General features: G+C 41.1%; 28 protein-coding genes, 3 long non-coding RNA genes and 1 pseudogene across 85 annotated transcripts; 12 read left to right on the top strand and 20 right to left on the bottom strand.

Moving 5' to 3' along the window:
- Positions 1–34,231: 34,231 nt before the first annotated feature.
- LOC137105069 (cAMP-dependent protein kinase catalytic subunit-like) lies at positions 34,232–35,921 on the bottom strand. Its single transcript, XM_067487018.1, has 2 exons — positions 35,888–35,921; positions 34,232–35,364 (listed from the first exon to the last, which is right to left on the bottom strand). Exons 1-2 carry the CDS (start codon positions 35,919–35,921, stop codon positions 34,916–34,918), a joined length of 483 nt encoding a protein of 160 aa, XP_067343119.1. The 3' UTR covers positions 34,232–34,915.
- A 4,784-nt stretch (positions 35,922–40,705) lies between these two features.
- On the bottom strand, positions 40,706–43,923 carry LOC137104344 (uncharacterized). Its single transcript, XR_010911680.1, has 2 exons — positions 43,793–43,923; positions 40,706–43,090 (listed from the first exon to the last, which is right to left on the bottom strand). It is a non-coding gene; the product is annotated as an uncharacterized lncRNA (long non-coding RNA).
- A 2,075-nt stretch (positions 43,924–45,998) lies between these two features.
- LOC137104342 (uncharacterized) lies at positions 45,999–60,923 on the bottom strand. The gene is made up of 5 exons (XR_010911679.1): positions 60,788–60,923; positions 60,434–60,693; positions 59,536–59,711; positions 47,541–54,645; positions 45,999–47,109 (listed from the first exon to the last, which is right to left on the bottom strand). It is a non-coding gene; the product is annotated as an uncharacterized lncRNA (long non-coding RNA).
- Positions 60,924–64,786: 3,863 nt separating this feature from the next.
- Positions 64,787–66,755, top strand: LOC137104341 (uncharacterized; annotated as a pseudogene).
- Positions 66,756–80,390: 13,635 nt separating this feature from the next.
- Positions 80,391–88,795, bottom strand: chrnd (cholinergic receptor, nicotinic, delta (muscle)). The gene is made up of 12 exons (XM_067485329.1): positions 88,645–88,795; positions 87,331–87,476; positions 86,266–86,310; positions 86,077–86,186; positions 85,212–85,367; positions 84,718–84,827; positions 83,772–83,972; positions 83,170–83,281; positions 81,979–82,093; positions 81,453–81,663; positions 81,060–81,178; positions 80,391–80,782 (listed from the first exon to the last, which is right to left on the bottom strand). Exons 1-12 carry the CDS (start codon positions 88,700–88,702, stop codon positions 80,597–80,599), a joined length of 1,569 nt encoding a protein of 522 aa, XP_067341430.1. The 5' UTR covers positions 88,703–88,795; the 3' UTR covers positions 80,391–80,596.
- Positions 88,796–88,936: 141 nt separating this feature from the next.
- Positions 88,937–101,324, bottom strand: cip2a (cellular inhibitor of PP2A). Of its 2 annotated transcripts, XM_067485327.1 has the most exons (22): positions 101,233–101,324; positions 100,864–100,966; positions 100,150–100,297; positions 99,608–99,720; positions 99,090–99,184; positions 98,896–98,992; positions 98,409–98,531; positions 97,740–97,885; positions 97,570–97,645; positions 96,651–96,890; positions 96,116–96,278; positions 95,895–96,042; positions 94,600–94,699; positions 94,407–94,525; positions 93,846–94,026; positions 93,083–93,157; positions 92,865–92,975; positions 92,262–92,458; positions 91,340–91,453; positions 91,144–91,226; positions 90,850–90,989; positions 88,937–90,513 (listed from the first exon to the last, which is right to left on the bottom strand). In XM_067485327.1, exons 2-22 carry the CDS (start codon positions 100,963–100,965, stop codon positions 90,367–90,369), a joined length of 2,718 nt encoding a protein of 905 aa, XP_067341428.1. In that variant the 5' UTR covers position 100,966; positions 101,233–101,324; the 3' UTR covers positions 88,937–90,366. The 2 variants fall into 2 exon arrangements, with proteins under 2 accessions (XP_067341428.1, XP_067341429.1); XM_067485328.1 differs by lacking the exon at positions 101,233–101,324 and having other exon boundaries at positions 100,864–101,213.
- A 744-nt stretch (positions 101,325–102,068) lies between these two features.
- On the bottom strand, positions 102,069–112,872 carry si:ch73-264p11.1 (uncharacterized protein LOC100000923 homolog). 2 transcript variants are annotated; one of them, XM_067486653.1, is made up of 6 exons: positions 112,819–112,872; positions 111,806–111,888; positions 109,014–109,352; positions 107,190–107,253; positions 104,214–104,424; positions 102,069–104,132 (listed from the first exon to the last, which is right to left on the bottom strand). In XM_067486653.1, the coding sequence occupies exons 3-6, from the start codon at positions 109,154–109,156 to the stop codon at positions 104,092–104,094; spliced, it is 459 nt and encodes a 152-aa protein (XP_067342754.1). In that variant the 5' UTR covers positions 109,157–109,352; positions 111,806–111,888; positions 112,819–112,872; the 3' UTR covers positions 102,069–104,091. The 2 variants fall into 2 exon arrangements, with proteins under 2 accessions (XP_067342754.1, XP_067342755.1); XM_067486654.1 differs by lacking the exons at positions 111,806–111,888; positions 112,819–112,872 and adding an exon at positions 109,555–109,673.
- lipib (lipase, member Ib) lies at positions 111,771–119,632 on the top strand. The gene is made up of 10 exons (XM_067486652.1): positions 111,771–111,896; positions 112,855–113,246; positions 113,447–113,555; positions 113,721–113,822; positions 113,998–114,087; positions 114,216–114,383; positions 114,820–114,909; positions 115,286–115,394; positions 115,815–115,988; positions 117,804–119,632. The coding sequence occupies exons 1-10, from the start codon at positions 111,845–111,847 to the stop codon at positions 117,886–117,888; spliced, it is 1,371 nt and encodes a 456-aa protein (XP_067342753.1). The 5' UTR covers positions 111,771–111,844; the 3' UTR covers positions 117,889–119,632.
- On the bottom strand, positions 113,394–115,742 carry LOC137104866 (uncharacterized). The gene is made up of 4 exons (XR_010911748.1): positions 115,411–115,742; positions 114,283–114,414; positions 113,701–113,820; positions 113,394–113,527 (listed from the first exon to the last, which is right to left on the bottom strand). It is a non-coding gene; the product is annotated as an uncharacterized lncRNA (long non-coding RNA).
- A 625-nt stretch (positions 119,633–120,257) lies between the features above and the next one.
- Positions 120,258–131,873, bottom strand: zgc:112982 (uncharacterized protein LOC503771 homolog). Of its 5 annotated transcripts, none has more exons than XM_067486640.1 (12): positions 131,669–131,873; positions 130,739–130,782; positions 129,916–130,584; positions 128,659–129,474; positions 125,489–125,658; positions 124,779–124,899; positions 124,451–124,523; positions 123,993–124,129; positions 123,675–123,780; positions 123,429–123,537; positions 122,522–122,588; positions 120,258–120,864 (listed from the first exon to the last, which is right to left on the bottom strand). In XM_067486640.1, the coding sequence occupies exons 2-11, from the start codon at positions 130,771–130,773 to the stop codon at positions 122,566–122,568; spliced, it is 2,259 nt and encodes a 752-aa protein (XP_067342741.1). In that variant the 5' UTR covers positions 130,774–130,782; positions 131,669–131,873; the 3' UTR covers positions 120,258–120,864; positions 122,522–122,565. The 5 variants fall into 5 exon arrangements, with proteins under 5 accessions (XP_067342741.1, XP_067342738.1, XP_067342739.1 ...); XM_067486637.1 differs by having other exon boundaries at positions 123,429–123,543; positions 131,669–131,872; XM_067486638.1 differs by having other exon boundaries at positions 123,429–123,543; positions 131,774–131,798.
- A 1,086-nt stretch (positions 131,874–132,959) lies between these two features.
- Positions 132,960–152,383, bottom strand: map7d2b (MAP7 domain containing 2b). 7 transcript variants are annotated; one of them, XM_067486644.1, is made up of 17 exons: positions 152,065–152,383; positions 150,848–150,931; positions 150,597–150,650; positions 150,198–150,358; positions 146,681–146,828; positions 143,696–143,785; positions 141,840–141,929; positions 141,198–141,316; positions 139,816–139,889; positions 139,406–139,614; positions 139,164–139,302; positions 138,572–138,752; positions 138,341–138,445; positions 138,031–138,094; positions 137,090–137,222; positions 136,124–136,416; positions 132,960–135,802 (listed from the first exon to the last, which is right to left on the bottom strand). In XM_067486644.1, exons 1-16 carry the CDS (start codon positions 152,099–152,101, stop codon positions 136,128–136,130), a joined length of 1,977 nt encoding a protein of 658 aa, XP_067342745.1. In that variant the 5' UTR covers positions 152,102–152,383; the 3' UTR covers positions 132,960–135,802; positions 136,124–136,127. The 7 variants fall into 7 exon arrangements, with proteins under 7 accessions (XP_067342745.1, XP_067342744.1, XP_067342746.1 ...); XM_067486643.1 differs by having other exon boundaries at positions 137,090–137,225; positions 152,065–152,382; XM_067486645.1 differs by having other exon boundaries at positions 136,124–136,395; positions 137,090–137,225; positions 152,065–152,381.
- Positions 152,384–153,903: 1,520 nt separating this feature from the next.
- On the bottom strand, positions 153,904–159,623 carry eif1axb (eukaryotic translation initiation factor 1A X-linked b). The gene is made up of 7 exons (XM_067486651.1): positions 159,457–159,623; positions 158,662–158,745; positions 157,381–157,484; positions 157,129–157,179; positions 156,406–156,487; positions 156,037–156,128; positions 153,904–155,572 (listed from the first exon to the last, which is right to left on the bottom strand). Exons 1-7 carry the CDS (start codon positions 159,470–159,472, stop codon positions 155,567–155,569), a joined length of 435 nt encoding a protein of 144 aa, XP_067342752.1. The 5' UTR covers positions 159,473–159,623; the 3' UTR covers positions 153,904–155,566.
- A 513-nt stretch (positions 159,624–160,136) lies between these two features.
- LOC137104966 (myoneurin-like) lies at positions 160,137–163,531 on the top strand. Its single transcript, XM_067486881.1, has 2 exons — positions 160,137–160,426; positions 160,996–163,531. Exons 1-2 carry the CDS (start codon positions 160,400–160,402, stop codon positions 162,058–162,060), a joined length of 1,092 nt encoding a protein of 363 aa, XP_067342982.1. The 5' UTR covers positions 160,137–160,399; the 3' UTR covers positions 162,061–163,531.
- A 1,682-nt stretch (positions 163,532–165,213) lies between these two features.
- rps6ka3b (ribosomal protein S6 kinase, polypeptide 3b) lies at positions 165,214–210,202 on the bottom strand. 2 transcript variants are annotated; one of them, XM_067486875.1, is made up of 22 exons: positions 209,756–210,202; positions 202,158–202,217; positions 180,184–180,300; positions 179,670–179,751; positions 177,761–177,841; positions 177,525–177,604; positions 176,292–176,398; positions 176,165–176,202; positions 175,869–176,011; positions 175,354–175,424; positions 174,704–174,792; positions 173,903–173,967; positions 173,681–173,783; positions 173,428–173,537; positions 171,838–171,960; positions 171,669–171,758; positions 171,062–171,220; positions 170,387–170,548; positions 170,220–170,296; positions 169,810–169,927; positions 169,497–169,637; positions 165,214–169,148 (listed from the first exon to the last, which is right to left on the bottom strand). In XM_067486875.1, the coding sequence occupies exons 1-22, from the start codon at positions 209,816–209,818 to the stop codon at positions 169,026–169,028; spliced, it is 2,202 nt and encodes a 733-aa protein (XP_067342976.1). In that variant the 5' UTR covers positions 209,819–210,202; the 3' UTR covers positions 165,214–169,025. The 2 variants fall into 2 exon arrangements, with proteins under 2 accessions (XP_067342976.1, XP_067342975.1); XM_067486874.1 differs by having other exon boundaries at positions 171,838–171,963; positions 209,756–210,201.
- Positions 210,203–211,453: 1,251 nt separating this feature from the next.
- pdha1b (pyruvate dehydrogenase E1 subunit alpha 1b) lies at positions 211,454–222,859 on the bottom strand. Of its 5 annotated transcripts, XM_067486876.1 has the most exons (14): positions 222,697–222,859; positions 221,008–221,028; positions 219,700–219,792; positions 218,659–218,724; positions 218,356–218,529; positions 217,785–217,911; positions 217,607–217,698; positions 217,338–217,430; positions 216,408–216,563; positions 215,933–216,004; positions 215,021–215,088; positions 214,690–214,735; positions 214,425–214,533; positions 211,454–213,552 (listed from the first exon to the last, which is right to left on the bottom strand). In XM_067486876.1, exons 1-14 carry the CDS (start codon positions 222,754–222,756, stop codon positions 213,401–213,403), a joined length of 1,329 nt encoding a protein of 442 aa, XP_067342977.1. In that variant the 5' UTR covers positions 222,757–222,859; the 3' UTR covers positions 211,454–213,400. The 5 variants fall into 5 exon arrangements, with proteins under 5 accessions (XP_067342977.1, XP_067342978.1, XP_067342980.1 ...); XM_067486877.1 differs by lacking the exon at positions 221,008–221,028; XM_067486879.1 differs by lacking the exon at positions 219,700–219,792 and having other exon boundaries at positions 222,697–222,858.
- A 377-nt stretch (positions 222,860–223,236) lies between these two features.
- acot9.1 (acyl-CoA thioesterase 9, tandem duplicate 1) lies at positions 223,237–231,011 on the bottom strand. Of its 4 annotated transcripts, XM_067486353.1 has the most exons (17): positions 230,842–231,011; positions 230,167–230,261; positions 229,603–229,629; positions 229,033–229,078; positions 228,479–228,649; positions 228,358–228,395; positions 228,185–228,268; positions 227,986–228,045; positions 227,180–227,283; positions 226,607–226,680; positions 225,878–225,945; positions 225,675–225,786; positions 224,866–224,956; positions 224,414–224,499; positions 224,232–224,319; positions 223,916–224,066; positions 223,237–223,730 (listed from the first exon to the last, which is right to left on the bottom strand). In XM_067486353.1, exons 1-17 carry the CDS (start codon positions 230,853–230,855, stop codon positions 223,678–223,680), a joined length of 1,362 nt encoding a protein of 453 aa, XP_067342454.1. In that variant the 5' UTR covers positions 230,856–231,011; the 3' UTR covers positions 223,237–223,677. The 4 variants fall into 4 exon arrangements, with proteins under 4 accessions (XP_067342454.1, XP_067342455.1, XP_067342456.1 ...); XM_067486354.1 differs by lacking the exon at positions 229,603–229,629; XM_067486355.1 differs by lacking the exon at positions 227,986–228,045 and having other exon boundaries at positions 230,842–231,010.
- A 1,404-nt stretch (positions 231,012–232,415) lies between these two features.
- LOC137104727 (diamine acetyltransferase 1-like) lies at positions 232,416–235,547 on the top strand. Its single transcript, XM_067486357.1, has 6 exons — positions 232,416–232,683; positions 233,832–233,883; positions 233,961–234,041; positions 234,417–234,518; positions 234,611–234,651; positions 235,056–235,547. Exons 1-6 carry the CDS (start codon positions 232,621–232,623, stop codon positions 235,230–235,232), a joined length of 516 nt encoding a protein of 171 aa, XP_067342458.1. The 5' UTR covers positions 232,416–232,620; the 3' UTR covers positions 235,233–235,547.
- LOC137104728 (diamine acetyltransferase 1-like) lies at positions 235,402–241,699 on the bottom strand. 2 transcript variants are annotated; one of them, XM_067486358.1, is made up of 6 exons: positions 241,452–241,699; positions 240,871–240,922; positions 240,704–240,784; positions 239,168–239,269; positions 238,668–238,708; positions 235,402–237,267 (listed from the first exon to the last, which is right to left on the bottom strand). In XM_067486358.1, the coding sequence occupies exons 1-6, from the start codon at positions 241,512–241,514 to the stop codon at positions 237,091–237,093; spliced, it is 516 nt and encodes a 171-aa protein (XP_067342459.1). In that variant the 5' UTR covers positions 241,515–241,699; the 3' UTR covers positions 235,402–237,090. The 2 variants fall into 2 exon arrangements, with proteins under 2 accessions (XP_067342459.1, XP_067342460.1); XM_067486359.1 differs by lacking the exon at positions 241,452–241,699 and adding an exon at positions 241,253–241,444.
- A 1,693-nt stretch (positions 241,700–243,392) lies between these two features.
- On the bottom strand, positions 243,393–252,739 carry apoob (apolipoprotein O, b). Its single transcript, XM_067486741.1, has 9 exons — positions 252,644–252,739; positions 252,186–252,296; positions 251,519–251,641; positions 250,458–250,490; positions 250,191–250,245; positions 249,683–249,778; positions 249,252–249,343; positions 246,371–246,460; positions 243,393–246,258 (listed from the first exon to the last, which is right to left on the bottom strand). Exons 1-9 carry the CDS (start codon positions 252,719–252,721, stop codon positions 246,214–246,216), a joined length of 723 nt encoding a protein of 240 aa, XP_067342842.1. The 5' UTR covers positions 252,722–252,739; the 3' UTR covers positions 243,393–246,213.
- Positions 252,740–253,463: 724 nt separating this feature from the next.
- klhl15 (kelch-like family member 15) lies at positions 253,464–265,129 on the bottom strand. Of its 5 annotated transcripts, none has more exons than XM_067486057.1 (10): positions 264,878–264,929; positions 263,155–263,242; positions 261,842–261,950; positions 261,094–261,232; positions 260,504–260,692; positions 260,169–260,393; positions 259,405–259,566; positions 258,989–259,198; positions 258,082–258,272; positions 253,464–257,930 (listed from the first exon to the last, which is right to left on the bottom strand). In XM_067486057.1, the coding sequence occupies exons 3-10, from the start codon at positions 261,859–261,861 to the stop codon at positions 257,120–257,122; spliced, it is 1,947 nt and encodes a 648-aa protein (XP_067342158.1). In that variant the 5' UTR covers positions 261,862–261,950; positions 263,155–263,242; positions 264,878–264,929; the 3' UTR covers positions 253,464–257,119. The 5 variants fall into 5 exon arrangements, with proteins under 5 accessions (XP_067342158.1, XP_067342159.1, XP_067342157.1 ...); XM_067486058.1 differs by lacking the exon at positions 264,878–264,929 and adding an exon at positions 264,160–264,855; XM_067486056.1 differs by lacking the exon at positions 261,842–261,950 and having other exon boundaries at positions 264,878–265,129.
- A 2,143-nt stretch (positions 265,130–267,272) lies between these two features.
- eif2s3 (eukaryotic translation initiation factor 2, subunit 3 gamma) lies at positions 267,273–273,335 on the top strand. Its single transcript, XM_067486062.1, has 12 exons — positions 267,273–267,426; positions 268,262–268,325; positions 268,430–268,557; positions 268,770–268,891; positions 269,040–269,134; positions 269,245–269,403; positions 269,755–269,889; positions 269,988–270,082; positions 270,243–270,387; positions 271,232–271,401; positions 271,671–271,843; positions 272,945–273,335. The coding sequence occupies exons 1-12, from the start codon at positions 267,358–267,360 to the stop codon at positions 273,006–273,008; spliced, it is 1,419 nt and encodes a 472-aa protein (XP_067342163.1). The 5' UTR covers positions 267,273–267,357; the 3' UTR covers positions 273,009–273,335.
- Positions 273,336–273,864: 529 nt separating this feature from the next.
- lrrc31 (leucine rich repeat containing 31) lies at positions 273,865–280,353 on the top strand. Of its 2 annotated transcripts, none has more exons than XM_067486854.1 (10): positions 273,865–274,090; positions 274,760–274,951; positions 275,091–275,234; positions 275,624–275,791; positions 276,810–276,974; positions 277,469–277,651; positions 277,767–277,934; positions 278,034–278,198; positions 278,978–279,130; positions 279,466–280,353. In XM_067486854.1, the coding sequence occupies exons 1-10, from the start codon at positions 274,051–274,053 to the stop codon at positions 279,816–279,818; spliced, it is 1,731 nt and encodes a 576-aa protein (XP_067342955.1). In that variant the 5' UTR covers positions 273,865–274,050; the 3' UTR covers positions 279,819–280,353. The 2 variants fall into 2 exon arrangements, with proteins under 2 accessions (XP_067342955.1, XP_067342956.1); XM_067486855.1 differs by having other exon boundaries at positions 273,865–274,063; positions 279,466–280,351.
- Positions 280,354–280,447: 94 nt separating this feature from the next.
- On the bottom strand, positions 280,448–284,138 carry lrrc34 (leucine rich repeat containing 34). 4 transcript variants are annotated; one of them, XM_067486858.1, is made up of 10 exons: positions 283,861–284,138; positions 283,271–283,377; positions 283,135–283,202; positions 282,792–282,878; positions 282,356–282,484; positions 281,865–281,960; positions 281,565–281,719; positions 281,327–281,482; positions 280,688–280,814; positions 280,448–280,618 (listed from the first exon to the last, which is right to left on the bottom strand). In XM_067486858.1, exons 1-10 carry the CDS (start codon positions 283,968–283,970, stop codon positions 280,448–280,450), a joined length of 1,206 nt encoding a protein of 401 aa, XP_067342959.1. In that variant the 5' UTR covers positions 283,971–284,138. The 4 variants fall into 4 exon arrangements, with proteins under 4 accessions (XP_067342959.1, XP_067342960.1, XP_067342957.1 ...); XM_067486859.1 differs by having other exon boundaries at positions 283,135–283,199; positions 283,861–284,137; XM_067486856.1 differs by having other exon boundaries at positions 283,271–283,380; positions 283,861–284,136.
- Positions 284,139–284,589: 451 nt separating this feature from the next.
- mynn (myoneurin) lies at positions 284,590–291,597 on the bottom strand. Of its 4 annotated transcripts, none has more exons than XM_067486611.1 (10): positions 291,529–291,593; positions 290,874–290,943; positions 290,674–290,716; positions 289,755–290,025; positions 288,716–289,656; positions 287,984–288,143; positions 287,562–287,740; positions 287,325–287,417; positions 286,902–287,027; positions 284,590–286,150 (listed from the first exon to the last, which is right to left on the bottom strand). In XM_067486611.1, exons 3-10 carry the CDS (start codon positions 290,684–290,686, stop codon positions 285,732–285,734), a joined length of 2,202 nt encoding a protein of 733 aa, XP_067342712.1. In that variant the 5' UTR covers positions 290,687–290,716; positions 290,874–290,943; positions 291,529–291,593; the 3' UTR covers positions 284,590–285,731. The 4 variants fall into 4 exon arrangements, with proteins under 4 accessions (XP_067342712.1, XP_067342713.1, XP_067342714.1 ...); XM_067486612.1 differs by having other exon boundaries at positions 289,755–290,022; XM_067486613.1 differs by lacking the exon at positions 290,674–290,716 and having other exon boundaries at positions 291,529–291,597.
- Positions 291,598–296,283: 4,686 nt separating this feature from the next.
- pld1b (phospholipase D1b) lies at positions 296,284–332,042 on the top strand. 3 transcript variants are annotated; one of them, XM_067486269.1, is made up of 26 exons: positions 296,284–296,386; positions 311,924–312,091; positions 312,199–312,362; positions 312,836–312,978; positions 313,234–313,345; positions 313,433–313,498; positions 313,680–313,738; positions 313,823–313,915; positions 314,374–314,526; positions 314,734–314,883; positions 316,004–316,087; positions 316,600–316,681; positions 316,927–317,037; positions 317,111–317,293; positions 318,081–318,297; positions 320,881–321,009; positions 321,103–321,221; positions 322,510–322,623; positions 322,866–322,976; positions 324,387–324,475; positions 325,235–325,348; positions 325,695–325,744; positions 326,602–326,736; positions 327,425–327,578; positions 327,714–327,831; positions 328,104–332,042. In XM_067486269.1, exons 2-26 carry the CDS (start codon positions 311,956–311,958, stop codon positions 328,326–328,328), a joined length of 3,111 nt encoding a protein of 1,036 aa, XP_067342370.1. In that variant the 5' UTR covers positions 296,284–296,386; positions 311,924–311,955; the 3' UTR covers positions 328,329–332,042. The 3 variants fall into 3 exon arrangements, with proteins under 3 accessions (XP_067342370.1, XP_067342371.1, XP_067342369.1); XM_067486270.1 differs by lacking the exon at positions 296,284–296,386 and adding an exon at positions 296,802–296,823; XM_067486268.1 differs by lacking the exon at positions 296,284–296,386 and adding an exon at positions 307,376–307,593.
- A 9,828-nt stretch (positions 332,043–341,870) lies between these two features.
- Positions 341,871–396,438, top strand: tnikb (TRAF2 and NCK interacting kinase b). Of its 14 annotated transcripts, XM_067485888.1 has the most exons (34): positions 341,878–342,431; positions 346,836–346,901; positions 357,851–357,907; positions 358,152–358,277; positions 359,434–359,544; positions 360,283–360,373; positions 360,464–360,594; positions 362,014–362,068; positions 362,747–362,825; positions 363,491–363,666; positions 363,756–363,822; positions 364,448–364,646; positions 365,110–365,226; positions 367,059–367,145; positions 368,551–368,760; positions 370,554–370,856; positions 373,478–373,642; positions 376,372–376,611; positions 377,449–377,555; positions 378,624–378,739; positions 379,487–379,578; positions 379,800–379,823; positions 382,608–382,789; positions 383,328–383,442; positions 383,867–384,013; positions 385,361–385,469; positions 386,064–386,240; positions 386,326–386,469; positions 387,010–387,144; positions 387,368–387,468; positions 387,904–388,053; positions 389,962–390,121; positions 393,151–393,290; positions 394,377–396,438. In XM_067485888.1, the coding sequence occupies exons 1-34, from the start codon at positions 342,324–342,326 to the stop codon at positions 394,458–394,460; spliced, it is 4,371 nt and encodes a 1,456-aa protein (XP_067341989.1). In that variant the 5' UTR covers positions 341,878–342,323; the 3' UTR covers positions 394,461–396,438. The 14 variants fall into 14 exon arrangements, with proteins under 14 accessions (XP_067341988.1, XP_067341989.1, XP_067341983.1 ...); XM_067485877.1 differs by lacking the exon at positions 383,867–384,013 and having other exon boundaries at positions 341,881–342,431; positions 379,496–379,578; XM_067485876.1 differs by lacking the exon at positions 383,867–384,013 and having other exon boundaries at positions 341,883–342,431.
- Positions 396,439–399,573: 3,135 nt separating this feature from the next.
- eif5a (eukaryotic translation initiation factor 5A) lies at positions 399,574–406,230 on the top strand. Of its 3 annotated transcripts, none has more exons than XM_067487035.1 (5): positions 399,574–399,701; positions 401,713–401,900; positions 402,514–402,618; positions 404,600–404,731; positions 405,068–406,230. In XM_067487035.1, the coding sequence occupies exons 2-5, from the start codon at positions 401,733–401,735 to the stop codon at positions 405,131–405,133; spliced, it is 471 nt and encodes a 156-aa protein (XP_067343136.1). In that variant the 5' UTR covers positions 399,574–399,701; positions 401,713–401,732; the 3' UTR covers positions 405,134–406,230. The 3 variants fall into 3 exon arrangements, with proteins under 3 accessions (XP_067343136.1, XP_067343137.1, XP_067343138.1); XM_067487036.1 differs by lacking the exon at positions 399,574–399,701 and adding an exon at positions 399,767–399,789; XM_067487037.1 differs by lacking the exon at positions 399,574–399,701 and adding an exon at positions 401,387–401,533.
- A 1,522-nt stretch (positions 406,231–407,752) lies between these two features.
- On the top strand, positions 407,753–409,660 carry rpl22l1 (ribosomal protein L22-like 1). The gene is made up of 4 exons (XM_067487034.1): positions 407,753–407,898; positions 408,828–408,947; positions 409,206–409,327; positions 409,449–409,660. The coding sequence occupies exons 1-4, from the start codon at positions 407,809–407,811 to the stop codon at positions 409,591–409,593; spliced, it is 477 nt and encodes a 158-aa protein (XP_067343135.1). The 5' UTR covers positions 407,753–407,808; the 3' UTR covers positions 409,594–409,660.
- Positions 409,661–409,736: 76 nt separating this feature from the next.
- On the top strand, positions 409,737–420,141 carry slc7a14b (solute carrier family 7 member 14b). 2 transcript variants are annotated; one of them, XM_067487028.1, is made up of 8 exons: positions 409,737–411,473; positions 412,357–412,802; positions 413,647–413,883; positions 413,997–414,214; positions 414,468–414,614; positions 416,278–416,486; positions 416,572–417,356; positions 418,288–420,141. In XM_067487028.1, exons 2-8 carry the CDS (start codon positions 412,502–412,504, stop codon positions 418,665–418,667), a joined length of 2,277 nt encoding a protein of 758 aa, XP_067343129.1. In that variant the 5' UTR covers positions 409,737–411,473; positions 412,357–412,501; the 3' UTR covers positions 418,668–420,141. The 2 variants fall into 2 exon arrangements, with proteins under 2 accessions (XP_067343129.1, XP_067343130.1); XM_067487029.1 differs by lacking the exon at positions 409,737–411,473 and having other exon boundaries at positions 411,520–412,802.
- A 570-nt stretch (positions 420,142–420,711) lies between these two features.
- Positions 420,712–423,195, bottom strand: cldn11b (claudin 11b). The gene is made up of 3 exons (XM_067487031.1): positions 422,540–423,195; positions 422,079–422,243; positions 420,712–421,250 (listed from the first exon to the last, which is right to left on the bottom strand). Exons 1-3 carry the CDS (start codon positions 422,763–422,765, stop codon positions 420,991–420,993), a joined length of 651 nt encoding a protein of 216 aa, XP_067343132.1. The 5' UTR covers positions 422,766–423,195; the 3' UTR covers positions 420,712–420,990.
- Positions 423,196–423,413: 218 nt separating this feature from the next.
- si:ch211-230g15.5 (polyhomeotic-like protein 3) lies at positions 423,414–442,319 on the bottom strand. 4 transcript variants are annotated; one of them, XM_067487025.1, is made up of 12 exons: positions 441,876–442,319; positions 437,849–438,497; positions 433,900–434,046; positions 433,117–433,230; positions 432,139–432,346; positions 429,880–430,890; positions 429,265–429,587; positions 428,314–428,479; positions 427,424–427,535; positions 427,056–427,176; positions 425,361–425,652; positions 423,414–424,208 (listed from the first exon to the last, which is right to left on the bottom strand). In XM_067487025.1, exons 2-12 carry the CDS (start codon positions 438,476–438,478, stop codon positions 424,054–424,056), a joined length of 3,279 nt encoding a protein of 1,092 aa, XP_067343126.1. In that variant the 5' UTR covers positions 438,479–438,497; positions 441,876–442,319; the 3' UTR covers positions 423,414–424,053. The 4 variants fall into 4 exon arrangements, with proteins under 4 accessions (XP_067343126.1, XP_067343127.1, XP_067343125.1 ...); XM_067487026.1 differs by having other exon boundaries at positions 442,002–442,319; XM_067487024.1 differs by lacking the exon at positions 441,876–442,319 and adding an exon at positions 441,632–441,869.
- Positions 435,720–448,989, top strand: zgc:194621 (uncharacterized protein LOC795037 homolog). Of its 2 annotated transcripts, none has more exons than XM_067487032.1 (5): positions 435,720–436,717; positions 444,493–444,979; positions 447,211–447,269; positions 447,371–447,454; positions 447,557–448,989. In XM_067487032.1, the coding sequence occupies exons 2-5, from the start codon at positions 444,570–444,572 to the stop codon at positions 447,637–447,639; spliced, it is 636 nt and encodes a 211-aa protein (XP_067343133.1). In that variant the 5' UTR covers positions 435,720–436,717; positions 444,493–444,569; the 3' UTR covers positions 447,640–448,989. The 2 variants fall into 2 exon arrangements, with proteins under 2 accessions (XP_067343133.1, XP_067343134.1); XM_067487033.1 differs by lacking the exon at positions 435,720–436,717 and adding an exon at positions 442,477–442,623.
- Positions 448,990–450,149: the final 1,160 nt, after the last annotated feature.

Raw genomic sequence — 450,149 nt, 5'->3', positions numbered from 1 at the left:
CAGTCCCCAGCGCCTCCTGTCCACATGTCCAAGTGTCCTTCAGCCCTGTCCGTCTGCGTGTTTTCAGAGCTACAGAGTCCAAATCCAAATATCCAGAAACACATAGTCAGAGGCAGGAGTTTCCAAAGAGCTCAGAATTCAGAATATTAGTAATGTACTGCACATGCATGAGTCACAGCCTGATGCACTTGTTCTCCTTTTCTTTTAATTCATTCTTCCTTTTTCATATTTTTAGATTTAAGATTTAAACAACTTGCTTGATCCCATAGGTTGTTGTTACAGCTGCTCTCCACCTGAAAAGTAGAAAAGAAAGAAAAAACTTCCACCAAACCAAGACAATAAACAAGTACAAGTACAAACTACTGATCATGAAGTAAGATAAAACCCAGCTAGAGGAGTAAACTTAAATAAAATAAAAACAATCCTATTTGTCCATTTGGACCATTCAGTCCCCCTCCTTTTTACAGATGGGGGTGAACAGTTTAACATCCACTGGGACATAGAATCTCCTGTGTTGTTCTGTGGAGAACTTGACTGTGATCAGTCTCTGGCTGAAAATGCTCCTCTGTGCATCCAGCTCACAGTGGAGATGGTGGGAGGGAAAACCACAGCACAGAAGATGGACCTGGCGATCACGGACTCATAAACCCTCCGCAGAATAGTGCTGCACATGTTGAAGGACCTTAGTCTCGTTAGAAATGTTTAGTGTAGTATTTTAGTAAAGTATCCAGTATAAAGTATACAGCCGTGTAGAGCTTACACTCTCTGATCCTGCAGTTTTTCTCGTTGTTTTTATCATTTATCGTTTCAGCACAGTGCGGGCAGATCGGAGGACGGAGGAAAGCAGGGGGTCTGGTCATGTACATCAACAACAGGTGGTGTCAGGTCATGTTACTGTGAAAGAGAATCTGTTGCCCGGACTGTTGGCGCTGGGCCTCCGTCCTTACTATATGTCCAGAGAGTTCACACCCGCCATATTGATCGCTGTCTACATTCCTCCTCTGCCTCCTCGGTGGCAGCCAGACTCCAGACCCGACATCCTCTTTATGATCTCAGGTGACTTTAACCACGCAACCTTCTCCAAGACCTTCACCATGCTGCATGTTTTCTGCGTCTGTGGCAGCCAGCTCCACCTTCATGCTGTGAGCTGCTGTTTCTTTCTTGCTTATTCATTGACTTGTACTTGTTTATTGTCTTGGTTTGGTGGAAGTTTTTTTCCTTTCTTTTCTACTCTTCATGTGAAGAGCAGCTGTAACAAACTATGGGATCCATAAAGTTGTTTGAATCTTGAGTCAAAAGTTAGTTAGTCAAAGTTTCAGATTTTTTATTTCTTTTGTCCTTTTGGCTTATCGCCACAGCGGATCATTGTCTGCATGTTGACTTGGCACAGTTGGCTGGATGCCCTTTCTGACACAACCCTCCCCAATTTTTACTGGGCTTGGACCAGCACTGCACAGCTGGGGAGGAGAATAGGCTGTTAGGGCTTCAGTGGACAGGGACACTTTGACATAAAGCCCGGGCCGGGGATCAAACCACTCACCCTGTGGTCCGTGGACAACTGCCTTTACCAACTGAGCTACAGCCGCCTCCTTTCAGTGGATCAGATAAACACACAGAAACACACAGAGAGGCCAGGCAGCAGGAAGACAGGGTCCAAATCCAGAATAAGTGATCAGGACTAATAATAGTGAAGCAGTAGAAATTGCTTTTTGAAAAAATAAATCTCAAAATAAATGTGAGATAATTGATAAGGAAACTTAATACACTTCAACATTTTATTCAGACATTTAACAAATTGTTTTTATATTGTATTATTTGACTTCATATTAGCTCAAAGAGGTTTCTGTAACTCAAACCACAGGACAAGTTTAGAAGAGCCATTTCTGTCTCTGACACTGATCACAGCTTAAGGTTATTTATGTCCCACCCCACTATGTCCCTCCCTGTCTGTCTCATGGATCACACCGCCTTTCCTGGGTGAAGTCTGCAGTCGAGTGAGTAAATCACTGCACAACTTGAAGTGGTGATAAACAAGAATGGTTTCGTTCAAGGTGTTTTTACTGGTTCCTACCTTTCTGTGGACTTTTATCCGAGCAGGTGAGTGAGGCTGAGTCTGATTTTATTTACTGTAGGTCAGAGAAATGACAAACTAACACTATGGTCATTTTATTCAACCCTCCTAAGAAACAAGTGTAAAATAACAAGTTGTACTCTGACAGTTCTGACATTATGCTGCTAAGATTCATTGTTCTTATAAATTGGTAAAAACAGTGGAGGTGAATTCAGTTTATTAAACTTAGTCTTTTTAAAATGAGTGAACATGAGTGGAAAGTCGAACACGTCTCATATCACTACTAATATGGTTTGGAGTTATACTTTGGACTTTAATCTGTAACAGAGTTTAATCAGTAAACGGCAACAACATTATAGTCTACGTCCCCCGGACTTATTTTAATGAGGATATAAATGTATAAATGTGAAACTGGGATTTAAAAAACTCTGTCCTTGTCCAACAAACCTGCTAAACTTGTTGTGCCACATTCCCAGCGAGCTTTCAGTTCGTCTGCGTTGACGATGATCTAAAATCAAAGTGCATCTAAATAAAACTAATCTCTGATTTTCTTTCTTTATTTTTAAGCTGCACAAGTACAGATATTTTTATGGAGACTGTGGATAAAAATTGCCAAATTTACACGCATACACATTTGAGGGGGGGCACAGGGGGGAGTGGTTAGTGCTGCTGTCTCACAGTACAAATCCGCCTGCTGACTGCTGTCCTTCTCAATTCGGTCTCTGTGTGGACCTGAGACACACACTGGAGACTTGTCCATGGACCAATCACAGCTGGTGTAGGCTTCACGCAGCTGTGACCCTGAACTGCATAAGCACTAACAGATAAGAAATGGATGGATACATTTATATGACTTAGTTCTACTGCTCCTATCAACTGTTTCAGCAGCAGCACTGTAAACTACATGTCAAGGACCCAACACCAGACTATGACATTGACTAGGGAACAAAGTATTTGGCGGCTGAAGAGTCAGAGACTCCCCTCAGGAGCTGGAGGAGATAACAACAGAGAGAGATTAGCTCAGCTGAGAAGCTCACAAAAGCAAAATGAAAGTGGAGATAATGTCTCGCAATTATTTCTAATGTCTCATAAGTTTTCAAAATTCTTTCGAAATTTCTCCAGTTGTGTGAACATATTTTCCTGAACATCTTTGCACTGTTTGTGTTACAGACACTGACATCTCCTGTGATTTCATGCAAAGCTGCATCTTACCGTGCAGCTTCCAGGCAGAAAGTGAAGAGATCATCCACTGGATTCTGACAGCAGGAAACCGTCCTGTTTACTCCTACTACTACAACCAAAACCAGCTCGCACACCAGGACCAGACCTTCAAAGGCAGAACATCACTGTTCAAGGAACAGATCTCCAGAGGAAATGCTTCACTGCAGCTGACGGGGGTCCAGGTTCAGGACCAGGGGAGATACAAGTGTTACACCAGCACCATCAGAGGAAACAAGGAGACATACATCAACCTAAGAGTGGACGGTGAGAGACACTCTATGCACAAAGTTTCAAAAAGCTTAAGGTTTAAAAAAGTGCCCATCTGCTCTGTTGGAATTTTGTCCCTAATGTCACGTGTTTGACCAACGAACATATTATATGTAAAAATGATCAGTGTGTCCCACAGCAGTGGACGTCAGGTTGATTTAATCAGTTGAAAACCTCTGTTTAATGAAATCACCTGTCATGAACTCACTGTCAGCTTAACTGGTCATTTATTCAGAAACATATGAACAACATGAAGTCAAGTTTTGCTTTGTACATAACTTCATTTGGGACAGAAAAATATTTCTTTCAGCTTCTGCTTACATGCTTTCATTAAACTAGAAGCTGAAGTTCTTCAATCTCTGCCCACAACTTCCTGGCTTCTACATCCCAAACCAATGTTCTACCATTCCTGCAGCATGGAGAACCTTAGTGGAGAACCGTCACAATGTCAGCTTTTAGCTTCTTGAGGTGTCTAAGGCAGAACAAACTCTCCTGGGATGAGATTATGTGTAAGAGAAAAGGCAGAATGAATAAGAATGTCAGGGTCAGCAGTTTAATTTCTCCTGCCTCATGTAAAAGTGTGTGTGTGTGTGAAGAGCATGTGCTGTAACATTGCTACAAACAGCTTTTTTCCTGGAGCCACTTTCACCAAGCTCACAAATATTCCGCCGATATGACTTTGTACAAGAAGATAAACCCGGTTTTTGTACTAGATTGGGTAAACGAGGTCGGTCAGTCCTTATCTACACACACACCTGCACACGTTGTGTCAGAAGTGAATCACTACTGTTGTCTGGGATCAAAACCTTGTTGGCATTTTAGTGTGAAAAGAAAGTTACTGTTTTAGAAAGTTACAATTTCTTCTAAAGTCATCTACTGTTTGATTCATGAACCTCACATGGAAAAACTTGTCTGCATTATTTTAGGATGAGAATAATCAGCCTGAGCACTGATGGAACTTCACCTACACAAACTTACAATGTGTGAAGTAAAACAACACACTTTAGCTTCTGCTGACAATTGAAACTAATCTTTGTACCTAATACAAAGTAAGAAAAGTATTGATGTGTAACATTTACTAAGTTAAAACTTGCTGCTTCCCACACGTATGGGAGTTCTTTCCCTGTAAAAGCTTAGATGGTGCAAATGGTCTTTGATTATCCCATGGAACCTACACAGCACCAAGACCTGTAGACCACTGTTCTCAGTCCTGGTCCTCAAAGACCCCCTTCCCACTGCTATTTACCTGGATCAGGTGTGTTCAGCCAATCACAAGCTGGAAGAAGATGAGATGGAGTGGAGATGGAAAACTGAACTGAGGTCTTTCAGCTTCTGATGGACTGAAGACCCCGTTGTTTCTAAAACATGTTACTAACAAAATAATCCTGTTTTTCAGCTCCAGTCAGTAAAATCCACATTGAGCAGGTGGGAAACAGGATCACCTGCAGCTCAGAGGGGATCTACCCTGAACCTGAGATCACCTGGTCCACCAACCCTCCATCCACCTTCAAGAACACAACCACAGTCCAGCAGACTGAGCAGCAACTCTACAACATCAGCAGCTCTCTGATACTTTCAGACCATGTTCCTGATGTGGACCACAGCTGCAGCATCAGCACTCGCAGAAACAGCAGGAGAGCGACACGTTTTAAACAAAGTAAGTTCTGAAGACCACCTGCAGCTCTAAACTCCCAATTTGCTGTTCTGATGACAGAAAACCTTCATTAAATCTATGGAACTAGTGATGCATCAAAGTCTGACTTTGCCTTTTGTTAAATGTCAGCTTCCATCAATGGGTCCAGCTCTGAAACAATCCCCTGTGCCATCTCCAACCAGCCCATAACAAGCTTCCTGTGGAGGTTCAACCACAGTCAGATCATAGTGGAGAACACTGGTGGCACCGGGCGACACAGTGTCTCAGAGGAGTGGAGGCCTTATGTCAAACAGGTGTCTGACACAGGCAGCCTCACATTACAGGACCTGACACCAGATCAGGGGGGAATTTACACATGTGAAGCCAGTGATGCTGAGGAGACACGTGTGAGCAACACCATTCTGTGGCTGGAGAAACAACAAGGTGGGAACTTAGTTTATCTGCAGATATTAATCTATATTCAACATTATCTGTTATATGTGCACAGCAGTATCTGAATAATGACTTCTGCATGTTTACAGTACATGTCAATACGTTTTATTAATATCTTCAAATAAGTTAAAGAAAATGTTATGAATGTTTGAAATACAATGTGTTGCCACATGCACGATCTGCTAAACCTAAAATATAAGAGGTTAAAAAACATCATAATCATAAACACCAGGAAGGAGACGAAAACTAACTAAGTCACTTCTAGTAACAGAAACAGTAAAGACAAGATGACACCAGACTAGAAACTTAACCAAGACAACAAAACTGGACACTGCTGCACATGAAATAAGGGATGTAATCGAAGACAGAGCTGACTAAGAATCTAAAAGACAAATACAATGACTAGAGGAGTAAGTCACCCAGGGTGAAGAACAAGGTAACAGGGTGTGAGCGGACTGGGTTAGTGATCCAAAATAATCCCACACACACACACACACCCACCCGCACATATCTGATTCTTGATAAACTTGAGGAGGAACAAAATAAAATAAAATAATAAAAAAAAATCACACAGGGAACAGGAGCAAGAACCAGGACTAGAGGAAAACTAAATAATCTGAACGTGAATATCACCTTTAGTCTGGGATCTAAATGTGAACCAGGACTGGGCAAAACAAAGTTATCTGAACAACAATATGAACCCATGAATACTAACACATGACGATTAAACACTAATGGGTTAGTAAACCAAAAGAAGCAACAAGCACTAACCAGAAACTCAGAAGACAAAATACAAAACCAAGACACAATGGGAAACCGTCAGAGGGAGACAGCCAAGAAATACAAACCAAACTTCAGACCCAAGAACTCAGGTTCAGGGACTGAACATACAGCAGGGAGGAACCACGAGAACCTGGCAGGCGACTGTGGGGAGAACTGGGTACAAATAGACAGAGGAACAGGTGAAAACTAGTGAAGCTGGCAGAATCACTATAAACAGGAAGTGAAGGAAGGGGCTACAAAATAAAAGTCCAAAATACGTAGTGAAGCTGGTGAAGACAAAGGAAATCCAGGGACAGATCATGACAAAAATTTGCTTGTGTAAAAGCAAAAACTGCCATAGAACATATTTGTACATTTTCCTCCTGTGTTACACTCAGTACTTCTATGCAGTTGTTGCAATAGTCAGGAACTTTGTGATCTTGGATCAGAATAAAGTTACAGACACTGTAAAAGGTAAAATTAGTTTGTTGTAGAAACTTTATTCATCTAAACATTTTTCCATTTCAGACACTTCTCATTCCTGGATTGTAGGACTCATAGTGGCAGCTGTCTTTGCAGCAGCAGCAGTAGCAGTAATAGTCCTATATCGGAAAAACAAGTTACCCTGTTGTAAACAGGTAAATAACAGCAATATTTTTGTGGTCATCTGTGAAAATGTCCCCTTTATGTTGTTTGTTCTAATCATAATCAAATACAAACAATGTATTACAGTAAGTACACTGTACTGTATAAGCTTATGGGAAATAATAGCAGTACTGCTACAGTGAAGAATACTTATACAATACACAGTTTACTGTAACAGCTGCAGTAAATAAAGTAAATGTCTGAATGTAAAGTGTTTCCCACAGTGACACTTGACACTGTAAACTCACATCCATTGTGCATCTCATCAAATAAACTGGGATTATTCTGAACATGTAATAGAAATACAGAGAACAAGAAGACATCATTTAACATGAGGCAACGTGACTCATGATGGTTTACCTGTAGGAAATGTGAGTTTAGGATCCTCAGTATTTTATTTATACTTTACAGTACTTTATTCTGTAAAGTGCCCTGAGATGACTTTGTTGTGAATTGGCGCTATATAAATAAAGTTGAATTGAATTGAAAAGTAGTCATTTATCAGGAAGTAATAATTAAATGGTGGTCGGGAGTTTGAGCTTCATGAAATCTCTTCCTTTCTGTTTGCAGGATGATATAATATGAAGGAAAAATTACATCTGAAATTAATTCTGAAGTGAATTAGTGAAGAGCAACACTGATGAATGAAACACTATATAACGGACAAGAAGTGGAGACAAATGCATGTCCATCCTGGGAAATGAAGGATTAAAAGGCGACAGGCTGAAGAGTGAACACTAACTTTGTTGAGAAACAGTTTTTTCTGTGTTTCTTCTTCACTGGAACTTGAGGACGGTACAGAAAAACCCTGCAGAGCCCAAACAAACCAAACTGGAGACTGAACAAGACCAAAGTTTGTGTGTCAGCTCAGAGAACACAAGAGACACAGCACCTTCACCTCTGAGCCGTTCAACAAACATCCAAAGAGGTTAATGAAGGACAAGGACACAGACTGATGCTTGGACACATTGTCTTAGCTGCAGCATCACTGTCCTTTATATCTGGGAAAACATTAGTTTACATCATGTTCTTTTAACACGTTGTGACTCTATTATTAGAAACTCGGGTCTTTTACAACAAACTGAATCTTTTCTAACATTAACTCAATGAACTGTGTCAGAAAAAGGTAGTTTCTCCCATTTTGCTGTTAACTGTTGGACTATTTGTTGCTGCATTTGATTTGAATTCTTCTGTGTATTTATTGAATTTTATTTTTAATGTTTTTAGAGGATTGATTGATTGACTGATTGAGCTGAATTTAGTTCAGGCCTGTTTTTCCTCCATGAAACACTTTACTCCATATTAATCTCAGCCAGTTTGTGTGTTTTACTTTACTTTTGTTTTACTGACCTTTGTTCTGATGCAGATGTGACACCATTCTGCAGTGTTTGCAATGAGTTCAGTGGAGGAGATGGTAGAACAAACAGCATTAACACAGCAGCTTATTAAACACGTATTAAATTATTAAATAAAAGCACAAAATCGTCTCTGTGATAATGAAAGTCATGGAAGTCATTGAATATTTGTATGTGTACTGTTGAGTGATGAACACTAGAAATAAAATGAAGCTTTATGTTTTTAACAAACTGATTGAAATGTGTTGATTTCCTAAAACCTAAAGCAGCACTGGTCCACAGTAAGGGACAGAAAGAAAAACATGAAGTACTTTTACTTTTAATACAAGGAAATATAAGTAATGTTCTTAATTTTACTTAAGTACAAATGTCAGTAGTTACTTTTACGAGAGGACATTTTTGTTGGTGTATTTGTACTTTACTTAAGTAGTTTTTCAGTTTCACACACACTGGATGTCCCACCCTCTTACTGTAAGTCTGTATCTTTGACATGTTTTAACTACGGCATCATGATTCAATAGTTGCATTCACTGTCAGATACCACATCAGGAATTTCCATTTATCAGATCAAACATTCATATTTACTTATGTTCCTCAGCTTACAGACGATTGTTGTTTTGGGAAACCGCTGAAACTAAAGGAAGCAGAAAACTCAGCTCACTGAGGACGGGATGATTCTACTTGTTGCTCTTCTTCACTTGTGTCTCTCTCTCTGTGTCCCTGGTCGTCTGCTCAGAATAAGAATTTGAATATTTGGTGAAAGTCAGAATAGCTGTTACAGGTCGTCCCCATCAGCCTCAGCTCTACTTAAGGTGGAAATCAGCCAAACAATGAATGTAGAACAGAGAAAACATCACTGAATAATCAAATGATCCCTCTGATCTATTCATCCAGTTAAAAATGTGCAGTTTTAAACATTAGAAAAAAATATTATTAAATTACTAAAACTAAAACTAATTTCTGATCTGTATCTTGGTCATTTATGGTCCTTGCAGATCTCCACAGAGCTCCACTTAATTTGACTTATTCTAATGTGTCTCATTGATGAGACATATGTCTCTGTGAAGTAAAGCCTGTTTCCATGTCCTGTCTCACTGAGAAGAAGAACCAGATGACTCCAAATCAGAAATGGTCTCTGGTCTCAGCGGTATGAACTGTCTCTCATCCAGTCCACTTAAACATGACAGTAAACCAGTTGCAGGTTTTGACCTAGTGCAGAGGAGACATGTTGTCCTACTGAGAAAAGAAAACTTCTGTCTCCTCCATCAAGTCTACAGCTTAAACAAAGATGCTGACAGTTTTTCCACACAGAGAATCCAACATGATCCCTGCTGCTCTTCACTTCCTACATTTTTTAGGAGTTTTAGATTCTTAAAAAAATACATTGCTTGTTTTTTAAAAATTGAATAATCAGACGTCTTCTGTTCTTCTGTTGTCTACAGTGTCAAAACTGCAAAAGCTTTTATTATTGTGGGATCATGTTTTCTCACAGGACAGACATGTTGTGCAGCTCATCGCTACAGCTTTTTGTGATGATATATGAACAAAATTAGATTTAATCCTTTTTTGGGGGGGTTGGGCTGTAAATTTGAGAAACTAAAGGAAGCAGAAAACTCAGCTCACTGAGGTCGGGAAGATTCTACTTGTTGCTCTTCTTCACTTGTGTCTCTCTCTCTGTGTCCCTGGTCGTCTGCTCAAAATAAGAATTTGAATATTTGGTGAAAGTCAGAATAGCTGTTACAGGTCGTCCCCATCAGCCTCAGCTCTACTTAAGGTGGAAATCAGCCAAACAATGAATGTAGGACAGACCAAACATCACTGAATAATCAAATGATGCCTCTGATCTAAAAATGTGCAGTTTTAAACATTAGGAAAAAAATATTATTAAATTATTAATTATAATTATTATATTATAATTATATTATTATTTTATGTAAATCTGGTGGAAACTGTTTTAATTGTTCCAAAGGTTCCCACATGTGAATTCAAAAAAAAAGGCAACAAGGCAGTGGAGACATGAATGGAACAGGGTTACTGTCACATTTTGTGTAAGACGGACCCAAGTGAGGAGACACTGAGAGGGAGTAAACTAATAAACAGGTCATTATGGGAAAAACTCAAGAACTAAACATAAAATGGCTCATAAGAGGAGGATATGAGACAAGAATACAAGAAAAAATACAAGAATATTAAACATAGACTACAAAACCAAAATGAAGACCAGAATAAATGACTGAGGAAACAAAAGAAGAAACAGACAAAACCTCAGATCAGAGACAGAAAACAGAGTTAAAGACAAGAATCAGGAATCCAAAGAACACAGGTCAGGTAAACCAGGGAGCAAGGTGCACTGTCCTGGAGTAAGACGGAGGATCTGGTGAGGAACTGTGGGGAAAGCTGGGTCTAAATAGTGAGGGGAACAGGTGTAAAGCTGGTGGAACAGACTGGGAGCAGGAAGATGGAGGAAAGGCTACGTAATAAAGGTCAAGGCAGGAAGTGGAACTGAGGGCCAGATCCTGACAGTAAGATTGTGCAGAGACACCAGTGTCACGTCGCCCAACACTTAGAACTTAGAACAAACAGCGAGCACAGCAGAGCAGAGGGACACTTCCTGTTTCAGGCTGCACAGACGTTTATTTCCTCAGGCAAAGCTTTTGAAACAGCAGGTGAGATGATAATAAAGACCAGGTCAGCGTGTCCTACCAGAACCCATTTACATCTAAACTGCAAACAGACTGGTCGTCCTACAGTTCATTCTCATTCTACACTAATGTTTTGCTCATGTTCTTGTGTCTGTGTTGCACAGTGTCGCACAGTTGAACAATAAACCTGAACCTGTACTGTGTCTGTCAGACTCCACCACAACAAGGCCTTTTTTTTATTTCGTGTATTTGACGTTTTACTCCTGATGGGTCATTCAGCATTTATTGTAAAAAAAAAATGACATGTTTGATCCAGAAAGTGTTTTTCCAATGGGCTGTAAACACAGTAACAGGTCTGTCCCTCTGTGGACTGCAGGTCTGTACCAACAGTCTGGGAGACAAACCAAGGTTTTAATTTGAAGAGTTATTAAAGTGGGGAAACCTGTTGATTGATAGGTGACTTAACCTGTTTCATACAGATGTTTGAAATATGTTCTGCATTGCTTACATTGTAAGGACAGTGGGAGGGAACTTGGTGAGGAAACTGGTATCGTGTATTTAAACGTTTTACTGCAGCAGCACAGATCAGAGAGATGAGCTAACAGGACGATGACTGAGATCCAGGTTGCTGCATTTATGGTCCTGGCTTCTCTGTGGACTCTGAGCAGAGCAGGTGAGTGAGGCGTTCATGGCCTTTTTGCTATTATTATGTAGCTGAGTTGGTAAGGCAGTCGTGCACTGACCACAGGGTCAGTGGTTCAATCCCCGGTCCCAGCTAGATGTTGAAGTGGAGGGTTGCATCAGGAAGGGCCTAAAAACTGTGCCAAATCAACATGCAGACAATGATCCACTGTGGTGACGCTGAACTCACGGGATAAACCGAGAGGAAAAAAAAAAAGACGTGTTTAAAGTTGGTACATTTGACTGGAGAAAACACAACAAGCAGGAAGTTGAAATGATTTATAAGTAACTTGTTTTCATTTTTAGCTGTGTGAAGGTGGAGACAGAGCTCAGAGAATGATGTAGAGTCAGATTCCAACTGAAACTATGTTGACACCAACTACACAAACCAGTCCAGTTATGTGAAATATGTGGTTGTGGATTCTCTGTGTGACTGTACTGTTGATGACTATGGAACATAAAGGTTTGTCCTACCATCTTATAACTAATGTCAGATTTCTTTTGTTGTTTTTAGTTTAACCTAACTAAAAGCGATTAATAGTCAGAAAGCTTGTGTGCACAGGGGAGTGATACACGTGAAGAGACTCTGCATTTTAGTTAATTACACTAGTTTACAGTATTTTATTTAGTAAATTTGAATTATGGTCAATTTAATTTGACTTCTCTTACACCGACCAACAGAAAAAGACTCGATCATGTCAAAGTGAGTTTTTTTAGTTAAGTCTGGTTTTTATTGCTGCTTTAAACACTTTCCTATATAAAGTTCTGTTTGTTTGAACAGTGTTCAAATGTCAGTCTGCTTTTCAAGCTGCCAAAGCTCTGCTCTGCAGTGGCCCTGTGCAACTTTACACATCCGTTTAAGTTGGAGGTGGATGTGATCACACCAGTGCTCTGTGCGCGGGTGCAGTGCTCCTGCAGGAGGATGATGCATAGATCATCCAACTTGCTACTTTTCTAAAAAGTTCAAAAAACACCAGCTCCATTACAGCACCACTGAAAAAGAGGCGTTAGATTTGTTACTGCTATTACAACATGTTGAAGTGTCTTTAGGTTCCAGTCTCATACCAACGGTTGTTTACTCCGACCACAACCCTCTCGTGTTTCTGACTCAGATGCAGAACAACAACCGCCGTCTCATGTGCTGGTCTTTGTTGCTCCAGGATTTTAACGTTGAAATTCATTATAAAAAGGGTCCAGATGATATAATGGCTGATGCTCTGTCCTGGTGTTAGGACAATAAAACATTTACTTGGTGGAAAATGATTGATTTTCTTCAGGGGGGGGTGTTATGATCTGAGTCATTATGTGTGTTACTATTGTTATGTTGTCTTTTTTCCTCCTCTTCATGTGTTTTGTTTGGGTGTGTTCTGTGTGGGGGTGTCTGAGAGGGGGGGTTAAGCCACAGGATTGGGCCATTCACACTGATTGTCGCCACCTAATTGGACAGGATGGAGCCTATACCCCAGTGTCAGCAGCCCTCAACAGTCCACCTCTGCCACACAATCCAGCATCCTGTTTGGAATCAACTAGAGTAACTGTGTGAAAAAAAAAAAACTGCGTGCAGCAACACCACAGAGTCCAGATGGTGACATAAAGCTGCTGCTGCTGCTTCTGCTGCTGGATGGAAAAAAGCTAAATTGAGAGTCAGTCAGCAGGATATGGCTGACAGTCTTCTGGATATGATAATTTTTCTCCTGTTTTGAATTAGGAGTTCAGGTTAGACACCCTGTCATTTCTTTTTGTATTTGTTTTGTTTGCTCAGGTCAGACAGGGATGGTGTTAGAGTTTGAGTTTGTTGTTTTGTGCACTGCTCACGCCCGAAGCAAATAAAATTGTTTGGAAAACTTGGTCTGGATTTTGCTGGGGAATGGAAACCGTGGTGAAGCACATCTTGTTATGTCTAGGTTCCCTTAGAGCAGGGGCATAACATGACCATCCACTTTGTGCAGTGTGGCACAAGAAACAGTGTTAACGTGTGATGACTGAACATCTCTGGCATCTACACATAAATATAAAACTTAAATGAGTTTTCTACCCTCAGTCAAACCTGCAGCAAAGGATTTTTAACTGAGAACCAAACACAAAGAATAATTGGTGCATATTAAGTGGATTCAAAACATGCCAGAGGACTGGAGGAGAAGTGTACTGGTGCCCATTTTTAAGAACAAGGGAGATGAACAGAGCTGTGGCAACTACAGAGGAATAAAGCTGATGAGCCAAACAATGAAGTTGTGGGAAAGAGTAGTGGAAGCTCGGCTAAGGGCAGAGGTGAACATTTGTGAGCAGCAATATGGTTTCATGCCTAGAAAGAGTCCAACAGATGCAGTATTTGCTTTGAGGACGCTGATGGAGAAGTACAGAGAAGGTCAGAGGGAGTTGCATTGTGTCTTCGTAGATTTAGAGAAAGCGTATGACAGGGTGCCGAGAGAGGAGCTGTGGTATTGTATGAGGACGTCTGGAGTGGCAGAGAAGTATGTTAGAGTGGTGCAGGACATGTATGAGAGCTGTAAGAATGTGGTGAGGTGCTGTAGGTGTGACAGAGGAGTTCAAGGTGGAGGTGGGTCTGCATCAAGGATCAGCTCTGAGTTCCTTCTTGTTTGCTCTGGTGATGGACAGGCTGACAGATGAGGTTAGACAGGAATCTCCATGGACTATGATGTTTGCAGATGACATTGTGATTTGTAGTGAGAGCAGGGAGCAGGTGGAGGAAAATCTAGAGAGGTGGAGGTCTGCTCTGGAAAACAGAGGAATGAAGCTTAGCCGCAGCAAGACAGAATACATGTGTGTGAATGAGAGGGACCCAGGTGGAACGGTGAGGTTACAGGGAGCAGAGGTGAAGAAGGTGCAGGACTTTAAGTACTTATGGTCAACGGTTCAGAGCAACGGTGAGTGTGGAAAAGAGGTGAAGAGGCGAGTGCAGGCAGGTTGGAACGGGTGGAGAAAAGTGTCAGGTGTGTTGTGTGATTAAAGAGTATCAGCAAGAATGAAAGGAAAGATGTTCAAGACGGTGGTGAGACCAGAGATGTTGTTCGGCTTAGAGACAGTGGCACTGAAGAAAAGACAGGAGGCAGAGCTGGAGGTAGCAGAGCTTAAGATGTTGAGGTTCTCTTTGGGAGTGATGAGGATGGACAGGATCAGGAATGAGGACATCAGAGGGACAGCTCATGTTAGATGTTTTGGAGATAAAGTCAGAGAGGATTGAGGTGGTTTGGACATGTTCAGAGGAGAAACTGTGAATATATCGGTAGAAGGATGCTGAGGTTGGAGCTGCCAGGCAGGAGGTCTAGAGGAAGAGCAATGAGGAGATTTATGGATGTAGTGAGAGAGGACATGAAGTTAGTTGGTGTGAGAGAAGAGGATGCAGAGGACAGAGTAGATGGAGGCACATGATTCGCTGTGGAGACACTTGAAAGGGAACAGCCCAAAGGAAAAGAAGAAGAAGTGGATTCAAAACACCTTCCATCCATAATCTGTTCAGGGTTGTGGGGGGCTGGAGCCTATACCAGCTGTCATAGGGCAAGAGGCACAGTCCACCCTGGACAGGTCTCCAGTGTGTCTCAGGGCCACCACAGAGAGACAAACACAGACAGACAACCATTTAACCCATCAACCTAACATGCATGTCTTTGGACTGTGGGAGGAAACTGGAGAACATGGAAACTCCACACAGAAAGGACACAGTTAGCTGGTGATAGAGACCAGGTCCCTTCTAGCTGTGAGCCAGCAGAGATTAGAAAGGCACAAATTAAATTCCTGGTTAAATATTTCTTGGCTACTGAAACACGTCAGTAGTTTTATCGGTGTTTGATCAGAAAGCACAGGATGGAACGTTTTAAATGTTGAGCTACTGGCAGAGCTACAGAAAAACTCAGTGGGATTCTTCTTCTGGAAACTTCAGTTTTCATGGCACCAGTTGTTTTTTATGTTTCAGTCTGATGCTGCCATCATCAAAAAACGATGTTGCTTCACTTTGATTCGTAATCAAATAATATTAATATTATTAGGTAGTGGTAGCAGCAGGAAAATATCAGTTTTCATTCTGTTGTTTAACTTTGGTTTTTAAAAAAGTCCAATAAGTGATTAACCCTCTTGTCACCCAGGTCTAATGTAAGTGTCCCTGATCAATTCTGATTGACAGCCTGTGTTCAGTACTTCCAGCAAACTTACACTCAGCTGCTATTTGCCCTGAACTGAACTAAGAACATCTCTGCCTGTTGCAGATGCTGACGTCTCCTGTGTTTTCATGAAAAGCTGCATCTTACCGTGCAGCTTCCAGCCAAGAAGTGAAGAGATCATCCACTGGATTCTGACAGCAGGAAACCGTCCTGTTTACTCCTACTACTACAACCAAGACCAGCTCGCACACCAGAACCAGAACTTCAAAGGCAGAACATCACTGTTCAAGGAGCAGATCTCCAGAGGAAACGCTTCACTGCAGCTGACGGGGGTCCAGGTTCAGGACCAGGGGAGATACAAGTGTTACACCAGCACCATCAGAGGAAACAAAGAGACATACATCAACCTAAGAGTGGACGGTGAGAGACACTCTATGCACAAAGTTTCAAAAAGCTTAAGGTTTAAAAAAGTGCCCATCTGCTCTGTTGGAATTTTGGCCCTAATGTCACGTGTTTGACCAACGAACATATTATATGTGAAAATGATCAGTGTGTCCCACAGCAGTGGACGTCAGGTTGATTTAATCAGTTGAAAACCTCTGTTTAATGAAATCACCTGTCATGAACTAATTTATTCAGAAACATATGAACTACATGAAGTCAAGTTTTGCTTTGTACATAACTTCATATGTGACAGAAAAATATTTCTTTCAGCTTCTGATGGACTGAAGCTGAGAGTCACTGCTGTAAACCAAAGACCCCATTGTTTCTAAAAGATGTTACTAACAAAATAATCCTGTTTTTCCAGCTCCAGTCAGTAAAATACACATTGAGCAGGTGGGAAACAGGATCAGCTGCAGCTCAGAGGGGATCTACCCTGAACCTGAGCTCACCTGGTCCATCAACACTACATCTCCTGTGAGCTTCAGGCCCAATATCAAAGTCCAGCAGACTCAGCAGCAGCTCTACAGGATCAGCAGCTCTCTGATATTTTCAGACCACGTTCCTGATGTGGACCACAGCTGCAGCATCAGCACTCGCAGAAACAGCAGGAGAGCGACACGTTTTAAACAAAGTAAGTTCTGAAGACCACCTGCAGCTCTAAACTCCCAATTTGCTGTTCTGATGACAGAAAACCTTCATTAAATCTATGGAACTAGTGATGCATCAAAGTCTGACTTTGCCTTTTGTTAAATGTCAGCTTCCATCAATGGGTCCAGCTCTGAAACAATCCCCTGTGCCATCTCCAACCAGCCCATAACAAGCTTCCTGTGGAGGTTCAACCACAGTCAGATCATAGTGGAGAACACTGGTGGCACCGGGCGACACAGTGTCTCAGAGGAGTGGAGGCCTTATGTCAAACAGGTGTCTGACACAGGCAGCCTCACATTACAGGACCTGACACCAGATCAGGGGGGAATTTACACATGTGAAGCCAGTGATGCTGAGGAGACACGTGTGAGCAACACCATGCTGTGGCTGGAGAAACAACGAGGTGGGAACTTAGTTTATCTGCAGATATTAATCTATATTCAACATTATCTGTTAAATGTGCACAGTAGTATCTGAATAATGACTTCTGCATGTTTACAGTACATGTCAATATGTTTTATTAATATCTTCAAATAAGTTAAAGAAAATGTTATGAATGTTTGAAATACAATGTGTTGCCACATGCACGATCTGCTAAACCTAAAATATAAGAGGATAAAAAACATAAAATAAAATAAAAAAACTACTAGATACAAATATAAGGTTAGTTCAACATTTTGTATGAAGGTGGAACCAAATGCAGTCACAGAGAAACAGACTGTAACAGACAAAGTAAACTTTATCATAAACACCAGGAAGGAGACGAAAACTAACTAAGTCACTTCTAGTAACAGAAACAGTAAAGACAAGATGACACCAGACTAGAAACTTAACCAAGACAACAAAACTGGACACTGCTGCACATGAAATAAGGGATGTAATCGAAGACAGAGCTGACTAAGAATCTAAAAGACAAATACAATGACTAGAGGAGTAAGTCACCCAGGGTGAAGAACAAGGTAACAGGGTGTGAGCGGACTGGGTTAGTGATCCAAAATAATCCCACACACACACACACACACACCCAGCCACACCCACCCACACCCACACACACACACACACACACACCCACCCAGCCACACACACACACCCACACCCACACACACACCCAGCCACACCCACACCCACACACACACCCAGCCACACACACACACACACCCACCCAGCCACACACACACCCAGCCACACCCACACCCACACACACACACACACACATATCTGATTCTTGATAAACTGAAGAAACACTGAAAAAAAATTAAAACAGCATTCAAACAGGGAAAAGGAGCAAGAAGCAAGAGCAGAGGAAAACTAAATAATCTGAACGTAATTATCACCTTTGGTCCGAGATCTAAATGTAAACCAGGACTGGCAAAACAAAATTACCTGGTATGAAAGTGTCAGAGAGACAGAGCCAAGACAGAGTGCGTACCTACAAACCAAAAACCAGAAGTCGGAGTAAACAATTAAACAAAATAACAAACTGTGCAAACTACAGAGCAAAATGAGGAAACACAAGAAAACCAAACTTCAGACCCAAGAACTCAGGTTCAGGGACTGAACATACAGCAGGGAGGAACCACGAGAACCTGGCAGGCGACTGTGGGGAGAACTGGGTACAAATAGACAGAGGAACAGGTGAAAACTAGGGAAGCTGGCAGAATCACTATAAAACAGGAAGTGAAGGAAGGGGCTACAAAAAACCGAAAAGCCGAAAGGACAGAAAAAAGAAAAAAATTGCTTGTGTCAGAACAAAAACTGCAAAAGAAAATATTTATACGTATATTTTCATCCCGTGTTTCCCTCTCAGTAATTCTATGCAGTTGTTTCAATAGTTAAAACCTTTGTGTTACCTTTTATCTGTAAAAAGTAATATTACACCTCAATTTGTTGTAGAAACCTTTTTCTATTTCAGACACTCTATCTCATTCCTGGATTGCAGGACTCATAGTGGCAGCTGTCATTGTCTTTGTAGCGGTAGTAGGAGTCCTACATTATAAAAAACCTGTAAAAAACAGGTAAATAACAGCAATATTTTTGTGGTCATCTGTGAAAATGTCCCCTTTATGTTGTTTGTTCTAATCATAATCAAATACAAACAATGTATTACAGTAAGTACACTGTACTGTATAAGCTTATGGGAAATAATAGCAGTACTGCTACAGTGAAGAATACTTATACAATACACAGTTTACTGTAACAGCTGCAGTAAATAAAGTAAATGTCTGAATGTAAAGTGTTTCCCACAGTGACACTTGACACTGTAAACTCACATCCATTGTGCATCTCATCAAATAAACTGGGATTATTCTGAACATGTAATAGAAATACAGAGAACAAGAAGACATCATTTAACATGAGGCAACGTGACTCATGATGGTTTACCTGTAGGAAATGTGAGTTTAGGATCCTCAGTAGTCATTTATCAGGAAGTAATAATTAAATGGTGGTCGGGAGTTTGAGCTTCATGAAATCTCTTCCTTTCTGTTTGCAGGATGATATAATATGAAGGAAAAATTACATCTGAAATTAATTCTGAAGTGAATTAGTGAAGAGCAACACTGTGATGGATGAACTGCTGTAGAACGGACAATAAGTGGAGACAAATGAATGTCCATCCTGGGAAATGAAGGATTAAAAGGCGACAGGCTGAAGTGTGAACACAAACTTTGTTGAGAAACAGTTTTTTCTGTGTTTCTTCTTCACTGGAACTTGAGGACGGTACAGAAAAACCCTGCAGAGCCCAAACAAACCAAACTGGAGACTGAACAAGACCAAAGTTTGTGTGTCAGCTCAGAGAACACAAGAGACACAGCACCTTCACCTCTGAGCCGTTCAACAAACATCCAAAGAGGTTAATGAAGGACAAGGACACAGACTGATGCTTGGACACATTGTCTTAGCTGCAGCATCACTGTCCTTTATATCTGGGAAAACATTAGTTTACATCATGTTCTTTTAACACGCTGTGACTCTATTATTAGAAACTCGGGTCTTTTCAAATGGTCCTTGCAGATCTCCACAGAGCTCCACTTAATTTGACTCATTCTAATGTGTCTCATTGATGAGACATATGTCTCTGTGAAGTAAAGCCTGTTTCCATGTCCTGTCTCACTGAGATGAAGAACCAGATGACTCCAAATCAGAAATGGTCTCTGGTCTCAGCGGTATGAACTGTCTCTCATCCAGTCCACTTAAACATGACAGTAAACCAGTTGTAGCTTTTGACCTAGTGCAGAGGAGACATGTTGTCCTACTGAGAAAAGAAAACTTCTGTGTCCTCCATCAAGTCTACAGCTTAAACAAAGATGCTGACAGTTTTCCACACAGAGAATCCAACATGATCCCTGCTGCTCTTCACTTCCTACATTTTTTAGGAGTTTTAGATTCTTTAAAAAATACATTGTTTGTTTTTTAAAAAATGTAATAATCAGACGTCTTCTGTTCTTCTGTTGTCTACAGTGTCAAAACTGCAAAAGATTTTATTATTGTGGGATCATGTTTTCTCACAGGACAGACATGTTGTGCAGCTCATCGCTACAGCTTTTTGTGATGATATATGAACAAAATTAAATTGTCAAAATTGTCCTTTTTTGGGGGGGTTGGGCTGTAAATGTATAAGAATTTTTGGACTGTGGATTATGAGTCAAAACGTTTTGCCCAAGATTTTGGATTTCAATATCACTGCCCCCCAACAATTTAAGTTCAAGCTCTTTTTCTTTGTGCACTGCACATACAAAAACTACTCATCCCGGTATTAGACGGTGCTCATAATGAATATGAAACACTGGAAATGAGGCAGCAAAACTACGATCCAAATATCTAAGAACATTTTTTGATCCCAGCCACAACAGGACAGTCTCAGCCACAGAAAAGAGCTGTTGGTACATCACGGCAAGAACATGTAAATTAAGGTGGTTGACTGCAAAATCAAACCATATTGAGAGTTTAATAGAAAGTTGAAAGACAAATAAAAAAGAAGTTTCTAACAAGTCTATTTGCTGAATGTGTTGAACTATTTTTGAATGAACAGGTGACAGACCAGGAGTATTGGTTTGAGCCGAAGGTAGGAAGAGTCTATCCAAAAAACTGAGTCTCAAATTTGTCTGCAACAAAGTATAATTCTGGCAAATCAGAATAACACTGCATCTAGTGGAGTGTGGTCCACAGCTTCTTCCGCACGATTGATTTAATGCTGCAAAAGCTGCAGCACGTTTTACTCCTGATGGGTCATTCAGCATTTATTGTTAAAAAAAATGAGAAGTTTGATTCAGAAAGTGTTTTTCCAATGGGCTGTAAACACAGTAACAGGTTTGTCCCTCTGTGCACTGCAGCTCTGTACCAACAGTCTGGGAGACAAACTAAGGTTTTAATTTGAAGAGTTATTAAAGTGGGGAAACCTGTTGATTGACAGGTGACTTAACCTGTCTCACACAGATGATTGAAATATTTTCTCCATTGCTTACCCATGCTGTCCTCACGGTAAGGACAGTGGGAGGGAACTTGGACGAACAACCAGTGAGGAAACTGGTTTCATGTATCAAAACATTTTACTGCAGCAGTACAGATCAGAGAGACGAGCTAACAGGACGATGACTGAGATCCAGGTTGCTGCATTTATGGTCCTGGCTTCTCTGTGGACTCTAAGCAGAGCAGGTGAGTGAGGCATTCATGGTCTTTTTGATATTATTATTATGTAGCTCAGTTGGTAAGGCAGTCGTGCACGGACCATAGGGTCAGTGGTTCAATCCCCGGTCCCAGCTAGATGCCAAAGTGTCTCTGGCCAAGACACTGAGCCCCCCACAGCCCATCCCCATCCCCAGCTGTGCAGTGCCGGTCCAAGCCCAGTAGAAATTGTGGAGGGTTGTGTCAGGAAGGGGCATCCAGCATAATGTGAACAATGATCCGCTGTGGCTACACTGAACTCACGGGATAAGAAGAAAGGAGAAAAAAATAAACCCAGATGTGTTTAAAGTTGGTACATTTCACTGGAGAAAACTCAACAAGCAGAAAGTTGAAATGATTTATAAATGATTTCATACTGTAGGTGTAAGTGTCAGACCACCTGGGACCACAGTCTCTTGTCCTGATGCCTGAATTAAACTAAACAGTGAAGAAGACATAAACAAATAACCTCACAAACACAGATAAAGTGGAAAAGGAAATAATCTGGTCACAAAAGCAACTGATAGATTCATCAGCAAACAGACTGGCAGGTATTTAAACTGGTACTGGTATTTATTAGCTCGTGGTTATTTACCTTGTGGTGTTGTACTATGGTGCTGAGAAGTAGAAATGCAGGTTAAAAAATTTTGGAAAGATTTTTATTTTTTTTTTGCAGCTAAACTACAAATCCTACTTTTAGGGCCTTGAAAATGCTTTGTTTCAGGTTCTGACAGTTGGTGACATTGTTCTATGTTAACATGTTTCTCTCAAAGTTTCACATAACACATTTCAGCTGTTGTGTTTTTTCACTTTACTTTCTGAGCTGCCAAAGTGGACAAAAAAGTTGATGTCACCTGAACGGATGAGATTTTACTTATGTTGCTTGACAACTACCAATCAAATGTTTTCTTTTTTCAAACTTTTACTTTGCTGTTTATTTAAGTGAATGTTTGGGGATTTAGGACCAGTGTCACATTTAGGAATATAAACTTTACTCAGTGTCTTGTTTGAAAAGTGAGGAACATTGTAGATGATGTCAGTTGACACGTCATTAAAACAAAAATAAAATGATTGTAGACGATATATATATATCGCTCACCCCTAATATCAATATTTTTGTGTGCACAGGTCTCAGTGTCTTCACTGTTTTATATTTATTTCTCTTGTTTGATATGTCTTTTCATCATCTTTTCAATCAGCAGTAAAACATTTAATGAAATTATCTGGACCAAAGCTGCTGCCCTGTATATAAATAAAAATGCGTTAAAATGTGTACTGTGCGTTTGCTGTCAGGTCTTTTTTTTTTAACTAAATAATTTGTTTGATTTAACGTCACTACGCTTCCATGTATAGAGGTAAACAGACCGAGTAATGCTGAAATCACTTATATATTTCACATTATCTGCAATATTGTTATGGTTTGGGATACGACTAATATCTGGAGTAACATAGCGTTATGTTTTTTAGGTTTACCCGAACAACAAGCTGTCCAACTTTTCAATGATGTAGCCCCAACTGTTTATATCTCTTTTAAAAAAGAACTCAAAGAGCTAGTAAGCTACTAAGAAGACGATCAGACACATTAACTAGCCAAGATGTTGCAAACATTGCTATAAACGCACAACCACAAACGGTTCAAATATCAGAAAGAGCAGGTTTGTGTTCAATAAGGCAAAAAAAGTTTTTCATGGTGTTCAAAACGCCTGAGAGATGAAATCTCAGTTTCGGGAAACTCCATAAATCCAGCCGGTACTGTCCTTATTGTCATCCGGAAAGAAACCACACAAATCCAACGTTCTCACCAAACTTTCTGAACCAGGGGAACGAATCTTTTCTTTGCATATTACTAGACTAATAAAATTAAAAAAAACCTGAAGAATTATTGTGCAAACAATTCTCATTATTGATTTTAACTATGAGACTAGAGGGAAAGTTACGCTCTACGTGTTTCCGCACGGAAGATATTTGTAGACGGCAGAGTTTTGCCAGCCAATAAAGCACCTGAACCTGCTTTTCGTATGGTTTTTACTAAATGATGACTGATGATGAATGATGAAACTAAATGACTGAAAATAACTAAATGTCTGGTCATTTCTTCTAAGTAGAGTGAAACGTTAAGTAAGTTTAGTTTAGACCTAACTTGGCTGTAGTCGCCACTCACAGATTGTGGTTTTATTAAAATGTAGGATATTGATTGACATTTATAGTAAATACTAGTGACGGGAGAATCGACGCTTTCTGAAGCTTTGAACCAGTTGAAGCAATTGATTGAGAAAATGGTTCAGTGTTTTGAAACATCTAAATATTCACTTTGGCGACGTCTGCTGGAGGAATGTGTGTAGATCTTTGGGAAACATGTTGATTCACACAGATTTAGAGAACAAACTCTTATTTGAAGAAAATATCATTCATGATTTCATTCTAGAATTCTGCAAAAACAAATGTGTGGTGCCAAAAGTGTTATCACTCTTTCATTTTCAGAATAACATTGTGTGTGAAAAAACTGCTAAAAACGGTGCTTGCTCCATTTTTCAGATACATTTTACCAAATATTTTCTTTCTCTCTGCCTACATTTCCTCCCCTAAACCCACAAAATCCGTGAATTCTCATTGGTTTTTATAGTGTCAGTGCGTGAACCCGCTTCACATCTGCTGAGCTGCAGACAACCATCATCACTGACTGGGGATCAGCCTGAACCCATTCGCTGTTTATGCTCCGTGGAAGATTCATTTTGGCGCCGCTCACATGTGAAACGTTTCATGAAACGATTACGACGCAGCATCGTGACATATTCACATTGACGCAGGCTTTAAAGCAGTGTTTCCAAACGACGCGCCGTTTCCTCGTAACTAGTTACACAACGATCAGGCGTAACTTTCTGAATACCTGTGCAATTTAATGCAAGGTGATAATTCTGCTATGTGTTTAATATTAAGATGAAGTTATACTGAGTGCATTAGAGGAAGAGTTGGTTCTAAAGGTTTGGCCACCATATTTAAAATGAATGAGGTTTCTGTTTAGCCTCAGGTTTATAATTACCTTTATAAACGGTTTATTAATTAGTTTATAGACAGTGTGGAGTTGTAGTGCAAGCGATTTGAGCACTAAGATGGAAGCGTGGATGCTTTAACACAGTGTTGTCTGTCACTAAACTCCATGCAAGGCGCAGTACAGAGACATAGATCCTCAATGCTGCAGCCTTTGCCTGTAAAACCACACAGTGTTGTATAAGCTAGTATTTCTGTAGATTGTTCCCAGCATCTTGGAGAGCTTGCAACAGTTATTCAATGGATTCAGTCTGTCTCAGTGTCCTCTGTCTGTCTGTGATCCTGCACCAGCTCAATAATGCTAAAAGATCAGGGCCACGTTCTCTGCTGTATGACACATTTTTCTTCATGGCTCCGCAAAATAGATGGTTAAATCTATTTGTTTTGCCTGGTGTCATGGTGTAAAATGGGAACCATAATCTGGCGTCATGTACAAACGTAAGTACACCTTTATTTTAAAATGAATTTAGTGTGTAAACTTAAATGTATAAACTTAATCCTTGGCTATTTTCGTTACCTCTCATGAAGATTCGTACCAGTTGAACGTGTAGTGTTATTGTGCTTGGAGTCACACTGAGGCTGCATGTGGGGGGATGCAAAGTACATGCAGCTGGTACAAATGTCCTTTCACGAGAAGTAGCAAATATGGTCAAGATGAAAAGTTATAGGACATGAATGAAAAAAAATTAAAAGTTCAAATGCTTCTACTCCCCTTGATTCACCAATTAAGAACTAAGTTTAATCGTTTTCTGATAAAGAAACCGGCCTCATAGCAAATTGTGTATTAAATATAGTGTTGTAATAAAATCTTTGTTTCCGTCTTTACGAATCAGTAACAGTTCACTGCTGCTGCCTCAGTGTTTAGTGATGAAGAAAACAGAAACGGATCCGCGATAATCTGGCGGTCGGAGCCGCAGGACCGAGCGGTTCAGACAGAAATGATGGGACACATGAAAACCGCGAAACATGTCCTGTCATCAATTATCACTGTAAGTTATGAAAACTGATTCTATTTTAACTCAAATTGTTATTAAGGTTATTAAATTTCAAACCTTAAAAAAAAAATTTTAAATGGGCACCGCTCTCCAGTGCTCCGTGTCCAAATGGGAAGGGTGGTGTTGCAACGGTTGCACAGCAACGGTGACGCGTGGGGGCGTGTTTTTAGTAGAATTACTTTAATGTATGACGTCACGCATCAGATGGCTTTGATTTAAAACGCGCCTGTCGTCCCCTAAATCCGTTTCTCAAGGCCACCATTTAAAACACCAAGAACCAGGATTCGTTATACACCAGCTAAAATCCAGCCAGCGTGGAAACCTCTTAGAATACACACAATGACCCGTAAGACACCAACAGAAATGGACCACATGGAACAGATAGAGGAGACACTGGACATGGAAGAGACACGCCAGTTGGTGGATTCGTTTCTTCAAAGGTTGACCCAGGAACAGCTGGAATTTTTTAGACTGGATAAAGATGATTCTGCCACAAAAGTCCTTTTAAGCGAATTCCTGTTGGACCTTATACTTTTATTGGCTAAATGTGTCCTGATGAAACTAAACAGAACAACTGTATCCGTGTCTGAGGAATATGTGCTGTCCACTGTGGGCGACACGCTTCCTCAGACTTTTACTGAGGCTCTGAACCTTTCAAATGATTTCTACAGTGGCAGCTCAAGGAGTCTCACAAGCCTCATTAGTCTTCAGGTTGCAAGAAGTGTCAACTCTGCACTTTCTGCTATGTCCGCTAGGTCTGCTAGGACAGAGAGCACCGAGCCTGTCATCGACCTGAAAGACACATGTCCAGGAAGCCTAAATGCCATGGTCCAACAGGCCAGTAAAATGATTCAAGACTCGGCAGGAAAGATCCAAGCACAGTACGCGTCTCCGCCCGATAGGCGAAGAAGCTCAATCAGCCCCATGTCAGACAGCAGTAACGAATACATGAAAGACGGCAGCGAGACACCTGACAACTTTGTTTATATAGAAAGCTCTGAGTCTGCAGAGGACACGCTTTTGTCTACGACATCCAAGACTGTCGAGGACGTTCTGATGAAGGAGGTGAGTGACCTAACCGAACCCCTTCTGAGTGACATGTCAGACGAGGACTTTGCGCAGTTGGAGACTGACTCACTTCCTAAAATCCGAATGGTCGCACAGGACATTGCTGAGTCTATAGTTGATGATGTTAAGGCTGCAGAGACCTTTGCTTCCCCAAAAGACAAGAAGCCAAAAAAGGCCAAATTCAACAAACTCGGCAAAAAGATGAAGAACTTTTTTACTAACCAGTTCGCGCAAGCCTCAGTTTTTCGTATAATGGCAAAAGTAAAGGCCAAGTTCTTTGACAACAGCCAGGTTCAAAGCAGCCAGTCAATGCAGGATCTCATGAGCAGCGTGGAGTCTGTGTTCCATCCAAAAGACACAAAAACAGAAGATGCAGTTTACGAGTGCAAGTGGGTAACGGAGATTTCCAAAGGCAAAGACCAGATGTTTATTGAGAACCTCACTGGTCTCCTGGGAAGTTATACAGATGGGTTGAAGTTCATTCCGGAACCAGACAAGACAAGCCCTGGTCAAACTCTAGTGCTTGTTACTCCACCACGTGCCACCATAGCTGCCTACATCAGGGAGAGGGTGCAGCTTTTTGTTGGACTCATGAATTGGTGGCAGAAAATCCAGGCGGAGGCTCTCATTAAAAGAGTAACAAAACTGGCTGTGGAGGACACTTCTGCGGCTGTCTCTGTGTCTTCTCAGATCCTTTATAAGATAGAAAAGGAAACAAGGGACAAGGAGAACATGAAAAAGATGTATGTCATGGTAATAGTTCAGAAGCTGCTTACGAGGATCCTGAAGAACACGAAAATTGTCACCACGGTCGACGAGGACGTCATCGCAAACCAACTGTTTGACTGCATTTGGGCGGAAATTCAGTGCGACGAGTTTGAAATAAGCGAGGAAGCACTGGAGCACTTTGACAAGCAGATTTTGAAGGAGCTCTCCAAAACTTGGAACAGTCCGTGGGAAGTAATGGTCGGACTTATTTCAAGGGATCCACAGATTGAACAAAATATCGCCTCCTTGTTCAGGCACCACCTAATTAACGGACCAAAAAAATGACACATCATCTTCAGATTCTCCGCCTCCGGTTCACTCAAGTTAAAAAAGTACATCTAATCTGTTGGATTAGATGAACTTTGTCATCTTCAAAGTTCCAAGTCCTGGCTGCCTCCTGCTTCAAATCTGTGAAAGAAGATCTGTAGATATGAGGCAGGACGTAGCCATTTTCCTTAGGCCCATGTAAATGTCTTTAACTTTTTGAGAAAATGCTACAAGTGCTGGAAAAGCCTTTTTACACACAAGTCCCAGACCAGCTTATTTGTCAGCAGTGACGTCACAGGAGGCAGACAAGGGTCGAGTTTGCACGCCGGGTACTTTGGCGGTGTGGGTTTTCGCCATGTGCTCCGGTTTCCTCCCGCATCATTCACCAAGCAGCAGCTGCACACTTTAAACTAACTGATGGATTAGAAATTGAATAAAACACAACAACAAAAAAAAACTCTTCTGCTTATCTCTCTGAGTCATGACATCACATGCACTTTAACTTCTCAGCTTCAACTTTTTATCTTCTATTTCTTGTTTTCTTCACTCAACATCATCTTCATTATCTTTCATTAACAAGTTATATATTGAAAGGTTTGTATTTTTGTGTTCTTTCAGGAAATGTAACTCATAACAACAGGACTTTCGGTTCTTTCAGTATTTGGCCAGAAGCGGAGAGAGTGAGGTCTCAAACTCCCATTGGAGCCCATTATAACAGAGGTCCAGCAAATCTGCTCAAATCACAAACGAGCGGCTTTAACGTCGCCGCCCGTCTTTATTTTAATGAGTATCTTCAAATAAAGTATATCACAGTGTTCGGTTAAGTTTGCTCATAGGACTAATACTTTTTCACATTTTGCACATTTTGTGAGGCAAAGTCTGAGCAGAGACTCAGAAGGTTCGAATGATACACAGTGGAGACACACACACACACACACACACACACACACACACACAGGAAAAACACTTTAAAAAAAGCCTTTTTATTACTTTTTCAAGTGTTTGTATTGGTTAAACACCAATAAATGGAAATTGCAACAGAAGTTAAATATGTGTGTTTTGCAGCTTGAACAGAACGTAGATTACAGATGTTTGTACTTTACATTTGAATTGTATTATTTTGGAAGCTTTTCAAATAGTTTCATCAGGGAGCCTCGAGTTTTTCTTTCCGCTTTATTTTGTTAATGTAAGTTTGGAGAAATAAAACAGATGATCTCCAATTTTTTGCCTTTAACTAATACCACAGTCGACAGCAGACGGTTAAAGTTGAACCGGGAAAATCCTCGCTGGACCACCTTAAAAGACCACCTTAAGGCTTATTGACCAAAGGTATGCATTCCTCCCTCGCTGAGCAACAAGGCAGATGTTTAGGGTGTGAAAGTCTCAGTGCACCCCATCCCTTCAGCCTGTGGTGAGTTTCTGTGGATTGAATCTTTTATAATACTCAGACGATTCACTTAAAATATTCAGCTACTTATTTTACGTGTGTAGAGGTTTTGTTTGCTGTTGTCTTAATAAACTGCTTTATTTCTTCAAAACTCTAGTTTGAATCTTTCAGTAGAGCCTTTTTTTCTGTGCTCTGTCGCCTGCTGTTCGAGGGGGATTTTAGTCTGTGAGGTCTTTGTTATGTAATGTGCCTCAGGAGGATTTTGTTATTAATATGGAATTGAATTAAATAGAATAGTAGGATTTTAACCCTCATGATCGTTTTTACACTTGGAATCTCTCACATTCTCATAGCAGGAAAAAGAGCTTCATTGTGAAATCGAGTTGCAACATGTTTAGTGGTGACTGTTTCACAGCTGAACCCAAAATACTTTTGTAATGAGTTTCTGAGGCTTCTGGTTCTGACCAGGATTTATGGAATGTGTAAATTACAATGTGGATACACTCTGATCCTGGTGGATTCCTGCAGTAATCTAATAGAAGCTAGTATACTGCTAAACAACTGGTTCATTTTCTGATCTGCTGTTACTCTGCAGTAGAATCAATAACTGGGCCTCATGTAAACACCAAATCTTTTATTCAGAATTTAATCAAACCACTAAGCTCAAATGTACCAGGTCTGGTTCTCTGTTGGTATTGGGGGGGGGGGGGGGGGGGGGTACACAACGCCCTTAAGGGTAGAAATACCACAATACAGAAATACTACACTAAGAAAGGAAATGCACTTAAAAAGTATGAGCTTTCAAATTAAGTATCATAAAACAGAATCTATTAAAGTACAAGTACTGTACCCAAACGCAGTATGAACAAAGCAGTACTTCAAGTGTTAAATTAAACTTTCCTTCGCTTCCAGTATCAGTAAAAATTGTTTTCGTGTTTCTGTTTTGTCTTTCTGCATAATGAAGTTAACTGGATCATGACGAGGAGAAAAACGGGTTTAAGGCCATGAACTTTCTGTGCGTGTTCACTGATTATACAGGAGGTGAGTGAGTTAATAACTATCTAACTAGTACCTGTCTAATGAAGAAAACCCACAATAACTGCATCAAAATGTTGAGAAGTATTGGCACAAAATAGGATTAAGTACTAAATTGTACTGCTTGTGTAAGTGTACTGTATCATTCTGTTGTGTGTGTGTGTGTGTGTGTGTGTGTGTGTGTGTGTGTGTGTGTGTGTGTGTGTGTGTGTGTGTGTGTGTGTGTGTGTGTGTGTAGTTTCCCCCCGAGCACAGTGTGGCACCAGCTGATGAAATTTAATCTGAAGGATGACTGAGGTCATGTGTGTTTTGTTGGTCCTGCTCTGTCTGTGGATGTTAACTCTTTCCAGAGGAGGTGAGTGAGGCGTTCACTGACCCTCTGTCACTCTACTGTAAACAATACTTTGTTCAAGTATGAAAGGGACTAAAAAAAACAGCTTGTTCAGTTTTTCCAGCCTTTAACTTCACTTTAGTTTACATTCTGTGAAGTGAAGTTAAACTCTTTACAATGATTTTATTTATGTTGCTCACTGGTTACAGATGTGATTCTATGCTCTGAGGTCCAGACCAGTGATGAGAGTCACTTTTTAAAATATTCTTTGTTCACATTATTATTTTTATTGGCCCTAGATTACTTTCCATCGCTGTTTAAATGCTTCATAAAGACAAAATGACTTAAATATAACATCCCAGTTGTATCTAACAGCCTCTTCTCCCTGATGTGTTACAGATACTGAGGTCTCCTGTGTTTACATGCAAAGCTGCATCTTACCGTGCAGCTACCAGAGCAGCTCTGAAGAAGTCATCCGCTGGTTTCAGTTGACAGAACAAAACCATAGTGTCCATGTGTACTACCAAAACCAAGACCAGCTCGGCTCCCAGTTCCCGCGCTTCAGAGGCAGAACGTCATTATTCAAGGAGCAGATCTCCAGAGGAAACGCCTCACTGCAGCTGACAGGGGTCCAGGTTCCGGATGAGGGCAGATACAAGTGCTACGCCAGCAGCATCAGAGGAAAGAAGGAGACATTTATCAACCTTAAAGTGGACGGTAAACACAGGCAAATACAGACCAACACACAGAGAAGTCTGCAGAACACCATCCAAAGTCAAATGCTATAAACTGAATTCATGTTTTTCAGCTCCAGTCAGTAAAATCCACATTGACCAGGTGGGAAACAGGATCACCTGCAGCTCAGAGGGGATCTACCCTGAACCTGAGATCACCTGGTCCACCAACCCTCCATCCACCTTCAAGAACACAACCAGAGTCCAGCAGACTGAGCAGCAGCTCTACAACATCAGCAGCTCTCTGATAGTTGTTCCTGATGTGAACTACATGTGCAGAATCAGCACTCGCAGAAACAGCAGGAGAGCAACTCTGACGCAGAAGTGTGAGTTTTACATTTAATCTGGGTTTTTAACGATAAATCTGATTCATATCTGCACTTTATTTAGTGTAGAAGTTCATCTTTCTGGCTGCAACAATAACCGTTTCTCTCTTCAAACCCATTTTCTCCTAAAGACTGGAGCCGAGCTCTATTTTATCAGAGCTGCTTGTTAAACTGACCCAAACTGCTAAACATGCTGCTACTTGTTCTTGGACTCTTTGCTTTTGGTTCTTAGCTCCTCTCTTTTCCTGCTGTGTCTTTGTTCTGGGTTAGCTGCAGCATTCTTTGCTCTTCATAATTCCAACTCATCCCTCGTTATCTAGCGAGACAGACTACTCCTGATAACTTAATGTAACCCTGAAATACACGGCCGATATGAAACGTGTGACTTAGAGTTGGAGGCTCAAATAAAGAGGCCACAACATCCAGTGTGGGTTAACTGCCATAATAACTAGTTAATAAAAACAAAACAACAAATTCAAATCCTAAAATTGAAGGAGAAGAAGAAGACAGATCATACTACGGCTGGGAGAGCAGCCACCCATTGGTAGGGGGCTGGGAGAGGATCGCGTATACAATATAAAGTAAGTGAACTCCCAGTTTAACAACCACATCCACGGCTGAAAGCCACAAGCTGCCGCAGTACTAGGAAGAAAAACAAGGACTCAAAACAAACTCTATCCAAAACTAAAAACTCAACATCGTATTGAAGGATCCTGGAATAAACGGGCAAAGCACTGTTACAGTACACACACAGGGAAATAAACACAGTACATAGAATACTTTTGCTTAAAACACCACACTTTAAAAAACTTTGACACCAACTATCTGCAGACAAATCTGTCTCTTAACCAGTTTGGTGTTTCTCTCATTCTATAAGTTCTAATGTCTCCCTGCTACATTCATAAATTCCTCCATCAGATCATTTCAGCGTCATTGTTTCCTACATATCTGTTCTGTGCGTGAAGGTATTAAGCCGCCAAATAACTTGTGTTGGATCATTTTAGCCTCTATCATTGGCCCCGGCAACGGGACAACACTCACCTGCAGCACCTCCAACTCTCCTCACATGATGAGCCTCATCTGGAGATTCAACCACAGTCAGATCATCCTGAACCAGACTAACGTCGGCCACACAGTGTCAGACGAGTGGAGGCAGCAGGTGAAGAGTGTGTCGGAGTCCGGTGGGCTCACGCTACAGGAGCTATCCACGAAACATGAGGGGACATACACCTGTGTACTCAGCGACAAAGAGGAGACGCACATCACCACCACTGTTCTGAGGATGGAGAAAGGCGGAGGTAAGGGAACACACACATATTAATATCTGTGGGAAAACAGAAACAGCATCAGTTCATTTAACCCACTCTTTTCTATTTCAGGCAAATCAAGCAGCTCTGGAGCCACTATAGGTTTAGAGTTCTTCGCCATTTTGGTGCTAGCAGCAGGAGTAGCCATCCTGGTATAGTACTGTAAAGAGAAACAGGTAAAGATAAAAGTTCTGCTTGTACTTTTGAACTCCTTCCGTGTATGTGCTCTGAAAACATGCTTCAGGTTAACTGGAACAGAACTGGAGAATCCAACACTGAGGAAACTCACGTATATCAAATGTTTATATTAGAAATACACCAACTGTGTGGCAATAATCTGCCTTTTCCACATACACTGACAAATATGACACACTGTCATTAATGTAGCTGTTTGTAATTTAAATAAGAATGAAATGAAATTACTGCATCTTGAGCTTGAAGGATGAGAGAAGCGTGTGTTCTAGGTTTGGACTGGAAGCAGAGAGGAGCCTCATATGCTAAAACGTCTCCTTGTTGCTCATCCAGGAGCCTGTTGCTTCTCTCTGCCTGAAACCATTTTAAAACTGAACGTATAAACGTCGTTGCCAGGAATCTGTGCTCATGAGTCTCTCTGTTTGGGTTTTGTGCTGAATATTATTCAATTTCTTTTGCAGGGAAACTCGGCTTTATGATGCAGAAAGAGGAAAAGAAAGAGTTTCTCCAGTGAAGACTGAAGGGAAGTTGCTGTGGTGGGATAAAACATTGTCCACGTCACAATGTGTCCCTAAGCTTATGGAGACCCAGTATATAATCATTTACACTTTACATTTAGTCATTTGACTCCTTTATCCAAACTACTTACAGAGTTCAAGTCAACTCAATTAAACTTTATTGATATAGTGGCAATTCACAACAAAGTTATCTCAAGGCACTTTAGACAATTCCCCCTGGAACAAGCCATAGGCAACAGTGGGGAGGAAAAACTCCTTTTAACGGAAGAAACCTCCAGCAGAACCAGGTTCAGGGTGGACCCCCATCTGCCTCGACCGGTTGGGGTGAGCGGAAAGTGAAGAGAGAAAAGAACAGAGCAACAACCATCATCTGTCAATGTTCTTCTCTCTTCCTGGATGCTGAAGCTTCTTTACACTTGAGGTGTCTAAGACCACATATTGGCATTTTTGCCATGACACTAGCCTTAAAAGTAAAAAGGGTGTCTGCCCCCCGAATCCGGATTGGGAGCCGGTTCCAAAGCAGAGAGGCTCTGCCTCCCATTCTACTTTGGGAAATGTCTGCATTCTGGGATGGAAGTGCTCTATTGGAGTGATATGGTACTATGACGTCTTTTAAATGTGATGGAGCCCAACCATTAAGAGTTTTCTATGTAAGAAGCAGGGTTTTAAATTTGATTCTAGATTTTCTGGGAAGCCAATGGGGAGAAGCTAGTGAAGGAGAAATATGATCTCTTGCTAATTCCAGTCAGCGTTCTGGCTGCAGGCTCTTGGGGGAGTTACTGGGACTGACTGCAGACTGATTCGGGCAGTGATGACAATTGTGCTGTTTTTGGTATCTAAACAGAAAATGTATACATGTATCCAATGAGTATTATGAAGTAAATTAGACTGTTAACTATCACAGTATGAAACAAGCATAAAAATCCCACTGACATTAAAGAACTACAACCAAATTCAGGAACAAATGAGCTCATGTTTTTGTTTTTTGACTCCTCGGACCCGCATCAAGCTGTTTAGGCAGAAGTACAGCGACAGCATGTTTCGAAGCCTCCGCGTGAGAAATCCAATGATCCTCCCCAAAGGAAGCGTCACACCGATCTACTGTCATTCAGCCCGGTCAGAGTTGCAGAGTCTGATTTGATAACACAGACTTTTTTAATGGAGGAAATAACAATGGCAGCATAAAAGCATCTTGAATTCTGATCAGCTGTTATTCTGCCCGTTGTGTAAAACATGGGAAACACTGAGGACCTGATGCTTCAAAGCACCAAACCATTTCCAACACAATTGTTTCATATTGATACAGAAGGTTCTAGTTTCTCCAGCACTAAGCTCAGGTTTCAGCTGCTGCGGTGAGGAAAAGGGCTCAAAGCAGAACATAATATCCTGTATTCATAACCTCTCATCAGGCCAGAAACCTCCTGTTTCCTCCTCCTGCTGCTCCTCCTCCTGCTGCTCCTCCTGTTGCTCCTCCTGCTGACCTCCTGCTGCTCCTCCTGCTCCTCCTGCTGACCCTCCTCCTGCTGACCCTCCTCCTGCTGCTCCTCCTGCTGACCCTCCTCCTGCTGACCCTCCTCCTGCTGACCCTCCTCCTGCTGCTCCTCCTGCTGACCCTCCTGCTGACCCTCCTGCTGACCCTCCTGCTGACCCTCCTGCTGCTCCTCCTGCTGACCCTCCTGCTGCTCCTCCTGCTGCTCCTCCTGCTGACCCTCCTGCTGCTCCTCCTGCTGCTCCTCCTGCTGACCCTCCTGCCCTCCACATTCAAGTGAATAAGTGGTGAAAAAAGTGACTGTGATTGATGAAGAACACAGCAGTGGTTACAGGAACAGGTGCAGCCACAATAAGATGTTGTAGTGAATAGTGAATATTCGATCTCAACATACAGAACAGTTTAGTCTGAGAAACGTTTTTCAGATTATAATGCCATTATTTTAATTGTAAAACAAATTTTGTTGTATCATCACAACTTTAGTGATGATACGTTCATGAACGACTTGGTTCTTTTGGACGGTTCGTTTGTAGCAAGGACGGGATCCGAGTCCTAGCGGAGAGACGTTCCTGTTGTGCCCAACCTTTACAGTCTGTCCTTCATCCAGTCCAGTCCTATTTACGTGACAGCAGACGGACGCAAGAGGAAGACAATGTCGACTGTTACGCCTTTGATTCTTTACAGACTGTGTGATTTCTCCGTAAGTGTCCCTAAACGCGCCATGCAGGTTTTCAGTCCTATCTGCGTCAGCAGTGTGTGTGTGTGTGTGTGTGTGTGTGTGTGTGTGTGTGTGAGTGAGTGTGTGAGTGAGAGAGAGAGAGACTCTCCACATTATACGCGCTCAGGGTTTTCGTCATGGAGATGATTAAACTTTTTTTTTCTCTCTTAACAAAAACGCATTTCGATCAGCCGAACTCGGCTTATAACGACTGGGCACGTGGAGTTTTTAAAACCTGGTAAAATCACCTCCTAATTGATGATGATCGGCCTCAGACGTTCACTGGTTCGGTTCGTCTTAGGTTTGTGGAGTCTGGCAGCAGGAGGTAAGTCACTTACAGCCCGCTTTCATCACCACCGCTTCATCACCACACGCTTTTGTCTCGCAGACCCCCCCCAAAAAAAAAAACAAATAAGGGTGAGCTGCTTATATCTTATAAGTTCATAATTAATCTTGTACTTTTTAAGTTTTATTTTCAGAAAACAAGTAACTTGGACCTGTATTATTCAAAACCTCCTTTTTTCCCCTCACCCGACACATGAGGGTGGGTCTAAGTAACATTCCTGGCTGTTGTTCTGTGCGTCCCACCCACATCCCACCCACGACTGAAGAACCTGAACACGCACGTGAAACAAGTGTGTGTCCCTCGAGCTGAAGCCTTGATCCTCACAAACTCTGGTCTCAGTACAGTTCACATTCTGGTCAAGAACAGAAACCTTCACTTTTCTTCCTGTATGTGAAGACTTTGCCCTGATTGTCTCCTTATTTATCCCGCCCACTTCTCCCTGTCCGTCTCTGTTCCCTAGTGTTCGTTTTTTTCTCCACTGATATCTGCTGTTGACTATCTAGTTTAAAGAATTCCCTTAATTGTTCACAGGCCAAATATTTCTGTGCAGTTTATATAAAGATGTAATAATATACTTGTAGCCGATGTTCAAGTCTTTAGCCTCCATAAACTTTGCTGTTTCAGAGAGTTTGCATTGCCCATCTGCATTTATGTCCAGGCCAAGTCTGGATTTTGTGGAGGCCACTATGACTAACTGAGGGTTACAGTACCACTGTGTTTGGGATCATCGTCATGCTGACTAAGAGGTTCCCAGTCAGACCCTTTCCAGAAAGAATGGCATAAATCCCATTGATTAGGACTCTTAGCAACTGCACAACTGACAGGACTGCAGCCCAGAACCATGACAGACCCTCCCCAGGTTTCCCTGAAGGCTGCAGACACTCATTCTTCCTCTGTCCTACTCTTCTTCTCACACCTGAGCACTCGGATTCTTCCCTCCGGTCTTTGTGAGAGTTTGTGTATCTCAGCATTTCTTCCAGTTCCCCTTTGGGAAAAAGTTGGTGTTTCTGGCTGCTCTCCGTACACAAAGGCCACAGGGCTTCTTCAGAATGTGGAAGGACCAGTTGCAGCTGCCAAGAAGCAGCATATAGGAAAGTCCAAGAGAAACACATTACATTTTCTCAGTTTTCTTGATCTTTGATCCCTTTGGATTCATTATATTTTATTATAACATATCTAGTTTGTTTGCAGTTTCTAATTCTGTGAACGTACTTGCACAAACTGCCTATATTTTCTCGGTGGCTCATCCCGTGAATTCAGGGTCACCACCAGGGGTCTCTAACCGGTAGCTCACCAGAGGGTTCATGAATCCTACGTATAATCCAACCTGATTAGTGACATTTCAGTGGTCACTTTGCAAACCAGCTTCTATGTATATCCATTCAAATCCACAAGTGTCCTGCCCCCTTCTTACACAACAAGGATTATTTGACACTTAGTTGTCAGTCAGAGCCGACTTCCCCCCAACCGCCGCGTGCAGACTGCTAATGAAATGAATCTCGCATCCACGAAGCTGCCGCTGGTACCAAAACCGGTGGGAGAATACAAAAGAATGAAGTGCATACACAGACTGAATTGTGACGCATTAATGCAAAATGTGAGTTGCAGACACCTCAATTTTTAAGGGTCAGGAAAACAGCTTCCCAGTTTGTTTGGGTTGAAATAAGCTGTGAGAATAAATGTTACCAAACATGAGCAGCTCTCATTTGAGACCTTAATGTCCACTCCTACTACCACAACCAAGACCAGCTCGTACACCAGGACCAGAACTTCAGAAACAGAACTTCGCTGTTCAAGGAGCAGATCTCCAGAGGAAACGCCTCACTGCAGCTGACAAGGGTCCGGGTTCAGGACCAGGGGAGATACAAGTGCTACACCTTGACCAAAATCTGGGAAAACAAGGATTCCTTTATCAAGCTGAAGCTGGACGGTATGAAACACACAGTGTTAAAGGAAGCCATCGATTTGTGTTGTTGATCTGTATGAGTGTAGTAAAGACTGTAGCTCATGGACTGTTTTAAAAAGATTGGCTGGAGTAGATTTCAGCTCCATAATTCACTGACAAATGCAAATCTTTATCTTCCAGCTCCAGTCAGTAAAATCCACATTGAGCAGGAGGGAAACAGGATCACCTGCAGCTCAGAGGGGATCTACCCTGAACCTGAGATCACCTGGTCCACCAACCCTCCATCCACCTTCAAGAGAACAACCATAGTCCAGCAGACAGAGCAGCAGCTCTACAACATCAGCAGCTCTCTGATACTTTCAGATAATGTTACTGATGTGGACCACAGCTGCAGCATCAGCACTCGCAGAAACAGCCGGACAGCCACTCTGTGGCACATTTGTGAGTTTTACATAGATTCTGGAACCTGAACCTATGAATCTGGTTGATAAACACTTTGTTTAAAGCTCCTGTTAATGAGAACCTGAACATGTATTTAACTAACGTGGTGAGTGAGGCTGCCTGAACCAGCTGCTATTAAAACACTACTCACATCGCAGCTATCGTCCTTAAAATGACTTATTCTGATACACAAAGAGTCGAATCAAATCACTGGACACCTCCAACATGCCACAGACCCTTTTCAGTTAGTAAACATCGTGACTTTTTTTTATGGATCAAGTGGAGCTGGAGGCAAAATAATTCTCCGAACATGTTCACTGAGTCTGGACATAAAGTTTTGTTGGCATCTATTTTAAATAGGACTGAAAAAAAGTTTGTGTTAATTCATTTCAGTATCTGTCAACGGTTCCAGCAGTGAAAAATCCATCAAGTGCACTGACTCAGACAGTCCCTCAAACTTCTCAAGACTTCAGCCTCATCTGGACATTTAACCACAGCCAGCTCATCCTGACCCAGACCAGGTCTGATGTCCCTTATACAGTGACAGACGAGTGGAGGCTACATGTGAAGACTTTGTCGGAGTCTGGAAGCCTCATCCTACAGGGTTTATCGTCACATCAGGAGGGAACATACACCTGTGAACTCAGCAGCAAAGAGGAGACGATTATAACCAACTCCTGTGTGAAGATAGAGGAAGGTACAGCAGAATACGTTACTTCAGGTTTCAAGATTCAACCAACTTTATTGACCCCATGTGGAAATTGTGTGAAAAGTAGGAAAGACTTACTTTTTGTCTGTATGAGCAAGAACAGTTATTATATGTTATTAATATGTCCTGTATGAGCTGCTAAAATAAATCAAGAAACACCATCATGGGAATAAAGGGACAGTTCGCCACTGTAACTCACTTTTGTCCTATTTCAGAGAATCCATCCAGGGTTACAGGTATTGTAGGTGGAGCGGTCACAGCCATTTTGGTCAAAGCAGCAGCAGTAATCTGCCTGGTGCTGTACTGCAAAAAGAAACCAGGTAAAACCATGTTTCATTCATTTGGAGTTTCATGCAGCATGTGGTTGGTGCTGATGGGTCCGTCTTTGTCAGGTCAAAAGGAAAACGACGGCTCGGATTCAAACACAGAGAAAACGTAAGTAACCGTCCAGTTATTAAAGACTGTCTGAACCATGGATATGAAATGTGAAGTTGCTGTCACATCAGGCTGTGTAGAGTTTTGCCTTTCTTGTCTGTTAGTACGTTGGATGCTGCCTTCTGACGTTTTTGTGGTGATTCTGAAACGCGTAGCCACAGTAGGTCAGTGCTGCTGCAGTAACAGCTGCCTTGGTCTGATGGTTTAAGTTTGCTCCCATGACATTATTTGTACTGAAGTAGAGTGATGTTGTACAGCTTTACCTTCACGTGGTTTGTTTTTCAGCGGACTCGACCGTAAACAGGCGAGAAATGAAGCAACGACACAGGAGAAGCATGAAGACCTCGCTCACCCTCCGTCAAACACAGACCCCGGTCACAGCAGTCAGTCTTAAGCTGGACCTGAATTCAGTGACTGCAGGGATGGAGATATCTCGTATGGACAAGAAACACAAATCTCTGCAGCTGAGTTCTTCAGACAGGGGAAGCCCAGAGGAGAAGAGCTTCAGTTCAGATGGTGAACACCTCCTTCTCAGGCTGGAGACACTTTGGCTGCGAGACTCTGACTGCGTCTTCTGCACTGCACCAGCCTGAACTCATGTTGCACTATAACTAATTCAAACACTTTGTTAAGTGTCATTACAACGTTGTATGGAGAACTTTGCTGCCATTTCCTTGTACTGTAACTTCCATTACTTCCTACGTTTGGGTCCAGATGGGCAGTGAATGTGCGTGAACGTGCGCGTGTGTAATACTTTTACCTCTTTACCTTTGTTACTACATGGTGCTGTACAGTATTCTTCACAGTTTCATTGCTACTTTACTTAAGCATTGTTGGCCTTGTACTGTACGTTCACTCTTCTACATCTTAGAAGGAAACATTGTTATTTCACCATATTTATTACAGTACAGTTTTAGCTACTTTACAAATCAATTTATTTGCAACAAGTGGAAATAAAATGACGACAAAACACAGGGTTGTGAGGCTGTTACTCTAAACTCTCTGGGCTCATTATCCTCTGAATTTTAAAAATGAATCAAATTATCCATCATCCGCAGGTTGTGCTTTATTTTTTTTTCTGATTGACATCTGTAACCTCTGTCAGTAGTTTTTGTCGCAGAATCATGAGGTGCAGCTTGTTGTTCCTGCTCTGCCTTGTGTCCTGACGCTTAAACAATTAATTATTAGCATTTTCTAAATGTGAATAATTAGATTCCTAATAATTAATTTTCTTTATGTATGTTGAAAGTACGTTTGATTAATGTGAATGTTTTTATGACATCATGGGACCGTGAGACAATGGCCCCCCTTGTCTCTTCTGGATCAGGTCCCTTTAAATCGGGACCGTCAGGACCTGGTTTTCAGGTCTCAGCTCTCAGTCATCATGCCAGGAACCACTCGGATCATGTCTGTAGAGCTCATTTAACGCCGGTGGACATAAAAACTCATCAGCTGTGCTGGTTTCTTTCTTCCTCACTTCACCATCAAAGACCATCCAAGCTCGACTGGACAGTGTTGGACACACGACTGTTGTTACCGTACAGAGGATTCACCACAACTGTGTTATGGATCCTGGGTCCAGGATGTGGATGTGGAGTCTTGCAGGAGCAGGTGGGTTTACATGGAGACTTTCCAGCCAGTTACCTTCAAATCGTTTCACACGGAACTTTTGGCTCAAAAAAATCCATGATTCTTCCTGAAAATATAGATTAAGCTGCGCTGCCTCCATCCGGGAATTATTAGTTTAATTATTCAACACCCTCACTTTTTTAACGTTGTTTAGCTTCACCAACATCATCTTACACTTAAATGGTATCTTAATTGTTAAACTACAACACTGAGTTAGAAATAACATCACTGTGAAATCCTGTAGTATCACCGTCTCCTGCTGGTAACAGTTTAGTTTGGAGAATTTTTATTGGCATGAGCCTCAGGAAGTCACGCAAAGGGAGAATGAGCTGGACATTTATTGTTGGTGGATAAAAACAGTTAGATAAATTCACTAATTGATATGGTTTGGAAAAGTACATTCAGTGTCTTTACGTTTAATGTCCAACCTCTGAAAATAATAAAACTAGGAATAAAAGTAATAAATGTGTAGGAGGAGAAGAGTTCACAGCCTGCAACCACAACCTGACAAAGATCAGATTATTTTAAATTAAACCTTAAAAGATGCTCAGTGCACAGAATAAAAATACATGTACTTTACTTCCTGCAGCAGCAGAAGATACAAACAAACACAACAACAACAAGTTTTAATTTATCTAGGAATTTAGTGACAGACGTCACATTGTCACATTAACTAAATAAGGAAATAGGGAAGAACAATGCTGACACCTGGTGGACATCTGGATTAAAGACATGAGGGAACTGGGTCAGAGACAAGAGCTTCAATGTGCTGCTCGGTGCTTAAACAATCAACTGGTACCGCAAAAAAATATATAAAAAAAGACTTCCTATTCGTTATGAAAGAGACGTGATCTTAAACAAAACCTCAGATCATTTGAATGTTTTTAACGAACATGTTCTTCTTGTACCTGTTGTTACAGAAGCTGATGTCTCCTGTGTTTTCATGGAAAGCTGCAGAGCGACACAGATCTGATCATCCACTGGCTTCAGACAGCAGGAGACCTTCATGTCCACTCCTACTGCTACAACCAAGACCAGTTTGTACATCAGGACCTGACGTCCTGACTGTTCAAGGAGCAGATCTCCAGAGGAAACGCTTCACTGCTGCTGACAGGGGTCCAGGTTCAGGGCAGATACAAGTGCTACGCCAGCAGCATCAGAGGAAGTAAGGAAACATTTATCAACCTCAAAGTGGACACAGTGGCACATTAAATCACTGCTTGTGTTTTTCATTCACTTCTGTGGATGAATAGAATGTGGTTCTCAGTCTGTCTACAACAGACATTATTTAGTATTTGAGCTGCATATAAACACTGCAAATCAAAAGAAACTTTTATTTTCCATCTCCGGTCAGTAAAAGGAGGGGGGGAAGAGGGGGGGAGGAGCGGTTACGCTGGAAGCAAAGGAAAGATTGGGTTTACCCAGCACAATGGGAGGAAGTTACGTCCAGGGTCAAAAGGAAAGTTGGACACCAATTTATGTCCAGATAATCTCGTCAAAGTTGAAGCTGCAGTTGATCTAACAACAACCTGCTTCTTTTTACGGACAATCATGAGAATATGGATATTTCCCTACAGGAAGGTTAAACAATCACAACCACCAGACTCATCACTTTTCTGCTGGAGCTGACACTTTGGATCATTTCCATTTACCTTATCAGACTAACGAATATGAAAACCACTTCAGCTGCGTACGTTTATTCTTTCGAGCTTGGACAGGTGCATTTCAAGACCCCCGGGGCTCCACTTGACAATAAACACATGGGCTTTTAGGATCAGTGGATTAACACAATGGCTGGGTTCAGATATTCGCTGGTTGTGTCCGTCCTGTGGCTGTGGACTCCTGCAGGAGGAGGTAAGTGAACAGTTTTCAGTTTTTCCTGTCAGAGTTTTGTCTGTGAAAGGGGCCTATTTTATACAAAAACATTTAGACTTAGAAAATATATATACACACACACGTGTATACAGTATATAAATGTAAATACATGCAATAAATGAATATACAATATTCAAACTGAAGTCAGGCTAAAAAGGTGGGTTTGAAGTTTGCTTTTATGAACATTCACACTTTTTGTTCTGAGATTTTTAGGCTGTTCCAGCAGCTCGGGGCATAAACACTAAAAGCTGCCTCCTCAAAGGTTTTTAGATGTCTGCTTTGGTTTTTAACTTGCCCCCCCACCATTAAAGGATTTTCATGGAATACACTGCCAGCTCACATCAGGAACAATGTTTAAATCCTTAAACATTGGTTAAAAATGAATCAGTCATGAAATGTAGCTATTGTGCTAATTCTACCGTATTCTACCTAATTATTCTCATTTCTCGTAAGGTTTATCTGATCTGATCTTATCTCACAGGAAACAAGAGGATGTGATAGACAAGTAAACCACATCAGTCTGAGTGTATGAAAAACAACGTAGAGTTGCTGAAAACTGACATCAAGGATGTTGAAAACGGGGATTTTTTTTTTAACAACCTGACCTGAACATACTTACTGTACAAACAATTTGATTTCTGTTCTTTAACAATGATGTGTTTTTCGTACCTGTTGTTACAGAAGCTGACGTCTCCTGTGTTTTCATGGAAAGCTGCATTTTACCGTGCAGCTTCCAGAGCGGCACAGATGTGGTCATCCACTGGATTCAGACAGCAGCAAACCTTCCCGTTCACTCCTACTACTACAACCAAGACCAGTTTGTACATCAGGACCAGTATTTCAGAGGAAGGACATCACTGTTCAAGGAGCAGCTCTCCAGAGGAAATGCCTCATTACAGCTGACACGGATCGAGGTTCAGGACCAGGGCAAATATAAGTGCTATGTCAGCACCAACAGAGGAAGCACGGAGTCCATTATGAAGCTAAAAGTGGACGGTATGAGAAACAGTGTTGGAAGAAACAGTTCAGTGCATAAATATAAAGTAGCAAATACACAGTGAAATAAATGTAGTTTAAGGTCTTTTTCTTCCAGCTCCAGTCAGTAAAATCCACATTGAGCAGGTGGGAAACAGGATCACCTGCAGCTCAGAGGGGATCTACCCTGAACCTGAGATCACCTGGTCCACCAACCCTCCATCCACCTTCAACAACACAACCAGAGTCCAGCAGACAGAGCAGCAGCTCTACAACATCAGCAGCTCTCTGATACTTTCAGACCATGTTCCTGATGTGGACCACAGCTGCAGCATCAGCACTCGCAGAAACACCAGGAGAGCGACTCTGTTAAAACCTGGTAAGTGACTTTAAATCACTGTGGAACTTAATTATAATCTAAGATTAATAATCTAATAATTAGAATAATCTAATGTTGTGTCTTAAGACAGACATGAAATAAAAAGCAGAGACAAAGAAAAATCGCTGGACATCACCTTCACAGAACTGCAGCGTTGCAGTGTGTAGAGTCACAAAGGAAAAAAAGGATGTTGTTAATTTCTTTCTTTGACTGTCCTTTGCCTCTGTGTTACACTGACCTAACTTTGGCTCAGTTTATGGTAAACAATGTTTATAATTGATGTAGTTGATTGTTTTTTTATTTTGTCCTTTCGGCCTCTCCCGTAAGCTCAGGGAGAGCCAGGCGCGAACCTCCGACCCAATGTTAGGTGGGCGGCCACTGTACCAACTGAGCCACTGACGCCCTTATACTCGCTTCATTTTTGTGTCTCATTGTTTCAGCCTCTGTAAATGGTTCCAGCAGCGAAATCTCGGTCCCCTGCTTCGCCTCAAACACGTCCCCGACAGACTTCCCCCTCATCTGGAGATTCAACCACAGTCAGATCATCCTGAACAGGACCAGCACCAACCACACAGTGTCAGAGGAGTGGAGGCCACATGTGAGGAGTGTGTCAGAGTCAGGGAGCCTCACGTTACAGCACGTATCTTCAAAACAGGAGGGAAGATACACCTGTGAACTCAGCAACAAAGAGGAGACATTTATAAACGACATCTTTCTGAGGATAGAGAAAGGTCAAGGTAAGTTTAAATACATGTATTAGGAACATGTGGTAATATCCCGTATAACCTAAATCAAACCCCATCGTGATGGATTTAGGTACAGTTAACTCACTCTTCCTGTTTTAGGGAATTCAATCGGTGTTGGAGGTACTGTAGTGATGGTCATGTCCATTGTGGGAGCAGCAGCAGCTGCAGCAGTTTACAGCCTGGTGCAGTACAAGAAGAGCACAAGTCAAAATAGTCACACGCAGTCGTCACGGACACAACGGTAGTGACTTTGTAATGATTTTGATTGATTTTTTTTGAGAATTGCAGCTCTGGCTGTCACAGTCCCCGTTTTTGGGTTCCAGTTTTCTTTAGCTTTACTTCCTGCTCCTGGCTTTTATTTTGTTAACCCCTCTACACCACTTCCCAGTTAGTTTCTTTAGCTTCTTGTTTCTTCTGAACCCTGATTGTTTTCACCTCTGGCCCCTTGTATTTATACCCAGCTCCCCCCACCGTTTGCTGCCAGCTCATGTGTCCCTCCTCCTCTGAGAACATACCTGAGCTGATTCTATGCTTTTGGACTTTCCCACTTATGTTTGCTTTCTTGTTTAATACAGTGTTTAGGTTTTTTCTGTTATCTGCATGTTTAGTTTGCTCGTGTCTGCCTCCCCTTACTTCCTGAGTTACTTCCTGAGTTACTTCCCGTGCTTCCCTTGCACTGTTTAGATAATATTTTCCCCCCAGTGTGTTTGAGTTCACGCTCTGTTTGACTTTAGTTATTACTACGTGTGTTTTTCCCACCCTCCTCATGGAGTGATTTTAATCGTAATAATAGCTTTATTTATAAAGCAGAGTACAAAGTGCTGAACATTAAAAAAGAAACTAAAGATAATTAAATAAATAAAACCAGGTTAAATATAAAATCAAAGAAAAGCACAAAGTAAAATACATCAGTGATATAGATAGAATATACTATTTATAGTAAAACAAGAATCTCACATCTCAGGAAAGACAAATCTATAAAAATGCGTTTTCAGACGAGACTTAAAAGATGACACTGAGTCACTGATTTCCTCAGACAGGTTATTCCATAGTTTTGGAGCCATGATGGAAAATATTCTATCCCCTTGGTTTTTAACCGGGACACCACAGTCTGATGATCTTAAGTTTCGTAATGGCACATATGGACTTAAAAGATCAGAAATATAGAATGGCGCTAAACCACGCAGTGATTTATAAGTGATCAGTAAACGTCCTATTCCTCTATTTAATGTGGGAATAGGGCCCGGAATAAAGACAGACCTGCCACAGGTACTGAGAAAGGTGAACGTCATTAAAATCCATTTTGTGGACTGAGACTGTTGACGGCAAGTGTCACATGATCCCACACTCGAATGATGGAGGATGAGAGAGCGTGTAACAGTTCAGGGAGATTATGAAGAATGACCGGGACTGTGGCTCCTGGGAAACTAAGTAGCTGCATTGAAAAATCTAGAGTCTCCCACTAATAATGTGGTTGGAGAGAGAAGAGGCTGAGGAGAGTGGCCACCGAGGCCGTGACTACCTCCCAAATTGTCGCAGGCCACCCAGGGGGAACCCCGGTCCTGGGCCACAATGTCCAGAACTTCAAGTGCAGGAGATGGGGAGTTCCGCATAGGGGCAGTTTCCCCAGGCCTGGAGGGGGAATCCCAGCTGAGTCCGAGGTCGAGGCAGCTCCAGAACGCCTAAGCACTGCCTCCCTGAGACGCCACGGTGAGAGGTTGGGTGATCTGAACGCTACCCATGTCGTCAGGCTGCACTGTCGGCGGACACCAACAACGGTGGGGGTTCCAGATCTGGCGGTGCCAAAGGAGCATCGGCTGGGTGGCTCGAGGCATCGCTGGATAAGACAATGAGCCGCTGTGGCGACCCTGAACTCACAGGATAAGCTGAAAGGACAAAAAAAAAAAAAAATCCAAAAGTGCAATTCAAGTGCTTGAGTCAACTTCACTGGAAAGTTTGTGATTTATCACTGTCGTGAGTTTAAATTCATTACTAATGTGTTGCTTAGAAACAAGTGTGAAACTATTCATCTTAATGCATTTGTGAGTAGCTCTTTAATTTTAAATGGGTTCATAGTTGATTTGTAATAAACAGAAACATGCCAGAAACAAAGACAAATTAAGGAGGCAACCAAGTGACTATAGTAGAAATTAAATTATCATTCTATCGAGATTTAAGCACATTATGTTTGTTTAAAGTTCTGCACATTTGATTGACTATGTCAGGGCATTTTCTTTGCCACCACCTACATGACGCTTAGTAGACAAAACACACACACACACAAAAGTTAAGTTAAGTTAAGTTAAGTTAACACTACCCCAAAGCACTGATCGCAGATGCCTCTCCAGCACTGTGCTCCAGTCTTCTGAAACTCTGCAGTGAGATAAAATATTTTAAGTAGATGGGGATCGAGAGTTCAGTGTGAACCTTTTTCACAAAGTGTGTAGTAAATTTACTTCAGATGCTCATATATGTTGCCAGCGTGAACAAGGTCTGGGACTCAAAGTGCAAGCAAATAAGGTTAAGGTTTAAGGTTTGGATTCACATATGAACAGTGGACTATAGCTATAGATTTTACTAGTGATGATACTTTCAGCTTTAGTAGAGCAAAGATTTAGACTTGATATTTAAACTTTGGGGCCCAAGACCTTCATTCATGGACTGTCTGAGCCATATAGCTCAGAAGATACGTGGTAACTTAAGCCATCGGTCTGCATCCACCTGTACAGCTGGACTGAGGTCAGGTGACCCTGGAAGTGCTGTGTGTATGAACGCGTGGATGTGGAATTAAATAAAAGAGCCTAAAGCCAGTGCTTTAATCTCCTTTCATGTTAAATACGATAAACCACACAGGCAAAACAATCAAAATGTTTGACTGGATAAACCATAGGCTGTACTGTACGGTGTGTCTTCTAACGGGTTGCCAGTTTTATCCTGGTTGGTTATCACCAGTTTATGAGGTGCAGTTGTGCGCAGCCTCAGTAATCCATCCTCCATGATGATGATGTCAGGGTGAGCGAGTTTCTGCATCAGCTTTCCCATGAAGGAGCCGCCTACAAACAGGACACAAATCACTTGTTACATTAAACATTTATTTTGGTGAACAATCTGCATGAACAAACACAATGTTGGCACTGCACACATTTGTGAACCCAAAGACTGCACCAAAGCTTAATAAGTCATAAAATACAAGTCCAGTCACCCTACAACTACATAGAAGGGTTTTCATCACGAAACCTCGTGAGCAGATGTCCCTCTTGGACACAATGACTGATACACATCTGTGCATATATGTAAAAAGGCTGTTTCCCAGGAGGAATAGAGGAGAAATGCAGAAAACTCAGCATTATATTATAATACTTTATATATTATAATAATATTATATTTTCATAGTGTTTGTATCAGATACAAACACTATGAAAATATAATGGATATGTATATTTGTGTATTGCATTACTGTTACTCTATGCAGCAATTTAATCATATTACAGCATTTCTGATCATTTCTGTGGGGAAACTAATGTGGTACAATCCACACAGAAACCTCCTGTCCCTCCTTTCATTATTATGTTAACTTGCTTTATGCCAAATAAAAAGGAAATATCAGAGTATTTTTCAGTCGGTGAGGTCTGAGTGACAGTTTTCTTGGTGTTGAAATTTGACATTTTGTGATTTAAAGCATTTTGGATGTAAGGTTCATTGTGCTGAGCGACATGTTTGCAAAGACTCAGTGAGAGTTAATGGCCATAAAAGCTGCAATAAGCAGGTTGATTAAACACAGATCCAGTCACTGGACGTCACACTGTATGAGTTAAAACCCGTGTTCTAAAAACCAGTAAAAACCAGCCGGTCTGTGGGGATTCTCAGTCCTCCAGGTCACGTTATCCCAAAGTGCTGTTCAGTGGAAACTGGACTTCTGCTTGTAGTTCTCCAAGACGTGTCCCCTCTCCTCTGAAACCTTGTTCAAGCACAAGTGCAGTTTGGCTGAGCCCGAGCTGAGGGCAAGGAAAACCTTCTGATACAGACAAATCCCTTTACGCACACACAAATCTTGCAGACGGCAGAAGAGTAGCAAAAAATCCACCTGTAAAAAAGCAGAAAATTGTGAGGTCTTCCAGCACTTGTACTTAAAACCTAAGTGTTTTCTCAGATTATTAGACATTTACAGTTAGTTTTTTGAGTTATTACATTTGCACATTATTTTACATACACACAAATATTATTTACAGTTACAGAGTTGTGTACAGACACACAAGTCTAAGTACGCACACACACAAATCCCTGTACACATACAAATAATTTTGCTACTATTCTACTTCCATATCAATGGGCAAAAAAAGTTTTTTCACCACTTTAGCTGACTGTGATCCTCAGTCTCGGTAACAGCAGCTTCTGCTTCTGAATTGAAGTTCACAATACAAATTAAATTCACAACTCATAAATACTTAGAATTATATAAATATAAAGGAAATTTAGTAACATTGTAGTGGAAAAGCAGCATAAGGTCAAAGTTCAAAGCGTCTAAGCACTTTCACAGACCGGATTGTTAACAATATCCACATCGGCCCGTGACGAATGAATTAGCCTGTAGGATGGACAGTTCTCATATGTCTATGCAGGTTTGTGGTGGAACCTGCTCGTAAAGTAATTTTCCTCTTGCAGCGAACACACTGTGCTTTGCTGTTTCCATTGTCTTTAAACTGGAGCCAGATGCTGCTTCTCTTTCGGGTGTCACTCATAGTTTCAACTACGCCAACAGTACACACTCCCCTCACCGCTATCTGACAGTTAACTTGCAGTGGAGCGCTGCTCCACTTCTCGGCAGCCGACTCTCTGTTTTTACATAATGGTATGATCCCATATCCTCACATCTGATTGGCTGCGATGCCATTGCTGACCAATCAGAGCATCTTTTGCTCATGATATCACTATTAGCCGATAACAAATCTCTCGATAGAGAGTATTGTGTGCTGCACAGGATAACTCCTGTTCAACAAGGTAAGATGTCCAGTCTTATTTTCAGACCTTACGTTTAATAGCTTTTGCATTGTCAAATTTATGATTAGTGTCATGGACTACAGGCCAACTCCACGTGCTTTTTACCAGGGTAACTCCACGTGCTTGTTACCAGGGTAACTCCACGTGCTTGTTAGCTAGATAACCTCACATTTAACTTTTCCCAAACCCATATCTGGCTCCATATCCTGGAACTAATAACATATTTTCAAAAGCATTTGGTTTAACATTGAATCTCAAATGTGAGTTAATGTCCATGCATGAAAGCAACTGTACAGAAGCTTATAACATTCCAATAAAACATCAGTTAAATATCGAGGTATCCATATCACTAAAGATGTTTAAGTCAGTGAAACGATGAATATATAGAAAATACACTTTGTGAGTGTAAATCTAAATTTGATATGTGGCTGCAAAGAGACCTAGATATTATACTGTGCAATTTACAGGTTGCACAATGTGGATTTGAAGGTTTGCTTCATTTGGGCTCCTATCCATGTAGGAGAGGAGGGGAAGGAGGGTGTTGACATACTGGCCAAGCCATCAAACAGTTGAGATGCAGCTTTTAAGAAGGATCAGTCATTACCTGCCTAAGCTCAGGACACACAGGACTTAACCAAACACTACCTAAAATATGCAACCATTCAACTGGATTGTGACTGCACTGTATTCAACAAGAATCTGTTCAACACATACTGTATTAATGGAGTTTAGTTTATTTGAGGAGTAAAGGCAGAAACTCAGATCTGCACTAAAAGAAGCAAAGTATAGTTTTACACTAAAGAATCTTCTTGGGCAAGTGTATAGTTACCTAATCGAATATCCAAAAGAGACAAACTTAATAGAATCTAGTTTTCCTTTTTTTCCCCCCCCTGTCAATCTCTTGTTGTAAGGTGGTCTGCCAACCGTCAATAACCCTTAACAAAAAAGAAGAGTAAGAAGGAGACGATGACTGGGAGAGGATATTCTTTGAGTTTGCTCTTTTTCCTGTGGTTGTGGACCTTTGTCAGAGGAGGTAAGTGAAAATATTCCGATATTTGTCCTTTAGTATCACAGAAGTTGTGCTGCTGCTTGTTTTCAAATTAGTGACTGATGTTTCAAAATCACTCACTTCTGATTGACCTTTTTTTGACAGTGGATGAATATTATACAAAATTATCTAAGTCTGATCCATCAGTTAGCTTTTTTCCCCACACACTCACTGATCACTTAATTAGGAACATGTGCTTATTCCCACAAGTAAGCAGTGAAATGTTTAAATCATACAGATACAGGTCACTGCTGATCATCTCTAGGGAGTTTCATCATAGTCATTTCTATAGTTTTTTCAGAACCACAACTTCCTGTGAGCAACAGCTTAACAAACAGAAGTATTGACGTTGGAAGAGAATGACCAGCCTGGATTAAGCAAACAGGGAAGTTGCAGTACTTAGATACTATTTACAAAATGGTGAGCAGAACAGCATCTCAAAATGAACTAAACTAATCAGGCTCAACTTCAAAATGTTTCAGATTGAATATGGAAAACATTTCTCTTTGTGGCATCATTTTAAATTGTCAAAGATAAAAGTTGGCAGAAATGAAAAGATGTGAAACTATCTGCAACACAGATAAAATTGAGTGTACGGTGTTAAAACTATGTAGATATTTTGTTGTAAACTGACACCAAGGTTGTTGAAAAAGAGGATTTATTGGACAGTCTTTGAACTAAAGAGTCAGAAGTCTTTCGTTTATTCTTCTCTAACTTTATGATGTGTTGAATTTTACCTGCTGTTACAGAAGCTGATGTCTCCTGTGCTTTCATGAAAAGCTGCGTCTTACCATGCTATGTCCTTGGCGACAGTGATGTCATCATCACCTGGACTCAGACAGCAGAAGATGTTCTTGTCCACTCCTACTACCACAACCGAGACCAGTTTGCACATCAGGACCAGCATTTCAGAGACAGGACGTCACTGTTCAAGGAGCAGATCTCCAGAGGAAACGCTTCACTGCAGCTGACGGGGGTCCAGGTTCAGGACCAGGGCCGATACAACTGCTACACCAGCACCAACAGAGGACAAAAGGACTCATTTGTTGACCTTAAGGTGGACGGTAAGAAACATAGAAAGTACAGAAACTCTATTACAGTGACTACTGACACACCATAACATGGAACATATTGAAAGTGACAGACAAGAGAAAAAAAGTCATTGTGGTTCCACAAAGAAACATCACTAACCCACTGTGATCTGGAGAGGCCTGGGTAAAGAATCTGAAGAAAAAGCCTCATTTCCAATAAGCCCTTTGTGTATGTATGAAATCTTTAAAGCACTTTTTTAGGTCCCTCTCATTGTTGTTTTCACGCATTACTGATTTTGTTTGTCTTACCAGAGCTAAATCACATTGTAGCAGGGAGGAGACCACAGACAGAGGAACCTGACACAGACATCCTGCCTGTACTGATATAGGGAAAATACTACATTCTTAAGCCTAAATGATACATCAGCATTTATTAGTTCACAATAGTGTTATTAATGTTGTGACTGATCAGTATATAATGTCAAATATAAAGCATTAAAGAATTTTTTTTTTTTTTCCAGCTCCAGTCAGTGAAATCCACATTGACCAGGTGGGAAACAGGATCACCTGCAGCTCAGAGGGGATCTACCCTGAACCTGAGATCACCTGGTCCACCAACCCTCCATCCACCTTCAAGAACACAACCAGAGTCCAGCAGACTGAGCAGCAGCTCTACAACATCAGCACCTCTCTGATACTTTCAGACCACGTTCTTGATGTGGGCTGCAGCATCAGCACTCGCAGAAACACCAGGAGAGTCACTTTGTCAAAACCTGGTAAGTGTATGTGTTGTTTATTAAATTCTTCTTGTGGGCCATGCTGCCTTAACCAGCTGCTATGAAACTTTTAATACCTTCTTTCCACATTAAAAAGAATTAAATCATTAAATGGATTTGTGAAAATTAAGGATTTAAATGGTATTAAAAAGCAATAAATTTGATTCTAAGAGCAGAGAAGTAATGAGGAAATGCTAATTCCAGCATAAGTGGCTGGAAAACAAGGAATTCAGAAATGGCTGCAGCCCGTTGTTGGTCAAGATGGAGAAGAACTTTGCAATGTGTGTTTTAAACAAAATAAAGCTCTGAACAATGAGTGTCAACGCCGGAAATGTCACATGCAGACAGCAGGTAACTCTGCCTCGTTGCTTTTCTGTGACTGAAGAGACTCTAGAAGAAAAGGTGTTGACAGCCTTCTGAAGGATGCTGAGCAGGCTGAAAACAAATCCAGCACACTCATGACTCGAATGCTAACAAAATCTAATATTCTAAGGAAAAGATACAGGGACAAATGCAATGAACTGAAAAATGTCGAGTCAGAATTGGAATCAAAAGCTAGTGACACATGTACTGATCCTCTTCTTTAAAAGAACCTTGGCTGTAACATGTCCAGTAACATGTAACACTCTGTAGGTTCTGTTCTGCTTTTTTAAAATTTATTTATTTGCATTGACTGTTGATGGCATTAAAATGTTAAACATGGCATTAAACGGCTCATTGAAAAGCATTAAATGAGATTTGCTGATTTCAGCAGAAACCTCGTATTATGCCAACGTGTCAAAATCCTTAAACATCCACAGTATAATCAAAGTGAAGTCAAATGACTGGACTGTGCCTTCACACAGAACTGGGTTGGCTTCAAATAGTGACTGTTTGCAAAACCACTGAGTCACTAATTAAATCACAGACAACAAATTGCTCTAGCGTTATTATTTTTATTGTAATTTTGAGTTAGGGTTTGTACATCACCTGTGCTACATTGACCCAGCTTTGATCTGGAGTGAAGAAACCGCTCAGAATTTCTTATTGGAGGCATTTCTGTAATTTCAGCTTCTATCAATGGTTCCAGCCGTGAAACCTCAGTCCCCTGCTCCACCTCAAAAACCTCACTAACTGGCTTCAAGCTCATCTGGAGATTTAACCACAGTCAGATCATCCTGACCCAGACCAGGTCTGATGTCCCTTATACAGTGACAGAGGAGTGGAGGAAACATGTGAAGACTGTGTCTGAGTCTGGAAGCCTCATCCTACAGGGTTTATCTTCACATCAGGAGGGAACATACACCTGTGAACTCAGCAGCAATGAGGAGACGATTATAACCAACTCCTTTTTGAGGACAGAGAAAATTAAAAGGTACAACAGAATAAGTTATTATCTGTTAGTGCTATGTCCTGTATGAGCTGCTAAAACAAATCAAGAAACACCATCATGGGGATTTAGGGACAGTTCAGTTACTCACTGGTTTCGTGTTTCAGGGATTCAGCCACAGATGGAGGCGTTATAGGAGCAGTGGTCATAGTGGTCGTAGTCCTTTTGGGTGTGGCAGCAGCAGCAGGCCTGGTACTGTACTGTAAACAGAGTTCAGGTAACATAACTTTGATCCTACAGTTGAACTCATGTCTTGTTTGGTGTTTGTATTGATCATTTTGTCTTTTGGTCTCAACATTTCTCAGGAAAAGAAAACAGATCACCAGACAATGTAAGTAACCTTAACTCTGAACTGTGTAAACTGTAGTAAATACAATGTGAATACAGTACAATGTACATGAACATCTTAAGAGGAATAATTGCCACAAAGTTACAACTTTCAGCTTCCATAAAACATGAAATATAAAATCCAACTAAAGTTTCATGATCACTGAGACTGTTTTGTTATGTTGCAGTCAGAAATTAAACGTGTGTTTTGATGCTGATTTTAATTTTATTTTCTTTACAGAGAAACGGTTGAAGAAACACCTTCAGAATTGTGGACACTAAACTGTGAATCTTCTTTTCCTTTGGGCTGTTTCCTTTCAGGTGTCTCCACAGTGAATCATGTGCCTCCATCTAACTCTGTCCTCTGCATCCTCTTCTCTCACACCAGCTAACTTCATGTCCTCCCTCACTACATCCATAAATCTCCTCTTTGCTCTTCCTCTAGACCTCCTGCCTGGCAGCTCCAACCTCAGCATCCTTCTACCGATATATGCACAGTTTCTCCTCTGAACATGTCCAAACCACCTCAATCTGTCCTCTTACTTTATCTCCAACACATCTAACATGAGCTGTCCCTCTGATGTCCTCATTCCTGATCCTGTCCAACCTCGTCCCTCCCAAAGAGAACCTCAACATCTTAAGCTTTGCTACCTCCAGCTCTGCCTCCTGTCTTTTCTTCAGTGCCACTGTCTCTAAGCCGAACAACATCTCTGGTCTCACCACCGTCTTGAACCATCATCGTTCTCCACTCACCTCACGTTCTTCACAAACTCCACTTCTCTTCCTATCTGACCCATGGTAGAACAACTTGAACCCTGCTCCTAAGCTTCTAGCCTGCTACCTTTCCACCTGGTCTCCTGGACACACAGTATGTCCACCTTCCTTCTCTACATCATGTCAATCAACTCTCTAACCTTCCCTGTCATAGTCCCCGCATTCAAAGTCCCTACTGTCAGTCCTACACTCTTAGCTTTCCTCTTCTCTCTCTGCCATCTTTAAAGTGTGAATGTGTTAAAGTGCAATTACTTAAGTCTCAAGTCACTTTACTGTCACTTTTGCCAAGCAAACTTTAAAACCAAATTTAAATTTTTTTACTGTAAAGGTTTACTAATTTTTCATTATCATAATGTTTATCAAAGTTTAACCACATCTGTAATTATGATCCTTGTACAGCGGGTCACCATGCTGGCCTGTTTGTGTTGTGTACAACTCTAATTATATTAATTTACAAGGTGCCAATTCATATCACTTGATCATTCACAGAACGACACTAAAGGAACAAACTTTTCCAAATTAACATTTTAATCAATTTATATGTTCAAAACAACTCTAAGCATGACTGGGCTATACTTGACACTTTAGTATTACTCATTTTCTCATTATTTATGTATGTTTTTATGTTGTGAATCTTTTTTATATTTTCTCTCGTCATCGCTTGATGTTACTATTGCACTTTGATTTCACCAATAAAATTTCTTTAAATTTCCCACTTTCAGATATTGGTCCATCTATTCTTCCATTTTATGAAGTAGTTGTACTTTATATGCTTCATTATATGAACAGATTTACATGAACGAGTTTGTGCTTGGTTCCTTTAACAGTAATGAAGAAGCTGGGACTATGATCTTAATGTCTATAACAAATTACAGTACAATATCATCCAAATAGATTTACCTGAATTAATTATTACTATGTACAGTGGCATAGATTGAATGTCATTAATATATAATAAGCTCCTTACTTGGTTTACTGGTTAATTTTTCTCAAGTATTACTGCATCCTGAGGCTTCTGGCTGGGATTGTTTTTTACCATTGATCTAATGCTTTTCAGATTAGACAGACTCGTTTACTCCAAATAGTTTAGGTTATGGTTTTAACAGAATGATTTGCTCTGACCAACAGTCCAAAACTAAATATGTTCATTTAGTATAAAAACACAGAAATATATATATATATATGCAATGATTGTGGCCCCTTCACTTACATGCTGTGCTGATCTGTATTGTGCAGTTATCGTTTGTGTGGATCTAGATTCAGGTATTTGACTAATAAAATCCACCAGAGAAACGTTTCTCCTCCACAATCGGATTAAACAGCTTTAAATCTTCCCTGAAACATTTCATCAAAACAGAAAGTTTTGTCTGAACTCTGGGTTTTATTCCTGTTTTTTTTGTGTGTCAGTTTTTTTCCATAAAGGTCAGTGAATCCGTCCCCTCGCTTCCCCGCCCTGCGTCACTACATCTGCGTGCTCTCGGGCGCTTGTAGCGACACGGACTGTTTCTCTGAAAATACCTTTTGACAAAAATTAAAACAAACGAGCTGAAAGGATTTGTTACTTTTTGGTTTAACAAAAACCCACCAGGTTTTAGACCTACAGGACTAACGGAGGCCACAACAGGAGGTTTGAACACCAGCGTCTGTGTCTTCTCGGGATTTGGGCGATGACCGGATTTTCTCTGGTCTTGTTCTTTGTCCTGTGGTTGTGGACTTTGGTCCGAGGAGGTAAAGGAACCGTTTTTAGTCAGTTCTCCTCACAAACCATCAAACGAACCTTTGTCCTTTTGTCTCACAGTAAAAGTACAGAAGTTACTGTTTTAAAATCACATCTTTTCCACATATACTCCGTTATTATTGCAGAAATGTGGCCTATTTCACACACGTTCAACGGACTCTATGATTCATAAATACATGATTTTTTAAAAACAAACGCAGAATAAATCAGCTAAAAATTGTAACAGAATCCTTCGATTTCCCTGCTCAGAATTAATAAGCAGGTTATGGACGTTAATAAAGTAGCGGTGAGCAGATCTGCTGTGATCTGAACTGATCACTTTATTAGGAACATCTGCTTAATCCTTAAAGTTTTCCAATGAGCAGTGAAATTATTAAATCATACAGATACAGATCACTGCTGATCTGGATGGAGTTTCATCACAATCACTTCTATTAAAAGCAAAACCACGTGACTTTCTCCCTGTGGATCAGTGCTAGTTATGTTAAAACATGTAAATCATTGTGCATCTACTGAAATCACTGATCATTTCTCAGCATCAGATGTCACTGTGTGTCCCACATCACATGGTTCCTATTTTCATTTGCATATTTTATACGTCAATATTAATTTGATGTTGCTTTCAAACGGAGACTAGGAGCAATTACTTAACATCTATGTTCAGCTTCCATGAACAAATGTGCTGCTTACTGAAACCTGATAAGCAGTGGGGGAACAAATGAAGTGTATGGAGGGAGGCAGGCTCAGGTTTTAGTGATCACTAACTGCTTAATGGTAGTAGACAGGCATTCAGGCTGTTTTCCTGTGGACCACCAATAAAATGTCCAGAGAGCTGGAAAGAAAGTGAGGACGCACAGAATTAAAGAGCCACACAAATCACATAACAAGGAGAAAACATGAATGCAAAGGTCTGTGCTTCTCCTGGAGCAATATTTCGTTTTTTGCACCTGGTTTAATCCAAGTGGATGGTTGTAACCTCACTGCACTAGTGAATAATGTGTGAGTCAGCAGGGACCAGCTCTGGCCCAGCTGTCAGTGCAGGAAGAACTGGCTCTGCTCTGCTTTATATGTCCCCGTTTCTGAGACAGGGAGGCAACACAGAACGTTTGGAGGCTGTAGCTGGATGTGCTTCTGCACAGTGAATGCAGATCTCAGCAGGCAGGTCAAACTCAGCACCATACAGACACACCGTGATAAGACCAGTACGGCCTGCGTGTCGGCCCACTTTGACTATATTTGGTCTATGATACAGAGGAGTCAGATTTTTGGTAAAGGGTCACTTCACCCTCAACCTGAAGGCCTGTTATGTTTTTAGCTGCAAAGATCAAACGGCCGGCAACACTTACAGATTCTACTTCATGACTGTTTTGTTATATGACCAACATGTTTCGGCCTCCATCAGGGTCTTTACAAGCACAGAGTAAAAATAGAATTTAGAAATATCTTTGGGTGCGGAAAGAAAAATTTAAATTATATTTTTTACATTGTACGTTCAAAACTATTGATTTTTTTTAAATAAATATGTTTTTATCCTTTTTATATCCATTTTCCTTTTACTGTTTTTACAGTAATATCACTGGCCATTTGAATGGTTGATGGGTTTTTCTGGTTTTCCTATATGATTGATATGAGCAGTTTATTTTCTTTCCACACCTAATTCTATTTAAATGCCTTTTTCCTCTGTGCTTTTAAAAGACTCTGATGAACACGTTGGTCATATAAAAAATAAAGTTGTTCTAAATCTGCCAGTGTTGCTGGCGGTTTGATATTTTTAGTTTGTGTCCCAACATCTGTGCTTCTGGCAGCCGATTGCCCCAGAGGTTCCTTTTTTTTTGCTGCAGGAAACGGCACACAAGCAGTTATTCAGAGAGCAGCATGGACACAGGCTAAAACACTTAGTAGGGGATTTGACTTCACTTTGACATATTTGTGCAATTTCACTTCGTAAATGAATGGAGCATATTAAATAAATGATAACATACCAACAATTAAAAGCTGTAGTTGTACAGACTTTAAGCCCTGTAAAGACTGACACTAGGATCAGCTGTGCAGCAAACATTGATCGTGTCTGTACTGTTTGTAAATTATGAATAAGGGAATTTAGTGTAATGATAAGTGGTTATTGTTAATGGTGAACAGTCTGCACTTATATAGTGCTTCTCTACCTCTTGGCCCTCAAAGAGCTTTACACTGCTTCTCATTCACCCATTCACACTCACAATCTCACACTGATGGGGGAGCTAAGACTCACCGAGAACAACTGAGTTGGGCTTCAGAGTCTTGCACAAGAACATCAGAGGAGCCGCGGATTGAAGAGCCGCCATTTGTTAACAAGGAAGGTGAAGATGAGCATCTCTGACCGAAGTCGTCATTGGAAGAGTATTTAAGCTGAATCCTTCCTTTCAGTAAAGTGACTGTAGCTGTATACTGTGGAAGAAAAGAAGAAAGATTAAAAACCACGTTACCTTTGGCCCAATATTTGTGCCTCAGACATGTGACCGGTTTGCAGAACAAAAACTCTGACTCTTTAGTTGTAGATGTGTTGTGTTTAAAAGCAATTATATGAAACAATTTGATTTTCTTTCATCTGTTAAAGATTCACTTTAACCTGCATCTTTGATTGTAGTCAGTGAGAATTTCACTGCAGCCTGTTAGCAAACACATTCTAATTATCTTTCAGGGTCAATAAATTCTAGCGATGCAGCACATAAAGTGTCCGAGAGAAACCAATCGACTTCAGCACTTTCCTGTCTTCCTTTAAACATTTAGGACAAGTTTTGCACACAGTATGTAGACTTTTTAGATCTGTTTGCTGGTTTTCGTTTGGTTGTTTATCTGGAATATATGGGTTTTATTTTTTGCAGTGTTTGCAGTACTGTGGCTCCTTTATAGGGACAATGTGGTGCAAAAACAAATGCATCCCCTTATTTTAAGATGGCAAGAAGAGGAAAACAAAGATTGTTCCAACATTTCCAAATAAGTAAATAGGCAGGATGCTGCTGTGGAGCAGCTTGCACACAGAAGGAAGTTAATCAAACCAAGAAAAGCAGCAGGAGGCATGAATTCACTTTAACCTTAATGTTGTCTTTTAATTTGATGTCTTACAGACACTGACGTCTCCTGTGATTTCATGAAAAGCTGCATCTTACCGTGCAGCTTCCAGGCAGGAAGTGAAGAGATCATCCACTGGATTCAGATTCCAGGAGACATTAATGTCCACTCCTTCTACCACAGCCAGGACCAACTCGCCTTACAGGACCAGCGCTTCAGGAAAAGGACGTCACTGTTCAAGGACCAGATCTCCAGAGGAAACGGTTCACTGCAGCTGACAGGGGTCCAGGTTCAGGACCAGGGCAGATACAGATGTCACACCAGCACCAACAGAGGAACCAGGAATGTATTTATCAACCTAAAGGTGGACGGTATGAGACACACAGTAATACTGAAAACTATGTATATGGCTCAGTTTTGTTTTTTGTTTTCAATGAAAAAATTTTTATTACATTATTTCTAAAATAGTTTGTATCTTGATGCTGTTTTTTTTCCAGCTCCAGTCAGTAAAATCCACATTGAGCAGGTGGGAAACAGGATCACCTGCAGCTCAGAGGGGATCTACCCTGAACCTGAGATCACCTGGTCCACCAACCCTCCATCCACCTTCAAGAACACAACCAGAGTCCAGCAGACTGAGCAGCAGCTCTACAACATCAGCAGCTCTCTGATACTTTCAGACCATGTTCCTGATGTGGACCACAGCTGCAGCATCAGCACTGGCAGAAACAGCAGGAGAGCGACTCTGAAACACATGTGTGAGTCTAACTATTGAAATGTCAAGTAAACTACAGATACTGAACATCAGGTTAATAGTTGTAATATTTGTACTGTAAATTCTGCAGCTGGGATGGAACTAGCAAAACGCATCTAAAGATCAAAGCACCAGTTTGGTCCAAACTCAAGTGTCTTGACAACTATTGAAATGAATTGCAGACGTTCGTGGTCAAAGAAAAACTCCTCTCACTTTATATCATTCCAGCTTCTCTCAGTGGTTCCAGCAGTGAAATCTCAGTCCCCTGCACCGTCTCAAACATGTCACGGACAGGATTCAGCCTCATCTGGCGATTTGACCACAATCAGATCATCCTGAACTGGACCGGTCACAACTACACAGTGTCAGAGCAGTGGAGGCTACATGTGAAGAATTTGTCTGAGTCTGGAAGCCTCATCCTACAGGGTTTATCTTCACATCAGGGGAGAACATACACCTGTGAACTCAGCAGCAAAGAGGAGACGTATGTAAGCAACACGGTGCTGAAAATAGAGGAAGGTGAGATCAATACATTTTTATTTGTAGCCCCACTTCTTGACGTCCTTTCTACTTTCTGCAGCATTTGTAGAGGCTCTTAAAGTTCTGCAAATACTCCTCTGCATCATTACATATCAATTATTTATTCTAAATTCTACTCAGCAGCTTCACTCACACATTTAGAAACTGTTGCAACTTTTTTGCTCTGCAACTTCCTTATAAGTCAGTTACCATCTGACAACACAAACACTTCCTCTCCTGGTTGTTGGCTTTCAATCTCTTCTCCTTCTGTTTGCTTTACTTGTAAGTAGCTTTGGGGTAAAGTGTCAAAATGTAGATCTATTTCCTACATAAGTATCCAAATAAAAGCGCTAATTTTTGACTAAATTCCATTGGGATTAACTGAAATTGAATAATGTTACTGCTGCAGCTCCAGTTGTGTAGCTTTTAGTAATGAGGTGCAAAACAGAGTCATCCTCCACCTCTGGATCCCAGGAAGGAAACAGAGAGGCCTTCTGAGGTTTATGGGACATTCAGGTTTAAACCAGTTCACAGTAAACACTTCCTCTTTCATGAAGGGAACATAAGGAAGAATTGTTTAAGTCTCACACCACTCAATTTGTCGTGAAACCAAAACTAGAGACATCAAATGCAGCAATGCTTAAAAACACTTTAGAGCATGTACATTGTAACTCAACATAAAGTTATGAAGTGGTACTTTTACTGCACTGTTTGTGGGCTAATTACTGAATTTTTCAGATAACTAAAAGAGTAACATGGTAAAATATAAAGTATGTACAAAGTAAGGCCAAATTTAACTAAAGCATAGTACTTGAATGAATTTGCAGGACTTTCACCACAGTTTAATGGTTACAGTTGCATAAATTGGTTTCATCACCTGCTTGTTCTTCTGTCTCAGGGAGTCACACAGGCTTTATTGTAGGTCTGGTGGTTGTACTCATTTTGGTTGCAGTATTACCACCACTAGTTGTGTACTACACCTGTAAAAAGGTAAGATTCTGCCTTCAACTGCTAATTAAGATTTGTATATATCATTTGTACTGATGAGAATGTGTGTGTTAGAAATCTACAGGAGCAGGAGCATTGGTGAGGTTTCTCTCTTCAAAGTGAATAGTAAGTAGTAGTAATTTGTTATACTGTATAAAATAGTGTTGCTGCTCTGTAAAACTTGCACAGGTTACAGTAAATTAGTATAAATTAACTGATCTCACGATGAGTATTTCACTGTGACTAACCTTTTATATGTGGACCCAAAAGTAACAGAGAGAGGGATGTATGATGAAGGGGAATCTTTAATATTAAAGCACAACAAGAAGTGAAGGATAAAACTACGGGGACCAGACCAACAGACAGCAATACAGAGACACAACCCACTACATGAACCCAGAAACTAACTGATTACATGGAACATCAAAGGAATAAACTAGAAAGAACTTCAACCAAGAGGGTGAACGTGGAAGCAGACGCACAGCGACACTGAGTGATTACTGGGGAAACAAAACCCAAGACCTGGGTGGGCACTGATCAAGTGGAAATAAAGTGACAAACAACAAGAGTAAGACCAGACCTAGAAGACTCGCTGTAACAAAGCAGGTGGGGAAGCGAAACAAGACAACAATCCAGATGATATTTAACCAACTACAGCGACAGTGTGACAGAGCTACAAATAAAAACAATAAAACAGTAACCAAACCTCAGACCAAGAACTTGATAACAGACGTCCACAGGAACAAGAGTCAGGGATTCCCAAAAAAAAAAAAAAAAAATACCCATGAGACAGGTAAACTAGAAAACAGTGTGTTGTATAGGTGACAAAGTCAGTGATCCGACGGGGAACCAAGGGGAGAACTGGGTTTTAAAGGCAGGTGAACAGGTGAAAACAATTGTGACTGTTGACGAATGGTGAAGCTGTAGAAGTTAACTGCTGACAGGAAGTGGAGAAAAGGAGATACAAAATAAAAGTCCAGGGCAGGAAGTGAGTGTGAGGGTCAGATCATGACACTTTCAGACACAACTCTACAACGGTGTCTCTGTGCTCTGAAACATATCATATCAAAGGGGCAGTAGAAGCATCCAACCAAGCACAGAAGTCTGAACTGAGGAATTCCTATGTCTGAGGAGACTTCAGGAAGCTGTATCATGTCAGATGTGTTTTACCGTGAAGGGAGGTGATGAGAGAAAACAGCCCTGGTTATTTGTAGGGATGTTCTGATGCCACTTTTTCCCAGAGTGAGTCCAAGTACTGAACAGTTTGGTTTCTAGTATGAGTTGCTGGACAGTAAAATTCTCAAAATATTAAAGTTTTTTAAAAATTCTTGAGAGGAATAGACTGTCAGTACCTAGATCCTAAGACTAAAGGCTTCAGCTTTACCTTTGTTATCGTCAGTTATCTTACTACAAACGTTTCCCTAATTGAAGCAGAGCAGGAGCCTCACACGAACATTTTGTGTGTGCTGATTATGGGAATGATCAAATCAAACAGGTGGTATTTTGTCAGTCGGAATCAAAGATTTGAAGCACGTTTGTGCAGTTAAGACAGTTTGGTAAGAAGAACTGGTGCGAACAATACAGAGAAATCTAAGAAAACATGTACTTGAATCTGATTTAATAGCAAGACATCGTATCTGCTGATATCTGCAAATCAGCTTTTACCCCCAAACTGCAACATCCATCAGCTGTTCCTCCCATTAATTACCCAGGATGTGGCAGCTCACTACAGTGCAGTGTTTCCCATCATTTTATTAAAAACGACCACTTAGTTTAAACCTGTTTTGGCCCTGACTTTCGTTATCAATGAATCACTGCTTCATGCTAAAGAAGCATAAATCAGACGTTAATTCTGTTCAAATTGTGTTTCATTCACAGATCAAAGTTGAAGAATAGTATGGTAAGAACAGACAAGGTCAGATGGGAGGAGGAGGCAAACTTCTGGCTTGATAACGAACTGGAACCTGCTCCACTAACGTGAAGTCACACTGTGCTGCTCTGAACTGTGTCTGTAGTAAAATAATGGGAACAAATCTCCCACTGAGACATTTGTACGAGGAGCCAGAACTCAATGCACAAACTGCATACGAAGAAAAGAAATAACAACCATTTTCCTTCCTCTGTAACGCTGCAGCCTAAATCAGATGCCGAACAGCCTCAACTTGCCTAATTATTTATATTTTGCCTCTGAATAGACATTCAGACCCAAAGAAAAAAAAAAATCTTTCGAGCAACAATGTCTCTGGAGACATTTCACATGATATCTCGTGTGATCCGATTTGACAACTGCGACAACAGAGCTGGTCGACGTGAAAGAGACAAACTAGCTGCAATCAGAGATTTACTGGATAAATGGGTCGAAAGGGAAGATATCTGCATTCCTCAATATTTGTTTTCACCGAGAAAGCAACAGTTTTTTTTATGCTGCACAAAGAAAAACAAGAATGTTCTTGTCATGAGCACAATGCACACAGCTGCATCTCTGAGCACAATATAAGACAAGAAGCCACAAATGATCCTGGACTACAACTCCACCAAAGGAGGAGCTGACAATCTACACAAAGTCACAGCACAAGACAAGAGAAGTTGGCCCTTGGTGATGTTCTACAACATTGTGGATGCTTCTGCTTACAATGCCTATGTCCCGTGGACCGAAATCAACCAGCAATGAAATGCTAGCAAATTGCACCAACGTCGGCTTTTCCTGGAAGAACTGGGCAACAGCTCTATCACTCCCAAAATCCAGAGGCCAGCCAGGCCAGCTCGGTCCCCAGCAGCTGCAGCCGTCATAGAAAAGGTCAAGTTTGTGCCATCCAACCAATCTGCAATGGATCCAATGGATACATGTGTAAAGAAACGGAAGAGATGGCAGGACTGTCCCTCTCAAAAGGACAGTAAAACAAGCACCGTTTGTGTGAAATGCAAGAATTACATCTGCATCTACAGTTACATTATGTCCATCATTGAAAATCTCAGAAAGTGGGGCAAGTTAAAAAGAAATGTGTTTGTGAAGAAGGTCAAACTTTAACTAAAAATAGTTCTTACAAATAGTTCTGGAATTTCTAATTGTATTGTATGTCTGTTTTTTAAATATTGATCTAATGGAAAATAAAGTTGCTGTTGTTTTAACCCAGTTTTTTGACAGTTCTGAGTGGATTAACAACATAATCAGTGATTTTTTTTCAACATAATACAAGGGTTAAGTCTATACAAATGATATGTTTTTATTTGTATCCTAAGTTCTTTGGTCATTTTCTAAATTGATCATTGACACTAAAACCAACAATGATATTTCTACTAATATTTGGTGACTGCAGCTGCAGCTATAGTTATTTGTCTGCGTATTAATAAAACATCATCCAGCTCCATTGGGTGACATATTTTTTCATTATGAAACTGAAATTAGTCTGACTTTCACTTTACAATTTAAATTCCCTTTTTGTTTTACAGATTAACCTTGGTTGTGTACACTGCTGCTGATTTGGGGCTTTTAGTACACGGCTGAACGTTTTGCTAAACACTAGTTTATGTAGACACCTGAAGTGTCTTTTTTAATTAAACTGAGTCAGTCATTTCAAGTCAAATGGCTATAAATGAATAAAAAGGACGTAATTCTGTGGTGCAGACGTATCGACTGTCTTTTTAGGACAGTTGATGCCGACAAGCTGCTTTTCCAGACCACACAATCACATTGAGCATTAAAGGCCAACACAACAAAAGCTCTTTGCAGTTTCCAGCACTTCACAAAGTAAAAGGCCAAAAACATTTGAACTACGCTGTTTGAGTTTTAGCACTGATACTATTAATTTATTTTTTTGTATTATTTTTATGGAATAATTGTAATTCAACATCAAACTTTTACTAAGATAAAACAAAACAAAACTTCCCACTGGTGAACGAGTACGAAACAAATGAAATGCACTTTAGTTTCTCCTGTAACATTGATTATTATTTTTAAATGAGTTTGTTTGGAGAAAGAAAAGGAGATTAAAGGGAGATTTTTCTCTCCAGTGTTGCCTAGGGCTTGTTTAAGGGGGAATTGTTGGGTTCTCTCTATACATCTTTATAATCTTGACTTTATTCTGTAAAGTGCCCTGAGATGACTTTGTTGTGAATCTGTGCTATATAAATAAAGTTGAATTGAATAAGTGGTACAGATACTGAATGGATGCATATAATGTTTTTAGCTAAATTATAAATGTTGCAACTGCATTTATCAAGCTTCAAAAAAAACTCCAGAACAATCTGCAAAGCATCAAGACGTTTCTCAAGTGATTAATAGTGAGGTGGAGAATCTTTAAGAGTAACTCTCAAGCAATCAACTTATTGCTTTGTCTTCCACTGGTGTTCAAGTGTCAGAAAGAACTATATAAATTTTAAGTATTATTATTAATCACATTATTATTTAATATAATGGAACTCTGAGACAAGGATTCACTAAACATCTAGTGTATTGTTCCTTTATTATTACATTTTATTCTCTAAATGCTGCTACTGCTGCTTGTAGGTGAGACTCACAGGAGACAATAAATTAGCTCCTGCTACATTTATGTTATTGCATCTCTAATAACTTGAAGAATATGACAAAAGCAAAAGGTGCAAATAATCAGCTACAGCTGCTGAAACCTAAATTAAACAGATTGCTACATCTACTTACCTTAGATGACTCACTATAGGAGAAGATGTAAACAGTCAGAACAAATGTAAATCAAAGTAGATGTTTATTCAAACCACACAGAAAAAAAAAGAGGGAATAATATACGGATGTAGATCACTTCAAAAAATAAAATAAAATAAGAAAAAAAGCCACTACATGTGTCTGGGAAAGTTAAAAGAGAAATAATTGAGAAGCAACAAAATAGATAGTGTTAAATATACAACTGTCTGTGTGTGTGTGTGTGTCCCTGTTACAGCAGCAGCCGTGGGTTATCCTCTCTGTAGTTGTGTGGGTCTCCTTGAAAGGGCAGATGTGGAGGGTGGTTGTAGATTCCCCATCAGGAAGATGATGATGGTGCCGAAGGTCATCACCGGAGTAACGAGGAAGAGGCAGAGACGGTCCACGGTGCGAGCGATCCCACTCCAGTTATCTTTCTCCTGTGGAGACAATGAATCAGTCGTTTGAATTCTACAATATATGTGATATATCTGTCGGGGTGAGTCTCCTGTGAGTCACACCTACAAGCAGCAGCTTGGTTTCAAGCTTTTCCGCTAATTTTCCACCCTGCTGCAGAAATTTGCTCCCGTTCCCACAGAAGAGTAGTGAGGTGCAGTACTGAGGCTTGGTGCTGTACAAGGCAACAAAAATCTAAGGAGAAGACATTAAAGTCCAATCAGAAAAGTGTTGTTTGTTACAGTCACTACTGTCCTGCAGATGAGATTAGAAGAAAGGTAGCTACACAGCCATGACACAGATTTAGCATCTAGGCAGCACAGCAACAATATAGTGCTCGATATAAAAGAGTGGTAACAGTATGATGACTTGGAGGAAAAGAACCAGGACATCCAGGACTTTTCTTAAAGGCAGAGTTATTGTCACTGCTAAGATTTTACTGATGAAACACAGCTGTGAAGGAATCATTTTTACTGATGTGAAAAAAGGAGCTACATGCATCAGTTGAGTAGATCTTACTCTAATTATAATAATTTACATGTTGCAGATTCATCATCACCTGATCATTTGCAGAACGACACTAAAAGAAGAACAAAAACTTTTGTAAAGAACATTTTATTTATATGGTCAAAACAACTCTTAGCATGACAGGGCTACACTTGACACTTTATGTGCAAATTACACTTATTCTGGTGACGTTAAAGTGACCTTTGCTTGTTTTTTCCCCCCCAAATGTCCCCTTGTTACAGCAGGGTTGCCAGTTTTAAAAGTCTTTCTCTGTGTCCGACTAATGTCTGTAACATCCGTTAGGTGTTTTTGTAGCACAATCATAAAGTGCAGCTTGTTGTTCCTGATCTGGCTCATGTCCTGAAGCTTAAATTATTTAGTATTACTCTATTATTTATTTTATTTTTTTAAATCTTTTCTCTTTTGTCATCACTTGATGTCACTACTGCATTTTGATTTCACCAATAAAGTTTCAGATATTGGTCCATCTATTCTTCCATTTTATGAAGTAGTTGTACTTTATATGCTTCATTATATGAACAGATTTACATGAACGAGTTTGTGCTTGGTTCCTTTAACAGTAATGAAGAAGCTGGGACTATGATCTTAATGTCTATAACAAATTACAGTATAATATCATCCAAATAGATTTACCTGAATTATTACTATGTACAGTGGCATAGATTGAATGTCATTAATATATAATAAGCTCCTTACTTGGTTTACAGGTTAATTTTTCTCAAGTATTACTGCATCCTGAGGCTTCTGGCTGGGATTGTTTTTTACCATTGATCTAATGCTTTTCAGATTAGACAGACTCGTTTACTCCAAATAGTTTAGGTTATGGTTTTAACAGAATGATTTGCTCTGACCAACAGTCCAAAACTAAATATGTTCAATTAGTATAAAAACAGACATTAGTGAATAAATGACCAACAGAATTAATCATAAACAGAAATTGTTAGTGTGAACATGCAATGATTGTGGCCCCTTCACTTACATGCTGTGCTGATCTGTTTAGTGCAGTTATCGTTTGTGTGGATCTAGATTCAGGTATTTGACTAATAAAATCCACCAGAGAAACGTTTCTCCTCCACAATCGGATTAAACGGCTTTAAATCTTCCTTGAAACATTTCATCAAAACAGAAAGTTTTGTCTGAACTCTGGGTTTTATTCCTCTTTTTTTTGTGTGTCAGTTTTTTTCCATAAAGGTCAGTGAATCCGTCCCCTCGCTTCCCCGCCCTGCGTCACTACATCTGCGTCCTCTCGGGCGCTTGTAGCGACACGGACCTTTTCTCTGAAAATACCTATTTTGACAAAAATGAAAACAAACGAGCTGAAAGGATTTGTTCCTTTTTCCTTCAACAAAAACCCACCAGGTTTTAGACCTACAGGACTAACGGAGGCCACAACAGGAGGTTTGAACACCAGCGTCTGTGTCTTCTCGGGATTTGGGCGATGACCGGATTTTCTCTAGTCTTGTTCTTTGTCCTGTGGTTGTGGACTTTGGTCCGAGGAGGTAAGAGAAGAATTTTTAGTCAGTTCTCCTCACAAACCTTTGTCCTTTTGTCTCACAGTAAAAGTACAGAAGTTACGGTTTTAAAATCACATCTTTTTCCACATACACTCCGTTATTATTGCAGAAATTTAGGCCTATTTCAACCCCCCACACACACTCAACGGACATTGGAGCCACTCTATGATTCATAAAAACATGACTTTTTAAAAACAATAAACGCAGAATAAATCAGCTAAATAATTGTAACAGAATCCTTCGATTTCCCTGCTCAGAATTAATAAGCAGGTTATGGACGTTAATAAAGTAGCGGTGAGCAGATCTGCTGTGATCTGAACTGATCACTTTATTAGGAACATCTGCTTAATCCTTAAAGTTTTCCAATGAGCAGTGAAATTATTAAATCATACAGATACAGATCACTGCTGATCTGGATGGAGTTTCATCACAATCACTTCTATACTTTTCTAGAGCATTTTTATCTGGATGCTTGGCTCTGGAAACTGTTCAACATCAGTTATATTTACGCTCGTTTTAGTGGTAATATTTCAAATCCACAGACGTATGTTGGGAAAGTGGTGAAACACAGAAAATACGGAAATTGAAAAGGACTCCACACTGACGTTTGTACTTAAGCAAAAGTAACAACTACATGGTTTATAATTTACTTTGAGTATTAAAAGCAAAAGCACGTGACTTTTTTTCTCCCTGTGGATCAGTGCTAGTTATGTTAAAACATGTAAATCATTGTTGCGTTTTTAAAATTACTGATCTACTGAAATCACTGATCATTTCTCAGCATCAGATGTCACTGTGTGTCCCCCATCACATGGTTTCTATTTTCATATTTTGTATGTCAGTATTAATTTGATGTTGCTTTCAAACGGAGACTAGGAGCAATTACTTAACATCTATGTTCAGCTTCCATGAACAAATGTGCTGCTTACTGAAACCTGATAAGCAGTGGGGGAACAAATGAAGTGTATGGAGGGAGGCAGGCTCAGGTTTTAGTGATCACTAACTGCTTAATGGTAGTAGACAGGCATTCAGGCTGTTTTCCTGTGGACCACCAATAAAATGTCCAGAGAGCTGGAAAGAAAGTGAGGACGCACAGAATTAAAGAGCCACACAAATCACATAACAAGGAGAAAACATGAATGCAAAGGTCTGTGCTTCTCCTGGAGCAATATTTCGTTTTTTGCACCTGGTTTAATCCAAGTGGATGGTTGTAACCTCACTGCACTAGTGAATAATGTGTGAGTCAGCAGGGACCAGCTCTGGCCCAGCTGTCAGTGCAGGAAGAACTGGCTCTGCTCTGCTTTATATGTCCCCGTTTCTGAGACAGGGAGGCAACACAGAACGTTTGGAGGCTGTAGCTGGATGTGCTTCTGCACAGTGAATGCAGATCTCAGCAGGCAGGTCAAACTCAGCACCATACAGACACACCGTGATAAGACCAGTACGGCCTGCGTGTCGGCCCACTTTGACTATATTTGGTCTATGATACAGAGGAGTCAGATTTTTGGTAAAGGGTCACTTCACCCTCAACCTGAAGGCCTGTTATGTTTTTAGCTGCAAAGATCAAACGGCCGGCAACACTTACAGATTCTACTTCATGACTGTTTTGTTATATGACCAACATGTTTCGGCCTCCATCAGGGTCTTTACAAGCACAGAGTAAAAATAGAATTTAGAAATATCTTTGGGTGCGGAAAGAAAAATTTAAATTATATTTTTTACATTGTACGTTCAAAACTATTGATTTTTTTTAAATAAATATGTTTTTATCCTTTTTATATCCATTTTCCTTTTACTGTTTTTACAGTAATATCACTGGCCATTTGAATGGTTGATGGGTTTTTCTGGTTTTCCTATATGATTGATATGAGCAGTTTATTTTCTTTCCACACCTAATTCTATTTAAATGCCTTTTTCCTCTGTGCTTTTAAAAGACTCTGATGAACACGTTGGTCATATAAAAAATAAAGTTGTTCTAAATCTGCCAGTGTTGCTGGCGGTTTGATATTTTTAGTTTGTGTCCCAACATCTGTGCTTCTGGCAGCCGATTGCCCCAGAGGTTCCTTTTTTTTTGCTGCAGGAAACGGCACACAAGCAGTTATTCAGAGAGCAGCATGGACACAGGCTAAAACACTTAGTAGGGGATTTGACTTCACTTTGACATATTTGTGCAATTTCACTTCGTAAATGAATGGAGCATATTAAATAAATGATAACATACCAACAATTAAAAGCTGTAGTTGTACAGACTTTAAGCCCTGTAAAGACTGACACTAGGATCAGCTGTGCAGCAAACATTGATCGTGTCTGTACTGTTTGTAAATTATGAATAAGGGAATTTAGTGTAATGATAAGTGGTTATTGTTAATGGTGAACAGTCTGCACTTATATAGTGCTTCTCTACCTCTTGGCCCTCAAAGAGCTTTACACTGCTTCTCATTCACCCATTCACACTCACAATCTCACACTGATGGGGGAGCTAAGACTCACCGAGAACAACTGAGTTGGGCTTCAGAGTCTTGCACAAGAACATCAGAGGAGCCGCGGATTGAAGAGCCGCCATTTGTTAACAAGGAAGGTGAAGATGAGCATCTCTGACCGAAGTCGTCATTGGAAGAGTATTTAAGCTGAATCCTTCCTTTCAGTAAAGTGACTGTAGCTGTATACTGTGGAAGAAAAGAAGAAAGATTAAAAACCACGTTACCTTTGGCCCAATATTTGTGCCTCAGACATGTGACCGGTTTGCAGAACAAAAACTCTGACTCTTTAGTTGTAGATGTGTTGTGTTTAAAAGCAATTATATGAAACAATTTGATTTTCTTTCATCTGTTAAAGATTCACTTTAACCTGCATCTTTGATTGTAGTCAGTGAGAATTTCACTGCAGCCTGTTAGCAAACACATTCTAATTATCTTTCAGGGTCAATAAATTCTAGCGATGCAGCACATAAAGTGTCCGAGAGAAACCAATCGACTTCAGCACTTTCCTGTCTTCCTTTAAACATTTAGGACAAGTTTTGCACACAGTATGTAGACTTTTTAGATCTGTTTGCTGGTTTTCGTTTGGTTGTTTATCTGGAATATATGGGTTTTATTTTTTGCAGTGTTTGCAGTACTGTGGCTCCTTTATAGGGACAATGTGGTGCAAAAACAAATGCATCCCCTTATTTTAAGATGGCAAGAAGAGGAAAACAAAGATTGTTCCAACATTTCCAAATAAGTAAATAGGCAGGATGCTGCTGTGGAGCAGCTTGCACACAGAAGGAAGTTAATCAAACCAAGAAAAGCAGCAGGAGGCATGAATTCACTTTAACCTTAATGTTGTCTTTTAATTTGATGTCTTACAGACACTGACGTCTCCTGTGATTTCATGAAAAGCTGCATCTTACCGTGCAGCTTCCAGGCAGGAAGTGAAGAGATCATCCACTGGATTCAGATTCCAGGAGACATTAATGTCCACTCCTTCTACCACAGCCAGGACCAACTCGCCTTACAGGACCAGCGCTTCAGGAAAAGGACGTCACTGTTCAAGGACCAGATCTCCAGAGGAAACGGTTCACTGCAGCTGACAGGGGTCCAGGTTCAGGACCAGGGCAGATACAGATGTCACACCAGCACCAACAGAGGAACCAGGAATGTATTTATCAACCTAAAGGTGGACGGTATGAGACACACAGTAATACTGAAAACTATGTATATGGCTCAGTTTTGTTTTTTGTTTTCAATGAAAAAATTTTTATTACATTATTTCTAAAATAGTTTGTATCTTGATGCTGTTTTTTTTCCAGCTCCAGTCAGTAAAATCCACATTGAGCAGGTGGGAAACAGGATCACCTGCAGCTCAGAGGGGATCTACCCTGAACCTGAGATCACCTGGTCCACCAACCCTCCATCCACCTTCAAGAACACAACCAGAGTCCAGCAGACTGAGCAGCAGCTCTACAACATCAGCAGCTCTCTGATACTTTCAGACCATGTTCCTGATGTGGACCACAGCTGCAGCATCAGCACTCGCAGAAACAGCAGGAGAGCGACTCTGAGACACATGTGTGAGTCTAACTATTGAAATGTCAAGTAAACTACAGATACTGAACATCAGGTTAATAGTTGTAATATTTGTACTGTAAATTCTGCAGCTGGGATGGAACTAGCAAAACGCATCTAAAGATCAAAGCACCAGTTTGGTCCAAACTCAAATATCTTGACAACTATTGAACTGAATTGCAGACGCTCGTGGTCAAACAAAAACTCCTCTCACTTTATATCATTCCAGCTTCTCTCAGTGGTTCCAGCAGTGAAATCTCAGTCCCCTGCACCGTCTCAAACAAGTCACGGACAGGATTCAGCCTCATCTGGCGATTTGACCGCAATCAGATCATCCTGAACTGGACCGGTCACAACTACACAGTGTCAGAGCAGTGGAGGCTACATGTGAAGAATTTGTCTGAGTCTGGAAGCCTCATCCTACAGGGTTTATCTTCACATCAGGGGAGAACATACACCTGTGAACTCAGCAGCAAAGAGGAGACGTATGTAAGCAACACGGTGCTGAAAATAGAGGAAGGTGAGATCAATACATTTTTATTTGTAGCCCCACTTCTTGACGTCCTTTCTACTTTCTGCAGCATTTGTAGAGGCTCTTAAAGTTCTGCAAATACTCCTCTGCATCATTACATATCAATTATTTATTCTAAATTCTACTCAGCAGCTTCACTCACACATTTAGAAACTGTTGCAACTTTTTTGCTCTGCAACTTCCTTATAAGTCAGTTACCATCTGACAACACAAACACTTCCTCTCCTGGTTGTTGGCTTTCAATCTCTTCTCCTTCTGTTTGCTTTACTTGTAAGTAGCTTTGGGGTAAAGTGTCAAAATGTAGATCTATTTCCTTCATAAGTATCCAAATAAAAGCGCTAATTTTTGACTAAATTCCATTGGGATTAACTGAAATTGAATAATGTTACTGCTGCAGCTCCAGTTGTGTAGCTTTTAGTAATGAGGTGCAAAACAGAGTCATCCTCCACCTCTGGATCCCAGGAAGGAAACAGAGAGGCCTTCTGAGGTTTATGGGACATTCAGGTTTAAACCAGTTCACAGTAAACACTTCCTCTTTCATGAAGGGAACATAAGGAAGAATTGTTTAAGTCTCACACCACTCAATTTGTCGTGAAACCAAAACTAGAGACATCAAATGCAGCAATGCTTAAAAACACTTTAGAGCATGTACATTGTAACTCAACATAAAGTTATGAAGTGGTACTTTTACTGCACTGTTTGTGGGCTAATTACTGAATTTTTCAGATAACTAAAAGAGTAACATGGTAAAATATAAAGTATGTACAAAGTAAGGCCAAATTTAACTAAAGCATAGTACTTGAATGAATTTGCAGGACTTTCACCACAGTTTAATGGTTACAGTTGCATAAATTGGTTTCATCACCTGCTTGTTCTTCTGTCTCAGGGAGTCACACAGGCTTTATTGTAGGTCTGGTGGTTGGACTCATTTTGGTTGCAGTATTACCACCACTAGTTGTGTACTACACCTGTAAAAAGGTAAGATTCTGCCTTCAACTGCCATTTAAGATTTGTATATATTGTTTGTACTGATGTGAATGTGTGTGTTAGAAATCTACAGTAGCAGGAGCATTGGTGAGGTTTCTCTATTCAAAATGAATAGTAAGTAGTAGTAATTTGTTATACTGTATAAAATAGTGTTGCTGCTATGTAAAACTTGCACAGGTTACAGTAAATTGGTATAAATTAACTGATCTCACGATGAGTATTTCACTGTGACTAACCTTTTATATGTGGACCCAAAAGTAACAGAGAGAGGGATGTATGATGAAGGGGAATCTTTAATATTAAAGCACAACAAGAAGTGACGGATAAAACTACGGGGACCAGACCAACAGACAGCAATACAGAGACACAACCCACTACATGAACCCAGAAACTAACTGATTACATGGAACATCAAAGGAATAAACTAGAAAGAACTTCAACCAAGAGGGTGAACGTGGAAGCAGACCCACAGAGACACTGAGTGATTACAACAAGAGTAAGACCAGACCTAGAAGACTCGCTGTAACAAAGCCGGTGGGGAAGCGAAACAAAACAACAATCCAGATGATATTTAACCAACTACAGCGACAGTGTGACAGAGCTACAAATAAGAACAATAAAACAGTAACCAAACCTCAGACCAAGAACTAGATAACAGACGTCCACAGGAACAAGAGTCAGGGATTCCCAAAAAAAAAAAAAAAAAATACCCATGAGACAGGTAAACTAGAAAACAGTGTGTTGTATAGGTGACAAAGTCAGTGATCCGACGGGGAACCAAGGGGAGAACTGGGTTTTAAAGGCAGGTGAACAGGTGAAAACAATTGTGACTGTTGACGAGTGGTGAAGCTGTAGAAGTTAAGTTAAAGTTATCGGACAGGAAGTGAAGAAAAGGAGATACAAAATAAAGGTCCGGGGCAGGAAGTGAGTGTGAGGGTCAGATCATGACACTTTCAGACACAACTCTACAACGGTGTCTCTGTGCTCTGAAACATATCATATCAAAGGGGCAGTAGAAGCATCCAACCAAGCACAGAAGTCTGAACTGAGGAATTCCTATGTCTGAGGAGACTTCAGGAAGCTGTATCATGTCAGATGTGTTTTACTGTGAAGGGAGGTGATGAGAGAAAACAGCCCTGGTTATTTGTAGGGATGTTCCGATGCCACTTTTTCCCAGAGTGAGTCCAAGTACTGAACAGTTTGGTTTCTAGTATTAATTACCCAGGATGTGGCAGCTCACTACAGTGCAGTGTTTCCCATCGTTTTATTAAAAACGACCAGTTAGTTTAAACCTGTTTTGGCCCAGACTTTCATTATCAATGAATCACTGCTTCATGCTAAAGAAGCATAAATCAGACGTTAATTCTGTTCAAATTGTGTTTCATTCACAGATCAAAGTTGAAGAATAGTATGGTAAGAACAGACAAGGTCAGATGGGAGGAGGAGGCAAACTTCTGGCTTGATAACGAACTGGAACCTGCTCCACTAACGTGAAGTCACACTGTGCTGCTCTGAACTGTGTCTGTAGTAAAATAATGGGAACAAATCTCCCACTGAGACATTTGTACGAGGAGCCAGAACTCAATGCACAAACTGCATACGAAGAAAAGAAATAACAACCATTTTCCTTCCTCTGTAACGCTGCAGCCTAAATCAGATGTCGAACAGCAGGTGTAAATGTGTGTGTGTGTGTGTTCGGGGGGGGGCTGGTGCGCTGCGGTGGCAAAGGTGGTAGAGATAAGAAGGGGGGTTTGGAGAATGGGACAGGGCATGAGCAAAGGGGGAAACTGAAGGTGGTAGGTGAGAAAAACAGCATTGACTGTGCTGCTACATCCACCCTGTGTATTTTTCATGTCTACTTTTAATTTTTTACTTTCATTTCAGTTCTGTTGAAACCTGTGTTATGGCTTCATTTTGCTTAAGTCTATACAAATTATATGTTTTTATTTGTATCCTAAGTTCTTTGGTCATTTTCTAAATTGATCATTGACACTAAAACCAACAGTGATATTTCTACTAATATTTGGTGACTGCAGCTGCAGCTATAGTTAACTTATTTGTCTGTGTATTAATAACACATTATGAAATTGAAATTAGTTTGACTTTCAGTTTACAATTTAAATTCCCTTTTTGTTTTACAGATTAACCTTGGTTGTGATTTGGGGCTTTTAGTACACGGCTGAACGTTTTGCTAAACACTAGTTTATGTAGACACCTGAAGTGTCTTTTTTAATTAAACTGAGTCAGTCATTTCAAGTCAAATGGCTATAAATGAATAAAAAGGACGTAATTCTGTGGTGCAGACGTATCGACTGTCTTTTTAGGACAGTTGATGCTGACAAGCTGCTTTTCCAGACCACAATCACATTGAGTATTAAAGGCCAACACAACAAAAGCTCTTTGCAGTTTCCAGCACTTCACAAAGTAAAAGGCCAAAAACATCTGAACTACGCTGTTTGAGTGTTAGCACTGATACTAATAATTAAATTTTTTGTGTTATTTTTATGGAATAATTGTGATTCAACATCAAACTTGAACTTGCACTAAGATAAAACAGCCTGAACAAAACTTCCCACTGGTGAACGAGTACGAAACAAATGAAATGCACTTTAGTTTCTCCTGTAACATTGAGTATTATTTTTAAATGAGTTTGTTTGGAGAAAGAAAAACGTGGATGAGTTTCACTGTAACTCTTGTGAAATAAGAAACATTTATTGATGTTTTCAAATGTTGCCACGTGATGCTACAAAAAGTCATGTTCTTCTTTTTTCTTTTCGAACTTATTTGATTGTCACTTTAGCATTTTAGCTTCTATTCCTACACCTTATGGAACAATCCTGTAGGGGGCGCTGTAACCCCATCAGTTACTGTATTTACTGTGAAATGCCTCTTGTTTAGCATCATGGCTGTTGATGGACTGATTTCTGTGTTTCAGCACTGTCGCTGTTCTTCGTCAGTTTGTCTGTGATACAGCAAACATTTAGCTGATGTATAGTAATGTGTGAATCAAAGGAAAAACAAGGTTGAAAAGCTGATTGATGCATATTTTTGTTTTCTCCACAGACAGTTCACATCTTTTTTGTAACTCGCACTGGTAGATTACGTTTCTGCATAGTATGTTTTCTAATCATTTTATAAACACTCCTGCAAATTAAAAGCTGGGATAAGCTCTCGCCCACCCTTGACAGGATAAGTTAAGGGTGGGAAATGGTGACGGACTCGTGCGCTAAGCGCATTGCGTCACTTCCTGTTTCTGCACACGTTTGGGTTTCTACCAATTAAACGCAGCTCTTATTTTTACTTAAATAAGTGATTTCTTCACACAATAATTAATATTTGAGTCGTAACATACGATTGTATTACACAAGCACCTGCTCTTGTAAAACATAACCAGCTAACGTTTACAAAATCCAAATTTCACCTATATTAGCTTCGCTAGCTTAGCAGTTATCCGTCAGTAATGGCTTCTCTGTCTCTCACTTGCTGTGTGTGTATGTTCAGTTTTTCCTCTGCCTCCTTTAGTGATAATGGTTTATGTAATAAGTGTAAGGGTTTTGCAGCTTTGGAAGCGCGGCTCCGCACTATGGAAAATAATCCAGCTAGTCAGGCCCCGGTAGCTGGTGCGGGCCGACCTAGCGTAGCCCCTGTTAGCTGTCCTCGAGCAGCCGGGAAGCCAGTCGCTGGGTGACGGTTCGTAAGAGAGATAATGCTAAACGCCCGACGTTCACCACCAGTCGGTTCTCGTTTCTAATCGATTTAACACCCACTCACCGACACACTCGCTGAGAAACCAACTCTGGTCATTGGCAGCTCTATAGTCAGAAACGTGAAGTTAGAGACTCCAGGGGCTGTAGTCAAATGCCTCCCTGGGGCCAGAGCGGGCGACGTTGAATCATATTTGAAACTCCTGGCTAAAGATAAACGTAAACGCAGTAAGAGTATTATTCAACCGGGAGTTAAAGACGCCCGATTACGCAAATCGGAGGTCACTAAAATGAACGTTGAATCGGTGTGTAACTTTGCCAGAACAATGTCGGACTCCGTAGTTTTCTCCCCCCCCGATGCACTGAGCTGCTCTCCTCCTCTTGTCTCTTTCTCTGACTCCCTCCCAGGATTCACTAAACATCGTGTCTTGTTCCTTTATTATTACATTTTGTTCTCTAAATGCTGCTACTGCTGCTTGTAGGTGAGACTCACAGGAGACAATAAATTAGCTCCTGCTATATTTATGTTATTCCATCTCTGAATATGACAAAAGCAAAAGGTGCAAATAATTAGCTACAGCTGCTGAAACCTAAATTAAACAGATTGCTACATCTACTTACCTTAGATGACTCACTATAGGAGAACGTTTAGGTTTTGTTCCCTTACATTTACCAAATCAATGATTTGCCTTGGTCTTTTACTGAAAGTGGAATTTCCTTCAACTGTTTGATCATTTTTAAATAGAAATAGGAGAATTTAGTACCTTGAAGAAAACAAAATATTTACCCACTTCATTGTTGTCATTCCCATAATGGACAAATGCAGGAAAATAGCAAAAAACAAACCTGAACGTGAAATGAATTAGTAAAATGAGCATATACATAAACTTCAGAGAATACAAATGATGATGGATCTGTGATGTTGTACAGTGTAATCAGTCCAATCTCAACTCACTTTCCACCTTATCAGGTGAACCTGTACAGTCCAATACAATCCAACCAGCAGCTCTGCCTCGGATTCTATTTTAACAGTTATGATTCCCCAGTTTTTAAGTTGAAACTATAAGAAAGGAGATAATTCTGCTATGTGTTTATTGATTTTAAAGAGGGCGACCTAAACCTCTGTCCCTGCTGTGCATCCTGTCATCTAAAGCCAAAAGAAGTCCAAATGATTGACAGACTGTTTTCTAGTGCAGACAGCAGCAGCACAGCTAAACACATTAGTGTCTGTAACTTTCTTCAACAGTTGGTAAAATTTGTATCTGATTACAAGTAAGTTCCTTTCTAGGGTTTTAAAATGTATTACATGTCTGTATACATCTATGAAATGCTAGAAGAGGTTAGAAAAGTGGAAAACATGTAAACAATCCAAACAAATCTAAATCAAAGTAGATGTTTATTCAAACCACACAGAAAAAAAAGAGGGAATAATATACGGATGTAGATCACTTCAAAAAATAAAATAAAATAAGAAAAAAAGCCACTACATGTGTCTGGGAAAGTTAAAAGAGAAATAATTGAGAAGCAACAAAATAGATAGTGTTAAATATACAACTGTCTGTGTGTGTGTGTGTGTGTCCCTGTTACAGCAGCAGCCGTGGGTTATCCTCTCTGTAGTTGTGTGGGTCTCCTTGAAAGGGCAGATGTGGAGGGTGGTTGTAGATTCCCATCAGGAAGATGATGATGGTGCCGAAGGTCATCACCGGAGTAACGAGGAAGAGGCAGAGACGGTCCACGGTGCGAGCGATCCCACTCCAGTTATCTTTCTCCTGTGGAGACAATGAATCAGTCGTTTGAATTCTACAATATATGTGATATATCTGTCGGGGTGAGTCTCCTGTGAGTCACACCTACAAGCAGCAGCTTGGTTTCAAGCTTTTCCGCTAATTTTCCACCCTGCTGCAGAAATTTGCTCCCGTTCCCACAGAAGAGTAGTGAGGTGCAGTACTGAGGCTTGGTGCTGTGTCTGCAGATCGTTTTGCCACTGAAACACTGAAACTGAAGCTTATTCTTAGAACAAGAATCAATCTTTTGTGTCCTGCTCACCTCGTTGTAGTCGTTCTTGTTCCGCATGTGTTTGATGATGTAGTTGGCTCCCTCCACAGCTGGCTTGATCTCTGCATACAGTTGCTCTGTCACACCTCCCTCTTCCTGTGGCTTCACCACTGGAGACAAAAACACACACGTCAGGTTAATAAATCTGGAACAAGATCCCAATTCAAGTGGACACGATCACTGTAGTTTTTTTACTCATGGTATCAGCGTAGCAACAACGGTGGCCATTACTTACATCCATCAAATGCTGGTTCTAGCTCCTCTTTTGATATATTTAAACCCTATTTCTGATTTTCTGCTGTTTCCCTAAATACAGGTATAAAAATATTCCTAGTACATTATATCCAATGTTTCGTGACGTCTCCAGCCCTATTTTGCACCAACCGGCAGCATGTGTAGGTCGTGCTGTCAGTCCGTGTCTCTCTGACTGTTTCTCAAACATCAGCTCGCTGCGGGACTTGACGCTGTAATACTCCTCCGCTGTGGCGATGTAGCCCACGGAGCTGGTTCGCCGTGGCAACGCTCCGTCCCAGTATGGCTCTGCCTCTGCAGGCTGGGACATACGCAAGATCCGGGGCAACCGCTCAAGGAAAAACTGGAGACCGAAGAAGTAAGAAAAAAAAAGAAAGAAAAGCACAGATGGTAAAAGAAATACGTTGGAAATTATAATGAGAAATTATTTCGGTCATTTTATATGTGATCAATAATTACAGTCATGTGATCATACGTGTGCTCCATTTACAGATAAGACAGGCTGATATCCCTAATTCTGTGGACTGTGTCAACCAGCTGACTTTTACATCTTTAGGTTTGGTTTATCAAACCAGATCAAAGGCATCTTTCATAAACAACCACATATGGATCAAACTGCTCAATGTAAGTCAATACACTGATACGATGTGCGCGTTACCTTTTTGGTCCACTCAGTCATGACGTGTGTGCTCGGTGTCCTGAAGTGCAGGTTGAGGACAACTACACAGTTCAGCACCACCACCGTGACCAGCACCATGTTGAACATCAAGTACCTGACACACACGTGCACACAAAAGACAAAGCATCTCACAGTTTGTTGAGCAATTTTAGGATAAGTATTGTACTTTAAGCAGAATCAAGTCAGAGTCTGGTTAGTAACAGAGTACAATTACTCCAGTGCTGTAGTTAAGTACATTGTTATGTAGTTTACAGCTGTGCCATTACTATTACTTTTCTTTTCCATGATTATCATCTTAAAGACGGTGAAGGTGAAACTTAGGTTGAGTCATAACTGAACAGCTTTCTTCTTGGTTGGACTTCAGCTAAGATGAAAGTCGTCGCGTTCTTGACTGGACTGTAAATTCATTTTATTAACACCATCAATTTCAAAACTATTTAAAATACATTGTTTTGATCTTGTAAAGTACATTGTAGCAAATGTACTTTTGTGGTTCAACTTAAGGAATTTGAAGTGGTTCCTCTAGTGAAGTATTTTTTTTAGGCAAGGACTTACATGGGTACTTTTACTTACAGATAATATTCAATCCACAGTATCAACTAATACATGATGATCTATTGTCGTGGATGAACCACCTGTCATGTTAGGAAGTGACTAAAATCAGCTCCATCTTTACCAGCTGCTCATTATTTTCCACATAAAGTCTCTATTGTAACAGAGATTGTTGTCTTTCGATTTTTATTATTAATATTTTTGGTCACATCTTTCACTTTTGAAAGTTTGTCAGACACATATTTCTTATCAGCATCATATTCGATACTGTTTGAAATAAGACTGTACCCGTGCTTACGACTTTCTCATTTTCTAAATGTATAATTTGACCACGATTTATTTTTGAATTGAAAGAAGCTATTTGCTGTCACATCATTATGATGATTACTTACATTATATTTTAACAGAGGTAAATATTACATAAAAGCACAGCTAATAATAAATATTGCAGCTAGATTAGAAGTTAAAAAAATGCTACACTTCTGTCATTATTTTCTTTCCTTTGGAAGAAAGACCACAGACAACACAAACAATCACATGAGCCAACAACACCACATTTTGTGTTTCATGTCTGTGTGTCCACCTGAACTTCCTGATATGTGTTTGTGTGTTGCCTACTTGACAATAAGTGGCACAGACATAGACGTCTCCGGCAGCCGCTGAGAGATCAGCAGCAAGAAGACAGACTGAGCCAGCAGCACAGAGATGGACAAAGTCATCTTCTCACCACCTGCACACACACAGGAAAAAAGATTCACATACAAATTTGACTGAAAGAAAAAAAAGAGCTGCAATCATTTGTCGATAATTGAGATCAAATTAATTGGCAGCTAGTTTGTTAAGTACATAATTTAAAAAAAAGGTGAAGATGAATTTTAGGTCACTTTGAACATTTCCTTGTTTTGCATTACAGAAATCCCAATAATCTGTGCAATAAAACAAGTTCATCCTTTGCAGATTTAACTTCTTATCACTGAAATTCTTAACACATAGCATAAGCTAATCTTATTCAAAACTAAACTATTGATACCATGGATTCTCAACATAATCATGCAATTTCAAACCATGAAAATGAATATTGAATAATGAAAATAACCACACACTTTTTTCCATATTAGCCCAACTATCCCCTCTATAAAACATATATCGCTGCATTAAAAAAGTAGAACCATGTGCATAGACATAAGAGTTACAGGGGTGAACAGCAAGCGTGCACTGACTGTCGGCGGGCAGGTAGTAGACGAGCGAGGCCAGGAAGGAGATGAGCACACAGGGGATGATGATGTTGACGATGTAGAAGAGAGGTTTGCGTTTGATGATCAGGTAGAAGGTGATGTCTTGGTGCTTGTTGCTCTCCATGGAAATGTGCTTGTAGGAATTTCTCTTGGCCGGCCTGTGGATGATCTCCCACTCCCCATTCTCTGTCAACACCACAGAGGAAGCGGCACAGAATGAGGTCTGGATATTGACACTACAGGTGATTTTATTGTTGGTAACTTGTAGACCATCATGTAGGGAGATAATATTTCTAAAAAGGTTTGGTATTGTTGGGCTCCTTAATGCTCCCCATATCAAAGCACCACAGGAAGGTTGTGACCATTAATACTTTACTGTAAGAGACAAAACGTTCTTAAGAGATTCTTCCCACATGTGAGGTAGAAAACATTTTAGTGGTCAAAATTTAAGGACATCTCTAAAAAGTCAGAATTCACTCAACCTTTCTGATGGAATGAAATACAATACTACATGAGTAGTATTGTAGTATTGTTCCTGGTAAAACACCATTTTATACATACTCGTGTCAGAAAAGATTCGACGGTATAAGGACAAAAAATGGCAATTTTGTACAGACTGTAAAGCCCCACGGTGCAAATTTGTGAACCTGGTATTTAAATAAAACTGTCGCACATGCCAACATTTATCATTTTAACCTACTGTAACAAGCATGTTAGAACCAGAAAGTCCCATTATTTTGCATAAGCAGAGAAAACCTCACTTTGTGGTAGTGCCATTATTTCATATCTATTTAAAATTCTAGCAACCATCAACATCTCATGGTAAAAAAAATCTGAATTACTCTCAGAGCCTCTGTGGTATTTTCTGCATATACATTGCTCTGTGTGTGTGTGTGTGTGTGTGTGTGTGTGTGACTGGAAGGACAATCACCCGTAAAGCTAGCAGGGTCAATGATGATCCACTCCACTGTCCATTTCCTGGTTAGTTCTGCATCTTGTTTCAGCAGCATCCTGATCTCTTTGGCATTGTAAGTCAGAGAGCTGCAAAGAAACATGGGAAATGGAGTTTAAAATTAAACTTGATCATCTTTATCCAGGGGAAAGCTTCATGAAGAACCATTGTTAAACACGAGTGGCTATAAAAACGACCAATAATTATCAGCTTTGCTTTGCACTTTTATGATCAAATCATCCACATCTAATTCCAGATTTTCTCTCCACTGAGTGTATGAGTGTGCTCATGCTAAACAATTATTATCTGTAATTTGCCATCTACACTATAGACAATATTATGAATATCATAGAAAATGGTTTTTGACTATGTTCCAAAAAAGGCACAGAAACAGAAACAGGGAGAAAGCAGGGAACAAGCAGGGAACCACAGCCTGTATAAGAATACATGATAGCACCTGGTGTAAAACTTACACAAATTTGAGTGTGCAGTTCTGCCAGTCGAAGGGAAAGTAATTGACGTTGATGGAGCAGGAGGAGCGAAAGATGGCAGGAGGCAACCAGTAGCACAAACCATCTGGATACACCAGGACATTGGAATAGTAGGCCACCTTAAACTGGGCATCGTTACTGACAGAAGAAAGGAAAATAGGATTTTTTAAATTAAAAACTAACAGTACAGCACATAGTGTCAGAAGCTCTAACTAAATAAATAAGTGATTTAAAAAAAAGTGAAGAATGGAAACTGCATAACACTGGTTGTTTTTCTCAAGCGTTTGATCACATCAAATTATTTTTCTAAGCAGAAGACGTCTGCATGGACAGGAAGTTCTGGAACTTCTCAGATGCAGAAACAAGGACGTTTACAATTCAATAGAAACTGGTCAAACTCCGGTGATGAATCCTTTAATTAGAAATACCTGAGGCTGGAAAAAACACTCAGCACAGTGAGGAGGATTCAAAAGACGAGTCAAACTGTGGTCTGGAAACTGAAAAAGATCTCAAGCTCAAATAAAGGGCTGAGAAGCTGAGAAGAGATGCAGATTCTCTGTCAGCTGATCGCTGCCACATTTTACATTGTTTTCCAATGTCATTTGACTTTATCATGACATGTGATGGCTGCTTTAAACTCAAGACATAACGACAAAGCTATGTGCACCTTCAAATAATGCAACATTACATCCTGCAAGGCCTTCGTTACAAAAACTACACCATCCCAAGGTAACAAATGTCAGTGTGCTGACCAGCCACAAAGTAACAAACTGTGTTTATTACAGATGCAACAGTTTGGAAGGTTTTTTTTTTCTTTCCGCTGATAAAAAGTAAAACTGAATCTCACTTGTTTTCCAGCACAATCTCCGGCAGCCAAACCATGCTGGACGGCAAGCGAAGCACCTCAATGCCGTCGAACTCTGTGGAATTCCACGACAGCCGGTAATCATTCCACGTCTACCGAACAATGAGACAAATACATGTTCAGGATAAAGTCAACCTTAATTGGGAGTTTGAGCATCTATCATTTGCTTACATGATCTATCCATACGTTCGTCAGCAGCGTCTCATCTACCTCTTTCTACACATAAAGGAAAACAACACACAGATTAGAAGAGGACCAGCACCAGGATAAAAGAAACACACACTGCCCAGCTCCAATTAACAGAGAACTATTATGTAGTAATTTGTAATAATGCTTGAAGCTAAAAAAAAAAAAAATAAAAAGTTGTCATTGTCATTATTGGTGAATCTGCCAACAAATTGTACAGTGAATTAGCTGTTTGGTGCATAACATCAAAATAAAAAGGCCAATCCAAAGTTTCTAAAGCCCAGGTTTGTGTCAGCTGCTTATTTGGAAAACAGCTTCTTTTTAATTTGATGGCAGTAACACATCTCAAAAAAGTTGGAACAGGGGCAACAAAAGGCTGGAAAAGTAATTGCCACAAATGAAAAACAAATTGAGCATTTGACAACTATTTAGGTTAATTGGTAACAGGTCAGTAACATGAATGGATGTAAAATGAGCCTTTCAGAGATTCGGAGCGTCTCCAACGTAAAGATGGGCAAAGGTTCACCGAGCTGCAACAAACTGAGTCTACAAATTATGGAACAGTTTCCTAACATTAGTGCCTATGGTGTGGGCATCTGACACATCTGGAAAGGCTCCATCCATGCTGAAAAGAACAGAGGTTTTAGAGCAACATGTGCTCCCATCCAGACGACGTCTCCTTCAGGGAAGGACTTGCACGCTAAACCTCGTACAGCTTCGCAGGAGAGGAGTCCGGGTGCTGTACTGGCCTGCCTGCACTCCAGACCTTTCACCAATAGAAAAGATTTGGCGCATCATAAAATGAAAAGTCCAGGGACAAATCAGCTAGAATCCTGCATCAGACAAGACTGACATGCTTCTCCTAAACTCGAGCAACTGGTCTCCTCAACAGACGTTTACAGGCAGTAAAGAGGGGATGTCACACAACGGTACACATCACCCTCTTCCAACCTTTGAGAATGTGTTGTTGCCATCAAATTCAAAACCCATCTAATATTTTCCATGAAATTGTAAAATCACTCAGTTTCAACGGACACAAACACTTTGTACCAGAGAGATGAGGTTGGAAAGTGTGAGGGCAAGATAAACGTCAACCGTTTCCTGCTGGTTCTGGACAGGACGCAGCTCTTTGTTGTATTTTCTTTCATTGAACAGGTAGTTGATCAGACGCTCCTCCTCGTTCCTGCACCAGCTCTCTGACACAGAACACACACATTTGAAACACAATTCACACCTTTAAAGCCACTGATGAGTAACAAACAGCACATAGTAGAAGATGGAAGACCATGATTCAGTCTCAGCTCAGTAAAATTGTATGTAAGGTATTGAACCCTACACCTCTGTTGTATTCAGGCTGAGAGGGATAAAGCTTTCTATCTGAGTGGTTGAAGCGTGATCAGACTTTCATAAAACTACATGAAGAGAACTTAACTGACCAAGAAAGAAATGTGAACTTGTTCATTATTGTATGAAACTCCAGTGTTTCCAAATCATTTGTAGGGTTTGAGTCTGGAAGGCTGGAAGCCTCTGTCTTATTTAAAGAAGAGACCACACGTTTGTAAAAATGCCTCACAGATCAAACGAAGCACTTTTTAAAAGAAGACGGCTGATGCTCACCAGGCTGGTAGGGGTTAAAAAAAAACACTGGAGTCTGGAGACTAGCAGGTCAGTGTCAATTACAAGAATGCACTTCTGAAAATGCTGCGCAAGTGGTTTCTTCTCGTTGAATGTGATAATGTGTTAATGTGAACGTGAGCGGAAATAAGTGATTCCTTGGCACATATACACACTGTGGAAAACAAACAGGGGGTCTGAATGTGCGTGAATGCTTTCATGCTGCTCATATATCAGTGCATCATGCCAGCTGCCTCGCAGTCCAGATACCAACTGTCCTCTCCACTGTCAGTAACTGGGAGACATTTTTCATCTTAACGCTTCTGCCCATATTTTTATGTGTGAATATATGAACTTTTTTTTAAACAAATCGAAGTCCAGTCAACATTTGTCCTTTAATAGGATACAATGGAGTTTCCTAACATCCAAAAGATAGAACACTCATGATTAATTCCCTGGTTTATAATCTGTAATGACACAAAATGCTGTCAAAACTTCATAAAGCGCACACTGATACTGTGTATTGCTTCTTTGTCTCCAACTATGATAAAAGACTAAGAGACGTGTTAAAAAATTGACTTTTGAGAAACTCAAGCCAAGAAATTTGGAGAATTTCTGCTTCACTAAAGGTCTTAAAAACAATAAACCAGTTATCAAAATTGTCGACAAACTCGTTTATATCATTTCATTTGTTGCATACAATCAGTGCAACATAAGCCGCCAGCTTAAACATTAAATAACTAAACTTACCAGATGAGAGCAGTGTGAGCAGGAATACAGTGACAAGAGCTGCATGCTGACGCTTCATGGCTGACTGGTTGCTGGGAAGTCAGGAGTCCTTTAACCACCGACCTTCTGCCAAACACAGTGACTGACAGGCAGCAGCTGCAGAAACACAGGGAGAACAAAATAGAAAGCAGACACAGCAGGCAGCTGCCATCACCTCTACTCCGTACGGGAAACAGAGCACGAGCGAGAAGGGGGCTCAGACACAGTACTAACTTCATTACAAACATCTGAAGTTGTGGTGTTTAATTGGAGGTAAAATACATTTTTAAAAACAGACGCTACAAGTCACAGTTTACTCAGTATATATTTTTGTAACAATTCTTTAGTAACCAGGAAAAAACATTTGAGGAATGTAAAGTCTAAATGGATAGAAAATAGGATAAATACACTAGTATATGTCAACATGTGCACAAATGATCCACTGAGCGACTCTGAACTCACAGAAGCCGAAAGGACAAAAACTAAATGTTTCAAAAGTCACTTTTTCTCATAAAGTTACACAAATTGCAACAAATACTTTCAAACTCAAGCTTCGCTCGCCGTGCTTGGCTTATGTGTACAGTACCAGTTATCAGTATTTTACAAATTCCACCCACAAGTCAAAAGGAGCTGCATTTCCCCATCCCCCAATGATCCAGTCCACCTTAAAACACAACCTGTCTGACTCAATTTAACTTTGAAAATTGTTCCACTGACTGACAGGATGAGGGCGCTACAACTAAACAGCAGACATTTTAGAGCTCAGTATTTTCCCAGAGTGTAAAATACTACTTTCCTTATGGCCGAGCTACACTAGTTTAAACTCAACGGGGCTGAAGAATTGGATACAAAACAACGTGAAAGGTGTGTAAGTTCTCACTCACCTGCTGATGAAGAACCTGCAGTGCAGCTACTTTATCAAAAGACATCAAGTTACTTTCAAAAGACACTTATGACATTAAACAGGGGCTGTACACTTTGTATCTACTGTGTCACTGGCGTCACCTAGAAATGTTCCATTCTTCCTAGTTTTTTTTATCCTAAGTGGTTAAAGAGTGTTTAAGCCTTCACAATATTACAGTTCACAATAATCCAGTGAATTTGGAAAACAGATTCCATCTATCTGATAAGATTCCAGACTCTCCGACATCACCTGTGCACAAGAAAACCCCTTTTTACCTGACGACCAGTTGTCATGGCTGGTCAAAGTTCTGCGCTTTAGACTTTATTGTACAAACATCACAGAATTGAAATCAAATTTATGATTTGAATATTGAGCGTATTTAAGGTTACTGGTTGGAGTTGCTGAAAGGTTTTTTGAAGCATCCTGATGCAAACAATCTCATCGACAATCTCATTTCACACAACTAAGGATCCTCAGTTCAACTTTTATCCTTTGTGGATAAAACCTGGTCTATTTTGGAGCCAAGAACACTATACTCATACATGTATTTTCCTTTTTTTTTTTTTTTACAAGCACAATTTCATAATTTATTTACCAAACAATAAAACGCAGATGTACATGACGCATACAATACATATAATACAAGGTTGACTTTAAAATGTCCCATTTATATCGATAATTCCATCAAGTTAGTTAAAGTTTAAACATTAAGCTCATAGTCCATGTTTATTTAAGAGTGTTTTAAAAGAGTTTTAAAAAAGTACTTTTCCCCCGTCACTCATCTGAAGCCTCGTGCAGCGTCAGAGCGACAGGTTGACGTCATTCTTTATCTTGCCGCTGCTGAGGCTGTGGATCATAGCAATCATCGCAGAGTGTTTGTTCAGCTCGTCCTCCCTTTGCTTCAGCTTTGTCTCCAACTGGCTCTTCTGCAGCTCCAGAGACGACGCCTGGAAAACAGCAGAAACCCATGTTGTACTGCAGCTGTTTCAGATAGCAAATTAATGATTGGTTATGGTGACAGTATGAACTGCAAACCTTGTTGAAGGGCAATGAGGTACAGTTTGTTAAAAGAGAAGCAACCAGGGAAAAGAAAGAAAGAAAAAATGGCTTCGGATAACACAAATTTGTCACTAATGCTGTCAGAAACTAAATCTGATGAGAATTAAACAGGTTATAAACCCACTTGTTTTACAAAATACAGGTGTATAGTGTTTTTGTGTATGATTTGTTGTGTTTTAGACAAGTCTGACAATTTCTGTTTTTGCTTTCTCTTGCTTGTTTACCTTGATGCTGGCGTCCTTCCTGGCTTGCTCCGTCTTGTTAAGCTCCTTTCTCAAAACATCCACCATCTCCTCCAGTTCCCTCCGCTCGCGATCCTTTTCTTTCACTTTGTCCTGTTCCGCTTGCAGGTCACCACACAGACCTGGAAGGAATAAGCACAAGCATCCGTTGAAGCAGCAATGAACGGATTAAAACATCGCCCACAGCCAAGCAGTGTTCTCTGAATACAGAAAACTCTAAATCCCTTCACCAGCTACTAGAACACTGCTGTCCATTTATGTTGATGTCAGACAAACCTGCAATGTCACTTTTCTTCTGTTGAATTTCTAAATGAAGTGATCTGTTCTCCTCCTCTCTCTCCTCCAATAGTGATGTCATTCTATAGACGAAAGAAAGAACTGAATACAACCTAATAAAATATTTGCTTTTACACCAGTGGTGAAGCAAATAATGCATAGATTATCATTAGTAATGAAATTTATAATGCCTTACTTTTCCTTTTGCAGTTGGAGGGCTTCATGGTTCTTCCTCAGAGTGTCGTTCTGTTTGGTGAGAGAGATGTGAGCCACCTGAAGCTCCTTCAGCAGCCGGTCACTCTCATTGAACCTGCACAAAAGAACAACCAGTTACACTTTTCACCGACACATTTGTGCAAATCCAAAGACTTTAATATTGTATATCTGTGTACAGAGTATAATCCAATGCTTATATTTCCTTATATCCTATACTTATATACTTCTAAAGGTGGGTACAAAGGTTTGCTATTTATTTTGAAATGTCAAAGAACAAAAGATTTTCTTTTCAACCTGACTGTTATTTTATCAGAAATGTATTTATCAAGGGGGATGCAAACATTTGCACTAATGTACTTTTCATTATTTTACACTCCTTGACCATTGTTGATATTTTTTAATGATGAAAGCATGCTGATAGTGCTTCCTTATCATGTTAGGCTTTGGGTTATATTTGCACCTCTCATTTTACTTGCAGTTACTTGCAGCTACAATGTTTGTCTGATGCAGAGCAGTTTAACCAGCGGACTGACCACAGAATTAAGCATAGAGGGACAGATGAATTAACTTGTACGAGGTCTTTGTGCAGAAATGTTGCCCTACAGTAGATGTACAACATTTATTCAATTACTTGTCAGTTTACCATCATTGTTGAGGGGAATTTTTTCACATAAATATATAGACTGTTTTTTATCCCCTAGCATAAACTTTCATTTGCCCACACCAACCTCAGTGTGCTTCAACTCCTTCAGTGCAAATGAAAAGCAATTGTAGAGCTTTTTTTATTCACTTCCTTTTTTTTAAACATTCCTCAGATCACCAGTTTAACTGTTTTCAAAGATTTATGTTCACACAGGGTTTATACCTTAGACAGTGTCTATAAGTGTTATAGTGCTTCCGACCTGTTGAGCAGGGCATTGTAGGCGCCTTTAAGGGCCTGGTGTTCTTCAGAGTCCTTCTGCAGTCTGGCATTGTGCTGCAGCAGCTCCTCCATGTCGGCCTTGGAGCGCTCCACCTCCAGCACCTGGCTGCTCAGCTCGCCCTGCAGATCCTCACGTCTACGCTCAGCCTCCTTAAGCAGAAAGCCCAGCTTACGAGCCTACAGACAAAGACGCAGAAAATAAATATCCGCAACAAAAAAGCATTCTGACTGTTGAGACTGACTTGTCTTAATCAATCCTGTGGTTTACGTGTTGTAGAAAATCACAATGAGTACAACTAATAATATTTCTGAGCATCGTGATTGCTACTTACTGTGTAATTGCAACATCCCTTATTTAAGTCTATTGCATTTCATTAAATCATTTCTCTGATTAAAATCAAACAGCATCTGGTGCCCATTCATCATCAAAACAGATACATTGCATTATAAAATTGCTCATAAAAAAGTTTTTTACTTAACATAAAAATTAAAGTTTTAATTCGACATTCTGGAAATGATGCAAAGGAAACGTATTACTTTTGTAGATAAAATGACCACGGTTGTGGTAGGTGTGTTAAGTTACCTCAGCCTCAGCTTGAGCTCGCTGGAAGTGATACTGAGCAATGAGACGATCAGCCTGAGAAAGTGCTAAAGCCTTTGCCTCCAGCAAGTCCTGCAGACGGCTCTCCTTGGACTAACATGGAGTCAAAAAGAGAAAGGACAATTTTAAGATTTCAATTCCACAACTATTTACCAAGCTAACATGAAACATTAGCTGTGTCTTACATTTAACATACTCACCACAAATGCTGAGAGCTTCTGCTCATAAATATCAATAATCTCAGACACATGTGAGTCCTTCACCTGCTCCTGCAGCTATTAACAACAAAGACAAATTAGTGATAAAGCAATTTTACACCCAAACCAAGCACAAAGCATCTATCTGACTATAAGCTCGTCGCCAAGTCACCCAACTTTTATTTGCATAATTTAGAAAATGTTATTTTGCAACTTGGATCTGTACAAAGAATCAGCAATGGGACCCTTCATACATATCACAGTGAACCTGCCGTAGAGCGATCAAGCAAAACATATTATCTTTCTAATATCAACTGAACACAGAAATATTCTGCCAAGAAATATTCTAGGTTTAAATATATAACTGTGAAAATGAATCATCGATTATTAAAAAGGCAGCACTACTGCAGCAGTCTGATATGTAGTGTTTATTCAAGCTCGATGACGCTGCTCAGACCTTAACAGACACGCACTTAACTTTGTTTTTTACTTTCTGTTTCACACACAGAGGACTTCTTCTTCTCACTATTACTAATGTCCAGACCTGTATGACTGTGGTTTGGTTACAGAACATCACAGGCTGCTCAGCCTGTGAAGTAAGAACCAAACCTAAATTTGAAACAATAGCAGAGCTAAGCCCTCTGCCACCACGCTGCCTCTCTTATGGACATAATATTAGAATAGATTAAATATATGAGTTACTTTCAAATAAATAACCAAATGTGATTTTGAAGCCCTAATACACACGTGCGCACACGCACAGTACCTCCAAGCCATTTTGTATTTTCTCAACCAGACTGTGGACACTCCTGCTGGAACTACTGGAAGAGTCCAGTGAGCTGGTGTTTGTCCGGGGAGGTGGGACTTCCTGAACCGCAACACGTTTAACAGACAGCTCAGCCTCCCTCTGGCGATAAGCGTTGTTGGCAGCAATGCTTTCTCCCAGCCTTCACAAATACAGTTGGATAAATGGCATTTAGTGCAAAGGTTTGCACATCTATCAAAAAGATTTGTATTCACACACACACACACATAAAAAAAATATATATATATATATATATATATATATATATATATATATATATTTTTTTTTTTTTAAGCTTTCAGAAAACTATTATGTGTGGAGATAGAATTCACAAAACTACGACACAGTGTGACACTGAAGCGACATTCTACATGTCAGGCAGTGGCTGCTTTTAGAAATAATTTTTTTTTGCCAGAAGAACTTTTAAATCTTACCACACACATTGTTATACATGTGGTGCAAATGTAAAGACATTTTGTGGCAGTATATATTTGCAAATGTAGTTTCTAGTAAGCCACTCACACCAGTGATGGAAAGTCTGGGAGGGGAGTAGCCTCAAACAACACAGATAGACCGGTCTGCACACACTCTCTTCGATGGGACGTCAGGGCCAGAGAAAGTGGGGTTACTATCCTCTGATCCTGACAGAGAAAAAGAAAACAAGTCAGACACTGAAAGACAACTCAAAGAAGGTAAATAAATGATGTGTGCGTACCTGTAACATCCTGTAAAAGCTGGTCTCCATGTCTTTCACTTGTTGTCTGAGTTTGCTCATTAACTCCAGGGTCTTCAGCAGAGTCTCAGCACACACTTGACTGAACATTCAGACAAAAACATACAAAAAACACACAGCTTAAAACAATTCTGTCCAGAGTTCTCGCCAAACCAAACAGCAGCAGTGACAGCAGTGTAAAACTGGAGTAGCAGCCCGTGTAGTAGGTTGAACTTCCTCAGGTACCACAGAAAGCACATCCTCTGCTGAGCCTTTCTGAGGACAGAGTTGATGTTGTTCCACCACCTAACGTTTTGGAGGATGGTGGACTGGTGGAAATATTGGGGAGGCTCTTTCTGAAATCCACTCTCCTCTCTATAGGCTTAAGCATGTTTAGCTTCAGGTGGATGTGACCTCACCTGATCAACCTCCAGTCACTGCAGTCTCATTAAGAACACAGATGAGGCTGATAAACAGTCCTGTCATCTGGTGACAAGCTGGTGATCCACTGACAGACGGACAGGGATAAAGACAGCAAGCAAGATAGTTTGGAGGATAGGATTTCTGGAATAATAACAATGATATTGAATGTTAAGCTAAAATCCGCAAACATGTGTCCCATGGTTGTCGAGGTGTTACAGTCCCGTAAGATTTGCATCATCTACTGAGCTGTTTGCCCTTCAGGCAAATTGCAATCAGCCTTCAGTCATTTAGTCATGCGATAGACGCTTTTCTTAAGGGGCTGTAATTATGACATAATGTTTGAAGGTAATCAGTTCAAGATTCAGGTGAAAATCGGGGCCAGTTGTTCAGCAAAGGTTTTAGACAGGTGGGGGTGTGGAGATTAAAACCACTAGCAATCTAAACTGCTGTGTTGGGATCTTCAGAGAGCTGTGAATAAGCAAATGCGCAAAAACCTAAAGCAATGTTGTAAAGATCAAGGGCCAAAATTCCTATACAATGTTGCAAGAGACCAATAAAGTTATACAGAAAAGATTCCATGAAGTTAATGGTGCTAAAAGTGGATCTACAAGCTATTCAATCATTTTTATTTTTAGCTCAATTTTTGTTAAATAAATAATTGCGCAATAAAAAAGTAATGTTACTAGTAATGTTACTGACTTTTGCACATGACTGTAGATCACAAATTGCAATTTTAACATACAGTAGAAATCAAACCCAGCAAAACACAACTCATACTCTTTTAAAATCACACTATGAATGTTCGTTTGATGGCACCATTACATTCACATATGAGCTTTAACAGGATTCTACAGAAAACAACAGCATCCACTCACCTGAGATCATTGTCTGAGGTGGGAGGTAGGCGGGTAAGGGTGCTGTTGCTATAGCAACAAGTGAGGAGGGATTCAACCAGTGAGAGACAGAGCTGAGCGCTCACCTGACGTGACACCAGAGACCTGGTAGAGTCCTCAGCACACAGGAGTGACGGTGTTAAGGCTTCAACACAAACAGAAACACACAAATAGACTAAGTGGCACAGTTGGGGAAAGGATATCGAGCAGCAGACTGGTAACGTATGTGATGCGCTGGCAGTGTTTTCTTAGGGGAGCGTCTCCCTCTGCAGGATCGAGTCCCTTCAGCAGCCCCAACAGGACCGGAAGAAACATATCCACAAAACTCAGCACACAATCAGGCATGTTTTCTTCTCCCAGTGCCTCCTGGACACCGAGTCAGAGACATGGTCAGAAAATGGGGGGGAAGAGAAACAAAGAGACATGAAGAATACATGTCAAAACGTGTGGGTTAGTTATACGAGGTGAATTTTGCCATCAGATTCATGGTCTTGATTACATAGTTCGATGTATAAAGATATTTTTGCCAAGTTTAGACTGCATCACATTAAATGTAAAGCTGTCACTGTATTGAAAAGTTTTGCTTTGGAAGAAAAATGACGTGCTGCTGGTCAAGTTAAAAAGAAGTAGACTACTACTACTACTACAGTTTGTATCCTCCTACTCCACATGAACTTCCTCGGAGGAGTGTGTGATCTGTTTAAAGTCAGTTACTGTGTTTGTTTGGACCTACTGTACCTCCACCAACTCAGTCAGCAGCTGCAGGGCCTGAAGTGAGCATGACTCAGCACCCTCCAAAGGCGAGCTCAGCCACTGCACTAGGGCCAGCCCAGGCTCTGCCTTGTGCCCCATGTCCAGTCCAGACCCCTGTTTGTGGCCTGCAGCTCTGAGTTTGGGTCCCACCGGTCTGAAAACCACGTCACACAGGAGTGAGCGCAGGCCTGAGACACTGCACATGGCCAGGAGTAGCTCCAACACCTGCAAAAAAAAAAAAAGAGAGCGTAAACTGTGATTTTTTTTAAATTATGATTGGGCATCTTAGTTGGACCAAATGCTGAAAAGATCAATTGAGAAAAAATATTTGGTGGGTTAATTTATCAGTGAAATAATTAAATGAGCAACTTTCAAGACAGACTGTTTAAATTATATGAGGCTCTGTAAACATTATTCTGTTCTGTGTCTGTGCTACAGAGAAGTACACAATGTCAAAAGAGCAAAATCAAGAATGGCTTACAAGCTTTAATACAACCTTTGCTTCAATTTTGTTGTTTGTGTCTTTATGTTAGTTTGGATTTTAGTTGGACTTTGTTTTACAACAGAGGCAGCATGTTGTATCCTTCCTTACAGTGAGCCACTTCACTCAGCTGTAGCATTTTCCCACTCAAATCGAGTATTTCTACGCCTCATATTTGCTCATTAAAGTGTCAGAGTGAAACAACCAGAGACAATTTAATCTGCGCTGCCGAATTTCAGAATTTGCTCTATTTCATATGCACCATTAGTGTGACGAAAAGTACCTCCCTCTGCTGCTGCAGAGCCCGTATTTTAGCATTGTGTTGGTTTCAGTGCCTGTCCAGTGGATACACTATAAAGCACATACACACCTATCTATTGTATAGTGTTACAATTGTGTGTACAATGGTTTCCTTCATCTCACCTTGGCTGCAGAGTCTGGGTCTTTTGAGTGCAGCAGTCCTAAAACTTGTGACACGCATGCTGAGAAGTGCCGATACCTAAAATAAAAAGGGTTGCAACACACATCACTAATAACAGACCACAAAACAAGTACTGCAGCTAATTGCCCCAGATCTGTTTGAGTGGGTGTACCTAGAGAGGAAAGCTGCTATTTTTGGGTTCTTCAACAGGTCTACCAAAAGGTCAACGGAGTATTTTCTTGTAAGAGTACCGTCTCCGTTCACAATGATGTTGAACACGAGCTGGAAAGTCTGGTGGATGTTCTTTGCATCAAAGAGCTGATGGGAAAACACACAAATGCAAAGAGAGAAGATCCGTGAGAATGATGTGTCATAAGGAACTAAAACTGTACTCATACTAAAACATTTGGTGAATAAAAACAGAAGCCAAAAGAGGAACAAACTACCAAATGGAAACAGTTGCTGAGAAAAAAAAAAAAACCTAGAAAAACATTCATTACAACTAAAATACTACTCATAATAGGTTTGCAAAGCAATTGTGCAACACAGCTGCAAGATTTGAAGATAAAGTTTTCGTTCTGCACGACTCCTACAAAGGCAAATTGTACATGGTCTGCTTTTATATACTACTTTTCTACCATATCAGTTCCCAAACTGCATTACACTGCTTCTCATTCCCCTATTTCAAAACTCAATCAATTAACCTATAAACGCCCTCAATTCTACACTTCAGTATTGCTGTTTGGCAGCAGTGTGTGTGTAAAGCACTGCACTTTGGGTACAGGTAAGGTACAGTATAAGTGCAGACCGTTTACAATTCAAGTAAGATTTTCCCACCTACCTTTTCTCCAACCTTCTCATTCAGAGTGAGGCTGGCCAGGATGGACAATGTGAACACCACAACAGTAAGACTGTTATGAGCGAGGAAGTTGATCAGTGTACGATAAAATGGCTTCACGTTATCCTAAAGGGATACAGACACATAATAAACACAAAAACGTAGCAGTGAGACCTGGATGTGCTGTTTGTCTGATGTTTTTAGAAGAACTCTACCATCTATCTTTATGTACAAAAAAAACAATATTGGGTGCGTTACTGCATACAAAAGGCAAAAGTGGTATTAACACTGCATCAGTGCTTTGCTAAGAACCCACAGATATTTAATTAACTGTCACATAAGCCGGAGAACTTGGAGCCAAAAAAAACAAACAAACTATTGGAGTCAATTCAGTTCCATTCTAATCAATTAATCCATAAATTCCTTCAGCTCTAAACTTCAGGCAAAATAAAATGCAATGTGTAATGAACTGCATTCAGTCAAAACTCACCAGAGATTTGATGTGGCTCTGCACCGAGTGGTTGTCACGACACAAATTGGCCATGAGCCCTAGACATGGCATGATGATCTCATCCCTCTGAGACTGTCTGTGGTGAAAGACCCAAGACTATATGGTTAGTTCAATGTCCAAAATAGAGAGGGGTTTTTACCCACACTATTCATATTTGGAGATGTGGTTCTTACATGTTGGTCATAAGAAAGGCAATAAGCTCATGAATGTAGCTTGTACACTGGAGGATTCGAGTGTTGTAGGTCAGTTTCTGCAGCACCTGTAAACACTAAATACAAACACAATACAGCACTTGGCATGTTACTGATATTACCATGCAGTGTGTCTGGATGATGTGGTTTTACTCGTTTTGAACATAAAATGGAGTCTACAGTATAGACGCATAAGCTAATCCAGGGTACAGACTGAAAGACCCTCACGCGGGTAGAGACGATTCATTTTTAGTTTTAGTGTCTGGGGACTGTTGAAATATATAGAATATTTGTCAATAGCTGATTTCTAACAAAGGCGTGTATCATAAATTTACGAGCATGTATCCTTGTCGCTGACATAAAAACTTTAGACAACCCTCATGATAGAGAACCAGACCAATATCTGAGTCAGGTCCAATGTCCAATGACTAATATGTGAGCTGAAGACGGATGAGCGATGAACACCTAGTAAGAGATATGGGATGCATCCATTGACCTACCTGCAGCACCAGAGGCTCTCCAGGTGTGACACTATGGTGGTGGATGACCGAGGCCAGGGTGCTGGTGATGTTATAGCTGCTGTGAAGCATTTGTCGACTGTCATCATCACATGCTGAAGGAAAGAGCATGCAGGTAAAACAAAGCGATGGCAGTTCACTTTTGTAAAAACAATGCTACATTCTACCTCTACATTCACATCACTTTGGAGAATACATAACCTTAGCTTGGAGGTACTGAATACGTGGACAGTTTGTCACAACTTTCATGTATTTCATGAGTCATTAACACATGTATTTTTATGTACTCCATTTGTAATTGTATCTAATGCTCTAAAAGCATTTCAGAAGTTACCCAGCATGTGTGGTTTTTGCCTAGGTCGCTGTGTAAGATGCCATTTCTTTTAATTGCGACTTACTCTGTAAGAAGGATTAAGTAAGCCAACAGGGGTGACACGATAAAAATGGACACTATGTCAGGTTCTGTAAAAAGTTAGCCCCAAAAAAAAACTACAGAGCATTTAGGTTATGTACCAGGTACCTACCTAGATGTGCCAGCAGGGAGATAATAGAGCTTGTCAGGGCCGGGCTGGTGTTTGGGTTTCCAATAAGCTCCACTAGACCACTCACACACTCACTGGGTAAAAGCTGGCCTGAGAACAGCAGCTGGTCACATTTGAGACCTGAAACCTCCTGCAAAAACATACAGTTTGTTCACTGCAGAGAGTAAAGATCCCCCAAACATAAGTCTACACAGGGTAGGTTTGGACCACCAAAGGCGGAAAATCATAAATATAAAGAAATGTATGGTTTGCAGAATCATAACTTTGTATAACACAGTACCGGTAATGTCACAGCTTTCAGAAACCATAAATCTGACTTCTCTCTATCAGTCTCAACAAAAACTGAATGTGTATTGCAGGGTAGTCATTACACTATTGATTTGCTTAATATATTCCTATAGCTCCAAGTATTAATTGAATATACAACATTTCATAAATGTCCACTGCATAAGAATTATGATTTCTGTTAAATATAAAGGTGTGTGTGTGTGTGATTTTTGTACACACACATTAACAGCTCTAATGATAATTCAACCACAGGGAAATTTGCACTGTTTATAAAATTAACCTTATGCCACTCTTCATAATTTGTGCCTCCTCCTGTCTCAAAGCATTATAAACTTACATCAGTGACGTCTGATGAAAAGAAGAAATAACTTGAGCATCCGACCGTGTGACGCAGGCGGCAGTGCTCACCTCCACTTGTCTCTGGAGCTGCGTTGCGTTGTGGGCTGTCCTGCTCTCTCTGTACTGCTGGATAGCTAGCAACATAGACTTCAGACACGTAGTGATGTCCATCCTGAGGAACAAACCTGTGAGTCTGTAATACTGTGATGACACAGTGGCTCGCAAAACTAAGTCAATTTTAATTTACAGCAACTGCTTCAATGACGTCCATTTTAAACCCATACGTTAGCTTTAGTGACGTTGTTAGCTACGTTAGCCCTGGCTAGCAAGTCTGTCTGGTAAACAGCAACAGCAACTTAAACGGCCTGTCGCAAACGTGTTTTATACATATTAAAGCAACTACATGACAGACTGTTGTGCTTGTTTGTTGAACAATACCTGATGTATTTTTTTCTTTCTTTGAGCTTCAATAAGAAAAAGCTTCAATGACAGCCAACAATACAGCAGCAACTTCCTCCCGCGTCGAGCTTTGAACAAGGAACAGACCATGTTCGAGAACAGGGGGGATGAGTCAACGTTCAATGGCAAAACTAAAATCCTTTGAACTAATGGAAATGACTCTATTTTATTATAGTTTAAGCTGATATGTATATAACTAAACACATAGTAAACTTGTGATTGTGTATTTTTGATAAATTATAATAACTAAAGTTCCATTCCCCCCAAATGGGCGTGTTGGGTAAGGCCAAGTGTTAACCACGTAAAGTAGTGGGCGGAGCCTTGATAATCTCCACGGTTGTAGTTCTTTGTAAGACAAAATCCGTTCTTCCATCCATTTAATATCAGTTCAAGTTATATTTTTAGGTTACTTTATTTAATATGATTGTAGTCCTATACAATCAAAAACAAGAGCTGTTTCTAAAAACGTTACTTGCTTTGCTTATTCTGGTTTGAGATTGAATTAATTCAGCTCTGTGGTTTGTGGTCCAGTTTCACTCTAGTGAACAAGACATGTACTGTTTACTTATGTTTCGAAACCTGAAGGGGAAAGGACAGAACAAAACTGTGAAATATAATTCAGTCTAGCATAAAAAACAAAACTGAAATGAACACAACTGTAAATCGGCATTGCTCTAACCCAAAATTTAACACTGTACGCTTGAAAAAATTAAATTCATGGATTAATATTTAAGTTGCATTGAAATTGCATTGATGAGTGCTAGTCGTAATCGAGAAATAGTATCGGGTAAAACCTAATGAATGAAAGACCAATATCAAAATTGGGTAAAAATATAATTTTAGCCAATGTTCTGCCATGTTCACACACACATACATTATCTTATAAAAACACAATGCAGAAAAATTATGCACTCTATTACATATAGTTTCACCCTGTATTAAACCTATTTATCCTGTGTATCCTGCACTTTTATATGCTATTTTTTCCCATATCTACTGCACACCCCTAACTATTGTCACTTAAACTACGTTCATTTACTATAGTTTTTTTTTAATGGCACATCTGTGAAAGCCATATTAGCTGTTAATATCTGGCAGCCCGATCAACATGAACAAAATTTAACACCAGTGAACCTCACACCTTCCTTTCAAACAATATAATCATGGTATTCTGATGTTGCAGAGTTCGATGCCTTAGATAAAGAATTTTAGACAATTTTGACTGATGATGACCAACAATCAGGGTGGGTGGACCCGTTTTCGTTGTGTGTGGAAACTGTGGTTAAATTGTGTAGAATAGGTCAAAAGCCCACCACAAAGTTTTCCACTTTTTTTTTTCTGCATGTGTCTGGTCACACAGATGTATATTCACAGCTAATGTGCAATGTTTGGGGGGTAAAACTAAACGAAAGAAAAACTAACTAACTCCTCTGACCAAAAAAATATGAGGTTGTGACCACACTGGATTATGTCTGTACAGACAATCGTTCATGTGGAGTAAAATTTGACCTGTGCAAACAAAGAAACAAAACAAAAAAAACTCCTAGTTATGTCTGTCATGAGGAAATGGACAGTCACAGAGTTTCAGGTTTTCTTGTTTGTGTTTTTTTTTACATTTCACATAACAGTCGCTCAGTTGGTCGTCCACAGATCACAGGGTCAGTGGTTCCATCCCCGGTCCCAGCTATATTTCAAAGTGTCTCTGGGCAAGACACTGAACCCCCAACAGCCCTTTCCCATCCCCAGCTGTGCAGTGTCGATCCCAAGCCCGGTAGAAATTGAGGAGGGCTGCGTCAGGAAGGGCATCCGGAGTTAAAACGGTGCCAAGTCAACATGCGGACAATGATCCGCTGTGGCGACGCTGAACTCACGGGATAAGCCGAAAGGACAAAAAAATTAAAAATAATAGTGACAGTGAATCACAAGGGTTGAAAGAAAAAAAAACAGTCAAGAACATATTATAGATATTTAAAATATAATAATTTACAGTAAGGGAAGAAACTATTAGGTGGGCTGACTGACTTCTTAGCAAGTATTTTTAATTCATTTCAATTCTTAGTTTTCAATTCTTTCCCCCCTTGTACAGTAGTTTAAATGGCTAAAATAAAAGCATAGAAAATGTGGCATGCATGCAACAACCTCTAACAACATTAACAGCAACCTGTACCTGAGAAACAAAGGTTAGACACAACTCTTCTCTGGTTTCACTGAGTCAGACTAACTGTCTACTTTAACTAACATCCCCTTATCAAGTTTGCACAGACAAAATCAAGTTGTCTAATTTTGGAAAGAGAAGTGACTTGACGTTTTCTCTACTCTGACGATGACCTTACTATATGTAATAAATGTTAGGATAAATTCAATTAGTCTCACATAAAGCTAACAGGTCTTTTATGCATGGATCACTGAATTGTTCTACTGGGCATAGACCTAGGAGCCCAAAGGGTGAGGGGGGGGGTCCTGTAAACATAGAAATGGTAAAAGAGATGCAAAATGACTAGAGGTGCAAAACTGTATTTCAAAGAAGACACAAGAAAGAGATGCAACAAATAGAAAATGCAATAATGACACAACAGTGATAACAGAAAGCCACTACTCCTACAAAGTCAAGGGATCAACAACAGCAGCAAGATGCATCCTCATGGGAACAAAAATGTTTGTATAGATGTCATTGCAATCCATTTGAAAAACACGAGCAGATGTTCCTTTTTCATTATTCTGAATTCGATTCAGTCTGTTCCTCCTGCCTCTCGACCATAGATCCATCTGTTCTTCTCAGAATTACTTTATTTTCTTTATACCGTCTTCACGCGCTTGATCCTGACGTCACAGTGAAATTTATTCAGGGAGGACTTCAACATATTCAGACTCAGGAGCATCTAGAGGAAAACACAGAAAAAGGTCAAATACACCACGAAGCCAAGAAGAATCCAGAAGAGCAGTAAAAATATAAGACATACTCTCGTAATCATGCTCTTCCTCTTCTTGTGCACGTGGAGGCGGCTCCACTCTCTGCGGCCTTTCCGGTGATTTACGTTGCTGAATCAACAAGGCCGTTTTCCTTTTGACAGAGTGGCGCAGGTGTATGGCCAGACCCTGGTTCCTTCTCTTATAGTGACGAATCAGATCATCCAGCGATTTAAAAAAAGTCTCCTCCAAACCTCCTACCGTCTGAAGGAAAGAGAGCGGCAGGCCGTAAATAACACAGTGGGGAAGAGTGAGCAGCACTGCAGCTATGTGATTTCTCACAGTAAATAGTCAGAAATTAGCTTTTTGAAGTGGTTTCTCTCCTTGAATCGTTACACGAGGTAAACGTAACTAGAATTCTGCAGAAACCCTATGAGGCACGTGTGGAGCACATTTGACACAAACACCTTCCTTTGGTACTGAGTTACTGTCCTTCTACCACCTCTGTAAAAAACATGTTAGTCCCACTAGAGCGGAAACTTAGTCACTAAACAAATAAGCTGACCAACAAACCTACACGGAAGGTTTCCAGAATAATCAATGAGATGCATTGTGTGTTTTACTGCCCGTTTCTATCGCTATTCTAAACTTCAAGTTGAACTTTTTTCAGAAAACGGAACCGCAGCATGTTTGTAACGAAACATTAAATATGGACTGAAGTGCCTGTTTACACTGACGACACATTTGACGTAGCTCAGTTTTTGTTAAATCTTCACCATCAGAGTACAAGAGCAGTATGTTTGAATCCTTACAGTGTATACGTGGTAGTCTGGGTGTAACGGGTACACAGTACTATGTGTTGGCATGTATTATATTTTCCTTTGCATCCAGAGGTAAAGTAACATGTCTGGATGCCTAAAGGTGACAACACATTCATTCATTCAGTTATTGTTTCATTCAAATAATGTAATTGCTTCTTTCACTTCACAGTTCACTTGACCTACATTCTTCAATTTGCATCTTATGGGCAACAGTTGAGAGACCTGGAAGGTGACATCTGCATACTTCTGTTTGTATGTAATTAATACAAATGTATTTGTTGGGTGATATGGAACAATGTCCCCACCTCTCCCCCAGACAGGCCCACATAGCAGTGTGGTTTGTATGTAAAGCTACGTCATAGGAGTTTCCTGTTTATGAGGCTGAGCTTATAACTGCTGAGTTTCCATTTTGGAGGTAAAAGGCTCTTTTAAATATCAGGAGTTGTGAGCTGTCATCAAAAACGTTTTGCCTAAATATGCCACGTTTAAAAATGTTGAATCATAACCTTTAACACCGACACAGCTTTTAACACTGCTTTTTGTTTATTGCTGTAAATCTGAGGAATGGGTGACACAGTGTACTACAGACAATGACATCATTTCCACAACGTACGAGGGAACCATGTCCTCCTCCTTATTTCTGCACCTGACCTTTATTGCTGAAATTGATAACAGCATATTCTTTGGGGACAATGTTTGTAAAGTACATTAGCAGTAAGCTTTGCTCTCCACCTGTTAGTGGCTTTTTAACCTGTTTGAAAAAAAGAACTGGTCGGATCAGAAGAACGTTCGTCAGACATTTTTTCTTGTTTACCAAGCACCTGTCTCACCTCCAGGTGTGAGGAGAATCACAAGCAACCAGGATAAACTGAAATTTTAGTTTTAGGCTTCAGAGAAAATGACATGATTCCAGATTTATCTAACAGGCCAGAAACGCTTCTGCGTAACTTTGACTCAGAATTCAACTTTAGGGCTCACGTTAGCTACTAAACCTGCTTTTTATTAGCTCAAAATATGCTTCAGGTGCGTTTTTACTTTCCTAGTGACTGTAGAATTATTTAACTTTAAAGCGCTTCATGGTTTTGCAGACATGTTCCCAGTCTGAGAGGTGGGACGAACTCTCAGCTCGTCTGAGTCTTTTGGTTGGTGCAGGAGGAAAACGTTTTAATGAGACACCTTTTAATCTGTGCGATCTGATGTGTTTAATATAACTTATGACATTAACCTACAATTTTACTCTGGTTTGTGGCTGTTTAAGGATCTTAAACAAAATTTGCAGTGATATGATCACATGGTTTTTCTACAATGCAAATTTCAAACACAGAGGTTTATGGGTCCTACATACTATGAAGGGCGTTTTTTGTTATTGTGCTTTATATAGTTTGGAATAAATTTTTTATTATTGGTTTTACAGTAGGTGTGTATTTTCTTTATGATGTTGAGTGGTTAAAATTGTTGTGGGCATTTATGTACATGAGAATATTTAATATTTAATACAAACATATTATTATTAATATATGTTATTTAATTATTATAAATGCGGCAGCTAATAGATGATTAATATGACAACTTTCTATATCGCATGGGCCATATTTTAAGGAATTTGTATTATTATGTACCTGACTCAACATTTAGAAAATGAAATGGAGGATGTATTGTCAGTGCTGCGCCTGCTGATGTAACTGTCCGCTCGGTTTCTTTTCAGCATCAGATCAAGTTGCAAAACTTGTTTGGTCTCGATTTTCTTCCCTATTTGTGCAGCAGACACAGGGGATGAGAGAGATCTCATGATATACTTATTATACTGGCTGATTCCTTTGCATTTAGATTTAACACATTCATTGGTAGGCAAATGTTTAAAAGTATATTTTAAAAATATATATGAAACTATGTCCTGGTTCAGTGCACAAGTAGAATTTAAATAAGGCAACTTCTGATCGACAAATGAGGAAACAAGATGTGAGAGAACAAACAACAACAACTCTGATTACTTGATACTAGACGAGCAAAACTGTTAAACCTTAATATCTGTGTGAACTTTTAGTTGTGTAGTGGTGTCAAAACAGCTTTTTGATTTCAGGGACTTTACAAACATAATTGAACAGTTGACTAATAAAACCAGAAAAATCCAATTAATCATGATGCACTGAACTAAATGGCCACAGCGCTGAGCGTTTTTGTGGTGTGTGTGTGTGTGTGTGTGTTTACCGTGACAGTATATTGTCCAGTGTGTGTCTGAAGTATTCTGTAGGTATACACCACCTTCTTTTTACTGCAAAGACAGACAAAGCACATGTCCTTGGTACATGATGTCTTAGACATTCGATCTCTTACGACAAAAAGGAATTTTAGCTGTAGTTCTTGTCTCTGCGGGACGAGCTGCCTCGACGTATTTTAACACTATGTTACTCACAGGCAGCTGTAAAGGCCACGCTGCTGTTTGTCAGTAGCCCCAGAAATTCAGTCAAATATTCAATGCAATCATTAAATATGCTCCACATGGGACTAAATTATAATCGGCATACAGATGATACTGTGTGCAACTGTATGACATACACATTACATTTATGTCCCTCGACTTCCTGCCCAAGTAGTGAAAGTCCAGTGTGCACTGAAAGTTGAAAAGTCAAAATAAGAAAAAAATGAGTTAAGAAACTATGCTTATTTTTAGGTTCATATTTGCACACGGCCCATGACCTTCCAAGCATGTTTCCTCGAGTTAGAGTTAGTAAAACCCAGTTCATAGAAATCTTAGCTCCATTTTATACCTGTAGTAGTGGAAGTAAAACTAAAAGCAAAATGGAAATACACAAGTAAAGTATTTCAAAACTGCACTTGAGAACAATGTTGGAGTAAATGTACTTAATTAGTTGGTTACTGGTTTCTAGATGAAACATTGGCAATAATATCAGAAATATCAATAACTATATCAATTATGTGTTTATTTTGGCTATGTGAGGGCTTTTCTCATTGTTCTAAATGATAAATTATGTAAACAAAGTTAAAAGATATCAGATCACATTCTGCTTTATGGAAAACAATGTTAGATCAAGCGAACTTAGAGACTGTTCAAGGAGTGTGAGACAACACACAACCTGAAGCTATTGAAGGGAAACAAGAGCAGGTCCTCAGATTCCACTGAGACAACCTTCTTCTGATGGATTGTTTGCTGCAGCTTCCGTGCAGTGTGTTAGATCCACACCCCTTGGAACCTTCCGTCCAGCCATGTTTTACTGAGAAAAACCTTCTTCGCTCACAGTAACAATCTGATGCCATGTTTACCTGTTTCCCAACACTGTTCCGCAGGAACATTTTTAAACAGTTCTCAGTTTTATTTGATTGCAATTTGATGCAAATGCATTTCCTTTTAACTGTGTAATGAGGAAATAATGATGCAGTGGAGCCTAGAGGTCTGAGCGCATTAACATTTTTTGTAAAATGAAGACGAGATATTCTTTCTGCAACTCTGTGGCAACTCCTTTGTATAATGCTCAGATCTCCTTGAGTCCCAGTCAAGCTGCAGCCATTGTTCACCCTTATTAAATGACACTACAAAGTGCAGTGTACAATAATAACGATAGCACTTACACCAGTTAGTTATACAGATATTCATTTTTCTCCTTTCAGCTTATCCCGTGAGTTCAGGGTCCCCAGAGCAGATCATAGTACTTTGCCCTTCCTGACGCGACCCGCCCCAATTTTACCGGGACCGACACTGCACAGCTGGGGTTGGCAAAGGGCTGTTGGGGTTCAGTGTCTTGCCCACTTCAACATATAGCCGGGACCGGGGATCGAACCATCAGTGGATCGATCCCCGGTGATCCGTGGACAACTGCCTTACCAACTGAGCTACAGCCACCCCACTCACACCTATAGATATACTCTAAGTTAAACAGAGCTTCATCATGAACAATTAAATATTAGACTGATCATTAACTGTGGTGACAGCTGTAAAATTACAAAAAGCTTAAAAATAAAAGAGCCAGTCAAGAGCAAAGGTGCCACATCAAAGTCTAACCACAGTGCACTTACTAGACACACAGGCACATGGCTCCCTGGATGGTCTCACTGTCTCGAATCAGGTAAGCTCCATCCTTGTTCTTCTTTCCCAGCAGCTCCTCACACTCTTCCCTGCTGATGGCACCGTGGTAGCACACGGGCAGAGCTGCTGCCATGCTGAGGACACACCGTAACAGACAAACCTCCACCACAGAGCAGACGTATCGCCACCTTGTGCTTCCTCAAAGCCTCATTACCAAGAACTCTCAGATGCCTTCGAGATTTAATCGGTTGGGCCATAGAGGTCCGGTCATGTTGCTGAAGGATTTTGTCCCCCGACTTTGCAGTGGGGCTGCAGCACAGAATGAAACTCTAAAGCCAAGTAGAAAGAGGTCAGCGACCAATTCAAAGAGGTGTTAAGTGAGCACAGTGAGGAAGCACAAAAACCCACTGACTAGTTTCACAGGAAGTAAGTGTATGTGTGTATGAGAAAAACATCTTGATTGTGAATACCGGTGACAGCACTAATAGGAACAAAACTTGACGTATTAAAATGTGAAGTGGTGGAACTTACTTCTTAGAGATAAGACGATTACCCAAAGGGTACAACACAAGTGTCACAGATAAGAGCCCGCGGCAAATATAAGAAGCGACAGTGCAGAAAGAGCAACAGGAAAGTATCATCACCTGCCATAACAAATGGAATAAAACGGAACACATTCATCACGGGTTTGTTTTTAGAAGATGGTGTCACACTTGCAATGGAGGAAACAGGATGCATATGGTAAATTCTTAGTCTACACTGAACTTTTTTGCCTTAGTCGGCACTAAATGAAATTGAACGGTAAGGGAGCTGGAATCCCAAACACACTGAAGCCAACAAAGACTGGAGCAGCGGTGTCTTGTCAATACTTGTTTGTGTATTCACAGGAATTCGTACGTATGAGCTCAGTGCAACACCAACATCCGTTCACTTTCTCATTAAAGTGGTTTTCTGTGGGATACCTGATAGACTGGGGTTCACGGCTCCTAGGGAAAACATTTGCACATAAAGCTCCGGCAGCTTCACCTCCACAGTGTGGTAACCCCACACTGTAGCTGGTTTTAAAGCTCGTCGACCCGATGCAGACCAGCCTTTGGTTCTTTTGTGCAGTCAGCTGACTGCAGGTGGGGGCACAGTCTCCAAAGGTACAGTAAGCTCTTCAGCTTCAAGAGCACTGTGACCGTGCAGTACACTGACCTTTGAACCTGGCTGCCAATCACCTGTCACTGCTGGTCTGCACGAACTAACAAAATCAACAGGAAATCTTAGCATCAAGCTTAGAGAAAACAGAGAAGAATTAGAGTCATTTGCAGGATAAATTCACACACTGTCACAACCAGACCAAACAAAGCTTGAGTGATTTATATGGAAAATACTGAATAATTATTCAGCAATAGAGAAAATCTTATAATGATGCCTTTTATCTTTATCGCCACAATAAAGGTTCATTTACAGCTGTCGCTGTGCTGCCTTGTGCAGATTACTGTGACAAAAGTATAAATCCTTGGTTTCTGGGCTTCTGTGCAGGTTTTCATTTAAAGGTTTCAGTGGGCACAGTAAACCTCAGCTCAGTTTTACTGCTCTGCATAGTAAATTACACGTCTCTAAGTCACGTTCAGCGAGTACAGGGCAGGATGGGCTGGGTGCACTGTGGTCAGAGTTTGAGGAGCTAATAATACACATCACTCGTGTTGCTACCATCAATCGAATGTTATTTACCAGGTTTTCTAGTTTTATGCTTGGTGGATTTATTTAACTGTGTCTGGTCTGCTTCATGCAAACAACACCTTTATGAGCTATGACACCTCAGATCTGCACACTTGTTACAGTGTTGATTTTTTTTAAGCCATTTGTCAGAAAAACAAATCCACAGAAACGTGCACTGTGGCATTAAATGTGCAGCTCTGTTTTTACACTACAGAACTTTATGAGCACGCAAATAATCTGAGCTCAGGAGACCTGGGTACAAGAAAGGGAATATAAGGGAAAAAACGATCGAATGATACATTATTATCGTCCATTTACAGTGTAGGAACTGCAAACCCACAAGTATGAATCATACACCAGAATGATTGGTAGCTTCAGCTAAGTTTGTTTGCGTAATCATTATTGTTCAAAACAACAAAAACAGCAAAAATACCATAAACGCAATAATTGTGTCTTTGAAAGCTACTGCGATGGACTGTATGTAAAAATGTTGCATGCATTATTTATCAATCACACAGCCATTTGTAAACACAGACCCCTGCAGTTGTAGCACAAGAAAATTACTGCTGAAAGGAAGGAAACGTTCTGTGACGGCCAAAAACAACCTGGGTGGTTAAAACCGTGTCTGAAGCAAATCACCCCACAACTCGCAGAAAGTGAAGCTGCAGGAAAACTTCAGTTTTGACTATATTTACGTATTTCTTGCTATGTGTGCATTCTTTCATTTATCCTAGGAGCCCCCCACCCCCCCCACCCCACCCCCACGCCGTTTGTTTGTTGTTTTCTTATTATTAGTCACAAAATCAGATGCAAAACTAACCAAAAAGAGGCTCAAAATTATCAATGCTCCATTCTAGCTTCTTTTAATTTAACTTATAGACAATTCTTATGTCCTTAGTTTGTTTTTGTTTGTCATCATTATTTCTCTTTTGCTCTCTCCCTCTGTCTTCTCCTCTCCACCATCTCCCTTTCCTTCCTACTCCCTCTCTCCCTCTCACACACACACACACAAACACCAGTCCCTCCCTCAGTCAGTCAGTCCTGCATTCAGAGCTCCTTCAGTTAGTCTCTTTACCTCGATTGCTCCGGCCACATCTCTGCCGCTGTAGGAAGGATGCTGCTCTGCAGACTCCTGGGTTTGCTGGGACTCGTCGTTCTCTGCAAAGGTAAGAAAAAAAAAAACAACAGCTTCTTTATTCTGTTACTGGTTATTGGGAAATATTAAATCTGGTCACAGGCGGGTGGGATCCAACTGTTAAATAAGGAAACAAGATGAAAAAGTTCTTGTTGTTGTACTCTGAATACCCACAAATCCACCGTTTGTGTGTGTGTGTGTGTGTGTGTGTGTGTGTGTGTGTGTGTGTGTGTGTGTGTGTGTGTGTGTGTGTGTGTGTGTGTCCCCACAGACAGACAGAGCTTAGTGAGGTGTACAAAGAACAGATTATTTAAAGTCAAACCCCCTATCTGGTCTTGTTTGAAGTTTAAAATGGAAAAGCCTGTTTTGGCCTAATGATGTGGACGTAAACACACACACACACACACACACACACACACACACACACACACATATGCACAGTCTGTTTTCCATTTACAGTACTAATGTGTGTGTTTGGAAATGGACTGGGGCCATTTCCACTCTTTGGCTCCGCCCTTGTCCTGTGATTGACAGCTGTAATCACCTCTTGTGGGGATGAGGTGGGTTTTTTATAGCAGCCTGATCCTATTGAGGGCAGTGTCGCACCCGTGTGTTATAATGGCAGTGGGGAGTTTGCCAAGTGCCACAGTCAGCTAAGCTTGATGCTAAATGCTAACTGCTGGCTCTGGTACTGAGAGTTAGGTCGTTTTCATGTGTGTGTGATAAATATTATGCAGAGCTGAGCGGTAGTTATCTTAGCATAAGGAATCGCTGAATATTGAACAACTTCTTCAGTCAGACAAGAAAAAACTACGTTTCAAATACTATTCTAATACTTTTCAATTTCAATTTCCTTAACAACGGTTTTATTAGACACATTTCCATTTGAATAGATGTTCATGGTTCATGGTTCCCAAATGTTGGGGAGTTTTGTCCAAAACAGACACAATTACCATTCGACCCAGCTGTCTCCTGTCCTTTGTGTCCAGGCGAGGAGGAGAGTGGGGCAGGCGAGTCCTGTGACAACTTCACCGACCTGAACCTGTCCCACTGCTTCATCGGGACCAGCCTGTACGTCCGGCTGCTGCTCTACACCCGCTCCAACCTCGACTGTGGCCGTGAGATCAATCACCACCACCTGTCCACCCAGCCGCTCCTTAACCTCTCCCTCCCTACTGTCTTTGTCATCCACGGCTACCGGCCCACCGGAGCGCCCCCCATCTGGATCAACCACATAGTCCACCTGTTGGCTGAGCAGGAGGACTTGAACATCATCGTGGTGGACTGGAACAGGGGGGCGGCCAACCTCAACTACTTCACCGCTGTGTCCTACACGAGGGAGGCAGCTCACAACCTGACCGGCTTCATCATGACGATGCAGGTGAGACATTTCTGTTCTCTGTCCTTAAGCAGTGGTGGAAGAATAGAAGTAAGAACAGAAAAGTATTATCACAAAAACACAGCACTTTGTATTTGATGTTAGTCTGAACGAGTAGCTACAGCTGCAAGTCACTGTTAAGAGGAATTATTCAAGCCCTTTATCAATAAATTCATTGTGACGGCGGGTTTGAACGTCTGCAGGAGGAAGGAGCCTCTCTGAGCTCAGTGCATCTCATCGGTGTCAGTCTGGGAGCTCATCTGGCCGGATTTGTCGGAGCAAACCTGAAGGGAAAGATCGGACGGATCACAGGTGAGAACATTAGCACGCAGGTTACTGCTGTGCATGTACCTGTTGTGTGGGGTGTCGATGTTTGTGCACGTGATTTAATCCAAAGGTGAAAAGTGTAATATGTAAATCAGAACAGGAACTGTGTGAAACAAAGAGAAAAACAAACCTCTTTCCTCTTCCCTTCAGGCCTCGATCCAGCAGGGCCCATGTTCACCAGTGCCACACCAGAGGACAGACTGGACCCCTCAGACGCCACGTTCGTGGACGTACTTCACACTGACATGAACTGTAGGCATAAAAAAAACCAACCGTACTGATCTTAGCACATGATTAATGTCTTGAGACTAACACAAGTATAAATTTGTTGTGTTAAGATCAAAATATAAAACTTGTGACTGTTGAAACCAGCTCATCCACAGCTACAAGCCCCCCCCCCCCTAAAACGTGTGTTTTCTACCTGCAGCATTTGGACTCAGAGGAGCTCATGGTCATATTGATTTCTACGCCAATGGCGGAGCCGACCAACCAGGGTGCCCCAAAACCATCTTTGCAGGTGTGAACGCACACACACACACACACACACACACACACACACACACACACACACACACACACACACACACACACACACAGGAAGAATAAAATCCCCCACTCACTAGGTTTCATCTCTTCCTCCTGCAGGTAAATCCTACTTTGTATGTGACCACCAGCGCTCTGTGTTTCTGTACTTGTGTGCCCTGAACCGCACCTGCAATCTCCCGGGTTACCCCTGCTCGTCCTACGGCGATTTCCTGGACGGCCGGTGTCTGCAGTGTGAGGCCTTCAAACCCGCTTCCTGCCCTGTGCTTGGTAAGTGGCCTGAAGTGGTTTTCATCAGTAACTGCAACAACAAAACAACACTTATCCTTCATGCAATCACAATTCAGCCCATTCTCAAAAAGGCTGCTGTTTTTATGCACCTCCTCCATCGTGAAGTGCACGACAGGAACAGAAAATAAGTACACAATGGAGTAAACTCAAAACTTTTTAAACCACAACATGCACTATAACTAAAGAAGTCCATGCAGGAGAGGTACGATGCAGAGCTGCTGCTTGAGGTGACAAAATGCGATATGTCAGTGTGATATTAATGTGATATTAATAAACACTAGATTTCCGTGTGTGTTTTTTCTAAAACCATCTCCAGTAGCAGCCTGTAAATGAATCCAAATGAAAAGTACTATGTGAAATGGTAACTCGACTGATCAAAGTGTGACGTGTGACCCGCTGTGCTTCTCGACTGCAGGTTACAACGTCAGCCAGTGGCGGGACACTCTGCTGAGACTCGGACAGACCCGAGTCTTCTTCAGCACCACGGCCACACTGCCCTACAGGAGTGAGTCCAAACCTTTTCACACATACACATCAATAAACAGGATTGTTAACAGACATTGGGGCCAGTCTGCATCACGCTTCAGTTCGTTAGTTAGTGAAGCTAATTTTCCATAATATGTTGTGCTTTTCAGTAGAAAAGTAATTACTAAAATGTTTGTGGTAAGGATGCAAGTAACTGTAGATACTGATACTTTCATGCATATTTACACAGATATTAAAAGAGTAGGTCTCAGGAAGGTGACACTGTCTTGGCCTTGCACTTGAAATAATGTTGAAGTTAAATCTTTCATAAAGCAAAATTCAAATCTCAAGACCAAGTTGAAATATTGTGTTTGCTGCTCGTCTGATGAGAATGCAATGCTGTGTCTTCCACGCAGAGCTGAGCTACAGAGTGGACATGGTGACCTGGAACCAGTATCTCCGGTGGGGGGTTGTCTACATCCGGCTGCACAGTGGCAGGAGCGTCACAGAGACTCGAATAGACCAGTGAGTGTGTCAGTACCTGTTAACATATGTAGCATAAGAAGGTGCACGGAGTCACAGAGACTGGTCTCATCTAACTTATCCGCTGGGCCTGGTGAAGTTAGAGAAGTTGGGGGATGAGCTGCACTGCTCGGTGGGTCGTGGTGTTTAGGTGAAGCAGCCAGTCAAGCCAGTGGGGGTCAGTCACAACAGCTCAGCCTAAAGAGACCATGCAGACATGACGCAGGCTCAGGATGCAGAGTATTTCCCCTTTGCTTGGGTGAAGGCAGGAGTTAAAAGCAGCTTTAACGAATGTTCAGTCAGGTTAAAGATGGAGATTGGTTGGTGTCGCCTGTGCTGGGACCCGACAGATTCATGACCCCCTGCATCACCAATCACCAATTAAAGGTTCTTCACTTGGATTCTCCTCCTCTCTGCTTCCAGTAAGCTCCTCCGGTTCGAACAGTACACCGCCACGCGACTGCTGGCCCAGTTTGACGACGATCTGTCTCACGTCCAGAAGATCTCCATGCGCATCAACACCGGCAACGTAATCGGTCCCCGATACAAAATCCGACTGCTGCGGATACGATTCACACCTCTGGACCATCCTGACAGGTCAGACATGTTTTATTTGTAAAACTTTGCTTTCATGACACAAGTATCTGCGAGCGAGTGTGTCTCCATTCCAAGTAGCTTTTCTGCTGCTAATGCCTAATAACAGTTGAGCCTGGTTTGGTTGTATTTTTGGTTCTGGACTTTGAGACTTATCAGCTTTTCACCTTCGACTTCACTCCTGTCTAACCTACCAGTCGAGTTCTTCCCTGCCAGCCAGCATCTTTATTGTAACAGTAATCTTACTGCCCCGATTTCCCTGTGTGTGTGTGTGTGTGTGTGAAAGAGAGAGTCTACATTCAAGTCCTTTACCTGCCTAGTGTTAACACACTTGTCAAAAAAGAATCTGGCCAACGTGGACTCAGCAGACTTCACCAGAGAGTTCCCTGTAATTGGGGGCACACTAATCCTTCCCGATGGAACGACCGTGGTTAATGGACTTTACGAAGTTTGCCAGTTGGTTGCTGACGTAGCCTTGCGTGCCAGTTTCCAGGCTTCCCTGGACTTTTCTGTTGCTCCCTCTGGGCCTGCACATGCCCCCTAGACGCTTATAATTGGATCTATTAGGACTTAAACTCTCTTGTCCTCCCATCGTTAAGATGAGGCAGGCAGACCTGCTTGCAATGACCACCTAGCCCGAGGCCTTGAACATGATCCTGACACGCTCATGCTTACATGCCTTGCGAGCAGTGTGTAGCAGTGGTGACACCAGGTCCTCCAGTTCTCTAGCAGACTCAACATTCAGGATTCAAGCACCTCAGAGTCCCCTCACACCGCGTCAGGCCCAGAATCCGCACTCGCCACTTCTGTCATGCTCCACACAGTGGCCAAGTTCCTGTCTCTATGTAAGTCAATTCCTGACCTGATTCCGACCCCACTCCTGTTTCTGGCTTGGCCGACGCCCTTACACCTCGCTTGCTAAGCCCCTTCCTGTCCACAAACCAAGCAGCACATCCACGTTCTTGCCCAGAGCACCGGTTCCTGTTTCTATCCCTGCTCCGCAGCTTGTTTACAGTGGTACAGTTTGCATTCCCCTGCATGGGCTGGCTGATGCCTATTCTGTCCCTGAGTCAGCCAAGCCTGTTCCCATGTCTGTGTTTTGGCCAGACAACCTGTCTGGTTATGTCCCCCGGCTGGTCGGTAATGACAGTGGACATTGTCTCAGCTGGACCCGCCTAATTCTGTTCATGAGAAAGCAAATGCCAAGCTTGTGCCTGTCCCCTGGCAGGTTGAGTTCACGGCCTCCATAGTAGCTGCTGCCCTCAAGGTGGTGCGATGCCACAGCGCCAGCTCTGGTCCTCTGTCAGTGTCTCTAATTAAGCCACAGCACATCTACAAGAGCATTATGTGCTTAAGAGGTCCGTGTATGCAGAGGCCCTCCAGCCCATCCTGTCTTTGCTAGAAGCTTCTTGCTATCCACCCTAGGGCACTGATTCTCCCAGACCCACCTCCAGGCCCCCTCCACCAATCCTTCTCAGCTGAAACCTGGACCATCTGAAATCCAGATTGTTGAACACATTGCCTAAGAACACCTGAGCCTGTTTGTCTCTGCATGCCTAGTATTCTTGTACCAACTTGTGACAGGTCAGCTCAGCACCAACTTTAATAGCTTAATGAGTCACCAGGTCAAAAACGGTGTCCAGGACGTGTCCATCACAAGCACTGCCTCCATTGCAGACAAGTGCAGACAATTTGGATTGTGGGTGGGTTTTTACAACATGCCCCTTTCTCTGAGTAATTTCACACTGTAGACTACATGGAGGGTTCAGAAATAACTGTCAGATTCCACGTTGATACTTATGTTCTGCTTTCCTTCAGGCCTCTGATGTGCCGTTTTGACATCATCATGGATGAGAACATGGAGGTGGCGTTTCGCCCCCTCCCCTGCGATTCTCGCCTTTAAAGTCTACAACCTCAAACACATTTAAACTCACTGCCAACCCTGTTGATGGATGCCCAGTTGTCTTCTGCGTGTAATTGCGTCTCCCAGCCCCCCAGGAGGAGCTGCAGCTTCCTCACGCTGGCTGAGGAAGACGGCCGTTGCTGTTACATACGATTGAAGTCAAGTCTCCGCTGGTGCTGACGGGATTTTTAAGAGCTGATTTAAGAGCAGTGAATTCTGGGAACACGGCAATAAGATCCGTAATGAGATTATGCAAAAAAGCTGCTGCAGGACAGACTTACGTCACTGCGAGATCAGTTCTCCAGATGAACCTCTTGGGCTCCATTTTCCGGACCCAGAAACCAATTCACCTGTAACTGTAGGAAAACCCCTCAAGACTACTACACATCTAACAGTAGTAAGAGATTTACAGGTTACCTCAGGTATATTTACTTACTTTCATGGAGCATTTAAAGTAACACAAAGTGCTTACAATAAAAGATGGAAAAATAAATATTTTATAACTGAGACAGGCAAAACTCAGACTAAATGTAAAAGTCTAAATGTATTGTGATCTTTCCATGTGCAGCGTTTCCTTCTAGTAACAGAATTATTTGTAGTGTGTGACAAGTGTCTGCTCAAAATATCTGTGCAGTAGGTGGTTAACATTTGGAGTAGCATGAAGTCCTGCCCCTGATTTCCAACACAGAACCAGGCCTTCAAAAATGGACCCGTCAAATGTGGAAAAAAAGAACTAATGACTATTAAGTGCTAAAACATGAATTTGCAAAAGACTCCAAAAAAACAAAAGTTGGGTTTACTAAGAGCAAAGCTTTGCCCGGACATCAACACCATCAATATAAATATCTCACATATCTTAAGTTTGATCAGTTTCAGTTTAGACTAAAAGTGCAGCCTTTTTATTCTGTGCCTTTTTTTAATCAACAGTTCTGAACCTTAAATAAAGTGAAGTCATTTCTCAACACCCCTTCTGCTTCAGATGGACACATATCTCTATATCTTTCATATGGTAATTAGGTCAGTTTCAAACTCAATTCTTTTCTCGTGTGTGTGTGTGTGTGTGTGTGTGTGTGTGTGTGTGTGTGTGTCGGGATGGGTGGGGCGCAACCTTGAGGTTTTAAAGCTGCTACAGTAACAATGACACTGCAGTGAACTTTGGCCACAGCAATAATGACCAGATATAAGCTGTTGTAATAATTTTCAATTGTAAAATAGAAAATTGTGACCTTTGTAATTTAAACGTAAGCTACAGTACAGAACGTTCTATTTTAAATGTGTTTAGGGACTTCAGTGTCAGTGATCGATGACTGAAATGACCAAGTATTCACATAACTTTACACCATTAGACTAGACACTTACTCAGAATGACAAAGTAAAAACACATCCTTTCTGCACATTAATCAAATATAAAAAAAAAAGTGCAGTTTTCTTTCATCTCTCATCTCTACCTGAAGCAAAGTAAACCTACCAGATGTAGAAAGATACACACACTTGCATGTGTGACATCCTCGCTCAACACGAGACATGAAGTCAGAACTGTCTGTACTAATTTATAGTAACATTTGGTGGTGAGATGAATGTCCGCATGAGCACAGCCGACTAACAACTAAAGTGAAATGAGTTACGACTTGAGGAGTCCTACACAGGACATTAAGGGTTTCAAATATATATTTTTTAAATATTTTTAGAAGACTGTTGATTTTACTGAAAAATATTGTCATTTGTAAAAAGAAATGTCAGCTACACTTTTGTAACTTACATTTTCACCTAATAATTGAAATAAATATTCATGTCTTAACACATTTGACAAAGTGCTTTATTCTCAAAGCTCCACAGGAAGCAGATTGTTTTTTAATGTTTCATAAACTTAAACGTCATCTATGTTGAACTGCTGCTGCTTTCACTGACCATAGCGGTAAAAAGTCATAGCTACAAACCCTGCAGACCAAACACCTGATTTCAGCTCCAGATATAAACACGCAGGTTTAATCACAGTGACTGAGCAAAGGACCTGATCGGTGCCTTTCAAGCTAAGACTTATCTTCTAAAGGATCTTTATTTTTACCTTGCAAATGAACGAAAACAATTCTAATTTTTTTTCTAGTGCTTTTAACTCTGGCAAAGTTGTATCATCAAGTGTATGTGAATTGAGGATGTTAATGACATTTCAAGGAAAGTGCCTGTGATAGCATCACAATTAAGAGGAACAACAGAACGGAGCCATGGTTAAAATACCACTTGTGCTTTTCATCAGTGAAAACTAAAATTTGTTGCGTGTTGTTTTGTTAAGTGCAAAATTGCGGCCATTGAAAACCTCACTCCTTAAATGTCACAAGGTGAACTCTTAAATGCAAGGACACTCAAACAAATTGAAAATAACATTTTTTATTTGGACAATAAGCAGAGGTGAATTAACTTCAGCAGAACTATGTTGTCAATTTGTACTTAACCAGGCAGGAAGATTGTTTATGACGTGACAGATAAAATCAACTAATGTACAATTAGTTACCTACAATTGTATTTCTGTAATCAAACGTTCACAGTGGATTTTGTTGACTTCACTTTAAACTCCCCCTGTTTCAAGGAGATATTCAAAAACACCCTAATATTTTTGATTTTATCTTGAGAGTTTTAAATGAAAAAAATACATAAACATGAGGAGGAGAGAGAGAAAAAGTAAAAGACGGATGAGTAATAGACACAAATCAATAAAACACAGAACAGAACACAAAGTTACATAATGTAAATCTCTGGCACTATTATGTATAAAAGAAATTCACCACTCAGTCAACAGAGCGGAAACTTTTTCAGAGTTCAAAATGTCATTGCTGTGCTGCTGATCAGACCCCAGGCACAATTCGGCCCAAGACGAGGATAAAATGCCTCAGGTTTAACTGGCTGTTCATCATGTATCGAGTTGTAAAATCATTTATAGACGCAGACACACACTCCAGCTGTCCGATCACCAGTTTGGACCTAGGAACCGTTAAGATAGAAAGAGACAGAAGAGGACAGAGAAATTCAGGTCAAAGTCAGGAAGTTTGGTGACTGTGTAAAGATTAATCATGAACAATAAGAGGATTGGACCAGCGTGAATGGAAAAGTTCAGGTTTGGTTAGAAGCTGATAAGTGGGACGGCAGGGAAACCTGCTTAAAACGGTGAGGAGTCAGCAGGTCAAAAGGGAAAATTCCGCTGCCCAACAACCTCAGCATGAAGTTGCCAGGGGGAATTGCAGAAAAGCTACAACGCCGTTACACAATAAGGATAAACAGAGCTCAACACAGAGCAAATCCGACTAAATGTGTCACACTGAGGCTGAGCGGAGGAACTGAACTGTTGTTCGGAAAGAAAGACACCAACACAACATGGTAGGGGAAAATGTGGTTCTGATATTTATTGAGTTCAGACAGGGTGAGAGGTGGCATTGGTTTCAGAGTAGCGTGAGCTGGTATAACAGCTTTCATCTCTGCGGATGCAATGACTGGAGAAAACAGTGTGCTCACACCAATGGAGATTATTCTGAACGGGTTACTTCATACGGCATGTTAAACCCTGAGGACCAAATAATTATTCACGCAAGCTGCACAATATCCATTTCATGTGTTGCTGTGTTCCTCAGCGTGTAGCCTGAACAATCCTAACCAGATAAAGTCACAAGCTGCAGCCTGAGCGTTGCTGTTACGGTCACTAATCAAATTAAGTTTTATGTATGTAGCAGATTCAAATTAAGAATTAGCTTTAAGGGGTTTTATGAACTATACAAGAGCAACATGCAGTTTTTTTGTTGTTTTTTTTTTAGACCTTTGAATGTGATAAAGAAATCTTCACCCAAAAAACATTTTCCAGACATAATAAATAATTAATGAAGGAATTTTAAAAAAACAAACAAACAAACAACAACATTTGGTGACATGGGTGATTCCTTGTTATCCAAGTGGTCCGTTTAGAAAACCTCTTTTGAATAAAAGCTGTTTAAATGGTTAAAATTCAATGTAGATGGGGAGCGATAAAGAGAAAGAAAAGGGATCCTACTTGAAGAAATAAAACTAGAAAGACTAAACAACATCTGCTAATTCACATGCTGTCCTACTTGCAAAGGTGAGACAGCACACCTCTGCTGACCTACTACGGGAACTGCACTGAGCTACTGTGGCAAAAGTTTTTAGCTTTAAAGGGAAAGTCAAAACACAGCCTGTAAATGTGTAGCAGCCAAGATAAACAGACCACATTTTACACCAGATGATGCACACATCCTACAACACTGTGTGATGGTAATTACACATTTGTTACACAACAACTGAGCTGAAACTGTTTAGTCACTTGTGAGCACTTTCATGTCCTCACAAACAGCCGCATAATGAAATTTAAGTCATCGGAAATATTGAACCTTTATTTTATGAGTCATAAAAACCAAAGATTATCATCAACTATAAAGGAGGAGTTGCAGTTGTTTGTTTGGTTTTTTGTGAGTTATACAGACTGAAAAACCTAATGCAACTGCAATGGGACACAAGCCAGAGAGAGAAGAGGAAAGCTAAGAGTGTAGGACTGACAGTAGGGACTTTGAATGTTGACTCTGACAGGGACGATAGAGAGGTAGTGACATGATGTAGAGAAGGAAGGTGGACATACTGTGTGTCCAGGAGACCAGGTGGAAAGGTAGCAAGGCTAGAAGCTTAGGAGCAGGGTTCAACTTGTTCTACCATGGGTCAGATAGGAAGAGAAATGGAGTAGGAGTTATTCTGAAAGAGGAGTTTGTGAGGAATGTTCTAGAGGTGAAAAGAATATCAGACAGGTTGATGAGTCTGAAGCTGGAAGTTGAAGGGGTGATGTTAAATGTTGTTAGTGGTTATGAACCACAGGTAGGATGTGAGTTAGACGAGAAGGAGAAATTCTGGAGTGAGTTAGATGAAGTGATGCAGAGCATCTCCGGAGGTGAGAGAGTGGTGATTGGTGCAGATTTCAATGGACATGTAGGTGAAGGGAACAGAGGTGATGAGAATGTGATGGACAGATTTGGTCTTCAGGACAGGAACACAGAAGGACAGATGGTGGTAGACTTTGCAAAGAGGATGGTGACATAATCTGAAGGATTACTGTTGAAAGATCAGTGACTGCAAAGTATTGGTAGGGGAGATTGTAGCCAGACAACACAGGATGGTGGTTATAAAATGACACTTGTGGTGAGGACGATGAAGAGGACAAAGGCAGAGCAGAGGACGAAGTGGTGAAAGTTGAAGTGATGGAGGATGGAAGGAGAACTTTGAAGAGTTGATGAATGAGGAAAATGAAAGAGAAGAGTAGAAGAGGTGACTGGTGTGGAGCAGGAAGTAGCAAAGATTAGTAAGAGTGAAGTGAGGAGGACGTTGAAGAGGATGAAGAGTGGAAAGGCAGTTGGTCCTGATGACAAACCTGTGGAGGTCTGGAAGTGTCTAGGAGAGGTGGCAGTAGAGTTTCTGACTAGTTTGTTTAACAAGATCTTGGAGAGTGAGAGGATGCTAAATAGCTGATACACTGGTTTGCAGACGTGTTAAATTACCTGCATGGTTGTTTCGGTTGTTCTGTCGCCTCATTTGTCCACCCCGGTTACTACCGCGGTTGTTTCTGCGTTGGGGGCCAGTGTTCATTCTCGAGGGAACGTCTCTCCTCTGTCCCTAACAAAGGAGGGTTATAGCTTTGAGAATTACTTTGTCCGCCCCAGTACTTGGAATCTCTATCAAGAAAACTCAAACAGGTAAAAGTTCACAAGTCAAACTCCACTGTTGCACTTCAGGACTTCTCTCACCATGTTGCCTTCTCGTCTCCTGCCTTTCTCCTGGGGCCAATTGGAGAATCCTTCATCCTCCATCTGAGCCATCTCCTCTTTGTCACTGTACCCCATACCCAGCTCACTGACAGAAGATGAACAAGATAGAGAAAATCTGAGCGAAGAAACGCTGAGATAGTCACCTCGATGCCACTCAAGTTCATTTTCATGTCATTTTAATTGCTGCAGCCAAATGTAGTTTTATTCTGCCAGGGTGGTGTTAGCAGCACGTCAGCTGAGTTACTGTTTGGTGGCAATAATCTCAGTGAGTTGAACTGCACTCAAGCGTGGCCTCACCTGAGTGGGAGTGGGGAGTGAGCGGATAAACTGTTCCCTGGTATTGTAACTTTCACCCCCTCAAGTCTTTCCTGCCGCCTCCTCTCAAGGTCGTGTCTCAGGTCCCCTGGGTCTCGCACCGGATGCTGATTCAAACCCTGTCATCACATCAATAATTAGACTGATATTTCATCATTACTCCACTCACAGTACCTGTGGGTTCAATCAGATGCAACACTGACATTTCCTAACCTAAAATAGGCACCTGCATGATGTAAAGAATCTTTAAAAGGGGTTTCTTTCCCTCCTTTCCTCCTGCAATGTCCCCCCCATTAGGATTTTTAAACTGCTTATTAGCACTTTTGCACAGCTGTATATAAACCTTGTTTTGTGAAGTTTAAAAAACGTGTTTTGAACGCTACAATTTCTCTGTACATTTTGGTGGATTTAGGAGACTGAGGATGTTTAAATTTATTTACCTGCATGGGCATGATTCTGGAGAACAGGGGTACGTCATCATCAAGAAAGGAGTTCATATTTAAGCTGAACCCTCTGCAGAGAAAAAAAATTAAAGGCTGGTATTATTATTAATGGTAAAAATAATAAGGCAAAAAGGTCTTGTTTTACCATGCTATCATATTTCTAACTATTTGATGAGGATTATGATTCAAGGATGTTTTTTATTGCACTTCATGTGGCCAATTTGCCAAAATAATTAAGAAGTATTTCATTTCATATTAAATAGGTGTCATGCTACTGCTAGTGTGAGCAACAAACATTATTCCCATATGCCACTTTCAGACATACCTGTTTGAGGTAAACCTCTCGTCCAACATTAGCACATCCAACTCTTCTTCAGAGCAGCTGCCTTTTTGAGGAGCTGAAAAACGCTCATTGAGGGTGACACCATCATCTCTGAAATACTGCTCTGTAAATACATACATTAGGAATAAGTTTTTGTTTTTTAAATTGGGTTGTTTACATGGCTGAAATTAAGTCAGTAGTTAACACAAGGTCAAGTGGCTTTCATGCTGAATTCTCCTACCAAACTTCATCAGCTAATACCCTGTGTACATCAGGGCTTTTATGTGTTAAAAAAAGAAGGTTGCTGACTAAGGGCTAAATGAGACAATAGACGTTGTTGGGAACATTAAATGTTATGTCGGACACAGAGATCACGATCACAAGCTACATCAGGTCATGAAAATTCAACAAAGGCTTTGGTAGAAATGGTAGGTAAACTAAAACTTACAAATAATAACAAATTACAAGATGTGGTTTGGATACAATCTGCTAATTTACAAAGTTTATGAACACAACTCACACACACACCTAATTTAATCATACAGCGAAATAATGTAAGCAGATTGGCACTGGATGACAAGTTATGAACACAGGGGAGCTTGAGCATTTTATGACTCTTGCTATGTTCACACACAGCAAAAGTCATTTAAAAAAAAAAAAGTACCTGACTATACCTAAATACGTACATAGATACGCGTCTATGCCGTACTGACCTTTGACCTGATGCACCAGAGTAATGATTTCCTGGGCAAAAGTGCCAGTGTGCATGGCAGTTTCTCGGTACGTCCCAGAGTGCTCCAACATGGGCAGGAAGTCCAGACGCTGACGACCCACATTGACCAGGTCTAAAGACAACTGCCTGTCCGAGGAGTAACACAGCGAGCTGACAAGGAAGAGGAGGAGAGTCAACACCGGTAGCCAAGAAGCAAAACTAACTGCCCTTAACATCTGACCTTCATTGAATAAGGCAGTATTGTCTAGAAAAATATTTGTCTAGCAAATTTCGTGACTGTAAAAAAAATACAAAAACAAAAAGAGAAATTAGCTCGCAGTTCTTCATGTTGAATTATATTACTTTAGAGAGTACTGATTTGCAGTATTCACCAGGGAGTTGCTTGTTCTATTCTAGCTTTTTTTAAACAAAAATAAAATAAATAAAAAAAACAAAATAATAAAATATTCTGCCCTTGCTAAATCTGAGTAAAAAGAAAAATATTACCTTACCAAATACTTACCTTTTACGGGATGCTCAACTGGTAGGTCTACAATAACTACACTCGACGTGTTGACTCAAAGGGTGAAACCCACCGTACCTCCAGGAAGTTGTGAGCGCAACAAATAATTTCCCCGACCCCCCATGAATTCCCACGCGACCTTGCAATTTAAAACAGCCTACATATATAGCAACACGCATTGGAATTACTTTAAGTACAAAGAGCTGTAAACTCTAGACCCCCCCCCCCCCCCAACTTCCTGGAGGGAAGGCTTATAAGTACACAAATACATACCTCTACCAATTAATATTTTTATGGATTAGAAAAGAAATAAAAAAATATGAAAGTGAAAGCCGTTGGAGATTAAGACCTCTCACTTTTTATTATACAGGTGAGTTTGAGGCTGGGTGAAAGTTCACACTGTTTTTCTTGTGAGATCCATTCGATCTTCACTTTGGCTTCTTCTTCTTCTTGTTTTCAGATACTGTATAGAGATGGACTCCAGTCATGTTTTATGAATCCTGTGGAAAACTGTATTTCCGTTGACAGACTGCCTTGTCCAGCCTTTGGTCAAACTTACCCCATCGTTTACCCAGGATTGATTGATCCTCCTTTAGATTCTGAAGCCATTTAGGGTTGTTTTTTTTTGCAGAAGTTTGCACATCTTTGTTCACCAATTTCCCACAATTTCCAGCACTCATGTGCTCGTTGCTCGGAGTTCTGTTTTTCCAGCACTGATAAAAGGTTGCATCTTCTCCTCCATCAACACTGATGTTTTACCTTCCTGGCTTGGCCATGGCTTCATGGGATTTCTTCTTCAAACAGTGCAAATGTTGTGCTCCATTTTAAAGCACATTGTGGCTTCAGCAGAACTGACGATATTTATTGCCACATGTTTCATGTCACTTTCTTCTTGCAGCAGAAGTTTCCTTGTAACAGCATTGCACTTCAATTTTTCATTGTAATTACACGTCCAATGTTTATGTTCGTTGCTTATGTTTATGTTTCTGTTGTGAAACTAGGACAACACCGTATGCTTGTGGTTGGAAACATCTTGCAGTAGTTGCTCAAATGAGGACAGGCACCAATTCTACCCATTTTACCACACAGGTTAAGAAATCATGTTGGTTAGCATGTCCTTCCTCTTTGGCCCATAGCCTTCAAATGTGCGCAGGCCCGTTTTTGATTACAGAAGTCAAAAATGGCATGCAGACCAATGGCTTCCTCTTCCCTACTTGTCACGCATCTTCATTTCCCCCTTCATCTTTTCGTCACAGAACACTTTGACATTAATTTACCACAGATTCTCATCTCCTGTCTCGGAACATTTAATGCTTTGTCCTGAGGCCCGTGTTGCTTAAAAGTTGAAGCTCGCATTTCTGAGCGTTCAGGTTTAACCCAATCCTAACCCAGTCTCTCTCAGCAATGATGGACATCCCTTCCGAAATAACAGCAGGCCGCCTTCTCCACCAGGTCAACTGGGTAGGATTAATCTTCTGTAACCAACTTAAAGGACAGTGAAGAATGTCTTCAAATTAGGAGCAAAAGTGAATATTGGGAGAACCAGACGTAATGTGCCACATGGTTTGTAGAATGATCACCTGCATACACAATCCATTGTAGTTATTGGGATCGTGAATTTGCACCCCAACAAGATCCTGCTTACTGAGTGATGACGCATTTTACAATTTCTTTGAATATCAACAGCTCTTCTTGATGTTTTATGTCTTCAAAAATCAGAAATACAGTGCATAATTACTGTCTTGGTTCATCTCTGCAGAACATTCCCCTTCAAATAGTGAGATTTCATGGTTTTACTGGCCTGCTGAGTCAGCATGCATTAGGAGAAACATTATGTCTCTGTCTCCTGGTCATTCGATCTTGCCAAAATATCCTTGTGTACTGTTGAAGCAGCCTCCGGCTCAACATGCAGAGGAGGAAAACATCCGACACATTATGGTTCCCTTTTGCCAAACATCTTTCTTCAAGCTGTCCAGAGTTGTTCTTGATAACTGCACCACTGTGTCGAGTTTTTCACATTAGAAAATGTGGATTCAGTCATCGGCAGGTTCTGTATTATTATTCCTTTGTGCCAATTATCTTCTTTCATGTGTAGAATCAGATGCAAGTAAAACTGCAAATCATGTCGGTTGAGGTGATTCCAGCTTGTGTACGACAGCGACACACTACCAGTTTCCCAAAACACTTCCGAGGCTCTCCTCCAGGAATGCATACATCTACTGGAGACCCATTTCTTCAGCAAGGGGTTTTCTTGAGTGTTTCATTTGGTAAGAAGTATGTTTCTTTGTAAAGTTATGTCACTCCAAAGATTTTTGAGTGGAGACCATTTCACTTGAAAATGTGTTGCCACCTGAGCAAGGTTCTGTGAATGGATCCAACTTGGACGATGAGATGAGACAGTGCATATAATTTGGTAGAGGCTTGTACCAGCGATGCCTTGCATTATAGACACTGGAAAACATTTCATGTAAATGGCCAGAACCTGGCAGCGTTTGGATCAGCTTCAACCAATCCAGCTGACGAAAACATGTCTTCTCCATTCCCCATGGTGCTTTGTTCCTCTTATTTTCTTCATGAGCATAGACTAAGAAAGTGTGAACTTTCACCCATCACCCCTATTAATCTGATTTAAAATAAAAATACTCTACCTGTTTTGGCTTACAGGTCGGTTCATGTCCACTTTGATGGTGAGCGTTTCCTCTGCTACCACAGTCATGTTATTTGTTTTCTGATTGTTCCATCCATGTTCCCTCTGACGGGGCATTTTAGGGTCCAAGTCCTTCCTTGGTGGGTATCGGTCCAGACTTCCAGGCCTGTCAAGTTTCCACTGTTTGTGATTTTCAGACCACTTAGGCTGTTCAATGGGATCCTCGTAACAATCTTCCTTGAAGGGTCGACACCCTGTTCTTTGCTCTTCACAAGGAAGATCTTGGTATCCCCGAGAGGCTTGCTGTAGGTATGGTTGATTCCTTGGTGGTCCAGTCCTTCCACTCTGTCTGAGATCCAACCTCCCCCGTGCAGAGTTAGGACCATTCCTGTCCTTGAGGTTTGTGGGACCATCTTCATTACCATATTTCGTGAGGCTTGGTTTAACTTGTTGTATAGGGCTCCTTCTAGCTTCAGGATAGTTTGCCTGTCTTAAATTATGTTGAAAATGGTATCCCATTGTGTCCTCTCGATCACCCAACCTGCTGTCTGAGGTCCTAAAATGTTCTTCTTTGGAGGCCAATGGGCGGGGACTCCGTTGATGATCAAAGTCAGGGTCAAGACCTCTGCGGTCTTCAAACTGTTCCCACCATGGCAACTCTCTGCTGTCTGTGATGCCATGACCATGTTCGATAACAAGTGGTCCCAAGTTCCGCGCACTCATGTGGGGGAGGCTCCCCTGACGGTCCCCTCCAAACCTATCTCTGGGTGTGTCCAACGAGTAATGCTTGACCCCAAAGTTCTCCTCATCCCTGTACCTGTGATGGCATAAGAGGAGGTAACATGGTTCAACAATGACACATGGATCCATTGTATCCTCACATCTCGTTTTAACAGTGCACTTGAATTTAGCTATGGATTTTTCTCATATCAAATTTCAGATTTACCTATCAACTCTGTAGCATGAAATCTTTAAAATAGTTTTGGCAGTAATGCCACTAATGCTGTTTGCGTTACCATCGAAGGGTCCCACACTTGAAATGCAGAACTTTTACAATATCAGCAGAGGATCTTGCAAAGAAACATTTTTACCATGCAATATTTGTTAGAATACTGTTCTGCATCATGGAAAAAGGGCATGATGACAGAGTGAGCCTGAGACTTTGCTCTATGGAAAATACGAAAGATGAGAATCCCCTGCATTCTCCATTTTCTTATTTTCCTGTAATAGTGCTGCAAGCATTTTCCTTAAAATTTACCCAAGGTGACTGGTGTCATCCATTTCTCTTCTTTGCCTTTTTAAGGGAGGGTTCTTCTCCTGATGTGGTTCTTCCCTACGTCTGTCTCTGTTGATACCTTGTGAATTCCTCCTTCCTCCTCTTTCCCTACCTGTTCCCCCTCTTTTGTCATCTGACCTTGCACGGGGACTGAGATCTCTGAACCTCCCTCGATCTCTGTCCTGCTCCTCTCTTCTCCAGCTCATCCCCGCCTCTCTCTGTTGATAGTCTGAGTGAGAGTGTGATGTTGGCAGTGATCTTTCCCTTGCCAACCTTGGAGGTGATTGGGGCGACCTCCCCCTGTTTTCAAAACGCTTTAAGCGTTCTCTAAAACCTCCTCGGCATCCTTCTCCTCCTCCTACATCACGCAATGGCGAAAGCCTCCGGTCGTCACAGCCCAGCACATCAAAATGGTGCGACAGCCTCCTTTGGTAAAATTCCTCCTGTTCTGGAGGATGTCGATCCCTAAGCCTATAGTCATCAAGGAAAGGAGGGGATCTTCTCTGGCCTTTTGGATACACGTCTTCCCTGAAGTAGTCCCAGTGCTCTTCAGAAACATCTCTGGTGCGGTTGCTCCTGTCCAATGGATTCCCATCCAGTTCAGAAAGGACTCTGTAAGGATCAAAGTCTGGTTCCTCCCAAGGGAACCTCCTGAAATGATAAACAGAAGGGAAAAAAATTAAGAAAAACTCACTACTTGTAATCACTTGAATCGTGTGAAATATTAAATTAGCATTTACACTGTGAATGAAAATTATCAAGCTGACAAAAATATGAGTATAAAAATAAATGTAATGAGTTATACCTGTAATGTGGAGATCGCGACCGTGGTCTTGACATTTTCTCAACCTGTAGGAAAAAAATCGTAAGTTTAATTACGAGTAAACCACAATGTGCCGCAAAACATTTAATAAATTAATCAAAGTATCTTAACAAGGATAGTTATTATTTTCATAGTATATGATAAAAATGTTTTTCCCCAATTGTCTAGTTCATGTGAAGAGGGTCGGGGGGATATTAACATGAACCCTCAAAATTACACATAAAAGTTTGTTTCTCATAAAAGCATTTTAATGTATCAATCTATCAGGGAAGAGTCTGGAATCGTCAAACAAAGAACAATTGCTGCAGAATAATACGACATTGCTGTAATTTTCAGAAAAATATTAAGTTGTGTGTGTGTCTTTAAACAGTTACATCATAAAATTAAAAAAAGGATTTAGACAGCACTGGTTTGGCTTTGTGGACTTCCATGAATTCAGCACAACAGTAACATCCATCCATCCAGTAACATCCATAAAAAGTGTATACATATTTATATGTGTGCGTATAAAACTTTAATGTTACTGACAGCAAACCGGATTATATTAGCTTAGCACTTTTGAAAAGGAACTCAAGGCTTTTAATACTTTTACAGGGTCTAACAGGAAAATGAATTCAGAAAACGTCAGCGACCTCCAACTGTCTTCATATCCCATCAAAGTGAGATGACAAGCTAAGCTAAGCTAACTCCAGTTTAGATTCCTCTCTAGCTAAGCTTTGCACGTTTTAAATGATTGTTTCCCTGAACACTTGGGGCGCGTCAAGAGCTCCTAACACAGCCCATGCTGGGCTTTCCGTTACAATCCCAAAGCCTCTGCGGAGCTAAAGCAAGCGGTTTTTCCGTATGCTAACTCTTCTCTTGCTAAAAGCTAATGAGCAGCTAACGTTACGCAGTTGTCTGTGGTTGGCTTACCTCTGTTGACGATACACGCCAGGCGGCCGCGGCTAAGCTTAGCTAAAACGAACACATGCACAGCGAAATACGGCAATACACCAGTTAATAATGTTTAAATATAACCCTATTTATGAGCAGGCGTCACGTGAAGCGAGCTGCATGTGCCGAGCCTTCCACCAAGGTTCGGAAAATGGCTGAGTTCGCGTACGGAAAGCGCCACTATAAACAAGCCACGCGCTTATGATGCGGTCTTTTCAAAATAAAGCTACTGGTTGTACAAATCCACAGTAAAAAAACAAAAACAAAAATAAGGCGATAAAAATAATAATAAAAACATGAATAACACGAAGTAAAAATACACGGTATACGTCAAGCATGTCAACTTTTGCTTATCAACAATCCACAAAATCAGCAGATTGGCCCTCACCGAGGTTGCCTGTAATAATAAACCCTATTACCTTTAATTACACCAATTTCATGAAATTCTGTTTGTAATAATTAAATAACACACATACATAACGCTGCCCTGCCTTCATTTTATTGAGTATCCTCAAATGGGAGGGAGAGTGTTCATCAGAGAAGAGAAGGAGCAATCATAATTCAAATGTAATAAAACAATATGACTTTAAAGTAAAATTTATAAACATATAAATGTACTGTATTATTTTATTACTTAATTCAAAATCTATCACAAAACAAATGTTGTAGTGGGTTGAACTATTATAAGTTTTAATTACACTCTGTACTGGGTCCTTTTATAAGCTTGACATGTAACATAATTGGGAGAAGAAGAAAATTATTAAATTTGATATAGTATTAAATCTAATCTTTATGTCATGGTCTAAATTTAATTAACAAAGGTCCCTAATTTCATTACCATATGATATATTTGTTTTACCAAAGTGAGTGCGGTAGTCAAGTGAGAGGCTTAGCAATTGCTTGTATATGTCAACTAGTTTTGTAGTATTTAGCAACATCTGACTACTCATGGTATTATGGAAAATCCTAGTATTTAGTTTTAGTGTAAGATGCATTTCTTTATGCTTTTAGAGTTGCAGTACTGTTTGTCCCCAATGTAGTATGTGTACTGGCTTTAAATCAGTTCAGATGCAAAAAGATCATGTGAAGTTATTAACTAATCACTGCCATGGTTGCATGGTCCACTACAGCCCATTCAAACCGATGGTTTCAAAGTGCTTCACTTTGAAAGCCGATGGGCAGAAGTCTGGTTCTGATGTCAATAATACAGACCAAATATATTCAGGGCAATGGAGCTGTGGAGTGCAACAAGCAAAAATTCCTTATTCACTTACATTTTTGCAGATCAGGTTTAATTTCAGTGCAGCATAAAGTCAACACACAGTGAGTTATAATGATAAATAAATGTGGCGGCATTACTATTTCATACATCATCACGTGACATAATTGTCACACGAATGTAAAGACTAAACAATTTTATTTTCTCCTTGATGTTCTAAAAGGTGTCTGTTCTCCAGTATTATACATTTATGGATTTATCCAGCTCACTCACACAGATGGCTTGATGAAGTTTATTGTTTAGTTTCAGCAGTTATCCATGCACCACATGTATAATGATATATTCCACCAAGCTGCAGTGACACAGAGTTTTAGTAACATTAGAATAAACAATATGTCCTTTATTTTTCTTCATATACAAGGGAGCCCAGGAGACCCTCCTACATTGAGCTTCAGCAGAATCTGGAGGAATAATTAGCAAATGTGGGAAGAAGGAAGCTGACAGGAGTGTTTAAACAATGTGCTGAAGGTTGCAGCAGTGCCCGGGAATTTTTATTTTTCCTCAGGGTGAAACTTTTGAGCAGCAGCAAGACCCATTATACACATGAACCTTCATTAAAACTCACTATGCAGCAGAATTGAAGTTTGGTTCTTTGACTCTAAAAAGTCCCCTTGACGTTCAGATCATACCTTTAACTGTGTCTGTATCAATTCGGTCGTATATTATGTGCAGAAATGTGATGTTGACCTTTGTTGAAACTCTTCGTTTCTCCGGCATCACCAGTCTGTTGTCGCCTTGCGTGGGATTTGTTGGTCTGGACGTTACTTTTTAATGCCTTGAGATAACTCAGTTGTAATGTGGTGCTAACACAAATGAATAGAAATTGAACAGTACGCGTTTGTAATGTAATGATCCACCCAACACTAGATGATGTAGGGACATCACATTTATCAATATTAAAGATAAAACAGTTTAATAAACACACTGTGATTTCCTAATCTATTTTACACAAGCTGATCTTTAAGGTTGACTCAAATATTTGGTTTGAACAGCTAAAGGAACTCAACTACATGAACACACTTTCATTTAGAAGATACTGTTTACAAGAAAGGGGTTTACCTGAATGCTGTTTCTAATTGTTCTAAATTGTAGTTTTAACACAGCTGGTATCAGCACATCAATGTCAAATGCATGAAAATATAACGGTACAGCTGAATGAATCAAAGGAGATTTCGCAGAAGGTTTGGTTGGTGGCTGACCAAGAAACCTAAAGGTATTTAGTATTCACTACCAGAATAAGACATCTGCGTCTAAATCGTATAACAGGGAGACAAAATATGCAAACAAATTTCCTTATCTCTACTGGAGTTTGGTCTAAACATTAAAAGGCGACTGGGCGTATCTGGACATATCATCTCAGTGTTTCCAAAAACCTCCGTGAACATGGGGCTTTTGTGGATCTAGGCAATAGTTGCTTTACTTTCACAAAATGGCCTTTTTCTGATCCCCAATGCTGCTGAAAAGCAAAGAGACTTGCTTACGGAGCATTTGTAGTTTTTGTTTGTCTACTTCCAGGCTCTTTTAGTGGGAAAAGGCCTTTAAACAGTGAAAAGTGCAGATGCTGGTTGAAACACAGCCTGACGGTAAAGCCCAGAAGAGGGAGGGAAAGGAGTTAACTGCAGAGGTTTAAGGCCTCGGCGGTGATGAGCTGTAAGGTGATAAATGCTACCTTACAAGCAGAGTCTGTTGTGAACCTGTGAGGTATATTTCCATCTGGGGACTGATCTAAGGTGGAGATGCAAGCGTCTTCAGAGCAGTGAAACAACTATTGAAACTACTGTAAGTGCACACTATAAACTGGAGCTTGCGCGGTTACAGTCAGTGCCAGGCAAATACACAACACACTGTGTCAATATGTTCCTGACCGACAGATAAAAATACGGGACACTTTATAACGTTTTTTTACCCTTTCAGTGCTTAGGCTTTTTCAAATCCTCATATCAAGTCCACAAATTGTCAATCAGATGACAAGTACCAGAGAGACCAAAGCTAAAGGCTACTGTACGTGTTTCGGGTCAACAGCCCAATTATATTATAAGTTGATGTTTTCTCCATCATCAGGATGAGCAGGAATCTACAGCAGACTGGGTTTTTATAGAAGTCAGAGTCACTGTGAGCAGTACCAGAGGTCAGTGGTGAGATAAACACACAGTAACCATCAGAAACACTGACGAAAAAGAGAGAAACTATCTAATTCCACAGCTTCCCTCCAGATACACTGCTACAGAGCTGCTGCCTCTACTTACGACGACAGGCTCCTCGCTCAGATCTATTTACAGTTTTACAAAAGCAGACATGAGAGATTAAAGCGCCATTGATACTCGAGTGATATTTTGTGGCAATGCAGCAGGGATATATTGGCTTCAGCATGAACACATATACTGGTACAGATTTCAGAGGATTGTTTGGGACAAAACAGTCCAGAAAAGATGCAGCCCAGTGTCAGAGGTTTGATGAAAGGTCTTCGATGCAATAAAGTGTGTAATCTGTAACTGAAAAGACTGTTAATGAGTGCAGATTTGAGCTGACAATGAACTGATCCAAACCCCAACTTGTGTTGATAGGTTTTAGTTTTCACTTTCCCAACTTTAATCTTTTCTTGTTTGCACGATTTTTCCAAACTGTTTCTGAAAGTCAAAATAGCCTATTTGCATTGCATCAATATGTGGCCAAAAGCTCAACAGATATATGTGTGTGTGGTTTGCTAATACAGATTAGAGATCAGGTGTTCCTGGTGGAAATGATGATTGTTGCTGTTGCAGATGGAGGGGCTGGTCTCTTGCACGCTCTCCTGGCTCCTGTTTCAAATGAACCTGACAGCTCCTGAAAATGTCCTAAGGAGAGAGAAAAACACATCGTGGAAAACTGTTCCCAACTGCAAATCGCACAGATTAATAAGCCACATTTCACATTGCAGTGTTAAAGCACTTCACATAATCTGAATGAAGGCTCTGCCTGTTCCTCTGGATACTTTCTGCTTGTGCTCATTTATCATATATTTGCTTGTTGGTCTTCTCATACATATTACAGAGCATGTGCATCTTTTCCTGGTCCTTTGTTGTCTTTAAAGGAGCTCTTTCAAACGAGAACTACGTAACCCAGAGTCCTACAACTTTTGTGTTAGGCTAAGTCACACTGACAGTGCCCGTCTCTACCTGGCTACTGGACGTCCAGTTTCCTCTGGCTGACACTGTGAATGAGCTGAGAGGGTTCAGAGGCAGCACTGTAAGCAATCAGCAGATTCTTGTTGAGGTCTCCGACCCCGCTGCCAGCCTGCAGCTTAGGGTACGGGGGTGTTTCGGCACCAGGTCTTTGTCCTTGAGCCTGGGCCTCAAATTCTGTCAGCTGCTCGAGGGGGCAGCCGTCTGGTGCCTCAGTGACGGGGGAAAAATCATGAGCACTCGCCTGCTCGTCCCTGGACACTGGACTGATGGAGACAGATGGAGAGCTTAAAGAAACAATAATGACAGAGACACAATATTTGATTTATTAGCTATTTCAAAGCACAGCTGCAGCATTAAATCAAAATTCAGTCATTTTAAATAGAAGAATGAAATTTCTGTGTTTGGACGAGGGCTGGACATGCAAGTTTATTATTTGATCATGTCAGTTAATCATTTAAACAATTTTCTAAGTAATAACAGCAGACATCCTCTAGTCCCCGCACATCGGTTCTTTGTCACGCGTGATGAAAAAGCAATCAAAACAAATTGGGCATTTTGAAGAAGCAAACAGCTTCAGTTAATGTGCTTTCATGTCCTGAAGTGTACGTGAAGTACAGTAAGTGAAGTCTTTTTCAGGCAAAACCAAGTGAACAAACAGCAAATTATTGGATTATGGAAATGATGAATTTAACAAGAAATGCATCTCTTTTTTCCTTCCTTTGAGAACTTCTGTTTAAATGAGCAGCACAAATTTAGGATGAGAATGACATGTAAAGCTAATTCAAAGAAAACAAAGAAGCTGTTGGTATGTTTGGAGCCACTGTACTGCAGATAAAAACCCAAACACTGAAATGAGCAGAAACTTACACAAATCTTTTTGTTTTACTCTGTAGATCTGTGCAACAGTAACCAACACACACAGTGTAGTGACAGTTAAAGCAGAGTGAGATGTGTTACCTGACGTCCATGGACTGGACTCCATCCGACAGCTCGTCCACAAAACTCTTATTCTCCAGGGGTCCCAGCATGATGACAGCGGGTTCAGCACGGGTTGGAGCGTCCTCCTCCAAAGCCTCAGCTCTCATGTCAGCTGCTGCCAACACACAGTGTCAATACACTGATATTATTGTCAACCTGAAATGTATTGGTATTTCCTAAAGTTACGGCACACTGGACAGTTTCCACTGAGCTTTTTTTGTGTCTGCTAAATAATACTGATTACAGCACGTTTTTAAGCCTTTTGATTTGGAATTTCTGTGTATTAAACCTCAGGCCCCTGTGAACCATTTTCCCCTTGAGACTGATGCATGAAGTATGAATAACCCACAGTAAAGAATGAGGCTCTTACATCATATTGTATCATTACATGCAGTAAATGTGGTGTTTTGTCTTTTACTAGCTGCTTGTTTGCAATCAGCATTTTTAAAATATGCCTTCTATACGGTTTATTCGATATGTTTTATAGTCCAGCCTTTCATGAATTAGGGTGTTTTATCTTCACTTGGGGAAGGCTGAGGTGATCAAACTGTGGTAATGTCAGTCAGGTCGGTCAACGAGTTCAGCAAATGCTGCAGGCTTTTGAGGTGCTGCTACCATCAGGAGGCACTGTCCCCCTATCTGTCAAACCCTGCTGAGTCACACTGCAGCTGAAACTGATTTCATAGAGCCACACGCATTGTCATGGAAAAACAAAAATGATGAAAAAGATGGAGAATGTTCAATAAATGGGACTGTAAATAAAATCAGTTGTTAAATGAGAAAAATAACGTAAATATAAGACATTAAATTACACTGGGAAAAATAATGAAGCCACTGGGGATGAGGACAGGAGTTTTGCAGGAGTGTGTGTGTGTGTGTGTGTGTGTGTGTGTTAAATGAAAGTTCTATTTAACATTCACCTGAGGCACCAGACGGAGGCTCCACCTCACTCTTCCTTGTTCTTTTCATAATCTCCTCAATTCTCTGGTACAACAAAAGGCAACACAAACAAAATTTAGAGGTTAGTTGAACTTTTTTCTTGGGCTTTTGATCATATATGACCTTCAGTTGTCATAATATTGTAGATTTCCAAAATGTCCATAGTTTGAAAACATGCTAAATGGACTTTGTTCTGATACTCTTTCTCCAAATCCATATCAGGGGAATGTCCAGCACTAAATGCCACACTTGCCACATTTAAACAGGTGCGTGTGAAGGTGAGTCTGCTACCTTCTTCCTCTGCAGCCTTTCCTGCTCCTCCTGAATGTGCAGCAGCTCCCTCTCCTGCCTCTTCCTCTCGGCTTCTTTCTGAGCTCGCAGGAAGGCCTCCTCCCTCTGAAAAGCACCCAGCAACACCTGCTCAAACACCTGCCGTCTACAACTGTGTACAGCTTGGTACTAAGCAGAGTGGAACAGGTTCTACATCGTTTCCAATTTATATCAAAGACAATGTACACCGACCTCTCTGTCCAGCTGGTCCTGCATGTCCTTCCATCTCTGCTCCTTCTGTCTTCTCTCCTCTTCCTCTTTGCTCCTCCTCTCCTCCTCCCGCCTCAGTCTCTCCTCGTCAGCTTGTCTTGCTGCTCTTTCCTGTCGCTCTCTCGCCTCCTGCTGCCTCCTTAGCTCCTCTTCAGCCTTCAGCCTGTAGGAGCACATTGAATTTGAGCAGGCAGCAATCGATATGGCACAGATTTTGGATTTTTTTATGTCAAATTTAAACTTTTAGGACTGGACCAAAAAACCTAGCAACACCAATGACAATATTTACCTAGTTTTTAGCTTTTTATTTGTTTTTAGTCATATGTTGATTTTTGGTCACCTTGTGCTTGTTTTTTTGTTCACAGTTTTTTGTCACATTGAGTGATGTGTTTGTCATATTGTGTCTGTTTGTTACGCTGTAGTTTGATACTACTGTATTTTTACAATGTTTATGAGTTGTTTCACATGATTGTTGTGGTTGTTGTGCATCTCTTTGTGGCCATGTTTGTCTTTTAACTGATTACATTTAAGCCAGAAATGTGAGCAGTAACAGACCGAGACATTAAAAACACACCGCTCCTCCTCCTGTCGTTGTCTCTCCTCCTGCTCCTTCTGTATTCGGGCCAAGCGTCGTCTCTCTGCCAGCAGCCTGGAAGCCTCCTCAGCATCCATTGTCCCAGCAACACTCCTGCCTGTGGGGGTACCTGGAGACTCTGGGGACATAAGGTTTATGTAGACAGGTTCATGGCTACTTAAAGTTTTGAGTTCTGGACAACATGTAAAGGACCACAAACAAAATACACACTATGTCTTTACCTGCAGCCAGTTCTCTGCTGGTGGATTTAGGAATCTTCTTCTCTGAAGTTTCAGATTTTGTTGATTTCCTCTCCAGGGTGCTGTGACCTTTGACCTCAACGTGGCCCCTGTCGTCAGTGTTGGGGGTGGTGGCTCTCTGTCGGAGAGGGGAGGGGGGGTACTGGCCAGGGGAGCTGGGAGACTGTGCATGATTCCTGGTTGACCTCACCCTAAAAAACACAGCAGAGCTAAATCAGCTGAACTCTAATCCTGACTCCCAATCACCTGTTTCCTGAACCTCTCCGCTTCTCGCTGAGACACGCTGCCCATTACCCATCGCCAGCTGTCCACTCCTTTACCGCCTGCACACTAATTCAATTTCAATAGTGAGTGTGTAGTGGTTCAGTGTAATGTTTGCGAGTGAGTCGTACCGTTTCGGTGTGGAGGGGCCCTTGCTGTTGGCCCTGAATGAAGCACTGCGGGCCGGTGTGTTCGGAGTCTCCCCCTGCAAATTAAACACACAGTGAATACACACACACGTTACATCAAACACTTTGAATACTGTTGCATTCCCACAGAAACATGTCACTGGGAGACGAATGCTGGAGATGCTGCACGCATTACCTGACACTAACAATGCAACGTGAATTATTAAGCAGTGTAAATGTAACTGCTGTAAAATAATATGATCTTCACTGTCAGCTTCTTAAGAGCCTGACACTCAAGTTACTGACTTTTCAGAATGATCAATTTCTTCCTGTCTAATCCAGGTCCTGTCATTTTTGCAAATAAACATGTGTTGCATTACCTCACTCTGACAACAGATGCTGTTAAAAAAATAATAATAATTTACAAAAAACAACAACAAAATAAAAGTGGATCGTCCTTAAAGCTTTGGTAGAGTAGCATTTTCCAGCTGACATCAGTTTAAAATGAGATCGCTCTCTCGGGATCAAATCAACTACAGAACATGTTGTGAATAAAGCAGCAAATGGAGAGATGTGTTATTAATATCTCTTTTCATTTCCATTTGACTGTTATCCACTTCCCTCAAAAAAAACCTGGTGATAACCGATGGTAAATTAAAACCTTAATGGAAAAATGTATTATATTCATTTAGTTAACAAAAGACGAGAAGTAATTTGACTGAATCATCAATATCCTCTTGGGATTTGAGGGAAATGTGGCCTAATTTCCAATAGACAATAGTGATGAGAATATTATGGGTTTGAAATAAAAGCAGCAAGTCACTCACTCATACAATAGTTCTTCTGCAGAGGTATTTCAATTCATCTACACATAGAGTAGGACCCTCAAATATCTAGTTTACCGCAGTGGACAGGCAGCGTTTACATATGCTGTATTTTCCAGTCAATTCAATTCAAACTTTATTTATATAGCACAACTTCACAACAAAGTCATCTCAGGCCCCTCTACAGAATAAAGTTATGACATATATGATATATATGTTTAGAGAAAACCAAACAAGTGCTCCTTGAGCAAGTCCTTGGCAACAGTGGAGAGGAAAAACTCCCTTTAAGAAAAGAAAGCTCCAGCAGAACCAGGCTCAGGGTGGGCGGCCACCTGGTTGGGGTGACTGGACAGAGGAAAGAAAAGAGCAACAAAAAGCTGGGGTTGTGTGGACAAATGTTACTTTGTGCAGTCCACCAAACTTCAAAATTAAGATTTGGTTTTAGGATTCAGATCAGAATTAGGTTGAAACATTTGGGGTTGGAAGTTTAACTGTGTTGAGGTTAGAGTGTGGAGCTACCGGATGCAATGTCTTCGCAATAAGACCATGTATGTGTCTTACTGTGGGTGTTTTGGCTCTGGATGCATCTTCAGGGAATCCAGCGATGCTCCTGCGATTAGAGGAACTTCTGTAGGGTCTGTGGTTGTTTGAGGGAGCTATTCGTTGGGACACAAAAGACACTAATGGATCACAGACCGACACACACATAAATGGATAAAAAAAAAAAAAACACATAAAAGCATAACCACAGACACCAACACATTTACACATGAAAATCAGAAACTTCCATAAGTGAAAAAGACACTTGAGTGTAATACAAATCGCAGATATTCACAAAAAAGACGTGTCGTTTCACCATTTTCCTCAGTTTTACCAGTTAGAAAGTTCAAGTTTCTACCCGAAAATCTTAAAAACACGTTCTTAGTAAAAGGGATGCAGTCATTTGGATTAAGAATCCTTTGGAAATGTATTCGCACTAAACAGGTATGTCATGCGAAAATTTCAAGCTGACGGTCATTTTGTGATTTCTACTGTCAAATGAAATTTAGCATTTTTATAACTTAACTGTTTTAAGATGGGGGTTGGGGAACAGAAAGTTGTCTCTGTTTTAACCATCATTTTTGAGAGGCCTGGCGTGGAACTTGCACCGCACAGTGTTCGGCTTCGTACTTTCCTGCTCTGAATGTGAACAATCTTTCTCACCTCTCTCCGGTGAGTGGAGGGCGGCTGATGAGCTGGACAGCTGTTTGTTCATTGGCTGATCCGCGCCAGGTGGAGACAGGAAGTCAACAACTGGTAAAAAATGAAACAAATCAAGTCACCAACACACAAAATCCTTAATGTGAACGCTTCAGCTGTAGCATCGGCCGATGATGTAAACGTCACAAATGTGTTCAATACCCCCCCCCCCCGGTCCCACAGCAAACACCCACCACACGACAAGCACTAAACTGCCAGCTCAAGCAGAAAATAATTCTGCTGATCGATGAGCCGTGCACGCCGCCGAATAAATTAACCTCTGTGATGCAAGACAGACGTGAAGCAGCAGAACAGAGAGAGCAGAGACCGATCGTGGTGCAGCCTGCTTCGTTATGAAATGGAGGGTGAGGATAGAGAAGCAGCCATTGCAGAAGCCCATGAAAGAGGGAGGAAAAGATTTTAAATGGCACCAGGATCACAGAAAAGAAACCGAGTCACCAGCAAATCTGAATTTATAATTTTACCATATTGCTGTGAAACACTAGATCGAGAAAGAAAATTCGGGATGTCGTCGTCTTTTATATAATTAAAGAACAGAAAACATGTTAACTACAGCTAAGAAAATATAATGATAGCATTTATAACATAATGTTATGTGTTTACTTTGTTGCATTCAATCTCTAGAACAATGTTTATAGACTAAAGTTTTAAAATATCTCAGTTTTCTCTGGTCATATGGTGTAAATGTATAATTTTGAGGGGTAATGCGTATTAGGCAACATCACTGTTGTGCTTCTGTTAGCTCATTTTGCAGCTAATAAAACTGTAAAACCCAAACAAACAAGTGATTTTTGAAGGTTTAGGAAAAGTGCAACAGTGCAGGATGAGGATTTCTCCAGTGGCTACATCTGCAATATGCCACTGAGATGACATGATGGTGTCATGGTGCTGCTGTGTGTGTGACAGAGTCCCTGGAAATAGATGGAGGCCAATAGGTTTTCCATATAGCTACAGGGTGAATGTCTGCTATAGTGGAGCAGGCTGTTTTTTTTTTAGACTTTCCCTGCTGAGAAGGATGTTTATGCATCGTTAAACATGGCCCTGGGCAGGGAAGACAGGAAGAGGAGCAGCCCTTTGTTGTGCTGAATGTAAGGGTGGGGTGCTGAGTGTGTGTGTGTGTGTGTGTGTGCAGTCAGGGCTTCAAACCAGACAGTTATTAGTTATTAGGGACAAAGATGAGCATAAGTGGAAATATAAACTGAACTGTTGATGCAAATAGGTGAAGAACAAAAAAAAACAAAAACAAATGTCTTTTACACACATTAAAAAACACAAATGTTGAGGTACAAACGACAAAAGCTTGATTTAAAGCATTTTGTCTTTTTTTCTTTGTCTGCTTCAATTAGCAGCAGCTAATTCTAGCTCTTCATAGCTGGAAGGTCTCTGGTCCGAATGATTTTTTTCTCGCTTCATTTCGGTGTCAGCCAAACCTAAATGCTGCTGGATTTAGAGTTGTTCTAGTTTCTGTCAAACATGTGTTCAGTGAATGTATGTTGATCAGTGATGGAACATGTTGTACTTGTACTGCAAGAATGTAGTGTCCTAATAATATTACTGGCAACAGTAAAAAATGAGTAGAAATTAAAAATAAAAATCACTTTTTACAGGCGGTTTCTTTCCAACGCTGCATTGAATTCACCCACAGATGCAGTGAACATACACCAGGATGATAAAACAGCCAGTGTGACAGCACAAAGACGACCACACACATGCAGACAAAGTAAAAGCCGCAGGTGAGACGGTGAGATCCATGGTGTGGTAGCGGGATGGAGGTGGCACACACAGAGAGTGATCTGTACCGTTATGGGACTGGCTGGCACTGGAAGCAGCAGGAAGCTCATTGGGCTGTGCAGAGCCAATGGCATTGCAGGGCGGGGTCTTACGGTTACCTGGGCAGCAAGTGAAGCGGAGAAGGCGAAGCGTTACACTCTCACACACTCTTTCAAACACACCTCCATTGCTAAAACAAATGATGGAAACACACACCGTGACAGCAGTCGACCTCTTTCCGAACACGCAAACATAAACTGGAAAGAAAAATGTGAGATAAACCAAACTATGCAAGACTCCCAGCACCAAAACCTCACTGAGAATCATCAGCAAAATGGACAAAACAACATCTCATACGCAACAGGAACAGGCCAAGCTGAGGACCAACAGTCTTGGGACAAGGTGAAGCATCGCGCTTTAAAACTGTAACAGTGCATTTGCAATTAGAATGTAAATGTGGCCTCTTATGAATCTGTAGTTTCTGACATATCAGCTGAAGCCAGGCACAACGTCTCCACACATCATTCTTGCAGCTAGAAGGAAACATGGCAATGAGCCATTTCTTTCAGCTAAAACCAAGATCACTGGATCTCATCAGCACGACCATTTGATCATTTTGTGCTGCCAGAAACAAAAGGACATTATGCTTCTCCAAAGAGTTTATCTTAGCAGGATATACAAAGAGAAGGGTGCTATGTGTAACTAATCAGACCTTTCAAATCTCAACCACAGTGTGTTGAGCTGTATGCTGGGCGAGCTGATTGGTTCAGAAGGTCAGGAGGATGGATCAAAATGAATAAAGAAATGGAAATGAGAAGGAGAAGAAGGTAGGGAAAAGGAATAAGCAATAAGTCGAGTGGGTGGGGAAGGTCCCAGTCATTTAGATGGTGACCATACAGTCATTTAGTGACTGAGAAACTGGCTGCAAGATGGTCAAAGGGCTGCATGAAAATCATAGGCAAAATCCCCTTTTCATCAAATTGTTACAGGATTCTGACTATTTCTTTAACTTTCCTAAATTGATAATCCAGCGCCCATTTTATGTTGTGACTGGGAGGCTGTCCTGAAAAAGGAGCCAGGCATTGTTCACCTCTCTCAAACCTTTTTAAAAATTACTACTCATCTATAATTTGTCCAAGCAACCGCATCAAACTCTCTCTGGACAGGTGGACTAACAGTGCTACTGCTATTCCAGCTTTTCAACAATATTACAACTAGCTGCTTCTCTCTGCTTTTCTTTCCAACTGATAAACCAAAATCGTTTTTACCAGATGACGGCGCTAAATAAAAGGTTTGACGACCAGAGTAGGATTCATCCTATCAAAATGTTATACATTTGAATTTGATAGCTACTTAAATAACTCAATCTGGATTAAATCTGCTGACTGACAATTCCATCCCAAGTTCACGCATTACACAAATCCTGCTTCTCTTTGCAGTTGAAGCAAATACATCATCTGTAAATTTACAGTAAAAACATTGTAAGCGGAACTATGATGACAAAAAATGATCTTACATGGCCGTAGACATCTACAGTTTTTATATAGTTTGAACCACAAAGGCACCAGAAACCACACTCTGACATTATCATATATTTTTTTTCTGACTCTTCTTTAAAGCTTCAGAACGTAAAAGAATTATAACCAAGTCTCTACATTTGCACTATTACATCAAATATTTCAGATCTCTTCTTTATTATTTTAAAACTGATTTAGCTCCAAATGAATCCTCATGTTCTTGGAATCATGTGGCTGCACAGCACTTTGTAATGTAAACGTTCCTGTTCCTGTTTTTATCATGTTGATCAAGCCAGTTCGAAGTGGTTGCTTTATGGCCTTGAAGATCAGTTGCCTATATTTTCCTTTCAGTTCATCAGACCAAAAAGCATGTGGCCGCAAATAATTCTCTGGGTCAGACAAACTAGACTGTGGTCACGATGAACTGTCAGAATAAAGAGAGAAGTAGCAGCTGTTATCAGTGCACAGACTTTAAAGTAGACTAGACACAGAAAACTATGTGGCACAAAAGTGCACATGCAGACACTTTGTTCCTTTAGTGAGTCCCTGTCCTTTAATTGAGTGAAGCTGTAAGACGAGATGCTGCTGTTTCTGCTACACTGAGGTTCTACTGGGCCTGACAGATCCCAGAGCAGCCCGTCTGCCAGTCGGCTGGGCCGGACCCAGATAGGCTGCTGGATGGACAGTGATCCCAGGTCAGTGCCGGGACTGGTACTGTGAATAATTGATGTCATTACGAATGCACCACAGCGTCTTGAGCGTAGCTGGTGCCGTGTTTGTCCTCCTGCAGGTTGACATGATGGCAGAAATGCCTCCGAAAATGAGGCGGAGATGCCGGAAAAAAAGAGAGATCATGTCGCATTTTGCCTGCGTTTATGTCTTTGGCCTTGTTTGGTTCAAGGTTACATGTGTAACTCCTGCTATTTGGGGAATGAGATCTGCCTCCCAGCATGGAAACAAAACAACAGAGCAGCGACACACACATAGAAACACAGATCTATTCACTCACACACACCTGTAGCACATTTTTAGGCCAGAACCATGAGATAAAAACACTACGTTCAGTACGTCTGATTCCATTATGAAGCCTTTGTGACTGTAAACACACAGGCTCCTCTAACCCTGACGAGCTTTAGAGACAAAGTGCCGAGCTGCTCCTGCATTGCAGCCTCCACACCCTTTTCCATCCTCTGCCTTCTCCTCCTCCCCACATCTTCACCTTTCTCGCTTTACCCTCACATCACTGGCTCGGTCCTCTGCTTCTACTTTGACTTCCCCACCCTTTCATCCCACCATCCCCCTCTTCCTTTTTCCCTCTGACCTCCAGACCTCCTCCCAGACACCTCTCCTCTCTTCGGATCCTTCCCCAGCCCCCATCTGTATCCACCCCTTTGGCCTCGCCAGTTCTACATCTCAAACCAACCCTCTACATGACATCATCATTCTCCTTTTTCCTGTCACATCATCGACAAAAACCCCACCTTCCATCATACTCACCCTCCAATCCATCAGGCGGTCCTCCCCATGTCCAACGTTTAGGCCTGCTATCCAAGTGGTCCCGAGCCTCTCCGCCATCCTCCCCTCCTCCTCCTTCTCGTCTCTCGGCACCTCCAGCTCTCCGGCGAACTAGGGCCTCCAGCTTCTCCTGCTCGTTGCGTTCGGAAACAGGAAAGAACAGACACTCTCTCACTGAGCCATCGCTACGGCGACGAGCGCCTGGCGATGTGCTCGGAGACTGCTGCGCCATGGTTACCGCATCCAACTGCAGCAGCAACCTCACCCCTCTGTTCTCTTCACAGTTGTCTGTTTACTGTCTGCTGGCGGTCACCAGCGTTCGATAGCTTGCTCCTCTGTCCCTCAGTGATACATAATACAGCTGCTCTGTCTCTCTGTGTTTAGGTAGCACAGATTCTCTCTCTCTCTCTCTCTCTCTCTCTCTCTCTCTCTCTCTCTCTCTCGCTCTCTCTCCCTCTCTCCCTCGCTCTCTCTCTCTCCCTCCTATCCTTCCTCTTTCTCTCCCTACCTCAGTCTCCCTCTCTCTCTTTAAAGACTGAGTCTACTTCACACAACAGAAGGGAGGGGACAAAATGCAAACCATCACCACCCCCAAGTACATGCATGAACACACGTACATACACTGGGGACCACAGACACACACAGATATTTATATTTATACTGTTTGCGTTTGTTTTCTCTTCAGTCAACATTCATGATTAAAACCGTTTTTGATATATATTAAACTTTCGCTAGTAAAACAAGCTAATGTTGTGATTTCCATCTTCTGTCTTAGAACTTCTTTTTCTATTTTCCTCTACTAAGCCTTCTGTTTACAACCACATCTCACACTGTTTTTTCGATACGCGGCCATGTGGCAGCTGTTGCATATGCAGTAATTGCACCGTATAAACTTGATAACACTGGTCTAGAGTACTGTCTATATATGAAAGCCTGTCCTCAGCATTACGGGTTGTGTTGCTGAAGGTGCATGCAAAGTCACGCACACACTGCAGGACGCAGCCGGGATAAAGGGAGGAGGAGGGGTTCTGAGTCAATTAGAAGGATTTAAAGGAAGAGGGGGAGGCAGAAGAAATGTAAGTAGATATGCTGTGAGATATAGATCAAAGAGGAACAAAGAGAAGATCAGATGGATGAGTGAATGGCTTGGTTAAGGGAGCAGAATCTGTCCTACCCCTCTTATGTAAACGCTATACAGCTTTTAGAAAAAGGATCCACCTGCATTAATTCGGAAATTTGAATTCATTGTTTTGAAGTCAAGTGTCTCCATTTTTCTGGAGAACTGTAACAGCTTTTTCCCCATTTTCTCATATTATCAGAATCTGATATTTCTGATACAGAATTTTAAACAATTAAAAGAAAAATGTATAATCTGACTAGGATGAGGGAAAATAATCATTAAAAAAGCTGTAGCTCTAACTGGAACTAATTGATTTGTGAGAAAGCTTTGATCTAATATTTTTACAATAAAGTAAATTTATACAATTAGAAAATAAATTAAAATTAGCTACAGGTATGAATCCTGTATCCATTAATTATTTTCATCAGCATCATCAGAAGCTCATTGATTCTGCAGCTTTATTTTTCCCTTTAGCACTAAAATCTGTGCTTGTTACAGCACTGCGAGCATCGACTGTCTGTTCCAGTAACAGGCACGTGATCGGAAGGTGGTGATGCCATCACCCACAAGACTGACTGATCATCATGTCATTAAGTTATGCATGTGAGTGTGTAGAGGGGTGGGGGGAGGGAGTAGACAGAACATTTAAATCAATAGAGCCAGCAAACAGACCCCCTCCCGTGAATCCTCTGCAGACCACTGACTTATTAACCCTTCACATGCTGCTTAGCGCGTCAGTGGCCACCGTTAATTTATATTATGGGTCAGACTGACAGGGTTATTGCACAGACGCAACCAATTCACGTTTGAGTCTAAGAAGACATCAAAACAACATGAGTCAATGATTCTTAGCCCAGTGACTCATGCAGGGCAACGAAAGTGATGAATTATTGTTTTACTGTGGATGCTGCACAACAACCCTGGACGTGTTTTCATTAATCTTGTCCATTTTAATCAGCTTTTCTGCATCACCACAACATATCTGGTTTACACTTACACTGTACAGACCAACTGACCAATTATAAAAAGTACTTCTGTGTGCGGAGGAAAAATCTGTGTTAGTGTTTTCAACTTTTAGATATTGTTGAGCCAGATAAAACAAACAAAGTGGCTCTTCACGCGGTCGCATGCTCTTGTTTAGTAGTACACAGGTGTAGTCAGTGACTACATGTGCTTCCTTATTTGCAGCATGAACAGTGTGTACGTGTCCTTCAGAGAGCAAGTGGAAACCATGAAGTGTCTTTATGTTGATTTTTTTTCTCCAACCCTTAAAACGCACAGAAAACGAAACACACTGGTTTACCAGCGTCTCACCAACCTAAAAAGGTGGTGATGGTTTGTCAGTGTTGTATTCACAACTTTTTCCTGTCGCCCTCAAGTGACCAAAATATATAATGTTCCAATTAGTGCACAAAGTCCACTTCAAACGAGTGACGAGTTCAGACAAAAGGCAACACACAACGCAACATTTGATGACATTTCTCAACAGGAGGAGACATTTACATACATTTACATTACAAGATGGAGGAATAACTGTCTCCATTTATTCTGGGGCTGAGAACCTCTTGAACCTTTCTCGTCTCAGTTGAATCCACACAATTACCCACCTGACAGAAAGTCAGTAGAGCTTCTGCATTAATTACTTGCTATTCCCTTAAACTCAGGTTCAGCCAAACAACACCTGGAAATATATTCACTTGTTTATGGATCGACTCAATTAATTCAGCGTTAGCGAGCAAAACGCTGAGAGAGAGAGAGAAGAGGGGAAAGAGTGAGTGTGATCGCTGGGGGAAAAGAAGCCAGTGTGTTCAATATTATCCTGTGTGCACTTTCACAGCACTTCTTCACCATGTTGTATGTGCCACTCTCAGCTTCTCTCTCTTTTTCTGATTAATTCCATTCAACATTACCAAACACTCACTATGACAGATTCTAAGGGAATATATTTGCGTTTCTATAATTATCCGAGGGTTAAATCATGTCAACTGGACTTATTTTTCCTTGGTTAGAAACGTTTCACTACTTATCCAAGCAGCTTGTTCAGTCTGAAGAAAGTGGCTGGGGAACCCAGTTACATCCTCCAGAGTAGCCTTTGTTCCACCCAGGCCCGAATAAGCTGCTAAGGTGGGAACAGGGTGGAGTCATAAAGATGTCATGATTACGACCCTAACTCCCCAAACCCCTAAGATGGGGGTCGTTAGGTGTGCTTCTTTATGTCCTCCATCTTTATGACTCCACCCTGTTCCCACCTTAATAATAAAGTGGCTTCCACAGCCACTTTCCGACTTAAGTCTCGGAGGATATGAAACGTGCGGTTGTTAGATGTCTGAGTTCTCTCACATGTGTTGGATGCATCATTGCTGTGCTGTGAACTCTGACCTTCTCTGCCTCTTGCTGCTGCCGTCTCTTCTCCTCAGCTGCTGCCCTGCGCTGCTGCTCCTTCCTCCTCTGCTCCACCATCTTCCTCCCTCGCTCCTCGGCACAGCGCTCAAGCTGCTGCTGCACACGACGCTCCTTATCCCGCAGCACCTCAGACAGCTCTGCACACACGCGGGTTATGCACAAGAAGCGCGGTGAGACGAATTAAGTAAATTCTTTAATATCACTTCTACGGAACTGATTAAACGTTTCTTTTAATAGACATTTTCTTCTCAAGCATTAGGACATGTTGGTTTTGTTGCAATGGTTCGAGAGTATAGACAGGATGTGAGTGTGCTAGTGACAGATGAACAGGACAGACCACATAGAGCTCCACCAGCTGGAGAGTTACCCAGTTACCTTGTGTCTTCTCTTTGTCCTCTTGTCGCTCTTTTACCAAATGGAGCTGGGAGCCTTTGGACAGATAAGGGGAGAATTGAAAGATAAGTTGAGATAAAATCATAGACAAGAAACACAGCAACAATTAGAAATGATAAACATACAAAATGATTGTTTCTCCATCTTGATGCTGACATGTCTCCAATTTTGTCTCCCATGGTTTAAAAGACGATGGACATAAATCAAAGTGTTTAATGTGATCGGAAGTTTACCTGTAGGACTTCTGGGACTGGATGGAGATCGAGAAGGAGACGCATGCCTGTTGGTAAGCAATGACCCGGGAGGAGGGACCAGTGCTGTGTGTTTTGAGGAGAGCAGTCAGAAATGATTCACACTACACTGGCCAAGGGGCAGTAAAGATAAAAATGTAAAGCTGGAGCGGTGAACGTGACTCCTGCGTCAGTACTGAAAAAAATAAAACCTTAAACAGGAAATCACACACACACTGCATATGGCATTCATATACTAAAATACTAAATCTCCAGGCAGCTGCCCATTGTGTTTGGGGTCAAGTGTCAGTATAAGCTTTCAATGCAGGACCTCAGATCTTTTCCTGCTGTTTTTCTAAGTCAACCTCACATAAAAGCAGCCAGAGGTCATCTATTGACATCTGTTTACAGATGCACCTAAAAAAAAAATCCTTCCAACACACACACACACACACACACACATATTAGATATGCAAAAATATACAAATCTCCGCTAAGACCCAAGTGTCCCATGGGTCCGACTTCGGTTAATCTTCAGTCAGGATTACATCATATGCAAAACCATCAGCTGAATCGCATATTTTAAAGGAGGTAATAAGTGTGTTCAGTTGAGATAAGTATGTAAATAAAAAATGCATTTCAAAACATCTATAAGATGATCACAGCATGTCTTTGGTAAGAGTGTGTATATATATATATGTATATATATATACATATATATATGCAAAAAACAGTGTTCAATCGTTTCCATATTAGGGGATTAGACATATACACAGAGGTGCAGCACTAACGCATTACACATTTCCAGTATGTATTGCTGCGTTTCCTGTGGCTTCTCTAGAGGATTGATACGCTTTAAACGCGCTCATCAGCTAAATGCATTGCTTATTTTTCAGTGTATGCCTGCAATTTTTCCGTTATTGGTTAAAGGGTTAATTCTCTTCTGATGGGCTATAGCACAAATTTCGTGACTGACAAATATATAAATATTTAAATACTTAAGATCTCCAAATAGAAATGCATTGCAAATGCTGTCTGCCCCTTGCTACCTCTTGGAAATATAAACCATTTAAAATATTACGTACAAATCCTTGCATGACACAGTGGAGTCTTCACAGGCTCTGTACTAACAGACCTTCATGTGAGCAGGGTGGCTCCCATTACAGGACATTTATTGGGAAATAAAAAAAAATAAAACTATCAGATCCTATTTCCCTTACCTGTCATGGCTGGACGGCTTGGAGCCACTCGAGTCATCGCAGCGGGCGTCGAGTATTTTCAGCGCAGGAAAACTGACAGGAGCCAAAAAAGCGTTGATTGTGATCAAAATCCACAGGAGACCGATGGTTCCGCACGGTGACTCAGTAAACTGAGGGGAGAAAAACAAGGATGCTGAGGCAGCTTGTGGCAGAGAGACGGAGGAGGGAGGAGGGCGTCTTCATTCCTCCGAGCTGTGGCAAGAATCTCTATGTGATGCTGTGGCATGTGACCCGTAACCCAACTGCTGTCACACCGCTGTCAACACTGCAGCCATATTTAAATCTTATGACGACACCGAACGGCGCGGTCTACTTTCCCGAAATACTTGAAAATTAATATTAACCGGTCTGTGTTGCTGTCGATGCCTTGCGTAAGAATGAGAGAAAAATGCACTTTGTGTTAAATAAACTGTGATGTTTGCTCCAATCTCGGCTCGGTTTTAAGCTAAAACTCACAAACATGTGGCCGCTTTACAGTTGGCTAATTTACATATTAATGCGCCGTCATGCGTCGCCTAGTAACCAGGTGTCCGCTGCCAGAGAACGACGCCAGTTGGCAGAGTAGGAAAACTGAATGTTTTTAAAAACATTTAAATCACTTCAACAGTTTTTCATCTGTTTATATCTCTTATAGTAGTAATACACTGTGTTCTCATCGGCGTTTCGCCGTCATTAACACCTCTCCCTCTCCTTCACGTGGCCTGGTTTGGCTTCCACATCTGGCTCGTGTCAGAGCGCACGTGAGCCTGTGGCGGAGTTACGTCGTAGTTGAAGCGTTAACACGTCGATGTGGGTCAGTGCCTTCAGTGCCGGGCACAGGGTCAGCGACGGGCACAGGGTCAGTGATGGGCACAGGGTCAGCGACGGGCAGGGGCCCAAATAAAACTCCTTTATTTAACTTATGAGTTATACTAATCTTTAGTGCAATTTCATTTTGTAACTTTTTTTTCTAGTTATAAAATTATGGCTCTGTGTTCCAACCTCCACTCGCATTTACAATATTAAATTCTGATCTCCTTTTTTAAATTTCTCAATTAAATAGGAACGTGCACACTTTTTTTATTCACACGTGCTCACTTCTTTTTTTTAACAGAAAAAAAAGATTAATCTGGCCAATGGTGACATGAGAAGACTAAACATTTGCATTTAGTTGTTTGTTCTTGAAAAGTGATTAAATGCTGTTTTACATTTTTCATTCTTGGTCTTTTGACTATGAAGTCAATGTTTAAATAATTATTAAATATATATTGGGAAAATTACTACATCACACTCAATTAAACCCACGATGCTTCTACCATGCAGTGCTGAATTAATAAAAAATGTTCGTGCTTCTCTTAGCTGTGAAAAAAAAATACAAAGCCGTTAGAATAACGAGCTTAAAGGAACTAAATGTGAAATTGAAATTTTTGGAGGTGATGGGTTCACAGAATCCAGTGAATCAGTATCTTATGGGTAAGAAGACTTAACATAGGGTCTAAAAATAAAAGAGGCAAACATAATGTTGAAGCCATCATAGAAGGCAGCAAAGCACAAAGGTCAGGCAGGCCAGAGGTCAGACGCAGCTCCAGAGCAGTGGCCCTGGAGATGTTTGCACCACTCTGCTCAAGGTCACATCTGCAGTGCTCACTTGCCAATCGAGCTTCGTCAATACCCAGCGGCCCTGGATGTTGACAGCCTGGAGTTTGGACAGACAGACACCCTGTTCAACCAAGCCCTTTCCATTTCAGCTCAATCTCGCCACCTTCAGACCACAACAGGAGGCGTGTCAGAAGTCGCCAAGAACCACCACCACTAGGTCAGTGGAGTTAAGATCTTTATTGGAAACCCAGCCTTCAAACACCATAGTACATTTCTATTAATTCAGAGTTACAGCAACAGGTCCTAAGAGGTTTAGAGCAGTGGTTCCCAAACTGAGGTGCTGAGGCCCCTTCGGGGAAAATGGAAAAGCTTTCAGAAGAGAAGAAAGAAAATACACGTGTTGTATACAGTGCAACACAGGGGTGGAGTGGTTTTTAGAGGGTTCCCGGTTCAAATCCACCTGCTATCTGTGTGGATTTTGTAAGAGCTCACAGCAGGAACCCCCACCCCACCTCAAAGACATGAATGGCAAGCTCCTTGGTGAATCTAATTTAGTTGTAGTTGTGATTAGTTGTCTGTGTAATTCTCTCTGTGTTGGCCCTGAGATGGACTGGTGACCTGTCCAGGGTGGACCCTGCCCCTCGCCTCAGAGCGGGGATAGGCTCCACCCCACTGCAACCCTGAGCAGGATTAGCAGTTAATGAAAGTGTTGTGTCTATATACATATATCTCTCTCTCATTTTTATTTGATTTTATAGTCTCAGAGAATAAGCTCTGTTGTGAGGTTTTACTGGTGTGCGCGTGTGTGGTGGAAAAGTTTGGGAACCGCGGCTCTGATGTGATACAAAATGGCTGACAGGGCCGAGAGTCACAGAGTTGAAGCCACAAAGCGAGCAGCGAGGAGAAAAACAGCAACAAAGGGTAAACGCACACACAAAGAAGGGAAACAACAAAATACATCTGATACTTTTCATGATAGAGGGAGGGCGGTCACCTTCATCTGGCCATAGTTCAATTCAAACCTAAGCAGACAGTTAACTGTAATACATCGTCTCTGGAATACGCGTAAGATTAGGAGTCATACTCCGTGTTATTTCTTGTCATTAGTAAACACCTTTCAACATGGCTAACACTTTAGAAAGGGGCTCAAAGGCTACAGCTACAATGATACAGACTAGCCACGGAAATAAAAGAACACAAAATGATTTCTCTTTTTATTGGCGAATCCAGAGATTCTGTACTTGCTGTTAAACTCCACAGAGTGTGAAATCAATATAAATACATTTTTAAAAGATGACAGTCTTGTGAGACATTCTGCAGTCGTAGCAACGGCCTTAGCCTCTACAAAATAATGTGTGGACAATACAGGAAAAAAAAAAAGGAGAACTCTGAATAAGACTGTAGATTTGCCATTATTGATGTTTGGTGCAAATGGTAAAAATCTAACAATCCTTCAGATATTCACCCTACAAGGATGCTGGTGATCAGTCTACTCTGCTTCTCAAAAACTGTGTGTGAGCAGAAAAAGCAAACTGTCTGCACCATCATCAGTTGCCAGGCAGCCTGCTGCTTCACCCTCCAGTTGCTACAAGTGATAACTGAGACAGTGTTACTAAAGCGGCATCTCGTATTCATTCATTCCGGTTAACATTATGGTCAAAGTAATGGTGCCATGTTGTGTGGAAAGCACTTAAAATTCTTCAAACGACAAAGTCGTCTGCTGATGGCAAACAAACTGGAATAAATTGAAACATACTGTATTTTTGTAGACTGTATCAGGTTGACATAGGCTGATCTTAATAAAAATATTTATCGGAGAGGCTCAAAATATTCCAATCGTAGAATTTCTAGTAAAATCCCACCTTCCCCTGGATGTTGCAGATCTTTAGATCTGAAAAAAGAAAGAAGATAAAACCAATGATGTAACTTCTCCTCTGTCATTTAGTGAACAGTTACAGTGTTAATATTACAGTTTCAACCCAGTTCTTGGATTCATGTCAGTTCCTAAAGCAGCTTTGTGTGTTAGAAGAAAATAGTCCACCACAGGTTCCCAGATGCTGAATCGATCAATAAATATTATTTATTTCTGTCCAAACATTAGCTGAATATTTTTGCCTTATTACTACAAAAAAGGATTCAATTTAATTTCTAGCTTGAAAAATTCAGACAATAGTTCAGTGTTTATTTTGATCATTTGCATTTTTTGCTTATGCAAAGGTTTTATATGAGCTCTTGCGCTCTAACAATGTAGATAGAAAAGCCAAGGTTTTACTATGCATTGGTAAACAATACACACTTGTTCTCCCAGGAATAAACTCATAAACAAATAAATAAATGAATAAATGAATGTCTTACATCATCAATGTCCTCATCATCGTCACCAATATCATCAAACTGGATCTCATCATCGTCTCCAGGCCCAAAGGTGTCTGTCTCATTGATTTTGGCTGTGAGAAGAAAGATGGTGTTAAAAATTTTATTTTTAATGATGCCGTGAAGTAAAGACAAAAGTCTTAGTTAACCATCTCCATCCCTAAACTGAAGAGAGTCTGAGTCCAACAACAAACTATAAAGAACTCATTTTGATTACACAGGCTGTAAGGGCCTTTACTATGGTTTTTGACCTCAGTTTACATGTGGTTATAAATAACTTTTAAAAACACATTTCACCACAGTAACATCCAGTTTTTGGATCCAGTATCTGCGGCGTTCAGTGTAACTCACCGTGCTCTGGCAGCTCTCCGTATGCTTTCAAACTCCGAGCCTCATCTGCGTTGTACTTAAGGATGACGTCAGCTTTGTTATCCTAAAAACAGGTATTGTGGTATTAGAGAGAGTCAGGCATTTACACCGATCAGGCATAACATGATGCCCAATTAATAATAATAATTAGGAGGAGATAAGACGAGATATAATATTAGGTAAAAGCTGCTACAAGCCCCATTTTGTACAAACTAAAGGAAATTTACCATTTTTTAATGAAGTGGAGATTGAGAAAATGTGTGTGTATGTATATTATACACACACGTATATGTAAATATATACACACACACCAAGATACAAAAAAACATTATGATTGAATTTCTGTCTCAGCAGGAGAATTAAAACTTCTAAATTAAGTAGTAAAAACATGGGTAGCTTTAACATTTCAGATCTAAAATAAGTCCAATGACTGTGTGAATTATGTTTATGCAACATTTAATAAGCTTCTTTACTTAATGATGAAAACAAAAAGAAAAAAGAAAAAGTCAGACTGCAATATTGGATTATCAGTTTTGGTTATCCCTCCCCAGTTCGTCTCCATTTTAAAATTTGTATTTTGAAACGTTTTCTTAAAAACAGAAATATATAAATTTTTTTTAGCTAGAAACTTGCACCATGTCCTCAAAGTGAAGGACAATACAGTGTTATCATCCAATCTATGTCATGTGAGGGCGACCAACCCACCTGGTAATCTCTCAGTCCAACGAGGATGATGTCTGACGTGTTAATCCAAACCTGCCATTAAAAACACAGCACAGATTATTTAGTGAACTTAGTGACACGCTGAACTTCGTGACCCTAACACACGGTCATCTGAGTCCAGGCTGCCACATTAACATAGTCCAACAAGCTGATTCAGCATTATGTTGGAGGGGGGGTCTCCTGTATGTGTGCTGTTGGAAAAAAGACATTTGAGGATGGTCAGGATATTCCTACCTTTTTCCGGAGTTTTCCTCTGATGTGACAAAGCCGCTTGGTTCCATCAAAGCACATGGCCTCCAGACGTCCATTCCCCAGCATTTTGATCACCTGAGCATATTCTGGAGACCACACAAGAGCAGAGACTGGTTAAAAAAGGGGATTAAAAAGACACCGTTTTACTGGCTAAGAAAATTTGCATAAAATCAGAGACTGGGACATCGCAGCAGATCTTTCAGATTTAACAATACAGAAAGGGAACAAATGTATTTCTGCACTTAAATCCTACTATTGACAATTTAATTAATGACTAAATTATTTTCAGCCAACCACTGGAAATGTCTATTCAAATGCAAAAATTTGGTTAGTTTATTAAAGACAACCGTTCATTAGCAAGAAATGCCATGAAAAACTGAAAATCTAATTCACATTTGAAAAACTGAAACTGTAGCATTTTGAAATTTTCTCCAAAAAGGGAAAAGGATTGATTCACAATGCAGATGCAAGATATTTCTCTGTTTGACTAATCGAGCCACTATTTCAGCTCAGGGCAGATTGAGATTTTTAACCCTTATAAATATCCAAATGTTCCTCTAACCTGTGTATTTAACACTATGTACAAGTGCTGACATTGAATTCATTGACTCACATCTGATCAACACATTCAATCAGTGTTGAATTTTTAACCGCAGAGCTGTAAGTAACTTATTTTTATTAAAACAAATATATTTATCCATTTTTTCGACTATTCACTTTATCTATAAAGTCTCTATAAAATCGGCCACATTCAAGGGGACCCCTTCAAACGTCTTGATTTATCTGACCAGTCCAAACCACCAAATTATTCTAACACAGAAACTAGATTAAAAATAATTATCTTGTAGATCAGTATACTGTTTATCTGACAAAAGAATCATACTTAACTTACTTAGATCTGCAATTTTCTACCAAAATAAATATTGCCAAGGACTGAAAGAGTGACATGTTTAGCAGAAACCACATTTCAGTTGCATCATGTCAATCATTTGGTTTCACAAGGCAGAAAAATCAGAGTGCGTTGGGTAGAAATACAGTTTGATGTAACCGAGTACAGTCAGGTGACAGTGTCCTCGGCACAGATTCCACTTCAGATCTTTGTTCAAAGCAAAGAACATATCGTGTCTCCAATAACACACTCCCTTGCTTATCTCTATGCATCTTTAAGCAAGTGAGGAAAAGTACATCACGTACAAAACACTTAGGATGTACAAACATTAAAATCTAAATAAAAGTAGGCTACCAGAGTCGTACAGTACGTACCTTGTCCATCCTCTTTGAACACCAGCTCTCTTTTCTCAGACTCATTCTCGTTCTTTCCACGTCGCCTATTCTTACCTCCCTTACCTGTAAACACACAAAAATTAATAAGTTACAAAATGTAGCACATCAACCATGTATGGATTCTTCTGACCTTTAGGTTCATAATGTGTGAGATATAAATCGTGTCAATAACTTGTCAGACATAGCTCTTACATTGGCTTCCTCCTGTAAACTTACATTAACCAACACTCAGTGTGACAGTATCAGCCGCTCTCTGTTAAAACCTACTTAGAACGTTAGAGTGAAGGTTCAGTTGACGTTAGCTTACTAATTTAAAGAGAATTTATTTGGTGGCTCAAAATTAACCTCTAAAGTTACATAATACCGTTGTACAAGTTTACCTGGAATTAGTAGGCGTTCAGTAAAATAAATACGCAGATGTCACAGGCCAGACCGGGTGGGGTTTAACTAATAGCTAGCTAACGCTAGCTACTAGCTAACTGTGTCAGCTAGCAACAGCATCACAAGTGGAATTTGCTTAGCTGGCCGTCTCGCAACGCACAACGTTTAAGACGACTTTATCCTAATCTAACCTGATTATCACCTTCGCTAAATTCAAGATTGTTTTCACAGACAGGGCTAACTAGCTGCTGTGGTGAAGTCATGTTGCTACCTAGCATCAACGGTTAGCCGCTGGTTGTCACGTTTTCACTGCGTGTGTCTTTGCGGCGGGCTCGACCAGCGCGAAAACATTTAACACCGACACACATGATAACACCTCCCTCCGACTCTTACCTTTATTTTTGGGCATATTCTTTTAGGCCTTGGTCGCGTTAATACCAATCGTTAGAAACGAATATCTTTTGAACAAAAACTGTTTACAATAACATGCGAACGCACTGACGAGAAGCTAACTAGTCACCGCTGTAGCGCTCCACCGGTCTGCGCATGCGCCCGCCAGGCCATTCAAACTCTTTATACAAAGCTTTATTGTAACAGGGAATTGTGACAGAGACAATTGACAGCTGTTTCTAATCAGAATCGGAAATAGTTTTAACAAACAAACAAATAAATTAGCAGTGGGGAAAGTGTCATTTGAGGCAAATCTGCAGCAAGGACGAGCGGTCGTCCACCAATCCGAAGTTGTTGGTTCGAGCCCCAATATTTAATTGGGTGTTCTGTATAATTTCATTTTTAACAGTATTTGATTTTTACTTTCATTTTTGTTATTGTGCAAGTTGCTGTAACATGTATGTATGTCTTGAGAAATATTAAATATCATAAGGCTTGTGCGCGTGTGTGTTTCCCTTCATGACTTTTGGTTCTGGCAACAATTTGAATGCACTTTTGCTGCCTTACAACTGTAATCAAAGTGTTGTGTTCAGGCTGCTCATTCTCAATAAGTATTTCACTGGTGGAAAAACAACTCATTTTCATTGTTGTAATACTCCGCGCCGCCAGAGGGCGACGTGTCCCTTCGCGGTGCTGTCACAGTTTGTATTTGCTCAGAGAGGGAATAGACGTTTCGGAAGAAGCACAGCAACGAAGCCCTTTTTTTCCTGCAGCAAGTAAAGGTTAACTGCCTTTAGTTTTTGAGCATTTACTAATGCATTCCACCGCTAATTAGCCAACTGTTGCATAGGAAGGGAAATTATTTCGGCTGGGACTTACCGCCGCTTCTGTTTGCACGTTAGCTGCCGCGTCGCTGAGCTAAGCTGCAGCTGTGTTTTCAGCAGCGATGGCTGATTTCAGCAGCAGGATTATGGTAAGTGTTTGCACGGACTGTTTACAGGGGAAAACAGCAGAAGTCAAGTTTGATCTCTGCAAGCTTTTTCTGCGGAATTTAGCGGAATTTGATTTGCAGCCAGCAGAAGGGTGCAAATATTTTCACACACCTGCTGTCATTACTATTTTTTAATAATATAAAGCTTATGGTGCTCTTTGCTTTGAAGTTTAAGATGTGTTTTGATGATTTATTCCTGTAAAATGTTTAATATTGATTTAAACAAAGAATCAAACTCTTTTGATACAGTACATATTAAAACCAACAAACGTGGACAGAAATTCCAAAAGATTGTTAGACCTGATTTGCAGTCTTAGAACCTCCGACTTGAACTTGAAGGGAACACAGGTGGAAGGAAGTTGGAATATTAAATATTAATATTAAACTAGGCTATTACTGGTTAATTTCTGCTTTGCAACACTGGATTTCCAGAAAAGTCAAATTGAATTACTTTACTGCAAAAAACCAACAGATTAACCATTCCGAGCATAGTGTCTCTTGTTGTTGTTTCCTGGGAAAAAAATAAACACATTTTTTCCTTTTTCTGTCAGATGTCTTCTGGACAGCAGGCGGTCAGAGTGCCATCGTCTTCAGTCTCGGCAGGAAACTGGGACGGTGCAGGGGCCATGGACCAGATAACAGTGGTGAGAATAGATGACACTCACATTGCTGACGAGCAGTCTCACTCTGGGGGGAAGGTTAAGACCGACGCCGCAGACTACTACGAGGTGGAGTACTCTGTGCCCACAGAGGACGAGGTGGTCGAGGAGGAGGAGGACGACGGCGTTTATGTGATTGAGTATTCAAATCCTGAAGAGGAGGGAGAAAGTTACCAGTTTACGATGTCCGTGGATCGTTCGCTCCCAGTGAAAAAGCCCATTATTAAACACCCGTTGGTGAGAGAGGGCGGCAGAGCTCCTTTACCTGTGTCCAAGCCGTCCAGCCCAGGACTGGAGGTGAGACCGGAAAGGACGCTGGAGAGGACAGCAGAGGTGAAAAAGGAAGAGATAGTGAGTAATAAGAGTGTGCTGGAGCTCGGAGAGAACTATACAGAGGTGATGGGCTCAAGGAAAGGACAGCTGGTGTGCTCCATGTGCCCGCCGCCCGGAAAGTTCTTCAAGAGGGCGTCGGGTTTGGCCGTGCATTTAAAACACATGCATCAAATGGAGGAGAAGAAGACGTTTTTCTGCACATACTGCAAGAAGACGGTTCGTACTCAGATCCAACTGGACGCTCACACGAGACGGCACGCCAACCAGGGCGCCGTGTTCACCTGCCTCCTCTGCTCGGCAAGCACAACGGAGTCGACGGGGTTCAAAGGGTCGAGGAACGGCCTGAAGAGACACCTGGAGAACGAGCACCCGGGCGTGGTCCCACGCTGCGACATCTGCAACCGGGGCTTCAAGTCGCTGGTGACGTACCTCGCCGATCAGTTCAGGCACGTGGGGGTGTCGCCGTACCACTGCGCCAAGTGTCAGATCTATGAAATGACTGAGAGGGGTCTGAGCGTGCACATCAAAAACCACAACAAGAAGAAGAAGAAGAAGCAGGAGTCGGGGGAAAACCACCCGCACACATTAGGAGAAAACTCTGCCACAGATGACTCTGACTTCTGAGTCCAGAATTGGATTCTGGTTTTCTTTTTTTGGGGGGGGAATCTAATCACAGCAGACACTTTCCAACATATCACAACAACTGTGATTAACTACGATAAACTATGAGAAATTGTATCATGTTTCTAAAGCTTCAGACAAGATTACACATGAATGTTTAAGTGCAGGAAAACTGACTGACAACCTGACATTTGTCTCATTATCCACAGAGTCGCAGCGTAACTAAAGGCAGCCAGGGGATAGATCTTATTGTGAGCTGAGGAGGAATCCACACTAAATGTGAGCAGAGAATGACATGTTTACACTGGCAGGCTGATCAGAAAAGACACGGTCTTCTGTAGCAAACTAAAAGGTTGCTGAACATCGTCATCGTCAACATCGAACATCATCAAAAATGTGCTTCAATATGAACTGTGTGATGAGAAGAAACATGTCAGACAGTCTTAGTAATGCTGGTCTCATCCTGGTCCCAAACAAATTCTCGAGCAGTTTGTTTGCCTAGTGTGCTAGTTTGAAACCTGGAGGAGTTGTGTGTTTTAAGGACAGTTACTCTTCTGCATATGGTCCGTCACCACGGTTACAAGCTGAACCGTGGTGCACAGCATTTTTCCACTCATAGGAATATTACCCGGGTCAGAACAGGATCTTGTTCCTGTGTTTATTGTCTTGGTCCCGCCCCAGAGCCATTTGAACAATGAGCAGACTACGACGTCTCCGGTGGTTTGTACAGAAGCATTTCGATTGGCTCAGATTTTTCATTGGTGGTTCACAGACTGCAAGTTTGAAAACTCCCCAAGTAACCTTTCATTTTAAATCCTCCGTCTCTGTAAATTCTCAAATAGCAAATGGAGCCTTTGTTTAACTCGATGTCTGACTGAACTCGGTCTATATTTCCTTTGTTAAAACTCAAGTTTTAAAAGCTGACTTCACACTGGACCTTAAAGGACAGGTTTTCATGTCTGTCTCGTCCCCCCAACAGAAACTGGTTTTGATTACAGCAAATGCCGCCTGTGTATTAAAAGGTGAAGACAATTAAAGTAACACAGTTGCAGCATTTAAACATTTTTTTTCCCCTCATTTGTTAAGATGCTTTTAATGAATTTGGGTCGAACAGAAGTTTCTCCACAAATGTGAAACCTCATGTCCAACTCTGTCAAACTTCTGATCTGAGTGTTGTTTCAGAGGTCAGAGATGAATCTGATCAGAATCACATGGAAAAGTTTTAAAGGTCGAAAACTTATAACTCATTAAAATAAACAACACTATTGTTCCATCTTTTGATTACTTTACCTTATTTATTTTACAGATTTCCTTTGTATATTCAGAGGCCCAAATAACTAACTCTTAGCTAAAAGCAGAAAAATGAGAAACGTTAAGTAGAAAATATGCATAATTTATAAACTTATGACCATTTCAGAGGCCACAACCTGCAGTTTGGGAACCAAAAAACTGCATCATACTAACACAAAATTAATGTTTGATCCAAATATACATGTGAAACAAGTACTGTATGTTTTTTATGAGTTAACATATATTTTGCACTAGGATTTAAACAAAAACTTTGTTTATAATCTCTGAGAAACACTCAATAAGCCTTTTTTGATAAAATCGACCCCCCCCCCCCCCCCCCCAAAATCAGACTACTTACTTTTTAAGTATTAATGGTGCAAAAATGGCCAAAATATGAACTAAGTTTGGTGTAAACACTGCAACAATCTTTTTATGAAACATACAAAAGCTGTGATGTTTTTTTTTATTTTAAATCTTTGTGTAATTTTTAAGATTTGTATTCTTTGCTGTAGTTTAATTCTTCAGCATCTTTTTTTGTTTGATTGTTTCTGATGTAATTAAAAAGGAAAACACTACAAATATATATCACTGTCCTTTTTACCAACTGGTAAAAATGGTATGTATTAGGAAGAAATTTGTATTTTAGACATTTAAATTATTTTATAAATAATGTTAACACTTGTTTAAAACCAATGACCTGTGCACTGTATTATGTATGTGTTTGAATCAAAAGTACATTTTTTTTAATAAAATTACTTTTGTCAGCTTAATTTATTGCATATTAAACTGTGGCCTTTTGTCCACATTTGTACATGAGCTCGGTTACTTTCCTCTGCTGTTTAGGAGAATAGATGGTGCAGAATTAAAAGTCCTTCACCACAGATTTTGAGCTGATTAACCATTTTTATTATTTTTAATAGAAAGTCCAACTCTCACTGCAGGTACAAAACAGAGAGCTGGAATAGCAGCAGGGCTGAATATATGGAGGAGGAAGAAAAAAGAAAGAAAGCTATTCCCTTGTTCATAATTACACACATCATTCTTTTACATTGCTTTATCCCAGAGCTGTACATTGATAGACGAGGAACAGATCCACATTTATATGTTAGACAAATGAAGTCTGATCTCTGAGCAAGAAAGTTTCATCCCTTTTTGTTCCATGACAGATGAGGAAGAATTCACCTAAACATGAGTTATGAAAGATTCAGGATTAAGAGGAAGCCTTTGTTTTTTTTTGTTTTTTTTTAGTGCTCACTGATTATCTCCAGTCTGTCCATCGTGTCCAAACGTGTGTCCTCTCACATAAATCCAAGCTGAGGGCAGTGCATGAATGGATGCTCGTCTCTTGTTGCCTCTTGCCATGTTGGAGCTTTTCTGGAAATGCAACTTGTCCACATCCACGTAAAGACTTTATTTTTAAGTGATTTTTAAAAAAACGGAGCAGTTCAGCTATTGTAAATAAAAGGCTCAGTTCACCCAGACTATAAACAAACTGTTCACTTCTGACTTTGGACTCAGCAGCGTGAAATCAAAACAAAAAAACCCTTCAAATTCTTCGTGAAGCTTTTAACTAAATCTTATGTTTGAAAGCAATTTAGAGAGACTTTGGGCTGAGAGATGTCTTTTGTGTTATCATGCAACAGTTTCTCATTTTTAACAGAAAAAAAAATCTCTTTGCTCCCTAACACCTACTTCTCTATTTGTTCGTCTCCAGATGGAGTCTCTTAGTTGTCACACAGAAAATTATATTAACCACATAATAATACATCTCAGGTAATAATTATTTATCTGTGTACTACGTGAACGGCACCATGCACTGACTGAGGACAGTCATGAGAAGTGACAGAAAGCTCCAGAAACACAAACTTTCTGTTGGGAGTCTTGTCAAGCAGGTGGTTTTGCATGTTTCTCATTTCCAATAAGGAAGATTGTTGCTTTATGTTGTGAAATACTGGACAGTTTTAATTCTCCAGGTCACAATAAACTAATAACTAAAACGGACAATAAAAGTAAAATTAAAATAAACTTATCTGAGTAAAGAATTACAGGCCATTGAGTACAACTGACCTACACTAATGGTTCATCGTACAGAAAGCTTTGCTTTTTTAATCTCTGGATTTTCAGAAATCTTTGGGATTTATCAATCCAGGCCAATGTACTGAAATTACATGAATAAAATGAATCAATAGAAAAAAACAGAACCATGTGTTTGCTCAGGATATTTAACATCTTTCAATGTTTGGATGAACCAGTTTCTCCTGAAGAGTCACAATTAGTTCAGTGGATTTTTAAGGTAAATACAAAAACTGGAATCTGAGTCAAGATTTTTTTTTTTTTAAACATCTAGTTTTTTTTCCACAATATACAGCAACGCAGCAGAAGTGTGTAAAGTGTTACATATGAGCATGGATGAATTACAGAGTGGGAGTACTGGGCACAAGCTGATGGACTTGAGAGGTTAGGAAGACCCTGGTCCAAAACAAAGCAATATTTCTAGTTGGAAAGTCACAGAGTCTCAGTTAAAAGATGCACGATGAAAAGACAAAATCCAACAAAAAGAGAATGACACAAAAAATGAGCATAAAAGATACATGACTGCACCAGAGTAGCTATAAAATGAAACCACAGATTTCCAATCCAAATGTGACAGACACAAAATGAACCTAGAGACAAAGACGTGTGCAAATAAAACCAAAACGCCTGTAAACGGTTAAGAAACAAGCAAAAATAGACAATGGCAGCCTAATTTAGACAAAATGAACCCAAAAAGACACGAAAACTACCGGAAATGGCCCAAACGACAAGAGACACACGACCTAAAACAGACAATAAATTATCCCTGAGATAAACAAGGACCTTACTAACAACAAAGAGGCACAGAATGTCCGCAGACAGTCGAGTGATGACCTCAGTTAGAAACCTGTCGACCTAAAACACAATGACGAGATATCGTCCTTTATGCTTGTTTGTCTTTCCCTGTCGGGCTCCTGTATTGGACAGGTGGGTGGGGGGACCCTTTTTTTTTTAAATAATCCATCCATGCCCATGATCATACAAACAAAACAGGAAGGTGGAAAAAAAAATGCTCCCAATGATCAAACTTTTAAGACACCGATGTCGAATGTTTCCCATACGGTCAAACTACTTTCATGTGATCCAGTGGTTTGTCTTTTAGTGAAGTGTGTGAAGGGAGCCTTTCCAAGATGGCGTCAAACGTGCCTGAATGCAACTGGAATGTTCTAAATGTGTTTGAGTTTTTAAAGGGCTCAGCTGACGGACGCAGGGGACAGACCTGACAGGTGGTCGTTTTGCCCCGTAAAGACAAAATGCATCAGTCGGGTTTTGGAATAAACTTGGTCTCATCCTTTCAAAGCCTGTGTGCTTATGTCTCTACACCCCGTCTGCTCCTGGACGTAGAAAACTGCATTGTCTTGTTTCATAGAAACCTGAGTTGCTCGACGCATTTATATTTACAGTTCAGCTCCCTGTCAGCTGCACACACAGAGGATCGGGCAGCTCGAGTTCACACACTCACACACACACACAGTGTCTAAGCTCGTTAGGTAACCTGGTCGCCAGGTGTCAACATGTCTCAATTCGCCCACGTGTTCTTTTGCACTTGTCGTGCAAATGTCACCTGCCTCCTCACGTTAGAGCTGCTTTCACGGGGCCTGAAGCCTCAAGGGTCTTTTCCTAAATTGTCATGTTAATTTATGTCAAGTCTTAAAGCTGCACAAACCTAGATTCCTGTTGTTTTATTGTTTTATTAGCCTGGAAGACGCTTTTAATGTTGTTAGCTGTGTCTGAGTCTTCAACTCTAGTATGTGAATTTATTAATTTGTCCAAAACTCCAAGAACATTTTCAGTTTTACCAAACGTAGATTCAGCAGTAAACTTGTTGAGGTCACTTATTTTCAGGGATATCAGGGGTATTTTCAATGGTATTAGACTCCATGCTCCCTCAGAGCAGGTGGGACCACCACCACTTTAGATTCTCCTGGGTTAACATAACTCAAGTCCCAGGTTTAGAACAGAGGGGGTGATGTCATTACAAAAGGTCAAAGGTCAGCCAGAAACGTTTTAATAACACTGAAGAAATAACTGTATGTCTCATTAATTTGCTGGATTTTGCTCTTGAAGAGAAAGTTTCTGCTGACACTGATTCAGTCATTCAGCTGACGTGACCTGCACTTCTTCATTTTTATGTTTATGTGAACGTACGTGAGGCTTTGACGTTAGCAGCAGAGGCGGTGATTTCATTCATTTTTTAGTTTTAGGATGTTTTTAGTTTCGTTTCCATTTTTAAAACTGTTTTATCAAACACATTCTCAGAAAGTGACGCATAAAACTAAGGGCTAACACAGAGTTTAGAGCTGAAACTAACACATTTTATTCACATGCCAATTATGTCCTCAATAATTTTTACCGATCAAATGTGTACAATTTTAGATTTGTCAGACCAACAGTCCAAAACCCAAAGATGTTTAACAGAACTATTTTAATAATAGTTTTTTTCTAAGTAAAAGCACTAAATGACGGTTCTCAAATGTGAACTTTTCTTTTTTTGTATTAAATTAAATATTTGTGTGTCTGTGTGTGTGTGTGTTATTTAATGATGTTTCTGTGGAGCTTTAGAAACAGTTTTCAGATATTTTATAAACTGAACAAATAATCAAGAATATGATCTGTTGAGAAAGAGAATAATTGTGTTTTGGCTTCTGGGAAAATAACAACATTGCTGTATGAGGCGGGGGGCGGGGTGGGGGGGGGGGGGGTGGGGGGGGGGGCCTGTGTCTGATAGCAGAAACACTAATACTTAGATTAGAATGATACTGATAAAGTAATGGTGTTAGAACTGTCACATTATGGCTGATTCCAGATACACTGAGCATCAACAACACTGATGAGGTTTGTCTTATCAGTGCATCTCTACTTGTGCAGGCTGAATCAGTGACATGTGGCTTGTTCAGTCTTTTGCACCTGGAAGGTAAAATACTGGCAGTTTCTCAAGTGTGCCTGAAAATATTATTTTCCAAAACAAAAGCTTGTGGGATTCAAAGAAGAACCTAATTCAGACCCGATACATTCGCTCTCCGGTTTCTGCTTTAGAGGCGGGGGCTGCCCTGCTGAGTGAGGCCTCTCACACTTATTCACACCTTCTGTCCTTTTGTGTGGACGTCATCACCTTAGAGGCTACTTGAGGTTTAAATGCAGGATCTACAGCTACGCAGAACCAAAACGCCAGAATAATAGCGATGATCCTAACTCGTTAAATGCATACATTAGATTTCCCCATTCCTATACTCACGATTTCCCCATCTGGAGTAAATAAATAAAGTACGTTAATTATCCTGATGCCTGCTCCGTGTCTGGGTCTACGAGGCAGCGCTGATTGTCCAAAGCAGGAACCTGTACAGGGTTTACAGGTTTGGTTACAGCTCGGTCCGGCGGTTGATCAGGACTAAAGCCGAGAGTCTACAGTGAGACAGCAGAAGAGGCTGTTACGGGGGAGGAGGTCAGCGGTGATCTCTGTGCTCCTATTTGGCGTTAGCAGTTCCCAGGTCCATCAGTAGTCTGTCCTGCCGGACTGAACTGGAGGGAGGGATGGGAGGAGTAGTCCGGTGGAGGATCGAGGTCAGAGTTGAAAGGGAGAGGTGGGGTGGGGGTGGGGTTAAAGGTCACAGAGCGGTGGAGGTGATCTTCTTCATCCCTCTTCGCTGGGCCAGAGTGGAGCAGCCCACCGGCTCCAGGACCGGAGAGACATTCCTGTTCAAGGCAGAGTAGGTGGCCGCCATCGCACCCTGGAGGGAGAAGACAGACAATTAGGTGATGAAGTTTTTCATTGTGCCATAGTGACTTAATGGTGTTTCAGCTGGAACCTAATATCGTAGTTCACTGCTGTTTTCTCTACTAAATGTTTGCTTTATTTATAAACGTGAAACATGTTAATGTTGCAGCAATACAACTAGAAGTACTTGTATTGGCGAGTACTCGTCTCTGTACGACTTGATAGTCAAGTGCTTCAAAAGATTAGTGAGCTCAGACATGTATGACTTTATTTTCTGACATTAAATCCATTTCCTTGCTAAACACGCTGTTCTTATGATGTGTAAGACAAGATTTCCACTTCGGGGACGTGCGTCTCTCACCTTGGCCAGGTGTGGTGCATCTTGTCTGTTTAGGGTGTATTTGGGCAGCTGGTCCCTGTACTGCACCCAGGGGTGTCTGAGGACCTGACCTGCAGTCAGCCGCTTGTGGGGGTCAACGTGGAGCATCTTAGAGACCAGGTCCTGAGGGGTCAGGGGTCACGCATAAAGCAACTTCCATGGAAATCCAGCATGTACTTGTTAACAATATATACGACCACAGAGCTATTTAATAATCTGAGTGCTCATCATTTTACAGCAAAGCTAAAACTGACCCCAGTTTATTATTTCAACAACTGTTTGTCTGTGTCCACACCTTAGCTTCAGCAGAGACAGAGTTCCAATATCCTCCACTGAGTGAGAACTTCCCGCTGCTGATACGAGCCAGGATCTCCTCCGGGGTGTCTTCTGGACCGTTGGCAAACGGAGTGAAGCTGGAGACGGAAAAGAGGACGAGATAAAGGACAAGAGATATTATCAGGCACCTCAGTCTTTGAGGTTTTCCACTTAGAGACTCTTAGGAAGAAAATTCTGCGTTGCCATTCACATTATCATTAAAAAATGCAAACATTTGCGATGAAGGTATAAACCTATCATCATGAATCATCTCTGCGAGCATCTTTACTTATGAGGTTTTTCACACTGACGTGTTTGAAGGAAGCTCCTCTCTGATGTCTTGATGTTAGAATTTAATCTGCAGAAAAGCTTAAATGTGTTAACACCAACCCTGTTAGCATCGTGTAGAGCAGGACTCCAAGACTCCAGATGTCACAGGCTGCATCATAACCCTGCTTCTTCAACACCTGCCAGGAACACAAAAACAACATTCTCAGAAGGATTTGATAGAAACGAAGCACAGCAGTGGGACGGGAGAGACCTGAAGTGTGACGTACCTCTGGTGCGACAAAGTTGGCGGTGTAGCACGGGGTCATGAGCAGGCCGTTCTCTGCTCTCAGCTGTTTGGCGAACCCAAAGTCGCAGATCCTGATGGACTCGGCGTTCCCGCTCTCGTCCACGTAGAGGATATTACTGGGCTTTAGGTCTCTGTGCACAACCTGCAAGTCCATCATAAAGGTAAAGTCACACGTGCTGCCGTGATGTTCGAATCTTTGTGTTTAAGTAAAAGATGTAAGACCATGACTGTAAATATTCATACACACAGTTTTCACCAATCTTCTGGAATTAAATTAAGTGCACAACCTACTTAATTCCTGTGCCTGTACGTCGCAGTAAACAGACAATAGTGATTCCTTGTGCATGAAACATATCAACCACAACACCTTCACAGATTCTATTCTTAAATAAATCTCGCACAAAATATATCAATTTCTATATTTGTGTTGATTTCCCCCCTTTAAAAATCCTTCGTGCACTTTAAAATTGAATAAATCACAACTCAAATCAAGTCCTCGTTGAGCGACATGAGATGAAATTGCAATACAAATCATAAAATGCTTAACAAGAAAGAGCAACTCATTATCTTGACATGATGCATTTTGGTTACATCCGTGTTCCAGGAAGTGTCCACAGAAATGTCCTCGTCCCCCCTCCTCACTGTGTGAACGTACCCCCTGTGCGTGCAGGTACTCCACAGTCTTTGTGATGGTGTACAGAACAGCGCTGGCTTCTCGCTCCGAGAAAAACTTCTGTCTGAGGATCTTGTCGAGCAGCTCGCCACCTTTCATCAGCTCCGTCACCAGGTACACTGACCGGCCGTCATCATACACCTGCGACAGGGAGACAACACAGCCTACAATGAGCGGCTCAGCTTTGAGAAGATCTAACCTAATGAAACGGCTCCAAGGCTGAAGAAACGGTTGGTTTATGGGATGTTATGGATATAGTTCCATCAGTGGTAACGGGAGTCCTGCAGGCAGGGACCCTAACCTTACCGTGATCCAAACCCTCAGTCATCCAGGTTCACACATTTTCAGCTCTTTAACGGCTGAATTATTCTCCAAGTATTTACTGACTGTTTTATTAGTAGCTTAATTACAAATACCACACTATGTATTAAGATAAGATAAAAAACCATTAAGGTGTGAAAGTAGCAGAGACGACCTACAAAACAGACATTCTGTGTAGATGAGAGTGAACCTTCACCTCTAACTTTGCTAGATGCTACGAGCCGTTTACCCACAGTGCAATAGCTTAATTCCCCTCGCTATGACTCACATCCTTGAGGGTGATGATGTTGGGGTGCTTTCCGTATCTCAGCAGGATCTCCACCTCCTCCGTGGGGTCTCTCTTGCCCTTGTTGATGATCTGTAACGAGGACAAACAGGGTTGGATGTAGCTGAGAGTAGACGTAGTCACGCTGCAGACTGATTGCTTGGATGTTTACCTTGACTGCGTACACCATGCTGGAAGCTTTGTGCACGCAGCGTTTACAGATGGAGTAGGAGCCCACGCCGATGTCCTCTTTGATCTCATAGGCATCTGTGAACTGGGACATGCTTTTGTGCAGCTGCTGCATGCAAAGACACAGACAGACACACATTACTACCATGACTACGTACTCCGCATATTAAAGGACATTTTATTAAAATAACAATTGTTCTACAACGTAATGTATAAGTATATATATTATACACTAAAAATTCCTCACCTGCTTTGTTTTCCTGTCTGTGTATTTTATGATTTAATCATTGTAATCACGTTCAGCAAACGCTGAGACACTGTTTCAGCCTATTCTAGTCAGTCACTGCCTCTGTAGTTACTGCACTCGGCCTCTGGAGGGCAGCATTGCTCCTGCTATTGAGTTTAAGCAATAGCATCTATTCACACAGGCAGGACGGTGGTGGAGTGGTTAGAGCTGCCACCTCACAGGTAAATCCCCCTGCCAGTTATGGCCTTTGTGTTTGTGTGAGTTTCCTCCCACAGTCCAAACAAATGCAGCAGGTTAACTGACTCTAAACTAGGTGAGAATGTGAGTGTAACTGAGCACATTTACTCAGGAACTGGATTGTACTTATTGAAATGTAATTTTTGTTCATTTAAATCCACTACAATTCTATTTTACTTTTTACTCCACTACATGAAACAGAATAATAACTCAGCTCCGCTTTCAGAAAATGTCCTGTTTTTGTAACTATAGTAACACAGATCTCTAGGAAACAACCTTTCATGTATGTGAATCTGTACATGCTGCACCCACTGCACCTGTTCCCCTACAGCACTGATGTCCTACATTACTACACTGCTGTTGTAGCACGGTGGTTGGGATTTGATGTCACATCACGGCATGAATACAGCATAAATACTGCAGATTTTAAAGTTCTATATTTTGGACATTTTGCAACTAACACTTCCAACTACATAACATTATTCTGCCTCGAAAAGTAAGAGTGGCTGTGGTTACGTGGCTTTTTTGTTGGAAAAGTTTTAAAACCTTAAACAGAATACTACTAATAATAAATCAACTGGAATCTGGTACTGTTGATGGATCAGTTCAAAGTGAGCACACTTTTGGTTTGATTGTCATATGCAGACATTTGAGGGAAAGTAGGATGTTTAACACCGTGGATACCTGATATTTTCCTCTGAGGGTAATTCCTGAAGGTTTGTTTGAATTCAGTATCAACCTGAAGGTGTTTATGGTTGCAAGTAAGAAAGCTGTGTTTAATGTCGGCTTCAGAGGAACCCTCCCCTCCCACTGTGGACCTTTTTATAGGCACCGTCAGCTACAGTGCTTATGCTCCATGGAAAAGATGACTTACAACCCATCTACAGTAAGACAAATGTGAAAAACACCGGATGAAACTAGACTGTTTCTCACAGGAATCGGATGCTAATTTCTCCTTTTCATTAGGCTCAGCCCCTTTAATGTATCTGCCTCTGCTGCTTCCTGACTGCATCCAGAAGCTCATGTTTTCGTCCTACAATTCTTTGTTAAACTCAAATGATCACTTTGGCACAAAGTGGCTCTTTTCACCTGCACAATGGTGTTAGGTTGTGGTAGCGTTTCCTCCTCTGTTATTGCCACAAAACTGAACCCCCTGAACAGCTGATGGGCGTTGGCACTTGGAGGTACCCCCGGAGAGTCTGAGACACACACACACACACACACACACACATGTTAAACTTTGCTGCTCAATGGAATTAGATGTAGCTGAGAATATCGTTCAGCAGTGTATGAAGATGAAGAGGATGAGGAGGAGGAGGTGAGGCAGGGTGACAGTCTGTACCTCTGGGTGTTTTAGCTGTGAACTCTGGATCAAAATAGAAAGTGTCGTCAGGTCGTCCTGCAGCCGGTCTAAAAGGAGGGTGGATCTCTCTGCGGAACAGTTTCTGCAGGAAAAGGAAACGTGCAAGAGGCTGAGACATGGAGGCAGAAACAAAAACAGAAGAGCTGTGAATATTTTTTATGTTGGAACTGGTTTCTGGATCTGTGCTTGTGAGAGACCGACATTCCAGTCGATGGTGCTGAAGAACGGATGCCTCTTGATCTCCTCCACCCCATCTGGTCCTGCTCCTAAACATAAACAACATAATCTGTAAGGCCACTACAGCCCAGTGCAGACCAGTAGAGGACAGGGTCACTATTGTTATACTACTTTACTGAACTATTTAAATATTGTAGTTTTTACTACTTTAAATTCATGGGGGCCTGGTGCCCGTGCTCAGTGGTAGAGCATTGGGTTGGGATGCGGAGGGCAGGGGGTTCGGTGCCGGTCCCGAGCCCAGATAAAATGGGAGGGTTGCGGCAGGAAGAGCAACGTGTGGAACGTGTTCTGCTGTGGCGACGCCTGAAGGGACAAGACGAACGCCGCTGATCTTTACTACTTCAAATTCATCTGTCCGTTACAGATGCTGGTCACTTTTTACAAACCAACGTATACAGAGCTTATAGCATAAGATGCTTTGCTAAATAAAACTACCACTGAAGCTGAAACAAATGAATTGATTCATTGATGAGTAACTGACAGAATATAAATGAATAACTACTGCAGCATAACTACTAAGTATAAAGTAAAATACCAACTAAATTGCGCTTCCAGTTTCTCCAGTTGAAGAATTTACAGCTTTTTTCTGTGACTATTTAAATAATATGTTCGGACAAACACTATGAACACGTTGCTCTTTTCTCACAATTTCCCCCAGTTTTCTAATATTTCACAAAGCAAAAAAATCCTTAATAAGGATTTATAACATTAATGAACAAGTGTGAGTTTAAAGAAACCTCCCACACCTGCCCCTTGAAGATTTACCTAATCTGTTGGCTGGGTTACGTTTGAAAAGGTTCCTGAGGAGACTCTGAGCTTCTGAACTCAAAAACTGTGGCATTCCCAGCTTGGCCCTGCGAAAACAAATATTTCATTAAAAAGGGACAGAACAACTGCAGCTGTTATCAAATATCCATACTGCATATCCAAAGTGAGAGTACTGTTTCTGAAAGACTAGCTGGTATGTCACAGACACACAGGAAACACTCAGCATTCTGCAAACAGTCTGCTCAGCATTTTCTCTACTAACAGACATCAAGAGTGAACAAAAGACGACAGAGGAAACAGAAGGGGGTTAATATTTCCTGTCATATCTTCTATTTTTTCTTCTGAAAGACTAACATGATTAGACTCTCACTCCTCTCCTCCATCCTAATTTTCTTTCACCTCCTCCATCTCTTCTCCCACGGTTTTAATTAGCTATCAGCACACTTGAGCCCATTTCTCTTATCGCTCCACCTCCTCCTCCTATCTCCTCTTCGACCTGAGTGCTGCACTTCTCCTCTAATTTAAACCCTTTACTCGCACTTGCTCAGTCTCTCACTTTCTCTCTTCTCGGATGTACAGTAAGCTGTAATTAAAGCTGGTAGGTGGTGACTGGATAGGAGCTTATGGGACAGTATAAAGTGTCTTACTTGAGAATCATGGTCATCGTCTCTTTCCGGTCTTTGCCTTGAAATGGCAGCGTTCCCGTCAGCATCTCAAACTAAGGAAAATGAAAAAACACATCAGCAATCGGGACATTTTTACAGCTCTCGTACTGCAGATACTCGTGGGCAGGAAAGTTACTCGTACACTTAGAGTGCACTTCATCATAAGCATACTGATCACAAAAATCAACTTCCACATCAATATATAACCAATTAAAAACTCTTAAGGGCATAACATCTTGTATTTTGATTGCTTAGAGGGTAAGTATATATTTTCCAAGAGCCTACTCCTGCCTTGGGGCCCTGTTTACTAATCCAACCATGCATCTCTGCTTCCATTTTACAATGATACAGGGAATAAATTTACCTGCAAATCATTAAAATGTATTTAAAGAAGGGTAATCAGAGCTTCTGTGTAAAGAAGTCAAATGACTCTAACGTTCTCTTTGTGTAGCCCGTTAGCAGCAGCCTGATCAGCCATCACATCAGCATCTTCTCACCATGAGCACGCCGTACGACCACCAGTCAGCGCTGTGTGTGTGTCCTCGCCGGTTCACCACCTCAGGAGCCATATACTCCACTGTGCCGCAGAAGGAATAGGCTTTGTTCTCGTGGTCTATTGACTCCTTACTCAGGCCAAAGTCTAAACACAGACATAATAATAACAAAATACGCAGTAATAAAGGACTGATAACTGCCTGAGTCAGCAATAAGAGGCAGCTTTGCGCTGTTTCAGTGGCATGTTCCAGGAGCACGCAGAGACAGAAACATTCAAAAAAGGTGTACGATTACACACCGGTCAGCTTGATGTGTCCTTCCTCATCGAGCAGGATGCTGAAATAAGAGAAATGCTTTTTTATATTCTGAAGGCAGCGTGTGCAGGCAAACATTCATAACGCACCACGACTGTGAGCGTGACTTACTTCTCTGGTTTGAGGTCTCTGTAAATGATGCCGAGGCTGTGGAGGTGATCGAGGGCCAGAGCGAGTTCTGCCAAGTAAAACTTCACGTCCTCCTCCGTGAACATCACCTGCAAGGCACAGTGTTATTAAACTTATTATTATAATTATTATAATTAAACTTGCCCTTCTAACTAATAGCAGAAGGTTAATTATTTGTTTTTGACAGGTTGGTTTTGTACTATTCTTTCGAGGTTTTTATGTTCTGTCTTTATATTACCATAAATAAAATTAATAAATCTACATATAGCACGTGCATCTGAATAGAAGCTTTATTATACACACTGTTTCTTATTGTCAAGGCCCACTGTGCACATACCCAAGGGTCGGACAGGTCAGTGGGCCTGTGTTTGGTAAAGCTGATGCTGATGGTTCTTGTTTAATAGTTCAGTTATACTCAGTCTGGACAAAAAATGATCACAAATGCTTAAAAAAGAATCACAAAACAAAAAATCATATATCAAAAATAATCGAAAAACGACCCAAAAAGGACATGACCAAAAAAATGATGATGAAAAATTACTACCAAAGGATATGGCAACCAAAAAGACTTTTATTTGAAAAATAACCAGATAAATAATAAAAATGATCTACGATGAGAAGAATGAAAGATGATCTTATGGTGGTGATGGTCTTATAATCCATTAATACATGACAAGAGATTTGTTTATTATTTTGTATGTAGTTGTTGTTGCAATTTTTCTCCATTAAAGGTTTTTCCTTCCCTTATCTGATTCAGGGATCTTAAGGACAGAGGGCTGTGGTGTTGTGCAGGGAGAAATACCTCTTCAAGCAATATTGTGGTTTGGGAAACTGGGCCGTACAAATAAAAGCTCATTTAATTCGATGTGATTATTGCCACTGGGGCTTCTCATAGCAAACTGCTCCTCACCCACTGCACAACTGTTGTTCACTTGTAAAGAGATTTTTAATCAAGTGTTGTTTTCAGATTTGTGATAGTGACAAATGTCCCGTGAAGAAGCGCACTCACTGCAAATTAACAGGACACTCATCACCTCACTTTGTTTTTTCAACTGCTTCATGAAATGTTCCATTACAGGCGATAAATTGCTCTTTAATGTAGAGGAGTTTCTTTTTATGCTGAATGTGGATTTTCTTGCATTTCACATTCTGCTCAGTCAGATATTTTCAGCTCTTTTCTTTTTCTCCGCACAGTTAAACCAAAACAGGTGTTACCTCCTTAGAAAGACGAGTGAAGAGATCTCCTCCTCTGAGAAAATCCAAGATCAAGTAGAGCTTCCCCTCTGTCTGAAATGCTGCAGGAAGGAAGGAAAGCAAATTAAGATGCAATCGGAGAAGTTCTCCACTTGCTGAACATTTGCATTGCCAAGTTGGTTGCCTGCTAAAAAAGGAGTAATTGGCTGGTGTGATCTTAGTGAGTCATCAGGGTGGTTTGCTGTTGTTGGACCCACCATAGTGCAGTTTGACGATAAAGGGATGGTTGACCTCCACCAGGATGTCTCTCTCCATCTTTGTCCTGACCCGGTCACGCACTGGAAAAACACACACACACACACACACGGGGGAAAACGTTGAACACCACATAGTTTTGCTTCTTTGTTTTTTATCCTTTCTGAAGAAATTCCCGAATGGGAGCAGATGAATAATCGAATCACAGGGAAATAGGAAAAATACATAAAGCAATAAAAAAGGAAAGGAAGAAAAATGGAGAACAAAGAATAAAGAAGAACAAAGCTGTACAGGAGCATGTATTGTTTCATCCAGCAGATGGTGGTTGAGCACTTGATGAATATATTTCTTCTCCTCCTCTCTCACTACACCTCTTTGGCTCTTTGTGTCCCAGGCTTTAACAGAGCAAACCACCTGAAAGACTCCGGAAACAAATGCAGATGACTTCATTCCCAATTGGTGCAATGGTGCAGGAGGTGCAATCTAACAAACATGACCATCACTGAGCACCTGTCAGTCTGTATCAGCCTCTGAGTCTGAGAAACACTTAGCAGATTGTGCTAAGTGTTTCAAAAAGCCAAAGCTACTGAAGACAGGAAGACAGGGGTACTGTGACATTTGGTGTAAATCAAAGGCAGAATCCCACAAAAGTGGATTCCAGTACGACTCCACCACCCACTAAGACCTCAACAATGAACGTCCCAGTATAATCACTTTTCTGACATTTTCAAGCGGCCAATGAGTGTGTGATGTAGCACCATCATACACCAAGTGACTGACGTATGGGTGTAATTCAGAATGAAGTTTCAGTTTGACAGAGGTTAAACTGAGCTCACCTCCATCTCCTTCAGTATCACCCTGCTGATAACAAATCTTACATGACTATTCCACATAAACTCAGTGTTGCCTGTTAAAAATTATCTGAAACGACTTGTCTTCTACTTCATTTGTCCTTCATGTCTGTTTTATGGAAGTGATTAATTCTTGTAGAGTCAAAGACATTTCAGACCAGAAACCAGAAAAGGACACAGTGAAATCAAGTAGAAGCAAAACAATAGTGAGTGTGGGGGGGACTTTGACTTTTTCTGATGTGCCGTAGAGATTTAATGTTAGTCTTTTTATTCAACAAGCAGATGAGCTGTTACAGACAGATTCACAGTTTCTACAGTAAATCTATTGGGAACAAAGTGGCTGTGTCCAGGATGAGTGCAGCACCACCAAAGCTGTTGTTACAGCTTTCAGGCAAAACTCCAAATTGTTTTCTCTGATGAGTCAGTTATTACCAAGAATTTCTTTATTTCGATGCTTGAATGCAAAAATATTGGTACTGCAATACTGCAAGCATGAACTTAGAACTTTGAATACTTACTGATCTAAAACCTATCAGCCTAAATTATTCATGCGATAAGAATGGGATAACGTGACTCCTCAAACTGACACAACAGGCTCTTCTAGAGTAGAGACCGGTCATCCGGCTGGATTTTCTGGAACCAGGCTACAGTTTGACTCAGTTAATGTTGTGCAGCATTCTAACAGTGTCGAGCGTCTCCCTTCACAAACAATCTTTGTTACAGCGAGAGCTTTAACTTTTACAGAACCATTAATATTCATAACGCCTGTTTGTGAGCACAACGCTGCAAATGTTACCGCTAGTCACTAAATTCAGAATGGTTGTTGTACTATGAAGTACAAGTAAAACTCATACGTTTATCTCCTACTAACCCTTCAAATAACATGTTTTTGCTTCTGTCCCATCATTCATTAAGTTCGGACCTAATGTTTACGATAAAAAGATGATTTCTGATCATTCTGCAGCACTTGCAAATGTGAATTCAGATTTCAGTAAATCACATTTTGCCCATGTGAGAGGACTTTTACTTTGTAGATAGAAAGTTCGCTCTCTTTTTATACCTTTCAGTGTGGCCTTCTTCAGAACCTTCATAGCGTACAGCTGACCAGCATCTGTTCCCGTGATCTTCCTCACCAGAAACACCTACACAGAGAGAATCACACACACATGGTTATAAATGAATGGGAATCAGAAGGAGCAAATACTACTGAATGTGTATCTGCTTACTCAGTGTGTGGAGCTGTTTGCGTGTTTGTGTGTGTGTGTGTGTGTGTGACGGAGAGAGTTTGTTTGGGTTAGCCTGTATTTTGAGGTCACACTTATGTCGATCATCAGAAACAGAAAGAGAAACAGACACACTGAGCTCAGAAAAGAGGCTAATTGTTCATTCATAAAGATGATGGTACTGAGCGGGAGTGTTAAGGGCCCTCGTCTTGGTGTCTCCATGACGACAGGCTCTCAAACAGCGGCAGGAGGGAAGCATAATGGGCGATTCGAGTGCAAGTGAAACTCACACTTACACAGACACTTGAAGGACACTCTCACACAAGCAGCGACAGGTACACAAACACACACCTTGCCGAAAGAGCCTTGTCCCAGGACTTTGCGCAGTTCAAACTGACGCGAGTCGGCTTTTTCCGATCCTTCCTTCACATGGTGAGTGATGTTTATTTCCTTGATCTGAACATCATCCTGTATAAAACACACAAACAGAAATGTCACTCAATGAACTGGTTTGTTAACAGAAAGCAAACTGAATGACAGTCATTTTATTCAACATTTTTGATGTTTCAGTCACTTCTCAATCAAATGTGTCAAACATTAGGTCGTTTTGCATTTTCAAAAGTACCGATTCCCTGCTTTGATTCCTTTTTTTTCCCGTGTCCCTGTTTTTGTTCATCTTTCCTTTTTTATACAATCCTCCTAAAGGTCCTGTGTGGGAGTGTAGGTGTATGTAAAATCTGTAATATTGTTAATATAATTAAAAAATACCAACATACAATATTGAACTTCATTTTTTTTGTTTCTATAAACCATTTTTGAACTTAACTTCATGAACATTTACAATCCTTCACAGGATCATCATACGTGTAAAGACCAAAACATAAACGTACATATTCTGTGACAGAAGACTTTTATCAACACTATTCTTCCCTTATCTCACACGTTCACTGTTTCACTTAGCAGCCGAGTTGACAAAAGAAACAGAAGTGAGAACAAAAAGGGTCCAAAGTGTGCGTATAACCAAATACAGGTCTAGAAGAAAAAAAGAATGATGTGGAAACACTAACATTACACTTGAGTCTGATTTTGATTCAGATAATTAATCTGCTGCTCTAACAGCCTTCACTTCTCATTAGTGCATTAGAGCATTAGTGAGGCCTGATGAAGGCCACCGTTGCTGGTCTAGTTCAACCCAGAGGTGCTGGATGAGGTTTAGGTCTGAGCTTTCCACACCAGGATGGGAAACCACCACGACCAACTATTGTACATTACAGTGAAACACTGCATCCGGATTAACCAGCACCAATGCACATTTTGTGAGTGAGGGGAACTTTTACTGCACACGTTAGGTACATTACGCTGATAACACTTAACTTCTTAAGAAATAAATTGCTGGTACTTGCGTCAGTTTAAAAAAAAAACTTTATGAATAATGAGCGATAAAGGATATTTTATTCATTAATAACTTGTTTTGATTTTTCTCACCTATACCCAACCTAGATTCCCCTCCGTCCTGGAGCAGCTGATTCAGAAGCTATTGACATTATTTAATACTATTATTTATGCTGAGTTTGAAAGAACAAGGACTCAAAATCACCTGTAATTGAGGAAGAAGTCGTGTAATCAATAATAAATATTTTTACTGTTTATTGCATTGGTACCTTAACCCCCATTCATAACGGTTTCTATCAGGCATGTTCTCTGATTCAGGTAAAGTTCAGGTAACAAGCAGACAGCAATGTTTTCATATCTGTGGTGCATTTTCTTTTCACTCATCATCCAGACTTCCTCATATTCTAGTGAATCATGCGACAGGTTGAGCAGGGTTCCTAAATGCCCGTCATCCGCACAATGGGACATTATAATAGGCACTGGACACACACACAAACACACACGCACACAGAGTTGTCATGGAGCCACCCCCGATACCTGCTTCCCGATGTAGCTGAATGACTAATGGTTCCATACTGTGTGAGTCTGTGTGCTCAGAGACACCATCCCTCCTTCAAACTCTTTCTGCAGCTCCCCAGCTTTCTCCTGCTGTGTGTACTTTGAGGAAATCGATGCAATAAACCAAGCGGGTAAACAGGTAAACACATCCAGTCTGGTCGACACCGTCTCCTCTGCAGCCCCATTTTCCTCTCTATTCTCTTTCTGCCTGCCCACTCCTCTTTTTATTTCTCTTGCCCATGCTCCTTTCATCATACCTGCAATTCCCAGCTGTTAGCTACCGGGTGTCCCAGTGCATCATGGGTCTTGTAGTCCCGACTGCAGCTGAGGGTGTGTGGTGCTAACATGTTCCTGTGCTTTGACTGTGAGGCGACAGGATGGAGCCGGCTTCTGCTCGTCCTTGACACTTCTTCCTCTCCCTCTCTCTAACTCGGCGTCTATCTCTCTTTCCATCAGCGTGTTCCTCTCCTCCCATGTTCCCTCCCACTTTCTCACTTTTTTATGTCTTTTTTTAACTATTCTCACCTCTCTCATGGTTTGCACCTCTCTCTGCCTCTCTCTCTTCCTCTGTTTCTTATTCTCTCCCAGTCTCATTTTATTAGACACAATGGAGAGGAGGTGTAGCCACATCTGCAACTGGAAGAACTATTCTGATACTTAACTAAAAGTATGAATTTCGCACTATGAAATATTCAATTTCAAGTATAATTCAAGCAAGCAAGCTATCGAGTAGGTTTTGATAACAGCTAAGCTAAGGTTAGCAGCTCACCTCCTTTCTGTACCAGCTCAGCTAAGGTAATGTATCATCACAGGTTATACAAGATTCTCCAACGTGCTTTCAGCCACACATATGGACACGAACGTGCCATTTACACTGCATGCAATTAAGAATGGTATAATATATGTAAATGAGATCACTCATCCAGACTGAGCTAATTGCAGATGAAGCCTCTGCAGAGAGCTGCACGCAGCTGCTAGGTGAACAAACCCGGAGTTCGGACACTGCTGACTGTCTGTGAAAATAGGCTAAATGATGCTTGAAATGCTGAAGAGTGTTGACATTTTAAATATATACTGTATGTATGATTGTGTGTGTGTCTGTGAGTCAGAACACAGATGGAGGATCTGAGCCCAAGCAACAGGATGCTCACGTAGCACCTCTTAATCACAAGAATAAAATTGCAAGCCCTGCACCTGCGAGCCAAACACACACACATAATCGGATGCAAAATAACACGCATATATACACCTGCATGCACATCCCACATCCACATTTTACCTGCTTCTTCAACCTGTTATTGTCCACGTTTATTTCCGTCTAAATTGTGTGATATGGAAACACTCACCCAGAAGACAGAAACATTAACAGCTTAAGACCTCGCTAAACGGCTGACTAGCGAAGTACATCTGGGTGTTTCACACACACTCATGCAAGGAAGTGAGTGTGTCCACAATACAAACAGCACAAACTCAGATTATGAACAGTATGAAATCATTATTAGTCACCAGTTACCTATTGTCATTAAAATAATAATATGCTCAATGGTCAATCAAGCTTTTGATCAAATCACATAAGACTTTTAGAGAAACAAACATGGATGACGTTTGTGAGAATGACAGGTTGAATGTGTGTGGCTTAAATGAAACACAGCTGTTTTGACTGTATTGTGAGTGATCACTGTAAAGTTGATTATCATCAGCATATTGATGGATACAAATGCCATGTTGTCAGATGAAGTGAAGTAGCTAAAGTAGAAGATGAAGAACAGGGATATGCTGATGCTGATACCAGTATTGGGCATCGAGTCAGATACTTCTGTACCAGTACTCATAGAACTTCTCCTATGTTCCACCTCATACTGCATTAACAACTGCAGTTAGGCAGAGGTGGAAAAATGTCTGTGGTTTAGAGCTGTTTTAAGATAACGCACGATGACAATAGTAAAGCTGAATGCAGCACTGCTCTGCTAAAGTGCTAAGATCCAGTTACTAACAGTCATTCTCAGGTTTCTAAAAAACATTTTAAGCATGTTCTATATTTACAACTGACTAAGATCCACTGGAGCTACAGCTCCACCTGAAATTCACCCCATGTTCCTCTGTAGACTCATTAAGATCTCATTACAAAAACTGTGCTTTGTTCATCTTCTTTTCTTTTCTTTTTGCTACTTTTTGCAAAACTTGCTGCCAATCACAGTCATATTTGTTCTGGCAAAACAACATGCAGGATTTTGCAGGTTTGTGTACCTTTGAACATGCAGTCTTTAGGTGGGCACTCCTCCACGGTCAGTGACTGTAAATCTGAGTTAAAGTCGAGACGGCATCTCATATTACATTTTATGTCTTACTGCTGCACTGCATCCCTGTAAGTGTTGACAAATAAACAACTATGATTTTGTTATTACCTTTTTGTTACTATATTGTTTGCATAGTATCAAATGGTGACTAGATGATCAATTTGTCCTTCCTCGATGTTCTGTTGGCCTTTTCCGTTCTTTTCAGTTCGCGCCATCTTCAACAAAAGTAGCTCTTTTATTTCATCAAGTACTAAAACTAATTAGAAATCTTGACTTCAGGACACGCGACCTCCACTTTTGTCTGTGTGAACTGAGTGTGTTTGTGAAGTGAGATCTGATCAGCTCCAACCAGCTAACCACAGCTGAACGGAACAAACGAGCCAACATAAGCTTTCATAAACAGGGGGTTCAACAGGTTGCTACTGAGTGGTCACTAACAGCACAGCAGCTCCGCAACACATAGTTTGTCCACCGTCAGATTTAATTAAGACGCCTCATGAGCAGAATGAATCAGTATGATGTTATTATCCTGTTTTGCACACATAGACGCAACAGAGCCCCTCAGGAGGCATATTACAGCGATCGGATTAAATTAACAAACACTGCACACGTTTTTAACCTCTGGTCAGGAAAATCAAACGAGTCAGTGTGTGTCTGGCTGCAAGTAGATTTCCTTAATATGCACAATCAAAACAGAAATGTGTAATACAGGCTTGTGTAGTCATTATTAGTCATATTATTATTATTAGTCATTATTAGTCATATTATTATTATTAGTCATTATTAGGGTACATTTAAGATTGTTACAGTATTAAGTGAGGCTACAGACAAAGATTCAACGAGTGCAATATGCGGCTTTAATGGTTTGAGAACTTTCAATAGACACTCTTGATTTTTCAACCACAAAACAGTATTGGAGTCATCAACATGATGAAGCTGACTACTTCTGTGAAACACACAACAAAGCTGTTCACAGTTTATAGAAGGTACTTGATGCAAATATCGGCGCTAAAAAAATAAATCAACAATGAACAGGGTTGACTACCTGAGAGGGGAAAAAATGGCAGTGAATACTTTGTTCTAGAGCTGTTTTAGTTTTTAAATTTAGAAATACCCGAAGTTACAGGAGAAAACATGCAGACAAAGGCCGAGCTGTGTGGCTTAATTCGTTATTCACTAATATGGAGGTACTGGATCTATTTTTCTGTTACCTTTTTGATGCCTAAACTACTATTAATTTTTAGTATAAAATAATCTTTTTTATATTTTCCTCAAATAATTACTGGGACTAATGTGAAAACAACACAAACATTTCCATTCTAATACACCACAGTCTGATTAAATCAGAACAAAGCTGACATTAGGACACGTCAGTGTTAGAGCGGATGAGAGTAACATGACTCCCAACACCCCTCACTGCCACAACTTACTCACCTAGCCACACACACACACACACACACACACACACACACACACACACGCACGCACCAAGACAACTATTAAAGGGCATATTTCTGCCTGTGTGCTGTTTGGTTTCCAATATTTCACCCCATCAGGTGATTTCACAAACAGAAACACCAACCACTTCAGTGAGCTGAGCTCCAACTAAGACATTTTAACAACTTGTCGTTGGAGAACACTGTTGGTACCTGGTGTCAGAACATGAAATATGATGTAAGAGTCGATCACTATATGAGTTGAATTCCACTCACATTTATCCAAAATCAAACTGTGAGGATGGTTTTCTTGAAGCTACAATTTGTAACTTTGTTTTTCTGAAAGTATGTTCAAACTAATCTGAATCTGGTTTCAATGCTCCTGTTGCTCAGTCTCAGAACAGAAATGGCAACGATGCAGACATTGTTTTATAGGTCAGTTAGCCAGGCTCGTCCTTTTAAACTGAATTTCTCAATTGCTTAAGAATTTCTGCACAATTTGGCAAGTTTTCTTATTCACTGCAATTTCATAATCATACTTTCGCAACCATACTTTAAGTAAATGAGTCATGTTTTACAATCTAACCTGTAAAACAAGGCCAGTAACATGCACACACATAAAAAAGCTGAGCCAAGATGATGCTTGTGTGGCACCAAAGATCCTATCACACACCCATTAGTACTCACGGGCCTGCTGAGGTGTGCTGCTCCAAAGCTTAAAACTTTCCCTGTCTGCTTCCTGTTTAACAGCGCTATTTGCTCCCTTTGCCCACCACCAATGGTCTGGGCTGGCTGCTGGCAGTTGGCATCCGACCCGGCGAGCAGCAGACGGCATCGCAGTGACTTCAGTCGATTCCTCAGCGCTCTGACAAGGGCGGCGATGGCACGCGCGCATGCCGGCTTGGCCTCGGCCATACGGTGTGTCATCACGAACAACGAAGAGAGAAGAATGGAGCAGCACTGTGACTGGGAATGGTTTGGAGTGGGACAAGAGACCAAGTGTGAGTCCAACTGAGGGGATACCCAAAGGAAGGGGAGGGGGGACAAATCCAAATTTGGATGGGAAGTGGGATCTCCCCCCACTTGCCCAGCTGTAACCTTCCACCCAGTGTTTCCATCAGGTGTCGTGGAGATCCCCGTGTACACACACTCACATTACTCACTGGCCAGTGACTAAATGTCACTTAAACTTCTCTGTTCACACATACCGACTCAGGTTTTGCAAAATGGCCCTTAACATGCAAATTCCTGCCAGAAATATCAGTTAATTTGTAACCTGATTTTATGACCATAAATTCATTGCAAAGTAACGTTCATGTATTAATTCTCGGCCATTTTCAACCGTCCTACAAACCTGGGAGCTGCTGTTAACACATACATCGCAGTAGCAATAAACACCTCTCTGAAATGTCACGTCCGAAAAAAAAAAATATATATATATTGTAAAAATCTTTATTTAAAAGTTAACATGTTTTTGAAATATCTTGAACAATTAATACTACATTGATTTCCTTAACATTTAGTCAGCCAGGCAATTATCTATCAAACAGTGATGCACAGAAACACAAAGCAAATGTTCCAAAAAGCCCACTATGATGTGGACTCACATAGTGCCCACCCCAAAACCTCCACCTGTCACAAAAGCCCTCCTGCTCCATTCACAAACACAATGTACACAATGCTGGTGTAGACTGTCGACAGGACGTTTGACATTTCTTGGATTACTTCCACCTGTTGTCGCCTTCCCTGACACTGCACTGGTTTCCACACACACCACTGAGGAAAAAAGTGGACCGGTTCAAAAACATAGAGCAACATGTTTTTAGGGAATTACTGATGTAGAATGTAGAACATCTGACATCTTTTCATTGTAATTTATATTTTCTCTACTTGCTCTTTGATTGATGTTTTGGTGTATGATACCTAACATCGATCCATTTTCTCAACCGCTTAGCCTGTTCAGGCCGGAGCCTGAGAGGCAGGGGACACTCTGGACAGGTTGCCAGTCGAGCTAAGGCCTAACACAGCAACTACACACACACACACACACACAACTATTCACGCTCACATTCACAGGCAATTTAGGGTCATCAATTAATCTAAAATGCAGGAGGAAATGGGAAACTCACACAAGCTTGGGGAGAATGTCCACCCTCCACACAGAAAGGCTGCAGCCGGCCTGGGATTCAAACCAAGGGCCTTCTAGCTGTGAGGCGGCAGCACTAACCACTCCCCTATAGTGCTGTCAAATATTCTCAATATCATTATTATTAGCTTAAAAAAAAAGAAAGAAAAACAATACAAATCCACTTTTCACTACCTGCTATGTAGAAGAAGACAGACACAGTCAGAGACCAGCTGGTGAACTGTTTGGCAGCTAAAGACCAGTGGATAAGGATCAAACACAGAGCAATAGAAAAGCAGAATACTGGATATATTTTCATCAAATGGACACAAACACCACGCTGAATTACTGTGCTGCTGGATTTCTAAATAATAAAATGACAACTGCTAACAAAATGGGTTTAGGATGTATGTTTTAATATTTCAACTTGACTTCTTTTGCCAAATAACAATCAATTATTAAAACTTCAAATAAGGAAAACAAGCACAAACACTTGAAGTAGCAATATCATATTTTTTAATTATTTAAAGAGTAGTCACCTATTTTCCAAGCAAAGACATTAGCTCCTTCAGCTTACAAACTGTGAAAACCTTTTGCTTTTCTTTGTCTTATGTATAAAACTAAAGTGCATATTGAGTTTAGGTCTGTTGCTTGTATAGACCCCGTTCTGACTCTGGGAAACGACAGTGGCCAGTTCATTGACTAAAATGATTAAATTATCAAGAATATAATGAGCAGATCAATACTTAATTAATGCAGTATAATAAAGTGTTTCCATGGACCATTAAAGCAATGGAGTCTGTATTTATAAGCTAAGCAAATAAATTCATTCATTAACAGAAGGATGTTCAATTCAGCAACCTTTAGCTGAGAAGTGTCATTGTGTTAATGAATTACAGTGCTTGGCTTGAAAAGGTACCTGTCAGTGAACGGGTTTATTAGAGCAACGTATAACAAGTGCTACTGTGTCAGTGTGTGTGTGTGTGTGTGTGTGAGGAGCAGAAAGGAAATGAGTGAAATGTGATGCTACATTTCCAGCATCACTTGCATATCCTTTATTAAATGCCGTAGTAAAAATAGATGCAGGTGCAACTTTGGTAATAACACAACCATTCATATATCTATTGTTTGTTTGTGCGTGTGTGTGTGTGTGTGTGTGTGTGTGTGTGTGTGTGCATATGACACACCCTGGTTGACTAATGGAAGATCCTTCTATATAATACCAACATAGTGACTGTATAATGTGGAACAACTATGTATCCAACATTAAAGCTTGAGCTGGTGGTTTTCACCAACAATCTTATTATTATGTTAGTGTGCAATTTGTCCAACAAAGGAATAGCTGCTAAACACATTTCTGTAATTTACAATCTTAAACGTAAATTACATTTTGTTTGTTGCCATCAAGTAACAGGATTAACACCAAAAAGCAGGAGAAGAAATATGAAACAGATTTCAAACTAATGACGAACATTGGATCAGGCTACTTGCTGGTGCTCAACAAAGGTTTAGGGATAAACAACCTGTATAATTTATAGTGTTCTACTGTAGGATATACTGCAGTGGTTCATGTAACGCAGTTTTTAGGATGTAGAATGTGTTAATGCTCAAAGCTAAAGCTCAGTTTGAAGACTTAGAGAATACAAACTTAGTTTGTTAACATACATAGTTCTTAGATACCAGTTTTATTATTATTGTTCTCGTGTAAGTCTCCGTGGTTAAGAGCATCCGGCGAATGCCTCAAATGTCAATATGTTGTGTGTCTTCGAACGTCTTTGTATGTGTGTTTGTGTGGAAGCTTCTCCATGGCAGCAGCTTTCATGGATTGACTGAACGGGATTCCATTCCAGACAATCTGTCCCTCCTAAGCCCGTTACGCAATCAAATTAACAGGCCGGATGGGCAACACACACACACGCACACACACGCACACACGCGTGCACACACATACACACATGCAAACACGTTTGATTTATCAGGTTGGAGGTATAAATTGCATTTCCATTGGCCTTGATCAAGGATCAAATAACACATATACACAAAAGACACACAGCCACAGGAGATCTGACAGTTCCAAATATATGAAAAATATATTAAGCACTTTTAACACAAGAAATAAAAAAAATATTTCTGAGCTCACTACAGCTGCACCGATTAGCCGCTTGTCAGAAAATTTATCATTTGCATTTTTAGATTAAAAGGTTCGAGCTTTGAATTTTGTGAATTCGAAGCCTTTCTTCAACACTGATGACAGTAAACCGTTGTACTGCGATTACAGTTTCTACAGTTTTTCTCTTCCCATTTATATCAATAGACACTTTCAAACGGGAGGAACTTTGTCATGTTCTCCAAACTGATGCACCGAGTTCCTCGTTTTTTGTGTGTGTGTGTGTGTGTGTGTGTGTGTGTGTGTGTGTGTGTACACCATCTATTTAATAATTAATTCATATTTTGTATTACTTGAATTAAAGCAAGCAATACAAATAAATCACAAATGAGGCCATTTCATATTGAAATAATTATGTTTGTTATGACAGAGAAAATTTTCTGGGAACTTTTTTTGAGAAACTGTATCATCACCTTTATTCCATAAGGTTATTTAGCAGACAAATCAAAACACTTGCAAAAATGTATAAAAAGGTTTAAGGATGGGTGAAGAAAACTGAACACAAAAAAACTAAACAAAAACTAAAAACCTAAACAACAGTAAGACACAGACAAAAAAGGGAGACAGATGAAATAATATGAGAGATGTAAGAGGGTATCTGATGAAAGAGAGAGGTGGATATGATTTGCAGCCGAGGCCAAACTTTAAAGTACAGAGTGAGGGAGCATTAAGTATACATGAGGAAGAGCAGAGGGAGGACATCATCATTAATTCAGGAGCTGGCAAGACAAAATCCTCAATCACTGCTCTGCACACACACACACCCAGTCTCAGCAGCATTAGATGAAGGTGTGTGTGACCTCTCCTTCACTCTGCTGTTAACTGATCCACCAAAGGCTGCACACAGTGAACTAGACTGAGTGGATTCAGGGGACAAAGCGAAGTGTAAGTTGGAAGTTTGGTTGAAGAAAACCTTTCTGGCTGAGTCATCAGTGCAAAAGATGGAAGAAAAAAAAAAGTCTTACAAATGATCAATTTTTTGTATTGTCCATAAAAACGTGTGTGTGTTTTGGTAAATCATACAGTTTCCAATGACAGAGCTAAATTATTTTGTAGTTTTCAAACCGTGAGCTCGAGATCAATATATGACAAGAAACAGAAATGAGTAGTTTCCCCAGCATTGCATAATGGTTAAGCAGTTAAGGAGGATGGTTTTTTTTTCTAAAGCAATCATATTAACACAAACTGAAACTAACAATAAATGTGTGTGTGTGTGTGTGTGTATCATGTTTCTTCATTCAAAATTCTTGGATGAGATGTTTTAACAAATTCTCTTTTTCACAGTAACTTGAACTGAGTCAGTGACCCTGAACAAGCCAAGATCCTGAAAACGTTATGTCACAAAATGCTTTAACACCTACACCAGGATTTACTGGTGAAATATTTCTAAGGTCGCTCATGGCTCTTTACCAAACTGACGGAAAAATTAATTCTCAGAAACAAAGTTAAAATCCGATTATAGTTTTCTTTTCAGTGACCAATTTTATTTCCAGCCAAACTAGACAGTTTCAAGTTCCCAAATGTGAGAATGTGCTGCTCTTACAAGAGTTCAATGACCTTTATTCTCATCTTAATACGGTTTCATTGAGAGGGAGGGAGAGCGAGAGAAAGAAAGAAAGAATCAGAAAGCGAAAAAGGAAAGAGAGGAAAAAAAGAGAAACTAAATGAGAGTTAAAAAAAGAGAAAGACACACACACACTCACACAAACAGGGGGCGGGGGCTGCTTTAACTTTGTCACCATGGCAACCTTGTTGACATGGCAATCGGTTCATAACAGATACACTTTACTGTGATCTGTCGGACAGTAGAACCACTGTCTGCCCCCCCCCCCCCCCCCCCCCCCCCCCCCCCCCCCCCATCCTGTCTACAACTCGCTTCACCTCTGTCTCACTCACTCCTGCATCTCTCTTCCCCCCCCCCCCCTCCCCCTCCCCTCATTAGAGAGAATCAAAGGGCTTCATCTGTTGCCAATCAAGCCTCTTAATTACAACATATACAAATATGCAACATGTGAGAGTGTAAGCCATCCCAGCCCTGCACAACCTGGTTCCCACAGAAATATATCAGTTTTATTTAGAGTCCTTCAATAACATCATACATGAACATGTGCACATACGAACATGATCAACGTATTATCAACAATGTATGTGTGCAGGATTATAATCCAGCTCTTAAACAAGAACAAGCATTGTGGTGTCGTGGGAGATATCAAAGGTTCTGGATCTATGAAAAGAGAAATTATTCATTGTTTCTCCTTTTTGAAAATGTAGCATTAGCAAGCATTACCTAATGTGCAGAATATGGCAGCTGCTCGTTTTTCATGAATATTGATGTCTGATTTCATAAAGCAGACATTAGAATATCCAAATGCAAATGTCTGAGCTGATTTCAAATGAGGCATTTGTCCGAGTACCTGTGAATAAACTGATGAGGTAGTAAAACAATAAAACACACCTGCAGCACATAGTCCATTTACTGTTAAGCCTACAGTTAGTGGTCTGCTTACAAAGACTATAAAGGCTTTAACTCCCACATGGTACACACAGTATGTTTGACCAAACCCTTGAATTCAAGCTGCCAGTCTGTACTTAGAGCACATCTGGACTGTTTCATTGTAAATCCCCTGTAGTGGTGTACAGAGCTGAAACATAAACTGTGTCACTGCTCAAACACTCACAGATCTGACTATGCACAGTCACTTCCCAGGCTCAACAACAGAAACACATCTGTGCCGAATGCAAACTTCAGCACCCGAAATGTTCACATAGCTGAACCAACAGCTCTCTAGAAAGTCCATTTTGTTTCATGTGTTGTAACTGTAGCCATTGTTTGCCTTAACACTGTAGGCTTTGTGCTTTATTCTTGCTTCATGCCTGGTCTTGCTTGTCTTGTATGTTATGTGTTTTCTTGTTGTTTTAAATGATTTGACGGAGAGGCATCGGTTATAAATTTGCCGTTTCACTGACACTGGCACATTTACAGAAGTGTTGAGTAACCACGTTATATTGAAAATGCACAAAAAAACAAACAAACTCAAATACATATACATGAAGGATGGTTTAATGCAGAGCTGTTGGGCCCTGATGAACTGGAAACTGGAAATGTAATGTTCATTATTTGGCTTCTACTTTTCTAATATCAGTCAGGGTCTGGATGGTTTAGCACCTCATCTACACAACGTTCTGAAAAACTAAACTAAACACTCAATCCTGAACTTTTCAACTGCATAACGCTTGTTTTTCTTTCATGAGAAGTGTTTGTACGATGTCACAACATTAACCACGTCCCTCATACCCCACCGTACCCACCCACGAGTCCTCAAAAAGCAGACAGATCGGGAACGTAACCTCACATGAGCATGGCGGCCCTGCCAGGCCAGTACCCATGTAAATGTTATAAAGGCTGAGAGTTCAGAAATTATTTCACTCTGTTGCCAAAGATGCATGTCGAATCACAGCACCATGCTAGAGGTGAAACACACACACACACACACACACACACACACACACAAACACACACAGGAATGTGTTGATGATCACTCAACAGCTGCTGTGGTCAAGTGATTGAACCTTTTATTTTTTTAATTAGATGCATGACTCTGATGTGCTGTAAATAAAACACAGTTTACCACAGATCAGGTTTTATATTACATTGTGCCTCCTTTGCTCACTGATCACACAAGGAAATCCAGCTTACTTTCCCACCTGCGGACTCTTCTCACTCGGGCGGTCTGCCACTGTGAGTTACATGTGTGAAAGGCCACTTTGGATAATGTCCGAGGCTGAATGCTCCTAACGTTGTCCTCAGAAACGGGCCTGAGACTATGGGAATCCCAAAGAGTCTGTGTGAACAAGGATACAAATACAGACAGGCAGCAAACCACAGTCTGTTCTGTTATAGACATAGTCTGTGTGTTCTACCTGCTTTTCTCTGTTTCTGACAGGACATAAAAGTGTGTTTATCACACTTCTCACACATCTCTATGCTGCTTAAATTGATTAACTAATGACCTTGTTACAGTGCGTTGCGCAAAGGGAAACACACACACACGCACGCACACACACACACACACACACACGCAGACACAGGAAAACCCTCCAGCTGTTTGTCATTTAAGCATGTCCTGTCATTGTTTCCCTGGCAACAACATCTGCACAGGAAGGCACACATCTGTCCTTGGAGGCCCCCTGCCAGCTACACACAACTTACCATGTGTCACTGCAGGGACAGGGAGGAAACAGTGAATACGACAAACTTTGAAACTGTGGTGTGTGTGTGCTGCATTGTATAATAAATGTATCCAAATGTTTTTTTCATGAGTGGAGGCCCTCTGAGCTATGATACTGTGATTTCCCACTGGTCTGTAAATGTATCGTCTCTCTAATCAACACAAGACACAGAAAAGGTTATGGAGTTGACACAATCAGCAGGGGAGAAACAATACAACAAATAATACCTGCAGAATGGAAATAGGAGGGATGTTGAAAGGAGAGGATGGAATAGGAGGGATGAGATAAGGAGATTAGAGGGAAAAAAAGAAATAAAAGAAGAGCAGGTTAGACAAGGAAAAATTCGAAAAAGAAAATAGCATAACAGGAAATGAGAGGGGAGAGAAGAGGAGAAAGATAAATTAATGAAAAGTAAGAAAAAGAAGACAGACTTGTGGAAAGGAAGGAAAGGAAGGAAAGGAAGGAGGGGGCAAGTAAGGAAAAGAAACACAAATTAAAGGGCTTAGCAGAGATCAGCTAAAGAAAGAAAAAGAAAGGAAATGGAAAGACAAAGGTGCTTAAAGGGAAACGAATGAAAAAAGAAAAAACAGGAACATGAAAATATAGGAATCAAGAAAGAAAAGGGCAATGGAATGGAAATCAAAGAATAAGGGAAATGAGTGGAGTATAGAGAAGAAGAAGATAATAATAAGTATAGCAAGGTTAAGAGAATAAAGGACAGGGAAAAGAAAAAAGATAAAGTGAGAGCATGAGAGGAGAGAAAAGGAACGTTTAGAAAAAAGTAAAGACAGGAAGAGGATGAGAGGAGGATTGTGGAACAGTAAAACTGAATAGGGGGAAATCAAAGTCCAGAGATAAGAAGAGGAAGGACAGGAAAGAACGGAAGAAGGACATGAGATAGAAGGTACAGAAGAACAGAGAGAATGAAGAGAAAAGGACAGAAAAGGAAGAGTCACAGTCAAACTATGATAAAAGGAGGATCTGTAAGAGTGTGAGACAACACAGACTTGGTGGAGGAGGATGGAAAAGACATGTTGGGTTAGTGTCTGTGCGTTAAATTCCAGGTGAGGTCAGACACACTCAAGTGGGGGGTGGAGGCTCCGGCATTCTTCTTCCTCCTCTCTTTCCTTCGTCTTCCTCTGTATGTGAACATACAGGGAAACTCCCCACTCCTCCTCCTCCTCCTCCTCCTCGTCCGGTGGAAACTGACAGACAGACTGCGTGTTTGTGAAGTTTTTAACAGTTAATCGTTTAAAAGGATGAGCTTTAAGAAAATAAAACAAATGTCTTAAGGTAATGCTGATTACTTGAACACGTGAAAAATGCATGAATATTCACCACCTGTAAACTAACTCACCCAAATCACAACTGGGGCAGCCAGTTGGTTTTAGAAGTCACACTTCCGGATCACCTGAGTGCACTGATTGTTTAAAGTGACTGAAGTAGAAATGTCTGTGGAATCAACATCCTGACTAACTCCCAACTACATCACGAAGACAAAAGAACAACATTTCTAAATGGGCCATATTCTTTCCATTGTTTTGAATGCAGTGAAGAAACATCTACAGAAGAACTGTGGCAAGTTTGAAGATGCTTGTAGCAGTTTTACTGTCAAATACCTTGTGAAACTGTGTTCAGTGGCAGAATGGAACACAACGAGAGGTCACGCTGGTTTTATTTCTGTATACTTTATAGGAAGTGAAATGAAAAACAAAAACTATTATGTATTATTTTGAAAGCATCCTGCACTGTGCTGTATGCTAGTAAGTTGTTGCTCTGTTCCTGGAGAGAGAGCTGTGTTCAGGAAAACCGGCGCCGAGTTACACAGATTACATCACCACCCCGTGACCTCACAATGGCAAAATCCACAATGCCTCGTTCACAACACGGACACACACACACACACTTATTACCACTGAGGAATGCAGCGACTGATCCGGACAAAACTGGGAGGACACAAGTATTTGTCTTCTTCTTCCTCTAGCTCCCTTTTTACGTGCCTCTTCTTTCTAAAATACACAAAGACCAAACTCACACAAACAAACAAACAAACACACACACACACTATGCCTCTTCCTATCAATCAATATTTCCTCTTTCCCTCTCTCTCTCTCTCTCTCTGCAACCATCAATACTCACTCTGGCCTGGTGGTGAAGAGGAGGTTTCCATTTTAGGTGTTTAGGCCTGAGTGCACACACTTCCTCCCTCTTTCCATCGCGCACACACACACACAGATGACCACAGATGCAGACAAATAACCACTGAGTGCCAAACCCAAACACTAAAATAGCTCCTAGTACTAAATAGTAACTAACACAATGTCCCAAACTGAGGACTTTTGTTTTTCTGCCCTTTTGTTTGTCTAGATGGGCGCGCGCACACACACACACACACACACACACACACACACACACACACAGAATAACAGAGTTTCCCATTCCTAGTTCAGAAGTTGTGACCATCTAAAGAGGATTAGTTGTTTCCGAGGAATGTCTAGTCTATCTGATACCTCGCAGATGCACACACACACACACACACTCACACACATGTTCACCTGAGCACGTTGAATAAGAGAGTAGAGTTAGTGCCGTGTGTGTGTGTGTTTGTGGGCGTTTAAAAGACGCCAGAGAAAGTCAGTCCAGATGGCCGAAGAAGATTAAACACCATCTGCCAGCAAGAGCTACGTACACAACCAACACACACACACACACACACACCCAGAGGAGACAGTGCAGTGATTTATAAAGTCTGAAAAATGACTTCACTAATAAAGAAATCCATTACATTTTAGCATTTACGATAAAGGCCTTTTTCTTGGGGAATAATTAATAATTTAGTCTTCCTTAGGTAATCTGTCAGGAATCAGCAGCTAAAGAGGAAATTAGAGTCCACGTGTGTCAGAATTCATTATACTGCGTGTTTGCAGCTGCGGCAGGTTATGTGTGTTTTACTATTTACTGCTTATGTTATATTACATTTGTCTGCTGCAGCAAAAATGAGCCGCACGTGCAGCTGGTTCATGTGCAATGTCACCGTGGGCAGATGCTCTTTATCATTATGTTCCTGGTGTGAATCTATATGTCCAGGATGGCAACTAATGGCTACTTCTAATATCATTTAATCTGTTAATATCTTTTTGTCTTCATCTGGTTATTCAGCTTCCAAAATGTTAGATACAGCAAAAAATGCTGTCCAGGGGAAAACTTAACTTTTCTTAAAACAATAAAAAGGTAAAAGTTAGACAGAAACAACATTACTAAAGAAAAGAAAAAACAAAACCCACACACACACACACACACACACACACACACACACACACACAGGGGAATTGCCGTTTTTCAGTACACATTTAAAATTTAAAGCAGGAAACAAAACACTGGTTTCATTTTGTAATTTAAAACAGAAATTTCTTCACCAATTTGTTTCGCAGGTTTCAAACATACCGTAGTAGTGAACTTATTTGTCAGATGCAACTGAATCATCAAGTATTCAAGCGTAATGTCCATACTTTCCCGAAGACATAAGACGTAGGAGTCTCTAAGCCACTTTGGGGTGGGGGTGCTTTTAGAGACAGCAGCTCCTCCTCTGAGACCACTAATGCTCAGCCTTACTCTGGAATCTTGCATGTTTTACTTTCTCTGAGTGAACAAAATTTGATAAAGTGGTGACTTTCGTTCTACCTAAACCTGCTTTAGCTACAACTGATCCAGTCTCCATAATGTGTATTAGAGCCACACGCTGCCCCCTTGCAAACAAGACGTAGCCTGATGCTCAAAAGGTTTTTCTTTACTTAGAGCAGCAGTCGGATTTCTGACACTTTCACTTAGTTTTGAGCTTCCCCACTTTCGCAGTGCTAAATAGCCAGAGGTGCTTTGGTGGAAACACGAGGTCGGGCATATTTTTAACAATCCCAAAACCAATGGCTGCAGTTTGATTTATTAAAAATAATAAAAATAAAAAAACTATTATAGGTCGATTAAACCCACCCAGGCGTAATGTGAATGTCTGCTTCAGTGGATTTGCTACAGGTTTATTTCTGCCCTACAAAAATAGCAAAACATGAAATATTTCCTCTTTAATTTAGATGTCAGAACCTAGTGTGTCTGTAAATGATTAAACTTTCTGATTATTTCCAGGTGTTATATGTGGACTCAGACTTTCAGACCTCACTGGATCTATATGCAGTTTGTGTACAGAGTACAAATACCCAACAAAATGTGTATAAGACTTGGAGAAACAGGAGAAACAGGGACTCATACACATCAAACCCCCAAAACCCCAAACCCATGTGTGTGTGTCTGTGTCTAGGTTAAAGTCGAACTGACCTCATCTTGTGGCCAAACATGATACCCCCCCACCCCCTCCACACACACACACACACACACACACAGCTTAGCAGCAGCAGATGGTAGCAGATGTTAGTTGGTCCATCAGAGAGCAGTGATGTTCCTAACGCTGCCTAACATTTCTGCCTCGCTGGGGGCATCAACGGTGTGTGTGTGTGTGTTCCTGTGACAATGAGCAGTGGAGTCAGTGTGTGAAATGAATGTGTTGCCTTCGTGCATTCATATTATCACTGACGATGAGTGTGTGTTATCAACTCAACAATGAGCAGCAGACTTGAATGTGATGTAGGTGTAAGGATTTGTACTAATTGGATGTGAGTGCTGAGCTGTGTGTCTGTGTTTCTATAAGCTTCACGTGTGATGACATTTGTGAAAGTACATACAGATTTGTTCATGGTACTATTTATACAAATTTTGAGTATTTTTTTATTTTTTATTTTTTTGTTGTGTATTTCAAGATGGAGCACTTGCATGTAACAGGAAATGGGGGGAAAAGACCGTGGCATCAGTAGTGTTACACAAAGGAATATATTTAGTAACAGGATTTCATGTTGTGATAAGGTAACCATTTTGATTCCCAGCAGATATTTTAGGCCACCTTTTACTTTAGTTCTGATTTTCCTTGACTAATAAGTTAAAAACAATCTTTAGGTCCTGGGGAGTTGGTTAGCATTTACAGTAATAGCTGCATCTTGAGGTTCTAGCAAAAAGTGACTGCAATTTAACCATCATTTGTTGTTTATGTGATGTTTTATAGAACAACTATTAAATGTAGTTTGAAAATATGATTTAGTTGCAGCAGTAACAATATTTTGTAACACAAAATTAATTTGATTTCTCCAGTTGTATAGAATTATGAGCTTTGTCAAAGCCTATTACACATGAAAGTGGACCCTCTGATTTACATTTTTATGCCAATGTTAACAGCTGTTAACCACGATTAAGTGAATGGTACAAAACTCAAATTTGTTCACAAAACTACAGAAAGATATGCACACGCACACAGTCAGTTAGAGTTGGTGGAACAATCTAACTCACTCATTAACAGCTCTGTAATACATTCAAGCTTGCACACGCATGCACACAACATATTGTTCGTACTGTTTGCACATCTACTTCTAGCCTCAGAGGTTGAGTGAGTGTGTGCACTGCAGACCCTGGAGAGTGAGGTAATGGGTGCTCAGCTCTTCTCAGACGGTCAATCGGTAACCCATCTCCACTGCATTTAAAAATCGATGCATGCAGCTGCCCTTCCGCCAACACGTAATCACACGCACACGCGCTGTGAGAATAGGAAGACCCTCCGGATCGAAGGCAGATTCTGGTTTGTGGAAGGCAAGATACCGTACACTGTTCACCAGTGATTCCAAACCACGATGACAATTATTCCTACAAAGTCACGCAATAATTGAGGGAGGGTAGATTGTGTAAAAATCCATGACGTTAATGGAAAGTCCAGGACTTTGTTGTTCTAAGCCTGATAATGTCTTATATATAAATGATTTGTTTAAAAAAAAAAAACACTCAGATGGGAAGGAGCTCATTTACGTCCGGACCTGCACACCTTATTGTTTCGGTAATATACATTACTGAGTAAAGGTATCAAGGAAAGTTGAAACTGTTTAATAATAGAAAAGGTGCACAGTCAATTGAATCCAGAAACAAGCTCCTTGTTTAAAAGACACAGTTCACTGCATCCTAGTTTTCTGTGTGCAGCGTGACGCAAATGTTACCATTAATATTCAAATGTCAAGCCGATTTTCCCACAGTTCATCGGTTCAGCTCCAGTCGAAAGTCATTCTCATTTTACTAAACTCCAGCTGTGTCTGCTGCTCTTTTGTCAGTTAGGGAATAAGACAGTTTACAGATTAGCTGTTGGACAGACATGAAGCAAAGCAAACAAAATCATTTCATCTGATTGGGATTTGCCAAACCAAAGTTGTCAAATCCATCAGGTCAGATTCAATTTTTAGTTTAATCTGACAGATGTCACAGTATCAAACATGTTCAGTGCACTTGAAGCTCTCGCTGAAATGAACTGAAAATTAGATTGAGAAAACATCAGTGGGGACTTCGGTAATCATATTCCGTTCTCTGACTGATGGAGACAGGACACAAAGAGTGTTATAAATGTATTCTGAAAACTGTAAACAACAGCAGCTGAATCCTAACATATGGTATTTCTAGGCAGATGTAGTTGGTTCAAAATGGAAAAGCAATAAAGTTCATGGACACTATATCCACTTAATGCAGTGCAGAACGTAAACAGAGTAAGTAACACAGCTGCAAATATGAACGACGTCTCCATAAAGATCTCAGTAAACAAACCTAAATATTAATTGTTAAAATACACTGAAATTGAGTATTTAGTTCTTCAGCATGTAGAAATACTAGCAAACAGTTTCATAATGAATCCAAATAAAGTTATTGTGAAAACTGAGTGTCTGTCCAGACTCATATTTTAATGAGTACATCCATGAGTCCAAATGAACATTTGTGCCAGATGTAATGAAATTCCCTCCAGACATTTCTGAGATTTAGCTAGGCCTGGGCCATATATCAGAATATTTCAGTTGATTTGGCAACAATTTGACAAAATAGACATTAATGTGTGTGCTAATGGAGTTAGCTTTGAAGGAGTTAACCTTAAAAGAAACACATACAACATCAAAACCCAGATCCGCAATCTTTAACTTCTACTCTCCTTTTTACTACGTTTTTTTTTCGTCAGGTATTGTTGTATAATGAGCTGCTGTAACAACTACATTTCCCTCTAAGAGAACAATAAAGTCTTATCTTTCTTCACCCGATTCCAGGGAAGAGTCGAATGAACAACAAGAGATTCTGCTGGTTGTAAAGATATGTGACAGAGGGATGTGTCTTTTCACCTACAAACAATCTTTGACAGAGTCCAGTCAGCAACTTGGAGCCGGCACATTGATCCTTGCAGACATTGAACATTTTAGCTGGAGCAAGCAACAGTCAGTGCCAGCTAAACACTGAAATGGTCTAAAACTAAACCAACTGCGGAATCCTAACACTGGGATCGACTAGATAATGGCCATCAATAAAGTGCACTTATAAAAGTGAAAACTTTATTTTAACATCGGTTCTAAAAACTACAAAATAAAGTAAAAATTGGTGTATGACATCATGGAGTAAGACTAGGACACAGGAAGTAAGTGAAGAAGGGTTTACCTAAAGAGTAAATCATCCCAAAATAACTCCTGGAATATGAACATCACAAATAAATGATAAAATCGAGCTGAGCAGGGGATCTGAGGGAGGATCTTTTTTGCTGTAAGATGACTCATGAGTTTAACAATGAGCCACAGAGCTTCTCTTTCATACCGGCAATTATCTTTCTAGAGTAGGCGTCAGTCTTCTCAAACAGTGGATAAATAATCAAAGAGAGAAGAGCTCTGCTTTGAGTGAATGTAACTGAAACTCACACACACAAAAAAAAGAATTCAAAGAATCGTGTGTGTACAAATGACTGGAGGGGCTGTTTACTCATCAATAGCAGCCAGTCAGACTCATGTATCTGGGGTTAGCTCACACACACACACACACACACACACACACACACACACACAGCTGCCCATCAGTGAGGTCAGAGTGTTACACTGCTGAATACGAAACAGAGCACTTGCTGTGTTTACAACTGAAGGCCACTAAATGTCAGGAAACACTTACAGCAACCACCAAACACAAGCTGGAGCCTCCTCTGTGTTTGACGTTAACACTAAACTCAGAACGGGAGGTGGACTTACGTTGCAGGCAGGCATCGAATCGTCCTCGCCCACCGAGTCCTCCGCATCGTGATGCGCATCCTGTAATCACACACACAGAGACGTCACACATTAAAACACACACTTGATTGACAGCAGGGACAGTGTATTCAGCCACTGTTCCCTGTGAGATTCAGCCAGGGAGCAGCAGCGTCACTGCTACAGGCTGAGACATGTTCACCTGCACAGCAGCTCGCGTGATAGAGGAAAATACCTCTAGATGACTGTATGGGCTTGTTTCAGGCAGAGTGTGTTTGCTGTAAACGATGCAGACAGCATCCACTTTATTCGATACACCTTTAGAGTCTAATCCAAGGCAACACAACTGCAATAAAGTCTACTTTTATGGCACTTAAAGTGTTTTTTGCAGCATTTTTTTGACATTACAATAGAATGTTGATTTAATTATCAATTTTTCCGCACTTGGGCATTTATGGCTGACCCTACACCCTCAGAGAAGGACATGTAGTGAACGTTCTGCTGGAAGCGTGCATGTCTGTACGTCCCCGGGTAAAAGCAAAATGGCTTTTAAACAGGCTTTAAGATTAAAAGGCAGCTGGGCTTCCACTGTGCAGCTACCTTATACATTGCAAAGTTAATGAATTTGTCTGCACCATCTGTCCAACGACATCACACAGCACAACAGAACAGCATTTTCCAGCTTTAAAGTAGAGTTTTAAACCTCGACCTCCAGTGGGTCAGCTATGCTGTGCTAGTGAGAAATTGGGTGATTGGGTGGTTTATAGGGAGAAACAGAATGAAGACAGTCAACACAGGAAATAAGGGTGGATTTTATGCCTTTGAGAAGATAGTGATACGATATGCACAAACCAGACTGCAATGCTAGAGCTGGATACACCATGCAGACAGCCTAGTGAATAATAAACACGTGCATAACGAATGACAATCACAATATTGTTGGAGTGAAAGAAACATTGTTTAAAGCTAAAGTGTTTGGACAAACAGCATGAATAAAACACCACAGATACACACGGAATCAGCCATCCACCTTCATACAGCAATGAGCCGCTCTATGCTGCAGGACCACTGTGTAGATCGAGTTCTGCACAAAGATTCATTCTTTATTCACTGCCCACATCCTTGGTTTGTTTTCGTTTTGTGCTTTCAATCCACTGCGAGATTAACCAAGCTGCTAAATGATCAGGCGTCTTTCATTACGACACCCTCTTATCACTGTCCCCCTCGATCTCGCGGTGACAAGAGAATCAAACAAGAGTTCAAACTAAAACTAGTCCCCAGACGGCCAGAGTGTGACATTTATCAGCAGGGCTACCGAACTCAGATCTCTTTCATCTCATCTGCTCGGCCAAAAGGGAAAAATAAAAACAACAGATATGAATTAGCATTACGTAAGGCAGATTAGCAGCCTGTCTGCTTCCCTGCTGGAACAACAGCTGTGATTCAGACACTGATAGCACTGATACTACTGTCTGACAAAAACAATAACAACAATAAAAAGCGATTATGGTGATTATTTACTTTGCTGGTAAGTGCAGCATCAGGAGAATGAACCTGAAATCTGCACAGCAGGGTGAGAGCGAAGGATCGAGGAGAAAAAAAGGAAAGGGAGCGTTAACTGATGAGACGGATGGCTGGCAGACAGACAGTGTGATGGATAATGATGAGACAAAGGAAGGAAGATGCAGAGAGAGGTGACAGAGAGAAAAGAGCTAAAGACGGAGAGAAAAACTCTGAGTGAACTGCAGAACCTGATCCATGAATAAAAAGAGAGCAGCTTGTCTCTATATGATCCTCCTCTGACAAAACTCAGCAAACTGCACCCACCCACCAACACCATTGCCTGACTCGACGCAACTTTAAATGTTGAAGGCACCACAAGCCATTGTCAAACTTCCTGCTAAAAATTAAGCTGAATTAGCTGTTGACAGTTGCTGTTTGCAGTGTACCTGTGGATGTACGAAGGAAAAGTCAAAAATGTTGGTGGAGTTGTAAGGAGCAGCTCTTTTCAATGCAGATTTATGGACAATTATTTGCAAATGACGATGTCCTGAAAAGTGTAAATGACACTGAGAAGAGCTGCAGTTTTTAGGCAAATGACAGCATTAGAGCATTAAGGACTTTAAAATACAGCAGCTGCCTGCACAGTGTCACAGTCACTTCTTCTCCAACGGCTGACAAAATCATTCTGACAGACCCCAATGACAGTATCTAACTTGTGATTGTTTGTCTGCAGCTATCGCTTTCATCTAAAGCAGTACTGGCTTCTCATTTCCTCATCAGCTGGTGCAAAATGATCAACTGCATTGGCATTAAATCAACAGTGTCCAGTATCCTCCTGCAAAAGTATGCAGAGGAGCCCAACTTGACTTTTTCCCCTTTTCTGTCACACTCACTTACAGTGTTATGTTACAGCCTCATTCCAAAACGGATCAAATTAATTATTTTCCTCCAAATTCTGAAACAAACAATACCCCGTGATGACAAGGTGAAAGCGTTTGTTAAAAATCTTTGCAGATTTATTAAAAATAAAGAATTTAAATAAATAAAAACCATGTGTACATAAGTATTCACAGCCTCTGCAATGAGCTCTGGTGCATCCTGTTTCCACTGATCATCCTTGAGATGTTTCTACAACTTGATTGGTGTCCACCTGTGGGAAATTCAGCTGATTTGATGTGGTTAAGAAAAACATACACCTGTCTATATAAGGTCCCACAGTTAACAGTGGATGTCAGAGCACAAACAAAGACATGAAGTCCAAGGAAGTGTCTGTAGACCTCTGAGACAGGATTGTATCGAGGCACAGATCTGGGGAAGGGTACAGAAAAAAAACGGAACTCTTCCTAGAGTCGGCCAGCCGTCCAAACTGAGTGATCGAGAAACAGGGCCTTAGACGGGGGGGTGACCAAGAACCTGACGGAGCTTGAGAGGTACTGCAGAGAAGAATGGGAGAAACTGCCCAAAACTAGGTGTGACAAGCTCGGAGCATCATACTGAAGAAGACTTGAGGCTGTAAATGCTGCTAAAGGTGCTTCAACAAAGTATTAAGCAGAGGCTGTGAATACTTATGTCGTTTTTGCTATTCAATAAATGCGCTAAAATTCCATCCAAACTTGAATGAATTTCATCCATTTTGAAATAAGGCTGTCACATAAAAAAATGTGGAAAAAGTTAAGTGCTGGGAATCATTTCTGATTCCATTTCTGGTATCATGTGTTTTATTAAATGCTTTGTTCATCCTATATAAAAGTTATCAGTCAAAGCAAGACATTACACTTAAAGTTATTTTACTCCAAAATGACCCTTTTGTTTTACCCTAAGACATTTCTGAACCTGAAACTGTCATAGTTCCAATTTCAAATGTGAGAATTTGCTACTTTTCTCAGGTGTTACATTACAGTTAATTATTAGTTGTGGGACAATTGATTGAACAAAATGCGACGTCAACTTGAGCTCAAATATTTAAATAAGGAAACAATCTCCGGCTGATAGCAATCATTAGTTGCAGCTTTATTTACTCACCAGGTGCTTGGCAACATTTTGCCAAGTTAAAAAGTGCAACTTTCCGCTCAGCAGAGGGCTGGATTTAACCGTTTCTCACGTTCTACAAGATTTCAAACTGAATGTTGGAGTTTTACACTGCTGGTTGCAGAGGCACAAAAAAAGTAGACACATTCTTTACAGATTTTGTAACAACAACATCTTAAAAGCAAAAAAGCAGAAGTACTGAGTCACTTCTTTACTCAAGTAAAAGTGAAGAAGTACAGGCTCTGAACTATAAAGTAACTTCAGTGTGAAGAAAAGATATATTTTAAGCTAACTTGACTTCATGTGCCATAATATAATTAGGACATTAGTAAACCACTTTCACTTCTTAGACTGAAAATAATGAGCATTAGCTTTGTTAAATCCATTTTCAATGTCTGCGACACCACTGCTTAACCTGGAAAGGATGTTGAATTTGACTATTTAGTTAAATTTTAGGAGCTTTCAATACCAATTTAGTATTATAATATATCTATTTAAATATTGTGTGCACTCACAAAAATGCATTGGTTGAATGCAATTTACCCAGGCGGCATTTTTCTGCATAAAAATGTAACAATATAGTCGTGTCGCATCAAGTTGGTTAAAATGTTTATTAAAACTTATCTATATTACATTGACCTAAAGCAGTTTTTCCAAATCAATCGTTTTCATCTAATATAGTTTCCTCAACTTAACTATAAGAAATTGGAAAGTATAATAATCTGACATCTTTCTATTATTTATACACCTACAATTCATCAGTAAAGAAAATCCTCATTTGTCAAATCTTTTAGCAAATCATTTCATCAATCTAAAATTAATCATTAGCCTTTTAACAAACCATTCATTTTTGAAGTTCTTCTGTGAAGTCTGTCGTATGAAATGAATATTTTTGTGTTTTTGACGGTCGCTTGGCTAAAACAAACCATTTGCAAGTCTTTTGTGTGGTAAGAAAACCTGCAGAGGGCAGTTTGATCCACACACATCTTTGTGTATTTCAATAGACAACAGCAGCCTCACTACGCTGTCTGCGTGTGGTGAAGCTCCTACAGAAGCCTTTCATCTTCATTCCACAGCTTTTTGGTCCTGTGGTGGCCTAGAAGAGCAGGTAGGACAGCAAACACTGCAATGACATGTTTCGCTGCATGTCAAAAGGCTTAGAGGTATTACACATGGGTCAAGGGTTAATTTCTACTGAGCAGAGCACGTTTGTATCTGGCTGATAGAGAGGTGAAAAAAATGGGAACAATGAGAGCAGGTATGAGCCTGTTTGGAGGGGAGACAAAAAAAAAAAAAAGAGAAGCCAGCTGCAGTTACTCAGAGCATTTGGAGTCAATTGTGAATCAGGTTTGCTTACAGAGCCCCACACACACACACACACACACTCACACACACAGCCATTTCTCCATGCAACCCTTGTGACACTTCACACAGGAAGTGGATACACACACAACAACGTAAGCTCTTCCTGAATCATGCGGGCGCAGTTGCAACGCCTCCTGCTCTTTATCAAGATTTGAAAACTTGTAGGAAAGAAAGAACTGGAAAAAAAACACAGGCTTTTTTTTCCTAATCTCTGTTTTTGGAGACAAAGATCTTCATCCAGCCAAAAGAAAAATCTTAACAAGAATCACATAACAGCTGTAGGGGCTTCTGCACACTTGTCTGCTTTATTTCAGCACGTGCATGTGTGTTCTTTTACAGTGTCAGTACATGTCAATAGTAACTTTGTTGTCACTTCTTTAAAGCTGAAGTAGACGATTTTTTTTAAATCACTAATTCATTGTCTAATTCATTTTACAGGAAAAAAGCCAAATATTTAACTTGTTACTGAATCGGCTTTGTCCTCTACGCAGGGAGGCACAAATAAGACAAGTCTAACTTTGTCCTCCAAACTGACAAACAAGTGTCAAACAAGTGCCACAGACTACGTGCGGTTAAAAAAGCATATCACACTTTGGTAGATTATTATGCAACTTTGAGGTATTGGGGCAGCGTAACATATCTTTTAAACTGTGTCACAGTGTGTTGCTGTGTCTCGTAGTCTTCCAGTACCTTATGTGGCCTTTGACTCAAATGTCCTGTCACTTTGTCATCTCCATTGCAGGCTAAAGACTAACTACTGCTGTTACAGCTGGCACGGAATAGTGGCCTGACTGTCGGCTTAAGGTGCATCATTGTTAATCAGTTATGACTTTCTTGTCACATTTATGCACTTTATGGCATCCCCCCACCCACTTACACTGTAACATGGCCACAGCATTCCTGAGGAAGACTGTGCCACATATTTTGTAGCTTCACGGAGCTTTCAGGTGCAGCATGATCATGAGCGTGCTCAGGGCGATCTTTTGACACATGGCGTTATTAATATAATTTCTGTCCCCATAAGAGCTGCATCTGTTGCACTAATGAATAATGACCTGATTGTAGAATGACTGCACCTTCTGTGCATTTTCAGTGTCGCAATTTAGCGGCTTTGAAGAGGTCTTTGAAGGAGACGCAGTGTAAAGTGCGTTTGGTACCAATAAGTAGAAAAGCACCATATAAGTGGAGACCATTTAAAATGTTTTTGTGTTCTTGTGATGCTACATAAAGTTTTTAAATCACATAATCAAATTTAACACACGCTACACTGCCCTTATGGAGCTGCTCTGGCTGCATTTGTGCACTTTTCAGCCTCTCTGCTTAGCACTGTAACCAGACTAAAGTGGTTGTTTTCCCATACTGAAGAGCTTAGTGTATTCATGACACTCGTATGGTTTTTAGATATGCAGGTCTTATTGAATCAATTCAAAATAGTAGAATAGTTCAATATGGAGTAATACAGACCATCAGTGTGCTTAAAGTCATCTTAAACAGGTTTTAGGGTCTTTTCGTGTGTTTCTTAGCTTCCGGCGTGGTCGTGCAATCTTACAGCATCTCTCTTAATGTTGCTGCTGTATTAGTGCAGCTGAACACACTTTAGATCCAAACGACGGTGACATAAGGGCAAAGGTGTGGTGGTAATTGTCACGTTTTAATTTCACTTTAAAACTCGATTAGGAAGCCAGTGGCAAACCGAGACTGACAAACAATAGCTAAGCAATAACAGGTGTGCCAGCTGATTTTTCAGGTGCATCAGGTGGCACATTTTCCGCATTACTACATATTTGTATGATTAGTGTGAACTCACTTCGTAAAGCTCTTTTGTCCCATTTTGTGTCTGTGTAGCTGCTGTTTTCAATTGTCCCCCGACTAAGATGTTAGTGCGCTCAGAGTGTCTTAGTGATGCTGTTTAGTATGTTTTAATCAAATTTGGTCCCTCTTAATGTTAATGGTCTAATAATGACATTAAAGGTGCTTCTAAGCATCAAGTGGCATCTTTTTACGGGGTCTCTCTAAAATGCTGCCACCACATTACTGCAGTACTGTCCAGCAAGAGTGAAGGTCAGTGAGCAGACCAGGTCTCTCAGGTGGGACCCTAACTCCAATGAGTTAATGACAGGACTTTGCTTTGATGTTTTCTGCTGGACTTAGATTCTTGCTGCCTTGTACCTCACATGTAAGTCGCATTGGATAAAAGCAGCTGTTAAATGACTGTGAATGTGAATGAGAATTACATCTGGTGTTTCTAGGAGCAGCGTGTTCCTTTCACCGAGCATTATTACAGCCCCCGTCTTCATCATCGGGACATTAGTCCAGGACGTTTTAAAACAAATGTGGAAGTTTCCAGTGACACTTGTGTAATGGTGTAATTCCCTGTCTCCTCGAACGCTGCCCCATGTGCTGTAGCACTGTTAGAATGTGTCTGTGTTGTGCAATACCGCATGTTTGTGTGCTCCGAGTCCCCCTCGAATACTTGGAGGTGTCTCTTACTTAAATCTGGTGTCTCCCTGGGGGCGTTGAGGGCAGCTGCTTGTTACCTAATGGCGATTTTAAGGCTTTTAATCGTCGTGTGTATTTCTACACTGTGTCTAAATGCTGCTACCACGCTACCGCAGCTCCCTCCAGCCCAAGTCAAAGTCACACAGCTCAGCTGTCAGTCAAAGTGTCCCTGTCTCTCCCTGTCGGGGTTAGTAAGACTGGCTCACCTCTCCTGCCGTCCTCACCACCGGCATCTTCTGCCAGGGGTCCGCTAACTGAGCCAGGGGCATCTTGTCCTCCTCCCTCTACTTTTGGTCCCTTTTCGGTTTGTATTCCTCTTTTCCTGTCGACGCGGTCCGTCCAGCCGGCTTGTCCCCCACCTTTGCTTTGAGTAGCTTTTTCTGAAATGTTTTCAGGTAGTTTAGTCTCTCCGTGTCCGTCACTTGGAGCCCAAGCGCCGCGGAGCAGCACCAACCAACCGATCGACCGACCGACCGACCGAGCAAGCCGAGCCCAGAGAGCACGGTCTAATTCCGGATCTGCTCTGGCGCTGAGACCGCCTCTTCCTCCGGCAAGACAAACATGAGAGAAAGCACCGAGGAGGACGCCCTTTTTCGGAAACCGGTTGACTCAACACACACGGGTATCTCTTCATCTGTTTCTCTCTCTCTCGCACGCACGCACGCACGCTCTCTCTCCTACTTCCGTTGTTTCCCAATATGGTGGCCGGTGTCGGCTTACCTGTCCGTCAGACCGCTGCGTCACGTCGCCGTCACGTCAGGGGGCGTCATTAGGTAAACGAGACAGCAAACTTCCTTTATTATTAACTTAGTTTGATAAAAATGACGGTCATTACTCTAATTTGGAAGAAAATCAGAAAAACAAACCAAAACAATTCATTCAAGTAACATTGATAATGTTGGCAATGCATAACATCCATGTGTTTTTGTACTCGTGAAGGAAACCAACGGCCCACTAACAATATTTTCCTTCCATTAGAAACGATATAAATGTGCTAAATTAATTTTTTATTTGTAGTCATGGATGGCTTGATGGATGGAGCTCCACTGAACTCTTGGTGGACGGTGTATGAAGTAAACTAGTAGGAAATGCAAACCGCCAGAAAGACAAAACAAAAAGAGAAGTAAAACCACAGAGATCTAACAGGTCAGTGACACCAAATAGTTTTGTAAAGAGAGATCTCAACTACATGCAAAAAACAAATCAACCTGACCATTAACAGGTTATCACAAAGAGGCAGCAAATCAACCAGAAGCTACACAAAGTGACCACATGTAACATGAGCACAACACACGCAAAACAGAGGGGAAGCAAAATGACAAGATGTTACAAGACATGCAAAGTGACGTCCCAACACCTCAAACCAGAAAAAAAGAAAAATAAACACAAACGTAAATCTCCTTTATTGTTGACAATAATAGGCCAAAATGAGTTTAGAAGTTGTGTGAAATTATTAAAATCAAATTAAAACACCAATATTGACGAGCGCTGCAATGCTTTGCCAATGAAGCAATTATTCAATTCAATTGATCAAAATCACTGCAGCTTCAATGATGATGATGATTCTCCCTTTATTACGGCAGTTAATTTTACTTCCTCGGAAAATTAAACCTTAAACAAAACCATTTATCTGATCATTAGTTTCAGCCATATAATTACAAATAACTAGTAATTACAGGCTGCAGCGACACCTAGCGGCAACAAGAGGAGCAACAAAGCGCATTTGTCGGTTTTAATAGGATTCTACAGCCCAAATTTCAGGTTAATTGGCACATTTCTTTCGCAATTAATACGTCAAAGGGTAACGCAATAAGACATTTCTATCAACCTAAAATGGTCATTTTACATTTGTTTGAAAACTCCAATGCTCCTGAGAACAGGAAGAAAAAAAAACTAGGCAGACACATTTTTCTCACCACTTTATTTTACAGCCATAGTGTCTCAGTTCCACATACAGGAAGACAAATAAATCTTCATATCTGTACAAGTTTATAGCCATTAACCATAAAAAGTGTGCTGTAAAGAACAGTGGCGAAGATGAAATGAGGAACAGAAAATTCAGTTACTTCTGCTTCATTTCCCCACCTCAGATTACTGTAACAAGCATCCGCAATTAGCTTTAGTGCATCTTGACATGTAGCGGACAGTTTTCCAAACCAGATTCCCCCCCCTAAAAAAAGGGGGCTCCTGGAAACTGGAAAATGTATTGCATCTACACTTTTTCGGTGAGTAAAGCAACTAAAAATGATTTGCAATTTGGGCTAATGGAAAAGGGAACAGGTTAACCTTCCAGAGTTTACATTAGTGGTTTCTTGCTTTTCCATTAAAAAAAAAAACAAAAAAAACACACTGAATAAAACCATCAGCTTATGTATGAAACAAGTAGTTCAGACATGTGATTTGTGGTTAAATGATCCAATATTCACCATAACTTCCTCAAATCTCACAGCACACTGCAATTCTTCAGCTTAAATACAAACTCTGTTCTCGGCTCATTTGGGACTGCAATGTATTTCACACAATATAATTCTTCCTGTTGTACAATTAAAATGGTTTTGGTTTGGTGCTACGACAAGTCAAGAGACTGAAAAAGCAAAGTCATCTCTTTAGGAAAGACTGTTAATTCAACTGCAAGTTGTGAATGACTTAGAGGGAGGAAACTTAAAGTGTGCGTTTACAGTGCTGCCCTAAAACCAGTTAATCTCACACACACACACACACGCTCTCATTTTAAAACATCTTGATTATACCAGTACAGACTGAGCAGAACAAACATACATCTAATAAATCTATAAAACTATAACAGGTTTCAGGTGTAAGCTGAGTCCCACTAAGGTGCAGAATGTTGCTGAGGTCTAACATCAAAGAAGGAAGAGCTGAAGGTTTGTTTTCCATTTTAACAGACAGCACATCAGCACGAGTGAAGGGTCCGTTTAGTACTGGGAGGAGTCTACCTCTGAGAAAAGTCAAAAGACCAGTGCACAAGTACACGTGACTACAGTGGGGTTGAAAGGTCTGAGACCACACTGAAAATGTGATATTTACACATAAACCTGGAAATAATGGTTGAACAGTCAGAGACACAGGACATAGGATGTAAAATGTTAGCACTTTTGTGGCACTGAGTGTGTGAACTTGGAACTGAAACTGGTAAAACACCATGTGTTATGAACACCATGTTCTATAGTTCTCTTATCTGTCGTATTCCAAAATGATTATCAACCCCCCCACACACACCACCATAATCACATCAAAGCCAACTACAGCCAAAGGTCTAGTTACTGTCGATCCGTTGCTGCCGATATCAGTTGTCAATAAAAACACGTTAAAATAATCTTGTAAAACATGAGAATGGCTCTTAGCAACTGGATCTTGAGAGCAGTGCTTACAGTTGGCTTTGCCACTTACGTCTCTGTAAACAGCTCCAAACCACACACACACACATTTCTCTGCTCAACCAACATGATATTAACGTCGTACTGGGAGCAGTATTGGAGTATGAGTACGAGTACACCTAAGCAGTACTAGACCTGATACTATATTTGGACATCTCTACTAAACCAGCATGTTAGTAATTTAGTTTACACAGCATGCTGGACATTAAATGTCTCTACAACCTACAACCAGGAGGTTCCAGCTGTGTAAAAACAACATTGGGGTGAAAAACCAGCCTTGTCAGGGTTTAAACTTTACAGACATGTTCGTCCCAAAGAGAATAAATAGCAATATAGCAGAATCTCTGTGTAGAAAGTGCTTAAGTCTTCAAACTTTCAATTATTTCCAGGTTTTGATGTGGGCTTTTGAACCTTACTGAAATCTGGGGGTGTTTCTTGTGAGTCTAGCTGACAGACTTAAGCTTGGTCCAGGGGTTTGTCCCACGGACCTCCAGTGGTGGGCTGTTGTTGAAGATGTGGTTGCACAACTCCTCCAGTGGCGGCTCGGGGTCTGATGTAGCGAACTGAGCTGCATCCTCCACCTCCTTTCTGATCGCAACATCGATTTCCTGACGAGACAGAGAAATCTGTTCATTTAGTCACATGTGTGGGGGACAACCGTGTCAGTTCTCAGAGCTGCACCTAAACAAGCCTACAGGTTTGTAAAAAGTACTGAGGAGATGCTGCAACAGCTTCCTTTGAATTACATTTATAGACCTTTCATTGCTTGTCACTACATCATGATGAACATGTAGGTGCCTGTGTGGTTCTGCGTTTCCACTGAGGTCGGCTTTAACTTTCTTCTAAGAATATCTTTGACTCATTGTCAACATCCTCCACCAAGACTTTCTGAAGAAACTCTGATCAGTTTTCAGACCAGAACTGCAAAGCCGATAGTTTCCACGAGAGTAAGCGAAAAATCAATCGACAATGTTAAGTAAGCGATACTTGGGTCAGCAGTAAATCTGGCAAAGGCTCATCTAATGTTTTTAGGCTTTAACTAGAAAATAGAGAAACGTGTGCTATGCAGCACACACTCCACCGCCATATCCCAACTGGATTATACAGTTTAAATACACACAAATTTAAATGTTGTAGGTTGTATTTTTCACAGTTATATGAAGTCCGTGTAATTAACTGTTTCTGGGTCAAAGCTGAACTGAACAAAGCACCGTCCAAGTATCTTCCTCTGTGATGACTTTCTGGTAAATGCCAGTTCCCACATGAGTGTCACTGGGACACACAGCATGTTTTTAAATGTCTATATCAAACTGATTTGAGATTCATTTCTACATAATTTGGACCAGACTGTAAAATAAGTGATAATTATGCAAATTAAGTTATCCAGTTATGCATTTTGGCCACAATCATGGACACAAGATAGGGAGACTCTACAGTTCATACGATAATCTGGAAAGTTGTGTGTGTTGTGTGGACTCACTTTTAACTCCTCTGCTGATGCCATGTTGTTGCCAAGCATTCGCTCCTTCAACATAGAGATGGGGTCGTTCTTGGTGCGAACCTCCTGTATCTCCTCTCTGGTACGGTAGCTGCAGGACAGAACAATTTAAACCAAATCCAGCTTTTTTGTTGTAAAGTCTTCACTACTGAGAACATAGAAATATCCTGTTTTTAACCCTATCAGACATAATATGCAAAGAACAAATTATTGTAAAAGAAAAAATATTACCCTGCAACACACAAACCTCAGACTCTACGAGTTCTTTACGGTTAGAAAACCAAGGATCAAGCCTGGTGAGACAAAAACCTTTATCCACTCACTTTGTCACTCAGGGAAAAAGTGCTTTGTTGAGAGGAGTTCGATGATGAAGAACAGCACTTACGTGGGAAGAGCATTACCTTCCAAATTTTAAATAGCACTTTCCTAACTGGAAAACTCTGGAGTTTTCACAATAGAACCTGAGCTGAGTAAGTAACTTTTCTAGATTAGCTACAATGTGCTTCACAATACATTATAACAGAAAGTGACATATAGGACCGAAAAAAAGAAAAAAAAACAGACAGTACTTAACCTACCTGATACCTGGGTCACTCATGCTGTGTCCATGATAACGGTACGTCTGCAGCTCCATTATGATTGGACCCTGACACACAGACATTTCAACGTTATCTAAACTGAAGCAAATCCACTAAACCTAACTACTGTCTGTCATCAGCACAAACTGGATAAAATCTACAAAACGTTCTCTTAGAACCAGCTTCAGCCTCATGCAGCTACACAGAACCGCTTCAGAAAAACATCCAATACTGAAGAAGTTAAAGAAGAAACAGTAATGTCAGATTCTTGGAAATGTAAACACGTGGGTGCATTAAAGTGTGTAGTAACCAGCACCTAACCTCACAAAAAGATGTGTGGTGATATGTTGCTGTAACACTGGTATCTGTACAACTGCTGACAAAAGAGGAGGCTGATTTCTTAACTGTCCAATAAACAAGGAATCTGTCTTTTGTTAATGAGGAAGGGGATAAGAGAAACCTGAACCCCCCCGGTAGAGTTCTCCGGTAAAACCCCAATTTCTCTGCATGTATACGTGTACCTAGGTTTGTATTTAACTTCGCAGGCATTTGCAGGCAAAAAAGAAAAAAAAAAGCCTCCTCGTGTTTTAAATAAGTCTGAATGAAGATTCTATGTGTCCAAAAAGGTCGTTTTTTTGTTTTGTTTAAACAGTTGAATATCATTTGTTTCACTGTGCTGTCAGTCTGCTCAAAGACAAAAAACATCTGTCACTATGTAGGTAAAATCTTTAAGGCACATATAAGTAAAAAAGAAGAAATCTGATATTCTGCATGTAAACAGCGGTTTACAGTAATCAGGTTACTGCAGTACTTGTAAACACTTTCCCTGATTACCTGCATAACCCGATTAGTACATGTGAAAGCACAGCTAGCTACACTTACAAAGATTTGATCTCTGCAGGTTCAGCTCACCTTGCCAGACCTGCAGTGATCTACAGCATACTTGGTAGCCTCTCTGACACAGAGGACATCCATCCCATCCACCTGGGTAGAAAAGAGGAGGGAAAACAGTCATAAGATGGGACTTTTCAACCAGCTGCTCCGGCAGCACAGCTGTGTCCATTTTTAGTGAGCAACTAAAAACAGATGTTATGTGCTGATGTTATAAGAATAACCACATATAATAATATAACGTCATCTTGGTTTCACGGTGAGACGTTTGTGCGCAGTATCATACATGAGCATCAGACAGCTATATGAATGCTCACACCTGCAACTGCCAGGACGGAGTGTCAGCCTCCTCCTGTTATATTCTAGGTCCATACAGGCCAGCTGCAGCACACAGTCAATGATGACACACTGCAGCTACTGCCCAAGACCCAAACGCCTAACATCAAACTCTAAGAACAGTGGCAGCAGAAGTGTCTGTTGAGTGTTGGTGGCTCACTCTGAGTCCTGGTATGAAGTCTCCTCTCTTGTAATAGTCTGTGCTGGCTGAAGCTCTCTCCACAGACGTTCCCATGCCATACTTGTTGTTCTCACAGACGAAGACGCATGGCAGCTTCCACAAAGCAGCCATATTGAAGGCTTCAAACAGCTGACCCTGATCAGATCATAGGACACAAGTAGGACAGAGAGAGTTATTCCACATTCCTCACAAAATGACCTCTGTACAAAAGGTTTCACTTCACATTATGTTCAGTGACAGACCTGAACTAAGCCAATACATCTAGGCAGTAATGAATTTGGTGGAGGAGGAGAAAATGCGACCTGTACCCATAAAGATGTGATTCTCATTGTGCATGATGAAAAATGACAACTCTTAAAAGGCCAATCCATTCTGTGCTCGCAAGGGTCCACATAAGGTAAAGGGGCCATGTCCAAAAATGAGTGTCCACATACTGCAATTGTGCTTGACTACACGTGCACCAGACAAGTAATGTAAGTGCTTGTCGTATGTAGTGTTTATTATAACAACATTGTTGGCACTTTCTCGCTCTGTTCACTTTCCATGCTGTTCACATTAAACAAAGACGCTCCCCATCTTGCTGTCAGAGGTCACCATAATGTTTTGCAGTCTGCATATGCATACGCAATTGTTCTTTGAATGGAAGAGCATCTGGACCCACATTAGTACCACCCCTACATGCACACAGTCTGTCCACGTGTTAGTTTGCGGTGGTATAACACTGTGCTCAATAATGCTTGGCACATTATGAAGGGCACATTGTACTGTTGGCAGAGCGTCACTAGAGAAGACAGCCAGCAACTGCCATCGTTTGCTGATCACAAACATAGGAGCTTTCAGATACATAACATTGCTGTGTCCCACACATGGTCAGGGTCAGAGCAAGATGTTAAGCTTTCTGCATCTCACCTGATTGGCTGCTCCATCTCCGTAGAGCGTGACACACACCTGATTTTGGCCTTGGTACTGACAGGCCAAAGCGATGCCAGCTCCCAAGGGAACCTAAAAAAAAAGTCGCAACCAAGTTAGAAGAGTCAGGTCAGAAAAATTGGGTTCATCACATTTAGCTTTAATGCAAATGAGAAACAGCAGTGAGCTTGATAATAACTGAACTAGTCAATATTGGGTACAATACATTTTTTTGTTACATTCATGTGCTAATGCTGCCGTGTGTTTACCTGCGCTCCCACGATACCGTTGCCTCCGTAGAAATGTGGCGCATACATGTGCATTGAACCTCCCTTCCCTTTGGCCACGCCACCTTTACGACCTGAGGAGGAATGAAGAAACAAAGTCAGAACCACCGAGGGAAGGCAGAGCTGCACATATTCTGACTCAGACTTCAGAATCTCTCACCTGTGAGCTCAGCCAGGATCTCTTTGACCGGCACGCCTCGGGTGTACGTGTATCCATGAGCACGATAGGCTGTGATCAGGTGATCTGTGGGGTTAAGGGCTGCCTCGATGCCCACTGCACAAGCTTCCTGTAAGAGACAAGTAAAAAAAATAAATAAATGAAAAGACCTGTGTGTATAACAGTTTCCTTAACTTACAGTACATTCATCCATTATCTGTGACTGCTTACACTGTGCAGAGGCACAGGGGGCTGGAGCCTGTCCCAGATGTCACTGGAGGGAACAGGTGAGCTACTCCCTGGACAGGTTGTCTTCAACTTGGATTTAACTCACAAAACCTAATACCAAATGTTTTTCTATGGTGGTACACAAATGCTGAAAAGAGCCATGGCAGGCTGCATTTTCAAAGTGTGGCCTTGAAACTCCAAACTGGAGTAGGTCCTACTTTTTATTCTGTGGCATTTTAATTGTCTGTAAAGGAAAAAAGGCCGATGCAATAAAGCTCCCCAGCAAGGATGTTGTAATTAATTGTCCCAACTGTAACCCATTAACAGGATCTACACGTGTTTGTACCTGTCCATCATACAGGTGGCAGAAACCTCGGATGATCTTCTGTTTGTAGAGCTGATCAGCTTTGAGCTCCATTCGTCTCACAGTCTGCATGGTGCGGTAATACTGCAGGCCCTGCTCCCGAGTCAGCTCGGCCCTCAGCGGAGGACCTTCCTCCAGCCGGTGAAGGTCGCATTGCTATTAGTAAAATCAGCAGGATCAGTTAAAAAATACCTCAGTGACTTACTTTATTCCTAGTTTTCCATTAGTCCTGTGGGGCCATTTTCTCTCCAACTCCACATGTACTTTAAAATTGTTTTAACTCACCTTGATATCAAACGTGACCTGAGGAACAAAGTCAGTGAAGGAGCGGGAGACCACGACTCTGGCACCCTAGGCAATGAGGAGGAGGACACAGAAAAAATTAACAAAAATAAAAACAGACATGTGGTTCAGGGTCACTGCGGCATCGCAAAGTTAAAGCACAACAAAACAGTCACACAGCAAAAGGGCTGCCCTGCTCTTCACAGCAGGTGGAGCGTGACGAGGCTGTGGATCGGGTTTTGGTCGGATGGCTCACAAAGGCAGCAGCTACAAACATCTGTAACATGTGGAGATCAGCAACATGGTGGGAGAGTGAAAGTGATTACAAGTTATGGTTTTAAGATATCTAGTAAAAATAAGTGTGGCTAAATATCACATGTCCAGCATTATGAGGTTAATCAGTTGCAATTTAAAAACATTTTACCATTTTATGAGTTTTAGAGATTGAACAATTAAAGACATTAAGGTTCATAGATCGTGAAAATAACTTAGTTACAGCCCTGACAGTTGATGTAAAAATGTAAATATCAGGTACCACCATACATGCTGAATCAGGTTTAGCTTGTTGTGACAATTCATATTGTTAATACAGTCCTTTGAGGGATTACTGAAAACTGAGGCTTCCTATTTAAAGGAGGGACAGAACCCACAGTCCTACCGACATTGTGGACTCTGGCGCTTTCACAATAAGGCTTTAGAAAAGAATAGTTTCATGGCCGATATGATCAGGAAAAAGATTCAACAATTTCAAGACAGGACCATAAAAACTGTCCAAGCTTTTTTTTTTTAAACTCATTTGAAATGAAAATGCAAAACTCAGTTACTGAGAACCTAAAATGATAAAAGCAAATATCTGTTTTAAACAGCTTTAAGAGCAGAGTGTACAGCAGAGACAGGTCAATCAGACCTGTCTCTGCTGTACACTCTGCTCACTCTGATCATCAGGCACACGTGGACAATGCTGCACGTGTTCTCTCTGGTCTGTCTTGTGAGCTGGACCAGGTCCTAACTAGCCAACTGTGCAGCAGATGCTCTAGTACTGACTGGTGGTGGTTTAGGAGGTTGCCGCTGGGTCTGTGACAAGGCAGGCGCCACTGCTGAGGTTAGACTGACGTACTCTGACAGGTCAATCAGCAACTGGGGAGCACAGGAGCCAACCAATCAGAGCAGAGCACAGCGACAGGAGCTCTACAGTCTACAGGGTGATGACACATCTACAAGTGAGAACAGAAGAATGGAGAATGTACACAGACAATGACTAGCTCCTAAAAAGCTCAAATGAAAAGAAAAACATGGAGTCTGGCATCAGCCCAACAGTGTCTACATGAAATGTAATATTTTACCACTGGCACATAATTTTAATCCTTTTTTCGGGGTTAGAATTGCTCAAATTAACAATCAGTAATCATCTTATTCTCAAAACTCAAAAAAAAAAACGCTAACATTTTATTAATTAACATTTTGCTTCAGACCTTTAATTTTTCAGTTCTTTAAACATCAGATTATTGGTTATGGACATTGAAATCATTGCCTTGGGTACAGATAAAGGTATGTATAACACAGTGAATGTCCTCACCAAATTCATTTTTTCTCAACTTCAAAACTGAATAAAAATACTGTTTAGTGAAGCATTTAGATTTTTTTTTATTTTTTTAAATCTGAGTCTGTGGTTGTGGGAAAAACCTATAGAATTTGGTCGAGTGGATCTTCCGTGAGTTCACTTGAAGGTGAACTGTATGTCAGGTAACACATGAGAGGTACAAGCACTTTAGTTTGTCTATGAGTCGGTAGATGAACATTTCAGGATTAATGTAGAGAGTAAACTAGCTAAACCTTCCTCTAGATGTCGGCTATTATCTGACCATCTCTTCCAAACCTCAACGAAGTTTTAGCTCCTGTCACGATGGATGTGTAACTAACTCACTGAGCTGACAAAAATGTTAAATTCTAATATAAAATATCTATTAAAAGCTTTTGCTGTGCTACAAGGACAGAGTAGATGATGGTTTTACTAAGTACCTCACTGTGTTAAGACAATAATAAACAAGGCAGATTTTTTTGGAATACGAGTTGGAGTTTTCTACTCAGTGGAACTTTTATTTATTTTTGTTTCTAAGAGTCTAACGGCTTTGGCTTTTCACACAGAGTGAAACTTGTGCAGTTTTTTTTCAGTATAACCCGATTAAAAATACAGGTCAACAAAACACACTAGTAAGAGGAACAATATTTTAAGATCTGTTATTTACAGTTTCATTCTCCTGCACCTGTTTCCCTGTTGAGAAGCACCTTAGAAAAAGAGCTCCATGGGAAACTGAGCCTACAGACAAACATCAGCAAAGCGTAGCTGCTTACCTCTGACACTGTCTGGGCTCCCTAGGGTTCAGGGGACAGAAGCAAGACATAAATAGGGATTGTTGTGAGTGAGACAGGGGAAAAAGGGAGGTTTAAACAACAGGGGAAAGAAGTGAAAGCATGTTTGTACTAACACGAAGCCAAAAAACAGTAGTGTTCCTACAGTCCATGGAGCTAATGATGTGCATCCATCATAATCAATGAAGTGACATCCCATATATTTATGGCAATGTTTCTACCAACATGGTCTTTTTCACCCATAACAATTTTTTTTTCAAATGTAAAAATAATTACAAATCACTGTAGTAAATAAGCAGTAAACAGGATCTGTGTAGTTAGGGTGCAGCACCACACATGGTATGATCAGGTCTGTCGCAGACTCAAAAATGGAACAATACTGGTTCACAAAAGCATTTTAAATAATATTTTTTAATAAAATTGCACTTATAGTACTATGTATAGTACAAATACATCAGGTGTCATATCTATACCTACTATCAAGTAATTAAATATTTGGTCTGAGAACACTATTGTACACTTTGCTAAGTCTCTATGAGTTATGAGAAAATGATAGGAGTGAGTTATGCTAGTATTTAATATATATTTATATATTTTATATTTAATATATATTTAATATAAAAGCATTAATAAAACATCCACATTCAAATGGCAAAGACCTTGTTGGATGCAAGAAATTATTTTTTTTAAACACAAAGTTTTGCACCAAATACATAAAGTTTAAATAAAAAAGTTTGCCAATTTCAATTCGCAAAACAAAAAAACCAAAAAATTGTTTCTTCTTGGAATAGCAAAAAAGTAATTCCATATTTGTTTAAGGTTCAAAGCAAAGCTTTTGAGTTCGAATTTAGTTACCAGGACTGTAGAAAACCTGCTAACAACACAGACAACGTGCGGCTGCTACCGAGAACTCACGAAGATGCACTGATGCGTTTTGGGCAAAACACACATCTGTTCTCATAAGTTTCATACGTTCGGAATTTCGGGCTTCAAAGTAGCTTGATCATTTAAAGTCGTTTAATAAGTGGGTCAAACCAATAGAAACTGTACAAATTTACAGTTACAACATTACTGCATCATTACTTTAATTCCACCTAAACCACAGCAGCGCATCCCGTGCCGCACGTCTGGTACACAGGTTTCAAAAGCCCCAGTTTGTGCCGCTCACGTATCGGCAAATACGGGCCTCACGAGCACAACAACGCGTTCAGCTAAACGTTAACTGGCCGGCGATGGTTGACCGACTCAGAAGAAAGTTGAAAGCTACTTTCTTCAGGGTCACTTAAATCTCCGCCAAACGGCCGGATGATTAAACACCTCGCCACGACATTCAGTGTTTTCCGAACATCGCTGGTTAATTAAGTGGAATTAGACCGACGCTAGCACGAGAGCGTGCTAACGGGCGACATGAGAGGCACCAACGCTAAGGACACGTTTTAGGCGGCGCTTATTCGTGCACAAATGCTCCCCAACAAGCAGCAAAACAATAGTACGCGAGCATAGAACATTCTGGGCCAAACATGCAAACTGCAAAGCAAGAGCCGAGCTAACTGCTAAAGCAGGACGCGCAGGAGGTCAACCCACTCCCAGCCAAACGAAAGCCACCAGTTAGCATTAAGCAGTTCATCTCCCAAGCAGCCCGCAGCTCGACGTTAAAACCAGCTCACTCACCACATTTCTGCCAGTGATCCTACAAAGCGCGTTAGAGATAATGGTTAACATATTTTTCATGCTATTAAATGGCAACCTCACACATATAGGATTAACAGCCGTTGTTAGACGCTGCTCGCTGCTAAGCCCTTATTCGTGTCCGTCCTAGAAAACAATCCGGAGAAAACAGGCGGCGGCAGTGGTTCCCCAAGGCTCATATAGCCCCTCTAATCAAGTTTTCCTTTTTCTTCCCAAGTTAGAATAATTTTAAAATGGGCTCCATTAAACATTTATTCAAAAAGATTGGATTGCACGAACAAATACAATAATGTGATAAACATGCTAATTATTTTAACAGAATAAAAAAAAGTGTGTTCGACTAAAGGCACAAATTCAATTACAGGAATTCCAGGCTAAACATATTTGAGTCGATAGTTTAAAAGGTTCCCCCTAGTTTTTCTCTATTCTGACTTGAATAAGAAATTATCTTGTGTTTTTTCTAAAGAAACTAATATTTCACTCAGTCTAAAATATACCAAAGCAAAGACACCAGCAGGAGTGTTAAAATAAATATGAATACTTTAATTGCATTTGAGTACATACACAACTAAGGACAAAACATTATCCAAATTGTGCTTGCAGACAATGGAATATAAAAATATATTATACTGCAATGTAAAGCCATACATAACATGAATCTACTATATAGGAGGTTACAACAAGGCAGGAAAAACTTTCAGTAAAGTTTGATCTTATCTTATGATCTTCTCAAGTCTTATTGGACTGAATTGATGCTGACTGGTTGTAAAACAAACTGTGATATCTGTCACATTGATCACAACTGTGAAGCAAGTGTCAGTATAATAAAAGTGAATAAACAACATACTAAGTATGTGAACAAGCAGTGCTGCAAACTGAAGTGTAAACCGTATTAACTTAATTCGTTCTTCTCAGTCACACTCGCACCTCATTGGCCGTTGAAAGGTTTAAGGAAACAGTAGATTATCCCACAGTTTGGTTAAAGTGTCTCTTTCCATCCAGGTACAACATTGACTCTGTCACACACAAAACAACACCATTAAACACTGTAAATGCTGAGGTAACGACATTTCTCTGGTTTGAGATACAGAAGCAAAATCCCTTCGGGTCTGCAAATTAGTGAAAGAATATCTATAAAACTTTTTAATTAACTCTGACGGCAGAAGTTTTTGTTTGTCACAAATTGTGTCTGTTGGCTCACCTCCATATGTCTTTGGGATGATGTTGGGCACATCACAGTCAGAGACGAAGGTGTAGTGGAAGACATTGGTGGTGTTGTGTTGTTGGGTCAGTGGGTCGAACACCTCGCTGTGAACTCTAACCTGGATGTACCTCCCCTGAGTGTAACACACCTGAAACAACCATACACTGCATACGTGAGCCTTCAGCATAGATCAAAAGATATACTGAGACATGTCTATCCACATTACAATGCATCTGTGCTCGATGACTCAATCAATCTGTTTCTTTTTTCTTTTCTGATCTCGTCAACATACACAACAAACACCAACTCTGACCTGGGATGAGAGGAGCAGCAGTGAGCCGATCTCCACAGGTTTCTGGAAGAGAATATCATCAACGGCCACGAGACTCGGTCTGCAGCCTCTGCAGAGCATCAATGGAAAGACAACATTTTACTTGAAAATGCTGCAGCACACAAACATTGAGTTGTTCATTTGAAACAAATTAAATCTCTTACCCGTAGGAGCAGGCATTGGCCCAACCCAGTTCATAGGCTTTCCTCATCAGAAAGCCTCCAAATATTCTGTTGAAGATGTTTCTCTCCTGGCACAGACAGAAACAAAATGTACTGAACTAAAACTTAAAAAACTGAAGATAAACAGAAAACCTAAAAACAATGATTATTTATGCAATCACTTAATTGTTTGTAGCCTATTTAATGTAAAAATGCCTTAGCATGTCTTTTTTTTCCCAACCAATAATTAAAATCCCAAAATATTGCAGAGAAAAGGAACAGATCGTCATTTTCAAGAAGCCACAAGTAAGAAATGTTCACGTCACAAAATCACAGCAGAGCAAAAGAAGGCGAGGCAGGATTTTGTGTAATCACTACTACATCTTAAGTTAAAGTTAGCGTAGAACCATCAAGCTTCAAACGTCTCTTTGTTTTCATCTCTTCCCTCCTCTGACCTCAGGATGGCAGATCTCCAGTCCTTTCATTTTGGCGTCTTCCATCCACACTGAGTTTGGAGGGAGAACTCTGCTGCGGAAACTGACCGTCCTGGAGGTGAACACACACAGAAGAATGTTGTGAAAAAGTGAATACAAGTTCAACATGTATGAATCTTTCAATTTCTACTTTATGCTGTATACATTTAATTTGACTTTAGCACTTGTTAGAGCCAGCAGTGTTTTCCTAAGGTGGTGTACGTACAGTAAAACGGAAGCAACATAAAACAATAAAAAAAGTAGCCACACAGCTGTTTGTGACTAGTAACTAAAAGATGCAAATATTGTAAAACGTGTTTTAGTTAGTATCAACTGTATCTGCAATGAAGCTGCTGTTCTTTGTTCTCTTAGTGAACAAATGCATTGATCTTCTGACGCTGTGCTCACTTCTGGTACTTGATGTGCTTTGGTTACAACTGATTCCGTGTGTTAAGGCCATGCAGACATTTTCCTAACAGGGGAACTCTAGGCTCCTAGCATCTAAAGGGTTTATCAAATGATCAAATGGTGTTAAAAATATCAATCAAAATAAATTTCAAAGAGAAAGAACAAACAAACAAACGAAACATCCTGCCTCTAAGGCGTATCTCCAGATTGCTGCTCTATGAGGACACCGAGATCCTCTAAGGTGACGGCACTGAACTCCAATGTCAGTTAGATCACATTAGCAATGTCAGCCACATATAAAGAAGTTTTTAAATGAGTGTTCTTCATTCATTCCAATCAAGCATTACAGCAGAAGCAGGGAACGTTATAGTTTGCAGTTCTACTTTGTATCCAGGGTGTTGAGGAACAGACTGTGAACAATCTTCCTCTCGTCATCTGTGGGAGCAACTTTCAGCAGTGACGCAGTGCTCAGCTCCACACGGCGGGACTTATTCGCTGGAAGCACAATAGAAGGAAAGCAGTAGACAAAATGTTGGCATGAAAAGTGTAATTTTATCCGAACTCATATCTCATGTCCCGATCTCACCTTCTCCTTCCTGGAACAGTCTTTCTTCCTCTGGTCCGTCTGGCGTCAGTGGATTTACAAATGCTGCCCTGGAATAAAGATGGAAACAAACAGCAGCACAGAGGATTAGGAAAACATGAGCGAAGGAAATAAGAGACACACACCGAGACTGAGGCTCATCTTAAATCACCTGAGGCCCCACACACATCACTCCATTTATGTGTAAGTGCAGAGGAGGTCATGTGACCTCTCATTCAGCTTATTATAAGTTCATTATAATTAAAGACACATGTTCACAGAATGACGAACACACATTTAGGAGATCACAGGAAGGGCAGTGAAGACGTCTTTTAGCCATTCAGACAACCTGAGGTCTTCAGGAAGGCTGTTCCCTGGTCTGGAAGCTCGGACTGCAAAGCCTCTGTCACTTCCCTCATTCAGTTTGGACTTAGGAACCACCTCGAGTCGATGGGATTACAGATCTGAGGTGTAACTCAGAGTCAGACCTATCTTGTCTTTAAAAGTAAGCAAGTCTAATTTTAAAAATAAACCCTTAAAACTAACAGGCAAATGATGCTAGGATGAGCCTGTTCTTGGTTTTTGAGCCAGTAAAAGGTTTTGGGGTCAGATAATGAGGACCACATACTTCTGTTGTATATTCCCTTATATTTTCTATTAATGCCCCTTTTGTGAAAAGTCTGGGCTGCTCCAAAGATTTGCCACATCCCAAGGCTGTGCTGCATGTCCTACCTTTTGTTCTCTGGGTCTCGGGCCACCATGACAAACGTAGCATCCAGAACTGGGGCGTACGCTCCACCGTGATACTGGAGGAAGAGACAGAGTCACTTATCAAGATTATTCATACGATTAGTGGACATTTAATTTACAATAAGATAACACTTCATTCATCTCACATGTACAAACAAATAATAAAATATAATATTATAATGATAAAAAGTGCTTGTGGTCAGATTAGGTAACTTTGGTTAAATTTGTGTCACTTCTTGTGCAGCAGAAAATGATTCCAAACTTGTGTTTGTTGTATGTAATTTACATTGAGTAAACTTTAATGTACAGAACGATGGACACAATAATGTATACAGTATGCACTGTTTATCAAGTGTACTATTATTATTATTGTTATTATATTTTATATGGTTTTATTGTTGTGTTTGTTTGTTTTCAAAAGAAAGATCAAAATAAAGTCAAAGTGATGTTTAACTTTATGACTGTCTTGGATGCTCGGCCAGTATAACTATATATAATGCAACAGCACTGATTTCTGTGCTGTATGTGTGTGTGAAGGCAGGTATGTGTATCTACCTGAGACATAAGCATCTTGGCTTCAATAGAGCTCTTTCCCACCCATGTCACATGACCAGTGAACTTGATGTCGCAGTCAGGATAGATGACGTGCTGCCTCATGTCTGAGCAGTGTAAAAGACAAAGACAGGCGTTGATTTCAGAGCCACCTAAGAACCTAAAGGTTTTCAGGAACAAACGTAATGCAGAAAGCAGGCACAGAAGGCACCTTCAGGAGGTGCAGGAGAAACAGAATGCTGTAATTAGGCTGCTGATTATAGTGACCGGCAAAACTCCTAAAAATTCCTTTTGCATGTTACACAGGTAGGAGGGAGGGAACAAAGGGGTTGGTGCTGCTGCTCTCAAAACAGACGTCTCAGAATCTGCATTATGAGCATTATGCGTATTATGCTTTAATTAAACCACACACACACACACACACACATCTACACACCTCAGACTGGCTGGTTTGTCCACCTGTTATACAGTACAAGAGACAACACTTTACTAGAGTTCATTAATCCTGAGTGTCCTTTTTTTTCCTTTTCATTCTTTGCAGATTGTTCAGGATACTTTCATTTGCAATAATGTAAAGTCACTTTAGTCACTTCTTGGACAAGGGTGCAATCTTGTAAAGTATGTTGTTTGTTTGCAATTCTATATTCAATTCAATATGATACTTTTTAATTTTATGGCTCAAAATCCCTTTAAATATTTAGAACGGGATGTAGACGAAGAAGAAAGAGGAAGACGAAGAGGAAGAAAAGACTGATATATTTATAACAACCATAATTATAGTCCAATTATTCCACCTTTCATACTCCAACCTGTGAATGCTTTGGTGGTTAGCATTGATGAATCTACTCCAAAAGCTTGAAGGTAGATCACTGAGGAAACGAAGTGTGTTTCCATGAGTTTATGTTTTTCCCGATGCCTGAATCTAAACTAAACTTACGCTGCTTTTAACTCTCCAACCCATCACCAACAACTGCAGGTATGATTAAGAACCAAATATGAGAGTCTTACCTATCTTGTCCACCAGGGCAGTGACGATTGATAATGGAGACCTCTTCAACGCCGAATTATAAGTGTGAGAGTAAGAGATCAGGACTGAGGAGAGAAATGGATAGAAAATGTTTGACGGGAAGCAGAAATTTAAACTTCCTGATGGACTGTTATAGAAATATTTAATATGATACCTGCTAAACTATCCAAGTCCTCCAGGATTCTACCAAACCTGCATAAAGACAGAAAATTAGTTGTACACAGGTGTGAGTCCTCTTTTTTGTTTGGTTGTCTGAGTCAGATGTGTGTTTATACCTGACAGTGTTGTGGAAGTTCAGGTATTTCTCTCTGAGCTGCGGCTCAGAGCCTAGTGGCAGGTAAACTTCAATAAAACTGTCCTTCATCCTCTTAGCCGGAAGGTCATTTTGAGACTTTGCCAACAAGCTCAACAGTGACACACGCTCTGCCAAGGCCTGCTGATGGTCACTGCAGACAGGTTTATAGAAGACGTTACATAATATATCAATAATATATCAATGTGCCGACATATCAACCAAAAAAACAGGAATACAGCTGCCAGAATACAAACAAGTACAAACAAGAGACTTGACTAAAAAGGAAAATGTTAAAGATTAGGTTTTTGACAATTTAACTGCTGAGTTGTACTCCGGGTACTGCTTGTGTGTGAGTTTTGTGTACAAAGAAAACATGACAGTACTGTGCAAAGCATCAGAAGATACACTGAACCAGGCCCAACTAACTGACCGTGACATGCTTCACACAGACCAGTAATCCGAGAGCTGTTACAACTAAAAGATACAAAACACAGATTATGATTTTGTAGTGTTTGGACACAAATGATTCAGTACCTCCAGTTGGTGGAAGCCCCCACTATTTCTCTCAGCTTGTTTCGCACTGAAAGCACAGAAGAAACAATCAGAACTTCTGTCTATCTGTGTGTATCTGAACAAAACGTTCAAGGATTCATGTTTCATACTGGATCTGTTGGAGCAGGTTTTACAAATGTATAAGGGCTTAGCAATCAATTTTTGCTAGGACATGCCCAAACAGTGGCAATAAAGAACAACAGAGAAAAGAAAACGACTATCATGTGGCAACCAGCTGTAGTGAAATACTAAAGCTCAGCACCACAGAAGAGAGAAGAAAAAAATGTGACAAAAGCCAAGAAACAAAGTGTTTGGAGGGTTTAGGTTGCTGCAGACAACAGGGAGAAATCCAGCTACACTGAGAATAAAATCCAGATCTACCAAAAGGCAGAACAGGTGCAGGGTAAAGCTGCTGTCAATGGGACAAAGAATAGATGGTCTGTCAGTGTAAAAATAGAAGAAGCTAGAAGAATTAATGCGCAGTGTAGGCAAATTAGTAAATACTGAGTAAATAAGATACTTAGCATATCGTCTGGTTTTAACAACACACACCATTTGAAACATGTAAAGGTGGATGTCCTGTGGAGAAACAAAAGTGATCAAAAAGGTTCACAGGAGACGTTTGGAAAAAAAGGGAAATCAATATTAGATTCATTCACATAGACATTAAATATATCAATGTGTGACAATGAATGAAGATATTACATTTCTCAAATCTGGCGCCTCATTTAAAGTAAACAATTGATCCATTTTCCCCAAATATAAAAATGTTTCTCTTAAGTCTTTTTCTCCTATAAAATACATGATATGGACAATCAGCCTAACACAAAGTTTTTGTGCCAGCCTATTTTGCTGGTGACAAACGAGCCACATTGGTGACAACAGACCACATTTAAAAAAAGAAATCAATTTTTTTTTTAATGGGATTTGTTGATGTTCAGGTCGTTTTAAAAGTCACCTCTCAAGTCAAGTCAGTTACACTGTGATCTGGTGAAAAACTGCAGAAACCTCAGTTGTTGTTGTTTTTACCAGCATGCAGCCTGTGTCTATGACAGATCTGTTAAAAACCAGGTAGGGGTCATTCAAGTCACACAAGAAGCCTGATGGTGGACTCACCCTGAGCCATGTCCAGCACCTTTCCCTGTTTTAACACAGCCCCTGTGCTGAGCGACCTAGTCGTCAAGGACGCTGCAGACCGCAGCATTAGGAGCCTGCAGAAGGACAAAAACAAACCCACAGGTGCAGTTAAAACCCAGGAGCCTCGTTAGAGGATCCACATGCATCCTCTACTTTACACAATAACTCTCCACGGAATTATAATTTGTCTGAAATCCTAAAGAACTGAGCACCGACAGACACTCTCACTCTCACTTAGAGAATGCAGTCAGACTGATGTGTGGAGAACGTTGTTTACTTGCATTTAAAGTAAATTTTAGAGCAGGTACTTTAACGGCTATTATTTGGACTTTGTCAAGTGTACTGACTTTATGTGCTGTCACTTCTGAACTATTTCAGTACTTTTTCTTGCAGTCGTTTCAACATTACACACCCTCTCCATATAAATCAGTAAATCACCAGCCTATTTGGGCCTGGCTAACTATTCCCAGCAAGGACTGCTTTCTTTTTCTGTTTTTTTTTTTTTTTGGTCAGTATAATGCATGTACCAGTTCTACAAACAAAAGACCAGCACAAATGATTGACAAGAATATTCCTAGCATGAATTAACTAGGCGGCTAGTAAACATGCTAACGATAAACAGAACTTTAGAACACATTTTTTAACAACACTGACCTCGGTGAAAGCATTGTAGAGTCCCAATTTATAGAGTTAGATATTTACAGACTCCAAATGAAGCACATGAGCTGGTTAAAAAAGAAGAGAGAGCACACGTTTTCTCTTTACAGTAATGCAGTATCAAGGTGTCAGCATTTGGTTTCCGTGTTGGGTTTCAGGCCCCGCCCTTCGGACGATGACGTAATACGCCGGGTATTCTTTGCACCCTGGTTACAGCTTGTCAGGCACGTCTTCAAAATTTATAGTAATGAGTTAGCGCCTTAGAAAAGTCAGTGAAATCTCCCCTTAAGGACAGAGTTGGGTTTGGCTAAAAATCAAATTACATGTTGTATGTTTTGTAATTATTTGAACAGTTCCGGTTATATTGGTTGAACTCAAATTGCTTGACACCTTCATCAGATTCAGAATCAGAAATACACTATTAATCCCAGAGGGACCCCTCTGCTAATCATCACATCCTCATAGCTCATAGCCTTATCATTCTTATTTTTTTATTTTAAGAAATCCCTTCTCACCCCTGCAGGTGGCATACGTCTTCTTTAACCTCGGGTCCTCTTCATAGAATTATATACAGCATAGTTTTAGCAAATATACATATTATTGTATTATTATTTTTACATCAGGTTCCAAAAGTCAGACCAAATTAAAAAGTGGTTATGTTTTTAAATTAGGAAATAACGACAAAGTTTGAGGTTTCTGAACCACAAGAAGTTGTGACAGGTATAATGTTAAATTATATAATATAATGTAAAATTTTGTTGGTCAGCAATCAAATTTAAGCACATATAGCTTAACTATTAACTTATCCTGTTAATTTTAATGTTAATCCAAATGTCAGATCTTCATATGTTTAATCCATTCAGTTGAAACAAGTGTTCAGGTGGCTCTCAGTGGGATGTTAGAATCACCTGCTACTTTAAGCTTTATTATTCGTTAATAAATAATGTTAACATGTTTTATTAATCAGTTGTACTTCTTTTAATATGCATCATCAAAACTCCTCCCAGCATCGCTTGGATATTGGCTTATTTTGTGGAGAACATTGGTGACAACATGTTAACTTCATATTATATGTTATGTATTCATTAGCTGTTCGTTTTTGTCATGTGTTATGCCTAAATTATACCATATGTCAATATCAAAAATGTCCAAACGAACTAAGCTCTGTTGAAACTATTTATAGGCCATTTTTAAAAACCAAACCAAACCATTAACCAAAAATCGTTGGTTACTAAGCTGAGAACATGAACCATCCTGCTGGCTCCTTCTAATTCTGTTGGAGTACTAGTACCTACAGCTAATACTAGTATTACTCCTGTCTAGTAACTTTACAAAACTTTAAATTTAATTTGAGTGACTGTTACATGAACTTGAAGTAAAAAAGATTTTTCCAAAGCGTCTCGATCAAAATAAAGATCGAATGACCGAACGCAAACTATTTTGTCACGTGAACGTTCGTCGGCGTCTCATTCGATAACTGACGGCCACAGATTGTAGCTGATTCGTCAGAAATCTGAGAGCTTTGACAACTGGCCAATCGCGTCCCATCGCCAGTCGGCTATAAATACCCGGATGTAAACAAAATCCGAGGCAGTTGAAGGACAGCGACCCGGCCGTGGGGTGACTTTTACTGGATGTTCCTGACTCGACAAACACGACCCTACCAGAGGCTGACTGTGGGAGAAAAGCCACTCTGAAGCGAATGAAGAAACAACTAATATTTCTCTTCACATACAGAGGACTTCTAACGAAAGGGAAAAAGAGTAAAAGAAGAAAATGGAGTGTAAATTACGGAAAGCAGAACCCAGAGACGTGTCTGATATCTTACGACTGGTGAAGGTAGGAAGACCGGAGCACAATAAAGCCGGTGTTTGATCCCAAACCGCCTTAATGTGATCAGATTCGACATGAATGCAACATAACGGTAAATGGAAATACCGGGACTGAGCTTCTTCGTTCCAAAGGCCTCGAGTCGTAGGCCTAGTTTAGCTGTAGTAGTAACGTTAGCTAGTTCCCACTAGTTTTACCACAGTGACGCAAGCTGCAGGGAAACGACGACATTAACGTTACATCACGTTATATTGATTAAGCGGCAGGTGGAAAAGGTCCGGACGGTTTCCTGTTCGTGGCCTTTGTTCACGTTCGGACCACTCATATCCGCTTACGGCAGTTCTCCATATATGGCTTGTCTGGCTTATGTACTTATCCACGGTGACTCGGAAGTGTGTTATTACAGCTGCGTAACCGCTGGCTGACATTATTCATATGGAGCGGGCTCAATAATTAGGAATCTTTTTAGAGTCGCGTTCAGGGGCCAGTCGGTAAAATGAGAGGGGATGCGGGAAGTATGGTTGTCACAAGGCTGGAAAAACAACTGAATTCGCTTACTTAATAAAAGTCTTAATTTCAATATTGATCCATATGTTAAGATTTTTTTTGGGGGGGTTGTTTTTGTCGTCGTCTGTTGGTGCGTTGTTCTGCGTGTGTTCATGGCCGCTCATACAGCGATGTTTTCATCCATTCACACACTAATGTGTGTTGGTTGCCATGCAAGGTGCTCACCTGACCCACAGGGAGCTACTTGGGGGGTTTAGTGTCTTCCCCGAGGACAGGAGGGACCAAGAATCGAACCACTGACCCTGTGCCTCGTGGACAACTGCGTAACCAGCTGCCCCTGCTTGTGATGCGTTTCATGTGTTGGTGCCTTTCTAAATGTCAGTTTTGCGCTCTGATCGTTCTGTGACTGTGTCCTCTTGTAGCCGTTTTGCATATGTTTATGGTCGTTTTGCATCTGCTTCTCGTTTTTATTGTTGGTATACAGCTGTTATAACGGCTTTAAACGGCAAATACAAAATTGATTTCTCTAAATATAATACTTTATTCAAACAAATTGCTATCTCAAGCAAATAAAAGTTAGTGTATTGTAGTTGGTGTTGTAGGTGTGATTGACTAATGATTGAAGGTCTATGTATTTGTTTTTCGTACAGGAGCTTGCAAAATATGAGGAGATGGAGCACCAGGTGACACTGACTGAAAAAGGTGAGCCTTTGACCTATCTGTATACACAAATGAGCCGCTTTCTTCATTGTGCGCTTATGAAATGTTTCCTTTTTCAGAACTCCTTGAGGACGGATTTGGTGACACCCCGTTTTACCACTGTATCATCACGGAAATCCAAGGAGAGAACAGTAGTGATGGTAGGAAACAACTACCCCCCCAAAGCTTCTCGGTTTTATGAAATACAAATTTTACTGTATGTAGAAATTCTATATCAAAATGTTACTGCATCACATAATCCGTGTATATCTAAATGATAAAAATGCCTCAATGAGTCATATTCATCATTCAAACAACTTTATTGATCCCATGAGGAAGTTGTGATGCCTTGTTACAGCTGCTCTACAGTACAAACTATTGATCAATAAGTAAAAAAACACCCAGCTAGAGGACTCAACATGAAATAAATAAAAACAGTACTGTTCGTCCATTTAGACCTGTCAGTCCCCCTCCTTTTTACAGAAGGGGGAAAATAATTGAACTATTTTTAATCATTGTGTGCTTTGTTTCTGCAGCTCCGAAGGTGGTGGGCTTTGCCATGTACTACTTCACTTATGACCCCTGGGTGGGCAAACAGCTCTACTTGGAGGAGTTTTATGTGATGGATGAGTACAGAGGTAAAAACGATTCCTTTGTTCTCTACACAACATGTAGCTTCTTAGCTTCTGTGAATAAACTCTCCTTCTCTTCCTGGTGGTCTCCCTGTTAGGGCTTGGCATCGGTTCAAAGATCCTGCGTCACCTCAGCGATGTGAGTATTTCATTTTCACAGAACCCATGTGATAGACCAGAAATTAAAAAAAATGATGAAATGGCAGTGGATGAAAACGAGCCTTTTCTTTTCCAGATTTTCCTTGAAACGCCTTTTTAACATTTTAGGCTATGTTCATATGGAACCAACTGTTCCTGTCCTGGACTCTCCTTGTTTCTAAATTTCGAATAGATCTTATGACATTTCGCTGGCACCAAACACAGCAGTGTCCTGTCAGCATTGTTAGTTTACTGTAAACAGCCAGGGACATGGTAAAAAGGCCACATATGGGAAAACACTTAGGATGTGTTAAGTGTGGTCAAAAATCTGTATCCTAACAACTTTACAGACCCAAAATGACTGAGTGCAGCTTTTAACTCTTCATTTTGTCTTTCTTCTTGCAGCTGGCAATGAAGACACGCTGCACCGGCATGATGTTTGTGGTAGCGGAGAACAACGAGCCGTCCATGCAGTTCTACAAGCGTCGCGGTGCCGAGGACCTCTCTCAGGAGGAGGGCTGGAGGCTGTTCAGGTTTGACAAGGACAGCCTGGTGAAGATGGCCACTCCACCAGAGGAATGATGGAGGTCCAGAGGAGGAAACATGAGACAGAGTTTGTCATCTGTGTCTGACTGAGGCTTTTTTTCTCCGTTCAGACTTGTGGAAAATCAGATTTAAAAAAAGGGAAATTCTGTCTCTCAAGACTGGGATTCTTGATGTACTTTACTATCTGAGTCATGATTTTAGTCTATTCCATAATCACATTTTTTTTAATTGCTAATATTTGTGAATCGCATGTTTATTCTAACTTTTAATTATCCTTTGTTAGTATTAGTGCGTTTGATGTTCAGGGAGAGTTGAAACCTAAAATGATGCAATAAAAACTGATTGCACACAGTTGTGGTCTCATTCTTTGATACATTGGTTAGAAAAGTAACTAAACTTTTTTGTTTTCAGAATGGTCAAAATATTAAAGGTAACAATCATCAATGAGTAACTATCACTTTCAGAATAATGTATATTACTGGATAAAGGAGGGAAAACAAACAGTAAAACACTTCAGCTCACCACACCACCCTATTACACTGAGGAGGTCTTGGATGCTTCCTACCTTATGTACCTGTGGTCACATCAGCACAAAGAGAATCAGACATGATTATTGTTTCAATTCTGAATTCATCAGGACTCTGTCACAAATTAAAAGACAAAAGTCCTCAGCTTTTGGAAAGCTGTGTGTGCTGTCCCTAAATGTTTCTGCAGCTACTGCACTACAACCGCATGTGCTTTAATGTGTGCAGTCGCTGTGTGAGCACATTTTCTTTAAATTAAAAACATACTGATGTAAAACGATTTCTTTAGATTCTTCACCCAGACTCAAGTACACGCTGCAAAACTGAAATACTACACTGAGACATTTCTGTGGGCAACAATCTTGAGTTTCTGAAAGACGCAATTTTCAACACAATTGAATTTGATGCTGCTGATAATGTGAAGCTTCCATCCTCAGGGTGGAGAAGCAATTGCCTCAGTGTGTTGACTTTATCATGAACCGGATGTTTGCAGAAGATCCTCCTCAATTTCAGCCACATGCATGATGGCAGCTGCCTGGTTCGCTCACCCCCGCTTTTACCTCATGTTCTCTATAATCGGCATGTATTCATCTTATACTTGGCCTGGACTGTACCAAGTGCCTCGTTAAATGCAGGGGGGAGTAAATAATGGAGAAGTGTATGCTCTATTTCTTATTGTTAATTTCAAACGTGTTTGTGGTGTTACTTTTGTTGCCTTTCAACACACTAAATGATTATGTTGTTAGCAAGCTGTCTGCCTCATGTTTAGTAATAGTAGTTTGTCCGGGTATTGGAATGCAACCACCCCTTGTCTGTTGCAGGTTTGGCCAACCAGTATATATACTGCATGTTGCCCTATTTGCATCGCTGAGTTCAGGTTTTGTTGAGGCTCAGAGTTTTTAGTATTTTAAGTTTACTTATCTTTCGTCATCTCTTTCATGGCCGAACCATATTAGTAATTCTCTTTTTATATTTTACTCCCAGCATCCTGTGTCTGCTTGGTTTAATCTGCTCTTCACCTTATTGGCGACAGAGCACGACATGTGTTTAGTGCAGTTGTATGAGTTACTTCCACTTTAGTTTATGTACAAAAAAGCTCACGTGACTCAGACTTGTCTGTTACTCCAGACTGAGATGTCTTACTGAGTAAAGAGGAAACTATGCACGTGAAGAAGAATGTTCTGAAAGATTTAGCTCAAGTCCCAATAAAATCATTGAAAGTCTAACTAAAAGTGCCCACTTGGTTGTTTTTATACTGACATGAAGAGTTATTTAAATCTGACATATGGCACTTTGATGCAGTTTACATTATTTTATTTCCAAATGAATGTGCACAACCCGACGAACAATATAAAATGTAACACGCCCCATCATTCCTCAGGTGGAGTGGCCATCTTCACCAGGCTGTGTTTGTTGAACCTGAACAGCCTCCAGCCCTCCTCCTGAGACAGGTCCTCAGCACCACGACGCTTGTAGAACTGCAGGGACGGCTCGTTGTTCTGTGCAACTACGAACATCATGCCGGTGCAGCGCATGTTCACCGCCAGCTGCAAGAGTGAGCACAGGAAGTAAGTCAAAGGTGAAGTCCTGCAGGTCCTGCTTCCCACAGCTCAATAACTGGACCCTTTTTGCTCATTAAATGCCTCCAGGTTTTCTCCAGCTCTGTAAAGTGTGGCCAAAATCCTATTAATGATCTCCTTCATCTCAGCAGTGACACAGAGCACATATTTTTAGAACTGCATTTTAAAATGCACATCCATCTAAACAAGTTCTGAGTAAAAATCAAAAAAACTCGGATCTTTACATGAGTATTCACAACCTTAATTCAATACTTTGTAGAAGCCCTGATGACAGTGCTGATGGCTTCCAACCTTCTAGGATAAGTCTCTTCGAGCTTCTCACACTTGGATTCAGACAGTTTATCTCATTCGTCCTGGCAAATCCTCAGAATGTTCATCACACTGGATGGAAAGTACCTGTGAACTGTCATCTTCAGGTTTAATGTCTAAGGTCTCATTCACTTTGGAGCAGAACTTCGCTGCATTGGGCTAAATTCATTCTTCCATTGGTTCTGAGCAGCATCCTGGTCCCTGCTGCTGAGCACAGGTCACCACCACCCCCAGCCTCCTTTCACCATAGGAATGGTTTTAGCCAGCTGATGAGCAATGCGTCCATTAAACAACTCTAGGAAGAGTCCGGATGGTTACAGACTATTTCCTTTGTACAATTGTTTATATATATTTAAACACTTGTGTATTTACTTTATCCTGATACTTTTGTAAATGAAAGATTTTAGTTTTTGAGTTTAAATTCTTTATTGAAAAAAATAAATATTTTCTTTTAATGGAAAACATATATACAATAATAATAATAATAATTGGAAATCGTTCAGAGCAATAGTTTTCATCATGAGTTATAATGTTCACAAAGATGGTGAAATGAAAAACAACAAAGTTTCACATTTTAAAATTAAAGTAGGAAAATGTGCAAATGTAAATGGGTGTGGGTACTTCCTGTCTGGCCCAGATTTAACTAAGGTGGTGTGTGTGGTAAAAATATGTGGGTTGCAATTTCTTCATTTCTTATAGCAAGAATGTGCAATGATAAGCTATTACGACATCGTTATGAAACGTGGTTTCAAACCATGTTCATCCTTAGTTATTCGTTAATGCGGAAACCAGTCTATGAATAAGTAGCTGCAGAGAGACAGTTGTGGGCTTTAAATATGTACAGACTACACATTATGATCAGCTATTTTATACAAATACAACATGCACATAAACCCGATGCAACAAAAATGAAGAAAAATACCTAAATGCTGGCTGAAGTTTCTCACACAAACCAGATGAAACAAAAATGAAGAAAAATAGTTTCTCACACCGGCTCTGAGTTACATTTTCTTTTCTGCTCTGGACTGAGAACTTCAGATCAGTAAACACACACTCACCTCACTGAGATGCTGCAGGATCTTGGAACCGATGCCAAGTCCTGCAAAGAGGAGGAGGAGAAGAAAGAAAGCGTGTGTATCAATAAACTGTTAACACAAAGTCATCAGATACAAGTGTTTTCTGTGCCACCTTGCAATTGTGTCCAATCACTGCAACGTTGTCTCGGATTTGACCTACACTCTGAACTGCCCCTGAACACCTCCCACCTCCCCACCAGACAGCAGGCTGCTCATGCAGACAGTGCTGCTTTCTTAATGTAAAGCCTGTCAACGTTTATGGGTTTGTGTGCCAATAAAGAAAATCACTTAGGGTTAAAGAAGCTCGATAAAATGTCACAGTGTGAAGAAAAAACGCAACTATTTTAACTTGATACCATAATTTCACTGCAAAAACAAAAAAAGCCTGTAAATATTATTTACATATATATTATATTATTTTTAGTATTTACCACTTAATTAGGCTGCAACAATCACAATAAGTAGAAACGAGTTGTTTTTACCTCTGTACTCACTCATCACGTAAAACTCCTCCAGGTACAGCTGTTTGCCCACCCAGGGGTCATAAGTGAAGTAGTACATGGCAAAACCCACCACTTTCGGATCTGGAAAGAGGCACAGAATCAGTAGACAGAACATAAAAACCATAAAAACACACATTAATGTTAAGTTTTCTTCACACGCTGCTACGCAGAACTGGCTTCAAAGTTGAACGACAGAGCTCATCACATATACTGTATCTTGTCTTACATATTTGGCTTTAACCTTTAAAACCATGAGCCTCTTTCTTATGACTTCATGATGTAAACTGTCCCCTCCGGCAGTAGTTTGAGATGTGTTCCAGTTTCTTGGAATGTGCCCCAAACACTTGATGTTCATACAGGGTAGAAACTGTCCTCATAATAACAAGGTTGATCTACATAAAACAAGCATCTGTACGTGGCACAAGTGTTAAATTAGACTTTGTGATGCAGTTTGAAGCCATGAAAGATGAGTGTCTACAGTGGAGCTTGTTTACATGCAGCCTCTCTCTGCTCTACCTGTATTCACACACCATTTAGCCCTTAGGTAAATATTGGTCTGTACAGCCGGAGTCAAGAAGTGTCATGCTGGAAGATGAGCTCTTTAAAGAAGCTCAAACCTGTTTGGACCTGATAATACTGCAAGTGCCCAGTGAAAAGTTTTTGAATATTACTTGTTAACTAATGTTACAAAACTTTTCTCAATCATTGCGGAGCAGAGAGAGGAGGGTGTGTCACGCTAACATGACATAGCTTCAGTCCCACATCGTAGCTTTAAGTGGCATCTTTCTGTACATTTATAAATTATTAATGTATTTTATTTGAGCAACCTTAAATATCCTAAACTCACACATTTGAAGTATTGTGGAAACGTTTTCTGATGCTGTTGTTCAAGAAGCTTGTATTTAAAGGTGGTAATGGCATAAAGACCAAGATTCCTTTACTCTGAACACATGATTCGTTACAAAATGACATATTAATAATTAATACCAATTATTAATATTAATTAGATAAAATGCAGTGTATGCTGCAAGTACTCATATTCAATACTAAGACTGTATTTCCAGTGACAGACTTTGCACTCGGTGTTTTATCTGCGGATGTAAAACTCTTCTAGGATTAATTGGCCATAGTGGTTTTTTGGTCAGTCCAGTTAAACCTGCAGGGTTGTGTAAAGGTTTGCCGTTGAGGAAATAAATTCACGACAGGCGAAAACAAGTTTGCTGGAGAAATGAAGGAAATTTCACGGATGATGAACACAAAGAAAACGATTCTGAGAAAGAAAATCACCTGCCTGCAGCCGGATGACTGAATCTACACATGTATAAGCAAGAAGCCTGTGAGATGATGGCCTCTTTTTGCTAATATTTGATTGAATGGTAAAAAAACAACATTTGTAATGATGGCATCATTTTTTATTTCTTCCCAAAATGTGGTTTTTGGTGGAAGACGCTGGGAGGAGAGAAAGACGCTGTATCATTCATGTATTTCTTTTAAAGAAGATGTGCTTTTTCCTACCATCACTGCTGTTTTGTACTTGGATTTCAGAGATGATGCAGTGGTAAAACGGGGTGTCACCAAACCCATCTTCAAGGAGTTCTGCAAAGAAAATGACATTTGTCAAACACAAGAGGATGATTACTGATCATTTGTGTGTATACACAGATGAAGGTGCCTTAACTTACCCTTTTCAGTCAGTTTAACCCGATGCTCCATCTCTTCGTATTTTGCAAGCTCCTACAACAAAGAGAATCACAAACTTACTGCAAACTTAGCAAAACTGGATGCCTTTGTAAAAGCGGCAGAAGTTCAACGTTTCTCAAAAAATATTTTTAATAAAGACAATTTAAATGTTGTTTTCAAAGAATTGTGACCACAATATGCACTAGATGCATTTCTAGCAGTTATTACAACTTTAAGTTATGCCACGTATTTCTGCATTTTTTTAGTTAATTTGTTGTAACTAAAAAGCTGCATGTTTTTATTGTTTGTTCTATTGCATTGTGTGTTTATTAACAAACATCCCACTTACATGTTTAACTTAAAGAATTGATTTACACACATCACCTCGGTTCGGGGACTTGGCTGTGCTGTAAAGACGCTGAAGTGCACTTTCATCTTTCTTTTTTGCCCATATAAGGCTGTTTAAGTCCACTTGCATAAATGTAAAGCTGATTTATTATTTTAGAAAGTTTGGTGGAACCAGAGAGGCAACCGCTGTGTTTTGTACCCAGATATCCTGCTTACTGTTCACCTGTCTTCCTACCTTCACCAGCCGTAAGATATCAGACACGTCTCTGGCTTCTGCTTTCCGTAATTTACACTCCATTTTCTTCTTTTACTCTTTTTCCCTTTCCTTAAAAGTCCTCTGTATGTGAAGAGAAAGATCCGGTGTTTCTTCATTCGCTTCAGAGTGGCTTTTCCACCACAGTCAGCCTCCGGTCCGACAAATACATCCAGCACACACTACCCGCTTGGGTGGCAGCCGCTCATCTGTCCTAAGCCTTGTTTACATCCGGGCATTTATACCCGGCTAAAGCTGCCATGCGATTGGCCAGCTGGCACCGCTGTCGCTTTTCTGGCCAATCAGCGACAACCTCGGGGCCCTATGTTATCCAATCGGAAGCAGAAGAAGGTTCTCGTGGTGGAATGTAAACATCCTGACATCTGATCTTTGTTTTGATGATGAAGGTAAAACTTTGGAAACTAGTTGGTGCTTTAAGTAAAAATAACAGCTCGTGCTAAATATACATTAAAGAATTGAATGTAATGCTGCTGATAACATAAATGTCCAGCTTTACTCCAGATAACACATTTATAGTTATTACTAAAAATATATATAACAGTGGAGGACAGAGCATGAGCATCGAGAGTCCTGCTTCTTTTTCTGCGAGTCTTTTTCCGCACTTACATTTATATTTAGTCACGTATAGCACTTCTCTCCTCAGTCAGGTTGTGGTCAATTTGTGTGGGTGTATGCAACAAGTATGCAAAAAAAAAAAAACACTCCTTGTATTGAAATATTCCCACCAGATTTCCCTGTGGGCATCGAGCCCTCTCCTGCCTGTCTCTTTAATAACCCAACGTGCCCTTTAGGCCATGTATATCAATGCAGCTTATGTTCGGTGGAAAACTGGAGGCACAGTCACATTTCCGACGGGTGAAGAATTGCTGCATGTTGATTTACTGGAACAATGAAGAAACCCTGCTTTTAACAGAGAAATGCTGTGTTACTATTGATTTGATTTCACTTGTCAGGATACTCTTCTGAAATGTGTCTTACATCACAATGTAGCCATTACAAAACCTTCAGTGTTTACAGAGATCCAACATTTAACAAACCAAACGCTCTGGACGTAGTTGTCAGTTGTGTTGCACTGGAAATTCCTGTTTCTACAAAGCCCAGATTTGAGTGTAGACATTACAAAACAAAAGTTGTCGATTTTAGATTTACACTGTCTAGGAGGAAAAAGATGTCCACGTGCAGCTGGTTGAACGTAGATCTGCCCTCTGCATCGGAGGGGCAGCTCTTAACAGTTTGTCCTCTTTTTTCTTCAGTTTTCAGATCTTCTAGTTGCAGGTGCAACAAGTTAAGGTGCTAAACCAGCTCTGATATAAAAAAGAAGAATTTGGGTCACAACATTTGTTTTTCTGAAAATGGAAAAAATGTAACAATAGAGTAACAGAATGACCTGAATCAGTTGAAACACGATGTAACAAAATGCTGTGACCTTGAACCTTGAACCTTGAGCTTCTCTGCTACTTTTTGGCAGAGGGTAGCACAAAGTTCACATACAGTATGTGTCAAATACAACTGAATGTTACTCTGAAGCATTTACAGATGGCTTGAGGAACTTTGAAACATCTTAAGAAACACGATGTTCTCCCCTCTTCCTCCACAGAAGGTTCAGTGACTGCTTGCCGAGTTACTGAGTTTCATTACAAAGTTCTTCCATTTTACCATTATTATGCCTAATGTGCCCCTCAAACATTCAAAGCCTCAGAAATGGTTTCATCACTTGTCCTGATCTAGTCCCTGCCACAAAATCTCACCGTGGAGGTTTTTGTCCTGACATCCACAGTAAGTTCTGGGACCAACTGTGGAAACAGGACAGATAACAGGTGTCTATTTTAAACTGCATCCAATCAGTTAATTTAGTTTAGTGCAAATTAGTTTTTGTTTTTGTACAGAAAACACGAAGAAAAGTGTCATCTCAGTCATTTTTTGGATTATTTTACAGCATTAAGATACATCATCATACAGTAAATATACAGTTCATCATTGGACACCAAGTTGAAAGCACGATTCATTTCATTTATAAATCAACATGGAATTATTTGACTTAGGTTTTTGCTGCCTTGTACCTCACTTGTAAGTCGCTTTGGATAAAAGCGTCTGCTAAATGACTCAATGTTAATGTATTTGTCTGCTTACTGCCGCACAGTTCTATTAGTGGCATCACAATGTGACAGTGCGAAGATTCGATCCCGGAGATATTATTCTGCTGAAGGCTATACAGTGAAACTCCACCAGAGAGAGCAACAAAACACACGCACACACCCTGAGAAACTGAAACAAATGAATAAAAAGTGTCACTCATCAACATTACAACTGTGACAGATTTTAATCATCACACAAAGACACCAAAAACACAATGACTGTCTCCTTATATGCAAACATGGTTTAGTTAATTTCTCGGTGCCACAGCTCTGTTGCTGTCCAGCACATATCAAAAACACATCAGTGTCCACGTCATAAACAGAGGGAGTTTATCTATAAACACCTCCACAGGTTAAGATCACAGATGACTCTCACACTTCCTGTAAGTCAGAGATCACCTCTTTTGTTTTTTGACGTTTCAGATCACTTACAAACAATTTTGTTGAAAGTCTCCACAACCGTCCACTTTCCGCTCATATGTCACGTTTAGTTTACAGTCTCAGTATCAGTGTGTCACAAGTCCTACATTTAAAGTTTTACTGAAGTAAACGTGCAGCACTATTAGCATCACACTTTACTTCAAGTAGCAGTAGGTGTTTTACTAATCACGTCTGTAGATTTATATTTATTTATAATTTTACATTTCAGCATTGTAGTGGTTTATGTTTGCACTAACTCCAAGTGCTTAGCAGCTTAATGTATAGAACTCTGTGTCATAATCATGTGAGTAGAGTTTCTGTCCTGCAACAACCACATATTTCCCCATAAAGGAACATTTACTGTCAGTTTATCAGGACAAAACAAGATAAATATTATGTTGTTGGACAAAATTTTATTATTCTAGTGAAGGTAAACGTACAGAGAATTAACCTTTCGGCTTATCCTGTGAGTTCAGGGTCACCGAGTTGAGTAAATGTACTTCATTACATTCCACATTTCCTGATCATCAGCATCTACATTTTGCCTGGGGGCTGACAGAGATGCTCGCATTATCGCATGATCAGTAGACGTTTGCATCTGCCGTCACCCTCAGTCTCTTCCTGTAAGCACGTCTCTGCTGCAGTTCCTCTTCTGTAAATACCAGCTCAATCCAGATCATTTTGTCCTTCAAAATGCGGGTCTACATACAAAAATAATTCCTATATGATTCAGCTTTTATTTTCACCCAATATAAATGTAGGACAATGTTTGAACCCTTAAATCAAAGGTGAACAATCTAATCAATGAGTGTAAATAGAGCAATGGGTCTGAGCACGCTCGGAGACATGCTCAGAGGCCTCTGCGTTTCAGGAAGTATTTTTTAGAGACTCTGAAAGTCATCTGCCCTATTAACCTGTGGAACTGTTTACAGATAAACCACAGTGCACATATGTTTTTGCAATGAAAAAACATGTCAGCCAGTGCAACTGTGTGGCTACGGGTGTGTTTTAAATCCATTCTGGACAACAACACAGCCCTCTGTCAAAGAAGAATCAGATTCTGGAGACAAAATTGTTTGGCCATTTTATGGGTCTTTGTTGACGATGATAAAAATGTGGAAACCAGCCTCGTTCATTACTCTCCAACACAGACTATTAACAAAGACAAACATAGCTTAGCATAAAGCCTGACAGCAGGGTAAAACTGTGAGCCTCAATTTAATTCATTTAAATATATATATCGATATTTATAGATACATAGATCTATCTATCCATCTATGGAGATATATATATAATTTCCTCTATCTCTATCTAGATAGATAGATCTATATATCAATAGATATAGACACACACACACACACACACACACACACACACACACACACACACACACACACACACACGTGAACAAATCCCCATCCTTACTAGGAAATAACCTGGCCTTTAGATTATATTATGAGAAACTATTGAAATAAATGAGAATGTCCTGATGACAATGTTATCATTATCAGAGTCTGATTGAATTCTTCCAAAGATATTCAATTTACTATGAAGTTAGAAAATTCTGATTTCTGAAGCTCAAACCATTAAACATTTGGCATTTTTGATTTCAAAATACTAATTTTTGAAGTATTTTACTTTGATTCATTTTTTTGTCAATTTATTAATAGATTCAGATCCATATTTTTATGTTTTCCATTGATTTAATAGACTTAAGTCACTGTCATGATAATAATCACTGACAACACTTGGGTGATTTCTAAACTGACACGACGTACGTTAAGTGCTACTTCCTCTCATTTACATCAGTCAGACTGGAACTGAAACTCTAAATCAGATTCCTCACGCGCTTCATACACAGGAAAACACACTTTTAGAGTAACATGGTTACTACACACAAATGAGAGAGGTTCAACAAATTTATCCCAAAAAAAAAAAGAAAAAAAAGGAATCAAATCACATCTTGGAGCAGGACGGTGGTGTTGGACCTGGATGGAGGCAGCTTCACATACACATTTGAAGAAGCATCTGGATGTTGCAGGACAAGCTCACAAGTCCTGATTAGTGACTGGGAGTAAAACACGCAGGTCGTCTACAGGTGTGAACGTGCATTACTGGAAAAGTGAACGTCTCTCAGGATGGAGAGCTGTGCGTCTTCTTGCTGTCTCTCAGCTGGTCGTGTCATTGTTCTCCGTTTTCTCTTTCTTCTCAGACTTCCCCCCCCCACCAAAGAAAGGCAAAACATTAAAGGTCCCAACGGTCAATACAAGAACAATAAAAGCTTTGAATATGAAGAGACACCGTGACCGCTGAATAAAGACTCACCTTCTTTTTGCCATAAGGTGGATCTTTCCAAAGAGTCTCCAAAGTCTTGTGTCCCTCCTGAGCCCAGGTGTACCCGTAATCTCGACTCACCTGGTGGAACAGAAACACACCATTAGGTGAGAGCCCATCACGGACAACTACTTTCATTAATCATAGATCATGTGTGAAGGCTTAACACTGAGGACGCTGAGTGTGTGTGTTATTTGTGTTTCCATGTTTCCAAAATGTGTTTCCATCATGCTTTTTTACTTGGATGTCTGAGCTCCATTGCAGAAACATCAACAGTTTGTGTGGACAGAGCTAGAGTTGAATAGAATACAGTTGATGTGCCTCACATCCACCAACCAAGGAGCTTCACCACAGGTGCCCACGTCTCTCCCCTGCATGACTACAATCCTGTCTCTGCAGCAATGACCCTCTCAGCGGAGCAGGTGAGGCCAGAGCTACGCAGGCTTCACCCCACAAAAGCTGCAGGTGCTGATGGAGTCTGTGCACCACAGCTATTTAGGATCCTTCAGCCTGTCCTCAACCTGAGCCTGTAGCTGGAGAGGCTGCCTGTGGGATGTAAAGCATCAGGCCTGGGGCCAGTGACAAGTGTCCCCAGTGACTCTCGACCTGCGGCTCTAACCTCCCACATCATGAAAGTTTTGGATAGACTGGTCCTGGACTTCCTCCGTCCCCTGGTGAAACTCAGCTGGGGGAGGAGGATGAGCTCATCTACCTGCTACCCACCTGGACAAGCCTGAGGGGTCTGTAAGAATTATGTCCTTTGACTTCTCCAGTGCTTTGAACACAATCCATCCTGTCCTGCTGGGGGGGAAATTAAAGAGCATGCTAGTTGACACCCCCATGATTACCTGGATTTTGGACTACCTCACTGACCGGCCCCAGTACGTCCTGCTGCATTGTGTTTGACCATGTGACCTGCAGCTCAAGTGCTCCCCGAGGGACAGTTCTATGTCCCTTTCTGTTCACCTTGTATACCTCTGACTTCAGGTACAACTCAGAGTGAAGATATCAAGGAGTATCGATCAGTGCTGGACAGTTTTTTTCATTGTTCGTTGAACTGGTGGAGGACTTCAGGAAGTCTGGGACTCCTGTCAATCCTCTCTCCATACGGGTGAGAGAGACGGGTGGACGTAGTTTCAGAGTAAAAATACCTGGGTGTCCACCTGGACAATGGACTGAACCGGTCAGTTAATGTAGCATCAATATACAAGAAAACTCATTTCCTAAGGAGACTAAGGTCCTTCAACATCTGCTGCAGATGTTTTATGGTAGCCCGCTCCATCTTCTGTCCTGTGTTTTACTGGGGCAGCAATATGAAGGTGGCAGACAATTAAAGACTGGACAAACTAATGGGGAGGGCTGGTTCTTTCTGGGGGAGAAGCTGGACCCTCTGCATGTTGTGGCTGAGAGGAGAATGTCGTCCAGACTCCTCTCAATCCTGGACAATCCCTCCCAGTCCACTGTGAGCTGGATGCACAGAGCAGCACTTTCAGCCAGAGACTGATCACAGTCAAGTTCTCCACAGAACAACACAGGAGATTCTTTCTCCCAGTGGACATTAAACTGTTCAACTCACCTCCGTCTGTAAAAGGATGGGGACTGAATGGTCCAAATGGACAAATAGGATTGTTTTTGTTTCATTTACATTTACTCCTCTAGCTGGGTTTTATCTTACTTCATGATCAGTAGTTTGTACTTGTACTTGTCTATTGTCTGGGTTTGGTGGAAGTTTTTCCTTTCCTTTCTAACTTTCAGGTGGAGAGAGCATGTTTTGTTAAAATGTTTTGGTTTTTTTTTTTAATTCAAAGATCAACATTGTTCCGACACAGGTTAAAAAATTATACCAGGAAATGCTGCAGTGCACACAGACAACTAGACACAATCCATATCTATCTAAAACTAGAGTAGGGGATCCCGACCCCCCACAATTCAATGATTCCTGTCTTACTCCGTTTTAAGAATCATTAGCTTTTCATAGTTTTTATATTTCCATTGTTGGAATTTTAAATAATAAATAAAAGGAAGTTCAAACTTAAAAATAAAATGCTGCATCTGTGTGAGAAATGTGCAGTTTTCTCATGTGTTTTCACAGTTCAGCTGTGAAAACACATGCCCTGTTGGTTTGTTCCATCTCAGTATGTATTTACTGAAGTACGATTGTGTCAGGGTGTGTCCGTGTTTGTCCATCTCGGTTTGGCGCTCGTTGGCCCTCTGAGTGGAAACGGTACATAAAATGGCCCAGACATGGTAGAAATTAGCAACGCGAGTCACAGCCAGCGCTTCCTGCAGGAAAGCACAACCCTTTCCTATAACGGAACAAGTCACAGATCAAACAAATACAGACACAACTACTGTGTGAGACCAGTGTGAAATGGCCCTCAGAGCTTCAGAAATACAGTCCCTAAGGTCAAGGTGTGATTTTCCTCTGACTCAGAAAAAGCAAAAACGTAATAAAAGCATAATAATCCACCTACGTATTTTTAGCTAAAAACAAATAAATGTTATTGTCCCTGCTTTCACATCTGTTTCCTGAATGTATTTCAGTACTGGGTGAGACATTAAATAGTTGACAACAGATCTTTTATCTCAATTTGATGTCAGACGTGTTAACAACTGACACAAAGTAACACATAAAGCTGCTTGTTTTTAAGTTATTGATTATTTGTGTTTTTTATTTTTTGCTGTGTGAGTTTAATAGTAGCACCAGTCTCATTTTTTGTAGCTTTGTGAAAAATATAAGTGAATGTATAGAGCTGCCTCGTTACCACGACACCGAACACCACAATCAGCCCAGCTTTTTGGGGAAGCTGTGTCTTCCGTGTCTGTGGCTGAGAGACGATACCCAACGCAATTCTGTTCAGCACTTACACACCTTCAAAATGGATGCAGCCTCCTGAGGATAAAACATGGAGGCACTCAGAGCCATAAGTCCAACTGGAAATATGAGCCGGTTCATCCTGGAGCCTGAAACAGAGACAGAGCGATGCTTTTAAAGGTTTCTATGTTAACGCACGGTTTAAGATTCTGCGTTGTATCTATGCAGATGCTAGTTGGCAGTGGGATTTCTGTCACGCATAAGAAGTGTTTTCTGAGACTAGGCAAAGACACATTTATCAGGCCTTTAATGTTCATGATTCAGATGGTTAGGAAGTTATATTTCTGTCAATGAATAATCACAAAAGTGAAACTTTTTAGCTTTTGCTAAAAAGGAATGTTGCTTATGCCGAATTCCCTTTGACCTTAGCAGATGTCATCTTGTCTGCATGTCACTGTTTGCATGAGTGAAGACTTGACATTAGTTACCTTTGGCCAAATAAAGTCCTAGGAAGCCAGAGAAACCCACCACTGCCACACTGGGGTAGAGGTCAGGAGGAGGGTCACTGAGGAACTGATATACATCTGAAAGACGAGGAAGGGAAAATGTGAAAACAGGGAGACAGACTAAAACAGTGTCATTCCTACGGGCTGATTTGTACATTTGCTGTTTGTCGAAGTGGAAAATGTTACTCATGCTGAGGATTAAAAGATTCCATCTGATGGGGAGTAAAACTAACTATGGAAAGTTGCGGGTTGCATTGTAGAAGCTGGCATCAGAATCATGTCGTCATTGTCCTCACATTGGCTAAAATGTCATATCCACTGTGACCCAGCGGTCAAAGGTTCAGCAAAGGACACACTGCAGTTGCCCTTAGTCTAATTCTGTCCAGTTTCCAACTCAAACTATATTTATTGGGTGTACACACTACTCTGCATGCACTGACTGAAGTCATGTTTAGGACTTCACAAATGGGACCCCAGTGTGTCTTCTCACCTGTCGCTTTAGTTATGGACGTGTTGATTGTGGGCTCAACTCTCCGGTAAAATTCCTGTGGTCAAGAGAAAATCAGAAGTAGAACGGGTTACTTTTATCTGATAGACTGGATTTATTGGAGAAATGCAATTTAAAAAAAACATTTTTTTAAAAATCTATCCTCTAACAGCAGATGTTATATCCATGTTACATAAATTAATATTTTCACAACAAGCAAACAACAACAGCTTAACAGCATAAAAGACCATGTTATTACATGTCACTAACCTCCACCTTCTCCAATGCAGCCTGGCCAGTTTGCTATAAAAAACACCACAATTTCTTTTCAGTTTCTTTAACTCTCCAAATCATCACTCATTGAGCAGTCAATAAACAAAATGATGTGACCAAGCTACTGTAGCTGGGACCTTCTGTATTTGATGCCCCGGACATAAACAGAAACATAAATTTTTTCCTGTGCATACAACACAGTATTTAAAGTTGCTTCTAAAGATAAAGGAATGAAAAGGATCTTTAAATCTGTAGGATCACAGTAGCAGAACTTAATCCAAACATATGCGTTTGTGGTGCTGCAGTTGATCTCGCTCCCTTTGCATTATATTACAACAACCAAACCATCAATTTGGATGAACCTGAACCCTTCTTTCAACAACATGAAAATCAAGGAAAACATTAATGTAAAATAACAAATAACAGATTTGCACCCGTTGCCAGTGAGTTCTACTAGTTTTTACAAGAAATTTAATGTAACCTTCTTTGGTTCAGCTGTGCTGGGAAAGTTTAAGCTCCAGTTACAAGACACAAACATGAAAGGTAAACATCTGGAAATCTACAGATTTGTGCAGCTGCAGAAAAATATTTAAAGTACGTGCGCAAGAAATGTGGCTATTTTGTCTTCATAAATGCAGCACAACACCTTTAAAGTAAATGCTAAGAAAAGCGTAAGTGTAAGCTGAAGCAAAGTTTGATCACACACAGAGCAAGAAGCTGCTAACATGCGTCACACACCACACTTCGTCGTAGTATTAATGTATGTCATTGGAGATTTGCTGCTAAATTACATAGATGGCTTGTGTACACAAATGCGTATTTGTGTATATAAAAACTAACTACAAAAAAGTAAATCTGATAACATTTTATGTAATTTCTTATAGATTTTCAAGCTCTCTTTGGTTTGTGCAGCTTACAGATTTCAGAAATAGCCGTGTTTGGGTATCAGGTTGCAATTGACCATGTTCAAGGTTAGCTCGAGGTTCCTGGTTGATATAATTATCTGATTGAGTAATTTGATTAATTTTGATTTGTCTGGTCATAACACATGAACACACCTGACACTTATCTGTATATGGTTCTGCCCATTTCCTCAGGGATGTGACGTACTGCTCCATTTGCCCTGCATGTGGCGGCACATACGGAGGCTCTGCTTCAGGGGTGGTGTATAGAGATGGTAGCTAAAAGAAAAAAAGATAATGGCTGCTTCATAGTCGCACCTTATATTAAAGCTGATGACAGTTTGTAAAAGTAAAAAACAAACACACAAAAAAAAGGTACAAAGACCAGTAAAAAACATCAGAAAGAAACAGTCACATCGACCCCTCGTGACTGGAAGAACCTGTCGATTATCATTCTACTTGGTGGAAGTTTGCCCCCCTAACCCAGACTTTAGATGCCTGACATGCAATAAATCCTGTGGATCCAGAATCGGGGATTAATAAAGTGTCTATCTATCTAAAACATTTTAGTTTCACATTATTGAGCATTTTACATTCTTGCAGACACTTTTTCTATGATCCACATGTGGAACAAATCTGGACCAGACTTGTACATTCACGTTATCAAGAGCATCAACTTCCATAGTGGTTAAGATACTTTGTGTTCTTAGTGCAGGTTAGTGGATGTACTTAAACCTTCGTGAAGAATTTAAAGTTATAGTCGAGTATTTTTCAGGCAAGTTAAAGAAGGTAAATTTGCTAGGACAGTGATTTGTTAACCCACCTCTTCGAGGCTGAGAACAGGCTGTGAGCTGCTCCTCTTCGCGTCACTGGCCGCCAGCACCGAGCCGCTCAGCAGGCCCGTCAGGCCCGGAGCTGCAGCACACAGCGACACCTGGCGACCCACCGGCAGAATACATGAATAAACGCGGTGGAAAATGAAGCCGTACTGATAAATCAGAGCTTTCAGACACTTATTCAGACACACATCGACACAAAGACTGTTTTGCGACGGGTCCTCTTCGGTGTAAAAACGCTGTGTTTTTCTGACATGTTAGCAACCGAAGCTAGCGACACGCTAACGGTGGCTGTTGGCTAATTTCGGAACATTTAATTCACTATTTGCAGTCGGATCTTATTGTGCAACACTCTACACACTCGTTTTAGTGGATGACAGCCACTGCTTAAGAATTACACATTTTTTAACAACAAACAACAACAGATAAAAATAAGAAAATTTACCAGTTTCACATATGACATGACCACCGACCTCCGTTTCGCTTTTCTACGGCAAGCGGCAGGAACAGCACGCATGCGCATTGTACACACGAAGCTCAACGTTGAACACCGAAAACTGTACTAAAACAGGCTATTAAATCATTTTCTTCATAACATTAGCTCTTACTGCCACTTGCTGGTTACATTTTATTGCTTATTTACAGACGTAGCAGAAAGCGAGTCTGTTTGAATTGTCATGTCACATCATCTCATTAATAACCTATTGCTATTAGTTTTCATCTTTTCTGCAATGACCGTCACATCTCGTTATTTAAGTGATTTCATGTCAGGTGACAGATCGCAAGATATATACTGTATTATTCCAATTTATGTAATTTATTACTTAAAACATTTTAAACCTTTTATTGCCTTCTTTCAGTTATCACTGCAAATTGACTCTTTAAATTGTGGGCTGGTGCTTTGGAATGAAATAAATTTGAAGATATGACCCTGTTGTCTGCTAACTTGTAATGAGAATTTTACCCTATTCTCTGACACCATTCACATAACTGAAAATTTAAATTACATGCACTTCTACTCATCACATAGTTTGGTTTATTGTAATACCTTTCATGCAGTCACTTCCAAAGGCAAACATTAGAATAATAATTTCCCCCGTTATTTCTCTCAAAGCACGTGTACATTTTTGTCACTTCATCTCCTCAGAGTATTAATTCCTTAAATTGCTTCAAGCTCATAAATAGTATGAAATGATGTTTTCATTTTGATGCCATTTTTTTAATGAGGATGAGTAACACACACAAAAAGCACTCGGAGAGCCAGGTGAAAGTTGACCAATATGAACATTTATTTCTGGAAAGAAGTTACAAATCGTTTCCAAAGAGTTTCTACTCAGATTATAAGATATGTTAATCTGATTTTACTTTCTTTCTCGGATACAGTCATAGTAGCAAGGTATGGTTTTTTTTTTACTCCTCTATTCAGTGTTCCTACTGACAGACTAAAGACTGGTGGACTAAAGGATGCTGCGCTATGATTGAATGACTCAAATCAGGACAGTAGTACTTTATTGATTACATGTTTCGTTGAACAGCGACATGAGAGCAAGAAGAAGGGCAGCGAGAGAACTGCGTGCTGACAGATGTGAGGTTCATGGTCTCAGATGCAAAAATAAAGTGACACATACATAAAAGGGACGTGGAGTCAAAGATGCAGTTTCCCATCCAGACCTGCGTCTGAGAGAGGGTTTACCACATGTGATGCTTCTGTGGTTTTTCTGAAGGTTGTGGAGGTGTAAAAACAAAAGTGCAAAGTGTAAAAATAAGAAGGGGAATGGAAAATGTCTGGTCATTAAAACCACAGACTGTGAAATGTTGTGAACCTGCAAAATTCCAAACAAACTAATTTGAACGGGACAGATGTTGGAGAGAGGGAGGAGCAGGAAAACCTTAAAATAAAATGTTTTTTTTTTTAAAAAAAGGGGGGGGGGGGGATTGAAATACTTAAAAATGTTGGAAAATAAAACCAAAGGTTGTGATGTGCTTATTGTCCTTTTACTTTATTAATCTATATTTGATTTTAGCTTGACTATGCCAAGTTGTCAGTAGTTTAGAAAAGCAAAAAGGGACAATGTAGCTGCTGTGCCATGGCCAGACTTAAATCTCAGCAACTCTTAGAAACCCACAAAACTGCTGGAAACAAAGTTCTTGACTGTGGAGTGATTAAAAAAAAAAAAACTTAAGGATGTCTTCTGTTTGAGATCTTTAGCATTTTTCAAATTTAAAGTCTAGACTTCCATTTTATTGTCAGATTAAAGCAACAGTGTGCAATGTACAGTTATGCAGTGCTAATGTGGAACTTGGACAGAGTCCTCTCTGTTGTGTCCAGACCTACCCCCCCCCCCCCTCCCCCATAATACAGCTTTACTTTGCTCGATACACTGCACGCCCTGTACAGCCCTTCAGGTAGTCATACTTATTAAATAAAGCCAATTACCTTATTAATCTAGAAGGATTTCTCTGTCTTGTCTGATTGGATGAGCCTTGCTGAAAACACTAAAGCGAATGTCTCTTTACTGCCAGTGCTGTATGATGAGTTTCTGTCAGCAGATGCTTCCACTGCAACGTTCCACATTAACACAAACGCGATATCATGTTTGTATTTTAGAAAATGTGATAATGTTGCACACTGTATCTTTAATCAATTTAAATACAATCATTGGGTGGAGTCTCACTAATTTTGCATCATTTCTTTTTTCGCTTTCAGACATTTTCCCCTTGAATGAAATGATCAGGCCTAGAAAGGTTTGTGTGTGGACAAAGTGTTTCTGAACCCTTTCACAATGTGCCACCTTCAAACAGGGCTGTATTTTAGCCTTGATAAATCTCAAAAAATTGAGAATTTCACATCAGGTAAATAATTTTCTACATACAGGATGGGACTCAACAACAACATTTCCAAATACTTCCACTACATGCTCACTGACTATTTAACCATCTTCTTAGTAACCTGCTGAGTTTACACTAGAAGAAAGACTATTCTCAAAGCCTCCATTCATTAGCCACATGCAGTGGAGCTGAGGTGGAGAGGACAAACAGCTGAGGATGAGGAAGGAAGGAAGGAAAGACAAAAAAAAGAAACGAAATTATGGACAATTCATCATAAACTTTTTTCATAATAAATAACCCTACCACTGTTACTGCATAGCTCGCTGAAAAGCAATAACTCTGAAAATAAATAACTTAAATACACAGCTGACAGAACTGCATATGTGCTCTAGCCCTTTTCACAGTTGGTGCGTTAGAACCAAAAGAACAAAGAAAAAGTAAACATCTGGAAAAGACGAGGTCCACAACATTGAGCTGGTCGTTGAGCGGGTTTTGCTGACATAAAGGATCAAGGCGCTGAACTGCTTGGATGTAAAAGCTATGACGGAGAGTTTGCATCTGCTGCATTAACCTGATGTGACGGAAACACTCCAGGTGGCATTTCAGTGTCTGAAATTAACACGACTGACTGTTAAATGCTGGTAAAACTCAGCTTTGGTCAAAACACTGGCTGGTAAAATGTTCACAGCTGAAAAATTATACTCTGGTTGTTCATTTGAAATACACAGAACCTGGTTTTGCACTTCACTAACATACCTAGCTGCACATTTAATGGTGGGCACATTTCTTTCCCTGTAACATTTCAGCCAGAGGTTTAATATCAGACACTGACAAATGTCCGCACCATTACACCATGTTGCAATAAGACGGCTGCTCAGGTGTTTAGCTGGTAAACAGTACTTACACCCAGCATGAGACACAATAGGAACCGATAAAGTGCAGGGAATGTAGACCAGAGGAAGTAAAACACTGCCAGTGACTAGACAGAACCAGGGCTGCTCTGAGAGAAGCATCTTGATTCCTAAGCGTCATCTCCAAGAAATAAAAACGTCCTCTACAACTTCTGTGGCGTCCTCATCTCCACCGTCAGCATTTCTAAAAGCAGAACGGCCTCTCGTGTAAAACATTTCGTAACCTTTTCTTCCTCCATTCTTGCGCTTGGCTCTCGCTCATTCACACATACCGACACACAGTATTCTCGAACTACGAGAAGCGGGGACACGGAAAGACACGGTGATGTTATATGAACATGAGCACAGTATGGTAGATATTTGGAAGTAAAGAGCAGAATTAGGACTAAAGGCTGGAACGCACTGGAAGCCCAAACTGATCACCAAAATTTGAGAGCTGGCTGCACATTGAAGCCTCAACAGCACCGGGCATAATATGTGTTCTCTATGGTCTGCTTCATATATTTGGAGACATACTAATTAGCTTTAGTAGCATTGAGATTATTTGGTTTAAACACCTGATAGTGCTTTAACTTCAAGTTATATATGGCACAGGATCACTTGTAGTCACGTCTGTCACTGAGCTATTTCTCAGTTAGAGCAAACCGATTAACAATAAATAGGACGGTTGTTTTGCCTCTGAATGCTGATCGGAAATCTCACGACGCAGCAAAAAAAGAAGCCTGATTCAGTCAAGATCTGTGATTTAGCTGAACTAAATAAAGCAGGTCCCTTTGTAAATGCACAAAACTGATGCTTCCAGTGCGTTTCTGCAATAAGCCCGACTGGACAGCCTAAATACAGTAGGTGAGTAGTAGAACAGGAAACTGACCACAGTCCAAACATAAACCAGCAGAATGAAACATTTTTTTTCCTCCCCACAAATATTTTTCCTCAATTTTCTGAGAAAGCTTCACTGCTGACATGTGACACCTCGACATGCCACACTTCACTTGCTTTCACTGATAACAGCAAATCTACGACCCGCGTCATCTTTTTTTCTCACCTTATGCAAGTGCTGGTCTCTAGTTTAAAAGCTTCAGTCTCCCAGCTGTAAACACCTGATCTCCTGATGCGAGACGGTGGTGCTTAAACAGTGCATTCCCATTACTATAAAAAGGAGGCGTTTTGTGAAGCAGACCTCAGCTGCAGCGTCTGACGTGCTCTAGCACATACTCTGGGAAGTGCAGACTGCAAACCTGCAGACCGTCCAGTTTGCAAGGCATCCTGGGGTACTCGTCCTCCTTCCATTTGTTTTCGTCAGGGTCGAAGGTGAGGATGGAGTCACTGTAATGGCCATTGTAACACAGGCCACCCAGCACCATGATCTGCCTGTCCAACACTGCCACACCGTGGCCACTGCGCCCGATGGGCATGGAGGCGAGGATGGTCCACTCGTCCGTCTCTGGGTCATACACCTCTGTGGACGGGCAGCCCTGTGACTCAAAGGAAGCCCGCAGGATGACGCACACCCCCCCAAACACGTACAGCTTCCCGTTGTGGGAAATCATCTTATGGAAGCAGCGGGCATAGTTCATTTTGGATTTGTTTTCCCAGCAGCTGGCGTGAGTGCCGGGCAGCAGCTGGCCACGGCTGGCACGTGTCCTGTGTGCTTCCGAGCCACCTGAGCTCCCTCCTCCTCCCCCTCCTCCTCCCCCTCCTCCACCACCACTACCACCACCACCACCACCACCACCACCTCCTGCTTCTCGCCCAGGATCGAACACACAGACCTGTTTGGAGGTGGAGGAGGAGGTGATACCGCCGGTGATGTACAGTTTACCATTCAGGACCGTTCCCTCGTGGCCGTACTTATTCACAGGATACGGGTCCACGAACTCCCAGCGGTCTTCTGTAATATCGTATCGCTCTGTGGAGTAGAAGGTTTCGTCTCGTGTGCGGCCTGCTACAGCATAAATAAATTTGCCAATGACGCCCACAGCAAACTCTGACCTGCAACAGCATCAACAAACAGAATGAATATATATTGAAAAATAAATAGCTGACCGATGCCTCAAAGTCGTCACATTTAAATTAGCAAAACGTGACAAAGAATCAAAAAACTAACATAGCACAGACATCAAGGATTTCAGGTTCCTCTAACCTGGGCACAGACATGTCAGCCATTCGCAGCCAAGAGTTCTGCCGAGGGTCGTAGCGATAGACCTTAGAGGAGGCGTGAAACTCCCCGTCTGGCCCCAGCTCCTCTCCACCTAATAGGAAGGCAAAGTTGTTGACGATAGCTAAACAGTCCGGTCGCAATGGCACCTGAGGTCCCTCCAGTTCCCACCACACCTAAAGGAAGAGGGTACGTTACTGAGACAGACTCCGATTTCACATTAGATCAAATAAACACAGTTAACAGAGGGATCATTGAGCCCTTGTAGCCAATTGGCTGCAGTGTTTGCCATAGAACTGCACCGTCCGCTGTTCAAACCAGACCCTGGCCCAATCCCTAGTTTATACCCCTACCCCTCAATTTTCAGTGCTCCCTCATTTCTGAGATTCACCCCAAAACACAGTCAAGGGGTTGTGATTGGAGTATCTCCATATAATATTTTGGCCACCTCATTCATTTTAAATAGTGTGGCCAAAACATTAGAACCACCTCTTAATATAATACAATCCAGTACAACTCCACTACCCACAATAATAAAACATTACTCACAAAAACATTAGAATTATCACCTTTTTGACAGTTTCCAACTAAAAACTGCGAAATTATAACCTTGTAAAAGTAGAATTTATGGCAGAGCCGCTGTGTTGAATTGCATGAAATTGCACAGGTGGTCATAAAGTCATGCCTGATTGGTGTATTTGAGCGTTGTGCAGAGGCAGCTGTGGAATTTCGGAAACACCGTCAGACTTCACAGATGCACATGCTGTTTCTTCCCCATTTATCTCAGCCATGCTGCAACTTACTTTGTAAGAAAGTATTTTAAACGAACCAAAAATAACCACCACCCATACAGTCTGACAAGCCCCTCGGAGGCAGGAAAATGAGCAGAAACCTTTGGACGCTGCAGCAACAGGATCTTGCTGTTGACCATACTGTGACCAATCATTCCCCTGAAGACGGCGGTCTGTGGGCGGACAGAGCGGATGCGGTTGGAGCGCGTTTCCACCAGAGGCTGCTGGTTGACATCATGGAAGTAGCTGAGTGCCTGGTCCACCTCCTGCCTAAGCTGTCTGGAGTAGCGGTAAAACTCTGACGTCTTCACCTGCGAGGAGGAAGACAATGGCAGAAGACAAGCAACATTATATAATGTGGGGCCTACATACAATGCAGTGTAAATTCCACTTCTATAAAAATCATTTTACATGTTTTCCCCTATATACAGAAGCGCCTACAGCAAATATACTTTACAAAATTGACAGGAGTTTACAGATTAACGCAACCCTGCCTACAGTATATCTCAGTACTCACCTTCTCAAAGATATTGGCAGGAGTCATGAGACAGAAGCGGATGGACTGCACGATTGTGTCCGTGTGCCTCCAACGCCGTCTGTCGTGTCTCAGCCATGCCTGAACGGCTTCATACAGCTCGATCTCCGGGAAGCGACTCATGGCATCGCTATTCAGGTACGCCTGGTTCACAGAGAAAGCGAAACAAAGTCTGATCTTGGTTGACTCAGGAAAGTCTAATGAGTTGCTCCTAAATTAGGTGCTTATTAATTAAGTCCACAAGGGTAAAGTGTAAATATTTTTAATTCAAAATAACCTATAATGTATGAGGCAGAGGTTAACCAAACATTTTCCTTCACTGAGTACATTTTTAACACTAACGCCGGCGCACAGACCTTATTATTTTTGCCTTTCGTTTGTATTGGGGAAATGCTTAACCTTCATAATCAGTAGTTTTTTTTTTCACAGTACGCTGGACAACGGAGATGTTTAACTGAAATTACTAAAACTGTGACTGTGTATTTAGATGAACGGTTGCTACAAATCATGTGAAATTTACATATTGCATTGAGAAATTGAGCCATTTTTTACAGTGTAAGATATTCAGGCTGCTTTCTGCCCCAAGCAGCTGAGGGTTTCTGTTCAGTCCACTGTTACAAATGACTCCAAAATGCCTCCATACATTTAAAAGGAGTATTGCTTCCAAACAGATTAGCTGTGACGTTGGAAAAGAACAGATGCAGTCTTTTAAAGTTTGTTTAAATCAGCTTGTTACTAATCTGAACCTGCAGTCTCTCGAGGCTGAGGTAGGACAGGAAGTCGGGTCGACTCATGAGAGGGACAAAGTTGTCGAGTAGGAAGTTGTCGAGCTGCTCCTGGACGCCCTCCACACCCACGCTGAAATCCTCCAGGAGGCGCATCACCTCAGCACAGTTCTCAAGGCAGATCTTGGCCAACAGGAAGGAGCAGCAGAATTCCACTGCCTCCGTCAGCTGGACATACATGGCTGCCTGCACACACAATATAAGACATTGCAATTTACTTTAATACCTAATAGTCAATCTACAGTCTGAGCTAAAATAGAATCACAATTGAAGTTGCGAAAGCTGCGTGAGGTTACCTGTAGGATCTCTTGGACAGTGGGCATGCTGAGCTCCAGAGAGCCGTAGTACATGAATCGGAGGATGTGGCCAAAGCCAACTGCTGTCAGCCCTTTCATGTGGATCTTGTCCTGGTCCCGCTCCCTCATGTCTGCTGTGAACATAACACGGAAGTAGTCGCTCTGGGTGGCCAGAAGGGCTTTGTGGGCCTACAGGAGGAGCGAATGCAAAGGACAATTACATGTCTACAGACTGACACGGGTTTAAGCAAAAACTTGTAGTTATGTAGTTAGTTAATTTCAAATTTTAAAATACTAATTCACCAGACAAAACATCAGGCAGCTTTCATGTAAACAAAAGTATTTTCACATTTTTTATATTAGTTTTTTTTCCAACCCTTTTCCAACATTTATGACTATTCCAAAGTCCATCTTTGTTTGAAATGAACACTAAATGCACTACATTTAAAATAGTTCCTAAACAAGTCCTGTTGATTGATTATTGCTAGATTTTAGCTTTGTCAATATTTATGCTGTTGCAACATTTATGAGTTCCCTGTGCATTTAAATGAATATGCAATCGTTTAGAGCTTTTAGCTTTACGCAAGTACCTGGAAGTGGTGCTCCTCTATCAACAGTGTGACATCCAGCAGCAGACGCTCCTCGTACAGGGCCCGGAAGCCCGACGACACACTCCCATCGTGCACCTGGGACAGGTACACCTCCACATCCGCCCCCGACATAACACACCTGGAAGCATGAAGGACAGCAAAAAGCCGGACAAACAGGAGGGGAGACAGGGTAAAGTGTGAAACCAGCTCTATAAGGTTGGAAACTGAACGTGGCTACAGCACTTCAGTGTGAAACATAATGCAGCGGTGAACTACGGTAGAAATAACTCAAAATGAACGTAGCAAACAAAAAGACATAGGTCTCTTCAAGGAGAAGATTACGGTTGTATGAGTGTTGCTGAAAACAGTAAGTCTATGTGTACAATGGCATTCAATAGGACTTTCAGCATTAAAAGCTCAGCACTTCGGCTGCTGCATCCTAACAAGCTGTTACTGTTTCACAGCCAATTGTGTGAGATTCTGCAGTGACGCACTGGGGAAATACCCCACTCTACTGCAGCAAAGTGAGGTTGATGGAAATCAAAGATAAAGAAAGGTAAACCTTTAAATAGCATCATGCATGTTGTCAATTCAGTAGCTTTACCATGAAAACACAGAGCCACACACACAAGAACAAGAAACAGTAGAAAACATAGACACTGTCATCTGCACACATACACACATACACACATCCAAACGCTCATTAATAATGCAAATGAAAATAAACACACACACACAGCACACTCACCTCTGATTGGCCACGGGCATGTCAGAGGGGGTTGTCCGAGCCAATCAGAGGACAGTGCCCCTTGTGTCCAGAAGATGCTAACAAAGTCCCTTTTCTGAGCTTCAATCACCTGGACAACAAAGGCAACACAACCGCCACATTAAAGCATGAATGTAAGCTGCAAGAAAAAGGACTTCTGCAATTGTAAAATGTCCTAATGTGGACATCCAAAAAAATACACGATTGTGTCCACTTACCTTTGTGCATATTGCCTATATAAACATAGGAATGTAGGCCATTTGTTCAATTAAAGCAATTTAGCAAAAGACTAATTATAGGAAGGAAACTGAAAGCTGTTACTTTACTCTTATTATAACAATAATGTTACATAGTGTTACATATTTTAATGTTATAGGCCTTAATTAAATTATAAATGATGGATTTTTTCCACTTATTACAACTTGGGTCTTTTTACCTAATAATATGCTAATTGATGAGACATAAGAAAGCACATCCTAAATGCTAATAAAAATTCAATTTACTTGCAGATTAATGTGCAAATAATTTTCTTGACAAGTTAATTCCATATTTAACTTTAATATTTAAAAATGGTCATCACAATTTTTCAAGAGCCAGAAGTAATATCTTTAAATTGCTGTAAATCCTACACATCTGTGCAGATCTAATAGAGAAAAAAAATTCAGACAATCTCATTCTAGAGCTAAGTAATTACTTTAGTGAATACAGCGTAATCATAGCTGACAGAACAGCAATCAGTCTCAAGTCAGGTCAAGAAACCAGGATTTCTAACTGAACATTACTATTTTAGCAGTAAATGAAATGGGATGTGAGGCCATTGAATGTAGGGCAAAATGTTAAATATGTAAACTTTTTGTACAAACAGCAGTGGACATGAAAGTGGGTCAAACGTGAGCCCAGCTGGAAATATACTGTAGGTACTGTAATGTACGAAATTCCACCCCATGAAGCAATACACCAGCTCTAATGCTTTATGTCACTTTTACTGACTTTCACATTTACGTTCTACGGGTAATGATGAAAAATGATGCTCTGCTAACTCTGCTAGTGCAGAAAGGCCATGCTCAGCTGTATAACATGAGCCAGGACACTTCAGCAACATAAGGACTGTGCTGACAACAGAGTCTAACCTCATCTACACTGTCAGCCCTAAATACAGTGAACCGAAATGAAGCAGATGGCTGAGAAGGGGTGTGAGGGAGGAATGATGGCTAAAATGGATGTCGAGTTAAAGAGTGACAAAAAAGGAGTTTGCTCAGATTTAATGTGCAGGGCAGCAGAGCGGAAAATCGTACCTTTTGGAGCCCGGGCAAACAATCACAGGCTTTGACGGCTGAGCACTAAGGGTCCGCTCGCATTTCCTGTGTTTGTGTTTCCCTGGTTCTAACAGAAGTCAGAGAAAAACACATAAAGTAAGACAAGGAAGAAGAAAGAGGAGCTGAAAGCAGAACAATGCAATTAAGTGCCTCATTAATGGCTCCAGAAGCTACTGCTGCAAATATCAGCTGTTAAAACATTCAGCCATGTCAGTCTTTCACAATGTAAACACTGTATTTTGCCGAATACAATTCTAACCCAAGACAGTGTTCACTGAATTAATCGCACATTATTTTCTTGACAAACACTAGCAAACAAAATAAAGCAGTTAACAATAATGAGAAAAATAACCAGCAAACTTCTAATTGGTAAAGTTGATCATAGTGAGTCAATAATCAAAAGTATTTGCTGACAAATTAGCTGTTAATGTTGAATGACTGGTTAATTCACAAAATAATTCTCTAGATACTCGATATATTTTATATAAACCACACATTTTTAAGTTAACATACGATGGTAAACCCAGGAAACTAGTTATACGTTCTTGGCATTTGGCTGTTACTGGCAAATTCTCCCTGAAACACCCACAAATTCAGCTGATCACTACTCATTCTGATGATAACTGCAGTATTCCACATTACTACTTAATGTCATGGGGCATTTGTTTGAGTAGAGTTTAAAGCATCATGTCCAGAGATGGCGCAAGTACAATGTCAACACAAACCTCCCACTCTAAGCAGAAGTACATTTATCTCTTATCTGAAATGTAGTGGAATAAAAGTAAGAAAATGGGAACACTAAAGTAAAGTACAAGTACCTCAAAACTGTGCTCACAGTACATGAGTGAATATAGTTAGTTACTTTACACCCTTGTCGACAACCGTGTGGTGACTACTACTCAGTAAAAACAGGACATATCTGCCAGCAAACAGCTCTCAAAATAAATGAAAATTCCAATGTAGAATCGTATTACGGTGTCTCACCTTCTGACTGACCTGTTCTTTCCTCTTGGTGTGAAAGAAAAACAACAGATTGTGCACAAGACTTTGGCAGAGTCTTGTAACTGCAGGCTAACCTCCCTCTGTGGATCAGCCTCTCACTATACTTCAGCTGACTGGGTTCAGATTTCACTTATAAAACGACATTAATTCGGCTTATATGAGGGATCTTTCTGTGTGTGTTACTGTGTCCGACGAATCACAGTCAAGACAAAACAAGGAATCTGCCTCGGAGGAGCCAACGCTAATGCTAGCAATGAGGAGGTAAACGTGGTATTTGTGGTATTTGTGACATTTGTAGCTACGTTTGAACAAACACGGTCAGCACAACAGCAGTTGTGAAAGCTGATCTGGGTTAAAATCGTTAGTTTTTATTAAAACGACATGTAACGTTAGAAGTGTCCTAAAGAGACCAGCTAAGATTAGGTACAGATCAATAACAAAGGCTCAAGCTAACCTCACAAATGACGCTACATACAACTGTAGGCGACGGTGTTCACTACCGTTTGCGACTCCTTTAATGTTGTGTAAAAAGTAATTCAACACAACAAACGCAGATAATTTACTTTTAAGCTAGCTACCTGGTTAGCCACATTAACTGTCACGACTCTCAGCTGTGCTAACAGGAGCTAAGGGGGGATTCGATACTGGGGACCGACCCGGGGAGCAACGTTAGCTTAGCGGCCACATCCAGCCGTCTCACCTCGGCGGTGCGAATCCCCACAACCCCTCTTCGACCAGGCAGCTCTGGCGCCTTCGGACATGAAGTTGCGGGTTCGACTCCGAGATCAAGAAAGCGGACGGCAGCGGTCCACTGCCATGTTATCATCCATCTGCATGACGGAGAGAGCCCCCCCACTCAGCTCTAAATTAAAAGGGTAACAAACCACAGCAGGTTACAGGATTTGCAGACGCCATTTTCTGCACCTGCGTCATTTCCCTTTTGGGCGGAACTGAAGGGCGGCGGTGTGCACCGATCTCTAAAGGTTTTCCCCTCTTGTGTATTTCATCTTCTAAGTACAAACGTGAGAATATAGAGGAATAATAAACAATAAAAACAAAAATACAGAGAAATAAAAACGAGTCTACAATAAATTGGGGTTATTTAGGAAAGCTTCTTCAATAATCATAAAGGTAAACTGCAGTGTTCAAACTAATTTTATTTAAATATGTTTCCTTGAGTGATTATTTATACCTATCATCCATTCCAGCAATAATACCACCTGGTGGTTTTAATATAAAATGCGATATTTATTTTTATTTAAGAAAATATCAACTAATAAATGCTGATATATCATTATGGGTTAACCACCTGCAGTGATTAAAATCAACACCAAAATCCTTTACTCTTATTTTGTAATAATGAATGTCCAAGTTTTGCCATAACCAAACAAAGAATTGTTTAAAATGCATTGTTTTCCTGGTGGAGTACTTTTACTTTTGTACTTTATTAAAATGTATGTAAACTGCTTAGTACTTGAGAAAAATAATTGAAGTGGTACTTGCAGTGGAGAATTAGTTTAGGCCACTGCTTGCACTTAAACTTGAGTATTGAGTTTGTGTACTTTAACCACGTCTTCACACAATGTATCATATTTTGCTGTAGTATATGGAGCTGCGTAGTTGCTGATTCTTTTGGTTCACCAACTATTACTACTACCAGTAATAATGTTGTGGCTGATCGCTCTATATTTTCATGTAGTCATTTGGTAGATGCTTTTATCCAAAGCAACTCTTGAGTAATGTACGCATCAAGCTCATCATGCGCTGTTTCCTGGCAGAGTGCTGTAGAGGGAGGGAGAGGGATTGGGCTACCTGGAACATCTAAATGAGGTTGTTCATGTAGAAAGGTGATGTTGAGATGGCCATTTCGTAAGTGAGTGTGAAAGATTTGAACCTGGAAACCAGTTCTGAAATATGACTATGGGTGTTACATGTAATCTTTGATTACATATGCAACTCTGGTGGTCCTGCTTGTAGGCCCTGCAGAGGTGAAGATGTGAAGTGCCTGTGCTTTGTGGATATTTTTAGCTGGAAAGACCACGATGTCTGTCAGGGAATAACTGAATTGGAGATGTTGTCCTTTTATACAACCAGATCTCACATTCCCAAATTTAAATCTTTTTGCAAATGTTTACATTCTACACATCTTTAGCCAAAGGTGAAACCAAAGTTCCCCAGTCCATATTGCAGAGAAAAATGATCCATATATACTTATTTATTATTTAATTAATTATTTCAATGCTTTATTTCTTTCTTTCTTTCTTTCTCTTTTTTTACTGAAACATAAAACTGTGCAAATGTTCAGTGTCCTCACATGGCTTCTTATATATAGCCCAAAAATGCACAGAAAGGCTAAGCAATGCTGTCCTTTTTCGTAATTATTTATATGTCTATCAAGATTTTTTTTTAAGTTATATCATTGGTCTCATATTCACAATTTTGATGTAGATTTTGATGTTGTAAAGTAGTTTGAATGGTTGTCTATGGTTGTTAGACAGAATTCAGTCTATAAACTGTAATCACAATGTATTTACTGTCATATAATGTAGCCCATATGGTAAAGAATAGCAGCAGACAGAACTTGAAAGATAAGATGAAGATGAAATTAAAAAAAGATTATGTTTTTTTAAGTAAGTTAATTTGATTACACCAATTGTAAACATAAATGTAGACAGGTAGGCTAGTATTCGTTTTTAGGAGCACATTTTGAAACAACTACAAATCGCATCAATAAGACTACAAAAAGAGCGCCCGTGACGTCATCGTCCGACGACGGACCTAACACATGGATAAAATGTATTTCTATATTTTTTATTGGTTTGGAAGTGGTGAAAAAATCTAGTTCAGTAACAAACGGCTGTCAGGAAACAGATATTGACCGTATGCATACAACATCCGCGTGTGATGGTGGAAGAAAGTATCATTTCCAGTAATCATAAATTGCATCAGCCTTTGTGAAAGGACCCCATTTTTGTATTTGTTGGAATCACACAAGTAGCAAATCCAAAAATACATGTATGCATTATCCATCGTGTTAAACACCCGATATTTACTTCTATCCGTGTAAAAACGAAATCACGTTTGATTTAATAAATGGCTGTTGGGTGAAATGAATGAATAATTCTCCTCGTCTGATCTGGCATTCGCCGCAGTCGCCCTCCGTATTCCTTTTCATTCAAGATGGCGGGCGATGAGTCTGGTACAACTCTTGGTCAGCCTCACCTGTCCAAACAAGACCTTAGTTCTTTGGTAAGTGTCCAGTTCAATTGTTTTTATAGGTTTCTTAGTTAATGTCGACAGCTGCTGGTCCGTCGTTTTTCCAAAGCGGTTAAACGAAACGTAGTTACACGTCGTTAACTGTCGCCGGTGGTTCTTCGCCACCACCCGGCACACGACACCAGGCCAAGCAGGGCGGAGAGCTGAAACAGCCGTTTTCCTCCCAAGGAGGATTCGACTAAATGTTGTCACGAGTACTAAATGAGACGGATGGTTGAATGTATAACTTGTATTTACAGTCGTTCTATTTGCTTCAACGTATCTAGTGTTTCGCTGGTCCTCGTTGACTCATGCTAGCATCATTTGTCCGATCAAGTGAAGTCGGTGTAAATGTGAACAGGATTCGCAACGGATCCGAATAATCCTTCTATTACACAAACAACAGTTGTAAAAGACACCTGATTAAAACGTACGAGCTTTGTTTTGCGTTGTTTGAATCGTGTATTGATGAAAGGGGAGTGTTTATTTTCTACCCTCCCCAACTGCTCTTTTAGTTTACTGTGTTAATGTAAAGTCTGGTACCGGTGGGTCAGTATCAGCCAGTACCTGCACCCAATAATGATGTAGGTCAGTTAGGCACGAAGTGATGATGTACTGACTTTACCTGAAACGTGAGTGTCCGGCTCATGTTTACAGGATCAGTGTAGGACAGTGTTAGCATGTCTGCCAGAGTGCTGGCCTCCTTTGTTCCCGTTCATCTCTAGGGTTTAACAAAGGAATACGGGCTGCTATGGCTCCGAGCGAGAGCCAATGCAGTACTATGGTGTTTTTCAGTTTATCGGTCTAACGTGTTTTGTTCTCTCGGCAGAACGTGTCCACCCTGACACCTTTGTCTCCAGAGATCATCAGTAGGCAGGCCACCATCAATATTGGTATGGAAAACAGTCACAACTTGATCAAATCAAGTGTGAAAGTTGGGTTATACACAAGTAAAGGCTTTTTGTTTTGTTTTTAATTTTGTCCTCCTCTCTCTCAGGTACCATCGGTCATGTGGCCCATGGAAAGTCCACAGTAGTGAAAGCCATTTCTGGTGTACACACCGTCAGGTTCAAGAATGAGCTGGAGCGGAATATCACAATTAAATTGGGATATGCAAATGCGAAGGTACCGATGGAAACAGGCTGCTGTGTTTAACTGACCTTTGCGCCATTGCCAGAGTGATTTGTCATTTTTATAACGGTTTACATTTGCCGTGAGTTAAAGTAGAATAAAACCTTTAAGTGATGCCAGTGTATATATATTTTTTTTTTAAATCTGCTTGTAGTTGATCTCATTCGTAGAATCTGATAATTACTCCTGTGTGCTGTGTGTTGTAGATCTACAAGCTGGATGATCCCAGCTGTCCCAGGCCAGAGTGCTACAGGTCGTGTGGCAGCAGCACTCCTGATGAGTTTCCCACAGACATCCCCAGCACCAAAGGAAACTTTAAACTTGTCAGGTGAGGGGGAGAGAGAGAGAGAGATCGTGGCCACTAAGCATTGGTGAAGGCAGTTCAGTTTAGGGTGCATGTTATTAAACGTGTCAGTTTCACTGTAAAATCTTCAAATATTTGTCCATTTATTAGTGGAACTTTTTCTTTCTCTCAGACACGTGTCGTTTGTGGACTGTCCTGGTCACGACATTTTGATGGCAACTATGTTGAACGGAGCTGCTGTCATGGACGCAGCCCTCCTGCTGATTGGTAAGTCCCTAATTGCTTAAGACCCTTCAAGAGCCCAAACGTTGGTTTAAGTAATTTACTCCCAGTGTTGTTGAAAATTCAACTGAGTCTTGCTCTTGTCTGTCTTCTAGCGGGCAACGAGTCATGTCCTCAGCCCCAGACATCAGAGCATCTGGCAGCTATAGAGATCATGAAGCTGAAGCACATTCTCATCCTGCAGAACAAGATTGACCTGGTGAAAGAAAGCCAGGCAAAAGAGCAGTATGAGCAGATCCTCGCATTCGTACAGGGTTAGTCCACATCAACCTACATCGTCAAAAGAATTGGTCCATCGGGGATTCTTTCAAAATCTAAAGCAACTAATTGCCTTTTATTCGGAAACAATCACACAAAATATCTTTACCAAAACAACCTGTTTCTGTCCATCTGAGTATCTTTATCCGTTTTTGAAATGGTAACAGTTAATGAGTCCACTTTAAACATAACTGCACTTGAAAGTGTTCCACAGTGCCACATAATGTTGATCCAGAATTTTTACTTTGAGCTTCAATGGAATTTTCTTTACCTTGATTTATTTTTTAAATTTTTTTTTTCCCTTTAGAAGGTCGTCCACTAAGGTTTGTGTAATGTACTTCTTGCAGGCACAGTAGCAGAGGGTGCTCCCATCATTCCTATTTCAGCGCAGCTGAAGTACAACATTGAGGTGGTTTGTGAGTACATTGTCAAAAAGATCCCAGTGCCCATCAGAGACTTCACTTCTGAGCCCAGGCTCATTGGTAAGAACACTTTTTTTATGGCAATAAATGTTTTTTTTTTTTTTTGCTTTGTAAATGCAAAAACTGTGTTATAATGTCATCCACTTTGTGTGTTGCAGTCATCAGATCCTTTGATGTGAACAAGCCCGGCTGTGAAGTTGATGACCTGAAAGGAGGTGTGGCAGGAGGAAGTATTTTGAAGGGTGTGCTTAAGGTGAGCGTTGTCCTTGTTAACACCAAGAAGCAGCAGATGCTCAAACGTCAACATAACATTAACTTGGTTAAATAAAGCGGGGAAAAAATGTGAAATGTCCCCTGTTCACCTGGGACCATCATTTTCTAAAATCTCCTTGTTTTCTCTGTGTAACTTCCAGGTGGGTCAGGAGATAGAGGTGCGACCAGGTATCGTGTCTAAAGACCAAGAAGGAAAGCTCATGTGCAAACCCATCTTCTCCAAGATTGTCTCACTGTTTGCTGAGCACAATGACCTGCAGTATGCCGCACCTGGAGGCCTTATCGGTGAGCCCATGTTCATGTCTTAGCAGTCTTTATTAGTTACTGTGCCCTAATGAACCTCGCATTGACTTCTGACGTTTACACTCAGTCATTTGGGAGATACTTTCATCCAGATGCTTTTTATAATGGGATGGGGATGTTTCTGTTTCTTGAGACGTACTTATGAGATCTAAAAGAAGAAAAGGCCATTTCTGAGTTCATCTAAAGATTTCTGTTTTCAAAAGGTTTTTCCAAGGTTTAGTAGGTTGTTTAACTATCGTTGGATTACTGAGCTGAAGAACTTCGCTCAGGATCTTTTGCTGTGTAGCGTAGGAACCACCAGATGCTGAAAGTTAGAGTAGAGAGACCAAAGGACATACTCCCATGAAATAGTTTGAGCCAGTCTCAGAAAATATCATGGTTTTATTATTTATTATTCTGTTATTGTCAGTTATAACAACCTTAAAGGGATAAAAAAAAAAAAACAGGCTTTTTCCCCAGTGGTGGAGGAAGTATTTACCTTACATAGTATGTAACACTATAAAAGTAGTGTTAGTAGTAAAAAAATTAAAAATATTTAGGAGAAAATAATCATATTTAAATATTATCACAAAATGCACTTAAATGCGCACAAACACACACACTTATTTGAACAGGCTTAGTGTGTGTGTCTGTCCCTATGTCGGATGAACAGAAAATCAGTCCCAAGATCAACGTTCAGAACTGATGGTGAAAAACTGTTTTGTTTTTTTCATTTCATTTAGTTCTGGTAAACCACTGCTACTCTGTGTAAAGAGAATTATTAACAATTGACCTGAACAAACCCAAAAATATCTATTTAAGTGACATATTGTGTGTTTTGGTGCAGGTGTGGGCACTAAAATAGACCCGACACTGTGCCGTGCCGATCGTATGGTTGGTCAGGTGCTGGGTGCCGTCGGAGCACTGCCGGAGATCTTCACTGAACTGGAGATCTCCTATTTCCTGCTTAGGAGGCTGCTGGGAGTCCGCACAGAGGGAGACAAAAAGGCTGCCAAGGTAAGTAAGCTGTGCACCGTGCGATATATGGTGCAAAATCTTGGAAAAATAAGAGAAATGTGTCTTGAGCTGGTAATGTTGGTGACTTTGAGAAGACAGTGTGAGCAGGTCCTTAAAAAGGCTTGAATTTGAGGTATTGATATTCAACATTTTGAATCAGTAGCATTTAGTGCGTTTGTGTAGAGATGGTTTAAATACCTCAGTTGTTATTTTGAAATGGGTCTGTTGTATCCAGAAATCATGAAGTGTGTGTGTGTGTTTGTGTGCAGGTCCAGAAGCTGTCTAAGAACGAGGTGCTGATGGTGAACATCGGCTCATTATCGACAGGCGGAAGAGTCAGCGCTGTTAAGGCTGATCTGGCCAAGATCGTCCTCACCAACCCTGTCTGCACAGAAGTCGGAGAGAAGATTGCTCTGAGCCGACGTGTGGAGAAACACTGGCGGTAAGGATCACTGTGCTTTTTTCACATATTCACAAGTACGTCCCTCATTAAATCCTGCAAACGTAATGTATGATGTGATCAAGCTGGTTAGAAGGATTGAACAGATCTGATCTTTATTTGTCTTTTAGTTTTATTTTTTTTATTTGATTTTGTCTTTATCTTTATTCTTTATTTGTACAATGTTGCTCTTAAACAGGGCTTAAGCTGTGCAGTCTCTGCAAGTTTTATTAATCGTGTAGGTTGTGTCTTGTGCACTACACCTTCTTGATGCACATCACGCACCACCTTTATTTGCTCCGTACGATCAGTCGTGCACTGGAGCTGCCCCGGTCCCCCTTATCCCCTGACAAACCCACTTAACATTCAGACAAGATGAAAGCAGTCTCAACAGCAGCAAGAGAGGAAGGCAGCTTTACTTTGTACAATTCTGCTTAGAGTGACAGAATGTGAGAAGATGCAGAGATTGCATCAGTCTGTTCTGCTGTGAAGTTGAGTTTTGCATTGCAGCAGTCTAATCTCCAGACAGTTTTGACCACAACATGTAAAACACTCTTCAGACAATATTAAAATTGGCACAGCACGGTTTAGCACATGAGAAAAATCGGACCGTGCAACTGCTCAATTTGCAAACAGAATTTCTTACTTGCCAGAAGTCCACCAAATTGTCCCAAAGCCAGTCGGGTGGGAGATTGGCAGAACAAATGATCTGGACAGATTCTGAAATTTCTTGGGCATAACCGATGTGGGGGGGGGGGCTGAAACTTGTCTTAAGCTGATCTGTGTCTGCGCCACTTAAAGCAAGCAGAAACTTCTACAAGTTAAAAAATAAAACAGAACAGCTATGAATAAAATGAGAATCCCAGAATTCACAAATAGGAAAATGTGATTTAATTTATAATAAAACGTTTGGTACGGATGTGGGAATTCTGAGCCCTAATTCCACATATGACCCACTATGCATTTGTGTTGAACGTGAGTTTTCCCTATTGCCATGTATACATGATGTCTTCTTCATGCTAAGTTCTCATCAAACATAAACTTCCATATGTAAAGTTTAACGATTTATGTATTTTTCTTCTGTCCTGTGTTCGTCCCTGTCAGTCTTATCGGTTGGGGCCAGATTAGGAGGGGGGTGACCATCACACCCACAGTGGACGATGACTGAGGAAAACAAAACGTCCCGTCCGCTGGGAAACGCAACCATCTCACACTTCTTTGGCTTTTTTGTTTTGTTTAACCACGAGGAGGAAGGAAGGGAGCAGAACAGGACAAGACGCCTCCTCCCTCTGCACTGCTCTTCTTTCTCTGCAGTGACACCGGGAGGTTTGTGCTGCAGATGAAGAATAGCGGAGGAGGAAGTTCAGACTGTTAAAACAATCCTCCATTGAAGGTTCACCTGCTCTGAGTGAATCATCGTGTTTGTTCAGTACAGAAATGATCCTGTACTGTCCACAGATTTCAGCCACATTTAATAAAATACATTTGGAAGAAATGTGCTTGTCTTTGTGTCTGTCCAGTTGTTAATAAGAATTTATATTTTATATTGCTGCTACCTTTTACTCCTTTGATGGAATTATACTGTAAGTATGCAAAATACATAAAACCCCAGATGGTCGTCAGATAGTAGCTAATTTGCCAACTGACCAATTACTTTTTATTTCTTTTACTTTAATCCCCATTCGTTGTCCACAGTGAACAGTCAGGATTAAAGGGAACCTCAAACATCCGAGGGCCACTTAATGTTAACACACATCCTTCAGCTGGGTTCAGCAATTTCTAAATCTGAATCTGCTTCAGTAATTTAGCAGTTTGTAAATAATTATTTTCAAACAAAACGCCGGGTTTCGGGCCTGTTTTCTGATAATACGTAGGTAAACTTTCCATTGCAGTACTTTAACTTGTACCACAATATTACTCCACCGTGGTTTTTACACTCATACTTTAGTGAAACAAAAATTGATCCCTAAGCAACGTGATGCCAACGTTTACTAAAGGTGTTGTGGCACTTCCGGGATCCTCCACCTGATGAGCACCTGACGTGACGTCAAAGCCGGACCCGCGGAGACGTTAAAGAGTTTATTTGTTCCCCTAAAACCGCATCAGAGTTAGCGGAGGCTCCGGGGATGTGCAGGCTGCAGCTGATCTCACATCTCGGAGCTAATCGCTTCATACTTTCTCATCTTTTGTTCGATCCTTGACACCCGCTCATGGAGGCTGCAGGTAGGACGAGCTGCGCTGATGTGTGCGGTAAAAACAACGAAGCGATTTCTTTCTACTTCTACTTTCCAGCTTCTTCGTGTGTAGCCTCGGGTTTAGAGCCACTGATTGAACAATGATCTCCAACAAAGAATAAATGAGTTCAATAAAACAAATGTCGATAATTCTTCACGTGGACATGAATCACTTAAGAAAAGTTGACCTTTTTTAAAAGTGGAACAAATCCGGAGTAGAGCTGTACTTTAGTATTATCAACTTCATCCGTAGTGTTTTGTTTTTAAATACTTTCTTATTGAAATACTTGTACTGTTGGAGCATCTATTTATATAAACGACTATTTACCATTTATTTAGTTCTCTAACCTCTAAACACTGAAGTGGTACAATTTGTCTGTTGATTTATGGAGAATCTTGTAATTAAGTGACTTAATTCCTCACTTTACCTTTGTCACACATATTGTACATTCACAGTTCTGTGTTTTAAACCCCACTTGACTAAAGCCAGGTTTTCTAAAAACTGATAAGGTTGGAAGTGATAGAGAATAATACAGCCATTTTACATTATTACTTAAAAAATGAACTAGTTTTTAATATAAACACAATTTAAAAAAAAAATATTACCCCAACTTTTAATGTTTTAACTATGGTGTTTTAATGATTCACTTTTGATTAAATGTGGATGTTCGTGTGTTATTACCAGATGGACAGCGGGGCCGGGACGGCGGCACTCAGAGACGCTCCCCACTCGACCTCATCATGAGCCAGATCCGCAGGAAACGCACCGCCTCGGACAGGAAGCCGCTGAGACGCTTCCTGTCCCAGACCCCGGACCAATCAAAGATCCCAGAGGATGGCGAGGTGGAGAGCAGGGAGGACAGAGGAAAAACATCAGGTGAAAATGGAAGCTCGAGTCACAGAGAGAGTTAAAACGTGAAGACACAATAAAGCTGTTTGAATCTCGAATCGTGAACAGGTCATTCGCTGCCTCATCAGGCTGTGCGTGTGTGTGTGTGTGTGTGTGTGTGCTGCAGGTGTTGCAGAAGCAGCAGACGGCGAGCGAGACGTCGGCTGGGGTCGAGTGTGTGTTTTCCTGCAGAGGTTGGGGAAGAAGGCCGACAGCAGGAGCCTGAGTCTGGCTCATTGTGATCTGACGGCGACAGACCTGCTGGAACTAGGTGCAAACACTCACTTCAGATGCTTCCTTTGAATCTAGCATATTAAATACTAGAGCATTATAATATTTGCAGAGGTTTAATGTGACACTGGTGTGTACAGAGAATCCTGACAAAGCTTGTTTATCAAATATCAGCATAACTGATATCAGTTCATGTCTTTGTTCACTGATATCTGCAACCATGTCAAACCCCCACTGTAAAAATCAAAGTTCATGTTTTCAAGCTGCAAGTGTCCTCAGCAACAGTGAGGATGAAATAAAATCTGCAAAACCTGTGAATGAATAAGTTTACAGTGAAATAAATGATGCTAACTATCACATATTAGAGGAGGAGTCTCTGACAACTACTGTCCAACTGATGGCAGCACTTTTCTTGTGTCTCCTCCTCAGCAACATTGCTGCAGTGTCTCTCACAGCTGGAGGAGATGGACCTGTCATGGAACGAGTTGATTGGTGGAAGCTTGAAAGCGTTGACCAGTTACCTTCATCATGTCAGTGGGCTCAGGACCCTGAGGCTGTGCAGCTGTCGCCTGTCCCCTGATGACATCACTGCATTGGGTGGGCTGTGATGTTGGGTTTGAATAAAAGCCTTTTTTTTTCTTACAGCTGTTTCCTTTCAGGTGTCTCCACAGTGAATCATGTGCCTCCATCTAACTCTGTCCTCTGCATCCTCTTCTCTCACACCAACTAACTTCATGTCCTCCCTCACTACATCCATAAATCTCCTCTTTGCTCTTCCTCTGGACCTCCTGCCTGGCAGCTCAGCATCCTTCTTCCAATATATTCACGGTTTCTCCTCTGAACATGTCCAAACCACCTCAATCCTCTCTAACTTTATCTCCAACACATCTCCCTTGCTTTCTCTAAATCTACAAAGACACAATGCAACTCCCTCTGACCTTCTCTGTACTTCTCCATCAGCATCCTCAAAGCAAATGCTGTTGTTCTCTTTCTAGGCATGAAACCATATTGCTGCTCACAGATGTTCACCTCTGCCCTTAGCCGAGCTTCCACTACTCTTTCCCACAACTTCATTGTTTGGCTCATCAGCTTTATTCCTCTGTAGTTGCTACAGCTCTGTTCATCTCCCTGGTTCTTAAAAATGGGCACCAGTACACTTCTTCCTCCAGTCCTCAGCATCCTCTCACTCTCCAAGATCTTGTTAAACAAAGTCAGAAACTCTACTGCCACCTCTCCTAGACACTTCCAGACCTCCACAGTGGTTTCAGCTTCTTAACAGTAAAAGTTGCTGGATTTCTTTAACAGTTTTCTGTCCAAGGGAGCAAACAATTATTTAAAACCTGATTCAGAAATGACACTAAATTAATCGTGTCCCCAGCTTCAGCTCCTACAATACGGGATATGTTTTGGAATATTGGATGAATATATGTACCTTTTAAAAAATCCTTACCTTACATATGTATATCAAAAGCCACATTTGAGTCACATTGAAATAATGCCATAGAATTTATATTAGTTTTTTAAGATCATATACACAAAACAATTAATTGGTTAATCATGAAATCTTCAGACAAAACCATCTATGTCCTTTTTTTTTGTTTTTGTTTTTTTGCAGGTGAAGCTCTCAGCTGCATCCCTTTTTTGGAAATCCTCGATTTGTCCTGGAACGGTGGCGTCGGTGGCGGAGGATTGCAGTGCCTGCTGGGTAAACTTCCTCCACGACTGAGGGAGCTTCACCTGGTGGCCTGCCAGCTCACTGCAGCGGATGCTACTGTACTGGGTACTCACTGCGACTAGTATTCAGCCCTTTTAGTGAAGTAAAAGCCGAAGTACTATGATTTAAAAACTCAAGTTCTGCAGTCAACAGAAACTTAGAGAATCAAAGTAAAAGTAGTCAAATTACCAGAGCTCGCTTACAAAATAATGTGTATTTTTGTTATTGGATTGAAATTTGTCAAGTATTGTGTAGTTGACTCATTTTAATTCATTTAACTGTTGCAAGTTTTTTACATTTAGTCCCATCTAAACATCTAATAATATACTGTATTATGGGTTAGGAGTATTCATCTGAATCTGCATGGTACAGTTTGCACAGCTGTCAGATTAAGAAAAACTAAAATGTGTCAGAAAATTAAAGTAAAGACAAAATTAAAGTAAAAGTACCTGAAAACTGAGTTAAAGTAAATGTGCTTCACATGTTCTTGTTGCAGTCTGACAGAGTTTCTACATAAATGCTGTGTTTCTCCTCCTCTGTGTTATGGTTGGCTCCCTCAGGAGCGATGGTGTCAGCTCTGCCCAAACTCAGTGTGCTGGACGCCTCCTGTAACCCTCAGCTCACACAGCCGGTCGGCCCCGGCGGCTTCAGAGAGCTGGCTGCTGCTCTCGCTCATGCAACCGCCCTCACTGTGCTTCGATTTCAGGCCTGTGGGCTGACGACGGACTGTCTTGATGCTCTCGGTAGGAGCTTTACCGCTGGATAATAGTTAACATATATTATTGACCAGGTTGTATTTTACAGGAAGCTTATTTTAGCTTTTAGCTTATAAATTCAGGTTTCACTGTGCCATTCCAGGTGGTTCGCTCCGCTTCCTCGCCTCGATGCGAGAGTTGGACCTGTCCTGTAACAAAGGCCTGTCTGGAGGACTGAACTGCCTCACAGTACACCTGTCTCACCTCACACACCTGGAGAGCCTCGACCTTCATCTGAGCTGTCTCACATGTGCTGATTTAGAGGCCCTGAGTGAGTCTGTCTGAATCGCAAAAATCAGTTTCCATGTAGACGAAAGTGATGAGACGATCTGAAGACACCTGCAGCAGTCATGTGATTTGTTGTCTCCAGTCCAGGTGCTCCCCTCTCTGATGGCGCTGACGGAGCTTGATGTGTCGTCCAATAAGGAGGTGGGAGCCGTCGTCCACCCGCTGGTGACCACGCTCCCTCTGACACAGATGAGGCGGCTGCCGCTCAACAGCTGCAGCCTCAGCGAGGAGTCCTACACAGCCCTGGGTACACACACACACACACACACACACACACACACACACTTTATTTTGGAGGGGCTGGAGAAACAGAAGCTTATAAATCATTTTCAAACGCTGGGCCTGGTGTGGCACTTAGCAGCAGTTTAAGGGAATTTGTGGCACATTTTCTGGTCAAACTCTAGAGTTTGATTTTGGCAGCTCTGCCCAGTATCATCCTCTATTCTAACACCTGACAGTGAAACAAGACCGACAGTAGCTGGAATCAGGGATGTTTAACACCTTCACCTTCTTGTCATGGAGTAGTTTTGGGTTTTCTGCCTTCTGACAGCAGTGTCAGATACTCAAATACTCATATTACACATCTGTAAATGAAACCTTCCTACAAATGAAGTGTAATAGAAACCTTATCTAAGCATTTCACGGGTCTGAAACAAGCAATTTACAACACATTTGAGCAGTAAAGAGTCTGAAGCTGATATAAAACACCTATGTGAATAATGATGATTTCGTGAGTTTGATGCCTGATAAACTTCTGACATATTTTCATTTTTTTTGCTTCTTCTAAATGAAAGAAATGTTGAATCTCTGGATTGCTATACATTTTCATTGAATTGGACTGAAGTCAAAATGGTTAAAAATGTGATATAGAGCCTTGAAGTGTGTGTGTGTGTGTGTGTGTGTGTGTGTGTGTGTGTGTGTGTGTGTGTGTGTGTGTGTGTGTGTGTGTGTGTGTGTGTGTGTGTGTGTGTGTGTGTGTGTGTGTGTGTGTGTGTGTGTGTGTGTGTGTGTGTGTGTGTGTGTAAGCCCTGGTGGTGCCGTACCTCCGCAGTGTGAATGTCTCCTGGTGCAAAGTGGTCAGCGGGCGTTTAGCTCTGCTGTTGGATGCTTTGCCATCAGTCATCCTGGAGCTTCATCTCAGCAGCTGTGAGCTCACCACTGACGACCTACGTCACCTCGGTAAATCTCACAATCTCAGTACTGTACCAAAATCCACTAAAACACAAATTTACCTCATCTACTTTACACAACAAGGGCGATTATCAAAGTGAAGACCAAATCTTTTGAGTCGTATGTATAATTGTTGAAGACAAGGAAAAGACATAAACATGAACAGTAACCCTTTTGGAAAAATGTGAAATGACAATAACCAATAATAAACCAGTAAAGTGAGCAGTAAAAAACACAACTAAAAGTACAATATAAAAATTACAAAAGTATTTGGAGATGTAAAAAAAAAAATGTCCACACTGTACAAACAGTCACGTCCTGTGATCCGTCTCTGTCCCGTGCAGCTGCAGTGTGCAGACGAGGCTGTCTGTCCTCCCTGCGTCTGCTGGATCTCTCCTACAATGGCTCTGTGGGTGATGAAGGGTGGGCCGCCCTGTTTGCGGCAGGAGGTCTGGGCTCGCTGGAGGAAGTGGACCTCAGCCTGCGGCCTTCGAGCTCCGCCTCCTGCTCAGCCTGGATGCCGGAGTTGCTCTGCGCTCTGCCTCGACTGCCGGCGCTGACCCGGCTGTCGGCGCAGCGATGGACGATTAGCTCCCAGGATCGACAGCAGCTGAACCACTGCCTGAGGAAGAGGAGCGTCCTGGTGGATTGGGATCTAGACACTACACTTAAACATCAGGAGAGTCCAGAGGAGTAGAGGTCAAATGTCATGAAGCTACACTTAGAGACATTCCCAGCATTTATTGTATGCATTTGTTCCAAATCATTCACACATACAGCACATGAAAAACTGTTGATATTTTTTTCAAATGTCCAAAAAGTTTTGAACAAAAACTCTCCAGATTTTATCAATACAATTACAGAGTTATGACACTGTTGTTACGTAACCTGATGTGATATGTTTTGTTTCAAAAACATGATTGACATAATTCACATTCATGTTTCCTAGCAACCTATTCCCAGCTTTCGAACAAAAGAAGCTGCTGAGGAAGAGCTTTCTTCACTTTCTGTTGGTGATCTTACCACTGAACACGTGGCCTCAGCTCATTTTTATAAGTTAATTCACTGCGATTTGCTCTAAAAGGAACACTCAATTATCACAGTTATCAAGTTTATCAAGTTTTTTAAATCGTCGTGCACTCAACAGTTGGAACTGTTTCACATGTATCCACAATGTATTTTCACAAACTTAAGCCCTTAAATACGTGAGCCTTACATTCAATTGCAAATAAAGATCTCAGGATGCAAATTTTCTTTTTTGGACACATTTATTTAAAGACGTCTCATTCAGAAACTCGACTCTAAGTTTTTCGTTTCCACGTTCCATCAGGTTTTAAATCTTGGTGTGTTGTTGGATTTCTGAGCCTGTGCAGCTGTATGGTGTCTCCTCACACTGTGGAAGACCTCTGCGAGGAACACGTGACCGTCCACCTCGTACGCGCTGACGTCTGTCTGCTCTGGCAGCAGGCGGCCGCTGGATATCAGCTCGCTGAAGGCCTGAAAGAGAAGAATTTTCCATTTCATAGATTATGTCAGTTTATGTGCTGTAGTTCATCAAGATGTTACCTGGCAGACCGGCTCCTCCAGGTGGTTTCCCCAGATGTAGATGTGGGACAGGGATGTCTTAGCTTTCCTAGCCCGAGCTAAAGCCAGTAAACCCTCAGTCCCAATGTTGTTACTCTTGACAGACAGCCTGAAGGACAGAGACAGTGTTAGTAAGTTACAGGTACGTGCTTGCACAGTCGAGATGATTGAGTGATGTGCGGCCCAGGACCTTCGGGCTCATTGGGTAAAGGAAATGATTTCACAGGAATTTATTTTCTATTCTCCTTACTTAGGCTCAGTCTTCCACTGTTTTCTTTTTAAGTACTGCAAACTTTCTCTTCAGGGTTCTAAAGTCCTTAAAGCATCTGAATATCTACATTTTGACTCCGAGCTTCCAAATATATCCAGAAAACAAAAAAAGATCTCAGGCTCATGAACCTGTATAGATTTAGTGAAATCTCTATACTTCAGGCCTCTAATAATCCTTTGTGTTGATGATGTAAAAGTTGGATATTTAAACATCTTAAAAAAGTGGAACTTTGGAACTCTGTGGATTTGAAGGTGAGGGTTGAGCCAATTTTAAAGTTCTGTTTAATAAAACAGCCCTTTAACTTTTCATTAACTGCTTAATGTTGTCATGTGTGAGTGCGTGAGCCTCACTCTGTCAGGATGCAGCCTGGCGAGGTGATGGCTTGACTCAAATACAAAGCACCTTCATCTTCGATCCGATTGAACGACAGATCTACTATCTCCAGAGTCCGGTTCCGCTTCAGCATCTCAGAAAGGTGGAATGCGCCATCACGACTCACTCGGTTACTGCAGACAAACACAGGCTGTCAGCGGTGAAACGTGCCGATGTTTGGACGCGCTGGGTGTGAGGGGACGCTCGTGCTCGTACCAGTGCAGGTCCAGGTAACGCAGGCCGTGATTAAGCCGGAGGCCTTCAGCCAGCCTCTCCATCCCAGTGTCGGTCAACCCCATCTTCCCCAGGTGGAGCTCCACCAGGCTGCTGTTCACCACCAGCATCTCAGAGAAGTGCACCAGGCACTCGTCCTGGGAGACAAACAGGTTCAGGTCAGAGTCCTACATCTGTCTGTCTTGTGTTGTCACAGAAACGGAGGAACACGGCACCAAACCAAATCCAGCTCTTAAATGTTCTGTGTGATTTCAGGGTTAAGGTCGCAGCGTGAGTTTGTACCTGATGGCTGAAGAGCAGCGGTCGGCTGATGTCGAGAGAGCGAAGGCTCTTGTTGCTTTTCAACACAATGGCGAATGCGATCACACTCTGAGTGGCCTGAAGGTAACACAAGGCAAATGCATTTATTTACTGTAGAACATATTGAATAATAAAAAAAGAACTTTCTGTTCCTTTGGTTTCTAATGTAATAAAGTATTTAATACAAGCAAAATATTGGATTTTTGTACAACAAGAAATCTTTAAAATGTTATAAAAACTGGACATAACGGCTTTGTGTCTAAACTTTAGTGAAATATTGGGCACTTTCACCTTTTCAGGCTCCTAAATAACTAATAAATTAGTCAAATTTAGGTATTTTTGTTTACATTTTGCTACAAGTTACTACACACGGTGTCATTATGATGTCAGTAACCAGCCTGACCACCAATACTCTGTGTGTGTGTGTGTGTGTGTGTGTGTGTGTGTGTGTGTGTGTGTGTGTGTGTGTTTACCAGGTCACAGTCAGCCAGCTCCAGCTCCTGCAGAGTGCTGTTCACCTGCAGCATGCTGGCCAGGTGCATGGCTCCTCTGTTCCCGACCTTGTTACCTGACAGCGTGAGGGAGATCAGGCTGCTGTTACCCTGTAGGCGAGAGCAACACAATGGGGATGATATTATTATTATTAAAACGATTATGAATTTCAAAAGAGAGAGTGTGGAAGGCCCACCAGTGAGAAATAAACACAGCAGATATTAAACGTTATTAGAGAAAGATTTTCATGGGGACAAGAGTTCAGCATCCGGCTGTGACAAATACTACAGACCAAGTGTGGATTTGTTCGCATTAAAAGCATAATAAGTAAGTAGGTAGTGTGTGTGTGTGTGTGTGTGTGTGTGTGTGTGTGCGTGTGTGTGTGTGTGTGAGAGAGAGAGAGAGGGAGGCGTGAACCTGCAGGCTCTTGGCGAGGACTTCAGCTCCATCTGTCTGTATGTTGTTGAACATCAGGTCCAGAGAGCACAGAGCTGAATTCTCTTCCTGAACAATGAAATTATACAGTTCAACAACTACAACACAAATTACATGACATATGTCAAATGTCTTGGGCTGTAACAGTAAACACCACAGTCCCAGTTAAGGTTTCCTTCCTTTTTTAACCCTTAACACGACTCTATCCAATGGGACAACTCAATTGTTGTGCCCTTACGGTCAAAAAGCGGATCACGTGCTTTAGTGTTACTAAATGTCTGACTGTCTGATTGTCATAGTCAATGAAATATCCCACATTACCCACCTGTAAGAGGTCAGCAAGGTGTACAACCGCTGCATCTGTTATGTTATTGTACTGCAAATGAAGACCTGCTGACATAACAAAGGTTAAAATAGTCACAAGCATCCTAGTTTAGAGTTCGCTGAATCGAGCTGCTCACCTCTCACACGCTTGCTTTGCAGACATTTAGAGAGAACGCGGACGTCTTCATCATTAAGCCTCTGAATTTGTCTCAGTCTGTTGTTTCCTGGCAGTTTTAAGTCAAAACTTCTGCCAAACACAAAACAGAATTTTATTGATTGTATAATCAGATGATGCCTAGTACTGCACAAGCTTATTTAGCCTAATTTCTGCAAAAATAAATTGAAACAATCTGTGATCTATGACCTATGTTTTTAGTTGTTTTCTCAAATTAGCTGCATGTAAATTAAACTAGCAATGTAAGGGTATTAAAGTTTATTGTTGCACTTAGCTGAAGGGGCCGTATCACACTTTTAAGAGCTGCATCATAGGCAAAAATAATAATAATAATAATCAGAACTAAATTTATTGTTTTTTTTTAAATTATTTTACAAGCTTCTCAAATGTGATTGTATACTTTATTTCACTTTTGGTAGCATCTTCTAAACAGGTGTCAAGTGAAATAACGCTGCCTTTAAAATGTGACAGACCTTGAAGGCACCATTAAGTCCAACAGCTCGTTTTATTTTTCTTCGAAGCTAAAATGAAAATGTACCTTTGGCCACTTACCCAGTTAACGTCGACTCCTTCAAAACCCCCAAAATGTGTGGATTTATTTGGGTCTGGTGTTCTGCGCAGACAGCTTCGTAAAACGAAGAAAGCTTTTCGTTATCTAGCATCTTGTCTAAGGCAAAGTTTGGGTTTCTATGGTAACGAGTGAGGACAGCGTCTCGTCGAGGACAAAAAGACTTTCTTTGACGTTTTACACGAGGATCAGGTTAATATTTAGCCAAGATTTATTAGTATGTTATTGTCAGCTTTCCACGTTTAATAGCATTTATGACACGGACGAGTTGGAACCAGTTCCCCAAGTTGTGTTTCCTTGTTTCAACTTGTGTCCTGTCAAAATAATGGGCTGGCCGCCATTTTTGTTTTGATTCATAAACAACTTGAGGAATTGGTAAAAAATCATGTTCAAAATGAGCATTTTGATGATTCTACAGATTATTTCAGACCATTGCTAATTACATAGAACTCCCATAGCGTCCAGTACATACACACACAAACACTCATTGTCTTAAGACTTGGTCTTAATGTTTTGGCAGCTTCTTTTGCCTTGTTTCCTTTTGCCAGTGTGATTTCTTTTAAAACGCTATGTTTAAAACCTTTTAAGGATTTTCCACTTACTATGTGCGAGGTGATTTGAGTAGAATGAGTTTCTTGTTTAAGGTTTTGATAAAGCAGAGTCGAAAATATTAAAGTAAAAAAAAAACTTAACAAGTTGTTAGGAGACAAACCTTTTCGGATACAAGTTGAATTTCTTTTATTAAATTTCAACAACACCTCTACAATTCTTGCTGAGATAATCACATTATATTATCCCCTTATCTCTTAAATCATATTTTCTGTTCAGTTGTACAGTTTTTATAGAGTAGTGAACGTCTATGTCAATTCACATTTCTGTACAATAATGCAACATTTTGTCCAAAGTAAAAAACAAAGAAAGGAAACATACAACAGCTACTTCCAAGTTGTATATCAACAGTGTATAATGCAGTTTTTGAAGCACAGACACTTCTGCTAAGACCTGAAAAAGCTGCTTTAAAAAACTCTATCACACTGAAAAATCATTTTGGTTTGCATTAACAGGGGCTGTGTACATTAATAAAGCCTCTATTACATGTCAAACACTTGCAGGTGAAACATAAATGATAAATAAAATCATAGTATGTCATAACTAGGCTCCTACAAACTACATTATCTATTACACAATGCAAAGGTTGTAAAGAGTGACCCATCATTTCTTTCTTTACACACTCGTTACGCTAATTATTCCTTCCAGTGAGAACTGTTAACACAAAAGTTACTCCAATCTTTCGGCTTTTGGTTAGGTAGTGGCTAAAAATGGAATCATATACACAGGAGGTGAATGTGGGCAACCTCGATAACAAGCTTCCAATGCTGTGAAAACACTGAGTTACAGAGGGACACATCATCACATTAGGTGATATACATGAGAAATTACTGCTGAAAAACGGAGCTGAGGGAAATTAAGACCGAAGAAAATTGTAAATGTGCCACATACACAGGATCAGTGCGTCTCTGATGAAGATCTGGTGAATTTGTTTTGCGACACACGACAGAACACAAGTTGGTCTTTTAATGTCACTGCGTTGTCTTGATGTGACTTACTGTGTTCAAATATCTTAGCAACTAACTTTGGAAGTACAGTATTTTTTTTACTGATATGACAAAACTAAGAAAATAAAACCTCCGTTGTAATAAAAGAAACATCCTTCACTGGCGGATGACCAAATGTCTGTTACTTTACAGGAATAAACGGCTGAATTGGGATCCCCGACTTGGCTGTAGCTGCTATGTTAAACAGTGTTAAACAGTGAGTATGTTCCACCAGTGTGACCTCTGACCCTCCAGTACCCTCACTGTTGAGAGGGGTGGTTTTCAGGGGTGTCCACCGTCCTAATGATGACGATCTGCTCCAAGCTCTGGGCAGGAGAGGGCGGTGGCCGCAGCTGCTCCACCAGAGCGTGGAGGGTGTCTGAGTTGATTGTTTGCTCTTGGTCAGTGTCGAAGGTCACCTGCTCGGGGGTGGTGATGGTGGGGTCAGTAGGCTCCGTCTTGAAGTCCTCGATTATGTCGCCGGCTGTGGTAGTGGTACTGTTAATGGTTGTGACATCAGCAGTGATGACGTCTGCGGACGGCACGGTGGCTTTGGGGTTGGGGGTGGCCGGTTCCGGGTTGGCTGGCTCGCCTTCAGGGATGGAGCCCAAACCTTTGTTTTCCTGGGAGAGTTTGCTCTGGACGAAGGCCACAGGATGACTGGAGGCCAGGAGGACAACTGCTCACACACACAAACAGAGTCAGCAAAAGAGAGACAAAACTGAACCTTAAGTGCTGACTCTGTGAACGAGTCCACGTTGGCCTCACTCCCTGCTTACAGCCCTCAGTTTTGGGACCCTTACTGGGACATTAGAACAGGATGGGTCAGGATTTTTCAAGTTGGTCTTACTACAATATCGAAGTGGTTTTGTGTACATGTCAGTAGTTTCTTGGCTGCTCTAATGGATTTCGACTGCACTGTAGGAAATTCGGCCAGAATGCACATGAATATGAAACTAAAGTCCCACGTTTCTAAATCAATTCGGTATATTTCAAAGCTTCAACATGTTTACGAGATTTTCCCAGTTGTGTTTCCCTGGTAGTAGCTTCTGCACAAGCTACAGCAGATCTATACCCTTTTCTTCTTGGGACCTGGCTCTTTGCTTCACAAGTTGTGAACAGACTGAACTTTAAAGCAAATTAGCAGATTCAACAGCTGAAGTATTTTCGCAGTTTGAGAAATCAAAACAAACCAAAAATTCTGTTGAAATGTTTTGATGTCCATTGTCTCCCTAAAGGACACTTTGGCATTCGCATTACAGATGCACAGAAAAACATATAGACATATACGATTCACTTGCTTGCAGGAAGGAGGAGAACATGTAGCATCTCTATCCAGCATAATACCATCACTCACATTTCCACATAGTGTGTGTGTCAGAGTTTTGTAATCAACATAAAACATTTTTTCTCACGGCCTTCAAGCTCACCAGCTCTGGCTCTTTCCTTGTGTTGCCGCACTTCATCAGCGTGAGCCTTCTCCTGGTGTTTGATCATGTTCTTCACACTGGCAAATCTGTTTCCACACAGCAGGCACTGCACACCATTGTTCCCCTCTGAACACACACAGGCAGCACAGCGGGAGAAAGATTACATCATCAACCCTGGTGTTTACTCTTTTAATTCTCTCCATGGAATCAGAAGTTGCTCTCAGAGCCTGTAGCTCGGTGGACACTGTGAATTCTATTGCTGTTGTACAATATGTTTACTCATGTGTTAGCTTAAACAATTCGACATTAACAGGAAACAAGTGAGAGTAATGTGGAGCCGAAGGGAAAAAAAACAATATTAAATCATTCTGGTTTCATTACGTGTTCTGTGGCTAAAGTCTAATCTGAGATCAGGAAACTCACCTGGGTGAAGTCGCCGCATGTGTTTCTTCAATTCGGACGAGGTCACAAAGCTTGCGTCGCATTTTGGTTGCGAACATTTGTACGGGGTCTCCCCTGAAACACAATCAGAACAGCTGCGTTGAGCCAAAAGGTGACGAGTTTGGCCCGTTACAATTCTTGCTCAGTCGAAAACGTTCGGAAGAAAATCAGAAGTGCTTGTTCCCTCGTTCAGACTTCAGTGGGTGAAACCCGCCTCACCTGTGTGTTTTCTTGCGTGAGCGATGAGAGAGGAGGAAACAGAGAAGGACATGCCACACAGATCACACTGATAAGGTTTCTCTCCAGTGTGCCGTCTCTTGTGGTACGTCAGTGTGCTGGACTGGGCAAAGGCCTGCCCACAGATGTCACAGACATACGGTTTCTCCCCACTGTGCAGCCTGTAGGCAAAGAAAATGACTTTTCAAGACTTGTCCATGACCTCAGTTAACTTCTGATGGGAAGTTAACACTATTTTCTGTTATTTTATGAACCAAACAACAGTGGATAATTACTGACTAAATAAGCAAACTATGATAGCTTAGTCTTTGCCCAACAGTTTAAATCTGGCTCCGTCTGTCTTTTTTTAACGTTCCCAAACGGACAATTTGTGTGCACGCTATTAACAGGCACAGCACTTGTACCTGATGTGTATTTTGTAGTTGGACGAGGTAGCAAACTTGAAACCGCAGCGCTCGCAGGTGTAAGGCTTCTCCTCTCCGTGGTGCATTCGGCGGTGAGCCACAAGCTGACACTTCTGAGCAAAACACTTGTCGCAGTCCGAGCAGCTAAACGGCTTCTCTCCTGCAACAAACGCCGCAGAGAACCGCACTCGTTAGTCAACATGTTTGAGCTGGTGCTGAAAACCATTTAACAACTAGAAACCCAAAACCTTTAAACTAACTTCAAGTGGATCTTTTGGGAAACACGTGTTCGGCTGCTCAGTCAGTCATTTGCTGAGCTGAATTAGGACGGATCCAGATGCAACTCATCTCATTATTCATGTCCATCAGTTAATGCTGCACCGCTGCTTGTTTTCTGCTAATCAGTCTAAGAATCCCTGTGATGTTTAAAGCTAAGGCCCTTTGTTTCAGGCTACTCACACTTCTGCTAACACGTGCTGTAGAAAACTCTGGTTTAGTCGACTTGTTCAATTGTTGACGAACACATAGCCAAATGTGCATTTTCCTCTGTCTGACATTTTCTTTGCCCTTTCCCCTAAATTTAGGAGATTTTCATCGAGGTCTGGCAAAACAAGGCCTTTCAATAAATCCCCTTTGGTTCTGTCAACTCTGATTACACCCACTGCACTGAGGAAGGATCGATCAGCTAAACGCCCTGTTAGGTGTTTATCAATACATTTTTTTCTAACTCACCTGTGTGTATGCGCAAGTGTGTTTTTAGCTGGGTGGCTTGTCTGAAGGATTTAGAGCAGAAGATGCAGACAAATGGCTTCAGCCCCTTGTGGATTTTCTCATGTCTGCGCAGGCTGCTTGCATCTTTAAACAGCTTGTTGCACTCGGTGCACGACAGCGACATCTCATCCATTTCTGACGGATCCTGTTCACCTATCTCACCCTCCTCCTCCTCCTCATCGGCCCAGAAGGAGCCGCTGTCCTCTCCCTCCTCCACGATCTTCTTTCTTGGTCGGCCCCTGCCTCTCCCTCTGCCTCGCCCCCTCCCTCGGCCTCTTCCTCTGCGTCCCTCCCCACTGCTTAGCCGTGGTTTCTTGGCCTGGAACTCATCCTCCTGTGAGGGGCTCCAGTCTGCAGAAGTGTCTCCAAAGTCTTTCACACTCGTGTCTGAATCTTCCCAAGACTGATCTTCAGTTTTGACACCACCTCTCCCTCTGCCCCTGCCTCTCCCTCTGCCTCTACCCCGCCCCCGGTAGCTCTGAATTTCGGGTGTACCATCAGCAGAGCTGCTGGGCTGCACTTGCTCCACGCTGAAACTCTTAGGCTTTCTACCCCTCTTCCTGCCCTGCCCTCGTCCAATGCTCTTTAGTGTTGTGACGGTGTTTTCTTCATCACTTTTGTCTCCCTCTTCCACATCCACAGCTTTGGCCTCATCGTCCTGCTCCTTGCTGTCCTGCCCCTCCTCCTGGCTGTCTCCTTGAATGGAGATGATTGACAGGGGACACTGGAAGCTGGGGCTGCCAGGAGAAGCAGGACTAGGGGGAGAGAAACCACTTTCTTTATCAGTCTCCGACTGGGACGTTTTGCTCGGCTCGGCCCAGTGGGGGAATTCCTCCAGATACTTTGTGGCCTCAGACATTCCCAAGAACACGGCGGCTCGACGTACAGCTGCTTGCCTGGTGCTAAAACCATGACAAAATTAAAAATTAAACACTTTTTATTAAGTTAACTGAAAAATACTCAATTTCGACCAAAAACCTGTAAAACAAACTAGGTTTACCTGCTCAGATTCATCTGTCCTGTGTAGATGAACTCCAGCAACTTCTCCAGAGCATATCGGCTGACTTTGTCAGGGTCCAAGGTTATTACATCTTGACCTTTTTCAGCCTGGGATGAGAAGTACTTGCTGAACGCAGCCAGGATGTTGCGGTGAGCTCTAAATTCCACATCTTTCACCATTATGGTTATGTCACACAAAAAATCCATCTCCCGCTGCTGATGCAAACGCTGCAAGAGCAGCTTCCCATGACTGGAGACATGAGCCATCTCTGCTGCGTGTTAATGACATTGAAATAGTCAAAATTAATACATTTGTTTATATTGACATGAATAGGCAGAACATAGGTTCTTCAAGGTGCAATAAAAGCCCAAGTCTATATCACGCAAGTACCAATGTACAACGAAATGTGGATGGCCTACGCTGATGCTGAGTCATTAAAGTAATCTGCAATACTTATTAAGTTTTATGAGTTTTTCTGCATTTCCAACACCAAAAAGTTAAACATTGAGGCTAAAGTCTACTTGACTGAAGATTTATTTAAGTGCCCAAACCATATTTAACGGTTGCTGCATGAAAAGATGCAAAACTACGGATTTAATACCGTCTTATTTTTGCCACCTCACGGTGTGTGCTGACTTTCCTACCCCGTCTGTCAAAGGCTCTCATTTTCAAGCCCCCTACTCCCTACTGAAGAAATTATCATTATAAAACATCGCACAAATATTTCGTTTGATATAAAAACAGGCCAAATAACTGGCTAAAACTGATTTTTTTTTTTCCAAAAGAGAATGAAATAGTGCATTTATTGGTGACTGTTTTCCACATATTTTAGTTTATTCCTGTAATTTTTATAGTTTTGGACAACAAAGGAGCTGTGAGCACAGAGGAATACAATTAAACAGAAATTCAATTCAAATACCTGTTAGTAGCATAGACTAATTGATGCTTCTGGTCATTTCGTGCTGACAAAAAGCAAAATAGGAACCATTACCAGGCCTCTCTTTTCCACGCAAATTATTACTTTGACAGAAATAACAGTAAAAACAATCCCAAATGACAGAAATGATGTTTAGCTAATTTTAAGTCTTTAAAACACAATCAATTAATAAAAACACTTACTTTCAGTAGTGTGTCAGTGATGCTGAGAAGTTGAGCCACAGCTTCACCTCCCGTTTAACTGTGGATTCCTCTGTTGGTCCCAGTCAGGAAAGCAGGGGACAGTGTGGGGACGTGGAAAAGAAGCAGACAGTTTATGAGACTCGACATAGATCGCAAACACCAAAATAAACATTTATCAACTTGGAATTGTCTGTATCAGCAGTCTTGACAGGTGAGATGGAGAAACAGTTTTGGAAAATAAAAGCTCCCGCCTGCTTCTTGAGTAGGCCTGTGGGTCAGGCTAATGCTAACAACAGTGTTGGAGATACGTCCAAACGGCTTCTGGTGATTGTTTGCGATATCACGCGGGTTTCTCAATACTTTTCGGGCCGTGCAAGCCGACTCGTACGCGGTTATAGTCCTTTGGTGGCTACAGAGAGAGGATAGTTCCCCGAGCGGCAGCTAACTGTTTTCGTAGTGCTAAAAAGCGCGGAAAACATTGTGCTCTTATTTCGAAGGTTCGACGGTTTCTACCGGCGGTGTCGACGTAAGTTGGCGCAAAACGCTAGAAATGCTTATTTCACCCATGAGCCGTGGAAATAGCTCGCAGATTACAATACGCGTATCAAGTAAATGCGCTATTTCCAAAGCAAAGAAAAATAAAGCAGAAAAGTACCTTCTAATATCCGTGATCTCCAGCCATTATCCCGTGACGTCGGTAGTTCTCGCGAGACTTCGCCGTTCGTCAAAGGTGTTCAGTTAGGTCAAGATGAACACCCCCGTCCGCAGACAACGGGCGGGGAGTAAGGTGTGATTACTGTCGGAGACATTTCCTTTGAATAAATCCACAGATTTAATCGCTTCAGTTGACAGCTAGACTATTTATAGGCTACAAACAAAATAACAATAAAATAAAATGCTCCCATTTACTTTCTGTATGTAGTCTTTATTAGTTTATCATAACTAATGTAGCTTTTAGGATCAACTGCAACTTTAACTCTTCTTGTGTACAACCACAAGTGGGGGCTGGTGTATAAATATACACTAATGAGGGACACTGTTATCAAACAGTGTAGTGTAATAACTTATGTCCCCACATTTGCTTGCAACTACCAGACTGTGTTATAAACCATTAATTCAATTTTAGGTATTTATGAAGGTGTTTGACACATGTTTACAAAATTACATTTAATGAAATGTAATGTTAAAAGTTGGCCTTCTCCATAGACTATGATGTTTGCAGATGACATTGTGATTTGTAGTGAGAGCAGAGAGCAGGTGGAGGAAAATCTAGAGAGGTGGAGGTCTGCTCTGGAAAACAGAGGAATGAAGCTTAGACAGTAAGACAGAATACATGTGTGTGAATGAGAGGGACCCAGGTGGAACAATGAGGTTACAGGGAGCAGAGGTGAAGAAGGTGCAGGACTTTAAGTACTTAGGGTCAACGGTTCAAAGCAACGGAGAGTGTGGAAAAGAGGTGAAGAGGCGAGTGCAGGCAGGTTGGAACGGGTGGAGAAAAGTGTCAGGTGTGTTGTGTGATTAAAGAGTATCAGCAAGAATGAAAGGAAAGATGTTCAAGACGGTGGTGAGACCAGAGATGTTGTTCGGCTTAGAGACAGTGGCACTGAAGAAAAGACAGGAGGCAGAGCTGGAGGTAGCAGAGCTTAAGATGTTGAGGTTCTCTTTGGGAGTGACGAGGATGGACAGGATCAGGAAGGAGGACATCAGAGGGACAGCTCATGTTAGATGTTTGGAGATAAAGTCAGAGAGGCCAGATTGAGGTGGTTTGGACATGTTCAGAGGAGAACTGTGAATATATCGGTAGAAGGATGCTGAGGTTGGAGCTGCCAGGCAGGAGGTCTAGAGGAAGAACAAAGAGGAGATTTATGGATGTAGTGAGAGAGGACATGAAGTTAGTTGGTGTGAGAGAAGAGGATGCAGAGGACAGAGTAGATGGAGGCACATGATTCACTGTGGAGACACTTGAAAGGAAACAGCCCAAAAGTTGGTCTAAGACAAACTTCACATTCTGGAGCACAAAACACATAAATAAATAATGTTTGATTAAATATCTAAGACTGACCTCCTGTGACTATGATCATAACTATGAAGATGCAGGTTTACGTTAGATTTACAACAGATATGTAGTCTGTTCTACTAAACATAGTTTAGTAACTTTGGTAACTAAATGTAAATGTAAATGTACATCCAAACCCTATACTCACAGGCGTCACCAGGCTTAAAATGCTAAGACGGCTTTCTGTCTTTACCTTTTCTGATCCTAAGAGCATTTTACGATAAACACGTCTCCTCTAGTCCTCAGCAATCCTCCCCCTGCAGAGGGAATTAAATCCCAGCAGGTGGAGTTTGATAGGAAGATAATTGAGCTGAATATTACATGATGTTTCTCCGCATCTTCTTTTATTTCCCTGCAGTTTCTCGGCTTATGTTAAATGCCATTGGACTTTCCCACAGGTTTCATAATTTTTTTTCTTTTTGCCTATAAAGGTATCAAAATATGACTTTGGGAGCATAGCACTTTACAAATTAGTCTTATTCTTTTGCACTAGAAACCTCCTTTTGCAGCTTAGCCTGAGAAAAGTGTCATCCAGAGAATTGGTTCAGCTCATGAAGGCCATCAGTAAAGCTTCTCCCCACACTCTCCCTCTGATGCAGAAGAAGATAAAAGCAACACAACATCCTGTGGCCTTATTTATTGCTGACAGGCAATGAAACTTTTATAATCTGAATGGACTGAAGCACTAAGCATCACAGAAACCGAATAACCAATCTTTTTTTTTCGTGTAATAAGAAATGTTGATTTAATTTCACCCACATGCATGAACACAAAAAGAGGCTAAATGACAAAATAGGCAAAACATTACTAAAAAAGAAACAAAACGCATAAAAATGCATAATGACCACAAAGAGACACAAAACATCTAAATATATAAATATACATGAAAAACTACCAGATTCTTTTATGTTGGTTTATGTTTGTTGAGGGACCTTCTTACACGTCTCTGCTCAGGAGCCTGTTGTCTCATAATCCATCCACTAAACAACTGAGGAATTCTGCCTCTCTCTCTCCAATGTGATGTTGTACACAGATGTAAGGCTGGATTTAGGAGTTTGATGTACAACATCTAATCAGTGGTCATTCATATTGATATTTATTTATTCAGCAGGATCAGCAGTAATGGGTTTGCACAGGAGGACTTATAAAGTAGCTTTCGACAAAACATTTATGAACATTTAATATTAAAAATACAAATAGAAGAACTTGAAGTAAATTGTGTCATTACATCACAGACCCTGATGCTTTTTTGGTACAGAATAACCGGCCAGCAATGTACTAATGTTTGTTCTTTTGTATCAGTATGTCCTTTAATGGGGAAGGTCTGTTGCAAATAGGCTCAGAGTAATTGATAAAAATGTGATTAAAATCATCCCCACCCTACTCTAAGGTTTATTTTTCAGCCAATTTGGCATTTATTTTATCATTATTATTATACTTTTTTGGAAAATAAGATAAACTTAAAAACATTCAAAATATTTACTGATAAATTCTGCAACAGGACAACAGAGTCTGTGTCCATCTGTCTGCAGAGATGTTGCCGCATGATCTGCAGGAATGTGAATTTATACACTAAACATTTTCATTATCTCTCACACACACACACCTGATTAACCTGTTTCCCAGCACTGCATATTTATGGTTTTAGAGTCCAAAAAAGTTTAACATACTTTGTTCTTCTTTTGGAGTACACTTACACAGAACTATGAGAAGAATGAGAACATTCACTGAATATGTACCTTAGCGTTGCACTGGTAACATTTCACAACAGGAAAAAACAACATCTCAGCAGCAGTAAAACAGTGTTTGCATTATTTGGCATGAACTTCATCAGTTACTATAGCAGGATTGTTTAAGCTCTGAGAAACTCGGAAAATGCAAATAATGAGCTGTGGCGACACTGACCACAAAATGAGAACAATAGAAGAAGTAGATGCTTGTTAAATAAACATGATGCAGATTATCAGTCTATTTTCAGGTTTGCTGTTGACTTTTAACATGTATATAGATGGAATCAGACATACTTCTCCTTGTTGAGAGCTCCAGCTGTATGGGAGTATGTTAGCATGTACATAATGTGTGCCAGTGTTTATGCATATAAATGAATGTATCTAGACATCTGATGGAGCCGTGTGAATGTGTATTTGTGTGTGTGTGTGTGTGTGTGTGTGGGGGGGGGGGGGGGGGGGGGGGGGGCTAATAAAGAGGGGAGGAGAGTGAGTGTTTGAATGTGAGATAACAAAGTGGTTTTACTGTCTCTCTAGTCATAGTCATAATCATAGTCATAATTGTACATGGAGGAGGAAGCTGCAGATATAGCTCAAGGAGGAACATTGACATGGGACAATTTCTCCATGTTTTGCTCTGTACCAGACTGAATGTGCAGATAACCCTGACGATGTATGGATAGTTTGAAAGCTCCTAGTCTGACATTTTAGGAACCTCTCCTCCAGGCACCAGCACAAGACTAAACATGTTGCAAAAGAAAAGAAAAGGGACAATAATGACTAAATGAAACACAAAACAACTAAATATAGACACACAATGTCCAACAAGTGATTCAACATAAAAACAGATACACACAAAATGGAAATAAAAATCGATGAAAAGTCACAAAAGGAAAAACAAAATGACAGCAGTTGAGACATGGCCCCACACTGACGCAAAATTACTAAAAAAAGATAGAAATCAAAGAGAGAAACAGACAATTAAATGGAGAGCAGTGACTACACAAAGTGACTCATGTCCTTTGACCTTCAATGTAATATTTTATTATTATTATTACTATATAATTTGTAATGCTTCCCATCATCTGCTAATTTAGCATATTTTGGAACAACTCGCAGGTTAACTGTTTAGTCAGTTCTATAAAGAAAGCTTCAGGGTTCAGGCGTGGTGTAGAAGGAAGCCACCAATGGTGCTACGTTGTAAAGTCAGAGACAGGACGCACGATTATGATCCAGACGTAGGGCACGTTTCCTTCCAAAATAAACGTCTTAATGAAAGTCCTTTTTAGACCCTTTTAGACGATTATTTTAGTATGTGCGTGCACTGCAGTTAATATGGTGGGAGATTTCTGTTTTTGCATATCTTAGTTAAAAGGGGCGGAATTAAAACAGACACAAATTAAGTAACAAAAAACAGTCAAATAACCAGAGGTGTAAATTAACTGGTGACTGAAGTGTTACCTCGGAAATGTACCGCCCCCCCCATCTCTTTCCTCATTTCAATGTGTTGCTACCCGTCCATCAATCTACACCAACTGTCTAAAGTAGAGAACAATCCGCCAGCAAAATGCATTTTAGTTTACGCTGCCCCTGGGGATTTTATTTTGAAAGTAAGGCCGCAGGAAGTCAGTGGTTGGCCGCTGTTCTCACTGTTCTTGTGGTTTTGCTCGCCGCTGGATCTCCGTGCCACCGCAGTCCGACGAGCAGCTTCTCTTCGCTTCAGTTCACAGGTAAGAATAATATTCAGACTTTCGCTTTTATCCACAAACCTATTAATTCCGGTGTCTGGCGGGATTTTTTTTTTTAACACGTTTTCGTTTGGTAAAGTTCGCTCGTGTGTGGCAGCGCAGGTGCGTAAATGCGCAATTAGTGATAATTGTGCGTAAAGTTTGTGCACGACTGGCGCTGCAGTGATGAGAAGCAGCGGTGGCGATGTGATGGGTGTCTGTGTATTTTTTGGCATGTGAGGGGATCCGTCCTCCGCAGGGATCCGGCTCAACATCCTGCTGTTGGGCGATGGACTGCGGCGCGCAGAGATGGGCCATGTGTCCGTGTGGGAGGCGGTGAAGTGGGAATAATCATATCCACGTAACCAGGTCCTGGCCTGGAGGCTGGTTGGGGTTTCCTGAGGAGAATCAGAGCGTGTCAGGCGTGGATAGTGGATCAGGTGCATATTACAAAGAGCTTCTTCCTTTTTCACTCCTCGTTAGATTACTGATAAATCTAACACAAACCACTTCCTCCAAATCATTCGGTCCGTCACACAACTTCACATCCCCCCTTTACTCATCAAGCCTCATGTGAGGACTGACAGTTGTAAACACCAGGTTTGCAGGTTGATGTAGAACATTTAAAGAAGGAAAACAAGCAATCAGCTGATGTAGTCAAATACATTTCCTCATACCTGAACTGTGCCTCCCTTCACCTACCGACTTGATTAACACTCAGCAGATCGGCAGCAAAACTACTGAGAAGTCAGGGCTCTTCCCAGGCTCCTGGGCCTGCATTAGGTAGGTTATGATATTTCTTGTTGGCAAGAGCTTATTTCAAAGACACAAAATGACCTCGAAGAGGGACACAAAGTTAGTACAGAGAGATAAAAAATACACGAGGTGACTGCACACACAATGATCTCAACTCCCTTCACATACACAACAAGCACCGAAAAGTGATGATCGGAAAAAGAGGCAATGAATTTCGTGTGTATTTACGACCAGAAAATGGCCACAAAGAAATGAAATATGACGTGAAAGGAAAGCATAACTGAAATAGACACAAAATAACTGGAAACACTTTACCAAGAAGAGACACGTGATGACAATGCACAGACCAAACATGAGCACAAAAAAAGAAACAGGACAGTGATAAATGAAGACAAAATAAACCCAGTGATGACTTAATTTTGATGACTAGATAAATGAGAACTAAATGATGACTTCATCTTAGTCATTTTGGCTTTCTGTCAGTCTGGGTGGGGGCCTTTTACCTCACTTGGCTCAGGGGTCTGTTGTCCTCCAGTCTGTGTGCGCTAACACCAAGCGGCAGTTCTGCCACCGTGAAGGCGGCTGTGTTGAGTTTGGCTTTGTGGAGGATGCAGTTTGTGCTGCCGATTAGCCGCGCAGTCAAGCAGTGCCAACACAAACCACAGGGAGGATTTAGTGCCGGACACACTGAACTAGTCTGTGTTAGTTTTAGCTGGGTGTATCACTTGGTAGATGTTACACGCAGTAAAATATTGTGCACTTGAGCAGGAACAGTTTGTAACCGTTTCTCCCATTTGAGAGCGGTGACAGTGTTTTGGACACTGAACTATGAGCCGAAACTCGGATTCTGCATCAGTAATTAGAGCAGCCTCAGTGTTCCCCTCAGTCTCCTGGGTACTTCTCCAACAGTGTATAGGCTTGTGTAACTGGCTCCAGTTTCAAACCATTCTCCCGTTTTTCCTGGTAGTTGTGGGAATGGCTCCAAATATTGTTGTACCTGCCTCACAGAATGTGTTGCCATAGTTACCAAATTCATCCGAAATGGCCCAGCACCTGACCAGCTAAGTTGAAATTAGCAGCTTTTCACGAGGCGCAGCCTCAGCTTGTTAGTAGCAGTGATTGGATGTATGAGAGATGAAGACGTGCACGTTTGGGTTGTTTTGTCCGTTTGTGGTCGTCCTGTGTTTCTCTGGGCCATTTATTTTTGGAAACGTGTGGTAGTTTTGCGAGTTTTCCGGGTGGCTGTGGTCATTTGGTGTCTTCATATGCGTGTTTTGAGGCTGTCTTAAGACATTTTAAATCTCTCTGTGTTTTGTTTGAGGCCTTTTGTGTATCTGTGGTCATTGTGTGTTTCTTTGTGCTCATTTTATGGCTCTTCATGCATATGATGGGTCTTTGTGTGTCTGTTTGGAGTCTGTCATTGTGTGTGTTGTACTTTTCTGAATTTGTTTCGTTTCTGAATTGTCTGGGCTATTGTAGTTTGTTTCCTACGTTTCGTTATTCTGAGCTTATTTGGTCATTTTGCAACCTTTTCCTGTATTTGTTGTTTTCCATCTCTTTAATGCCTTTGACTAACTTTCCTGAGGTGATAGCATCGGTCACAGGCATCAAGCTGTGGAGTTTCAAGATCAATTAAAACTGGAAGGGTTTTTTGTGTCAGTCTGCATCAAGCACCTTTCAGTTTTTTACTGTCCTGCTGGTGCAAGATGCTTGAGGAAACTTCTAGGCCACTTGGGGTATGAAGACATTGTTGTAATTTCACTGTTACATGAGATAGAGGAAGTCTAGGAAGGAGAGAATAGGCCTTTCTCAGACTCAGGTTGTGTGGCAGTGTGTTTCATAAAGACCTGTTCCTGCAATATTGCTGTGTGTAGTTTTGTAATGAGAGTTAAATAAAGACTGTGTGTGTGTGTGTGTGTTGGGTATAAAAAAGCAAACGCCACCCACAAAGTCAATTAGACACTCCCATCCTGTGGACTGTGTGCTGTAGAAACTCTAAATAGAAAGGAACAAAGAAGTAAGGCGCAGTGATCGAGCTGACAGGTATTTAAGTCACCTGGTTACTCTGAAAAATCCCAAGTAATCAGGGAGGATGTTAACATCCACTGTAGGTAAGTAAAGTCTAAGTGGCACAGAACAAGAAGTCAAGAGGAAAAAATCATGTTTCAAAGGCCCATTTAAACAGATGACTAATGAGCTGCACGTTTTAAGAGTCATAATCACCAGAAACAGTCACATAACAATAAATAAACACAAAATGATCCCAACCATACTGTACACAAAGGTGACTAAATAAAGACACCAAGTAACCAGAAACCAAAATACACAAAGGAGCGTTTTCAGAGCGTCCTGCAGAGGAGCCTTTTACCCGTCTGTGCTCAGGGATCCGTTTTCTTAAAACACCATCTTTGCCAACACCGAGATAAAAACGATGCAGCCTTTTTAACATCTCTCCTAAACGCACCGAAATGCCATGATAAAGGGAGAGCAAAACCTCCAACCCGATGTGAGTGTGGCTCAGGGTTACGGCGTAAACAAAAGGTTGCAGGTTTGATCTCGCCGGCAGCAGCAGCAGTGGCAGCACGTCCTGTTAAATTAACTCTGTAACACGCTGAAGGGCTTTTAGTCTCCGTCATGTCAGGATGAGAAGAGGCCTTGGTCTCATGAGCCACATTCGCCCGTTTCATTGTGTATGAGATGAATTTCTGTGACAGGATTTACACTTTGTGGTCGCTGAATAAAATTGGAGCCAGTGTGTGGCGACAGACTTCACGGTTGATTGAATCCAGCCTCTGCCGTGTCTGAATGTCCACCATCAGCTTTTGACACAGTCATTAATCAGCTGCTGTGCTTCATTGTTGCTGCAGGAGGCAACCAGGACAAGACAAACCACCCACAGCACGTCAGCTGTAATGGCAGCTCGCACGCCCTCAAAACGTCTAATGTGAACTCGGCCACTATGCTATGAAAACCTTTTACAGCACTGTGTTACATTTTATAACCGTGTGTTTAATTTTTATGGTCAGTTATCAGAAAATAACACACTGTAACGGCTTTCAGCAAGATGAACCCAGGTTTTGAATCCCTTTGCTATTCTGATCCATTTGAAAGGTTAGATTGGAGGCGTGTGGGACGCCTTGTGTCATGCCAGGTGTGGCCCCGCTAGGTGTGGCCCCGCTAAGCCCAGCCACCAAGGGCCAACTGGTGCCGGTCCCAAACCTGACGCACCAGCCTGAGGCACCAGCCTGGGGCTTGTGGCAGGAGGGGCATCCGGCATAAGAACTCAGGCCAAGCCAACGTTCAGAACACGCTGTGGCGACCCCCGAAGGGACGAGCCGGAAGCCGTTGATTTTTTGAATATATAAATGTATTTGTCTTTGTTACTGATTTAGTCATTTAAAAGTGCACAAAAGCAGCATCAACCTGAAGTAAGATGGACCCGATACTGCGCAGAATATCCTTCATATTCCGCAGTGAAACTCAAGGTCAACGAACTATTTGTGACTGTGTTACTTTTTCTCCAGTTTATTTGGGGGGGGGGATCCAGTTGTGCTCACCAAATTGCAACATTGACCCAATACAGCCAGTGATATTACAATCGATACGCTGGTTATAGACAGTATGGTAATGTTTTTCAGCTGTGCCGTTTAAACCAGCCCAACGTTTTCTAATTGTTTTTGACTGAACTTGGCCAGTAATGTGTGAGTAAGAGGAACAGAGGTTTTTGTGGTATTTCAGTGATGCATCAGCTTCCTCCTGAAGGGCCATAATATAATAGAATTGTGGTGTTTCAGAATGTTGTGGAGCTGAATGCCTGAGACGTCTCAGTAAACTGAGGTGACACAAAGCCTGTTGTGCCTCTGGTTTGGCTTGTGATTCTTGTGTTGTCACGTGTCAGGTGATTAAGATCATCTGATGGAAAATAGGAGGAGACTTATTGTCCACACAGACAGAGCGCCGGAGAGAAACGAGGCATTTGGTTAATCTGACCTCAGATCAGCCCTGACACACACACACACACACACACACACACACACACACACACACACACACACACATTTACTCCAAAAGAAACAGGAAGTGTGCTGCAAACCCACACCACATGTACTAAATGAGGTGTTACTAAAATGGACATGAGCCAGTCTGAATGTTGTCCCACTCGGTACAGTTTATTACACAGTTGACACATAAATCAGAGAAGGTCATTTCTTGGCATTTTGTGTGACAGTTGCCGCTGTTGGCTCAAAAACCTGCAATCAGTGAGCCTCCACTGCAGACAGGCTCTTCTGGTTAAAGCTTATAGATCCTGGGCCACAGGGATGACATTGTGTTCCAGGCCAAAACAGAAATTAGCATCTTCCTGGTTCCCCTGACAAAAAGCCAAGGGGATTTCCCCATTGGTATTCATGATGCTACATAATACTCTAAAAGGTGGCTGCAGGTTGATTACTCTGAGTCAGTCCAATCCACCCGAAGGTCACCTGAATGTGAGCTTTAGTTGATGAAACTCGAAGACATCTGAGCTTTAGTACAAACGTGTTAATATTGTGGCAGTACACCAAACTTCCTTCTCCTTCATTTTACATCCCAGAATGTCTTGTGTTTCTAAATCCTCGAAATAACAGCTTATTTCCATGTTTTTGATGCGGTCTCACACACACACACACACACACACACACACCACATTGTGTATATTTATGATTGGATCTGTCTGGCACATACAAAGGCACAATCAGAACAACCCGATTTGACAATGTACTGTTTGCAGTCATGTAGTAGTTCTGACAGCACAAAAAAAGGAAATTATTCAAGAGAATTGTCTCAGGAATTAGACTGAGCTCACTGTTAAAGTGCAGCGGAGACTTTTATGAAATATGTATTTAAACAAAAACTGAAGTGTGAACACAAGGAAACTATCAGGAACAACAATGAAAAAACTTTGAGTTTATTTTTTTTTTTTTACCCTGCACTTATTGACATTAAGAGATAATGAAATCAGTAGGTGGCGTAGCTGAGAAGCTCACATCTCATAAGCTCATACTGAAGAAGATCATACTGGTCTAATGACCTCTTACCTGGTTCTGAAGTTAAGTTCAGAACTTTCGGGTTCTTACTAAAGACCATGTAGGCTGCACAGCGCCGACTTTACTCCATCAATGTTCAGTTCCAGCATAGAGCAGCAACAGTTGGTAGAATCACACACTAGTTGATATTAACAGTTTGTCTTTATGATTATGTGTGTTTTTTTGTTTTTAAATGAGAAAATATGTTGCTTTTCCAAACATATGTATAGTTAATATAATGAATAATGTTTGGATCTTCAACTGCAGGTCAGGGAATAATATGTGTATTATGGACACAGCCCTCAGGCTCCAAGAAGCTGAAACGCTTTCATTGTTTCCTGATGTTGCAACATGACAGTAAACCAGGAGCTGCTGCCTGCTTCAACCCAGGTGGTATTTTAGTTTTTCATAATTAAATTTAGACTCTAAGTTGAGTCATGCAGGAGTAAAAATGATGACTGCATGAAGCAGAGCCGGTCAGTAGGTGGCAGTGTCCCACTGTGTCCTCACTGTGATCATGTCCTATAAACCTTCACATGCCATCAAGCTTCATCAAAAGACTTTGGATTTTCTTCTATCAATCTGATCTAATAGGTCGTATTTTAAAGGCTCCATGAGTCATTGTGACAATAAATCACTTTGTTCTCCGTGTTTGTGTTTTTCTGTGAATCCGTGTTGCATTGGCCTTCTGCCATCCCACTGCAGCGGCTCAGCACCAGTGGGGCATAGAGATAAACACGTGTTTGTTCAGGACATAAATCACTAAACAGCTGTGAAGAAGGGGGGGAAGGAAATGTGACACATGGACTGAAAAAAAGGAAACAACCACTGTAAAATTACATGGCGTTTTCCTACATTTAAATATAATCCAGCGTAATTATGTTCCACCTAATGCTGCATAAAAGGAAAGGAGAGGAAAAGAGCTGCTTTCTACACAAAGCAACCGGACAAGCTGAGCGTCTCTCCTGGCGTGTGGGCTAAGATTAGTCATTAAGACGTCAGATGAGACTAATGGTGGAGCTGGTGGCTTTGTAATGAACAGCCTTAAACGGACGAGCTGTAAATGAAATGGCAGTGTGCTGTAGAGGAGTCAAATGTGAGTCTCATTTCGTGCCATGTTCTGCTAGGTTTGTTGTATATGATTCACTTTATTTATTTTGTTAAAACAGGACATAGTTTGAAAAACGGGGACATTTCATTGCGAATCATGATAAGGCCTGTTGGTGCCTGTAATTTTACAGTTGGTGACCTTCAGTTTATGGGCACTGTGGGTGTTCGAGTTCCCAGGACACTATGATTGGACATGATGGCAGGAAGGGGACAATGAGAATGGATGGATTATCTGGGATCGTTAATGCTGTCTGCCTCTGAAGAATATATCACTTTTTTTTGTGCTCTGCGCCTAATGGATTCGTTTTAAATGCAATCTTGCTTTTTGATATGAATGTTATGTCAGTGGGATATGAGTCCACCTGTTGATGTACAGCTCACCTGCACTTGGGTGAAACACTGAGGGTTTGCACGGTGAGGTACAGAGAGATTCCACGAAACATCTGTCTGTCCTACTTGTCCTTCCTCATGGCCTCACAGAGCTCAGCTGTGGAATCAGTCCCAGATCTACAACTTTGTGACTGAGTAACACAAGGATCTGTGCTTGCGCAGAGTAAAAGGCAGTGTGCCGATGATCTTTGAACTAAACTTAGGAGGATTTGAATTTGCCCCACGTTTCATTTTTCTGTTGCTTCGTTAGGAATCACTTTTTTTACTAACAAACACATTTTGATAAATCAATGGCACAAACGTGTAAGTTGGTTGTTTTTTTTTTATGAAAGTTCAATTTGCCAGTTACAGTCAAAGGAGTTTATTTAGTTTCCATGTATTAGTACATGAAACTTCTTTTCGAGAAACAAAAGCAAAGTATCCAAAAAGATGTAAAATGGTAGCAAAGATGCAAAAGTGAATAAAAAGACATAAGCCCATTCCTAACCCTGACTGCAGAGATATCAGCTAAGAGCTATTTTTCTCCTTTTTGTTTTTCCTTTTAATTTCCTGCTTTTGTAGGTTGATAGTAGTACAAACATTATTACACATTCTTTCCTCTTTGGCTAGTTGTGTGTGTGTGTGTGTGTGTGTGTGTGTGTGTGTGTGTGTGTGTGTGTGTGTGAATGCTTTGCTCTTCCTCTAGAATGTCAACAGTAAGTCTTGTCGGCCTTCTCGTCGTCTCTCGAGCGGAGAAACACACACACACACACACACTGAATTCATACTGGTTCTGCCTGGTTCCCTAAACAACGTTCATTTGCAGCGTGTGTCATGACCTTGATACTGATCTGGGGATTTCTTCTCGCACTCGGGCTCCCTCAGAGGAGTTTGTTGTCTAAGCTTACACAGACATGACTTCTGTGACTGACACCGACTTTTGTGAGTTCTGTTGGCGACCTTATGAAAAAACACTTTAATAGGTCTTTAATATACAACAACAAACAAAAAAGCAAAACATTTTCTTGTTTCAGTTTATGATCTTTTGCATTTTCTGCCCTCTTATTGGACTAAGGACATATACACATGCATATATAATAATAGTTCTGTTATGATAGCAAAAAAGAAACAACATTAATGTTAACAATATCAATAATTAATAATATTAATTTTGATGGTGATAATGGTGACAATGATAATAATATCAAGCAATAAATTGATAACAGCAATAGCAATAATGCAAAGGATACAAAATGCAAGCACAAGCCAGTGTCTTCTTGTGCCAGTCGCCAAGCGCTGGATAAATGCAGAGCATGTCAGGAAGGGCATCCGACATAAAACACGTGCCAACTAAAGATGGGAATCATGACTTTAAAACCGAAAACTACTCCCATACCGGATCGGTCGGGGCCCGGGTTAAAATCCACCGCCACCGGTGCTGTTGACCTACAGGGTGCCGGTTGAAATTGGAATACTGTTGGTCGAAGAAGAAGAGGAGGAAGGTGTTCATAGGCAGAGAGAGAAGAGGAAAGCTAAGAATGTAGGACTGACAGTAGGGACTTTGAATGTTGGGACTCTGACAGGACGATAGAGAGGTGGTGACATGATGCAGAGAAGGAAGGTGGACATACTGTGTGTCCAGGAGACCAGGTGGAAAGGAAGCAGGCTAGAAGCTTAGGAGCAGGGTTCAAGTTGTTCTACCATGGGTCAGATAGGAAGAGAAATGGAGTAGGAGTTATCCTGAAAGAGGAGTTTGTGAGGAATGTTCTAGAGGTGAAAAGAGAATCAGACAGGTTGATGAGTCTGAAGCTGGAAGTTGAAGGGGTGATGTTAAATGTTGTTAGTGGTTATGAACCACAGGTAGGATGTGAGTTAGACGAGAAGGAGAAATTCTGGAGTGAGTTAGATGAAGTGATGCAGAGCATCTCCAGAGGTGAGAGAGTGGTGATTGGTGCAGATTTCAATGGACATGTAGGTGAAGGGAACAGAGAAGGGAACAGAGAAGTAGACTTTGCAAAGAGGATGGAAATGGCTGTAGTGAACACTTTCTTTTAGAAGAGGCAGGAACATAAGGTGACGTACAAGAGCGGAGGGAGAAGCACTCAGGTAGACGACATCTTGTGTAGACGTTGTAATCTGAAAGAGATCAGTGACTGTAAAGCATTGGTAGGGGAGAGTGTAGCCAGACAACACAGGATGGTGGTCTGTAGAATGATGCTGGTGGTGAGGAAGATGAAGAGGACTAAGGCAGAGCAGAGGACGAAGTGGTGGAAGTTGAAAAAAGAATAATGTTGTGTTGTTTTCAGGGAGTGTGATGAAGATGGATGGAGTATGTTGAAGAGCTGAGGAAAATGAAAGAGAGAAGAGTAGAAGAGGTGACTGGTGTGGAGCAGGAAGTAGCAAAGATTAGTAAGAGTGAAGTGAGGAGGACGTTGAAGAGGATGAAGAGTGGAAAGGCAGTTGGTCCTGATGACAAACCTGTGGAGGTCTGGAAGTGTCTAGGAGAGGTGGCAGTAGAGTTTCTGACTAGTTTGTTTAACAAGATCTTGGAGAGTGAGAGGATGCTGAGGACTGGAGGAGACGTCTACTGGTACCAATTTTTAAGAACAAGGGAGATGAACAGAGCTGTGGCAACTACAGAGGAATAAAGCTGATGAGCTAAACAATGAAGTTGTGGGAAAGAGTAGTGGAAGCTCGGCTAAGGGCAGAGGTGAACATTTGTGAGCAGCAATATGGTTTCATGCCTAGAAAGAGAACAACAGATGCAGTATTTGCTTTGAGGATGCTGATGGAGAAGTACAGAGAAGGTCAGAGGGAGTTGCATTGTGTCTTTGTAGATTTAGAGAACGCGTATGACAGGGTGCAGAGAGAGGAGCTGTGGTATTGTATGAGGACGTCTGCAGCGGCAGAGAAGTATGTTAGAGTGGTGCAGGACATGTATGAGAGCTGTAAGACAGTGGTGAGGTGCTGTAGGTGTCACAGAGGAGTTCAAGGTGGAGGTGGGTCTGCATCAAGGATCAGCTCTGAGCCCCTTCTTGTTTGCTCTGGTGATGGACAGGCTGACAGATGAGGTTAGACAGGAATCTCCATGGACTATGATGTTTGCAGATGACATTGTGATCTGTAGTGAGAGCAGGGAGCAGGTGGAGGAAAATCTAGAGAGGTGGAGGTCTGCTCTGGAAAACAGAGGAATGAAGCTTAGTTCATTGACTTTTCAAAGTCAGCTATTTTTTAAACATAGGCAGATGCAGCTAGCTTAGCTTTAGCTCTGATAATGTTATGGATTCTTTCACCAGAGCAACATAAATTATGCTCACATGTTCTTTCAGAAGTTCAGGTATTTAGAATTAACAGCACGTTTCCAACATCCTGTCCAAGTCATCATACAGCTGCAGGGCCAACTCTCTGTCTGCAGCCATTTGTACCGCTCCCAGAGCTCAGGGCCGTTTCCTGACGTATCCTCAGTGCGATGTCACTTTCAGTCACAAGCTGTCCAACAACTATTGTGGTTACTTTCTCTAACCAGAAAACTGGTTCAAGAACTGGTTACCCCTTTCATGCAGATAGTTGCCTCAAACAAGGAGCGACCCCTTCCCCGTGATTGGCTGCTTTTTCACCTCAGGAAGTTTCTCTGGCCAATAGCGTCTCGTCCCCTCCCTCCCCTGAGCATTTCCCTCATCTGTCTGTGTCACTGCTGCACTCCGCTCTCAACTTCCCCAACTGTCTCTCAGTGCTCCAGTCGGTGTGGGTGTGTGTCTGTGTGTGTCCATGGACTGTGTGTGTGTGAGTGAGGAGATTTAAAGAGGAGAAAAGACGCTGCACATGAGGACAGCACTGGGATTGTTTGGACAAAACATCGTGATGATGATGATGATGATAATGAAGGGCTTCCCTCAGCCTTCGCAGGCTCAGGTCAGTGGAATCCTGATACTATGGGTCTGCTGCCTGACATGCTTGTGTGTGTGTGTGTGTGTGTGTGTGTGTCTGTTTGTGTGTACAGTGTTGGTGGGACTGTTGGGGGTTTGACTGAAAAGTGCGTGTGTGTTTGTATAGAAGTATCTGACTGAAGATCTGGGTTGTGAGCCCAGTTTAGTTTTTATTGATTTGGACATCAAAGCACCTGTAGGAGTCCAGCTCCTCCATTACGTCTTCACTTCTTATTGAGAGATGATCAACTATTAAATTCCCCCAAACTATTCACTGCTGCTCAGACATACAAACTGCACCTTGACTGGTTGGCAGAGTACGATCACCGGTTTTGTCTTCTGAGAGGTTGATTGTGTTTTACGTGACTTGTTCTGGTTCAGGTGTTGCCTAGATATTTGGTCTTGGTTACTGATGCGTTCATTAATCTCAGCCTTTGTTAGGTTTAGTGATGAAGTGAAACATCAGATTTATGAATCTGTGAATCATCAATACAGTATTTTCATTTCATTATTATTATTTTTGTTGTTGTTGTTGTTGTTGTTTGTTATGGTGGAGCAGTACTAGTTTACCTGCCGGGGGTTAAAATTCATCTATTCTAACATTCTAAATATTGATTTACAGTAAATAAGCTGATTGCTGGGATTGTCCTTAATTACTGCCAAACTTAGAAGATGTGGAAACATAGCAGTAGGTTTGAGAAACTCAGAAAATGTGCAACTTAAAAGAGGAAGAGGAAGGGGATTTTTTTATATTTGTGTCTAAATAATTGTGACCTTGTTAGTTCTGTGTGTGTGTGTGAGAGGACTCAATAGCTTGCCACCTGGTTGGTGAGTGATGCAGTGGGAGGGGGGGATGCTCCACACCAATTAACGTGAGTGCTCACTGAAATGGGAATGATGTTCAACACACACACACACACACACACACACACACACACACACACACACACACACACACATATACACAGACAGACTGCTGCCTGCATTAATCATCTTAAAAGATTTTTCTGTAGTTTCCAAGGTTAATAACAAAGCCTTCAGCTCAGTATTCTTTTATGATTGGAGTCACGTAGATTGAAGTCATGGCCTCCGTATTTAAAGAAGCTGCAATAATCTATAATCTTATATTAACAAAGTGAAGTCCTTTAGGTCTGAACACACACAGACGTCTGCGGGTCTGTCGAGTTACGAAGGCTCTTTGGCTCCTGAACTTTTGTTTTTTGTACCACATTGACCATTTGGTTCTAAGCCTAAAACCCGGTTCTTCCCTATCGGCTCAGCACCAGACAGCAGACAGACACAGTTAGACTGAAACACAGTGAAGCGTTTAGGAGCTAAAGAGCCAGATTGTAAATAGAGAATGTTGCTCTTATAAATAATTAAATTTGAACCTGCTTTCTATGGCTTTAGTTTAGTGTGTAAACGTACGCTAATGCATTTAAACTTCCCTATGACTTCCCTCTGCGCCTCTAGCTGAAAAGTTCCCTCAGTTAAAATGACATCATCTGGAGGAGCTCTGGAAAAGCAGGTTGACCGTGATTACAAACTCCACAGCGTGAGCAACACTATGACCTAATCTGAACTCAAGGTTCCTCCAAGTGACGTCATTTGAAGGCCGATATCAGCCAGAAGTAGAGGGACATTTTGATACAGGGCTGTCAGAGGGACGTTTAATGGCAGTAACTTACATGTACTACTCGAACTAGATCCATAAGAAGTGACGGCGTCCTTTAAGTTTTAAATGTAGTTCATCTCTCGAGCTTTAAGACAGTGACCATGTCCGTCTGACTGTGATGGATGCAAGAAAGTTGGGTTAAGCAAGTGAACTGCAACATTTTGCTTTGTCATCACATCCTCAAACTCAACCACAAACGTTTTGATGGTGTTTGACAGTGAGCTGTGCTGTTACAAAAAGTTGACTCCGTTGCTGTTGTGATGTAAATGTCCCTCTATGCCCGGCTCACTGGGAGCTCATATCTGTCCCATTCTCCTCAACGCGGTGTCTCAGGGGACACCTGGAGGGGATTTGATGACATCTGGCACAAACATCCGCTTTGACGCATTGATGAACCGATGAGAAAACGAGTCTGGACAGACATCATGACTGGTTCTACCTTTAGTTCACTGATGTGTTCAGAGGTTTTGTGAGTCTTTTTCACAGTTTGGTTGACAATGTTTGGAATTATGGCTTATTAACTCCTCTTCACATCGCTTGTATTTTTTGTTTTTATCCTCTGACACAGGGAATATTCTACTTTCCATGGTTCAAACTACAGTTTGGCTTCTGGTAGTGACTCGGGACTGTCCCACGCAGTAATATTAATTACACATTGTTGCACCAATGTAGGCAACATGCTGTGATTTAAAAAAAAAAATCCTTTCTTTTTATTCTGATCAAATTCCCTGTATCACCGGTTTCACCAGCAGCTGTTGTTAAACGCCTTCAGACACACACCTCAGGTGAACTTTCACACACATTGCCATGCAATGTTTGCGCAAACAGACATACAGTGTCTGCGATATGGAGAGTTTGCATTCTACAGCTTCTTTACTGCGTTTTTATTTGCAACTTGTCTTTGTGGAACTATGGTTGCTGTGTTTGCAGGTCATTACTTTGTAATGAGAAACACTTAGTGAATGTAGGTGCTCTTCCAAAAAAAAAAAAAAAAAAAAAGGGTGCAGTTTTCTCTGAAATGGCTTGAAACCAACAAAATGTATTATTTATTTAATTTTGCTTAACTTAGATTTAGATATTTGACCCAACTGACTATTTAAAAACGCACAACAAATGCCAAACAAAACCAAACAGCGGTGACTAATTACGAGAGTGATTAAAAAGATGTGTGATGCTAATTACATGAAAATATCACTATAAACCTTTGTAATCTTTAGAACAAGTGATTTTGGGCTTCTGGCATTTGTTGTATTTATGCATGTATATACAATTTATACAGTAAATACATTTGTTTAATTTCAGCTCGTGTTCAGTTGGTTTAGTGAACTTCGGGGTTGATTAGAGGCTTGTTGAGGTGTGGAGGTAACAGTCCAAATCGGAAACAAGAAACAAAAAAAACCTTTCGTCTGTTTTCATTAAGAGACGGGGACGTGTGGCTGGTGGTGGTGTTTTGTGCAGGTGGAAGTGAAAGCAGCCAAACCACAGCAGAACAACATTTTACATGTCTGCAGGACGAAGGCATTGCCCACTTTGTTCTTAGAGGTTCACTTTTGTAACTTTAAAACACTTTTGAAAAGGAAGTGCGGCAACTGTGGTAGATGCACTTTTAACTTCTGCGTGCCGGGATTATTTTTACATAATAAAATAATTAGGTTGGAGCTTGAGTAACAAACACAGTTTCCCGCTCTCTCACCTATTGCAAAGTTTTAAAGATTTTTAAACCTAATTCCTGACTCTCACAGTAGGTAATATAACATTTCATCCCTTTTACCATGTCTGCTTTTTAAATTACAGACGTTGCACAAACATAGAATGACATAAAACAGCTCTTCTGATTCCATATTGTTATCAAATGGCTAAATGAAATCTGAAACCTAATGACTTGTACTAATGATCTAGCAGAGAATTACCCAAATCCACAGCTACTCTTAGTACTGTGTAGCTTTAAACGTCTTCCACATCCTGGTTTGGTTTTACGGAGTAGAGCTTTACTGTTTGGCAGCACGACTGCAGAACCGTCTAACTTACAGGTCATCAGGTTCTGTCCTGACCCTCTTTATGCCTTTACTTGCTGCGACTAATAACATCTCTCTTTCAATCTTTCTTTCACCTCCTCATTTCCCATCTGTTTGAGCTGGTTTTGGCTCAACAACCAGCAGCTCTTCCATCCATCTTTCTCCTCTCAGCCTCAGATCACATTAGACGAGGTGCTAATCCAAACAAGAGGATTAGCAGAGGAGAAGCACAGGAAGCAGGGGCCTTTCTAGCCACATTCGTCGTTATAAGTGTGTAGGGGTGTGTGTAGTAGAAAAAGGGGGGGGGGGGGGGGGGGTGCACATCAAATGGTGTCCATTGTCAAGAATGAAGAGGATTGATTGGAGGGATTTTCACATAAAGTGACCCAGAAACCCGGATGTGACAGTGATGCAGTTGGAGCCTCAAGCTGATGGAACACGAGCAGTTACAGGTTTACTGGAAACTCAGCAGGAGTGTGGCAAAATCTTGGATTTTCCTTATGGATGAACAAGAAACGCTGTATTTTTCTGCACACAGAGTGATAAAATATCTAATTTTACAAGTTGTAAATACCCTTGATTACTTTTGTTCAACTCCCCTTTTCTCTACGTACCTGCCTCTCCAGGTGAGCCCCGGGCTCCAGGCTGAGTGTTAACCATGCTGCGTCAGGAACAGACCTCCAGCACCCTGCAGCTGGTTGCCAACGACATGACTGGCATCATGGAGAAACTAGACACCCGCGAGCTCGACCTGGGAGATGGCGAATACGACACGACGGACACCAGCACTGCAGGTGTGTCCATTGTGTCAGTGTAGTCTAGTGTTCGCCTCACATAACTTCAGACTGTGTTGTCATACTTTGATATGAAATCTCTTTTGTGTCTGTGTGTTTTTCTTCAGCCGAGCGTTTGCCTTTCACAGCAATCTACCACACGGTGGCTTTCAAGGAGCCCAAAGCCAAAGTGTTCCTGTCCTTACCGATCACCGCCAAGATCCTGGAAGTAGAGCGGTTCACCTCGGCTCAGGACCGCTTCAATGTCACCACACAGAGGAGCGTCAACAAGGTGGACACAGACAAGCAGTTCACTATTCGCATTATTGAAAAACATCTTGGCCCAGATTTGTCTTCTTATTTAAACTTCACAGACGAAAGTCATGTGGATTTGAACGGTGGTGGATCAGTCAATCAATTTCCTCATCTGACAGTGTCTCTGTCATTTTTTTACTGTCCACTGTACAACAGAATTAACTTCACTGAACTCACTGAATTGAATATCTGACAGGGGCCTCTACTCTTTTTTATTAAGATTTATGGCTGCAACTCACTGCCAAAGCCATCTGATCGTGTTATAGACGAATCGTCCTGCCAATTGATTAACGGCCAAAAGGGATTGAAGTCTTCTATTATGTTGCCAAATCTGTAGCACTGAACAAGAGAAAAAACACTAAAATGTGACAGAAAAAAAAGGTGCACCATGAATTGGTGATTTAGTAAAACCATTGAAACCATCTCACTGCGTCTCTGCTGTGTGTTCAGTCGATGCCAGCGGTGTTTAAGATAGAGCTGAAACATGGGGAGTTTACGTGGCTGGTGAAGAGGAAGGAGAAGCACTTCATGGATCTCCACAGAGAGCTCAGGACGTACAAGACCTTTATGAGGCTGCCGCTGCCGACCCGCAGGTAAGCACTCCCCGTATTTTTGTTCTGGGTTAGATCAGGTTTTCAGGGCAACGTGAGCTGGGTTTTATTGGTTTCACTGGAGTCCACATTAGCTTCCACTGAAGGGATATAACCGAACACAGATCAAACCTTTGTTGCATCAGACCTGCAAGACATATTTCATTTTTAGTACATGGTTCTGCTTCTTACCTCCATCATCCCAACAAACACCGCAGTTTCTCCACCAGAAACAAATGTTTTGTTACTGTTTCTCAGTCACACGATAAAGAGGCAAACGGTGGGAATGGGTGAGGTGAGGCAGATCCCGAATCTACCCCGAGGAGGAGGAGAGGAGCTGAACAGAGAGGCACAGGTTTCCAGTCGCAGGGTACGACTTTGACCAGTCTCCCTTTTTTTCACACAAGTTAATGTTCATTCTTATCGCACTGACTGGCTGTTCGTTTTTTTTTTCCAGAAACAACTAGAAGATTACTTGAATAACCTGCTAAAGATGCCAATGTACAGAAACTACCACGCTACGGTAAAGATGACTCAGGAGTTTTTTATAGATGTCATGGGTCATAACCTGTACAAGACCAAAACATATTGGAGACCATAATGTACTGCAAAGGTTCCTGAATGTGCAGATAGAGGAAGAAGCTGGAAGCTGTTGGTTTCAGATCTTGTTTTGCATGAAAACATTTTTTTTGTTGTTGTTTCAGATGGAGTTCATCGACGTTAGCCAGCTGTCCTTTATCCATGACCTGGGACCAAAAGGATTGTAAGAACAACTCAGTAATGTCAGGGGTATTTGGCATCTAGTTTGGGGATCAGTACAGAAGTCAGCAGCTCTCTTGTCTTTCAGAGAAGGAATGGTGCTGAAGCGATCCGGCGGCCATCGGATCCCCGGGATCAACTGCTGTGGTCGGAGCAAGATGTGCTACCGCTGGTCTAAACGGTAAGTTGTGATCAACCGACCCAGACATCGAATGGACCCTTAGTTTTACTCCTAACCTTGACGTTATATTTAATTACTTAGATCTAAAGACACAGACACTGGGCAGGAACCAAATAGACTATGCAACAAATTCTAAACTGGATTTTGACAGTGTCTGTTTGATGTTGCACTGAAAGGACCAGGTTCCTTTTTACATTTGACTTGAAGACACTTATTCCCGGTGTTGTTTCTTACCCAGAAAAGTGGCTTTGATTATTTTTTGGGGATTTTAAAAATAATTTTTTCGGGATTTTAGTTGCAACCAGTGTGTTGATACCTTAAGAACCTGGTTTTTCCTTTTGCGTATCTGGTAATAAGAGAGTAAGATACATTTTTAATGCTTGCAGCATCATGTACAGTTAAAACATTTGAAATGGGAAGAGTCAAAATATTACATTTCTGACTGTCCTTGTGTGCAGCTGGCTGGTGGTGAAGGACTCATTCCTGCTCTATATGAAGCCGGACTCCGGTGCCATTTCCTTTGTGATGCTGGCCGACAAAGAGTTTGATATTAAGATGGACTTCAAAGACACAGACACCAAACATGGCGTCCGGATCGACAGTCTCTCCAGGTCTGTGACACATGAACATGTATCAGCTGACAGAAAGTTCAGAAAAACTAAAATCACTATAGGTTTACATGCACTGTAACAACCTGGTTACTCAGCAGCAGATCAGTTCTTTGGTCTTCTACAGGCCACTATGTGCTAGCTTCAGACTTAGATCCCGGTGCATTTGTTTCACGCGTTAAAAACACTGAAATGTGTTTGTTCGTGCAGGTCTCTGGTGCTAAAGTGCAGCAGCTACAGACATGCCCGCTGGTGGGGTCAGGCCATCGAGGGCTTCATCCGAAAACATGGCTCCGTCTTTATGAAAGACCACCGCTTCGGCTCCTTCGCCAGAGAGGAAGAGAACATCCCCGCTAAATGGTAAGGACGGCAACCAGCCACCACGAGCCACAGGTTTCAAGTGTTTTTAGGACTTTATGTAAGGTTTGTGAAGAAACCCATGTAATAATAGAGGTGAACATTATCATTTTTAGTTTGATGTATTCACCATCTTCCTAAACTAAGTGGTTTTATCTTAGTTCGATTTATTTTCTTTTTGTTTGATACCTGCACATTTCAGTTTAATAGTTCAGTTTGTCGCTAGTTATAGATACACAAGCACTGTGCAAAGCTTTAATAGCTCAGCAGCTTGTTATTTATGGTAGGATTTAACACGCATACAAAGCACTGTGACCCCCAGCTGAGTAGATAACAAGAAAATATTGTACATCAAATGTAATTTCACTCAAAATATGTCAATGGACTTTTGTTTGTACAGTACTGTGCAAACTGTGGATGTTTTCTGTTCGTATCCATCACACAAAACAATCAGGGAGGCATCTGATTTGTCCTAAATTCATTCGGCTACACAACATTGAGCCCAAACAAGCAGCCTGAGTCATCAGAGCCCTGATCTCGACATCATGGAGTCAGTCTGGGATCACATGAGGAGACACTGAGACAGATTCAGTCCACAAAAGAACAGTGGCAAAGACTTCAGGATCCAGGAACAAGTTACCTGTCGAGTACCTTTGGAAAACTTTGCAAGTGGATCTTTTGCGCAATACTGTACATGTACATGTTAGTAATGTGTAGTGTTAGAAAAAACACTAAAATAAGTGTGTGTGTGTGTGTGTGTGTGTGTGTGTGCGTGTGTGTGTCTTGGTGGAGTAATCTGACACAAATAAGAGGGAAAGTGAGACTTGCCTGCTCATCACCTGTCCCCCTGCTGGGCAACATTATACTATCTGTGAGACAGACGTGTGTGTGTGTGTGTGTGTGTGCATGTTTGTGTGTGTCTGCTCGTGCACGCATGCATAATAAACAGTATAAAGATCCAACAGATGATGGACAGATTGGAAAGTGAGAGGAGGAAAATGTGTGTGGGGCTAATTCTTATTGTCTATATGTGTGTTTGTACATTTGTGTGCACACGTGGAAGTAATTTTCTGTATCTGTGTATTTGTGTGTGTGTGTGTGTGTGTCTTTGTGTTTTCTACAGGTATGTGAATGGTAGAATGTACATGGAGGATGTCGCAGATGCTCTTGAAGCAGCAAAAGAAGAAATATTCATCACAGACTGGTGGTGAGTGGGTTTCTGTGGAGAGTTAGCTAATGACAGAGAGGGTGTGTGTGTGTGCGTGTGTGTTTAAGAGTGGCGGTCACCTCTACAAGAGGTTTTCTGGTCACACATATCAATTACGGCTGGAGGCTCGGACTACTGTTATCTTAGTGTACACACACACACACACACACAGACACACACACACACACGTATATCAATACTGCTGTTGGATTTTGCTTGAGTGGAAGCTTGGTGATATAGAAAAAATGCAAAAGTGCTTCAACAGTGCTTCATATTTTCATGATTTGAACTCTAGAAAAAAGAGCACGTAGGGAGACTTGGAATAAATGAAAACAGAAAGATTGGAGAAGACAGGAAAATTGGGAAATTTTGTTATGTGAAGGAAAGAAGAACAGGCAAAAAAGCAGGAAAACTGATCAAAAGAGAGAAGGAAACGACACAGAAGAACAAATCTTTTTTAAATTAGCTGAAATGCACTGATGTAATATCTCACAGTGAGTTTTGTCCAACAGGTTGAGTCCGGAGATTTTCCTGAAGAGGCCAGTTGTCGAAGGCAACCGCTGGCGTCTGGACTGCATACTGAAACGCAAAGCGGTGAGAAATGTCTCCAGTCATCTTTTTTTTTACGCTGACTTTCCAACACCCAGCAGCATACGTGAAAATGTAGATTGTTCTTTGAATTTTCCACTGAGGCTGCTGGTAGATCAGTGTGTTCAAACTGTGGCTTTTGACTTCAACACAGAGGAAAACAATTGAGTCAAATTATGAACTCGATAGAAACATTATAAAAGAACCTTTTAGCTACTTAAGAGGAAATGAAAGTTTTGTCGTTCAAACAGCAACAAGGAGTGCGAGTCTTTGTGATGCTGTACAAGGAGGTGGAGGTGGCTCTGGGAATCAACTCAGGCTACAGCAAGAGGACACTGCTGCACCTTCACCCCAACATCAAGGTGTGTCTGCGCTTCAGTGTTACGCTCTGCACGTGGAGGTTTCCAGTCTGAACTCGGGGCTTTTTTCCTGCAGGTGATGCGTCACCCAGACCACGTCTCGTCCACCGTCTACCTGTGGGCGCATCACGAGAAGATCCTCGTCATCGACCAATCAGTGGCCTTCGTGGGCGGGATTGACCTGGCATATGGACGTTGGGACGACAGGGAACACCGGCTGACAGACGTTGGGAGTGTGACCCTGTCCAGCTTGGAGCAGGTGTCTTTCTCTCTCCCTCACACACTCACACACTCACACACACACTGTCCCACACACACACACACTGAACTACATGACTACATTTCTGTTTCTCGATGTCCAGCTTTTTTTTTTGTTTAAAATGTTTAGAAAAAGTTGATCCTGAAAAAGGGGACGTTTCCATTTATAAGAGAAGTGTCTGCAGTGCTGTTGACCTGCTCACTGAGCATGAATCGCAAAAGATAAGACAATTAGTAATTAGTGCTTTGAATTAGTGATATACTGTAGCCTGAATTCATCCCCATTTTGGGGAATAAGGTCAAAAGCAAAGATAGTGAGTTTTCAGATTCCAATACTTTAGTTAAAACGAATTGAAAAAATGAATTGTCCTTTGTCAGATCACAACATATATGAGATGTTTTATCCATAAGCTCTATGATGACAAGTGAACCCATCCTACATAGGTTAATAAACATCTAAAAATGGGTTAATAATTTTAAAAACTTCTTAAAGCCTGAGGTGCATCCACACACACCTGAAATGTCAACCTGCAAAATTAACAAATTTAGATGCAAAACAATTACAAAGAGTCGCACAATGAGTAAGAATACACCAGCAATTATGTAATGTAAATTTACCTCATAGACAAAGAACGTGATGCACAATGATGCCAAAAAGCAAGATTTGGAGTCAAGGACTAAAAACAGACACAGAATACCTAAGATAGATAGAAAAGAAGTATAAAGAAACACAAAAGCAGTATGAGATATGCAAAACCTAAACAAGATGTGCTTTTACACATCCCCAGGCGAGTGCGGCCTCCACTAATGACGTCCCAGCCAGCGGCGGCAGCGCTACGTGCGAGCGCAACGGGACGGGGTTTTCTACAGTGACGGACGCAGTGGAGCAGCCCAGGATGAAGGGTCACGGGAAGTTGAGGAAGAACAGGTTCAGCATCAAGAGACACCTGCAGAAGCACGGCTTGGCTCAGCCCGACAGCGACAGCGACCTGGAGACTGAGGAGTGTGAGTGGCAAACGCTCGTGCACCGCGTCATAAACAGTAGACTGTGTTCCGAACGGTCCAGGTTCATCAGGCAGCTCAGAGCAGGAAACCAGTTAAACATCAGGGTTCTACTTCGAAACTGCAGGACGTTTGTTTTTTTTTGTTTTTAGCAGAAATATGCATCAAAGCTGATCCTAATGTACAAAGGGGCTATTTTTTAGTAATTTTATTGGGGAAAGACTAAAACCTGAAGGGCTGTGCAGAGCATAGCAAACATGGAAGAACGTAGCAGAGCGAGACAGGGAGCTTTACCGTGTTAGACGTTGTAACACGGCTGAGTTGCATCACACTCGCACCCTCTTTAACACCTCACCCACAGTGACGGTAGCGTCCATCTCTGCTGCCGACTCAGTGTTTGTGGCCGCTCTGTTTAGGTTGGTCCAACAGCATCAGCAGTCAGCAGAGTCTGATCCCCAGCAGACTGTCACAGCTGAGAGCGGTCGCGCCCTTCGGCCAGTGTCAAGCTGGTGAGTGGGGCTGCAGGTGGGGAAGGCGGTTGCAGGGTTGCCAGGTCTCAACCGTTCCACTTGCCTCTTGTTTTCCAGTGTGCTTTTCTGTGGTTTTGATCATGGAAGGATTATGGGAAAATGGGCCCCTGTGCACAAAGAGGTAGAGGGCCATCTGTTCTTCTATACAGGCCTGTGCCCACTCTGCCTGTCCACTAATCCATCCATGGTTTTCATCTTGAGTGGAGCTTCCTCTGGGTTTGTGCGTGTGAGTTTTCCTCTACAATCTCAAAATGGGTTAAACCTTTAGCCCGTGGTGGGTCAATATAGCCCCTACACAAAAATATGGGTGACCTTCACCCTGTCCCATGAGTTTTCTTTGGGGATGTATGAGTTACACAAGCACTGGGTCAAAGCTGCTCACTGGTACTGGGTACAATTCACCCAATGTGTGTGAAGGTTCTATATTGGCCCAACACCCAGGATTTCTTTGGTCAAACTTTTGTAGATTAAACAATTTATTTACTAATGGAAAAAAATTAAAGAGGATTGACGTTTGTGAAGTACCGAGGTGGGAAACCAGGCTAAAGAAGTAAAGCTCTGATTAAATGACATATGTACAGGGATACAAATGGAGAAAAGGCTGAAGAGGATTGATTTGTTATTTTCCCTTCTCTACAAAGTCTTTACTGTCTGTAATCATTTGCACAAACGTTCTCCTGGTGCACGTGTTGCTTTTGCAGTAAAACAGATGTTTTTATGACCCAGAGGATGGTTGCTGTTTGTGCAGGCTCCTGTCTGTTGATACTGCTGATGTGATAGATGGGAACTGTCGGAGATTAACGCGATTAACGCAAACAAACGGCCCAAAAACACACGAGCTCATAATTTCCAAAACATTACATGGGATTTTTGGCATTGCTCTACAATCAAAGTTGAAGTATTTTTGCATTAGTGTGTTTCAGGTGAGTCCAGTTGATCCCACAGGTCTCTGTCCGTTCATGCTGTGCCGTCTTATTCCAGCTGCTGTTTCGTTTCTGAAACTGTGCTATCGCAGTTTTTTTCCAAACACATGTATCACTGTCGCCTCCAGCGTGGCACTTAGGTGGAAGCACTAGAGACACATTAGTTGGCTGAAGACACCTTTTATTAACGAGGACAAACTCACAGGATATCAGAGACCTAAATTGTTTTCCTCTGACTACTAATGATTGTCCACAAGTGAAATGGTTCATGAAATGGTAAACAGCTACTTCTGTTTTAGCAGAGTGCTGTGACAAAACGTCCAGGGAATACGCTCAATTCTAATTTTGTTGACCCAACTTCTGACCCATCTATTTGTTTTTAGTTTTTCTTTTTATTCTGAAATCCATCGGTCAGCCTCTCATTGCCTTTCCACTTCCCATTCTCTCTTTATTCTTCCCCTTCAACTTCAGTAAGGTGAAAAATTCCTTCGTATTTCTTTTGTGAATACATACGATATTTGTATTCATGTCATTTGCATGTGTTGTGAATCAGTGGCGGCACAATCCCATTTTTTATTTTTTTCAATCCGATTCCTTAAATATTGGGTATCTGTCCATAACCATTCAGATACTATTATGTAGTCATTCTGCAGTAAATGAACACATGTATCTCATACATTAAATAAGATTTTCTGCAGCTGTAGAAACACTCAGAGCGACGCATCTTGTCTTTCAAACAATCTTTGTCGGACTCCATACATCAACGAGCTACTGACGGATTAATCCTTCATTAGTGTCGGCTGAAAAGACTTTACCATTTTAACTCGGAAGTGCAGCATCAGTTCTGGTTCAAATCAAGAAGCTGCTGCTGAATGTAAATACACGCTGACGCTCGCTGATGATAACCTAAATAATCAGACATACTGAACTCGTGGTGTCTAAGTAATAATGATCTCAAACTTCTGTGTGATCAACCAGACACTTAAACATTGTTTAGACTTCCTGGGCACTTACTCCGTCCTTCTGTGGATACTCAGAAAGACTTTATGAAAAGGTTCCTGCAGACAAGAACAGATTATGGCAAGTGTGTGGTGTCATCCTGTAATGAATTAACTGGAGGCTTTTGGTTTCAGTAAGCGGCTCTGTGCGCAGTCTACATACGGGGGTTGGTGAGCTGTTTGGAAACACTCGCTTCTGGCACGGAAAGGACTACTGCAACTTTGTGCACAAGGACTGGATTCAGCTGGAAAAACCTTTTGATGGTGAGCACCCCACCAAGCGCCCTGTCAGTCTACACAACTGCTGAGTCTGTCTCATTGCCTGCACTTCTCACGTGCCTCTTTCTGCTCTTTCAGATTTCATTGACAGACACACGACTCCCAGGATGCCCTGGCACGATATTGCCTCGGTGGTTCATGGGAAAGCAGCTCGGGATGTGGCCAGACATTTCATCCAGCGGTGGAACTTCACCAAGGTCAGAGGCCATGGGGGTGGTGTTGTTGTAGTGGACTGAGAAAGGGATTAACATGGTGACAGAAGAATGTCCAGTTACCCAGAAATAGAGGAGTGTGTTTGTGGTGATCGTCCAAATCCCCTATCAGATTACTTAAAGCTGATAATTGTTACTTTTTCATACAAAACCTTATTGTGATTAAGTATAACAATGTTAACTTGCAATTTGTAGTTGAAGAAATTATCCAAGCTAGCACTGATATTTTTCCCCCCACAGTTAATATCCAGAAGTGTCAGTAAGTGAAATGAAATTAAACACAGAGAAACAAATGTCAGATTTCTGTCGGAGAAAGCTGATTTCTCTGCCATGGTTTCTTATCGGCTTTCTCCTGCAGACAGAGACGTGCAGCTGAGCGAAAGAATGAATGGAAGGAGAGAGAGAGAGAGACGAGGCAGAAAGCAGCACTTTCCGTCATTATTCTTGTCATTATTGTTCAAATCTGTGATCCAGGCTTCCAAACCCAGTCGGAGGTGGAGGAGAAATGGGGTTGTGCTGCACGTATGCGCAGATTTTCAGTAACCAGGTTTCTTAAGTGCATGTAAGCAGCGTTCCCTGAATACTAAAGGAAGCTGATCTCTCCGAGTCCCCTGGTTACTTAAGTGCACGTAAATGCAGTCCAACAGCAATTCAAATGGAAAAGGAAGGAACTGTTGCGTGTGTGCTTGTAACCATTAGCTTCCATCATTAGGTAATAGAGGCCAGTGGGTACTTTAGATACAGTAATGTACTTTTCAAAAGCAGCCACTTAACTGGAAGCTAAGTGTGGATCCTTAATAAACAACAAGCAGCCAGTCTTAATATATCGAGGGCTCATTCTGCAGACCAGGCTCTGCCTGCATTTCTGCCTCTATCTGTGCCTCTTCCTTGTATGGTTTGTCCTGCTGCTGCATGCAAACCCTAAATTCATCAGCAAAGCCAAAGAAAATGGCTCGTCCTGTTGATTTATTGGCTCCCAGATTGTACAGATTGACTTTGTCTCGCTCAAAGGAAAAAATGATGCTTATGTCTAAAACTGTGTGTCTTAGTTTTTGCAGCGCATTGCACCGAGTTCAAAAGGTAAAAAAAAGTTGCTGTAAGTCAATAAGGTGAAACATTAAATAAGCAGTTTACCCCCTGTTTGAGGGGACGGGACAGCTGTTGCAGACAGAATGACTCAAACTGCAGCTTGAATCAGCCTCCTGCCTGCTGCCTGCTCTGAGCCACACGACACCCATTTACTTTTGCTCTTTTTGTTTTGTTTCTGTACCAGCTCGTCAAGCCCAAGTACAACTCTGTGTCGTACCCGTGTCTGCTGCCCAAGTCTCACACCACCGCCGGAGAGCAGCTATACAAAGTCCCCAACTCCGTCCCCGCCAAAGTTCAGGTGTGTACCGCATGACTTCTGTGATACCGTGGGTTTGCTGGTTGAGTCCTGATTGCAATGCTTGATTAAATGGTACGTTCACACTGAAGTTAGTCACCAACAGTATTAAAAATACCAAATCCTGACATTTTCTGTGTGTTGTGCAGACGGTGGAGATCCTAAAAAGTTTGCTTAACCTTTCAGAGATGTGAGATTTTTTTTGTTAGTTTTATACAGTAAAGCCTTTTTCTTACTTCTCTCAGATCCTTCGCTCAGCTTCAGACTGGTCTGCAGGCATCAAGTACCACGAGGAGTCCATCCACAACGCTTACGTCCATGTCATCAAGAACAGCCAGCACTTCATCTACATAGAGGTCGTTACAGAGCAGAGGCACCACACACCATTTAAATCCATTATCTCCTCAGAGCACATTACCTCAGTTCATATAACCGCAGGCTTCAAAAACATATCTCAAACCGGTGCAGCAGGGCTCCTCAAACCTTGGTTTACATTACAATAGGTTTATTAAACTGCTTGTCTCCATGCTTTTTTCCAACACAGACAGGGACACTAACATAGGAATCCAACAAATATTATTCCAGCTCGGGTCTGAGCCTGATGTAGTGGAATGCAAACTTATCCCTAACGCTCACATAACAATAATGCTCATCCACTGCACTGGTCTTCACTTGTTCTCTTTTAAGAAATAATCTGTTGGGAGCTTTTCTCTTTTCCCAGTAAATAGACAGAACAGGTGGTGCAAATCTGCAAAGCCGGTGTAGTTCTGCACAAAAGTTCTGTACATTAGTCATTTTGTTTAAATTACAAGCTGCCACCGGCTTTCATACAAAGGTTTGCATGTCCTTATTTTAGAATAGTGAAAAAAACATTTTCTTTCATTAACATCACATTCAACGCCTGATTACCCAGTACAAATGTTCCTTTATCATTTAAATAATTTAATTAATTTATCAGGGGGATGCAAAAATCTGCACCAGTGTAATTCTTAATTATTCATTGTTTTCATTTGTTATTTTCATTTTCCTTTTTTTTTTCATTGTTTTCATTATTTAAACTTTTTTCCTGCACTTCTTGACATTTGTACTAGCTGTGCATTATTAGTATGTTAGGGATAAGTTTGCATCGCACTGCATTTAAAGTGCATGCAGAGGGATGCAAACTTAAGGATGACTGATGACTGACTTAACCACATACAAGCTTGTTAATATATGTATATATATATTTAATTTTCCATGATAACTAAAAGGTTACACTCTGTTGCCAGGTGTTGCAGAATATTAACCCCTATTACCTTGTTATGACTGAAATAATATTTCCTGTTGTTGTTATTTTTTTCCCCCCAAGAACCTTATTACCAGAATATTAGTGCTGCTTTCATCCATGTCAACAACAACAGTTATTGCCAAAACATATTAATCTATTATGTTATGCCAGAGTAATACCACCTTGTTACCTTAATTCCTACATTTAACCCCCATAACCTTGTTATTAACCACATATTACCTGCTTTGTTATTGCAGAGCTATAATGTAAAGCGCTACTCAAACCTAAACGTGTAAAAAGCAAATAAGCACTTTCCCAAATTAACATTTTTCCCAGCAAACACAGCGTCATCCTGCTACATCCCTTAATGGGTGATTCTTTCTATAAACGGAATTTCTTTCCTTTAGAAAAATGATTTTCATTCCCCCAATTTTGCAGTGAATGTGAAATGAGAAGCTTTTGCTCATTCGATGACATGTTTGTTCTGCTTTTGATTCAGAATCAGTTCTTCATCAGCTGTGCAGACAACAAACACGTTTTCAACAAGATAGGAGACACGATAGCTGAGCGCATCCTCAAAGCGTACAGGTAACACACGCACAAGCACTTTATCAATTATTAAATTTAATAAAAACACACTGCGTAAACCAATGAATGTGTGTATTTAGCTTATCATGAAACGATTTCCCAGAAACACACAGACACTCTATACAAACACACACACACACACAGTATATTTTGACGGATGTGATCCGGTTGCAGTGTGTACCTTCATGATGATGACTAGACACATTTGTTAATCATAAGTTGCATTGGATTTGTCCTCAGTCTCTCACAGTTTTGTTTGTGGTGATATCAGAGTTTAAGAGGACACATCCTGCACAGTTGGACTCACTCACACCGACACACAAACCAGACTTAATTTTTACTCTGGAGGCTTCAGTGAATAAACAGTCTCAGAATTTCCCACTTTCTTGTTTCGTTCACAGTTTGGGTGCAAGTGGTAACATGAACTTCAGTTCACAGTTTGCTGCCGAAAACAAACGTGCAAAACTAATTTCACTTCCTCTGGTTGAGAGTCAGTACTGTTTTTATGAAGTATTCACAGACTTTACTGTGTCTGTTAAATTGAGTTTGATAAGGGATTTCTGCAGTTTCTGCAGATCTGAACCGTGATCACACAGCACACTCCCATAGAACTTTGTTAGTACAAATACTGCAGAGTCTCCATGTAATCAGTTGGAGGGTAAAGTTAAACAGCCTTTTTTGTTCCCCGTCCTTGGTGGGGTTTTTTTTTCATTGTTGAGTACGATGTTGTGTATTTAAGTCATCTGTGTTTTTTATTAGAGAGGGTAAAAGGTACAGAGTGTACGTGGTGACGCCCCTGCTGCCAGGCTTCGAAGGAGACATCAACACAGGAGGGGGCAGCGCCATCCAAGCTGTCATGCACTTCAACTACAGGTGTGTGTGTGTGTGTGAGTGTGTTCACGTGAGTTTACCCGTATGACGAGAAAGTGGCTATTATTCCGCGTGCTGGTGTTTGAGTGTGTTTAATGAAGTTAAATCCCGGAAGCAGCCACTGATAAATTATCACCACATTGTAGTTCTCTAATTACTATGCCATTATCTGTGTGTGTGTGTGTGTGTGTGTGTGTGTGTGTGTACACATGCCATTCTCTTTGAGGCTGACATTTATTGTCCAGCCCTGCAGCCTTGAGTAAACACTCACACACTGGCACACAAAGCCTTGCATTGAGAGGAATGTGGACCTGCAGCTCATCCACCTCTTGTCTCCCTGTCCCTGCAGGACCATGAACAGAGGAGACCACTCTATCATCACACAGCTCAGGAAAGAGAGTAAGTCAGAAACGTCTCCATCGACTGAGCACCTCCAGGTGGTCCAGGAGCTGGAGCCTGCAGCTCAAACAAAACACGTGTTTGTTACTGACAAGTTTTTTAACATTTGACAGAAATAAAAACGGATCATTATTGGTACGTTTATCAATTATAGGTCAAAGTGCAGTGATGTAGACATGTACTCCAGAAGCTACTCTTTGTTACTATGACAATAAAAAGCAGCTACTGCTACAACGACTAGTGTTACAGCACAAGTGCACTCGTCTGCGTTAGACACTGCTGCTTTTTCTACCAGAGTTGCAACAGTCACTTCCGCACCACCAGCACCACCACTACTTCCTCTGCTTCTGCAGCTAGTATTTTTACATCTATTATCATTATTACTGCTACGGTACTATATTTGCTACTGCTGCTACAGTTTCTACTGCGTCAGATTATTGTCATTACATGACCCTGCCCCTGCACTGAACCACGTTACCTGAATTTAAACAACAGTCTTGACTTTCAATCTGGCTGCTGCTTTTCCTGTTGTGCTCCACTAATATAGCCAGGTCCATACAGTCAGTCTGCATACGTCATCACAAATTGTGGATTTTGCTCCACCTAAACATTTAGCTTTTGGGATTTGAAGCGCATGTAAATGGATTTGCTGCATGTGTTCACTGGCACTAAATTGCAGTTAAAAAGTGTGAGCTGACCCACAGTTGACTGAGTGCAACAGGTGAGCAGACAGTTTTCCAATTGAATTTAGTTTCTACATGAGGTGTCGTGTCTGTGGAGGCATATTATGATCAGTGGGACGTGTTCGGCAGACAGGACACTACAGGTCTGTTTATAATTACTTTCCTTGTTTCCAGTGGGAGAACAGTGGATGAACTACATTTCCATCGCTGGTCTGAGAACTCACGCCGAGCTGGAAGGGAAACTGGTCACCGAGCTCATCTACGTACACAGCAAGATGCTCATTGCTGACGACAACACCGTCATCATCGGTGAGTGTGTGTTTCACGTAGCCCCTAACTCTGTGCATGTTAGATGCTCTGCGTGACACCAGACCCTCAGCTGCTGTTGATGTAACAGCTTGAATTCCTCCACAGCTGATATCACAAGAATAAAGGGTGACAGATGTAACCAGGGAGGAATAAGAAAAAATAACTGATACAAGCCAAAGTTGCTGAGTAGGTTGTGGTGAGGTTTAGGGAGTCGCTTTCCACTGCAGCCACACGAGCTAATAATACGTGTTGTGTTTTATCAGAACACAAGATACGAACAACAACCAGATGTCAGATGTCAGCTGCTTTTTCACCACTAGTTTGACCACATCTGATCCTGTGTGTTTTGGTACTTGACATAAACAAAGTGTGACCAGAGAGAAGTGTTTCCGGGCGTCTGTCCTAATCAACAATTCCTTTTTTTAAGAGGCTCTACTCTGTGCATTATTACTATGTTAGGGATAAGTTTGCATTGCACTGCATGTAAAGTGCACGTAGGGGGATGCAAACTCAAGGATGACTTAACTACATACAAGCTTGTTATTAAAACGGTGTGTTTGTGTGTGTGTGTGTGTGTGTGTGTGTCTGCTGCCTTTTTTAAATGTTGCTGTCTGAAATCAGGCGCTGCATTGCCATCTACTGGTGGACTCCTATCTAACCCCCACTTTGTTCCTCTGTGCACCCAAAGGTTCAGCCAACATCAACGACCGGAGCATGCTGGGAAAGAGGGACAGCGAGGTGGCGGTGATCGTAGAGGACACGGAGACGGTGGCCTCGGTGATGGACGAGCAACCGTACCAAGCTGGGAGATTCGCTCTGGAGCTTCGCCTCGAATGCTTCAGGTACAGAAACCTCCAATACTGGATAAGATAAGATTGTGTGCCTTCCTCCAAACTTCCTCCAAACCAAGGTTTTTTTTTTTTTTTATTGTCTTCATTCTCTCACCGTCCACCTTCTCTGTTCTTTCACCCTCTCAGAATAATTTTGGGCGCTTACACAGATCCCTCCATCAACGTGTCAGATCCCATTAGCAACCAGTTCTACAAAGAGGTGTGGATGGCCACCTGCGCCCGTAATGCCACCATATACCAGAAGGTGAATCTTAGGATTTTATTTAGTTATTATTTGAATTGGTGTTTTTGAATATATTTCAGTAAATGTAAACAGTTTAATTAACTCAAGATGTACTTGAGAACTAACAGCATGACTTCCTGTGGTAGAATTCACACTTTCTCAGACAAATTTAAAACTTAAACAAATCGGTACAGTCAAAGAAATGTATGGCAATGAAAACTCATACAATTGAAACATTTCCACATTAATTGACAACAAGAGAATCAGTACATCCTCTTCTTTTTGGACTCCAGGTTTTCCGCTGTCTTCCATCCAGCGACGTCCATAACCTCCTGCAGCTGGAGAGCTATGTGGCCAAGCTGGGCCTAGAGAGGGAAGATCCGTCCCGAGCCCGTGAGGAGCTGAAGAAGGTCCGCGGCTTCCTGGTTCAGTTTCCTCTTGAGTTCCTGTCCGAGCAGAACCTGCTCCCTCCCATCGGTTCCAAGGAGGCCATGGTGCCCATGGAGGTCTGGACCTGAGACATAGGAAGACACTCACCTGTGCATTCGTGTGTTCATGTTCGTGTGGAAGCGCTTCAGGTGGATAACTTGTTCTCTGGGCCATTTTGGAGGTTCTAGTGGCTGCGGTTTGCTGCACATGCCATTTATGGCAATAAAAGAAAATCAAATATAGCAACTGTTACTGCATGTTCACACGTTTAATTTAGTGTGCAAATCAAAATCAAAACGTTTAAAGCCGAAAGGCATCTTGATATGATTCCTTCATCACGGTGGCATCTGGAGGTTCATTTCAGAAGGACTTGATTTTGGACTACAGACCTTGGGAGAATGTAGCAGATCATAGGTGGAAGGTTTTAATCTGGGCCCACAATCGACAAAGACGTTTAGGATCAGCTAAGGTTAAAATGTCCATCTCATTGTCTCTGATCTGCAGGCAGGTGCCTCTTGCTAATTCCAGTTTCCTTAAATAAACTCATGTGGTCACATCCCCATAATAACCTCAGCATGTCACCCAGAGTAGGGCAGGTAGTGCAATGTTCTGTACATTTGGATGGATTTTTAGTGTTGCATGTTAACAGAAACGTGTGTGTGCATAGAAAGTGGGTAGGTTTCGCCCTGGATTGAGACTTGCAGGAGGCCTTTTGCCCGATCAATCAATTGTTTTAAGTTCATTGAACATGTGAACAGAAGGAAAACAGAGGATGCTCCACCAAGCCAGAGAGGAATATGTCCCAGTTAACCTGTGTTTCACAGATTGGTTGTAGATTAGTACAGTTTTATATTGGTTTTGTGGGAATCAACATCCTGGATGCTTTGGGAACATAGCTCGTGTGAATTTACTGGCGAAAAGGTGTCTGTAAGGGAAAACCCAGGGCTAAACCAACACAGAGCAGTATTTTAAGATTAGAGACCAAACTCATGATGTGCCGCTTTATTTTGTTCATATCATTAGTAACAAAGATCCACATAAGAATTTACAGTAGCTTTGTTAAAAATAAAAGGAAAAAAAAGCCAGAATAACCTTCAAAACGGCCTCAGCTGTGGTTACAGCAGATTAGTGATGAAGCCTCCGTACTTTATGCGCCACAGAATGCACATGAATGACATTCCATTTGCATATGTTACACACACACACACACGTACTACACACAATAGGAAAGGAACCAGCAGAGGGAGCGTTGGACTCTGCAGTGCCTGAAAACCGGTGTAGGCCTCATGTTTACAAGGAGGTAAAAGTAATAGATGTGATCAACAGTGGGGCCTGAACCGTCCTCGTCCTCCTGCCCAAACGTTTAAAGACCTCTGCTACGTAACACTATGCAACGTCCAGGGCTGGTGGACTCAGCTCTGACTCTTCTGTGTTGACACAGACTGAAAAGACACTAAAAGAGACTTTGATGAAGACAGCGGTGCAGGGGAAGAGGGTGAAGAGCTGTTCAGCCAAGTTCGAAAACTAATCTCATATCTCTCAACTCTTGCTTTTAATGTTTATGTCAAACGGAGAAAAAAAATCACAAGTGCCAAAGGAAAGCGATTGATTTCCATTCTTCATAGTGTGGATTCTACAATAAGCCTTAAGTGTTTGTACTCTCATCTGCTCCTTGTTGTAACTTCAGCATTTCATCTTTACTTTATCTGGATAATACTACTGTTACTTAGCTCATATTACAGCAGCCCTACTTTCCTTAACATAACTTATGCACAAGTAAATATTTATTCATTTGTTATTGGAATTATTGTTTTCCATAAAACATTTTATTGTGTTTTTGCGTCACTTTGAGTCCATAAGGCAAAGCGTGGACCCTTGCGTACCTCATCCTAACCATGAGTATGGCACACATCAAACACGAGTTCATGCATAATGAGGTGATGATGCATTTCTTCTAATGTCCGTCTGTTATATCGACAGGTGATATTAGCCTGATATTAACGTTTTAGCTGCTGTAAGTGCAACATTTCACCATCAGCAGCTGCTGTTTCTATAAAATCAAAAGGGTATTTTTTTGATATGATTTACCAGTTGGAATCTGCAGCATCTCATCACAAAGTTTTCTACACAGCTGTTACAGAGCAAAAACATTATTTACCTGCTGAACATTTGTCCAATATTCCCTCTTTCAGCTCTGTTTTTGGTCTTGAACAACTCCTAAAATACACATCTGGCTCCTGAATGGGATTTTCACCCTGATATGGGGCCAGCGACAGCTGCCATTTGTTAATCAATAGTGTCGCCCTGCAGGGCATCACACATTCCACGTGAGTTCAGTGTTGACAAGGCTTCACTTTATGTAAATACACTTCAGCTACAGGCAGGACAGAGTTTACTCCAGTTTACTCCATCATGTGAAGGTGTTCTTTGGGTTATTTGGCAGCTGACGAGTCACATTCAAGGAGTTGGGGATCAAACCCAGAACCAAAAGAGGATTTTGCTGTGTCTCTGCTGGGTGTGTATATAACTAAACCTCTACTCAGCAAATTTGCTGTATTAACCTTAAAAGATGATGATCGTTTTGCTTTGTATACAAAGTGTGTTTCCACTGGCTCCAAAAATCAGATAATGCAGCTTTAAAGTGGTGTCGATAATCAAATTCATAAAACAATTCATAAAGAAAAGTTACGAAAGACATCACACATCTGTACTTGGGAAACTTTCTTCCTTCTGAATTTCAGATTTTCTGACATTTCTTGCAACACAGCATCAGTGTCTTTCCTGTTGGTCTCTATTTAATGCATGAGGCTATAAAGTTAAAGTTTTACCAAAATACGAAAAAAAAACAAAAAAAGATAACAGAGAATACTTGCAGCTGACAGCAGCATGTTGCCATTAAACATTACAGATAAAAGCATGAACCCTGCAAACTAAATGGTTTCCTTTAAAGCCATAGACTGAACAGTGTGCCTGACTACAATCTGTTTGTTGCCAGATACACCTGAAATGTCTCTACTGTTATATATATATATATATATATACATATATATATTTATGAAAAATGGGACCTTAAATGTGCTCTTCTCTTTGATCTTCCTCTCTACCTCCCTGTGGCTCTACCTCCTGCTCCAGTGCTTCTCGACTGATGTGTTTTTAATCTTTGCAATGAATTCCAAGTTTGAACATTTGCAAAGAAGTTTGCTGTTATGTGCACTACCAGTGGGTTCACATCTAAATCGGATGCAAACAGTTCACTCTTGCAGATAAAGCCAATTTGGATCCAAATAATTGAATCAAAAAAATGCAAATATTTTGTTTTGGGCCTTGAAATCGGCAAAGATCGCTGCAGAGGTGGAGCAATGCTGGCCTGTCTTTCCTCCGTCCGTCTTTAACCACTGTGTCTCTATAAAAATGCACTATTTGCACAGACTGTTGTTTTCTTGTGACGACCCCTTAAAATGCAGTTCAACGTCATGTAATGCTGTTTGTCACCAATGGAATAAACAACTGAAGGAATTCAAAAAGTCAGTTAAGGGATCCCATCTTGTTTGTCGTTTTCTGATTGAGTGCTAATCTGCAAGTGGCCATAAAATGACTTGTGTTGTCATAATCAGACACTTATGGTAGTAATGAAAATTGTAAATGTGACAAAAATCATGAGCAGTCTTACCACAAACCCCACTGCCACATTTGATATCAGCCCTTTAAATGCAAAGCACACTTAACCCGGTTATTATTACGCTGGTGATCACTAAAGGAAATAATGCAAATTTTCATCAAGAGAATAAAGTGTTTGCAACAGCTTTTATTTTGAAAGATGCTTCATTGAACAGGGCTGTAATTTCTGAGGGGAAGCTATTTAATGTAGTACTGAAACCGAGGTTTAGAAGAGTTCGTTGAGTTTATAGGACAGATGTTGAATTTTAAAATACAAAAATTGCAGAAAGAAAAAATAAGGATGACAATTGAACAGTTAGTAAACCTCTATTTTTCTGGTGAACAGTGAAGTCAAACTTCATATTCTGTTTCTTAGCGTTTGTGTGGAGACCAGTGTTAAGTCTGAAATAATTCCCCTGTACATTGGCAGATTTTTGAATATTAATTATATCGGTGTCCCAGTTTAGCCTCCTGCTAGTTCCTTATTCTTCCACCAGGTGTCTCTGTCCTCACCTGCCCGCACAACTGAGTTCAGTCTCTCCTCGTTATCTCATCAGTTTTAAACCAGCTAGTTTTACGAGTTGCTCTCATAGAATCTGCGTGTGTTTATAAATAAACTTGTCAATCACTCAAAACACAAAAAGTTGATATGCAGGTTTCAATAAGTGACAGAGGCCAAATCTGCCTCTGTGATCAACTAGAATCTGTTGAACACATATCTATAGTTTATTTGAGGAAAGAGAGAAACTCAGATCTGCACTAAAAAAGCAGAGTATAATTTTACATTAAAAATGTTTTGGGGACGAGCATCATGGCGAGTTTATAGCTACCAAATTAAATTATATCATTTCCCCTGGACCTGCTGGTGTGGACTTCCTGTTAATCTGATGACTGTGTCATCTTTTTTTTCCTGCTGCATACTCTGAGCTGCTCACTGCCACTTCAGGTGACTTAGATAAAGTGGATTAAACCTTCTACCTTCTGCTAACAGGCTTCTAGCTCTAGACTCAGTGCCACAGGCGACGTAAGTCAATGCCAGAATATGGGACTGGACCACGGCATCGCTCCAAAACTTGCCTGAAGTAGCAACAGGAAGTTGTTAAGCACAGCAGCAGATGGACGTTACGATAAGAGATGGTCAGGGTACGACAGCAGGTTGTGAGGGGAAATTTAGGGAAAACCACTGCTAGGCATGAAAACACAACAGTCACACAACACAACTGAAAGAATAAATTACAACAGTCAGAATATTGACTTTGACTTAAGTTTTAATATAAGTTATGCTATAGTTTTTTAGTCTTTAGAAAAATTAAACTGAATGTGGTTTTGAGTTCATCCTTTTACCTTGTCTACATTTAATAAAGAAGTCTCTCTTTGTTTGCACTGATGTTTAGTTTACTTTCCACAGCATTTATTTTTTCTTCGGCTTATCAAAGATGTTAATCTTTCAACCTCAATTAAAGCCAAATAATTGGCGAGATTATTTATTGTTCTAACAGAATATGTGCTGTGTAGTCTTTTATTAGAAAAACATACTTGTATATAGAAGGATGTTTGAAAATCGGCGGTTAGTTTGTGTAGGTACTGATGCAGCCATTGTTTTCATTCCCAACGGATGTAAGACTGTATATGTGCAGAAATTGCATAATGTATGAAAACCTAATTAGGTTTTATAACAAAATGGACTAGAATTTAAAACTCAAGATCTCATTTCGAGCTTTTCTTGTTTCACGGGTCTAAGCACACTTTATTCATGACAGACAGTAAGAAAGGGAAGAGTTGCTTTATTCTGTGAAGCTACAGTGGTCTTCACCACCCATTTGGGTCTTCGCAGCAGCAGGAGCTGGTCTGGTCCTGTACCGTAAACACAAAGGTAAAATACCGTTTTGACTTTAACGTCTTGTGATCACTTGTATTAGTAAATTGTTAAATGACTATAAAGGTGGATTTGACTGCATTACATACATGTTAGCATGGAAAAACCTGGGGCACGTGGACAAACAGTGGAAAAAAAGAGTGTTCAAAGCTAACAAACCAGGCCCAGCATTTGATGACCGAAGCATAGGAGCAACACTCATTTCTTTGAAGAGAACAAACTTGTCTTATTTGTAAGAGTGACTGTAAGGTCCCAGCATGTTAACTAAGCTGTGCCATGACCCCAGCGACACTGCAGAGTGAAGCTGCAGGTTAGTCAGAAACAGGGAAAGACTAGTTACGCAGTCTGTAAACATCGCTGGGCATCATTTCAAAGTAATACCACATAGTTTAGGTCTTATAACAAATAACATTTTAATCATCGTCAACAATATCTTTAGTAATGAAAACTAAAAATGGTGTGTTGGTGTCGTTGTCCTTCCAACCCAGGGCTGGTTGAGAAATATCCATCCAGAGTTTAGGTTGATGAAACTATATTACTTTTGGTTAGTGACTCATTCACTCTGGTGAGAAGAATTTCAAATGATCCTTTTAACTGTTAAGAACACACAGCACATTTGCAGCGTATTAGTCATTGTATTGCAAGGCTACTTCCTGCTTCAGGTTGAGAGCCCAATTTTCATTTTGTGAGGACAAATGATGAGTTTTCACCTTGTGTAACCATGTGGAATTTGCTCTCATGTAGAAAAGCTGTGAGCGGTTTTGTCATTAACCACATGGCTCCAAGTGGTTCAGCATAAGAAGTGGGAACAGTCGATGTGTCTTCGATAAAAATGAGGCATGTAATTTTAGTAGCACATAGATTTTTGAGAAGTAACCTGCATGTAAAAAGTCCAGTTTTCATTGTGAGGTTGCCTGGAGGCTGTATCGCCACAATAGTCGCAACTAGCCGGTGAACTTCCTGGTTTACACCTGCTGCAGATGTTGTCCAGAGGTGTTGATGGGAGTGTGGGAGTACAGTGTGAGATACAGTGAGATTGGGTTGTTGAGTTGTTGTTTTTATACAAGCACAAATATGAGACATAAGCTAAAATATTGAATCAAATAAAAATATTAAAAATATCAATTTTAAATATGGTGGCCAAAACATTAGAACCACCTACTAATGTTAACCAAACGTAGTATGAAAGTACTGCTTTAACTAATTATGAAGCTGTTTTTTTTCCAGCTATAATCAGATGCTTTTTTTCTCATCATGCAGTAACATCGCATAGTGACAGTGACAGAATATTCGCTCTGCTTCACATCTGCACCTTCCTGAGTTAGTCTGAGGGGGGGGGGGTCTCTTTAGCTGTGCGCGCTCCTGTGCAGTGAATGCGGAACTCGGTAGACATTACACACCAAAGAGTACAAGTACTGAGTACTTTGAGCACTTCCAATATGTAAAACGTTTTTTGTCCTTTCTTCGTATCCGGTGAGTTCAGTGTCGCCACAGCGGATCATTTGTCCGCCTGTTGATTTGGCACAGTTTTTACGCAGGACGCGCTTCCTGACGCAACCCTCCCAAATTTCTACCGGGCTTGGACCAGCACTGCACAGCTGGGGATGGGAATGGGCTGTTGGGGGTTCAGTGTCTTGCCCAGGGACACTTTGACATGTGGACGGGAAGAGCGGGACACGAACCTCCGAGCGTCTGGACGCTACCAACTGAGCCAATGCCGCCACACTGTTAATACGTCAAATAAGTCTTTTAGCAGCCTACCTGTGTCTGCTTTAATGAAGCGATTCCTCTGTCTCTTGTTACTGGTTTTCTTTTAAAAAATTGATAAAATTGTATTAGGAATTATGAAATATGTAAAATATGAATCATAAAATATTATGAAATCTGTAAAATAACGTGATTGTAACGTGTAACACGCTTTTGATAAGAAATGTAGTGGAGAAAAAGTTGAAGTAGCAATAATTAAATGTCCTTAAAGTACAGATTAGGTGAATTATCAGCATCACTTTCCTCCGCTGCACTGCTGACTTTGTTTTGACTCCCCATCTGAGACTTTTTGGCAGAATGATTTTATTAAGTTTTTGTGCTGGTACCTTGGCTGGTTTCCACCTGTGACGGACTCTAGAAGCTTTTCATATTTCTCATATTCCAGTGGTTCACAGATGGTGACACAATGCCCAGCTGTCCTTCATTTTTGGTAGAGCCTGCACATTGTCACCTGTTCAAAGCCAAACCAGCTCCATTGCAGCGATGATAATGACGAAGACCGTGAGCCTGGTGCTGCAGCTTTGCTAACATAACTTGTGCCTCACAGTTTATCCTGCCAAGCTACACTGTCACATCATTAAAACAGAAAAATGTCAAATTATGAAGTTGTCCTAGATGACCTACATCCACCTCTAATATATCATTTTTGGTTCTCTACAGCCTGATCAGCCTGTTTCACATGAATTATATGACGTGTCCTGTCATAGTTTCTCACGTTCACTTATTTAAAGTGGAGCAGTGGAGGGGAGTGTATGAAGCAGGAGGTAGCAAGGACCTGAAACTTTCTCTAGGTAGCGGGTGGTAATATCGGTTGCATGGCAACGGTTGCGCAGTGACAGTGTATTCTTTGTGGTATAAACTAGTATCACGTATGACGTCACACTTCATTTCCTTTGATTTGAAAAGGCATTTATCCCCTAAAGCCATTTGTTAAGGCCACCATTTAAAACACAAACCAGGATTCGGAGGAACCGGGATTCGGTACACACCAGCTACAATTCGCTGCACTCATTCGTGAACGCCAACGTGCAAAACTCTGAACCAGAAGACTAAAATGGAGCACACTGAGCAGACAGAGGAGTCACTGGACATTAACATGGAAGGGACACGCCAGTTGGTGGATTCGTTTCTTCAAAGGTTGACCCAGGAACAGCTGGAATTTTTTAGACTGGATAAAGATGATTCTGCCACAAAAGTCCTTTTAAGCGAATTCCTGTTGGACCTTATACTTTTATTGGCTAAATGCATCCTGATGAAACTAAACAGAACAACTGTATCCGTGTCTGAGGAGTATGTGCTGTCCACTGTGGGCGACACACTTTCTCAGACTTTTACTGAGGCTCTGAACCTTTCAAATGATTTCTACAGTGGCAGCTCAAGGAGTCTCACAAGCCTCATTAGTCTTCAGGTTGCAAGAAGTGTCAACTCTGCACTTTCTGCTATGTCCGCTAGGTCTGCTAGGACAGAGAGCACCGAGCCTGTCATCGACCTGAAAGACACATGTCCAGAAAGCCTAAATGCCATGGTCCAACAGGCCAGTAAAATGATTCAAGACTCGGCAGGAAAGATCCAAGCACAGTACGCGTCTCCACCAGGAAGGCGAAGAAGCTCAATCAGCCCCATGTCAGACAGCAGTAACGAATACATGAAAGACGGCAGCGAGACACCTGACAACTTTGTTTATATAGAAAGCTCTGAGTCTGCAGAGGACACGCTTTTGTCTACGACATCCAAGACTGTCGAGGACGTTCTGATGAAGGAGGTGAGTGACCTAACCGAACCCCTTCTGAGTGACATGTCAGACGAGGACTTTGCGCAGTTGGAGACTGACTCACTTCCTAAAATCCGAATGGTCGCACAGGACATTGCTGAGTCTATAGTTGATGATGTTAAGGCTGCAGAGACCTTTGCTTCCCCAAAAGACAAGAAGCCAACAAGCGACAAATTCAACAAACTCGGCAAAAAGATGAAGAACTTTTTTACTAACCAGTTCGCGCAAGCCTCAGTTTTTCGTATAATGGCAAAAGTAAAGGCCAAGTTCTTTGACAACAGCCAGGTTCAAAGCAGCCAGTCAATGCAGGATCTCATGAGCAGCGTGGAGTCTGTGTTCCATCCAAAAGACACAAAAACAGAAGATGCAGTTTACGAGTGCAAGTGGGTAACGGAGATTTCCAAAGGCAAAGACCAGATGTTTATTGAGAACCTCACTGGTCTCCTGGGAAGTTATACAGATGGGTTGAAGTTCATTCCGGAACCACACAAGACAAGCCCTGGTCAAACTCTAGTGCTTGTTACTCCACCACGTGCCACCATAGCTGCCTACATCAGGGAGAGGGTGCAGCTTTTTGTTGGACTCATGAATTGGTGGCAGAAAATCCAGGCGGAGGCTCTCATTAAAAGAGTAACAAAACTGGCTGTGGAGGACACTTCTGCGGCTGTCTCTGTGTCTTCTCAGATCCTTTATAAGATAGAAAAGGAAACAAGGGACAAGGAGAACATGAAAAAGATGTATGTCATGGTAATAGTTCAGAAGCTGCTTACGAGGATCCTAAAGAACACGAAAATTGTCACCACGGTCGACGAGGACGTCATCGCAAACCAACTGTTTGACTGCATTTGGGCGGAAATTCAGTGCGACGAGTTTGAAATAAGCGAGGAAGCACTGCAGCACTTTGACAAGCAGATTTTGAAGGAGCTCTCCAAAACTTGGAACAGTCCGTGGGAAGTAATGGTCGGACTTATTTCAAGGGATCCACAGATTGAACAAAATATCGCCTCCTTGTTCAGGCACCACCTAATTAACGGACCAAAAAAAGGAATCTTCAGGTTCTTCACCAGGCTCAAGTGCTAAGTCCTTGCTACCTCCTGCTTCCTACACTCCCCTCCAAAGTATTGGAACAGTCAGGCCAAATCCTTTATTTTTGCTGTAGACTGAAAGGATTTGGGGTGACATCAAAAGATGAATATGAAGTAATAAGGAGGGATTTGCTTCTTCTGGTGTAGCCCATGTTTGTTCATAAAGTACATTGCAATACCTTCACTCCTGCCCTCTGGGGGCTGTTACTGACGTCACTAACCGTTGTTTTAGGGTCCTTCTTTACAGCTTTCACAATTCTTCTGTCGTTGTCCTTGGTCTACCCGTTCTGTGGTTTGTTTCCTCTTCAGGACATTCCAAACGCTTGTACCGGCTTTGGCCAATGTTTCTGCAATGGCTCTGAATTGCTTGCTTTTCACCCTTAGACAGCTCTCTGGCTTTCTGAAGGGGCAAAACCTGTCAGTCACATGTTCCATTACTTTTGCTCACATGAAAAAGGGGTGGGTTCAAACAAAAGTTGTGTATCAGATCCAGATTTAAATACCTGGAAATAAAACCTGAAATGTTGATTTCCTGTCTCGTATTCATCTTTTGATGTCAAACCCAAATCTTTTCAGTCAGTAACAAAAATATAGGAGTTGGCGTCAGTGTTCCAATACTTATCTTCGGTGAAAAGAAGATACAGTATGTAGATATCTGATTCCCTCCTGACTGTTTGTGTTTTCTCCAACTCCGACTTCAATTCTGCTCTTTTACTTTGACTAAATGTGTTTGACTAATGTGTTAAATTGATATATTATATTTCTTAAAGATTCTTATTTCTATAAAGATGTGGTCATGTGTGGTTACACCCACATATATTAAGCTATATTGTATTCAGCGGTTATGTCACATTGTAATAAATATTTCATAGACAATCTTAAGAAACATGAGAGCGACACATAACCACTGATACAATAACAATAAAGCAGATTCGTCAGTAAAAACAGACCCGGAGCAGCACGAGAAATTATTTATTGGTGTACATGTTCAAAATATGGGGACGCATTTAGTAAAGGATTTAAACAGATTTAAACTCAAATGTAAAAACCTTTCGGAAAATAATAAACTACATTAATAGGCTAATAGTGGGTTTGTGTTTAGTGTCAGAAATGTCAAATACGTAACTTTAACATTTTCATAAGGTAAAAAAACATCCTTTGCAGGAAAAATCTGCCTGGTAACTGCTACAAAATAATACTCTAAGAAAATATTTGAAACCACCTTAAATGCACATAATATTACTTATCAAGCTTCAGATGTGGTCAGTTCTCATTACGATGAAAGTCCTACACCAGGTATTGCACCACCTGATGACTTTGGCAGGAGGTGGCCACTCTGACTTTTGGGGCCCACCCCTCTGGACCCACCCCTGCTTTGTCCTCAGCATTCCTCCACTTTCCTAAATCTCTCCCTGCTGCACTGTCAAACTGGTCACTGGGTGGCGCCACAGAAACCCAATCTGAGTCTTCCACTGCCAAAAGGATGTGGACACCACTGTAACGAGCAGCTTTCAACTGTGGACAACTCTGTAACCCCAGCGTCGGCTCCATAAAGAAGTGGTCTGCACAAATCCCTGATTACAAGGGTTTGTGTGTAAAATCCATATCCGACGTCTTCAGGCTCACCTGCAATGCAGAGTGTGATTTGTGCTCTTATGTTTAAATGGGAACAAATCCCTGCAGCGAGGGTCAACAAGCCCGAAGAGTGGAGGCTTTTAGAGCAGCACATGTATCCCCAACGTGTCAAGTCGCATCTACAGGATGTACAGTTTAGTGTCCACATACTTCTGGTCATTTAAGGGTCATTTCGTGGTTGCACGGTTGGCGGTTGGCAGCCCGACCTTGCTAGATTATGGGATTTCAGCTGCTCAACAGTTCAGGACCTTTAAACTTGTATGTATGATCAGTACAGTACTGTTTATCTGTTTTAGATTAAATTGTAGTACTATTCTACCAGTGTATTCACTTTTTTGCAACAACAGCTGCCTTCGGACACATGGACTGGGGGACAGATACTAAGGATCAAACCACCGACCCATGATTAGTGGGCATCTCTACATTCTGATCCACAGCTGTCCCCAACGTACACTGACTTACTGTAAATGTTTCACTGCACAACGTATAAAATCAAAAGTTACATTTGATTTCAGGCTGAATGTAACAACTGAACTAGAGGAAAAATCATAAAATGAAGCTACACATCACAGTAACCAATTCTAAAGATACTCACTGGTGAAACACTAACCTGGGGTATCGGCCCTTCTGTGTAGGATTTGCTCTGACAGGCTGCGATAAGAAGCATTTAATGGGTGTGTCCTGCTTGGTTCTGCTTTATCAGGTGCTGAGAATCTGTCTGCAGCCGCTGCAGGGAACAGTGACAGCAGGGCGTGGGCCTTCAAACATGTGCTCACAAATCTGGTCCGTGCATGCACTGAGACCACATCCACTAATTGAGTGAGATCACTGCAGACCGTGCAGGTTGAAACGCAGGTCCCGTGTGAAACTTCCTGAACGGGTTCCTAGTAAAGCTCCTGGAAAAATGCAGTGAGTGGGCAGACGTGAAAATTGAGTCATGTTGAAGAAGAATTAGGCTGCGATCACTTTGTGCTCGCCACATATTATTACCCTCACACTGCAGTCACAGAACAGCCTCTCTGGTTTCCTAAAAAACAACTGGGGATCTTTTAGAAACAGATGGTTTTTTACACGTCTGGTGGTTTGTTGCTAGTGGTCTTTAGCCTGTTCCCTGCTGCATTGCACCTTTGTTTCTTAATCATTTGTGCAACATGCACTTTGCTAAACACCATAGTTCTTTTGAATAGTTTAATATCAAGTAATGCATTGTTTTCCTTGTGCTTTAGAAAAAGACCAATAGTAGTTTCAGCCGCCTGCATATTTAAGACACTTTATTGTGTACACCTGTACACTCTAATGCAGCTTTCACCAGCTCTGCCATGAATTCTACTTTTACAAGGTTTAAATTCCGGAAACTGTCAGTGAGGTGATAATTCTACTGTACTTCATGGCAGAGCTGCTCTATTGAGTTGTATTGCGCAAATGTACCTAATGAAGTGGCCAGTGAGTGTATAAGGTATAAAAATAACAGTGAGCTTGCAGCAGATCTATAAGGGGAGGCACAGAGTGAACACAGATACTAATGTCAGCGCTTAAGTGTCGTTTGATGTGACATTAAATAAAGCATGGTCACGTCCCATGTGGGTTTTTAAAGGCCATCTGACAGTCAGAACAGAAAAGGGGGCAGGGTTGGTGGCCCCCCTCCTCACAGTCCATGCTTGAGAGGACGTGATTGTGAATCTTTGTTCATTACCACAGATTTGTCCTTAAAAAGCCGCCACACAGGAACATCCAGCTGTGTCAATTCGCCTGTTTTCATAGTGGAGGCTCGCGTACGCGCGCGCGCGTGTGTGTGTGTGTGTGTGTGTGTGTGAGAGAGAGTGACATTGTGGGCGTCTCTGTCCGTAGCGCAGCCTCCTCTCAGGCCACTCCCGGGAAGCGCGCTGCTGTTCCGCCACACAGACGGACGGACTGAGTGACAGAGTGTGGTTCAGTGCGCCTCGGCTGCTGTGCGCTCCTGCTGCCTGGGTTCGTGTGATTTTCCGTGCGGGTGTCACCCACAGTCCTGTCATCTCCCGTGCAGATTCGGAGCTGAGGCGGAGGCATGTAGCACCGGATTCACCGGATTCTCGGCGCCGAGCAGCATGTAGCACCTGGAGCTCCGCGCACATCGCCTCTCTCCTGCGCCCCTCCTCCGTGCTCTCTCCCTCCTGGAGCGCTCGTTTCTCCATTTGGGAAAGCATCGCCTCCACAAGCATATTCGGGGATTTTTTGGGGGATGGGTGGGGGGATTTATTTATTTTAGAGGAGTGTGAGTGTGTGTTTATCCCTGCCGCTCTTCACCTCCCGGTCGATGGTCGTTGAGGAAGCTTCCATCTTGAGTCCCGTATCTACAGAGAGAACCATGGCGAGCGACTCCCCTGCGCGGAGTCTGGACGAGATAGACCTGTCTGCCCTACGGGTAAATGTTTCCCTGTGTGTGCACGTGCGTGCGTGTCTCTCTGTATGTGTGCCCGTGCGTGTGAAGCTGTGGAGCACCTGCCCACTTTCCCTTCCTTTACTCCCCTCTCCTCTCCATCCTCACCCGCTCGCTTCTCTCCGAGCGCCGCGCAAGGATGCGTCTCCCTGCTCTTCTTCTGCTTTTGCTGAAGCTGCCGCCCTCTTGGTGGTGTGCATGCGCGTGCACGTACGGATGCCTTTGAGCCTATGTATGACTGTGTGTGTGGTTGGGGGCTGGAATGCTCGTGCACGGCGGGCAGTGATTTAGGAAATCAGGTCGGAAATCAAGTGTGTGATCACGCGGCCTCCCGCTGACACTCCTGTTGTTTGTTGATGATGTTGGTTTCTTAACAATTGAGACGTGATGTAATGAGGCCCCGAGCTGCTGCTGCGCGCGTGCACCCATTCCCGAACGCGTGCGTCAGACAGTATAATGCTGTGTCTGTACTATGTGGGGCAGATGTTAAGCTGCCTGCTCACCGACAGGTTCACAGCACACACACACACACACACACACACACACACACACACACACACACAAACAGACACACTTCAAAGCCAATTAGACAAACAGCTACAGAGGCTACATGTGCACGCACACATGCCCGCACTCTGAATAATAGCGATGATAACCGCAACACGAGCGAGTTCCGCCATTTCGTGATGTGGCGACAGCAGCATTGCATCGCTGTTTGTGGGTCTGTGCGCGTGCGCGTAGATAGGAGGCGTAGAGAAGGTGACAGCGCAGGAATGTGTGCATGCGTGTGTTAATGTGTGTGACTGATGATAAACTCAAACATTTATATTCAGATTTCACGTGTGCTCAGTTCAACACAAACTGTCACATGTGACTTGGTGTGTGTGTGTGTGTGTGTGTGTCATTCTGCACAGCTCCTCTTTCCTCCTTTATGTCTGCTGCTTACACAACACAGCTGTACCTGCAGAGCAAGAATCAAGTCTGGACATGATCTTGGGGTGGGACTGCATGACTGTGCCTGTGGGTTAGAGACACAGAAACACAGAAGCAGAGGACACAAAGATGGACAGAAGGATCAGAGATGTTCAGGTTCTCCTAAAAATGAGAATCCTTGCTCTTCGCCTCAGTGGCATGTTAACTGGAAATTAGGTCACCCAGGACAAAGCAGTATGAGCTGGGGGGAACATTTCATTGTGAGGCAAAGCCTGTCACATAGACACAAACACACACACACTCTCACATCCTGTTTGTGCAGAGCATCATGTCCCAAATGATCTCCTGTGTTCATCCCCTCACATAGTTTGGTCCATAGTCACCTTCCCTGTTTATTTCCCCTGCTTGTCCTCTTCTCACTGTATGTCCCATTAGGATGCAGACTTCGTCCTCCACACTAACTGGCTTCACACTGAAGTATGTCAGAGAATGAGTCTAAAGTCCTCTGACAACTCCGGTCAGGGACAGTATTAATAGCTGTTAGAGACATACACGGGTCTGGACCTTGGTAGTCCTTGTCCTTTTCTATATCTCAGAATACATTGAATTAATTCAGGAGAAAAAAACGAATGCCTTTAACGTCATGCTAAAGGGAAAACTTGTATAACTTCTAGTTATATTGACATGTTGGAGCATGTAAGTTTCTTGAGAAAAGTAAAACAGGATAATAGGAAGAATTTGTTATCACAGGTAAAAAACAGATATAACAATACAATTCCAGCAGCCACATGACAATTACTAGCATCATGCTCTGCATCCATAGTTTGTATGATAGTACAAGAATCTCAGCACAGGAGTCAGTAAAACTTGTTGACAACGTGTCCAAACACAGAAGATGTAGCTGTAAATGTGCAAGGGTCTACAGGAATTCTGCATTTCATAGACACCATCTTTCCTATACGCTATGCTAGATGATGTCAGATTTATGGAGGCATAACTGAACAGGCCTTGCAAAACAACCAAAAAGAGGCAATGTGACCAAAAAGGACCCAAAACAACCAAAAACAGATGCCAAGAAACAAACGAGCAAAAAAAAAAGTTAGTTAGCTGTGAGTTAACATGACTGTAGGTGTAATAAAGGTTTTAATCAGACAGACCGTGTTTTTACCACTTCCTGCGCCTTTTTTTAACTGTTCCTAGGCAACCATCTAATTACTGCCATTTGTCAGACCACCAAAGACAGATTCGTGTGGGTACAGGAGACATACAGGGGACAGACCACGGGGAGTAGGACAGCTCGTCCCGGAGATTTGCCCTGAGTTGAACTTTTTTCAACTGGACGCGCTCAGGGTGCTGCTGCTAAAAGCACAAGGCAAACGATTAGTTAGTTACGATTAGAACCTAATGTGTCATTTTTAATTTTGAGGTGAAAAGTGTCCATAGCCATCCAATGTGTGGACAGACTCTCTGCAGACGACTGCGTGCTGGCAAAAAATTGGTGTCCACACAGTCTGTCTGCAGAGATGCTAGTCCAACTGCACATGCTCCAGAAACGTTAACCAGCCCCTTTCATATTATGAAAATATACAAAATAATTGTTTCATATATAAATATATTCCCCCATTCGTACTGTAAATAGGACCAGGTGTGCAGACCGACGGGGGACGGGCTTGAGGACCGTATGAACGAGTGATCGCTGACCACGTGTCACTCATTTTATTCAAGTCTACATGTGTAAAATGCTTCCGAAACGGCCTCCAAATCAAGTTATGTTGTTTTGTGGATTTTTTTCAAACCCTTAATATTCATAGTATTAATAGTTATCAGTTTTCCCTCTGTGCCCTGTGAGGAAAACACACCTATGTAGACCCGGGATCGCTGTCAGAGCCTGGTCATTGCTAGGCCCCGGTTAAGTTTTACATCAGCTCCACTGATCCTCCTTTCTTCTCAGCTGGAGGTTTTCCTTAGGTGTGTGGTCCTACACTTGGTAAGAGCTGTAACAAGCATGTGAAAGTGTGTTTGAGCACCTGTATTTGTGTGTGTGTGTGTGTGTGTGCACGGTCTCCCAGGATTAGCTGTGCTTCTGTTTGACCTTGAGTAAAAAATGAGCCCTGCTTTTTAAGATAATCCCCTTCAGGAGCCTCCACTGTAAAAGTCCCAGTGCGCTGCTGTGTCTTACTCTGTGCTTACACACACACACACACACACCTGTGCTAACGGCAAACACACACACAGGTATGTTTAAAGATTGAGATCTGTGTTTTGGGACTTTTATTGTTATTTAATCGGCATGAAGATGAGATTACTTTCTCCTGTGAGTTTTGCTTGTGTATTTGTTCGCCGGCTGCTTGGACCATCCACGCTTGGCCTGTGTGAGGGGGCCTCACTTACACCGGCCATTTTCCCTAAATGTGCTCAGAAAGTTATCAGGATATGTATTTCGAGTTTTTACCATTACACAACCAAACACGACACATTTCAGGGTGTTAATCTGCTCTGACTCCTTATTAATACACTGATCCTGTACCAGTGGTTTATTGTCCTGAACCTGCTGACAGTAAGTGTGATAGCGCATATTTAATACTGTACATTGTACTTGGATTATTGTCGTGGTAACAGAACCTCTGGGTTTGGTTCTAGAAGTCACACATAATGTGTGATAACTCTGGTTACTACTCATCATTATCCGGTGTTGCCTTCTCTTTCTTGTGACAAGGAAGTTTTCAAAAACGGTGTGATGTAGTTGTTTAATGAAAGAGCAATAAATACTGACCGTCATACGGAGAGTTGGACGTGGACATTAATATCAGTTTCTTGGCTTCTTGCTAACAATAAGAAGAAGCAGCTGTTAGCTAGTCACAAAGACTGGAAACAGCGGGAACAGCTAGCCTGGCGACTGTGTAAAAAGAAACTCCGAATCACTTAAATTTTAATTTTTTACAATTTGGTTTTTAAACAGATTAAATAAAGAGGATATCGTGTGTTGAGCTTTGAAGGACCAGTTGGATTTTGTTATTGCTAGCCAGACCCAGGCTAGCCGTTCCCCCCTGTGTTTTAGCTAAGCTAACTAGCTGCTAGCAATACCTTAGCTTTACAATTAACAAACACGAGACTGATATAAATCTAACTTTTGTAAATGAAAGCAAATATTCCCTAAAATGTCAGACTTTCCCCTTAACAATATATGGTCATCTCTCCTCAGACCAAGACTTAATGTCAGAAAGAGGGTGGGTTGATATTAGCTGGGTTTGCGATGTTACACACTTTTTTTTTATATTTAAGTCATATTTAAATTGACACATCTACATTTAGGAATCAGCCCACTAGTTGTTTGGACCTGACAGGTGTTGACGCACAGGTGCTTCCACCTTGTTTCCAGTTTAGTTATATTATCCCATAGAACTCTCTGTACTGCCATCAGCTCCTTATTGTCCTGTGTCTCTTTTTCTCTCGCAGGACCCAGCTGGCATATTTGAGCTGGTTGAACTGGTTGGAAACGGCACCTATGGGCAGGTCTACAAGGTAAGAAAGACATTTTAATAACCCTGTGCCAGTTCATCTTATATACCAGTAATCTTTATACTTTCATTTTCCATCTTAATGCTTGATACGATAATATTTGGATGCTTCAGCTGGGCCAGTGTGGGGCTACTTTTTACTTGATGTACTCTTGGGAAGCCCATTTATAATATTTGTATAATATAATAAATGTGTGTTATATTTTGTATCAATAATGTGACTTTGCAAACTAACCAAGGCTAACAGATCCAATTTAATGTAAATTGGTCTGCTGACCTTTGCATGTAAGGCCAGCTGAAAAGTACAGTAATTAAACACGGACTACTTCTTATTGTAACTACACTAAAATAAGCCACATTAAGACCAAACTCTGTGTTGTTGCACAGGCCACTGACCAGGAAAAGCAGCTTGAGTGTTGTACACAATACTCTTGTTTGTTGTATTTGATTGAAAGCCGTGAACAAACTTTCCTTTACGTGGCTGCTTGTCTGCGAGGGGCCCAGATGGGTAATGAAATTTATGTCGTTCATGATTCTTTTTGACATGCAGATGGATGGAAAAAGCCTGAATGGGCTTGTACGTCACTTGCAAAGATTTTTCTTCCCACTACACCATGAGCACTACTTTTTTTTAGATACGGCATTTAAAATGACATTCAACATATACGTTTTTTTGGAGTGAGAGCTCAGAGGTTCTGCTGCTTATGTGATCTTTGGAAAACATGATTTGAGACTCACCAGACTTGACGTACTAGTGAGTCACCCTCTTCTTCCTCTGATCCCAAAATGAACTCCCAGAATCAACAACATCTAATTTTTGCGCAAACCTGAAGTTAGTGACTTTCTCCTTTGTCAGGCAGCGGAAGACGCCCATGCAGACTCAAGCAGCATAGCAGAGAAAATGTGTGTTTGTTTGTTCTCCCTTGTTCTCTGTACTTCCAGAGCAATTAACGCGCTCACACGCCTGCTGATACACATAGACGGCGAGCTATTACAGATTCATTCTGTCTGCTGGATGCTCTGTATTGATCTGTTTCTGCACAGTGAGACCTCCCTTTTACAGAAAGGATTGATATAACAAAAATAACACAAGCTGTGAAGTAAATTAAGATATTGAACTGTAACATATCAATAACGCCAAGAAAGTCTTGGATGGATGGGCTGTGGTGGGCAGACTGAAACCTTAAATATCAATACTATATTTACTATCTCTTGACTTAGTATTTGAGCACCAATGTATATTTTTTTTTCTGTTTAAATTGAATTTAAAAGTAGACAAACTGTCTGCAAACAATCGGGCTGAATGATCCTCTGACAACACTGTTTGCATGCAGTGAGAAGACACACAGGTAGTTGCAACGATGGCTGAATGAAGATCGTGAAAATAGAAGAATGCTCAGTATTTGACGAATGATCAGTGAAAATATATTTAGAGATGAAAATATATTCAGGTTGAATGGGATCATCCTCACTTATGGAATATTGTTTATTTGTTTAGGATAAGACATATGGACATAGTGGAAATCGCAGACCAGAAGCTACTTCAGAACTTTAATGTTAGGCTACAGAATAGAACATCTAAATATTACGTTCTCCACCCCAAGTATTCATCAGGATTCTGACCTACTCAGGGAGTAGAGCTATATGAGTGTTTTCTTTAAGAGTGTTTTCTTTGGTAGATTTTTATTTGACAGCTTTCTATCATTTCTAATTTTATGAGTAAGAACTGTCTAATTTGGTACAAATTCTGGTTCTAATTTTGGTATTAAGTCCAGACGTGATCCAGAGAATCACGTCTGGACATTTCCTGGAGTTGCCGTATCTCACATGTGGCAAACAACCGGAGACTCTTTCTGTCTGACACGTTCTTACCTACTGATACTGTGTTTGCTTTGGACGTGAGGTGATGCCTCCGCAGGACGAACGCTGCAGAAACGGCACTGTTTCCATTACAGACCATCAACGCATTAACAACCAGGTGTTCTGCTGTTCTTTGAATTTGACGATTTCAGCATCAGTCCATAACGGCATAAGTTCCCCGAGCTTGTTGTCTCTCTGTTTAGACATTTCAATTGATGTCTTTGTGTTTATTTCACCCTCACTGTTTGTATTCTTCCTGTTTTGCAGCATTCACAAGATTAACTTAAGAAGAAAAACTAAAGATAAAACTGATTAAAATGCCCATTTTCTGGACAATGACCTGTTCTGCACACAGAGGCTAATTCAGTCTATACATAGACTTTGTACCAGGGAGCTGACCGGTTAAAGTCCATTCAATGTTGGGTCCAGCTGATTCAGACATTTGCATTGTCCCTTATAGCTCCTCTGGGTAGTATCTGAAGAGGTTCAGGGTTGCAGTAGTTAATCCTCCTCTTTCAAAACATTGTCTCCAGACAAAACCTACACTCTGAAGACTGACAGGAATGCAGTGTACAGAAAATGAAAACTGTACTAACCACTAAATATAAAACAAATCCATGTGTATATCACAGCAAATAAAGAAGCCTTTTAACTCTACCAAAAGAACTTTAACAATATCGTGGCATTCTCAGAATCCAGCCATGAAGAATTCAAGACCCCAACATTCATGGATTGATTGTTGGTTAAATGATGCAAAATGACAACAAATACAAATGTATTACAGTAGGGCAATAAAATGACAGAAATGACACAGAAAATGGCCAGAAATAAAAGAAGAATGGTCTCTTTCAGTCTGGTGGTCTTATAGGTAGTAGGGTGGGGGACCTTTACCTAGTATCTGTGCTCGGGGGCCCTTTTTACCATAATCCATGCATGCAAAGACAAGATCTATTTTCTGATGAATTCTATCTTAGAAAAACAACATCTATCAACAGCACAAGAAAAGCCTATAAATCAATATTTTCCTAACTCATGCACGATGCAATCACTATAAATATTTAGTCCTATTTTATGTCCTATAATTAGTGCCAAATTATAACTTTCTTTTCAGGAAACTTGCAGGTTTCCTGATTTATTTCCAGCAGTCTGACTCATAAAATATAGTATTACCTAAATATAATTATTCTGAAATGGAGGAGAGGAAAACTGACGATGGTCATGTTAAGTACAAGTACTGGAGTACAACTAGTTAATTGCCAGCTCTGTGACATTTCTTGACCTAGAGCACAATGAATTGTCCTTCATTCTCCGTGCCAGCTTTTTCCAGCTGCTTTCAAATCGTTTCTCTACCCTCGGGGCTGCTGAAGCCTCATCTCCTGGTTCCCTGTTTTAATAAGCTTTACGAGGTACAGACATTAAACAAGCAATAAAAGGTAAAATCTTAAAGATGGTGGAATCTTTTCCCTTCTTAGAGATCACTAGAGCATAAAAATTGTTTGTTTTCCACAGGCATTTCATTTAGTTTGCAAGCACATTGGGGATCTTGTTAAGCAGAATGTTGGAATCTTCAAGGACTAAAGTCTGGGACCCTTTGGGGACACACTTCAGTTTCAGGTGTTTTTAATGATTGATTAGTAAAATGACGTTCACAACATTTCATGAGTTTCAAGTTTTATTGTTTTGTTTAAGTGCATGGACTGAAAATCTTTCTGAATATCTATCTCACCGGGTTAAATGAGCATTGTTTACCAACAACCGTTGACTGATTCTGTCTAAAGCTGGGAAAGTATGTGATGTCTAATAACTTTCAAACAGTGGATGGTGATAAGGAGCAGCGGTGAAGCAAAGATGTAAACATGAAATAGTTTCATGCTTCTCCAAAGAATGTAAACACAAATCTCTGGGGGTTTGTAATCACGGTATGATAAAAGTATCTGAACTATAAGGACTGAAGGCATTTACATTATTTCAGACTTCAAAACACAGACCTCCCTCATTCATGTCTCATTTTCACCAGATTCCTATCAGCTTGGGGGTTTTATTCTGATTCAGCTGCAAACACACAATGTAAATGCAAGAGTTTGATTTTGCTCTGAATTCAAATTTACCTCCCCACTTAAAAAAAAAACGCTAGGAAGCTGGTGTATTTCAGTTCGTTTATTAGCTTGAATGTGTTTGTTTTCACTTGCCAGAGATATATTATTCATTTCCAAGAAAAACAAGGAAGCTATGATTTTATACAGCATGTTCTTCTTGCATTCTTGGTTCTTGAAATGGTTTAAACGCGTTTGGATTACCCAACGGGCCTTACTGTGCACAGGCCAAAGGGCCCTGGAGGTCAAGAGACCCTTTAGCCAGAGCGTTAGTATGAAGTGAGTGTTAATATTTCTTCAAAGACTAGTGTATCACAATGTATTGCCCTTAGTATTACACTAGCCACACTTGTGTAGACCAACATTTTTATTTTTTCTTATCCTGTGAGTTCAGGGTCACCACACATTTGTCTGCATGTTGATTTGGCAGACGTTGTTGGGGGGTTTGGTGTTTTGCCCGGGGACACTTGGACATGTGGTCGGGAGGAGCACGGACCTCCAACCGTATGGTCAGTAGGTGGCCAGTTTACCAACTGAGCCACTGCCGCCTCCTGTGTAGACAAACATAAAGACCTAATATTATATCAAGCAACTTCCATACAGTATAATCTGTTGTTCATCTTATGGCACAAAATTATGACCAGAATCGCCTAATTTGACACAGTGACTGTGATATCAAATGAAAATATTATGTCGAGACCAGGCATTTTAGTTATAGCGTCTGACATTTATTACAACCTTCTGAAGCACACAAATGATTTTGCTATATGTCAGGCATAGATTCAATTGAGCCTTAAAATGAGCTGAGAAAGTCATGGTTTGAGCTTCATTTTTAGTCTCATCAGTTTCTGTCGCTTGTGTGAACAACCAAGTGATGTCTTCATGGAGAAACTGTCAGAAACGTGCAGTTATCCCCATTTGAACAGTTGTCAAGTCCCACTTCTCTGTATAACATTGGATTTTCACCCATTCTTATCAGTGACACTTTTGCCTTTAGATACGGCCTAAAAACAATTGAAACTTATTTCAGAAAAAAAATATTTTTTCCCCTGCAGGCTTACCACACCTATATTTTACTACCTGTTTCACACTCATACTCACACACTCATAAAAACCAGTAGAGACAATGTGACCTAGAAATATTTATTAGATTTCATTTTGTATGTGCGTCCCAACAGGATCTAACAAAAAAGCCCTTGTGGTATCATTCAATAAATTGAGAAAACCTACAAGAATATGGATAAAGTGATTAAATAAATAAAAACGATTAATTTATCCTCATTTTGATAAAATCTTCACCTTTTGATTATGCACTGATGAGATTAGCAGCTTGTATTGAATAGAATTATGGAAAAGGATTAATCAGCCTCCTTCAGCAGGATTTATTATCACAACAATCTTACTTTTAGTTTATTGGTATGTAACATCTTACATTGAGGGCTACATCACCTAACACACAAAGACTTGATAAATTAAATTTAAACTGAATCTCATGCTTTTCAATACCTGAACCATAAGCTACCATTTTAGCATGAGAGGTAAGAATAAATTGAGGCTTTAAAGTGAGGTTGTGCCATATCACATCATACACAATATACCAGTATAAGACCTCCCCATAATACAATTTTGACAATATAGTTTTGTAAAGTCCTTGCACACAGGCTGTCTGATATGTCTATGCATCTCATATGAGCCTATAAATACAACAATTTCAATATAAGGCTGAGTTAGCACGTTAGAGGAGAGTCAACACTCCTCTAACGATGTGTTTCCATTTAGATTTGCATTCTGTCAAATGAAATGAAAATGGGAATTGAAACACATCAAATTTGTTCCACCCCCTTAAGTAAAAATAAAAAACTAGATTTAAGCAGAGTTAGATCATCAAATTTGAGGTTGACAGTAGCGTGCTAATGTCACGAGGTAAAGGTCAAAACAACCAAGTGGGTTGAACGCTTTAAATACCAAATGTTAGTTTTCTTTTAGTTTTAAATTGAGAATATTCAGTTACATCTAGGCTTTAATGCTGTGCAAACAGACCTGAAGGGAATTTTTAGATTTCTTTATACAGTCATCTTTATAAGTGTCATCAGCGAAACAATGAAAAGGGTGTTTATTGAAAATGAATTATTTGAAGATGGATCAGAGGATAGACCCTTAGTATACCCCAGTGATATGAGGTGCTGAGAACAATGAGAAAGCATCAAAGTTGGCTGAAAACGTCCTGTTTGTCACACAGGATTTGAACCAGTTTAAAGCAGATACATATGTACCACTCCCCTTTCCGAGTCAAGAAATTAGAATGCTGTGGTCCAGAGTATCAATGGCAGAACTGAGAATCAGGGGAATCAGAATAAATAATAAGAGTCCCCAGAGTCAGCTGTTAATAAAAGAGCATTAAAAACTTTGAAAAGTGCAGATTCAGGGCTGCGATGTGCTTTAAAACCAGGCTGGACTTAGAAAGGTTGGTAACTGAAGCAGAACAACCTTGGAGAGGTACAGTTATTTAAAAATGGGTCTAAAATATAAAGGAACCATGGGATATAGGGTGGGCTTCTTTAAAAGTGAAAGCACTATAGCGTGTTTGAATTTTTTTGAGGCATTTTCGAATTGGATGATGGTCAGTGGGTTTTCTTTTTGCTGGTGTTTGGATCATTGTGTCTGCACAAGTTTAAAAACTGTCTGCTGTGACTTGTGGGCTAAAATATATTGTTTAATATTTCTATTTTATACCTTCCGCATCAATACTGTCAAATATTGTTATGTCTATACCCTCCGTCCCTTTTGGGAGTTTGGCAAAGCCATATTTGTGCTAGTCACCACTGTACAGGCCTCAATTTGCCTATGACAAGCAAACCTATACTGAACAGTCTCGGCTTTCTCCAATATTTGTCCTGGGAAATAGAGAATATTTTGGCAAAAAAATCCAGGAAATAGTGGCATCTCAGTTCCTAGTATTTGTTGAGTATGTCAATTTAAATAATATTTTGATGTCATAAGATGCAGTATTCTTTTAGCCAAGCTAATAATCTGACCCAAACAATATATAAGCATAAGCATGAGTCAAACCATTATAAGCTGTAGCATCAAGCAAAATGCAGTTCAAAAATAGTGGTGTCATTATGACATGACAAAAAGTGACACTCATTACACATGTTTACTGTTTCCAAACCTTTTTATGTGTTGCAGTGTAGGGACATAAACTCAGCTGGCTCCCTGCCTCTCTCAGTCTGTCTCAGTCCTAATGTGTCAGGACTTGTGTTCACGTCAGGAATGTGAGGCTTGTCTGAACCCAGGACCTGAGATGTGTTTTTACGCCTCAGGCTGCCTCAAAAGGATATTCTGCCCTTTTCCATCTCCAGTCATCCTCCTCCTCACCTGCTACCTCCCCCTGTTTCTGCTCCGTATCTATCTTTATCTCTCCTTCGATGTGTGTGTGTGTGTTTTAATACCTCTTTCCATGGCATCATGATTTTGTCGTAATCTCTCTCTCTCACACACACAAGCACACACTGGGAGCACCGTGTCACCTTTGGGAGATTGTTTGGCCGGCCATCAGTAACGGAGGAAGAGAGATAGCAAAACAAAGCCTCTCTGAGATGATATCTCTTCCTCTCATCTCCCCTGTTTTATCTCCCTCGCCTTTTATTGCTTCATCATGGTGGATCGCTGCTATTTGTCCTGCAGTCACAGCAACACTTCACACACTTAACCTGAGATCCGAGAAACCGTTTTACACAGTTATCTGGGTCGTGCCGTCGCTAAGCAGATCCCAGGAAGCCCACATATTTAAGACTTGATCCGGACTTTTATTCAGCAGCAGTTAGCAGCCCTGAAATCCCTCAGTAAGGTTCTTGAAAAAGGTAAACATGTATAACTTATAACAATTGTTAATTTCAGCTTTGTGCTTCCCGATTTATAGCATACCATCTAAACACTGCTCCAAACTTGGATTTAGCAAAGACTGCGCGGCATTTTTAAGGCAGCCTCTATAAATGGATCCATCCGGTCCAAACTTAAATGTTGTACTGAAAATACTGAGACGTGCTTCTGGAAGATGAATCCAGCTGAGAAGAACTGCTTTTTTGGTCCCTTTTTTGTGGTGGTTTTGCATCTTTTTGGACCCTTTTGCATCTTTTTTGGTCATTTGGCCTTAGTTTTAGGTGGCTTTGTGTCCTTTCATCTGTCTTTGGTCACTCTGGTTGCCTTTTTTACTTTGTGTCTGGTTTTGGTTGCTCTGTGTTTCGGTTTTGTGTTAGTCACTTGACCTTTTGGTTGCTTTGGTCACCTTGTAGCTTGTTTTGGTAAATTTGGTGGCTTTGTGTCTGCTTTGTGTTATTTTTTGTCTTGTAAACTGACGTCTCTGATTTGTAGAGAAGAAATATGAACAGTGACTTCATACAGAGGCACAGGCTTATTGTTCCTCTGACCTTTGGCCCTGGCCCTGCGCTTGCTAGGCCCATTTAGCAATCCACCCATGGATATAGTACTTAAAAACAATACGTCAGCACTGAGGACATGTACTGCCTTGTTGCTAACCCTTTTTAGAAATGCAAATACTTTAAATTAATTCAAAGTGCAAGTGCTATAGATGAAACGAATGCTAAGTTAAAGAAACTAGTGTAATATGAGCAAAGGAGACGATGAACAAAGCTGATCTCAGTGGATGTAAAGTTGTATTTGCATTCACAGTATGTCTGCTTTCTGTCTTGTGACTAGAAAGGAAACAGGAAAAAGACTGTTAAGAAGCACCTCCTCCAATACACTACAATTGCATACTCTCATGTGAAACAGAAAAGTCCTTCTTAACTCATGCATCACCTTTTGTAATAGCATGTTATGTTTGGTTGTGGTCTAATGTATCGTCCTTGTCGTCATAGCAGGAAATTATGACTCCACTTATGTGAAACGTGTGCAATAGAAGATAATATTGCGTAAGAGGTTAATTGTGACCTCTCTACTTTGTCATTTCTCTGTTTTATGCTTTTGCATCCGTCTGAATTTGACATTTTTGCTAAGAGCTGAGCGAGCATGCTTTGCTGTGTCCTAGCTCACTATCCTGCACCATAATCTCTTCTGCCTGCCCTTAAACCTGCTGTTGCTACACTATAAATGAGAGAAAGAGACCAAAGACTGAGAGACAGACAGAAAAAGACACTTTCTGTACTTTGAGGTGGTTTTGGCCTGTCAGAGACATTCAATGTCTGATGCAACACTGAGTAACCAAGACTGTGTGTGTGTGTGTGTGTGTGTGTGTGTGTGTAGCTTACATGTGCAAGTGACCCAGAGTGTGAAATCATGTTTCCTGCTAACACACACAAACTAACACTTGGACACAAACACACACACACACACACACACACACACACACACACACACACACACACACACACACACACAAACACACTACTATCACTTTGCCTTTTCCAACCCTGCCATTCGTTGCCCTCACCAAACAACCTGCCAGGCCTGTTGCTAAGTTACCATAAGAAAATGGTGTGTGTTAGCTGGGTGGTGGCGAGCTGCTGGTGGTGATGTGGATAAATTTCCACTTTTTCACTTTTAACAGATGTGAGACTGACCGAGTTCAGAGTAAGAGAAGTTAGGGTTGTTTAGTTCCACTTCTACAGTTTTATCCTCTCTCTAAGACTAATATTCAACTTGTGAGTTACTCTCCTTACAAGAATCCAAAAGATAAGTGTGAGGGGTCAAGAAAATAGACCACGTCTACACGGCAGCCATTTTCTTCTTCACATTCAAGGCAGCAAGTTTATCAAAAGAATAATGTTGTATTGCTTCCCTCCACAAATATGTGTTCAGGAAGTGTGCTGATATTTCAGAATGAATTTCCTTTCTTTTACCCAACGTCAGCTAAAGTTTGTTGTTTACTTTAATAAATAGAGAGCTATGTTGTCAAATAATGTTAATTTAAATGCTCACACACTGTACAAGTCGATAATTACATACCTATCCTAAGTTGTTGGTGAATAGCAAATGTGATGATCCATCTCAACCAGGCGTCTTCTTTGAAGTGTAAGTCCTGGATGATGCAAAAACTTAACTTTTCTCCAAATGAAGTCTGCTCCAATACACTTGTGGATAGAGCACAGACAGTAATAAAGAACATAATATAATAAAGGATGTATGTTTTTAGAGCAGAGTATGCTCTACATTTGAAATCTGAACCTAAAATAATGGAGTTAATTCTGTTTACCTTTAGAAATCAATGTTGCTGACCTGCATACGCGTACAGGTCATATACTGTGTGTGGACTTTAGACTTTTAGGGCACATCTCTGAATGCTGTCTGGCCGCTGCAGAAATGCAACTGCACATTTTCTCTTATTTTCTTTGAGCTTCTTCTGTGAGCTCTGCAAAGTCATTAAAAGCTACAAACAGTGGTGTGTTGCAGGAGTGTTAAAACAGTGTCTGTATTATGGCAGTCAATCAACGCCGATATGAAGCAATTATGTAATTACTCTATTTTGTGTTTAATTAACTCATTTTCTGGAAGTATGCAACTATCAAGAGTGATCCTTTGTTTCTAATTATTAGCACACTTTCTAAGGACAATAATGTTAATTGTAGATCTCCGGGTGTAAGTGTCAGTGTACAATGTCACTGAAATTACTTTATCAGCTGCAGTGGCTAGTAAAACCAGTCTTAAAGCCTAAACAACCCTGAAGTGATGGATCTGTTTTTGCCTAATGCCACCTGCTACTGCAGCAACACACATATTTGCATATATTTGCACACTTCTAGTTCTTCTTGGATATGAACAAAAACAGATATGAATACAGATAATCAAACTGTGTCTTACACCACTGGCCTTGTCAGCTTCAACTGCAGCGGACAAAGAAAGCTTTATCCTCTGTTGGGGAGTAAAATCAACATGCATGTTATCTTGAGAAATGATTGGATTTGATGCTGTTAGTTCAAAGTACAAAATTGATCTTATTCCCTTTGTTTCTTACGTGACCTTTTTTTTCTGTGTGGTTTAGGGTCGCCATGTCAAAACAGGCCAGCTTGCAGCTATTAAGGTCATGGACGTCACAGGAGTAAGTAACACACAGACACAAAAAACACAAAACTAAAAATAAAATACAAACAATCATATCACACACATCTGGAGCACAGCTGCCTTTTGCCCAGCAGTCTGTCATTTCCAGATTCCGCTGGAAGGTTTTTTTTTTTTTTCCTTATCTGATTTCCTCCAGGAGTCACTTTTTACAATACATTTTATTGAACACTGCATTTATGTATCATTGTTGTGTTGTGTGTGCGCGCGTGTGTGTGTTTTAGGATGAGGAGGAGGAGATTAAAGCAGAGATCAACATGTTAAAGAAGTACAGCCACCACAGGAACATTGCAACTTATTATGGAGCCTTCATCAAGAAAAACCCCCCTGGGATGGACGACCAGCTGTGGGTACGTACATCATGGGGCTCAGGGAGGCCCTGATTCTTCGGGTGGCACCCTGGGTGAGTTTTGTTTAGCTGGATGCATCCTGAGCCTAATCACTGCAGGTTACCTGTTTCCTATACAGAAACGCATTTAGGTTAATAAGCCTGCTGCAGATTCAGAACAATTGAATTATTAATGTCGTTGCTGCAGCTGTGCAGTGAGGCCTGCAGTGCAGTTTGCACAGTTTGACACTTCCTCTCACAATCATTTCTATAATGTGGAGCAATGCAGTGTGGAAATCTATTTTTCTTTCTATTGTGGAGGTTTTGGGTGCAAGTATAGTGGACAGGAGCTGGATCAGCTCCAGTGGGTAGGGGGTGTGAAAAGTGGATGCATAAGTATGGCAGTAAAGACAACTGATAATGCAGAGTGTGGCATCTGGCCACCTGCTACGGCCCAGGGTGGAGTCACTGTTCTTGATTCGGTCGTGTCTGTTTTAAGAAATCTTTAAGTATTTCTTATATGTCTGAAAAATCGTTGCAGTGTGTCATATATTTGCGAGACATACACTTTTCTCTAGGGCACCACTGAAAAATAGTTTGAATAGTCTACATGAGATTTCCCTGGTAAAATAAAACAGCCCATTTGACTGTTATCTCACTATTCAACGGGGGCGTTATCTGTTGTAAGCAGCCCATAATTACGTTTCAGTAGGCGACCTTCTACCTCCCAGTAGTCTGACAATGAGGTGACATCTGGATACAAAGTGATAGTGATAGTTAGTTTGGGGTTAATGTGATGTTGACTTCTTTGGGACAAAGGCAAAAAAAACTGCCATTACAATAAACACCAGGGACCATAATCAATACAGTAGTGTAATAAAGGGGCTATTTTTAAAATGTACTCACTCCAATTTGGATTTTCTGTGATCACTTGGCTGTGGTCAGTCCTCACACCTTACATGCAGTCTACGCCCACTTTAAAACATTTATCTACACTTAGAAAAAACAAAACAACTACAATATTTGCTTTAATTTTTTTAAAAGGACACAGAGGACAAAATGTTCCACTAGCTTAGAGGACGGATAGTTATAAAGGCTGTAATTTCTAATAAGTATTTTAGAGGTGGATGTGAAACCTTATTCTTATGAGCGTAGTAATTGTTTGTGTGTGTGTGCAGCTGGTGATGGAGTTCTGCGGGGCCGGCTCAGTGACAGATCTGATCAAAAATACCAAAGGGAACTCTCTGAAGGAGGAGTGGATCGCCTACATCTGCAGAGAGATCCTGAGGGTGAGAACTGAAACTAAAGTGAAGATAAACACTATCATCATCGTCATCTGTGTGCCAACGTAAAATACACAAAGCATCCATTGTACTCTGTTCCTTATCTTTAAAAAGCAAACTTTCCAGCTGAACCTCTGACAACTGTCTGGTGAACATCTACATTTAATCTCATTCGTCTTTATGCGTCTCTTTTCTGCGGCAGTAAAGTTCCTGTCAGTTTAATTCATCCATTTTAGCTTTTCATATTGTTGATGGCATTTGTTAAATGTTCTTTATAGGTCTAATGATCCACAGTCCCGTAGATTTAATTATTATCATTTTTAGGATCAATTTTAATTATCTTCTCGCATTTAACAGCAACTCTGTCCAAAAACATATCTAAACATTTTATTTCAGTATTATCAACAAAATCTAGTTGTTAACAGTAGCAAATGGTAATTATATGCTAATGTTTGTTAACGAGGTTGCCATCAGATGATCTACTGTAGCTCGAAATAACTGACACTTGTGTCAATCAATAATAGGCAGTGTTTCAACTTATTTCTAACCTTTTGGGGATAAAACATTTCAACACAGGGAATCATAAAGATTCTTTTCCATCACACGAAGCTCACAGTAGTGACAAACTCTTCCAGTTCAGATTACAGGGGCATTAAGCAAATCGTTTTTGGTTTTTTTTGTCATAATAAAGTGTTTGTGACAAGGCCTGGGTTAAAAAACTGAAAATTAGTTTTTTGTCTCCAGGGTTTGACCCATCTGCACCAGCACAAGGTCATCCACAGAGATATCAAAGGCCAGAACGTGTTGCTGACAGAGAATGCAGAGGTCAAACTAGGTGAGACAATGCATAAATTCATGCACGGCTTGCATAATTTCCCCCCTAACAATATCATATAGCTTACTATAAAATCCTTGGTTTGTACAGTGGACTTTGGTGTGAGCGCTCAGTTGGATCGCACAGTGGGACGGAGGAACACATTTATCGGGACACCGTACTGGATGGCCCCGGAGGTCATTGCCTGTGATGAGAACCCTGACGCCACATACGACTTCAAGGTAAATCATTTCTTGAACGTTTCTTGGAAAGAACCATCTAACTTGATGCCACTTCAAGAACAGTAGAGGAAATAATGATTTTTTACTTAGTTCATTTAGTTGGGATCGATTTATTTTCGACTTACAGTTTAAAAGAAATAGCTTTTTTTTAAATCCTAGACTATTTACTGTAATATCTGACAAATAATAACATGCATTTGTTGCTATTGGAAAGCTATTTGCATGGTGAGCTCACCTACTATGCTCTAAGTAAAATCATTAATCACTTGCTATTTAAGCTGATATTAGTGCTACATGGTACCTCTCAGTAATTGTTTTAGGAGATGATATGGAAATAAAGTGAAATGTACAGACCCATAAAACAAAAATGTTTCCTAAAAATTTCAGAGCTTGTGCTCGTGCTGAGATCTCAAATATTGTAAAACATTTTCTTGTACACTTCCCTCCAGTTGCACGTACTGTTCAGCTGCAAACCATGTCCTGTGCACACTACTGATTTTCTCCAGATGATATTGGACCAAAGAATCAAAATTCACTCACACTTCATTCACTCAGTGTGCTTCTACTGATCACGTCCGCTAACTTGACGTCGCTTTCAAATGTCTGCTGATGCTGTGGTTATGCCCCAAAGACCATTTAAAAAATAAGACTATAGAACCAAAACCACAAGCTAAAAGAGGATAAAAGCTGTAGATTCCGAGTGGATTTGGTTGTACTAAGGTTGTAAAACAGGTCTGGGTTTTTCATTATTGTTGTTCTTCTGCTGCTTTCCTCTCTGTGTTGTCGTCTGCAGTTCGGCATGTTCAGTGCTCCGGTTAAACTGAGAATTTCTTGGCTACCTAAGTGAGAACACGCAGTCATTTTGATTTTGTCTACCTAGCAACAAAGTCCACACTGTTTCAGCTTTGCATAAGAACACAACCAAGTGACCGTAAAGATATCTGCACTGTGATCATATCTGTGTTCTTTGGAGACATTGAATGCCTTTTCTCACAGAAACAACTAAAACCGTAGATGTGCAGACCATCTCCTGTAGCCAGTAGTGAATGAAGGATGTGCAGTAATGGGGACAGCACGAATCCCTGTGGCTGCAGCCTGTGGAGGACGAGCACTGCACTGTTAAGACGCCATTAACTCCAACTCTCTGGGGCTTCACGTGTCAAGAATGTCTCAGTTCCTTGTACAACATGAACTTTAAATAGCAGTTTGTAGGCTAAAGTGTGCAGATAAATGATCTTTAAAACAGAGGCCGACACAGAAATCTCCAGTACCCTGACAGATGGGTAATTTTTGTGTCTGTATTTTTATCACTTAACAAGTACACTAGCCAGTGGACCAGCCTCCCCAAAACATGATGTGTTAAATCGCTTTGCGGATGTGAAAGTTTTCAGTTTTGTGTTTCTCTCGCTCTTTCTGCAGAGTGATCTGTGGTCGCTCGGCATCACAGCCATAGAGATGGCAGAGGGAGCACCACGTAAGTGTGAAACATCACTGACTGGACACAGATTACAGTTTGTCTGCAAGTTGTCTGCTTAGTTTAGGTTATTAAATTGTCTCTTTGCTTCTCTGTTGCTGCTTTTTGTTTCCTTTTTACTTAACTCTCATCTCACGTGTCATTAATCCCTGTCTTCCATTTACTCCTTTTCCTTTCCTCTCTTCTCGTTTCCTGTTTCCTTTGTTTTTATCTTTTGATGTTTTTCGTTTGTGTATTTTTCTTCTCTTCCTCTTGTCTCCCACCCTTTCTTTTCCTGACTGCTTGTTGCATCCTCTCTATGCCCCATTGTTTCCTTTCTTTTCACTCGTTCATTTCCTGTCTCATCTTTTCTCATGTCATTGTTTCTATTTAACTGATCTATTAATATTTATTTTTCTCTCCATGTATTATGTACTTTTTTCTTTTCTTTTGTCCTTTCTCCTGCCTGTTGTTTCTTTACTTTACTTTCTTTCATGATGTCTCCTATTTTCTTTTCCTTTCCTCCTTAATGTCCTTTTATATCCTTTGCTCCATTTTCTTTCTGTCCCCTGGTTCCTTTTATTATCTTCTCCTCTTTTCCCCCCCTCCATTTTTTCCTTTTACCTTTCTGTCCCCTTTATTTTTCTGTCCTTTTACTTCCTTTCTCTCCTTTCTTTTTGTCCTTTCTCGCCCCTTCAGCTCTCTGTGACATGCATCCGATGAGAGCGCTCTTCCTCATACCCAGAAATCCCGCCCCCAGACTCAAGTCCAAGAAGTGGTGAGTCACTTTTCACAAAAAACACAGAAACAACTTTTAAGCCACAAACAAAATACACACACACACACACACGAGTCGTTGCTTTGCACCTGCACAGATCAGTGGTTGTTTTCCAGTGTCACATTTTGCCTCCTCGGGCCTTTGTGATTACAGTATGTTGCTTTCATTTTTTCAAATTGAAATGTTGAAATGTCCCTGAGCACCTAAAAGATCTGACACAGAATGGAAATATGCTCAAAAGCAACAATCGTGGACATCAACTTCACAGACCCATTAGTTCTTATAGGAACTCACTGTATTTTATTTATTTATAACCAATTTGTGTGTTTTTTTTTAATTTGCTATGCTTTAATGTAAATTATTGTATTTATTAATGTAGTAATATTTTTAAGATCTTTGCACTAAAGTGAAGATAAACACTTTATCTTCAATACTGTTAGTATTGAAATTTTTTTGATCTTTGCACTTTATTTGATAAGAACACACAGGATAAGCCAAAAGGACAAAAAAATAATAATTCTGTCAAATCTCAGGTTCAGATCTGGTCACTGTGGAGTTTCCACTTCTGACTTTGAGTACATTTGTAGTAGTACTTTTACTGAGATACGAGGGTCTGGGTACTCCTCCCACCCGTGGTCATTTATTTATCTTGTTTGTGTGTCCAGGTCAAAGAAGTTTCAGTCCTTCATCGAGAGCTGTTTGGTGAAGAGTCACAGTCAGCGGCCGAGCACAGAGCAGCTGCTCAAACATCCGTTCATTCGCGACCTTCCCAACGAGCGGCAGGTCCGCATCCAGCTGAAGGACCACATCGACCGCACCAAGAAGAGGAGGGGGGAAAGGGGTGAGCAAGCTCCCTTTCTACTCACGTCTTAGCTGCAAACGTGTGTGAAGCATGTGAATGCTAACCTGAAATCTGTGTGTTTCCACCAGATGAGACAGAATATGAGTACAGTGGCAGTGAGGAAGAGGATGAGGAGAGGGACATCGGAGAGCCCAGGTACTACCTCTGCCACTTACAGTACTACTACTACTGATAGCACAGCATCTGCAAACACTACTACTGAAGCTAATTTTGCTAATGCATTCAGAATTACTACTGATGATTATACTGCTACTACCACTGCGACTACTGCTGCTACTAACCTTACTATTGCCGTTACTGTTAGTACTACTGCCTCTGCTACTTCTTAAAGTGTAGCTAATAACTGCTACTTTAACTACTGCAACTGACACAATGATTGACAGTAATGCCATGAAAACTACTAGTATGGTGACTAACAGTATTGGTACCGCTATGCTTCTACCAGTACTGCTATTGCCACAGTTACTTTTCTACTGTTAGTACCCCAGTACAAATGTACTACTCTCATTACTAGTACTGTTGATGACACTACTACTTGTGGTACTGTATTCACTTTCACTTTAACCGCTCCGTTATTGAATATGAACTTTTGAGAGTTTATTCCTGTTTATTCCTTCAGCAATATTAACTTTTTAAACTAAACACATTGTTTTTCCTGTGGGGTTTCAAAGGAGAACTACAATTATATCATCTTCATTACATTGTTAAATATTCACTTCCTTATCAAACGGCTGATTGTATCATGATGGTTTTCCTTCAGTTCCATCATCAACATTCCCGGGGAGTCCACTCTGAGGAGGGACTTCCTGCGTCTCCAGCTGGCTAATAAGGAGCGTTCTGAGCTGATCCGGCGCCAGCAGCTGGAGCAGCAGCAGAACGAGGAACACAAGCGGCAACTACTGGCTGAGAGGCAGAAGCGTATTGAGGAGCAGAAAGAACAGAGGCGACGGCTAGAGGAGGTAGTTTTGCACAGCTCTGCTTGTTGCCCCATCAGTATCATTTACGTTGTTTTCTGTATAACATTGGAAAGGAAGAATAAGCGTAGTCAAGCATAGCCGACAACAAGTACAGCAGCACTTTAAAGTGTGGTACGGCAGGCTTAAGGACAGAAAATCAACAAAAGCTTTCGAAACATAAAAGATGACATAACAAATGACAGCTCATTGGATGAATGAGAGCAGCTGTGTGCCAGTTGTAATCTGTGGTTGTGAGAAACATTTAAGCTTTATTTATGAAATGACTTATCTTCAGTGACCCAGCACACCTGTGATGTTAGCACCTCAGCTCAGCCAAATGCCAGGGAAGCACACCTGATGTGCGCACACACACACACACACACACACACACACACACACACACACACACACACACACACACACACAGAACTGAAGGGTTATTTTGTCAAATCTTCTCCACCTACAGCAACAGCTTCGGGAGCGAGAGCTGAGGAAGCAGCAGGAGCGGGAGCAGAGGAGGAGGTACGAAGAGATGGAGCAGCTCCGTCGTGAAGAAGAGAGGAGGCACGCAGAGAGAGAGCAGGTAGGAAAACACCTGACTTATTAGTGGTGCATCATCACAGGTGAAGCCTGTCAGCTCTTAAAACCCACTAACCTCTGCAGTTTACCCATCATCATATGATTCACATAACCCAACAATGTTTGCTTCTCCCAGTTAATTAAACACACTTTTATATTGTATCTGAAAAAGGCTTTTCAGTGAAACAGTCGAAAAAATGTGTATTTGATTCAACTGTTCAGCAACACGTGCTTTTTCTCCGTTTGTGAGTCTCTAAACCCACATCAGGCTCTATGAGCTGTGGAAGGACAAATTGTCTAAAAACGATAAAAAATATACTGAATTTGGGGCCGCATGCCCCATGCTGGGAGTTCTTATTTATGAAATAATTAATAAATAGCGATGAATGATTTCCGGGTGTAACAAAACAAAACACTTTATTCTTTATCTTCAACCAAACAACATTAAATTAGAGCTTTTTACATCCTCTTTTGGGCCCAAATGTGACTCTGCCTCTGCTGAGTCACATTTTGACCACGTAAACGAAAAAAAAAGTCCCAGATTAAACTTTTATCACTTTGTTGCATGAACCAAACTTTTACACAGCATCCAGTTTTCACCACACATCCAGAGACACTGGACATCTGCTTCAGGCTGCAAGTTTTTAATATAATATTAATTAAAAATAACAGTATTTATGTTACAGTTATAAAAAACATATATATATAGTTTCTTCCTAATTCAGTTCATATTGATTTGATTTTACTGGGTGATAATTCAGCATATAGCACCTTTAGGACCTTAGGATCTAAATTGTCAGTATCCACCGGAGTACTATTGGTATATCCAACTGACCCAGCAAACCTTTATTAGTGTCACAATTCCGAACAGGACAAACTCAAAACTGTGACTTCAGGCAGGATAAGTATCCTCAGTTTGCCTTTATTTATACCACAGTAATTCGGCTTTTTGATAGGTGAGCAGCTAATCCAGGCAAAAGTCCTCACAAAAGCCTGGAAAGACAAGGAAACAGAAAAAGAATGCTGGCAATCTACAGCTCCAAAGGCACAGTAGACAGTCAGGTAGGGAATAAGGAAATAGGCTGGTATATATACTGAGGGAGTAATTACTGGATGCAGAACTGATTAGAATAAGGTTGAAGAGGTGTCAGGTGACTGCAGTGGCAGGAATGCAGGCTTACTGCAGGGCACGAGGGCGTGGCAGGGCCTGAAACAGAGGCTGAGTGACTGAACCGAGAGCATTTTCATATCATTTAAGTCATTGTCAACTCAGGAAATACAACAGCAAGTAACGTGGGCCAGTCCGAGTTTAATACTTTTATTGCTCCTGTGTTAGTGGTGCCTGGTGCAATGTTTTGGAAGTTTGTGGTGCAGTTGTAAGAAATCGAGAAAGACATGTTGGATCTCAGAGGCAATAGCAACTTGTATTTAGTGTAGAGTGCAACAGATCAGAAACCGCAGATATCTGCATGACTAACAGGCAACTTTTCCTACGGTGCAATGCTTTCTTAATCAGTGCTTCCTTATTCACCACCCAGGGATACATTTCTACCTCTTGCACAGTGGATATCAAGCTGATCTTTAACACCCTTCCTTCATTAATAACCATGTCTTTCTGTTCCACTGATTACAGCCCCCTGCTGCTTCTCCCTATTTATCTCCTCCTCGTCTATTTCTGACTAAGTCCCTACTTTCACACCTCTTCAATAAAGCTACGTTTTTCCTCTTTCATCTTCTTTTCTCCTATTTCCTGCTCTGCTGATGTCACTGGTTGCCTGGGCTCCTGTTCGCTTCTTGCCTGCCTGGGTGCTCTCTCATTGGCTGCTGATGGGTTAGGAGTATATCCGTAGACAGCTGGAGGAGGAGCAGAGGCAGCTGGAGATCCTGCAGCAGCAGCTCCTGCAGGAGCAGGCTTTACTGCTGGTAACGTCACACAAATACACAGTTCAAACTTTCATAGAGCTCTTGTGTTCAGGACCACAATAACAAAGGTTGGTGACCATGGAAACAGGAGGACGTGGCCATGTTGGTTTATTGTTTACACCAAAATTGTGATGTGGCGAAAGTGAGACACACTTGCACATCAGTTTATTAGCATCAGAAAAAAAGGAATTCGTGAGAAGTCAAATGCTGACAATCCCGAAATAAAACTTTATTTTCACTGTGACGTGATCATTTTTTTTCCCAACAACTTTAAATCAGACAGCAGAGCACGTTTATTGTCCCCAACCAAACACTGTCCAACAAAGACTCCAGTTTTACCCACTGGCGTTTTACCAGGAGCCTGTTTCTGAAAGGACACACACACACACACACACACAATTGCTGGCTGCTGCAGACTTTCACACATACCTCAGATAAATGCCAGACATCTAAACTGACAAGAAGGTGTGAGGAACTTGCATGGACAGTTTCAACCTGAGCTTCCAGGATGATGAATCAATGGTATTTTTCAAAGTTTGTTCCAAAATAATATATTAAATATTCGGGGGGATAAATGTGTTTGAAGATGCTGCAAAGATGTTTAAAACATGTACATAAATGTACAATTGATTTAACACTGGATCTAGATAGATTTTTGTGCCTTATAATACTGAAACTTCCTGTAACACCCCAGTCTGGGAAACCATTTTCTCTTTTAGAAATATATTCTTTCCTGTTATCATGTCAGTGCATTTTTCATGTAATGGCAGAAACATACCTATCAGTAAATCAGATCATCCTGAAAACGTTGTTGGCCCTTACACCACTGGAAAGTTAAAGAAATCAAGCAACACATGCAGCCTTTGCAAAACTAAAATATTTCAGGGCCTGTTTAGGTTTTAGTGACTTAAATTACTGCTCTAACCTTTAAATCTAGCCAAAAAAGTGTAGGTGTAGGCTTCAAAAGCAACCCAAAGGCCCAGAGTGGCACAGACCCTCCCAAAATTTGACCGAGCAACCTTGGTGGCTCCCCCGCTTCCCCTGCCAGAGTCAGAAGAAGGTTTGTATTTAGCATTTTCTTTTAGTGAATGAAAGTTAAACACCAAAAGAACTGACCAACTTTTACACTGAAATAATTCATTATACTTTTAGAAATAACATTACATACATTTAAAGTATACTTGTATTTTTGTGGCACTTAAACTTTGGAGCAGGTGCAGCCAGGCAGGTTATTCCACCAAAGGATGGATATGTAGGTTTCTTATAAACACTGTATTGTACACACATAATTATATACAGCTTATTATATTGTATTTGAGTCTTTGCCTCAGTCTGTGCCCACTGATTAGTTGCTGTTTTCCCACATTTACCGATTGTCTTTCCTCTGTTCTGTTGTGCTGTGCAGGAGTACAAGAGAAAGCAGATCGAGGAGCAGCGTCAGGCCGAGCGGCTGCAGAGGCAGCTGCAGCAGGAGCGAGCCTACCTGGTGTCGCTGCAGCAGCAACAACAGCAGCAGCAACAGGAGCCACCAAGACCACCGCAGGACAAGAAGCAGCTGTACCACTACAAAGACCAGGCCCCCAGCAGCAATGACAAGCCTGCCTGGGCCAAAGAGGTAGCACGAACAGCCTGAGACGCACACACAAAGTTTTACACCACAAACCTCACTTATTCATCACTTGCCCTCCTGCAAAGCTTTCTGACAACTGCAGGAAGAAGATTTGAACTCAGAACAAAAATATCTTATGTTTCCCGCAATATTTATTGACTACAGACTAGAATAATGCCCTTTGAAAAAACTAACATACTTAGGTTGAAAAAAATGATGAGTAATGATACATACACTGGTCAAAAATAACTTATATATCTTCTAAAAGTTTGGTATAAAAGCTCTTTTTCATTTATAAGCAGGTAAAGAGAAACTACTGTAATGAGATTTTCTCCATGTTTTTTACCATGATGGAAAAACATAATGGTAAAAAATACCATGATGGTAAAACATTTTTTTACCACGATGGTAAAAAAAACAACATGCAAACGTTCACCTGAGTATCTGTGTGCACAGATACTCAGGTGAACGTTTGCAAACAAAGACCAAAGACAGGTTTGCATGTGGGAACAAGAATCCTCACACTGAGCCACAGAGCCGTTCCAACTGTACATACATTGTACTCGCTCATTGCAAGTAGTAACAGCTGCTTAGCCACAATGAAAGCACTTGAGTTGGTTGTAAACTGGTAGTTTTCATTCATAAAATTACAAACGCACCCAGATTAGGTGGAGTACAAGGCTGGTACAAGCGGAGAGGAGCTCCCACCGGTTAACATGGTGTTTGTGTCGTCTTTGCACTTTTGTTCCCTCCAGGTTTCATCTGAACTGTAGCTCCTGAGGAGTCCGTCTCGTCTGTGATGATTTTTCTCTTTAGCTGCAACAGTGGGACAGTATTTTATGTGCTATGAAAAGCTTTTTGTATGTTTTAATTACCACATCAAATCTTTTGCAGTGAAACAACTGTGGTCATGCTGTATGGAAATTGGACATCACAAAGCCTCATGCAGCCATTATAGAAGGTTACGCTGGAGTTGGCCACTACACTGTAAAGCTACTTTTGTTACATTAGGCATTAGACATAATTTCACCGTGTTAGCATGCAAATCTGAGTTTTTAGTCAGTTAATATTCATTTTATCTGGGCATCTCAGTGCCTTCAACCACTCTTTTGCAAAAGACAACTGAGAACAAATACTTATAGTGTCCAGTGTATTTTACCCAAGCAGTCATCACAAACAGTGCAAAGCTACTGAAAGCAATGCAAATATAAGCCAGTAAGTGTCTCTAACTTTATCACAGTTCGTTCCAGTAAAGTTCACATTTTGTGAGTGTGGAACAAGCTTTAACTTGAACAGGGAGGTCTAAAGGTCATTGAATGCACCCTGTAATCTGGTAAAGGAAAGGTTTGCGGTGGCGCCATAGACGCACAGGATGGTATCATCCAAAAATATGCATTACACTTCCTATTTAGAAAAGAGATTATTGCTGGGACAAAGCCCTGGGGCTTCTATTGGTCCTTGAAAAGTGGCTTAATCAACCATTCGCAGCACAGTGTTGCTTTTTGTCATGTGAGGCAACAGCAGTGAGAGGCAGCAGTATAGTGCTAACGCCTGACTGCTGTAACCGAGGGACAGTTTAGACACAAAGTTTAATTTGATTATTTTCCTTTCAGAGTCTTACTGAAGCTAATTATGTCCATTTAATAATTACACATCTCTTGTTTAAAAATGCTGGTCACAAGTTCTGTCGACATCCAAAATGGCTGCCCGAGGGTGTGTTACATCAACTGAAAGCTTATATGAACCAGCTCGTGAGCTTGTTTTCCTGCTTTGCTGTAAACACTGACCTTGCTCTCCAGGTGATGCGTCGAGCTCAAAGCAACTCGCCTCGTGTCCCTCCCAAGAAATACCACTCGTTCAAAGAGACGCGAGACGCCGACCTCGACAACCTCCTCTTACTCCCAGGTTATAAACCAAGACCCCGCCCCCCCTCCTACCCTGCCCATGTCAGTCCCACTAGGGATCGCCCACATGTTCCTCGTATCCGTGTAACCTGTATCCCTGAACCTGACCTGGAACCCCCTCAACCAGTGATGCGCCGGCAAAGCCCCGATCCTGGGGTCCAGAGCTCAGAATCTAGGGGCCGAGCTCCAGCCCGCCGGGTCAGTCGGAGAATAAACCTCACCTTTTTAATCTCTCATCCTGCAGTCTGTCCAGTCCGACTTATTAACCCTGGCTGGTGGAATGATGCCCTTTGCAATTGCTCAGGACTATTTCTATAAAGTCTCTTCATGTCACAACTTCTCTCTGGTAAATTTCGCCCTAACTGGTGGTTGGTGCTTCCCGTCTTCCAACATTTGATCAGTTTTATTTCCAAACTGAGGCTGACTTCTACTTTTTGCATTATAGCCCTGAATTATATTTTTACTTTTCTTACTGGAACCTTGTGAGGCTGTATGTTAGCTTTTATTAGGCTAAATACTAATGTGAGCATTCATCCAGTGTTAACATGCAGGTTTGTTTACTACGTTTGTCGTCTTAGGTTTGTCGTTTAGCGTTCTAACAATAACTTATTAGCAAAAAGAAAACCAAACATATACCACTAATTCAACTTTTGACCTGATCGCCAAAACTGTTACATTTGCTCTGGGAGGAAACAAAAATATCTGAATCAACATTTAGTGAAATTGGAGTTGAAAGTTGGTTTAGACTAATGCTTTAGTCTGACACAGCTTAGCAAAGAGCTTTAAGGCCAGTGTGGACATGGCTGGACGTCCTCTGAATTAAATATTTATGTACAGTATGATCTCAATTCTTTTTAAGATTAGGTGTAATAGAGAGGACTGATTTCCAGTCCTATACTAGAGCTGGCTTAAAATTCATATTGCACTATTAATTAGTACCTTTCATAGCCATTTTCTTTTTTCTATCCTTGCAACATTTCTGTAATATTGAACGGTTTACAACTTAAAATAATATATTTGGCATTTTGGTCTTTTCTTTGTTAGGGATCCTAAATCAGGAATTTTGCATATTGTTGCATTTATGTTGCATTAAATTTCATACTCCATAAGTATCAAGAAGAGGAAGTCAGCTTGGCTGAGGGTGCAAATAAAACACAAACAATACATACCTCTTGGAAATAAACCACTCACATTCTTCTCTTTTAATGTTTGTGATGCTTTCCCCTCAACAGCTATTAATATTAAAATTAACCTTCACTTTCCCTCCATTATACAGGTTACTGACACTGTGTGGGTGCTGCAGGTCGATTTTCATCACTTGGACTGTTCCTCATCTTTACTGCAGTGGCTCTCACTCTGGTGGTTCCACTACCAGTATTCAAAAATAATAGTAGCAGTAATAGTCAATCATGGCTGAATAAATGCAAACTTTAACGTGTTTTTGTTAATCATCATCACATCAAGCTAGACATTATCATAAACTTGTAACAAAGAAGGCAAGGATGGACTTTTTTTATCTGAATCCAACAGAATGAGAGCCTCTGTTTTATTGCATGTCATGGAGTAATATATATATATAGTGTATATGTATATTTGTAGCAGTTAAAGGAACTAACAGGACCACAGGACCAAGATTCTCTCAAATTCTGTCTTTTTCCCTTCTTGTGTTTTTAATCTCTTCACAAATTCTCTTTAAGCCAAATATACTTTACAAACACGAGACCAAGATGTTAATGATGTGTGTTACCTTTGAACTATTAACCTTTTGCAGGCTTAAAAATTCCTATGTGTGTCCAATGTCATTTTAGGCAGAGTAACACCAGTGTGTGTTTTCCAAAGAATATGAGCGTGCAGAAAGGTCACTGTTCCTTATCACTGTACACAAAGCAGCTCTGTTTAAAAGCACACATTCACATGTGAATGCACACGCATTGAGGGCAGATCTCCAGGTCTGCCCTCTGGTGGCAGCTGGTGCACTGATGTAGGGCGGCTGTAGCTATATCCGACTCTCTCCCTCTGGTCGCGCCGAACGGAAACACACATTCACTGTGCACAGATAGGTCTACCCTCATCTCAGCGTCCCAGGGTTTCTCTCAGAGCATCAGACGAGGGAAATGTTTCCAGCACACACAAACACAATGTTCCGCTCTAAAAACCGATGATCACCTTTTCGAAAATGATACTATACAGGCGACACTACCGTTTAACAGCTTTCAGTTCATTAGCTTTAACACCTGAAACCATATTAACCTTTATAGAGAGGTAAAAGTATTGATCTTACCTTTGCAATGCTTTTACTTGCAATTTTAATAACTAATTTGCCATTATTCTTCTTACATTTAAACCCTTAATCATCATACATGTTAGTAGTTTATCTTCTGCCTGACATTGTCATGTGCTTGCAATATGCAGTCACTTATTCATGAACCTTTATTGACTGTAAGGAAACAGAGACGAGATGCTACCTCACACATTACTTTATTAATTTCAAATGTTTTTAAATAATTTAAAAATTAACGCATTATTTGGCAGAAACGGTTCTGGATAAAACATGCTGCTCTAAAACCCCATGAATCTGAAAGGAAAGAAAAGTTCTATAAAGTTAAATCTTTTTTCGGAATTACAAAACTAACCTCAAGACAAAATAATGTCTCATGAATGAAAACACCTTCTGATTTACATACACAACACATTATGAAATGAAACCCACTCATCAAATGCCAACAGTTTACAACACAACAGTAGCAAGCTCACAGCATGGTGAGTGACTGTGTGGTCTGATGTGTGTGTTTGTGTGTGTGTGTGTGTGTGTGTGTCAGGTGGAGGAGCAATTTAAGATGAGCACACAGACTTCTCCTCCATTGCAGCATAAAGTCTCCAACCGGATTTCGGACCCATCGCTGCCACCCCGCTCCGAGTCCTTCAGCAGCGGAGGCATCCAGCAGGCCCGGACGCCACCCATGCACCGCTCCGTCGAACCACAGGTATGTGACCTCATGTCTTCGCGTGTTAACATGTGACACTATCTCAGGGTGCAGTCGCACTGGGTTGATCTGTATGAAGGATGAATTGAGTTTTGTTCCTGACCATCATTTGTGAAAGTCACACTAACAAACATCTGAACAGGACTTGAAAGCTCTTCAGGAAGACTTACTCATCTCTCTGGTGCATTTGATTTGTTTTGAGATGGTGGGACTTAGTAGACATGGACATTTGTTTCCATTTTTTGCAGAATATCTCAGTCAATAAAAGAATACATTCAGTCTTTTTCCTTTTTATTTGGTAGTTTCAACAGGCTCCATACAGACACTAAACCAACAATGAATTGCCTCCACCCACATGTTTGGGGCCCCTTCACATGTCACATGTCATTCTGCAACCTGGATTAGCTCGTTCTTCTGTGCGCTGTGACATCCATTGTTGTCCAAAACCTATTAAAACAAATCAGCCAGACACACGGCTCCACTTCTCTGTTTCAAAACTCGTGGTGAAAAAAAAATAAAGCTCTGAGTCATCATTACATGTACAGACTGAGGTAAGCCAGTCAAAAGCAAATGTGTGTGTATTGCATTGGAATTATGGTGACTCAGAGCATTTGGGGGAATATTTTATAAAATACCACAACCTCTGAAATGAAGAAACATGTTGTTCAGTAGGTGTGTCTGCCTGATGTGTATTTCCTTTTTGCAAAAGAACTTAGTACAAATGTTACAAAAATCAATAAAATAATTGATGCTATAAAGTAATCTGATCGATGTTGCCAAACTGAAAACAATGCAATTAGATTTTAACATCTGTCAACAATATAAAGATGAGCCATACTTGCAATTCATGTACAAGTTCACAAGGGCATCAACTACAATGTTTCTGTTTTGACTGACCAATCTTTGCAATTACGTGGCAGCCAGAAAGTATTCGAATCGTTTAAGTTTTTCCACTTTTTCTTATTCCAAAATTGATTAAATTCATTATTTTCCTCAAAGTTCTACAAACAGTACCCCACAATGACAACATGAAAGAAGTTTGTTTAAAATCTTTGCCAATTTATTAAATTTTAAAAAATCCCACGTATAAGTGCTCACAGCCTTTGCCATGACACACAAAATTGAGAACAACTTGATTGGAGTCCACCTGTCGCAAATTCAGCTGATTTGATGGGATTTGAAAAAACATACACCTGTCTATATAAGTTCCACAGTTTACAGTGCATGTCAGAGCACAAATCAAGACATGAAGTCCAAGGAAGTGTCTGTAGACATCTGAGACAGTATTGTATCGAGGCACAGATCTGGGGACGAGTAGGGAAACATTTCTGCAGCCTCCAGCATCTGTAAATGTTTGGAAAAGTTTGGAACCACCAGGACTCTTCCTATAGAGCAGGCCAGCCGGAACCTGATGTTCACTCTAAAAGAGCTCCAGTATTTCTCTGTGGAGAGAGGAGAACCTTCCAGAAGAAGAACCATCTTTGCAGCACTCCACCAATTAGGCCTGTTTGGTAGAGGGGCCAGACGGAAACCACTCCTCAGTAAAAGACACGTGACAGCCGACCTGAAGGACTCTCAGACCAGGAGAAACTAAATTCTCTGGTCTGATGAAACAAAGATCTAACTCTTTGGCCTGAATCCCCAGTGTCATGTCTGGAGGAAACCAGGCACTGCTCACCACCTGGCCAACAGGAAAAGCACGGTGGGGGGGCAGCATCATGATGTGGGCATGTTTTTCAGCAATGTACAGAGACGTCCATGATGAAAACCTGTTCCAGAGCATCTGGACCTCAGACTGGGGCGACAGTTCTTCTTTCAACAGGACAATGACCCTAAACACACAGCCGAGATAACAAAGGAGTAGCTACAGGACAACTGTCAATGTCCATGAGTGGAGCAGCCTGAGCCCAGACTTGAACCCAATTCAACATCTCTGGAGAAATCTGAAAATGCCCATGCACTGATGCTCCCCATCCAACCTGATGGAGCGTGAGAGGTACTGCAAAGAAGAATGGGAGAAACTGCCCGAAAATAGGTGGACTTGAGGCTGTAAATGCTGCTAAAGGTGTTTCAACAACGTATTACGCAAAGACTGTGAATACTTACGCATATGTGATTTTTTTTCACTTTTTTATTATATTTGCAAAGATTTCAAGCAAACTTAATGTTGTGATTATGGGATATTGTTTGTAGAACTTTGAGGAAAATAAAACATTTTATTGATTTTGGAATAAAGCTGTTACATAACACAATGTGGAAAATGTTAATGGATTCAAATACTTCCTGGATGCACTGACTATGTAAGAGGACACGAATTAGTGCAGATTTAACAGTTGGGTCTTTGCATTTCAAGCGAAATAAATTTGTTATCATTTAGACATTAACATTTGTCTGCATGCTCAGTGTGTTTTATGGTTGTTTCCTTGCATTAGTTAAGATTGTATTCTGTTAGTTCTGCTGCTAGAGTCTTGTCTGTGCAACTTTGTTAGAGGATATATCGTTCTCGTCACTGAACTGAAGCGCGAGCACTCCAGACATTTTGAACATGATTAGTGTGAAAGCACCCTGAGGCTTGTGTTCCTCTCCTCCGTCACTTTCGTTCTCACCTCATTTCACCCTCCTCCTCATTGCTCCTCCTGCATCTTTTCCGATTTGCATCTTGATCACATTGTATAAATCCTAATCCTGCTCCTCAACCCTGCCTGTTTCCTGCTTGTGTGTGGGTCCAGATGGCACACCTGGTGCAGGTGAAGAGTCACGGCCTGTCAGGGTCCCAGTCCCTGTACGACCCCCACGGGGTGTCCTCTTCCTCGGCGTCACCCTCCCCCTCCCGGCCTCCCATGCCCCGGCAGAATTCTGACCCCACCTCCGACACCCCTCCTCCCTTGCCCCTGACCCGCCTGGCGCCCCCCCTCGACAAGCTGGATCGCAGCTCCTGGTTGCGGCAGGATGATGACATGCCCCCCAAGGTCTCTGCATGTCACAACCTGTGTGTTTTAGTTCATGTTTGTTTGTGTTTCACTTAGTATTGTGGAATATAATGGTGTGTTTTTTTTTAAATATAAATTCAGTTTTTGTGTCATGAGTGCGTTCTTGTCTGCATGCAGGTTTAGCTTTTGTGTCGGTTGCAACAATTTGTTTCATTTTTAGTGTAAATGATACCTGCCTGATTGTAAGTGAATTTGAAGTTTAATTTTTGTACATTTAAATATATCTGCTGGTTAGTCTGTTTTACCGGACTTATATTATTGAAATGTGCATGTAGAAAAAACAAATTTCCCCTCAGACAAAATAGCCATTTTTTAAACCTGTGTATAACAGCCAATGTAACAGCTGTACAGAAGCCATGAAAAGTTTTCTTTCAGTTGAGGCATTTTATACTTGCATCAATGCGTTTCGCACCACAAATGCGCAATAACATCTCCTTATATTTGCTTTTGTGCCAGCTTTAAATGTTTTATCCCCCTCAGTCTAAACACTAGCATGTTTCTGTGCCCACATTCAAATAAGAGGACACTGCAGCAAATGTAAAGCTACAGTGGACTTCACTGCACAGAAATAGAGACAGAAAGAGATCAGCTTAGGTTTACCAGCTCAGTCAGCAAAGATTCTTTGTTTCTTTCTTTTACTGTATCTGGTAGCAAACTGTTTGGGTCCAGACATATATAGAGATGTCCCTGAAGAGAGCAAAAGAAGTTGTGTCATTTTGATACTTTAATTTAAAGAAACAACAGCTAGCTATGGATATGAAAAAGCTAATCCTTCTAATTGCATTAGACGGTGTGTGACGTGTTGTGCTTTTCCAGGTCCCTCAGAGGACGACCTCCATCTCCCCTGCTTTGGTCAGGAAGAACTCTCCTGGAAATGGACCTGGCCTCGTACCTCGGGGGGGAACTCACCTCATACGGGCTAGGTACAAACACACAGACACATATTTTCCACACAAATACTATGCAGTACTACGCAGTGTTACCCTCAAAATGTTCTCACAATGGTCAGTGTTTGATCATTGTGAGAAAAAACACAGATTTTTTTCATTAGCAGAATATTTAATGCTCAGATAGTAGGAATGTTCCTTTATTATTTATTTATTTATTATAGTGAGATGGTATAAAAGGGGATGCAAACATTATGTGCATTATAATGTATAAATGTATAACATATAATGTGCATTATACTTAACCCCAGGTTAGGATTAACCTGGGGTTAAGTATAATGCATTCAACTCGTTCAAACGTTCTTTGATCATCAGAAGTTACTAAAAATGCACCTAAAAAAAGGAGCATATAAAAAAACTCTTATCTTCTTTGATAAATAAATAAAGTTTTATTACTCCGTCAGTCCCCAGTGTTTCCTTGTCAAATCTCTGATATAGTCAGAGGACATGTTATCAAAACTGTGACCAATAAATAAACTTGAGTCATGTGATTTTTGTTTCTTTTGTTTCTTTATCTTTTTGGCATTAAAACAAACTAAGCACATATTTTTAACAAATCTTTACAGTGTGGAGCACACATATGATCATTTCTTCATTTATTTATATTTGTATGATGTTCTTGTCATATGATCTAAGAACATTAATAAATGAAGATGAAGTGAATGTTTTTCTGTTTTATTGACAGAAACAATGTGACAATGCATTAATTTTGAGTTTCATACTGGACGGATTTAAAGCCTATGTTTTCACTGCAGTTAAAAATGCATATAATATAAGCTCATAAAAGCCCATCAAGCTACATCTTCTTCTACTTTTGTTTTTTATATTTTATTATTTATTTGTTAGTGTCCTCTTAGTTTAAGGCAGAAATGTGTTCTCACTGATGAAGCAAACCTCGTACAAGTGAAGCAAACACTCTCACACACACAGCTCAGATGTAGAGCTGTGGGAACGCAGGTGTGATTTTTTTTTTTTAGTTCAGAGCAGGATTTCAACAGTTTCCTCCTGCATGAATGAGACGGCACTGTGTTTGTGTTGCCGTAGCAACCCTGACCTGCGGAGGACCGAAGTTTCCATGGAGACACCCCTAAAGAGGACGAGCAGCGGCAGCTCCTCCAGCTCCAGCACCCCCAGCTCCCAGGGAGGCTCCAATGAGCGAGGTGCACACACAGATATGTTTCTATACTTGATAGGACCCTCACTCACATCACTAGTTTTCATTGCTTTATGGTCATCAGCAAATAAAAAGGCACCTGGAATAAGCAAATACAGCCAAAACAAATGCTTGATACTATAACAAATGCAAAAATATCCATAGTCCAGTAGTTCAGGGTGTATTTTGTCTGCCCTCACATTTGTACTGTAGAGTTTTGAGCACTGCCTTAACTATTCATTCAGTCGAATTTCTTATCTATCCATCCATTATCTTAACCACTTACCCTGTTCAGGGAGTCTATCTCAACTGTCGCTGGGAGGGAGGTGTGTACACCCTGAACAGTTCAGCAGTCTATCTCAGGGCCTCAGTCAAATTTACAGCACATTTTGTAAAACTTGAGAAACAGTTTCTTATTGTTATCTGTTTCTAAAAGTGTATTCACTAATTTCCACTTGTTTTTTCAAAAAGTTTTTTCAAAAGTTTTACTTTCCCCCCAAAAGTCTTTTCAAAATATCCTCTATAATTGAAAAGAAAAACTATTCTTTCTAAAAATGCCATTGCGTTTATCATCTGTAAGTTTATTCTAATTTTCCAAATTATCGCAAATTTCCTCACATTTGAAAAATGTCTTCACTGTCTAAAAATAGCGTTAACTGAAACGGGTCTAATGACAGTGCACAAATACACACGCACATTTACTAGCTAATCTTCTTTTAATTTTATAGTAATTCTCATTTGTGCGTGTGTTCAGGTAATTCAGCCATTAAGAACGAAGGCTCCACAGTTTCTTCCCATGAGACCAAAGACGAAAACAGAGAGGTGATGCGACCCAGCAGGCCTGCAGTGAGTACACACACACATACATACACACACATAAACCGTGGATTTTCTTCACGCAAACTTTGTATGATTCAACAGTGCACATATTGAAAGGTTGGAGAAAATGTAAACACATTGACACTCTGTGACTGACCCGCTCATGTCTCTGATCGAACCACGTTGTTCATTTTCACTGTCTTCCTCTTCTCATCCTTTCTTCCATCCTTCCTTCCATATTCCGTCAGAGCTATAAGAAAGCTGTAGACGAGGTTAGTGACGTTTCTCCTTTTTCAGCCCTCGTTCTTTCTCATTCCCTCTTTCCACTTTAGCAGCAAAGTCACTTGTCTTATTTAACAGTTGGCACAACTTGGAAGGTTATCTGGAAATAGTTCATTCCCAATACAAATAATCACTTCAGCTGAAGAGTGCAACAGTGGCCCTCGGCCGTTTTAGCACACACGGTACTGAACAAATGAAAGGCAGCCACTTTAGTAGTTGGTACAAGACCACCGCTGTGTTACCACAGTAGCACTGTCGATGAGATGCTCTCATGCAATATCTTTGGTCAAATTTTGGCCACAACAACCCAAAAGCATGCAAACATGCAGCATCCAGGTAGATTTGTTTAGCGTGCATGACATTATAGCTGCAGTAATTACTTTCCAGTTGCAAATCCTTGTCTGTTGCATTATTAATTCTTGTAGTGTTTTGGAATATACCTCCTTCCAACTAATTTATTCCTAAAACAGGTACGTGAAACAACTTGTCCATGTTAATGCAGAGCACGGAAAAGTTGACTTAAGCAAACCACAGACCAAAATGTCAAAAAGTCAGAATTGTTATATTAATATTTAAAACAGCACTAGATGTTAACGCTACTGTATAATTGTCCAAAGTTCCTTAAGGGAGTCTCTGGGACTTATCAGATGCCTTATGTTTGCTGTATTAGAAAAGAAGTGTTTCACCATGAAAGAAAGATTCAAAGATGTCTGACATGAACTTATGGTGGACATTTTTGCACATTGTTCCACTTACTGTCAGCTTCATAGAATGTAGGGAGCTACTTATCTTATTCACACTGTCACCCATGTTTGTCTCTCTCTTCCTGATTAGACAATTCTTTGTACTGATCTGTTTTCCTGTTGTATCAGGGATGAAGCTACCGTTCACTTCACTGTAGAAATCTGTACATTGCTACATGATTTCTACAGTCACACACATTCTCTTTGTCTCTTTCTTTCATGTTATCTCGTGTCTCCTTCTCATCAGGAGGAGTTGGTAAGATATGCACCACCACTGTTTCCTCCTCGCACCACCTCAACCACAGCTCATCCTGTCACGTAAACTCTCACATATACAACCCTTCTTGCTGCTAAAATTGAAAATGTCACAGAGGCTGAATCTAAAGGCACACATCTCCTAACTCTGACTCTCCTGCTCTGAGGTATGATGGCAGTTGTTTCTCCTCTCCCTGCACCATCCCGCTGCTCACCCCTCAAGATGGGGAATTATTAATGTGGCTGAAATGTAAAAAGAGTTTGATGACAGCTTGCATTGTGCCACAGTAACCCGCTTTTTCTTTTCTCCTGCTTCATGTCAAAAAAAATTTCGGAATATTTTTAAACCACTGCAGCACATTTAACATTAAGTTGCCCGATTAGCATGCTGTTGCTTTACAGTGGTTCAAAATGAGGGCGTTAGTTCGTAAATTACAGGTTTGAGCAAATGTCATGTCTGACGCTCCAGCTTTGTTATCACAAAAGTAGAAGTTGGCTTCCATGACATGTCAGCTTTTTTTGATTTTTAAAATGTGATGGTAAAGATATACAATTATCCCAAGATACGTGATTTTAGAACTAAGTGTGTCTTAGAACATGGATCCCGCCCCATTCCCAACCTGACTCAAACCTCGATGCAGTTTTTTCTTTAGCATGGCCCTCTTGCCTTTAATATCATGAATCATCGTCGTACATATTACCAAGAGAAACGTAACTAGAGGCCCATCATTCAAATGTTTGATAGTACTTTAAAAAAGAAACAAGGATTTGGCCATTTTACTGTTATTTACAGTTAAACGTATTCGGCCTAAACTAGGTGAATGAAGCCAAACAAGATTTCTAAATGTCTGTCTGTACCTCATCTGAACCATTGGTTACCGACTCAGTTTGGGGATCCACTCTTTAATGTGTCTTTATTATGGTCAGATTACTCATTTCTCCTGGGCCACAGCCGCTGTTTGAAGTGATGTTTTAAAGTAACAACAGTTCAGTTAAAAACACAAATTCCAGAAACCACCAAAAAGACGCATAAGATGATATTGAAAAGTTACAAAATGGCCAAAAATAGACACCATGTACAAAAATACAAAGAAAATAAACCCAGAGAAACCTAAATATGACACAACTAATATATGCATTACTCTACATACTGATATTTTGTTTAATACACTATGAAGTATACAAAGACACAAGACAACCTAAAATAAACACATATAGACAAAAAGTGGACTTTCCTGTAACCCAAGTGTGATGTAACTATCATCAGACACACTGTGATGTTTTATAGGACCTAAAATTACTAAAAAATGCCACATAAAATGTAAATCACATTCAACAGTAAATTACTTCCTCATAATCAGCAATTAAACGCTTTGTGTGCTGGATGATATTGATCTACAATTTAATGAAGCTCTCTACCTCCCAGTAGAGAGCTGGGCTCCCACAGTTTGACCAGACCTTTTTAGCAGCTGTCACAGTCACTAAATACATTTATGTTACAGAAATCCTCTAATGGTGGATGAATCCTCCTTTAATTCAAAGCAACAGGACAGAAAGTCTTTGACGCTTTTTATAAAAAATAAAAAATCTAACAAGCCCTCGTGGACAGCAGCATCCACTCTGTTTGACCATAAGCTTACATTTATTGCATGAATGCAAGCATGACAGACATTAAGAGTGCTACTCTGTGGAGATCACTCTCACCTATGGTCTAGGAGTGTGAGTCTTTGGCACCAGGGCATTATCAACATTCTAGGTTGTCTCCTTCCCCTCCAGGACCTGACAGCTCTGGCCAAAGAGCTTAGAGAGCTGCGACAGGGCGAGGAAACCAGCCGCCCGCCTGTCAAAGTGACAGACTACTCATCATCCAGTGAGGAGTCTCACAGCAGTGAGGATGAGGAGGGAGAGGGCGGGCCAAATGATGGAACCGTGGCTGTCAGTGATATTCCACGAATTATGTGAGTATTTCTGCTTGTGCTTTTTAAAAAGAGGTTGCAGGTGCAAGAACAAGGATCCCTGACACACCAACCAACACAGTGTTTAAAGAGGTCAAACTAGAAGTTATGTTGCTTGGTTTGAGCACCAGGGCTTTCTGAAGGGACTTTACCTGTATTTTCAACAATCCCCATACAGACACTGATACCAACAATGAATTGTCTTTATTCATGCTTGATGTCTGTCTGTCTAGAACGTGGATGTCCTGCAAGCCTGTTTGTCTTTATGGTAGTCCTAGGCTGATGTCCAAAAGCCATTAAAAACATATCAGCCACAGACATTGCTTCACTTGGTGACATGTTTCTTCATTCCAAACTGCAATAATGAACAATAATAATAGTGCAAAGAATAGAATAGAATTGAATAGGCTTTATTGTCATTGCACACAAAAAGTACAATGAAACTGTGGGTGCTCTTCTCAAAAACAATCAAGAGACTATTTCAAAAAGATATTTATACAAATGTTTAACTAAAAGTATTAACCAGTGTTCTGTCTTTTAGGCCACCAACAAGTCAAGGTACCAATGAGCCCTTTGGTATGATGGGGGGTCACAACGACACCCACGGAGAAGCATATGGAAACAGCTCCCAGGACAGCACCCTGATGATGCGTGAGGTAAAGCTTTTTGATTGTGTTTGATTGTCTTTTGCCAGAACAAGGGGAAAAGAGGTAAAAACACAAGTATTAATGCTTTGCTTGTAGACTTTTTAAGTGTGTGCGTTTGTGCACCCTCTGTATTGTGGGTTTGTGAAATTGGGGCAGGAATGATGGAGATATTTACTGAGATTCATGCCAGTTGATTAGTGTAGTCACTATATGAATACTTCAACTAAAACTGAAATAAACAAGACGAGCATGTATGAAGGGATATTTTTCTTGGATGAAAGACTCTGAGTTCAGTTTCCACCACCTGCTTTTAAAAACCAACATAAAATCAGAAACAAACACACCCTCACACAGCAGGGTTCTTACATCAGCTGACCTGTCGATCACAGCCTGGCTGCACAGTAGCCCCGCCTCCATCTTTCTCTTTTTACAGAGACACAGGGAACGGAGGCGTAGCTCTACCGCCAGCAACGGTTTCCCTGGCAACGCTAATCTCTTTCCTGGCATCGCCAACCTCCCTGATTTGGTGCAACAAAGCACCTCCCCCCTGGTCTCCCCTGGTGACTCCTCTGGGGCCCAAGTAGGTGGAGAAGAACCCAAATATCGGCCCTCGCAATCCCTCACTCCTTATCCTGACAGTCACCCTGTCACCCTGTTTACCTTGTTGCCCTGCTCATCCGTCACCTGCCCACAAACCCGTCACCAACTGGTTGTTTGGCCTTTGTCAGGTTGGGAAATTATCATCAGCCACAGAACAAGGACCAATAACATTAAGCTAGGTTGTAAATGAAGTACGCTCAGTATATGTCATGTGAGTAAAGACAATCTTATAATATATATATATATATATATGACTATGCGGTATATTACTGAACAGGTGCTAACTGTACAATAACATTATAACATATATTATCAGTAAATAATTGCTATTATTAATTATTGCGAGATCGGAGTTTTAATGAGCCAGACTTCTACATCAGGAATCAATTTGAAAGGAAATCTGCCGGACTTCTTTGACCACAGTCACATTTTCGTGGTGTCAGTTTTACTGATCCTAATCCTAATTGAATAATCTGTTTCCCACAAGTAGAGAATGAATTTGTGTAAGTTTTAAATTATGACATTGGATAGTTAATAGCATCAAATTTATGTACAAGCCAACAGTATGAATGTGAGGATGTTTTTAAAAATAAAATAATAACTGATTTTTATAGAAAATTGTATAAATAAAAATTATGAATCCGCATTTGCCTTTAAAACCACACCAGTTCTTCTCTTATGTTTGTGGCCATCAGGCACCTCCCTGGTTAGATGATTTAAATTTAAGAAGCTTGCAGTTGAAATTGTGTTTAAAAATTTTAATCTGTTTGCCGCTCTGCTCAGGTTCATCTCATTTTTACTTCTTTATTGGAAATGAGATTTGAAAATCAAAAATGACAACGTGGCACATTTAATTTCCTGCCCTGTCCCATTTAGATCTGTCCCACTACAGCTCCTGTGTTTTCCCCACAGATCATTTGATCCTTCTACTCCTTCCTTCTGGCTCTCAGTTTTCCAGCCTCTGATCTAGAAGGAGTCGTGCACCCTGCTCCTGAGTATCAGAAACACGTAGCTGTCTGACTAAAGGAAACAGTGTGTTGTTTAGTGGTACACTAAAGCCAATATGGATTTCTCCGTGCAAGTTTTCATCATTGCATCACAAGGAAATAATAAACAAGCAAAACAATTAAAATTGCACCCTTCCATCAAAGTCCTGGTAATTTGTAGAACCAATCATTTAGAGATGCTTTTGTGGCAAGAAATGTTCCTAGCCGCACCATTTGTTTCCTTCATTTGGACAGTAGCTTGTTTCATCCAGTTCTCCCAAACTAACAAAGCATCAGATAAGGATGTGACTGACTGTTACCTGTATTTCTGTGATCTGTAGTATGGAGCAGGTAGTGGGGGAGGCTCCAAGGCTTCGTTCACACCATTTGTCGATCTGAGGGTGTATGGAACATCCCCGACTGAGGATGATGATAAAAACTCTGCTTCAGGTACTTCAAGTCGGAATCTGTCCTCACACTGTTAACCATATCATACTCTTGTATTGTCTCAAAAATGTTGTGGGCTTTCATTGCAAGGAGCTTTATGGGTTATATTTAAATACAGTATGAGATAAAAAAGAAAACATTTGATCTTTTACTGCTGTGGTCCCCTGTGGTGTGCCACAAGGCTCTATATTAGGCCCTTATACTATTCTCACTATTTACAAAAAAACAATATCCATTATTAATGTTACACTGACATTATTGCTACACTGATGACACTAAATGAAACATACACGTGTGGCTTTTAAATTGTGTTAATAATGTAAAATGTAGCTGACTAAGAATGCTAAATGAGAGTAAGAGTAAAGCGAGTAAGTACGTTTATTATCATCATTCCTGAGAGTTGTCAGAATGGTTATCTCTTGTCTCACTATCCTCAAATATCTGGCTTCAGGTTATTACAGTTACAGCCTTTTATCACCATTTATTTGTCACATCATAGTGGTTATGGTCACCTGCCACAGTTATCAATCATTTCATCAATTTAAAAGACTAAAATCATGCAGCAGGTCAATGTGGTGTTTGTATTTTGCGCTGTAGCACTGTTCACTGATGAGATGCTGAAGCAGGAACAGGAGCAGGCGCGGCTCAACGAGGCCAGAAAGATCTCGGTAGTCAACGTCAACCCTACCAACATCAGGCCGCACAGTGACACGCCCGAGATCCGCAAATACAAAAAGCGCTTCAACTCGGAGATCCTCTGTGCAGCTCTCTGGGGTGAGACACTCAGCGAAACATCTCTACTCTGATCATATTAATCATCTATACTTTAACAGGAAGTAAAACATGTCTGTTTGTGCAGGTGTGAACCTCCTGGTGGGGACGGAGAACGGCCTAATGTTGCTGGATCGAAGTGGTCAGGGCAAAGTTTACAACTTGATCAACCGACGGCGCTTCCAGCAGATGGACGTCCTTGAGGGACTCAATGTCCTGGTGACCATTTCAGGTTGGTAAACCTTGCTGCACCTTTAACTGTTGGACGAGAGGCAACAAACTGAAAGGCCGCAAATTATATAGAGCAATAATTTTGCCACATTGCAGATCTTCAAATGAGTTTCAGGCGCAGTCCCAAAAGGATGCACATATTTCTCAACATTTTCTCAATATCCTCTGGCTCCTATTCTAGTTTTTTCTCTCGTTTTTCTCGTCTGTTTTTGTTTATCTCTCATTTCAAGATTTCTTATTGTTTTAATGTCTCTCTGATTTTCAAGTGCTCCTCGCTGGTTAGCAGCGCAAATAAAAAACAAAACAGGAGACAATGAACATGACGAGGATGTTTCTAATTTTGTCTGTCTGACTTTTCTCTTGTGTGTTGCTGCCTTCATAAAGAAAGCAAAACTGATCAAATCTGGTTTCGAAAATGGCTTGAAAATGATGGTCTTTGTAGCGATGCAACAATAAGTTGCAACTGAAAACAATAAAAAAAATGTAAAACCTGAATTTCTGAACAGTTTTTCATTATTAATTACTATTTATTACACACCAGGAAAGAAGAACAAGCTGCGAGTTTACTACCTGTCTTGGCTCAGGAACAGGATATTACACAACGACCCCGAAGTGGAAAAGAAACAGGGTTGGATCACTGTTGGAGAACTGGAGGGTTGCGTTCACTACAAAGTTGGTAAGCAAGTTCAGCCGTGTGTATTTGAATATGTTAACACACAGAATTAAAAACTGGGAAAAAGTTAGTCCCCAAAATAATTCACCATCACATTTTAACCTAAACATGTTTTTAAGGTTAAATGCATGACATTTATTTGATTAAGACCTACCTTTGTAATTTGTGTGTCGTTTGTTCATGCTGAATCTGAATTGTTTTTACAATGTTTGCTTTCATCCTGCAGTGAAGTACGAGAGGATTAAATTCTTAGTGATTGCTTTGAAGAACTCAGTGGAGATCTACGCCTGGGCACCTAAACCTTACCACAAGTTTATGGCCTTCAAGGTAGGGACTGTGACACACCAAGCCATGCCAAATAACTATTGGCCATGAGGGCCAAGCCCTGCATTGGCTCATCTTGCCTTTTGTCTGAAAGTGAAAAACCTGGAGTCACATACGCAAACAAAGCAGTGTAACTTACCATTTTCACACTACTGTTGCTCACCACAGTTGGTTTACTTCTAATCTATTAGGGATCTGATAAAAACTTACAAAGTGTAATGGTGTTAATACCCTGGTTTATTCACTGATTCACTAACCTAATCAGAGTGGTCTCTCTCACCAATGTGACTTGGCCATTTAACGTGTCCAATTGCTGAACGCTAGGGAGATGGACAGTCAACACAGAAAGAAAAAAGCTTGCACTGGAAATCAGTTACTCAATGACCGACCGGTAGCTTGGGTGCTTGACCTTTTTTTCTACTTATCTGTATCTGTCAGTCGTTTACTGACCTTCAGCATCGCCCCCTGCTGGTGGACCTGACTGTAGAAGAGGGGCAGAGGTTAAAGGTCATCTACGGTTCCAGTGCTGGATTCCACGTCATCGATGTGGACTCAGGCAACCCCTACGATATCTACATCCCCTCACATGTAAGAGTATATGTGTGTGTGTGTGTGTGTGTGTGTGTGTGTGTGTGTGTGTGTGTGTGTAATAAAGTCATTTTTATGTTCATTTTAGTCAGTATACTTACTATAGTAAACACCCAATAAGTAAACAAATTGACAAGTGAGTGAAAAAGATAAAAGTGACTGAAATATGAGATAAGGGTAAGTGAGTGAGTGAGTGAGTGAGTGAGTGAGTGAGTGAGTGAGTGAGTGAGTGAGTGAGTGAGGGACTTCATAATGATGGAATAGATGTATCAATAATTAATGAATGAATTAATTCATTTATTCGTAATCTTCGGGTTAATGTGTAACTGATTGAGAGAATTGAAGGTAGGAACGAAAACAATTAATAAGGATTATATAAGATTCATCCCACAGTGGGAGAATTTCCGCGTTACAGCAGCAGAAAAAAGGTGCAAAAGTACAGCAAGAATTTCTGTACAACATTAAAAAAACAAAAAGTAAACAGTACAAATAAGTGTACAATCAACAAACAAACAAAGTGTTGCTTTAGGGTTGATGTTATTGCACAGTGTTACATTCAGTAGTAGGAATGTATATTATAGTGAGTATTGGTTCACTGGGAGCAGCTCTGGTTGTAAAGTCTGACAGCAGCAGGGAGAAAAGACATACGATATCGCTCCTTCGGGCTCTTCGGATGTAACAGCCTTGTCACTGAAGGAGCTGCTCAGAGATGTCACTGTGTCATACATCGGGTAAGAGTCGTCCTCCAGCAAGGATGATAGCTTGCCTACCCTCCTCCTTTCTCCCACCTCCTGTACTGTGTTCAGGGGCATCCCCAGTGTCTTCCTGTCTGCTGTAGAGATGCTACTACACCAGCAGACTACGCCATAAAAGATGGCTGAGCCCACCACAGACTCAAACAAGGTCTTCAGTTGTGCTGCTTGCTCTTCAAAAGACCTTAGTCTCCTCAGCCGAGATTGTCTGCTCTGTCCTTACCTCTACAGGGCATCTGTGTTATTTGTCCAGTCCAGTTTATTGTTTAGGTGATAAATAAATGCACTGCTGAGTTAATGTGATGGGGAAGAGAATGAGGACATTTGTGAGTGATTGAAATTAGGTTTGGCAATGACGATGTCATTGGTCAAAGAGAATTTAAATGGTGAGTAAAGTAATGAGTGAGGTTAATTAATTAATGCATGGTTGAGTTCATGAGTAAAAGAATATGATCATTTTTAATGAGTGAGCAAGAGAGTGATTTGTTAAGCAAATGAATAAATAATGGATTCATTAGTGAGTTGGGGATTTTTGAGTAAACGGAGGGTTAAGTTGTGAGTCGGTGAAAGACTTAAGTAATTAGGGAATTTGTGAGTGAGTGAAGAACCTATAAGTGAGTGATGGCATGAATGAGTAAATGAATGAGTGAGCTAGTGAATGAATAAGTAAAATACCGCTGACTCTTAATGTGATAGCATGAATAAAAAGTTGAGTGAGTTAGTGCATTAAAGACTCAATGAGTGAATGAATGTTTATGAATCAGTGAATGTGAATACATAAGGAAGTGGATGAATGACCATGATTGATTATGTGTGTGTGGGATTAAGTGACTCTGTAAATGAATGAGTGATGGAGTGGGTGAATCAGCATCCTCTTCTAACCCAGTACAGTCAGAGATGGACGGGGGAAGGAGACGGTAACTATGGGAACCGCCTCACATTGCAGCCATGAATCATGGTGTGCTCATGTCTGTTGCCATGGTGATTGCATGGCTGAGGAGCAGGAGACTATTGTTGCAGCAGTTTCTTCTCTCTCAGGGTGGGGAAGGTGGCGTTAGGGGCAGGGTCCAGGCTTGTCCCCTTGTAAGCTCATGGCAGCACCTAACCCCCTGCCCCCACCCCCTCAAACTCCCCCTTCCGTGTGTCGCCCTGGCAGATTCAGGGTCAGGTGACCCCACACGCCATTGTGGTTCTGCCCAAGACGGATGGCATGGAGATGCTGCTGTGCTACGAGGACGAAGGCGTCTACGTCAACACCTACGGACGCATCACCAAAGACGTGGTGCTGCAGTGGGGCGAGATGCCCACCTCCGTCGGTACGTTTACAAATCAGCTCGCTTCTCCCTGACCCCTGACCTCTGATCTCTATAAGCGGCAGATCATCTTTCACCCTCACTACCTACCACTTCTCCTCTCCGTTCAAAGCAACAGTCCTCTTTCTCTTCCTGCCTTTTGCTTTCAGTTACACCTGTAAACAAGAAGCCACGACTGTCTCACCTGTTTTATTAACTGCTTAAAGGAATACAGAAGGTTTTTGGGAAATTAGGTAACCAGCTACTCAACTTTATTACAAGTGATGAGAACACAAAGCCATCTACATGTCACTGATTAATTACTATCACAGTTAATGAACAGCAACGTCACTTTATAAGTTTGTTTGTTTGTCAGTTAAGGAATAAATGACAGATGAATGTTGTAGAGACTGTTGTGACTAATATTAAAACATGTGAAATCATAAAAAAAAATAATCACGTGTTTTAACTTATTGAGTTGGCACAACTCTGTATAAGCTCTTCACAGGTTTATACAAATCCATATAATTCCACAAGACGCTTCAGAGGATGTGGTCTTAGTCTGATCCCAAACAAACTCTAAAGCAGTTTGTTTGTGGTGGGAACATGAACAGAACTTGATCGGGTCAAAATCAACAAGTTATAGCTGAACAGCTAGTTGGTGGCACGTCTACTTCTGCTGACATGGTTGTGCTGGGTATATGGTCCAGATAATTACAGTGGCTATGAGCAAAGGCCAGCTGCACCACTCATCCATTTTGCAGAACAGTTTTTTCTCGTACAGGAATATTCACCAGTTCGTAAACTGATCTTCTTCCTGTGTTCACCTTCTTGTTTCCACACCAAATCCATCCAACCAGGCAAAAATGTTCCTGTTTGACTTGTACTGATGGATTTTAGGTCATTGGGTTAGGGGTAGGGGTAGAAACACTTCGACGTAAAGCCAGGACCAGGGATTGAACCACTGACCCTGTGGTCCCAGGATGACAGCCTTACCAATTCAGCTACAGCCGCCACTTTAGTAATGTCAGGAGTAGGATTGTATGTTTCAAAATGCCTTTTATCATATTGAAAAGAAAATTCAATGGCCTCTGTCAGGGATCAGTTACTATGCACTGCAGCAGTAAGAACATGAGTAACATGACAACAGCCAAACTCTTGCACAACACTGCCATAATTATTTGTGATGGTGAGGGATCACAACTTACTGCACCGGTGACTCCCACTTCGACAGGATCTGGGGGGGAGAGAAGGAATAATGCAGGAAGTGTTCTACATCTTCCTGGTGAGGCCCCTTCCTGGCTGCTTTGATACTAACAGTGATGCTTTTAATTGTGTTTACAAGCCAAGTCAATTAAATGCAATTAACTTCCAGCGAGCAGAGCAGATCTCAGCTGCAAAACTCTGTATTTCATACGAGCGGCTGTTAAGATTTCTACCAAAGCATTATGATCCAATGGAGACACACTTTGTTAATGTTCTCATCACTTAACAGATAAACTAAAGGTGAAATAACCCAAAAGCCCTACGTATTCCTTTAATGTCAAGTGTCAAGCATTCCTTTAACACACTCCGCCTTCTGTTTCCACACACAAACCCTCACTGAGTGTGTGGTTTACTTTACGTTTCCATATACGCTGTATCTTCTTGCATTTGGGGAAAATGCTCCTGTGTTGTTTCTGTTGAGTTCTGTCCTCCTGTGAAAAACATATTTCTCATCTATTCTTTCTTTCATCCTTGATGGCATGAGCTCTGAAAAAACATGTTTTTCAGTTTTCCAAAAGTGAAAGTTACACAAGAGATTACAGTAAAGTGCAGTGCTTCTAAACCCAATCAATTATTTATTAGTGCACTGACTCAAACCACATAAGGAGGAAACAGGACACGGCTGAGCTGAGCAGAGCTGAGCACATCAAGGATGGTTCTTGGATCTTATGATCCGAGTCAATCAAAGTTTACGTTTTTCCATTCAGCCTTCACCTTCTGAATCTCAGATGTCAGTGTACAGTATCCTGGTTGATTAAACTTGTGTTTGACTGACTGCGTCTCCGTCCTGCAGCACTGCTGATTATGTGTTGTGCATTTCCGTGTGGACATCATCTCCTGTTAACATGTTCATTTGTATTTTACTGTCGAACCAGAGTTTCTCACAGCCAAGCCCGCCCTCAGCCCCCACCCCCACCTCCCAAACGTTTTATTATGCTTCTCTTGATTTCCGTCCTCGGCAAGTGCGATCAATTTTTCCAGCAGAAATTCAAAAATAGACATGAAAGCAGGTGCAAGCACCCAAAGCAACTTGAAGCCGACACTAGACTGAATCAGGGCGACAAGGAGGAAAAGACCAAGATCTTCTCCAGCTACAACTGCGCCAAGCTATTCTCAACAACTCAGTGTACACCACATTTACAAGGCTGTACTTTAGCCAGTATACACATTAAACATAAATGCAACAGTAAACATGATTAAAGTCAATAAAAGTGAATATAATTCTGTGTAGTAATTGCATGGCCGTAACCAAACATCAGTGGCTATAGTAACAGTGTGTATTGTGTTAGCGATGAGACAGAAAGCACACTTTCCTCTGATTTGCTGTCATTTGATGTCTTGTTAAAGCTGCAGATTCTGTGTCAGGAAGCTGCTAATTATACTTATTTCCTGCTGCTGGTACTTCAAATTAAAACAAGTTTTTACATTTTTGTCATTGAAGTTGTTTTATAAGCTGTTGCCTACTGTCACTGGTGCAGGCCAGAGTCACTCAGTGAGGTTTAGATAATTCAGTCACAACCAGTCAAATCCCAGCAAGCGGTACCTGCTGCTTTACCAGGGTCTTTCCAAATTACCAAGACAAGAGCACTGAGGTCGTGATTGTTCGTATCCTGTTAGAAACTGCTGCAATAATCTCCTCCCGGAGGCGAGGCAGGGGAGGCCTCGAGGTGTGACTGGCTTGGGTGTGAGACTGGTGCTGAGACTTCTCCTTTCCAATCTCCCAATGTGTGTGTGTGTGTGTGTGTGTGTGTGTGTGTGTGTGTGTGTACCTCCTCCCACCCCCGCAGCCTACATCCACTCCAATCAGATCATGGGCTGGGGAGAGAAGGCCATTGAGATCCGTTCAGTGGAGACGGGACACCTCGACGGAGTTTTCATGCACAAGCGAGCTCAGCGACTGAAATTCCTGTCGGAGAGGAATGACAAGGTGCGTCTGACAACATCTGGACCCCACTGTTTTTCATGAGAACAGGTTTCAGGGAACTCGAGCGGCAATAACAGCCACTGTGCCTGAACATTTTCACTGTGATAAACTTTTATTTTCCGTCATCATCATCATCCGAACATTTAACACCAGAACAGTAGCACTTTGCATTATAGTTTGGCAAAAACAAGGTTTTAGTTACAACTATGTAATGAAAAAAATAACATTATGAGCATTACTAAAACAACCAGATATTAGCATGATATTAACAATGTATACGTTTGCAGAAAAACACAATGGTTTCTGTGTATTAACCATGAAACACCCGGAACTACCTGTTGCTGATTAATTTTGTGTTAATATCAGATTAGACCGAACAGTAAGCGCTACAGCAAGAAGCTGGAAATATGGGATCATTTACATGTAATAACCATATAACAAAATCCGAAATGGCCGGTTTCTACTTAATCTTATGATAACATCAAATACCAATAGATATAGTCATTACATAAATTACATTTCTATGCAATAACCACAAACCAGAGCTGGAAAACACCAAATGGCCTCCTTCTACCTAATTTCATGGTAATCTCGCATTTATTAAAGAAACACAGTAATTACCTGAAAACACAAGGTAGTTTCAGTGTAAAATGAATTTTTGTTTGCATAATTTCACGGTACTATCAAAAACCAAGAGCTACAGTAATTACATGGAACCACATAGGTCATATCTGTGTAATTACCATGAAATAGACCTGGAAAACCCCAAATTACCTGCTGCTACTTAATTTTTTGTGAGTGTAAATGGGTGAATAAAAAGAAGTGTAAAGTGCTTTGAGTGCCAATAGGTAGAAAGTGCAGAGCATTTAAACACAGCTGAATAATGTAATGGTACCATGTTGTAGTTAATAGTAACATCAGTATAAACTAACTATAACAATCTAAAGTAATTACCTGGAAACGTGGACATTTTGGTGCACTGCCCATGACACAAGCTGGACAATGTATGATTAGAAAGAAACTGATTACAGTTACCCTGTTACACAGCAGAGCATTGTGCTGAGGGTAATGCTTTTCTCCTTCCTGCAGGTTTTCTTTGCCTCGGTGCGTTCTGGCGGCAGCAGTCAAGTCTTCTTCATGACCCTCAACAGAAGCTCCATGATGAACTGGTAACTGTTTCTCCTTCGATCAGCAACCCCTCTTCTTTACTCTGAACATCGCCAACCACCAGGAAGGACATGGACGGATGGCAGGAGCGGGCAATGTGCGTGTGTGTGTGTGTGTGTGTGTGTGTGTGTGTGTGTGTGTGTGTGTGTGTGTGTGTGTGTGTGTGTGTGTGTGTGTGTGTGTGTGTGTCTGTGTTTCTAGAGGATAAACAACGTGCTGATGAACAAATGACTGATAGAAGAAAAGTTAAAACCACAGGAGTGTGTGCCACAGACAGATACCCTCCAACTGTCAGGGGAGACCGCAGGCCCCAGTGATGGCATCGCTGCCTGCTGAGCAAAGGTGACTCCACACTGTGTTAGTGGATGACACCTTCGCCTTCCCTGTGGACTATTCGATCGGGATGATGATTTGTCTTCACCTTAAAGGACTCTGACATCATGCCGAGTAGCCGTTGACTTGCCCATTTGATGGAATGGGGAGCACTGGATACGCCCTTTGTGTAGCACATAATGATTTTCTTACAGGGTGTTCACACTGCAAGCACATCGGTAGATTTGTCCCTCTGCTCTGCTTGGTGCCGAGGCAGAGTTGTGACTGCATTTACTGCAATCAGACGTTATTTACTGCGCTGTGTTGTCATAGTGAGTCTACGTTTGCTGGCTGTTAAGACAGCATCATTAAAGAGAAGAAAATGTTTTTAGTTTTTTTTTTCATCAGCCCATATAGTGCAACTGAGACATTTTTAAGACATATTTAACTAATGTTTTTCAAACAGTACTGACACAAAGTCATTTTGAAGGCAATTGGAAATGCATCAACACGGAGCCGGTGTTTTATTCAATCCAAAAACTGAGCCATTTAAGAACAAAGTAAATAAATCATTAAACTCTAAAGTGGGGAATTAGTTTTTGGAAACCAGCAGGGACTGTTTTGGCGGAAAACCAGCTGCAAACAAGATAATAACTGTGTTAGGACAGATTTGTCACCAACACAGCTACACTGTGCAAAAATGGGGCTTTTATAGAAGTTGAAATAAGTTGACAATAGTTAAACCTTAGAGAAATCTTTGGTTGTCAATACAGAATGATAATTCTAGACCTGACTGTGAGACAAAGCTGATACAAACCTTTGTTTTGCCAAAGATTTGGCATCAAATATGTGACAATGCCAATAGTTTCTGCCCAAAGTCTAAACAATCAACAAACCAACCATTCAAAAAAACAGCATGACATTAAATAGACACAGTGGCAAGCTTGTGTATTATTACTTCAAATCCACAATGCTCTATTCTCTGATGATGAGCTCCTCTTCCTCCTTTTTTAGAGTTGTTTCTATGAATAGAAGTCCCAGTGACCAAATCTGGTTTATTTTTATGCTGCAGGCTGCAGTAAGATTTGTTCACTTAAGACATTATGTGAATCCTAAGTTGTAACATTGTCATGACGCAATGGAAAAACCACGCTTATCTTCTCCTGTTGTTCAGGTGTTGAGATCTTCATAAAACACAACATTTTTCTGATGCCAATGATTTTAGAATAACCGGGCTCAGTGTGGGAGTTGTCTGTACCACCCTTTAAATACTCTAAGCCGCAGACCAAGTGTTGAAGTCAGATTATAAATATGCTCACTGATGTTATCATCTGAACAACCTCTGATAGTGATGACAGAAGATTCTAGAGGAACATCTTGTAGCAAAAACATAACAATGGCTTCTGTCAGTTGCTTTGTTGACGAAGCAAAAACACATCAGAGGGGCAGAAATGTTTTCAGCTGTGGGTCACAGACTTGTTTCTCTGATCGCTGCTGTCTCTCTGTAGGAAGTGAACACAACCTGCTGGGTCTTGATGACAGTGTTGCTCACAGTGTGAACACTCATTTCAAGTTCTGCTGCTGAAACACCTTTGATGTCTTTTCCCCATTAGTAGAGAAAAATCCTACAAAAATGCAGTTATGTAACGTCACGGGGAAAGGAGACATTTTACACTTGTCAGTGCAGATGCTGCACAGTCGGTTCCCGATACTGCGGCTACTACGTCCTGGTGTAGGGAAGGAAGTTTGTAGATATTGTACTATTGCTGCTGCAACAGCAACAAAATAACAAAATATCCACATCATGTCTCACATGGTGTAGAGTAGTTGCCAACTTCTGGACGTTTTTACTTTTGCTGCCCTTTGTTCTCTCCACCTTTCTCCACCTTTGTATAAATACTCACTTTGATGTTAAAGACAGAATTTACAAAGCAGGTGAGAACACTGAAGAAAAAAATGACGCTTTTTTGGCCATACCTCTATAAATCTGTCCATTCCGTAGTTTCGCCGTGACGGGAGGTTTCTCTGACCAACAAGCCGACCGAGGACTTACACAAATGTTTGGCTTGGGTTAACACTCCGAGTTTGCGCTTTTTCTCTGTAGTTCATCACTGTTTATTTAGTTGTGCATTTTGCATGGTGACATATATGTTTTACCTTTCATCACTTGTTATGAATTGTAATTTGAAGGCAATACACTGCTGGGTCTGACTGAGGAAGCCAGGTGATGAGAAACAGACTTTCTTAAATGAGCTCAAAGCATCTTTCTCATTAAACTGAGCTGATGACTGAAAGTGTTGTGAAATATGAACAACCTAGCATCACATCTGGACTTTTATCTACTGAGTAAGAGTCAGATAAGTCAAGATTGTACACTGGATGACTTCCCATTTACCCTTAGATTTATATTTTAGGCGTTTTGTTCGTTCTCACACCCAGAACAGCTTACAGAGAGTGACCTGAATTGAATGCTGAGTGTCACTTTGTTTGACAGTCGGGGTTTGACACTGTTTTTTGAGATTGTGATCAGCTTGTGAGAGAGGAAAGTAAATAATCTTTTGCTTGTTATTCTTTTATCGTTCATTGATCTTAAAGCGATGTGATAGGTGTAAGAGATGCCTCTTTAAGGCCCGATGAAGCCTTTTACATGTGCAGGATGTTAGCATTAAAACATCCTGTGAATAAAGGTCAGGAGGCAGGGTCACTTTGAGAAATTACCAATTAAAATATATATATATAGTGTAAGAATTTTCGGTATGATAATATCTTACTAATCATTTTAGAGAAAGACAGAAAATAATGTTCACTTAATAAAAGCTTAGTTGTCTTTCTACAGAATAGAGCATAGCTATAAGAATTTCTAAAAAAAAAATACAATGTTTTTATTGTGGTATTATTTGTATTTGTATCTCAATTTTTGTACGTATCAAGACTGTGAACGTATGTAAGGCTGTCAGCCAACGAATGTGTGTGTGTGTTTGAGTGTGTAAGTGAGCAGGTGTGTGCACAGGTGTGTGACATGCATGTAAGTATGTTTTCACCTTGTCTGAATCACTGGAATCAGTCAAAGGACAACCTCAATCTGGTAACACACATCTGTGATGTTGAGAAATTCTACAATAAATGTCCTCTCCCTGTACAGCAACAAAACTTGATCTGCTCATTTTTTCATCAAGTATTTGTACAACATCATATAATCTTATGATCAAGTTGGATGAAACTTTTATATGTTTCGCAAACAAAGTTCCCGCATAGTAATAATGACCGGCATAGAATTAAACGTGAAAACTCTTGCCTTTAAAGAAACTAAACCTCTTGTACATATGCCCGTATTAATAAATGGATCTTAAGTTACTGACACTGTGAAGGAAACTTTGGACTCTTCATATTTGATTTGGACACTATTTGATCAATTGCGCTTAAGTCAGGTCATCAATAATTAGTTAAAAAGAAAAAGTGAAGTTCAGTTTACACAAAAAGGTATAGAATTACATTTTTGTACATCACTTTTACTTTTGTTTAACTACATTTATAAAACACACATTGTACTTTTTTACTCCACTATATTTATGTGACAGCTTTGTTTCTTAATGCAAAATCAGCTATTAAACGATCATGTGTATTTATGGAAAAACCACCTCCAAGTATAAATACACACATAAAGAGTAACATGACCAGTGTAGCCCCTAAAACACAACACGTTAAAATGATTGCTGATGATTTTTCACATTGAATTTATCATAATATTCTGTTTTCCATGAATGTGTATGTGAGTTAAGGGCTTCCTTTTTCTGAGTACATTATCCACTGCTTATCTTAAGCCATAATGACATAACATATAAAACAATGTTTATTATTAATCTATATCCACAGAGTTGCAGCTGACAAATAAATGTAGTGGAGTAACAGATATAGTATCATAACACAATAAATGATAAAATACAGGGACCAGTCATGTACTTTGACACTGAAAATTATAATTTTATTTTATTTTATAAAATAATTAAATAGAAATGTTTTCTTATTGGAAAAAAAGTATTTGTTTTTTTTTTAATAGATGTGCTGAAAGTTATAATCATGCATATCACACTTCTTTAACAGAACAAGAATATTTATGTATTTACAAAAATGTGAGTGTAGACACAGGATCAGCTATGATAGATTCATTACACTTTGTTCATAGACCACTGATGTTTCTATTGTCTACTTAAAATGCTTAATTGCACTGGAGTTAAAAGCCCCGAGTCCATTAACTCCTTTATCATTCATTTGCTAAACTTCCGATAATCAATTTTAAAATATTGTATAGTAGTAATAGTATATATAATAATTAAAAACTAAGGTCCAAATAGCTCTATTGACAAGAGACTCAATGTAGAACAACAGCAGCAGGTTATACTGTCAGGTGCTTCTATAATAAAACATACGTTTTAAACTATTTGATTTTGATCTTTTTTATTAAGAATCTGCATCTGAAAAGTCACTACATTTAAATAATGCTGTCAAATAAATTTAGTCGAGTAGAAAGTACTATATAGCTGTAGTGAATTGTAGTGAAGTAAAAGTCACATCAGTACTTAAATCAGTGTATTCTACTCACTAACTCACCACTTCTGCCCATATAGGACATTACATCACACACAAATCTGTACACTGGTTTAAAGATTCCCGCTATTAAACGGTGTGTTCCTCTGTCCAGTGAACCGAAATCGCCATATACGTTCACTGTAAAACTCCCACATACGTCTTTCGGAGTAAATCGGCTGTAATACAGCGCTGGGTGCTGGGTTGCCGTGTTTCGCCTCAGACCTGGCATCCCTTTCTGCTTGGCCTCCACCGGAAGCCATAAGCGCCCCCTCCCATCCTTCTTCCTCTACGGATGCCGCAGTAAAGTTGGCCGCGCCTGCGCACTTTCGGTCCTCTTTTTCTTGGAAGGTAAGTGTGGCATGGCGCGTGTTGCTGCTTTCGGGCTTACAAACGGAGGTTTAACGGTTTTTTAATTGAACTCTCACCAGAGTCTAAGGTACTAAAGTGCTTGTGTATTGGCTCGTGAAAGCGTGGATACAGTTAATCAATTTCTCACTGGTTGTAGTCGGCGGCAGGGCAGGGTGTGGGTGTCCATGTTCTAGCTAACATTACCAGTCTGAATCAAAGGGACATGCGGCCTTCATGCGGCGCGGTCGGTGGAAGTCGCTTGTCATGCTCGATGCTAATGGCTGCTTTTGCGGTGAATACGCGCTGAGAACCCGCGGTGTTTTCCACATCTAGCATTATCACAATGTTCGTTAAAACGTATCAACAGTTCACACACCGGCTACTGTCGACTGAGCGGCAGTGGGCATTTGATCGCAGCCGAATGCGCTGCTAGCGTGACTAGCTGCTGCTAGCATTGGAGCTAACACGCTCTGATAACGGTACTCTTTAGCAGGGGAGCAGCGACTCGTGTTGACCAGCATTGTACGCTCGCCTCCACTAACCTGAGTTAACTTCATCTAAATTGTTTAAGGCGAGAATCTAGCACCGGCTAGCCAGGCTTATGTGCAGGGACTGATGCGTTTGCACCGTTACCTGACGCTGTTCCACTTGGCTAACTTGTTAGAGCTTTAGCTACTGTGTTACTGTCTACTAAAATCTGCATTTTACCCCCCTAATATTAAACGTTTAATGACAGAACGGCCTTGTCGTTCATTCTGCCAGCCGGCTGGCTAGTATTAAATTAGTAGAGAGGAGCCTAATGCTCAGTTGACGTTGGGATTGCCAACTCCAAAAACTAGGGGCAGATCAGAAAGTGGCGCAGCCTCGTGTTGGGCCGTGCTGCCACATTACGGTGTCCTGCAGGGTCGGTGCTTGTATTGATTTTTTCAAAACTGCTCTTTATATTTTAGGCCAGATTGTAATACTGGCACTTTACATGAATTTTAACTCCCATCAATTAAAACAGTTTGTTCCCTTCCTACCCAGTCATTTTGTTGACGTTCAGACATGGGAGAAGCTGCAGGGATCTTCGAACAAATGCACAACAGGGCGTTTTTAAAGTGTTGTTAATTGAAGGATATGGTTACACTGTCAACTGTGTCCTAAAACAATAGTCAAATGTCCAAATGAAAAGGACAAATCTCACAGTCCTTGTTTTCTTAAATTATGTTGCAAAGTTTATCTGAAGCTACAAGAGCACATTCAGAGGATTCTTTTAAAAGTTGCTCTTTTTCATTTAGTACCACATGTCTCTTTACGTTATCAGACCACTGAATGTCAGCAGAGATGCTGGCAAAGAAATGCAGTGGCTATTTTTATTTTATATTTATTTATTTTTCAAACTTGATTTAAGTCCATCTGCAGAAGCCTCATTAAATTTTAAGACACCTTTGTTCCTGGGCACTTCAAAGGTGCATTAGAGAACACTGAAACACTGAACACTGAAACTATTGCCTCTGTAAATTGTAGCCAAATTAAGGGTGTAGAGTAATGTTTCTTTTATCACTGCATGATAAACTTACCCTACGTCAGAGCGGCCAGAACTGATTGATGTTCCAACTTTTTTTTGTCAGATTTTTCTTTCTAAAGTCATCTTGGTCGCATTTCTTAATGCATTGTCTACTAGATTGAGTTACCATTACTTTGTCAGTAGTCATGTAAAGACAAAGCAGCTTAGCTTTTAAAAGTAGACACTTGAGGTTGGCGATATTTCATCCTTCAGCAATCATGACATCCAATCAAGTTTTGGTTTAGAGCTCACTGTCTATGGCTTCCTGACGCAATTCTCTACGGTAAATGATGGTCTATAATAAAAATGTTTTTAAAAAACTCTTAAGTTAATTTGCTGTAATCTCATGTCTTGGATAAATATAGATGTTAATGTTCCAATCTTTCAGTGCAGCTAATTAAAATGATCCTGCAGTGTTTGATAGTAACGCTAATGTAAGTAATCTGTGAATGTCTTCTGCAGTGCCCCTGACCCGTCGCACCATGGCAGATCCCGATCTTGACTTCCAGACTGGCGAGTCTGGCGCCTCCGCCACCTACCCCATGCAGTGCTCTGCTCTGCGTAAGAACGGCTATGTGGTGCTGAAGGGACGTCCCTGCAAAATTGTAGAGATGTCCACTTCCAAGACCGGCAAGCACGGACATGCTAAGGTAGAATTATCTTTCTAAAGTGTGACTGTGTATCATCTTAATACTTGGACCAGCTTAAAGATTGCAGTGAACAGTTTAAAAATGGAATTGACAAGGGAGAAAGAAAACCTGACTGCTCTCAGATGTGAGAGCTAAGGTTCAGCTTAGGTCTTAAGGGGCTCAGGTTTCAGACCAGTTGGATCCAAGTGCCCTGAAGTGTTCCCGTTAGTAATGCACCGTCCCCTTATCTTTTTCTACACTATGGCCTCTTATGGCCATAGTGTGAAGATCTGTCTGTACATGTAAAGGTATCATGTTCATATCATATCATCATGCTACATCTCCTTATATCTGTGTCCTTAATGTGGGGACACACTTGCAGAGACTTAGTTTCATCACCCAATGTTAATTGTGCTCTCAGTTAACACGTTTAAATCATCCCAGCAATCTGTTACTGTACATCCTCTTATCATGTAATCATCAGAATACTGTGTATCCAAGTTGTTAAAAGGCTGTCACTGACTGAGTAGTCGTGTGCTGTTTGATGCACATCATGTTTGTCCTCCCTGCACACATTCCTTTGATAGCTTTAGCACTGGACATCACTCCAGCGTAACTAAATCTCCTTCTGTAGGTTAACCTGGTTGGTATCGACATCTTCACTAACAAGAAGTATGAAGATATGTGCCCCTCCACCCACAACATGGATGTTCCTTCCATCAAGAGGATAGATTACCAGGTATGCAGACAGTCCAATCCTGTGGACATTCAAGTGTCAGTTATTGACCAAATAATGTATAAATCAAATAATATGACTGTGTTCTCCAAAATGCTCAGTCACATTTATTTTCTTGAGCATACAGCTGAGCTCTGTGTGGCGAGCTTGAAGCTTTGTAGCTGCAGAAACTGTTCTGGAGACTCCCAGGGTGTCTGCATTGTTTATTTCAAATAAAAATTCAGTGGCTGAAAATGTTCTAACAAAGATCCAATACCCACTTGCTAATGTGGACATGGATTCCCTCTAAAGAAGCTACATTGAACATTTGGCACTAAAAGTAACAGTTTCTGTCATCAGAAGGTGAGAGAACAAAACCAGATTCAAATAGCTGTTGCTTTTGAACCAAACTGTGCATAAACGTGTTAAAGGATACATAAAGGACTCTCACTGCATTACATTTGAAGACAAAGTGAAAGTTGGCCAAGATATTCTTAGTCATGTTAGTTGTAGTTTTTCCTCCTTGCATTTTGATATGTTTAAAAGTACTTAGTCAAATACATATTTACACATGACTAGTTGCACACGAGCTGTCCCCCCAGAACCTGATGAGAAGAAAAGTTACCCAGGGCAAGTCAAACCTGTAGAGACATAGGACATCAAAGGGTTACAGAAGCGTGTCTGCTGGACACTCCAGTTTGTTGTATTTCAGTTTTGTTATGCAGCTGCTCAAGTTGCTTTAATTAATAAATGGACAGTAATTTTTAGGAGTAGGAATTAAATGGCTTTAGATTAATTTTATGTTGGTTGACAGATGCTTTTAGCTCTACTGCAGGACCACATAATTAGCTGTTGTACCAGTGCACATGTGTACACATTACACAGCTACCTACATTAAGCGTGACCAAAACATCACAATAAATTTGCGCCTGACTTGTTTCCAGGCTTTAGACTCAGTCTCAGAACCTTTCCATGATGGGTGTTCTGTAGTACTGCAAACAAGGGCGGGGTTACACAGTAGGAAAGAATCAGGAAGTGAGTAATTTCTAAATACTGGCAGAATTATTTGTCAGAACTTTTAAAAGACCTAATTCACAAGTTTTTGCTTTAACAAAACCAAACATTCCTGAATCAATTTACTAAAAATGGCACCACAAAGCGTATAAAAGTAGTTGTATGGTCGTGCTTCAGAGTTAAAACCTGAATGTTTTAGCTTGTACAATTTCATTACTTCTGTCCTTTGTTGCTAACAAAAGTCTGCATTGAGCTCACCCTCGTTATTCTGCATACACTCGAGTTAAGTTACAGGTTTTATTCTGTGATCAGCATAAGTACACTGCCTGTGTCTGTCAGGCTGCAGTCAGAGTAAACCTTCACCACTTAGTCATACTAGCACTCTTTTCATTTATTCTTTCTCACGATCTGTTTCATCAGCCTAAGGTGTGAATAATGATCACTATTCCACTTTCTTTTGGTATCAAAACAGAAAATAAGGGATTTGTTTTCAGGATATAAGAGGTGGTATCAACATTGCCACAAGGCTGCTTGGTTACTTTAAAGGGTCATAAGGATGATGCCATAAATGAATAATGCATTTAGATGAGCTGAAATAGGAACAAGAAAATACACAAAGCATAATCCAACTAGGGTGGATTTGAGTTGGGCATCTTTAAGAAACACTACAGTGCAACTAATGTTAAGCTCGTTTTTTGCTAGAGCAACAATAATGATTCATTTTATTTATACAGCACTTTAGGTTTGTCGACAAATCTCAAAGTGCTACGCAAGCAGATTAAAGCAAGAATAAAACTTAGAATAACAGAAAAGAGCAGGTTTGGGTCTTAATGCTGGACAGGCAACTCATGTGTGCAGTATGGAGCCGTAGTGTCCTGTGTCTGCTCTATTCCAAATAAATGGAACTGACTCCTAGATTTAGGTAAACTGTGTTTTTATATGGATTTTTGTATAAATGACCATTGACTGGAATGTGTTTTCACTGTCCCAGTTGGTTAACATCAACGAAAACTACATGTCCCTGATGAGTGACAATGGAGACATCAGGGAGGACCTGCGTGTCCCTGAAAATGAAGTCGGCAAGGAAATTGAGGCAAAGTTTGAGGCGGGTGAAGAATTCATGGTAAGTATGAAAATGAGCTGTGCATTAGGACAAATTTGTGTCCCCCAGGCTGTGTACGTCTTCTGACTCATGTCGTGTAAGAGACTGACGCCTGAAACCAACTTATGTAAAAATGATATGAAACATTCTTTGCAGCCGTACAGTTACAACGTAGAGATGTAACAGAAATGTGCTTTTATTTTTAATGTTAATTTTCACACTCACCTGAAGCAGTGATTCAGTGTCCTGCCTTAAAGCAAAAACTTCTCCCGCTTGGGGGGAAAATGTGACAAGTGCCAGCTGCATGTGTAAAGTTTCAGATGATTGACTTGAACACGTTGCGTGCTCTGTCTGCAGGTCACCGTGATTTCTGCCATGGGGGAGGAATGTGCTGTCGCTACCAAGGTCTTGGCCAGCAAATAGGGAGATGGACTTTGCTGCCCGGGCAACAAGCACCACCCACAACCAGTCTCTTGCATTCTCATTGGTTCTGTCACCAAAGCGTCGGTCTTCAGACGACCGCAATCATTCTGTTGTGATTTCTCTCATCATTGATCTTTTATTTTCTCCCCTTTTGTTTCTGTTTTCTCATTGCTGTTGGGAATGTTCCACTGCAGCTCGCTGCGTGGTCCTCTGCCTGATCACTGAGGTTTTGTTTGGTAACAATCTACTTTATATAAAACAACTTTAAAAAAATAATGATCAGTTGCTCATTCCTGCTTATTTTTGCCTTCAAAGTGTTGGTTTTGCCACTCACATTCCTGAATGTTTAAATAACAACGGGATTCAGCTTTTGTATGATTATTTTTCTTTTTATATTCTTTAGAATGACTATAGCAGGTCTAAAGCCTTTTAGAGGGAAGGGAGGGAGGGGGCATTTTTGTGTTATAGCAGTGGGAGGGGAGGGTTGCCCCTGTAGATACTAAATTCAGATTTTAGGTTGTCCCTCTAGCATACCGCTTTCCAGCATGGCCTTTGCTCTGGTTCCTGTGTGGATTGGGCATGACAAGGTCCCTTTTCTCCTGGGTGCTGGGATTTCTGGTAGCACTTAAAGAGCCCCAGCATGTCAAAGCTCTAAAACCAAGAAAAGAGAAGTGTTAATTTTTTTTGTTTTGTTTTTTTTGTCTTCCCCCCCCCCCCAGAAAAAAACAGAAACAAACTTCAGTGATTTACCCTCGTGATGCCAGTCTCTTGTCTGTAGAAGTTTGAGGGGCGTGAGGGTCCTTCCATCGTGGCAGTCCAGGGCCCACCCCCACTGCCCCTGCAATTTCTTTTTTTTTATTTTTCCCCCCCCCCCCAAAAAACAAAAGGAGTGTTATTTTGTTTTGAGGCATGAGTGTGTAGACGTGTGGGCCTCCAAAATGTGGGAGGCAGTTTGCAGTGAGGCGTGTTTGTTTTGAGGGACTCAATCAGGTTGGGGAGGGTGGTAGAGTTGCAAACTTTTTGTTCACTCGAGGCCTTTGTCACCTGACTGGAGATGGCAAAATAAAACGATGAAACAAATGGACAAATACTGCAAACTATTGTCTGGTTTTCTGTCTCTAAAATTAACTTTGCTAATCAGAAGGCTTGTAAATATATCCAGAACTAGTTTGTGTCGCTCAGACAACGATTTCTTCACAATGGTGAAGGTGTAGTGATATGACATCAATGTGTTTGAAGCACTCTGCTGCATGTGATGAGTGATTACTGCAAGACTACAACTTTAACAAAACCCATAAGCTAACCAGTTAAAACAGCCAAGGCCTTCTGCTAAAGGGGACCAACGGGAAGGGGACTACGTGAGGGCTGGGTTCTCTGGACCTCTCATTTGGGCCTCAGTCCTTTTCACACTAGAGTCATCTGGAGCTCTGACCTTTTCCAGCTTTGACTTGATGGTAGTTTCAACTTGAAACAAGTCAACTGGCAAAAGACAAAGTTGACCCAATGCAAAATGTTGGAGGAAACCCAAACACCAACCTCCTGAACTGGACTAATCTCTGTTCGCTTTGCAGATGTACATCAATGACTGACTGGTCCAAGTCTGTTTTGAGAGCTGAAAGAGACCTGGTGTGAAAATGTCCAAAATCTTTGCTACATGTAGTCTGCTGTCATGTTGGTGCCTGCAAAAACCATGAAAAATACTGCATTTTGGTCTTGACTTACTTTCAATTCATGCATCAATGACTATGAACAGACCATGGAAAACATTGAAATTATGTTTTGCATGTGTGTTGCATCTCTGCACATTGAGTCAAAAGTGGTTAACTACTTTTTTAAATAGGGTTTCATCCACAGTACCTCAGAATTGATACTTAGATTTGAAATACACAAGGCTTTTACAGGGTTATGGAGTGTAGGTGGGTTAACTAAATGGGAGTTTCATCTATTTAAGATGAATGTGGAAAAGTGGGGTTTGAAGATGTTCTGTAGCTACTGTGAGGGCATATGTGCAGTTATTTCCAACTGGGTTTCCGTTTCTAACTGAACCGCCCAACGTAAGTGTAGTTGGGGACAGTACTTCTGAAGTTCAAAGTAGTGAAAGTATGAAGTTTTTAAATTGACGCATAAAGACTTTTCTTCTGTTGAAGCCATGGTAACAGAGGCGCCTCTACAATAACAGACTGTAACGATCAGATGAATCATTGTTTCTGCGCACTATGCCACTCTGCCTCAATGGAACGAGAGATGCCTGCACTCATCTGACCTGTGGAGCGTTCTCTGACTCATCAGGAGGGATTTTGTGCTCTGTGCGTGTGATCACAGACAGCCAGTGGAATGAACATTGAGGATATCGGGCCCAGGACGCAGCACATACGTGTGTTAAGAGGCTGTCAATGATTGTCCGGGCTCAGCAGGTTTATTATCTGTGTGTGTTGGGCTGCTGTTGAACACTGGCAGCTGCTGAAACAGGCAAAATTCTAACACGGATATTTGTTTTCAGACACTAATGCATAAGAAATCTGAATATTGGTGAACTTTGTTAGCACCGCAGATGCTGCACACAAAATATAAGTACGACTTCTAAAATGCCAACAGTTTCCGCTCGTGAAATTGAGCAACTTTCCAGACTCGTGTGTGGAAAGGTTTATTTCGGCCCCACACGGTGTTTACCATATATGGTAAGCGCTTCCAGGAGGCGCCCTCTACGTCACTCCTGCGTCACGTCCGGGTCCCCCTTTTTCTTCTCTAATCTTAACATGGCGCCGGTGAGTCCAGCAAGCTCCTCCTGAATTCACTAAATTGATTGTTAATTCTTTAGTTTTTGTTCTAATTCCTGTCATTTACTACTTTACCCATGTGCGGCTTGAAATGTACAACCGTGTACGTGGTCGTTAACGGTGTTTAACGGGAACAGAAGGCCAGAAGCTAGCAGTGTTAGCATTAGCTCGTAGCAGTCTTAACGCGTTTCTTACACGTGTTCCATTCATTGGTCTGACAAGAGCCAGATTCCATTGAAAGACAATGTGCTTTAGAACACATCGATAGTTTGAATGTAAAAGTTGCCCCTTAATTTAATTAATATTTTCTATGTTCCACTGTGTGTATAATAATATATTGTCGTTCATAACCAATGAGGAAGTACATATTTGCTGTAATACCAAGTCAATCCTGTGAATTGTCTACACGTTAAAACTTAATGAAGAAAATGCTAATCGATTTAGATACTACAAAGTAATGTATGTTTACTTGTAAGACCAACTGCAAATCAATCCAAACGGAAGCCTTTCGTCACTTTTTACATATTGGGGAAAAAAGTGAAGAAATAATGTAAATATTTTACATAGATTAATGCAGCTGCAATAAAACAATGAATGTCACATCCTAGTTCTTTAATGATCCAGAAGTTATATCATCCTTTCACAGCTAATATTATAACCGTATTCAAATAATAATTGGAAATAAACGTAAGGAAATAAAAAGGAATAATAGAACATAATTAGGTAAGAAGACGAGTATAGAAAATATACTGTAAGTAGTTTCACTGACTGTACAGTTAGATGGTTTTGTTTGGTTGCACATTTACCACTAGTTACTGCTATAAGTTAGTAAGAATTGGTAAGTTATATTAGTTTGGGTATTGATTTAACAAAAGTGAGCGGTTACTTTTTTCTGATTCTTTTTGTGTGTGGTTCAGTTGCAGGTCAAACAAAAGAGGCCAACTGTTGGCAAGAAGGCCAAAAAGGGAGCGGCATGGAAGTTCACCTTGGACCTGACCCACCCGGTGGAGGATGGGATACTGGACTCTGCAAACTTTGTAAGTCTGAATGTTAGAGAAAGGCCGATTTTAGAGCCCCCAGAAATGTTTGTCAAAAAAGCTATTGTATCTTTAACAACCTTGACCATTTTTTATGGAAATAGTCGGTAAAGGGTTAATTAGTGACCTTTATGGAAATATAAAGGTTTTTCTTATCATTAAAAGCAGCTAACCTGTGTCTGGACTAGGGCTCCCTTCCCTAGCTCCCCATTTACTAGGGTTCTCTTCCCTAGTGCATTACTGTGCTCTGTCATGTAGGAAACCTACCTCAAAGAGAGGATAAAGGTCAATGGAAAGACGGGGAACCTGGGCAACGTCGTCCAGGTCGGCCGCATGAAGAACAAGATTAACGTCACGTCTGAGAAGCAATTCTCCAAAAGGTGAGGGATGATGTGATGCAACTCCTGAACTTCAGAGGAATTTGACTTTACCATAATGTTGATGAAAAGCTGTATTTAAAAAAAATAAAATGGAATTAAAAAACCTCCCTCTTCCTCCCAGGTATCTGAAGTACCTAACAAAGAAGTACCTGAAGAAGAACAACCTCCGCGACTGGCTTAGGGTGGTGGCGTCTGACAAGGAAACGTATGAGCTGCGTTACTTCCAGATCAGCCAGGATGACGAGGATTCAGAGGTGGACGAGTAAACAGCTGCAGCAGAGCATCACAGCTGTGTGTGTGTGTCAGGAAAGGAGAATAAATTTGGAAAAAGTATTTCTGTCTTGTGTGTTATTTTAGTTTTGTACAAATAGCCAATACACTAAATCTCCATTAGGTGGTAGTACAGATAACTTTTGCATCTTCCTTGAGGTTTTCTTAATGAACTGATTTCTAAGTGTTGAGGATGAAGCTGCACTTTCAACTTGAAATCTACAGAAGTTGGTACAAAATGTTTTTATTTTCACAATTCTTTAAATTGAAAACACAGCTTTCCCCATTTTTAATATACTTAGTTATTCCTCTTTAACGAGACCTTCACAAATGTTCCGGTCACAGGTTGTTAGTGCTGCACAACCAGAAGGGCCCCAGTTTGCCCACAGTCACTCAGCTTAATTGGTGACACCAAAATACATGAAGGTGTGAAAGAGCAGAAATGGTGGTCGGTCTTAACTGGCCCAGAGACAGAGTGGGCGTTTGTCCTATTCCAAACATGACTGGCTGCTGCACCCTGACTCTTAACTAAATAATGGATGGATGTTTCTTAAAGCCATTTAATTTGGAAGTGATGGGGACCAACATCCATAGTCTTTGTTCTGTGTGACAATGTATTCAAATCTCAAACTGAACTGATGACTGAACAGTGGGAAATGAGTTCAAATGAATTTAGAGTAAAAAAACTATATAATAAATAAAATGGATACAGACTTCAAAGGTTGGAAAAGTTTAAATATATTTAGCATAGATGGAGACAGCTTCCCAAAAAAATTGTTTTCTGAGGGCAGCCTGGCATGAGGACACTGTCCATCTCCCTCCAGCTTTTAGCTCCTGTGTGAGGCTGCCCAACAAAATTCACTCCTATTCTCTCATCTGTTGCGTATAAAGCACCATTTCTCAGGAATGAGTCCACTGTCAGCTCTGCAGCCAACATTGGCTGCATCACAGCAGTTTACAGTTACGTCCATGTGTGAAAAATAAATGTTTAAAAAGTGTATTTCAATGAAAATGTTACATAGCTGTACTTAGTGCAGACAGGCTATAGGGAAACAAGAGTTTATGCTAAGATTTATCAGTAGATTTGTCTTTGAACTTTTAAGGAAAGTTTCCAAATTTATGCAAAAGTGTATTGGGACTCTTTCACTTTTTGCACTAATATGTTGAGTTAACATTCATGGATAAAATGTACATTTCTGCCCCATAATGTCTCAATACCCCATGATGATAAAATGAAAACACGTTTTCATATTTTCTGCACGTGTTTAAATGCCTGTAGTTCCCGACTCTAAACACTATGTCAACGTCAACTCGGCGACTGATGGTGAATGACCTGCACTTATAAAGTGCTTTTCTACTTTATTAGTATCCAAAGAGCTTAACACTGCTTAATATTCACCCATTCTCACTCCCAATCACACACTCACAGCTGTGCTATTACTCACCTTATTAACAAATCATCCTAATTGACTGAAGCCATTTGTTTTTTTATCAGAAACCAAAGAGACATTTTAAAAAGACACAACTCTGAGGCATCTTCAGGGGAGGAGAATAAACCGAGGTTTGGAAAGTATTTATCACTGGGCCGATCCTTTGATTGGATGATGTCAGTGGCATATTAGATTATTTTTTAATTGTTGGAGCTTTTTTGAGTTTTTTTTATTAACAGACCCCCCAATGACTGAACGATGACAGGTACGCACACATACACACATTCAGTCTCAGGTGTTGAATATTTTATCATCCTGGTCACGTGGTGTCAGGTCTGAATGATTAACGCCCCCCTTTTTCACCGTGTCCTGTAGGTCTGCAGAGGACAGGGACTCAAGCAGACGCCTCGCACACTTCTTCAGGAGGGAAACCGCACAGGGAGGGAGTAAGTGTTTCTACCTATCTGCATCTTTAAACTGCATGTTGGAGTTTTTGTTTTAATTAACACCAAAACTGTACAGACCCTGTACCAGTACTAGAAATTTCTGTCTGTGGAAAGTTCATAAAATTCTTGGTCTTTTTTGTTCATAAATGTCAGAGTTTTAATGCTTTAAAACTCGCTCTGAGGTTAATATTAATAATTTGAAGGCCTCTTTGGGCAAAGGCACAGCTCCCAGCACCACAGGGTTTAATGAGTAAAATCCAACATCTGGTTTCTATTTCAGTCCAGGTGTTAGCAGAAGTTTCTTGAGTGTGAGAAGTTTAGCAGTTGGAGAATTTGGTGCAGGTCTGTACGTGGTTCAGTTTTAGCTTCCACAGTCGTACCTTTCCGCTGTGAAAGCAGATCCTTGGCCTTCATGAATTTTTAAGAGAGGGGAGTCTCGCTCTAGTGCGTGAGGAGAACAGCTGCTGGTTTCCCATCATCACCTGTTCGCTCACATCACCAGGGTTAAGTCACTCACTTTGACTATGTTCTATGACTTTAATGCATCTGCAGCAATTGACTGCAACCAACTGTTGGCAACCTGACGATTTACAGTTTTTAGTTTGTACAAATATTTTTGAGCCTCTAAAATTGGGGAGCAGTGAATAAAAATGGCTGTTATTACTGGACAAAGCTGACCGTCGACAGTCTTTAATCACATCTGGATTGTTTCATTTCAAATGCACTGTCATGGCGCATTGAGCCAAAAACCAACACACAGAAGCTACAAATGACATTTATTAGAGTTTGTCCATCTTCTGTGCAGCTTTAGTCACTTGCTTTGATATAAAGGCCGTTTCTAAACAATTTTATGTCCTAATAATATTCTACTGGTGTTTTCCAGAGTCTGTGCCCCCCACTTTCTGTTTGATGAGACTAACGCTCAAGGGCAGACGAGATGCCCTGCTGAGCAGCACCATGATGGAAGAATGAGAGACACAGCTAGAAGCAGACGCTGCAGCACAAACAAGGATTAAACAGGTGCAGCGATGGCGGCCTGGCTGCGCCGGTTGTCATTGGGTGACACCTGGTACAACATGTACTCCCGCCTGCTGAGAACCAAACCCGTGGGCTCCATGGGTCAGAGCTCCGATGACCTCACCGAGCTGGCGGAGGGCTCGGCGGTGGGTTTGGCCAAGGTGCTGACCACTGTGGACCTGGTGTCACTCGGGGTGGGCAGCTGTGTTGGCACGGGCATGTATGTGGTCGCTGGGCTGGTTGCTAAAGCGTTGGCGGGGCCCGGGGTCATTCTGTCCTTCATCATTGCAGCAGTGGCCTCTATACTGTCAGGTGAGATGCCAACAGGTGGGCAGTGGTGGACGGCAGAGTCATACCAGGAACATTTGGTGGGACTATTTTTAGCGGCAATTCACGTTGGGTCTTTACAGCTGTATTTAACCAGGTAGATGCTACTGACCAGGTGAAACACGTCATCTAATGGCATCAGAACTGCCCTTTATCATGAGCCAACTTAACTCGCATCTGACTTTTGACCAGCAGAAACAAAATCCGCCTGTATCATTGTGTCATCACCATCAGAATTGGAGGAAGTACTCAGATCGTTTACTTTTCTACTGGCTCAAAACTACACCTGAAATACTAGGAAGTACTCTAATGAATATCATATTACTTGATAATAATTACCAGTGACGGTTTTAATGACTGTACTCTTTTTTAATGAACATACATTTTGAAGCTTGTGTAATTTAAGGCTTTGATCATGTTGACTTCTTTGTCCACAAGCTCAGACCCGTTGAGTTTCAGATGAGTAGAATCTAAATAGTTTTCCTTTTTTTACTCCTCTACATCGACACGCACGTCTCCTAAAGTGATCTCAAAGCTGGAAATGTTGAAATCTTCCATGGATGAAGTTTGCAGGTCTGCAGGTGCTTCTTTGAAACAACTGCACAACCTCCATCCATCCACGAGGAATCGTTGTAATGGCGGAAAGTTCTGGAACATGCTGTAACATCCAATGTCAGAACACTTTTGATGCCACACAACTCTTAAAAATTAATTCTAATCAGAATTTGGGAAATGTAGGAGATTTTTACACAGACTGATGTTTTATGTGACTCACACATTTTCTAACACACATCTTGTCACGTGTGTGTGTGTGTGTGTTTACCTTCAGGCGTGTGCTACGCCGAGTTTGGTGTCCGCGTCCCGAAGACGACCGGCTCCGCTTACACCTACAGCTACGTGACGGTGGGAGAATTCGTGGCGTTCTTCATCGGCTGGAACCTGGTGCTGGAGTATCTGATTGGCACCGCGGCGGGCGCGTCCGCTCTGAGCAACATGTTTGACTCTCTGGCCAATCACAGCATCAGCAACTACATGATAACGCACCTGGGGACGCTCAAAGGACTCGGTTAGTGTCAATTACATTTGATATGTTAGACGCGGGGAGAACCTGCTTGCAGTGAAGACGCGTGACGTGTCTCAGTGTTGGTTCAAATGATTTCCTCTCCGTGTGTGTCACAGGTAAAGGAGAGGACACGTACCCCGACGTGCTGGCCCTGTTCATCGCCCTGCTGGTCACAGTGATCATTGCTCTCGGTGTGCGGAACTCGGTGGGCTTCAACAACGTCCTCAATGTGGTCAACCTGGTAGTGTGGGTGTTCATGATCATCGCCGGTCTCTTCTTCCTGTCTGTCAGCAACTGGGAGGACGGCAAGTTTCTGCCCTATGGCTGGTCAGGGGTGAGTGAGTGGCAGCATGGATGGATCACTGAGCCGGCTGTTCGGGATCTGTCTTCTTTAAACAAAAATGGCCAGAAACACACATAAAATGATCAAAAATACACAAAATGACCAAGATTTGAAACTCAATAACAAAACAAACATGTTACACGGCAAAAAACAAATGTTCAAAATTAGACACATATACAAACAAAGTGTGTAGGAATAGGCACAAAATGACCAAAAAGGAAGACAGTGTCTGGTTTGTCTTCAGGTGATGCAGGGGGCAGCGACCTGCTTCTACGCCTTCATCGGCTTCGACATCATCGCTACGACGGGAGAGGAGGCGAAAGACCCCAACACCTCCATCCCGTACGCCATCACCGTCTCACTGGTCACCTGCCTCACCGCCTACGTGTCGGTCAGTAAGCGGCGACGTGTGTGTGCGTGTGCACGTACAAAAGATCACTTTGGGATCCAGGATTCTATAATAAGTCGTTTTAGATTAAAGGCTCCATTCACGTTTTACAGGTGTCTGAAGGAAATAAATAACATAACTCTGTTATGGGATTAGTTTGACCCCGAGAGCTCAGAGAACTGCAACTTAAAGCTGTAGTTTGTTGATTATTTTCATTCTTTAACTATGAATATTAAAACGTCATATATTGAAGCCTGCTGTGTTTTCATCCATGTTTGCAGACTGACTCACAATACATTTGCACTAAAGTGCCACGATTGGTCAAAAACCAAATATGTTGTCACCGTTCAAACGCTTGGAAATAGAAGCAAACACCAAGTCTCTGCCTTGTTCTCCACTTTACCTTTTTCCAGATGTTTTGGGTTTTTAGTCTAAAACCTCCAATGTTTGTCATTTCAATTTGATTTTACTTAATTCAGGACAAGGCATATTTTTTATTTATTTATTTTTTTATTTTAGCCTTTATAGGTTTAATTTGAATTTCAGTTTATTCGTTTTTCAAAATGTTTCCTATTCAATTTCATTTCACTTTCTCTTTTCTCTTTCTCTTACCAATAATAACCTTGCTGTCCTTGTTTCTAAGAGGGTGAAAATCCCTTCTTCATTAATGAGTTTACTTCCTTACAGCTGTTTCCTTTCAGGAGTCACCACAGTGAATCATGTGCCTCCATCTAACCCTGTCCTCTGCATCCTCTTCTCTCACACCAACTAACTTCATGTCCTCTCTCACTACATCCATAAATGTCCTCTTTGGTCTTCCTCTAGACCTCCTGCCTGGCAGCTCCAACCTCAGCATCCTTCTACCGATATATTCACAGTTTCTCCTCTGAACATGTCCAAACCACCTCAATCTGGCCTCTCTGACTTTATCTCCAAACATCTAACATGAGCTGTCCCTCTGATGTCCTCATTCCTGATCCTGTCCATCCTCATCACTCCCAAAGAGAACCTCAACATCTTAAGCTCTGCTACCTCCAGCTCTGCCTCCTGTCTTTTCTTCAGTGCCACTGTCTCTAAGCCGAACCACATCTCTGGTCTCACCATCATAGTCCATGGAGATTCCTGTCTAACCTCATCTGTCAGCTTGTCCATCACCAGAGCAAACAAGAAGGGGGTCAGAGCTGATCCTTGATGCAGACCTACTCCTTTGTCTCACCTACAGCGCCTCAGCACTGTCTTACAGCTCTCATACATGTCCTGCACCACTCTAACATACTTCTCTGCCGCTCCAGACTTCACTCTACTCCAGTTCACAGATGTTCACCTCTGCCCTTAGCCGAGCTTCCACTACTCTTTCCCACAACTTCATTGTTTGGCTCATCAGCTTTATTCCTCTGTGGAAAATGGATCAAATTCATTCTTTTCCTCAAAGTTCTACAAACGATACCCCATTAAGGCAAAATGAAAGAAGTTTGTTTGAAATTTTTGTAAATGTATTACAAATAATAATATATTTTTTAAAAATCTCATGTACACTGACAGTTTTGCAGTTTCTTCTTTACTGCAATTTGGCAGCATTTCGTGGCCCCACTCAGAACCAGTGGGACTGAACAAAACTGGGTTTTATTCTGGTGTCTAACCTACAGTGTAACTTCATCTTGTGCAGGTGAGCGTGATCCTGACTCTCATGGTTCCCTACAACCTGATTGATGGCTCGGCTCCTCTCATGGAGATGTTTGCAGACCACGGCTTCCTGTGGGGGAAGTACACTGTGGCTGTGGGCTCCATAGCTGGACTGACGGTCTCCTTGCTGGGATCCCTGTTCCCCATGCCCAGGGTCATCTACGCCATGGCCCGGGATGGACTTCTGTTCAGGTGAGGACGCATGAGACACACACAAAGACCATTTTTGCTCGTTCTTACCAACCCTTAACAACAAGCTACTAATTCCCTCGTGCAGGTTCTTGTCCCATGTGTCTCTGCTCACACACACTCCCGCGGCGGCGTGTGTGGTGTCGGGAAGCCTCGCGGCCCTCCTCGCTCTGCTGGTGAGTCTGCGAGACCTGATCGAGATGATGTCCATCGGCACCCTGCTGGCCTACACTCTGGTCAGCGTGTGTGTGCTGCTGCTGCGCTACCAGCCCGACGAACAGACCGACACACACCAGTTTGACTCCGGCGATGCTGTGGACGGACTGAAGCATCAGGAGGACGGAGATTTCTCCACAAAAGATGACAAGATGCTGATTGAAGGCTCTGGTGGGGACGGATCATCGTCTTACCACACTGGTGGGACAGAGGGGGAGAGTGATGACTCGGACTTCCACACGGGCCGAGCCTCCCTGCTGAAAAGGCTTCTGGGAGGTCATTACCACACCCTGCGCCTACGTATAGGCATGCCCGACGCGTCAGCACGCCCCACCCCTGCTACTGGCCGCATAGTGACCCAGTGCACCCTCCTCCTCTTCTTCATGTCCTTCCTCCTCTGGTCCACTATCATATTTGGTGTTGAGCAGGAAACAGGGGCCAGGGCGGTGTTTTCAGGCCTGATCGCCACAATGATGGCAGGGTCCATGGCAAAGCTTTTAATTAATATTTTACAGCAGCCAGAGAGCCCACGGAGACTGCCCTACATGGCACCCTGTGTGCCCTTTGTCCCCACAGCCGCCATATTGGTCAACAGCTATCTCATGCTTAAACTGTCCGCACTCACCTGGGCCAGGTTCACCATCTGGTGCCTCATAGGTGGGTTGAAACATTTTTGATTCCAGATGCAGAATGAATGAGTAACGTCTTTTCCTGAATATAAATGATCACAACTTTTTTGGAAAGGGGACGTTATTAGTTGAATCCAATATTTACAATACATTTGATGGGTATCGCCCCATAGTGTTGCTATAGTAACCTATAGTTTATTCTAGCTGGATTGTAATCTAAGCAGCATGGTGGTGTGAATGCTCTTCTGTCTCTAAATGTCAGCCCTGGGATACACTGGCAACCTGTCCAGAGTGTGTCCCGCCTCTCGCGCAGTGACAGCTGTGACCCCACAACCCTTAACAGGATAAGTCGTTAAAGATAATGGGATGTATCATTGTTAATTACTGTAGAACTGTCAACACGAATTCTCTATTTATTTCTGCTTCTCCAGACATGGGAGAATGTTTGAAAAACAAAAAGTGACATTTAAAAATGTTGGTAGTCAAAAACAAATGATGATCTGTGGTATAATAATAATAATAAAATGTAGCACATTATTGGATGCTGTCAGGAGAAGGAGCCTCCGTTGATCAAAACACAGCACTTTTCTGTTTCAGGCAGGCTGTTCACTGGTACAATGATCTCCCACTGGCTTGTTTCATTTTGTCTTTTCATGTCAGAACATACCTGTACTACCTCATTAACATGGTAATTATTAAACCAATGCATGTAAAGTTCTATCAAACACCAAACTTTTTAGAAATGCCGCATTAAACTCTCAATATGAAACAATATTATACTAGAGCCACAGTCTGCAACGACTTCTTTAAAAGAACAGAGTAATTTGGTCTCATTTCAGGGCTGATGATGATGATGATGATAATTTAAACAGTAACTGATGCTGTTTGTCATTTGGCTTCTTCTTTAATTGCCTTTAATTACAAAGATGATGTTTTTCCACCTTCTGTTCTGTCTGTAGGTCTGTTGATCTACAGTTGTTACGGAGTGTGGCACAGCACACTGGAGCTGAACGCCCGCGAGCAGCAGGCGCACGCCAGCTCCTACCAGCGCTACGACGACCACCTCGACGACACTTTCTCCCCTGACGATGACCTTTACCCCCGGGAGCAAGATGAGAGACCCTACCAGGGTTGGTCCGCCCCGGAGGAGAGGGGACACCTTCACCAGCAGGAGAACCAGTATGAGGATCAGGAGGGAGAGCAGCATGAGAGCCAGTGTGAGGATAGTGGGGACCAGTACGGATACCAGTCTGGACCACGAGGCCATTATGTGAGCAGAGGTAGCAGGTCCAAGGGCAGGACCAACCATGGGTTTGATGTAGGTCCAGAAGAGGACTAAATACAGGAACATTTTGACTCGGTTCAGTGACGTCTTCCTACACAGAGAACTGATGTGAAAATATTTTACATATTTAAGTTTGTTAAACCGTAAAGGCTGCTGTGTGTAGATGGAAGCAGAAGATTCACTATACTCTTTACCCACCTCCCTTCATACAGCCTCAGTACACCAACAGCTAGAAGGTTACTGCCACCCCCTCCAAAATTTACAGTTTCAGCCGGAATTTGCACCAAATGGCCCAAAGCTCAGGTGATTGTCTGAAGTGATATTAATACTGACGTCATATTTTTATATGTAAGTCAAAAAGCTTGTTTAAAAGATACAAGTTGACCACAACGAGACACACAATGTCTCCAAACAGTTGTACAATGGCCTAAAACACAAAGAAAATTACAGCAAAGGCGTGAGAAACGACAGAAAAATCAGCATATCTCAGCCTAATATAGACATAACCTTAATCCAGAGAAGAACGGCAAATACCCAAAAAGGCAGAATAGACACAAAATGACCACAAAGAGGCTAAAGAAATACGAGATGAAAATGACACACCCAATGAACCAAAATGGAGAAATCATGGAGACCGAAAAAACCACGGTGACTACTAAAAATAATGTCCACAAACGGTTACAAAAATCACCTAAAATTAACGACAAAGGGATGAAAAAAACGAGGCCTACTGTAGACACAGCCAGCTTCCTGTCCACTGCTTTACAACCAGGGAAAAAAAGCTTCTTTCTGTCTGTCCTCAGAGGTCTATCCAGAGCAGACATGTTGGTTTTGTTCAGTGACAGAATCACAGGCCAGCATCAGCTCAAAAATAGGAATATGATTTTTATATTACTTTGTGTGCTCCCGGGCAGCTCTTCAATTTCACTTTGGGGACCAAATTCTGATGATTATTCTGCATTTTGTTTTAGTAATCAGATTCTAAAACGTAACTACAGTTATTAAATAAATGTAATGAAGTAAAAGTACAGAAGCAGAAAATGAAGTAGAAATAACTTTAAAATTGTCCAGGACTTAACATGCTCATTCTTTACATTGAACTCTGGGACCTTGAATGTACCTCTGTGTGTGTGTGTGTGTGTGAGTTTTGTTTACAGTCACACTAACGTTTTGAGGCGTGTAAACAGCTTTACTGCAACTTTGTGAAGCAGTAAAACACAGGTTTGTTAGTTTCTCATGTTTGTGTGGATGACGTTTACAGTTGATGAGCTAACGGGTGCTGCGCTTGTTCATCTTACAGGAATAAACGTGACTTTTTGAGTGGAATGATTTATCCTGAGACCAATTAATCAGTGACGACGATTTTAAAGTTGTATTTTTTCTGTCCAGAAACTATAGTATACAGAGGCAGGGCTTTTACACATACAATGAGTTTTCTGAGTTTGGGTGACCTAAAGTTCAGTTATGTGCACTTTATCAGACTAAGCACATTTCACTTCCTCCCAGGGGAAAGATTAACATGCTGAACACAGCTGAAGAAGCAACTAATTGGGCGTATTACACAGTTTGAGCACAAAGATTTTATTCAACCTTACAAAGACCAGCAGAGTCTTAATCAGATAAAAAAACAATATATTTATACAAAGCTTTTTTTCAATGTTTTAAAAGACCATCATCATGGTTTACAACAGCCAGCAGTCGCACAAGAACTCAACTGCAAGTCAAAGTACTACTTTAAATTCTTTACACGAGTTGCAGTACTAAAAACATGCTCTAAATGTACTTTAAGTCCAAAGTAGAAGTACTACAGTAGGACGTCGTTTCCTCTGGGCGTCAGAATGACTGAGTAACTGATGACAAGGATTTAAACACTATTGTACTTGAAGTTGACGATAACATGAAGTCTGGTCCAGATGTGTTCCACATGTGCCTCATAAATAAGGGTTCTGCTGAAATCCACAGTATTTAGATTTTTTTGTTTAAGTCTGAAACAAAAGAAAATCCTGACCCCAACATTCATTTGATTTCTTTTCCTTCACACTAATTGACCCTTTAGTTAGTAACAATAAAAAAAAAAAAAAAACGGCACCAGAGAAACTTTTTTTGAAGGACAAACTATAGAGTGTTTATTAGTTTCACATGTGCTATAAATTGCAGGAAAATTAAAAAGTGAAAAATAGTTGCAAAGAGTAAAATGACTAGTAATCGACAAAAATAAGGAGTTACTTATTACAAAGTATAAGCATCAAAATAAAGGCACAAGCAGGTTGTGCTGTTTACCCACAGTGTGGACTGACAGGTGCAGCATCTATAGTTAAACATAATGTACTGCAGTAAATGTGGAGTAAGAACTGTACTAGAATAAAAGTGGCCTCCTTCACACCCGCTCGCTCTTGGCGTGGTTGGCGGGTTGGTCGGCCGGCGTGGCCGTGCCTCGCTGCCTGGAGTAGTAGAAGCTGTTCTCCCTATTCGGGGGCCATGGGACGGTGCTGTGGCAGCAAAAGATCAGGGCGCCGCCCACGAGACAGAGGGCCGAGCCGACCCAGCCGGCGTACAGGGAGAAGCCGAATGACATGAGACCGTCTTTTCGGTGAGCGCCGATGGGGAACCAGATGGTGGAGATGACCCCACTCACAGCTGGAAAACACAAGAACACAGAAGACAAGTGAAAAACTCTGGATTGAAGGATGTTTGGACACAGATTTACAGCTGGATTTGCAGCTTTTTCAAGGTGGACGTGTGTCTCTCTCTGAGGATGTTGACATGAACTATGTACCTGTGCCATCCCACAGAAAGGAGGCAGATGAAGTTGGACCGATGAACTTCAGAATCCAGGATGAGGTAAGGACTGACAGATCCTGACCCTGCCCCTATCCCACCTCTGTCCTGCATCAGCTGGTAAAGACTTGAGTACTGTGTTGCCTTGTACCTCACTTGTAAGTCGCTTTGGATAAAAGCGTCTGCTAAATGACTAAATGTAAATGTAAATGTAAATGTAGTAGCTCAACCTGACCCCCCCCCCCCCCCCAAAACTTATGTCCTCAAAATCTTTAAACCAGAAGTATTGTCCTCTAAAAACCTACAACAAAGTCCTCTAAAACCACAAACCAAGTCTTCAAACCCCCTTCTAATAGTATCTAAAATGAAACCCTAACTACCAAACTGCTGTATTCCAAGAACCCAACACCGCAACTTAAGTCTTCCAAAAACCAAAAATAATGTCCTCCATCGAAACAATACAACTGTCCTCTAAGAACCCAAAACCAAGTCCTGTACAACTCAAACGGCTGTCTAAACTACTGTCAGGTCTTTTTTTTTTTTTTACTTTGCTCCTGTGAAGTTTTTATGACGACCTTTGTAGAGACCACTGTCCATTTTGGAAGGAGGACATTTGGGTCAGATTTGCTAGAACTAGATAAGAGACTAGACTCAGATAGGAACGTATCTGTTGGAAGTTCTCCTCACCCATGAGGATGAAGATTATGCCTCCCACCCGGGCTCGGATCTTCTTGATGGCTGAGGAGTCATTCGGCAGCCGGACGCAGGGCATGGACGTGAGCACCAGCAGCATCCCGGGGAGGCCCATGAGACACGCGAGGATCATCAGAGCACGTGACGCCTGTATGTACGCTGAGAGACAAGTTCTATTTAGAACTGCAGCATCTGTTGATTTAGCTCAGCACCTCGCACACGTAAACATTTACTGTCACACACACACACACACACACACACACACACACACTGGATCTGTATCAATCTTCTCTAATCTTAAAATTCAGTTCGTCCTGTTCAAAATAAAATGTGGCTGCATAGGTTTGTGTTGAGTTTGGAAGTTTTATTCTCTAACCTTACAACAACAAAAAAGTCTCATCTTATGTGTCCTGACATAACTACAGGGCTTTGAGCATCAAACATGTCCATCTCACCGGGCAGGTCGAGGACCTGGTTGATGGTCACGCAGTGGTAAAGCGTCGGGGAGATGACGCACTCTGCCCACAGCCCGTTGGTGCGCAGCTCGTCCATGCGGAGGCAGGTCGCCATGGAGTAGTCGCAGGTCCGGATCCAGTCGTTGGTGGCTGTGGCGACCAGGAGTCCGACCCATCCCACGCAGCTCGCCGTGCTGCCCGTCATCATCCTGCACATGTGCGCCATGGTGAGCCGCCGTGCGTCCTGACGCGTTCCAATGAAAGTGGCTGTTTTTCAGTCCTGTTTGCCGTCGCGATGTTTATTTTGCCGTGTGCAGCAAACAAAAATGCCGTTTTATTGTTCGAGACGCTGAAAAAAGTATTTTTATGCGATATATGAGAGGAAAATCATTAAAACGCACAAAGTAACAAATTCCCTTTGTTCTACTCTGTTTTAATAAAAATAAGTTAAACTGTAAAATCCCTTTGCATATGATACATGCACAGCTGTGTGTTACAGCTGAAAAAAAAAAAGTGGAAATGTAGAAGTTTCCCAGCTCCGTTAATGCGCCTCAGTGCGATCCGCAGAAAAATGCCTATAGAATCAGATTTATCACAGGGTGTGGTGAACAACACCCTTCAGTCAAACCTTTAAGCCAATGCGAGATGTGAGATCCTGACTGAAGCCAGATGTGGAGACGCAGATGCAGACTGAGCTGGAGCGTTGAGCTGCGCCAATGTCCGCAGCATCAACATCTGGAGGGTTGACGATGCAAACGGGTTTGGTTTCTCCTCACGTCGTGACTCACCTGCGGGACTGACGCCCTCACCTGGTGCCCCCGCCATCTTCAACAACAACCAACTGATGTCTCACACAATAACATAAACCAACTGCTGTGATTATTTATTCATTTATTAAATAATTTCAAGCAGGATACCATAAAAATGTGACTATTAAAGACACCGGCCTCTACCCTGATAGTGACTTTTTTTAATGCACTGACATGTTTTTGTCCAGAATATAGTGATATAAAACATTAAACTTTCATTAATCACTTACAAAGTCTACCTATTATTATTATTATTTTCTGTTACACACACACCGGTTATGTTAGCTACTGGATAGATTTGTCGTTGACGTCACGCTCTAAAAAAACTAAATAGACAAATTTTATATATTAAATGTTCAAAATCCTTCATGAAATAGCTTCAAATTTACACTCTCTCGCGTCTTGTAAAATATACATAAAGTTACACCCCCCCTCCCCCTCCCGCTAAGGCCAGAGGATCCAAAATGGATCCTTCTGGAATCTGATGTGTTCATGCACACTTTGTCTCTTCCCCTCCACTAAGGCCACACCTCGATTTAAAATCTTGATCATTTCCACAAATCTCTTTTTGTGACTTTGTCCTGTCATCCTTGGTGTCAGCTTTTGTTTTCAAACCCTCTTTTCCTCTTTTAAATTGTCCCCGTCCTGCTCGCTCCACATCTTTATTGCCTGTCCTCCATCTTGCCTCCTTCTCTTTTTCGTCTCTCATTGGTTTTTCAGTGCGTTGATGTGGGCGCAGATCTTGAGAGCTGGTCCCAGTTTGATGTTCATGCTGGTCATCAGGTGGTCCTCGGTCAGCAGCAGCAGAGCCTGGCCGTCAATCTCCTGCACCCGGAAGGCTTCCGCCACATCGCTGCAGCCTAAACCCAGAGACACGTGGAAGATTTTAGGCATATTTACTGGATTTCAAACCTATGTCCTCATATGAGCACAGACTTTGTGAAAGGTGACAAAAACAGAAGCTGTGTGCGTGAGAAGAACGGAGAAGTGTTTCTGCTCAGGCCAGATGAGAAAACATGGAACGAGACATGAGGAAACATGACACATCAATAATAGTGTTTAATAAAACAGGAAGTAGTGGATATATGCTAAATATCCACTATATATATATATATATATATATATATATATATATATATATATATATATATATATATATATATATATATATATATATATATATATATATATATAAAAAAGCTGAAGATGAAATACGACAACATTGTGTCCGAGTCCTTGAGACAGTGGGTCTAAATTGAGCCGAGTAACTGGAGGATGCTTCTGTGTCGTTTCTATGGCAACCACCCCTTCCCTCCCATTCTGCCGATGTGGTGTAAAAGCACGATCATCCACAAATACTTTTACAGAACTTTATATTAGCACCCAGAACTTGTGCCACCATGTTTTGGTTTTATATTTTACTTTACACGTGATTTTATAATGTTGTCTTGACATTTAGGAGGTGACGTCGTATGTCACATCATGTATGTTAGATAAAAATGTGGCACATTTGTTTCAATGCAGGTAAAAATCATTTGTGCACATGCAGCATTACGGGAAATTAACGTTTGAAAACTCATTTAAATGTAATTTTTTCTCCTTGGTTTTAAAGCAGGATTCCAGTCATTTATAACTTGGTGTTTATTGAGTTTCAACTCCGAATCACTGAACCATCTCACAGTAAAAACCCATTTATTATGTCGAGATTCCTTGCAGATATTTCTGATTAGCTGGAGACTCTTTTGTTTTTCTCCTTCAGGCTGACAGCTGGTGCTTAAAAGTATGCGCATTGCTTCACTCAGTGGTTGATTTCAGCATTTTGCGAAACGGTTAATTGGATGAGTGGAGCCAGAGAAGCTGTGCACCAACTCTCTGTCATATGCTGTCAATTAAGAGGCTTTTGTGTTTGCGTAAATCTAACTGACAGTCTTAACAGAGGCTGCCAACTCGGGGCGAGCTGAAGGTCCCAGGAGGATGTCTCCGTGTGCGTGCAGTCTAGCTCTCGGGTTTACCTGGCAGTGTGTGTATGAAGGCGGTTACTTCCTCCACGCTCCACTGGGAGGGGGCCGGTTTGAAGGTGGTCGTGGGCATAGAGGTGGTCACGGCGGGCGCGGACGCCCTCCTCGCTCTCCGCGCCGCTCGACGGTCCATCCTCACCGTCATGGCGACAGCTGGGTCTTCCTCTGCTCCATCATCGTCTTCCTCCCCTCCTGCCACCATGTCCTCCTCCTCGTCCTCCGCCGCTGCCGCTGCTCTCTCCTTACCCTCCTTGTCCCGTCGACCGGCACTCCACAGATCACGAGGCTGGAGGGGGCGAGGACACGGGACAAATAACCACTGAGTCAAGGTGTGAAGATGTCAGGTAAGAAGGCAGGTGAGCTTGAAGCTTATAAATGCATCATTACTCGTGTTTTAAATTCTGACTTTAGTTTTATGTGCTAAGTTTACCTGAAGTATCAAAAAACCGAATTACATTTCTTACAACCCAGAGGTGACACAAATCATCTTTTCTTTTTATTTCATAGATTTTGTCAATTTTGGTTCCTTTCACATACTTTGTTTTTAGGTTCTATAAACAAGCCTCAAGAATTTAGAGGGACCATCCCAGGCATGTAAAACATGACGAGAGCCCCCAGCTACACACTGCTTTGTGTGTCAGATCAAACTGCTGTTATGGATGCTCCTGGGCACAGTCATAGTCATAGCCTCTCTTTTTTGTCCTTTTTTAAGTCTGTCTGTGGTCATTTATCGTTTGTTTTTTGGTCATTTGCACCTCTTTTCCATAGTTTCAGGCTATTGTCACATTTGAGTTGCTTTGCATCATTTTGTATCTTTTAACTGAGCTTTGTTCAGAAATGATGTGTCTGTTCTTAATCATACAGTGTCTAAAGTGAACATTTTGTCTCCATTTGTGTTATTTTGTGTCAATTTCAATTGTTTTGTGTCTTTTTATGATCATTTTGTGTCTGTTGTTAGTCATTTTATGTCTTTTTCTGGTTGTTTTGCCTCTCAATTTGCATAGATGGCTACGGACTGCTGCCAATTTACATTCTGCTTTTGGACATTTTGTGGCTACTTCTACTCATTTAATGTCTAACTAATGACCATTTTGATGACTTTGTGTTCATTTTTATTTCTTTATGTCTTTTCTCTCTGTTATTATTTCCGGCTATTTTTTAGTCTTGTGTCATTTATCTGAGCTTGTTCAAACAATAATTATGAGCAGTAACCCTAAAAACTCTCTCCTTCTTAACAATCCATTGTATGTCATAAAATCTTATATATAATATATAAAAAGTTTTTCATTGTATTTAATGTATTATCATATAACATCCTAATGTAAATCTGAAAAGCATCTGTGTGAATAACAAAGCAACACTGTAAAATGTTTGAACAAAAGTGCAGTGTAAACTATTACCATGTACCAAGTAAATGTAGTGGAGGGTCTCTTGCCCCATTAACTAGAAGTACTAGTACACAAGTAAATGAACGTAATTACTTCCAACCTCTGAATAAACCTGTTCTCACTATGTAGCCCATTAGGTAATAATTGCTGCACACTGGGCGTCATGTCCCTCCCACGTTTTGGTGACCGTTTGGGATTTTGATTGGCATATAAATGGTTATGTTGTAGAAAGAAATGGTGAAACTCCAGGCGTTAGTCCTTTGTAGCTGCTTGCAGTGTCAGGGTACGGTGATGTACCTACCAGCCGCAGTAGAAGAGGTTTCCCAGGGACCGACTCAGCCCGGTTCAGGGCCGGTCGGGGCCTCTCTGACCGACTGCCTGCGCTCAGAGCCCTCAGGCCCTTCGTCAGACGAACGTTAAACCTGATAGAGAGGGACAGAGAAAGACATGCTTCCTCATTTTGCTGCTTTGATTCACACTCATATCTGTCTTCAACACCTGTCTGTCTCCACACCACATCCTGTCAACACTGCTGCTGCTGCTATCGCAGCAACAGCCACAAACACACAACACCCTGGCTCTGTATGAAAACGTCAAAGAATAAAATGGCTGTCCTCTTCCTCTCTTCTTTGCTGTTCTGCTTCTTAACAGCATGAAATCAGGTCTCACCCGCGTGCACAGGAAGTGGAACAGAAGCGCTTGGACCGCATGAAGTTGTGTGCGTGGCCTCTTTTCCCACAGAACTGGCAGTGCAGCACCGTTCGGTCCCTGTGGCCCGACCCTGTGTATAGGAGACCAACATGTTCAACTGATCTGACAAATGTTTTCATCTAAAAATACACACACTGCTATATGTTCATTGGTTATGTGGTACTAAGAGAACAAAGCACTGATACTAGGCTGCTTCGAGCCTGGACTTGGCAACACAGAAGAGTGGCCAAATGTGCCTTGTGTATCAGTTAAACTGCCTATTGTTTCTAGTCAGGTTTTGTTCAGTATAACAATCACAAACCACTAGAGTGTTTGGAGAGTTTGAGCTCGTCCAAAGAGGCAAGAAATCAACTTCTGATGTACCAAACTTCATAGTCTTCTATGTTTAAACCAACTTTTTAGATTTTTGTCATCTTTTTTCCCCAATTATCAGCCGCCATCCGCCTCTAGCTTTTAGTTCAATTCATTTTGCTTTTACAATTAGTTTTCAAACTGTGTTGAGTTTGTATTATACAGAAACAGCCATTATTTAACTGAATGTGACACAACAGTTATTTACTTCACCAATTGTCAGTTACTGTTAACTATTATCACATTATAATCTGTAACAAATGTCTCCATATCACAATTTTCATAGAATTTGTTATAAGAGCAACACTTGACAGAAACTACCTAATATGCATACTGTCTTTGAATGCAGCACAGAGAAGGGCTTATCGTAACACTCAAGTAAAAGCACCACATGTTTTAAAATGTAGTCCAAAAGTAGTATTGCACTATCAAAGTGATTTTTAAGTGAGTTACTTATTTCCACATGTGCCTCCTAATCTAGTTCACAAGGCTCTTACGGGTCCCGGGGTCGTCTGTGTCCCCTCCCTCCTCTTCGTCTGAATCCGTGGAGTGCTCCGTTGGCTTTATGGGGTCCGGCACAGGCAACGGCGCGCTCCCATTGGTCCCATTCACTTCCTGTGGTTTGGCCACCTGCTCTGGAACCAGCAGAGATGAGCGGTTCACCTGCACAACAAAAAGGTACAACATACAGTAAGTGTGCGCACGGCTCTACATTCATTTTTCTTCAGATATAGAAAAATATGGTAGAAAAAGTGCAAATCATTTCATCACTCTTTGCGTTATTCATGAGAAGCCAAGGAACAAGAAAGTGCAGCAAAATTATGAGCAAATTCAAAATGATTCTCCAGCTTTTGTGTCACTTTTATGTGTCACTATTTATTTATAGATTTTTTGAGTCTGTATTCTGACAGTGTATCTAAATTTTGTTGTACATCCTTGAACAATGACAACAAAGTATCTCTCTATCTATCTACACATCTTAATGCTCTTGTCAGATCTGATATTTGTGTTGCTGGCTAATTGACATGTATCCAGCTCCTAGGCCATAAACGGACACACGTTTGCAGGTTTAAGTCATAAGAGCCACAATGTAATTTGTGCAACAATCCAATCATCAGTTTCCTCCCAAAACTGTTTGTTCCGCTAAGATTGTGACCCACGGAACAGATATGAGTTGGATGGATAACTGCACAGACCCAGAGGCCTAAAGTTACTGCTTGTGTTTCGTGTTTCAATGAGCAGAAATGATAAACAGTTACCTGAAACTATGTAAAAGAGGAGCAAAATGACAGAGATCAGACACAAAAACAAATGTAAGAGAGTCACAAATGACCAAACAAAAAGACGAAAAGTGAAAAAGAATCTGATCTGAATCATGTCTGCGTGTGTAAATGTAACGATGTGGATCAGATACATTTTTTTGTTTATCCGTGTTTGTGTGTTCATACAGGAAATGGTTGCAGTCCTTCCTGAATGACAAAGCCTTCCACCAGGTGAGTCAGAACCTGTTGTCCCTCCGGCCATGCTTTTGGCTCCCAGGGGCTGCTCAGCGATTGGCTGAAGCTCTCTGATTCGTCTCCCGATTGGCTGAGAGGTTCAGATTCCGTCTGCGAATCGCTCGCCGGCTTGTTGACTTTCTCTGTCTCGTGCTGCGGCACGCTGAGGTCGGAGGGGAGGGCGACCTGAGCCGGGAGGAGGGGAGGAGGGTTTTCTGCGGAGGGGGTGACGAAGGGCGAGGAGGGGGGAGACTGAGAGGACAGGCTGGACAGGGCTGGAAGGAGCAAAGGCAGTGAACAGAGTTAGTCGGTCTGTTTTATCTGGTTCACTTTCTCTAATCTTTGCTTTTTATAAAATAGTGGGAACTTTTACCTCGTTTTCCATCATTATATATTCAAAGTAAAGAAGAAAAACACCCCAAAAACATGCTTAAGTACAGTTGTCAGACAAATGTAATTGAGTAAAAAGACAACGTTTCCACCTAAAATGTGGTAAAATGGAAACACTCATGTGAACTACAAGTTTTTGAAAATTGTAGTTACTGCAGTAAATTTGAGGGTAGGTACCTGACTGGTTGTCAGACTGGGTGGACATGTTCTCACAGAAATCTTCCTGGCTCACAGGCTGAGACTCCTGTAGCCTCTGAACACCAGCGGGTGCTGGGACAGGGGCCGGGACCGGGGGTGGGACAGGGGCCGGGACAGGGGCTGGGATCGGGGCTGAGACCAGACCTGGAATAGGTTTTGGTTCTGTGCCGGAGTCTTTAACTGTGTTAGGCGTTGGGCAGGGATCTATGTTCGGATACTGAGACTGGTCCATGGCAGACTCTCCTTCCTCTTCCTTCATCCTCTTGTTCTCCTCGCCTTCCTCCGTCCTCTCTCGGCCCCTCTGACCTTCCTCTGTCACCTCCATTTGTTCCTCCTCTCTGCCTGCTTCCACCTGCTCATTACCAGTAGTATCTTTCTCCTCCTTCAATGTCTCTCTTTGGTCTTCTTTCTCCAGACTCAGGTCTTTCCCAACACTCCCCTCATCTCTGATCACTTGTCTTATCCCTCGCACTCTTTCTCGCTGCTCCTCACTCTCCTTCGGCTCTCCTTTCTGAATCAGAGTTTGTGTTTGCGTTTGCCTCGGAGGAGAGGCCGGACTCAGGAGAGATGGAGGAGAAGGCAGGGGAGAGCTTGTTTTTGGCATAGATGGATTTAGAGGAAGAGGAAGCACCTCATCGCTGCCCAAAGTCCTCTTTGATTGGCTGGATAGCTCAGATGCTTCAACCACCCGAGGTGGTGACTGCCCCTTGTTGTGGGTGTACGTGCCAGCTTGGCGGCTCGAAGAAAGGGCAATGATCTGAAGCTGCCTCGCCGCAGAAGGCGAGTGCTCGAAAGCGGAAGCAGGAGACACTGTTTGGGATAACGAACAACTCTTCGGTCCAGCCAGTGTCCTGCTGATGGGGGGGATGTGACTAGAGGGAGCAGCGGTGACTGGTTGGAGGTTTGAAGTGTGTCGAGGAGACGGTGTTCTGTGGCCGTTCGGAGAGTGAAGTCTGGGCCTCAGAGGGGCTCGAACTGGAGAGTAGAGATCTGAGGAAGCAGAAGGAAAACAAACTTAAAGTAAATAAGGAGTGAAGTGTTTATGCCCACAAACCAGCTGCAGGATTCCCAGGACTGACTGTCAGGAGTGGATCATGGATAGACTACTGAACAGGACCCACTGGGCACAGACACTGACCTCCTGGGTCTCTGGAAGTAACTGTTCATCTTTCTCGTTTGATAAAACTCAGTCAGATGACACAATATGACCACAAAACATGCAAAACGGCAACAACATGACGAACATCCTGAAATCATCCAAAAGACTGACACAAAGTGAACAAAAGCAGACGCAAAATAACAAAAAACTGACACAAAACGATCAAAAACGGACACGAAATAAGAAAAACTATAAAAAAAATAACAAATAAGTGAAAAGAAACTGACACAAAATGACATAAATGACCAAAAATAGACACAAAATGGCAAAGAACGGACCCAAAATAATGAACTACAGACATAACCTTAAAAACAAAATCCTGCTTCTAGTTCACAGCCTCCTGTCCCCGGTCCACACTCTTCAGGGAGCTCACGAAGTAAATGGATAATAACCAGCCACATTTCTAAAGCTACAATAAATATAAAAGAAATGTGTGTGTCCTGTCATCAAATGCCCTTTTCAGAGCTCCAGAGCCTCTCTGTAAAACCTGCAGGTGTTTTTATTCATCATCCCTTCAGGTTTTGCTTTGTGCCCCTCTGTGTAATTTTGCTGATTTTTATTCTTTCTTGTAGACTAAATATTAAAGGCCTCATCAGTTTATCACTGCACAATAATGCAACACAACGCTGCCCTCCGCCACATTCGACGCCCAGCGAAAATTCCATCTCTGCTTTTGACCCAAACGGTCGGCAGCAGTAATAAGAAACGTAAGCAGTTTATTTGACTATTTTTATCATTTTTAAAATCGGATGCACTAGATCCCGTTGTTTTCGTGATTCCATATGATTGTGTTGTAATTAGGCCACGAACCAACGACACGCCAATTATCACTTGGATCGCTGCACAACCAAATACCCAGGTGGACGATTTGCTTGCATCGTTCACTAGTGGATCAGGTTACGTGATGGTGCTTGTGCATCATTTAACGTGTTAGGATCCATTTTTCACAGGAATCTTCTGAGAATAAACAACTTTATAATTTCAGCTGTTTACTTGAATAAAAGTTAAATAAAATGTTGAATAAAAGTTAAAGCCTTAAATGAATCTGATCCGCCGTTACTAATCCTTCCTGGACTTACTTGGAGGACGAATGGAGATCTGGCGGCTGGGCGTGGTCAGGCTCTCCGTGGCTGTGGTGCTGGGCGGCGGTCGCGGCCTGAGAGGAGGGAAAATGGGGACGTGAGGGCGAGAGAGGGGGGGTGGCGCTGAGGAGGGGGGCTTAAGGCGCAGGGAAGGAGGGATGGTTAGTGCCCCAGGGGGGGGAGGCCTCAGGGTGAGACTCTGGAGCTGGACGGGGGAAGGAGACAAAAAGACAGAGATTTAGTTTGAGCATCTTTTCACTTTCAGGCTTCGCTGCAAGGTGTTGGCTGCACCAATCACTGCTTAGCAACAATTGCTAGGAGAACAGGTGCGTTAAAGCAGTGCGATAAGGCTGCAGAGAACGTTACAGAGCCACAGCGGTGGAAAGTAACTACATTTACTCAAGTACTGCAATTTCTTAAAACACTTTGCATATTCGACCTTTGGGCCACACCACTAACTGTTACATTCCTAATCAATGAATTATTGATTTATTGTGCCAATAAATTGTGAACAGACGTTGGGTTTTTTCCACCAACAGCCTGAGCCAGTTTTTTTTGAATAAATTACACTTTATCTATGACAAAACTTTATTTTCACTTTTTGTTGCACAATTCTTTACTTTCTGGACCAAATTGTTGCTCTTCCTTTAGCTTGAAAGCACATTAAAAAGACCCACTGAGGCAAAGCTTACCTTTGAAATTAGAAGACGTTTTTATGATAGATTTTCTAATACTTGACTTTGGAAAAACAATAGTGTTTCCTCTGGTTCTTGATCAGATCATTTCTCATCATTTTTCAAATTATTTTTTCAAAATTATTTTTCGTGTTATGACTTTTTCTTGTTTCCATATGGTGGTTATCACTATCAACTGCATTCATGCAGAAAGCCTGACAGCTGTAGCACTAGTTTATGAAATATTGTAATGAAAATCATAAAAGCCCACAAGGAATGTCATATTTCTGGGTATGCTCACCTGAGCGGAGGCAGGGTTAGAGGCAGAGGGGGAGGTGGAGGTGGAGGAGGAAGAAGAGGAGGATGAGAAAGAGGAGGAGGATGGGGCAGGTCGCATAGCAGACGTAAGAATCAGCTGCAGAGAGATAAGAAGAGAAGGAGAAACAAGCAGAGGAACAGGAGGAAAATAAAGACAGGAGAGCAGGGATTAAAGCACAGTCTAAAGGGGGATTTGCATGTTTGTGTGCGAGAGGCTATAACATCTCAACGTCAGAGTAACAGAGCAACGTCCTTTGTTTTAATCTCTTCCTGCTTAGTGTCATAAACTGAAATTTAAATACATTTCAAACACAATCAAATGTGAGTATAATGTCACGGCTGGATTACTAAATATGACTGCAAGGCTACAAGGGGCCCTGAAGAAACAAAATGACCCCTTATGTAGTCGGAGTGCAGAAAGACACAAGACAAGACATAAATGACCACAATGATCATTCAGAAATGCAGAATGAGTATAAAGAAGTTAAACCAAAAAAGATGCAGAATGACTAGAAAGACAAAATTCACACAAAATTTTGCAAACATAATGACTAATGATTTTTGTGTCATTCAATCTTGCTCCTGTGTAGGAGGTGTGGGACGTGTTGTGAAGCATATTTTTCTGCAGAAAACTCCTGAACTGATCCTTAATCTGTCTTCTACTCCCTGCATCTGGCTCATTTTAATACTGGTCATTTTTCCTGCTGCTGTTCTCATTACATGTAAAAATGTATGTAAATGTGTGTGTGTGTGTATCTATGTTTACCATCTGAGCTCTCAGGAGCACCTGGTCTTGGCCAGACCCTTTGAGACCTTTTCCCAGGAGCAATGTCTGCTGAGATACCCTCTGTCTGACTGGGGAGGGGCTCTGATTGGCCCTCACAAGACCAGGTGTGCCTACAGGATGTGATACCTGGAACAAAGGGAGACGAGGAAAGAGTGAGGAGGGGAGGGAGGGGAGGCCATTAAGGAAAAGCTTTAGAACGCAGACATTTTCTTATTACAAGAGAACTGCTCCAAATAAACGAGTGTAACATCCATTCAGGAACTTTTCAACTCAACATAAATATCTATAGAAGCTTTTATGTTTTTAATCTGATTCAACTTCAAATTTATACGTTTGTCAGAACTCAAATAAAGAGTAATTTTAAAATAAGTCGATTAACTCACCTCATACAAATAAGTTGATAAAAAACACAACTATAGTTTTAGTAGACTTCAATTACTGAATTAACTCATCCAAAAAAACTAACAAATCTAAATCAACCAAACTAAAACAAATGTTTAAAAAAACAATAAGTTAAATAATATTAAGTTTGTCAGATAAGTAAACTGTATACTACAACTTGATGTAGCTTTTAGCTCCTTCTCTTCTACTTTTAAGCTGAAACAACAAGTTATATTTTGAGAGTTTGATTGGCTGGAGGTCCTGCTGACCTCATCCTTCCTCTGACATAGTATGTAGGCAAAGCAAGGCAAATAGATTTCCATACAAACAGGACCTAGCAGAGCAGTAAAGTGGGTGCAGATCCTTTTTGTATTTTCTTGCTGCTAACATTTGCTAAAGTACTGTGCTTAAGTACAATGCTATTTAAATGTTATGTTACTGTTACTTTAATTCTACTACATACATACAAAAAAGTAATCGATGCTGATGTATTTTTATGGTATAATAAATTAAAAATGATAGAATCAGCTCCATCTTTTACCAGCTGCTGCTTTTATTGTACACTACATTTCTATGCCAACAGAAACATTTGTCCCTTTTTATCAATTAAATACTGTAAAAAATATATATTTATACTATACTACTATATATAAATATTTCTCACATAAGTTAAATAAATAGACACTGAATATTTTATTCTTTTAAAATGTTTGTCTCACTTATAGCATTATCAACTGCAATTTCTAAACAGAAGGAAGTTAAATTAAAAGTTGAAGTACACTGTCATAACATCTCTACATTTGACCATGTGAAATGTGAGATAAAAGCAAACGGAGAGGAAGCTGTAACCCCGTACAGACAGACACAGACAAACACTGACCCAGACGGCAGAAAAATGTTCACGGTGTCTCACCTACACGTTCTGTCGTCTGTCAGGACGTGTATGGTGTGACAGTGCTAACAATTTTTCATCATTTTGATCATTTAAAAACTCTCTTTTGACGTTTAGACTAAACCAGGTTCTAACAACACACTGAGATTCCTTGGTCAGTCGTAATGAGTTCGTGCTTGTTTCCAAAGGTCAGCAGTGAACAGGATTAACGTTCAGATAATCCGACCTTGGAGCGTAGAGGTCAGGTTTTTAATCTAAGTGCTCCGCGGTGACCTGGGCCTCAGCTTTATCCCCAGGACTGGGTGTCATCTGATGGTTTTGGTTATTAGTTTATTCTAATCCACAAAATGATCACAAATGTTAAATCCACATGTTACATAAAATATAAAATATAGTCAAAAACAACTAAATCAAATTCCCCAAGATCAGACCCCAAAGTCGTGGCCAGGATTCAGGTTTTAATCCTTCACATTATATGAGAGATGCAGTTTGGTTGAAGTTTGATACCCAACCTTAGCCATCATCATTCTCTACATGGAAACAAAATCCAGCTCAACCTTTCTGGTTTTTAATGCTGTGCAGAGAGCAAATTAGAGCGTGTGCAGAGCAAAAAGAAAAAAAGAAAAACCCTTTCCAACTCACTTCACTCTGAGCCGCTCTGTTATTCACATATTAACTCAACTTCAGGCCATTTGTGTTTCTGATTTAATTGCTAAGGAAACACTAACATTTCTCAGCCTTAACAACATTTACCACCAGGGTAAAGCAGCCTGTAATGTAATGTAGCCTCACATGTTGTCCACACCAGCATGTGAGGACGTCAACACTCACGGGAGGAAGTAACAAACATTAGACCTTAAGGGGGTGATACACAGCTAATCAGAGTATTTCTGACTGCAGTGTAAAACTTTTCAAATACATATTTATCATAAGAATGTACTAATATGCATGTCCCAGCTATCTCTTTTTACTACACAGAGCCTCCTAATCAACACTCAGACTGCAGTTCAAATTTTACAGCTAAAACCTGTCTCACTCAAAAATGTTTTATAAAAGGTAAATAAAAAGATAAACATAATATAATTGGCCCATAACACAGAGCCTCTAGGGACATTTGGAACAAACAACAAACTCATAACAAACTGTATATTTTGTTTGTTTGTGTTGCTGTGTTGTTCTTTTGCAACTTGTGATTTGTTTGTGTTGCGTTTGTTTGCTATCAAGTCTTTTGTGCTTTTTTTTGGGGCAAATTATTAAAACAAATATGTTCGGAGCCTTACAGGCAACATCTAGAGTAAATTAATGTCTCCCATATCTTTCAAATATCAGAGCAATATCTACATTTTTATTAGCTCAGATCTTGGGTGATCTGAACCACGGCGGCCTGACAGTGTAAGGACAACGTTTAGAGGAAGAAAATGAACGCGGGATATTAAAGTGACAGAGAAATGCCCCTGAAGTCCCTGGTGGATACTGCATCCTTCATTTGTGGTGTGGAAGTGAAACACAGGACTGTGCGTTACTGTAAGTTGCTGCTTTCAATGAAAGGTGCTTATGAGCTACTATACATACGACAGGCTACACTGACTTTCTCAAGTATCCTCTGACAAGGTTTTTCGCCCCGGGGACATCAGAACAACATTATAACATCGCTAATAGTCACTTACGTAATGCAGCAAATATTAAATATGCTTGTAATACTGTAGCACACTGACTTTCAGTATGACTCAGACTTTCACACTGTTCCCATTAATAGTCAACCAGAAATCCATAAGGTGAAATGTTTGATAAACACAGACACAAACAGGAACTTCGTGACCTTTTTTTTTTTTTTTACAACGTCTGTAACTGAGCACGTAACTTACAAAGACACATAATTAAAGGGTTTCACTTTTTGGGGGGAATATATTTGCTGTTCCCTTTTACCAGCAGCTGCTTAGCTTAGCTTAGCTTAGCATAAAGGCTGACACTTTATATTGTATTGATTTGCACAAAAACTGAGGTGTGAAAGAAAGTCACTGATAAACTCTAGCTTAAAACTGAAACCACAATGTGTCATCTTCACACTTTGGTTTTTGTACAGATGAAACCAAGAAGTACACGCTCCGGCCACCTTGTTAGTTACACCTGTACAATCTAAGTCAATCTAATATAGCAGCTCTGCCATCAATTCATATTTTCACATTGTTATAATTTATCAGTTATTAAGTTGAAACTGTCAGAAAGGTGATAATTCTACTATGTGTTTATTATTGAGGTCATACTAAAGAGCACTATATTAACAGGTGGTTCTAATGTTTTGGCCCCACTATTTAAAATGCATGAGGGAGCCAAAACATTAAAACATTACAATTGGGTTGCATTAGATAGTATAAGTGTTCCTACTTTAGTGGCCACGGAGTATAAGTAGTAGCTGGTTGCCAGATATTAACTGGAGAGTTACAATTACCCCGTTTCCCAGTCTTTGTGCTAAGCTAAGCTAACTAGCTGCTGGCCTCGTTTGTCCTCCAAGAAAACAGACAGACTGTCTGCGGACCTGAACGTGCCTCAGGTGAATGTTCTTCAGATATCTGTAGCTTCACGTTTCACTCAGAAATCAGTGGAATTGGATGTAATAGCATCATACGGACAGCATTGTGTTTGTGCGTCTGTTACCTGTCTCCCAGGTGGGCTGGCTGGTGTGTGAAAAGGTGTTATTGGCGTGGAGGTTGGCGTGGATACAGGTCGTGTGTTGCCGTTGGTCAGGCTGGTGGAGGTCTTGGTGGATATGGTGGTGTTGCTGTGTGTTGCAACAGATGAAGAGGAGGAAGAGGAGAGGAGAGGGGAGGCTGTGCTGGCTGCAGCAGGTGAGGAGGAAGTAGAAGGGGAGGATGGAGGAGGAAGAGAAGAAGAATTCGAGGTTTGCAAATGAGATGTTTTGGAAACACTCGTGGGCGATGGAAGGATGGGGCGAGAGTACGTGCGGAGGGCAGGGGTTGCGGTGGAGGTGAGCTTAGGCGGCGCTGGGACAAGGATGTGGGGGGACAGAGTACTGGCTGCCGCTGCCTTTGGGGCGTGGGTCGCGGAGACAGAAGGAGCTGGGGTGAGAGGAGGCGGAGGAGAGTGGGTGGTGGGAGTTAGCGAGGGCGCAGGGGAGTCCAGGAGCATGGGGTTGGGGGTGAGTCGAGGAGGGGTGGGGGTTGTAGGGGTGGAGGAGTCGGCCATGGTGGTGGAGGTCTGAGGGCTTGTTCCATTGGTGGCCTCTCGGTGGTCTGATTGGCTTTGTCGAACCAGCTCCCTGTCCATTGTTCAACACTGTAGCACACTGAGGTAGACAGAAAGACAGAAAGACATTTACTGAGTCATTTACTCTCTTGCCCTCGCACTGACTTCTCACTTCATCAGTTCTCGACTCATTTGAAGCCGTACTCAGTCACTTAGTACCCTACTCTTACTGATTCACTCGTGTACTGACACGTTTACGGACTCACCGACTGAAATACTCACTTGCTGACTGTCTTACTCTCTTACTAGCGTCCTGAAAGACCCACAGTACCCGACAGTACCCAGCTACTGTCTCACTCGCTGACTCAGTCACTTTCTGAGTTACTTCATATCTTACTCTCTACCTGAATCTCTTACAAAGCCCAACACTGATTAACTTCCTCTGTTATTGACTGACTCAGTCATTTACTATCCACTAACTCACTATCGATTCGTATACTCAATTACAAATGTACTGACTTATTTACTTTCTTACTAACTCGCTGACCTAATAACTAGCACACAGACTACTGACTTGCTTACTGATTCATTTACTGAGTTTCTCACTTGCTGACTTAGTCTTTATTTTCTGACCCATCCAGTGTTTTTCGCATTGAAAAGTGGAAACATCTGTTTCAATAATTTTCCAAATTTCACTTTCTTAATTTTAGGTAATCAATGTGCTTTATAACCTATAGTTTCTAGAAGAGGCAGACACTGTTTTTGTCATCAATTTCGATACAAAATCATTTACATATATATATTTAGATTTTGACACCAGTCAAATGAATCATTAAAAGAATCTTGAAACTAGTTCACTACACTTAGCTAATCTTCATAGAACTGTGTTTTGGCTGCACCAGTGTTGATTTAGGTGAGTTTCGTATTCATGCAATCAAGTGTTTTTGGTTTTATTAATTTAATTAATTTTGATTATTGATTATTACTTTAGATTTGTATAGATGTTTTCACTTTTTTAAATGTTCTGTTATTATTTATTATTTCTCAAAGAAAAAAAAATCTAAATAAATTGACCGTGACCATGATTCAGAAGGATGATTCCAAGGGGAGATAAAAGTTAGGTTCCAAGTTTTCAGAGACACTGTAACATTTTGTTGGACTGCGCTGAATGTCAGTCTACACCTAAACAGCCAGTGATGGACTGAAGATGCTAATCCAGTGCAGCAAAGCAGTCACTCGCACTACATACAGTCAAATTTCCACACCACACTTTTGACTGGGCCTCAGCTTGTCTGGCTGTTGAGAAAACACTTGGCCGAGTGACTGACACATTACACCGCTACTATCAATTTCAGCCGTGTGTTTTGGACTAGAGCCATGGTAGCAGTTAATCTGACCACCGTTGCAGAGAAACTGTAAGTCCTCCTGCAGGGAGGACATGACATTAGGGTACTTTGTATGTCCTCATGGTACTACAGTAATCTGTGGAGGAGTTACAGGCTAATTCATTGTACACAGACAATGTTTTTTTTTCTGATGATTAATCATTTTACTCATCAGTCTTACTTCTACTTTTTTACCTTCGCATACACAAATTATGTTATGTTCCACATTCTTAAATGATTCTGACATTTCTTAGAGTAAAGAATTAACCGATTTGGCAAGAAAAATAATCTGCATATTGCCCCGTAATGACATAGGCCTGAACCACAGCACACGTGAGTGAGATTACAGTAAGCTTTCATGGCTGCTTGAACCGTCATACAATTCTATTATCTGTTTATTTATCTGGTTAAATGTATAAAATATTTATGTGTTGCAACACTTTTACGAGACAGGAGGCCCCTCACATGGGGAAGCTAAGTTACAAATGGTTTATGATGTTTTACAGTTGAATTCTGAGATTTTAATCATCTTGAAATCCTTTTTAGGTCTTTGGCCAAGGTTTTTCTTTTCTTTTTTTTCAAAGTGGCTCCTGTGCCACAAGCCAAAAAGAAAACACAAAAACATCAGTCCAGCATATTCATCCGTAACAACAAGTCACAGCATACTGAATGCACTTTTACAACCCTTATTGGGCCTTAGATTGTTCTGGGTGCTGTTTAACTTTTCACCGGTGCCAGTTTTCTTCTATTCACATTAAACTCCACTTCATGTTCCTTAAGTGTAGGTAGGAAGGTCATTTCATCCAGCCGCTGTTTGATGCATGTAGCATGTAGATGGTCCCAATTCAAAGTGTTAAAAATATGAAAACCTGGCTGTACATAACATCTTCAGAGCATCTGAAACTCATAAATTTAAAAAAGCAAAACCACCTATTACCTCTTTGCTCCAAATGATTTTCATTGTTCTATGACTATAATACTGTTATTAATCCTTATTCAGAGGTGCTGTATCAGATGTAAGGCCTGACATATTTGGAGCATCTTCACTGAGTCAGATCACTGATTTTGATAGAAAACTATACCAGGATGTCACTAACCTTTACATCACTGAATAAAACGTATGTACATTTTGATTAATCCCCACTGTATCCTCCCAAGGCCCACATCTTTAAGTGCTGAATCTTTCTGACTCAAACAGCATTTCAGTTCAATATCAGGAAAGAAGAGGAAAAGCACGGAATCCTAACGTTTAAGAAGCTGGAGCCTGTGAATGTTAGCCGCTTTTATCCTAAAACGTGTGTACAATCAACTCCCAGTACAGTAAACCAATTGTTGCAGCTGTAGCAACAATGTGGGTTTTAGAGGATTTTAATATTCACAGCAGTTTTGGAGCACGGGGCTCCAAATGTGGGACCAGCAGCCCCCCTGCAAAATGTCAGTACAGTCTAACCCACTCAAGTTATCACATAGCACACAGACGAAATTGGTGCAAATTCGGGCGACAAATGCCACCAAGGGGGAGTTTGTGGTTTAAACGGGGGCTCAGTTTGCACCCCAAACTTAGCCTAATCAATGCAACATCAGCACGCAAGCAGGTGCCAGTCCACACACCGCGAGCAGATGCTGACATCTGGCCCGCAGCCTGTTAACTGTGATCTGCACACGATGGCGAACATACTGAGTCACACTGCACGCCGATGACAGCTAGGCCAGAGATCACGCATGTGACTATAAAAAAAAAAAAAAAAAAAAGATGGAGACAGGCCTTCACAGTGCACAAGTCTCACGATAATAACATTTTGGGTAATTGTCATGTCCACGTTACGCGTAAAGCGCTTTGGGCACCTACCTGTGATCGGCGTCGTCCTGCAGGTTATTCCCGGTGTTGTCCATCCAAAAGTGAGCGCATGTTTATAAAGCCTGGTGCTGTGTTATCAGATGAGCGGGTCTGGGCTTTTTTAGCAGGGTCGACAGGCTAAAATGGGCGTGTATGAAGCCTCACTTCCTAGTCTGACAGCGCAGGGGCTGCTGCGAAGTGCGCGTCACCCTCCTCCTCCCCTCCCTCCCCCAGACAATAATTTCACCAGCCTCACCTATGCTTCTCCGCCGTCAGCGCTGCACACACGCAAAAAACGCAAAGTTGCAACTTGCGGCGCGAGACAGGCCCGTTTATGATGTGCATTAGCGTGTGCGTGCGTGTGTCTGTGTGTGTGTCGCACTTTGCTTAGGGTTTCATCGCAGCCCGCGGGCTCTTCACACGGAGCAGTCCGTAAATCCGGCGCTCTGAGGCGTCACGTTGCCCGCCGTCCTCGGGTTGTACCACCGCCGTCACACCTGCCGGCTCTGTGGTGGGGATCAGCCCGGCTCGGGGCCACTGTGCGGCGGCTGCGACGGGCCTGCTCGGTCCGCTGGTGGAGAATTGCAATGGAAGGCAGATTTCACAGGGCGACAGAGGCGAGACAGCACCACTCAGAGCTCAGGAGGACCGCGAAGGACGATATTTCCATCCAGGCTGCGCCATGCACGCGGAGCAATGCAACAGTCTGCTGTCTTATTACTGACGTAGTAACACACTTTATTATGAAACAGCAACACCGGAAGACAAAGCCTTTTTATCAGCGCTCGATCTTCATTTTGCATTAGGGACATTTTGTACCAGATGAATATCGTGTTTGTGGGTTATTATTTATTAAATTGGCTGACTTATTCTAACCGCCAAAGTTTACAAATTATTCGTGAGTTAAAGCGCAGGCAAGCTTATGTATAAAGCCCATTTCATTCATTCACAAAGGCAATTCCAAGTGCCAGGAGGAATAAAACTTACAGTTCAAGCAGAAGAGAGTAAGTGAATCAGAACCTATAGAATTATTATAAACTGGATACTAATCAAAAGCTGGGAAAAAAGCATTTATAGCTTAGAATGTTTTAAGCGAAATATACAAATGTAATGCAGTATCCGCTGTACATGGATTGTGCAGTGGCATAAAATGTAAATACTCAAGTACAGTATGTAAGTACAGTAGGCTCACAAGTAGCACACGTACAAGTACCTCAGAGTAAATGGATTTTTCTATTACTGCAACTTACAAAGATACCTATTTGGACATCCATTGATACAGAAGTGAGATACACTTTTATGCAATTAAAAATACTGTGTAGTATTTTAATGCAATACCTGTTTCATTTATCTATGACAAAGCATCATATTTAATAGGCGAATATTTTTATCTGCACAAATATGGACAGCGGCTTCTCCTCATGTCACTTTGGGGATGGCCAAGGGTGGCTGGGCCCTTGGTGGCGGGGTGGGGTTGGATTCGATCCCTCCCAACCCAATACCACTGATCCACCGTGAGGCCCCCATTAAGCTGTACAAATGTAGTAGAAAAAAAAAGTACATTTCCCTCAAAAGATCGGTGTCTAGTATAAAATGGATGAAAGTGCAAATACCTCTGATACTTGCTTAAAACCCTAAGTAATTGTATTTGTTTTTACCACTGAGTCTGGCGGAATGTGACTTTACAATCAGAGTCTAACTTCAAATCGCAAATCTCGAATCAACTGTTTTCTTTTTTTCATGTCTTTGTGTTCTTAAATCAAAAATTATTATATGCTCGCCATTTTTTGCCATCATTCAAATTATGCCTGCTCGTTTTTGGCTGCATGCCGGGCCACACAAACAATAAGCAAAGTCTAGATAGATTCTGGTAATTTTGCAGTATTTTGCTGGAGGTCATGCGACTTGTGCAGAGTCCCGTGTCCGTAATCGGATGAGCCGCTGTCACTGGACAAGCTGCACACTCGCCTTGGATCCGTGCGCCTCGGACACCCACTGACAACAAATACTCTGCTGCGTCACTTACTCTAATCTGCAGCGGTAGCGAAACAAAACTCAGACAATCAGCACAAAACCGGAAACCAGGCGGCTCTGCATTCAAAATAAAATGTGAGACGGCTGGGCTGCAGGGTAAAGACACGTCATTTAAAATGTGTCTGCAGCCATTATTTTCTTACTATCATTCCTCAGTTAATTACTATACTATTAGATTTTAGAAGCACCCCGACGTCATTAATTAGGCTGGTGTCCTTGTGTTGTGTGTACATTATTCCTGTGAGCTGCAGATTGAAAACAGTTTTAACGTGAACCTATTTTCACTCCATACTGATGAAACCAGAAAGCATCTAGTCTGTGGTTCCCTCTCCCTAAACTCCTGCAGGAAAAATTTTAAGAACATTTTAAATGTCAGTGTTGGTAAGCTTGATATTCTAAGGCAGCTTGTTTGACCTGGAGGCTCGAAATCTGAACATACTCAGTTTATTATCACAGAGGACAAAGAAAACCATGTGTTTTCTCATTAAAGAAGACAAGGTGGAGTTTGGACATGTTGCAAAAAATCAGTAGCTGATTGACTGATCTCTGTCCTTGTGCTGCTTTATGAATAAGCATTGATTCTAACCTAAGTCTAAGTGCTCACATTTTATCTTTATCCAAACTATGATTTATTGCCCTCTGCCAGATGTTCTGGTTCATTGCATGTCATTTTAGCATTTTGGTAGCGACAGAAAATAAACTTTTATTCTGAAAGGCAAAGCCTGAAGTGCTACTTCAATCTGTTTTACTTGACTCCGAAGTTGTTAAGGTGCAAGCTCCATAGCAACGGACTGACATAAAACGAAAAGTTGGAATTTAATGTTTTTGTTTCATAATAGCGAAAGTCCGTGTGAAAAGATGAACGGTCTCTTCCATAAACTGGGGCTGAAGACAGAAGCATCACCTTGAAATTAAAATGCCAGCCACAAAGGTCATCAAGCCTAAACCAGTGGAGGCGACGAGAAATTCCACGGAGAAAATCAAAACGGTGAAGGCAAAAGCGGCAGAGACTGAACCCAGAGTTCCCGCTGTGCGTAAAAGCCGTGCGTCAAGCTGCACGAGGTGTCCGCATCGGGACCGGTGTGACAGGACCACCGCCGGAGCGCAGGGCGCCGCCTCCAAAACGAGCTGTGACAGGAGAGCCAGGTCCAACTCCACAGCTCCCAGAGCGAGCGACAACGGCCCCAAAACAAACCCGGATTACCGCAGAGCGACCAGTTCTGTGAAACACGCGGCTGCCAACCCAAAAGGCCGGGAAACGACCGCCTGTCCAGGCCAGAGGGATCAACGGAGCATCAGGGCTGAGGAAAAGTATGCAAGTCAGAGGTGAGGAAGAAGATACTGTTACCAGCAGACCGTTTGTGACTAATGCCCAAGAGAATTCAAATGATAAAAATCTCAAAATCTATTTTCAACTAATATACTAGATGTAGAAATTTTATAAAAATAAAGTAAATGACAAGTCACTAGATAAGAAGCAGGCAATAAGTAAACACATTATAAACAAGGGCCTCACTAGGCCCATTCTCTTCCATCTTCTGCTGTTACAGGGCTCATACTGGACTGAACAGAGAACATAATGTCATGTGCCTTTTATCTTTTGTCAAGTTTAGCTTTGATCACCACACAATCTTATTGACATAGCAAAAATGTTTAATTCTGCATTTCCACTTTCCACACCCCAATCTCACTAGAAAATGAACATACCCTTCCTCCGCCTTGCCCCTGTACTCCAACAACACATGATAAGCTGATAATATAATGTTGTCATGAAGCCATTTCACTACATTTCTGCTTCGATAGAATGAATCGAGACAAACTCAAGGTGCTGGACTCCTCAGCAACTTCAGACAATTTGCCCTGTGCCCTTTTGTGGATGAATTAGCTAATTGCTGAGCCCTTAGGGATCAAGCTTCTCTCGACCTGGGCCTCTGTGTGAAGTGGATGATAATACTGCTCAGTGAAGTCATTTAGAGAAATATAATGATGCAAAACTACTCCAAAAACACTAGTGGAAAGAACTGCAAAAAAAGTGATGCAAAATTACTAAAAAGAGACAAAGCACTTAAAACACGATACAAAACCATGAGCGAGATGCAAATGAGTTGCAGATGACTGCATATGACAACTAAAACAGACACCAATGACCAAAAGCGATGAAAAACCCTTACAGTACATGCAATATGACTAAAAAGCGAAGCAAAAGTTGTTTCAGCACATGGCTCCTGTAGTGAGGTGGGACCTGTCAGTGTATGTGTCCATGTCAGGAGACCCACTGTCTCATACTCAGTCCATGTGTCTCTCTCAGTGAGTGTGCAGACTGGACTTTAGAGCTGAAAACATTTAGGAAACGCAGGTATAGTCCTCAAGTATCCAGCTTCTTGCTGCTGCCTGTGACCATCTGTTGCGGTGATTTAATCCTGCACGCTACCACAGACTGGGTCGACTGAGCTGTAGGCGAACTGAGAGTAAACACCACACAGGTGTATGATTGTTCTATTCAATATGTCGATTTCATTAGATTAAAGGCAAAGAAAGGGTTTTTAAATTGTTTTTGCCATTGACAATACAATTTAATTGTATCTATATACATCTCCATACATTACATTTGAATTTCATTGTCAAGTGATCAAATATAAATCAATTCAAAAGTTTATTTTTACTGCACCTTCTGTGCCCAGAGGTGCTAACGGAGGATGGAAAGTTGAACAAAGGTGTGTGCAAAGACAATAAAAGATAAAAGCAGTGATAATAATGCGCACAAAACAAGAAAATTAAAAAACATATAGAAAAAGAGCGGAAAGCTGACAATTAGACGAATGCACACAAACAAAACATTAAAAGATAAAATAAAAGAATTACAATGAGTAAAAATGATAACATACTAACGCAAATTAAAATTTTATAAAAGTATAGATAGAACAGACAAGTGATGATGATCTCTGCATGTTATTACACAAGATTTTACGCAGGCTGAACAGTATATACTGTAAATAGACATGTGTACATGTACACTTGTAGGTAACTTATTACATTAATATTTATTCCTGACCTTCCACACCTGTGCAGTTTGTTTTCTACTTTACAACTTTTACAAACTGCAATATGTACAGTATTCGTTTATGCTTGTTTTTTATTAAAATGCATTTGTCCTTTTCTTCCAGCAAATTATTTGTACATGATAATCATTTGTTTTGATTTATGTTCGTTTAGCTTTTGAGTCTATTTCTGCCTTGTAGACATTATTAGTAGAGCCACTCGAGACTGGAGCCAAACTAAATTGATTATGACTCCAAACATTTGTCACCACCTTAGCTGAGATCTGGAGTGCGGAAATGTCCCGAGAATAGATTAAAAGAAGAGCTAAAAACTGGTGCAGAACCAATAAGATTCACTGGCTAAAGCAGCAACAGTAAAACCCAGATGAATACTGAACAAACCAGAACAAACCAGATGTTTGAACAAACCAGATGTTTTGTTGAGCATCAGTTGGTTGAATAAAAATGTCTCTGTGCAACAAAACAGAAAATAAAGCAGAGTGTGTTTGTGTGTTTCAGTTACAAAGCCTTTACTGTCATCCCCCCGGACCCCAGGAAAAGAAAAGAGATCCAGAGGAGTGAGATGTCCTGTTTGTGGATGCATTCACATAGGATTCACTGTTTGTTGTTGTTTGACATGTTGTGTTAATTGTTGTGTGATGTTGGACTGGTTGAACAGAGGCGGAGGCAGAGCTTGCTGCTTTAGAGGAGCTGAGGCTGAGCAGAGCGATGGCGTACGTCTCCATTAACCCCAGCAGTGTTGGTGAGACACACACTCAAACGCACACTTTCAAAGGAACATGTGTAATGTTCAGTGTGTTTGGTGTGATGTATTTACTCCGTGTGTGTGTGTGTGTGTTAACAGGTGGGTGTATGAGTCTGGAGGAAGTGCGGTTGAAGCAGCAACAGGAAATGATGGAAGCAAAGAGGAAACAGAAAACGGTCTGATAACTTACAACTACATTCATGTTGAGTTCAACAACATGTGCTTTGTAAGACTGTTTTTTTTTCTGCAGCACTTAAAAGGTTTTTAGAAGACATCACAAATCCAGATCCATTCACCGCATTTGATTTTTAAACTGCTGCACAAAGTAAAAATAAAGCAGCCAGAGTGACACCTCCTCACTAAAGCAGCTCCACAGAGATCACATGGTTCTAAACTGGACTAAAATCCCACATATAAATAGAAAATATAATTTAGACTTGTAAAATATTCAAACTTTTTAAATAATTACCTACGTGTGCTCAGTTTTTTTTGAAGTAATTATTGACATTACCATAAATATTTCACGTATTATACTTCATGTTTTGACATGTAGTTCAACGCGTCACTCAACCGGTTTACTGTAACAAATCAAATTTTACTTATAGAGCTCAGGATCACAAATCAAAAAATTGCCTTAAGAGGTTTTACACTCTTTACCCTCTGTACTTAGACCCTAGAAAATTGGGAGAAACCCCAGGGAAGAGCGGCCGAGGGTTAATAGATGTCACATGTACACAAAAGAGCCTCTTAGATTTCCTTAATGGACAATCAAAGGGACATCTCATAGAGTATTATCATTTATAATTATGATAGAGAAGGATATTTAGCATCTTCCGTCATATTTTCATCACTTATTTGGGTCTAACCTGCCAGGTTGTGCTGTGTATTTGATCCAGTGTACCTCATATTTTGCCCTACAAATATGACGTAACCTTTCACATTTTTGTGACAGTTTACAGTAGACAAAGACGAGGACGCAGGAAATATGGGGAAGCGTTTTCATTTGAATTGTGGTTGGAGTTGCAGTGATAAAGCTTTCGGTTCGTGGTTTATGTCTGGGAACACCTTTCTATTTGCAGGTGTTCGTGAGGCTACCAAACTTGATTTGTCAGAAGCAACTTTGACACGGCTATAGCGCACATTTACTTTAGTTACTTTTCTAGGCTACTGTGTTGAGCTACATGGCTATTTTTGTTTTCATTCATGCATTTAATAGAAATGTAAACCTGTGCTGTAATCACTCAAGGTCCAGGCAGCTGTATACATTATATCCTTGTAAATAAATGTATTCAACCACAAACAAACACACCTGCATCCACTTAAATCTTTGCTGAGGGACAGCTTTTCACTCGTGTACCTTGTTTAAGGTGTGGTCGACACATCACGCCATTCTCCCCTGTTACACAAGACCTGCATTGCAGAGATGATTGGGAGAAATGCAAGCTGACGAAAATGAGCTGTCAATGATTTGATGTGTTGTACGTTGTCAGCACTTTTACACCTGTACTGTATTAAAAACATGTTAAAAGCTTTGTTTACTTTGGCGTGTTTTACATTTTAGAACTTATACTCAATGTTTTTTTTTTCCAGTTCTATTTGTTAGCAGCATTGTCTTCTCTATCTCTTCTTTCCCTTTCCTCCCTTGTCCTTTTCTATTTCTTTAACACATGTGTAACTTATGTCAACAATCTCCTAACTTGACTCAAATAATAAGAAGAAGTACATCCGTTATGGACTGTTCTCAGCAGCACATTAATCTAGTGAGTATTTGTAGCAGCAGGATGATGAATCTGGGACTGAGCCAAATTGAGACTAAACTAAAACAAATAAAAACTGCAGCATGTGTTGATGCCAAAGAAGGAACTTGTCACACAGTGAAACTGTGTGTCTCATTTTGGACAGTGATTTAACTCTAGAGCACTCTAGAAAAAAGAGATAGTTTTTAAAACACACTGTGAACTTTCAATCTCGACAGATTCAAGATTTTTTTATTAACACGTAATGCAGCTTTTATAATACATGCCCCAAAAGAAATAAGGATTTGCCCATGTTTCATTTGATTTGATATCAGGATCCCAAATTTTGAGTTGGGCACAATGTGAATTGATCTAAGTCAAATATTTTTTGTAGGTTGTGGTGTGTTGGGACATCAGGCAAATACTAACAGGATTTAATATAATGTTATTTTTTATATACTAATTAGCATCACATCACTACACAATGCTGTATTGTTGTTCAAAGAGTAGAAATATACATTTTCTTTTCTGCATTTCTAATCATTACTAAATAATATTTAGACAATAGTGCTATGATTATACAAATTATAATCATTATATTAATAGTGTATTTATTAATTTTACTGCTTATTATATGATAACTGTTATTAGTACTCATCATATTAATCACGAGTACATAACACCTTAGCTCACTGCACCTCGTGTTGTTCTAATATTCTGTTACCTATTATTATTTAAATCTTATCTTTTCGGATCCTATCGTATCTATTTCAGTGTAAAGTGTCATGTTGTCCTCCGCCACCAGAGGTCGAATTTGCCTGTTTCAGAGGCGGTGAAGGTGCACAGGGTGGGACAGTGATGGTGACCACACGACATATTGTGTGAAGGGTGACTGAGTTCTGTTTAAAGAACATCTTGTTCTCTTGAAGAATCACGTTACTACAAGAAATACTCAA

Source organism: Channa argus, chromosome 19 (assembly GCF_033026475.1).
Source record: "Channa argus isolate prfri chromosome 19, Channa argus male v1.0, whole genome shotgun sequence".
In the NCBI taxonomy this organism is placed as follows: Eukaryota; Metazoa; Chordata; class Actinopteri; order Anabantiformes; family Channidae; genus Channa; species Channa argus.
Note: the sequence above shows the minus strand (reverse complement) of the source record. Positions and strands in the feature narration are given on the sequence as shown.

Bases quoted from the DNA above. Each gene is read 5' to 3' on its own strand.
- LOC137105069 (XM_067487018.1), bottom strand. From the start codon at position 35,921: ATGACGAAAACCCTGAGCGCGTATAATGTGGAGA. The intron at 35,365-35,887 runs GTCTCTCTCTCT...CATCAATCACAG, and splicing joins GAGCGCGTATAATGTGGAGA to TCACTTTTTTCACCACTTAT.
- chrnd (XM_067485329.1), bottom strand. From the start codon at position 88,702: ATGAAGCGTCAGCATGCAGCTCTTGTCACTGTATTCCTGCTCACACTG. The intron at 87,477-88,644 runs GTAAGTTTAGTT...GTTCTGTGTCAG, and splicing joins GCTCACACTGCTCTCATCTG to AGAGCTGGTGCAGGAACGAG. The intron at 82,094-83,169 runs GTAGGCAACACA...CGTGTGTGTCAG, and splicing joins TCTGTGCCACTTATTGTCAA to GTACTTGATGTTCAACATGG.
- cip2a (XM_067485327.1), bottom strand. From the start codon at position 100,965: ATGGACATCACTACGTGTCTGAAGTCTATGTTGCTAGCTATCCAGCAG. The intron at 99,721-100,149 runs GTAGGTACCTGG...TCTTTCCTTCAG, and splicing joins CTCCCTGCTGGCACATCTAG to CATGTGATGATGACAGTCGA. The intron at 92,976-93,082 runs GTGAGTATGTTA...ACTCCATGTTAG, and splicing joins AGAAGCTCTCAGCATTTGTG to TCCAAGGAGAGCCGTCTGCA.
- si:ch73-264p11.1 (XM_067486653.1), bottom strand. From the start codon at position 109,156: ATGGCAGCAGCTCTGCCCGTGTGCTACCACGGTGCCATCAGCAGGGAA. The intron at 107,254-109,013 runs GTAAGTGCACTG...CTGTCTTTGCAG, and splicing joins GCCATGTGCCTGTGTGTCTA to TAAAAAGAAGGTGGTGTATA. The intron at 104,425-107,189 runs GTAAACACACAC...TCTTTCCTTCAG, and splicing joins CTGGACAATATACTGTCACG to ACGGTAGGAGGTTTGGAGGA.
- lipib (XM_067486652.1), top strand. From the start codon at position 111,845: ATGCTGCTCTGCAGACTCCTGGGTTTGCTGGGACTCGTCGTTCTCTGC. The intron at 111,897-112,854 runs GTAAGAAAAAAA...CTTTGTGTCCAG, and splicing joins ACTCGTCGTTCTCTGCAAAG to GCGAGGAGGAGAGTGGGGCA. The intron at 114,384-114,819 runs GTAAGTGGCCTG...TCTCGACTGCAG, and splicing joins CGCTTCCTGCCCTGTGCTTG to GTTACAACGTCAGCCAGTGG.
- zgc:112982 (XM_067486637.1), bottom strand. From the start codon at position 130,773: ATGTCAAGACCACGGTCGCGATCTCCACATTACAG. The intron at 129,475-129,915 runs GTAAATTTTAAG...ATGCCATCACAG, and splicing joins GATGACACCAGTCACCTTGG to GTACAGGGATGAGGAGAACT. The intron at 124,900-125,488 runs GTCAGTACGGCA...ATGTATTTACAG, and splicing joins TCTGGTGCATCAGGTCAAAG to AGCAGTATTTCAGAGATGAT.
- map7d2b (XM_067486643.1), bottom strand. From the start codon at position 152,101: ATGACTCGAGTGGCTCCAAGCCGTCCAGCCATGACAG. The intron at 139,615-139,815 runs GTACGACTCACT...TGTGTTTTTTAG, and splicing joins GGCCCCTCCACACCGAAACG to GGTGAGGTCAACCAGGAATC. The intron at 137,226-138,030 runs GTGAATGTTAAA...GTGTGTTGGCAG, and splicing joins GCCTCCGTCTGGTGCCTCAG to CAGCTGACATGAGAGCTGAG.
- eif1axb (XM_067486651.1), bottom strand. The intron at 157,180-157,380 runs GTAGGAATATCC...TTTTAATGGCAG, and splicing joins GAGGAAAACTCCGGAAAAAG to GTTTGGATTAACACGTCAGA. The intron at 156,129-156,405 runs GTGAGTTACACT...TTCTTCTCACAG, and splicing joins CGGAGAGCTGCCAGAGCACG to CCAAAATCAATGAGACAGAC.
- LOC137104966 (XM_067486881.1), top strand. From the start codon at position 160,400: ATGGCTGATTTCAGCAGCAGGATTATG. The intron at 160,427-160,995 runs GTAAGTGTTTGC...TTTTTCTGTCAG, and splicing joins ATTTCAGCAGCAGGATTATG to ATGTCTTCTGGACAGCAGGC.
- rps6ka3b (XM_067486874.1), bottom strand. From the start codon at position 209,818: ATGCCCCTGGCTCAGTTAGCGGACCCCTGGCAGAAGATGCCGGTGGTG. The intron at 175,425-175,868 runs GTGAGAAGATGC...CATTTTCCTTAG, and splicing joins GGTCGTACGGCGTGCTCATG to TTTGAGATGCTGACGGGAAC. The intron at 173,784-173,902 runs GTCGGTCTCTCA...CTTTTCCTGCAG, and splicing joins TCAGCACCATCGACTGGAAT to AAACTGTTCCGCAGAGAGAT.
- pdha1b (XM_067486876.1), bottom strand. From the start codon at position 222,756: ATGAAAAATATGTTAACCATTATCTCTAACGCGCTTTGTAGGATCACT. The intron at 221,029-222,696 runs GTGAGTGAGCTG...CCTGAACCCTAG, and splicing joins GGATCACTGGCAGAAATGTG to GGAGCCCAGACAGTGTCAGA. The intron at 214,736-215,020 runs GTAGGTTAAGTA...TTGTCTCACCAG, and splicing joins ATGAGTGACCCAGGTATCAG to GCTTGATCCTTGGTTTTCTA.
- acot9.1 (XM_067486353.1), bottom strand. The intron at 228,269-228,357 runs GTATCATATTAA...TTCTCTCCTCAG, and splicing joins GGACTTGGATAGTTTAGCAG to TCCTGATCTCTTACTCTCAC. The intron at 225,946-226,606 runs GTAGGACATGCA...TCTTTATTCCAG, and splicing joins CGAGACCCAGAGAACAAAAG to GGCAGCATTTGTAAATCCAC.
- LOC137104727 (XM_067486357.1), top strand. From the start codon at position 232,621: ATGGAGTGTAAATTACGGAAAGCAGAACCCAGAGACGTGTCTGATATC. The intron at 232,684-233,831 runs GTAGGAAGACCG...TTTTTCGTACAG, and splicing joins ATATCTTACGACTGGTGAAG to GAGCTTGCAAAATATGAGGA. The intron at 234,042-234,416 runs GTAGGAAACAAC...TTGTTTCTGCAG, and splicing joins AGGAGAGAACAGTAGTGATG to CTCCGAAGGTGGTGGGCTTT.
- LOC137104728 (XM_067486358.1), bottom strand. From the start codon at position 241,514: ATGGAGTGTAAATTACGGAAAGCAGAAGCCAGAGACGTGTCTGATATC. The intron at 240,785-240,870 runs GTAAGTTAAGGC...TTTTCTTTGCAG, and splicing joins GGTTAAACTGACTGAAAAGG to AACTCCTTGAAGATGGGTTT. The intron at 239,270-240,703 runs GTAGGAAAAAGC...GCCTCTTTCCAG, and splicing joins AGTACAAAACAGCAGTGATG to ATCCGAAAGTGGTGGGTTTT.
- apoob (XM_067486741.1), bottom strand. From the start codon at position 252,721: ATGCGCATGCGTGCTGTTCCTGCCGCTTGCCGTAGAAAAGCGAAACGG. The intron at 250,246-250,457 runs GTTAGTGACATG...TCTTGACCACAG, and splicing joins CTGCATTGGAGAAGGTGGAG to GAATTTTACCGGAGAGTTGA. The intron at 249,344-249,682 runs GTAACTAATGTC...TCTCTGTTTCAG, and splicing joins AGGACTTTATTTGGCCAAAG to GCTCCAGGATGAACCGGCTC.
- klhl15 (XM_067486056.1), bottom strand. From the start codon at position 264,938: ATGTCCGAAGGCGCCAGAGCTGCCTGGTCGAAGAGGGGTTGTGGGGAT. The intron at 263,243-264,877 runs GTGAGACGGCTG...GACTTCTGTTAG, and splicing joins TGGGGATTCGCACCGCCGAG to AACCAGGGAAACACAAACAC. The intron at 261,233-263,154 runs GTACGATTTTCC...TCATGCTTCCAG, and splicing joins GTTTGCCCGGGCTCCAAAAG to GTGTGTTATGTCGGGGGCGG.
- eif2s3 (XM_067486062.1), top strand. From the start codon at position 267,358: ATGGCGGGCGATGAGTCTGGTACAACTCTTGGTCAGCCTCACCTGTCC. The intron at 270,388-271,231 runs GTGAGCCCATGT...GTTTTGGTGCAG, and splicing joins CGCACCTGGAGGCCTTATCG to GTGTGGGCACTAAAATAGAC. The intron at 271,844-272,944 runs GTAAGGATCACT...CGTCCCTGTCAG, and splicing joins CGTGTGGAGAAACACTGGCG to TCTTATCGGTTGGGGCCAGA.
- lrrc31 (XM_067486854.1), top strand. From the start codon at position 274,051: ATGGAGGCTGCAGGTAGGACGAGCTGCGCTGATGTGTGCG. The intron at 275,792-276,809 runs GTGGGCTGTGAT...GTTTTTTTGCAG, and splicing joins TGATGACATCACTGCATTGG to GTGAAGCTCTCAGCTGCATC. The intron at 278,199-278,977 runs GTACACACACAC...TGTGTGTGTAAG, and splicing joins GGAGTCCTACACAGCCCTGG to CCCTGGTGGTGCCGTACCTC.
- lrrc34 (XM_067486856.1), bottom strand. From the start codon at position 283,970: ATGCTAGATAACGAAAAGCTTTCTTCGTTTTACGAAGCTGTCTGCGCA. The intron at 281,961-282,355 runs GTAAACACACAC...TGTTACCTTCAG, and splicing joins AGCTGGCTGACTGTGACCTG to GCCACTCAGAGTGTGATCGC. The intron at 280,815-281,326 runs GTGAGGCTCACG...TCTGTCCTTCAG, and splicing joins CCAGGCTGCATCCTGACAGA to GCTGTCTGTCAAGAGTAACA.
- mynn (XM_067486611.1), bottom strand. The intron at 288,144-288,715 runs GTGAGTTAGAAA...CGTTTGTTGCAG, and splicing joins ACACTTGCGCATACACACAG to GAGAGAAGCCGTTTAGCTGC. The intron at 287,418-287,561 runs GTGAGGCGGGTT...ATTGTGTTTCAG, and splicing joins TCACGCAAGAAAACACACAG to GGGAGACCCCGTACAAATGT.
- pld1b (XM_067486269.1), top strand. From the start codon at position 311,956: ATGCTGCGTCAGGAACAGACCTCCAGCACCCTGCAGCTGGTTGCCAAC. The intron at 325,745-326,601 runs GTAAGTCAGAAA...CCTTGTTTCCAG, and splicing joins CACACAGCTCAGGAAAGAGA to TGGGAGAACAGTGGATGAAC. The intron at 327,579-327,713 runs GTACAGAAACCT...TCACCCTCTCAG, and splicing joins CTTCGCCTCGAATGCTTCAG to AATAATTTTGGGCGCTTACA.
- tnikb (XM_067485888.1), top strand. From the start codon at position 342,324: ATGGTCGTTGAGGAAGCTTCCATCTTGAGTCCCGTATCTACAGAGAGA. The intron at 357,908-358,151 runs GTAAGTAACACA...TGTGTGTTTTAG, and splicing joins AGGTCATGGACGTCACAGGA to GATGAGGAGGAGGAGATTAA. The intron at 363,667-363,755 runs GTGAGCAAGCTC...TGTTTCCACCAG, and splicing joins GAAGAGGAGGGGGGAAAGGG to ATGAGACAGAATATGAGTAC.
- eif5a (XM_067487035.1), top strand. From the start codon at position 401,733: ATGGCAGATCCCGATCTTGACTTCCAGACTGGCGAGTCTGGCGCCTCC. The intron at 402,619-404,599 runs GTATGCAGACAG...TCACTGTCCCAG, and splicing joins TCAAGAGGATAGATTACCAG to TTGGTTAACATCAACGAAAA. The intron at 404,732-405,067 runs GTAAGTATGAAA...CTCTGTCTGCAG, and splicing joins AGGCGGGTGAAGAATTCATG to GTCACCGTGATTTCTGCCAT.
- rpl22l1 (XM_067487034.1), top strand. From the start codon at position 407,809: ATGGTAAGCGCTTCCAGGAGGCGCCCTCTACGTCACTCCTGCGTCACG. The intron at 407,899-408,827 runs GTGAGTCCAGCA...TGTGTGGTTCAG, and splicing joins CTAATCTTAACATGGCGCCG to TTGCAGGTCAAACAAAAGAG. The intron at 409,328-409,448 runs GTGAGGGATGAT...TCTTCCTCCCAG, and splicing joins GAGAAGCAATTCTCCAAAAG to GTATCTGAAGTACCTAACAA.
- slc7a14b (XM_067487028.1), top strand. From the start codon at position 412,502: ATGGCGGCCTGGCTGCGCCGGTTGTCATTGGGTGACACCTGGTACAAC. The intron at 413,884-413,996 runs GTTAGTGTCAAT...TGTGTGTCACAG, and splicing joins GGGGACGCTCAAAGGACTCG to GTAAAGGAGAGGACACGTAC. The intron at 417,357-418,287 runs GTGGGTTGAAAC...TTCTGTCTGTAG, and splicing joins CACCATCTGGTGCCTCATAG to GTCTGTTGATCTACAGTTGT.
- cldn11b (XM_067487031.1), bottom strand. From the start codon at position 422,765: ATGGCGCACATGTGCAGGATGATGACGGGCAGCACGGCGAGCTGCGTG. The intron at 422,244-422,539 runs GTGAGATGGACA...CTTGTCTCTCAG, and splicing joins CCAGGTCCTCGACCTGCCCG to CGTACATACAGGCGTCACGT. The intron at 421,251-422,078 runs GTGAGGAGAACT...TGTGTTTTCCAG, and splicing joins CATAATCTTCATCCTCATGG to CTGTGAGTGGGGTCATCTCC.
- si:ch211-230g15.5 (XM_067487025.1), bottom strand. From the start codon at position 438,478: ATGGACAGGGAGCTGGTTCGACAAAGCCAATCAGACCACCGAGAGGCC. The intron at 427,536-428,313 runs GTAAGAGCCTTG...TCCTATACACAG, and splicing joins CACAGACGACCCCGGGACCC to GGTCGGGCCACAGGGACCGA. The intron at 427,177-427,423 runs GTGAGACCTGAT...CCTCTCTATCAG, and splicing joins TCCACTTCCTGTGCACGCGG to GTTTAACGTTCGTCTGACGA.
- zgc:194621 (XM_067487032.1), top strand. From the start codon at position 444,570: ATGCCAGCCACAAAGGTCATCAAGCCTAAACCAGTGGAGGCGACGAGA. The intron at 444,980-447,210 runs GTGAGGAAGAAG...TGTGTGTTTCAG, and splicing joins GAAAAGTATGCAAGTCAGAG to TTACAAAGCCTTTACTGTCA. The intron at 447,270-447,370 runs GTGAGATGTCCT...CTGGTTGAACAG, and splicing joins AAGAAAAGAGATCCAGAGGA to AGGCGGAGGCAGAGCTTGCT.